General features: G+C 40.2%; 20 protein-coding genes across 23 annotated transcripts; 10 read left to right on the forward strand and 10 right to left on the reverse strand.

Moving 5' to 3' along the window:
• The first annotated feature begins 5,189 nt into the window (after positions 1-5,189).
• LOC128735122 (zinc finger protein 723-like) lies at positions 5,190-23,778 on the forward strand. Its single transcript, XM_053829615.1, has 5 exons — positions 5,190-5,209; positions 11,801-12,073; positions 22,416-22,500; positions 22,571-23,364; positions 23,439-23,778. Exons 1-5 carry the CDS (start codon positions 5,190-5,192, stop codon positions 23,776-23,778), a joined length of 1,512 nt encoding a protein of 503 aa, XP_053685590.1.
• A 14,944-nt stretch (positions 23,779-38,722) lies between these two features.
• LOC128738820 (polyamine-transporting ATPase 13A3) lies at positions 38,723-67,898 on the forward strand. 2 transcript variants are annotated; one of them, XM_053834229.1, is made up of 3 exons: positions 38,723-39,316; positions 39,492-40,374; positions 60,738-67,898. In XM_053834229.1, exons 2-3 carry the CDS (start codon positions 39,839-39,841, stop codon positions 64,189-64,191), a joined length of 3,990 nt encoding a protein of 1,329 aa, XP_053690204.1. In that variant the 5' UTR covers positions 38,723-39,316; positions 39,492-39,838; the 3' UTR covers positions 64,192-67,898. The 2 variants fall into 2 exon arrangements, with proteins under 2 accessions (XP_053690204.1, XP_053690203.1); XM_053834228.1 differs by having other exon boundaries at positions 38,723-39,312.
• Positions 67,773-69,190, reverse strand: LOC128738821 (luciferin sulfotransferase-like). The gene is made up of 4 exons (XM_053834230.1): positions 68,997-69,190; positions 68,757-68,936; positions 68,335-68,686; positions 67,773-68,274 (listed from the first exon to the last, which is right to left on the reverse strand). Exons 1-4 carry the CDS (start codon positions 69,152-69,154, stop codon positions 67,951-67,953), a joined length of 1,014 nt encoding a protein of 337 aa, XP_053690205.1. The 5' UTR covers positions 69,155-69,190; the 3' UTR covers positions 67,773-67,950.
• Positions 69,191-76,234: 7,044 nt separating this feature from the next.
• Positions 76,235-78,501, forward strand: LOC128733474 (nucleolar GTP-binding protein 2). Its single transcript, XM_053827082.1, has 2 exons — positions 76,235-76,967; positions 77,030-78,501. The coding sequence occupies exons 1-2, from the start codon at positions 76,377-76,379 to the stop codon at positions 78,464-78,466; spliced, it is 2,028 nt and encodes a 675-aa protein (XP_053683057.1). The 5' UTR covers positions 76,235-76,376; the 3' UTR covers positions 78,467-78,501.
• Positions 78,493-79,124, reverse strand: LOC128733475 (phosphatidylinositol N-acetylglucosaminyltransferase subunit P). Its single transcript, XM_053827083.1, has one exon. The coding sequence runs from the start codon at positions 79,122-79,124 to the stop codon at positions 78,531-78,533; it is 594 nt and encodes a 197-aa protein (XP_053683058.1). The 3' UTR covers positions 78,493-78,530.
• An 11-nt stretch (positions 79,125-79,135) lies between these two features.
• On the reverse strand, positions 79,136-79,673 carry LOC128733476 (EKC/KEOPS complex subunit LAGE3). The gene is made up of 2 exons (XM_053827084.1): positions 79,543-79,673; positions 79,136-79,394 (listed from the first exon to the last, which is right to left on the reverse strand). Exons 1-2 carry the CDS (start codon positions 79,566-79,568, stop codon positions 79,136-79,138), a joined length of 285 nt encoding a protein of 94 aa, XP_053683059.1. The 5' UTR covers positions 79,569-79,673.
• Positions 79,674-83,436: 3,763 nt separating this feature from the next.
• On the forward strand, positions 83,437-127,937 carry LOC128734212 (solute carrier family 25 member 16-like). Its single transcript, XM_053828275.1, has 6 exons — positions 83,437-84,456; positions 102,444-102,670; positions 102,727-102,921; positions 102,994-103,150; positions 103,648-103,789; positions 127,035-127,937. Exons 1-6 carry the CDS (start codon positions 84,309-84,311, stop codon positions 127,207-127,209), a joined length of 1,044 nt encoding a protein of 347 aa, XP_053684250.1. The 5' UTR covers positions 83,437-84,308; the 3' UTR covers positions 127,210-127,937.
• Positions 127,938-129,539: 1,602 nt separating this feature from the next.
• On the reverse strand, positions 129,540-147,387 carry LOC128735123 (uncharacterized). Its single transcript, XM_053829616.1, has 6 exons — positions 145,862-147,387; positions 145,481-145,804; positions 143,777-143,959; positions 136,896-137,470; positions 136,598-136,838; positions 129,540-129,613 (listed from the first exon to the last, which is right to left on the reverse strand). The coding sequence occupies exons 1-6, from the start codon at positions 147,385-147,387 to the stop codon at positions 129,553-129,555; spliced, it is 2,910 nt and encodes a 969-aa protein (XP_053685591.1). The 3' UTR covers positions 129,540-129,552.
• Positions 147,388-204,563: 57,176 nt separating this feature from the next.
• Positions 204,564-206,142, reverse strand: LOC128735124 (transmembrane protease serine 9-like). The gene is made up of 3 exons (XM_053829617.1): positions 205,626-206,142; positions 204,781-205,569; positions 204,564-204,718 (listed from the first exon to the last, which is right to left on the reverse strand). Exons 1-3 carry the CDS (start codon positions 206,140-206,142, stop codon positions 204,564-204,566), a joined length of 1,461 nt encoding a protein of 486 aa, XP_053685592.1.
• A 5,990-nt stretch (positions 206,143-212,132) lies between these two features.
• Positions 212,133-213,713, forward strand: LOC128737727 (ficolin-2-like). Its single transcript, XM_053832426.1, has 6 exons — positions 212,133-212,264; positions 212,346-212,390; positions 212,454-212,527; positions 212,586-212,624; positions 212,691-213,213; positions 213,274-213,713. The coding sequence occupies exons 1-6, from the start codon at positions 212,245-212,247 to the stop codon at positions 213,398-213,400; spliced, it is 828 nt and encodes a 275-aa protein (XP_053688401.1). The 5' UTR covers positions 212,133-212,244; the 3' UTR covers positions 213,401-213,713.
• Positions 213,714-219,491: 5,778 nt separating this feature from the next.
• Positions 219,492-396,699, reverse strand: LOC128738571 (GTP-binding protein Di-Ras2). Of its 2 annotated transcripts, none has more exons than XM_053833816.1 (8): positions 396,619-396,699; positions 396,086-396,378; positions 331,473-331,533; positions 256,895-257,328; positions 247,429-247,651; positions 222,899-223,096; positions 221,292-221,384; positions 219,492-221,229 (listed from the first exon to the last, which is right to left on the reverse strand). In XM_053833816.1, exons 4-8 carry the CDS (start codon positions 256,981-256,983, stop codon positions 220,981-220,983), a joined length of 852 nt encoding a protein of 283 aa, XP_053689791.1. In that variant the 5' UTR covers positions 256,984-257,328; positions 331,473-331,533; positions 396,086-396,378; positions 396,619-396,699; the 3' UTR covers positions 219,492-220,980. The 2 variants fall into 2 exon arrangements, with proteins under 2 accessions (XP_053689791.1, XP_053689790.1); XM_053833815.1 differs by having other exon boundaries at positions 396,540-396,665.
• Positions 286,189-287,984, reverse strand: LOC128735125 (membrane-bound alkaline phosphatase-like). The gene is made up of 2 exons (XM_053829619.1): positions 286,587-287,984; positions 286,189-286,530 (listed from the first exon to the last, which is right to left on the reverse strand). The coding sequence occupies exons 1-2, from the start codon at positions 287,982-287,984 to the stop codon at positions 286,189-286,191; spliced, it is 1,740 nt and encodes a 579-aa protein (XP_053685594.1).
• Positions 288,093-289,721, reverse strand: LOC128735126 (membrane-bound alkaline phosphatase-like). The gene is made up of 2 exons (XM_053829620.1): positions 288,489-289,721; positions 288,093-288,428 (listed from the first exon to the last, which is right to left on the reverse strand). Exons 1-2 carry the CDS (start codon positions 289,719-289,721, stop codon positions 288,093-288,095), a joined length of 1,569 nt encoding a protein of 522 aa, XP_053685595.1.
• On the forward strand, positions 295,950-305,267 carry LOC128735127 (membrane-bound alkaline phosphatase-like). The gene is made up of 2 exons (XM_053829621.1): positions 295,950-297,149; positions 304,824-305,267. The coding sequence occupies exons 1-2, from the start codon at positions 295,950-295,952 to the stop codon at positions 305,265-305,267; spliced, it is 1,644 nt and encodes a 547-aa protein (XP_053685596.1).
• LOC128735128 (alkaline phosphatase-like) lies at positions 305,495-307,215 on the forward strand. Its single transcript, XM_053829622.1, has 2 exons — positions 305,495-306,721; positions 306,778-307,215. The coding sequence occupies exons 1-2, from the start codon at positions 305,495-305,497 to the stop codon at positions 307,213-307,215; spliced, it is 1,665 nt and encodes a 554-aa protein (XP_053685597.1).
• On the forward strand, positions 316,524-318,284 carry LOC128735129 (alkaline phosphatase-like). Its single transcript, XM_053829624.1, has 2 exons — positions 316,524-317,780; positions 317,841-318,284. Exons 1-2 carry the CDS (start codon positions 316,524-316,526, stop codon positions 318,282-318,284), a joined length of 1,701 nt encoding a protein of 566 aa, XP_053685599.1.
• A 14,884-nt stretch (positions 396,700-411,583) lies between the features above and the next one.
• On the forward strand, positions 411,584-412,853 carry LOC128737287 (uncharacterized). Its single transcript, XM_053831892.1, has 3 exons — positions 411,584-411,770; positions 411,835-411,975; positions 412,039-412,853. Exons 1-3 carry the CDS (start codon positions 411,713-411,715, stop codon positions 412,329-412,331), a joined length of 492 nt encoding a protein of 163 aa, XP_053687867.1. The 5' UTR covers positions 411,584-411,712; the 3' UTR covers positions 412,332-412,853.
• Positions 412,854-414,070: 1,217 nt separating this feature from the next.
• On the reverse strand, positions 414,071-430,299 carry LOC128738776 (NADH-cytochrome b5 reductase 2). 2 transcript variants are annotated; one of them, XM_053834134.1, is made up of 5 exons: positions 430,057-430,299; positions 429,565-429,657; positions 415,694-416,255; positions 415,133-415,230; positions 414,071-415,070 (listed from the first exon to the last, which is right to left on the reverse strand). In XM_053834134.1, exons 2-5 carry the CDS (start codon positions 429,583-429,585, stop codon positions 414,798-414,800), a joined length of 954 nt encoding a protein of 317 aa, XP_053690109.1. In that variant the 5' UTR covers positions 429,586-429,657; positions 430,057-430,299; the 3' UTR covers positions 414,071-414,797. The 2 variants fall into 2 exon arrangements, with proteins under 2 accessions (XP_053690109.1, XP_053690110.1); XM_053834135.1 differs by lacking the exons at positions 429,565-429,657; positions 430,057-430,299 and adding an exon at positions 424,384-424,622.
• A 6,873-nt stretch (positions 430,300-437,172) lies between these two features.
• Positions 437,173-439,069, reverse strand: LOC128735130 (thiamine transporter 1-like). Its single transcript, XM_053829625.1, has 2 exons — positions 438,559-439,069; positions 437,173-438,047 (listed from the first exon to the last, which is right to left on the reverse strand). Exons 1-2 carry the CDS (start codon positions 439,067-439,069, stop codon positions 437,173-437,175), a joined length of 1,386 nt encoding a protein of 461 aa, XP_053685600.1.
• Positions 439,070-464,822: 25,753 nt separating this feature from the next.
• LOC128734286 (60S ribosomal protein L10a) lies at positions 464,823-466,130 on the forward strand. The gene is made up of 3 exons (XM_053828390.1): positions 464,823-464,904; positions 465,079-465,234; positions 465,536-466,130. Exons 1-3 carry the CDS (start codon positions 464,900-464,902, stop codon positions 466,026-466,028), a joined length of 654 nt encoding a protein of 217 aa, XP_053684365.1. The 5' UTR covers positions 464,823-464,899; the 3' UTR covers positions 466,029-466,130.
• The last annotated feature ends 6,609 nt before the right edge of the window (positions 466,131-472,739 follow it).

Raw genomic sequence — 472,739 nt, forward strand, 5'->3', positions numbered from 1 at the left:
TCAAGCCCTGCTTACTACGACGGGAATTATAAATAAACCCTAGTAGGTTAAAATACACTCTAAAGATTGTTTATCGCTAGGATGCATGGATAACATGCATATGGATGATAACTAGCACAGCGTTAACAAATAGTGAAATTAAGTTCTGAAGACGTGTTTTCTATATGATCATTTCCAGTGCAAAACGCTAAAAAAGCCATTTTTTACTAGATTATTTTCGATTGGAATTCTAATGTGAAAATAGTTTCTTTTTAAACCTAATATTTGACGAGCAACATTTCAAAAGGCATAAGAGAGGAGACGCAAAGAGAATCTCTCATTTGCACATTGAACCTTTTGACATATTGGTCGAGATTTTCATGTTTATCTGTAAGTAAAAAATAAAAAGGTTTGACAAAACGGGTCTTTTCTTTTAAAAAGGAGGTACTACCACTAATCGTGGGGGTATGAATCGGCACCAAATTTAAGACTTTTGCTTTCTAACCTATAATGAACCATCGAACAAAATTTGGTTCAAATTCGTGAAGGTCAATTACACGGTTATCGGATACTTTGCATGTGTTGACTCTAATAGATAATTTTTAGATTTCACATCCGAATTACTTGAGAACAGCTGGGCCTAAGAAACAGTATATTTAAGAATTTAGTTCAAAGTGATGAGTATAGAATTTGACTGTCAGTTTTATAATAATTACAAATTCAAATCAAAATAATGTTGGAGCTGGAAATGCCCATATCAAATGTCATATAAGATGGTATAACAAAGGTTCCTTTCACCACTAGCTGGATTAAATCGTTTTTTTAATTATTTAAAAAAACAAAAGTTCGTATAATCCTTATAGGTGAATTCAAAGCAAAGCAAGGCCTAGGTGCTACATTCCGTTATCGAAAATTGACCTTCTGTTTTTATACGATCCTATCCTCCTAATTCCGAAATTCGCGTAAAAAGCGACTCCAGGGTATTTTTTTAATAAACTTCTCCAAAGTGCTTGAAAAATAACACATTTTTTACCCACTTGCTAATGTCCACTTTTTTTGCGATTCTGGACCACTTTGGGGTGGATGGAAGATGTGGTTTGTTCCATCTACAAAAAAAGCGGTCGATTAGATTCCTGTAATTATCGCGTCACTACGCTAGTCAACGTCGTCTACAAGGTGCTTTCCAGATTTTGTTACGTCGTCTATCCCCAATAGCAAGAGAATTCGAAGGGCAGTATCAAGTAGGTTTTATAGGGGCCCCTACTATTACGGATCAAATTTTTACTCTCCGGCAAATTCTCCACAAATGTCGGGAGTACAACGTGCCCGAACATCATATTTCCGTGAATTTCAAGGCAGCATACGATATAACCTAGCGCGAACAGCTATGGCGGATAATGCACGAGAACGGTTTTCCGGACAAATTGAGGCGGCTTATCCAAGCTACCCTGGAGCTAGTGACATGCTATGTGCGTGTTTCCGGAGCACTCTCGAGTCCTCTCGAATCGCGCAGAGTTGCGGCAAGAGGACGGAATGTCCTGTATACTATTCAACATCGCTATTGAAGGTTTCGTCCGCCGAGCGGGTATCGATACGAAAGGAACGACTCTTAGTCTTCGCAGACGACCTCGACATCGTTACTTCACTCATTACTAGAAACCTTGGGACAGTAAAGGTAATCTAGGCCAGACTAAAAACGGAGTCTAGGAGGATTGGGATACAAATCATTGCGTCGAAAACCAAATATATGATAGGAAGAGACTCCAGAGAAAACAGCGTTTGTTTCCCACGGACAGTGACATTGTCGGCGATAAACTGGAAGTGGGTGATGAGTTCATATATATTTATATATATGAGATCTCTGCTCACCGCCGATAATAATACGAGTAAGGATATTCAACGACGCATTCAAGCTGGAATTGCCAATCAGACTGGTAGTCCTTTACGGACTAGAGACTGCAACTTTGCTTATGGTAGACATACGTGCACGTGCCATATTTGAACGGAAGGTGTTGCGGAATATGTTTAGCGGAGTACAAATGAATAGCGAAGAGTGGTGTAGACGTATGAGCCACGAGCTGCAGGCACTACTTGGAGAAATTCCCATCGTACAACTTCGTAAAGTTGGCAGACCACGGCGGGCTGGTCACGTTCCAGGGATGCCGGACGATTGTGCAGTGAAATCCGTTCTCTTCAAGAAACCCACCAACACCAAAACTAGACGGGCCCAACGCGCTAGTTGGCTCGATCAGGTTGAGACCGATTTCCGTGTGTCGAGACGTTCAACGAATTGGCGACGAGTACCCCAGGACCGAGAACAGTGGAGAGATATTCCAGATACGGTAAGAGCCACCCTGGCTCGTTGCTGATAGAAGTAAACTTCTTAGATCATATAGTATTTCTTTCCATTGTCATATAATTCACCATTCAAATGGAAATCCCCGAGGTTAACTTAGAAAGCCTGATGGAGAGCGCGTAAGCGAGTTTAGACGGGATGGTTAGAGACTGAGTACTATTGGGCTAGTAAAGCGAGATCAGTTTCACTTAAGATATTTGCTCATGCAGCCTTTTATCACCGCATTATTGATACAGGGCTACGAAAGTGACCTCTGCTTTCAGTCAATCGATACTTCTCATGTGCCGCTTACGGACCGAGTCCCTTGTAATTCGGCCGCTGACCACTTGGCAATTTGTCCTTCGGATCGGATCTATCATTTTATAGGACATCATATTTTCTAACTTTCTCGAACATCACTTATTTCATAACTCTTGAACCAAGCATGCTTGAACAAACATTTACATATGAAAATTTTAAAACTATTTTCGTTTATCAGTCTATGCACTATGCCCGTGTATAAAATTTTCTGAAATTTTGAGACCCTTCGGCCAATTTTGTACGATAATATTGAAAAATTCCCCATAGTTAACCAAAAGGTAAAAGTACTCTCAAAATAAATTTCACGTCGAAATAATAGGAAAAGTTATGTGAACATTTTCCATCCAGCTTTTCCTGTAATATTTACGTGATTTTCAGTGGATTATTTTGAGTGTACTGTGGAGAAAATATATCTAATGATTTCATGTGAATAGGCAATACCATTCAATAAAACGCTGTAATTTTTTAACTTTATCTTACATTTCATATGATTTGGAGTCATGAGTTGTAAGTCGCCATAAATTACTAGCAGACTCAGTAGATGTACGTTATGAATCTCTGAGTCGAAATCTTTTAGATAATATGGCATAATTACATAATTCATACACCGGACCCGACGGAACTTTTTACCTTTTACGGTAAAAACGCTCAGAAGAGAAAAAAAAATTATCGGCTTTTGATTCCGAAACAGTTTGCACAGATCAAACATATTAAAAATTTAATCAATCCATCGCTAATCACTTAATAAGGTTTCCGTTCATACATAACACACACACTCTATGATGTAACGGTGTGCTGCAAGAAATATATAGAGCATCTCTCGGGTACGCCGAGACCGAGCGAGACGGAAAATTGGAGCAGACCTGGCACCACCCACGTAGAGGAAAGCGCCGTATTCGTTTCTGTTCTGATGACGACACCGACATCGCCAAAAGAAAGAGACGGCAAAACATTGGCGCTTGCGAGAGACGATGCCACGCTGGTATCTTTCGCATCAAATCTGGATTAGTGTGTTTTCCTTTGGCATTTAGCCAATCGCTTTTCCGATAACGATTTTCATCTGTGCAATCATTTTTTTCACATCATGCTCTCTAGACATTAGGCTACGTTATAAAAAGTGCTCTACTCGCTTTTTAACTAACTAGGTAGATTTATAAGATATATCATTCTGGCTCCGTAAAATTATTGTATGAAGTCAAATTTCGAAATAATAAAAGCTTAGCAGAGCTCGGAGAAAATATATAATCCTTCTAATTTTTCAAATCTGCATTTACCAGTTTTTCAATCTTGAATTCACTTATTTCAATATTTATATTGAAATTGTGTACAAAATTTTTACATACGTCGGTTTAATCGGATTTTTAGCGTATTAAATTTTACTCAACATATTACATAGTACCTAGCAAAACAAAAAAGAAGAAATGAAATAATCGCTCTATTCTTTAATCCCTCTCGGGAGCACCAGGTCCGTTGGCAAAGCTCCAACAATCACCAGAATCCACCCACCCACCAATCGGGCACAGGAAAATGGCGAATGGCAAAAGGTTGAACACTCTGTAGCGCCGTAATTCCTACAGCAAACCGTAACCGCGCGCCGTCGTGAATGTGTGCGTGCTTTGCATCCTTTCCCCGATGTTGTCATCGCGAGGATGATAGCAGTCAAGTTACTTCCCCTTAATTTCAAAATCTGATTTGGAAAATAAATAATCGCTTATGTGAACCTATCTGCTTTGTCTGTTTGCCAACTTCACCGGAGCGGAGCAGTATGCGTGTGCGCAGCGGCGTCTACGAAGTGAGCCCCGACGGGGTATACATAAACGAAGGACATCCTTATGATACTACCGCATTTGGCCTAGAGATCACGGAACATTGAAAAAGAAAAAAAATATACACAACAGCATCAACGCATTAGAACTTGTTTTTAATCCTCTTCTGCATGCAGCCCTCGGTTCCGCTTGCCAACCCTGCCCTGAAATATCCTTTGGCACCCGGCCAAGGATGAGAAGCAGGAAAAATCAGCTATGCAGTTTCATTTCTCGTTGTACTGTCGCGTTGTTCAGACGTTTCAGATATATTCGTGACAAAACTATGCTGGTTGTGTGTTAAAAAATTTGCGAAGGCTCTTCTGACTGTTAAAAAAGTCTTCAACTTTGACAAAAATACGCCACACAAATGCAGCATAAAAGTCTGTGAACCAAAACGAGTGAAATCTTTCAAGTGAAAAGGATCATTGAAAATTGTAATTACTTGCATTGTCAACCAAAAAAAATAAAGTTAAGACTTCCCCCTCGACAATCTTACATCGATGCATGGAAACCCATCAACGAATTAGCAACGATAATAACAGAATCATCAAACGAATCGCTAGCAATCACTTCCGTTTTTAGACGAAAGTGACGAGAAAAAAGTGAAGATATCCTTCCTACCCCGGGGTCAGTGACAACCGAGGAGGATCAGAAATAGAGACAGAGATTTTCACCTTCAACGGTAAGGTTTCTTCTTGCCAGCAGCCGAGCTATCAGAGGGCAACCTCCGAAGCAGACACACAGCAATGATGGACTGGGATATTGACATGTAAGTAGATTATTGTTTATTTTGATTTCCGCGTGGTGTTGTATCAATTAAGTGAAGTGTGTGATTTCTGTTTGGATTAGAGAACCGGAAGGCAAACAATGTCTTTGCGCAGCAAAGGGGACATTTTGCAGTGAGACAGCTGTTCTTTGCTGTTCCTCTTGGTTGACAGATTTGCAACCATTTGAGTATAATGAAGCTACAGGCAAACCGTAGAGCTCCAATGATTTGGTTATTCAATATTTCAGAGGGCTTGTACCTATCATATTACAAATAGAAATGCTGCACACGAATGATGCATTAATAGTTGAATCAATTAACTCTACGCTTAGGCGAACCGGTTTCAACAATTGAAAAACGTAAACAAAAAATGTTATGTAATTTTGACAAACGTTTAAAAAATTATTGTAACATTTAGCAGCGTTGCAGACAGGGATGGTTCAATCACTTTGACTCAAATTTGGTTCATTTGCCAGTACCGTCTCATAGAGATGGTTCGTGTATTGAAAAAAAAATAATTTGCGGGTTCGGGTCGGGTACGGGTTCTTAATTTTTGTTTTTGAAACCGGGTACGGGTCGGGTCGGGTATCTCTATTGACCACATTTAACAATAAAGATGGTCGGGTACCCGGGCCCGTCCCGTACCCGACGGGTTTCGGTCGGGTTCGGGTATCAAAAATAATAAACTTGCGGGTTCGAGTCGGGTACGGGTTTTTAATTTTTTTCTTAATCAGGTACGGGTCGGGTTCGAGTATTCAAATTTTCATACCCGACCATCTCTACCGTCTCAGTCGAGCAAAATTTGATTAAGTTATATATGGGACATTTGTAGAACTAGTTATTATCTACAATTTTGCTGCATCTTTTGTATTTACGTTTCTACAATGCTGTTAGCTCATTAGTAGCTCAGTGAATGTTCAATAAATCAATAAACAATAGCATGAGGTAATTTATAAATTGTATTGTTAAATCTTGGGCAAAAGATAGGAAGACATAGAATAAGCTCTAGTTTAGTATTCCTAATCCTAATTAATCCGAATCAACTTTGTACCGTTCGATTAAAAATCTTCACGGCTATTTTGTGCCCAAATTTAAAACCAATAGTGCGCCAATTGTTTTCAAAAACGGCGTATGTTTCATATATTTGAATTCCTTTTTCGAAAAAGTTGTTTCAATTTCTTTTCTCGAAGAAACATGTACCAAATCTATATATAAAATTTTTATGATTTTTTTTAATATTTGAAACACAACCTACAAAAATAGTTATTTTTAATATTTTATTTTCTCAGCATTTGGAGCTAGGACTTACATACTTTTGTGAATTGAATTGCACCACTGAAAAATCTTTTTGATTCTAATGTAGGTACAAATGATCATAAAAAGTTTTTCAAAATAAATCATATTTGCAAAATAAGGATTTCATTTTTTAGAAAGTGAGGAAATGTCTGGAGCGAAGAATGATAAAATTGGAAAAACTGGAAAATTTTAAATATATAGGCCAAATGCTCTGTCGGTTGCCAGCCAAATGTTTTATTGCTCTAAACTACTTCATTACCCTTATAATAGGTACTCTTATACCTAATTTCGTTCTTTTAATTCTATCATTTCACACACGCACCACACACTTGCCGCGGCGACGATATTATTTTGTGTATGATTGCTCTTTGTTTATGCCGCTGAAAAGATAGACTGTTAGCGAGTGATCAGTGCGATAGAAACAGGCCGCCGCACAGTGGGACCATTCTGGAAAAAGACGATCAAAAGTCTTTTCTCGCCTTTCCTGACGTTTTTGAGCTTAGGTGGCTTGGGAGATTAACGGCATAACACATTTAAAAAAATTAACTTTTTATAGGAGCTAGATAGCATGTTCATGTGTTCGGCGAAGTTGTAGAACTTTGAATTTCATTAAACTTCGCCAAAGATACTAAGTATCTGCATCATATGGTTAGCGAGATATAATTGACTTTCTGGCATGACCCCCTTAAAATCAATTTATTAAACTTTTTGTACACAAAACGTTATCTAACAGGTTTAACATATTCTACAAATTTTTTGATACTATCAAAATACGTAACTTTCTAGAAGATGTAAATATCGTATGTTGCTTTATTTGCTTTAAAAACTAATTTTAAGCATAAATTTTACCGTTTTCACCAGTATTTTTTCCGTAAATAGGCACCTACTGGCAGCTAAAGTTAGCACCGCTTGAACCACCATAGAATATAGTATAAGTGTGCCAAAAATCAGGGTCCGGTCTGCTCGGACATATTGGGTTTCCCTTTAATCATTTTGGTTATTTTAATTATGAAGTGGTTGTTCATTCATGAATGAATTCATTCATTATGAACATATATGTTGGCTTTAGTAAATTATCAGGGTCTTATTATTTCTCTATGTTAATAATTTATGTGATTTTTGGAACACTTATACCACAGACAAACAGACGTAACACTCGTTGTCCATTCTTCGTACCGATTAAACCGTCATTTCAAATTTGGGCTTAGTTGGGAATATCTCCGTTTTGGTCAAAGTGGCGCTTTTTGACGAAAGAAGGGGAGTTCCCCATAAAAATACTTGCTACTTCGAGGGATACTCCTGTTGCTATTTGATATTTGGGAATGTCGATCATAGATGGTGCTAGTGTTCAGGCTAAATGTGAGGTACGATTTTTGTTGATTTTTCTTCCAAGAGTTATGTCTGTTTGTCTATGCTTACTATATGGGTCATTCCAGGTGTCCACTTTTTTAAAGCAGTGAGTCTTTATGCAATGTAAAAATACTTTGCTGTATAGTGGAAGCAAGTATACAGTATATAATGAAATATTTCTGAACTAAAGTATAGGGGGTCAGTCCCGGCGTAGTGGTTAGCATTCACCTCTCTCACGCCGAGGACCCGGGTTCAAATCCCAACCCCGCAGCAGTCAGGAATGAACCAAAACTGGTTAAAGTGACTATAACCTAAAAACAAAAAAAAACTAAAGTATATTTCACGCCTTTTGAACCAACATTGTCTACTAAATGAGACATCATGTATCAATCAGACGACAAACTGAAAAGCTGGCAACACTGTTGAGAAAAACTTTATTATATGCTGCATAAATGCTTTCACGATATGGCAAAGTATTTTTACATTGCATAGAGACTCACTGCTTCAAGAAAAAGTCATTTTGCTCCTTGTTTTGCATAAAAATGGCGGATTTCTTCCTTTAAAACTTCTTCTCCGAAGACAGCTAAGCTCAAAAACGTCAGGAAAGGCTAGAAAAAAGTTTTGACCGTCTTTTTCCAGAATGGTCCCACTGTGCGCAGGATGTATCAGTAGATTTTCAACATTTTTGCTTGAAGTGTGTCAAAGCTTTATGATCTTTTTACAAAATTATCAAGCATTTTCATTTCAATTTTAATGTTAATAAGAATATGACTGCATAGTTAGTTCAAACCAAAGATCTATTTTTTTGTTAATATGACTACTTGTAACTTAAAGATAGTTTGAAAACTTTTTCTTTTTTTTTCATTTTATTAAGAACTCTTTAGTTTGAAGGCTTTCATTAAACATTTATTGGCCTTGGAAATCTCGGCCCCAAAATTTATCAGAAATTATGAAAACGTATAAATTTTAAACCCTGCAACACAAAACAAATGTGGCGCTCCTCTAAGTTCGATTTTCGGGCCGCTCCTATTTTGCCTCTATATAAATGACTCACTAATTTTTTTTAAAGTTTTGACAAAACTATGTACTGTTGACGGTGCACACTTTTATTTTAATTGCACTGACTTCACTTCTAGAGGAATTTCAATTAGAATAAATGACGATCTAATATGATCCCCTGCAAACTCATGCTTCTTGCTTCTGCCAGCAGAGAGCCGGGATGACTCTCGCCGCATCAAGAATTCCTCTCCACTGACTCTGTTCTGGGCTACTCGTCGCCAATTCGTCGAGCGTCTCGACGTCTGGTCGAAACATCTAGCACGTTGGGCCCATCTATTCGTGGGGCCGGTGGGGCTCTTGAAGAGAATGGATTTCACTGCACAGTCATCTGGCATCCTTGCGACGTGGCCGGCCCACTGTAGTATTCCAAATTTTGCCATGTGTACGATGGGAATCTCCCGCAATAGTGCCTGCAACTCGTGGTTCATACGCCTACACCACTCTCCGCCAAAAATATTCCGCAATGCCCTCAAATGCGGGAAGTGCGCGTATGTCTTCGTAAGCAAAGTTACTGTCTCAAGTCCGTAGAGAACTACCGGTCTGATTAGTGTTTTTTACATCGTGAGCTTTGTGCGGCGGCTCTAAAATGTTCTATGCTCTTTCATCAAAGCGTCTTGTGGAGAGAAAAGTAGACTCGACTTACAGTCGTTGAATCTCCTTATTCATATTATTGTCGGCGGTGCCCAGAGATACGGACTCTGGCGATGATTGCCTCCGACGTCCCAAGGTTTCTAATAATTATGTCTAAGTCGTCTGTGAATGTTACGAGTTGGATACTCCTGCCGAAGAGCTGTTCGCGCTCGACTGTATCGTATGCTGCCCTGAAATCTAAGAAAATATGATGCGTGGGCACGTTGTACTCCCAACATTTCTGGAGGATTTGTCGGAGAATAAAAATTTGATCCATAGTAATACGGACACCCATAAAGCCCGCCTGATACTGCCCAACGAATTCTCTTGCTATTGGAGATATACGACGCAACCAAATCTGGGAGAACACCTTGTAGGCAACGTTAATTAGTGTAATGGCACGGCAATTACAGCAATCTAGCCGATCGTTCTGTAGATGGGTCAAACCACACCTTCCGTCCATTCCTCTCAAATCTTTGAAATTATCCAATGAAGGGCCGCCGTTGTTAGTGGTTCTTGGTCATTTTTGTAGAGTTCTGCCGGATGTCGGTTCCTTACAGCGGCTCTATTGCTCTTATATCTGACCGAATTCTCGCCAAATCTCTTCGCCGATGACTCTCTTCGATGAGAACTGATTCCAGCTGTCGACCACCTCGCGCTCGTGTGTGTTCAGGTTTCCCTCTTCGTCACTCTAAATACGGTCATGTTATTGCTTTATTATTCAAATAACAAAAGTAGTTATTCTTTTGGTCTTGAAACGCGTTAAAAAATATATACTGGACTACCAGTATTCTTTCTGATTACCAGATGGATATGCTATAGTAATCTATTCAAAACTGAAGTCTTATGTGAAATCATGGGTGACCTAATAACGCTACACTTGATCGAAATTAAGGATCGTCGCGAACATTTCGAAAATAGTTTACTTTCAGGATATATTGTTGGTTTACGAAACAAACAAGCTTTGAGTTGTTGGGACGGGGAAACTCTGACGTTTTGTTTGTTGTACTAAAACATTCGAATCCACAGTAAAAATTGGTGACGTATAAAATTGTTGGTCATGCTTTTCGCTTATTTTCACCATTTTGCATAGCACATATGGTTATATACCTATCGGACATACAACTCTTTTGGATTCGTCTTGCTGACAACAGAATGAAAATAGAAAAATTAAAATGAACCTGATTTTGACAGATTTAATGCAATCTCTGTGTTGATATATTGTCCATAAAGTTTTAAACTGTAGCCGCCACGCGGTTTTCGTGACTAGTTTTGAAATAGCGATAGATCTGCGTAGCTTCCAGTGCTTTGCATAGTCAACATTTAATCAATAACATAGAGCTACATGTTAATTAACGAACAAAATTCGCCCTTCTGGTTGAAAAAGCACAAAAAATTTACCCAACTGAATGTTGTGATTATAACGTAGAAGAAATTTTTTACTCTAACAGCCTCTTCCAGTCGAGATTCGAACATACGACGACTGGCTTGTTAGGCCAGCATCATACCTCGAAGCCAACTGGGAGGCATTTGGAAATATATTAACAAAAACAAAACATAAATCGAAGATTGTTTTTAATACCAACCCTTCCTCGATAATAATTAATAATATCGAGGGAGTCTTGTCACTTTTTCTGGTGCACTTCTCTAACACAGACATCAGATTGGTCTAGGTTGATCATTAAATTGATTGGGACGAGGGGATTTTGCCACTTTTTCTGGCATGCTTCCCAAGCAGAGGCATCAAATTGGTCTAGGTTTAATCGTCGTAACTCGTAAGGTACAGAATCTTCGACCTATTAGAAGGAGGAGATTCTGTCACTTTGAACTTTTTCTAAAAACAGAACTTCGAAGATGTTTTTCCATCTCTGGGTCTGCATTCTGTTTTTTAGTCATTCCCGGTAATCTCGAACGAATTTTAATAAGGGTATAAAACATCATTCATGATAGTTAAAAACGACAGAAACGAATTCTGTCCTGTTCGCTAGTGAAAAATCCTGATAAAAACCGATTTCCAAGAAAAAAATTGCGAATTTGAAAATATGACGTTAATTGTAATTCAACTTGCATTGAATTTTCAGCTTGTTTACCTTATTTGGCACGGACACTCTAAACATTAAAGGTTCCCGAAATAAAACCGTTAACAGCATGTAAAATGTTTAATGAACCAGCTTCCTAACTTCCTGACCCGATTTCTGACCGGCCTACATTGAGCAAAGCCACTCTAACATGCACTGTGTTCTGATTTTTCCCAACCAGCTTCAACCTGGACATCGACGAGCATGCCCTGAGCTGCAGCATCCAGTCCATTTTGTCGGACGATTCTATATTCAACTCTCTGCTACAGACTAGCAACGCATCCGATAGCGAGCAAACATCGTCCGTGTCGTTGACGTCGACGACGACGTCCTCATCATCATCTACGATGCTGCTATCGCCATCGCTGTACGAGCCAAACACATTGCCGCCATTGTTGCTTCCGCTAGATTCGATCCTGCAGCAGCCGACGGGTCTGAAGTCGCACAAAAGCACGTAAGTTTTGGCATTTACTACAGTTCACATTCAAGCAGTTGTATAGTTTCCGATGTTGGTTTTGTTCTACCGCATAAAGGATTAGGATATTACTTACAACCGATTTCAGCTCAATAAATATCATTAATGACTTGGGAGCACCGTTCATGTTGAGTGTTTCACTTTATTTGCTTTGTGGTATGTACGATTGAAAGGGATTAGGTTCCAGAATGACGTACAGCGGGATTGAATTTCCATATCTAGTTCCATTGTGTTGGTGATAAATTAAAGTTACATAACTAAGGTATAAATGGATGGAATGCAATCAATAGCGCACATATGACTCACCTCCAAGCAGACGTCAGCCTTATTGAAATCTGAAACAGAAGAAAATCGATTTTCAGAACAGAAGTTTCTTTCATGGTTCATTAAAATTTAAACCGATCTAGTAAAGGAGCAAACAAAACTTTGATTGGATACGTCAAGCTCCAATGGCGATTCCGACCGAAGACGAAGTTTTGCGTCCAAAGAAAAAGTTCTTTTTCCAATTCGTCTTCGTAATCGAAAGCCACTGTGTTTATGAACTAACTAAGAACAGGGGAGGTTTGCTCATTTGAAACAATAGAAAAGAGCAGTATTTGCTTACCATAATAGGAAAAGGTTTTGTTAATTGTATTTGAGTTCGCTTCCAAGCCATTCTGAGAATAATGTTGAGGTGAAAATCTTTTTCAACAAGCTGGACGTTAGAATCATTTTCTGCTTGAAGGACATTCACTGGATGTGGACATGGACGAATTTCACAGTCGCGAAATTTCCTCATTAAATATTACACAAGCTGACCAAAATATCGGATGTGTAGTTTTAATTAATTACCATTTCAAATATTTTCGCGGTAAACCGTTTTCATCGCAATCATCACCGAAATGCAAAAATTAATTTTTTATGCAGCAGTAAACAATACCCGAAACCAAGCTTCGCCTATCCAACACACGGATACGGCGGAACCAATCTAATAATAAATAAATGTTTAACCTTGCGGAAATGATAATTCCGCTGTACCTACTTCCCGGCCTGCTAGAATATGCGAAAACCCTTCCCCGGTGCAGTTTACACAGCGGAAAACCTCAACCGCATCGGGTGGAAATGCTGTTCAAACAGCAGCGCGTCACAATTCGCCACGGTTATCCTTTTCGCCGTGGTTCACCGTTCGGTACCGCTGCACGTTAAGCCGACAGGGAAAATTAGTCCGATGACGAAATGTAAATAATAATCAGCCTCGTGTTTCGCGGAAAAGTTGATTTAGGATTGCGCACGACCGAAGGAACACGGTAGCAACGAAAATACTAGAGTATTCGCTAGCGCAAAGTTTCGTGCAATTGTTTGCCAAGACGGATTTCTTTTGTTTTGAAGCCGTGTCCTGAGGAAGGTAGTGGTGGCGATTTGATTATCTTTCAATTTGGCGTAGATTTTTTTATTTATTTTGCGTCGCACAATTGTTAGACTTCACTGGCGCAAAAAAAAACTTTTCCTTCAGGAGGCAGGAAAATTAATGAAGGAAGGCTAAGACGATAGTAAAGCCATAAAGCACCTTTCATACTCGATTAAACAGCCAAGGAGGGAAAAGAAATTAAAATTAAAAACCCAGAAGAAGCCTTAGAAATATTTACAATTTTTGTATCAATTTAGAAAATTTACACCTTGACATGGTGGAAAGTGGTTTCAGGAAAACCACTGGAATCAAACAACACTGGCACAAATTGAATAATACAAAGCTAATTTAAATTGAATGAATCGAATGTAATCGCAGTATCAGATGATTATTTTTTTATAAGTTCCGAACATTTCATTTGTAGAGAATTTCGTCAACGCTTTGAAAAATAAAATTTAAAACAAGACAATTTTTTAGGTCTTCCTTTTTTTAGGTCGTGCCATTTTATCCCGTTCTAACGCGTTCTATGTTGCCTTCTTTATTCCTGAACTTTAACCGTCAGAGCAAAGTGTCGAATGAAAAATCTTTGAGAACATATCTTCAAAGAAAACTTTGAATAACTATTCAACTATTCAAGAATTTCAAGTAAATCTACAGAAAACTGTCAAATTAAAGTTTAAAAACATTTAAATATCATTGGCCCCTCGCCGCAAATAACTTAAAAAGCAAACAGATCATTCTGACCAATGGATCATTTTAGGTAGCTGTTGCTCATGCTTACCGCTAGATGGACACTAATGCGTCACATGCCATATTTAGAGTAAACTTTAAGACTGATACAGATTACACTTCATAATTTCTTTCCGTTCCGTTATTGTTAACGGTTACTGGCAGTTAATCTGAATCGGCCTTTCTAGGTGGACGGTGGACCAATCAGGTTGAAATGCAGTTTGACAGTCGTCCACAGAGGTTCGTCGAGAGTATGTTTGACAGAACATGTCTATGCTGGAGCCATCTGTGAGATTGTTCAGCTTTTTCAATGATGCATTATGTGTCGTTCCGTCTTAGTGTGCTCTATCCAGTCTGCCTACTTATTCCCGAGTCGCAAGTGCGGCTGCAAAAACACCGCATCGTGAGAATGGTTGTTTGCTTTCTTGTAGACTGAAGTTGCTTTTTACGCGACTATTGTTACGCGAATTGCGGAATTTACGCGAATTTTGCAATTAACACGGTTTTTACGCGATTTTCGAAATTCACGCGGATGTGCTCTATGAGTCTATCTTTATGCGTAGTTTGGAATTTGCGATCTTGTACCAATCATCCTCAATTTTTCAGGCGTCTCAGAAGTCGCAAAGCACTTTTGACCTGATCGAGTCATGTTGCACGTTGAGCGCTTGTATTTCGGATGCCGGGGGGATTGTTGAAGAATTGTTTTCGTCGCACTATCGTCCGACTTCCTAGCGACATGTCCGATCTAGTGTAGCCTACCGACTTTCACCAGATGTATGATGGGAATCTTTCCAAGTAGTTCCAGTAGCTCGTAATTTATACGCTTTCGCCACTCTTCACTTTCAATTTGTGCTCCACCAAATGTCGTCCGCAGCATCTTCCACTCAAACATGGCAACGATGCGTAGGTCCTCCGTGAGCAGCATCACTACTTCAAGTAACAGACTACCAATCTAATAAGAGCTAACATTTACAGTTTCATACAATGTCGTACGTTTCTTGATCGTAGTGTATTTCGAAGGGTAAAGTAGTCCGATTTCAAATTACTCAATCACCACTTCGTCACCGTCAACGGTTGCCGTCCGTGGGAGGCGCGTTTGTCTCTTTGAGCCTCTTCTATGTATATGGTCTTCGACGCATTTATTTTTAGCTCAATCTCGAAGGAGCCCGAAAACCATCACTCAATCCAATCAATGTAGCTCTGATCAGTCGCGACAGTTTGTCCGAAAAACCGATTTCGTGCATTATTTTCCATAGCTGATCACGATCGACTGTATCTTATGCTGCTTTGAAGTCGATAAAGCTATGATGCTATGGGCACGTTGTACTCTAGACATTTCGCAAGATCTGTCGGATGGTAAAAACTCCGTCGTCCGTAGTGGCACGAGCCCCTTTGAAGCCATCCTGGTAATCAATAAAAATGGATTTCTGTCTGTCTGTCTGTATGTACCTTATAGACTCGGAAACTACTGAACCGATCGGCGTGAAAATTTGTATGCAGAGTTTTTGGGGCCGGGGAAGGTTCTTATGATGGCTAGAGACCCCTCCCCCTCTAAGAGGAGGGCTCCCATACAAATTGAATACAAATTTCTTCATAACTCGAGAGCTAATCAAGAAAATGGAACCAAATTTAGTATGCGGGGGTTTTAAGATGCACGATTTTTTTTGTGTACTGAGACTCTTCTCTCCTTAAAGAGGGGTGGGGGCTCCTATACAGATGCAACACAAATTTCCTCATAACTCGAGAAAAAATCAAGTAAATGGAACCAAATTGGCATGTGATGGATTTTGGAGACATAAATCTCCTCTGAGAGGGGGGGCGCCCATTTAAATAAAACAGAAATTTTTACGTAACTTAAAAACTAGTCGAACTCAAGAAATTTTAAACCCTTCCTCAAAACGTTAGTAACACCAGCTGATTCAGGGCGACACGGCTGCAGACCACGAGTGTTTCCAGCGACCTGCCGTCGGAAGCTCCGGCCATTTCTAGGTCTACTGACCTCTATTACTTTCCATCGGTTGGGACCAAACGAGCGACAGCGAGTAAAAAAGGTTGCAAAACTCGAAATCGTGACAAAGGTCATCAGAGATGTCCGATTCATGTACAGCACAGTTTAATTTGTGGCAATACAAAATTTGCCGGATTAGCTATTTCTCTATGAAACCTTGTGCAATCGGTGACAGCCGGCGACGCAGGATCTGGGAGAGTTCCTCGTAGGCGGTGTTTACCAGCGTTATGCCACGATAGTTGCAGCAAACGAGACGATCACCCATTTCGAGATGGGACTAACGGCCATGCTTGTAACGCTCTGCTGGCAGGCGGATCTTACTGGCGGCTTTGTTGGTCTTCAGCAACCCGATATCTCGTTTGACGTTTTGGAGATCAGGTGTTGGGACATTACTATCTTCCATGGGAACTCCTAGGTTATTTGAATCGTTTGTTTGAGAAACCCCACGTGTGCTTTTGACATAATTGTAGGAAAACAACAAAAACTGTTTTTCTCAAAATATTTTCAACCCCAACTAAGAAGTGTTGTGAAACCAATCTTTTTTCAGAATTTGAAAGAAGATGTAGGAATCCTCGAGGATTTAAAACTGTCAAAAACGATTCATTTTTCTGGGATGGCTAAAAAAATTTAATTTCACTTTCATAAACGACTGGTTACTTTGCGATGCTCAATTCCTGAGATATGAAGTTTTGAAGTAAGTAGAGAGAAGTAGTCAACAGTTTAATAGCAGAAACAGTACAGATTTCACTGTACAGTCGCTCGGCATCCTTGCGACGTGATCGGCCCACCGTAGCTTCCCGAATTTCGCTAGGTTTACAAGAGGCATCTCTCTAAGTTGTGCCTGCAGTTCGTGGTTTACACGGCTGCGTCACTATCCGCTTTCCGTACCGTCCTCTGCAACATCTTTCGTTCAAATATGGCTAATGTACGTGTTTTTCCGTAAGCAAACTTACAGTATATCAGTATAACCTGCGTAGAGGACTACGACCGGTTAGCTTTGTGTGGCGGCGTATCGTCTTACCGTGGGAAAAGTAGAGGCAACATCCAGTCTGAATGCGTAGTAGAATCTCCTTACTCGTATCATTGTTCATCGTCATCAATAGTTACTGTTCGTTGGTTTTCGACACATAATGATGCCAAAGTCGTCTGCGAAGACTGGGAGTTGGCTACTTTTGCTGTATAGCCGTTATAGTGCATTTTCTGCCATAGCTGTTCGCGCTCGAGCTAATCGTATGCTGCCCTAAAATCTATAAAAATGTGTTGCGTGGGATTATTGTATCCCCGACATTGAACCCATAGTAGTACGAACCCCCATAAAACCCGCCTGGTACTGTCAGGCCAGGCCAGGTACTACGAGGTCTCTTTCTATTTAGGGTGGGCAACGTAACAAGATCTGGAAGAGCCTTTTGTAGGTGGCGTTGATCAGCGTAATGTCGCGGTAATTAAAGCTAGTTTCATTTAGAATTGGAGCAAACTTTTGCTCATATTGTGGCGCTCTTGGTGGACGGATTTGGAAGTTCTTGGTGCCCACGTGTCGGAAATTTTGTTAACTTCACCAATGTATTCTTGACATTCCGCAAAATACAACTGTAGTTTGTAAACAAACAACATGCAAGCCGAAAGAAGGGAAAAAATTGTGCACAAGTATTTGAAAAATACATTGTGGTCCGCATCTAGGCTAGGCAAACAGCTGAAATTGCCCAGAAATACCGTATGACGCGTTATCAAACGGTATAAGGAAACATTAACGACGATTCGGAAGTCTCAAGCTAATCATCGGAGTGAAATTGTCAACCGGAAACTGCGTGGTAAGATTTTGAAGACCATCAAGAGGAATCCCAATCTGTCGGATCGTGGTTTGGCCAGAAAATTCGGTGCTGCCCATGGTACTGTGAGGAGAATTCGACTCCGGGAAGGAATCAAGTCGTATCGAGCTAGCAAACAAACAAACCGAACCATAAAACAGAATAATGTAGCCACCAAAATCCGTGCTCGAAAGCTGTTCGACTAGGTGCTAAACAAGTTCGACGAGTGTCTTCTGATGGACGATGAAACCTATGGCAAGGCTGACTTCGAGCAAATGCCAGGTCAAATATTTTACTTGGCAACGGCTCGGGGGATGTTCCAAGCAAATTTGTTTTTGCCGACAAATTTGCACGAAAATGTATGATTTGTCATGGCATTTGCAGCTATCGCAGAAAAACGAAAGTTTTCGTTGCAAATAAGACAATGACGTCGGAACTATACCAAAAGGAGTGTCTCCAAAAACGAATTTTGCCGTTCACTCGATTCCACCACCATCCCCTGGCTGATGCTTCAGCCAGATTTGGCAAGCTGTCATAACAGCAAAGTCGTTCAAGAATGGTATACAGAGAAAGGGATCCAGTTTGTTCTGAAAGACCTTTACGCACCCAATTGCCCCAGTTCCGCCCTATTGAGAAATACTGGGCAATCATGAAGAGGAGACTCAAGGCAAAGGCAGAAGTTGTCAAAAACATCAACCAGATGAAGACCTGGTGGGATAAGATAGCCAAAACGATGAACGAAAAAAATGTGCGCGCCTAATGAACCATATTACAGGAAAAGTTCGAGAATTCCTTCGAAACCGTGATGAATAATTTTATCTGTATTTTTTCTTAAAAGTATAAAGAAAATGATACATTTGTGTAAGAAAAGATCTTGAATTCAATAATAAATACCTGAAATACACGCAATTGTTTTTGTTCCAATACTATCTGAAGCAAGCTTTAATGCCAGAGCTTGAAAAGATATCGCAAGTTGACTGTGACTGCGTGAATGCTTACGCTTTCTGCATTCAACTTGCGCATCAAAAACGATCACCCAATTGTTTTTTTTTTAATCCAGTGGATTACCTGGCTCTATCTGGATAGTCAATGGATATTCTGAATCAATCTGGATCGCCTACAATCCATGTAACCTCTCAAGTCATTCCCCCGTTTTGCATTCATATTGAAAACTGACTGGGAGTATAACGTGACGTATTTTTTCGTTTTTCTTTTTGTTTCCAAATCGGCTACCCACAGTAAAAGTTTGTCGTCCGCCGTTGGTCCGACTCAAGCAAAATGTTCGTTTGTGTCGGACAGCGCTCGACCGACTTCTTCTAAGACTGACCGAACTGCTGGTTGTGTTGTGCATAGCGTTTGTATTCCACCGGTGAATGAACGGTGTAAAGCTAAAAACGCGGTTGAGTGGCTGTGATAGAAAAATATGACCGTTTAAATCGGCTAAAGCCCAGTCGGTTGAAGTGATTAAAGGATCGGTTACAGTAATGGAACCGATCGCCCTTTTTGTAAATGGAATAAGCTACACCTTGCATCCGCTTCTTCTCCAATTTTCTTGAAACTATCATGTGAAGAGCCATTGCTAGTATATAGTATTTCTTTACCATTTTTAAAGAGTTCATTCGAGAGTCGGTCTTTTCTGTTGGTTGTATTTGTCTTCAGTTATTCGATTTCTCGCCAGACTTCTTCGAAATCAGAAGCCGAGACTCAGTTATCGCTTTTGGGCACTCATACATAAGTTAATTTACGTTCCTTGTTCTGTTATATCGCCTTTGAGATGCCCATCGAAGAACTGCTTCCTTCTGACGGTGTTCGTTTGGTATAATGTTTCTCTCTTCGTCCCTAGATATATCAAGCTTCGGTGTGTGTCCTTTGCGAGATTGGTTCACCTTCTCATAGAACTTGCGCGTGCCATTAGCCCGGGATAGTTGTTCTAACTCATTTCTGTCCTCCTTCTGGTACTTTTTTCCTTCTCAGGATCGTGGTCAACTCATTCTTCGCTCGTCAATACTTGGCCAAAATCTCTCTTGTGGCAATGCCTGGATACTATTTCCAAGCTTTTTTTTTCCGCTTCACCGCTTGCTGGCATTCCTCGTAAAACCAGTCAGTTCATGCACTCGGGGTTTCTGTATCCAGCACCGCGGTTGCTGCCTCATTAATGGCCGAGGGTATCCTACTCCACCCGCCTTCGAGGGTCGAAGCAACTAGCTTCGCATAAATAGTTTGGAAATTATTCTAAAAACGTGTAAAAAATACAGGATCTACATATACAGATCTCCTTGTCTCGCAAAAAGACATTACTGCAAAGTAATGAAAATCGAAAGATAGACATTTAGCGAAAACAGCTGGTGCAGATGGAAAACTAAGGATATATTCGAAATCCGAAGATTATTTTACGTGACAATCAGAATAAATTGGGTCATGGTACGTCAAATTTCTTTTTTACTATTACATGTTAACTCTAATTCATTTCAAGAAGATATTAAAAAATGATGTATAGTACAAAATGGTCAAACATGGAATAATTGAACTGAAAATGCACTCAAGTCGCTTTTTAGGCGAAGGATACGTCCCGCGTAAATCAAAACCGCGTAAATTCCGAAATTCGCGTAGAAAAAACCGCGTAAATTCCAAAATTCGCGTAAAAAACCGCGTAGATTCCGAAATTTGCGTAAAAAATACCGCGTAAATTCCGAAAATCGCGTGAAAAACCGCGTAAATTCCGAAATTCGCGTAAAAAAACCCGCGTAAATTCCGAAATTCGCGCAAAAAAACGTGTCAATTCCAAAATTCGCGTAAAAAAAACAAAATTTCACGTAAAACAAAACTGTGGATTTCAACACTACGCGAAAAAATTGACGTTTTGAGCCCATCCGCGTAAATTCCGAAAATCGTGTGAAAAAAAACCGCGTAGATTCCGAAATTCACGTAAAAAACCGCGTAAATTCCGAAAATCGCGTAAAACCACGTAAATTTCGAAATTCGCGTAAAAAAACCGCATAAATTCTGAAATTCGCGTAAAAAAACCACGTAAATTTCGAAATTCGCGTAAAAATAGTAGCGTAAAAAGAACTGCGTAAAAAGCGACTTCAGTGTGCTTTAGTTAGAGAAAAAACCAGTTTTTTAATTTTACATATGTTTGAGATAAAACTTCAAGCTTTCATAAACGGTCAAGTTTGATTTTTTTCGTTTGCCCCTTTTTGCTGCATTCTGTTCTGAAAAAGACTAAAAAAACACAGGAAAAACGTTAGAACTCGTTATACATATGAGTTTTTAACATACAATGTTCTACAAAAATATGTCTTTTGATAAGAGAAACAACTTTGTAAAACATTATGATGCAATAAAACCATTAAATTTGAAGTAATTAACGAAAAAGTGATTTTGAAGGGGTCTTTACATAAAACACCTTGTGAGTCAAAAACTATGATAAATACGCCTACTATGTTTTTGGCAAAGTTACTTATATATTCTTTAGCTATAACTTTGTCGAAGAAATTATTCTTCTATCTTTGTTATATAAAAAGTTATTATGTGTTATGTGTTTACAAGCAAAACTGGAACATAATCGTTGATTTCACATTAATTATCTTTTAAAGTTGAACAACTTTGCTGGACATTGTGGGGAGCTATTTTGAGCCACAAAAAACTTTTCACTTAATTTTCGCCTCTGGACCACTATGCATTGTCATTGTCATTGAAGAAAAACAAAAATCAGCCACAATAATTTCATTTAGTAATTTTTTTTATTTAGTAATTTAAAAATTAAAAATAATCGAAATCAATAAATAAATTAGTTAATGGTTGATTAGAACCACATAACAACTTCACTAAGTAATGCAAAAGTCCAGTGAAAAATTCGTTTGATTTACTTCTCGCAATCCCCGAGCCCCGTCGGACGGGGACTGCAACTCACCGGCAACGGACGAAGGAAACAAAAAAGGCGTTGCCAAACAAACCAGCGCTTCATAGAGATGTGCCCTCTCTCTCTTTCCGTCTTTCTGCCACTCTCTCACGCGCGCGTGCACTCACCGTCACACTCGTTGTTGAATGCCGTTCGATAATGGCGAATCCTTGCATTGCTTGGTGGAGTGCTGCTGCTTTCAGTTCCCCCATCCAAACGCGCGCGCACCCTGACAGAAGCGGTCCTTTCCGGCACGCAACCACGTTTGCATTGTATGTCGAACGATGGGAAATCGTATCAGTGCGGCCATTGCTTCTTTTTTTTTTGTTCGCTCTCTGATGAGTTTCCCCACTCTGATGCGGATGGGATGGTTTGCAATTGTGGGTTGGAGGACACGGACTGGTGTTGGGTTACGGCTGATTTCGCCACTAGATTAATGGTTTGTTATGAAGTGCTGAACCTCACCACGAAACTGTTTTTCCATTTTTCAGTTCATCTCATGACGACAAGTTGAGCGAGCACGATTCAGGGAATTCCAACGGATCATCATTGGAGTCGGAGGAATCGCTGTCTGAGGTATGTTAGGCATAGCAACGCTTGTAGGTCACGTGTACCGGGTGTACTTAATTTGCATTTTTTTCCCTAGGCAACGCCCTCGGAAGGGTCAACCAATGGCAGTGACGCGGAAAATGATGCTCCCGAGTTGAGGCCGTTCGAGTGTGCCGAGTGTGGTAAAAGCTATACCCGGAAGCTGTATCTAATGCGACACTACGTCCAGCATACCCGCGAGCGGCCGTATCAGTGCGAAGTGTGCGACAAAAGCTTTGCGTACGCCAGTTCGCTGTCGTCACATCGGAAACTGCACCTGGCTTCGTGTGAGCACAAGTGTGACATTTGTAACAAAACATTCACCACGGCGGACATGCTGGCGGCTCACAAAACGGCAATTCATTTCGGCGAACGACCCTACAAGTGCAAACTGTGCAAGAAAACATTCGTCCTGTTGCATGCCTACAAAAGTCACAAAAAATGGCACCAACAGTTTAATCCATATAAATGTGCGGTTTGTGAGAAAGAGTTTATGAAAAAGATCAGCTTGAAGAGTCATTTGAGGGTTCATACCGGTGAGAAACCATTCTCGTGTGACATCTGTCAGAAAAGCTTCACGCTGTCTTCTACATTATCTTCGCACAAGAAGCTGCACGGAGAAAAGCCAGCGATGCAGTGCGAAACTTGTGGAAGAAGATTTACGCAGGCCAGTGCTTTGTCTACACATAAGCACCTGCACACGGAAAAACGTCCCCATAGTTGCGAGTTATGTGGAAAACGCTTTATACGGCTTCACGCCTTGAAAATTCACATCCGAACACATTCCGACGAACGGCCCCATCAGTGCGATCTGTGCCCGAAGAATTTCCTGGAGAAACACGTTCTAATCAGGTAGGTGTGCAAATCCTTTCACTCACTATTGAGCAGCAACAATCGTGTCCACTCACAATCGGAAACTTTTCCAGACATCTGAAGACTCACACGGACGAGCGCCCGTACAGTTGTGACACTTGCGGCAAGGCGTTCAAGGAAAAGTACGACCTGTTGCGGCACGTTCTGATCCACACCGGTCAGAGGCCGCACAAGTGCGACGTGTGCTCGAAAACCTTTGTGCAGTCGAATGCACTGACCAAACACCGACGGCGGCACGAGCGGGACGACGATGGCGCTGCCGGAATGGCGTCGGATAAGGGAAAGGTGTTGCAGAAGAGTCAGAAGATTGTTGGTGCAGTGAAGAAGTGTAAGACTGGTTCCGTCGTTGCTGCAGGTGGGTGGAATGCCGGCCCGATGCCGGAAGAAGTCTAGTCGGGGTTGGGCGGTAAAGGCGGAAGAAGAAGAAGGTGTTACATGGTGAGATTTGATTTCAGTGAAAATAGTTGTACGGTTTGAGAAAATAAATAGTGGCTTTGTTGAGAAGAGACTTGTGATAGATGCCATGTATTTCGAAATCCGTTTGTTCTTCCTAGGCTTGGGACAATATTAGAGTGCGGTGTCAATCTAAGTTTTACTTACTTACAGTTTAGTCTTAGTGGAGGTCATGAAAGAAAACGTTTGTGAATACGAGTTGGTCCTAACATAGGCGGAAAGTTATTGGGAACTATTATATTCACTAATAGTGGCTAATTAGAAGTTTCTTTTGGAAAACCTTTTTTATTCACGAAAACTAAGCAATTTTTTCCATTATACTAGCTTTAATTTGGTAAATCAAACACTTACACGTATACTTACGTACACTTTACACGATTTCAAACGACTGGCCGCGAATTTTTGTCGAAATTATTGTACAGTGTGGGCCACAGAGTGGTAGGATTTTATGAAATTTAAAATAGGTACTGCCATAATATATGATTTCATATCCATGTTCCATGGATGAAATTTAAAAAAAAATCAAAATCAGAAAGCTGCACAAAAATTCCGATAGAACTTTTTCTATTTTAAAGGCATCGCTGATTTCGAAAATTCTTAACTCATGAACCAAACATCGCAGGATTTGTATTGAAAATGCAAAAAAATATTTTTAGTAATCCAAGATTTTTTTTTATTCGATTAACTTTTAATTTTTTTTAATTCGATTAACTTTTAATATCGTTGAGCGATACCTTATGCAACTGTTTGGACCGGTTGAACATTGGAATCCTTGAAACCGCCAACTCCTAAGTCTAGAAGGTCCTTTACGGTCAAGCTTGGATCGTTGATTATACCGTCAATAATCCCTATGCGGACAGAAAGGTACACGCGAAACTAACGCCTTTAAAAGTTCAATTGCAGAAATCTTGTCTACATGCTTGTGGCTCGAGAGCGAAACATGCAGCTTTTTTGGCCGGCCTTTCTAAATCTCGGTCACGGCAGAATAATGCTTAGCCAGATCCCAAAAAATTGCAAAATACGCCAGAACTGATACAATATACTGCTCATTCTTTTCTGGTTCTAGTACAGATGAAATTAACTCAGCATTGCTAACCTGCAACCAACGTTTTGAGCGAATCACTTGCGTTCATGTTCGTGTTGTTCTGGAAAATCGTGAATGAAATCAAATGTGAACTGCCGACAACGGCAAACGAAATTACAATAAACGTAAACATTGCTTCGAACTTTTAATTAATTTCCTTCAACTAGGTTGTGGTTGATTTTAAAAAGCAGGCAGTTTAAAAAACTATACTTTGAGATATAAAATATCGGTCAAGAGCAGGGAAGTTGACTGACAGGTTAGTCGGGCAATCATTCAGCACTGCAATGCATAAATGAATTGTTTTGGAGGGTAGAAAACTGAGAAAGACACACACCGTCAGTAGTTCAGTAGTCATGTCCATAGGCTGACAAATAAAAGAATACTACCAGGGGTAAAATTGCATGCGCCGAATGTGTTGTATATTTACCTCCATGCTGGGTTGTCAACTATTTGAAGCACTAACGAGTGGTAAGAAAAGCTTAGCTTGAACAAAAAAGAACTACCCAATGCACTGTGGCCAGAAGGCCAAATTAGGTGGAATAAATTGTTTACTCAGTAGTCGTTGATTTTAGACTATTTATGTGGTTGCAACAAAATCTTGAAGATCCAGAAGTTATCTTCAAAACAAAACAAGATAGAGCGTGACTCGCTTCAGCAATTTTATAGATTGAAGTATTTTGAGTAATATTGCAAAAAACAAAATCCCTCTATCTTGAAGCGTTTCCATATTAGGGTGTTTGTCCTGAATCAAGTTAGTGTTACTCTGCTATTTTGCGATTTTTCTCCACAACCTTTTTTTGCATTTCTCGCAAAACACTTCTTCAGATGACTAAGGTTGCTAAGAACAGTCAAGGCGTTCCGGAGTTATGGCGCAACTCGTTAACTTTTATATACTTAACCTTCCTAATGCATTAGAAAAAAGTTACATATTATGCATTAGGGTCGAAAACGACCCAGGTTTTGAAATTGCTCTCATTCATCCATTTTCTATCCGAATTTCGATTTCTTTACCTCGTTTGAAAGGTATGGCCAAAACCTGGCACCCAAGGTATGTTAGGGAATATTTGTTGACTAATGGCCACTTCTGCGTCGGTTCCGGAACACCCACTATCAGGTCCCGGGGAACATTTTATACTTTGAGATAATTCGTTTTGCGGCACATCAAATCACGTTGGTTTGATAAAATAAGACTAATGGAAGTACAATGGGGACATTTTGGACCCAAATGACCACTTCACCATCGGTTTCGGAACATCCGGTATCCGGTTTTTGGGGACATTTTTGTTTTTTTTAGAATAACGCATCTTGCGACACATCAAATCACATCGGCTTGATAAAACAAGACTAATGGAAGTACCAGGGGAACGTCTTGGATCCAAATGGCCACTTCACCATCGGTGCCGGAACATCCGGTACCTGGTTCGGGGGACATTTTTTCGATTTTGGGATAATTCATCATGCGGTATATCAAATCACGTCGCCATGAAAAACTGAGATCGTCGAAAGTATAATAAAGACATTTTGAAGGAAAATGGCCATATCAATATAGATTCCGGAACATCCGGTACCCGGTTTTAGAGGCATTTGCGAATTTTAGCATAACTCATCTTGCGGCATATCAAATCACATCGGCTTGATAAAATAAGACTGATGCAAATACAATGGGGACATTTCGAGGCCAAATGACCACTTCACGATCTGTTCCGGAACATCCGGTACCTGGTTCGGGACATTTTTTGGATTTCAGTCTTATTTTATCAAGCCGATGTGATTTGATATGCCGCAAGATGAGTTATGCTAAAATTCGCAAATGCCTCTAAAACCGGGTACCGGATGTTCCGGAATCTATATTGATATGGCCATTTTCCTTCAAAATGTCTTTATTATACTTTCGACGATCTCGGTTTTTCATGGCGGCGTGATTTGATATACCGCATGATGAATTATCCCAAAATCGAAAAAATGTCCCCCGAACCAGGTACCGGATGTTCCGGCACCGATGGTGAAGTGGCCATTTGGATCCAAGACGTTCCCCTGGTACTTCCATTAGTCTTGTTTTATCAAGCCGATGTGATTTGATGTGTCGCAAGATGCGTTATTCTAAAAAAAACAAAAAAGTCCCCAAAAACCGGATACCGGATGTTCCGGAACCGATGGTGAAGTGGCCATTTGGGTCCAAAATGTCCCCATTGTACTTCCATTAGTCTTATTTTATCAAACCAACGTGATTTGATGTGCCGCAAAACGAATTATCTCAAAGTATAAAATGTTCCCCGGGACCTGATAGTGGGTGTTCCGGAACCGACGCAGAAGTGGCCATTAGTCAACAAATATTCCCTAACATACCTTGGGTGCCAGGTTTTGGCCATACCTTTCAAACGAGGTAAAGAAATCGAAATTCGGATAGAAAATGGATGAATGAGAGCAATTTCAAAACCTGGGTCGTTTTCGACCCTAATGCATAATATGTAACTTTTTTTACTGTGCCTCTTCTAGATGTCGCTGAAAGCTGAAACTCCCCCAAAATGTTAGTTTTCCAAAGTTAGGAAAAGTCAGAAAATTTCAAGTCTCTAGCTCGTTCCGTTATTGAGTATGAAGCTTTGTAAGTATGCCGATGGGTCGAAAACGACCCCAATGCACTAGGAAGGTTAAATATGTTAAAACCCTACATATTCAAAGTTGATTTATTTGAGACAGATAAAAATCCCCTCACCAATTTTTGGATATTATGCACAGAAAACTACGTTTTTTCAAACGCAATCAACCGATTTTAATTCTGCTTGCATCTTTCTAAGATACTAACATTTGAAAACGGCCTATTTTAACACAAAATTTGATATAAGTGTAGAAGTAAAGTAGATAGCCAGTTTCTTTTTTCACCACAAGTGGCGTCTTATTGAACCTCCAAAGTCATCTGAAGAAGTGTATTGCGAGAAATGCAAAATAAAAAAGTTATGGAGAAAAATCTCAAAATAGCAGTCACCTTAACTTGATTCAGGAAAAACGCCCTAATATGGAAACGGTTCGAGATAGAGGAATTCCGTCTTCTGCAATATTACTCAAAATACTTCAAGCTATAAAATTGCTGAAGTAAGTAATACTCTATCTTGTTTGGTTTTGAAAATAATTTCTGGATCTAGGTTAATTTAAGGGTTTACTCAGCTCATAGCTCATGCCAAAAACAGCGGCATCCTAAATCAAGATGTTGTTGCTAACACATAAATAGTCTAAAATCAACCACTACTGAGTAAACAATTTATTTCACCTAATTTGGCTTTCTGGACCATAGTGCAATGATAGTCACTGCCTGAGCAAATACCATCTTACGAAGATGGGCATCCTCAGTGAAGATACATTCCGTTTCTGCGGATATAAAACTGAAACATCAGCACGTCTACTGTGTAAATGTGGTGCGTTAATGCAACGCAGATTAAGAGTCCTCGGTAAAGAAACATAGGAGCATTTGAATATTTGAACTGAAAGTCCCAATAAGCCAAGGGTCTTCACAGGAAGTACTAAGCCTAATTGGAAGAACTGTGCATATTGAGAACTGACAATCACTCGAATTACTGGTGGTATGTCAAACAATGTACATAGATTTAAGGATGGAGTATACCGCAATAGATCCTAGCCGATCCTACTGACTCTAGCAGCATCACCCAGTCGAGATTAGAGCATACGACGACTGGCTTGTTGAATCAGCATCATACCTCGAAGCTAACTGGGCGGTCTGAGAGCCATCTAGCGGATCAGAAAGATTTATTTGATCCTATTGAACACCAGAAACACAAAATGCGCTCACTAGCAATTGTTCGAATTGGAAGCGATTAGCTAAACGACTCTACGCTCTGAACGAAAGATACGAAGTTGGTATCAAGTCGTTAGAAAACTTTTTATAGCACATGAAATGAAGTGTTTGAAGTTTTTTTTCTGTTTTATTTTTCTCTGACTCTGTCACGGTCCACCTTTTTTGTATGGTGAAAAAATTTCTAGCGCGAAAAATGCTAAATTAGATGAACGGGGAAATTTCGATTTATAGGCCAAAAATATATTGGGTCGGTCAATGGCAGGTGGGACCCCAACTCACACTCTTTCGGCTGTTTCCCTAAATGTTTTTGCAACTAAACTACTCCCGCACTGTGTGCGTGTATGGAATGGTTAAAACTGGAGGGATAATGTTAGATATGAGACTATCTAATATAGGCGTGCGGCAGTAGTTTAATTGCAAAAACATTTGGGTACCAACCGAAAGAGTGTGGATTGGAATCCCTTCTGTCATTGAACGACCCACTATATTTAACGAAATTGCCCAATTTATCCAGTACGAGCTCGAGTTTAGGTTGCATGTTCCGCCTCAGTATTCGGTTTGGTAACTTGCCATCACAATATGGCCGATAACCTTCACGCGGACGAATTTTCCGAAAGGTGCTCTTTTTGGAATTTTATTTTATAGCAAAGTCACCATCCGAAAGGCTCGGTTTTGTTACAATGAATCTCAATACCTTCAAACGCAGCTGAAAATGGTAAGTTGCGCTATGACGTTAACTGTGAAGTATCCGACCGATCCGCCCGCAGAAACGTTTCACTCGGTAGTATTGGCCGAATCCAATGGTTTCGCAATCTTTTGGAAGTAGTCACGGTTGTCACGTAGAGATTACTTTGCTATAAACCATGTTTCCCTCAAGATGATTTTGTCATACCCACAACTGGATAACACTAATCGCAACCGAACGAATTTACTCCGCAAACCTCTGACATTCTAATAGTTCACAAGAGGCATATAATCGAATGCAAGCACCCCTGCGATAGTCACACCACGATACGATGTATTAGGGCTACTTGTTGGCGTATTCCAGGTGAAAGGTGGTTCACTATTAGTGTTATTAGTGTAATTAGTGTAAGGCACCTCAGCGCTAGGTATGAAGCAACTCCAGATACGCAATATCCAGAATACCAAATATATTTGCCTGGCGTTGCGAACTGGAAAACTCTGTCATCACTAGCGCACACATAACCGGCATCCGGGACGACTGATGAACACTGTCCAGACTGTGGCGGAGGTTCCGAATGGCAGACCCTTTCTCCATGCTCAAATACAGATCTGGGATGACTGTGGGCCACTGGAGAGAATTGCTAGACTACGCCAAAAGGGTGGTACTTTTTACTTCTAGCAGCATAGAGCTGGACTGGCTCTTGCTGTATTAAGCGTTCCTCTCTCCACTGTACTCAGTCCTGCACTACTCGTCGCCAATTCGTTGAGCATCTCGACACACGCAAGTTGACTTCATCCTAACCGAGCCATCTAGCACGTTGGCATCCGGCATCCTTGCGACGTGGCCGGCCTACCGTAGTCTTCCAACTTTCACCAGGTTTATAATGGAAATTTCTCCAAGTAGTCCCTGCAGCTCGTGGATCATACACCGTATGCTCCTACCGTGGTCGAATCAGAGATCCCAAATCATAAACTCAACAACCACTCCCAGTTCATCGCCGGTAATAGTCACTGAACGTAGGAGACGAATGTTGTTTTTTCTGGAACCTCCTTCTATGATATATTTGGTTTTCGACGCCAAGAGGCTTCCAAAATGCTTGCACACGTGTATCACTGTAACAACAGAAGTAGTAAATTTGGCTGCAGAACACCTTGCAATCGAAAACAAATCAATTAAAGTAACTTCAAATAATAATCTCCAACCTGTTAGTAATCTATTGGCTCTTATCTTCCTGTTTTTTTTTAGCGTAGGAAGAATCATTGAAAATATGCGCGAAACCCAGCAAAAACCAAGACTAATATTGACAACACATAATTTCCGAGTACGTAGGGCAAGGGATGGTATTTTCAGCCTCTTAAGCGATGGCATCTATTTTTTCGGCCTATGGCCTAGTTCTATTGGAAGAACAGGTGGTTTTGACGATCTTTGAATAAAAAATAGTAGATTATTTACAGTCTTGAGAAAATAGTTATAATATATTAAAATTGTATGTCGGCAAAGTATTTTTATTGGCGAAATAAAAGGCAAATAGGCAGAATTTGGAAACCTGAAAATATCCTCTCGTACCCTATTCCTCATTCTGCATTCATTTCTGGCGTACCACAAAAGAGCTTCATTGGAAAACTGCTCTTTACTCTTTTTTATTTTAAATGAACTCTGCAGTGATAGCAATGTTACAGTAATAGCATCAAATCCAATTAGTGCAAAATAGGAAAAACCGTAATCAAAAAATTTTAAATACTTGTCAAACGACTCTGTCAAACACAAAATAAAACATTTCATTGTACATAGAAACTGTTTTCGATATGATATGGCATCCATAATCGAGTATACAAAACGACCTAATCAAAGTTTATTCCCATTGAAAATTTTGCTTCGCAATTTTTCTCTTCTTGTAAGGTGCTTTGAGCTTAAAAGCTTACAACAGTCAAAGCTCAGACGCCCTCTGCTTTTCAATGTATGAATTTAAAACAGCTAAAACTACTCGATTCCAGCTGCCGACTCCTGCCTTCATTATAGCACCACCCATCGAAGCCAGTGGTGAATAAAGCCATCATCGACAAGACTCGATTATTGCAGCCTGGCAACGGCTGCTAGAACAAACAGCCATAAACGCTTTCCTGCATGACTAATTGCTGTTTCTTGCGAAACCAATACGTGCTAGCCGCTTTAGGAATAACCTTTTTGCTCGAAACCCGTTTTTATTAAAAGCTGTACCTACATACAGGGTAAATGACTCCAAACAACAAACATCGCCATCCTTGAGGTTCACCAAGTGCATGGAAAAGCTGATGCGTCGCACAAATGAAAGCTGCGATGTGCATTCATTCATACCTATCAGCCGGCAATTTAATCACGGCTCTACTACTAGTAATAAGCGCACAGCCATCAACGCGATGCGATGCGATGGTCAGCCGACTGCGAACGCGAAGCCGCCGTCGCCGGTGTAAAATATTGTAGAAACGCGTACGCAAAACGCTTGGGGTCCTCACGCGAATGAATTGCGGACGATTGCTGGCAATTGAATCGACTCTGCATGCGCGGTACGGCTCTAGGCCGTATGATGATTGTTGCCGGCTTAATAAGGCCATTTACGCGAGCTGTGCTGTGATGTTGATGTAGGGTAGTGGGTGGAAGTCAGATAGGTTGCACAGAATCAGCTGCTGTTAATAAAAATGATGGTGTCAATGTGTCTGATCTAATTATTATCTGACATATTTTGTCCTGTCACTTTACTCATGCTGCCATAACAATTCATTTGCAAAATCTGTTTGCGTAGTACGAACTGAAGCCAGATATCCGGTTCATAGTTTATGATTAGATAATTTCATACTCGTCTTGTTCTGAGCCGACCTCAACCGGATAAAACCCAATTCATTGCACTAAGATGTTATAAAACAAGCGAGCCATAAGTTGCAGTTTACCTGCAACAGAGACGGTTCGGAAACCGAATTGATCCGGAATAAACATGATCAGCAACTTCTGTCCATAATTACTGACAACTGGTCTACGAACTCACGGCTTACACTAGCTGTTAAGGTAAGATTTGTTTTTAGAAATGCACCTTTCAGCTAGCTGCTGGAAGCAAGACGCAAGTGTGAATACCGAGCTAACCACGTTATGGAATAGGAATTTTTGTGAGGGTTGAGATCTGATTGACGGACGAATCATTCAACGAGCACTCCATGATGCTGAACAAATGCAACGCACGTGACCAGCCAATGATGGAACGTGATAAAATGACCGCACAATGACTGCACGATCACCTGTCGGATGATATCCCGTGTCAAAGTTTTACTACTTCAGTCACCTATCATGGGCAACTGTTTCTATTAACTGAAGGCACGTAGTTCATTCTAGCAGAAGGCTAGACTAGGCTGTTAACATACTTACAGTAAATGAGTAAATAATTTTAGTTTTAATCAGAAATCATGAAATGAAAAATAGACAAGCAAAAAATTACAAATCAAACCATCATAAACAATTCAGAAGTCAATAGCCTTTTTTCACATTTTTACATTTATTTGGCTCCAGTTATTAAAACTACACATTCTTTTCTCCAAAATTCATCAGCTTACTCAAAAGTGCCAAGAGGCTCACCGTCAACCGGCCTCGTCCAACATCAATGTTTCAAGGAATGCAAAACTATGATAAACAAGTAATAAATATTTCGAAAAAAAAAATTTCCAGATATTTTTTTTTTAATTGGTTGCTTTCTGTACGACGCTGGATTCATGATTAATAAACTTTTGAAATAAGCAATATTCGAGAAAACCGGTAATTTACCTTGGATTTTTCAGGGCAAATAGAAGAGCTCGAATTTTCAAATATTGTTTTCAATTAACTATGCCCTCATAAAAAAATGTAACGTTTTTTTATGTTTGTAAGTTTGACTACACCTTGGTTCAAACCGTCGAACATCACAAATGAGTAAAATATTCTACCCGTTATTTTGATACATAATGAGAAGCGGGCAAAGGCGACCTTACAAGTTTTGTTGACAAACTAGTTTCAACTATAACGAACTCGTTTTACATGACTGAATCAAATGCGGCTTCGAATCTGATAAGGTGCAAATTCACTGGTATTTGCTAAAAAGGGTTTCCCTGCAACGGTTCTAGCATGTGAGTGGCACAAGAAGTTGGAAAGAGTTGAGAAGAGTTCTACTTCGAGAGTTATTCTGCACTGAGGCTGTAACTTTTTAATTGACAGACGAACGTATCTATATATATATATATATATATATATATATATAAGTGAGCGTGAGTCTGTATGTTCACCATAACTCCAGAACGCCTCGACCGATCGCCACCAAACTTGGCACACATACTCCTTGATATACGGAAATCAGCACTGGGGGGTTGATAAGAGGGGGTCGTAACAGGGGGAGGGCGGAGGCCATAATTCCTAAATGCTCTGACGGTTCTTCACCAAACAGGGTATACATGTTTCTTGACATAAGGGATTCAGCACTGATGGGTTGACAAGAAGAGGGGGGGTGGAGAGTCATAACACACATTGGCACACATGTTCCTTGCCAAAGAGAAGCACTGGGGGGTTAACAAAAAGGAGAAGGGGAAGTTCCCTAAAAGGAAGAGGAGAGGGTCCCCAATAGGGGGGGGATCCATAACTCCAAAACGCCTTGACGACCGTTCTTTATCAAACTTGGCAGTGTGTTCGTGTTGTGTTCGATCATTAGTGCAAAGTGTTGTTGGCCGAGTCTAGTTGAATTACAGGGGCAATCATTAAAGCAGTGTGGAATTGATTTGAGTACACCATGTTTTTCTCATGGTAAGCTTTATATGGCATGTTTCAGATTTCAGGATAGGATGCAGCACTAAACTAGTAAATAAATAAAAAGCTGTGTTCAAAAAAGTACAATAACAAAACTATTCATTTCCTATGGGCAGTTGTTAAAACCGGAAGGTCCAAATGGGAAAAATGTCTTTGTTTCTCTTTCTTTATAAGGTTTTACAGGGATTTCCGTAAAACAGATGTTTGTTCGATTTAATCGACGTTTTTCGGCGAAATAAGTATGAAGATTTTTAAATACCAGTTAGTCCGGACGTTTCGAGCTACTTCTGGTCTTCGCTCATCATCTGCGGGCACTAAAACACTATATTAGGCACATTTACAACATAAAACATATTACAAATTCTTAACTTACACTTGGGGGGCTCTGTAGCCGCAAGGTTACCGAGTCTGCTTTGACAAGCGAATGGTCATGGGTTCGAATCTTAGTAGAATCAGGCCATTCGATGGCAAAGTGACTTTAGCATGGGTTTATTCCCAGGTCCCTCACCACTCTTCCTTCATGCTGAATTCTATGTTATCCCGATATGGCCTATTGACAGTACAAAAATGAGACCCTTATAGTTCAATGCACTGGTTAGTTGTTCCAGGGATGGCTATAATTGGGGACAGCGCTGTCATGTGGAACGAGGTGGGTAAAGTAGAGAAAAAGCATTGTGGGAAGGGTGCTCAAATTACACATAAGCACGCATAAAATTCAATAAGCATATCGCTCACTCAATAGCGACTATAGCCAAAATAAAATGCAGTGCGGGTTATACAGCAAACACCCGGGCGATATCACAATAGATCAAACCATACTGGTCGCAGTGATGAGTCCATACAGGAAAAAACAATAACTTACACTTTTTCGTCCATTAGGTTCTACTTGGTTTATCTTTCTCTTTACTATGTCTTACTTTCTATTTCTCTTTCTCGCAAGTTTTTTGATTACAGGGTCATATGCAGCTTTGAACGTTGCGGAATCTACTAGTCTATTCACAACATTTTAATGTAAAATGTTTCTGCTATTAGTCTAGTGTTATGCTTAGTTATTTTCTCTACGATTTTGGCTTTGTCAAATTTAAAAATATGACCTGTTTCAATGGTAATGATGAGCGAAGACCAGAAGTAGCTCGAAACGTGCGAACTAACTGGTATTTAAAAATCTTCATACTTATTTCGCCGAAAAACGTCGATTAAATCGAACAAACATTGCGGTGGCGGCGATTATCTGAAATCAACATTAGTAAAACAGATGTGCAAGTGACCGGGTAGACAAAAGAGGGGAAGCTGACAAATGGGGAGGCACTTTCAAAAGAGGAACAATATTTTAATATTTTTGCATTATAAGCATTTCGATTACAATAACTGATGTACAAGTGGCTGTTAGACAAAGGCGCCCCGAGTAAGATCGGGCACTCAGCTAGCAATTATTAATAACAAAGTTTACAGACCTTTAGCATTATTAAATTCAAACAAACAAATGATACAAAAGTTGTTTTGCCGCCTCCTCAAGAAAACGCTCCCAACGTTTCTTCTGTATAACGTTATGTTATTAGACAAGTTCTAGGAGTACAACTTGCAGACTTATCATCTGCTTGTTGACGGTAAGGCGGCGTATGATTCGGTCAAACGAAATGAGCTGCTTTAGCATGAGTTTATTCTCAGGCTCATCCACATCCTTCCTACTAAATTCTGCATTAACTAACAAGGAAGCCTCTTGCCAGGGCAAATTATAATAGTAGTGCTTTCTTGAAGTGTGAATGAAGCCTCTTGTTCAAGGGCAAATTATAACTCGTTTCGCTTCCTGGTTCTAGGAATGAGATTGGTAAAGCAAAATTAGTAAAGAACACATACATACACACCCTCACTCTGTGCAGAACTCAACTTTACCGACCATGAAGCCTTTAGCCGGGGCTGGTTATAAGAATGATGCTTGCTCGAGGTGCGAATGAAGCCTCTTGTTCAAGGACAAATTATAACTAGTCTTCGCATTCCTGGCCTGGGTTGAAAAGTAGTAAGAAACGTAGAAGGAAAATAAGGGTGAAAACACACCGACACTTTAAGCACGGATAATAAGCAGTCGCTCACTATATAGCAATACTGTAATAACAACGAAATGCGGAACAACACTCGGATAAGAACACAATAGATCAAAATGCTGGTCGTAGTGATAATATCCACACACAAAAAAAATCATCCCTTTCGGACTCTCGCTCTTATTTATTCATGCACTTCCACGAGTTTTTGCGAGTGTGTATTTAGTTAACAGTCACGGTCTTCACTCTCGCTCGTCATTGCACCACGAGCAGTTGATAGCGATCACCCGCGAGGGTTCGCACTCTCACCCGCGTGTAGAATCGAGGGCGTAAAGCGAAGAAGAAAAGTAAAAGTAATGCAAAATCTGTATCCCAATGTGCTGCTAGCACTCACGGGAGTTGTTTGCCTCATGAGATTCGAACAGAAATGGGGAGAACTAAAGAGTAACGGTGTACATACTTAATAAGCGTTGCTTCAGTGACCCTCTTTTATCTAATTTTCTGCTCTTTAGGTTTAATATTCATCGGTTTTACCCGGTTTTCGAAATATTCCCTCACCTTCCCTATTTTTCCAGCTCGAACTCGTCTTTTTCTAACGCTACTATATATTAAAAAGACGACACGTTATTTAGTGAAACTTTGTTTGTTTTCGAGCACCAAAATTATTAGAGTCGGATGTTATGAAGCGTCCCGTTAACGTTGGTATGCGGTAAATGCCGAATTTTAGAGTATTGATCTTTTTCGTTGCAATGAGTAGACTCAAGAGCAGCCTGTAGTTCTGTAGTGGATTTTCGAATCAAGTTTTAGTTCAGTAGACTAATAGACGGATTTCACGCCTACTCGTCTGTGGGGTTGGCAGCACCCTCTCAGATTTCAATGAATTATCTATCTTCAGAAAAAATTTCATCAATTTTAATTTTTTGGAAAATCGACTTTTAGTTTTTAAAATGCTTTTTTCTCAGTGTAGAAATTAATTTTTTTCATTTTTTTATGAAAATTCAGAAGTCACCCATAGATCATTTTTTGTGTAGGTCTCATAGTTTTCGAGTTATATTTTTTATAAAAAAAGAGAAAAAATTAAGCCCGGTCCAAAAGGTGGTCTAGACCAGTTTTCAAAAAACTAAGTATCCAAAGATGTTTATTTACATGAACTCTTTACACACACAAAGTTTCATTAAATACTGAGAGGGTCATGCCAACCTCTGGTCGAGTTGGCGTGACATCCGCCAATAAGTTATTTTTTTGAGTTGAGGTTCCTTATTCAGTCATTGTATTGAAAGGATCTATAGGTTTTCTTTTTTTTTAATAACACGCTTCGTACAGACTCAGGTTTATTATCGTTATTATAGAACACGCATGAAATGTTATTACCTTTTCATGCATTACCATAATTGGGTTCCCTTTATTGGCGTAGGAATAAAAAACATTTATAGTAACGCTCACCAAATCAGCTTTAGAACTTTTTATCTTGTTCTGTTTCTTTTTGATGCGCAAAGCACAATCTGTAATACAGTGATGACCGCTGATCCGAACTGGAGCACGTTATATTGGATCTACGTTAGTAAGCCAAAGGAAGGGGCGATTGCATAATAAAATCCTTTGAGGACCAACACATTTTGCAAACTAAGTAAAACGCTAGGAAGAAAATTCTCTACCATTTGAGGAGCTTGATTTGCAGGTCTTGATTTTTGCAAACATTCAAGAGCAACCACAACCACATAAGGCGACGCGAGGTAAAAATTATATTTTATCTGCTAGTTTCGTAAGAGTGATTCGTGTTATGTTTCGTTCGTCAATATTCGTATGATAGGCGCGAATTTTGGAAGATTTTAAAGAACAGAAGAGGATCTCTGCGGATTCAAACTTAAGCTTTTTAAACTTGAATATATGGGCATTCTCTCAGGATAGAGCTTTGGAAAAAGTTAAGTTTATTGAAATCAGTCTTTTTACGTCATAATATTTCTGTTATTATGGGCACAGGATTTTCGATGCGCCGGGCACGGGGAGAGACTCTACAATAAAGTGTACCTGTACGTAAGCCACGTTTTGTGGGTAGTAAGCCTCCGGGTAGCAGGCAGTGTGTCAACGGTTCACGGTACACTCTAAGAACGAGATTGCTTCGCGGTTCGTTCAGTATAATCTCAATCGGTGTGTTCGCAGTGAGTCAGTATCATTTGTGAAACACGCGCGAGCACACTAGTAGGTAGCATGCCACTCACTGGTAACATCGACGAGTTCAGCTTGTAAACGGAACGTGCTGAGCAGTATTCGTCACCGCGGTAGACGACTTATTCACCACTAGGCAGTCGCAGTAGCGCCAAAACAGTTTGCCATAATTCGGGCAAACCGATGGTGGGGTGGTGAGTTCCGAACGGTTCGATAATATTACTAGAAAAACTGTCAGATTCATGAGTGAAAAATTTTGACAGAGCTGAAACCATTCCAGTCCACACTTTCAGTGCGGTGCGTGCGTTTCAGCTTCAATCGTGTGAATTGCGGATCGGTCCGGATTTTCGTTCGATATTGGTGCTGATTATTTCTTGCTAGGTGTGTGAAAAGTGTTCGGAATGTAAATTCTGCGATTGGAGTGTGCCTACGGAAGGCAGTACCGTTTAAAGTTGATTTACTCTCTGTCTGAATCGTGAAAAAAGTGTGATCCATGTGCTTGAGCATGTTTGCTGAAGTGTGAAGAAAATCCTAGTGTCTCCTGGAAGTAATGAACCAAGCATTTTACAATTCTAGTCTGTCGATGAGCTGAGACGAAGAACGCTTTGAGTTAGGAAGTGGCCTCCAAAGGCAATCCGATGTAGTTTCGGAACAAAGCAAAATTTAGATTTTTCTCATTGAAAGGAAACAAAAAATCAGAACACTGCATGCCGCTGTCCTTTGAGATCATACAAAATACCAGGTTCTGTACCAATATGGTTTTTGTGTGATTGACAAGTGTTGATAAAAGCGGCAGTATTATCAAGTAATAAATCCTAGCCACTGAGAAAATCGATTGCGTGTCACATATTTCGGGGAGTGATAACGCATCGACCGAACGAGTGCCAGCTAGCGAGACGTAGGTACAAATCATTTGCCAATTCAGAACAGCACACCACGTACTAATGCTTATATAATTGTACATATTCCAAAAACAGAATGTGTCATATTGACTCAACCTATTAACCCACACATTAAAGACAAGCAATTTTTGGGGAGAAGTTTTTCTGATCATTTGTTCTCTCATTTACTTTACAGAATCCTCGATACGGAATAGATGAAAAATTAAATATCGACTGTATTGACAACAGTTGGAACCATTTGCCGAATTAGTTGCGGTCGTGAAATGTTCCATTCGTCGATTGTTTCTTGGACCGTTGGGCAGAGCCGTTTCATCAAAAGATAGCACATCTATCCCGCAGCTCCTGTATTTCATTGATTACGACCAGTTGCGCAAGACACCTTCAGTATATCGCAGCAGCGGCAGCAACAGCGCTGTCATTATTATCTTCGTTTGATTTGCAAAACAAAAATTACGAGAACGAAGCCTCCCTGACCTTCGCTCAGTGGCGAGGTTTGACTGGTAGTACTCACTGACACCAGCAATGCCACTCGAAACTAGTGACCACCCTATTCCCGCTCCCACGCCATCGCCGCCACCGCATTCTCCGGTTCCTGCGGCAAAGGACGTTCCCGATCAGGCCAACGGTTACCAGGAACTGTATAGCTCGATCCGAAGCAAAAAGTCCATCAAATCCAAAATTTCCACCAACTCGTTGCGCTATGACCGCGGCAAGGAGAAACGCTATGCGGACGGAATGTCCACACTAGTGGAGCTCCTGACGGAAACCTCCCAGGCATCGGTGCACGACATCCTCAACGATGGCGACGAAGATCAGATGTTCGTCACCGGTTACGAAAAATCACCGCTTCGCATGTTCTTCTGCTACATTGGATACTTTCTGACCTTCGGCATTCTTCGGTTGGTCATGCACTGGTGGCAGCACTGGCTGCTACTGGCAACCCACCGCGAGTGCTCGCTGGAAGTGGCCCAGAAGGTGCTCGTTCACGAACGCTACCAGGGCAAGCACGATGCCTACTACGTCAAGAGCGTCGTGACGCTGGATGCCGATGCAATCAAGTGAGTAGATACAAATGATGATGCGATGGGGGGTTTTATTGCTCGTGTGGTTAACCTATGGTGTGATCAAGCAATCAAGCGTGCCACAAGCAAGCAAGGCTATATGGTATATGGTTATTCATGGCTTAGAAACCGATTGGTTCGGATGCGGGTGTTATTTTTCAATTAAAAGGGGGCTCCCGGGTAGTCAAATTTGCATGTAATTACTTTTGAACTAGCCGGTTCTCGGCGAAGTACTGTAGAACAGTGGAATGGCTCGAAAAAAATAAGAAAATGAATTTAAATTTATGAATGTATTATATGAGCTTGAGCTTACTTTAAATCTCAGCTAATTAAATTCTGACGCAATTCAACTTCTAATAGAACCGCTGTTTGTGATTTTAACTAAACTTGGGGAAATCAAACATTGTCGGCAGTAAATAACCAACATTGCTGCTTAGGTCAACTATTCATGAGAGCTTTTCTGTTTGCTTTTATGAATTACTTGACACTATCTATACCTTGACACCTTGAGTAGTTTCGTCTGTGCTTGTGAAGTTGAAAAATCATGGAGAAAATGACTTCAAAGTTTTTGACTGAACTTTCAAACGCGAGAAAAATCAATTTTCTTTTCATTAAGCGCACGTACGTCTGCTGCAAAAATGACTTCAATTGTAAAATCGAACTGCTTTGCAACTGTCCAACGTTGTTCCGTTCTGTCTGAACATGTTTTGTCCTGTTTCCGGTCCTGTTCCTGACCGTGTACAGTTAAGTTATGTCGTCCGTCCTTGGCAGGGAGGTTGAAAAGTCATGGAGAAACGGGGCTCCTCTGACGGTTATTATAAAAATTGTTTGTTTGTATTGCCATCCTATGCAGCCAAGTTTAAAAAAAAATTTGAGTTGCGTCCTTATAAAGTTTTAAAGAGCAGATTAATTGAATAAAAATCTTCAATTACACTTTTAAATGACGCATGAGAAAATGACGTCAAAGAAGATTTTCAGCAGTGAGAAAAACACTTACTTTTCACTAAGCGCAAGTTTGTCTGCAGCGGAACTGACAACGATCAATCTGATGTCTGTGTTTGTGAATCAAACGCCTAGTTTTCGACTAGTGGAGTACCTCATTCTGAGTCAGGGTGGTCCCAAAAGCCGTCGTTTTCAACAATCTTTCTTTAAAAATTCAAAACTCCTGTGCCACTGAACCGATTTTACTGATTTATTTATTTATTTATTACTTTATTAACTTCAACTGATGAGGTCCTATTGAAGTAATTTTATGGGAAAAGCCAATTTGAGTTGACAACATAAGAATCAAATTACACAGAGACAAACTTAATTTAATGTACTGATCCATACTGCGGATTTAATGATCCGCAGTACGAATCTCGAAATTCTTTGACTAAACGCATAATGAGTCCCAGGGTTCTATGTGTTTTTGATATAATATTGGAATAGTGGAATTGAAAGGTGACCTTAGAATCCCCAAGTCCTGTTCAACACCCAGGTCTTAGACGCTGGCAACACGTTGTAAAGGAGACCCTTCGATTGCATAATCATATATGATTACAGCTTTACTTCTGGTAAACGTTGTAGATGCTTGCAGTCCTCTATGGATCTTATGACGAGGAATATTTCCAAATGCATCCAATTGGTGCTACAAAACATGCATCGGTAAAGTATATGGGAAAATGTAAGGTTCCTAGGTTACTTCCATGTGGAATACCAGACTTATGCAAAAATGAACGGACTCAATAGAGCCTAGTTTTACTAAGAGTCTACGATTCGTCAAGTACGATTGAAGTCAGTCGACAAACTCCTCAGAAGCTTCTATTCGGTAGAGTTTCCGTAACAAAATTTGATGGTCACTACGGTCAAAAGCAACTTAACGACAATGTCGTCAGAGTCAGATTTATGGCAGTCAGTATGGCACCCAGTATCTCCTTTCCATTTCCTTCTTCCGCGTACCGTATTGCCTTATTACAAAAACTACAAGGTATACATCCCTAAGGGTTGTACGAAAAGATGACGTAGTACTATATCAAATCATCAGATTAAAGACACTTGTAAACTGCATTTCTGGCATATGTATGTTTGTAAGAATCTTTGAGTGCCATTGTTTAAGTGAATGTTTAAAAGAGAAGAGCGAAATATTCAGATTCAATTCTTCATTTAATGCAATGGTGGCTTTGAAAATACGTGGACGGGGGTTCATAAGTACAACGCCTTCAACCTTTGAGACATAGAGATTTCTTTTAACAATCACTTATGTACATCATAAAGGTTGAAATGGCAATGAATGACCAATTTCTGTTTTATTTGTATGAGAGTCCTTATTCTCCTACCACAGGGCTGAGTGGTTTCAAACCATCATAAAATAAATAAATTCAAAATAAATTCATGCTTACAAAAATCCCCACATGCCAAATGATTAGTTCTCGAGTTATGAAGAAATTTGTATTTCATTTGTATGGGATCTCCCCTTCTTAAAGAAACAAAGGTTATAATTCACCATAGCAAATCCCCCCCCCCTGTTCAAAGACGGATGGGTCTCATTATACCATAGAAAAAAATCCTGTCTTCTAAGACCCTCACATGCCAAATTTGGTTCTATTTGCATTAGTTCTAGAGTTATGAGGAAATTTGCATTTCATTTGTATGGGAGCCCCCTCCCTCTTAGAAGGGGAAAGGGTCTCAGTACACCTTAGAAAAAATTCTTACCTCCAAAAACCCCATTTCAAATTTGGTTCCATTTGCTTGATTAGTACTCGAGTTATGAGGAAATTTGTATATTATTTGTATGGAAGCCCCCCCCCTCTTAAAGAGGGAAGGGGTCTCAATTTACCATAGAAAAAAATCTTACCTTCTGAAACCCCTACATTCCAAATATGTTTACATTTGCTTTTTTAGTTCCAGAATTATGAGGAAATTTGTATTTTGATTTGTATGGGAGCCCCTCCTCTTAGAAGAGAAAGAGGTCTTAGTACACCGTAGAAAGAAAACCTGCCTTCTGAAACCTCCACATGCCAAATTTGGTTCCATTTGCTTGATTTGTTCTCGAGTTTTGAGGAAATTTGTGTCTCATTTGTATAGGAGCCCCCCTCTTACGCCCTCCATAAAATTTCTCTCTTACCCCTATAAAATTGCTGGTCATTTTATCTATTCAACGACATATAAATTGTTCAGTTTTGCTCAGTAGTTTGGTAGTTTTTAGCATTTGAAATCTTTCATTCAAACGTTACACTTCTATTTTCGTTTTCACAAAGTACTACCCAGTTCCAGTATAGTAAACAAAGACGTAGTCCTACGTCAAAATAGAATTGGTTCTATTAACCTGCAAACTCGTTAGAAGATTTAGCATTAAATATTGCATTCTATAAGTTCTATTACTGTGTGGGTCATAAAAAACAAAGCCTTGGGCATAAAAGCGAAATAAGGTGCTATAACCTTGGCTAGGGACCGGGGTATCACTTAACCTTTATTAGCAAAGATCCTCCCAACAAAAACAAAGATATAAATACTCAGAGACGGTTGGTACGAGACGTCCCCGTTTCTTCATTCCCTGTAGATTTAGAAATGCATCTATGTGTGAATAACTTATTCACACAAGATTCATTTCGTATAATCATCTTTGCGGCAATACTTTACTGTTGGCCTGGCCGATTAAACATTTGTAATAAATCTCTGATATCTTGCAAATGGGCATACAGACAAGAAAATAATTTAAACTATTTCTATGATTAGAAATAATTAAAATTATTTCCAGGAATCCTTTATTGTGGCTGTGATGGTATTAATAATAATAAGAATAAGAAAAGCAAAGCCTTAGGCATAACCGTCTTTAGACATTACCCTTCTTTATTGTCAGACTTCGCAGCTGGCTGTTAGAGTACAGGACAGTTACGGGGCTAGTGCAACAAACCTACTGACTCTATCTAGCAACACCGCCTAACCGAGATTCGAACATACGACGACTGGCATCGCACCTCGAAGCTAACTGCTGCTTGGTTCATAAATTACACTAAATACTGAGATTTGTTCACAATTAAAATTCACCACTAACTATTCACTTTTTCGTCGTCAATTTAATATTTTTTTCGACCTTTCCACTTGTCGAATCACTCGCAAAAGTTAACTTGAGACACATAAACACACTTTGACTTACCGCCCGACTGTAGTCGGTGATTCTAAAACTTCCTCGCTACCGGTGCTTGCCACGGCAATCCAAAACCACTTTAAAACATCAGTTTTGCTTGAATCGGTTGCCAGCGTCACTATTTAGCTAAACGTTAATCGTTGAATGCATTTATGTTGCCGTCGTAACCGTAACCGGAAAAGAGGGAGGCCAAAGAGAGTCTCTCAATGTTACTCAGGTCCTGTTGAAAAGTTACGCGATATCATTTTTTCTGGCAACTAAATAACCAAAATTAAATTCATAACTCTAACGAAGCGTACATTGGCCCTGAAAAGGACTGCTTTATTTTTCTGCTGCTCGCATATATCGCGTTCCTGATCAGTAAGATGTTTGTGTGCAGCAATAGAGGTTTTTCGTCAGATCATACCCCTCCTTTTCTTATTTTTTCTCGAAAGTACTCCCAATACGAGTGACAATAGTGCAAAAATAGATTTTATTCGTTGACTCTAGAATTTACTACGATTTTTTGAACAATGCAAATTGCAAGAATGTTGAGTTTCTTTTCACCAAATCACGAATGTTGAGTTTTAAAAAATTCGTTTCGACTGCACTGTTCAAAAACCAAAATTTTCAGATTTTCTGGCAGCATTGCACAACAGTTTTTGACATATGTGTATCAGCGGTTGAGTGAAAAGGACAAAACGAATGAAAAGCTAATGATTACCTTCTTTTTAGTTTCGTGTGTTGCTTGCCACAAGAGTAAAGAGTGGCACAAATGGTTTCGAACTGGTGAAAGTAGAGGACACTGGTACAAAAAGGCATGTATTCATCCGAGAAGTGACGGGTTGAAATATACGTATTTTAGTTTTTCATTTTTACAGTAGTTAGAGGCTTTAATAAAGAAAGTTTTGTACGGGTATCATTTCTAAGAGTCAAAACCGAACATTTGGTGAAAAAAATTTTTGACGGAAAACCTCTTTTGCGTTGATTCATATTTTTAAAGCGGTCTGCAGACGAGGCGACTGCAGACGAAGTAATACGGAGTAATAGGGCGGCATGTTTATTCTGATAGCAGCAAGCCCAAGTAACAATTTGGGTTTTATTACACTCTTATAACGGCATTTAAGACCAAAATTAGTCTTGAAGACCACCATAAGAGTACAATAAAACCATAAATATTCCATAAATATTCGAATATTTCGCTTAAAAAATCGATTAATCGGACGAATATGAAAAATTAAGGGGGTTATTCGCATTTTTTTATCTCCTTTGAACAATTCGATTAAGAAATTTGGTCACGTGTCTAGCCCATCGCAGCCTACCATATTGTACGAAATGCGTTTATGTATTTTACAGCAGCGGATTTTCGAAAAAAAATCATTTCAGTAACATTTTCACATTACATAGCATAAGCTGCTCTTTTATATGCAATTCCATACAGCACACAAGCTACGGAACTAGAACTCCTTACCTTACGACAACAGCGCGTTTAATAAACAGCGATCGTCTGAATTGATTACTACTGACAAGAATGTCAATAGCAGTCTATCCAATAGGAGGAAAAAAAATCAAGCAGCTTGGGAAACGTCGCTTCATTTCAGTTTCGATAGACGTGCGTATTATGTATATCAAGGCAACCCGCGAAGAATACGATAAATCGATCCCAATTTCAGTTAATTGAATGGCGCCGCTTCGGAGCATACAAATGTCAATGAGACAATTTTACTGGTTAGTTTGTGATAAAAGAACATAAGCAGAGTCAAATCCAAATCGCCTTTCATCCGGTTTGTTGCATAGTTTTTCAATTAAAGACTATTTTCTTAAAATATTGATGTGGTATTCTATCTGAGCCGAAAGACTTCTTCTTTTGCACGAAATCTTGGAATTATGTTAGGTATATCTTAATTTCTTTTCTTCCACATGCTACAAATGCTCTGTTCATGTTTAAACAAGGAGCTGACCACATGCTCGTCTTTGCATGCATGTATCAAGTTCTCAAGAATGGGACATGTTTATACGTGTTTTACCATGCAATTCAGCTCAGTTGCAAATTTCTTGTGAAACACACGTGCTGCAAAACAAAACTGTCAACAAAATGAATCAGTGATTCACAAACGCAAATGCAGCTTTTTAATCCACGAGACGGCAACCACCAACACGGGAGTTTTTGTGCATTTGTCAGTTTGCATTTAGTTTTCATTAATACTCTTGACATTGCTCTTAGAATGATGCAATTTATGGGGTATAATTCAACTAGCTACTGACTCAACACAGTCGCTTGCCATAAATATAAATCTTTTAACTTGACAATTTTGTTCGAACAACTAGATAAAACTAGAAATAACTAGTTTGCCGATTTCAAAATGCGACGCCTGTCATACCTCTCCTCCTGTTAGTCCTCCTCCCATGTCACGTTGGAGTTTTACCAATTTTTTTTCAACGATACAGAACACCGGATGGTGCATTTTTTTCGGATACGCGTCGCTCTTTCTGGCGGAGTGCGCACGCAAGTCGGAATGAAGTCTGTCCGAGTGTCCGAACGTGTACGTTTTGCTAAGCAATCAGTACCACAGCAACTGACCGGCGCGAAAACGTGGTTGCGAACGAATGTCGTCATTTCACCAAAAGCGCCGCTGCATGCCATAAAAGATATACGATAAACAGAGGACCGCGCGGCGATGACCAACGCCGCCGCACCGTCCATAATAAACGTAAGCGCCAAAAAGCGACCATCCATCGCATCACCATCGGCGGTGGCCGCATAGCCTAAAAGGAATACAAATCCGTACCTGCACTGTAGAAGTTCTGCAAAATCCCGGGGAAACTAGCGAACAGTGGGCGTTTAGAGCACCATTACGATGCAAACTTGTTTTTGGCTATATGAATACGAACGTTATTGGAATTTTGCAGGAAGAAACATGTGCGATCCGGAATTTCTTTACCATTGCTTGCAATTTTGATTGTGATTATAAAGATGAATATTCGTTGAATAGTTTGGGTTCCAGGAAACAAGCTTGGCGCATAAAATAACGATTTATGTTTATATGATGTCATAAAAATAGTACAGCAAGAAAAAGCCAGCGACTATTTTATTGATTTTTCTTCGAAATAAAATGTGATTCACTAGGTAGGTACTTATTTTTTCAACATAGTGATTAAATACAGATTAGCTATTGTGATAGTTAGCCTTCACAGTAAAAGTAGTTTAGAGTAGAGTAAAGTAGAAAAACCTATTAAGATTTCTAACGTCTGGCTGCTTACTTTAAATTACCTCACTTCCATTTTACATTGTGATTGACGCTCCTACCGTATACTGAAATGTTTGAAAAACAAGAGCTTTTAACCAGTTTGAACCCAACTTTCTGAGACTGATATGGGCAGATAATGATAGCTTTGCTGAAGCGGTGTCAGTAAAATAATTGTAAAATCCGCTGCCTTCAATCTAAAAACTGACACAGTGACACTACAAAACAGATCTAAAGAAGGATGAATATTATTGGAACAATATCTTAAACATTTTTGCGTATCCCCTGGTATCCGGATTCTGTTTCTACACTTTTTCCGACCAAACAAAAATGTAATTGTAACTCTATTTGATTTTCTGTGCCGAACTATAGTCCTTCAATACCGTCGGTTCTGGGCTGCCGTTTTTCAATCCTCTTGAAAACTAGCTAGACATGTATCATTCATGCCTGAAGGTCTTTTGCATTGCTCTGCGGTTGATTTCGATGATATCGATATCGTTTGCCGCATATCGATATCAGGTCAGACAGTACATCTTCTTGCTTTAGTCCATCTAACGTTTCCAACCCAGCTTAGCTTTCACTCTCTGTCCTGATTCATTGTTTTGCCCAACCATGGTCGTACGAATCAGCATAACAGTTTCGTCGGAAGACCACGTTCCAGCAATTATTGGTCACAGCTTACTTCGTTTGACAGAATCGTACACCGCCTTGAAGTCAATTAACAGATTATGATCTTTCTTGGAAGTTGTACTCCCGAAGCTTAGCTAGCAACTGAAATAGGGTTAACATCTGCCCGGTCGTGGAGCGACTGTTATAATAAACAGCTTGGGACTTGCCAACGTTGCTAACGGTGCTATGCATCGATACTTTTTACACACAAGTCGATGTCCTATTTAAAGGGCAAATCTCCTGCGGCGTTTGTTCTCTCCATTCAACAGCGTCAGCAAGGGTTTTATCAAAAACATTCCATCAAGAAGACTGGCATCTCTTCCTCGCGCCCATACAAATGACAAGCAACAGAAGCAACAGCGCATCCCTCCCGACAAAAGTTGAAGCTGAGTACATATATTGGTGGGAAAATATGTGTGCGAGCGTGGCAATGCATTGCATACGTGTTTGTGTTCTAATATACACACACTAGGATGTGAAAGTTCAAGTTTAACTCGGCAGATAGCATTGCTGTTACTGTCGCTCGACATTTGGCAGAGTTGCCAGTCTTCTTGATGGGATGTTTATGGTTTTATCCACCTGATCACAACCGACGTTTTATCAGCAAGCAGGTTGCCGGCACTATTATTACACATTACAGACATGGCAAAATTCCTACTCGTTACCGTTTTGCAGCAACTCCGTGCATCATTCCTAGCAAATTGGTTCTCTGTCGTCCCGTTACGTAGAATTGTTCCAAACTTCTGTACTTATTCGTTTTGAGAAAATCCGTTATTTAATTGGCACTTAGGATAGTTTCAAAACATCATTTCATTTCTGCCAATTTTTTGTATTCTTTTTAAACTACTACCTTTTGAACCTAAAAGTGAAGCCATATAAACGTCCTTTAGAACTTGATCCTTTTTTATCGATAGACTTCGCAGCCGGTTATTAGAGTACAGGACAATTACGGGGCTAGTGCAACGATCGTACAGATTGTACGGCAGGACCGCCCAGCCGAGATTAGAATATACGATGACTTACTTGTTAGGCCATTATCATGCCTCGAAGCTAATTGGGCGGGCCTTTTGAACCGCTTTTTGATAATTTTGGCAAATTAGGAAGCACGAATTGTCCTCAACAAATGTCGAGAAAGTGCCGCCCGAGGTAAAAATTCAGCCCCGGATTTAGTTATGTTGTTAGTCAAGTGCCATTGAATTTGTACCAAACCACAAATATGCTCAAATGAGTTTGGGGACAAAGACAATCTTTGAAGCGATCAGTAAGTCTTAAAATCATCAGCATATACCAGTCTGCACTTAATTTCAAGAGCAGAGGCAATGTCGTTTTATAAGAAAATAAACAAAAGTGGTCCCAAGGTAGAGCCTTGCGGTGCACCATATTTATTTATGGACGATACCTTCAAACCAAGTTCCACTGGCAGGAATTAGTCACACAAATACGACCGTAATCATGTGACAAACTGTTTCAAAGCACCCAATCGTGATATGGTGTCGAAGGTAGCTTTGAAATCATGTCTACATGCATCTTACGTTCCGAATTATCGAAAGTGTTGAATTTTGATTTTAAAATATGATGATGATGGAGCGTACCTTTTACTCGTAAGTACAAAGGTCTGAGTTAGACGGTTTATTTAAGCACTTCTTCTTCTTCTTCAGCATAGAGCCGGGGTGGCTTGTGCTGTTTCAAGCACTCGTCTCCATTCGACTCGATCTTGGGTCACTCGTCGCCAATAGTCCTCTCAGAAGTCGCAAATCGCTTTCGATCTAGTCGAGCCATCGTGCACGTTGGGCCCCCCTGTTCCTGGTGCCGGTGGGGTTGTTGAAGAGGACTATTTTCGTCGCACTGTCGTCCGGCATCCTTACGACGTGTCCGGCCCACCATAGCCTGCTAACTTTCGCTAGATGTACGATGGGAGTCTCCCCAAGCAGTGCCTGTAGCTCGTGTTTCATACGCCTCCGCCACTCTCCGCTTTCAGTTTGTACTCCGCCAAATATCGTCCGCAGCACTTTCCGCTCGAACACGGCGCAGCATCATGGCTTCAAGTCTATAAAGAACTACCGGTCTAATAAGACTTTTGTGCTTTGTTAGCTAAGTACGGCGGCGTACGCTTTCTGATCGTAGCGTTTTACGAAGGGCAAAGTAGGTCCGATTTCCCGCTTGGATGCGCCGCTGGATCTCCTTACTAGTGTTGTTGTCCGCGGTCACCAGCGATCCCAAATACAAGAACTCCTTCACCACTTCTAGTTCGTCGCCGTCAACGGTTACCGTCCGTGCGAGACGCGCGTTTGTTGCCTTTGAGCCTCTTCCTTACATGTATTTGGTCTTCGACGCATTTATTTTTAGTCCAATTCTTCTAGACTACGCTTTCAGTCCGGCGTAGATTGCCTCCGCCGTCGCAAACTTCCTGGCTATGATATCGAAGTCATCTGCAAAACCTAGAAGTTGGCTACCCTTGGTAAAAATCGTGCCTCTCGTTTCGATGCCTGGTCGTCGGATCACCCCTTCAAGAGCGATGTTGAACAGCATGCAGCATAAACTGTCACCTTGTCTCAACCCTCGCCGCGGCTCGAAGGGACTCGAGTGTTCCAGAGATGCGTACGAAACACATCATTCGATCCAATGTAGCTCTGATCAGTCGCGTCAGTTGTTCCGGAAAACCGTGTTCGTGCATTATCTGCCATAGCTTGTCTCGATCGACTGTATCGTATGCTGCTTTGAAATCAATAAAGATGTGTTGCGTGGGCACGTTGTACTCCCGACATTTCTGCAAGATCTGTCGGATAGTAAAAATTTGGTCCGTATTTGGTCGGTTATTTAAGTACTAATCAATGAAATATACATTTCGATCTGGTTTTTGACACAGATGTAAGTTCCTGCGAAATTATTCAAATAAAAGACAAATATTAAAACAATGTCGCCAAATCAACAATCTCTTGTGCCAATTTGTCACTGCTCATCAGCATCATCACTGATTGTTTTCAATGATTTGAATGCCTTTCCACAGTCTTTTTCAAAAGTCGCAATAGAACCCGCCACCTTAACTCGTCTCGGTGTCCATACTGCACCGCACCATACCTCATCGTCTTTGGTACGATTTCGACCTGTGCCAGGTTGTAATTCACTGACGCCATATTTAACCAAAATATGCTTGACTACTCACTGACGCCATATTTAACCAAAATAAGCTTGACTACTCAATCATACAAATTGAAATTTTTTTCCAGGTATGGCCACGTAGAGGCGCTAGGTAGGGACTTGGGATGACTAGTGCTATGTTGGGCACTTTTTCCTAGTTGCCTGAAACTTGTACAACTTTCTGGTCCGTCCAGGTTTTGATCCGCAGGACCTGACTTGTGTCCAGATTCATTCTTGTCTTGAAAGGTAACCTCCTCACCGACCACAATTCCGAATCACGTTATGAACTGCTCGGATGCTCACGTCTTCCATTTTTGCCAACTAGCTCAGTAAAACTTTGCGAATTGTGCACCGTTTGTGTACGATCTGATGGCGCGTTTCTGAGGAAGTGTTACGCATTTTCACTGCACCATCGTGAACCGACAATTAAGACAATTGTTTAAACGTTTGCTGGAAGCAAACAGTGGCGTGCCAAACCCCATGCTTAGACATCCTTGGTCAACCTGTAGCTTCTTTAACCTCTATAGCTCTGCGTAGTTCCTTATGCGCTTAAAGCGATTTGCAACTTTCATTGTTTGAAATCATCTTAGAAGACGATTCTGTATCGAATGAAATTTTAATTAACTACATAGCAAACTGTTGACATTATCGGCAACATTGAGCAATCATTCCTGTTAATTGTGGTTATGTTTTCAAGCCGGCTCTGTTCGGTGGTGGCTCTGATTTAATTATAGCGTTTACTTTTGAAATTTTCCATTGAGTTTGATCTCGCTTCCCGGTGCCTAAATTTAGCTTGTAGTTATTTCCTTTCTTATTAGTTATGCGGTACTTCTTGGCATAATCGACAACATAGTTGCGGTTGATTTTGTGGGGTTTCCCCCCAAAGCGTGGAGTGCGTGTAGAGAGACTTGGTAGAAATCTCGTTATAGGACAAGGAAATTTTTGTTGTTACTCTGTAACAAATTTTCAGCATGGTGACGAAAATTAGCTGCTTGAATCATACTGGACCTGTTTGATAATAAACCGATAGATGTGTGTTTGAAACATTGAGCGACCAGCTCATACAGGTGCTTTTTCCGAGAATCTCCTTCCTTATTGTCCTGTTTCAGTTAGTAAAATAAGTGTTTTACGAACAAGTCGTTCTTTCAGACAACATAAGCTAACTTTTGGGATAATTTGATAGTAGCCATATTTAGCGATTCATTGGTAATTTGCCAGCAATCGCCGGTATGATTTCATATACTCATTGTTCTTGTCGAGTTCTATCTCTTTCCTCTCTAATAGCTAGATAATGCAATCGAACTGCTTTTAATCAACAGGCAGTTTCTGTCGAAATACATCTTTTATAGGTATGTTTTCATATCTTTCCAAAAAGTGTACGCTTCTACATTTGGATGTTTATGTCCTAAAATTAAGGATACACACCATATATTATTTTCTAGCTTTATTGATTAAGCAGCTAAGCTACTAATTAATGACGCCTTGTTTATTTTACTGTGTTTACATTAATTAGCTTGCCGTTTATCGATTGCTTCTCAGTACATGTTAACACAAACACAAATCCATTTTGACGTAGATTATCGTTTTTATTTTTGGTATACTAGATATTGACTATTCGATATCACTAAAATTAGAGTGACGCTTCGATTCTAACATCGTTATTTTTTCCGAATGAACAATTTAAAATGTGATATGTACATTCAAAAATTCATCCGATTTAATATTCATAAACAAAACGAACATTCAAAAATAAACATGAGAATTGAGGAAATCTAAACATCACAATATCGATCGATTAACGGGCACAATGGCGTTATACTACAGCTCTGTTATGACTCTAAATCAAGTGGCGGCACTAATAATGCTACAGCGATTAACAGAACTATTCAAGCGTTGGTTTATTTTTCTCCACACTGACTGTCATAATATTATTATAAATAAATACCTCCCGCACAGTTCTGCGTATTGGATAAGTGGAAGAATAATACAGACCGCTGCTGGGTGTTGTGACCTTCGTATCGCACAAGTGGCGGCGGCGGTGGTTATCAACATGATTGTTAGAAAGTGGAAACGTTCACGAGTTCGATTGCTTCACTCACTTAGAAGCATTTTCTTGAATCGGAAGTGGGCCTTGTGCGGTGGGAACCAGTACCTTTTGTAAATATCGGAGATTGAGCTGATTAACGGTACAACCCCTGCTTCCAGGGGGTGTAGGCTGAGTCGCAGGTTACTTTCACGGTTCACGGACACTCAAGGAATAGATATCAAGCCTTGAATCATAACTGTACCTGTGAAATAAGGAAAAATAAATTGAATTGATTGATGATAAGTGTGTTTCACAATACGAACTTACCACAAACCACAAGCTTTATGATGAGGCTGCAAAGGTTCCGGATTCCAATGCTTCTCAAGAAGATTCTCCAGTTTCATGTGACGAGACGACCATTGTGACGACAAACTGACCTTAAACTTGTTTTCGCTTTAGCTTGCCAATTCAGGGGAACTGATAAGCACGGTTTCAGCATTACAATCAATGCTTCTAATTATCTTTGTTCAACGTTTTGTTTGTCAGTTGAGATTGAACCACTCTTCTACAATTCTGCACAATATGAATTAGCATCAGTACTCTAACTCCCAACGATTCCGTCATTTTCTGGTAGTGTTTACCTCTTTCCTAGTAAACAGCTCAATAGTGTATCTTACAGGAAGGTAGGTTGTCATTCTAAAAAATCTAAAAATGCGAGGGTCACGAAAAGAGGCTAGGTTTTAAGCACTTATTACTCAGCGATTTCTTGAACGATATTTAATATTTTATGCAGAAATCGATAAGAAAATCTTCTATGCGTCAACTTCAATAAAGAAAATTATTGATTCATCAACGCGGTATTAAAAGATTCGCAACTGTCATGCTTTATTTTTGTCATTTTCTGTACATTTGCTAAGAAAACGAGGTATTTTTACTAACACAGACATCATTGCGTGCATTATCAGTGCAGTTGCAGACAAGCGTGCACTTGATAAACCCTTGATACATTTTTTTCTCACTACTGAAAATTTAATTCTTTGGAATCATTATTTCCACAATCTCTTAACTTTCCAAGCACGGACGACATAAACGTACGCTACTGTGAAGCAATTTCTGTGCCTTGACATTGGATAGTTCAGTTGGAAATCAGATTGCTTTTTGAGCATTATTAGGTAGTGGAACTGCAAACCAATGTCTTTTCATGAAGAGTAAAATTTCTTTTTCTGGTTTAAAAATTTAATTGGCAACTTTGAAGTCATTTTTATACGTTTTCTCAATTTCTGAAGGACGGAGGACGAAACTCTAAGCGGACTGAATACCATGTATCAATTTTCGTACTTTGACGCTTGCAACTCAGGAAATAGGATAAAACATGTCCAGACGGAAGGGAACACTGGATATTGGAAAGCAGTTTACTTTTCAATCATTGTCGTCAGTACAACTGCAGTTTTTATATATGTTCCTTTTTTGTCTAGAAAACCAATTTATGAAAAAATCGTCATACTAAATTATCTTAAACATTTCTGAATATTTGAATAAAGCATTGCTAAATCTTACGTTATCAATAAACAGATAATACCCCATCAACACGTGCTCTTCGCGGTCATTCGATTCTAACGTCTATTGTACATAAAACGAAACGGTTTCCTAAATGACGTGACAAGTGGTGATTAAAATCCCCGGAATAAGATAATTAGCTTATTATTCGACCACAACGAGAGCGATTCATCCTCTTCACACATCTCATCACTCATCTAAACAATATGAACAGTGGTTATCATTTTTACGCGAAGATAAATAGGCACATTTGAAACGGCATTCGTTATCACCAAGCGTGTTGTTTGCAGAGAAAGAGTTTCCACGAGTAGTAAAATGCCCTTGTGGAATACACCAGCTGACAAATTTCACAAAGATCTTCAATTCTGGCTGACTCATCGGTGATTTTCACGTGCGACACATAAAGGTGCTCTCAGTTGACACAGTAAACAACTCTACACAGTAAAACGGTTCAATTAACGGATGTAACTGTGGGTGTGACTGTGAAACCAACATTTTTTTAACACACAGTCATGATTTCATCAATGAGGCAACTACCACTGCATGCCATAAGTTGTGAAATCCTTATCCAACCAAGGCATCGGAACGGTGGAAAACCATGCGGACGGCAAGCAACAATGTACAAACTCAAGTAGCACTACACTTGACTTGAGCGATATTTTGAAAGCGGAATCAAGATACTGCACACCGTAAAAATTTAAGCTTTTTTCCCACCACCGCTTGCTCAAAGCACATGAGCTTGAATTCTTAGTCGAACCGACAACCAGAATCATTTTGGAGGTCAAAATCCGTACCTGTACACCATCAGGTTGTTAGAGTGGCTCGTTCTAGAAAACATGCGGGAATCGATGTAGGTCATTGTTATCCCTTTAACCACCCCCGCAGTGATTGTGGTGATGACTGCTGCTGGCGCGTGGGTTTTCCCCCAGACATAATATACGCCGCCGGTACGCAACGTGGCTGGTCGTATATTTGAACTTTTGCCAAAAAATATGCATACCTACCTCCTTTGCTTTCGTTCGTTCTCGATTTCGTCATAATACGGAAAGCACCGAGCCGACGAGCAGACGGGACAGTCATTTGATATATAGACATGTAGACGAAACTATTTTGTGCGTCGTTAAAATGGCATTAGCCAAGGAAGTGAGAGTCTCGTATTTTTGGTTGCTGCTTTGGCGAAAGTGCGATCAGCACTTTAACTAGAAGAGTTTGCAACGGGTATTGAATATCACTCAACGAGTTATATGGAAATGACTACCCAAAGGAATTGAGCCTAAAGTGGGTTCGATTACCCTCGCATAAAACCACGTTGCTATCGCTCGAAGGCTACGATTAAGATAGAAATGTGCGATATTACGGCCATGCCAGCCGTTTTACGATGCTGATCGTTGTAAATGCATTATCAAAAGCTAATAGCTAGCCGTGTACTTCCATTATTTGCAAGTCCTTTGCGGATCTGAGAAAAGATAACAACGCGCCACAAGGTACAATCTGGAACGAAAATATATTTTATCATGCATAAACCACTAAACTGGTTGTGATAATGGTGTAATAATTGATAATTTCGCAATAATTGGAGAAACATTTGTGTACCACAAATCAATTAGTGGCCTGACGCAAAGTAATCATGTGCAGATAATTGAAGGCTTACATCCGGATGAGAGTTCAAACGGGAGAACGGACATCCAGTCTCTTTTATAGTCTACGGAGTCTAGTATAATAAAATGGAATGTCCTTCTTGCATGAGGTCATCGACAGCTATGCAGGTGTTACTCACTTTGCAAAAAATCCTAATAAAATAAATAAACATTATAGTTTTATACGCACACTTGTTTCTACAGTTTTGAATCAACTACAAACGTTTATCGATACGGTAATTAAAAAGGCAAATAGTCGCCAACTTTTTCAGTATGCTTTATTTATAGAAACGTCAAATTTGGTAAGGGTTTACCAACTGTAATGGATGCTTGGTCAAGGTTAGACACTTAACAGTTAATCAGTATTCGAGAAGTGTGAATGTCTGGTTTGGTTGTTTAATTATTTATTTTACTGGTTACTGGTGACGGACCAGTCCGCTATTGAATCCAACACTGTTGCTTCGATCTAGGACTGTCAATCTCCAAGCATCCACTGTTTTGGCATTCAAATCAACGGAAAAAGTGTAAGATCCGCCAAGGATATATCATCGAAACTTGTTCAGTCTATTGTAGCATTACGTTAGACAAAAAAAGAAGATGGAAATGATCAACCTAATAAATTAATCATTTTGTAAGAAAATCTTATAAAGTTGCATTCGCACAACTAAATCATACGCTGCTTTGAAAAGTACAAGTATGCAGGTCGATTTCTTGACATATTTATCGAGGATTTGGCGCAAGATAGAGATTTGGTGGGTTGTGAAACGTTCGTCTTTCAAATTGCAATTTTATTCGCCATCTGTAAGGTTAATACCATCGGGAGGAGAGCATTTTGTATACTGAAACTTGAAATTGTAACGTGTCAAGCTTCTATAATTGTTGCAAATTACCCACAGTGTAGAAAAGCAGCAACGTCTCATGTCTCACGTTATCTCTGTGAGGAATTACGGAAAACATTAGAAGAGCAATACGTAAAGAGCATCAAATACAATTTTGCAAAGATGCTTATGGAAAACAGCTCACCAAAACCCGCCTCAAGGGAAACCGCTGTGCAGACTTGCTATGCCATCGATCTCCGGAACAGCTTCAGTTAAAGAAATAGAAGCCCATAAAATGAGTCGCACAGCATTACCAAGGTAACCAATAAGCACTTGTATAAGCATTAAATCAATCGTTCATTAGCATCCTTAGCATTTTATACTGCAAGTTGCTGTTTATCAGCCATTTTGGTAGTATAGCTGTTGTAAATTGGCATCCACAATTCTATGTAAATTATTCTTATCGATGACTCGATATCAGCTCTTCGCGCTTGACAGTGTCGTATGCTGCCTTGAAATATACGAAAATATGATACGTGGACACGTTGTACTTCCAACATTTCTGGAGGATTTATCGGAGGAGGAGGAAATTCTGATCTGTAATTGGACGAGGAAATGATTTTCGCTGACGGGTGGCTCCAAATAGAATGCGAGCTTAGCAAGCAAAGTACAACTTTGAGCCGACTCATCTTTATATATAAGAGCCTTGTCTGTAGCCAAAACGAGGGGCTTCGTGGTAATAATCGCCCACATTAAGCAAAGACTCAAACCAATCATACCAGGTTGCATTCCAGACGAGCAAAAGTAACGTAGTTGCACCTCATAGAGTTACATAGCGTTAGCGTTACATAGCGTACCTCCAATTTGCTCTCAATTAGATGCGAGGCGACGCGCGCAGGTTATAGCTAGTGATTTCATAATAGCCGACGATTTAGATCAAAAAGTCTAGATCACAAAAGGCTTACAGCTCACATGGCAGGTAACCATGAAACTTCGAAACGTAATCCGGAGATTGACGAACAACGGCAGGAAGACAAGTATGCGGTTCATATTGAGCCAGTCGACGATGACGGTTCGAGCAGTGAATCGTCTGGTTTGGAAAGCCATGAAACCATGACCTGCAATTGTGGCGTTTCGAATCAGAGAAATCCTCCAAAAGATAGCAGTGATGAATAGCGCTGTGTACCAGCCTGACAGAACGTTGTGGTTTACGAAGTAAGGAAATCGACCAGTATTGAACAACAGTGAATTTCCGAATTTCATGAGCTGACGGTGGGAGTCTATGGCATGGGCAAAAGTTCTCTTTACCGAAGAACTCCGAGTATATTCCACAAGTCCGACACTTGCTGCTACTACAAACCGAGAAATCCCCCGCATCCTCCACAGTTATCACAGAAAGGAGTTAATATCAGTGGGAGCGTGATGGAACATTATAAAATTGCCGCTTAGTCCACGGCAGAAACGGTAAAGTCTGAGTGTGTGAAGGAATAGGAAAACTAATCAAGATTTGTCACTGATGCAGAAATGTCAACTACAAGCCTCGAAAAAGTCGTTTATCAAACCCTTCAACTACGTCGTCAAACTTCAGCAACGTTTTACATCATGGCGACTCGAGGTGTTAACCTGAAACGGAGTCCTCCAACCACTATTTTTCTGACAACGGGACGAAGCGTAAGGTGGTTAGTGAAAAAACAAACTCCAGGAGCAGGTTCGTCAGCTTGTGCGAATTTAAACCCACGCCCCTCATATCGTCCGCCGTCCGTCACTCATGCGGGTGGGGTATGGGAGCATGTGGTCCACTTCTTCGAGGAAACGACAGTTTGGCTGATCACCGTAGATCGACGCAACGACGAGATTTGGCTCACCGTCATCGCGGAAGTAGAGGAGATATTTACCCCTCGGCTATTGATCTACGTCCCGGACGATCCTGAAAACCCTAAAGTGCTGCCTCCTAGCCAACCCTGGTATCAAAACTTAGCAGTTCCTATCATCCGTGCTTTATGGTTCAAGGGTTACGCAACACTGACGAACCATGGAACCAAAAGGGAAAAGTTGGGGTCGAATCCGGTTATAATTGGCTTCCTTTAAAACCTGCTTCAACCTGCGGATTCTTTGGTTCGATATTCGGTAATGAACTATGAAATTGTGCTTCCAATGAAAGCTGGGTGAAATATGTCCTGCCGCATGTTCAGACTAGGTGACTGGAGAGCAGTGAACCGTTGAACCCAGCAGATTTGGTTTTCATCGTAGTTTCAAAGTTTTCAAGTCGGGCAAGTCATTCCGGGCAAAGATGGACACATCAGGCAGGCTGTTATTCGCACGAATACTGAAGTATTTCGTAGGCCAGATGTTTCCCAATGAGCTTCTTATGTTTAGTAAATGGAAAGTCCTACTAACTTGACCCCAGGTAGTTCTCACTCAGCATATTTTCTTTGTATGGCTCGTTGGAATGCACAGACAGTTGTGGCATGTTGATATCTTTCCGTTGTCTGACGCAATGTTCGGGCAAAATCCGTTTAATCTTTTCGACGGTCAGTCTGGGCTCTTTATTTGTTGGTGGCGCTATCGTGATTCATTCCCCATTTAGCTGCCATAGATGTGGGATAATGCCCTTTTTCGATTTGCAGAATAAATTCAAAATCGCCCTGTTCATAAAAGGATTCTTTGACTGTGAAGAATTTCTCATTAGTAAACAGAATTTGTACCTGTGGGCATTCTGTTTGTATACCGCTTGTGTAACACATTTGATTTTGTTTATCGTTTTTCTTCAGTGTGGGCGAATGTAGATTTCCACTGTGCCTCTTGTATGTACTAAATTAATCCTAGGTCTTGTTTTGTAATGCGAGACATGGATGTTTACGATATTCTCATTTCCCTTGACAAGATTTTCTGTTGGCATACCGGTTATTTACGTAGATTTTGAATACTTTCCGGAGTCCGTATAGTGCGTGGGTAGCCGGATCGTTCATGATCTCGAGCTCTACCAGCTTCCTTGAGCAATTTTGTAACACAACGCACGAAAAAGTTGATAATACTAAGTGGTTCCGGCAATTGATCATCCCGGTAATTTGATTTGAATTCATGTTAACGCTAATTGTTCTTTTCGATTCGAGCTAAACATCACCAACAACCAAACTCACGCAATTTTCTTTTCCATTACAGAGAAATCACCGCTACCGCCAACCAGAAACCCTCCCCGAACGGAGCGAACATCATCAGGGAGCTGCAGTTGATCGGCATCACCGACCCGGCCGCATTCTTCAATCAGTTCAGCCCGTTCCAGGCTTCGTTCCATCGGTCCGGCGGAAAGTTCGAACACTTTGACTCGATTCGATTCTTCAACTGCAAAAAACTACGCTACATCTGGAGTAGCGAATCGAAACGGTTCCTAAAGCTGAAGGGATTGGACGTGGAAGTCCCGAGCGTAGCACTCCATCACAGCAAAGGTCTGTCGCTGTACGAGCAAAACGTTCGCCGGTTGGTGTACGGTAGCAACGAGATTCTTATTCCGCTGCGAGGTATCCTCACGCTGCTGTTTCTAGAGGTGCTAAATCCGTTCTATGTGTTCCAAATATTCTCCGTGTGCTTGTGGTTTGCTTACGACTATTACTACTATGCTACTGTGATCCTGCTGATGAGCGCCTTCGGAATCTCGCTATCGATCATTCAAACCCAAAAGAACCAGAAAGCTCTTTATTCGACGGTGAAGAGCAGCGACACTGCGACAGTGCTTAGGGATGGCTGCGAACCGGAGCAGATCGAAACTCGCTTTCTAGTGCCGGGAGATGTCGTCGAAATACCTGCCAACGGATGCACGATGCAGTGTGATGCGGTGCTCATTTCCGGTAACTGCATCTTGGACGAATCGATGCTAACTGGCGAAAGTGTCCCGGTTACGAAAACTCCACTACCGCTGAAGCGTGAACTGTACTACGATAAGAAGGATCACGCTCGGCATACACTGTTCTGCGGAACGAAGGTCATTCAAACTCGGTACATCGGCAGTGAGAAAGTTTTGGTTAAGGTTATCAACACAGGAAATATTACCGCCAAAGGCGGTCTGATTCGGTCCATCCTCTATCCACCTCCGGTGGATTATAAGTTTGAAAAAGATTCGTACAAATTTATCATGGTGCTAGCCTTCGTAGCGGGTTGTGGCTTTCTGTACACAGTAGTGACGAAGATTATGCGAGGGGTTGGAGCTCTGAAAATTGTTGTAGAATCACTGGATCTCATTACAATTGCTGTGCCTCCGGCACTACCTGCGGCTATGACTGTTGGTCGAATGTACGCCCAGAAGCGGTTGAAGAAGAACAACATCTACTGTGTTTCACCGAGGGCGATCAACGTGTCCGGCAGTATTGATTGCGTTTGCTTCGATAAAACGGGCACACTGACCGAAGATGGCCTAGACATGTGGGGTGTTCTACCAAAGGACGGTACCAACCATTTTCAGATTCCGTTGACGGACATTTCTAGGCTACCGATGAGCGAACACTTGCTCAGTGGAATGGTTACATGTCATTCGATTACGTTCGTCAATGGGGAGATGCGAGGAGATCCACTGGATTTGAAAATTTTCGAATCTACCGGTTGGATCCTGGAAGAGGCGAACGTTTCCGATGAGACAAAGTACGACTTGTTGTTTCCGACGATTGTGAAACCTCCACGAGGCGATCCGAATGCAACGAACCTGGAGCTGGATGTGACGTACGATAACTCGAATGACATCGGTATTGTGCGGGAGTTCTCCTTCACCAGTGCACTGCAACGGATGTCTGTGATTACTAGAAAATTGTCGGATAACCATTTCAATGTTTACGTCAAGGGTTCACCCGAGATGATCAACAGTCTGTGCAAACCGGAAAGTATTCCCGAAGACTTCACCCCTAAGCTAGGATTCTATGCGCAACAGGGCTACCGGATCATTGCGATCGCTTACAAGTCTTTGGATAAGAAGATGAACTACACGAAGATTCAGAAAGTGTCGCGCGAAAAGATTGAGTGTGATCTGGAGTTTTTGGGTTTTGTAATTCTGGAGAATCGGTTGAAGGCGGACACCGAGGAAGTGATCGATAGTTTGAATGCGGCCAACATACGGTGCATCATGGTGACCGGAGACAATCTTTTGACGGCGGCGAGTGTCGCACACGACTGTGGTATGGTGATGCCGGGACAAAGTTTAGTAACACTGACGGCGCATGCCGATAAGACCTATCTGGGGAAGTATTTCTTGAGCTACGATGTGACGGGACAACCGCAGTTAACTCAATCAGATATCATCAACGATAATACGGTTAGCGGGGAGAAGCGAAATGGAAACTACGCTTTGATGACTCAATCGAACAGTGTCAGTAGCTGTGAAACGATGGATACGTGCACGATTTCCACTCAGTTGAGCAATTTTGAAAAGGATGATCATCGGATAACCGTGGATGGTGTGGATGAAAAATCAGTAAGAGTAGATATGGTGGGGAAAGGAGGCTCCTTTAGGTTTGCGTTGACCGGAAAAACATGGGCTGTGGTTAAAGATCACTTTCCGGATTTGGTCCCCACTATTTTGACGTTTGGAACTGTGTTTGCACGAATGTCACCGGATCAGAAGCAACATTTGATAAGCGATCTTCAAAATTTGGGCTACTACGTGGCTATGTGTGGCGACGGAGCCAACGATTGCGGCGCTTTGAAAGCGGCACACACAGGAATATCGTTGTCCGACGCAGAAAGCTCGGTAGCATCGCCGTTTACATCGAAAAATCCGACAATTGCCTGTGTACCGAAAGTCATCAAGGAGGGACGGGCGGCTCTGGTGACGTCTTTCGGTATATTCAAGTATATGGCGGCTTATTCGCTGGTACAATTCGCATCGGTATTAATTCTGTACTCGATCGACTCCAATCTGACGGATTTCGAGTTCCTCTACATTGATCTTTTCATCATCTCCGTTGTGGCGTTTTTCTTCGGAAAGACCTCCTCATACGATGGTCCACTGGTTAAGGAGGTACCATCGAACTCGCTGATATCGTTAAGTCCTCTGCTGTCGCTGGCTTTGCATCTGATTGTGGCTTTAGGATTCCAAGTCGCCGGCTGGTATCACATCCAGTCTCAGCCTTGGTTTACACCGTTCAATTACACTGACGAGCTGGCGCTGAACGATTTGGGCTGCTACGAAAACTATGCCATTTTTAGTATCTCCTGTTACCAGTATATCATCCTAGCGATTGTATTCTCCAAGGGAGCACCGTATCGCAAATCGATCTTCTCCAACTACGGTTTCCTAGTTAGCATAATTTTCAACACCATCGTCTCGATTATACTGACCATGTATCCTCCAGCGTGGCTACACGAGCTGTTCCAGCTAGTTATTCCCGAGGACGACTACGTATTCCGAGCTTACATGGTGGCGTATGGGTTCGCCAACTTCCTGATTGCGCTGTTCATCGAAAAGTACATCATCGACGTGATCGCGTTCCAGAAGCTACGCTACCGCTGGCACAACATTGCCAAGTCCCGGCGTAAATACTTAATGATCGAGCAGAACTTCCGCCGAGAGGTGCAACACCCGAACGACTTTAAAACCGTGCTCGGCTGGTCCAGCGAGAAGTACGATTACTGACACCTCCTGTGGCGGGTGACGAAGCTGGTGGTTGCGGCAGTGATGGAGAACCATCGCTGGCCATTAGAACGGTAGCGACCGCCGCCAGCTGATTAGCTGAATGGAGTACTTTTGTTCTGTGTGTTTTTTTATATAACTACGCAATTGCTGCACCGCATAAAAGCAAACTGCCAACGTGTGTTTTTAGGTTCATCGGTTTCGTGAAACATTACGCAGCAAGCGTCGTATAGGGGTTGTCCTTAGGTTAAAAGTGGAATTTAGAGTTGTAAGTGCCATAAATGTATTATGTTTTGGTGAAGATCAAACGACCGGAAACAGGAAGTAAATTATTGGAACTATCACTTTTTCGAAGAAGGGCGACCGCAGCAAAAAATATACGAGCTAATGAGAAATGAAAAAAAAAATTACAGGAATTACAGCGCTGTGCAGAATCATAATCAAATAAGGACAATAATCAAAATTTGTATGAAAATCAAATATTTAAACCCAATCGGAAAGCTATTGAAGTCATACAGCTCTGCCTATATACCTATATTTTCTCTTGCTTCTGCACGCGTAATTCAGAGGATGCTTGTGATCGTGGGAAGGTTGAGGGATTTTTTGAATACTGAAAGATACAAATCCAGTAGAAACAAAGTGCAAAGATACTTTTTCCTGCATATACTTTTTGAGCAATCTAACCAAAAACGAGTGTTTACTATAGAATGACAGTTCTGCTTTGGTTTGCAATAGTAAAGTTTAGTCAAGTATTTTGATATTTTTTCTTCTTTCTGATCGTCTTATAACATTTGTAATAGAAAAAAACAGATGAATGCTACTTACCTGGTTATTTCCACGTAGTGTACTCACACCTGAAAAATGACAAGAAAAAAAAAGATTATCCATTGTGAATATATGCTACGTATATGAAAATAAGTAACGTATATAAAGATTAAACCTTCATCGAACGCAATACAATCAATCGCAAGAGATTTAGAACAACCATCGCTAGATGTCGCCCCGAAACAGAATCAAAACTCATTACATTCAAAAGTATTTCAGCATCTTCATGTATGTAGCAAGTGACTAAAGTTCCTCTGTTGAGCGTCTTAGTAGAAACTAAAAAATGCAGAAAAAAAGAAACTGTTTTCCTGTTAAATTCAACAATTTATTTGGTTATTCTGACAGACATGCATTTCGCCTATGACTTGTTTGTAGCTTTCATCAGTGTATATTTCGAATTAATGGTAAAGATGAAAAATGCATAACATAATTCCTCTTGTTGCTCGCTTCATGGTTGCTAGTCTCCAATCCTGCGGATTCTCACTGCTCACCAGATGGACCAAGAGCTGGCGTTGATGCGCCACGTCCTTCGCTCGTACTCGGGAGATTCGAATAGATTCGGTAGACCACTCGATTCGCTTCCGATTTAAAATCAGCGAACAAACGGTGCATGGGAACTCTGTATTTACCATCTTTTCAAAGGATCTGCCGCAGCGTAAATATTCACCAAACAGACTGGACAAATTCACACAAATCTGTTCACAAGAGTCAATAATGTCGATGGAAAATGCTTAGGAAGAGCACCTAGTGGGCGGTGGTTGTGATCGCAAAATAGTTCTTACAGTCCAACTTGTCACACCTTTCATTTAGGCCGGTCAAATAACTTCATCCTTTCATTCCTACAGTAGCTGTTCAGTATTCCATAAATCTTGCTTCTGCAGCTCGGCCATCATAATTAGAGCTGTGTCTCGCTTGTCCGTGATTTAGCGTGGTCATTCTAAAGAAAAAAGGTTGCTTGCGCTGTCATCATGCGACCAGAAGTCGTGCCGGAGTTGGTTACACGATCTTTTTGTTGGTTACTCGCATCCCAGTTGGCACCCCGAGAGGTAAGATCTCGCTAGCTGGAAGGTTAAGGTTCACTAAGTGGGAATTGTATTGCGCCTTGGATGCAGGCCAGTACAGATTTTTTATATTATTAGCTTTGATAGTCCTTTTTCCAGTCCATTCAATTCGGTGGTAACGACGGACTGCCCATTGGTGCTCCTTTCGATTGTTTGTAGCCTCTAAATGCGAAGTGGTTCTCTTTCATACACAATCGTGTCAGTCTCAAGTATCCTTCTACTTTTTTCTATATTCTCCTTTTTTATTCTACATAATTGAGTCCCATTCTTTCATTACTCGATTAACCCGTTGTACCATTTTGAATATAGACATCTATTATGGGCCGTTACTGATTTTCTACAGCATCTGTATTTTGTAGTCCTTCCTCCTTTTTCGTTATGATAACTTTGTTCTCTTTTTTGTCACGTTACGTATCATATTGATAATTGTTTAACTCATTGACGATACAGACATCGGGGTTTTTCCTTTTCCTTTCCAATTTTTTTTAATGACTCGACGAAGCTTACGCCTCTATTGTACATACCTTACGAAACAGTGTAATCGGTACGGTTTCAGTTTGTTCCAAACTGACAATGATAAAGTCTGCAAATCGTAGGCGAAGTACTTATCTGTAAGAATAAAAAAAAATAACTAGTAGACTTGATCCAGGAAAGGGTTTCTTACTTTCTTTACATGCAGTAATTGTTTTTCGACAACAAATGCGAGCAGCAGACCGTCAAAGATCGAAACCAATACGTTAATAAACTGTAGGCAAAACTCGCACATCAGGCGTATTATTAAACATTATATTCCCTGGCTATAGCTTGCCTGTTTGTTTTTTCGAATTGCATGCAAGGGAACAGAGCTTTTGTTCCACACATTCTCACTATTGTTAGGCGATAACCGAAAAAAACACTGCAAAATAACATTAGGTCATACACATACCTTCTCGGGCTTTCTCAGAATGTATGAGAATTGCATTTTTTGTGCAAAAACGGCGCATCTTGAGATAATATTAAGAGCAACCAATTAGCACTAAAAAATACAGTTGCATTCAGCATATAACTACCGATTATACGACACAAGTGAGGGCTAATTTATTAAAACATAGACGGTGTTGGTTAGCACTTTGCTACACGTAGGACAATTACCATACATTAAGTTTAACATAGTGCTTTTAATTGAACCGGGAATGCAGCGTTGAAACGGCCCAGTCACCTAGTGACTGAACCAAGTAACCACATACTTAAGCATTGATTTAAATAGAAATATCGATTATTCACATCAAGAAAATATTTATGACCGCTACAATTTTTTAGTATGATTTTTTTGCTTATATTTATCATCATAACTTGTTACTACATTTTAGCGAAATAGATATAGGAAGGCAGAAAACTAAATTTGGGAGGCGAACGTTATTTGAAAATGATTTGAATGTAAATCGAAACTAACAAGGTAGCAAATTTGCAATGCACCCAGAAGATATCAAAGAACTTCCTCACATATTAGAACCGGACATTCGTTTTGCGTGTATCACGGTAGCGTACGACACGTTTGAATCGAGTGACACGTAAGATAGACAACTTTTACCAGGTAGCAGTAGCGGCCAGAGTAGTTGTAATTGGTGCCGATTCACTCTTTTCATTTAGTCTCTGGTTTGATGTTGAAACAAAAAAGTGTGCAAATTGTTCAAAAAGAGAATGTTTACATTCGGCAGGACTTAATCAAATCATACTTGAAAAAAATAAAAAAATAAAACAAAGCATCTCTACAGAAGAAAATGTAACAGAATTATGTACATATACCGGGAAATATTTTACAACAAATAAAGGTTACTATTATATCACGAAGATTGTCTTTCTTTCTAGCTAATAGGCAACAAGCCCTAAACGACACCTAATCATATCTAAACAAACTGATTTGTTCTGAATCGGTGACTTTCCGTTCGGTCCACTGGTCAATCTGCTGCGCAAGTTCAGCGCTCAGTTCCGTCTTCCACCCCTCGGACTCTCCCCGTCGAATAAACTTGTAGTTGTCGTCCTTAAGCTTATCAACCATTCCCGTTTGCTTTAGGCAGTGTTCTACCCACTGCTGCCCGTTGACAGCCTGATTGTCTTTCATCGATTCGAACGAAAGATGCCTGGCCAGTGTTTCAAGCTGCTCTTCCGAGTATGACTTGTTAAAAAAACTGCAAACCTGCTTCAGCGTTCCCTTCAAATCCTAAAAGAGCATAAATTTCAACATTCACCTGAATACTTTCCAAAATCTAGTTGAAATAACCTTCTTCATATCTTCGAAGCACAAATGAAGCATATCATCTTCATATTCTAGATTGTAATATTCCAGCACATGCCGATGATAAGGGGAATAGTACTGCAGCTCGTTGATAAACGATCGCACAAACTGGTCCATCGTTCCCCGATAACCGTGCAGCGACACGGAATGATAATAGTAGGAAACTGCTACCGCTTTTGGATTCCGCCGCACATACACCAGCCGTGGCTTGACGGTCCATATTTGATCGGGTAGAAACCCTACCGGAAGGTGCGTCTTAATAAATCTCGGCGATTGCATTGAGAGAACCTCTTGAAAACAATCAATTCCCGGAGGCAGATCTCGAAGTCCATTAATTCTACGGAAAATAAATCACACCGCCATTAAGTCATATTTAAGTGCAAATAAACCACACTGAATGAGCCTACTCCATGAATGGAAAGCGTCTAACCAGTTTGTCCTTGGCTGCCTGCTCATAATCGAGGTCATTACAAATCAACCAGATCATTTCCTGGCACCAGGTAGTCCCACTTTTCGGGTACGTAATGAGCCACACATCGTCCAAACGTACGTCCATGTCCTTAATTCTCTGATCCAAAGTTTTGAATCTACAATGAAATAAACAATATCGAAATTTCCATTTCAAACGAGCACAAGTAGAAGCAAACCTTTTATTCAGACAGCATGGCTCCGGCTGCCAATCGGGCAGTGTCACCGGAATTTGATCGCAATCCGTCGGTCTTACCAGGACGTAATCATCCTCATTCCGTTCCTGCCAGGTAGCCTTGTACACAGGGTCTTCAATTTCGGTATATTCAAAAGCCATTCTGAGCTGCTAAGCTCTGCCTCTATGATGCGTGTGATGTTTTGCTACTGAACTGCGACGCGAAACCGATTACGCGTACAACACTCGCGTATAAGAGTCGACAACAGCTAGAGCTAAGAAACGAATGAACTTACAGCTACTAAACTGAGACTTGTATGTATAAGATAACCGGTTATGCTGCGCAATCGCATCGAACGTAATCTGTTCAGGCTGTTCTGGGCCTAGATAGGTTTGTAATTTATTGGAATGACTTTGTTTGCAGTAATAATCAACTTTTGAAGTTTGAAATGTTAAAATTTTATTTACTGCATTAGGTTGCCGGCAAGTGTTCGACCCAGATTAAAATTATAAAGATTCTGTTTTCATTTTCAGACATTTTCGAAGGGAGTTATTGGGTTAAGTCTTTAGTGATAAATCACTGCTCATATTGTACAGTTGTGCACAACTGCAGAGATATAATAGACTTCACACTACAGACTAATAAACTAAGAATATCCAATAATCCACAAGTGGAGAGATATAATAGACTTGACACTACGGACTAATAAACTAAGAATATCCAATAATCCTAGATGTTACTAAAATCCAGATGATATAAGTAAAATTCACAATAACAGTGATAAGAGAAGAGAGGAGAAAATAAAAAAATGGGAGGTTTAATTTGGGGGTATGCTGGCTATTGGGTAAGGTATATTTGAAGATGTATTTTGTTTTTTTTTTTTGGATCCAGAAATGGTGATTATTATGCTATTGGCAACAGAGCGCGTGGATGCTCTCTATTAAACAGTTCCTTGCTGGCGGTAGGTATGTGCCGGGAACCGACGGAGTATCAGGGAACGGATTTCAACGATGATTTTGAAATTTTAGGTTTTTTAGTCGTATGAATTAAAGAGTAGGCTTAACTTCTCCCATAAGGCTTACACGGGATAAGCATAGCAAACGGTTCTATTCATCCGGCCGATTGGAGAATCATGAGGTAAAAAGGGCTAAGCATAAGCATAGTATACCGCCCGTGAGCAGCTACTCCGTTAATGACCAGGGCGGATAAAAATTCCAAAAAAGTGGCTGGAAAAAGCATGCTTGGGACAGCAAACTATTCCTAATTGTGCAACCTTATCAGGTCGTTGCATGGTGATCAATACCGATGCCGGCCACGTCCGAATGGGGGTCCTGGGGGGGGATGGGAAGGAATTTTAGTGCAATAATTGTTACTACCAAAGACCATCTTTTGGCATCTTCACATCTTCAGAAAAGGAATTAATTGTTGTTAGTAGGAGAGGACCTAGGCGACGGCACAAGGACGACGAATGGAAGACTCGGTACTTGGAACTGCCGATCGCTAAATTTCGCAGGTTGCGAGCGGGTGCTGATTGAACAGCTTGAACCCCGCAAACTCGGCATCGTAGCTCTGCAGGAAATCTGTCGCAAAGGAGAGAAGGTATGGAAGATCCGTGGCGGAAAGGCCCAGTTTTACCAGAGCGGTGGCGCTACCAACGAACTGGGAACGGGTTTTGTAGTGCTTGGCGGAATGCGTGATAGATTGGAAGGCGATCAACGAGAGAATGTGTGGATTGAGGATAAAGGGCCGTTTCTTCAATTATAGCATCATTAACGTGCACTGCCCGCACGAAGGTAGACCCGACGTTGAGAAAGAGCGTTGAGCGTTCTACGCGAGGCTGGAGGCAACGTACGACCCGCACAAGTATATCCACAAAGCCACCTGGAGATCACCTGACCAACGTACAATGAACCAAATTGATCACGTTCTCATAGAGGGCCGCATTTTCTCTAACATCACGAACGTTTGCTCCCGTCGGGGTGCGGATATGGATTCTGACCATTACCTAGTAGCAGTACATGTGCGCTCAAAGCTATCCACCGTATACCGGACACGTCAAAGCCGCCCTCCTCGGCTGAACATCAGGCAGCTAGATTACCCACAAGCTGCCGAAAACTACGCGCGAGTACTGAATGAGGCGCTGCCTTCTTCCGAGGAGTTAGGTGCTTCAAACCTCGAAGGCGGTTGGGGCAGAATACGCTCGGCCATCGGAGAGGCCGCTACCGCAGCACTAGGTTTTGAGCCTCGGAGTACACAAAATGATTGGTTTGATGGGGAATGCCAACCAGCGGTGGAGGGGAAAAAACTGCTTAGAAAAATTACCTAAGTATTGCCACTGGAGAGAACCTGGCCAAATACCGACGAGCTAGGAACCAGTTGACCACGATCCTGAGGAGGAAAAGCGCCAAAAGAAGAACAGAGATCGTGAAGAATTAGAACAACTATTTAATGACACGCACAAGTTTTATGAGAAGGTGAACCAAACTCGTAAGGGCTACACAAGGAAGTCTGACATGTGTAGGGACGAGGGAGAGAATCTAATCACAAACGAGCGCGAGGTGGTCGACAGATGGAAGCAGTTCTTCGATGAACACCTCAATAGCGAAGTCGCAGAAGGAGGTGGAACGGAAATTAATCCAGGAGCGCCCATGGAAGATAGTAATGTCCTAGCGCCTGACCTCCAAGAAGTCAAACGAGAAATCGGGCTGCTGAAGACCAATAAAGCCGCTGGGAAAAACCGCCTACCGGTAGAGCTTAGCATGGCAGAGAAACGCTAGCAAAGGCTCTACACTGGGTTATTTCGAAGATTTGGGAGGAGGAAAAGCTACCGGAGGAATGGATGGAAACAGTGGTTTGTCCCATCTACAAAAAGGGTGATCGGCTAGACTGCTGCAACTATTGTGGTATTACGCTGGTAAACGCCGCCTACAAGGTACTCTCCCAGATCCTGTTACGCCGGTTGTCACTGGTAGCACAAGGTTTCGTAGGGAATTATCAGGCGGGTTTCATGGGGGCTCGCGCAACTATGGACCAAATTTTTACTATCCGACAGATCTTGCAGAAATGTCGGGCGATAGCGGCGCTCCCTGTGGCCGTGAAGGCTAGCTTTTGGTAGCGTTGTGCTATTTGTAAACAGTTCTGCTCGGTAAATTTCTTTCGCAGTTTAAAGGTATTGTAATTTCGAGATATTCATCATGCAGGAGGAGAAATGAAAGTAATTGTGTGCGGTCACCCGCAGAATCCACCAGCGTCGGTTCGGGAGCTGGTGGGACTGACGTATTATCCTACAAGAGCTGTGGTGTGAGTAACTGACGGGTGCAAGGAAACTCAGGGCGCAAGGTACAGACCAGACGTTGGAGTTGAACTCGTCAACTGCGGTTGAGGGTCATTCAGGGATGGTTCGATCACTTTGACTCAATTTTGATTCATTTGACACTACCGTCTCAGCCGAGCAAAATTTGTCAATTTGATGTATGGGACATTTGTAGATAATAACTAGATCTACAATTTTGCTAAATAAAGTGTTGCTGTAACTTTTGTAGTTACGGCGCTGCAGTGCTAGTACCTCTTTAGTAACTAAATGAACGTTCATTTAGTTACTAATGAGGTACTAGCATTGTAGCACCGTAACTATAAAAGATACAGTAACACTTTATTCAGCAAAATTGTAGATCTAGTTATTATCTACAAATGTCCCATACATCAATTTGTCAAGTTTTGCTCGGTTAGGACGCTACTGTCAAATGAATCAAAATTGAGTCAAAGTGATCGAACCATCCCTGGGGTCATTCGGAAAGTCAAGGCTGATCTCAGCATCACGGATCGTGCCTTGACGAAGAAACGGAATACTGACCGCTGTACTGTACGGCGAGTCTGCCTCGGAATGGCTAACAAGTGTTAGCGAGCAAATGGGTAGCCCAACAGGCTAGAATCCGGTCTTGTGGGCTGTGCGGCCGGATGGTGACGAAACGCGATGCATGTTTTTGACTCGATGATGAATAAGCTTCAGAGAAGGCCGATTTCAGCCAAACTCAGGGGTTAAATTCCCAGGTATCCCCAAAACTAGTCTCGAATCTGCTACAAACGCTACCGCGAGCCGGGTTCGTCATAAAAGGTCATGATTTGGCAAAAGATGTTTCATTGGCATCCGTGTGAAAACCAGTTTTTTTTGTGACAGATAAGAATTCGGAGATACACGTACCTACAGGAGATGTAGGTGCCTGATCAGACGGATTTTGCCCTTCATTAAGTCCCATGATAGCCTACCGGAGTTTCAGCAGACATGCTACAATAAACAATGAACTTCAGTTCATCTCAAAAAAGCTGAGTGCACCAAATTGTCCCCGAGTTCGTCCAGTATTGAAATACAGGGGGATAATGAAGCGAAAGCTGAAGAGGAAGAGAACAGTCACCAGCGACATTGGTCAGATGAGGAGTTCGAGATGGCGGCTGGCCGGGGCCGGGGCGGTGACTAGGGAGGGTGTCACCGGCTGACGAGCGGTGTCAGCAGTAGTTTTTCCTTTAATGTAACATAATTTGCTGTTTCATCCTTAGAAACTGTTTCGATTAAAAAATTAATCAATGCAGGACACTTTCCGGGACACTCAGTAAACCGAAACAAGCCATCCAAATCCGGGATAGTCCCGCATAATCCAGGACGTCTGGTTAGCCTAGTGTAGTGCCTTCATTGCACCTATTTTAAATTGAAATACCCAGGTATTTATTCAAAAAAAACTTACCGGTGCGAATGATACTTTGGAAACGAACCAAAGCATTACTTTTTCTTTTTAAAAGTATTACTTTATCAAGTAGCGAAAGACTCGAACAACTAAGAATATATAACACACTTTTTCACTTTTCTTCAATATTATGCTGCATTGCAGCGTTTAGACGCACTTTTATCAGATTTCTCATAAGATCTCACTGTAACCGCACCCTCGAAGGCTTTTTCAAACACTACACAAAACACAAGGCACCAATATAATTTTGCACTTAAACGGAAATTTTATTTCATCAATAATTATTCAATTATTGATTAGTATCGAAAAAACGAAAATAAAAACCACGCTGCGCCGAAAAAACAGTTTGAAATTGCATGAAGATTGAATTCGAAGCGAACTTGAAATGTAAAAAATATATACCGTTAATTTTTCACGCCACAAACCAGAGATGCCAGATTGTTCAAAAACACAACGGCAGCAATACTACTCGAAAACCAGAGCAAGACTGCTCGAAATACAAAATGGATCACTGCAAGCAAGACCGCAAGTCGCTTTTTACGCGACTATTTTTACGCGATTTTCGGAATTTACGCGGTTTTTTACGCGAATTTCGGAATTTATGCGGTTTTTTACGCGATTTTCTGAATTTACGCGGTTTTTTACGCGATTTTCGGAATTTCCGCGGATGTGTTCAAAACGTCTATTTTTTCGCGTAGTGTTGAAATTCACAGAGTATTTTTACGCGAAATTTTGTTTTTTACGCGAATTTCGGAATTTACGCGGTTTTTTACGCGAATTTCGGAATTTACGCGGTTTTTTTAAAGCAATTTTCGGAATTTACGCGGTTTTGATTTACGCGGGACGTATCCTTCGCGTAAAAAGCGACTTGAGTGTACACTCTTATAGAGCTTTCTGACAGCTCAAGCACCCACACTAGCGAACACGAAATACGCGTGTATATCAGCCCGGTGTCACCAATACACTCTCACATATGATTTGACAGTACCCCCATACTGATGGGCCTCTCGGTGCTGGGCCCCAAACAACAATGGCGGCTCCATAGAATTTCTATGAAGTGATTTCCCGCCCAGTGCTTTTGACGTTTAGATTTTAGTCATAGAAAAATGGCGATGTGCCGGGGGGTCGGTGTATATACATGATGTTTACCTCATTTTGGGGAACAGCTGATGCTGGAGGAACAAACCGAAAAATAGATTGCTAGTTGTGTTTCTCCGTTTGTCACACTGCAGAGCACATATTTCAGTCAAATTTTCCATCCTGTTCCAAATTCAAGCACATATTTAGAAAATTTTCTGCACTTGTGGGAAGAGTGGCGAATATATGATATCTCGTTTACGCTAACGCTAACATGTTGGCATCAACAACATGGCTGCCTGCCAGCTACTTGGTTTATTCAATCCGGGTTGGAACTGGTGATGATTCTACCTGTAAATAGGTCGGATTTACTTAAAGCTAGGTTGAAACTACTCAATATGCCCTTAATTTAACTTTTCAACTGCAACAGCAATATACACTCAAAATATTCTGCACATAACTAATAGTAAATTTCTATATGCAACCTCATATGATTATCATGAGCTGCATATATACACAATCCTCCCAGAAATACACATAAAAATTATACGCGTATGAATAGTATGTGCAATTATACACATAAAAAATATACGCATATGAATAGTATGTGCTAATTTTTCGCTTGCACATAAATGATAACTGTTTGGCACATAAAGATCATTTACTGGGCACATTGCAAAAATCTATATGTGGGACACATAGAAACTATACGAAAAGTTTTCTCAGTGTACATTTAGCTGCAAGGGACAATGAATAAAATTTACATAAATGTGTAAATGATTTTTACATTTTTGTTTAGGCTGTGAACCATTTCGCGAAATTTTTAACTTTTTGGTTAAAATTTGACAGTTCGATGGTTTTCCGAAAATAACCCTGCTCGGGAGCATGGTTAGTTTTAACCAAGTTCTGAGAGCCAATGAGATATGCACAGGTGAGGAAGAGAGCTTCGACAAGTTTCACTAATTTTTCGTTAGATTTTTTTACATTGGTATGGATGCTTATCGCACTATAAATTTGTTCAAACAACCCGGGTTGAAATGAGATGAATTTTATCTATCAAATAAAAGCAAATGAACATCAAAAATTCCTCCGATTTTAACTCGGACAGAAAAAAACAATATTTTCGTCCTCACCTTATATGCTCTCATTGAGCAAAAAAACTATCAATCCGTCAAATATGAAATGGTTCACATTCTGAACTGATTTTAACCACTCAAGGAGAAATAACCATCGAACTGTCAAATTTTAACCAAAAAGTTAAAAATTTCGCGAAATGGTTCACAGCCTTAGTACTTTTCTGGTAGAGTGCAGATTTTTTTCTGAAATGAGCTCAGTCACAGGATTTCATTGGCAAACAACACATGAATGACAGACACGCACACCAACAGCAGCGATCGAGCCAAGTTCAAAACAAAACCACGTTTCTCTTCGGGTTCGACTGGCTGATTGCTGATCTGACTGGAACCGAATTGTGACCGAATAATAATAGTTTAATCCAAAAACAGTGCTTTCTTGCATTCATTGCTAGTTCTTGGAGTTTTGTGTGGTTCCAGATAAAAGGTTCATCATGCCGAAAGTAAGTTCCCGCTCGGGTCCACCCCGTAAAATGTCGACCAACAAGTCGAAACACTCGATGAACCCGGAACGGTCGACCGAGGGCCTTAAAGGCGTGGCCAAGCCCCGTACCAAAGCTACCATCAAGCGGCTGCAGATGTACCGAAATTTTAAAGCCAAACGCGACCATAGAGGTAAAATTCTAACTCCCGCACCCTTTCAAGGATGGGTAGCCAGTGGAACCGTATCGCGAGTGGAACCATCGCCCAAATGGTTCGCCAATTCGCGTGTGATTTCGCAAAGCTCGTTGCAAAAGTTTCAGGACGAGATGGGCAAGGCGGTCCGTGATCCTTACAAGGTGGTAATGAAGCCGACCGAGCTGCCGATCACCTTGCTAAACGAAACCGCACGCTACCAGCGAGTGCATCTGTTGGACACCGAGGGTTTTGAGACCACTTTTGGCCCAAAGGTGCAGCGGAAAAAACCTGCCTTAAAGGTTCGTGATCTGGAAGATTTGACGCGAACGGCAGAGGAATCGGCGGACCGATACGATGACAGTAAGGATCGAGATTTGGAACGAGATAACGGAGGCGTGAGAGATCAGGTGAGTTATTTTGTTTTGAAATATAGTAATAGTGGAATTATTAACGTTTTGTGGTGTTGTAGGTTCGCGAATGGATTTTCGCTGCTGGTCAGAGCAAACGAATCTGGAATGAGCTACACAAGGTGATTGATTCGGCGGATGTTTTGCTGCAGGTGCTGGATGCCCGCGACCCTATGGGGACACGGTCGAAGTACATTGAAGGATTTTTGAAAAAGGAAAAACCACACAAGCATTTGTTTTTCATCCTGAACAAGGTGGATTTGGTTCCAATCTGGGTAACGCAGCGCTGGGTGGCTCTTTTGAGTAAGGAATATCCGACGATTGCTTTTCATGCCTCTCTAACACATCCTTTCGGTAAGGGAGCGCTAATTAATTTACTGCGACAGATTGGAAAGTTACATGTGGACAAGAAACAGATCAGCGTTGGTTTTATTGGCTATCCAAATGTGGGTAAATCGTCGGTTATCAATGCCCTACGAAGTAAGAAGGTCTGCAAGGTAGCTCCGATTGCGGGAGAAACGAAAGTTTGGCAGTACATTACTCTGATGAAGCGAATTTTCCTGATTGATTGCCCGGGAGTGGTTTATCCCACAGCCGAAACCGATACGGAGAAGGTTCTGAAAGGAGTCGTACGAGTCGAATTGGTCAGCAATCCGGAAGATTATATTGAAGATGTGTTGAAGCGAGTTCGAAAAGAGTACATTAGCAAAACTTATGGCATCGCGGAGTGGAGTTCACACATTGATTTTCTGGAGCAGCTTGCTAAAAAGTCTGGAAAACTTCTTAAGAAAGGAGAGCCGGATGTCCCGACGGTAGCGAAAATGATGCTTAATGATTGGCAGCGCGGGCGACTGCCGTTTTACGTTCCACCAGAGGGCTTTGAAATACCCAATTCCGCCTCGGATCAAACAGAAACAGGAGCAACTGAAGATGATCAAAAGAGTACTTTCTCCGGAGTTACCGCCACACCCACAATTCCAGAATCGATTAAAAAGGGTAAGCAATTGTTCCAGATTCAGGACTTCCGCAAAATTGTGGTCAATCTGGAGTTTGAGAGTGAAGACGTTCGTGAAATCGACAAAATCGATCTGGAACTGCTGGAAAAATTGAAGCAAGAAAGAATGGCAGAAGCAAAAAAGAAACGCAAAGCTTCTGGAAACGAAGAAAACGAAAACGACGAAGAATCATCCGGTATTTCCGATTTCTACTCTGAAGATGAGTACGATGAAGAGAGTGGAAAGGTGGTTCACAAGAGCGCAAAAACTAAATCATCCGCCAGTTCTACGGCGACAGAAAAGGTTCAAACTAAAACCGCCAGCGGAAACTTTACAGTCGCCGATGACGATAAGCCGGAGGGAGCTAAGCAGCCTAAGTTAACTGCCAAGCAGCGAAGAGCAGCGGAACGAGCATCCAAGCGTAGGAAGATTGGTAGTAATTTCTACGAAACTCATAACGTTAAAAATCGTAACCGAAACAAAAAACCTGCTATTCCGAATTAAATTTGCAAATAATTTTTTAGTTTTTATCATCAATTTATTTGAAATTAAATGTATTTAAAATCCGTTACATTCTTTTACGATACAAAACCCGACTAACCTCAGCCAGATTTAAGTCCGCCACCGCCGGTACCATCTGCTTCGTTCGTAACTTCGCCAAGTGCCCCGGCTCTTTGCGCAGCAAACAGTGCTCTTCCTCTGGGCAGTCACAATAGTTGGAAATCCTTACGCTGCCACGCAAATCGCTAGCCGTCGTCACTCGTATCGAATGTTTCGAGCAAAATGCTTTCACCGCCCAGCTGTGTTCGTATGGTTGGTCAATCTTCTGTCCGCAAACGGTCCTATCGGGATATTTATATCGACAGCGCACGATAGCGAACCGATCGGTCACGGTCGATGGATCGTCCATGTCGGGCATCATAGCCAACGATAGTGCCGGATAAATCAAAAAAGCGAACAATGTTACCGCCACAAGCACCAAAATTGGTACGAACAAAGCAAAATATTTGTCGGGCAAATAACTCAACCCAAATCGCTCCAACAGATCCGTTGGAATAAAGGCCCATAGTACGTACAAAATGAAAAGTGTTTGAAATAGCAAATACAGAAAAAACCCGTAGATGGCACGTGACGGCGTCGGAGCTGGCGTGTGTTCCGCCATAACTTGAGCGGCTAATAGTGGTTATATGATTCCGTTACCGGTGGTCCGAACTGCTGCAGTGTTTCACAACAGAGTAGCAACGATTCAAAAAAGGAGTTTACACCGACGCGGACGTTTTTAGCTTGCTGCCCGCGAAATTCAACCAGCAACTGATTACCATCAAGTTTGATGTTTTTTTCGATGAAACTACGCTTTGGTTCGGTATCTACCCTCAATACGTCGTAGGCTATTTGCGCTTCTCGATTGGTCGGGAAAGGTACGCGAAGGTTTCTGCAAATTGAAATTAGTTTAACATTAAATTCATTTGTTGTATATCACAGCTAGATAAACAAAATGTATTTATTTGTAGCTATTTTACTGTCGTTTTAGGATCCGGTCTCCAATTAGTGAAGGGATTATAAGTTAATTAAATACTTACACTGTTATATCACTGCTATTGGACATAATAAAAGCAAGAGACAAACTAGATTATAAAGAGATCTAGATACGATTTTCAATCATTAATTTTATAATTAATTTCAAAATAATTTATTAACCATAGTTGTTCACTCCTCTGCCACAAAGTACCAATTTTTTTGGTTTTGTTTATAAAAAGTATATTTTTAGCCCCTGTAGCTAACATTATACGGCAGATCTCATAGATTCAGCGATACAGTACAACCCCACTAATCCGACAAACCGACATGACCGGAATTTCGAATTTTGTTTTGAAAAAGTACTATTTAAATATTACGTAACCCAGCAGAAGTTAGCCGGGGTATGTTGAATTTTTGTTACGAATACCGTGTTTCCCCTCTGGAATAACCTTAATCTGAAGCCTGGTGATACGAAATGAATGCGTTTACAATAATAACGGCACTACTTATAGGCAGGGATGCCACATATAATTCTGTGTTTTTTGTTGGAAAAATCTGACAATCTGTACGGCATGGAAAAATATCTGTGCAAAAATCTGTCCAATGCAAAACAATGAGAGTGAAAGAGATAGAGATTCATTTTGCTGACTATTTCCGTCTCTTTCACTCTAATGGACAAGCTCAAAAATCTGTTTAATCTGTGTAATTTGGCGAAAATCTGTATTCTATGCATACAGATTCTGTACAGGCGATTTCTTTCAAATATCTGTCAAACACAGAATAATCTGTGCATATGGCAACCCTGCTTATAGGGTCAAACATAATTGACGGTTAGGTTGACCGGGAATATTAAAAAAGTTCAAAAAAAAAAATTAATTTGTTTCCTCTTGCTTAGCAACTTTGGCATTATACCTTATATTGTGCTTTGCAGCTGTATCTGGATTAATCCAGATTATTTTCTCTATTAATGGTAATATATGATAAAAAAAAAAGCTGGCAAAGGGTGAACATGTGCATTCCATAACCTCTGTTCATTAACTCCTATTCCTACTTTCACGAGGTGCCGGCTGGGGTACGCAACTTCGGTTGTCGTATGCTAACAGGAAAGGGGGCAAAGTAGCTCCCGGCCACATTAAGATGGCAGCCCCATCTGCGGGATAAGGACCTTAGGTTAACAGCCTACTGTACCAGAACATAAAAAAAGTTACCAAAAATAAAAGAAGAAGTCTCTCTGGATTATTGGCAACGACCTTTAGCATGAAAACACGGACACGAATCATGGAATAGCAAAACATGGAATATACTGACCCTTGCCCAGCAGGGCAAGCTGGCACAACTTGCAAGGGAAGCTAGCCGCCTGAAGCTTGAAATCCTGGGGCTGAGCGAGGTCCGCTGGCCGGGTATTGGCGAACACAGGACATCATCCGCGCAAGTCTTGCTCTACTCTGGCATACGAGGTGAAAATGCTACTCGAGAAAGAGAAGTTGGATTCCTACTGAGCCCAGGGGCACATGCGGCCCTGATGAAGTGGGAACCGATAAATGAGCGAATAATTGTTGCCAGATTCAGAACACGGGTTAGGAACCTTACGGTAATCCAGTGCTATGCGCCAACAGATGCTGCCGACCTGCAGGAGAAAGAAAGTTTTTACAGCCAGCTGAACAGCGTGGTTGAGAAAATCCCGAAGGGGGACATCCAAATTCACATGGGCGACTTCAACGCGAAGATTGGCTCAAACAACGCGGACCTTGAACGCGTCATGGGACGCCATGGCCTAGGAGAGATGAGCGAAAACGGGGAGCTGTTTACAGAATTCTGTGGTAATAACGACATGGTCATTGGTGGATCGCTCTTCCCCCATAGACCAGTACATAAAGTCACGTGGGTTTCCCGCGACGGCCGAACAGAAAGCCAAATCGACCACATCTGCATCAGCCGGAAGTGGAGAAGGAGCCTTCTTGATGTACGCAACAAACGCAGCGCTGATATTGCATCCGACCATCATCTTGTTATCGCTGAGATACGTCTGCGCGTCGCACGTGTCCAACGACGGGAGGAAAAAGTTGGATGCCGCTACGACGTCCGCCGATTGGAGAATTCTAAGGTGAAAAGGACCTTTGTCGAACAACTTGAATCTCGAGCCTCGGAGTTGTTGCTTTTCTCATCACTCTTGCGTTGACAGTTTCTTACGAGATTTCGTATGAGTGTAAAAGAGATACTTTGACTGCGAGCAACCAGAACAGAGCTGCGCGCTAGGCTGCGCGCAACTTTTAAGCGCACAACTAAACCGACGAAAGAAAATTTTTAGATAATAATCGCAATACCATAGCACGAAGATAAAAATAATAGTAATAGTAGGATACAAAATCATTGGCGGAACTAGGGGGGGCTAAGCCTCCCCTATAGGAGAGACTTAGCCCCCCCTCTAGAAAAATGGACCTGGCCGATCAAAATAATGGTCGAAAAAAATGCCGTGGACTATAGCCTCCCCTAGAAATGAGCGGTAGTTCCGCCAATGTACAAAATACAGTAAAAAATAAAACTTATCGTCAGAAACGATAACCAAACCATCAAACTTGTTGTAGTCCACCATAACTTTTATGGTTTTAAGAGATTCTACCATAAAAATGACGGGTTGTTGAGTATCTTAACCATAAAAAAATCTATTTTTTCGCTAACAAAAATTTTCATCGACAGTGAAAGTTATCGTCCTTCAATGGTAATTTTTTTAAGCGAAAAAATAAAATATTAAAAAAAGCAGTTATTTTGTGATGAAATATGGCCAATTCTATTGCATAAAATTAGAAACAACAATATGAAAAATTGAATTTGAGACACTTATACAATAAATTTACCATAAGTTTGAATGTCTATACAAAAAAAAAATTTGTAAACGCATTGTATATACTACAAAATTTAATGTAAATTTTTTTACGGGCTGTCATTAACTCATTTTTCAAATTGTGCGACTTGGTCCGGTCTGAACACCGACCATATAAGGTAGTTCAATTTGTAAGTGGGACCAAGGGGTCGGTCACTCGGTACAGCCGTTTTTATGTTAGGCGACTTGAAACGAACCGAACTGTGCCGATGATGTACCGAAAGTGCCGAACTGCAAGATTTGTTAAATGCGTTAAAATCTGATAGATCTGGCAACCGTGCGAGATGATTTTGACAACTGGCAGTGCTCCCATTTCATATGTAAAATTGAACCGGAGGTGTGTAAAGCCCTATAAATGTTATTTTTATAAGGCTTTAGAGGTGTGCCGTTTGATATCTCTGCAGTGCCGGGGCACTATGTGCTGAGTGTCCGACCCCTTGAAGTGGGACTCTAACTCAAACTTTCTCGTGACGGAACGGTCCGTCAGTGATGGTCGTATGCATTCACACGAATACCTTGACATTCCATGATGTGACGTTCTGGATGCGTGTGAATACGCACGTTGAAATGCATGCGACCATCACTGACGGTTCGTTTCGTTACGTTGCCTGTTGCCGTTTGCTGATGGTCCGTGTTTCGTTTATTAAATATTTTAAGCGTGTAAATATAGGTTAAATATATAGAGCTTTCCAGTTATGTGTGTGTTAGTGCATGAGAATGAGGCAAACATCAACAGTAAACAAAAGAGACGTTCGCGGTAAAACTAAAGGAATGTACGGAAAGAAAACGGGCGATGTATTAGAGAAATGTCAAAAATGCTGTTCAAATATTACGAATAGGTCCGCCATTATGGATTGTGAAAAGCTGGATACTCAGCAAGCTCATTAATGTAAGTTAGACCCTTTTTTCAACTCACCGTTGGAATCACAAACTGTCGCATCTTCAGCTTCAGGGGCAAACAAAACTGCGAACTGTCATCTGTCAATGTCAACATTCCATATAAATGTTTTTATTTTCTCTTCGGAACCGCCTGTTGTAAAAATTCTCTTGTGTTCCAGCCGCTGTAGTAAATCCACAGGCCATTAGCGTAGCGTTGTCCGTTTCGCGAGTTGCGAGCTAAAAACTACAAGTTCCTTCATACGTACAACTCACGGAGAGCGCGCTGAACTCATTACTACTGACCGCTAACCAACGAGCGATCATAACCAGTTGGATCTTCGTCGCGATCGGTCGCGTGTGTTTCTTTCCGTGCCCTCTGTCTCGGTTGCTCTGCTATCTGTGTACTATCCGCGGTGGCCTTGCGTCAGCTAGCCACAGTGTCAAAAGCAAGTGCGAAACAAAACTTTCACTTCCAAAATTGCCCGGTCGTTACGTGGATATTTTTCGGAAGATATCTCCTGCTGACGTCTACGGTTATCGCAGTGCGCTGACTCTTCTGCAGTCTTTTGATAGTGTATTGCAAAAGGCAATGATCTTGCCTTGATCAGTTCTCTGATCTAGTGTTAAAGAGAAGATTCATAGCGGATCCAAAGTGGCCTCGATTGATTTGACCTGCTGTAAATCCGTGCTAATCTTTGCCCTATAGAGTGATAAGAGAAAGTGTTCGGTTTTTGCATTCAGTGGAGATAGATAGAAATTAAAATGATTCACAATTAATCGATTTTAGTTGCGTCTGGTGTCTGCATCAATTACAAGGGGCAAGGCAATCGAGAAAAAAGAAAATAAGTTTGTTCCAAATAAAGCATATAGCTAGTGGATGGTGAACGTTGGGGGTCTCGGTCATCAGTAGCCGGAACACGAAGCGCGTGATAAAATATCGAGTAGCTTGTGGCCTACTTATCGGTGATTGTGTTTTGGTGGTGCGTTTGGAGCTGCTGTCTGTACTTTAAGCCAGTCCCCAGTCCGGTTCATTTCGACTGAAGAAGGCTAACTGCATCTACCGCAAGCATGGAATCACTCAAAAACAGAGACACCAACACCAAAACGGAAGTGGCTACGGCGACCGGTGCAGCTGCCACGGCTGCTGCTGCCTCTGCCACGGTCGAAGCTGCACGGAAAAATATGGATTTCATCATGAAGAACCTGTTAGCTGGTGGTAAGCTCGGGATTCCTGTTTACGCTTTTTTTTAATCATTCAAAGACGTAATTTAAAGCAAGGAAATCAGTACCGAAAATAAATCACTTGTTTGGGTTGTGTTTTGCGTTTGTTTGGCAAGCATCGAAGCATAGTACGTCACTCGAGTGCTCGTTTCATAGTCATTGTCAGCGGTAATGCCTAACACCAGTAAAGTTCGAGTACATAACGAGAAAAGACACAGTTGGAAGTGATAATGTTCAAGTAGTATTTGGTTGACCTAGAAAATTTATTTGCCAAAAAAGGGGGAAATGAAATATACTTGCACCGACTTGGATTCTTAGACGCTTACAATATAAATCTGTTTAACTAGAAAATGTTGGTATGCTTGGGAAAAAATCATGTAAATTTAATGGACCTATAACTCGACCTTTAAAGCGATTAATGATCAAATCAATCAGCAGCGCTGACTTTGAGTTTCAGAGGAGGATATCACGATGGTTCAATAAATGGTTGAAATTTACTAATGCATGAGGAAATAAAATGAATAGTTACAAAACTATGGCTGTGAAAATAATAATTTCGAAAATTGCAAAAGAAATAATACTTGTCTGTGCACAAACTTTACAAAAAAAATTACTGGGTTGCAGCGATTATTGTTTGCAATCAGCTCAACGAAATCTAAATTCTGATTTTTCGAGACTTTCGACTGTTTTTTCACGAAACCTCTACGTCCATTATCCTGTACTATTGTGGCATTATTTGTTTCTAATGACTGCACTGATGTGCTCAACAATTGCAAACAAAGATTCCGAAGTTTCACTTCCGGTATTACAAAAGCGACAAAAATTATCTCGTACAGAACTAAGATTTCGTAGATGGTATAAGCTCGCACTTGCTGCTATAGAGTGTTATAAAAAAAGTGTAGCACTATGCTTTTTGTCTAATTTCCAAAAAAATTAAAGGGGTTTACTTCAAAAGCAGGTTAAGATATAGGTATGTAAACAATCTCTACGAATTTGTGTACTGCAATATGGTATGTTTCATTTCATATACCTAATATTGCGCTTCATAAATCCAAGCAGCTTCCATACCGTTCAACGGGCAGCAATTTTCGAGCCGATACAAATCCTCTTGCAAAGCAGCACACACCAAAGTCGGTGAAGTGATGCAAAAAACATCAGCGGCTCAACAAGCGGGATCTAAAGGTGGCTTCGTTCATAAAATACACATCTACAGTCTGATTTGGTTTTTTTTTGGGTTTTTGGAAGCAAAAATATGCGATTTCTTTGCCATGTTTTGCCATTTCATTTCTGTCTTTCTATCGTCTACTGAGTTTACTGTGTCGAATGCTCCACTGGATTTGGTAGATATGAATACCTTGGAAAATTTGCCTCCAATGGTAGCTGTAGCGTCAAAAAAGTTTCTCATTCGATTCGATTCGGTCATTCGAAAGAGGAGAATTTCTTGTGAGTTGGAAACTATACTACTTGGTTCCTGCTCATAAATGTGGTGAACGTCGTGACGTGAAGAACTGCCTCTCAGCCGCTTCGAAGTTGTCCGAGATCATCGTCAGCGAGCACATTCTACAAGCCACGAAGTCCTATATTTCATCTGACCAGAATGGCTTCGTTCCCGGTAGATCTGTTACAACGAATTTGTTAGATTTCGCTACTACCTGTTTCACAGTTATTGAAGGCAGAGCGCAAGTTGACGTCGGATTTGATGATACGGATTTGAAAGCGGCCTTCAACAAAATTGACCATAAAATATTAGGTACTCCGCAAACTGTCTCGAATGGGAGCCTCGAGTAGACTAGTGGCGTGGTTTTCAGCGTACCTAACTGCGAGATAACTTCATGTTAGGCACGGTTCATGTGTTTCGACATCACTTGTTAACACCTCCGGTGTTCCGCAAAGAAACAATTTAGGACCACTGTTCAGAGATTTGACCAGTAGTGAACCGTTGGTAGGAATTAGCACCAAAAATCCGCCGGAAATGATATTTGAACTACTTTACTACGGCCTCCCATAACCCGCCGAAATGCGGAGAGCGAGCGGGAATGAAGCGAAAGGTTATTCCAGAGTCGAGACAGTAATCCTTTCACTCGTCTGTGTTGAACTGCTCGAGATACCGACGACGCAACGATTTCAACTCGCGATCAGCCCCGACGAAAGCTGTCGCGTTATTGCATTACAGCTCGATTAACCGACCGCGTCGAGCTATAAACCGTTTGATTGCGTTGATATACGCGACGGACGTAAGGTTCGGCAAACGAAGACCGTGACGTACATTTCTACATTGCCCCCCCTCCCATACAACGGACGAACGTTAAATGACCCGCAGTAGTCTAGACCAGCTTTCAAAAATACTCTAGACGGGACTACTCGAACCGCTGGAAGTGGTGCCATCTGTTGATGGTAATCAGCGGGTTGACAGCAAAAACAGGTTATGCACTTTCGAACGACTCTTCGGACCAAGTCACGTCCACGCATCGGCCAAAATCTCTGACGCATAGTTGCTAGTAGTAACGAAGGCCCCGCATAGGCAGTCCTTATGTGAAACGATCGCGCTATCAGTAAGCTCATTGGTGATTAGCTGGTAGAATGAGCGGGAATTTTGAATCGTACGGACCGGCAGCGTTTCGCAGTCGGCCATCTAAACGCAATAGACCCGACGATTTAAGGAAAACTTTCAGGCTTTTCAGAGGGGATTTTCCATCAAAATTAATTAGCTTTGTGGGATCCTGCTCATGTTTTTTGAGCAGTTGAACTTCCTTGAGGAAACTATTTACCTGAGCTAGGCGTACCATGGTTTTTAACGCAATGTCGATTTCTGCTGGTGTAAGACTCCCAACCACGCGTTCCAGCTTCGACCTTCGGCAATTTGTACCAAAACGGATGCAAACAGCCACCACTTTCAGTAGCTTTCCTAGCTCCGAATATTTTCCAAAAATGGAATTGTTGGCTTCAGTAACTGTTAGTACGACGACTGCACGTTTCTCCTGTTCCAAGTCCTGGCTTATCTGTAGAGCTGGTGGAAATTTTGGCCAAGTTTCAGCTGGCAGCGTTAAGAATGGCGGCCCATGCCACCATAACGAATTATCGATGATTTGGATTGGACTTATACCGCGGGGTTTAACTCGGACGGGACATGATTCCAGGGTAGGCTTCGAGTAAGATGTTGGACTTTTGCTACCCGATTAGAGACAACCGGATGTGGTGACCGGATCCAGTGCAACACGACTGTGCTGTCCGACCAAAATACGACAGAGCCAACGAAGTCTGTAGTTGTACGCAGGTTATGAATCAGCTGGCTACCAAGCACGGCCGCACATAGTTCCAACCTTGGAGTGGAGAGGCCACGTAAAGGGGCGACTCGTGACTAGGAGATCGGCAGCTTGCTTTCGATGTTCCCTTGTCGGCCCGACAACATACACGCTGCATCCGTAGCCCTTCGACGACGCGTCGCAAAAACAATGCAGCTGGCAATCCTGATGCGAATTGGGTTAACTTGGTTGACTTGGGATGAAGCATTACCCGATCAAGACAGCGAGTGCACAATGAGTAAAAACGAGCCGTAGTTCCAAGAATTAGAAGCCGCTGGTTTGGAATCTGACAAAATACCAATTTCTATGTAAAAAAATGCAGGAAATCGATTGGTGGTGGTTTCATCCTGCGTGGACTTCGGGAAGTGGTTCATTTTGCCCCACTTTCCTCAAAAATCATGATAAAAGCTAATTAAACAGTATAAAAACTTATTTGCCGCCCGTGAAACGAACTCAAATAGCTTCCAAATTTTGGCAAAATATCAGAACAATCAAATTCCATCCATTGCATACTGTGCGAAATGCAAGAATAGTCCATTTTGCCCAATTCACCCCCATACACATAGACCAAAACATAACCTAATTAAAGCGATTAAAACTAACTCAAAGGTAAAAACAGTCTTCGGAAAAAATGTGTGTTTTATCATACTGAATAACTTTGGAGAACAGTTGAAAGCAATAAATTAATTGGTTGCGGAGTTATTGTGCAGAATTGTTTTTTAAGTGTACTTTTTAAATAAATCATTAAATCTCGCAACTAGCAAAAGATAGATAGTTACTATACTATATTCAGCAAAGTTGGTCATTTTAGTGTGTTCTATTTTTTTTCTGAAGAAAAAAATTTTTTTGAGCGCATTCAAAAAAAAAACGAAAGTTTGTATCACCTTGAGAGATGAATATAATATCACCTTGATAGTTTGAAAAGATGCGCTGGTTTTTATTGATAAACTTCTCCAAAGATACCATCGTTGAAAAATTACGATTTTTTTACGCAATAGCAAATGAACGTGTTTTTGTAGACCTAGGAGAGAATCAGGCAAACCGAACCGATAGTGAATTCATCACGGTACTACACTCAAGTCTTTTTTTACACGGTTTGTTTTTTTCGATTACTCAGGAACCGTACAACTTAGGGACCATTTACAAACTACGTAACGAATGTCGGGCCGCTCCCAAATGTATTGAGAAATAAATAAATGGTCCCTAAGTTGTCCCGTTCTTAATAATCGAAAAAACAAACCGTGTAAAAAAAGTACTTGAGTGTAAATCGATGACAGTCAGCTCTCCTGATGTCTTTCGAATGAATTGGTACTATTCGAGTTTATTCCCCTGTCTTTGAATTAGTTTTAATCGCTCTAATTAGGTTTTACTATGTATTTAGGGGTGAATTGGGCAAAATGGACTATACCTGCTTTTCGCACAGTATAGAATGGATGGGGTTTGATTGTTCTGATGTTTTGACAAAATTTGGAAGCTATTTGAGTTCGTTTCACGGGCGGCAAATAAGTTTTTATACTGTTTAATTAGTTTTTAACATGATTTTTGGGAAAAATAGGGCAAAGTGGACCACTTACCGAAGTCTGCGCAGGATGAAACCATCACCAATCGATTTCCTGCATTTTTTTACATAAGAATACAAGATTCCAAACCAGTGGCTTCTAATTCTTGGAGCTACGGCTCGTTTTTGCCCATTGTGCACTGGCTGCTTTGATCGGGTAATGCTTCATCCCAAGTTAACCGTCTAGCCCACAATCCTTGGACGAATATTCGTGTACTGATGACTACCGGTCCCAAAAGTGCTAGTGGGTCAAAGAGCTTCGACATTTCAGACACGTCGGCCCACTTGGTAACAACAGGTAAGGTCCCCAAGTTGGTAACTTGAAAGCTGAGCTGGTCTGAGCTTGGGTTCCAAAACAGTCCTAGCGCCTTCGTTACTGGATCACGTGCAAATTCCGTCGTACCTGGACTTCCGCAGAGCTCGCTGGGAATATGATGCAACACGTTCGGATCGTTGGCGTACCACTTACGAAGGGTAAATCCTCCTTCGCTTAGAAGCTCTCGTAGCTGACGCCAAGTCTCCGCGGCCTCCTCCAAATCATCACCTCCGGCAAGGGCATCATCCACATAGAAACGATGTTTAACTACTGGTGCGGCTAGTGGATATCGATCCCCATCATCTTCAGCTAGCTGGTTCAATACGCGGGCAGCGTGATTCGTATGTTACGGTCTTAATATGTTTCAACGGTAATGATGGATCCGAAAGCCACAAAATCGACAGAAATCTCCGATCGTCCGGATGCACCCATGTTTGTCGAAACATTTTCTCGGCGTCGGCGGTGAACACGTACTTGGAGACCGGAAATTCAGTGTAACAACGAGCAAGGCTGGTTGTACTGTTGGACCAGCGAAAAGAATTTCGTCCAGCGACAATTGACCGTGTGATTTGCTGCTTGCGTCGAAAACGACCCGGGTTTTTGTTGTCGTGATTTCGGGGCTTCGAACAGCATGATGCGGATTGCGGAAGGTAGAACTGCGGGCCCGCGGCGCAAGATCACTCTTCCATATGCCCCAGCTTTAGATATTTGCCCAATAGCCTTTCGGTGTGCTGGTGGCCGACCAAATAAAACAAAAAAAAAGCTTTAGATATTTCTCCATAAAGCGCGTATACTCCTCACGTAGCTCGTTATCTTTGGCGAAGCGTCTCGAATCGAAATCGAAAATCTGTTCACAACAGCTTTGTAGGAATTGCCAAGTAAAGGGACACGTGATTCTCTAAACGGAAATCGCACAATGTAACGTCCGGTTTCATCACGCGATACCGTGCGCTTAAAATGGTCTTCCACATATTGCTCGTCCTGCGTAAGCGCTCGTCCTACATCGAAATCGTTGACCTCCCACATCCGTTCTAGTTGAACGTTGAGATCTTGGTCAGTAGCGACGTGACACGCCACCGTATCCGTCGACTGAGACCTGGCTTTCCCAGACACCACGTATCCCAAAACGGTCTTCTGCACGTAGTTTGCACACAATGTACTGCAATACAATAGGACCTCACTGTAGAGAGGTTAGATTTTTCACCGCGCGTTGACGGGTACTCGAGAGGATAGCAATTACCGAGGTCTTCTTTTCACTAAGTTACTACTAGTGACCACTAGAATCACGAAATGGAGTGTTTAGCCAGCTATTCACGGCTGCTACGACAGTGGATTGGTTCTAGTGGATATCACTACACGTGGTGCGTGATTCGCGCACAATAGTCTGTAACACAATAGCTCGTTACGCATTAGACACATTCCAGCATTACGGGATACTATCCCTACCATGCGGATCGGTTCCCTGATATTCTAGTGGAAGATAAAGTACTCTGTATACAACTATTTTACAAGGTATTTGCCAAAAAATTGGTGAAACAGGAGGCGATTCACACGGTAACAATGGGTGCTAATTTTGTCCCGTAACGCTGGAATGTGTCAATAGCTCCTCGTGGTATAGAGGTTATGATTTTCACCGCCGTTTCGACGGGTACTCGAATAGTAGTTATTTCCGAACACTTTCTTTGGTCCAAGTGCCACCAGAAACACTAGAACGAACGTGATGAGGTGTAAAGCCGGATTTGCGCGGCTACAAACGACTAAGAATGAGTTTAACTGGATGGCACTGCAAAAGGACTGCACTTTACTGGGGAAATCCTCCTGGGTTTCGGCACCATAAAATTGTCCAGAGCAGGGCTGTCAGTCGCTCACACTATGCGCCCAATGTTCCAATATTATTCCTTGTCGCACAGAGCGATTCGGCAACACACCTCTACAGCTAATATGCACACAGCGTACGAGCGAAAGCGGAGTGGGAGCGATCGACAGCACTCGGTGAAAATCGCCCAGTGAGTGACAAACAGCACTTGGTGCTGCCCTTTGCCACACTCCGTGCGGAATTGCGCAAAAAAATTGTTTTGTATTTACAAATTTTCTGCCCTTTTAAAAGTGAAAATACACGCTGCACTGAACAACTAATATGGTCTATGCTAAGTTAGTACGGATCAGGCGACGCAACAGAAAAAATGTTTTTTTTTCAATCACACTACTTCAACTGACCCAGCGCAGGGTGTACAATCAAGCCGCGCAGAGTGCGGCTCTTGGTGTGGTAAAGCACGCACCAAATTTATCACTCTGCGTTTGCGACTGCCTTTTCCTGGTGCGCGTAAAACACGAAAGAGCGTGTTTAGCAAAAGAGACACTGAAGGGAATTTGTGGGCGAACACACACCGCATGGCGAGTGTTGTGTTTAAGAATGTGTGTCTTTTGGTTTGCGCTGCGGTTTATGCCACCTCTGGTCCAGAGATTTGACCAGTAGTGAACCGTTGACGACACTAGATTTAGACCACCGAGGCTCAAAGCGGACACCGTCACGACAACCGTATTCGGTAGATGGAAAGTTTGGAAAGTTCGAATTTCGATCTGCTTAAGAACAAACGAGCGTCTGTCTTTTGAACTGATTTCGATTAGATACAAAGTCAGCTCCAAACATTATTGTTATATTATACACGATAGGGATTTTTAATAGCTGTAGTAAATAAAAAGAGTAACGTTGTTAAGAACCGGAAAATCGTCTGTCTATTGCGAGTGCAACATTTTAAAAAAATCCGTTTATTGGCGATCGGGGAAGCTTCAGTATGCCAAAAAATTGTCACGCGAAAGGGCCGGGTGTGAGTTGTGGAATATGTGGAGTTGCTCGTCATGTGAAACGAAGCATGCAGCTCAGGGCACATCATCCCGTGAGGCATCTGTACAGGGTGGAACAGGGAAAAAGTCGACTACAGATCAAGAACAGCAAAGCGATGAAATCCAACGGTTTCAAATGCAAGCTAGGTTTGATCAGCAACAGCATACGTATGAAGAGTTAGTGCGTAAGAAGGATCTTGAAATGAAAAGGCAATAAGCGATTTACAGCGTCAGTTTCTAGTCGTTGCCTTCAAAAACTGCGGGGGGTAGTGGCAGCATGTTACTAGAGGATTTGTCTGGAATGTGTAATGTGCGTTAATTATTATTTATGTAGTCGTCGGAATCGAAACCACAACGAACATTGTGCATGGATTATTGAAGGTACTAGAAGACAACTAGTTGCTTCTGGTGCTGGTGGACAATTTAATGTATATTACCGCCAGAAATAAAGTATTGTCACTGCAAAACTGGTTTACTTCAATGATCCACTGCTCAGGAATGCTAATAAATTTATCAGAAAATTTAACAAATCAGGAAAAAAGTACCAATCCGGCTTCCTATGTCAGAAAACCGACCTTTTTGCAGAATTGACCGGCCACCGGCTTTGCAGGTGAAAAACCGGCCACTTGGCAACCCTAGAGGAGCTGAGCGTTCCTGCCATTGTACTTCCTAATGCTAACTCAACATCATTGTTAGGAACTGAATCTCGTGTCTCAGATTATGTATGTTTGGTAATTACGTGGATGGAAAATCAGTTGCAGGATATAGCGAAAACGCAGGAGTTTGAAACGAAGCGGCTTGAGGAGCGATTGCAGGTGAAGGAAATCGGCGTGAGCAGATCTGCTCTAATGAATGACGGTTTAAATTTCCGTGCGAACCTTTCTTCCGGTAATCAACAGTCGTATAAACAGTCTGCGACCTCTCTTCACGAGCTCAGCAAAAGCCAACTCGCTGCGCGGCAAGCAGTAGGAAAAGAACTTTTCCACTTTCTCCGGTAAGCCAGAGGAGTGACCGCTATTAATTGCTACTTACGAGAGTTTCACCAGGATGTGTGGCTGAAGAGTGATGAAGAGAATTTATTTCGATTTCAGCGCAGCTTAAAAGGAAAGGTCCTCGAAGCGGTGCGCTGACTGTCAAGATCGACTGGGCAAGACATCGGCTAACACTAAACGCGGCAACTCTTTAGGACTTTCGCAGATGGCTTGAAACACTTGTTGAAGCAGCATGCGTGGTGACGGTTCCTTCATCGTTCGGCGATTATACCGGTAAATCTGACAGGCGAAGCAGGAGGGAGGAAGTGTACTTACACCGTGAATCAAGACCAGCCTCATGCTCGCCAGTGACTTTTGGAGCAACATCGCGGAAAAAGTGTTTAACATGCAGCGCAGAATGTCGGAATACTAGTTCTTGTCAGTGTTACCAGGTCGATTGCCCATTTTCCCGCTGCCCAGAGGTTGATTTCCCGCTGAAATCCCGCTGTCTAGAGTCTATTTCCCGCTAGAAATCCCGCTGAACCAAAAGTCATATTATTCCTTCGTTTCTGGTGCAGAATATTCATTTCAGTAAGGCTTGCATTTGAAATCAAGATGATCTGCTGAAATTGAGAGGTTGCAATTAAATGAACATTATGCAAATTTGCTGCATTCATGTTGACGAAGCTTCAGGAAACAGAAAAAGAAGTATCTTGTTATCCCTCATATAATGACTTTTTACTACGACATTTCGCACGAATAATCTTATCTTTAATCTTATCTTTCCTTAATCTTATATTTAAGGAGTCTAAGAACACATGCGAAAATTTCGAAAAAAGCTTTAGCACAAATTCTCTTTCTGTGTCTAGCTATGATAAAAATAATGCAAAATTTCAGCAAAGCTGGCAAATGGTTATGGTTTTTGGTGACAAAAGAAGATATGTTTCAACCTTTATAAGCAGCCCAAATTTAAAAATATCTGAGAAGCGCATCGGCTCTTTGTTCTCGCTGATATTTTGTTTTAGCAAAAATGTACCGATTTGTCTTTTAGACTTAGGGTTTATCGGCTCATCAGCCGATTTTTTTTGATTTTGTTAAAATTAGGAATACGCAAAACGGATTGGTTTGGTGGTCTTGTTCAGTAAGTTCTAATGAGTATTTGTCAGAACTGATCCCATTCTAGGCAAAAACCACGGAGTTTTCTAATCAGCAGGATATACTGAACCATCTGCCAATGCATGAGCAGACATTAGACTGTCAATAAACGAAGTTTTTTGCTGTCAACCTCTCTGCCAGCACTCTTGCCTACCAAATATCGCTAAATCGAGATCCCGCTAAAATCCCGCTGAGTTATTTAAGAAAACCGCTAGATTCCCGCTAGCCGCCGTTTGGTTATTAAGTCCCGCTATCCGGCTTGAAATCCCGCTATGTCTAGCGGGAAAACCGCTGATCTGGCATCGCTGGTTCTTGTGCAAGATTTAGAGATATGGACATCGGGACATAATAAGCTGTGTCGCAAATGTCTTTCAAAGCATTTCGGAGCGTGCACGATGAGGGAAGCTTGCGGAACAAATGGCTGCTCTTACATGCGCCATAAATTATTACACGACGATTCTAGATACCCTTACTTACTTACTTACTTAGGTGGCTTGCCGTCCTAAAACAAAGCCTGTTGAACAAAATTTCTCCATGTAACTCGGTTAAGGGCTACCGCTCTCCAATTCCTCGGACACCGAGTACTCTCCGCCAGATCTCGCTCCACCTGGTCTAACCATCTTGCTCGCTGCGCTCCTGGTCGTCTTGTTCCTACCGGATTTGAGGCGAACACCATCTTTGCAGGGTAGTTGTCCGGCATTCTTGCAACATGCCCTGCCCATCGCATCCGTCCAGCCTTAGCTACCTTCTGAATACTGGGTTCGCCATAGAGCTGTGCGAGTTCATGGTTCATCCTCCGCCTCCATACTCCGTTCTCCTGTACGCCGCCGAAGATCGTTCTTAGCACTCGTCGTTCGAAAACTCCGAGCACCCGCAGGTCCTCCTCGAGCATTGTCCATGTTTCATGCCCGTAGAGAACAACCGGTCTAATAAGCGTCTTGTACAGGGTGCACTTTGTACGGGGACTTAGTCTGCTCGACCGCAATTGCTTGTGGAGCCCATAGTAAGCACGACTTCCGCTGATAATACGCCTCCGAATCTCACGGCTGGTATCATTGTCCGCCGTTACCAGTGAGCCAAGGTAGACAAATTCATCGACTACCTCAAACTCATCGCCGTCGATCAATATACTACTGCCCAAGCGGTGTCGTTCGGCCTCGGTTCCGCTGGCCAGCATGTACTTTGTTTTAGACGTATTTACCTTTAAGGCGTGGTACACTAATTACGTAACGCAAAAATTATAGTTTTTTGACCCCCTCCCTCCCCTATGTAACAATAAGTAACGCTTGGTATAGCTCCCCCTTTAAATTACGTAACGTTAATTAAACCTCCCCCCCCCCTATCATTGAATGAAAATCGCACAATCCGTTAATTTTTTTTTAGTTTTGCAAACTCAAGAAACGCATCGATTTTACATTCCTATCAAAACTACTATGATCAAAATGTCAATTCTGAATTCTGATCAAACTGTATGATTTAACACAACCAAGTATGAGTTCAGAACAAAAATTGTGATCAAAATGGATTTGATCAAGTAGAATCGAGGCTAAAATCATAGAGCTACACAGCTGAAACAGCAATTAGGCATCACCCCATGTTGCTTGCTGGGCCAAACGGGTTTCGGCTGCTTAGATTTATTCAGCAAAAAATAATTTCGTATTTTTTCAATTTGATAAATTTGTTACGTAACTCTTCTCAAGACTCCCCCTCCCCCTTACGTAACAAAAAGTAACGCTAGTTTGACCTCCCCCCCTCCCCTCTGAGCGTTACGTAATTTGTGCACGAAGCCTAACCCAATCTTCTGCTTCGCACTTTAGTCTGGTGTACTGTTCAGCCACCGCCACAGATGTTCTGCCGATAATATCCATGTCATCGGCAAAGCAGACGAATTGACTAGATTTGTTGAATATCGTGCCCCGCGTGTTGATATCCGCTCGGTTCATAACACCTTGTAGCGCTATGTTGAACAGCAGGCATGAAAGACCATCACCTTGACGAAGCCCTCTGTGTGATTCGAATGAACTTGACAATCCACCCGAAATCCGAACACAGCACTGTGTACCATCCAACGTAGATTTAATCAGTTTGATGAGCTTCCTGGGGAAGCTGTTCTCGTCCATGATTTTCCATAGCTCTTTCCGGTCGATGGTATCATATGCGGCTTTGAAGTCAACGAATAAATGATGCGTGGGAACTCTGTATTCACGGCCCTTTTGGAGGATTTGCCGCAGTGTAAATATTTGAACCGTTGTAGACCGACCTTCGACGAAGCCGGCTTGATAAGTTCCCACAAATCTATTCGCAATTGGTGATAGACGGCGGAAAATGATTTGGGACAGCACTTTATAAGCGGCATTGAGAACGGTGATCGCTCGATAGTTCTCACAGTCCAACTTGTCGCCCTTTTTGTAGATCGGGCAGATAACCCCATCTTTCCACTCCTCCGGTAGCTGTTCCGTATCCCAAATTCTAACAATTAGTCGGTGCAGACAAACGGCCAGCTTTTCTGGTCCCATTTTAATAAGCTCCGCTCCGATGCCATCTTTTCCAGCTGACTTGCTATTTTTTAGCTGCATGATAGCCTCCTTAACTTCGCCTATCGTTGGGGCTGGCACCTCTTCCCCGTTTGCTGCACCGTCGAAATCGCTTTCCCGCCGCCATGGTTTTCCGCCTGGGCGCCATTCAGGTGTTCGTCGAAGTGCTGCTTCCACCTATCCGTCACCTCACGATCGTCCGTCAGAATACTGCCAGTCTTATCCCGACACATTTCGGCTCGCGGCACAAAGCCTTTGCGGGATCCGTTCAGTTTCTGGTAGAACTTTCGCGTTTCCTGAGAACGATGCAGCCGCTCCAACTCTGCATATTCCTGCTCTTCCAGGGTGCGCTTTTTCTCCCGAAAGATTTGGTTTCGCTGCATTTTCTTCTGTTTGTGTCTTTCCACGTTCTGACGTGTGGCATTGCGCATCTTGGCCGCCCGCGCAGCGTTCTCCTCATCCATCACCCTCCTACATTCATCGTCAAACCAATCGTTCCGCTGATTCCGGGCCACATGCCCGATGGAGCTCTCCGCTACACTGCTCATGGCTGTTTTGATAGTGTACCAACAGTCCTCGAGAGGGGCTTCGTCCAGCTCGTCCTCTTCCGGCAGCGCAGCTTCGAGTGAATGCTCGTAGTTTGCGGCGACGTCTGGCTGCTTCAGCCGCGCGAGATCTAACCGAGGCTGGCGTCGGTACCGAATGTTGTTCACAACGGAGAGTCTTGGGCGCATCTTAACTAGGTAGTGGTCCGAGTGAACGTTAGCGCTTCGATAGGATCTGACGTCGATAATGTCTGAGAAGTGCCGACTGTCGATCAAAATGTGGTCGATCTGTGATTCTGTCTGATTTGGTGACCTCCAGGTATACTTATGGTGGATTCTGTGCTGGAAAAAGGTACTACGTACGGCCATATTCTTGGAGGCGGCGAAGTCGATAAGTCTTAGGCCCATTTCATTGGTTGGCTGGTGTGCACTGAACCTTCCAATCACCGGTTTGTATTCCTCCTCCTGGCCGACCTGAGCATTGAAATCCCCGATGACGATCTTGATATCATGTTTTGGGCAGCGGTCGTATTCACTCTCCAACTGCGCGTAGAATTCATCCTTGTCGTCATCGGTTTGTGGTTTATCTGGTTTCCGGAAATCCGGTATTCCGAGGATGTATTCCGGAGTTAAAGCTAAAAATTGCTGAAAAGGATTTTTCTATCTTCGCTAAAGAGATAGAAGGTTACTGTCTTCTGGAAAAATTCTTGTAATAATATGCTCTAAAACCTTGCAGAACCCGTAAATGTGTTATATTGAAACTGAAAAAAAATAAATTTTTTATTTCACTTTTAGGGGGATTAATCAAAATTTTAATTTCGCCAAACGATAGAACTTTTGATTTCAAGAAACTCTTCCAAAGCCGTCATAAACCTAAAATCAAGTTGCAGCGCTACGACGTCGAACTTGCGGCTCTTCAATACGTCGGAGAGCACTCGAGTGCTCCCTTGGAAGTTGAGAGATCGGCAGTTCCACGTCCCGAGTTTCCAATCCATAGTCCTTTTTCGTCGCGTGGGTCTATTCCGATTGTTCCAGTAAGAATATATTTGTTCTTCGTTCCGTGCTTTAGTGTTTTTGGTGGTGACGGCTCGCAAAGCCTGCTACACCAACCCCCTGTTTCGCCGGAGGGCCAACGAAGCTCGAAAGAGCCCTCATTTCCTGTCAGCATACGACCTTGGCTTCCACCGGGGTTGGTTACCCGATCTCCACCAAAGTTGCTCGTATCCCGGCTGGTACCACGAGGCGGTAGGAATAGGAGTTGCTGAATAAGAGGCTATGGACCACTGTAGGGTCTATTTTATGCCTACACGTGCACAAGGCACCGACGGTACGCATTATTCAGCCGTTTACCAGCCATTCTAGATACCCGCGATATCTAAATCCTCGGCCTTCAACGTCACAGGCGGATGTTGAGGGTATGGAAGCTGCATCCCTCACGTAAGCAACGTTGGTAGAGTGTTGTTTAGATACATTCCAGTACTGATTTACGGACGCGGGAGCTCTGTTCGTACATACGCCTTTTTGGATGATGGTTCTTCAGTCACGCTGATGGAACATGACCTTCTGAATGAGTTAGGTCTCTATGGAGAATCTTATCCACTGTGCTTAGGGTGGACAACCGACCATCCACGGCAAGAAGCAGAATCCGTGAAACTAGCGCTGGAGATCTCTGGAATACATGAGGCGAAAACGTGTTGGATCCCAAAGGTGCATACGGTTGAAAGCCTCGCTTTACATCGACAGACCCTCAAGATGGATGTATTAACACGTAAATATAATCATCTAAGAGAGCTGCCAGGTGATTCGTACTACAATGTTCGGCCTACACTCCTCATAGGAATAGATAACTGCCATCTGGGACATACTTTGGATAGCAGAGAAGGCGCAACACATGGGCCAATAGCTACTAGACCCCGTTTAGGATGGACAATCTTCGGCATCTCTTCCGTCAATGACAAACTTTACAGGCTATCACAGTCTTCATACTTGCCCGTGTTGTGAGCAAAGCGACACAGAACTGCATAACATAATAAAGGCTTATTTCTCGTTAGATAGCCTTGGAATAGTGCGTTCAGCCAAACCGCTTTTTTCAAAAGATGATGAGCGAGTCTCGAAGCCCATAGTAAGCAGGACTTCCGTTGATAATATGTCACCGAATCACACTGGAAAATAATATGTCTATGATTAAACAGCTAAGTCTCAGACGTCAACTAAACCAGCGACTCTGGTAGAGTAATGCCTGCCATCATAAAATCACTTAAGGGTAAGCGGGGCAAGACCGCCCACTTAAGCAAAACCACCTGTGTAAAAAAAAGTTGTGGCTCAATTTCTAATTTATCTGCTTTAAATGAACAATTGATCTATTACCTATATGTAAAAAATAAAAACATAAATATCTGTAATGATTTTCTATTTTTTATTACGATTTGGAAACACGTCCAAAAAATAGAGTATATTTTCCATGCGGGGTGAAACACGCCCACTAACGGGGTAAAACCGCCATAGCGTATAACTTTAACAATATTCAACCGATTTGAACGAAACTGGTGGCATTGGAATCGTGAATTTATCTAATTTAAACACATTGAATCAGTTTGCCATCAAACAATACATGGATCCCCGAGATCCGCAATTTCGAAAGAGTGTCCGGCAACCACTCGTATTAGAAGAATATCAGTAATATAGATACCAACAGTCTTGAAATTGATACCGTGTAGTTTCCTTAGACAACAAGGTGGATCAGGTTAAGCATCCTGGAGCCAATCTTTAAGGACTAGAGAGGATCTAAGATAAAATATAACAATATGGGTATTAAAGTTCCGGCAATTGATCCGGTGGGTAATTTTTGACATTTAAAATTGTTCTGCTTGATAAACCAGATACATATTATTTTTGCATTGCTAAGAAAATTTGCTATATATTCATAAAAAAAATGTTTATTCCATGATATTTGTTCCAAGAGGGAGGAATTATTGAAAAAACTATATCCGAGAAAACAAGAAAATGTCCATAGCGCCGCAGGGAAAATTGGCAATTTAAATTTTTTCAAACAGTCTACGACTAAGTACATTTACATTGTTTTATGTAAATCTGAGATTGTTTGATCCAAACTATGCAATTATTTTATCAATCTCCTTATCGCACTTGCATTTTGCACGACGATCTTGCGCCGTTCGTTGTGGGCGGTTTTACCCCCAAATGACCGATTTACACATTTCACTATTTATTTCAACAAAACTGCATGAACAGTTACCTAATTTAAGTACTGTCGGATGAAGACAGGATCAGAGATGCGATATGGGCAGGATTTACTAAAAGTTTCAACGTTTTGAATAAAATGAACCCTAAGTTCTGCGGGAACAAAGTTATAAAAAACGAAACGATTATAATGAAAAATCTGTTTTTATTTTTTCTCCGATAGTTTATACGATATTGCTGTAAAAGGTATTGTAAAATATTGCGTACGCATTCAGTAATATGACTGTCATCAACATTTAACACCAATTTGAGCAAGGCCCTGTAAAACCATGGTGGGCGGTTTTACCCCGGCGGGCGTTGTTACCCCGTTTACCCTTACATGATATTCAACCCCCGTTTTACAACGTTTACAAGTGTGGTTCGAGCTAAACTGTCGTGCCAGACTATCAATTTATAAGAAGGACTTCAAACAGCTTCCTGTGCAGAAGTTGTATACGGCAAGCGAAAGAAGAAAAGCTGCAGAAATTTTCAAGCATATGAAACTGTCGTAGTTTGCTGGAAATAAATGGTTTGGCATGCAATCTGTGCCCGTAGTTTGAAACGAGACATTTCTATTTCAATCGAGACCGTCAAGCAGGAAATTTACGTAAACGAGTGTCTAGAAAATTGTAGTATTAATTACCAAGTGTTAATTTTATATATGTCAAAATCCTTAGGTGTCCGGTACTGGGGGACTTTCCCCTATACTCCCTTTCCTGAAGCGATTGATTCGTGTTGTTTTGGCCGGATTTATAATAATAATTGTAACAACGTTGAATACGTAAACCAAAAACTAATAAATGGTTTCACATTAAAAAATTAAATGCTGTTAGAAAAATTCTGTATTATGTGCAATTTGTATTTTTTGCAAAACCTGCGAACCTAAAACATAACAGTGAGCTTTGGCTCATAGGCAATGTATGGTAGGTACTTTTCATTGCAGTTAATGAGACTCCGGTATCAATTTTCCACCTGCGACAAAAGCACTTGCGTAGCAAATTGCTCTGCAAGTAGGTACAGCCGCCATTGATTCGGGACTTTATTCGAGGAAACAATGGCATGCATTAAAATCAAATACCGTGTGTGCTACTAAACCGAAGCATTCGGTACGTAATCGAACAATACAGTCTTAAAAAAAAAAGCTGAAGCCAAGAGCCGCGCATTGTGACTTGACGGTTCCGACAAGTTGTAAAAGACCTGTTTACACACGTACTTTTTACTTCGTCGGTAAAAATTGCGCAACCCTCAAAGTGGTAGCCAAGTAGTTTCACTTAATGAATCAAACATAATAAAAAATAAAACAGTAAGCTTTACTGTGTTTACTGCGGTGCAACGCGCGTCAACCTGGCGAACCAAAACGAATGTTCATCATAATAACGCGAAATACAGTAGGATATAACCTACTGGCAGTTATGGTCAAAACCAGTAGCAAGGTCTTCCGTTAAACCACAAAGCATAATCATTCAAAACGAATCGTTTTATTTATTTCTGTCTCTTTGTTACCTTTCGTTTCGTACCAGGGGTCGCCGGAATGTGCTCCAAGACAGCCGTTGCCCCACTGGATCGGATAAAGATTCTACTGCAGGCCCATTCGGTCCACTACAAGCACCTGGGCGTGTTTAGCGGTCTGAAGCACATCGTCAAGAAGGAATCTTTTTTCGCACTGTACAAAGGAAACGGTGCCCAGATGGTGCGGATATTCCCGTATGCGGCGACACAGTTTACGGCATTCGAGATCTACAAGAAGGTTCGTTGGCTTTGAACTTGCTTGAGGTCAAAACTTTTCAATTCTTTATTCAATAGTATTTAGGTAAAATACTAGGACCCAGTTTACCGATTAAACATTCGGATAAGTTCGTTGCCGGTGCCGGAGCTGGTGTAACTGCCGTCACACTCACCTACCCGCTGGACACGATCCGTGCCCGGTTAGCATTCCAAGTGACGGGCGAGCATCGGTACAATGGGATCGTTCATACGGCGGTTTCCATTTTTAGGACTGTAAGTTCAACTCAACTGATTTTATTTTTGGTTTTCGTTATTAGCTAAGTTATTTTTTATTTATTCCAACAGGAAGGTGGCACCCGGGCGCTGTACCGAGGCTTCGTGCCCACACTGATGGGTATGGTACCGTACGCCGGTTTTTCGTTCTACTGCTTCGAAATGCTCAAGTTTGTGTGTATGAAGTACGCCCCGGCGGTGACGTGTGCTCCATGCGAAAGAAATACAGGTGAGACGATTTTTTTCTGTAGTTTGTTGACCGCCGCAGGCCATCGAATTCCAATAAGGGAAAACAGAGTGTGAATGTGTCAATCGCGTCTACCCGAATTTTGCTCAGACAGATAAACACGAATGACGAGGAAATCAAGCGGCACCTTAGCTAACCCGTGCGTGCGAGCATCATGCAATCTTCGAATGTTAGTCATGTCGTGCCGAAATTCCATCGCTATTCCGGTTTTGGCTGGCTGATATAACTAAATCAACAGCGTGCTGTGGAATGTTGGCTTTACCTCCAGCAAGCTTTTAACGTCTGTCCCCCCATCGCATCGGAGCGGCTGAAAATTCCCCATTTCAGGTCAACTCCATCGTTGTGGTTCGCTTGTTAGGTCAACTCAAGTGGTTATCAAACATTGCTTTTTCTTCCGACTCGAAAAAATCCATGAAGAATGTGTGTGATAGTAATGTGATCATCCCGAAATGTTTTAATTTTCTTATCGTTGTTCCCAGGTGGCCTTGTGCTATCGGTTCCGGCCAAACTGCTTTGCGGTGGATTTGCCGGTGCTGTTGCGCAATCCTTCTCCTATCCTCTGGACGTCACCAGGCGGCGGATGCAGCTTGCCATGATGAACCCGGAAACGGCTAAGTTTGGGTAAGTGCGCCGCGGCGGCTACTCGTGTTTCTTTTAGCTACAACAACGTGTCTGACCTTTTTGGTCAGAACCGCTTTTCGTTTCGTTTGTTCGAACATCCGGGAGATTCCATCTGTTGTAGGTTAAATTTAGACGCAGGAGCTTTATTTTTACGGTTTGTTTGCTCCATTATCACGTGTTGTCACGACTGAAAAATTCGACCGTGTTTGAGATGGCGGCTTGCGTCGCTTTTTGGTGCGCTTCTAAGCGCATAGGGTTTCGACGCTATCTGATGAGTTGTTTCTATGGATATTTAAATATTTACGGATGGCAGCGTCATAAATCGGCTCTGTCTATGCATGTCATTAGTGATATGATCGCTGCGACTCGTGCGTGAAGGTGACGACGCTAAGAATGGTTCAAGTCGAATGATTTAACGAGAAAATGTGTTGATAGTATTGTGCACGAATTTCAAATGCCGAGACGACTGGGATTTACATTGTCTTGGTTATCAGACGTTGTTGGAGACTCACCAAAAATTGATGTTGTTGGAGATAACCTTAGTTCTTTGAAGGAAAATTAGCTCCGTATATTAAATATAAATAAATTTTTCTTCTTATATTAAATGTTTCGTCACTGAACAACGCGTTCGGAACAATTTAATGAATGAAATGTGCAATAAACTATGATTGATATAATATATTATAACAGCTTGCTTTACAGGAGATAAAGTTGGTTGGTTATCAAATACTGTCGTGGCCTATCATGGGAAAAATTATCCTTAATTACGATATTATACTAAACGACTCAGTATATCTTGCGAGCGAAATTTCACATATGTTTTTACGCCTCTTCACCTATGTGTTCATCTATTTGCGGAATTTTTTTAGTACACTAAAAATAATCCACAAGTCCTTTCCACGTGAAAAATCACGTAAATTTCTCTGCAGGGAGTTACGTGATATTCAGCTGACTGTTATTGGAAAAAATAGTAATATCTACCTAATTTGCATGATATTAGGCCAAAAATATAGACTTAGCGAAGGTAAGAGTCGAACTCATAGCTCTCAAATATCTAATATCAAAATGACTAGATTTTTCCAGTCAAACTTTTTTATTATTTATTTTCTATAGAAAATCTTAATTATCTAACGACGAAAAGAACTTTTTCTGCGAACTACTCTCACGCAATTAGCACTTTTTCTTAATGGAAGATTTTACCCTCTTAACACGTCTTTCGGCTGCCCAACGATAATAAATTGAAGTAACATAACGTGAAATCTTCCGCCATCTCCGGAAGGCATTTTGTTGACCTCGATGAGAATGAATAATAAATACAATTGTTGTATTGCGAATGGTAAAGTGCTTGTTCCATTCATTTGAAATCAGTACGTTTTACGATTCGGTCCTACCTGTTTCATGAATTGTGTTTTCCCTTTAACTTCTACTTTCCCTTTCTACTTACTATACAATAACATATGTACCAATTCTTAATAGCGGGTTTTACGGCAACAACATCAACGTTCTTGGATGAATATATCTTGCGTACAAATGAAAGTTTTTTTTTCTGTTTTTCAGAATAAACTTTTTATCAATAGCACTGTTTGCGTAGTTTGCGTGATTGTGAAACAAGGTTTGAAATAAGAAAAACATAATACAGAATTAAAAATTATTTATAAGCATTAAAAGCAACAGAACTACTCTGCTCGGAATGCATGCCTTTATAAAAAGCTACGTATGCCATAAGCACAGGCTATTTTTTATGGGGAATCCCCCTTCTTTCGTCAAAAAGCGCCACTTTGACCAACACGGAGACATTCCCAACTAAGCCCAAAACTGAAATGACGGTTTAATCGGTACGAAGAATGGAAAACGTGTGTTATGTCTGTTTGTCTGTGATTTTGGTATACTCAAAATCGAATAATTCACGCGTGAGATATAATGAAAAAAATTCTTTTATTTTTTTCGATCCGATTTATTTCTTTCCCATTCTTCAGTTCCAATCACTGTCACAATGTTCGCTCGAAAATATCCCAGATGAGTACTAGCAGTATACGCTAAAAGGCCCGTAAACAGAACCGCTAGCAGTAAATACGTCGCCAATATTCTAGCGACTAGCGAGACACGAGAGCAAATGACGCTAAATAGAAGTACAATTGTACGATCTGGAATTCTACAAAAAAAGACGAAGCCATACCACGTGAATCAAACACTCATAAAAAACACATACATTCCGAAATTTCTTTAAAAAAACCATATAAATCTTGAAAAAACAGAAAAAAAACGTCGTAAAAATCGTTAGAAGTCAAAAAATCATAAAAAAATATAAAAATAAATCCAAAACAAGTGAAAAAGAAGCCAAAGAAAGTCCAAAACGAAACAAATCAAAATATGTCAAAACATTTCTTCTCTGCTTTCCACTTAGCACTGTTAAATTTTGGAAACAAAAATATTAAGTTATGAATCGAAGATCATCAATTAAGAGCTGTATGCAATCAAAAGTGTAAAGCTAAAAATCATTTAGGTTTATGATGTTTGGTTTTAGATTTGTTTTTTTTAAATCAATTTAAAAATCAAAGATTAAAAAAGTATGACAGGAAGGTGACAGGAACAGAAACCCAAATGAAGTCAAAAAGACGCCAAAGAAAGTCAAAAAGAAGTCAACCAAAATCAATAAGAAACCAAAGATAGTCAGAAGAAGCCAAAAAGAAGTCAAAGATAAGCCAAAAAGAAGTCAAAAAGACACCAAGAAGTCAAAACGAAGTTAAAAAGAAGTCAATAATTGCCAAAGGAAGTCAAAAAGAACTGAAAACAAAGTCAAAAAGAAACCATAAAGTGGTTAATCAAATGTTCAAATCCAAAAAGGTAAAAGATCAAAAATCAGAAAATCGAAAAGAAAAAAATCACAAAGCTAACAAGTCCAAAAGTCAAAGCTCACGAGTGCTGAAGTTCAAAAACCGAAGTTCTAGATACTCTCTACTCTTAGATACGCGTCTAAGAGTCTAAATGCCAAAAGCGCAAGAGCCCGAAAGTCCAAAAATTGAAAGGTCCAAAGGTAGACTGTCCTAGATTCCAACCGTACAAAAGTCAATGGAGAATAGTTCAAAAGTTTCAAGAGTGCAAGAGTACATGACTCCAAAAGTTTGAAGCGCAAAAGTCCAAAAGTCCTAGAATCCTAGAGTCTTAGAGTCCAAGAGTTCAAAAGTTCGGAAGTCCAAAACTCCAAATGTCCAAAGATCCAAATGATCCAAAGTCCAAAAGGCAAAGGCCAAGGGTTTAAAAGCCCAACGGTTCAAGAATCCAAATGTCAAAGGTCAAGTGTCCAAGAGTCCAAAAATTCATCAGTCCTTGAATCCGAGAGTCTAAAAGTTTTAGAGGCCAATCACCAAAAAGTCCAAGAGGCCTGGCACTTTGTTGATAACATCACAAAATGGCCCGGCGCAGAATGTTTTTACGCATTTAAGGGGGCATAGTACTTTTTTAATTTAAAAAAATCGAAATTTTTTTTATTGATTATTTCGAAAGATTAACATTTTGACCATATGTGTTTCAAGTCATTTCGATGAATTCCAGAAATTGACAAAGTTACAGCTATTTGTACCGCGCATGTCTGGAATGATTACACAGCGAATAAAAAGTCCAAGTTCAAGGGTCCAAAAGTCCAAGAGTCATAAAGCATAAAAGTTCAAAAGCCCTAGAGTCCAAGAATTCAATAATCCAAAAGTACTAAAACCCAAAATCCAAATGTTCAAACGTCAAATATCCAAAATTTCAAAAATCCGAAAGTTCAAAATTCCAAGCCCAAAGGTCCAAAAGTCTAAAAGTCCAGAAGTTCAAAGGTTCAACAGTCTTAAATTCCTAGAGCCCAAAAGTTATCGGCTGAGAATCCAAAACTTCCATGGTCCAAAAATCCAAAAGTTCATGAGTCCAAGAGTCCAAAAGTCCAAGAATCCAAGAGTCCAAGAATCCAAGAGTCCAAGAGTCTTATGGTCTAAGGGTCCAAAAGTTAAAGGTCAAGAGTTCAGGTATTCAGTGGTTCACGAGTCCAAAAATACATGAGCCCAAGCGTCCAAAAGTTCAAGAGCCCAAATATCCAAGAGTCATGGGAACCATGGAACCATGGAAGTTCATGGGTTTAAAAGTTCAAAGTCAAAGGGCAAGAGTCCGAAAATTCAACAGTCGTAAAGCGTAAAAGTTCAAGAATTCAACATTCCAAAATTCTTAAGGTCCAAAGGGTTTTCGCTAGGTCCAAATGTTCAAAAGTCCGAAGGTTCAAAGGTCCAAAAATCCTAACATCCTAGCGTTCTGAAGTTAAAGGTCAAGAGTCTAAGAATTCATGAGTCCAAAAGTTCAAAAGTTCAAGAATCTAAGAGTCTTATGGTCCAAGAGTCCAAAAGATAAAGGTCAAGAGTCCCAGTCTTCAATGATCTAAGAGTGCAAATATTCATGAATCCTAGAACCTAAAAGTTTAAGGGCTCAAAAGTCGGAAAGTCAAAGATCAAGGGCCCGAAAGCTTATGACTTCACAGTCGAAGAGTAATAATGCGAATAAGTCCAAAAGTTCTAGTGTCCAAGAGTCCAAGAATTCAAAAGTGCAAAGTCGTAGAGCCTAAAAACCTAAATGTTCAAAATTCCAAAATCCAAAGGTTCAAAAGTCAAAGGTTAAGAGTCGAAAGGTCCAAAAATCAATGGTCAAAAGTCCAAAACTCTAAGAATCCCAGAGTCGCAATGTTCAAGAGTTCAAGAATCCAAGAGTCTTACGGTCCAAGAGTTCAAAAGATAAAGGTCAAGAGTCCCAGTCTTTAATGATCTAAGAGTCTGAGAACCTAAAAGTTGAAGAGTCCAAAAGTATAAGGGTTCAAAAGTTTAAAAATCAAAGATCAAGAGTCCGAAAGCTCAAGACTTCACAGTCGAAGAGTAATAATGGGAATAAGTCCAAAAGTTCTAGTGTCCAAGAGTCCAAGAATTCAAAAGTGCAAAGTCGTAGAGCCCAAAATCCAAAGGTTCAGAAGTCAAAGGTTAAGAGCCCAAAGGTCCAAAAATCAATGGTCAAAAGTCCAAAACTCTAAGAATTCAAGAGTCGCAATGTTCAAGAGTTCAAGAGCCCAAGAGTCCAAAAGTCCAAGAGTCAGAAAGTTCAAAGGTTCAAAAGTCCCAAAGTCAAAGATCAAGGCTTCATGAACTCAAAAGCAACCCAAGAGTGCAGGTTCATTTTTGTCTAAATCTTATGTCCATATCGAATTTCGTAAGCCTAAAGTTAAAACAACAAAATTTTAAAGTAGAATTTTAAATATTGAAAGTGAAATTTGAACAGCCGTTATTTAAAACATTTACTGAAAAAAAAATTAAAATTAAAAAAATTAAAACTAAAAGTTAAAAAGCTGAGATCGGACACCTGCCTACAGTTGTCAAAGAATTTGACAGTAGTTGTCAAAGTTCTAAGGATGACGTCTAAAGTTTTGTTTTGAAATTTAAAATTAAGCTCAAATTTTTAACTTCGGAGATGAAAACCATCTGGTGAAAGTGAAAACCAAGTGAAAAGTTGGTTTGTGCCAGAGTGCGTGCAGAGGAAAATATTGCTGCCGTAGCCGCCATTGTTGATGGCGTGTGCCTTGAATTCTCGCATAACTCGTCAAATCGTCCTAAGTAACAATGAGAGATTCTCTTCGCCTCTGCTCTCCTGAGGTAATTGCCAAGATACAAATGCATTTGAAAGCATCTGCATTGCATGACTCGGTTGCCGGAATCTTTAGCCAGCTAATACTTAAGGAATCTTTCTGTAAAATGCGTTTACGTCGCCATAATAATCGAAAGAAAGGGAATTAAATAAAAAGAAAACTTATCCAAACTTAATTCTTAATTATGTGTATTATGTTCTACTACAAACAGACACTGAGATAGCCTGCAAGTCGTAGGCGAAATACGTATCTGTCAAGAATAAAATATGCATAGGGTTTACTTCTAATTCCCGTCGTAGTAAGGAAAGCCACTCTAATTTTCATCATTTCTTAGGTGGATTTAATGAATACTCCAAAAGTTCCAAAAGTCCAAAAGTTGACTCAAACACACTTACCTTCCGATCCGTGCCCTTTGAATTCACTTAAAAGCGATTAATAAAGCATTTGATTGAAATTATGCAACTGACTTTATATCTTAAATTTGTCGTACCGTTTTAAAATCCGTCCATCAACATTTTTCATCGTCCGAACTAAAATTCACAATAATGTTTACGAAGCTAGCGCGCATGTATTTGTGTAGGACGGCATGACAAATGTTACTCAGCAAAATTTCTGCAGGTCATGCAAGTTTTCCCGGCTGCAGAATAACGACAATGCGTTAGCGTGAGTTATTTTCATTTTATGAATGACGGAAATTGAAACGATTAGTCGACATTTTCATCTTCGTCGCACGAAAAAACGTTGGAAATTTGGCTGCTAGGAATTCTTTAATGAAAAAAGCATTTAAATAGATCTCAGCTCACTTTGATTGATCGCGTATGAGAGGCAACAAACTAAAATATTAGTGAATAATTAATTGTGTATCATAAAAATCGCTGACATTTTTAATAATTTGTGTTGGATAAGACGGGAATAGGCAATTACGACGAAGCAGCAACATACCCTAGTAGAATTAAATTGGATTAGTTTTTTTTTATTTAATTTCCAGGTTTAGTATTCTTTTAAGACGCTCCAAACACTTCAGTCGAAAGAAAGGGACATTGAAGCTAGCCTCGCAATGTTACATTGGATGTTTTGAAAAGTTACACAAGAATGGTCGATTCATCGTCGTTCTCAACAATTGACAATGCGTTACTCGACCACATGAAAGATTTTACTCAATGCAAATTTTTGTCAAAAATCACATAAAATGTGCAGCTCGTTCAAGAGTTGATGCCAAATGTTCCTACCTCAGTATCAAATTTTTGGTGTGATAGCCTCAAATCAACTTGAAGAAGATCCGTTTTTTTACTGAAAAAATGTGTCCAGCAACGAACCTGATTTCTGGTTGAATAGATACATCAACAAACAAAACTGTCGCTTTTGGCATGATTTGTAGCCGGAGGCAATACAATAACTGTCAGAAAATTGCATCTCTCAATGCGTTTTATGGGCCGGCGGAATCAGGTAACCAATAAGCATTAACATAAGTAGTAAATCAGCCGCTTATTAGCATATCTGATATTTTATACCGCACGTTGCTGTTTATTAGAATTTTGACTGCCTAACTTTAATGCAGTTCGGCATCCAAAATTCTATTCAAATTCTTCTTGTCGGTAATCAGCCGCAAATAAGAATTGTCAGCACTATAAGAGGTTTAGCCGTAAAGTAGCTATATGTTTTGCCAAGAAATGCTTATTGTCTTGCATTTGAATGGCATTGCTAATGCTTATTAGTTGCCTGGGTAGTCTATAATAACATGCTTTTTGCCTAACTACTGGCTTCACAGCACGCGAAAATGATGGATCAATTTATAAGGGAGTTTGGCAAGCAATCAATCTCGTGTCTTAGACCTTTGAATTGGTCGCCAAGATCGTGCTATTTGATTCATTTAGATTACTGGTGTTTGGTGTTGGTGACATCCAGCCAGCATGAAATGGTGCAAAATGGAATTTTTTGCATAGATCATCTCAAATATGGTAGATATAAAATTTATCGGTTAAAACGAAAATTGTGTACAATTTTGCAATTGTTGTTTGTTTTATTTTAAAATCACCCTTACTTAGTAAGAAGCTTCGCTTATTTTACTTTTAAAATCACGGGCAAGTTGAGTATCCCAATTTAAATAAAGCAAATGCTAAATTTATTCATATCAATAAGAGATCAAGCAGTACGTTAGAGATATCATATCATACAACTGACCATGATGGATTTGATGTTTGAAATTGGTGACGGTTATAAACTTCCTCTAACATTTCAGGGATAATGTGTTTCGAATCAACCTTTGAAAAGATCCACTTGTATAAGTCATATTCAAAAACATGAACCAATTTGAACTGAAACTCTTATTATATATTCATCCAAACTTTGGGTAGATCACGATTCCTGTATTATAAAGCTATACAAGCAATCAATCAATCAAAGAATTATCTTATAAAACCTTCTACCTTCCTTTTGAATGCCGAAGAAATCCTGACAAATATTGGCTAAATGTCAGGTGGCCTCTCACACTGGCAAAATCTGCGCGCAACTTGAAAACGATTCTTATTATCGTTCCCTCTTCTGTAGATCTGACAATCTGGCACAGATTTTAATTTCAAAAACTCGTTTTCACAATCACAACAACTCCTTGTATGCTTGTAGGGCTCAAAGTTTAACGCTACTACACCTGGGAGCTTGCGGCGGTTATGGGTATCTGTCGATCTCGCGGAATTAAGCAAAATAAACTACGACGCACCTGCGATTTTATGAAGGCCGTTCACTCTTGAGGCTTTACATAACACGAATTCGGCGAGAAGCGCGCATCATGAGTGCGGGAAAAAGCACACCCATACCTACCGAGTCCGAGTCGAACTAAGCTTGCTTTCTCTAGGCCATCAACAACCGATCTGCCGACTTCTGCGGACCAGGGACCTGCTCACCTGTGTGCCATCACAGCAGTGACCGTGGAAGGCGCAAAAAGTAAGCTGCTTGCAGCCAGCCAAGGGTAACCGTACGTAAGCGTACCTCATCAGTCAATTGCAGTGTTGCAAAAATAGAGTAGCAATTATTTCAGGTTGTCAATCGGTGAGGAAGAAAAAAAATCATCGACCATGGCACAGTGCAGCAGAGATCGAGCGGAACATTGTCCAAATTGTGCTACGTAATCGACGTATAACTTAGTGTTTTGTTGTTGTTGTTGTTGTTGCTTATATCTGTGAATTTTATGGGTTTTTCCTTTTTTTCGGTCTTTAATTAATCGACTTTTAAAGTGAAAACAAACAATTAAGATAAAAGAGTGAAACAATTGACACTGTGAGGTTAAAACAATTTTGTAAAATGTATCTAATCTATGATGTTTGAGTAAATCCATGTCGATGAATGATTGTGTACAATACTGTTTCTGATGGACCGTGTGTCCTTTAAAATCAACTAGGGAAACCATTTCTGTTCTAATTTCCTTTTTCTCAAATTTCCAGCATTGTTGTATTTGACTAATCAAACCTTTTTTCTTGGCTTTTTTTTCCTTCTCGTTTCAATTTTTATGCACTGGTGACGGTTACAATACGGCTTTGTGGTATTTGGCATGGAACCAACGCTTCGGTAATGCCGCTGGACTAACTCTCTATATAACTCTATGCTGTTCTATTTCTGTTCTAACTTATTCTATCCAATCTATTTATTGGGAAATAAAAACACCAACCTGATTGATACACCTTTACCCTAAACTGTAATAATGAATAAACCGTCACTAACTGATTAACCGGCTGACGTTCAAATGACCTCACAAACAACGATTCCTACTGGGGATTTCTCCCCCGTTGGGCTTTACCTGATGTGCCGACGACATTGACGTTGATGATGGTGACGGTGATGGTGATCAATTGTTGCTGCTAATGTTGCTGCTGCTGCTGCTGCTACTACTGTGGGCTATGCTGTCGTCGTCGTCGTCGTCGATTGTTTGAAACTGGTTGCGGTGGTGGCCGTCGATGATGCGCTTTTTGGCTGTTGGGCATAACTTCACTAATCAATCATTTATAATCGTCGATGGAAACTCATTTGCCGGTACACGCTCGCGCTAATTAGGAGGTGGGTAGCTTATTAAGCTTTTAATTATGAATGTGATGTGATTTCTGCATGCTCGATGGTAGGTAATGGGTTTGCTTGGTTGCGAAGGTTGCTTAAGTTATTTCATTTGTTGACAGCTTTTTTAGTTAGTTTGATTGTTGAATTGGTTTCCTTTTTATGATGATTTAATAGGATAGTACTTCGGAATAAATTATTGAAAAATTTGAAACTTTATTTTAATTTACCATTCTTTATACATTATTAGTTGAGTTTGAGTGAGTTTCAACTTAGTATGTAGAAAAGTTTATTATATTATTTAGATTTTAAGTTCATAAAAAATAGTTAACCCACTGCACTGCACTGCTCATATAACACAGATGTTAACAATTAGCTGTAAACCGTAAGTTGATATGTTTTTTTAACTTTCCGCTACAAGACCGGACAGTACAGTTATCGTAATTGCCATAGCAATAATAACTTTATTGCAGGTAAAAGCGATCTATCTCGTGAAAGTAGATATTTATATTAACAGAAAAATATGTTGATATTATAGAAAACATGCATGCACCATTGTATTTACTTTTCCGAATCGTACACTCGGTAAAATGAACGCTCCAAAATGAAAAATCATTTTGGTTTTCAATTTCCAAGTAAATAACTTTCCCCGAAACGATTTTTCTTCAGGAAATGCTGATTACCAATCAGCCATATCCTGCCATTCTTGTATTCCAAGAAGGTTGAAGCAATGAACTCTCCAAAGGCTGTAGGATACGTTGGTTGAAATTTGATAACAAAATTTACCCATGGGAATGACATTTTTTCTAACGTCATTAGGCAAGATATTAACGTATATTGAGAATATGTTTGCGAGAATCTCTGGCTGATTGGTATCTATGCCAGAGGTAAGTAACTAGAGGTCAGGTCGCAAAGCATAAAAGAAAGAAAAGCATTCATGACAACAGAAAATGTTCAAGTTACATCAGCAATATCAATTTAGCAAGTCTTAATTTAAGGAAGTCGCAAGTTTCAAAAAAAAAATCAGACGGGCTTTGTTCCACACAGGACCGCATGGCAGACGTACCGCCATCCGGGGTGAGATTGTGCCACGGAGGTGAGATTGTGCCAAAAACCAAAAATGTTTATTTGTGAAAATTTATTATATCTATAAAAACTGGTGACCTAAATTCAAAATGATGATGAACATAACATATTTATTCATAACTAAGAATGGAACACAGATAATATTAGCAAACTATTTAGCCTAAACAGGGTTTCAAAGTTCGCGATCAAAAATACGCGGAAATAACGCTTGTAAAAAATGTCCCGCATAAACCAATCCAAACAAGAAATCGCATCAACTTGCTATCTTGAATGGATATAAACTAATCATTTACAATGTATTGACAAGTTATTATGCGTTGGATAACTTTTGTTTACGAAAATAATATTTTTCGAAACATTGTAGTTTTCGAGCTTCACGGGGGTGAGATTGTGCCAAGTCATAATGATCGATTCAATTTGTGGATTTCACATACACAACAAAAATACGTTAGTATACACCAGCATACTCACGTTATTTACTATTGAGCACAATATTTTGACAGATTAGATTGCATCATCCATTTTGGAGCAAACAGCATCATAGGTCTGCTAAATAATTTAAACTAATTTTTACTTTTTCTCTGGAAATTTCAGATGCTTTGAATAAACACCCTAATATGAGACAAATATATTATACCGTGTATAAACTGTCAGTTTTAAGTAGGGGGGAGGGGGGTGGGATAGGTCACATGTTCTGCGGCCGCGGGTTCTCGAACGAAGTAATGGTTACTTTTGTTAAATGATCAAATAGGTATGCCCCTTAGGATACTTACTTTACTTTAGTGGCAACGGTCCGTTACCGATCCTGCGCCGAACGAATTATAGTCCTCCAGTACCGTCGGTCCTGGGCTGCCGTTCTCCAATCCCCACGAGCACCAGCTGAACGTGCATCGTCTTCGACAGCACACACCCACCGGGTGCGGGGTCTGCCTCGGAGTCTACGGCCTCTTCCTGGTTCTCTGCTGAAAATAGTTTTGGCTACTCTTTCATCGGGCATTCTGGCCACGTGTCCAGCCCACCGCAGCCTGCCACATTGCACTACCGTCACTATATCAGCATATTTGTATACTTGGTACAGCTCGTGATTCATGCGTCTGCGCCACACTCCATTTTCCATTTTGCCACCAAGTATAGATCGCAGAATTTTACGCTCAAAAACTCCAAGCACTCGCCGATCAGCTTCCTTTAGCGTCCATGATTCGTGTCCGTAAAGGGCCACCGGGAGGATTAGTGTTCTGTAGAGCGCCAGTTTTGTGCGAATTTGCAAACTACGGGACTTCAGCTGGCTACGTAATCCGTAGAAAGCCCGATTCGCGGCTGCAACTCGTCGTTTCACTTCGCGGCTTACATCGTTGTCACATGTCACGAGTGTACCAAGGTATATAAATTCCTCCACTACTTCATATCGTTCCCCATCTAGCTCCACTTCGGCACCAACACCACTTGGACTCCCACGTTCCCTGCCAGCAACCATGTACTTCGTTTTGGCGGTATTAATGGTAAGTCCCAATCTCGCAGCTTCCCTTTTAAAGGGCCTAAAGGCCTCTTCTACTGCTCTACGGTTGATTCCGATGATATCGACGTCATCCGCAAAACCAAGAAGCATGTGAGATTTCGTGATGATAGTTCCATTCCTTTCCACGTTTGCTCTTCGTAATGCACCTTCCAAGGCAATGTTGAATAGCAGGTTAGAGAGTGCGTCCCCTTGCTTCAGTCCATCCAACGTCACGAAAGCAGCTGAGGTCTCCCCCGCTATTCTAACGCATGATTTGGATCCATCCAGCGTCGCACGAATCAGCGTAACTAGTTTCGTCGGAAAACCATGTTCTAGCATTATCTGCCACAGCTCATTTCGTTTAACTGAATCGTACGCCGCTTTAAAGTCCACAAACAGATGGTGTGTCTGCAAGTTGTATTCCCGGAACTTGTCTAGCAACTGGCGCAGGGTAAACATCTGATCCGTCGTGGAGCGACCCTCACTAAAACCAGCTTGGTACTCGCCGACGAAGGACTCCGCTAACGGTCTCAGTCTGCAGAACAGGATACGGGACAAGGTGCTTTCAAGCAGAATTGAGCAATGTAATTCCTCGATAGTTTTTACACTCCATTCGATGTCCCTTTTTGAAAATTGGGCAAATGAGGCCATCCAACCACTCCTCCGGCATTTGTTCTTCCTCCCAGATCCTGACAATGATCCGGTGGATTGCTTCGTACAGCCGCTCGCTCCCCGCTTTTAGAAGTTCAGCCGGGATACCGTCCTTCCCAGCAGCCTTACCGTTTTTCAGCTCACTGATTGCCTTCTTAACCTCCTCCTGTGTTGGTGGCTCCACAGCTTGACCATCGCTTACAATTTCTATCCTGTCCCTGCTGATCTCCTCATTTACCTCTCCATTCAATAGTGTCTGGAAGTGCTCCTTCAACCTGGCTGCTACCGCCGTTTTGTCGGTAAGCAGGTTGCCAGCACTATCATTGCACATCACAGGCATGGCAAAATTCCTGCTTCTCACCGTTTTATAGAAACTCCGTGTGTCGTTGCTGGCGTATCGCTCCTCTGCGCCGGCAAGCACGTGCTCCTCGTACTCGCGTTTCTTTAGACGGTGGATTCTTTTTTCCGCAGCTCTAGTCTCTCTGTATCTCTCTCTGTTTTGACGCGTTGCCGCAGTGAGCATGCGACTTCTGGCCTGGTTCTTTTCGTCTGTCACTCTCTGGCATTCGGCATCAAACCAGCTGTTACGCTGTCTTCCACGCGTCGTGCCTACCACCTCTCTCGCTGTTGTTTGGATGGCACCATGGATGTTCCTCCACAGCCCATTTATATCTTCTTCTTCTTCGACCTGCTGTTCTGCGATTCGCTGGTGAAGCTTCCTGGCGTACTCCACTGCAACGCCGTCTGCCGTTAACCGCTGGATGTTGAAACGCAGCGTCCTTTCAGTGCGAGCTTTCGCCGTGTTCGACAGCCTTGCGCGAATCTTACTCACTACGAGATAGTGGTCAGAGTCGATATTTGGTCCACGAAAAGACCGTACATCGATAACATCCGAAAAGTGTCGACCGTCAATCAAGACATGATCGATCTGAGAGCTAGAGTCTCCATTTGGATGCCTCCAGGTTTGTTTCCGAATATTCAAACGTGGAAAGTAGGTGCTACAGATCGCCATCCCTCTGGCCGCGGCAAAATTTATGAGCCTCAGACCGTTATCATCGGTCGACAGATGCAGGCTATGTCTTCCAATAACTGGACGGAAGAATTCCTCCCTCCCGATCTGCGCATTTGCATCTCCGATGATGATTTTCACGTCATGTTTTGGGCACTCTCCATAGGTCCTCTCCAGCTTGTCATAAAACTCGTCTTTAGCATCATCGGATTTATCATTTGTCGGTGCGTATAAGTTGATTAGGCTATAGTTGAAGAATTTGCCCTTAATCCTCAACACGCATATACGGTCATCTACGGGCCTCCGCCGGATAACTCGTTGCTTTTGTTTTCCCAACACTACGAAACCGACTCCATGTTCAGCTTTCTTACCGCCACTGTAGTAGATGTGATACTTAAAAGAAGTGCCTGCAATAGGGTCTACTGCACGGAACTCCCTTTCTCCGGAATTTGGCCACCGAACTTCCTGAATAGCAGCGATCTCCACTCCGAGTTGTTGCAGCTCTCGAGCAAGCAAGCCAGCCCGTGCCGGTTCATGGAGAGTTCGGACATTCCAGGTACCAAGTTTCCAATCGTTATCCCTTAATCGTTTCCTTGTCCCTTGCCGTGTCCTATACCGATTGTTCCGTCCTGAGTTTCTTTGTTCGTTGTTCGTGGTAATTGAGTTTTCGGTATACTACCTCACCGGGGTCGCGATACCTACATCCCGCTGATGGGTCTGCCATCTTAGGTATAGCTTGCGGGATACAGCATTTCATATTCAGCCGCCCGTTACGAGACAGACGCTGTGTGAGCCGCCCCTCACCTGGAGAACAGGCGCTCTAGTTCGCACCTCCTAGCTTAGCTGCTTCAGTAAGTACGTGAAGCATTTCCGGGTAAGGCCATCGACCGTCATCATTTGACTTAGATCTGCGTGGAGGCGCCAGGTGGGAGCTTGAGAGAGCCAGAGCTATGTTTGACGCTCCTTCCAGGTAACTCTCTCCATTTCATACCCAAGGATACACTTAGGATACACCCCTTCATATATCTCCCCCTTGTTAGCCCTAGAAACGCTACTGGCTATATAAAGGCTGTCTATTGACTACGAACTCATTTTTAGTTATTTCATACCTCTCCGGGTTATTTTCGTTCATACTTTTTGTATGATGCGTTGTTTTTGGCCGACCCCCTGCCCCTAATAGTCCACTTAGTTCATGGACGGCCCCATGTGAACTACTTTATACTGATATTTATGTGTATTGTTTATAAACATGCTAATGTTTACTGTTTAGGTTTTTAGCCTAACTTTATGTTTTTGGCACAATGTCACCCCCTAGAAGGGATGAGATTGTGCCAAAGTTTATGCACTTCCAGTAAAATTAGGTTTCATTGTAACTAAACCATCTCTACGGTAGTTGTTGATTGAACAATCTAGTATATATTCATATATCATATATTTTTGTTCTTTAGCTCAGTATACACACAATTTAGGAACTAAGTTGATTTCAAATCTGTCAATATAGATTTGAAATCAACTTAGTTCCTAAATTGTGTGTATACTGAGCTAAAGAACAAAAATATATGCTTTTTTGGCACAATCTCGCCCCGAATGACGGTACATAAAATAATCATTACAATGATAATGTTCATCACACCACAGCACTAACATATGTGTAATATAATCAACGATATCTTGATCGATAAATTATGTTGAAAGGTTGAAAATCTGTTCAACAATTAGCATTGAAAACTCTTCATCCGTATGTTTGTATCCTTCTTCGGTGTTTTAGACAACATAACTGACCGAGCATTCAGTAGAATGAAATGGGTTACACCCGATATGTTATAACTATCTGAAATGCACCATTCAATCCACAAGTTTTCCTAGGAGCTGATTAGCTGAAATTGTCCAACTATTTGTGAAAATTTCAGCTGTTTTTTTATAAACCAAATACACTCCACAAAGCTAGCAGATATTGGCGTAGCCAGGAAATTTCCCTGGAGGGGACACTAGGGGGTGCACTTAAAAAAATCATTATGATCGTGTTACACCGGCTGGCACCGATAGCACAGAGTTTTAAGGGAATTATCAGCCCGCGCAACTGCGGACCAGATGTTTACCATCCGACAGATCTTGCAGAAATATCGTGAGTACTACTTGCCCTCGGATCACATCTTTATTGATTTCAAGGCAGCATACGATCAATCGATCAAGACCAGTTAAACTGACGCAACTGATCAGAGCTAAATTGGATTGAGTAATGTGTTTCGTGCGCATACTTTCGAGTCCCTTTACTTTGAGACACAGCAAGGGTTGAGATAAGATGACGGCTTATTTTGCATGCCATTCTACATCGCTCTTAAGGGGGTGTTCCGAAAGCGGAGTCTAGGAGGATTGGGCTAAATATAAATGCGTCGAAGATCAAATGCATGAAAGAAACAGGCTCAAAGGAAACAAATGCGTGTCTCCCACGGCAGGTAATTGTTGACGGCGACGAATTATAGAAGTGGCAGATGAGTTCGTGTATTTAGGATTGCTGATAACCACAGACAACAACACTAGTAAGAAGATCCTGCGGCGCATTTGCCCTCGCAAAACGCTATTGTCAAGGAGCATACATTGTCGCAGTAGTTTTTTATGGATTTGAAGTCGTGACACTGCTCACGGAGCACATACGCGCCCTTGTCGTGCTTAAGCGGAAGGTACTGCGGATGATATTTGACGGAATACAAACTGAAAGAGGACAGTGGCAGAGACGTATGAATCACAAGCTAGAGGCACTGTTTGGAGAGATTCCCATCATCATCTGGCAAAAGTCAGTAGACTACGGTACCGGCCAACCGGATGACGGTGCGATGAAAACAACTCTTCAAGAACTGCACCGGCACCAGGAACAGGGAGGCTCAACGTACAAGATAGCTCGACCAGGTTGAAAGTGCGTCACTGCTACTTCTGAGACGACTGGGAATTTGCCGATGAGTGGCCCTAGATAGAGTTGAATGGAGACGACTGCTTGAAACAGGATGAGCCGGTGTGGCTACTAGGCCACTGACGGCTACTGACGACGACGACAACTACGTGTTTGCGATGGCTAGTGAATAAAAAAATATATGTAAGCAGTGGAAATTGTCCTGAATTTTTGTCTGGTTTTTTAATTCCAATCGGCGAAAATTTCTGGAGGGGGCTGGTCTCCCAGGAGGGGCCCTGACAAGTGCAAGGCTTCCTTACCTGAAACATTAGAAACTACATAATTCTTTTTCTTAATCTCTAGCAGTACAAAGCCGCGGTGGCCCTTACTTATCTCCATTGTTCTCAATCGTGGTCTACTCGTCGTAAAATTGTCAAGCGTCTTGACACTGGCAAGTCAGTTTCATCCTGGTCGTGCTATTAAGCACGTTGGACCCCTCTGTTCCCAGCTCCGATTTATAGTAACTTTTTGATTTTTGGTCAAGCTTTGTATGGAGGAGCGCCACTGTGCGCCGGTGGGGTTTTGGAAGAAAATAGATTTCACTGCACAGTCGTCCGGCATCCTTGCGACGTAACCGGCTCAACGTAGCCCCTCAATTTTCGCCAGCTCGTAGTTCATACGCCTACGCCACTCTCCGCTTTTCGTTAATCCTCCCCGGCAAATGCCCGTATATATCTTCCGTAAATAGAGTTATAGTCTCAAGTCCGTAAAGGGCTACTGATCTTATTAGCGTTTTATATATCGTCAGCTTTACGGAGCAAAAAGTAGGCCCGATTTCCACCTTTAATGCGTAATTGAATCTCGTTACTCGCATTGTTGGCGATCACCAGAGCTCCCAAATATCTGGTCTACTTTTATCACACACGTGTACTCGTTCTAACGCCGGTATAAGCATTCCTTTCAGACTCTCGCTCTTATTTATTCATGCATTGCGACGAGTTTTTGCGAGTGTGTATTTAGCTAACAGCAACGGTCGTCGCTCTTGCTCGTTACTGCAGCTCGAGCTGCTGATACCGATCACCCGCGAGGTCTTGTACCCCTAGTGTATCCTAGTGCCCCTCTGGCCCTTACGGGTAGCTGGTTGCTAACAAGTTTTTGCCTCGCAAGAGGGCTATGCAGAAAGACGCTACGATACTGTACGTTCGCGAGTGTTTAAGTAGCAGAATGTCTGCACACAGCAACGGCGGGTGTTGCGTGAGTGGCGTAAGCGTTGAATGCTGTACTTACTGCTTCTCACACTCGCTTGCGTAAGAGTAGGCATCGCTGGCTTCTCGCTCGATTTGCAGTATTGTTTTTAGAAGCGTGAAATATTGATCCGTAGTAGCATGAACTTTGGTACTGCCCTACGAATTCTCTTACTATTGGGGATAGACAACGTGACAAGATCTGGGAGAGCAGCTTGTAGGCGGCGTTGATCAGCGTAATGTCACGATAATAACAGCAATCGCCCTTCTTATAGATAAAACAAATTACACCTTGCATCTAGTCCTCACGTTTTCTCCTTTCAAATCCTGAAAGTAATCCAATGAAGTGCCGTTACACTATGTTACTCCACTGATTAATTTTTTGAAAACGGACTTTGACGAGTCCAAGTCGAATATGTCACACACCGGCGAAGACGCGAAGAAATAAATATAATGCATTGTACTGGCCAAATAGTGTCCGATGAAAAGGTGTTTCAAGTAACTGAGTGTCACGCAGCCGACGAAGTGTTCTAATAATGCTGGCAGTCAATGTTTCCCTGCATTAGGTCAGACATGAACTGATAAAGAGGAAGATTGATTAGATCGTTCCAGGGTAGATTGTGCAGAGCAAAATGTAATTTTTTTCCTGTACTCACTCGATTACAAGGATTTGCGTTAGCAGATGCGGGCACCAAACGGTGGTAGTGTACTCCAAGATGCTATAAAGGGAAGTCCCGTATGGCCGGGCAGCCTTTATGTCCGGACATTAGCGATGTCTCAAAAACAAAGAATGATACAACTATTTGGAAAGAATAGAACAATCCCAAGTAACAATGTGAGTTTTATTGTACTCTTATGGTTATCTTCATGATCAATTTTGGTCCTAAATGTCATCATAAGAGCGTAATAAAACCCAAATTGTTACTTGGGAATAGTACCAATAAAGTACTATTGTCCCATTCTTTCCAAATATTTTTTCGTGCCTTGTTTTTGAGAAATCGCTAGTGTCCGGCCGGGCATAGAGGCTGTCCGGCTAAACGGGACTGCCCCCTACACCAGAGAGCAGTAAGGTATTTTGAGTGAGTAAATGTTGGTAAATCTTGTAGTGATCCCTAGGAAATGGTTTTTACTGTGGCTTATTTTACATTTTGTTATGCGCAGCAATTGCCAAAAGTCATTGCGGCCCGCGGCATTCATGGGACGCTCTGATTTGTCCCGTGCCATCTACATTTGGAAGTAATACACATACGGTAATTGTCACATCAACTTAATAGATTGTTTAAATCCTCTTGTCGTGCTATGCAGTTCGAAATCGATAGTATTACTCGAAAAATTTTCAAATTATTGACGAACGAAGGTACGGCAGATGACATAAGTGCACCCAAGTCATTCATGAAAAAATTGAAGAGCAATAGTCCGAGTTCGCTTCTTTGGAGTACGCCGAAAGGAATAAGAAACGCTCTAGAGCGAGCGGAGTTCACTACAACGTATACCCTGCACTTCGTCAGATAAGAACAGAACCATTAAGTAATCCAATCCGGCAGGCTCATGTGCTTCAACTGGGCGTTAACTGGAATGTGTGGTACAGTGTCTTAAGCTTTTACAAAGTCGGTGGACACCAAGTCCATTTGTCGTTTTGCTTCTACTCCTCTGGATACAGTAGAGACGTAGTGGTTGTAGAACGGTTTTTCATGAAGCCGTACTGGGTGTCAGAGATGGCTGGTGCATCTGCGTTGTACAGCGCGGCAATAAGACAACAAGAAGCGAGACACCACGGTACTTAGAAACATAGTTTCGATTACCCGATTTGTGAATTGGAACAATATAGGACGTTTTCCTAGCAAATGGAAAAGATTTTTCACGCAGTGAACTATTTTTTCAGCACAGTTTTTTTTCGAAGCACTGGTCGTCTGTACCTAGTTTTTTGTCAGTGTTCAGGTCTTTGATACCACCAGTTACATCGTTTGTAGAAGCGGGAAGATTGAAGCGGGAAGATTGAAGGCACCATACGATACAGTCAATCGACGGCGGGCTTCGAAACGAAAGGCACTATTTTTACCAAGGGTAGCCAACTTCTAGGTAATCTACGCCAGACTGAAAGCGGGGTTCTGGCGGATTGGGCTAAAAATGCGTCGAAGATAAACGCGTGCTTCCCACGAACGGCAATCGTTGACGTCGACGACCTAAAAGACATTGTGGTAGATGAGTTCGTGTATTTGGGGTCGCTGGCGACCACGGACAACAATACTAGTGAGGAGATCCACCGGCGCATTTAAGCCGGAAATCAGGCTTATTTTGCCCTACGCGAAACGTTACGATCAAGAAGTATACGCCGCCGTACGAAGCTGTCGATGTACAAAACCCTTATTAGACCAGTAATTCACAGAGGACATACGCGCCGCTGGCGTGTTCGAGCGAAAGGTACTGCGGACGGTATTTGGCGGAGTGCAAATTGAAATCGTGACGTGGGCGTATGAATCATGAGCTACATGCGAAAGTCGGAAGGTTCGGTAGGCCGGACACGTCGTAAGAATGCTGGATGATAGTGCGACGTAAACAATTTTCTATAGCAACCCTACCTGCACTGGGAATAGATTGGCTCAACGTGCAAGATCAAGTTGAATAGAGACGACTGCTTGAAACGACACATGCCACCCCGGCTCTAGGCTTCTGAGGACGTCGAAGTTTTGTTTTTACACATGTTCGGCGTCTGCAACGCGATTGGAAATATGTAAAGAATTGTCAATCATTCGAGACATTAGTTTTGCATACACTGAAACAGCATATCAATACCAATTGTATTGTTAAAAACAAGGGGTAGTTGCGCATTTTCCACGCTGCGCTGCTTACGTTCGGGACATCAACTTCTAACTCTAATCTTTTGGGTCATAGGGATGTTGTCACATTTTGGTCCTGAATTTTGCATATTTAAAATAAGCGGATTCGAAGGGTAGGCAATCTTAAAAAACTTGTCTTTCATTGCTTTCTCTCTTGTGCATTTTCGCTAAAAGACTTCCCGACAGCTCTTTATATTTCTGTTGCGTGATTCTTGAGCTTCTTCGGATAATTGTCCTATTTGCAGAATGCGACAATTCGAAGTCCATGAATAAGCATTTTGTGTATAGTAGGAGACATGTAGAAGCACAGATACGGCGGCATAAATAGTTGTGCTGTCTTGAGGCAATATATCTCAAATAGTTTCACCCGGATATGGTAACCACTGCACTCGAAAAATAATAAAGCAACTGATGACCGAATTTCGATCGACATCCATTGTGCGCGCGCAATGGAGCCCTCTGACTCCATTGGTTCCGGCACTGTAAAGCAGCCGGTGCCTAGAAGTTAGTTTTTAATTTTGTCGTCTTTAAAAATTTCCACAAGTCGAGGGGCAAGAAAGGTCCGCCACATCAAAGCCCCTCATGGTTGCGGTAATGGCAGTTTACTGTGGAGGGTGGCCTTGTGCTCCGCAGGATCCGTTTGCGGCTGAGTATTTATAGAATCCTCCTACCATTCATCCCTCGGCACCTTGGATTATAGGTTTATCCATTCACGTTTTTACTTTATAGTCATGGTGCTTTGGCTCTGCTCTGGTTTTCAGTATTTCCAGGCTCTTTCGAACATCCTTCTACCGAGATGCGTCATTCGCAAGCGGAGAGTTTACACTCAGCATTCGCATGAGTGTCTCCTTCCCTGTCCGCATACGACCCTAGATTTCACTGGTTATCCGATTTCCACTAAGGAACGCATCCCGGATGGTATCATGAAGAGGTAGGGATAGGAGTTGCTGAATAAGGAGCTGAGGACCCCCAAGGAATCTAGTTTATAGCTGCATGTTTAAAATAGATAAATAGAGAATTATTCAGCTATTTACCATCCATTTGTGAGTTTATCATCAGTGTCTATTTAGAATCTAGCAGGGAGAAGATTAGCGTCACCAGCAAAAAGCCTTAGAAGAACAAGAATCCTTTGTACCACCGGTGGATATGACCGTGTTGAAAATGGCATCCATTATTATACACAAAAAGATTTAAGAAAACACAGTGACTAACTTTTCCAAGAGATGTAATTATGTTAAATTAATGTATGTAAATCAATTTGATGTCTCGGAAGTAAAGCGCATTGATAATGCTCATTCTTGTTTTGATAAATTTGCTAAACAATGCTAATCCGTGGCCATGCGTGGGTCATATAAAGCGGTAACCATGAGAGCATATTGCTTAGAGGCGTGAGCTGAATTGGTTCAATCAAGACATTTCACGTTCCATCTGGCTATGTGATCGCGTGAGTACGCGAGACGCAGTGATGGGCGCAAGTTTTCTAAGATTTCGATTTCGACCTCAGAACTCACTCGCAGGTATGCCAGAAACATCTGCATTTGGAAGTATTCTAGTTTTGTTTTTGCATATTACTGGAAAGAAACTAATACATTCGTCATTTCTTAAGTATGTTCATATCTTTTGAGCGATTGTCTCACATTACAACTACACAAAGCTTCATGTACTCATGGAGACATTACTGGAATATTAAATATTTAAATCATCTCGAAACCAGCCTTGAATACGATTGCACTACTTTACAAGCAGCAAACGAAACCTTAAACGGTCCTCAACTACGTATGTGACATCCATATTTTGATAATAGTCTTTATTCCGACAATGTTAATTTTTTCTTAATTTCACACAGCCATGATGCATGAATATTGAAAATAGCAATGCTAATATCAACATTGTATCACAAAGAAATTCCTTCATCTGCAATGCAGTACGTTTCGGCCACTGTCATTGCATGCCGTATCGATTCAACTTGAGACACACCTTGCCGCACCTTCGCCGAACGGGAAGGGTCGTCGTCGAGCGATGCGCACCGAGAGTATTGCGTAATTTCGAAATCACATTTTGAGGACGCCACGCCGGCCGTCAGTCGGTTTGCGATGTGCATATTTTCACGGCTAGACCCAGATGGAAGTAAAAGTGGTCGGTTGAAAATATAGATAAGTCGTTAGTGCTGCCGCTGCTAGTATGCCTCCAATCTCGATAATAGACGCCGGAGGCGGCACATAACAAGCTGCTAATTTTTACACCTTCCAAGAGATCTATCAAGAGGCTGAAAAACCTGCTTGTTTATTTTGGATTGTTTTTACATAATAATTAATTTCTTTTTATCTGTTCCATTCCAGCATGGGAATGTTCCGCACCTTGGCTATCATCTACAAGGAGAACGGTGTCATGAAAGGACTCTACCGGGGCATGTCGATCAACTATCTGCGCGCGATTCCGATGGTGGCTGTTTCCTTCAGTACCTACGAGGTGATGAAGCAAACGCTCAACCTGGACACCGGAATGAAGGTTTAGAGCTCGCATCCAAGTGCGTTGTGCATTGGTTTGTGGATTGTGCGTGGGCGTGTGTGTGAGAATGCTGCTGCGAAATGAACATGAGCGAAACGAGTGCAATTACAGCGGGACCTAATGTGGACAGAGCTTTCAGGGAGAGCATTTTAGCGGCATTAGTTAGGGCAGTTAGGAACGAAAGCTATCAAGATTAGCAGCTTTAATTCAAGACAAAAATGACAAAGTTTAATAAACCTTGACCGGGGTCTTCCTGTTACAAGTTAGGCAAAAAGCACGATTTCTTCTTTTGCATTTAGATGCTTGTTAGGAAAACTCACTCCCATTTCAAAGTTTTATTCCTTATCCGATAGAGTATTTATTTTATCGTTTGTTTAACATTTGGACTAGTTCAATTTACGTTAAAAATAAACATTCTTCTCAATCTGTAGTATTAGTCACAATGGTGTAGGCGTTTTCTCCTAAAAAGTAGCAAAAAAGGTACTTAAAATTCGTTTTCAACTTCCCTTGCCTTGAGCAGAACGAAAAACAGTAACTAATATATTTGACCTAATCGGGATAGTCTTTGTCGTTTTGCGTGAGCAAAACTATTTTCATACTCATTGTGCTCGAATCCGATTGCGACATCCGATTGATGTAGAAAAAATAGTTATTTTTATGGATCTTTTTGCCGAACCATGGCGAGCAACTTTATCTTGTAAATAAGAATTTTGCGATCAGGTGAAATAAAACAGCAAGCTCTATAGTTTTCCTTACGTCAGCTGGTTTTTATTTAATCAACTTGTTACATTGTTAGTTCTGATAGTTGTTCTGAGTTTCTATTTGACTTTGAATCCCTGGCCCGAGGCTCATTTCTTCAGCTAAATATGGATACAGGTATAACATTTTCGAGTACTTGTTTTTATCGCACACTTATTGATTTCACAACAATCACTTTTGTATTTCAGCTCGTTAGTAAAACTAGACTGGTGTTTTCTAGCTGCGTAGGCTGCCGTATGCGCTTACACACGGTTAGGCAATTTAACACGGCGATCGAAAAGCACCCTGGAACAGATTCACGGAGACACGGGACATTTTGTTTGTTTGCTCTACTAGTTTCACTATTCTGTTGCTTGGCAGAAGGTGGCCAAAAGCTAAGTAACAAGTAGAACTGTCTACAAACACGTATATCAAAAATATGTTTCGTACTTTAATGGAGTGCATTTTTTTATGTCTGGTTGACTGTCTCTGCTCTTTGTCCGTACAACATTTTCCGTAGTCAAGTTATCCTAGCAAAGTATTGTTGTTATAGTGTGTGTTAATAATGTAAAGTACCGGAGTATCATCATCAAACTAGTCCTTCTGAACCCTGCGGTTGTGAAATAATCTCCACACGAAAAAACTCCAGTATTTTTCAGTTATTGTTAGAGATAGTATCATTATTCCAACTAGATATCTTCACTTATTCAGTGCTATTTCAGTCACAGCTCTACTTTCTTAGCTAATGATAGTTAAATCAGGTGCATTAATTAAAATACAACTAAATTTCAAATTATAATGTTTTTTATTAGAATTTTCAGGTTCTTTAACTGTATAAGGATGTCATGAACTCTAAACAATAAAATGCCCCAGAACCCAGAAGAGTTTATAGGACGCACATATATGCAGATTGCGTTAAGTTATGCTTGCTTTCATCAATGTTCAATTTCCGAAGAATCATCCTAAAAATAGTGCCGTTTGAGCACAACATTCACATAGAGGATTATTTTTGTAGTGTTTTTTTTTTCTTCTTTAAACTAACAAATATATTCTTGTTTTTCTTTTACTTGACTAGTAATATTTTTAAATGCTTACTGTTTGTTTCAACACATATATTAGATTCTCTTATTAAAATCTTTCATTCGGTTTAGGTAATGTTTTTTGTTGCGTTCATCATCCAAACTTTTCTAAACTAATCCGATCCACTCAAATCACATCCTTTTCTTCCGATTCGATCCGGTCAGCAAATGCAAAGCACAAAACAGCATCCGTCCGTCCGTCGCTCGCTCGACTATTCACCACCAAAGAAAACCCCGGAAAACGTGTCACGTTTTGCATTTCATCAATGAACCACCACCCACAAAAGAAAGACTTTTATTCCACCGAAGGACAATGGGGTGTCCTTCCGGCGTCGCACACGCTGAGCGGTGGAGTGTTCATTGCGGTCCGTGGCACCGTGGGTGTGCTGCGCCACCGCTTGCGGCTAGTTGAATCGAAGAAAATAAAGAGAAGAAAAAACACTTCTCTCCTCGCTGCTGTAGTTGGTGTGATCGATTTCGTGGAAGCCATTCATTAATTGCCTGATGCTGCTGCTACTGCTGCTGGCAACACTTAGGAATTCCATGCCATGACGACCTTCTTAAACGGTACAAAGATGCCATGCAGTGGTTCGCTGAAAGAGAAATGTTAGAAAATAGGCTTAACATGGCTTATTGGAACCGAAAGCGTATGTAGGATGCTTGTTAGAGCAATGATTATATTTGTATTCCAGAGGGTTGAAATGAAGAAATTTCATAGTTCAAACTGATCGGTAAAAATAAATTTAGAAATAAAACTTTTTGTCCTTCACAATTCATAAGATGTTTGCTTTTGATAGCAGATCAATTGTATTGAGCAGTAAAGGCCAAATTACGGCGTCATAATGGAGTTCTCGGTACGGCAAGAAACATTAAAGAAAGAAAAATCGAAACTTTTTCCTGGTTAAACTCTGCTATTTATTTCACTCTGACAGAAATGCATTTTGTCTACAAGTGGCAGGCTTCACTGCAGTGTTTGTTTTCGAACTAAAACAGACACTGACGAAGTCTGCAAGACTAAAGCAAAATACGTCGTTGCAGTTTGTGGAACTACGAATCAAGAGATCAGTCAAAAGAAGTGTCTTCAGAAGACGAAAGCATTTTGTTTAGCCAGATGGTCGCGCAATGCTGCGTACAAAGCGCTTTCCCAAGTCATCTTCCATCGACTGCCGCCCCTGGTCAATAGACTCATAGGAAGGTCGTCTTTATGAAACATCGATCTACAACGGACCAAATCTTTACTATTCGCAACTCCTCCAGAAGTGCCGTCCCTACGTCTCTGCGCATCACCTATTCGATTGCAATGCCGCATATGATAAAGCCTCAGTTAAACAATTCAATCTCAGCAAGTTCTAAGTGAAGTCAAGGACACGCCTCAGTCAAGCAATTATTTCGGTGGAGATCGGGTAACCAACCCCGGTGGAAACCAAGGTCGTTTGCTAACAGCGAAGGAGGGCTCTTTCGAGCTGCGTTGGTTCTCCGGCGGTATTGTGGAGTTGCAAGTCTTGTGGGCCTTGCAAGTCTCAACCACCAAAAACCAAAGCTACGGACTCCGTAAGTACCTAATAATAACTCTAATCGAACCAATCGGCAAAGACCCAGGCGACGAAAACGAACTAACGCTTGGAAATTAGGAACATGGAGCTGTCGGTCTCTATATTTTCTCGGAAGTACTCACGTGCTTTCTGAAGAAGTGCAGAGCCGCAAGTTTGACATCGTAGCACTGCAGGAGATATGCTGGAAAGGAACGATGGTACGTACGAATAGGGATGGTCAAACCATCTACCAGAGCTGCGGCAATATACACAAGCTGGGCACGGCTTTTATAGTGATGGCCAGATGATTATTTAATATTAGCATAATTAATGTGCACAGCTTTCACCTCGGAAGTAAGACGAATTTTACGCGTAGTTGGAGTGCGAATACGACCGCTGCCCAACACATGATGTCAAAATCATCATCGGGGAGGGCAATGCTCAGGTTGGTCAGGAGGAGGAATTTTCACCGGTGATTGGACGGTTCAGCGCACACCCGCAAATAAACGGAAACGGCCTAAGACTTGTCGGTTTCGCTGCCTCCAAGAACATGGTCATACGTAGTACCGTTTTCCAGCAAAACTTTCACCATCGTTACACCTGGAGATCACCCAACCAGACGGAATCTCACATCGACCACGTTCTGATAGATGAATAGCGCCACCAGGAGGAGAATGACTGCGAAGAACTCGAGCAGCTGTCCCGCTTTCGCGAGACGCAGAAGTTCTATCAGCGACTCAATGAATTTCGCAACATTACTAGACATTACGGACATTACTAGAAGAGGATCTACGAGCGCTCAGGGGTTTCGAACGGTGGTGCTAAGAACCTTACTGGAGCAGCTAAGCTAGGAGGTGCGAACTAGAGCACCTGTTCTCCAGGTGAGGGGCGGCTGACAGCGTCTGTCTCGGAACGAGCCGCTGAATATGAAATGCTGTATCCCGCAAGCTATACCTAAGATGGCAGACCCATCAGTGGGATGTAGGTATCGGGACGCCGGTGAGGTAGTATACCGAAAACTCAATTACCACGAATAACGAAGAAAGAAATTCAGGACTGAACAATCGGTATAGGACACGGCAAGCGACAAGGAAATGATTAAGGGATAACGATTGGAAACTTGGTACCTGGAATGTCCGAACTCTCCATGAACCGGCACGGGCTGGTTTGCTAACTCGGAGTAGAGATCGCTGCTATTCAGGAAGTTCGGTGGCCAAATTCCGTAGAAAGGCAGTTCCGTGCAGTATACTCTATTGCAGGTACATCTTTCAAGTACCACATCTACTACAGTGGCGGCAAAAAAGCAGAACATGGAGTCGGTTTCGTAGTGTTGGGAAAACAAAAACAACGAGTTATCCGGTGAAGGCCCGTAGATGACTGTATATGCGTGTCGAGGATTAAGGGCAAATTCTTCAACTACAGCCTAATGAACTTATACACACCGACAAATGATAAATCCGATGATGCTAAGTATGAGTTTTACGACAGGCTTGAGAGCATCTATGGAGAGTGCCCAAAACACGACGTGAAAATCATCATCGGAGATGCAAATGTGCAGATCGGGAAGGAGGAATTCTTCCGTCCAGTCATTGGAAGACAGAGGCTTCATCTGTCGACCAATGATAACGGTCTGAGGCTCATAAATTTTGCCGCGGCCAGAGGAATCGCCATCTGTAGCACCTACTTTCCACTGGAGGCATCCAAATGGAGACTTGAGCTCTCAGATCGATCATGTCTTGATTGACGGTCGACACTTTTCTGATGTTATCGATGTACGGTCTTTTCGGGGATCAAATATCGACTCTGACCACTATCTCGTAGTGAGTAAGATTCGCGCAAGGCTGTCGAACACGGCGAAAGCTCGCATGGAGAGGACGCTGCGTTTCGACATCCAGCGGTTAACGGCAGACGGCGTGGTAGTGGAGTACGCCAGGAAACTTGACCAACGAATCGCAGAACAGTAGGTAGAAGGAGAAGATATAAATGGGCTATGGAGGAACATCCATGGTGCCATCGAAACAGCAGCGAGAGAGGTGGTAGGCACGACGCGTGAAAGACAGTGTAACAGCTGGTTTGCTCACTGCGGCAACGCGTCAAAACAAAGAAAGGTACAGAGAGACTAGAGCTGCGGAAAAAAGAATCCATCGTCTAAAGAAACGCGAGTACGAGGAGCACGTACTCGCCGGCGCAGAGGAGCGATACGCCAGTAACGACACACGGAGTTTCTATAAAACGGTGAGATGCAGGAATTTGGCCATGTCTGTGATGTGCAATGATAGTGCTGACATCCTGCTTACCGACAAAACGCGGTAGCAGCCAGGTGGAAGGAGCACATTCAGACACTATTGAATGGAGAGGTAAATGCGGAGATCAGCAGGGACAGGATAGAAATTGTAAGCGATGGTCAAGCTGTGGAGCCACCAACACAGGAGGAGGTTAAGAAGGCAATCAGTGAGCTGAAAAACGGTAAGGCTGCTGGGAAGGACGGTATCCCGGCTGAACTTCTAAATGCGGGGAGCGAGCGGCTGTACAAAGCAATTCACCGAATCATTGTCAGGATCTGGGAGGAAGAACAAATGCCGGATGAGTGGTTGGATGGCCTCATTTGCCCAATTTTCAAAAAGGGACATCGACAGGAGTGTAAAAACTATCGAGGAATTACATTGCTCAATTCTGCCTACAAGGTGCTTTCCCGTATCCTGTTCTGCAGACTGAGACCGTTAGCGGAGCACCAAACTGGTTTTCGTGAGGGTCGCTCCACGACGGATCAGATGTTTACGCTGCGTCAGTTGCTAGTTCCGGGAGTACAACTTGCAGACACACCATCTGTTTGTGGACTTTAAAGTGGCGTACGATTCAGTTAAACGAAATGAGCTGCGGCAGATAATGCTAGAACATGGTTTTCCGACGAAACCAGTTACGCTGATTCGTGCGACGCTGGACGGATCCAAATCATGCGTTAGAATAGCGGGGAGACCTCTGGTGCTTTCGTGACGTTGGATAGACTGAAGGAAGGGGATGCACTCTCTAACCTGCTATTCAACATTGCCTTGGAAGGTGCATTACGAAGGGCAAACGTGGAAAGGAATGGAACTATCATCACGAAATCTCACATGCTTCTTGGTTTTGCGGATGACGTCGATATCATCGAAATCAACCGTAGAGCAGTGGAAGAGGCCTTCAGGCTTTTAAAAGGGAAGCGGCGAGATTGGGATTTACCATTAACACCGCCAAAACGAAGTACATGATTGCTGGTAGGGAACGTGGGAGCCCAAGTGGTGTTGGTGCCGAGGTGGAGTTAGATGGGGAACGATATGAAGTAGTGGAGGAATTTATATACCTTGGTACACTCGTGACATGTGACAACGATGTAAGCCGCGAAGTAAAACGACGAGTTGCAGCCGCGAATCGGGCTTTCTACAGATTACGTAGCCAGCTGAAGTCCCGTAGTTTGCAAATTCGCACAAAACTGGCGCTCTACAGAACACTCATTCTCCCGGTGGCCCTTTACGGACACGAATCATGGACGCTAAAGGAAGCTGATCGGCGAGTGCTTAGAGTTTTTGAGCGTAAAATTCTGCGATCTATACTTGGTGGCAAAATGGGAAATTGAGTGTGGCGCAGATGCATGAATCACAAGCTGTACCAAGCTGTACCGGAATCGACTACAATCGACTTACTATCGCGTGATATAATGATGGTCTCCAGTGAAATGCTGTATTGCCATCTTAGTAGGTCTGGCAACTAACACTACCGTCTCAGTCGAGCAAAATTTAACAAAGGTATGTATGAGACATTTGTAGAACTCGTTATTACTTACAATTTTGCTGAATAAAGTGTTGCTGTAACTTTTGTAGATCTAGTTATTATCTACAAATGTCCCATACATCAATTTGTCAAATTTTGCTCGGTTAGGACGCTACTGTCAAATGAATCAAAATTGAGTCAAAGTGATCGAACCATCCCTGCTGGCAACCAAGACTGCTCACGTTGAATGTGTCGTCCTTCTATTGACTAGTCATTCATTACCGCTTTAAGACGCTTCGTTGCCCGTCGGTTCGATCAGTAAACTTCAGAGTTGCGTTGCCTCCACTTGTTCAAATTTGAACATCATCATCATCTCGTAGCTAGTTGTTATGCTAATGATGGTGTATTCAAGTTTCTACCACCGAAGTCTTCAACAGAGTTAAGAGCGTCCCAATTTAAACCCATTCACACAGTACACGGCTACTAACGATCTAAAAGTGCTTAAAGGGGGGAAGGGGTGAACCATCTCGCTCGACATATGGCAACAGGCCCTAGAGTGCCTCCATCATATTTGGAAACATTTGGCAGACTACATATCTGCCTTCACATCGTCCGCTGGCGAATTAGAAGAAAACTAGGATCATTTCAACGATCGCGGTGTAGGTCACTCCATAACAACGAAAGATCAACCGATTTCGTTTGTTAGTCTTCATTTCTTATTGAATTTCGAAAAAATAAGTTTTTAAGTTATTCAAAACGGTGTTAACGAAGAGTTTCTGAGGAATTTTCCTTCATGCAATGATGCGTGTAATCTATTTGGATCTGCGACAGTGTTTCTGAACCTTACTGAACCCATCTTAGGATCTTAGTTGGCTTTGCATTCTTTAAGCCAATGACAGATTCATGGAAAACTATTCTCGAAACCTTTCATAATGTCCAACCACCATCACGTTAAGTTAGGAAAACTACTGGATTTGGCCTTCGAAATTCCCGATATTGGAGTGGTAAATGTGCACCTTCTATTCGAGATCCTGCGCGCGTTGATCGCACGGCTTGGTTTAAACGATTACGATGTGCTGGTAGATCTGGGCTCCAGTAGCAGTAAAGCACTGACCGAGGGATTAGTTCAGGACGAACTTTCCGAAGTCAAACGTTGGGACTCCCGTTCTGCCGCCTGTTTCCTTAGTCCTAGTCTTATGGCCATGGATCCGGAGCAACGGGCAGCTGAAATTGCCCAACGACGAGCGGAGGACACGCGACAGGTATTGAGTCTTTTGAAAGCGTATCTCGTCCGGTTACGAGCACTGGAAGCCGGATTGTCTGACCTTAGGGCGAAACGAGAGGAAGATTTGGAAAGGATGGCAAAGATGCAACAGCAGATTGACAGGCTAGAATCGAAACTTTGTGAGCAGGAACAAAAGCTCGCCAAATTGGCGTCCGATTTGGATTGCTTAGCATTGGCCATGTTAGATTATGACATCAAAATCGAAGACCTTAATCGGCGGTTCGATCTGACGGATACTCAGATTCGGCAGATTAGGTGTGAGATACGGTGTATTGAAAAGGATAGACAGGAGTTCGCAGATGCAGTCCGGATGGTTACGGAGCAGATCAATCACTTTTCGGTGACCAAAGCAGATAAGCGGGTAATGGAAGAAGAGTTAGCCCTGCGAGCACTTGCTAGTGATTTAAACAACTATGTTCCTTGTGAATGTTACAATTTGGTACAAGTGGAACTTAGTCGCAACATAGGATGTCTTCATGATGATATTTACAAGTTAGAACAATATATGAAGCAGAAAGCACGCGAATGTGAAAAGGGATTACATTCCAAGGTTGAATTGGTTGAAATGGAGGCTTTGAGGAAACAACAATCTAAAATTCTAACGAAATTAAGACAAATGGAAATGCAGCGTGATCCGAAGTATAGGGCTCCCACCGTGGCCGCTGGAGTTATTTTGAAGGATACAGGAAGTGCGCATTGTGTAGCTTGTTCGTTCGAAGCTTCTCTGGAGGGTAACCATGTGCTGATTCCAAAACCGGTTCCATTTATTCCACCGACCAAGAAGAAGGAGATTTTTACCTTACAGAGTAGGTATTGCGGAGGAAACGCCACTATTGTAAAGCCTGAGGAAAGGGTCATCATTCCAGGACCGGTTCTGGATCTCGACTGTACCCGAAAAAATACACAACAAATCAAACAGATTGTCGGAGATGATGGTAGTGCTTATCTTGCTGATTTAGATTGTCCGGTGAAAAAATTCTAATAATAAAATTAAACAAATTGAAAAAGCTTACCAATCGAAAAATTTCCTTCCGTCAATCGATCCATCACAATCGCCTAGATTGTTAGGTAGTTGTAGGCCTACGTATTTTTCGTCAACATCACCTCCTGGGCAGCCCGCCAGCGGGCCAATGTAACGTACTCGTCCGACCACCACTCGACCATTGCGAGCAATCACCTTAGCCAGGTGTCCCGGCTTGAGACACTTGGCAGTTTTTGGCAAGAATGGCAGTGCGTGTTTCGAAGGAATGTAATCTGGAGGGAAAAATATGTTTACTATCTCGTATCGTTTAACATTGATCATAAAAATACCTCTTTGGATATCATTTTCGGAGCACCTTCGGTGCTTAGTCGTCGCGACAACATGTGGAACTGGGGTCAATGGTAGTGGAGGCTCACAGTGACTTTCGGGATCTTCATGCATGATATTTCCCTCAACAGATCTTCGCAAAAAATCCTCCGCCTCTTCCAGTAAACTATCCGTCGATCCCCCGGAATCACCGTGAATCCGGTACAGCGACGGTCCTCCATACCGCCTGGGACAATTGCAATCATGCCGTAGATCCGGCAGCGATCCTCGGATTTTGTGCGATGGCTCCTGGAAGCTAACGCGGGGCGTGTAGTGCATACTTTCGGACGGGCGCAGCGCTATCGAATGGTGACCCTGCCTGCAGATGGCACACCGTATCGATGGAACACTTCGGGAGCGGTGGTGTTTGCTCAGCGTGGAGTAGCGGGATCCGAGCGAGTAACTTTTGGAGGAATCGAACGAATCACCTCGGTCGGCCCAATAGGCGTCCGTTTGGGTGGTTTGTGTGGCGATGCTGCTTTCGTTGACTGTCCACTGCGAGACGCCCGGCGAAGTCATGCTGAAGCTGGGAGGGATGCTGTCAAGAAAGATGAATCGTTGGTTATCAGGTTATCACCCTTTGGATGGCTAGGAACCTAAAAATTAGTCAAATGTTTGTTCAACAAACATTGATATTGATGTTCGTATTTAAATTGGAAAATTTATAGAGAAAAATCAAAAACACAAATGAGATACAAAATATCAGACATTAATTTGATTGATTTGGGGATCAGAAATCAGGAACCAAACACCCAAAATCTGAAATCTAAACTAAAAATTTTCAATTAAAAAATCCCATATCAGGGACTTTAAATTTAAACACCTAAATAATATGAAAGTTAAAACCAAAATCATAATATAGCTTCTAAAAAAATTGACAGTTCGAGTATAGAGCCGAAAATACAAATGTACGAAACCAAGCAAACTAGCAAACCACAGAATCCGTTAGCTTAATAAGGCCATTACAAATATTTTAAAAAGTTTTTGTCCCTCCGCTGTTGGGGCGAAAAAAAACCAAAGAGAATTTTTTAATCGAGCAAAAAAAATGGATTTTAGGCATTTTTATTTAAAGTTTAAACGTGAAAACCAAATATATTCTTGCTTTTAATATATACGTTATTTTGCATGCAAAAATCTATAAAAAAAAAGACAAAACCGAAAGAAAATTTTTTTGGCCAATTTTCGGAAAGTCTGCTGTTTGAATTTCCATTTCTATTTCATGCTAGAAGCGTTAACTCAACTCGTACACTCATTTTTCAAGTTTTTCAGGCCCACAGACAATTGATTTTATAAAAAAATTTAACTCATATCCTACAAATTATTGTTTTGGCCCTCGATTTTTCAAGCCAATTTCCCAGGGGGGTGGGGGTGACAAAAACTTTCAAAATGATTTGCAATGGCCTAATGAAAAATCACGAAGCTTAAGAGTGCAAGAATCTCAGAAGCAAGAAGTTTGAAAAACAAACAACAAGCATGTGTTGAAGCGAAGGCCGAAAATTAGAATTTGACTTAAAAAAAGTCAGAAACTATAAATACCCGGAATTCCCAATTTTTGAAATTGTACATAGATCGTTAGAAACCAGAAGTAAGCTACATATAAGAATCACAAGAAATCAGATATCCTACCGACTCAAAATCAGGAATTAGAAATCAGAAAAGGAAATTAAAAATCAGATATCGGAAATCCTACCGGCTGAAAGTCAGAAATCGGTGATCAGAAATTAAAAATTTGAAATTTAGAAATCAGATATAAGAAATTAGAAATCTGGAATAGAAATTAGAGATCAGAAGTGAGAAATCAGAAATGAGTAATCAGAAATCAGAAATGCGAAATCAGAAATGAGAAATCAGAAATTAGACATCAGGGAACAAAAATAAGAAATCAGAAATCAGAAGTCAGTAATCCGTAATCAGAAATCAGAAATTATAAATTATAAATTACAAATGAGAAATCCGAAGTCAGAAGTCAGAAATCGGAAATTCCGAATCCTTCATCAGACATCGAAAATACAACATAACATAAGGACAAGTATAAACCCAGGGCTTTGCTTTTCAAATATCATAAACAGAAAAACAAAAAGAAATAGAAAAAATGGAGAAACAGTAAATCAGGAAAACTCAAAAAAGTAAAAAAGCGAAACTGAACTAAAGGAAACATGACAGGACAAAAGACAGAGCAGAAGAAAAATGAAACAAAAATACATTCAACTAAAATATAAAGACAAACAGAAAATAGAAAAACAGAAAGAGAAAAACAAAAGAACATGAAAACAAAAACAATGTAAAAATAGCCAAATTGAAAAACGGTTAAAAAGAGTAAGCAGAACAGCAGATAAACAGAAAAATAGAAAAACAAAAAAGCAAAATGAAAACCGCAAACTAAAACATCCAAACAGAATAACTGAAAACCAATGACATAGAAAAACTACAAAATAATAGAGAAAGAGATAAACAGAAAAATGAAAAAAAAATACGAAAAAGCAGAATAAAAAACAGAAAAAACGATGAGAAACACAGAAATCCAAATAAACAGAAAAAAAAACACAACACAAAAAAAGAAAAAGATCAGATATTAGAGAAATATAAAATCAGAAAACAGAAAGCGGAACAAATAAGAAAAACAAACTGAAACAACAGAAAATTGTAACTCAGAGAAAGAGAATACAGAAAGAAAAATCGGAAAATTGAAAAATAGAAATGCAGAAAAAGTGAAAAATAAAAACAAAAGGGTAATTAGAAAAACAATAAAACAGGATAACAGTAAATCAGATTAACAGGAAAATAGAAATCATAGAAGCAGAAAATCAGATAAATAGAAAATCGAAAAAAATACTGAAGCGGAAAAAACAAAAATGTAGGGAAACCAAAAATCAGCAAAACTGAGAAACAGAAAGAAAACAAAAGTCAAGAATTATAAAAACACAGAAAAAGAGGAACAGAGAAGCCGAAAAGCAAAAATTCGATAAAGAAAAAATCACAAAAACAAAAAAAACGTATAAACAGATACAAAGAAAAAAAGAAAAGCTTCAGCAGAAAATTGAATAGAAAGAACAAAAAACTAGAAAAATAAGCAGAAAACACGAGAATGAGAAGAACAGATGAACTGAAGAACGACAGAAGAGAGGAAGAGAAGAGCAGAAGTACAGAGCAACAGAAGAAAATAAGAATAGAAAAACAGAAGAACATAGGATCAAAAGAATATAGGAACAGAAGAACTTAGGAACAGTAGAACAGGAGAACAGTAGAACAGGAGAGTAGAAGCACAGAAGAAAACAATATCAGAAGAATAGAAGAATAGAAGAGTAGAAGAACAGAAGAACAGAAGAAGAGAAGAAGAGAAGAAGAGAAGAAGAGAAGAAGAGAAGAACAGAAGAACAGAAGAACAGAAGAACAGAAGAACAGAAGAACAGAAGAACAGAAGAACAGAAGAACAGAAGAACAGAAGAACAGAAGAACAGAAGAACAGAAGAACAGAAGAACAGAAGAACAGAAGAACAGAAGAACAGAAGAACAGAAGAACAGAAGAACAGAAGAACAGAAGAACAAAAGAACAAAAGAACAAAAGAACAAGAGAACAGGAGAACAGGAGAACAAGAGAACAAAAAAACAAAAGAACAAAAGAACAAAAGAACAAAAGAACAAAAGAACAAAAGAACAAAAGAACAAAAGAACAAAAGAACAAAAGAACAAAAGAACAAAAGAACAAAAGAACAAAAGAACAAAAGAACAAAAGAACAAAAGAACAAAAGAACAAAAGAACAAAAGAACAAAAGAACAAAAGAACAAAAGAACAAAAGAACAAAAGAACAAAAGAACAAAAGAACAAAAGAACAAAAGAACAAAAGAACAAAAGAACAAAAGAACAAAAGAACAAAAGAACAAAAGAACAAAAGAACAAAAGAACAAAAGAACAAAAGAACAAAAGAACAAAAGAACAAAAGAACAAGAGAACAAAAGAACAAAAGAACAAAAGAACAAAAGAACAAAAGAACAAAAGAACAAAAGAACAAAAGAACAAAAGAACAAAAGAACAAAAGAACAAAAGAACAAAAGAACAAAAGAACAAAAGAACAAAAGAACAAAAGAACAAAAGAACAAAAGAACAAAAGAACAAAAGAACAAAAGAACAAAAGAACAAAAGAACAAAAGAACAAAAGAACAAAAGAACAAAAGAACAGAAAAACCGAATAATTGTAGAATAGAAGAATAGAAAGACAGAAGAACAAAACCAAAAGAACAGAAGATCAGAAGAACAGATGAACAGAAAAATAGAACGAAAGCAAAACAAAGAAAAATCAAAAATTTGAAAAACAGATAAACCAAAAATTTGAAAAACAGAAAAACAGAAACAGGAAAACAGAAAAAATGGAAAATGGAAATACAAAAAAATTGGAAAACCATGGAAAAAACAAAAAAACATGTTGACAGACTGAAACTGAAGAATACAAAACTAATTACAGTACAGAAAAGGAAAAAACTGCAAATTTATACCAGAAGATCATTAATAAACGATAAACAGGAACTATTCAAATACAAAAATGAAAAACAAATAAGCATAGGAACAGCTAGACATGCAGAAAAACTGAGTATATGCAAATAAGAAAATATGAAAACACATATATAGAAAAACAAAAAAATCAGTGAAAAAACAAAAAGTAGAAAAACAGAAAGCAGGAAAACCGACAAACAAAAAATTGTAGAATAACAGAAAAATCGCATAGCAGAAAAACTAAATGTATGAACAGAAATAACGATAACCGAGAAATGAGAATCGTGAAATCAAAAATAGAAAAACAGGAAATATTTAAATACAAAAATGGAAAACAGAAAAAGACAACAAAGAAATACAGGAAAACAGAATATATAAAAACGGGAAGACTCAAAAACAGAAAACTAGAAAACGATTGAATAGAAAAAAAAACAGATACAGGGATTCCTCGATATATGACAATTTATTATTTCAAAAAGTTGTCTTATATCGAAATTGTTTTATATCGAAACATGATTTTTTCCATTTTCCATTTTTAGCCTCGCCAATTTTGCTCTGTCTTGTGCGGTAACGTTTTTTGAACTATTTACTATTGTTTGAGCTATTAGGTTTTTACAATTTTGAAGATTATTTTGAAATAATGAACATCTTCATGATGTCGCTTTTGGAATGGAAAATTAGCGCTGTTGTCGTTACCAACTATATCAAAGGAATTTGTCTTATATCGAATTGTCTTACATCGAGATTGTTTTATAACGAGGTTGTCTTATACCGAGGTAACCCTGTATTGTTAGTTTGAAAACAGACACGGATGAAGTCTGCAAGTCGTAGGCGAAATACATATCTGTCACGAATAAATATAGATAGTAGAATTTAATTGGAATAGTTTTCTTTTTATTTAATTTCAAATCCCAGTATTGGAAAACCATAAAAAATAAAGAATGAAGAATAAAAAAATAGAAACATAGAAATTAAAAATAGGAATTAGGAAAACTGCAAAAAGAAGCAAATATATAAATTGAGAAATGTTAAAAAAATGATAAACAGAATCTGATAAACTGAATGTGTAAAAGAAAAAAAAATTTCGAAGGAAATCCGCAGAAGAAAACAGAAAAACGTAAAGATTCAATATAATAATATAAAAAAACAATAGAACAAATAAAAGAATAATAAAGAAATTGCCAAAAAAATTGGAAACTAAATAAACTAAATAAAAATAATACAACAAAAGGAGACTGCAATTCCAAAATACAAAAAAATAAAATAGTAAAATTAGACAAATAAAAAAATGAAAAATTCTGAAAAACAACTCAGCATAAAAACGAAAAAATAGAAAATAAACAAATCCTAAAATAGAAAAATACATGAAACAAGAAGCGAGAGAACAGAAAAACAGGAAAACATAAGAATAAAAAAATTAAAGAACAGGAAACCCAAAACCAGAGATACAGACAGATAGTAGAACAGAACTTGCAAACGGAAAATGGGAAATAGAAAACGGAAAGCGTAAAGTAGAGAAAGGAAAGCAGGAAGTCTACAACTTTCAGTATTGGGAAATCCATTGACATTAAATATACAGGACCCAACGCTTATAATTCTCCCAAAACGAAAAAATCTGGTTACGTTCTATCCGAAACACAAAGTTAGTTCAAAGGTATATTTTCAGTTTAGTAAGAACAATAAAGTGTAAATGTCATTTATCGATTTCAGCATGCAATATAAAATATCCGAAAATTGTAAATTGTAGGCATTTAATTTGCCAAATGCCAAGTTACTAAGCGTTACTAAAAGCCGGTTGAGAAAAATACAAAACGCTTGAATAACCTGAAGCAAGAGTTCAAGTATTCTATGTAAATGTATATGACAATGATCTTAAAGAGCGTCGAAAAAAATCAATTTTATATTGAGCTTGAGTGAAAAGAAAAAGAATAGAGAACTCAAAATTTCTAAAAGTCTTCTCCAAATACATACTAAAACAAAAAAGTTTGTTCCAATACGTTGTTTACTTCCCGAGAAAAAGGTACATAGAGTTTTAAAATCATGATTTTACAAGTGGCCGAACTGTTATTAGTATCATAACAAGCAGAAAAGTCTCGCAAATCATAGAAAAAGTACCAGTATACTGACTTTAAATTACAATATTTCAACTTGTAAACGAAGGTTTGACAGTTACAGTAAAAACGAAATTAACAACAGGCATCCTAAAATCAAGCAACAATGTCAGGTGTAAGGATCCATCTCAAGGATTGCGATTGAGCAGGGTTTAACGGAACAGATGTACACACAGACACACTAATTTCCTAATGGCAACATTGCCTACGCCTAGGCAGGCGGAAACATCATCAGATACCGTACCCCTTGCCGGTCTCCGGCGTCTTGAGCAGGTTGCCCTTGCAGTAGTTGGGCGACCGGTTTTCGTTGTTCTCCTCCTCCTGCTGGCAAAGGTGGTCGGCCGAGCGTGACAGCTCCGGTACCATGCTGGTGAAATTGATATCGCTCAACAGCACTCGGCGGGCTTCTTGAGTTTTGTCGGATGGTCTGCGGTCGAGAGATCGGTGGTCGGCCATTCCAACCGTAAGCAAGCAAGCGTGAAACAGAGATAGAACGTTTTCATTGAAACAACTGTAACTATACAATCCGACTTGAGAGTAACACTTCTGCTGGCTTTCGACCTTTATCTAAGGAACACAATACAAAAGGAAAAGAAAGGAACGGAAAATTGTGCCCAATGGTAACGAAATAATTGACACAGATAGGTAGGAGGTTGTTTGCGGGCATGCCAAACCGGCAAACCGGTAGCTGGAAGGAAAATGTAGACAAACAAAGCGTAAATCAAAGGTTTTCACTGCAAGAGTCGTTGCTCGTACCACGATGTAATTGAAACGAAACCATCGGAACATCGTTCACAGCTATAAAAGAGATTAGAGGCGCCAGCTAGATGAGTATTATCGCCAGTTAAGAATTTCAAATGAGCATAGTCACGCCACATTCATCGATAGAAAAGAATAAAAAGGAGGACGAGACATTTGCGGTGAAAAGTTCAGGCATCATGAAGTATGAAAAGAATCATAAATTGAGGTTTTAATATCTATGCTGTGTTTATATAGTAGAAGCTACGTAGTGCCACTCCATCAGTGTTCATTTTATGGAGACGCATGGTAAACGATTTGGAATATTAAATTTATTCTCCAACTATTGGAGTTGACTGCATAGGAAGCCACCTAACGACATACCTAGTGTTATAGCATATGCAGCAAAACAGCACATTTTCGTGTTTCCTGCTACAGGGCGGTAGAAACGCTCTACTCGTAGGAGAATAAATTGCGTTGCATAATGTGATGCGAGGCGATGCGGTTAGGTTTGGGATTCCCACGTGCTGTAAAGGACAGTCCAGCTGGAGGCTAGCTTAAAACCAATGCTATAAATGTTTCGTGTGATATTTATGGTCAGATGATGATGTAGTTGTGGTAGCGATGCAGTTTAGCAGTATTTGCCGGGGCACCTGGTTTGCAGGTGTAATAATTTCTTGGCAATATCATTGCATGTGGAAATTCAATCCCTTATTAGCTACCCAATAGATACAATGTAACTGAGTCAAAGTTAGAAATTGCTTACATCAAATTGCAGTAGCTCGAGCATCAAACTTTGTATACAACGGAAGGCATCAAAAATATTGTTTGCCTCACATTCACTGGTATACATTTCACATCATTATAATGATGTATTCACTTCACATTTTAGGTATTAAATTTTCTACCCTTATCATCGAAACACATCACATGTTTCTCAACATTCCAAGCGAGGCTAGTAATTTATCTTGGTGTTATCCATCCAGCTAAAAGCATCATTTTACTTCATAACCTTTCTGTAACGTGGATTTTTTCACAATCATCGACCCAGCACGAAAAAGATAAAATCCCACGGATCTGAAATGTGAGAAACTGATAGATTGCCGAAAGTGTGTTTGCTTTCTCGTTTGTTTGCAGAAAATGTTACCGACTCACGATGATGGTGGGGAAAAGTGGAACCAAAATCTCGATCGTTCCGAATCGTACTTACCGCAGTACATATTTGCGTGTGCCTATCGCCGGAGGCGGGACGAACTTTGACGGCAGGGTGTACAATCCGGAGCCTATTTCCGACTCCGACAGATGTGTCTCCGAGCGCCACTGTTGGGAGAGGGCTGTGATGTCCGTTTGAGCCGCCCGCGACCGTTTGGCTTCGTCGGAACGACCGACGCAGTCCGCTGCGGTAACCGTTCGGAGAGTTTTCCCCGGTGGTAGATACTGATGCGGAGAGTAGGTTCGAGGACTCCTGGAGAACTTCACCGCCAGTGGACTTCGGTTTGAAGCAGCCGCTGGAGTCCGCGTGTGAATGATAGGTCTGCTGAATTGAATGACATTGTTTTAAACCAATCACTAAAACTAGTAAATTCTCTACCTATAAGCGGGAGGATTCGGGCAGGTGTTTCTCCTGCCCATATCCAATATGTTGTCCTCAGCGATTCCACACTTTGAAATGTCCGTTTCAATGAGCACATTATAATTCGTCCATCGTTTCCCTAAGGTATTCGTTCCACTGATAGCACCAACGTCGAAACTATCGTCCCGTTTCACTTCCCCTGCCCCGTAATCCAGGCTAGAGTCCTTCTCCAAACTGGATGACTTTGTACTGAAATCTAAACTCTTTTTAACATTATCCGCACCCAGAGAATCCTGACTTTCTAAGCTCTTTTCTTTCGGCAAATCCCTACTGGACCCTCCGCCCTCAATCGTGTCACTATCGCTTCGTTCAACCGAATCCTTCTTGAGCGACTCTTGATCCGACGAAAGGTTTCTGAATTTAACAAGAACCGGCGTACCGGATTGTCCCGTTTCCTGCCACGGTTCGTAGTCGGAAATCGAAACCAAATCCTCCTGGATGATGTCTTTGTTGTCGTCGGAAGAGAAGATTAGCTCTATGTCGTCCACTTCTTCCTGATTCTCGGACTCACTTTTCTTCACCGACGTCCTCGGTTGGGGTTCCGTGTAACCGGCGGCTCCTGCCGGATCCGGCTCCACCGGGGTTACAACATCTTCGGTAAAGACCGAATTGTCGCCTTCGGAAATGGACGCGTTACTTTGCTGATCCACGTCCACATGGAGGTTCTCCGACGACTGCTGTTTGATATTGATACCCTCGGTGGACTTTGTCACGCTAAGGTTTTCCTCGTTTGTGAGGTTTATCTTTAAGTTGGAAGCATCTCCTTTGATGAATTCCTCTCGCACTGTAGTGTTTCCCGTTGATTCTTCCTGCTCTTCGGCAAGTGTTTTATCTTCATCTTCAGGAGTTTCGGAAGTTTCTCGTTCTTTCGCTTCCGTATCTGGTTTGGTAGGTTCCGAGCTGTCTGCTTCAGAGCTGCTTCCATCTACATTGATGTTGGAGGAAACCTTTATTTTAACATCGATTCGGGAGGCCATCGTAGAGTGACTGGAAGCTGGATGCGACACTATGTGAATATCCGGTGTTACGGAAAATTTTTGATGCTTAGCATCCTTTGCTGTTGTGGTTGTGGTGGTTGTTGTTGTTTTAGTCTCTTCTTCGGTTTCGTCTTCTGGTATTCTTACTCTAAGCTTCTTTTTCAGTTTCTTTGGTTTCTTTTCCGGTGCAATTTTCTCCTCTGTTGCGTCCGTTGTAGGCGTTTTCACAGCTGAATCCGCTGGCGGCTCCTGCTCTTGCTTCTGTTGCTGGAGATAAGTTTTTCCTTCGTCTACAACGTTTCGGACACTGATTTGCTTCCGCAGCCGGTCGTTGTCCTGACGACTTTCTTCCAGAGCGGTTCGCAGCGATACGATCGTTTCGTGTAGGGCTCTTATTGTGTCGAACGGACGCACGTAGGACTGCGAGGACGAACTGGAATCGGTACCGTATGAGAAAGCTGGCCGATCTCCACCACTGCCAGTGAAGTAGGACCCGAACCGATCCATCGGGCAGCTCGGTGGGGAAGCGGACAGCCGGCTTTAGACGGTGCGTTAATCATTGCTACGTGCGGGCTGGCGTGGTGATCTGAGGAAAATGAGAAAAACAGTCAAATTTTAGCTTGTGCAATTATTTTCATTTGGTAGATAGGTTTTAATTTGCGATTTATGAATAGTATGACTACCTAGTTGAGCCTGCGAGAGAGACATGGTCAACGTGTATTAGGATTAAGCCGGGAAAAGCCCATGGCCAATTCGTATCAATCCGTGTTACGATTGAGCCAGCGAGAGGCTATGGCCAACGTGTATTAAGGTTGAGCCGGGAAGAGCCCATGGCCAATTCATGTTAAAGTTGAACCGGCGAGAGGGTCATGGCCAACGTGTATTAAGATTGAGCCGAGAAAAGCCCATGGCCAAGTCGTATCAATCCGTGTTACGATTGAGCCGGCGAGAGGGACATGGCCAACGTGTATTAAGATTGACCCAGGAATAGCCCATGGCCAATACGTGGTAAAGTTGAACCAGTGGGAAGGTCATGGCCAACGTGAATTAAGATTGAGCCGGGAAAAGCCCATGGCCAATTCGTGTTAAAGTTGAATCGGCGTGAGGTACATGGCCAACGTGTATTAAGATTGACCCAGGAATAGCCCATGGCCAATACGTGGTAAAGTTGAACCAGTGGGAAGGTCATGGCCAACGTGAATTAAGATTGAGCCGGGAAAAGCCCATGGCCAATTCGTGTTAAAGTTGAGCCGGCGAGAGGGACATGGCCAACGTGTATTAAGATTGACCCAGGAATAGCCCATGGCCAATACGTGGTAAAGTTGAACCAGTGGGAAGGTCATGGCCAACGTGAATTAAGATTGAGCCGGGAAAAGCCCATGGCTAATTCGTGTTAAAGTTGAATCGGCGTGAGGTACATGGCCAACGTGTATTAAGATTGACCCAGGAATAGCCCATGGCCAATACGTGGTAAAGTTGAACCAGTGGGATGGTCATGGCCAACGTGAATTAAGATTGAGCCGGGAAAAGCCCATGGCTAATTCGTGTTAAAGTTGAATCGGCGTGAGGTACATGGCCAACGTGTATTAAGATTGACCCAGGAATAGCCCATGGCCAATACGTGGTAAAGTTGAACCAGTGGGAAGGTCATGGCCAACGTGAATTAAGATTGAGCCGGGAAAAGCCCATGGCTAATTCGTGGTAAAGTTGAATCGGCGTGAGGTACATGGCCAACGTGTATTAAGATTGACCCAGGAATAGCCCATGGCCAATACGTGGTAAAGTTGAACCAGTGGGATGGTCATGGCCAACGTGAATTAAGATTGAGCCGGGAAAAGCCCATGGCCAATTCGTGTTAAAGTTGAGCCGGCGAGAGGGACATGGCCAATGTGAATTAAGATTGAGCGGGGAAAAGCCCATGGCCAATTCGTGTTAAAGTTGAGCCGGCGAGAGGGACATGGCCAACGTGTATTAAGATTGACCCAGGAATAGCCCATGGCCAATACGTGGTAAAGTTGAACCAGTGGGAAGGTCATGGCCAACGTGAATTAAGATTGAGCCGGGAAAAGCCCATGGCTAATTCGTGTTAAAGTTGAATCGGCGTGAGGTACATGGCCAACGTGTATTAAGATTGACCCAGGAATAGCCCATGGCCAATACGTGGTAAAGTTGAACCAGTGGGATGGTCATGGCCAACGTGAATTAAGATTGAGCCGGGAAAAGCCCATGGCCAATTCGTGTTAAAGTTGAGCCGGCGAGAGGGACATGGCCAACGTGAATTAAGATTGAGCCGGGAAAAGCCCATGGCTAATTCGTGTTAAAGTTGAATCGGCGTGAGGTACATGGCCAACGTGTATTAAGATTGACCCAGGAATAGCCCATGGCCAATACGTGGTAAAGTTGAACCAGTGGGAAGGTCATGGCCAAAGTGAATTAAGATTGAGCCGGGAAAAGCCCATGGCCAATTCGTGTTAAAGTTGAGCCGGCGAGAGGGACATGGCCAACGTGTATTAAGATTGACCCAGGAATAGCCCATGGCCAATACGTGGTAAAGTTGAACCAGTGGGAAGGTCATGGCCAACGTGAATTAAGATTGAGCCGGGAAAAGCCCATGGCTAATTCGTGTTAAAGTTGAATCGGCGTGAGGTACATGGCCAACGTGTATTAAGATTGACCCAGGAATAGCCCATGGCCAATACGTGGTAAAGTTGAACCAGTGGGATGGTCATGGCCAACGTGAATTAAGATTGAGCCGGGAAAAGCCCATGGCCAATTCGTGTTAAAGTTGAACCGGCGAGAGGGCCATGACCAATACGTATTAAGATTGAATCGGGAAAAGCCCATGGCCAAACCGTGTTACAGCTGCGCCGGCGAGAAGGCCATGGCCAACGTGTACTAAGATTGACCCGGGAAAAGCTCAAGGCCAATTCGTGTTAAAGCTGAGCCGGCGAGACTTTTGGTAATCCACCGTTAGCTTGCAAGAGGTCCAAACGACTCACTTTAAAAAAGCATAAAGCAAAAAGCATGAAATAACAAATGGCATAGTACATCTAATGGCCGATACACAAATGGTCGAAACACACATGGCCGAATGTATTCGCGATCTTTGACCTGCTCGCTCGGACTGAACTAAGATATAACTCCTACTCGTCAGCATACCTAGGAAAATGCATGCACCTAAATAGGGGTGTTTTAGGCGGAGGAGCTGCCAATTTCTACCTTCCATGACCGTTGTTGAAACTCGGTCATTTCGATTTCGACTATTTGTTATTCGGCCATTCGGTCCCAACCCACTGAGACTATGCGAGGGCTAGGGAAAACTAACAAAAGTCGGTAGACGGAGGAAAGTGTCTAAACCTAGACAGATCAGCGTCGCCCGCAGTGGAAGGAAGGGTCATAAAATATCTTTTACGGCATTATGCCGAAAGGTTCTTTTTCTCTACCAAGTGGTTGCTTATGTTTATGCCATTGTTTTCATGGTAAACCACGTTGTTCCAAAGAGTATTATGCCAAATGAACTTCTGTTAAATGAGTGGCCCTGGTTCTCATTGTATTGTGCCGAAGCGATGATTGGCTCAAGTGTGTATTAACAGGAAAGCCATGTTTAGTAAATTATGCCTAATGTTGATTATGCCTATGTATTGAAAAATCTGTGCCACTCCAGAAAGTACACGGAAAGAAATCCGATTCCACTACCATGAATAAAATCATGAAATCTTAAAGTTTGAATTGCTGTCAAATCATGACTAAACTTCCATATCAAGCAGCACAAAATCATGAATAAAGTTCATGATTTTGCTTTGTGTTGTACTGCAAGCAGTTCGTGATATCATGATTATTATTCATGGTGTATTTTCATAAAACATAAGCTAGAAACCTGAAATCATGAGTCATTTTGCGTATTTTGGAGATTAAATTTCTAACCGTGTATAAATTGCTTCATTCATTACTGCAGTGATTTTGCCGCAATCTACCGAAACAAGTCAACCTTAAAGCGTTGTGCGATGTTGTTCTGTGATAATCTTTAAGTAGAGAGGTCATTTTCGAAGCTAAATAAAAGCTTTTGTTTTATTAGTAGAGCAAAGTATCTGTCAGATATGAAGTGTTCATAATCAAAATTTCATGTTGAATTACAGGGATGGCACAATCACTTTGACTCAATTCACATTCATTTTACAGTATCGTCTCAGTCATGCAGAATTTGGAAAAGTTATATATGGGACGATTGAAGAACTAGTTATTATCTACAACTTTTCTGAATAAAGTATTGCTGTATGCTGTATCTTTTGTATTTACGGTGCTACAATGCTAGTACCTCTTTAGTGACTAAGTGAACGTTAATAACTAATTCTACAACTTACTTACTTACTTAATTGGCCTAACGTCTTATGACAAGGCCTGCGCAGTATAATTTCTCCATCTGTTTCGGTCCATGGCAACTGATCTCCAGTTCCGCGGGCACCCAGTGCTCGCCAGATCTCGCTCCACCTGGTCTTGCCACCTCGCTCGCTGTGCCCCTCTTCGTCTTGTTCCTACCGGATTTGATGCGAAAACCATTTTTGCAGGATAGTTGTCCGGCATTCTAGCAACATGTCCTGCCCAACGTATCCGTCCAGCTTTAACCACTTTCTGAATACTTGGTTCGCCGTAGAGACGCGCGAGCTCGTGGTTCATTCTTCGCCTCCATACACCGTTCTCTTGCACTCCGCCAAAGATGGTTCTTAGCACCCGCCGTTCGAAAACTCCGAGTGCTCGTAGGTCCTCTTCTAGCAATGTCCACGTTTCGTGCCCGTAGAGGACAACCGGTCTAATTAGCGTTTTGTACAGTGTGCACTTTGTACGGGGGCTCAGATTGTTCGACCGCAAGTGTTTGTGGAGTCCGTAGTAGGCCCGACTTCCGCTGATAATACGTCTTTTAATCTCACGGCTGGTATTGTTGTCCTCTGTTGCCAGCGAGCCAAGGTATACGAACTCGTCGACTACCTCGAACTCATCCCCGTCGATTACCACGGTGCTGCCCAAGCGAGCCCTGTCGCGCTCGGTCCCGCCCGCCAGCATATACTTCGTTTTAGACGTATTTATCTGCAATCCAATCTTCTCTGCTTCGCGTTTCAGTCTGGTGTACTGATCTTCCACCGCCTCAAATGTTCTGCCGACAGCATCCACGTCGTCAGCAAAGCAGATAAATTGACTGGATTTGTTGAAAATCGTGCCCCGCATTTCGATCGCCGCTCGCCTTATAACACCTTCAAGCGCAATGTTGAATAGCAGGCAGGAAAGACCATCTCCTTGTCGAAGTCCCCTGCGAGATTCGAATGGGTCCGACAATCCACCCGAGATTCTCACACAGCACTGGATCCCATCCATCGTAGCCATGATAAGTCTGGTAAGCTTACCCGGAAAGCCGTTTTCGTCCAAAATTTTCCATAGCTCTTGTCGGTTTACGCTATCATATGCGGCTTTGAAATCGATGAACAGGTGGTGCGTGGGGACTCGGAATTCGCGGCACTTCTGGAGGATCTGCCGCAGGGTGAAGATTTGGTCTGTTGTAGACCGACCCTCCATGAAGCCGGCCTGGTAACTTCCCACAAATCTATTGGCTATTGGCGATAGTCGATGAAAGAGGACTTGGGACAGCACTTTGTAGGCGGCATTCAGGATAGTGATGGCTCGGTAGTTCTCACAATCCAGCTTATCACCTTTCTTGTAGATAGGGCAGATAACCCCGTCTTTCCACTCCTCCGGTAGTCGTTCCGTATCCCAAATCTTGACAATCAATTGATGCAGACAGCCGGCCAACTTGTCCGGGCCCATTTTAATAAGTTCCGCTCCAATGCCATCCTTTCCCGCTGCTTTGTTGTTCTTCAGCCGCTGGATGGCTTCTTTAACTTCCCTTATCGATGGGGGTGGCACATCTTCGTCGCTTGCTGCACCAATGTGGTCACTTCCTCCGCTATCATGGTCTTCCGCCTGCACGCCATTCAGGTGTTCATCGTAGTGCTGCTTCCACCTTTCGATCACCGCACGGTCATCAGTCAAGATACCTCCATCTTTATCTCTGCACATTTCGGCCCGCGGCACGAAGCCTTTGCGAGATCCGTTGAGTTTCTGATAGAACTTCCGTGTGTCGTGAAAGCGGTACAGCTGTTCGAGTTCTTCGCACTCCTTCTCCTCTTGGTGGCGCTTCTTTTCCTTGAAGAGTCGGGTTTGCTGCCTCCGCTTCTGTTTGTATCGCTCCACATTCTGACGGGTGGCTCTACGCAGCATTTGTACCCGCGCTGCGTTCTTCTCATTCAATATCTGCTGGCATTCCTCGTCAAACCATTCGTTACGTCGATTCGGTGCCACACTGCCTAGGACGTTCTCCGCTACGCTGTTAATGGCTGTTTTCACGGCATTCCAACAGTCTTCAAGAGGGGCTTCATCCAGCTCTCCCTCTTCCGGCAGCGCGGTTTCGAGAGATAACGCGTAGTTTTCGGCGACCTCTGGTTGCTTCAGTCGCGCTAGATTATACCGTGGCGGGCGGCGGTATCGTATGTTGTTCACAACCGATAGTTTTTGACGTATCCTTACCATCACTAGGTAGTGGTCCGAATCAATGTTAGCGCCCGGATAGGTTCTGACGTCGATAATGTCTGAAAAGTGCCGACCATCTATCAGAACGTGGTCGATTTGTGATTCTGTTTGGTTGGGTGATCTCCAGGTGTACCGATGGTAGAGGTTATGCTGGAAGAAGGTACTACGTATGGCCATGTTCTTGGAGGCGGCGAAGTCGACAAGTCTTAGGCCGTTTTCGTTCGTTTGCGGGTGAGCGCTGAACCGTCCAATCACCGGTTTGAATTCCTCCTCCTGACCAACCTGAGCATTACAGTCCCCGATGATAATTTTGACATCATGTCTTGGGCAGCGGTCGTATTCACGCTCCAACTGCGCGTAGAATTCGTCTTTGTCATCATCGGTACTTCCGAGGTGAGGGCTGTGCACGTTAATTATGCTTATATTGAAGAATCGGCCCTTGATTCTTAATCTGCACATTCGGGGGTTGATCGGCCACCACCCGATCACCCGCTTCTGCATCTCGCCCATCACTATAAAAGCTGTGCCCAGCTCGTGTGTATTGCCGCAGCTCTGGTAGATGGTATGACCATCTCTATACGTACGTACCATCGTTCCTTTCCAGCATACCTCCTGCAGCGCTACGATGTCGAACTTGCGGCTCTTCACTTCTTTAGAAAGCACGTGGGTACTTCCGAGGAAATTTAGAGACCGACAGTTCCATGTTCCTAATTTCCAATCGTTAGTCCGTTTTCGTCGCCTGGGTCTTTGCCGATTGTTCCGATTAGAGTTATTATTATTACTTACGGAGTCCATTGCTTTGGTTTTTTTTGTGGTTCAGGCTTGCAAAGCCCGCAACCAACCCCACAGTATCGCCGGAGGGCCAACGTAGCTCGAAGGAGCCCTCCCCCCCGGTCAGCATACGACCTTGGTTTCCACCGGGGTTGGTTACCCGATCTCCACCCGAGGTTGCTCGTATCCCGGCTGGTACCACGAGGAGGTTGGGGTAGGAGTTGCTAGGTAAGAGGCTATGAACCACTGTGGGGTCTATTTTATGCCCAGTGCACAAGGCACCGATGGTACGCATTACCAAGCCATTTACCAGCCTAATAATTCTAACAAATTCCAAATTCCAAACAAATTCAAATAATAAGCCTAACTAATTCTACAAATGTTCCATAAAAAACTTTGTCAAATTTTTCTTAGCTGAGACGGTACTGTCAAATGAATGTGAATTGAGTCAAAGTGATCGTGCCATCCCTGCTGCATTATAATGCAGTCGTTCGGATTTGTCGTCACGGTATGCGGCAGATTTTATTTCTCGCTTTATACCTTCTGCTTACAGTTGATTTCCTCGTTCTTGTTATCTCTTTTCACAACTACCTACTATTTCAAATTTAACAACAGCACAAAAACATAATAGCAGAGTAGCAAAAATAATAAAAGTTCAACCACATCCGAAGGAGAAGCTCACTTGTTTTGAACGTCGTTAGATTTGATAGTCCTGCGGGGACACCAAGTGTCTGTCAACCTACCATACCATAAGCACTACTGCACTAGAAAGACGACTTAGCGTATAGCGGATCCCAAAGCTCAAACAATCTATTTTACCGCCAAAAGCACCGTTGTAAACGGTCACAGTGCCATTTTAATCCTGTTTTCCACTCTCGACGAGATAGCCATCATCAATGCACTGTGTACCGACTACCTCCCAGCGTGGGTTGCCTTTGTGTGGAGAAAGAAACCGAAACCAATCTTTGTAATAACAAACAAGCTATAAAATCATTCAACCAACCACCTGTTTGGAGCCATCCTCCAAAGTCAGCAGAACACCGCACCTGCGGGGATGCTTTTACAGAACAAAATCGTTGCAGAGTATTTTGTTGAATTTTTTTGTTCGTTTCTTGACAAAAATAATACAATTTCAGCAAACTTGACTCAATTTTAGATAAAATCTTTCTGGGCTGGTTGTTATCATCAAACCAGCCAATTTCCGGAAGCATTTTTTAGCGTGCAAATTTTGTTCTTCTGTTATGTGAGCTGCTAGATTGGACTTTTATAATTATGTTTTGGTACCGCGGCTAACCAACCGGATTCTTTCCGACGGAAGTCCCAGCAGGATGTTTAGATGTTTTCGCACCTTTTTGCCTTTCTACTATATAAATATATAGTATAAAGGTATAGAAATCACTTGGAAAACCGGAAATGGAAAGAAGGTCCTGCGGGCCGAATGTTATATACCATTCGACTCAATTTCGAAAACTGAGCATTTTCTGTGTGTGTGTATGTATGTGTGTGTGTGTGTGTGTGTGTGTGTGTGTATGTGTGTGTGTGTGTGTATGTGACGCTTTTAATCTCACTCACTTTTCTCGGAGATGGCTGGACCGATTTTAATGTTCTTAGTGTCAAATGAAAGGTCTAGGTGTCCCATTGGTCGCTATTGAATTTCATACTGATCGGACTTTTAGTTCAAAAGTTATGTATAAAAATACGAAAAATATGGGACTTCATTATCTCATAGGTCTCTTAACCGATTTGAACAATATTGATTGCATATGAAAGAGGAGCCTTGCAAACCCTTAACTTCCAAATTTCATGACGATTGGACTTGTAGTTTGAAAGTTACATAAAGAAATGTGAAAAAATAGTATTTAAAACATATTTATGTAACATATAAGCATTAATTTAATGAAAAACATCACACATTTTATGATTATTTGAAAATTACTGCTGAGATCTATCAAACGAAACCGAGTTATTTAAAATCGGACGGTTCATTCAAAAGTTATTCAAACTTTAACACTTAAGCACCGTAAATTAAACCGTTAAAACGTGTGAAATCAAAACATATCAATCAAATGTTGATTGTATTCAATGTATGAGATGTGTGTGATGTATGTGTGTATGTATGTATGTATGTATGTATGAATGTATGCATGTATGTATGTATGTATGTATGTATGTATGTATGTATGTATGTATGTATGTATGTATGTATGTATGTATGTATGTATGTATGTATGTATGTATGTATGTATGTATGTATGTATGTATGTATGTATGTATGTATGTATGTATGTATGTATGTATGTATGTATGTATGTATGTGTGTATGTATGTATGTATGTATGTATGTGATGACAATTTGCAATTTTAAAATTTGCAATGAAATTCAAGAAAAGTGAGAAACATGTCAATTGTCTGAAGTTTTTGAAGCCTCTTAGTGGAATACGAACTCTGACATTAAAGAAAAGAAAAAACTTTTACCGACTAAATTCCACTATTTAATATTTATTCGCGACAGATACGTATACGCTTTGAAATAAGACACTGATGAAGCCTGCACGTCGTAGGTGAACTACGTATCTGTTCCAAATAAATATTAAATAGTGGGATTCAATCGAAAAGTTTTTTCTTTTCTTTGATTTCAGATTTCAATTGTCATTTTCTTCGCTTGCTGTTACTCACAATTGTACAAGAAAAGCAAAAAGCGAAGAAAAGCAGTTTATTTAAGCATGTAGGTATAGTGGTGTATAGAATCAAAAATACTAGTGAGTTGATTTTTCCAAATAAATTTGTACAAATTCCAAACAAATTCTGCGCATCAATAGATGCTCTTTTCAATCAATAGATACTAAGGCTTAGAAATGTTATATGAAAAATAGGAAGTAAACGTTGCACGGTAGAAATTTTGTAAGATTTGTTTTCGTTAGTGATATTTTAAAGGACAGATGTCTTATGTCATGTATCATGTTTTAATAAATAAAAGCACTGGGAATCATATCGATCGTATTTCCCATTCTCAAGCATGTTTATGGCGCAGCTTTGGCACTATTTTTCGACCTCATCTTGTTTTCCTAACCCTCTAACATTGTAAAAACGATGCGATCAAGCTAATGACTATCTTTTCATGAAAGTACATTCAAAAGAAGCTTAAGTTTTGATTTTCATGCAAAAATAATTATCTGAAGGAGTGCTAGCTAAGAAATAGTTCCATTTCTCGTTTTCATATCTAATGCTCTATTTAGTAATTTTTTTGTAATTCAGATATATTGCAAAATTGAAGCCAAGCAAACCAATAGTAAAATTTTGAGATCAATCATTTTGTTGTAGATATCCTTTTTCTTCAAAAGCGAAATATAATAATAATTTTTCTGAACTCTTGATTTTCAAAGATGCTAACTTTTGAATGCCTGGTATTAATATTAAAATATCAAAAAATCTGCTATGAACAAATACTTCATATTGTCAATTCAAAACAAGTTTCGTATGTGGCTCTGAAGCCCGAAAGTAGACGTCTGTAGACTCGTTAGAGGGTTAATTTCTAATTTTCTATACATATTCATTCAAGTCTGTAAAAATTATCTTTTGTGTTTACATTATTTTTCTATAAATATTATAAAACTAAATAAGGTGTTCATCAAGTAACATAAATGACGCTTACATGTATTTACGCACCCAAGGAAAGAAAATATAATTATTTTTCACAATACGTTGTGAATTTTACTGGCAAATAAGGATTTTGAGGAATACGGAACGGATATTTAAAAATATAGTCTAATATAACATCTATACATCTACAATTAAGTTCCTGAGAAATTAAATAATGATTATTGTGGCAGTAGAAAGGCTAGGTCACGCCGCTAGGTGGATTAATTCGGGTTTTTGTTATTTGATAGCCTGTCAACTATAGACTAGACGGTGTAAAGAAAAGTGGCACGCCAAGTGTGAAGCCAAATCAAATCATAATTTTAACTTATGAAGTAAATAAACAAATATGTTTACATTTTTGCACAGAATAAGTGGTGTGGTGCTTTTTTGTTTTGATTGCTTCAATTAATTTCTCTTAGTTTATTAAAATTGGAGAAAAAATAAAAATGTGTGAAATTTAATCAATTCTATCTAGATCTAATCGGGTAGCCACTAGCGTGCCCAGACATAGACGAAAGGTGGGGTATGCGACTTTTCAGAAGAATACCTACTCATTACAAAATTTCCAACCGACTAGATTGAAAATTCCGGACTTTCGGATGGATTTAAAATCAAAGTTGGAATTGGACTCGAAATCGGACTTGACATAGGGCATTCCATTAGACTTGAATGTGGACTAACTTGGGTTTAAGGCGTTGCTTCAAATTGAACTGAAAATTGGACTTAAAATTTGATTTGAAATCAGACTTACATTTGGAATGAATTGGACTGGCAGTTTTACTTGGCATTAGACATAAAATCAGACTTAAAACAGAATTCCAAGTTTCTTTAGACTTGGAGTTGAATTCGAAATTGAAGTTGAAATGTTACTTTAAATTGGATTTGAAACTAAGATCAAAGTTAAACTTAAATTTGGAATCGAACTTGCATTTGAAAATGAACGTAAATTGGATTCAAATTGGACTTGAGGTTAGGTTAGACTAATAATTGAAATCCACTTTAAATTGAACCTAAAATTGGAATTATTACAGACTTGAATTTGGGCCTAAAATCGGACAAGCAAACTTGAAATTGCACTTGACAATGCATATTAAATTATATTCCAATTTGACTAATTTGAACTTAAAATTTGATTTCAAACTGAACATGACCACGAAATTGGACACAAAAATTTTACTGGGAATTGAAATTGATATTTTCCGTCCAATTCTCTTTCACGTTTTACCTCTTTTCTGTTTTACCTCTTTTCTCTTTTCTTCTCTTTTCTTCTCTTTTCTAGTCACGTTTTTCCACTTTTTGTTCAGTTTTGCTTTTTTTTGTTTCTTACTTCCTGTTTCATTGTTCCATTTTTCTTCGTTTCCAGTTCCTTTTATTCCCATTTTCAGCACCATTTTTTCAGATGTTTTTCACTTGTGTTTTGTTTTTTCCTTCTCCGTTTTTGCTCTTCTATTTTTCCCTTTGTAGATTTCGCCGTTTTCTAATCCCTTTTATTTCCTTTCTTTCGGATATTCCGTTTCCCTCTTTTTGATACTCCGTTTTTCTATATTTTCTGTCTTTTTATTCTGATGTTGACTTGCTTTTATTTCTTCAATCTCCGATTTTCCTGTTTTTCATCTTTTTTTCTACCGTTTTACCTCCTTCTTTAGTCCGTTTTTCATGGTTTTCTTTCCTTCTTTTTCTATCCTATTCCGTATTTCCTCTTTTGTGTCTCACCTTCCTTTTTTCTGTCCGCTCTTTGTTATCTCTTTGTTCATTTTCTCTTCTGTTCTCCTCATCTATTGTTTCGTTCTTTGTCATTTTTTGCCCATTTCGGACTTTTTTCTTCTATTTCTCGGTCCTAGTGTTCATCTGCTTCCGCTTTTTAACTCCTCTTCTATCTCGTTCTTCGTTCGTTTTTTCGTTCATCTATTCCGTTCTTTCTCTTATTATGTGCTACGAGGAAACTTCTCTTTTGTTTACCTTTTCCGTTCATCCCTTTTGCCTTCTGTTTCTATTTTTTTCTCCTCATTTTATTTTCTCTCTGTCCGGTTTTTATCTCTTTTTGTTCGCGTTTATCCGTTCTCCTTCTCCCGTATTTTCTGTTTCTTTTCCTGCTCTCGTTTTACTTTTTCCACCTTTTTTTGTCCCATTTTTCCTAGTTTTTTCTGTCTAGTTTTCCCTTCTATTTTGTCCTCCCATCCGTTTTATTCATTTTTTTTCGTTTTTACTGCTTTTTCTGGAGAGCAGCATTTTCCACTTCTTTTGTCCCGTTTTTTCATTTTTTTCGATCTATTTTCTGGGTTAATTGTCACTTTTCTTCATTTCCCTTTTTTCTTTTTTGTCTTGTATTTCCTGTTCCGTTGTTTCGTTTTTCTTCGTTAACTGTCCTTTTTTTCATACTTTTAGTCCTGTTCTACCATGCAACAGGTCGTTTTGTACTCCCTATCCCGTTTTTAGTCTTTTTTCAACTCTTTATTTTCTTTGCTTCTCGATTTCGTCTTCGCCTGTATCGTTTTACCCTCTTTTTGAAGCTCCGTTTCTCCCAAGGAACAATTTGAGTTTTATTGCACTCTTATGGTGGTATTTGTGACCAATTGTGGTCTCGCAAACCATCTTAAGAGTGTAATAAAACCCTCATTGTTACTTGGGCTGTCACGTTTATTCTGCTTTTGGCGGTTGTTTCTCGTTTTGCTGTCCGGTTTTCCTTTTGATTTGCCCGTTTTTCCGTATTTTCCTTTCCCATATTACCAAACTTCAACTAGAGTACTTTTTTATCATATCTCTTTTTAGTACTTTTTCTCGTTTTCATCGTTCTCTTTATCGGTTTTCTGTTTTCTCTCTCGCTAGCAGGCTTCATTTTCGGTTTTTTGCTCAATAGATGCTCAATTGACCTTAGCGCCTTAACGAAAAAGAATTCGAAAAAGTAGTGTAAGGGGAAATTATAGAGTTAATTATTATCTAAAATATTGTTGAAGAAAGTATAGTGTTATCTTTTGTATTTACGGCGATATGGGACTGCTACCCTGTTGGTGGCCAAATGAGCGCTCTTTTAGCTACCAACGAGGTAGCAGCCCTGTAGCGCCGTAAATACAAAAGATGAAACTGTACTTTCTTCAACATTATTGTAGATAATAATTAACTCTATAATTTCCCCTTACACTACTTTTTCATATTCTGTTTCATTGAAGCGTTGTAGTCAAATGAGCATCTACTGAGCAAAAAACCGAAAATGAAGCCTGCTTGCTAGTCTTCATTTTCCTTTTGATTTATCTTGTTTTCTATTCCGTTTCCTATCTTTTTCTTTCCCGTTTTTCTTCCTTTTCAGTCACATCCCGTCTTCGCTCTATCTTGTTATCCCTCCTTTGCTCTCTAGTTTCTTCTTTTTGCTGTTTCTTCTTTTTGCTGTTTCTTCGTTGTTTTCTTTTCCTGTTTCGTTTTTCGTACTTTCAGTTCTAATCTTCCTTTGCTTTTTCTCTTTTCTGTTCCATTTTTTGACTTTTTTCTGCCGTTTTTCCTCATTTTCAGGCCCGTTTTCCACTTTTCCTGTCTCGTTTTTTGTTTTGTGTCTCGTTTTTGTACTTTTTTCGTTTTCGTCTATTCCGTTCTTCCTCATAAAATATGCTGCTTTTCCTCCTTTTTTATCACATTCGATTTTTTCCCGTTTTATCACGTTTGTCTTCCGTTTTCATTTTATCTCTTCATTCTCCAACTTTTTTGTTTTCGTTTCTTAATTTTCCTGCACCCTTATTTTCTCCTATTCTTTTTTGCTCTGCTGGGCAATTTTTGTACAATTTGTCGACATGTTCTCACTTGCTTTCCTCATTTTCTATATCGTTTTCCCTTCTTTTCTCTTCCGTAATCCTTCTTTTTATGTCCAGTCTCCTCTTTCTTGTTTCGTTTTCCCTTTTTTCTACTATTTTATTTTTTACATTTTTTGGTCGTTGTTTGCATCCTATTTTCCCTCGCACTCTGTCACGATTTTTCTTTCTTTTTCCTTTTTATTATGCCAGGAGACGAACCTGGTTAAGGGGACATAATCGACTAAAAATTTTGAAAAAATCATTATTTTTTTATTTCAGATTTTAATTCTTCAGTCTTTTCCGCTTATTTTGATACTAAATTTGTTATGGTCCGACCACGGGAAGTGACCGAAAAAGGACTTCGGTGGAATAAAACGCCGCTCCTGAAAAACCATGATTTTTAAACTTTATGTACCTTTTTCTCAGAAACTTTTTTTGGTTTCGTTGGTAGTAGCTTGGCAAAGGCTTTTATAACTTTTCAGTTTCGTAAACAAAACACAGCTTAAGAAAAACGAAAAAGAAGAAAAATAGATGCCTGAAAAAATAAAATTTTGGCCACTTTCCGTGGTCGGATCATTACAAATTTAGTAACAAAATAAGCGGAAAAGATTGCAGAATCAAAATCTGATATAAAAAAATAATGATTTTTTCAAAAATTTTCTGTCGTTCATGTCCCCTTAATGAATTTCTGAATAAGGTAAATAGGTATTCACGAAAACTGGGGTGTTCGTAATTCGTCACGTAATTGACAGAATATAGTTTTCCAACTCGAAAATGGGCTTCAAATTAGAAATGAATTTGGTTTTAAGTTGTGCTTAAAACTGGTTCTGAAATCGGACGTGAAATCGAACTTGAAAGAATTTAAAATTGGACATGAAACTATACTTGACGTAGGACTTAAAATCAAAATTGAAATTGGACTTAACAATAGACATGAATCGAGACTTGACATTGAACTTAAGGTAGGACTTGAAATTACACATTTGAAATCGGACTTTATATTAGGCTTTAATTAGGTTTGAAACTAAACATGAAATTTAATTTATAACTGGATTGGAAATTGTTTAAAAACTGGAACTATTTTTAAGTAATTAATTTTTCTATTCGAAAAAATAGTGGTAGTTAAATTAAAAAATGCAGACTTCTGGGTTCCAGAAATTATTTTGGTTTAAATTAAATTTTAAAGAGAAGGAGGGGCACGTGCCCCAGTGTTCCCAAGCCTGGTCATGCCAGTGTGAGTAGTTATTTAATTCATGAAAATTATTTGAAATTATTGATAATTATTTGAAATGAAGCAGTGTTTTTTTTTTGTTTTTCTTCTGCATTACTTACACGATTACATGTAATCAAACACCGTCTGAACATAAAACAATTTTCAATCAAGTAATGCATTTCACTCCAATTACATTAATTGGCATGAAATCTTAAATGGATTGAATCCACAAAAAGATGTTTACAGTTAACATTGCAAAACTGAAAACAAGCAAAGTTAGGTTTCAAACCAGTTATACCTGGTCGAATTTCGCAGAACGGCGTTATTGCGTTTTGTTTTGATTCGCCGAAGGACATTTTCTTTGGACGCAGAAAAAATTATCATTCACGATGCAGCCAGCTGGAGAATACACAGAATACAAATCTAGAAGCTTACAATTTTGGTCACGACCAACCCACGCTTGTGATATAAATCTTCAGAATTAACTATTATTTTTCCGTTCCATTGGGCATATGTCCTATCAAAGTTGTCTGGCTAGAACGAGATGGGTAAAGTTTCTGATTTGTCGTTTGGATGGCACGTACCTGCGACTGCGACAATAAGCAAAAGTCTCAGAGGCAGCGGACATTAAATCAGTGCAGCAGGGCAGACACCCAAATACATTTGTTAAAATGTTTTTACAAACCTAATTTCCTAGGCGTTTGTCTGATAGACTGATGAATTCGAAATGAGTATTTCTGGTTTATTTGGAACTATTATAACAAGCAACGAATAGAAACATTTACCCAGCACGAATACAGTTTCAAGTTCTGAGCTATCGACTATAAGAAAAATAGATTTATGATTACACTACGAGAAGTTGTTTTGATTGCATAATTTTTTCAGCTTTTACAGGGATTGGAAATCTGGATAAACGATAATGTCACGTTCTTATGATATATGTATAACATCATTAAATGTAGGTGCTACCAGTTTTATCTAAATTGTAGAAATGAAATTTTTTTGACACAACAAGCACATTATGTTGCTCTGCTGTAAAATAGTGACACATCTAGCACATCTAGTAGCAGAATCAGGTACAAGTTAGCCTTTTAATGATTGAAATACAAATAGTCACGCGTCCACGTGGATGGTACGAATGCCTCGAAATGCCAAATTTGTTGCCGGATATCCAATTGGAATCACGCAATTATTGTGAAGGCCAGTTACCATATGTATCCGAATGTAACTGAAATCATACAAAGTATTCCATCTGCATTTCAGGTAAAACATTTTCATTGAAATAGTTGCACCTATTTGAAGCTCGGTACGGTGCGGTGCCCTCAAGCACTGTCCTTTTATAGGACGATGCTTTCACCGTAACGCAGTACAGTAATGGAGAAACACTTCATCGGCGCTCTCGGTACGACCGTTTCTCTAAAGGAAATCCGCTTATTTATTTCTAGAGCAGACCAATTATAAGCAAGTTTTTCCCCAACGTCAACAACACCCAACGTGGTGCTGCTGATGTAACCACTCTGCAATTACTGTAGTTCTATGTAAATCACTAACGTCCTCAGCTCGCTGGTTTACACCGTGTAAACGCTGCGCTAACACCTGCGTACCAGTAAGTGCATTAGAATCAATTTCTTTGCCGACCTTCCTCGAAGGACAGTACTGCATCGCTCTGCATGGTGCACAGCACTCCTAGTGCTGAAGCTCTATTTTCATACGGCATCCGTTCCGTGAAATGCAACTGCTGCTGACCATTAAAAACACTAAAAAGGATACCAGCTCAGCATCTTTTAGTGAATTTCAATTGGTTCATTGCAATTCTGCAATTCGAACAGAAAAAGTACTCTCGTAATTTAAAAGTGATCAAATTTCCTTCAAAACATGTGTGTTGGTTCCTTTTCTGGAAATTTTAAAACTAAATCGGAGTTGCTTATTGACTCTAGAGATAATGTCGTTGTAGTGATACGGAAAGTTAGTGTGCTATCATCCGGGACGGCACCGAGATCACGAATATGATAGTGGCGTCGTAACAAATGGCTCATCATGTTGTAGCTAGAAGCTATAGGCTTATTTTTATGATGAAAAGAGATGGAGAAGCACTTCGAGATGCTGACAGTGATTATGTTACTCGAGCATCAATCTTCAAATTTGTCCACAAAGCATTGCAGTTCAATGCAGTCGGAGTCCATTTTAATTACCTTGAAGTTTTTTTTACAAAAACCAAAGGCTTGGACTTAAACGTCTTTCTAAAACTTGACCCTTCTTTTGTGGCAGACTTCCCAGCCGGCTGTTAGAGTACAGGACAATTACGGAGCTAGTGCAACAATCCTTACTGACTCTATCTAGCAGCACCACCTAGCCGAGATTCGAATATACGACGACTGGCTTGTATCGTACCTCGAAGCTAACTGGGCGGTCAATTTTTACATCATCAGCATAAAAGAACCGACAGTCATAAAAAAACCAGACTTAAAAAGAACGACATCCAGGTGTTAGGAGAGCTGACAGTTCATTTAGAAAAAGAGAAATAAGCAGTGGTCCAAGGTCGCTCCCCTGTGGTACGCCAGAGATGTTGTAGAATGAGCTAGAAAACTCGGACCCGTTCTTCACACTAGTCTACTACAGTGCACTGTGGTCCAGAAAGCCAAATTAGGTGGAATAAGTTGTTTACTCAGTAGCCGTTGATTTTAGACTATTTACGTGTTAGCAACAAAATCTTGATTTAGGGTGCCGCTTTTCTTGGAATGAGCAATTTTAGGATGACCCTTAAATTAACCAAAATCCAAAAATTATCTTCAAAACGAAACAAGGTAGAACAATATTCGCTTGAGTAATTTTATAGCTTGAAGTATTTCGAGTAATATTGCGGAAGACAAAATCCTTCTATCTTGAACCGTTTCCCTTTTTGGGCGATTTTCCTGAGTCAAGTTAGGGTGACCCTGCTATTTTGCGATTTTTCTCCATAACTTTTTTATTTTGCATTTCCCGCAAAACACTTCTTCAGATGACTTTTGAGGCTCAATAAGACGCAACTTTTGGTGGGAAAGGAAACTGGCTATCTGTTTTAATTCTACACTTATATTAAATTTTGTGGTAAAAACAGGCCGTTTTCGAATGTTAGTATCTTAGAAAGATGCAAGCAGAATTAAAATCGGTTGATTGAGTTTGAAAGATCGTGATTTTTTGTGCATAATATCAAAAAATTGGAGAGTGGATTTTTGTCCATCTCAAATAAATCAACTTTGAATATGAGGGTTTTAACAGATTTAAGTATATAAAAATAAACGAGTTGCGCCATAACTCCGGAACGCCTTGGCTGTTCTTCAGCAAACTTGGCGTGCATGTTTCTTGACATAAGTGAATCAGCACAGGGGTTTGACAAAAAGGGGGTGTTCGCTGAAAAGGGGGGGGGGGGTTGGTCCAAGTATGTAAAAGTGTCTGCGATTACCTTGCATTAAGGAGCGAACCAGCCACAGGTTGAAAACCTCTCAAATATAGAATAATAATAATAATATCTTGCATTTGGACTGTTAGAAGTTGTACAAGTGGCTGGGAGATAAGATGAAGAGCGTGTGAAAAGATGGGAGGGTCACAACTACGGGAGTAGAACAATATAAGGAAGGCTTTGTTTCTCTTTCATTATCTTCGGAGAGACGTAAAAATTGCTGTAGACAGAAGGGTCGCTGACCGAGGAGAGCTAATCAGGGGGAGGGGTAGATATGTCTAAATGAGGAAAAAAGCCTGTTTTTGTATTATGAGAATTTGCAAACTGAAGCCCGCATTCGTGTGGTCCAATTTTCTCTCACGATTTTCTTCTACCGAACACACATGCATGAGCATTTCTTTCGGATTTCTTTTCTGATAATCTCATGTTCTCAGTTGGCCTCGAGGTATGATGCTGGCCTATTAAGCCAGTCGTCATATGTTCGAATCCCGACTGGGAGAGGCTGTTAGAGTCAATAGGATCGTACCAACTGGCCGTGCAATTGTCTTACACTCTAACAGTTGGCTGCGTATAAAAAAACAGAAGGTCAAGTTTCGATAACGGAATGTAGCACCTTGGTTTTGCTATGCTTGGCTATTTAGTTATCAGCCGCGGTCGTTGCTTACACTCGTCAGTGCAACCCAGCAGTTGATACCTATCATCGCTCGCAATGGCCCGCACACTTACCCGCGTGTGTAAGCGAGGGTGTAAAATGAAGAAGAAAAGAAGTAAAGTAAAATCCGTATCCATAGATCCTAGTATGCCGGTCGTGCTCACGATTTATGGGCAGCTCGTGAGCTTTGGATTCGCGGCCGGGATGTGTAGAAAGTTGCTATGAGGCTGTACACTCGCGAGTGTGTAGGTAGCAGAATGTATACACACAGTACCAGCAGTTGTTTGGCGCAGGCTTGCGTCAGTGGACTAAGCTTTGGATATGGATGCTTTCACACTCGCTCGCCTGAGACTTTCAACCTTATCGAAAATGGATGTACGAGTGGCTGAAAGACAAAAAAATGGTACGGAAATCCCCGTCGCGGGTAGAAAACTATTTAAACTTCTCATTCAGTAGTTCCACTCCATGATACTATGAAACACATATGATTTCATTACTTTGTCTACCATTCCCTCTGTTTTTTGGAAAGTCTACCGTTTATAAAGTTCAAGTCAACAAACATGAGGTTAAGTTTATACATTCGCTTTTAGATTTGGACCACTCACCCAACTTATAACGGTCTAAATACAAGATAGTTACAGCCACTTTTACTTATTCGTACCTTCCCCTGCCCTTTTTAGCGACCACCCCGCTTTTGTCAACCCCCTGTGTTGATTTACTTATATCATGTACGCCATGTACGCCAAGTTTGATCAAGAGCAGTCAAGGCGTTCCGGAGTTATGGCGCAACGCGCAACTCGTTTACTTTTATATACTTTACTCTGTAAAAACCCCACATATTCAAAGTTGATTTATTTGAGATAGACAAAAATTCACTCTACAATTTTTTGATATTATGCACAAAAAATCACGATCTTTCAAACGCAATCAACCGATTTTAATTCTGCTTGCATCTTTCTAAGATACTAACATTTGAAAACGGCCTGTTGTTATTACCAAATCTAATATAAGTGTAGAAGTAAAGTAGATAGCCAATTTATTTTTTCACCAAAAGTTGCGTCTTATTGAGCCTCAAAAGTCATCTGAAGAAGTGTTTTGCGAGAAATGCAAAACAAAAAAGTTATGGAGAAAAATCGCAAAATAGCAGGGTCACCCTAACTTGACTCAGGAAAATCGCCCTAATATGGAAACGGTTCAAGATAGAGGGATTTTGTCTTCTGCAATATTACTCCAAATACTTTAAGCTATACAATTTCTGAAGCGTATATCGCTCTATCTTGTTTCTTTTTGAAGATAATTTCTGGATTTTGGTTAATTTAAGGGTCATTCTAAAATTGCTCATCCCAAAAAAGCGGCATCATAAATCAAGATTTTGTTGCTAACACGTAAATAGTCTAAAATCAACGGCTACTGAGTAAACGATTTTTTACACCTAATTTGGCTTTTTGGACCATTTTTTTTCCTTGTTGGGGACCTTGGACAACTGCGACCAGTTCTTTGATCTATCTGGACCATAGTGCAGTGTGTTAAATACGAGTGTAACCGCTTGCAGAACTGTGCAGAACTCCCAGCTTCTCCAATCTAGCAAGAAGGATGCCGTGGTCCACTCGATCAAAGGCTGCTTTCAAGTCCCTGTACACTACATCAATTAACTGAACCTCTCAACCGAACTTTAAACAAAGCTGACGTTCAATTTCATAACACGGAATTTGAAGTCGGGAACTAATGCTAATGGTAGATGGGTTTTAAAACGAAATGGATGCATGAAGACTTTTAATTCAAGATGGCATTTCACTATGTTCACTATTGGTTCTACAAGACAAATTATTTTACGTTTTTTTCATGATTTTTTTTCTTACCCAAAACTACATCCTGTACATATACTTGGTGACATGTCACAATAGCAAATATGGTACCGAAATGTTGGAAATGATATAGAAGAAACAAAAAAAGTTGTGTGTTTCTCATGGGCGGTCCATTTGTGTGTGTTATAGAAGTCTTGCTACGTAGGATAAGACAGTCGTCATTTTAAGACGAATTTTTTTTTTATATCCATACCTTTTTAACTGGAGCACTATGGAACATTGAGTAGGGGAACTGTGGGTAAGACGAACAGGTTAAGAAGAACAACTAATATAATACAGAGAACTTATGATTTATAAAACCTAAATACAGTTTACTTCAGTTCAACATATTGTTTTCAAAAGGAGTTAGTGAAATATTTAACAAAAAATGTTTTTCAATGTGTATTTTGAGTTTTAAAAATGGTCCGAAAAAGTGAACTTTTTTAGTGCTGCGGGTGAAACGGACAATGTGTGAGGGTAAGATGGACAGGTATTGTGAATCGCCCCAACTGAGCGCATATTATTATTTTTGACCCTTAACAAATTGAATACGTAAAATATGGTGGTGTAGCATGCAAAAAATGAAGGGAGCAGTCCACCCCCTCCCCCTAGAGGCAGCCAATAAAAAGTTTTTTGGCAGCGGCAATATGAACAAGCATTCCAAAAACTGTTTCATGCTTGGCCGCTGCTGATTTGTTTGAAGTTCACGTTTTCCGGTTAAATTTTCATTTATATGCTTGAGATATCACTAAGAAGCAAAATCAACAATTTTAATATAATATATTCACTGACCATCTTACCCACACTAGCAGTTGTCCATTTCACCCCATCATTATACATTTTTTTAAAGCGTTCACAATTTTTCATACGCAAATGAAATTACGTATTATTTCAATGCAGACGTTGCTTGAAAAGGTATTAAATCGAAATACTTCATGCTATGGGCAACATTTTGGAATTAAACCACTCAAAAAGCTTAATTCCGACGGAAAAAAGTTACATCCAAACGCAGAATCATGTCCAATTTTTAGTTTTTTTGTACTTTATCAAAATTGGAAAGTTTTAAATGATGATTGAAACGTTCAGACATCATGAGATAGCAAGCTGGTTGGATTCCCATCAAAACATTTACGAATTTTAATGCTTAACTGGTAGAATCAACCACCTGTCCGTCTTACCCACCCTGTTCGTCTTACCCACAGTTCCCCTACAAGTTAGCTTTTATTTTATTCCTATATTGTTCTGTTGATCAGACGTTTTTATGATGAAAAACTTCTAGTTTGTATGTTTGTAAATTTACAGCGATAAAGTTATGTTATGTTTCAATATCAACTAAAACCTGCTTAACAGTTGGTTTGAAAAGAAAAACGACATAGTTGTGGGTCATAAATATGGAACAATAACTAATGTTAAAGATCCTAGTCAGCTGATTTACGTCCTTTCAGCGTTACCAACTTTCTAGTTATTTTTTATTCCAGTTGAGAAATTCTAGAATTTATGAGGACAGGTTAAATTGCATAAAACAAATTGAAACAACTTAAAAGCTTCGTCCAATGTTAAATGCAGTTCAGGCTGTGCTGTGGTAGAACAAATTGGTCTCAACCTTTCACCGGTTCTCGCCGGATAGCAAACTTTGAAAACCACATCTAATCGGGAGCAAAAAGTTTCTTCTATGCAAGAGGTTTTTCCGCTTGACAGGTAATCTGTGTCACCGGATTTCAGTTTCGCAGAACGGGGGCTTCCCGCACAAAAATTGATGACCGGTTAGGAATATTTTTTCGGTAAAAGCTTTCTGAACAGTTTCGGTTACGTTTGTCAATCACATTAGAATCCGTTTCACCTTTCTATTGCTTTTATGATAAATGTGTTTCAATTTTGCCAGTGGAACACTCCGAGTGCTTTTGAAAGTATTACCTCGGTGCCATATCGGAGCCAAAGCAAAAAACCCGATTTAATCCACCTAGTGGTGAAAGGAACCTTTGTTATACGGTCTTACTTGCTATTTGAGATAGAAATCGACACGTTTTTGGAACATAATTCATCTATTGGTCAACGTTGCGTAATCTTATTCTTTAACCTATACATTGCCTAGTAAAGGTCTAGTTTATAGGTTTTTGAACTATGCATAATTTCCTAGTTTCTAGAATAATTTTCATCAATTTTTATTAACCTTTGGTTACTCACGCTGTTGTATTTTGTACAACACGTGTAGGTTTTTCAACGCCATATTATTATAAAGTTGCAAATCGTTGTTTAACTAACGTATATTCTTCAACAAACTTATTGTAAGCAAAATATCATAATTATTCAATGCATTAATAATTTAAATTGTTGGGAAAATTTATGAAGCAAAACTACCCAATGTAAATGTTTAAAATGTATCCGTCTGCTGGTAGTCGAGTAATTCGTAGTCAAAATTAGGGTATTTTTTATAATCAAAGTTCTACAGTTCCTAAACAAGCAAATATAGAGGTATACTATATTCAGCAAAGTTGTGCGTTTTTATCATTTGTACAACTTTGTAATACATGAAAAAGTCATACTACAATTACAAAAAGAGCAAAAATATAAAACCTGATTTTACAAATTCATATACAATAAATAAGATTTTTCTATCTTAGCTGCAGAGATGGAAGGTTACTGTCTTTAGCAAAATTTCTTGTAATAATATGCTCTATAACTTTGCAGAACACATCAATGTGTTATATTGACACTGAAGAAAAATATTTTTTTTATTCACTTTTAGGGGGATTCATCAAAATTTAGATTCAACCAGACGATAGAGCTTTTAATTCCAAGAAACTATTCTGAAGGTTCGATAAACCTAAAACCAAGTTTTCCCAGTCAAAACTCTAGTGCTCACGTTTTCTTTGGTTTGGGGCTGTTGTGCGTGCGAGTAACTGCGTTACAAAAGTTGGCGCGAATGTTCGAGGGTTAATATCTTTTGACCGCTACAACCAATTCTTATGAAATTTTGCATATATATTCGTAGTGTCAAAACCTCTCGTTTGATATTAAAATAATTGAAATTAAGTAAATTATCTTGGTTAAAATCATTATAAATTTTTGTTAATTTTGGTGTGGTGTATACGGTTGCTCATAACTTTCAAATTAAACGTCCAATAAAAAAATCATTTAATAGCGATCTATTAGGATATATTATCTTTCAAATGAGACTAATAGCGCATAAATCGGTTTGGCCATCTCTAAGAAACAGGCGATAATTATTACCTTGTCAAAACAGGTTTTTTAAGCATAACTTTTAAACTACTTGTTTGTTTTCAATTAAAAATTCCTGAATAATTTAGCTTTAATAAGAGCTTTCATTTGATACTAAGATCGCTGAAATCGGTCATGTAGTTCTAGAGAAACCCGTGTCACGTATTTTTCACATTTTTGCTTATAACTTTTAAACGAAACGTCGTGTCACGAAGCAACTCAATAGTGATCTACTAGACAATAATACCTTTCAAACAAAAGTAATAGCGAACGATTCGGTTCAGCCATCTCTGAGAAACAGGCGATAGAAAAAATCATTACATACATACACACACACACACACACACAGACATTGCTCAAATCGTCGAACCCTATCGATTGGTATATGTGACTTGGCCCTCCGGGCCTCGGATCAATTTCGTGTTTTTCGATCAATTTTTAAACCTTTGTTATAGTATAACAAAGGTAAAAATCAACAAACTTGAAAAACTTAATCATCGTGCCCCGTAAATAGCAGAAGGCAATGGGAAAAGTTTATGAGATGGTGCAGATACGGTACTCTGTCGCTGCAAGTCAGGGAAACGAATTTATTTTCCATCAGACGTGACAAAGCGCCGGTCGAGCAGAAACGATTTTACAGTGTCAAATCATCAGCTTCTGTGCGGCTAAACGCGATGTTTACATAATAGTCCCGGTGCCCCTGGGGCGGAGCAGAACGGAAATGGCCGGCGACAGTCTTTAGTCACTTTTGTTTTATTGCTTCTCGGTAGAAAGTTACATCTTCATCTTCTTGGCGTGTAGTTGCGGATCCCGCTAGGAAGCGTTTGGTAAGTCGACGGTGATTTATAGCTGGACGACACTAGCGTGACCAGAATCAGGGGTCAAGTGTTATTTTTTCGTTATTCTTTGCAAAAGAAAGAACTTTATAGAGATCATGAGACTTGAACTACGACAAAAAAGTTATCTCAACGAGCAGCTTCTATTAGTGTCTCGATCACCACTTGTGATTATAGGACTAGTCACTGCTCACCATAAAGCTACGAAGATCATAAGAAAAAAGCTCCCCCTCTGTGATATGCTCTGAGTTCGCCTATGTGTGCCTATGTATGGATAATTTATCAAGGAAACTTCGTCTTATAAGTGCTGGTGATTTATCGAGAAAACTTTGGCGACATTCGATGAATAAAACAATCACCGTTCATCATTGGTGTTGGGGAAAATATTTTCCGCATTATTGTTTTCGGAACTGACAGTCAATCAAGGTGTTTGCCTTTTTGAATAAAAGTTTAGCCAACTTGGTAAGTTTAATATTTTCGCCCCAAGCCCTCATGTGGTAGATTGCCAGTTGTGAGTTTGGCGAGGATCATACAGCTTGAAAGGATTTGTTTTCCTTTCCAACTGCAGGTAACTCTATCCCTACTGCTCAGGTGGTCTGTTCCTTTTATTTAATATTGACTTGAATCAAAGATTTTAAATAATCGAAATGCGCATTTCAATTTTAAGTAAAATTGAATGTTAAAGTTATTGGAAGTGATTAGTCTTTACTAACGAAAGAATCTAACTGAATAAAAAGATTACCAAGAATGAATTGGTTTTCTATGTCAAAGTTTGAGATTATATGACTCCAAGGATTTGAGTGTAAATTATTCCAATCTAGGGACTTATGAATGATATAGGCTTTTTCTGCTAACGATGACTGTTTTAATTCTAACCTCGCTTGGAATCAGCAAATTAAACATAGCTGCTGCCTCAGGCTATTATAGTTCTAATTCATCCTAATTCGAATTAAATGGGCTTTGAAAAATCGACTAACATGACTTAATGCCATTGGTAGTAGAACGAAAATGTGTAAGCAAAAAAGCCTTCAGACGGTTAACCAGCTGGATACAACATCATCCCCTCCAGCCGCACACATCCTCTCGGAGCATTGTTTACATTCCACATCCCACCACCCAGTCCGGGCATAACAACGGTACGATGTTTAACATTGGTCACATGATAATACAAACCGTACCCTTCTCGCATCGTATTGGTCCTCTAAACGATGAATGGTGAAATGATAACATCTCATTTAGTATCAGCAGCACAGCAGCACTCAGACACTGCTATGCTGCTGCCCTGCCCAACAGGATGGAATAATTTACATGGGCAGTGACGGCGACACAACCCTTTTACATTTACTACCCCAGACTTATTTACCTTTCGAGAGTTTCTACAGTCTAGGATGAAATGCGTACTGTATGTCGAGGAGTCTGAAATATTCTGTGTTTTTTTTTCGTTGTGTTTACTTTAAACTTAGGCTGCATAATTCCAAGGAAAATATTTAACATATTCCTGGCCTTGTCAATGAAAGTACATTAGATATTGAACCATTTCAGTTGAACCATGCCGTGATAACTTGTATATTATATTATATAACGAAGAAACAGGAAAAACTTCAGAAAGAAGCCACGGCATATAGCACAACATGGAAGAAGCCATAGTCGTTCAGGCATGCAGACAGACGCAAATGTTTTCGATACCAATGGAATGGAAGGAATTTCAATATTGTTAATGTAATCATTCCTTCCGCCGACTGTTCCGTGGTAGAACGAACGTATCTATTAGGTGGCAGTTGATTGGTAGAAAATAGCAATGACATTGTGCAAACTAATTAATGCTTCTATGTGAACGTCTCATCATCTGAATGGCGTGCTTTTGTGTTTTCGGAAACCATTAAACCAAAACAATACAAATTAGCTTTCAGTTTATTTGCATCGTAAACAACAAAAGCCACATTTTGGTAAGCCAGCCATGAATTAGTTCCAATTTATTTCGTTCTGAGAAGCTTTCCTTTTGAATAGAAAATCAGGTGGTAGCTTTAAGTTAGGTATTTAAAATATTTTATACAGATTTATGCAAATATTTGGAAAACTCAGTTATATTTGAACTATTGTAAATTAAGTTCCTTTTGTAGACACAAAAAAAGCAGACTTGGTCTTAAACGTCTTTTCAAAGACTTGATCCTTCTTTATCGACTGACTTCACAGCCGGCTATTAGAGTACAGGACAGTTACGGGGCTAGTGCAACAATCCTACTGACTCTATCTAGCAGCACCGCGTAGCAAAGATTCGAACATACGACGACTGGCTTGTTAGACCAGCATCGCACCTCGAAACCAACACAATATTTCGTTATTTTACCAAATTTCACCGAAACCTAATCCCAATCCCAATCCCAATCCCAATCCCAATTCCAATTCCAATTCCAATTCCAATTCCAATTCCAATTCCAATTCCAATTCCAATTCCAATTCCAATTCCAATTCCAATTCCAATTCCAATTCCAATTCCAATTCCAATTCCAATTCCAATCCCAATCCCAATCCCAATCCCAATCCCATCGTCCAATGTTAAATGCTGTCCAGGCTGTGCTGTGGTAGAACAAATTGGTCTCAACCTTTCACCGGTTCTCGCCGGATAGCAATCCCAATCCCAATCCCAATCCCAATCCCAATCCCAATCCCAATCCCAATCCCAATCCCAATCCCAATCCCAATCCCAATCCCAATCCCAATCCCAATCCCAATCCCAATCCCAATCCCAATCCCAATCCCAATCCCAATCCCAATCCCAATCCCAATCCCAATCCCAATCCCAATCCCAATCCCAATCTCAATCCCAATCCCAATCCCAATCCCAATCCCAATCCCAATCCCAATCCCAATCCCAATCCCAATCCCAATCCCAATCCCAATCCCAATCCCAATCCCAATCCCAATCCCAATCCCAATCCCAATCCCAATCCCAATCCCAATCCCAATCCCAATCCCAATCCCAATCCCAATCCCAATCCCAATCCCAATCCCAATCCCAATCCCAATCCCAATCCCAATCCCAATCCCAATCCCAATCCCAATCCCAATCCCAATCCCAATCCCAATCCCAATCCCAATCCCAATCCCAATCCCAATCCCAATCCCAATCCCAATCCCAATCCCAATCCCAATCCCAATCCCAATCCCAATCCCAATCCCAATCCCAATCCCAATCCCAATCCCAATCCCAATCCCAATCCCAATCCCAATCCCAATCCCAATCCCAATCCCAATCCCAATCCCAATCCCAATCCCAATCCCAATCCCAATCCCAATCCCAATCCCAATCCCAATCCCAATCCCAATCCCAATCCCAATCCCAATCCCAATCCCAATCCCAATCCCAATCCCAATCCCAATCCCAATCCCAATCCCAATCCCAATCCCAATCCCAATCCCAATCCCAATCCCAATCCCAATCCCAATCCCAATCCCAATCCCAATCCCAATCCCAATCCCAATCCCAATCCCAATCCCAATCCCAATCCCAATCCCAATCCCAATCCCAATCCCAATTCCAATCCCAATGTCAAGCTCCATCAAGAATTGACAATTCAACCAATTACTTGTAACCACGCTTTTACTTCCCAGGGGGGTGGTAAGTTTTCACATCACGAATTGAAAAAAAAAGAAGTGATAATGTCTTCCCATCCAATCGGAAGTGGATTATCTGCACCGAATAAATCTGGACTAAGCTGATGTCCTGAATGTGAACAATTTTGTCCAATGAGTAAGTTTAAGATGAACTTGATGTCCTAAAAGAAAACCATTGCACAGAAGTGTGCGATGATTCCTGTCTTTAAAATTGCTATATCGATATGCTGTAAGAATTTATTCCAAGCTCACGTCTTGTATGAAAACGTAATTGATGGCATATTCGCGCATGTGACCCGTCAATCGACCCGACAATTGTGACGAATCAAATATGAGTAGGAGAAGCGTTTTTCAATTTAATTCTAGTACTATGGAACAAACCCTATTGTGGTCCCAAGTCTCTTATCTAGCAACCCCTACCCCTACCTCCACGTGGTACCTGCGTGAATACGATTAACTGTGGAGATCGGGTAACCAACCCCGGTAAGGAAACTAAGGAGACTTGGTACCTGTAACTGCAGATCGCTAAACTTCGATCAGCTAGTACCCCGAAAGTTTAGCATCCTGGCACTGCAGGACATCTGTCGCAAAGGTGAGCAGGTGTGGAGGATCCGTGGCGGCAAAGCCCAATTTTTCCAGAGTGGTGGGGCGACCAACGAGCTGGGAACGGGCTTCGTAGTGTTGGGCAAAATGCAGGATCGCGTAATGGACTGGAAAGCGATCAACGAGAGGATGTGCGTGTTGAGGATAAAAGGCCGTTTCTTCAACTATACCATCATAAACGTGCATTGTCCACACGAAGGTAGACCCGACGACGAGAAGAAATTTTTCTAGTTTTGCTAAAAAAATTTAAAATTCACAGTGGACACCGGAGATATTTCGGGTTGACTGTATATCAAAAGTGATTTTTTCCATCGCTTGTATCTTTTTCTCATGGAAATTTAAAAGTATTCATATTTTATCCCAAAACTAGACTTCATTTCCAGTCGATTGATGATTAAAAACCGGAGATCCGTCAAGAAACAACCGAGATATGGTCATTTCAGTCAAATCACTGCTAGAAATATTGCCAGTGACATCCTACCTTTATGGCCATTTTCAAATATGACCGAAACCATACTAATATGGATGCCAAACTTCAAGAATTAAAGAGGGTTGAAAATCCTGAAGTTTGACATCCATATTGACAGAATTTCGGATATTCCTTAAAACGACCATTTCCGCCGGGGTCCCTGGAACCTGCTACAGGACTGTCATGGCAACCTGCGGACCGGTAATGCTTCCAGTGTCAGTGGCTTATAAAATCTTAAAGTTTGACGCTCATATTAATATGGTTTGTGTCATGTCCCAAAATGATCTTTCCAACAATCGACTGTAAATAAAGTCTAGTTTTGGGATACAATATGAAATTTTTCATTACAAAAAAAGAGACAAGCGATGAAAAAAATCAGTTTCTGACATACCTCCGCCCAACCCGGAATATCTCTGGTGTCCACTAGCTACTGTCAATCTTGAAATATTTAAAACAAAAACTAGCGAAATTTCCCCGTCAATTGCAATTGGCTTCATCTAAAAATGTCTCATCGTGGCCGGACAAGTTATGGCCGTTTGAATTTCGTCAAAATTTTGCCTATCCCGATTATTTTGTATTTTTTTGATTTTCAGATTTTACAATACTACGATTTTTTGATTCTATGAGTTTCTGATTTTGTAATTTTTATTTTTAGGATTTTATGATTTTGCGACTTTCTGATTCTCTAATTTTACGTCTTTAGGGTTTTCCGTTTATTTAATTTTTCGGTATTTTGATTCTCTGACTTTCTAAATTTCTACTTTTCCAATTTTCCATGGTTTCCAATTCCAAGTTTCAGAACGCTTTGCAGATTTTCTGTGTTTCTGAATTTTTCACATCTTGAATACCTGATTTCCTGATATTCTCTAAAATTCTTTGAGTTTCTATTTTTCTGATTTATGATCTTTGATTGCCGATTTTCGGTTTACCCGTTTTTTCTGTCTTTCGGTTGTTCTGTTTTACTGTATTTTTCAGATTTTTGTATTACTTGATCTTTTGAGTTTCTAATTTTATAATTTGCATCTTTCTGATTTTCCGATTTTCAAATTTTCTGATTCTCTGGTACTCCGATATTCTGATTTCCTGATTTTCTAACTTTGTAATTTGAATTCCGAATTCTCTAATTTTCTGATTCTCTGAGTTTCTAATTTTCATATTTTTTAATATCCTGATTTACTTATGTTTTGATGTTTTGATTTTCACCTTCTTCAGATATCTGGATTCCGACTGCCGGTGTTGTTGGTTTTCGTTCATTCTGTTGTTTTTATTTTTCAGCTTTTTTTGATATTCTGTTTTTCTAACTTGCTAATTTTTTGATTTGCTAACATTCTAATTTTCTGTTTGACTTTTTGTTTTTCTGTTTATTTAGTTTGGATTTAGGACCTCGGATTTTAGATTCTGAATTGAATTGAATTGAATTTAAATCGAATTACGTGTCTGAGAAGTGAAAATGAATTTTTTTTTGAATTTCATATTTGAGATTCTACTAAGACGCAACGTATTTACCGCAAGGAATCTCGCTGCGTTAAGGGGTTGGTCGTTGCAAGAAGGGAATAATACTGAATTGTAAGTAATTTCATTCAGTATCATTCGAAACAGGGAAAAATGAATTTTCCAATTCCATAAGAGTGATTTTTACCGGCTACGTTACGTTACCAAACTATATTCCCGTGGGTAGGTTTCGTCTGCTATCGGTTCCAAGGATTTTCCGGGTAATGAAATAACGTCCATTTGACGTTAACGTTTTTTGGGAGATTTTACAATTGTTTTTAGCCAATAAATCGGTGTTATCATTCTCATTGGTTACTATCAATCACATTCTGGCATTTAAACTTTCCTAGAAAAATCTGTAAAGAAAAAGCAATATAAAACAGACAAAAGCCCCACAATTTGTGCCAAAATCGTCGCAATTGTGTTCAATGTCATTCTTTGTATCCTACTTAATCGAATTGAATGTGAGGCGTAATTGAAACTGAAATTGGAAACCATCAAGAGTAGCGAATGTCAGTGCGAAGGAACGAAGGAACGCCTACGTACGTGTACGACATATATAAGCTCCAAAATTCGGTTTACTCCCACCAGAAGAACCGAACAACAATGAGGACTCTCATCGAAAGTATGTCGACTTCCCATGAAATTGTTATAGTTAGACTTCAGGCTTATATTTCACTAATGTTGGGACATAATTTGAGGGATATCAAGAAGAGTAATTTCAGATTTTTTCCCGCCGCGTAAACCAATGCAGGATTTCGTTCCGTCGTTGCCGTGTGCTTAACTGTTACGTACCGAACTGACCCGGTCATCACGGTCGCGTGTGATGTTGCAATTTCAAACATACAGGCACATAATTATGCGCCCCTTGCGACGTCGACGACGACGATGTCGTCGTCCATCGCTTGGTCAAAGGTCAGACGGCCAAGTTCAGGTCAGCCAGCGAACGCGATGCCATGTGACCGGTAGGTCCTAGTGCAAGGTAGGCTCCATATGGTGGGATTACCTGGCGTGTGTGATAGTCGATTTTATTTCTCTGGTGCTCAAATCGTGTTGATTATTTTCCTCGCATCAGCCAGTATAACTACGACAACAACGTATCCGTGTGGATTAGAGCTTTCGTAAGCTTAGGCATAGAGCAGAAAACTGCCAACGTTAAATACCTGCCACTTCAACGGACCATTGCCACATTAAATAACCTGATCAGTGGAAAGGGCGTTCGCCCGAACTGCGGTGGTAATAAATGTAAAGTGAAGAGTTACGTATATCGTGTGTCGCATTAGGAATTATTAAGAAACGGATTGACTCCCACACAAAATCTGCAGAGGTCTTCGTTTTATTGTAATTGGATACCATCATTCTGTTGGCACTATTAAAGAATTCCATGAAAACAAAAAATTTCAACGGAAAGTTTATGATCCACATTTCTTTCATTTGGCACGATGTGCCTCTTTATGAATTGAAGTGGTTTCATAATTTATCGTTTGAATTTGAGTTTTTTAATCTATAACTTTTGAATAATAAGCTTTCTTGGAACATTATTCAACTTTAAATTTTTTTAATTGCAATAACTTTAAAAGTGGTTTTGGGTTGTTGTGATAATGCAATGGAGACGCATGATGTTTTGTTTTTACTTGTAAGGAAAAGACTTTTTCTTGTAGGGAAACGGATATTCCAGATTCCTCTTTGAGTCTTTGGTTTTATGGTGAACATTTTGAGATTCGACGTTGCGCTTTAATAATACAGTAAATACTGACATTTTATCATTCCTGTTTTGAAGTTATATAACTTGCAAGACACTAACTTTTCTGACTGCATAAATATTTTCACTACGCTAAACGAATCATAACTCTGAGCGTCACGTCTCAGAGTATTTCGGTGGATTCTTTTCACACCGAATGCGGCTTATTTTGCTTATTAATGCATCCATTCAACCGAAACTGCAGCTCGTCATGAAACACAATTGACGACCGCTGCAGCAGTGGCAAGGGAAACAACAAGTTCCACGAATCAGGTTAAGATTTTCCACCAAATTTTACATTTTAAATTGCGAAGAAAAGAATACACTCTAATTGGGGAAGCAAAAAATTTGAAATGGAGCAGAAATAATTGATGAAATGCCACTCAGCACCTTTTACGTGCCTGAATGATAACAACATTTTATTCACTGGAATACATTTCAAGTTAATTGGTGCAATATATGCAAGAGTTTCACCATTTTATTCGGATTTAAACAAGGCATCCAGGAAATAGGAAACCAATTAATATCGAATGACGGATATGCAATCGATCGTTTCACTCATACTGAGAACCACTGGAGCGCAAGAGTTCGATTCAATTTACTTGATTGGGACATGGAAGCTGTTTGATTTTTTACTTTTATTGATTTTTAACTAGTACGCCATCCTAAAATCCAAGCGGTTAAGAACTCCGATGCAGATCCGTTATCATTTGGATAGCTTTTCTGACAGTTTTTGATTGCATTTTCACGTTCGAAAACTATAGTCATTTCTACGCGTTTCGCTTACCTGTTTTTAAAAAGTTTAGAACAACATTCCACAAACTTCACAAAGAACTACATAGTTCTGAATAATAAATCACACACTCAGGTCCTTTACTTAAGATGTTACAAATTATTCATGCATGAAAAACACTGAACTAGCCCTGCTTCGGCTTGGAGGAACCATGAAACTCTGCACGTTCAGGTCAATCACAACGACCGAACCAGGGCATATAGATTTCAAAACTTTTCCTCCGCTCAACACAGTCGATCGAAGAGAATACACTCCCGATGATGCAGTTTCTCCTTGGGGCTTGCCTTATTCTGCATAAATTCCATTTTGAACTACGTTTCGAAGCGGGAAACTTTCCACAGTGCTCTACCCTGAAGTTTTTGCGACGCAAATGGGTACCGCCGGGTGCGGCGGTGGGTTGAATAACTTTTTACGCCCCGCCCAATGGGAAATTGGATACGATTCGGTGTGAACCTTGAAACATTCACCGGCACCCTATCCTCAATCTAATTAGCGTCTATTTTAGATTTCGAAGGCAATCGTCCGTTTCGCGACTCGCCATTTAATTATACCAATTACGGTAAAGCTATAGCCGTCTTTATGACTGACTGACTGCACTGCTCGTAGCAGTCCCCGCGGTTAGTTATGCACCGGGAAAAGGGATGGACGCAAAAAGCATTCGCTGTCAAAGTTTCCGATTTTGCTACTAACGCCCACCCATCTGCACCCTGGCAGAAAAGTTTACGCGAGAAAATTAATAGCCAACAAGGGGGGAAACTGACGAGGCTAGTTTTCGGGGGGGGGGGAGCGGAAGGTGTGGTTTCGCTCGCTAGGGAAGAAAACTTTTCCTTTTCCACCTACACCACCGAGCAACGATAGTACATTGTTGAAGCTCCCGAAGGTAGAAAAAAGAAAACTTTCGAGGTTCGGGAGGCCCACTTTCCACTGCAGGTTGCTCCACTTGGCGAAGGTTTATGCGTTTACGTTCTGGAATTCCACGGTTCCACCATAAAAAAAACAACACAACAAACCCTCAAGCCGTTATGGTACGAGCCTACAGTCGTAAAATGCATAAAACTTAACGTAGCATAACGTTGTGTATTGTTTGGAGTTCATTAAAGGCGGTTATGGAATTAGGAAGGAAGTCGTTCGTAGCAACATTCAGCTAGCGGAAGCAGCCGAGTAAACAATTCATTTAATTGATGGTTGGATGATTGAGGAAAATGCGGTCTGCATACGATAGGGTTTAAGCAGGACTACAAATTGTTGGGTTACCGGGTACATAGGAGTCTAACATGTTAGTATTATTACTTATAATTAATAATTTATGAATAAAGTTTGGGGATTGGTCTCATTTGATACACGCTGTTTTTGATTGCCGTGAGAGTATGATATGAAATGTTGCCTGAAAATAATGAATCATTTAGTATTTGATAAAATTCAAAAGTTAAGTTTCAGCGTCAAATATAATTGATGATTGAAACAAGGATTCTCATCAAATGCACAACTGACTTGAGGAAAAAGTGATTGATTTAGTGGGTGGAATCATGCGGTGAGGACCCCGTGGTGGCCCAAACCACCGACCGAGGTATGCGGCGTCCTTCCCTAGGGTCCCGGACAAGTGATAGCGAGAAAGGACAGTTTAAGTCCCGACGATCGAGTCGTTTCCTATCGTTTCTTTTTTGCACTCTATCAATACCGGTGTACAATGTACAATCATATTAATTATGAAACTATAAACATCATACCAAACATTCCATACATTTCGCCTAAAACTTAAATAAGAAAAAATGGCCAATTGACCTGTGACAAAACAAGTCACTCGACGACATAATCTTCTTGCCATTCGGCTCATCATTTCGAATTTCTAAATGATATGATATTCGAAATACATTTTAGGCTAGTAATCTAGCATCATTTAGCACATTATATTCGAATCTAAAAAGAAAACCGGTTGATTCAACTCCGAGAGGTAAAGAAGGCCTTCAAACGGTACCACAGGGCACTGTTCTGGGACTGCTAATCTTCAATTTGTAAAATGCAATGTTTTTGTGTAGTACAGAAAAGGGAGAGTCAATTTCTATATTTCTGAATCCAAACAGTGGAAATTTGCTTGTAAGCGTTTTCAAGTACTGGCTGGCGTTTTTCGACAAACTCGTCCTGTTGTTGCACGGTCAATGGCAGCCGGTAAAATCAATATTTGTCTTAAGCTTTCGTGTTTGTAAGGTTATGTGAAGAGGATGCAGTTGACTACGAATATGCGAGTTGCATTGCAAAACAATTCGTCCGGGGGGATTTGCTCGAATCATAGCATAGAAATTTCATATGACATTTCCACTGGTTTCAGAACGACGAAAGACGAATTCATTACTAATGTATTTCCAAACCTCGTCCAAAATTATGTAAACCACTATTCGTTGAGTGCATACTTGCATTGGCTTAAACTAGTTGATTGTGTGACTAAATAAAACGGAAGGTTAAATCTATTTCCACCCTGCTACGATACCTTAATCTACCGAAATTGTCTGATTAAACAAGATTGGTCGTGAAACAACTCACGAATTATCAATTATAATCAACAACAAGGGTCGTACTATAGAATTTCTATGAAGTGATTTTCCGACTAGTGCTTTTCACATTTAGATTTAAGTCAGAGTAATAAATAATAAATTTTCAACGGTTTCCGTAGCTGTGCAGCATAGGCGCTTTAAATTTCATCGTGCAGATTTGCATGATAGGTGGGTAAAATCAACGTCATTGAAATTGTGCAATTTTTCAAAATTAGTTTTTTTTAACAAAATAAATATATTGAATTACTCAATCTCAATTTCTAGCAAAATTATTCTTGTTCCTTCCGGTGACACGTAAACCGATTAATAATAACTTTATATTATTATATTTTTGAAACGGTAGTTCTTTTACAACTGGCCAAGGGACGGTAGAAAAAAGTAATGAAAATTTTATAGTGATGGTGAAAGAGCGGAAAAGTGCGAGAGGGGGGGAGGGGAGGGGGTTATTAGTAGCTACGCTTAACAAGTAGTCGTTGTGACTCTACCCAATGCTGGAAGGTGCATGGGTCGAGCTGAGCTATAATCTGAGATTATAACTGGATCCGAACCCACAACACCCGTCAGGGCTCGGCAGTAACTCGCTGGTACTAATGTACCTTTGAACCATAGAGGCGCTGGACAAAAGGAGACTGCACAACTCCCTTATTAAGCGAGCGACGTATCTTCAAACTCCACCATCAGGCGGGTTGAGTTATTTATAGACACAAATTAAGCTTCTTCCTCGATCTCTTGTAATCAAACCACCGGATTGAAAAGTTGAAATAGTTAAAGGAACTACCGTTTCAAAAAATTGTATATGCCTGACCTCATTTCAAGGTCGAGACAAAAACACGTGGTTGGTCTAATAATTTTCTTTCTGCAATTCACAATTTCCTTTGAAGAATTTTTGTTTGCGGGCCTAAAACAAAGCTCCAATTAAATCCAATCCAAATTCACTTCATTTGAAACCTCCAAGTTAATATTCAATTAAAAATTCAATTTCCAATCTAATTTAAGTCCAATTTTAGGGCCAAATTTAAATCCGGTTTCAAGTCCAATTTCCAGTTCAAATTAAAGTAAGGTTTCAATTTATCTAAATTCTAGTCCGATATCGAGGCTAACTTCAAGTTCTACTCTGTGTCTTGACTTTATTCTAGAGGTATAGCATTTAGCTATTAATTTTAGACTTTCGACTATAATTTTTATTTTCGCTTTCACTTTTGATTTGACTTATGACAGTTTGCTGTCGACTTTTGCCGTTTAATTTTTGATTTTTAACTGTTTGTAGACTTTTGATTTTAGACTTTTTGATTTTTGCCTTTGAGTAAATCTCATTGCAACAAGGCCACTACTGACTGGAAGTCTTCAAATATTTAAACTTTCAAACGTGAATGGTTGAAAATCTATATATATAAAAGTGAGCGAGAGTATATTTGTATGTTCCGCCATAACTCCAGAGCCCCTTGACCGTTCTCCACCAAACTTGGCACACATGTTCTTAGACATAAGGGAATCAGCACTGGGGGGTTGACAGAAGGGGATCCCTAATAAGAGGAAAGGTCCAAGTAAGGAAAAAGGGTTGCGTTTCTCTTGCATTTAGATCGATTACAGTTATGCAAGTGACTGTGAGAAAAGAGGGAGATTCCACTGAATGAAAAAACCCTTTGTTTCGTTTCCGTTAAAGCGGTTTTCATTGAGCTAACCAATGTCAGAAGGTGGAGCTGACTGGGAAGGAGCCGACAATGGGAGGGAGGGGGTTGGGGTTAACGTGAGTATGTATGTATGTTTCGCCATAACTCCGGAACGTCTGGACGGTTCCTATTTTTGAAATAAAAGAATCCTGCCGGTCGCTTACAACGAGGGAGAAAGATTCAAATGGGTGAAGGGGCGCGTTTCTCTTGCATTTGGAACGATAGCAGTTGCACAAGTGGATTTCTGAAAGGGGGAATAGGGTAGTTATTGACACGGGGTTCCAAAACGAAAAAAGGGTTTGTGTCGAGTTATAGGGGTAATCGAGAAGACTTACAAGTGGCTGAGGGACAACAGCTGGGGAATTGACACAGAGAGTAGACACATTCAAATGAAGAAAAAGGGTTTTGTTTCTTGCATTATGAGAATTTTCGTTACAATAACAGATGTATAAGTGACTGAGAAGCAAAGAAACGCAAGTAAGATCGGGCAGTGAGCTAGTGTTCAATAAATGAGGATTACATTTTCAATATCTCGATTGCCAAGGGGTCCAACAGTTAAAAAAAGTTGTATTTTTAGCAAACCTTGCTATCGTTCTTCTTCATTTGTTCTTTTCACATTAGTATTTTTCAAATTTGCTACGAAAATAAATAATAAATGACATGGCTCTATAAAGAAGAAAAAAAGAGGTTTGAAATGAAGTGAATAATCTTTTGGTGGCCATCTTGGATTTGGTCACCATTTTAGATTGTATCAGAAAATCGCCTATTTCTCACCATAAATGCACCAATCAATTTTTATTCTAAGATCGCCATAATTAAATAAAACAATCAATTATCTATGGTACGATTTACAATTTTCATGAATTGTTTAATTTTGTTATAAAAGGTTAATATTGAATTAGGTTAATTACGCTGTATATTAGAATTAATGAATGCTTATTTTAACATATTTTCTTAGCTTTCCAATGGCGATCTTAGAATAAAAATGGGTAGGTGCAGTCGTATGGTGGCCCAAGGTGAATGAGGTGACAACCCAAGCCAAACTAAGCAAATTTCAGCACCTGGCCTGTTTTACTCTTCAGGTTATGCCAAACAGTGAGCTGCATGCCCAGATATCCGAAGTAGCTTTCTTAACAGCATAATATAGGCGGGCAGCCCAGTTCAGTTTTTTATCGAGAATTATTCCGAGGTGTTTGACTTCATTACTGAAGCGCAGTCTGACACCATTCAGTATAGGGGGAGTAATGGTATGTTTCCTTCGCCTAGTGAATGGTATAACGACTGTTGTGGTTGGGTCAAGTCCCTCTTGTGAGCACCATAACATGGTGGTGTTTAGAGCTCCTTGCAAGCGACTTGACAATACTGCGTCACACTTTCCTCTGACGATAAGTACAACGTCGTCAGCGTAAGCAATGGTCTCATAACCATGCGCTGATAGCTTGTGAATGAGTGCGTCGGCTACCAGTGACCAGAGCAGGGGGGAGAGAACTCCTCCCTGTGGACATCCTTTCATCACCGAAATCGTGACCGACGTATCTTCCAATGAGGCTGTAAATTCTCTGCTAGAGAGCATTGCTTGAATCCAGCTCATTGTAGTGTGGTCGATTCTCTTTTGACAGAGAGCCGTATTAATTGACGCCAAGATATTTGAGCGATTTCCCAATTAACGTCACTAAGCAGTGCAGTGCGGTTTCCGTAGATTTACCGTGATGATATGCATGTTGATTTACATGAGGGGCCCTCTGTTTCGTGGTATTGAAAATGAAACTCTAATTTTTTAACCATTATCAAAGTTACTTACTTATGTATCCATGTCCGCCGATCCGGCAGAACAAAGGGATGAAATCATAGGTTGATCAGAGATCAACCATGAGCCTCTGGGTCTGCTTCTTCTACGCTATCCTTGCGGATTCCAATCGAGTGCTTCTCTGCAGATCTCGTTCGCTCCTCTTCTCAAGTTGTGATCGATCGATTATCGAGCTATCACGGAGTATTCGAAGAATGATAAACTGGATGAAACTGGGAAATTTCTATACGAGCCAAAAATATATTGGGTCGTTCAATGGCAAATGGGACTCCAACCCACACTCTCTCGGTACCCAAGTGTTTTTGCAATTGAACTACCGCCACACCCTATTATTAGAAACTCTTTCATTGAACAAAAAAGTTTACGTGGAACCGTGACAGAGTCAGTGACAACTAAAACAGAAAAAAATCAATCACGTTTCAATATATCTAGACCGCGCGTTAGTAGTGGCTTCGTTTCAACGAGAATTACTCCATTCAAACCATCACTTTCCCAAGTAACAAACCCAAAACCGCTTGGTTTTATTTGAATTTTGTAAAGGGTTTATTGCGGTATTAATCATTACCGCATCCTTAAGTTGAAGCTCACAGCTGGCTTCGAGGAACCACGCTGGTCTAACAAGCCAGCCGTCGTGTATTCGAATCGCAGATGGGGAGGTTGTTCGACTCAATAGGATCGTAGCATTAGCTCCGCAATTGTCATGTACTCTGTAGTTATAGCGGGTGAAGTCTGTCGAATAAAAACTAAAGGTCAAGTTTCGCGAAATGGAATCTATCAAATATTTAGTAGAAGACCAGGAACTTTGAACAATACAATTGAATGGAAATTGTGTAACATTTCCTACAATGTAACGCATGTTACAAAATAATCCAGTCAACGTGGACAAATCGTACCTGATTTTCAATCAGCTTCATTTATTTGTTTTGACGATGTCAGGGCTTGATTGCTAGACGATCAGAGGATAAAAATTCTATTAAAAAAGACAAGATAACAATCTACGAGACCGCGATATAGAATTAAACTTATTAAATCCAATGAAATATGGAGATTATTCCATGCATAAATTTTAGCCTACCGGTTGTTGTTTTTTTTACTCATCGATATAATTATAATCAACGCGACTGCCACAATATTGTTTGTCAGCTGCGAAAATCGGCTTTCAACAAAACTGTTAGCGAATTCACCGGTCGGAATCGTTGGCAATTGGTTTTGTGCCCCTGGCAAGGGTTACCGGCTGGTAACTGGTGACTCAGTATCGAATAATTCGAAAATTCAATTTATTCTTCAAAGGCTCCAGGATAAAATATGTAAACGAAATTGTAAAATTAAGCTCATCAGACAGCTCTGTCAACCGTTTGGATGTTGGGATGTTCTCTTATGTTTTTTTGGATGTCGAATTTCCGAACAAGTTAAAAAAGAAACCGTGTTCACATTTTTATTGCGAATGGAATTGTTATGAAAAAAAATTGAACAATGAAGTGAATTTTACTAACAATTTTGTCGAAAATTGTAACTGGATTTAAAACAGTCATCAGATTTGAACTGGCTTTAAATCCTTTTATGAAAATTTGTGTCTGCTCTCGCTGAGGGGATGCTAGGATACAACATAAACTGACAATTGAATATTGTCATCAAATTACATTTCTAAAGTAGCTTTTACCGGATCACAAACCGTTTCGAAACTAAACAGAACGAATCAAATTATCGCTCTGTACTTCTTTGCTCCCCCTGTTTCACCCAAACGTTCGTGAGCTTTAGAGCATAAAATAGCGCCGGGGCTTAACTGCCACCCAGCAGCAGCAGAACGAACTCATCGTACGAGAGGGAGCCATTACGAACTCATCCTGTTATTCTATTTTTAGTCGAATAATAGAAAACCTATCAGTACGAACAAAAAGCCTTCCTTCCTGTTAGAGCGCTTCGCTTCCTGTATCCAGCCGGATTTGCGAAACATATTGCCAATTTGAGTGAAACGACTAAAAACTTCAACCTTGCACTGCAAATCCGGCCCAACGCGGCGAGTTTCCTTTATATATTTCAATCCCGGTCCATCCTATGGACGTTACTGCTACCTTTTACTCATGTATTATAATCTTGGTTATATATAATCGCGCTTTCCTGTGAACGTTCGTGAATTGGTCGGTCGGTCGGTGAAAGTCTGTGATCTGACAGTTTTTGTGTGCGCCTCAGGGTGGGTGGGGCACACAAACGGATGTGAATGTAAACGATATTCCTTGGAGCGTTAATAAAAGTAAAAATAAGCACATCATTAGTCGAACTGCTGTATTCCATTCAGGGTTGTTTGTCTGCGCTTCCTCTCTATGTAGGTATTATAATTTTGCTTGCTTTTCCGCAATTCAAACATAAGAGCTTAAATTTTATTCTGTGTGCTTTATACCAGAATGTTTTCGTCTCAATTGATGTGGAAAAAAATGCAGATGAAATCAAATTTAATCTCTTCTGTATGCATACTCACCCTAGATGAAATCTACCCGCAGCACAATTTTACATTCTAATCTTCATTACAGTGGAGTGCCTGCTTTGCTTTGCTGGGCATGATCCACTGTGAAATTTCGGAAGACTTTTCTTCTTCGCGGAAGACTCAGCGAGAAATACTTCAAGCTAAGCTAAAAAATATTCAATTGGATCTTTTACTAATAGAAAATTTTCCACACAATTCAGCTCCTGAACGGGAACAGTACATTGTTTAAGCTCTCCCGGCAAAGTTAAGAAAGTTGGGGATGGCTTGAATACATACCGGGCGTCTCCATGGTTCAGCGGAAGTATGCAAATTTTGTTATGAATGAAACTATTTACATACAGGGGGAAGTATGGGGTTAATGCGACTTCGGAAACTCACAATTGTTATAACGTCTTGATGAAATACGTGGAACGTATAATTCATATGAAAAGCACAGATGATGAGGTTCCCTTGTTGCAGGTTAAACTACGGCAAAAGCTTAAAACAAGGATGATTTACGTTATTGTGTGCAGGTGGAACTAAAGAGCCTTTATACTCCCTACAGAACTTGGCGAGTGAATAGCTATGGAAGAAACGTGAACAAAAAGGAAGGAAATGCCAGCTCGCAGGAAAAGCTGGAAAATTTATTTCGCCTTGCCGCCAGGGCTCCACGATGAGTGCGTTTGCTCGGAATAGTGTATGTTGGTAATCATCTAAATCAAATGCAGACTTCTGTTGAAAGCACCTTCATTGACAAATCATCGATGAGCGAAATTATTGCAGTGACGTTAACGATTACATATTACAGGTATAGATCGCACATCCCCTATAGCGAACTTGTTTTGAAGCCATCTGGGTGATTTACGAGGGACGACAAGTATAAGAAACAGGACGTTCACAACGGTCTAGCCTGCAGACCAGCACCAACGTACTCTATCCTGTATTGACTGTATTGAAAAGGACGGTCTCTCTGGTGCTGTCGACAATTGATTGTCATTCCCGGTTCCATAGAAAACGGAAAAGCCATAGATTTTGTTGAATGAAACGTAAAGAAAAATAAGCACAGGAAACAAGTTTATTTTGCTCTCGAAAAAAGATCGATTCTGAAATAACAAAAAAGTGACAAAATAGCAATTTATTTCGACTTTGTCCGCAATCTACTTATTTGTAAAAAGATAAATTTGAAAAGCTCCGACAAAACAATAACGACAAAACCATTTGGTACGCAGATCGTGTCGGAAATTTTGCGGTCAATTATGAAAATTGAGGCCATTTCGTATTCACATTGTCGACTTTTCACTCACAAATGAGAATCATCAATTGTCGACACAGCGCTCAACGTTCCACGTGTCTAGGGGGGTCTATCAAATGGTACAGCTGAATATCGGGCTAGTCGTGCTAGTGGATGTTTTTCAACGCCTCTTCCATCCGAAAATCAGAGACCATTTGTCTGGCGGCACGTTTCGGTTCCATGAGGCATCATCAGACACAATGTGGGATGTGTGGGCGTGCTATGACGAACCTAATTAAATTATGATTAACATCGTTGCAGAGCGGGCCGTTGTCGTCGAAAAATAATGAACTTACCGCCGCAAGACCACAACGAGCTGACCATAAAGTGTGGCTCATTTGCACCGACCGGTCCCATGGTCAGGCAGTCAGCCTAGAGAAGGAGGCCTATTTTTATTGCCTGAATCGAAGTTGCTAGCAGGACAAGAGGATAAATTATCTGGAGAGTTATGTTATTATTAGGATTATGCTACGTAAGAACTGAGGCTCTACTGATTTTAACAGTTGTGACGAAGTGATTTTTAAAAATTAATTATGCTAAAAGTAGTCAATGTTAAACTTCAGATTATATATTTCTAAAAGGCACTGTAAGTTTCGCTTTGTCTAAAAGCAAAGTAAATTAACCTAAATTTGAGTCCAATTTCAAATAAAATTTCAAGTCCACTTTAAATTAAAAATTCTTAGTTTACGGAACGATTTCACATCCAGTTTCAATCCATTTTTAAGTCTAATTTAATCTCGATTTCAGATTAAACTTCAACTTCGATTCAGAGGAGGACTGGGAGCCGGAGGGATTTTGAGATTAGGGGCCCCACTCTTTAATGTTCTCATGATAGTTAATTTAAAAAAAAAAACAGCATTTGCTGAAAATATATGACAGTGCTACAAAGACAGTAAACCAAATAATTATTTTAAATCATTATTTATATTTGTAGCTGGTTCTTTTTGACAGTAAATTGGTACTTTTTCGACACAACGTGTCACGTCTTGTTCTAGGTTCGGGACGACCATAGATAAGCTAAATGATTCCGTACGATCATTGTTGAATGATGTATATGGTTCGGTACGACCATAGATGAATTTAATGATTCGGCACGATCATTTTTGATATAGTATATGGTTTGGTACAACCATAAATGAATTGAATGATTTGGTACGATCATTGTTGAATGAAGTATATGGTTCGGTATGACCACAGATGAATTAAATGATTCGGTACGATCATTGTTGAATGATATATATGATACGAAACGACCATAGATGAATGTAATGATTCGGTACGATTATTGATGAATGATGTATATGGTTCGTTACGGCCATAGATTAATTTAATGATTCGACACGATCACTGTGGATGAAGTATATGATTTAGTACGTCCATAGATGAATTAAATGATTCAGTACGATCGTGCTGCTCGAGTCAAAGATGCTGATACGGTCATTGATGAATCATGTATATAGTTCGGAACGACCATAGTTGAGCTAAATGATTCGGTACGATCATTGTTGAATGATGTATATGGTTCGGAACGATCATAGATGAATTTAATGATCTGGTACTATCATTTTTGATGTAGTATATGGTTTGGTACGACCATAAATAAATTGAATGATTCGGTACGATCATTGTTGAATAAAGTATATGGTTCGGTACAACCACAGATGAATTAAATGATTCGGTACGATCATTGTTGAATGATATATATGATACGGAACGACCATAGATGAATGTAATGATTCGGTACGATTATTGATGAATGATGTATATGGTTCGGAACGACCAAAGATGACTTAAATGATTCGGTACGATCATGTATATGGTTCGGTACGACCATAGATGAGTTTAATGATCCGGTACGATCATTGTTGAATGATGTATATGGTTCGATACAAAAGTTAAATGAAAAGATATCGATCGGTAAGACCATAGACGAATGAAATTGCTTGGAATACGACCATTGGTTAAAATTAAATGGTTTTGTACGATTATTGTCCAAAAGATGGCTTTATTCTGTGTGAATCTAGTACCAGATTATATCCATAAGCAGCAATACAGGCTTAAACTGTTGATTTATTTGGATTTTTGACAGATGACATGGCTGATCCATTTCATACTGATTTTTTAAGCTGCATAAAGGTTGAAGAGACGTTAATTACCGGCTAGAAAAGCTTTGCAAAACTACTTCACATTGTAAAAATAGAATTGACAGTATGACGCAAAACCGGCTATTTAAAAGCGCGGCAAAGCCCTCTGTTAAGCTTCATTGCAGCTACAAAAGCAACCATTAAGACGCACAAAGCTTGGTTTAGATTTAGATGTTTAAGAGCTAAACAAAGGTTTTCATTTGTATTAGAAAACCTTCTCCCAGATAAAGGTTCAATATCATCAGTTTCAAAAGCGTTTGATCAGCCTGAAATTGTTACTTGGGGCACGTTGCGATGCACGAAAGTTCATCATGGACAGGAGCTTCGGCGAAACGATTCCACCATTCAGCATTTTGTCCACAAGTACTACCTGTTGTAGCTTGCGATGCCATTCAAGCGTGTTCAGTTCAAGCAGACGATAGCGATCCGGATATGGAGGAAGGTTGTATGGATCTTACCAGGGTAAATCCCTCAATGCCACACGCATTCTCTGCACACGCTCGTTTCGCAAGTTCCATGTGAGCTTGTGTGAAGTCCAAACACAAACATTTGCAAGTAGGGAGCGTATAACGGAGTAGAGCAACGATTTCAAACAATGAGGACTCTTGAAGCTTCGTCCGATTTTTGCGATGAATATAACTTGCCTATTTGCTTTAGAAACGATATCTGTGCGGTGTCTGTCATATGTCCAGATTACGCCTAGATCGTTAACGTTGTCAACTCTTTTTAGCGTTTGCCCATCAATGCTAAATGCTATACTCAAAGTAAGTGACGTTTGCATTCGGTGAAATATAATTACTTAGTACTTAGCAGTGCTTATTATTCAAGAATTTAATTTATCTAATGAAATCTGGTGACAATAACAATCCTCGATGCAACGACTCGTTAGATAGATCTTTAAGTCATCGGCGTAAACTAGTCGGCACCCATTTCCTATGGCATTTGCTGTGTCATTAAAAAAAATGATGAAAAGTAGAGGACCAAGCGTGCTACCCTGCGGTACACCTGATTTGTTTGTAAATTCACATGACAAACAAAAGTATTTTTCAAGTCTGTAAAGTCCCTAGGCAGAGGATCTTGCCGGTCTAGAAAGGCACAATAAAGCGTGTGAAGAAAAATTAACTTGACAGACTAGAAGTAAGGGCAATTTTTCGAATTGCTTGAAAGATAAAGTTCCTCTTAGCCGTACCCTACGAGTCTAATCGTCTTCAATCTTGTGTTTCCTCTCAAAAAAAGTCCATGCATTTCGGAATTGTTAAGGATTTGAACAATGCAAGTGCTGACATTTGCGCCAAATGGTTTCACCATCTGGGCGATCAGTTGTAGGGATTAACTTCCGTCACAAATTCACTTCCACTTTCGTTAGGAAGAGCTTTCTTTAGGATTTCGGACGCTTGGAAGATACCAGTTAAAAGCATGACAAAGCCGGCTTTCATCTCCAAATAAATGTAATAAATTCAAATTCATCAATAAAAATAGTTTTGAAGAGAGTAAGTTATACATTTTTTCTATGCTTTTATATTAAGTAGTTTTTCATCATATTTTATCTTGTGAAAATTACAGAGATGGGGGGAGGTTGAATGCCTTTGGCTACAGAATATCGCTTATCCCAGCATAGGAACATGCCTCGCGCAATTTACCATCTCGGCAACGATAGATTGTGTTACCGTCGTGATAAATGAGAATAGACCCAGAAGAGTAGGTGCGTCATCGTGTCGATAACCATCGGTATCGTCTAGATTCCGATCGCGTTCAAAGAACTGACTACTGAGCCGAGTCAGTCGTCTGCAGCTGGTTACACGAGTGGCTTCGTGGCAGTAATTAAGGCATTCACAGTATCTTATTTCGCCCTGGGATAATATATAAAACACCTATGTTCCATGTGCAATTTCCTTCGTCTATCTGAGAGACTATTTTTATAAAAAATTATTTATAAATTCAGAATTTCAGAGAAAATTCAGAAAAAATTATTATTCATTAATGAGTCAACACAAAAGCATGAGGTTGCTCTATGGCTGTTGAGTTCTGCCATGAATCGGTCTGTTTGAGCGATTCAATGGGACTGGATCTTCTCGAAGTCGGGAGCTGGGATGTTACATATACCGCCATTAAGTTGGTCATCGCAGAACTGTCAGTAGACTACTGCGCATTCGTTTGTGAGTAGGTTGTCCTCGTCGTCTTTCCACATGTAAGCCAGTATCCTGGCGCCACCAAATTTCTTGGTTGTTCGTAGACGTTGCATTTAGGAAAGGCTGCGTTTCTGTGTCGTGAGGTGGTTGCCATCTTGGGAATCACAAATTCACCAGTGTGTTCTGAGAGAGGAGTATAAGAACTTGATTCTTGATAACACTCCACTTGTCGTCATGTTTTCGCAGGACATCTTCGTAGCTTCCAGCGTGCGAAGTTGATGATCCTTCGCCGACCGTATCGTGACTTCCCATAACCCTCCGAAGTGGGGCCTACCGGGTGATATAAGCTACTATGCCCTACCGTCAGCTGATTCCAACTGAACTTAAAATGCTTCCTTCTCGAGTCTACCTTTGTACAGACAGTGCACGATGACAATACTGCGGCAGAAAAAACTTTTTTTTTGTTGGTTAATTGCCCTCCAGTCCACTTGTCCACTACTACAGAGTACCTTCCCGGCTTTAAAATTTGCTTCAGTGTCTCAATAGAATATAAAAGTTGAATGAAACAAAAGTCGAAACTATTTTCACAACATAATTCCGCTGTTAACTTAATCCGACAGATACGCAACGTATTTCACCTACGGCTTACAGGCTGCAACAGTGTCTGTTTTGGAACTGCTCCGAGTTGGAAGAAGCCTCCCAGCTCTGGTAAAACTGAAACTTACCGTTACAAATGTTCCAGTCCTTTTCGTCTTTGTAACAGATCTCCTAAAGTATCACGATGCCACTTCGGGGATCTATTTTGAGCCAATGTTTCTTAGTTGTTCGTTGTTGTTCACTGTTTTTAGGTAGATTTACCGAATCTCGTGATGGGGCTGCCATTTGGGCTTTATCATCCCAGATAACACGTTTCTTAATTCAGCCTTTCTTCGCTGGGGATCAAACGTCACGGCTAAGAAAATGTTGGCTGTTTATTGTGATTTATTATATAAAATTCATGAAGCTGCAACAAAGATGCTGAATACTTTTTGCTCTCAGCGACATCGACACAAATAATAGTCCTTCACATAAATAACAGGAAAGTTCTGTACCCACTCATGTTTGTATTCGTGTTGAGCCAAAAACAAAACCACACAAATGCGTCAACCCACGGAATTCCGGTCTTTTGTGATTTCGGTCTGTTGCAAAAACCGGGTAGATAGATAGAACAAAAAAATAGGATGATGTTCCCCCACACTGATTAATTAACGATAAAATTGCTGAAAGAATGGAGCGCAATGCTAAAGTATGAATAATTTAGAAGAAACTGAAATGTTTGTCGATTGAAAGATGAGATATGAAGGAAAAATGAAGGACCTTTTCTCCTGGTTTCACAATTGGCCTTGCATTATTAAAGATAAGTTAGAGACTCAAGCAAAACTTTTACTTTGCCGTTTTCTCTTCTCCATTCGAAACAATGTAAAAATTTGTATATTTCATTGAGCGGATAATTTTGCAGAATGAATTCATAATCCTATTATGTATTCAGAACAATCGACGGTATGGATTAATATAGTAACTTTTAATTAGATGGTTGAATCGTTAAGTAAATAATTAATCATACCAAACAAGAAGTTTACAAATAAAGTTATAGTTAAAGAAAACTCACAATTTTTAATTATCCCTCTCTTTCTACCGCTACACCTGATGAAGTCGCAATATTCACTTTTATCTATTGTATTTCAAAACGGAATTATCAACTTCAATCGTTCGGTAATACTCACGATTATGTGAGCAATAATCGTCCGCTGATTCCTCTTGCTCTTTGATACCGAATCGTCAGCACTATCAGAGGTCACCGCTAGCAGAACCGCGATTACGCACTCAACCGTGACTTACATGTCAGTCCCACTCAGCAGCATTTTACGTAACTTAAAATTCCATTACTACAGATTTCCCCATTCCCATAGTGTCACTTTTTCACCGTCATTGCTCTTTCCTCCGGTCACTAGGACGATATCGCTAGCCAAAGAGCCCTTAACCACCTCGGACACGACCGACAAGATTAATACTGCCAAGCGGATTAAACTATCTTTCACTGCGTCTTCATCGCTTGTCCTATTCCGTCATCCGACTTGCGACAACGACGTCCTTCCCCGGGGATTCTCGGCTAGTTGAAATTGCAACTGGCAGGCAGCTCAACAGATTTTCCACCACTTGTTTTCCCGACTCGTCACCCTCGTCCCCCCACCAAGGGGATGGAGCTTTCAACCCGCTCTGATTGCACAGAATGCCAAATCAACCACAATTTCCACTTTTGGTTCTTCTGTGTCGAGGTCGAACACCGACCTCCAGCTGCTCCAACTGGAACCAACCAACGATCTGGCCACTGTGAGCTCGGTTTGGGATGTTTGTTCAAACTATTTTAGCTGTTTCCTTTTCTCACGACCACGCGCTATGGTTTTACTTGCACTGTTTTAATATTGCAAATCAGATGATTGATTTAAATTTTGATTGTTCCTAGCAACAGCGGAAGGAATTTTTCCAGCTCTAACCTGTTCGGACGTTTCACTCAAACTGAGCGAAGCATTCAGCAGACAGCTCTGTTTTGATGTTATGGCCGGAGTGTGCACTTGTGGGAGAATAAGGGTAAAAGCGTTTTGTTGGGTTGCCTTCGAGATTTTCCCGCGAGCGGAAAAATCCCATCTCTAGGGTAAGAGCACAACGAAATAAGGTGAACCAGAACCAGATGATGCTTGCATGCAACCCATGGTGGCTTATCATCGTGCCTTGGTTAACTAACCAATGGTTATCAGAGGCAGAGAGTTAAATGTTAGAGTGCAGCTATTTGGACAGGATTTGAGAGAATCCGGAAACGAGAGTCAATTGAGAAGAGAGAATCATGAAATAGGATATCAACATGGAACTGTTCTTTGGTGCGCCTGATGCCTTCGTACCTTACTGGGATGGGACAATATTTTGCGAACTGGCGAAGGATAGAGGCAGCATTGATGGGGAAAATGATGGAGGTGTGGGCGGAAGGTCGTTGCTAGGTTCAGTTGGGATTCGAGTTGATGTCATTTCGACTACAATCGTTAGAGCAGCTTCTTAAATATTGCGACTTTAGTATATTTCTAGTTTCAAATATTTTGATAGTTTGATAATTGATAATTTGAGTAAAGGCTAAATAAAATAAATTCTGTTAGGGTTTGAATGTGGTATTCTATGTATTAGTAACTTTTGAGCAGGGATGGCACAATCACTTTGACTCAATTCACATTCATTTGACAGTGTCGTCTCAGTCTAGCAAAATTTGACAAAGTTTTATATGGGACATTTGTAGAATTAGTTATTATCTACAATTTTGCTGAATAAAGTTTTGCTGTATCTTTTATAGTTACGGTGCTACAATGCTAGTAGCTCATTAGTAACTAAGTGAACGTTCACTTGGCTACTAATGAGCTACTAGCATTGTAGCACTTGGTGCACCAGCCAGTGTGAACTGGGAGTGCGCCGTAAATACTAAAGATAGACCAACACTTAGTTCAGCAATCTTGTGGATAATAATTTACTCTATAAATGCCCCATAAATAATATTTTCGAATTTTGCTTGGCTGAGGTGCTACAGTTAAAAAAGCAAAATAAGTTCACTGAGTGCAGGACGAGCCTGCCTGTAGCTCGTGATTTATACGCCTCCGCCATTCTCCGCTTTCAGTCGTCCGCCAAATATCGTCCGCAGCACTTTCCGTTTGAACACGGCAAGGGCGCGTATGTCCTACGTGAGCCCAATTCTATTTTTAGCCCAATTCTCCTAGACTCCGCTTTGAGTCTGGCGTAGATTGCCTCCGCCGTCGCAAAGTTCCTGGCTCCTATGATATCGAAGTCATCTGCAAAGTCTAGAAGTGGGCTACCCTTGGTAAAAATCGTGCCTCTCGTTTCGATGCCTACCCGTCGGATCACCCCCTCAAGAGCGATGTTGAACAGCATGCAGGATAAACCGTCACCTTGTCTCAAACCTCGCCGCGTCTCGAAGGGACTCGAGAGTGTCCCAGAGATGCGTACGAAACACATCACTCGATCCAATGTAGCTCTGATCAGTCGCGTCAGTTTGTCCGGAAAACAATGTTCGTACATTATCTGCCATAGCTTGGCTCGATCGACTGTATCGTATGCTGCTTTGAAATCAATAAAGATGTGATGCGTGGGCACGTTGTACTCCCGACATTTCTGCAAGATCTGCCGGATAGCAAAAATTTGGTACGTAGTTGCGTGTGCCCCCATGAAACCCGCCTGATAATTCCCTACGAAACCTTGTGCTATCGGTGACAACCGGCGTAACAGGATCTGGGAGAGTACCTTATAGGCGGCGTTTACCAGCGTTATAGCGATAGTTGCAGCAGTCTAGCCGATCACCCTTTTTGTAGATGGGACAAACCACTCCTTCCATCCATTCCTCCGGTAATTTTATCTCCTCCCAAATCCCCGAAATAATCCAGTGTAGAGCTTTTGCTATCGTTTCTCCGCCATGTTTATGAAGCTCTGCCGGTAGGCGGTCCTTCCCAGCGGCTTTGTTGGTCTTCAGCAGCCCGATTTCTCGTTTGACTTCTTGGAGATCAGGTGCTAGGACATTACTATCTTCCGTGGACGCCCCAAGGTTAATTTCCGTTCCGCCTCCTTCTGCGACTTCGCCATTGAGGTGTTCATCGAAGAACTGCTACCATCTGTCGACCACCTCGCGCTCGTTTGTAATTAGATTCCCTCCCTCGTCCCTACGCATTTAAGGTTTCGGTGTGTAGCCCCTCCGAGTTTGGTTCACCTTCTCATAAAACTTGCGCGTGTCATTAGCTCGGAATAGTTGTTCTAATTCTTCACGATCTCTGTCCTCCTTTTGGCGCTTTTTCCTCCTTAGGATCGTGGTCAACTGGTTCCTTGTCCTCGTAGCTCGTCGGTATTTGGCCAATAGTGGCAATACTTAGATAATTTTTCCAAGCAGTTTTTTTCCCTCCATCACTTGTTGGCATTCCAACCAATCATTTTGTGCATTTTTTGGGCATTCCAACCAATCATTTAAAAAAAGAAAATCGTGTTGTGGCCGAAACGTAGTTTAAAAAAATTATAAATTTGGATTTTCACCGAGAAACATCAACCCGAAAGCCACAACATAAATATACGGTGATCAAAAAATTAAAACAAAAAATAAAATCGGATATAGCCTAACTTCAAGCAGTTTATTCAAGAAATGGGAAATTATTTTCAGTTAAGAGCTATTTGGGTTGAAATTGAGTGTTCTTCATTTGACAAAAAATCGAATTGAAACAAAATCAGACAAATGTTAAAATTTTGCCTCTTAGTTGGCATCGAACTACGTTGTGTGTGCGAATCTCGGCTGGAAGAGGCTGCAAAAGTCCATAGCATCGAGCCTCTTCGAGACGCGGCCAGGGTCGAAACAAGCTAACAATTTTGCATGCTTTTCAAGATCGCTCCTGAGGGGGTAATTCGACAAGCGGATATCGAAAAAAGAAGTTCGATTTTCAGTAAATGTAGTAAACTACGCATGCCTTGCGTTTTGATATTAAAACCAGAAACTTTGTCACGGCGGAGGCCATTTGCGTTAGACTGAAAGCGGAGGCTAGGAGGATTGGGTTTAATATAAATGCGTCGAAGACCAGATACATGTATGGTAGAGGCTCAAACGAGCGCAACATGCGCTTTTCGCGTACGGCATTTGTTGGCAGCGACGAACCAGAAGTGTTAGATGAGCTCATGTATGTGGGATCGCTGGTGGCCACGGACAGAAACACAAATGAGGAGATCCAGCAGCGCATTCATGCAGGACACCAAACCTGCTTAGTAAAACGGCACGATCAAGAGGCATAAGCTGCCGTGCGAAGCTGATAATGTATAAACACCCTTCTGGACCGATAGTTTTCAGGGGTTTAACAATGCGCACTGCGGACATACGCGCCCTTGTGGACGGTGAACTACAACTTCAGAAACGTCTGGGCGACGAATAACTCAAGATCCAGTTGAATGAAGCTTAAAACAGCACGAACCACCCCGGCCCTAAGACGACGACGAAGATCGAAGATCGTACAACCAGCCCCGCAAATTTTCTTGTTTTCTAAACCAGGACCCGGCATAGTCAAAACAAATAAAAGACGCTGACTTTCTCTTACCTTCGCATCATACATGAAAAGACTGGTCTCATTTGTTGAACAGAATGTTTCAAGCAAGCGCCAGCTGAAGTTGGTGACTGTTTCAAGTGACCACAACTGAAAATCAGGCACGAACACGATTTGGCGATGTTGTCTAGGTTAAATATTACATGCGTTATATTGTAGGAAATGTTACTCAAATTCAATTCATTTACGTTAAAAGTTACTGACCTTCTACTGAATGTTTGATAGGAAAGTGAAAATGAAACTTTAAAACCGATCGTCATGCTGATGTGAAACCTCTTTTACTGACGCAGATTGAAGCCAGTTTTGAAGCGAAGCGGTGTTGCTTCACTTGAAACCGAAGCTTCATTGCTTCATTGTCGAGTGACAATTTGCAATTGGTAGTGATGTTGTCGGGCCCTGCTCTAAGCTGATGGCTGTAAAATTTCAAGCTTGAAAGTGTAGAACAATTTTTCTTCTGGGGGGGCGGTTAGAACCCCCAAAACCCTCCCCCCCCCGTCGCTACGCCCATGCTCCAGTTGGATTTGTGGATATCCCTGCGTGGGAAAAAGGTGCTTCGGATCACCAGGCCTCGGGAAGATGCGAAATTTATACATCGTTGGTCGTTATTGTTCGTGTCGGTGTGCAGGCTATGGGGTCCTACTACCAGTCTATACATTTCTTCCCTACCGACCTTGGTGTTCATATCCCCGATGACGATCTTGATGTCCCGTGACGAGCAGCTGTCGTACGTTGCCTCTAGCTTCGCGTAGAACGCTTCTTTCTCATCGTCGGGCAGTGCACGTTAATGATGAAGTAACTATGATTGAAGAAACGGCCCTTTATCCTCAATACACACATTCTCTCGTTGAAGGAAGAAGAATAACAACGTTTTGATTGATGGAGGGCACTTCTTGGATACCCTTTCGTGACGTAAACATCGATTCTGACTTTTGATGGTTAAAGTGCGCTGAAAACTTTCCGTTATTACCAACACTCAGGAACGACTGTTAGTTGCCTGAAATCGCTACTGAGTACGCGCAATGCCTTGAGGCTACGCTGCCGGGCGAGGGAGAGCTAAACGAAGGCCTCTTGAGGACTGGGATAGTGTCAAAGTAGTCGTCAATAGCGTAGCGGAAGGTTCCATTGCAATGCATTGGGTTGGCTGACTGGAGTTGACATAACGACTGGTTCGACGAGGAATGCCAGAGGATGTTAGATGAGAAGTCAGATCAGGTCAGAAAGCAGTTTTAGCGGTCATCAGAAAGTACTGGTGGAGCTCATAGTTTTGTTAGCGGTTTTATGAAATTGGTCATGAAAACCACTATACGAACGTAATAAAACTTAGAATTGTTACTTGGGAAGGCGGCTGGCGAAGGTGGCATCACAGCGAAGCTTATCAATATGGGCCCGGATAGGGAAGGAGTAATATGTCCAATATACAAGAAGGGCGACAAGCACGCCGCCTGGGTAAGGTGCTTTCATAGATCATCTTTCGCCGTCTATCGCTAATAGCAAGTAGATTCGTGGGAGTTATCAAGCCGGTTTTGTAGACGGGCGATCGACAATGGACCAAATTTTTGTGCAGCGACAGATCCTCTAAAAGTGACGCAAAAAAACAAATTCCTGCGCACCTATTCATAGATATCAAGGCCGCCAACGACACTGTCGACCGTGAAGAGCTATGAAAAATTAATTAAATTATGGACGAAAACGACTTTTCCGGGAAGCTGACAAGACTGATTCCCAAGACCACGATGGATGGTGTTCGGTGCTGTGTGACGATTTCGGGCGCGTTATCAAGCCCGTTTGAAACATACAGGGGACTTCGACAAGGCGATGGTATTTCCTGCCTGCTGTTCAACATCGCGCTAGAAGGTGTTATGAATCGTGCGGGGTACGATCTTTAACGTGGACGACGTGGACATTGTCGGAAGGACGTTCCAGGTGGTTGCCGAGCAGTATACCAAACTGAAACGTGAAGCAGTAAAGGTTGGATTAGTGGTAAATACGTTCAAAACCAAGTATTTGTTAGCAGAAGGAACCGAGCGCGATCGAATTCGTATAGGCAATAGTGTAGTAGTCGACGGGGACGAGTTCGACGTAGTGGACCATTTTGTATTTTTTTTTGTATGCCAGATGGGCATTGGGTTAAAAGGCCACTGCGACAGTCTTAATGATCGTCTTTTATGGCAGGCCCCGATTGCTGTACACAGTTTACGGACCGCTCATACCCATTGATGGAGTTGAGCGGCTAGTTGTAATCCTGTGCCCCAATTCGGTACTACATGGTTTATAAAGCCAATGACCGTTTTGTGATTTAGGCTCCATACCTGATATGGAGTAAGAAGGAAACTTCCTAAGAAGTTGTGCCTTGATAATGCAAGAGCTCCGCAATAGCAGAGCAGATGCGCTGAATTTTCAGGTTCAAAGTTACAAAAGCGGCAGTTGTCGGATGATACCTGATGATGATGATGATGATGATAAAGAGCGGGGCTGTGTCCTGGTAGGAGTCCCGTGATTGTGCGTAGTTCTCTATGAGATGGAGTAGTTTTTTAGCTAGGTACTGCAGGGTTTGGGTAGATAAACTGTAAACGAATTTATCAGAACAAAGCTTTTTTTACAATCGGGTCATATATTTCGAACAAATAGTTTTGTGGAGATTTCCATTTCATTAGCTTTAAAAATATCTGAATTTCCAAAATATCAAGCAGATTGGTTTAAGTAAGTTATCAGAAAAGCTTATCCTATTTATAAATATGTCGCATCTCGCAGATTGCATATTTTCGTGTTAACTAAACAATCTAAATCTAATTCAAAGCAAAATGTACAGCCCAGCGATGGCAAACAAAGCGGCCGAGCAGCTCTGCCTTCCGGTGCCTCCTTCAGCTCCGTCATCTTGGCGACCGCGGGCTTGCTTTCTTCCTTTCACAGGCTTTCCCAGCCCGTATGCCTTGACTGAATACATCCCTGCATCAAGATAAGCAAAAATTTTAAGAAATTTAATAAATCTCATCGATCGCCTTTCTTACTTCCAAACTGCTGAATGGTTTTATCAATCCATTTTTGCTGCTGATACACGTCCGTGTAGATCTTGGCCATACGAGGTTCACCACAGCCAACCCTGTCGGTGGTGATGCCAGCAAGGCTGCCGCGGCAAACGAGAGCACCGCCGCTGTCGCCAACGCATGTGTCCGCTCCTCCATCGAAAGACCCGGCACAGAGCGATGTTGTGGGTAGCTCAAACTGCTGCTCCTGGGCTTGTCTTTTGCATTCTTGCCATTTTTGCACCTCCACAGTGGCTTTCTGCAGACAATCCGTATAGCGCGGAACTTGCATAGAAATTTGCCCCCAGCCGAATATTTGGCATTTTTCTCCCTGTTTAGGACTTTTGCGAGGTAACGAAATAGTGTGAACGTAGTCCCCAAATTTGATGTTCGTTTTTAAAATCAACAGTCCAATATCATTCCGAGGGTTTCCGGGCGAATAGGCTGAGTGTGAGATAAGTTTATTTACGTACAGGAGTTGAGTAGCACCTCTCGCTTCCTTCCGGCGATGTAATGATCCGACGACAACTCCGACGTTCGAATATAGACGATTCTGGAAACAGCTGGCTGCGGAAATTACAACGCGCTCGGTAAGAATTGCTCCACCGCAGAAATGACCATTTCCATAGTCCCCTGCTTTATCGTAAGGAAGGTCACGTAGTGATACCATAAATGGAGCATCTTCCCATTGACTGTTTGTGCCTCCCACGATTCGCGGACTGCCGTAACACTGTGATTGCATTTCAACAGGTGAGAGAGAGGGTATTCCGTAACCTATCGGTATACTGTTAGATGAAATTTGGTGCTAAGTATATTTTGCAATTTATTACCTTCGTCGTTCGGGTATGATGGGTTTGGTAGATAATAGCCATCTTGTAGAGGATTTGAGGTTGCCGGCGAGTGTCCGGGTAGAATGCCACCCTGTCTCGGATTCAAACCTGGCTGAGCATTGCCGACTCCTGCCTCAGGATAATTTCCTTGCGGGTAGTTTGGGGCCCAGTTCGGCGGTGGTTGCTGAATACCACCTTGTGCTGGATTCGTATTTGGAGCCCAGTTCGGCGGTGGCTGTTGAATGCCACCTTGTGCTGGATTCGTATTTGGAGCCCAGTTCGCCGGAATGTTCTGCATGCCACCCTGTCCTGGATTCGAGATCGGGGCTCCTTGCGGCGGTAAATTCTGAATGCCGCCGTTGGCGAGTTGCGTACCTGGATCAGGACCTGCTGCCTGCCGTTTTGATTTCATCTCTGGGATTGCGTTTTCTTGCGAAATATTCCGTTCTTCTTGGGGCGCTTCCTGTCCGGTGACAAATACGGTCAGCGCTAGGCACAGCAGCACGAACGATACCATCGTTGTAACGGAGTGCTTCCGAAAAGAAGTCATTTTGCAACGATGAATTAACACGGAATGAGCGAAGAAAATTTTTGATCTGGGGCCAGTGTTTGCTGTGATTGGAAATGCATATCTATTACATTGTGGCAATTTGACAGTTTTCTATAGGTTTTCTGTCAAATTTCCGCAACGTAGCAAAATCTGTGTCTGGGTCTTTATAGAACAGAAAGTTTGCATTTTTTTAAGTTTCATGCATAAAAAGTCGCGAAATTAACGTTTTACCTCTGCTGGATATTTTGTTAAAATATTTTTTTGCTTGCCGGATTTTGCGATAGTCTCTGTTTCACATTTCAGAGTTAAGTTCCAAAATGTAACGATCGGTAATTAGCTTTGTTAAAAGAATTATCAATGCTTTAATAACAATTCATGTTTTTTGTCAGTTTGAATTTGAATTATACCTTAAATTTGAAGCTCCCATATTTGGGCTTACAGAACATTTGTTCAAATACAAATCGTTCTCCTATGGCTTCGATTGCTAGGCTAGGTGCAAACGTTGACACGCATGGCCATTGGCATCGTATTGTTTCAAATCTCTCCAGTAGTGCTTTGAATAAATTCATACATTCAAATTAATTCCTTTAGTACTGCCCGTTTTGCTAAGCATATAGCCCCATGTGGAAGTTAAGACACAGAGAGTTCTCTGTGGTTAAGATACGCCCCTTGGCTGAGTTAAGATACGGTAATGTATCTTTGGTGACCATGAAATTCAGTAAATTCTCCTGACACCACCGCAAGGTAGACATTGCCTAATGTGATGGAGCAGAATCCTCAAAGTTAAATTACAGAGATTGTTTTTTTTTTCATGTGTGGACTCATCACTGCGACCAGTATAGTTGATCTATTGTGATATCGTCCGGGTGTTTGCTGTATGACCTGCACTGCATTTCTTTTTGCTATAATCGCTATTGAGTGAGCGATATGCTTTATTAAATTTTATGCGTGTTTGTGTGTATTGGGGTTTGCCCTTCCTTCAAAGCTTGATCTACTTAACCCACTTATTCCTCGCTGCCAGTACTACCCCATGTTATAGCCGTCCCTGGTGAGGACTCATGCGTACCTCTGACCAGTACACTTAACTATAGGAGGGACATTTGCACTGTCAAGAGGCTTCAGAGGGTAAATATAGAATTCAGCATGAAGGAAGGGTAAATGAGGGGCCTGAGAATAAACCCATGCTAAAGTCACTTGACATCGAATGACTTGATTCTACTATGATTCGAACCCACGACCACTCGCTTGTCAAAGCAGACTCGGTAACCTTCCCCCTATAGAGATTGTTAAATTCATAGTTAAATTATCTATTGTCGTACAGTTTTGAATAAAATAAAGCAAGGCCGTGGGTATAAACGTCCTTTCTTCTTTATGGACAGACTTCGCGGCCGGTTATTAGAGTATACGACAGTTAAAGGGCTAGTGCAAAAATACTACTGACTCTCTATCTAGTAGCACCGCCTAGTTGAGATTCGAACATACGACGACTGGCTTGTTAGACCAGCATCGTACCTCGAAACCAACTAAGCGGCGAGTTTTGAATCATAGGGTAGTCAATTGCTCTTCAAAACATTATCAATATAGAATTTTGTTCTTTAAAAAGCAATGGCAATTTTCCCTTATGGGAAAAACAATGCCAAACCATTATTTTTGTCACGTTTTGAAATCTTTGAACAGTTTATTCTTCAGACAATCTTGCTTGATATGTGCGATCCTGTTCCTAGTTGCAAACATTATTGAAACAAAAGTAGCGTTCCACAATTCAATTTAATGATTCCAGCGCTATTGTATTAATATCAAAACTTTAGCAGTTTGAAGGCATTTCAGTGCACTGAACTGAATGTATGTATGTTCCACCATAACTCCGAAATGACGCAAGTGTTCTCCACCAAAATTGGTATAGGATAATTTGCCAATTATTGCACACTTCGTAGTGTTTGCACTTTTCTCGATGGTTTATTATATTAAACGTAATTTGACAACAGCATCGGCAATGAAATTTTTTTATCCATCGAATGTTACAATTTTTTTTGCAAATCAACGTGATTTTTAAGCGTAATAATAAAGGTTCTGGTGTGTGTGCCAATTTCGCCTTCACCAAACGATTTTCTTATCAAAACACTACCCACAACCAAAAACCCTAAAACTAACCCACAACACCTGCCAGGGCGTGTCGCTCACTGGTACCCGTGTACCTTTGAACCACAGAGGCGCTGGACACTACCAGGACACGGGTACCAGTGAGCAACACGCCCTGGCAGGTGTTGTGGGTTAGTTTTTGGGTTTTTGGTTGTGGGTAGTGTTTTGATAAGAAAATCGTTTGGTGAAGGCGAAATTGGCACACACACCAGAACCTTTATTATTACGCTTAAAAATCACGTTGATTTGCAAAAAAAATTGTAACATTCGATGGATAAAAAATTCAAATCCGGTTATAATCTCTGATTACAGCTTGGTTCGACCCATGCACCTTCCAGCATTGGACAAAAGATAGGAGTCACAACGACAACTTGTTAAGCATAGCTACCTATTACCCCCCCCCTTCCTTTCCACCCTTCCCCTTCATTCCCGGAAAAAAAATCCTTCTTCATTACTTTCCCTTACCGTCCCTTCATCAATTGTAGAATCATCGTTTCAAAAAAAAATATTAATATATGCCTGACCGCATTTCAAGGTCATGACTAAAGTCACGAGTTTGGTCAAATATAGATTAGTAAACAGGGCTACGCTTCTCTTGCATTTGGACCGATACCAGGTGGGCACGTGGCTGGGAGACAATAAGGAGGGGGATTGGGAATGGGGAGCGTATTAGTGTTTCTGTTTCATTTTTGGTGTGCAAACAGATAGTGAAGCTGTTGCGGGACAGAAGGAAGGAACAGTGGGAAGCCAACAGGAGGGGAGGAGGAAGAAGTATGTATGTTTCGCCATAACTCCGGATCACTTGGACGGTTCTTCATCAACTTGGCGAACATGTTCCTTGACATAAGAGAATCAGCATACGGGGTTAATAAAAGGGGGGATTGTTCTTTAAAAAAGCAGATGGAGAGGGGGGTAAATAAGTGGAAGTTAATTTTTCTAACATTTGGACCGATATAAGTTGTACATGTGGCTGAATTGCAGGCAATCTAAAAGAGAGGGAAGCGGGGTTCGTTACCAAGCGGGGCAGGTCAAAAACTCAAAATAAGGAAAAGAGGTATTGTTTCTCTTTACCATTTATAGGGACTTTTGGAGAGCAAACAGATGCATTTCACAATTTTTACGTTAATACGCCGTATGAATAAAAGAGTTAGAGCAAATGCTCCCATACGATTTAAACGGGAAAAGTAAAGTAAACTGTTTTATTCACACGTCCTTAGGCCGTTAAACAAGAGAAAATAAATCTAAATGTTTGTATTTATCTTAATCATATATAATTAATAATGGTATAACTTCTCGGGGCAATTCATGTTTTTTTTGAAAACTGGAATACCTGTAATGACTCAAGCAGCACATTTTTGGCACTTTTAGTTGAAAAAACTTATTTACGACTGAAATTGGTTCTAAATGATTTGGCACAACTGCTTAATAACAACCGTGCTAGTAGAGGAGTGTTTGATGTTAGAGGGTTTGAATACTGCAGCATTATACTCATTAAATCAGTAGTTGTTTTCTCACTCGAAAATGTTCGCATATGTCTTTTTCTAACTCGCTTATATAGGTATTTTGTTAATTATTTCCTGAGCCTCTTCTGACAACATCCCAATCGGTAATGTAAGAGAATCAGCTACAGTAGAGCCATGCATAAAAATTTTGTGCCTTGACGATCGAGGGTCCGCTGTTTCGAGGCACTAAAAGTGTAGCTCTCATTTTTTAACAATTTTTAACCAATTCAACCAAATTTGTGTACTTAAAGTTAAACTATTTGAAGACCTCGTGTCAGTAGCAGCCCGGTTCCAACGAGAATTACTCTTATATTTTCGGTGACCACAGGTAATTAATATTACAGCACTCATATCCACTAAGATAAAAGGTTTTCTTGCTCGAAAAAAAAACCAGAGCCACCTTCACAAGCTGATTACAGATGATTAACTTAAATACAAACATTTAGACTTATTTTTGCTTTTTAATCCATTCTATTAACGTAAAAATTGTGATTTTGGTTAGTAAAACGGTAATTTTTCCTTCATTATTCAATACGGTCTTGCAAGAGAGGGCCGACCTGGACCGATACGATCTCAATTAACTTCGGTGACCAATATATTATTAAACATTTATGCAAAATTCGATTTGCTGCTTTTGAGCAGTTTTTACGTTATTGATATTTGAAAAATGCATATTTTTTTAGGAAAATGCCTATAGCTACAGATTCAAGGCGATAGCGACTTGATACCTTCAAACAAAATGTGCGTTTTCATTGGATGTGAAAGTGCTCAGAAGGCAAGATTTGTGAGAAATAAATACGAAAGGGGATATTAAGAAAAAACGGATTTTTTGGGTCAACCCCGTCCAAAAAACTTTAAATTGCTCCATTCTATCAATCATAAGAGATAGGACTTTCATTTTTTTAGCAAAGTAATTCAAAATTTAATGTGCTTTAACTTTGCTGAACATTTTATTCAGCTAACTTAAGCCATAAAAAAGTTTATGTTTTGCACTCGCCTACTATGATGGCCACCCTAATGTCATTTACACCAAAAAATGCAGAAGTTGAAATAACAAATTTTCTCCGAAAATACTATATACCTAGGACTAACGGTTTTAGCGTAATTACTTTTGTCCACCTAGATTTGGGTTTCATCCCACGGTGCGGCGGTAGCTTCCCTACTAGGACAGTGTTAGCAAGTAGTTGTGTCAACCGATATATTACTTGGAGTCTAGGTGCTACATTCCGTTATCGAAACTTGACAATCTGTTTTTATACGACAGACTTCGCAGCCAACTGTTAGAATACAGGACAATTGCAGGGCCAGTTGCTACGACCCTATTGACTTTAACAGCCTCTCCCGATATACTACTTATTCTGGTTATAAATAGGTTGATGCAACTAGAAGTACTAAAATTATGTTATGCTTGCGTTAGTTAGCAAAACATTCGGGCACCAACCGGGCGCGTGGGTGCAAGTCCCATCTGTCATTTCACAACCCAATATATTTTTGGTCTATCTCGAAATTGTCCAGTTCATCCAATTGAATCATTCTCCGCATCAGAAACTTCCTGTCTTTCCAAAAAAGAATTTGCGTCATCCATCAGTTTAATTGGAGGATATGAAAAAACTGACATTGTGAATCACCAAGTATACAAAGAGCATTTTTTTTCAAGAGCATAATGTTATACCCACATGGTATCATTGATAAAACAAGGTCGGCTGTTCGAGAAAACCAGTGATAAATCTGCTGTATCATAACGACATTGATTAGGATCACTGGATGTTGGCAATCCTAAATTGAGATACCAGTAAATTAAAGGTTACATTTGTATTGATCCTTTGTAAAAGAGCAAGTGATTGTTCAATGACTGAATGAAATTTATGTTTCCAAGTTTATTGAAAAAAAAACGTGTTTCGTTGACTGAAACCAGCATTTTAGATATATTCAATCATGTATGTTCATCATAAGCTATAAAGAGGTTTATTTATTTATTTTTTATATAAACAGATAGCTTATAGTGTCATCGCATTGGAAAGACTCAAAAGTGTACTCGCATTTCAGCCTCAACCAACTTGTTTATAAACAGCGAACACTGCAGTGTTCCAGTGCCACTGGGGGTCAGTCGGCCCGGTTCGTTTCCCCTTTCGTTGTGAACTTGACTATCACTCATTAGGAGTGCAAAACTGAGCTTATTGTATGAATCACTTCACTACTCTCTAATGAACCGCACATCCTATTGTGCGATGATAAGAATCTGTCAACTTAGTACATAGTTTTGCAGCCACTGACTTTCTTCTCCTCATTCAGTTCTCGTTTTAACGCCGTCAGGATGGGTTCAGTGCAAATAACTCTGTGTTATATAGCTTTCGGTGTCTGGTTTTGCCTGCCAACTCCCAGTTCTGGAAATATTTATTATTCGGCAGATCAGCTAATCACTGCTCGAATGGGTCAAATGGAATCTAAGTAAGGATTTATTCCCCGAACGCTAATTTCTTTGGAGGTATGTGATCGAAATAATTTTAGTTTGTAATTTCTCTTGTACAGGATGATGACTCGACTTGAGGAGCTCATGAATGCTATGGAAAAGAAGTATGATTTCCTTTTTCGATTAAACGATGTTCTTCAATTTTTACCGTTTGTTTGTTTCTGTAGAATTGAGCAAAAGTTAGGACAACAATTGATGGCTCAGCAGAATAAATTCGTTGGCAAATTTGATCAACTTAATGGTGAAGTTCTTTTTGCTTTGATGATTAATGATAATAAATATTCCTTCATATTTTGCAGATAAAATCACTGAACTGAGAAAAGACGTCGCACATAACTGTAAGAATGCCCACGTACCTACTTAATTCACAGTGCAGTTCATTTAGGTTTTTTTCATTTCACCAGCTGGCGCCTATTTCGAGTCCTGCCGAACGGTTCCGTCCGAGTTTAGCAACGTGTTCATGATACGCCCGGCGGGCGTTGATACGCAACCATTCATGGCCTATTGTGAGCAGGATTTTCTCGGCGGGGGTTGGATCGTGTTTCACAAACGCTTCGATGGAAGTGTTAATTTCACCCGCGATTGGGACGAGTATCGGGAAGGATTTGGAGATCCACTTGGGGAGCATTGGATGGGACTGGATAAGATTCACAAAATCACTCGTTCTGCGAATTTTGAACTCTTGGTGGTGTTGAAGGATTTCGATGGTATGGGGAAAATCGCTCTGTATGATGGGTTTTCCGTGGACGGGGAAGGAGCGAAGTATAAACTTAGGTTGGGACGTTTCATTCATGGCAATGCAGAAGATTCTTTGTCAGCTAGTAACGGAACAAAGTTTTCAACGGCCGAGCAGGATAACGACGAACACTCAGATTCATGTGCTAGGTTTTATAAGAGTGGTTGGTGGTTTAAGAGCTGCATGAACGCGTAAGTGCATAATTGAACGTATAATGTCGAAAGTTTTGTTTTAGTGTAGGTTTTTTTAAGGAATCTAAATGGGATCTACCAGCGGTATGACGCTAACAACGCGACGATGAACTGGTTTGGTTTTCGTAAGGATTTGCAAGGACTGAAAGAAGCCTCTATGATGATCCGCGAAAAAGTTGGATTTTAATTCGAATAATTCGATAATTCCAAGGAAACCCAGATAGAATAATTTAATTATGCATACAAACCTTTCAAGATAATAGTGAATATCCATGACTGACAGCAAGTAAAATCCTAGTAGTATGGAATGAACGAGCGAGCCTCAGTTCTGCGTCACACACAAGTTAGACAATGACGTCACCACTATTCCTTAGCTACGTAGTAAAAGCGGAACCAACACAATTCACCTGACAATTATTCTTCCATCCTTTGTAATATGGAGCACTTGATTCACTGAACGAATGAAAAATAGCTTGTAATACAAATATATTACTTCAATTTGTTATCATCCGGAACAATATATTAACTGTGAAAACATTCTAAATGATCTGCAGCACATTAGACTATTTTTCACCATACAAAATGCGATTCACAACAGCACAGTGATTTTCTACTTCGCAATCCGGATAACCGTATGACCGAAAGCACAAACCGGAACTAAGCAGCCTGTATGCGTTTCACTTATCTATTGGGTGCGATGCCGCAACCTTGCGTAGCAGGCGAGCGTGATCCTTGGCAACCAACGGCGTTGCCACGGGGATCGCATGTAAACAAAGTCGCCCGTGGCCGTGGATGGCGGCATGCACGAAGGGACCGTTCTGTGATCGGGCATTACCTAGTTCATTCGTTTACATCCTCGTTTACAATGTAGCGACGAGGCACATGGTGTTGCGTGATTGTGTGTTGGTTGTGAGTTGTGCATGTAATGATAGTATTTGATATAATTATAGCTGGAATGCTATAATGGCACTATGGTTCAGAATTACTGCTTAGCAAGACAAAAATCGTAGCGTTGTAGGGCTAATTTGTATCGTGCTGCGTCAGTATTGGGATAGGCCACATTTTTTATATGCTTTGTAAAAAATTATTTCGAAATATACCGTACCTACTTTGTAGTACAGTCAAACTTACAGGTTAAACTTGAAAAAAAAAGGGTCGAAAAAATAAAATTTTAGCTTCTTTTTATTTTTTTCTGACTGTGTTTCGCAAAAAAGGCTTGGAAATTTTAAAAGTCTTCTTCAAATTACTACACTCAAGTCTTTTTTTACACGGTATGTTTTTTTACTATTACTTAAGAACGGGGCAACTTAGGGACAATTTACAAACTACGTAACGAAGGTCGTGCCACTCCCAGATCTATTGAGAAATAAATGAATGGTTCCTAAGTTGTCCCGTTCTTAATACTCGAAAGTACTTGAATGTACCAAGAAAACTAAAAAAGTTTGTTCCAACCAACGTATTGGGTTAGTTTCAGAGAAAAAAGTATAAAAAGTTTGAACAATTTGAAACAAGTTTGAGTGTTTTTACAGGAGCAACGAGCTTGTTAGGCTCGGCACTGGAAAATTTATGGGTATGATAGTTTCTTATCAATTTCCATATCAAAATATTGGAAATTGTAAACTTTAAAAGCCAAAAAATTAGTTAAAAGCGCGAGAATCGAAAATAGATATTAGATAGAATAGATAGAAAGATTAAATCCTTAAATCTAAAAGCCAAAATTAATGATTTGGAAAAAAACTACAAGAAGTTCAAAGTACGGTAGAAAGAAATTTAAAGCGTCAGAAACTGGGAAAGCTACATTAACTAATAAGAAGAATCCAAAATTTTAATAGTGAGAAAATTAAAAACCTTCGCTTAGTCGATAATTTTGACCTGACATCAAATTTTCTGTTTAACCATTTTTTCATTTCACGAAAAACAAAAAGCAAAATGACTTATTGTGCCTTGCAGCAATTTTACGAGTCCTACGCAAATTCTTATTTTAATATTTATTATCATGTACTTACCAAATACATTGAAAATATGCTGGACAAGCAAGGAAGGGTACAGTGGGATGGCAATGACGATGTACTGACGGTTCAAATTGCAAACGTGTGTGGGGCCCACAGAAAATAACCACGCTAATAATTTTCGCGTGGGACTTTAAAAAGGTGGAATCTCCGCAATACCGTAAACGCACCTAACTCTGCGCAGCGTATATTTTCCTTAAAAATCATAGCATTCACAAATGAATAGATCTATAAACACATATTTTTCTAGATGTATCAATTAAGATAAAAATTTGCAGGAAGTAGGAAGTTTTGATTAAAATGTGGGATACGCAGAATTAGATGCGCTTACGGTATGTCGATAAAAAAGAAAGAAAATAAATCAAAAATGGTTCAACACAAATAACTGTTTTAGTTTTATTGCACACTTAACAAGCTTTTATGACCAAGAGTTGCCATAACCGGATAACTGATTGTTTTATGCAGTTAAGGAGAAACCACAGACTAACAGACGTAACACTTCGAACAAGTTTTTTAACAAAACATCGTTTCAATGACACCCCTAAATCTTGAAGAAAACACTAGCATCACCTGGTGCAGTCTTCGCGCCAGAGTAGGTTGCTATAAATTTAGCAATGCTGTAAATTTACTTACATATTATCTGACAACAGCGCCAGCGTAGGCGAGCGGCGTTCTCGCGCAGCGTCTGTTGTTTGAGTCTTGGCTTAAGCGAAAATTTGAAATGATCGTTTTTATTGACGATGGAATGAGGCTTCAGTGTTACGTCTGTTAGTCTGTGATATATCATTTAGTAAATCCAGTTGGCATTCAGTGGCATGGAAATCCATGAATTCGGAGATCGAAACTTAATTACAATCCACAATTTTGAAAGTAATTCGACTATAAAGCACCCTGGTGGGAAATGCCCGCTTGGTTCTCTAAAATCAAAACTTAAAATTAAAAAAACAACGCAAAAATTAAATAAGTTAGAGGCGAAAAGGTCATTAAACACTTGAAAAGTCAAATCTGTTTATCTATCTATGACTGATCTCCACCAAACTTGGCACACATATTCCTTGGTATAAGGGAATCAGCACTGGGGGGTTGATAAGAGCGGGGAGGTCGTAACGGGGTGGCGAGTGGTCGTCGTCCATAACTCCAAAATGCATAGACGGTTGTTCATCAAACTTGGCACATGTGTTCCTTGGCATGAGGGAATCAGAACTCAGGTGGTTGACAAAAGAGGGGGGGGGGGGTCATAGCAGGGGGGAGGGAGTTTATAACAGGGGGAGGCCATAACTCCGAAATTCCTGGACAATTCTTCATCAAACTTGGCACAAAATTCCTTGACATTAGGGAATTAACACTGGGAAGTTGACAAAAGGGAGAAATCCCTAATAAGGGGGGAGGGAGAGATCTAAATAAGTAAAAGGGGTTGCGTTTCTCTTGCATTTAAGGCGATTGCAGTTGTGCAACTTTACTGGGCTTTGAGAAAAGACGGGGAGTCCCCCGAGAAGGAATCATGGTAAATAAACCTTTGTTTCGTTTCCGTTATAGCGATTCTCATTGAGCAAACCGATGCATAATTAGCTACGTGACGGAAAGGGGAGCTAACTGGGAAGGAACTGACATGTGGGGGAACGAGGAACGTGAGTATGAATGTATGTTCCGCCATAGCTGCGGAAATTCTGGACTGTTCTTCATCAAACGTTGTTTGTCAAACATATGTTTTTTGGCATGATTCTTTTATGCCGGGGGGTTGACAAAAGAGGGAGACGGTCTCTTACAAGGGGAGAGAAAGGTTCAAATGCGTGAAGGGGTACGTTTCTCTTGCATTTAGAACACCCCATCGACATCTCTATATCGAGCTGCAGTAAACGTCAGCGACAGCATGTCCGGGGCTCAAAATTTGACAGCGGGCCCAAATCAGACTGCTCGCAGTTCAGTGAAACGCAGTGCTAACATGCTATCTCATTTTCGCACATACGAGATGTTGGCGGCGAAAACATGGTTGTCTGCCGATGGGGTGATTTAGAACGATAGCAGTTATACAAGTTGTTTTATTTCTGAGGGGGGAAATAGGGCGGCCATTAAAAAGGGGGAAGTTCAAAAACGTAAAAAAACGTGAAAAAGGTTTTGTGTCAATTTAAAGGGATTACCGAGAAGAAGACAGATTTACAAGTGGTTGGGTTCAACATGAGAGGAACTGACAATGGGAGTAGACATATTCAAATAAAAAAAAGGGTTTTGTTTCTTGCATTATGAGAGTGTTTATTACCGAAATAGATGTACCAGTGACTGAGTGACAAACGGGCCCCGAGTGAGAATGGGCAATCAGCTAGTATAAATATAAAAGTGAGCGTGAGTTTGCATGTTTGTATGTTCCGGCACAACTCCAGAACATCTGAGCCGTTTTCCACCAAACTTGGCATACATGTTCATTGTCATAAGCAGGGATGGAAAAAATCGCTTCTAGCGATCAAGATCATATAAGCGATCAGATTCAGATTCATTGACATCACTACTTGTAAGCGATAAACACTTCGCGATCCGTACAGATTATGACAAACCTCATGTCAGTTCATGTTCATTGCATGATTGCGTTGAGAAATACAACAGATACAGACGATTGGTTGTGTGCATCGTATGAATCACAATACAAACAACATGTGTGACCTTTTTTCTCGCAGCTAGGTAAGATATAACACTGTGATCGACTGCTGAGACTGTTTAGAGAACAAAATCTTGTGATCAACGCTAAAGATTCACTATTTGTCATGATCGGTACGGATCGTGATCTGTGCGTGTGGCGATAACTCACACATATTTGATCAAAATCACTGATCTTCTATCCCTGGTCATAAGGGAATCTGCACTTAACCCATTATGACCCAGCGTATGATATATCATACCTCGTCTTCAAAACCTGTTTACTACTGAATTTCAATAGTTAGCATTGTTAATATATCACTACAAGAGAGGTAAGACATCAATCTGATGTGTGTGTGATATAATTTGTCAGTTTTTGTCATTTCATCTGTATTTTCAACAGTGCAAAGTTGTGACAAATGGCGGAAAAAAAGTTGAAAAAATGGCGAAAAAATGTTTGTCTCCAAAACGCATGAAAAAGTCTACATTTAGTGACGAAACATTACCTGACATGTAAATTAGTATTTATATGTAAAGTCTATCACAAAATTCGATAAGAAATCTGTAAAAAACTTTGGGATTTGTTTGTTTGAAACTGAGCCTATAAAATATTTAACCTGCGATATTTTGGCCTTGAAAGCATTCCAAATGACGATTTTGCGTTTCCCGACACATTCGAGCCATAATATAATAGATTACAGAGTTTCACTTCATTTGGTCCAAATTTAGGTATACCCGGGTCATAATGGGTTAAGGGGTTGACAAAAGAAATGGTCCCTAATAGGGGGGTGGGGGCGACCAAATTTCCCAAACGCCTGGACGGTTCTTCATCAAACTTGGCACACATGTTCCTCGACATTAGGGAATCAGCACTGGGCGGTGGTCCCTGTCAAAGAGGGGATGTCCAAATGAGTGCTTTTTCCTTTCATTTAGACCGATAGCCGTTGCGCAAGTGTCTGGGATACTAGAAAGCAAAGGGGGTATAAAGGGGGTTATAGACGGGGGGTCCAAAAAAACTGGAATAGCTTTGTTTGGCAATCATAGTAATTTCCTGAGAGCAAATAGATGTATAATTGGTTACGTGACAGAAGGGGAAGCTGACTAGGAAAGAGTGAACAGAGGTTGGTGGAGGGGGGTAGGGGGTGACTGAATGAGGAACGTGAGTATGAATGTATGTTCATATATAACTCCGGAACGCCAGGACGGTTCTTCATCAAACTTAACACACATGGTCGGTGGAAAACACATAACTTCTCATAGTTTTTTTCCTGTCAGTTAATTAAGTTAATCTTTTGTTTGTTCACTTAAGAAATATTCAGAAATCAAAATAATCGACTGGTTAGATGCGTCAATCACATTCCAGAAATTGATATCAGAAATACTCATAGTTTTTATGCTCTCAAAAAAAGCAAAGCGTAAGTGTTACATTCCGGTTTCGAGAGTGGACCTCTGTTTATCCTGGCAATTCCGGAACTAGTGGAAATGACTCTTTTCTTAAGATTCTTCAAATGATCCACGCTATCAGCGGTAAGTCGACGAAATACCAATAAATCAAACAGATCATAGTTTATTTTCCGCATCATCCAGAATTTCACAGAACATTACACGAACGAATTTCTTTTGACAATCTATTTTCTCTTCTATTTCCTAACATAATTGTCTTCGAGAGGGGGTAACCCCCGCTCGTTGCTTGCCTACTGTACAAAAGTTCTACATACCCCCTTCTTTTCCCAGTTGTTATTCCTATTCTTGCATTGCGTTACAGTACATACTGCGAATTACGTGTGAAGTAATCGATCATGAGAGTCTAGCAAGGTGTTCGGGGAAACGCTTCCTCTAGTAAAAAGTCTAGTATTTGTGGAAAATAATATAAATGTTTGTAAGATAAATAGAGTGACAAAATGTGGAATGTTTTAACTGTGCAATTATAGTTGCTAGACTCTCACATTCGAGTACAAACGATTTAATTTTAGTTAATTTTCCTTCCCACCGTTCGACATGTTTCCTATAGGTACTAAAGAATTGAGAAGCACATATTTGTGTGACGAACATTGCAAATTTGTATTTTTTTTATTCTTTTGGGTATTAGAAATTTATTTATCAGTGGATAGCAAGTATAACAACTATGACCTTTTTGCATAACATTAATACTAATCCTTTTTGCATTGTAATTTATTTTTCTGCTCTTCTGCTGGCAAAATGCTGCAGTATTCCATGTTGGTTTCGCTTTTAGCTTATTGTGGTGTTTGATCTTTTTTCTTTAAATCATTAATAATAAGTTTAGATTTTATATTATTTATAGCAACGTTTCGGTCCGACCGTTCCATCGATTGTATCTTTCGATATTTGTTTATTGCATCGCAGTTGGAATCTTTTTCTATCTTTTTCTACGAATATAGCATATATTCTTTATATTTAGAGTGAAATTAACGGAAGGATTATTGTGCTTTTGTATTCAATATGATTTTGTGTTTAGTAGAAATGGAAATTATTGACTTTGAAGTTCGGCACCTGTCGGGAGAAGCTGTACCCGGCCGAAATATTTAACATTTAACAACTAACAGATGTTGGTAAAGATTAAGTTGTGTCGAGAAACAGCAAAGTTTGGAGGAACTTTGGGTTATTGCTGTTGGCTATGTTTGTGAAGTACGTCAAAAGATTTTTTTTCCTAATTTTCATATAAAAATTCGTCTTAGTAACAATCGAGGAGAAGACCTTATTTACTTTTATGAAAAAATGCTTTCATTTGGCTTGTCAGCGCAGCTGCATAGCTTTCATCGCATGGTTTTTGGGGGAAACTTCCTCTACTTTGATTGGCTTTTGTGTACTGTGGATTTACCCGTATAATTCCTGTTCGCTACTTTACATCTTTGACCTACTCGCGATTATCATTCCAGATCTGTAAGCATAATGTATTTAATTTAATCGTCATCCAAACAACAAAGTTCAGAATCACGTTTTGCGCACAAACATTGAATATAGGATAATTTCTGGTTTGTTTATTGAATTACATGAAACACCATTTTGATTACACCGTAACAGGATAATTGGTTTGGACTGGTTTGCTGCTTTATCTGTATATTTTCGGATTCCTAGAGATGGCTCAGCCCGGTTCAGCCCATTTCGGGTATTAAGACAGAATGCACGAGTTCCGCTTGCCACCGAGGCTTTTGTCCTGAATTTGTTGCAGATGCGCTAGCTGTGCGGCGGATGGAACGTGAACCGAGCTCGGTGGCATCGATTGCTGGGGCGTCGGTGGTCCGGTCCCGCCGCCACCGCCGACGCTGGCCTGCTGAGGAAGTGACTGACGTCGCCGCCGCCGCAGGGCTGGACTGAGATTATACGCGATTTTGGCTTGTGCGAGAAGTTCCTTAAAGATCTGGTGGGTGGGAAACAATGCATTTATAATTAGAAGTTTCGAAAGAACTTTACAAATTTTACTTGTGAAACATTGCGATTTAATTTGGCCGACGCTTCGACGAAACCATTCTCCCAGTCGACGGTTATCATGGACTCTGTCGTGTCTTGCGGTATCTGAAGACAAAAAAAAAAAGAATTTTAAATGGGAAATGTCGGATCTTCACAGGTAGCAATTTAGAGTGCAGCATTTTCTTGAATTTTCGTTGCTGGAATGCGTCAATCTAGTTGAAAGCTTCATAAAGTTCATGAGCTGGAAGCTTTTTATGAGTGATATATTTCAACGCTTAGCTTTCGTTTTCGTAAATGGTTTATCGCCACAGCTTATTTGTTAGAGGTGCTTTCGAACTGAGTGGAAAAAGCTTCAATGTTATGCGAAAAGCTCTGATACAGATAAAATCGGAAAAACCACAGAAGTTTTTCAGTTAAACTGGTTTTGAACACCACTTGAATTCCGCCTTTTAATAAAATACTGTTATTCAAACTGTGAAGGGATCGTTGATTTAAATTAAAATTGATGATGAACATAGACATCTGTACTTGACGTAAATTTCATGTCGTAAATTCATAACTTCGTCCAAAGTTATAGCTTTTCACTACAGTCAACACAAAGGAAAGAAATAGGTAAAGCCATACTTCATCATCCCGTAATCTGGGTTTTCTCATTGGAACTGCTTCCGTACGCAGTAATTGAAAATTGAAATGAAGACGTACTCGAGTCGATGAGCCACAATCGGAAAATTTATCGATTTTCTTTTACCGGCAGTGATTGATTTATCCTCATTTGGCTCCGCCCGCTTGGCCTGCTTTCGAAGACTGTCCGACCGAGCGGAAACTTGCGACAAGTGCTTTTATCGCTGCTTCTTGTTACAGACAGCTCTGGGTTGGGCTGCTGGGCTGGGAAGGTTTCTTTTCACCTTTCTCTCATTCATCTTGCTAAAGCGAAACCTTTCCAGCCAGCTGCTTACCGACATTTATCGTAGCTCGTTGCAATCCCGTTTCCGCTTCCCATTCCCACTGGTGCCACGGAATTAATCCCGAAGCAGGGGTGTAATAGCCAATAATTGATGAATACCGGATGGAAGCTACCGGGAATTTCCATTTCAAGAGTGTTATACAGTTGAAGCACTGAAGTCTTCTTTCGATTAACGCCCCTCTACTGGAGCAGAATTGTGTGATGGGAAAATGCGAGATTTACCCTCGCCGAATAAACACCGACGGTGGGAAAATTATTCCAAGAAAACGGACTAGCAATTTCGCACGTGGGGAAACTAGGGTTAAATGTTTTTCCATCACAAACCAACCGACAGAAGTCGGGGAAAAACAAATGCCTATCCATCCTCCCTAACCTCTCCTGAACAACATGTCAAACGTTATTTGCACTCGGCATGACTCTCGTACATAAGTTACGGTCGGTTGATGGATTGCTATTCGGCTTCAAGAATAATTAATTGCTTTTGGACGTAGACGTAGATTTCCACGGAACGAGCCTTTTCGACCTATTGCTCTGTGTCAGTTGCTATCTTAAAGCTACATACATCTGTACACAATTTCGGAAGATTGATGTCGCTTTTAAAGTGCCCACGCGGCGGCGGTGGCGGACGGCCGGGCGGCACAGACACCACACTCACCTGTCGGACGTCATCATCCTCGTCGGTTAGATCGGTTTTGTTGCCGACCACCACAATCGGAACGGCGTTGGTGGCTTTAATTTCGTGGATCTGCTCACGGATCGCTTTGACCTCCTCGAACGATACGCTGTCGGTTACGTCGTACACCAGGATGAACGCGTCGGCCGACGAAATCGAAAGGGCACGCATCGCTGGAAACTGATCCGGGAAAGTAAGAAAAGATGGAAAGGAGAAAAAAAATAAGATTTTAGCAAACATCTCTGTTTTGTGGAATGGAAAGCACGAGACAGTGTCTGTCTTCTATAAGCCATTGTGCTGTAAGGACTTCAAAGGGAAAACGTGAATAGTCATGTAGTTTTGTTGAAATTTAATTCTTTGATCACAAGCTTGTACTTTTGTTTGGTCTTAAACTTACAGGACAGGAAAAATAGGTTCAGAACTCATGCTAGTTTAAACAGTTTCAACCTGTTTAATCTTCCTCTAAAAGTGCTATAGACTAGGTATTCGCATTTACGAGTATAGTTAAAAAATTTCAATTTAATGTTCGGTTAGTTTATATCTGAGCTGAGAACGATAAGTTCGAACTCGAAATTACCGCTGAAATGAGTGGAAAAATATTATTCGAAGTATGAATAAAACAGAAATTATACACAGACGGACTGGTTTTACCATACACGTGTACCTGAGCATAAAAACCGAGTGTAGCAATTAAAAACCCGTTCGTATGGCCGTCAAACATTGATTTACTGTTTTCAGTGGTTGGTTGATTTCCAATACGTTGGAAAATAATTATTATCCCGCTGAAACAGACTTTTTATAGTTTATTTATGTAGGTATCTTTTCATTTATCAGAAAATCAGAAGATAATTAATGTTTGATTTGTAATGAAAAAATTGATAATCCAATTGTTTCAATTAACGTCAGCGTTTTCAGTCTCTTGAGAGTTTGATTACTGATTCTTCATATTTAACATAACAACAATAAATTTTATGTCAGTTGGAAGCTGATGCAGCAGCAGTGATTTAATGTAAACAAATTGTATAAATACCCTGCTGACGAAATTCCAGCTTCTCTCATCTCGACATATTTTCCTATCAATAAGAGCAATCATGTAAAAACATGATAAAAGTTAAAATAACCCAGTTTTGTCCGAAATCGTTTACCGGATGTCAATGGTTTTAGCCTCCAAAAAAAGGTATTATTGCTTTGAATGTGATAAATTTCGTAAAAGTTGTTGGTCGGGCAACAAAATTCTGTTCTGAAGAGCAAAAAGCTTTAAAACAAGTGTTTCTCAAGCCATTTTCATGAAATTTCTCCCAAAAAAGCGTTACTAAGTTGATTAGCTTTTCTGTACTAATTTATGGCTCTGGTACCGTTCTACAATTTGTTCTTTGAAGTAAAATGCTTGCTCTTTTTGTTTCGTTGCAATTTAATTCTACACGTATCGTATTGGATGTTGAATTATAATCAGACCCGTGGCACGCTGGAAGCTGTGCAACATGCTGAACCGGGTTAAAATGCATCATTTCCCACATATTCTTCATTTCCACTACAGATTCAAGATAGTTATTGCCTGCGAATAAACCTACGTGGGTTGTGTTTTGCAAGATTATTTGAGGAAAAGTGGAGGCAATCCCTCAATTTATGAAAAACTCTTTTGTTTTCCATAGGTGTCAAACCATATCCGTCGCACGCAGTGATCTAGTGTGCTATGCGAGATGTATGAATTCGTACAGTTTTCAGATACTAATTCAACACTCAACAGGTTTAAAATTAAATTGCAACGAAACTAAAAGTTATAGTTGTTTCACGCCAAGGAATGAATTGTAGAACGATATCAGAGCTTCAAATGGGTAGATGAAAACAATCAATTTTATCACACTTTGTTTTAGGAGAAAATTGATAAAAACTCCTTGAGAAACACTAATTTCAAAGCAAAAAGCTTTGCTTCTGAAAAGCTTTTAAATTTCATGTAGTAAAAAGCTAAAGAACAAATTTTCAGTACAAAATTTTCTCAGCTTTCGAATAAAAATAACAGAACTGAGCTTGCTGGCATACTTTTGTACTACAGTTAATTCAAGCCAAATAGGGGGTGCTCCGTAGCCGCAAGGTTTGACAAGCGAGTGGTCGTGGGTTCGAATCTTAGTAGAATCAACCCATTCGATGTCAAGTGACTTTAGCATGGGTTTATTCTCAGACCCCTCATTTACCCTTCCTTCATGCTGAATTCTATAATTACCCTCTGAAGCCTCTTGCCAGTACAAATGTCCCTTCTATAGTTTAAGTGTACTGGTCAAAGGAACGAATGAGTCCTCGCCAGGGACGGCTATAATATGGGATAGTACTGGCAGCGAGGAATAAGCGGGTAAAGTAGATCAATCGTTGAAGGAAGTGTAAACCGCAATACACACAAGCACGCATTAAATTTAATAAGCATAGCGCTCACTTAATAGCGATTATAGCAAAAAGAAATGCAGTGCAGGTCATACAGTAAACACCCGGGCGATATCACAGTAGATCAATTTTACTGGTCGCAGTGATGAGTCCACACTTAGAGAAAAAAAAGGCAAACAGGACCGGCAACTAAAAATGTTCAATACCCTGTAACGATTCAGATTTGACCATATGCGTAAAAGGATTTTTTCGCCTGAAATATTTGCACCGAGCTACCTAACACTCTGTCTATAACGTTGAGGACTAGTAGAAATATTAGGGGGCCTAAATGGCTTTCTTGTGGAACCCCAGATTTTGGGGCAAAAAATATAGATTGCAGGTTAGTAATTTTATGCTTCCATCTTGCGGCCATCCAGGATAGGAGCGTGAAAAATTCATCAAAGAACCGAAAAATCCAAGACATTCAAGCTTAGCAATTGCAGTTCGGTGGTTTAGTTCATCGAAATATGTTGCAAATCATGAATGAACTATTGGTATGTCCGCCGATTACGGCGAATACCTGCATGAATTGTATTTAAAATTGGATTTGAAATTGAACTTAAAATTGGACATAAACTAGATTTAAATTAGATAAAAGTGGAATTAAAACTATACTCGAAATTAGAGTTTATATTTATCTTGCAATTTCACCTAAAATTGGAATTAAGGTCATTACAAATATTTTAAAAAGTTTTTGTCATTCCGATGGTGGGCCATTGAAGAGGGGAGGGGGGGGGGGGGGGGGTATGAAAAAAAACAAAGAGATTTTTTTATTCGAGGAAAAAAATGGGTTTTAAGCATTTTTGCTTAAAGTTTAAACGTGAAAACCAAATCGCTTTTAATATATACGTTATTATTTTCCATGCAAAATGCGTTGTTTTTGGATGATTTTCGGAAATTCCATAGTTTGAACACAGACTAATAGACGTAACACTTCGAACAAATTTTCTAACAAATCATCGGTTCATTCACCCCCCTAAAACTTGGAAAAAAAACACTAGCATCGCCTGGTGCAGTCTTCGCGCTACACAGAGTAGGTTGCTATAAATTTAGCAATGCTATAAATTTACTTGTATAATATTTGACATCAGCGCCAACGCAGGCGAGCGGCGTTCTCGCGCAGCGACTGTTGTTTGAGTCTTGGCTTATGCGAAAATTTGAAATGATCGTTTTTATTGACGATGGAATGAGGCTTTAGTGGTACGTCTGTTAGTCTGTGGTTTGAATTTCCATTTCTGCTTCGTGCTGGAAGCGTTAACTCAACTCGTACACTGTGTTCAGGCTGTAGAGCGCAACAGACAATTGATTTTATAAAAAAATAACTCATATCCAACAAATTATTTTTTTGCCCCCCGAGTTTTCTAGCCAATTTCAAAGGGGGGGGGGGGGCGACAAAAACTTTAAAAATAACTGGCAATGGCCTAATTTAGACTTGAAATTGGGCTTAAAATTTGATATGCAATTGAATTTGGAATTGAGCTCATCATTGGATATTGAATTAGACTTGAATTTGCGCTAATTTGGCACAAAGTTTTACTTGCAATTAGAATTGACATTTTTTGTCTTATTCTTTCACACGTTTTCCACTTTTTGTTCCGTTTTTTCTCCTTTTCTGTGCCGATTTCGTTACGTTTTCACTTTACTTTCGTGTCTCCTCTTTTTCACGTCTTCCGTTTTTTCTGTCGTGTGTTTTCTGTTTTCTTTTTAATCATTTTAGTCATGTTTTTCTCATGTTTTCAACGTTTCTTCTGTTATGTTATTTTTCGTTTAACGTCTTTTTTCTTTTCTTTTTCTCTTTTATGTCGCTTCCAGTTTTCGTCTTTTAACTCCTTTGCTTCTTCGCCTGTTCCGCTTTTCTTCTTTTTAATGCCCAGTTTTTCCGTGTTTTCTGTCGTATGTATTCTGTTTTTGGCTTACTTTTTTTGTTTTCCTCTCCGGTTTTCCCGTTTTATTTACCATTTTACGTCTCTTTATCTATCGTTTAAGCTTGTCTTTTGCCGGTTTTTCCTGTTTCTTCTTTTTCTTGTTCTTCTTTTTCTGTCCCATTTTCCCGTTTTATATCCCGCTTTTTTCCTGTTTTTTCGTTTCTTTTTCCGTTTTTCTTTCATCTCTCTCGCTATTCTTCTTTTCCCTTTTGGTTTCTCTTGTTTTCTGTTCCGTATTCCCGTTCTTGTCTCGTAGTATTTTTTTTTCTCTTTTGCTTTCCCTTTTTTCTATTCGCTGTTTCCTCTTGATGTGTGCCTTTTTTCATCTGGTCGTCGCCCTGTCATTTTCTGTCCCGTTTCGACATTTTCCTTTTTTTCGGTACCTTTTTCCGTCTTTTTGCGGGTTTCTATCCCGTATTTCGTTTTCATCTGCTCCGTTCTTCCTCTTATTGTGTCCTGCTTTCCCCCTTTTTCCGTCAGTTTCTTTTATTCTTTTTTGTTTTATTCCACCTGTCTTACGTTTTCATTTTTTAATTTTTCTGATCTCGTTAGTCCGTTTACTGCTTCTGTATTTTCTCCTTCTCTTCTCCTCCTTTTCTATCCCGTATTTTTCTTCTTTTTGTCCCGTTTTTTCTCCATATATGCTCCGTTTATCCGTATTTTCTTTCTCATTTTCTTCGTTTTATTTAAAATTTTTCTTTTGTTTCTCAAATTTCTCTACCGTTCTTCGTCTTCTTCTCCTCATGCATTTCCCTTCATGTCATGTTTCTTCTTCATGCCAGTTATAACTCATATAGAAATGATCCCTCGCATTTAGTATCTTTTTCTATCCCGTCCAGTTTGTGTCACGTTTTCCTTCGTGCTCTTTTTCTCCTTTTGTGTCATTTTTTCTCTGTTTTTGTTTCTTTTTCTGAAGAGCAGCAGGAGACGGACTACCTCTAAATCCACCAGGAATCTATCTGTGAATATGCTAAGAATAAGAAACTGTTTGCTCTCCGTTTTTTGGTTCATGAGATATGAAGTTTTGAATTAGGTAAACCGTGTTTTTCAGTACGACAGAACTTTTCAGAAAACAAAAAATGTTATCATGAAATTTTTATTATTAAAAGATTAGAAATTCACAAAAAAAATATTTAAAAAAATTCCGTGTGGCAAAATATAATTTTTCGACTTTTCTTTTAAGTTTACCAGCATCACTTCACTTTCAATTGGACTTAAAAATAGAAATGAATTGGTTTTAAATTAGACTTGTAATTAGAATTGAAATTGGATTTGAAATTGGACTATAAGTTGTACTTGAAGTTGGACTTAAAATCAAAGTTGAAATTGGACTTGGAATTGGGCATAAAAATAGATTTGAATTTGAACTTGAAATTGATTTTAAAATAGGTTAATATTTAAAACTAAACTTGAAATTTAAATTATTAGTTACTGGAGTTAAAATTGGAATTTTAACTGGAAATATTTTTTATCGCAAAAATTGTGACCGAATAAATTAAAAATTGCGAACTTCTGGGTTGCAGTAATAATTTTGTTTTACACTAAATTTTACAATAGTCTAGTGTACAATCCAATCCAGTGTTCAGGCAGGTTTAAAATCTAAGTAAATTCAGAGCCAGTCCAGTCCAGTCCAGAATCCAATTCAGTCAAAAGCTAAGAGTCGAATCCATTCAAGAGGCCAGTCCATTTCTGAGTCCAGTCTAGTTCAGAATGCATTTTAAGTCAAGCTCAATGCCATTCAGAGTTTATTCCAATTCAGATTCACTCTAGTCCACAGTCTACACACTTAAAAAAGCACCGAGTTCGGCAAAATTTTGCAGAAATCTCAACGGCCGAGCGTTCGGCAAATTTTTTTAGACTAATCTCAAGTTTTTAGTCTTGACCTTGAAATGCGGTCATACATATATATATTAATATTTTTTTGAAACGATGGTTCTACAATCGATGAAGGGACGGTAGGGGAAATAAATGAAATTTTTTTTTCTCCTCACCTTTCCGCTCTCCCTCTCCTTAAAAAAAATGCATTTCTTTCCCCTACCGTCCCTTCATCCATTGTAGAACCATCGTTCCAAAAAAAATATTAAAATTATTTATTTTATCAAACGTTACTAAAGATCCGTAAACGTCGATTTGCACCATCGTTTTTTTTTTGCCGAACGTTCGGCTGTTGAAATTTCGGCCATATTTTGCCGAATTCGGTTCTTTTTTTAAGTGTTTAGTGAGGAACTTCATCGTCGGTGTCATCAACGGCCGATAGCCACAGAAATTCGTGAACGTAGGTGGAAGTGGATCGGATACACCTTGAGGAAAGGAGCGAACGAGGTTTGCAGAGAAGCACTCGACTGGAATCCACAAGGACAGCGTAGGAGAGGCAGACCCAGAGGCTCATGGCGACGGAGCTTAGCCAACGACATCCGGGCTGTAGACGAGAACCTGTCCTGGCGACAGGTAAAAGCCATGGCGGGTAACCGTCAGCAGTGGAGATCTCTGATTTCATCCCTTTGTTCTGCCGGACCGGCGGACATGGACACATAAGTAAGTAAGAAAGTTAGTTCAGTAAATATTCCAATGCAGGCGAGACTTCAGTCCGGCCTACATTTCATGTAGTTTAAAGTTCAATCTCATTCAGAGTTTAGTCCAGAATCTAGTCCAGTTCAGGTTCCTTAGCAGCCTAATTCAATCCAGTCCAGGTCAGTAGAGAGTCCAGAATTCAAACTTGTTCGACTCCATTCCATATTCAGAATTCAATTCAGTGTAGAATCTAGCCAGAATCTAGTTCAGAGTCGAATCCAGTTTAGAATACAATTCAATCCAGAGTATAGTCCAGTCTAGAGTCCAGTCCTGAGTAAAACCTGAAGGGTGTCCCACATCAAATTCCATCACAAAAAACCGCTGTACAAGATTACCTAGTTGACCGATACTTTTCAAACTTTTAGACAATAAAATATAATCCATTAGTAAGCTTTTGACATATTTATTTCATTCAACTTCATTACCATAATCGTATGTTCACATCTTACGCTTAGCACCACTCATAAGGTTCTGTACAACATCTGGCTGCAGCTTCTTCTGCACGGAGACCCACTTTGTCTTCATGTCTTCCTCAGATTTGACCTCCTTGGGATGCTTCCGTAGTACCTACTTCATACCCTACTAACACAGTTGTTGCAAATCTGTTGTGATGACTTATTTATAACTAATTTTAGTCGTAATCGGGTTGCTTCAACTAAATAGGCAAACAGTGTGTTACTTGGGTAATAGCACAGAACAGAAGTGGAAGTCAAAATCCAAACACGTACATGCTACTTTCTGCAGATACTAGCGAACCTGGCGGTGGCGAGTCACTTTTTTTTCACGAAAACACCCGAACGGTTACGAATGCACACGAAAGCATATGGAAGCTGCTATACGATAGATAGCTAGTGTTCTTCTTATATTGCTGTTTTTCGCTTCTATGCGAAAACCTTCCCAAAAGAAAAATAAAAGCAAAAAAGACTCTGTTACCATTTTGATCGCCGAATCGTTCGGACTTCCACTTCTGTTCTGTGGTAATAGCCCAGTATTTGTCGATGGGCCTTAGTTGCGGTGCGTTGGGGGGATTCATGTCCCCGTTAGCTTATGCCACTCCAGGACATCCTTTGAATAGTGGCACGAAGCTAGATCCGGCCAGAAGACCGTAGGCCTCTCGTGTTGTCTCAAGAAAGGAAGCAGACGCTTCTGTAGCTACTCCTTGAGGTGGATCTGCCCGTTTACAGTTCCGGTAGTCACGTCCCGATAGTCCCGTTTACCAAAGTACGCTTGCCAAATCATGTATTTCTAGGCAATCTTTGAAAGTTTCTGCTTTCGTACTTCCTCCGGAACGCAAACTTGTGCAGGGCGGTGAAGAACAGTAGCCCCGGAAGCTGCCGGAATGCAGGTCCTCCCGGACCTTGGCTCTCTGAACGAAAGACTTGAACCAATTCAACTTTTTGGCCACATCCCTGACCGAAGCAGTGGAATTCCGCTTAAATGCTTTCACGACACGCTTGTGATTCTGATCACTAAAAGAACATCCATTTTGGCCGCATGCCGCCAAAGGGTTATTTGCTACAGCGTTTTTTTCGTGATGTAATTTGACGTGGGACTCCCATTATTTTTGTATCACTTTTATACTATTTTGTACAACAATAAAATTCGTTAATTGAGGAAGGTGACACTTTTTCCTTTTAAATCCATTATTTACTCATTATTTCGATAGATAGATAGATAGATAGATAGATAGATAGATAGATAGATAGATAGATAGATAGATAGATAGATAGATAGATAAATTTCGATAGATGTCATCTTCGAGCTGTTTCACTAAATTCGAAACAGGTGCTGATTTTTATGAAAATGTGGGCATTTTTTCCGATAATTCCATAGAAAGCAACACGATCACAATCTTTCGGGATTTGGCACTGGGCCATCGCAACAAGAGGCGATTGCATTACGGATTTAGAAGAAGTCGTTATCAATGATTTTTGCAACAACGAGTCACAAAAGCAAGTGATGCTGAACTCCCGTAAAGAATTCATTTAATTCAGTACCTGAATATTATGTTATTATCATCCAAACTTCAGTTCATTTACCCTGAAAAATGTTCCAATCAACTAAAATTAAGGAAAATCGGCCAGTAAATATAAGGATACAACAACACTATGATGATAATTATCCTCATCAAACTCAACAGTTTGGTGCAACAGATGAAGCACTTCTTGAGGCATATAGTTCTAAAATTGAAAGCAAACGAAAATATGTAGCAACAGCCCTACACGTTCGTTTTTATAAGAGTTTTCTGAAAAAGGAAACATTTAAATATTGATTTCATTATTAACTCTATAAACTATGGCTGTATATAAATCTGTGAACAGAGAACTGTGATTTAATGAAACATAGGACTTCTTTCGAAAATCATAATGCACGACCTCAAGCTCTAAACAATGGATAGAGCATGTGCCACAGTGTGCCCCATCCTAGACTCGCAAGTGGCTGTGCACTATTGACATTTATATCGGTAATCTTCATTCGCATTTAATACACTGATCCAGCAGTATCCCCATGTTGTGATTCAATTTCCTTTTTGTGAAAATTATTGATGCAACCTTTAGCTTCCATATCCTAGCATATTGAGCACAAGGGTCAATCTGACTCCAGCAGTACCAGAAATCAAAACCCACCGTATGCTTCGTGAGCTTTTCGGAACTGTTAGATGGTAATGGCAGCTCCATAGAGAGAAAAGAAAAGGAAGCTGAAAGTAGCTACAATTTATAGAGCTTTCAATTCATACACTTTATGATTATTTGCAGCCAAAAATATATATTAGACAAGTACTATGAACAACCATATGCCACATGAAAATACGTACACATTTCCTAAGAACACTTGAATTGTCACACGTCACGAGTAGAGTCCATAGTACCTTTCAGAAAAACATTTTTTTTTAATTTGCACAACATTGCAATGCTCCACATATGACATTTGTGCTAATTTTCTCGTACTAATTACAAGGTATGTTTCATGAATTTTTGCTTCATTAACAACAGGAATAATTCTTAACAGGTTGATAGTTAACAGGAAATTGAAATTAAACGCTTGTTGAACACGCTCTTTGACTAATATTGCCTCTTTCATCGGGCCCCATGTATAGGGCCTCCTGATAGAACTTTAAATGAATTTTGGGATTAAAACTAAAACAGCGTAGCATCTTTTACCGGCACGGAAGCTCTATGTCTATCTAGGTATGTGCACAACTGGTTGTATGGCTGTATTAGGGGGATTTAAACTTGTACGAGCACGCTCTCTGTGTGCAGTGCAAAGACTTGCACCGAGTTTTAATTATATATCCACCCGTGGAGCGATATCCGCCATCCACCAAACGGTATGATGGTGCACATCATGTTTGATGTCGTGTTCTCCTGAATCAACTCCGGACTCGCCGTGAATCAATCCGGAACCACCTAACCCTGCCTAGATAGCGGTAGTAGTAGGTGTGGAGTACCGTGCCAGAATCATTATCATGTAGTTACTTCCATGTTGGAACTCCCGAATGGTAGATCGTGGCAAAAATGTTATTTTATTTAATGTAAAAGGCGTTGTAAAATTTGAAATATGTTGTTAAAAACCAGTTGAAATTCAAATTCAAAATTTTTACAGAAATTTTAGTTGAATTTCCTACTTTTGACCTTTGCCCAATGTTGTAACAGAATCTAAAATCAGCAAAAAACAGTTTATTATTCTAATCCCGTTCAGTTAAAACATAGTTGTATGTTACTATTCGGGCTGACAACTAACAACTCCCTCTATAGGTGTCACTTATCCCGGTCGACCTTCCCGTTGCTTTTTGAACCAGCGGAATTTGCACCGAGTGACGTGACGACAGTAAATATTGGTACTGCCATGGAGAGCACCGGTTCACCGGTCGCTTTTTATTCCGAAAGCTCTACTTTCTACTCGATAGTGCATCACTGCGCTATTTGCCAACCAAACTGCTGCATTATTGGCAATCGCAGTGGGGCCCGCCGCTAGCTGGTTGGATTTTTCCGCTTTTGAAAAAGCAGAACCACCGACGGATGGATGGGAACCGACGCGCGATGCGATGGTAGCGTGTTTGCAAAACATCCGGCAGGGTTTGTGTTAGCAAGGTACAATTTAATCTGCCATTCTCCATCCATCCAGTCCGATGTAGTGATAGCTCTGATCGGAAACGTTAACAGCCCGGTTTGTGTCGGTGTCGGACCTGAATGGCAACCGTTTTAATTATACGCGAGAGGGAACAAATTTACAACTCTACCTAACAAGTGATTGGAGAATTGAGGTGGTAAATTGTAGCTGTGGGGTAATGCATGGGGAAAAAATGTGGTCAGAGGAAGTTTGAAATTACATTTTTTAGCAATACTTTAATGCTTGACTAAAGCTGACTAAAGCTTTTGTCATGAGCAATTTAAAACGTACGTTAGTACGTTAGTAGCCTTGATAATACGTACATTTTCCAACAACACTTTACTTGTTTTATTCCATGCTTCACAGTGGGGAAAGTCGTTGATTTAAAAATATTAGAAATGAACTGCTATACTAAGTCAATACCACTAAAATGTTTATTTATTCAATAGTATATGCAATTTCATGCAATATTAAGCATAATACAACAATGTTTCAGTATTTAAATTTGTGATTTGATAGTACGTACGCTAAACTAAGCAAAGGTGTACGTCTGTACGAACTATTAAGGTATACCTGCATTATTTATCACAAACAATACCGGTGGATTAGATTGAAAACTCCGGACTTTCCGGTGTAATTGGACTTTAAATCAAAGTTGCAATTGGACTAGAACTGGACTAGAGTTGAAGTTGACTGATTAGAGTTGAAATTTGACTTAAAATGGGTTTTGACATAGGACATTAAATTAGACTTAAATTAAGACTAATTTGGACTTCAAGCATTACTTTAAATTGTACAAAAAATTGGACCTAAAATTGGAATTGAAATTGGACTTAAAATAAGAGTAATTTGGACAGTTTTTATTTGAAATTTAAATTTGAAATTGAATTAGACTTGGAAATGAACCTGAAATTCTACTTGAAATTCTTTCCTTTCTTATCTCGTTTTCTCTCCCGTTTCCCCACCTTTTTTCAAGTTTTTTGTTTCGTACTCCTTTTATTCCTTATTTTTTTCTTTTCCCTTCTATTTTTCTTTTTCTTGGTCCCGTCTTGTCTTTTTTGCCTATTTATCTCTTTTGTTTTTCCTTTTTCTACAACCTTATTTCTTCGTTCCGTTTTTTTCCTGTTTTCATCCTTTTTAGACCAGCTTTTCTTTCTTATTTCTGTCTCGTTTTTCGTCTTTTTCTTTCCTTTTCTCCTCGTTTTCAAGCCCGTTTTCCGTTCTGTTTTGTCTCTTTTCTTTTTATTCGATCCCAGTTTTCGCCTTTTTTCTCTTTCTATCGTTTTTGTCTGTTCCGTTCTTCCTCTTAATATATTATAATTTCCCTGCTTTTCTGTCACATTCGTTTCCGTTTTATCCTGTTTGTCTTCCGTTTCAGTTTTGCTTTTTAGTCCCGTTTTTCTCTCTTGTGTTCGTTTTTTCTCCTCTCTGTCCAGTTTGTCTTGATGTTCTTTCTTCAATTCTTTCGTATTCTTTATTGTTTTTCTTTTTTTCTCTCATTTATCTTCTTTTTTATTTTGTTCTCCTTTTTTCTGTCTCCTCTATTTTTTCATAGTTTTCCCTCTTTTTATTTCTCGTTTTCTTGACTACACTTTTTTTTCTGTTCACGTCCCGTATTTCTTCCCATTCTGGCACGTTTCTCTTTCATCCGTGCACACAATTGTGTAGGTAAACGCTTTTGGTAAAAAGGTTAAAATCGGTCGCTTAATCTTAAAAGTAGAAAAGTAAAGCAGCGTAAGATAAATAATTTAACTTTTAACTTAACTTTATTCCGATAGTAAATACGTTCTAGGAAAAGTTCCATACAATTTTCTGAAAAATTGCGAAAAACGCACCATCCTTAAGGGGATAAATTAGATAAATTGGACTTGGAATCATAGTATTACTTAAAAGTGCAATTAAATTAGATTTGAAAAGCCTAAATAACCTAAATGGAACTTGGCACTGGAGAAACATGAATTTGGACTAATTTGGACTTGGCGTTTTACTTGACACAGAATTAGACACATTGACATTGATTGACAGCTTTCGTCTTATTCTCCTATGCATTATACCTCTCGTTTTCTCTTTTTCCCATTTTCATTTTTTGATTTGTTTTTCTGCTGTTTCGGTTTTTGATTTTCTTTTTTTCTTGGTTTCGGTGCACATTTTTCTTTTTTTTCCTTCCGTTTTTATTTTCGTTTCCTCTTTTTTCCCATTTCCAATCTTTTCTTTTCTTTTTTCCATTTTCGTTTCTAGTTTTCGTCGGTTTCTAACTCTCTTTTTCCCCTGTCTTCTCGTTTTCTGTTTTTGTTTGTTTCGTTTTTCCTAGTTTTGACGTTTTTGTGTCTCATTCATTCTATTTTTGCTTCCTTTTTTCGTCTTGTTTTTCCGTGTAACCTTTTTTCCGTTTTCCGGTCCGTTTTCCTGTTTTTCTTTTATTATTTTTCTATTTCATTTTCCCGCTTTTTGTACAAACTTCTCCATTCATATCCCGTTTCCTCTCTCTCTCTCGCACATACACACACTTTCTCTTTTTCTCTCTTGGTTTCTCATGCGTTCCCAATTTTTCTTTCCCGTTTTCCCGTCTTTTTTGTCAAACTTTTTTCCTCCGTTCTCCTTTTTTCTTCTCTTCCCTTCCGCGTTCCTCTTTTTCTGTCCGCTCTTCCTTCTTTTTGTTTTGTTTCTCTTTTTTCTTTTTACTGCGCCCTTATTTCTCTGTTTTCCCTGTCTCGTTTTTCGTCCTTTTTAGTCCGGATTTTCTTGTTTATCTATTTTCTGTAACGTTTTTGTCTTTTTACTTCCTTTTTTCTCGTTTTCAGGCTCAGTTTTTCTTTCTGGATTATAGGTATGTTCTGTCCTGTTTTGTCTCTTTTCTTTTTTCGGGTTCGGTTTTCGTCTTTTCTCCCTTTTTCTATTTTTATCGATTTCGTTTGTTCCGTTCTTCTTCTTTTTTGTGCTACTTTCCTGTTTTTCTCTCACGTTCTTTTCCGTTTCATCCCGTTTGTGTTACATTTTTTAGTATCCTTTATTTGTCTCGTTTTTTCTACTTTTTCATCCGGTTTGCCCTGCTTTTCTTTTCCATTTCCTCATTTTTCCTTCTTTTAACTTTTGTTCTTCCTATTCTTCTGTTCAGTCTCCGCTTTTTGCTAGAAATTCCCTCCTTTTCTGTGCCGTTTTCGTGTTTCTACATGTTTTGTTATCTTTTGATGTCCCATTTTACCTCCCATTCTGTTATGTTTTTCTTTCGGTTTTCTTATTTTCATGCCAGTTTCTCTTTTACGGTTTTTCTCCTTTTGTCTCATTTTTCCGTTTTTGGAGAGCAGCTAGATCCATCGGTAATCTATCCGTAAATATGCCGTAAATAAAAGATAATTTATCTTCATATTTCATTTTATTTCATTAAAGATTCATTCAAAGATATGAATTTTTAGGCTGGGTAAATATTGAGAAAAACCGAATTTTTCAACAATAACTCAGGAACAACAACAAACCTTATCATGATAATATAAAGAAGAAAAAGAAAAATAAAATATTTCAAAATACAGTAATGTTCCGATTTTGTCAGCCCCATGTTGAATTTTGGGCTGTCAAAATGGGGAAACTGACCAAATCGGGAAATTTTTTCGATTTTTTTTTCAAAATTCAAGACTTAAGACCTTGTAATATCGAAAACTTCTACTATTAAATTTTAACCCTCAATTAGTCAACCGAAAGCTCAATGAACCTCGCACAGCACACCGGTCCAGAAGCTTTTTTGGTGCTCATTAGCTTTGAGCAGGAAAACTTGGTTTTAGGTTTACAGAACCCTTGAAAGAGTTTCTTAAAATTAAAAGTTCTATCGTCTAGCGGAATTTAAATTTTGATTAATCCCCCTAAAAGTGCAATAAAAATTTTATTTTTCTTCAGTTTCAACATAACACATTGATGTGTTCTGCAAAGTTTTACAGCATATTATTATAAGAAATTTTGCTGAAGGCAGTAACTTTGTATTCAGCAAAGATAGAGAAATCCTATTTCTCATAACTGAAAAATCGTTAAAATTAGTTTTTCAATTCTAGCTGTTCTTGCAGTTGTTTTATGACTTTTTCTGTTTCACAAATTTGTACAACCAGTAAAAATACACAAAATTGCTGAATATAGTATACCTCTATCTTTGCTTGTTTAGGAACTATAGAACTTTTACTATAAACATACCCAAATTTTAACCCCGAATTACTCGAAAGAAGGTATCATTTTATTCAAAAACTCTTCCTAGAGAATCAGAATAGTTTCAAGCAGACTGAAAAGTTTTATAAATTACGTTTAAAAGCACAAAAGTTAAACAAAATTTATAAGCTGACAAAATCGAGATAAAAAGTTGATAAAATCGGGGGTAGACAAAATCGGAACATACTTAGAACTAGTGTATGGAATGACTGAAGTTTTTGGAGCGTCTTAGTAGAATACGAAACCTGGAAATTAAATAAAAAGAAAACTGATCCAATTTAATTCTACTATGTATATTTTATTCTTGACAGATACGTATTTCGCCTACGACTTACAGGCTTTCTCAGTGTCTGTTTTCGAACTAGTGTATATCTAGTGTATGGATTGATAAAAAAACTGGAGAGTTAAAAAGAAGACATGGGACCATCTAATATAAGGGTGCGGCGGTAGTTTAGTTGCAAAAACGCTCGAGTATCAACCGAGAATCTGCCGTTGAACGACCTAATATATTTTTGGCCTCGAATCAAAATTTTCATCATCCATGTTATCATTCTTTGCATCAAAAAAACTCCGCCACTTTACAAAAAACTTATAACTAGACTGAAAATTAGATTTGAAATCAGACTAGGTTGAAATTATACTTGAAATTGGGCCTAAAATTAAAGTTGAACTTGGACTTGCAATTACACTTAGTAATTGACATGAAACTAGACTTGAAATAATTTACTCATAAATATTTCATAGTTTTATATTTTATTTTATAGAGCAGGAGCGGTACGTTCCTCTGTGTACCTACTCCTATCTGGTCAAGCCAGTGATTAGAAATAAGAAGTCAGAGTCTGACTGTAACTGCCTTTTACTCAGGTAAATTTCGGTTGCATCTCCACAGAAAGGTTCTTTTCATCTTAAATGCATAATTTTAGTCTCTCTTCACATTTCAGCATTCAAACGAGCCATTCGATTCGCACGAAGGACGAACAGTTTTAGACAGACAATATGAACTGCAGCAATGCTCTGTCAGCTACAAAGTTTATTTTTTCCACGCCATTTAACTTTCCAGTTATGGCAAGCAATGCAAAAAGTTTTTTTTTTTATTTAACGTACGTGTCCTTTCACAATTCGAAAGTATTCTCAAATCATACACAGAAAGCTTCATAATGAAAGCTGTGGTGCAGCAGCAGTCAACGTGACGAACCAATTCATTTTATTTTCATTGAAACCGGAAATTACACCTTTTAGCAAAATTGAGAAAAAATAGAAGATAGCTTCCGTTTGCTTTGTTGGAAAGGCAAACACATAACGGTTTGTATGTGTTTGCACACAACTTGTTTGCCAGTCAAAAACAACCGGCATCGTGTATGATACCGTACCGTGCCGGTGCGGTGCGGTGCGGTGTGATGCACTGTGCTGCGGTGGTGTAACCATATTATTCTCTCAGCCGGAAATAAAACCATCACTGCAAGGCCCAGATAAAAACCACTTTTCCACATACACACACACAGACAACGCACACAGTCAGCTTAATTAGAAAATGCAGATATTCCAATGCATATTTTTGCAATTCGTTCGTGCACACCTCACCGACCGGCGTCGTATCGTGATTGGTTTGTGTGAGCAATCGCACTTGTGATGTGGTGCGTTTTTGTTGTCCGTATTCCGTTGTCCAAACATGCCGTGGAACACCGTGACGGGAAAAGAGATTAACTTTTTTCCTTCCCGTGCGAGTGCAACGAGAACATATCGACCACTTGGTGCTGGAAACTGGGGATTTTAATTACTACTTTTTTATTACTCCAACCGTGATGTTTGAAACTCCTAAAAAAAGAGAAGAAAACTAAAAGATGGTAGCAAAACTGTTAACTGAATGAGGTTATCCAACTACAGAGCAAAGGGGACGATCATATCCTGTATGAAAACCACTTTAGTTACAGTTAGTGTTTTGCAAATATACAATCATCATCGTACGAAAAAAACATCTAACTAAATGGTGCACCAGAGTTTTCCACGGCTTGGTCCGATGTTTTGTTGCGGTTCGTTGCTCCAAACTGGAATTTTGTTTCAACTGACATAAACTGGAAAGATTCGTGCTGGAAAAACCGACCGAAAGAAAACAGTTTACGAAACTGTAATACGACCAGGCAGCAGAATATTTTGTTTCACAGCGACAATTTATTCAATTGAAATGGCACACCGCGTAACCAACGACCACCGTTTTCACGTCGCTTTCACACCAAGTTCATTTTTGATGTCAACGAATGAAAACCTTTTGTCCGATAAAAGTTAGTGCATTCTATAAATGTTAATGGTCAAATATGGTTACTGATAGGGAAACTTTGGTCGATGAACAAACAATCAAAGGCATAGTCCTGGTATTACATTTCGTTTTCGAAATTAAACATTTTGATTTTGCTCGACAGATTGAATTTAGAAGAATGTGAAACTGACACCGTCACTTGACACCGAATGGCCTGATTCTACTTAAATAGTTTTAAACCTATGACCACTCACTTATCAAAACAGGCAACCACTCACTTATCAAACATTTCTTCTTCTTCTCCTTCTTTTCCAGCTACTCTTGTTTTCTGTGCCGTCTTTCCTCGTCTCGTTTGTTTGTATTGTCTCGTTTTTCCTGTTTTTGTCATGTTTTTCCCTCTTTTTCTGTCTCGTTTTTCCTTTTCCTGCTAGCATTTTTTTTGGAAACAAAGTAAATGTATGATGATCAAACATATATTGGGTTCTATGGCAAGTGGAAACCGAGTAGATAATCATCTATCTTCTGTGCGGCAGAACAAGAGCAGCCACACAAAAAAATATTGTCGCTAAATAAATGTTTGAAAAATTGAAAGAACGCGACAAAACTAGATATAAGACTACCGACGAAATCTTACACTTGACCGACTATTGTGAGTTGTGGGTTCGTGTCTCATCTGCCGAAGCATCTAATAATTTTCAGGTCCATGTAGCGAAATTCTCCAGTTCATCCAATTCATCATTTTGTGCATCATACATTTACTCTCTTTCCAAAAAAGTTTACGTTATAGCCATTTATAGAATCGAATACGAAAGGAAAGAAAAAAATGCATCCTATTTGTATCTTTTTGTGTCATGTTTGTAGTTCTTTTATTAAACTTTTCCATAATTTTTGGGGCCATTTTTATAATATCTCAAGCAATCAAAAGTACGGATTTTGAATTTAGTTCTGCAGAACTTGCTTGCTGAACAACCAGATGCTTGATTTGCAAACTGCACTTCGTTCTCAATAAAATTATTGCAGCAACTTGAAAGTTTAACATGCAGCTTGTAAGATTAACATGCAACTTGATAGTTCAAAATTGGGCCTTTAAAGTTCGAAATTGAGGTAGGAACTTTGCCTTGAGTTCGCTGCACAGAACGCTAAACAGCTTCGAAAGAAACTTTGTCAAACATTAAAAAAAATTAGCGCTTTGAGTTTCTCTTTTATAAGAGAAATACAAAAGTAGAACTCTTGTGGCATTTTTGGCAACAATGAAAGAAATGTGTTGTTTGAAAGTGAGCTTTACATCAAGTAACACGCCGAGATCCTTTAATTGTTCGACGTGCTGAATTGGAATCCCATTTAGTGTATATTGGAAATGTAGCGGGTGATTTTTCCTCGAAAATGTGATGAGCGAATATTTGGTTGGATTTAGCAGCATTCGATTAGTCTAGCACCAGCTAGCAAAGGTATTAAGCTGTTGCTGGAGAAACAACGCATCGTCAGTGTTATGAACTGCGTAAAATAACTTTAAATCTTTCGCAAATGTATGACGTGGACATTCTAGTGAATGGATTATATCGTTAAAATACAATAGAAATACCAGCGGACCCAGAAGGCTGCCTTGTGCAATCCCGGAGGTAGCAAGGAACGAATCGGAAATCTCGTCACCGATTTTCACACTCAGCGTTCGTCCCGTTAGATGCGATTCTAACCAGTACAGTAGATCACCGCTAAAGCCATAACGGTTCAATTTAGCGACAGCGATGCAATGATTAACTTTATCAAAAGCAGCAAGAGGTCTGTGTAAATCGCGTCGGTTTTTGTGTCATTTTAGTAAATTTTAGTGTTAGTGACAAACTTCGTATTGCCACAAATTAACCTGTGTTGTACATAAATCATGAATCTCGGATTATCTTTGTCACAATCTCGAGTTTTGCAAGTTTCTGAGGAGTTCAACCTTAGATAATTCATTTTGCCAGTTACGTAACTATGACAGCATCCCAGGTAACCAATAAGCATCACCAATGCTATTCATATGTAGGCCAATAAGCATTTAAGTCGCCTTAAATGCTACTTAAATGCTATTTTAGCAAAATATACAGCTACTTTACTTATAATCTTCTTATAGTGCTGACAATGCTAATTTACAGCTAATTGCCGACACGAAGAATTTGAATACAATTTTGGATGCCAATTTACAACACCTATGCAGTCAAAAAGCTAATATACAACAACGTGCAGTGTAAAATGCCAGATACGCTGATTTGCTGCTTATGTTAATGCTTATTAGTTACCAGGAATGGGTAGTTTAATATACAAATTTGCAATTTTTCCTCACAGTAAAGTAGAAAACAACTCCCCTGTCCCCTCATTGCATAGCCAGAAAGCGGAAAGCAATATCCGCCATGATTGTACAACATTTCGTCGAATATCATTTTGCGAAAAACCTTCAGCGGAATGTACCATTTCACGGAAAACTTTTTTGTGGAAAGTACCATTTCGCGATCCTCTCCTTACTCGCTGTCGCTCGTTCCAGGAAACCCAGGTAGACCTAGGAAAGCAAATAAACCTAGACAGTAGTGATTTCTGCGAGGCATTGCCTCCCCCCAGTGGGCGGCGCTTCCGATGGCGGGTCGCCGGCAACACTCGTGGCCGTCTCGTCCTGAATGATCTAGTGTTACTATAGATAATTTTTGTGGTCTTGTTATTGACTAATGTTTTATGGAAAAGCACCGAATTTCTCGAGTTCGATTAGTTTTTGAGTTTTGCAAAAATTTCTGTTTTATTTGTATGTACCCCTACCACAGGGGTGAGAGGTCTCTAACTATCATAAAATAAATTCAAGACTCCAAAATCTCCCACATGCCAAATTTGGATCCATTTGCTTGATTAGTTCTCGAGATAAGAGGAAATTTGCATTTCATTTGAATGGAAGCCCACCCTCTTCAAGGCGAGATGGGTCATAACTCGCTTTCTAAAGAGGAGAGGGATCTCAATTCACCATAGAAAAAAATCTTGGCTCCAAAACCACTTACATGTCAATTTTGTTCCATTTGATTGATTAATTCTCGAGTTATGAGGAATTTTTTTTTCATTTGTATAGGAGCCCCCCCTCCTAAAGTGGGGAGGGGTCCTAATCCACCATAGAAAATATTCTTGCCTGCAAAAACACCCACATGCAAAATTTGGTTCCATTTGCTTGATTAGTTCTAGAGTTATGAGGAAATTTGTATTTCGTTTGTATGGGAGCCCCCCTCTTAAAGTGGGGAGGGGTATTAATTTATCATAGAAAATTGTATTTCATGTGTATGGGAGCCCCCCCTTATAAAGTGGGTAATTCACCATGGAAAATATTTTTGCCCTCGAAAACCTTCACATGCCAAATATGGTTCCATTTGCTTGATTAGTTCTCGAATTATGAGGAAATTTGTATTTCATTTGTGTAGAAGCCCCCCCACTTAAAGTGGAGAGAGGTCCTAATTTATCATAGAAAATATTTTTGCCTCCAAAAACCTCCACATGCCAAGTTTGGTTCTATTGGCTTGATTAGTTCTCGAGTTATGAGGAAATTTGTATTTCATGTGTATGGGAGCCCCCCCTTATAAAGTGGGGAGGGGTCTCAATTCACCATAGAAAATATTCTTGCCCTCGAAAACCTTCACATGCCAAATTTGGTTCCATTTGCTTGATTAGTTCTCCACTTACGAGGAAATTTGTATTTCATGTGTATGGAAGCCCCCCCCCCTTAAAGAGGAGAGGAGTCATAATTCCTCTTCTAAAAAGGGAAGGGGTCTCAACTTACCATAGAATAAATTCTTGTCACCAAAAACACCCACATACCAAATTTTGTTCTATTTGCTTGATTAGTTCTCGAGTTATGCAGAAATTGTGTTTCATTTGTATGGGAGCCCCCCCTCTTAGTGGAGGGAGGGGTCTCTAACCAGCACTAAAACCTTTCCTGGTCCCAAAAACCTCTACATGCAAATTTTCACGCCGATTGGTTCAGTAGTTTTTGATTCTATAAGGAACACCCGACAGACAGACAGACAGACAGACAGATAGAAATCCATTTTTATATATAAGATTTTATGTCATTTTTGTATCATATATGTTAAATATTTTTATCATTTTTGTGTAATATTTGAATGCCATTAGCTTGTGTTATTTTAATATGAACTTTTGAATCATTGCGTACCATTTTTGTTATCGTTGCATTTTTTGTCCGTTTTAGTATCATACTAGCTGAGTGCCCGATCTTACTCGGTACCCTTTTATGTCCCAATCACTTACACATAGAAATGGTAATTCCCATGATGCAGGAAACATATCACATTTTTATCATTTGGATGTATCCCTCCCTTTTATCCATTTGTATATCTGTTTTCTGGAAGTTCGCATCATGCACGACAAACAAGTTTTCCTTAGACCTACTGCCTCTATGTTATGGACCACTCCCCTTTTGTCAACCATCCATTTATGTCAAAAAACACGAAACCTGAAATTAAATAAAAAAAAACTTTCCAATCAAATTCTAGTATTTATATTTATTCGTGACAGATACGTATTTCGCCTACTCGAAAACAGACACTGATGAAGCCTGCAAGTCGTAGGCGTAATAGTAAATAGTAGAATTCAATTGGAAAGTTTTTTTAAATTTAATTTCATATACGCCAGGATGAAGAGCCGTCCAAGCGTTCCGGAGTTATAGCGGTGATACAAATATACATTCATTTTTATATATTTAGAAGATTAGGACCTCCCTTCTTGTCAAAAGCCAACCCCGTTTTGTCTTACAGTCATTTGCACACCTGTTTTCGTTTTGGAAACGTCTTTAATGCATGCTTTGATTGAATGCTTGTCAAAATACCCTCCTCCCTTGTCAGCTTCTCTCCTTTTGTACCACAGCGGCCGGTTCATTTGTTTCATCTTTGCAAATCCCTATAATGAAAGCGAAACAAAGCCTTGTGCTGATTCAAATTTTATTTCTATCCTTTAAAATTTTGTTTTTACAATACCGCTCATCAATTTTAAGCTGTTGTAATAGTTACGGACAATTGACCTTGTTGGATATTAACTTAGTGGTAAAAATCACTTGGGCGATGCGTCGTCTCGATTCCAAAGGCAGGATGCCATGAAGTCGACTGCGATCTTCATACGATGGCAGGTTCAGCGGATCTTTCCAGAGCAGATAACGAAACGCGTAGCGGAAGATTTTTTCTGCATTTCCATTCTGTTGGTCCAATTAGCATGAAATGGGCAATACAGAACGGAATTCGTTTCATGGATTGATTTGATAAGGGAGAAATAAAGCGGTTTAAGGCAAAGAGGATCGCGAAACTCATCAGCGATTTTAAAAAGTGTCCCAGTGGGCGGTTAGCCCGGAATATGATGCTGTCATAGTGGTTCCTAAATATCAGTTCACTATCTAATAGGGCTTCATGATCTTTGACACACTGTACACGGAGCAGTTATATTTGATTGGCGCAATAGGCAATACATAACGTTAAGCAGTTTGCTTCAAGTATTTCTATAAAACCACACAATCGCATTGACACGTGGTGACTTTATAGATTTTCGTATCGTTAGCATAAAACAATCGACAGTCAAGCGGTAGCAAAAGCGAATCGTCGTTAATAAAAATAGAGGAAAGAAGCGAGCCCAGCTTGCTGCCTTGCGGCACTCCTGAACGTTTAGAGAAGCAGTTGAAAACAGTAGATCCTGCTTTGACACGCAAACTTTGATTAGTAAAGTAAAATCTAAACCAATGGTGGCGTCCGTCGAAACACCTAGTCGCTTTATTTTAGCTAACAGTAATCCGATGTCTATATAGTCGAAAGCAACTTTCAGGTCTAAATAGATAGCATCGGTTTGATCACGAGTTGGTCGATTTTTGTACTCAACCTTTCAATAAACAATAAATAAATTTTCCCAATTTATGTGATAGTAACTTCGTAATGAAATGACCTTCCAATATAGACGAAAAACTTAGGAATCACAATCACGGTCCATCGATAAAGTTAATTTATCGGCCCTATCAACGACAATCTAAAACCGACTTCACCAAACTGAAACACATCTCGAAACCCAAAGCCCATAACTAATCAACTTAATTCAGTTAAACATCGAACGTTTCATTTCGTCGTTTCGTTCGAACCCACATGTGTGCAGTCCCGAGGCGGTTAGGCTCCCAAAAACCAAATAGCAACACAACACGGCATCCTGGCACTATTGCCCGATCATCATAGCACACATACACGGAGAGTTCAATGCAGTGCTGCTGCAGTATAGTGCAAAGGAAAAACCGGAAACAGAACAACACATTTTCCAAACCCGACAACAGAGGGGAACGCTCTGTGACGCGTGATGATGTTTTTCACCGAAACAGCCACTGGCAGACGACGACGACGACGACGACGCACGGTAGGCTATGCAGGCAGAGACAATATTTGTGCAAACAAATTCTCCACCCGAACCACACGCAATGGGTTGTTGTGTTGTCAAATGATGGGGGGGAACACAACAAGCTCCAAGCCTCCCACCACCTTTCGAAAGGGCAACCGGTACGTTATGGTATCAAACTGGAATCGGTTGACCGGCATCCGTTTCGGGTAAGGTGCATTCTGGGAACATATGTGGGCTAATTTTCCAGCCACGTTTATGTACGTACATGCTCTTTGCTCTTTGCGCCGATGAACGCTTTCGTGGCGACACGTAGCAGGGGTTAGGTGAAAAGGTCAGCGAGATGAGAAGAAGTCGTTTGATGTTTATTCCCTGATGGGTCGTAAGGATGATGATTCGGTACTGTTTTGAATGCTTGAGAGTTGAGAGAAAGGTATTTTAGCAGAACGGTATCATCATGAGTTGTGTCGTTGTCCGGAAAATTGGCTCCTTTGCGGTACCGGATGAGGGTGTTTCCAGCACGAATGACAGGTTGCACAAAGTAATTGAATTATGAACCACGCTTGTGTTTTTTTGATCTATGGGGAACTGTACAGGATCTTTGACGTCGAACGTTTCATAGAGCATGAAATGTAGAGGAGAAAATTGAGTGAAATTTATGCGCTCACCTCGTACGATCCCGACGTATCCAGGATGTCCAACGTGAGATTGACTCCGCCGACCGAAAAGTGCCCGTGATGCATCTCCTCGATGGTGCGCTTGTACTTGGGCGAAAACGAGTTGTACAGGAACTGCGTGATGATTGAACTTTTGCCGACCTTGGCCGCTCCCATCACAACGATTTTGTGCCGAACGTTAGAATTGATTGAGTTTTCGTCGTTTTTCAGTGGTCTGAAAATAAACGGACAGAATAATTGGTTTCGGTGTTCGTTCAAGGGATGCGGGCGATTCGTTGTGGGTGAAAAACCGGGGGGAGGGGTTTCCAGGGATTATGGCGGCAATTGTCATCGTTGCCGCGCTGCGGCAAATAAAGCGCCGGAACGTGTTGAATTTCCGGTCCCGATGATTAATTTATGTGCGTGAGAAATTGGCGAGTGTTGTTCTAGCAAAAATAAAAACGAATACCAAGTGAATAAAGAACTTTCGGTGGGAAAAGCAAACACACAATAATTGAACGCTTTACAACTGGTGTTGATGGAGAAAAATTACGAGTGCAAAAAAAAAAACAACCGAGATAAAATGCGAAACGTGTAAATGTGAAGTAGAACAACAGAAATAGGACAGCGAATGGTTAATTAAAAACAATTTTGTTCATTTTCAGGCTATAAATTGGTGCCGAGTTCACGTGGGTAACGACGAGACACTCGAGTGGTTCTCGAAAAATGCTCTTCCCATTCGAGTTCTAATGTTTTTCAGCAGTACTATAGTCCTGCTCTATTGTGAATGGAAACGAATAACACCACATCGCAAGGAGTGGAGGAAATAAAAACGCTGTTCAAAAATGTATTCGCCTTGTTGAGAACAGAATTTGTTCCTATTAATTATAAAATACGATTTCATTTAAGTTGTTACTCAATTAGCAAGTTATAGTATTTTCCAACTATTCTTTCCATTTCATTATTGACACTTAATATTGAAATAAACCATGCGAAGAGAGTCCCCGGGCATTTTATTGGCTATCGAATGATTGAACTTTTCTACCAAATCAAATTGTTACTGAAGTATACGCACAATTTGATAGGTTATTTACTGGAAAAGTGACATAAAAAGAAGCAGTAAGAATGTGTGTCTGCGATAACGACGGGTTCATTACCAGTAAATGCACCCTATTTGCATCTATTTATCCGCTAACACAAATGCCAACCGGATTCAACCTTTCGCGACATGACATCCAACGAGAGAAGTTGAGAAGTTTTGCTATCGTCGCATCGCCACCACACCGCCATCGCTCGAGGCAAGTCGCGTCAAAAACTTCAACGTAGCGGAAAATTCAAACCTGAAAGTTGTTCCCAGCAGCACCGGCAGCACGCTTTGTGTGTTTCTTTCTTGATCTCCCGGCCTTGTCAGCCATCGGCAGTGAATCCTGGCCCACGCACACTTGACTTGAGCCTCGACTCGACCCGACCCGAGTTGGCGTGACAGAAGCCACTCAGTAGCACCGTCGTCGTCGGGATCATCTTTCAACGAGGACGAAGTATTTTTATGCCAAAATCACACATGTAAATAACCACACACGTGTAAATGGCGGGAAGGACTATGGGTGTCTTTTAGCGGTTTATCCCGCAGACCGTCAGTAGGACAGACTCTTGCTGACAAGCTAGTGAACCGTTAGTCCCCGGGGAATTCACGAGACCAAGCACGCGATGATAGCAGCAGGTCACGCAGCTAGCCAGCATCTTTTGTTGATGATCGTTTTTATGGGAAATGTTTTTTCCTCATCCGGGACTATTTTTAGCGATAAAAGTCTCCTCTGGGAAAGAACAAACCAGAAGCACTTGACTTTTTATTTACATTGTTTGTCGAAAGAAATGTTATCTGCTATTCGCACGAGTGGAATTTAAATGGCTTCTAGTTGGTTGCTATGATGGGGGGCCGGGAGGTCAGGATTTCCTTCTAGCACAAATGACGCCACGCGGAAGTTTCTGCTGAACTTTTAACCGTAAGAGGTAATAATAAGAGCAGAGATTTTCTGGTGCAACGCAGTTTGACTGATATTTATGGGCAAAGTTCATCCGTTTACGAGATTCTATATGTCTAACGAGACGGGCAATGAAGAGAAATGGAAGTCGTTTTGCACATTTTGTTCGCAATTGTACTATAGATTCCTTTGAGCCATATGGCTTCAATAGCATGCATCACGTAATATGGATTAGAATGAAACTGACTAAAAGCTCCTTTCTCTTCCATAGAAGGATTCACAGAATTATACCATTGTTGATGAGTGATAATTAACTCAATCTATTAGCAAAATTCCCCATTATTAGGATAAGTAATTTTCAATCCGACTCGACTGATCTCGTATGCAATTGATTCCGGGAAAGCAGTCCCAAAGAAAGCTATCGAAGCACTTTATGATATTCCAGTAGAATCATCTTTACTGTTGTCATCTTGCAAGTCACATTGCATCGTGCCAGCCAGTAGCTGCCTTTTACAAATAAATTCACATTCACCACGCAAACAAGAGATGATAGCTTTTGAACTTATTTATTTGCCGGCAACCGACGCAGCAGACAACAGGTCCTGATTTTGCTTTCCGGTGCATCCAATCGTCTTTGCTCTTTCTAAATGCTGAAGTGGAAAATCTTTTACCATTCCTACTGTATGTATATTGTTGCAAAGCTCAATGATATTACCCGGGTGTGTCGGAGAATTGCTGCACTTTGTAGTCGAGCAAAAAGGATACTGAAACGTTGCACACATCCCTTAAAGCTCAACCCACACTTAGACACCAACAGATAAAGAAAATGCTCAGAAACGTTTGACCATATCTATCTGTAGCATGTATTGCTCTTTTCCTCTAGTTCGCCTAGGTTCGAGTTTGAATGAAGTGCTTACGCTGACATAGGTTGTCAGCTTATAAATAGAGGCAGTCAGGTGGCACACAGATAGCACAAATGTGACCCTCTTATCTTTCAGCACGGATTCGTCCGTGAGCACACAATGATGGTATTTACTTTTGGCATTTTTTTATTTGCGCCTTTGGCGGTTGTCACTGAATTTTAACGCTGCACGGATTCAAAAATTTCCGGCGACTACCGGGCTTGCCGGGGTGGGAAAAATACTCTTAAATATTTTACTTCAACTGAAACCAGCGTCTGTGCTGTGCACCAAGCATGGATATGTTTCGGTCTACGAAATATTTGTCCAATCCAGCATCCCGCCGTTCGTTCTACTTTATTGGCCAACCTTCTGAACTGGCGAGAAAAAAGGTCTCTCGAAAGGCGTACTCGTTGAGAGGTATTGAATTAATAAAGGTCAGCACCCAATTGAATGGAAAGGTAAATGACAAAAGATAGTTTAGAGTCGATTTTTTTCTCTTTTGTTATCCTCCAGAATTGTTCAACCATTAGCGAATTCTTCATTCACATGGAAGATCTATTATTTTCATTTTAAAGTTTTGTAATTCTTAACTGCCTTCCTACCTGTGTGGAATTCGGATTACCTATTATAAATTTCTGGGAAGAATGTAATAAAGATTTTACTAGACGCTGGTATATCTCTTCTTAAAAAAATTTGGAGTGTATTTTTTAGAACACTGCAAGAAGCCTTGGTCTAGTATTATTGGTTTCGGTTCTTCAATTATTCTGTAAATTTCTCGCCTATTTTAAGAACCAACGGCATTAGGTCTTGTTGATTTCCGGATATAAACTAATAATAATGGTCACAAAAATAATCGTGATTGCCCATTTCCACCCCTAGACCTTGTTTTTAATTTATAACTTTTGAGCCTGCGAACTAATTTTAATTGTTTTAGTAGCAAATGAACGTGGACTTGGATCTGGACTTGGACTTGGATCTACACTTGATATTGGACTTGGATCTGGGCAAGCACTAGGATCTAGACTTTAGCTTAGATTGGATCTGGACGTGAAGCAGGGCTTGGACTTGTATCTGAGCTAGGATTTGAATCTGGACATGGATCTGGACTTTGGCTTAGATTGTATCTGGACTTGGATTTGTATCTGGATTTAGACTTGGACTTGGATCTGGACCTGGATTTGAATTTGGATCTGGGCTTGGACTAGGTTCGGGGGCTTGGACTTGGTTCTTCATTTGGACTTGAATCTACACTTGATATTGATCTAGACTTTGGCTTAGTTTGGATCTGGACTTGAATCAGGGTTTGGATTTGGATCTGAACTTAAATTTGATTTTGAACTTGGACTTAGATCTGGACTTGAACTTGCAACTGGGCTGGACTAGGTTTTGGGGCTAGGACTTGGATCTGGACTTGGACTTGGATCTGGACTTTGACTTGGATCTGGACTTGGACTTGGATCTGGACTTGGATAGGAGTTGGGAGTGGACTTGCATCAGGACTTAGATTTGGACTTCGATTGCAACTTGAGTCTGGTATTGAATTTGTATATGGACCTGGACTTGAACCTGGAATTAGACTTGGATCGGGGATTTGGCCTTGGTCCGGGACTTGGATTTAGACCTGTACTTGAACTTGGAGGTGGACTTTGACTTGGATCTGGACTTGGACTTGGATCTGGATTTGAACTTGGATCTGGGGTTGGACCTGGACATGAATTTGGATCTATACTTTGGCTTAGAGTGGTTCTGGACTTGGATTTGTATCTGGACTTAGACTCGGACTTGGATCTGGACTTGGACTGGGATCTGAACATGGACCTAGATTTGAACTTGAATTTTGATCTGGGTTTGGACTAGGTTCGGGGATTTGGACTTGGTTCTGGATTTGGATCTGAGTCTACACTTGATATTGGACTTGGATCTGGGCATGCACTTGGATCTGGGCATGCACTTGGATCTAGACTTTGGCTTAGTTTGGATCTGGACTCGAATCAGGGTTTGGATTTGGATCTGAACTTAAATTTGAATCTGAACTTGGACTTAAATCTGGTCTAGAACTTGCAACTGGACTTGGACTTGGATCTGGACTTGGACTTGGAACTAGACTTGGACTTGGATATTGGATTTGGGAATGGACTTGGACTTAAATCTGGACTTGGACCTGGACATGAATTTGGATATGGACTTTGGCTTCGTTTGGATCTGGACTTGGAATTGGAACTGAACTTGGACTGGGATTTGGATCTGGGTTAGAATCTGATCTTGAAGTTGGATGTGAATTTAGATATGAATTTGGACCTGAACCTGGACTTGGATCCGGACTTGGATCCGGACTTGGACGTAGATCTGAACTTGAATTTGGATCTGGACTTGGACTAGGCTCGGGGTTTCGACTTGGACTTGGATCTGAGCTTGAAGTTGCATTTGTACTTGGACTTGAATCTCGATTTTAGATAGGATTTGCACATGAATTCGACCTTGAACTTGGATCTGGACTTGGGTCTGAATCTAGCCTTGGACTTGGATATGGACTCGAACACGAATTTAGGTTTGGACTAGATTCGGAGGCTTGTACTTGGATCTGAACTTGGATCTGGAATTGAATTTGGATCTGGGCTTGGATCTGGACTTGAGCCTAGGTCTGGACTTGGACATGGACCAAGACTAGAACTTTAATCTGGGCTTGGACTTAGATGTGCACTTGAGTTAAGATATGGACATGGACTTGGAGTTGGATCTGAATTTGATCTTGGATCTGGAATTTGGTTTAGATTTGGACGTAGATTTGGATCTGGAGTTGAACTTGGATCTGGATTTTTTTTTTGTTAGATTATAGTAACTTTAACAGATTGGATCATTTGTGACTTCTGCGAGGTTGGAATTTGAACCCAGCTCCTCGGCGTGAGAAGCGTGAATGCTAACCACTAACCGGGATTGACTCCGGATCCGGATTTATATTTGGATTTGGAAACTTGGGCCTGGACAAGAATTTGTAACGGGACCTGGGCTTGAATCTGGACTTAGACCCAAGTGGTGGCTTTGGTTCGGGGACTTGGACTTGGATCTGGGTTTGGACTTAAATCTGGACACTTGGATTTGGAACGTGACTTAGATCGTGACTAGGATATGCCCTTGGATTTGGATTTGAACTTGGATTTGGTTTTGGTCTTGTACTTGGATCTGGATTTTGGTTTAGATTAGATTTGAACTTGAATCTAGGTTTGGACTTGGATCTAGATTTAGTGCGCAACTTGGATTTCAAACTGGGCTTAAACTTGGTTCGGGGACTTGGACATGTCTCGGGGACTCAAGTTTGGGATCGGGCTCGAGGACCTGGCCGTGGTTTAAGGATTTGGAATTGGTTTCGGGGACTTGGATTTGGCTCGGGGACTTGGAATTGGGTCCACTTGTCGTGGATTTAGTTCTGGTCTTGGACTTGGATCTAGGCTTGCACTTGGATCTGATCTTTGGTTTAGATAAGATCTGGACTTGAATCTAGGCTTTGACTTCGATCTGGACTTAGATTTAGTTCGCGACTTGGATTTCGATCTGGGCTCAAACTTGATTCGGGGACTTGGACATGACTCGGGGAGTATGGGATTTGGCTCAAGGATCTGGACGGGGTTCAGCGACTTGGAATTGCCTTGGGGACTTGAAATTGGCTTGGGGACTTGGAATTGGCTCGCGAACTTTGAAATGATTCGAGTACTCTGAATTGGCTCGGGCACTTGGAATTGGCTCGGAGACATGCAATTGGCTCGAGGACTTGGAATTGGTTCAGGGTTTTGGATTTGGCTCGGGGACTTGGAATTGGCTCGGGGACTTGGAACTTGCTCGGGGACTTGGATTTTGCTGGAGTTGGGCTAGGGCTAGGGCTAGGGCTAGGGCTAGGGCTAGGGCTAGGGCTAGGGCTAGGGCTAGGGCTAGGGCTAGGGCTAGGGCTAGGGCTAGGGCTAGGGCTAGGGCTAGGGCTAGGGCTAGGGCTAGGGCTAGGGCTAGGGCTAGGGCTAGGGCTAGGGCTAGGGCTAGGGCTAGGGCTAGGGCTAGGGCTAGGGCTAGGGCTAGGGCTAGGGCTAGGGCTAGGGCTAGGGCTAGGGCTAGGGCTAGGGCTAGGGCTAGGGCTAGGGCTAGGGCTAGGGCTAGGGCTAGGGCTAGGGCTAGGGCTAGGGCTAGGGCTAGGGCTAGGGCTAGGGCTAGGGCTAGGGCTAGGGCTAGGGCTAGGGCTAGGGCTAGGGCTAGGGCTAGGGCTAGGGCTAGGGCTAGGGCTAGGGCTAGGGCTAGGGCTAGGGCTAGGGCTAGGGCTAGGGCTAGGGCTAGGGCTAGGGCTAGGGCTAGGGCTAGGGCTAGGGCTAGGGCTAGGGCTAGGGCTAGGGCTAGGGCTAGGGCTAGGGCTAGGGCTAGGGCTAGGGCTAGGGCTAGGGCTAGGGCTAGGGCTAGGGCTAGGGCTAGGGCTAGGGCTAGGGCTAGGGCTAGGGCTAGGGCTAGGGCTAGGGCTAGGGCTAGGGCTAGGGCTAGGGCTAGGGCTAGGGCTAGGGCTAGGGCTAGGGCTAGGGCTAGGGCTAGGGCTAGGGCTAGGACTAGGGCTAGGGCTAGGGCTAGGGCTAGGGCTAGGGCTAGGGCTAGGGCTAGGGCTAGGGCTAGGGCTAGGGCTAGGGCTAGGGCTAGGGCTAGGGCTGGGGCTAGGGCTAGGGCTAGGGCTAGGCGCTAGGGCTAGGGCTAGGGCTAGGGCTAGGGCTAGGGCTAGGGCTAGGGCTGGGGCTAGGGCTAGGGCTTCGGCTTGTGCTAGGGCCCAAAATCTAAGTAAACTAACTAAACGGAAATGCCTCTTGCTATGCCGTTTCCATCAAACATTAGTAGTAGTTGACACATCTACTGCAATTATAATAACCTAACACAAAGCATTCGTAGTCTTACGCTAGCCATGCCCAGGTAACCGCTAAGCACTGAATTAAGCTTGAAAGCTGCTCTAAATTTGCAAGTTACATGCTGCCAGATATAATTCAGCATTGTCAAAGCATAGCAGCTTTAAAATGGCATTCTCAATGCTGAATTAATATTTACTTGAAGCACTATGAAAAGCTGATTAGATGCTCTAAGCAAGCTTTATTGCCGTTACCGGCATCAAAAGAGATTTTGAACACTGCTCACACTTGCAGGAAATCCCCTTGCGAACGTACGCGTGATAACAGAAAAAATGCTTCCCTCTCTTTTTGTCTTACACAAAATCCTGCACCGCCGATTAAATAAACATCAACACGAATCTGGCATATGCATTGGGCATATGCATACGGATAATATGCAAGAAATATTTCTATACATGTATGCCATCACATAAAAAGAAAATAAAAGGTAGGTAATTCTCCCAAAGCGCAACTTATGGAAGATATGTGAAAAACAAAATCTTTCCCTCCATTCCGCCTTGATAAGCAAATCAAACATCCGAGTTAAGAATTTCGGTAATTTAAGTAGAGCTATTGGCAGCTGACTCGCAACTACCGTTTACAGATCAACTGGTAAAGGCGTTGCCCTACTCCTCTATTCGTATTCCTATCGACAGATTGGCTGGCGGTTCAATTCTAACCGAAAAAGAAAATAACAAAAAGCAATCTTGAAACGTCAACAAAGTACACCATATAAGCATAACAGAGAGAGGGAAGATAAAAAAGGATGTACAAGATATTTTTCGCATTTTTTTATGTTTGACGTTTTACCGTTACGCAACAGGCGTTACGTTTTATGACTTTTGTAAAGCTCCAAGCACTAATGTAGCCGGATATTTCGCCAAAACCGGCTTTCTAGCAGCTTTTTATTGGCATATTGAACTATGCTGCACGATATGGCGTGCACCATAGGCTAATAAAAAGCTAGATTTCTGCTTCTATAAGTGCTCACTGGTTACTTGGGTGCTGTATGTCTTGAACACCATCCTCCAAAGATTTGATAAAGATGAGGAAAGTAAGTGAGGTAGTCACTTCCAGATGACACAAATAAAAATTATTGTTTTTAGAATGCGTTATTCATAACGATATTCATTGGAAAGAAGCCAAATTTGAAACGAATATACCTGCCGCTTTTCACAGTCTTCAACTTGTAAAAGCCACAGTTTCCACTTGTAAACGAAAGCATTTTTGTTACCATATTTCCAGCACCAATTTAATGTAACGAGAACTTACCTACCGTTAAACAACCGAACGTTAAAATGGTCTGACTTATTTTGTTACAAAAATAAAAATGCCCAAGGAAATCCCACTGCAAAAACTGCACAAGAAAGCATGGCAACATTTTTTTTTTTTCATAATGTGTCCTAATTTATGCATTGTGGAAGTTAATAAGCCCTGAAGTAAACTGCTTGTGAAATATTTGCAACCACCTTCGTCGCCATCGTGTACAGTAGGAATGGCTCATTTTCAGCTCGCAAGAGCGCTCACTTAACATCAAAGCCCGCCTGCTAGACGTGGTGGTGGTGATGACGGTAATGATGATGATGACGATGATGATGATGACAAGGACAACGGCGACGCCGGTGTTGATGATACATTCAATCTAGTGAAGACCAAACAAAGTCAGAAGAAAAAAAAGCAACCCCGCACTCACTTCTCTCGTTTGGGTTTATCTTCCGGGCTGTCGTCCTTCATGAAGGAAGGCTGCAAGCTGAATCGTCTCCTCAGATGTCGTCCCTTCATTTTGCCGGTTGCCTGCGGGAGAACCTCCTTCTGGTGAAGCTTGTATTTTTTGCTTCCACTAGGGGTAAAATCAGCCCGACTGCCTGTTAGGTTAGTTTTGTCGAGAAAAAGTGGACACCAGATGATGCTGAGCTTTCTTCCTTGGACACGCTGCTATTCTACGCGGCGAACAGTTTGTCTATCGTTCCTAGCGAGCTTTAATCAAGCTTCTGCCACCGTACCATCATTATTCTTCGTCTTCGCTTGCACGGCACCCGGCTTTCAACGTATAAACGGCTTCGTTGCTGCACTATCGCCCCCGAGGCGTAAACTGTTGCCGCGGCCCGTTGGCAAAAGGTGACTGGCCTGGAAATAAACGGAGACAAAAGGCGGGATTAATCAGGAGATGTTTACGCGCTGGCTGTTTCGCTGCAAGCATAACTGCTCCAGTTTACGTGATGGGAAATCACTTCGGGCTCTGGGTGATGGAAATTGATTATGCTAATATTTACGGATGGTATTATGTCTACATGCTCTAACGAGTTTGTGTCCCTCCGTCGGATCGGGGAAATTTTCGCGACGTGTAAATAAACGGAGAAAATTTCCTATTGAACGTTTCGAACGTAAAGCAAAATCAGTCGAGAGCCTAGTGTTGACTTCGATTGGTTTGGCTTTATGCAAGCTGTGCAAACAAACATTTTTGTATTTATCTTTCTATATCTATATAGTTGAATAGTGATTATAATGATAGTTTCTAGTGGAGCTTTTAGCGAAACTAGACGACAAAACCGGACCTTAATGGATGCACATGTTCACTGCAGTTATCGTTGCTTCCGTTTCTATCGTTTTCTGGAATCGCTCTCAGCATTTTCCTTGCGATTGCAAGAGGGCGCTAATTGCTTTTTAAACAACTTCATTAGCTATTAAATGTAGTAATTATAAACCTCAAGATTTATTTCCACAGTCAGAATCTGGATAGCGATGAAAGCTGAAAAGCGAGGCGTCTCCACATTGATTTCAAAAGAACGGAAACACATGGTTGTTTTCATTTCATCACCTTTGATCGATCTGGAACCACCCTTGCGCCCTTGTGTGCTTGTGTAATTCAATTAGGCTAACATTAGCAGCCGTGCAAAAAAAACCTCGCAAGTAATCAAGCCGCACGTACGCGCTGCCTGTTGTGAACAAAGCTCAGTCTGGTCATGCAACATGGATTGGCAGACGGTTCTGTGTTGTGATTCGGTTCGACACCAACCAACCGTGCCGTTGCGTCGGTTCCGCACCCTGCGGGGTATGAATTTCCGCTGGGGCGTGGTGTGAGCCACTCATCAATACGGCTAAAGAATGTACACATCGCAAAGAGAAGACATTTGGGAAATCGAACTGTTTGTCCAACGAACTAGAGCGGTTGCAGCTTTTTTGTCATGTGAGTAGATCTCGATTTGAACTTTTTGGATAGCTTTCATCGGTTCTGAATAGTCCTCTGGGCAAGGTCGTCTTTGTCATCGGTACCACCGCTGTGATAATCAATGCGTTTCAATGGTCTATAACAGCACAGAAATATGTAATCCTTTTAAGTGTCGATCAAAGCCCTCGACCATGCATAGAACAATGTTAACGGGACTAAATGCATTGTTATTGTTTAGAGCAATAAATTATGCATCTCACTAATCGGATTGTTGCTGGAAACATTGTTTCAAAACTAGATGTCGAGAATAATAATAATCACATGTAAATTGTGAAACTAAATTCATGTTGTGCATCATAGCTGACAATGTGCTAAGGCCTGCAATTTTAACATAAAGTTGCATTAATGCAATAGGCAACCTTAGGAGGGTTCATTTTTTAGGTACTAAGATGTTCTGGTAATGAGTATAGCATTTGCTGATTATAGAATGATCAAATATTCTCTGGAAGCAGGGTTGCAGCGCTCAGTTACGCACATTGGACTATACTACCTCATAGAAGCAAAATTTGTATTAGTCATATATGTAACATTTGTACAGTTGAGTGTGATGTACAATCTTTTTAAAGAAAATATTGTATTATTATTTGTATTTACGCTGCTGTAATTTTTTCACTTCACAGACCTTGTTTCTATGAGGCAGTACAGTCCAATGGGCGTAATTGAGCGCAGCAACCCTATCTAGAAGCAGACAATTTTTTTTTTGACTCTATCGTGATGATGTATACTTTCATTATTTATGATGCGAAAAGTGATTAATTGAATGAATTGAACAATTTTCGATGTATAGATCGAAAGTGTTAAGTTAGGACATGTGTGCCTCGAACCCGCAACTCTCGATTGCCGGTGAGACGTGGTTTCAGTCTACCACCGAGCTATTCTTTTATTTTATTGATGGACAATCTGTGGATCCACCAACTTTGAACGAAAGGCAGTAAGAGAGCTGGAAAACAGTAAAGCAGCAGGAAAGGATGGCATTTTCGTCTTGAGGGTCGTGATCGAACGGCTGTATTGTGCAATCCATATGCCCTCTTTACAAAAAGGGCCATCGAAAGGGCCATGCAGCAACTGCCGAGGCATTACTCTCCCTAATTCTGTATGCAAAATTCTCTCCCGCAGACTGTTTTTCAGTCTGAGGCCGTTGCAGGAAACGAGGAATCGGTTTCGAGAGGGACGCTCCACGACGGACCAACAAATTCTCGATAAGTTCTGGGAATTCAACTTGCAAACTCACCATTTCTCTATAAACTTCAAGGCGGCGTACGATTCAGTTAAACGAAATGAGCTGTGGTTTATTATGTGCTTGTGCTTATTATGGTTTTCCAAAACAAAACTGATTCGATTGATTCGTGCTTCCCTTGAAAGTTTAAAATCCAGTGTCAGAATAGCAGGTGAGACATCGAACTCATTTGTGAAACAAGCCCAAGTAACAATTTGAGTTTTATTACCCTCTTATGATGGTCTTCATGACCAAAATTGGCATGACCAAACCGAAATGAGAGTGCATTAAAACTCATATTGCTACTTGGAAGGTGACGGGCTGTCGAATTGACTGTTCAACATTGGCATTTGAAAGTGCTATTCGAAGGGCAGTCGTGCAGAGAAGCGGTGCCATCATCACTAAATCGCACATGTTCCTAGGGTTCGTGGACGACATCGATATCATCGGTGTTAACCGTAGAGCTGTTGAAGAAGCGTACACGTAAGATGTAGGTGTAGGGAAAGCTGCGAGGATAGGGCTTATCATTAATTCTACCAAAACAAGGAGTATGTTGACTGATAGAGATCGTGGTAGCTCTTCGGGTGTTGGAACTGCGATGGGGATAGATGGAGATACCTTTGAAGTGGTCGACGAATTTGTTTACCTTGGTACGTTAGTGACTTGCGACAACGATGTGCGATGGCATTCTCCGGATCACGTAGCCAGCTGAGGTCCCGTAGACTGCAATTCCGTACAAAATTCGCGCTCTATAAGACGCCAATTCTCCTAGTGGTACTCTACGGTCACGAAACATGGACGTTGAAAGAGAGCGACCGACGAGGTCTTGGTCTTTTTGAAGGTAAGATCCTGCGATTAATTCTTAGCGGCATATTAAAAAAAGGAGTGGGTGCAGGCGCAAAAACCATGAAATATAATAAGTATATAAAGATGCGGATACTGTGAGGCGACTGCATTGGGCTGGCTACGTAGCAAGGATGTCGGATTAGAGACCAGCGAAAACAATATTTAGCAGAGAACCCGACAGAAATCGACAACTTCGAAGCTACTCCGTATCCGTAGAACGAGCACTGTTGACGATAATGCTAGAGCAGCGGGTATTAGGGGCGATTGGAGACCGAGAACGAGGAGACGGCTCCAGAATTTGGCACGGATTCGATAAACGGATTGTCGCCGAAAAAGTAAAGTAAGTAAGATCACGTTATCAATGTATCTGAAGAAGAGGAGTGAACAGGCGAATGTTATGCCTAGATCATGAACATATTTGGCATGCAGCATCACACTATTCTGATAAACGTTATCGAAGATAATGGAGCTATCTTTGTAGTGAATGGTATTATTGAGACTTTTTCACATTCACTTTAATCCATGATTTTCGTAGTGCCTACTAACATGCCTTTGGTCGAGTTGTAAAGTTCAGGCATTCATCCATGGACTTGATAAAAAAAAAGATCTTCTGGCAGTTTTTTTTATTTCAGAATCACAAACAACAACGGTCCCAAGTGACTACCTGCAGTGCTCCAGAGTGCATAACAAATGAGCAAGTTTTGTTGCCACGAATTTTTACAAATTGTACTCTATGCAAGATATGATATCAACCAGTTTAAGTGTTTAGTTTAGTATTTCCTATTTCATGTCCAATTTGAAGTCTGATTTAACTCCAAGGTAAAGCAACGTTTAAAGTTCAATGTAAAATTTAATTTTAAGTCGCTGTTTGAATCCAATTCCAGTCAAGTTTCAAGTTTCAAGTAAAATTTCAAGTTCAATTTCATTTCAAACCTATTTTAAGTCCAATAACGTCCCATTACAAGTCCAATTTCATGCTTAATAAGTCGATTGCATACGACCCCCCCCCCCAGCCACTTGTAAGTCACTCCTTTGCATTTTTCAACGTTACGGACAAAATTAAAAATACATAAATCTGGGTGACTAATCTGGGGCTCATTATGGATAAAGACCTGTGGACCCCTCAAATTAATAATATCGTGAAGAAAGTTTAGTATACTCTCCGGACGTTTCGTCGATTCCAGAGTGTGCTGTCCACAGCTACTAGGAAAAAGCTGGCCCAAGCTGTTATCGCACCCTTATACACTTACTGTGATGTAGTGTACTTCCCAGGATTAACAATGAACCTGAAACAGCAACTTCTTCGAAGCTTCAAATCAGTCGTGCGTTTCGTCTACAACCTACGTCACCGCGATACCACAGCGGAAGTTCGTCATACGATTGTAGGAAGAGACCTGTTAGATAACTACGAGTCTGCTGCTTTCTACGTCGCGGCTACCTACGCGAACTACCTAGTTACCTGCTACAGCATCTTCAACCAGGGATAAACGATCGGGCCAGGTCATTTGTCCTCCCACATCACTCAACTTCCAGCGGAAGGAGCGTGCTCATAAGCGGGGCAACGATGTGGAATAGCATACCTTTGGCCGTTAGGCAATTACCATCTTTAGCCTTATTTAAAAAACACCTCAATTAGAGATAATATTTTTATACTTGTTTTATAAATTTTAATCTGTTATTTAATATTTGTTTACCATGTTTTATAAATGTGCTTTCCTTGACTTGAGTAAAAGCAATGTAGCTGACAGGTTTTCGTCTTATTAGTGATAATAAATTACAAATTAAATTACAAATTACATCTCTGCGGTTTTTTCTTAGTTGATATAAAACCAAACTTTCCTGAAAGTTTCAGCTTTTAATCTCTGCTGGAAAAAGTGTGGAGCTTAATGGGTTAAGTCCAATTTCAAGTTCAATTTCAATTCAAAGTCCAACATTCGGTTTAATTTTTCGTAAAGCTTCTAGTCTGAATTAGTTCAAATTTATGTCCAATTTCCAGTAAAATTTCAAGTTTAATTTTTAGTCCAATGTCAAATCCACTACAAAGTCAAATTATAAGCAAAATTTTCTGTTTAATTTCAAGAGCAATTGCAAGTCCAACTTCGTATTCAATTTTTAGTTCAATTTAAAAACCAACTTACAGCTCAATTTGAAGCCTGGATTCACGTTTCAATTGGCCCACATTTAAGTTCAGTTTCATGTCCAAATTTAAAAGCAATTTGAGCGAAATATCCTGTCAAATTTCAAGTTTAATTTTAAATAATATTTTGTTTCTAATTTGAGGTTCAATTTCAGCTCCGATTTTGAATCTAATTTTAAGTGCGAGTTCAAATCCAATTTAAGTCCTATTACAAGTTCAATTGGGCATGAAATCGGAAGAGTTACCTGGAAGAAGCGTCAAATATAGGTATGGCTCTCTCATGTCGCTACCTAACGCCTCCTCGAAGATCAAAGTCAATGATGACGATCGATGACCATACCTAAGCACCTAGGAGGTGCGAACCTGAGCGCCTGTTCCCCAGGTGAGGGGCGGCTCAGACAACGTCTGTCTCAGAGCGGGTAACTAATTATGAAACGCTGTATCACACAAGCTACACCTAAGATGGCAGACCTATTAGCGGGATGTAGGTATCGCGACCCCGGTAAGATAACATACCGAAACGCTCATTAACCACGACAAACGAATATGAATGGAAATACAGAGCGGATTGATAAGTTCCGGGAGTACAACTTGCAGACTCATCATTTGTTTGTGGACTTTAAGACGGCGTTCGATTCAGTCAAGCGAAATGAGCTGTTGTGGTAGATTATGCTAGAACATAGTTTTCCGACAAAATTCCGATGGATGTGTGCTGTCGAGGACGACGCACGGTAAGCTGGTGTTCGAGGGGACTGAAAAATCAACCAGGATCAGGACCGACAGTACTAGAGGACCATAATTCGTTCGACGCAGGATCGATGATGGATCGTCATGTGCCGTTTCAAGTTCTGTTTCTTGTTTGATTGCAATTCGAATTGGAAGTCCAACTTAAAGTCCAATTGATAGCTGGGACACATGGGATTCCGCGGTTTTTAATTTAATCGGTCGGCCTTTTAGTGATAATGAAATTAATTGCATAAAAATAGATCCGCTGTTCTACGATTACTTGATTTTTCCAGGTCAAAACCTGAGACGAGACATGACAACTGGCTTCTTTGTCTATTTTTCAGCAAATTTTCGATACTTTTCACATGTTGCCTAGCAGTGCTACCAAAAGTTATGAATATGTTGTTCTTGAAAACACTGCTGAGTGTCCTTTTTGTGTTTTTTCATGCTTGCAGAGCAGCCCCATTGGGTCAATCACTGGCTGGTCTAAAATGGCCCAATAATTTGCTACGAGTTGACACGTTTCGTCTCAGGTCTAAACATGCTTCTGAAAGGTCGATGTCCTACCTTCTGTTTAGGTCTGGGCACGCCAGTATTCGGATATTGGGAAGTTAGCATTAGGATGGTGGTCATAAGCATTCGATGTGGTATAAACTGTCGAATACCGAAAGCAGAACAAGTTGTTGGGTATTTCACTCCAGCCGAAATCGACGTGCCGTTAAAAGCCAATTCGAATTCTTCAACGGCATCAGGTAGATTCCACAGAATCAGTCGATTGTAATGCCAAATTCCCTTCGTTACTCGAGCCAATTTCGATTTATAGGCATGCTAAATCCTTACAGAATTCACTCGAATACTAATGCCACTTGGTGAAAAACTTATGAAACCTTTCCCACCGTTTGAAAGATCTTGGGCTGCGGATCAACTATGCTGAAAACAGAAATTTTCTTTACTACTGGAATCCCGAGATAAACCAAGATAAAGTTAACGGTTCACAGGTGTTGTACAAAATACAACAGCACGAGTAACGGAGGGTTAAAAACCTTGTATTCGAAAATGCATAACTTGCTTCCGCTGTTGATCCTCTGATTACCATCAACAGATGGCACCACTTCCAGCTGTCCGAGTAGCCGCGGTTAGCGAGTTCTCTTAAGCTGGCCTGTATTGCCGCGGATCATTTAACAATCAACTGCCTCGATTCAGCAATATCTTCTCGTTTAAGTCCTGCTTACTCAGTACATTTCGGGGGCCCATGGGAACCCGGAGTGAAGTCGTTTAAATTCCTTTCTGTGGATCCTATACATTGGTTGTATTTTCTATGGAAGCAATTTACATTGACAGCATTTTAAATTCGTAGCATTTTACTTTCCTTTCCTCACACGATTTTGCTGTGCTTACCTCTCGCTGAGTTGTCAATTCTTGGTCGGGGAACCAAAGTTTTCAATCCTCGAACAGCTACTATGAATCTCGAACACTTTGACTCAATTTTGATTCATTTGACAGTACTGTCTCAGTCGAGCAAAATTCGACAAAGTTATATATGGGACATTTGAAGAACTGGTTATTATCTACAATTTTGCTGAGTAAAATTTTTCTGTATCTTTTATATTTACGGTGCTACAATGTCGCTAGCTCATTAGTGGCGAAGCGGACGTCTATTGAGTTACTAATGAGCTCAGGCCCAGGCGTTCCGAATCCATAGTTATAGATTTTTGAATTATAATTATGCTGCAATATTTAGGTTCAGCTTTGCACAACTTGAGTGCATCGCTCAAACCTCTTGTCCTCAATAGAAATGGTAAAATAAAAAGCTTGGAGAAACAGTTCAAATATTTGCTAAAAACACTTGCTTATCCTATAATTACCTCATTAAATACTAAATAAAAAAGTGTGATTATCATAAAGTCAAAGTTGCAGCTCACGATAGCATACCAAGGCACGTGCAATTTGAAAATGATTATCTCGAAGTTCCTGTGTATGCAGTTTCTTTTTTCTTAAAAAACGCTTCGGCGATTAGCAGAACTTCTCGGAAACTTGCTTTAGATACTGATGGCTAATTATTAATTAAAACGGTACGAAAGAAAAAACGCCCGGAGGGAGGGAAAAAGTAAGATTGACCTACAAACGTTGCTGACCTTTACGTGTCTTACTCCGGGAAGTGTATCACGGGTGGACTGCAATTTGATGTGGGTTGTTGCTGCTTGTTATTTTTATACAAGCATCAGCAGTAGCGTACTAAATCTAATCACATACTTACTTTGAGTGCGAACTAAAGCTTACTTTTAGTTTAATTTTGAAAAAGACGCATGATTTCTTTGCAATCTACCGAATAAATTGTGTCAAATATGGTATGTAAGAAATTACTTTGGACCTTATCTGTGATATTTTAGCTTACTCATATCATATCAGAAAATGAAACTTTCATTCAACAATGTATTATACAATATAATAAATGAACAATAAATCATAAAAATGAACATTGATGTTGAAAATTTGAAACATCCTACTACAAGCAATACTGTTGCATACTTAATCGGAGCAAATATTTCAATTAGAACATTCTCACTATCCATCCAGACTTTCGTATCAAAGCATCTTTTCATCAATCCATCTCATCTGCGTAGAAGCATTAGCAATTCCTTGCTGTAAATTCCTGTCCTTAGAAGATATTCCAAACAAATCTCATAATTGATGCTCTTCTAGAATGGCAACTATGTACATAGGAAGGAAATATTCGCCCATGTAAGTGTGTGTGTAGGCTGTGTAGAGGGAGTGATGCAACAAGCCTGCACTAACTTGTTCAGTTGCCCACAGGATAGACCTAGGAGTGGGCCACCCGCACCCCACCAGCCAGCGGTTGGTGTTGTATATTTTGCTTCAGCTGTCGGCTGCAGGCCAGGGCCAGGGGCGGAAAACAAGAGCAATCAATGTTCCAATGAACGAACGAACGAACGAACGGACGAACGAATGGACGAACATAAATGCGGAATCCCTGTCGTTTCATTAACGACAAACAGAGTGATTTTGGGAACAAGCAAATAGCTTTACTGAGTTTTTATATGTTGCGCTGTTCTGATCAGCTGTTGCTTGTAATTGATTTTTATTGTTACGACAGTTCGGTGGAAAATTAATTTTATTTGTGCCTACCGAATTCCGCCAGCGAATGGTAACATTTATTTAAATCCTTTCCTTTGAAATGCTTTATTTACACAATATTTGAAATTTTGATTGGGGCCTTCTCCAGCCCCAAGCCAAGTTTTGTCGTAAAGCCTCTGCATTAATGTATTATTTTATTGAAGGCTTACGATGGTTCCCGAAGTACGGTTCGCACAAGCCTATCAGTCTGTAGATGATTTCAAAGTCGATCTAAATTGAAACATTGGCTCTCACAAGAATAAGGATGGCAATAGATTGCGACAAAGTGGTTGTTATTTGTTTTAAAAACCATTCCAAGACTTTTAAGACGTTGGTGGAAGGAAACTCGCCGAAGAAAGCTCGACACCCCACCAATCGAAGCCAACGAAGCTATTGTTTATTCTTCACCACATCTGCCTTAACGCATGAACGAACAAGTTTGTTTGGCTTGTTTTTCATGTGGTTCCTGAAGAAACGTTTTATCGAAAGTTTGTCGGATTTTGTGTCGAATAAAGGAAAAAGGCATACCAACCAACAACGGCACAAGAAGTTCATTTTTCAACGTGATCGATATTGAAACCGCATAACAAACGGGTAGCGTGTTTTTTCCTTATCTTAGGCATAAAGGAAAGTGACGATGAAGAAAAAGGATAAAAAACTTTCAATGAAAAATTACTTTGTTTCCTTACTTAAAACGAACAATTTTGGGTTGCTTCTGCAGCAAAAAAGCGGTTGGCTAAATTTATATCGCTCCAATGGCTTCCAGGCGAGTGGATGGACATGGACGCACGAGAGAAAAAGCAACATCTTTTCTTCGTTATTCCTGGTAAGCCGCTTTCCGCAGGGTTGTGTTCATTCATGGAAAGAAGATGTTTGCGTTATCCTTGAGTAACGCAGTGCTGAACTTTCATTGAACCCAAAACTTTGGAATGCAGGAAATTAAATCAAACTGGCCTGTTGTTGAGCCGAATTGAGGTCAAAACCGAGTCAGGCTATCGCTATATTTGTCATCCGTAACGAGGCCTGATTGCTTCTACCTAAAGCAGTTGAAAACGTGACAAATAACTCCCCAAACACACAGACCCACTCAGGCGACACGTTACTCGGAACATAACCGGTAATCTCGAAACTCCTTCCGGTGACATCTCCTCGGTGGCAGAGCGCACTGCGGTGCTGCCAACGGATATTTATCACAACATACCTACAAACCGGTCGTTGTTTGCCGAGTGGAAAATGCCATTCTCTGTGCTCCGTGCGTGGAAAACAGCAAACATCATCCAGCAATGCAATTACGCTGCAGGCAGAGTAGCTTCCAGGAGGTCCCCATCTGCCGTTGCTGCTGATGCTGCTGCTGCTGTCGCATTGAGCGTATTACTTGGAAAAGAGAAAATTAAATTGAGGTATGATTGGCTGACGATGCGATCCGGTGACATTTTGTCATCCAAGAATGTGGCACAAGGTTGAATGGGGGGAAAAACAGCTTACAAAAATACGATTCAGCACCTCGCTCACTCGAGCGTAAAAATGGTCACAGACGGAGGCGTTCCGTTTGCCTGCGCCGGGGTGTCACGGTAATTGCTGCGAGTGCAGCTTGGTGAATGCAACTCTCCTGTTGCATTTATCTTGTCTCGGTGGTTTTTCTCGAATGCAACGACTTGCTTCCTACTTCAAATGTTGGTTTTGATGTTAAGATGTCACATAGAATATTTATGGAATTAAATCACTTTTGACATTGATTTGTTGCTAGATTGTAAATACCTGTATTATTCTCAATATCTTTCAGTTGTACTAATTAATTGAAGCTTTCATTTGAATTACGTTGAACTAGTTTGCGAGACTATTTATATAGTAGACAAATTGTTCAATTTATCTTACTTGTTTTAAGAGGATCAGTGATGCTGGCTTATTCAAAACCCCAGTCAATAATATTTGACAAACTCCGGCCGTAATTTGGACGAAAAATAAACAAAATTATGGAGTTTTCACTGCTAAAAACCTTTCAGGTGAATTCAATAGTTTCGAGTTTTCAGATGGCAAAGCTTCATGGGAGCTTCATAGGCAGGACATTTGGTCACAGATTTCTTTAGTGTCCATGATTAGTGTTCTGTAGAGCGCCAATGTTGTGTGAATTTTCAAACTACGAGACTCAGCTGGCTACGTAATTCGTAGAAAGTCTGATTCGCAGCTGCAATTCGTCGTTTTGCTTCGCGGTTTACATCGTTGTCATATGTCACGAGCATGCCAAGGTATGTAAATTCCTTCACTATTTCATGTAGTTCCCCATTCAACTCCACCTCGGCACCAACATGATTTGGACTCCTACGATTCATGCCAGCAATCATGTACTTCGTGTTGGAGTTGTTAATGATAAGTCCGTATCCTAAAAGCCTAAAGTTTAAAACACATGAGATTTCATAATTATGGTCCCGTTCCTTTCCACATTCGCCCTTCGTATTGCACCTTCCAAGGCAGTGTCACCCATTATTCTGACGGATAATTTTGACCCATCCAGCGTCGCTCGAATCAGCTTAACTAATTGCGTTGGATAACCATGTTCTAGCATAATCTAGCACAGCGCGTTTGGTTTAACTGGATCCTACGCGGCCTGAAAGTCCAGCAACAGATGATGAGTCTGAAAGTTGTACTCTCAAAACTTGTCTAGTTACTGATCCTGGGTAAACACCTGACCCGTCGTGGAGTGACCCTTACGAAAACCAGCTTAGTGCTCTCCTACGAAGGACTCTGCTAATGGTCTCACTCTAGTCCAACGATCCAACTACTCCTCCGGCATTTGAGAAAGAATCGCCCAAGAAAGTCGGGACCCTGGGTGAAAAAGTGCTACGTTGACAATAAAGTGGTGTCTTTTTTAGTTAGAAGAAGAGAAATCGGTCACTGATCTACGTCAGCGTTTCCACCGCAATTGAATAGAGTGTGTCACTTTAACTGTCCCGCGGAAGGTGAAGTCCCACCAGCGTGAATGTGTGCAAAGCGAAAAATAGTGCTTATCGTCGCTGTTTTTTTTTGTTTTGCATCTTTAGCAAAGCAAAATGTGGATTCGGCCAAGAATATTAAGACGTAGCCAAAGGTAGGTCAAGGTTTTTTTTATTGCATTATAATTGGGGTAGCGGACGATATTTGTCTCTGAATACAAGCATTTTTTTATGTTATTTGCTTTGACTGAACTTGGAAAGTATGTTTTTTATAATGCTTGCTTATTACCGTGTTCCAATGAAAGACATGGTCCACATGGCCATCATAATTGATAAAGGCAAGCACAGATGCTCCAAACTCAGAATATAAATGGAACGGTCCGATGCGACCATAGCTAAAAGAAATAATTCCGTACGATCTATTTACCCACCCATGGTAATCAAAATATTTGTGTACTAGTTGACCCCGAATCTTACGATCCGGAAAATATAAATACCAGTTCAGAATTCAGAAAACTGCGTATACATTCCATTGGCCAGTATTTGCGAAGATGTTTAATCTTTGTATTAGTTCTTTGAGTTCTTATATTGCATAATATAGCTCTACGATGTTGTACATAAAAGAGTCATAGCCAGAAACTGAAACAAACAGTTTTTATGATCGTATTGGATTTTATTTGACAGAATAAAAACTTCTGGCTAATTGCGACATTTATGTAGTCTAATTGGAGTAAAATGTTGCTTAGAAAATTATTGATCGTTTGCTATCATTTTTTAAAATTTTACGACTTGGTCCGGTCTGATTTAACACCGACTATATGATATCGCGACAAGCAATCGAGCCGAGCTGTCGAATCAAGCAATCGAGTCAAACAGTTGGGTCGAGCAGTCGAGTCGAACAGTTAAATCGAGCAGTCAAATTGAGCAGTCTAGTCTAGCAGTTGAATCAAGCTGTTCAATCAAGCAGTCTGGTCGAGCGGTTGAGTTGAGCAGTTGAGTCGAGCAGTTGAATCGAGTGGTCGAGTCTAGTAGTCGAGTCGAGCAGTCATGTGGAGCAGTTAAATCGAGCAGTCCAGTCGTGCAGTTGAGTAGAGCAGTTCATTCGAGCAGTCGAGTCGAGCAGCTGAGTCGAGTAGTACAATCGAGCAGTTGAATCGAGCAGTTAAGTCGAGCTGTCGATTCAAACAGGAATCAAGCAGGTGAGTCAAGCATTCAAATCGAGCAGTCTAGTCGAGCAGGTAAATCAAGCTGTTCAGTCGAGCAGTCGAGTCGAGTTGGGCAGTTGAATCGAGCAGTCGAGTAGAATAGTTTATTCGAGCAGTTTGATCGAACAGTTGAGTCGAGTAGTCCAATCGAGTAGCTGAATCAAGTAGTCTAGTCGAGCAGTTGAATCGAGTAGTCTAGTCAAGCAGTTGAGTCGAGCAGTCGGGTCAAGCAGTTCAGTCGAGTGGTCTAGTCGAGCAGAGCAGTTGAATCGAGCAGTAAAGTCGAGCAGTCTAGTCGAGCAGTCTAGTCGAGCAGTCCAGTCGAGCAGTCTAGTCGAGCTGTTGACTCAAGCTGTCAGGTGAGTTGAGCAATCAAATCGATAAGCCTTTTATGATGTCCTGTCAGAGACCTGGTGTTGCTATCGCAACAGAGAGACAGACGATTTTCCGATTTATTAACGTGTATTTAACGGCAGCGTTAAAAAATTCCTATAGAATGATATAAATTTTTGTACATTATAAATGATTTTGTTTTTTTGTTGTTCATATCGTCCTTATGTAAATATTGCATATTTGCAAAGTAGATGTAAGAAAACTCACGTTTAGTGTCCCATTATTGTTTAGTCACGCGATCGAGGTTAATACTGTTTTTCTGTAACTTCCTATTTTGTGTAAGATTTCAGCGACACTCTCCTAATCAGTCTAGTTCACTAACAGCAGGTATAAGCTATACTTTTCAACCTTACTTTTACTTTAACTTTTACAACCGTACTATATTTTAAAACTCTTCAGCACCGTACTACTAATAATCGTAAGTTTTAGCACTGTACTGTTAGTTTTATAAGTTTTAACGTACTGTCAACTACTATGTTTAGCTTCTAAGAGTATTTTAAAGTGGAAATAGCAAAATAACTAATCTTGTATTCACAAATTTACTTCCGAACACTTCAATCTCAGTTCACGTTTTTGTTTATCTTTTTCTCTATTGACGTTTCAACACGACTCGACGCACGTCGGCGGCACGTCATGCGAACAAGAGTGGTATAAGCAAGGTGTGTACTATCGCTGTAGTTGGATGTATTGGTGCGACGCAACGAGAGGTTGCGACACTCCCCCGCAGTGCTTCGAAGTCATTGATCCGAAGTACTCACGCTTGCACCGATGTCCAATATTGCGATCTTCTCGGCTGGCCGCTTCAGAACTCCAGATGCCGTTTGCACTACGGAGCGACGAACCTGTCCATTGGTGAACCAGATTCCGTGAATCACATGACCTTTCAACCTGCAGTTTCCTGGCAGCATCATGTCTACGATGTCTTTTTCGGTAATCCGTTTGGCTCGCACTGCTGTCGTACGCGATCGGGGGCTTAGAACCGTCTGACGACCCGATCCAGGCGTGATTCGGGGTAAGAGCTTGCGAAAGCTCTGCGTCTAGCGGTAATTCTGTCAGAGGTCGATAGTTGGCGAGAAGCTCGATTTCAGTGAGCATGTCTATCGGTATCTCGTCGTGAAATGTGCGAGTGAGATGTGAGTGCTTTTGGGCTTTCTTTATGGAGCTCGTCGCTGCTTGAGATGTTTTAGGGCATGGCCCGAACACTGTCCATCCTAGGCGTGTTCTAGCGGCGATCGGTTCGTCTTTTCTACCTTCCCTGCTGTCCAACGCATGACTCAGGCGGCAGTTGTCCATCCCGATGAGTATCTGTGGCTGGACGTTGCGATAGGAGTCCGCTGGCACACCTTCCAAGTGCTGATATTCTGATGCTAGCTCCGCAATCATCAACGTTTGCTGTGGTAGAGCAAGACTTTCCACCGTGTGCACTTTCGGCATACGATATGTCTTAGCATCATGCACTCCAGAAATCTCCAGCGATAGTATCGCGGAATTCATCTCCTGTCGTTGATAATCTCCTGTCCAACCTAGACACAAAGGATACGATTTGCCTTCAAGATCCAGCTCATTCATTAAACTGTGCTCCATCAACGTTACTGACGAGCCTTCGTCCAGGAGGGCGAATGTACGAACGGACTTGCCTCGTCCGTGAAGGATGACTGGAACATAGCGGAAAAGAATCTTACTATCGTAGCTGACGTGAGTATTGCACTGTTCGATAGGTGTTTCTGGTGTGACATGGGAGTCCGGTATTTGGGAATTTTCCGCTTTCTGATATCGAGAATCATCATGAAGCAGCTCGTGATGCATATACGAACAGCCGTTTCTTCCGCAAGCTCGCTTCACTGCGCATGCTCCGTAATGCTTAGCCAGACACTTCCGGCACAACTTATTCTGCTTCACCATTGCCCATCTTGCTCCGATATCAAGTCTTTGGAATTTCCTACACGATGCCACACTGCTACATCCTCTTAGGCAAATTTCACACTGCTTTCCAGCTGATTTCGATGTATTTCTAGAGGACTCCGTACAAGTCGTCGATGCTGCTGTCGATGACCGGCTGGAGCTGGATTGAAGGTGAACGTAAACTTCATCATTCCTTATGAGTCTTTCAGGCTTGCTAACGTAGGCACAGACTGTTGACGGCATCGTTACTACGCACGCCGCCTCCACTAATGTCTCCAACCATTTGCTGAAATTTTCCAGTGTCACCGTCTTTAATGTTTGACGGTGTCTGGCCCAGTCGAGTTTTACAGTTGGTGGTAGTCTTTCGACAAGTTCTTGAAGGAGTGCCACGTTACATAGATGCTCGTTCAACCCACAGGCTATGATCGTTGCACACATGTTCTGGACTGCAACACCGAAATCGATCAGAGTTTCTAATTTCTCCGTCTTCGGCGCTGGCATTTCCCGAATCTTGCAGACTAGTGAGTGGACAATAACCTCAGGTCGTCCATATAGCATTCGCAGAGTCTTGATGACACCTGTGAGTCCCACTGGATGCAATAATCGGCTTCGAACGGTCTCAAGAGCTCTTCCCTTCAAACTGCGCTGAAGTCGAAGAAGGTTTTCCTCATCGCTAAACCCACACATCCTTGTACTGCTCTCGTACGTCGATATAAAAAGAGGCCACTCTTCCGGATTTCCCGAAAACGTAGGCAGCTCCTTTGACACTGCATGTCGCGCGGCCAGTTGACTTTGGCTGAGTTCGTTGGGATCAACATCGGAGAGATTTAACCGACTTCTGTTCATTTCCACTGCCCTTATTCGCTCCTCCAGAGCCCTAGCTTGCTGACCCTGCTTCTCCGACATCTCTGCAAGCTGTCTTTCCAGCCTAGCCATTGCCGTTTGTACCTCATTCGATAATTGGTTACGTGAACTTCCTACTATCGTCGAATTTGCAATGGGTGGAGCGGTGTTAACGCTCAACTCATCTCGTATCTCCCGCTCTCTTGCTTCCATACGACGCTCGAACTGGAACTTGAGTTTTTCAACCACGGAAAGTAACTCACGATCCTTCTGTTCAAGCAGCACCTGATACGTCCGCTGCTGTTCCTCGAACCTTGCCTGCATCTGGTCCAGCTTCTTTTGAAATTCACTGAGTTGCTTAGCTTGCTCCTGTTCGCCTTTCGACTTGGAACCCGTTCCATCACTTGCAGGATTTGTGACGATGACCGATGAGATTTGAGATGACCGTTTAGCCACACACTCAGAACAACTCCAATCTTTCTCCTCGACGTCCTCATACACATCCACGCACTCGAAATGGAACCATAATCCACATTCGTCACAGCAAACCATCCGGCTATTGTCCGGATTCCGGCACACACCACAACTCACACTTCGCTTTGCCTTTGGCGGCATAATTAGAGCCTCCCCGATCGCGAAATTAAACGAATTTTTTAATATGTTGCTATCGCAACAGAGAGACAGACGATTTTCCGATTTATTAACGTGTATTTAACGGCAGCGTTAAAAAATTCCTATAGAATGATATAAATTTTTGTACATTATAAATGATTTTGTTTTTTTGTTGTTCATATCGTCCTTATGTAAATATTGCATATTTGCAAAGTAGATGTAAGAAAACTCACGTTTAGTGTCCCATTATTGTTTAGTCACGCGATCGAGGTTAATACTGTTTTTCTGTAACTTCCTATTTTGTGTAAGATTTCAGCGACACTCTCCTAATCAGTCTAGTTCACTAACAGCAGGTATAAGCTATACTTTTCAACCTTACTTTTACTTTAACTTTTACAACCGTACTATATTTTAAAACTCTTCAGCACCGTACTACTAATAATCGTAAGTTTTAGCACTGTACTGTTAGTTTTATAAGTTTTAACGTACTGTCAACTACTATGTTTAGCTTCTAAGAGTATTTTAAAGTGGAAATAGCAAAATAACTAATCTTGTATTCACAAATTTACTTCCGAACACTTCAATCTCAGTTCACGTTTTTGTTTATCTTTTTCTCTATTGACGTTTCAACACGACTCGACGCACGTCGGCGGCACGTCATGCGAACAAGAGTGGTATAAGCAAGGTGTGTACTATCGCTGTAGTTGGATGTATTGGTGCGACGCAACGAGAGGTTGCGACACCTGGTTTTCAGTACAGACATAAGCCTCTTATATAAATAGATGGCATTTAATATTTGACGTGGTTATCGACTGTATTCAATAATTCTTTAGACTTGGGTTTTATCGGCTCATCAGCCAGAAAAGATGGCATTTAATTAAAATGGTTAGGTACGACCATAACCGCTTAGTTGGTTTCGAGGTACGATGCTGGTCTAACAAGCCAGTCGTCGTATGTTCGAATCAAAAGTGCTGCTAAATAGAGTCAGTAGGATTGTTGCACTAGCCCCGTAACTGACCTGTACTCTAATAGCCGGCTGTGAAGTCTGTCGATAAAGAAGGGTCAAGTCTAAGAAAATAAGCTTAAACCAAAGGCTTTGCTTTTAGGTACGACCATTGAGTAGTAAAATGATTCGGTACGATCATTGTTCAATGAAGTACAGGGATACCTCGATATAAGACAATTTATTATTTCAAAAAGTAGTCTTATATCGATAGATAGATGGTTGCTTATAAAAATGTTAGTAAAGGAGAACAAGTGGGAGGAGAAAAAAACTGTCAAGATAAAAGAAAGGCGAAAGAAAAACCGTGACAGAATTAAGGAAAACCAGCATATAAAAAGAGAAAAAAAATGAAAAAGAAGAAAACGGGAGCAAAAAATAGATGAAAAACGAATGAGAATAGATTAAAGGCGTAAAAGAAACAGCCGCCGGTGCTGTGTGCATTTTGCTACTCACACACTCACGAACGCACATCCTCACATCGTCTTCCTGCATAGCTTATTCCCGAGGCAAAACACTCGTGGGGAATCAACTGCCCGTGAGGCTGGTGGCGCACTGAGATACAAATTACTTTTTCTTCTACTTCATCTTCGCCCTCGATTCTACTCACGGGCGAGAGCGCGAGCCCTCGCGTGTAATCGGCATCAGCAGATTGGGTTGCAACGACAAACGACGAGTGACAACTGTAGCTGTTAGCTAAACACTCGCTACAGTGCATGAAGACATAAGAGCGGGAGTTTTAAAGGGGGGATGTTTATGCCTGCGTGTTCGTTAGAATGAGTATGCGTGTGTGAGAAAATTAGGCCACACGAGTCTGGGCTTCGCAACATTCGTATCGGTGGATTTTTGTTACATTAGTCGAAATACTCTATTAAAAACAATACAATTTATTATAACTACTTGGTAGGTCTATCTTAGAAAATTTAAAATTTGAAAACCGGTGAGCAAAAAACTCACACAGTCCATTCCTGTACACATCACAGTACGGTTGTGACTTTCAGGGAGCGTCACAATTGAAAGTACTATTTCAGCTGGTTTCGTCAGGTTTTATCAGTATTCAACTCGATGTTAGATACGGATACTGATGAATTTTGCAGGTCTACTAATACTTTATTATCTAGTAGTCACAAGATTATATTAAATCATTTTTCCAATTTAATTGTTAAAAGAGAAAGGCCAAATATGACTTCTAATGATACTATTTAATATTTAGAAAATCAGGCTGGCAGTGGCATCACCGGCAAACACAAGGGAGCTAAAGAACAAAGCACAGCAGGTGTAGCACACGTCTGCCTCCTGAAACCTGTCGGATTCCGTACATGTTTAATTAAGGAAGCCAATCATCCAGTTATAACACCTACTTAGTAGAGTTTTAGTTATACACAAAGAGTTCTTAGTCACAGCAAACGACATGACATCGCCGACGACAGATGAGTGCCGGAGTACAAAACTCAATTCGTACCTCCTGTGGCTACAGATGTATGTACCTACACACGCGGTGCTTGTCTTTGATTTACAGAACGAGAAAGCATCCGGTACATTAGGCAGCTGGGAACGCGGTAAATCTAAACCTGGCAAGTCTCTCCATTTATTCCTTCACGTAAGCTATTAAAATTTCAATTATTCATCGTATTAAATTTCCACCCACGTCAAGCAGACAGGAGCCTTGCGGATGTGCACGCTGCGCTGGCAGACGGCAATTATTCGCGAAATAAACTCCAACCCCTGATATTTACACCCCACTTTATCGAATATAGGGTGTACGGTTTTGTACAACGATAAGTTGGTGTGTTTATTTTTCACCAGAGCAAGGTTGTGTTTAATTTTCTAAAGTAAATTCTTGTTCGTCGATTCCGAATTCAGCTCAGTCTTTTCGGTGAACGGAGAAACACTTTTGGTGCTCAATGTTATGATACAGAAACAAAAAGTTAGAAAGACTGCAATGCTGTTTCTTGTTTGACGTCAGTGGTTTTTTTTTATACTTGTAACCTTTAATTTGCTCGAAAATGTTAGAATGTTTTCCATTTCAAGGTCCTGGCCAGTTGTGATCTGTGTAATTTTATTCTAATGAAATTTAACCGTAATGCCACCCCATCGTGTTTTTCTTTTACTCGAAACAGTCCTCTATCCTTTCTTTCAATTGAGATTTATGATTGCCAGCTTATTTTTACTTCGTACAGGTGCTTTATCCACGGTGTTAGGTAAATTTAATCCCATTGCGGCACGGTACCTGCGGGAAACCGGAAAAATAGCTTCGACAAACTCTTGAGTACTGAGTAGAAAATACTTTTCATCATTGGGATTGTACTGATGAAGGAAATCGGATTGACATTTACAAAGTATGTAACTTTTTTGTTTGAAAATTTGTTGCTTCATGCAAAGCTCTTAAACAAATGGAAGCTTGGTTCTGTTCATCTGTGTTCTGAACATTGATGGATCAACTTGAAGTTTTTCTGTATAAATAAATGAGATTAAAATGGCATTAACGTGTGTATTTTTGTCTTATTTTTGCTTCATTTTTTCTTAGATTTTGTGCTGAAATGTCAAAAATCATTGTTAAAGTCAACCAACATAATTAACTTCCATACGATAAATAGGGACTGTATGAAACATTAGAATGCTTTCAATCAATTTTCTTCATTGGATATGTGTTTATTGAAACATTGAAATAAAATCAATTTGTATTGAGGAAAACTCATCCCTCCAGCATGCTAAAAGCGGCCTATTCTGTATTGAAATGCAAACATATTTTATTTCACACCGACACTGATTCAGGCTGGATTCGTGCAGGATTCTATCAAAAACAAAATTAACTGAACAATGCCCTCATCAAAATCCACAATCCCAACATCAACCCAAACCCAAACCAGCACATTCAATTACCCTAAACGCGCAGTTCATTAATTGAAGAGCACTAGCAAGCGCAAACTATTAGACAGCATAATGCCAGAATTGATCAATTTAGTTAGCAGATCAATGGAACTATTGAAAGCCAATTTTCTCTTCACTCAACTATCGTGTCGCTTCGAAACGGGTTAACAGTGCAATAAATACCTTAATCAAATTTTGCAATACACTACTATATATAGATAGTGATCACGCATAGCAACAATGAGGTGGGTGATTGGTTTCTATCTCCCTTAAATAGGGTAAACGATGTCAGCACCATCCACAACGTCGAGTCACTCGCAGGTCAGCTTTTTCCCACAGCCCCAGGCAGAGGTGTCGGACCGATGGTTGGTGGCATTCATTGTGGATAATGGAAATGTTTTTATATTTTATACTAGCTGACCCGATAAACTTCGTATTACCACAATTTATACTGTGTTGTACATAAATCGTGAATCTCGGATGACCTTTGTCGCAATCTAGAGTTTTGCTAGTTTCTGAGGAGTGCATGGGTGTTTTAATATACAAATTTTCCTCACAGTAAAGTAGAAAACAACTCCCCCCATTGCTTAGCCTGATAAAATAAAGCGGATAGCATTTAAAAATTCGCCATCATTACAAACCATTTCGCCGAATGCCATTTTGCGGAACACCAATTCTCGGTTGACCATAACGCGGAATATAGAGTTTTGCAGAATACTATTTCGCGAAAAACCTTACGCGGGATGTACCATTTCATGAAAAATCTTTTCGTAGAAAGTACCATTTCGCAGGGGTGACCCAACTGAAGGAAACTAATAGAGGTCAGTAGATATAGGAAAATAAATAAACCTAGATAGAGGTGATCTCTACGGGGGACTGCCCCGCCCCGCAGTGGCCGACGCTTCCGACGGCAGGTCGCAGGTAAAACTCGCAGCCTGCGGCCGCCTCGCCCTGAATCATCTAATGTTACTATTAGGGATGCTATACCGGTTTTACCGAAACCGGTTTTACCGGTATTACCGGGCTATTTTCCAATACCGAATTACCGGTTTTTCCAAGACCAAAAACCGGTATTTTCGGTATTTTTTTGCATGATCAAATAACAACTCAAGAAGCCTGAATCGCTGGTAAAACTTGTAAAGCACGGGGAAACTTAAATTCAAGATTGAAGGTTCTACAAATAATAACTCAATTATGTAGTTCTTCCAAAGGGAAAACCCTGAAATACCTCACCGCTGTCAGCGTGAGCCGGAGTGCCTCATGCTTTTTAAGCAGTCGTCTCCATTCAACTCGTTCCACTCCATGGGCTACTCGTCGCCAATTTCTCAGTCGTCTCAGAAGTCGCAAATCATTATCGACCTGATCGTGCCATCTTGCATGTTGAGCTCCTCTGTTATTGGTGTCGATGGGGTCGTTGAAGAGAACTGTTTTCGTTGCTGAGAAACAAGGATACGCTTTACTTAAGCGATGAGAAACTCATGAATAAATAAGAAATTGTTGTTGAATAAGAACCAGCCTCGGCTGCTGTCGAATTGCTATACCGGAAAAATTGCAAACTCTACGAACTACGAACTCTAAAACTACTCAAGGAACACCTTTCAACTATCGCATAACTGCTGTTCGAGTTACTGTATTGGTAGAATTTCAGAGAGAGTTCGTCTATTTATTCGTTTTATAATTAGCCGCACTATTTGCAATGACTTCGTAATATTCTTCAAGACATCAAGGATGTTTTAATAATAAAATTCTGCAATGTTTTATTATTTTAGTCAATGGAATAAACTCAGAAACCGAGCAGCAGAGTGGACCTTCAGTTATAATTTATCATAAATGTCAGTATCTAAGCAGCTTATTAAAAGCTCGTGAACAAGAGTTTTCCTACGCTACATTTCTAATTTATCACTAGGAATTGTTCTTTTTTTCTCTGTGCACACCGAATGAAGATTCTCTGCCTCCGGAAGTTTTTCATTGAAATTTGTTCTCGTTTAAAAGATGATACGGTAAATTCTTTTCGCATTGTTAAATATTATTTTTTAATGAACTAGTCAATTTACTATACGACAGAAATTAAGTATCATTGATTATGGAAGGATCTTCTTTAAATCATTTGATTTTTAAATATAGTTTTCAAGAGTTAACTTTTACCGGTTTTTTACCGGTTTTACCGGTATTGCATTTATCAATACCGAAAAACCGGTTTTCAAAATAACTCCCGGTATTGGCATCTCTAGTTACTATTGTTTTTGGTGGTCTTGTTATTGATTAATGTTTTATGAAAGATTCTTAAATTTCTCGAGTTCGATTAGATTTTGAGTTACGCAAAAATTTCTGTTTTATTTGTATGAGAGTCCTTATCCCCCTACCACAGGGGTGAGGGGTCTCAAACCATCATTAAAAAAATTCCTGCCTCCAAAACCCCCACATGCCAAATTTGGTTCCATTTGCTTGATTAGTTCTCTAGTTATGAGGATACTTGTATTTCATTTGTATAGAAGCCCCTCCACTATTGGAGGAGGGAGGGGTCATTATTCCCCTTCTAAAGAGGGGAGGGGTCAAAATTCACCATAGAAAAAAAAATTTGCCTGCAAAAATACCCACATGCTAAATTTGGTTCCATTTGGTTGATTAGTTCTGGAGTTATGAGGAAATTTGTGTTTCATTTGTATGGGAGCCCCTCCTTTTAGTGGGGGGAGGGGTCTACAGCCATCATAAGAACCTTCCCTGGCCCCAAAAACCTCGACATGCACATTTTTATGCCGAGTGGTTCAGTAGTTTTCGATTCTATAAGGAACATCCCGACAGACAGACAGAAATTCATTTTTATAGATATAGGTAAACCAAGTTACGGCCTTCTGGTGCACTTTTTCTTTTCTGCATGGGGCACATTGTACTACAGCTTTAGCATTTTGCACCACGTAGTTGAGTTATACCTGAAATTTGGACGTTGGTAATAAATTATTCCCACCACGGCTACTCTACAATACTAATTGAATTAAATAATAGCAATTGATTTCAACTTAGATCTGTTTAGCTATGTTTATAGCCACATTTGCAAGGGGCCAAATTGCACCACTGCAAGTGGGGCATATTGGCCTGCTATTACTTATTTGAAAAAATATTTCTTGCTAAAGCAAATCAAGTGTTTCATACCATCTTTTTTGGCGGGGATGTCTTTTTGAAGCTCACTTCACGCAATCGAATCGCAACAACCGGTTATTTACAGATTTTGACATGAAAATAGCTTATGGAAACGACGCAAAAAGTTACTTCGAGAGCTGCACAAAAACCATTTTATTTTTGTTTGGTTTTTACAGCATGTGACAACTGTCATACTTGTTTTTGGGTGGTTTTGTATTTTAATTTCGCTTGCTTAGGGAAAAACGTGTGTGTGTGTGTGTGTGTGTGTGTGTGTGTGTGTGTGTGTGTTTTTCGAAAATTGGTCTAGACAAACTTTTGGAAAATGCTTAATTTTTTTCTCTTTTTTATAATAAAAAATATAACTCAAAAATTATAGGACCTACAAAAAAATTATCTATGGATGACTTTTAGAAAATCTTCTGAATTTTCGTAAAAAACTACCGAAAAAAATGAAAATTAATTTTTGCACTGAGAAATAAGCATTTTAAAAACTGAAAATCGATTTTCCAAAAAAGGCTTTAGGGATGGGAAAACTATCATTAACTACTGATAGTTATCAGTAAGCAATAATATCACTAAGTATCAGTAAGGTTTCGCTATTATTGATATTTACTGATATAGTTGCCTCCCAGTTGGCCTCAAGGCCTGACGCTGGCCTAATAAGCTAGTCGTCGTATGTTCGAATCTCGGCTGAGAAAGGCTATTAGAGTCAATAGGATCGTTGCAGGGCCAATTGTCCTGTACTCTAACAGCTGGATGCGAAGTCTGTCTTTTAAAAACAGAAGGTCAAGTTTCGATTCCATTTAATTCGAACTTTGCCACACGTCGCCAATTTTCCAGTCGTTTCAAAAGTCACAAATCATTTTCGACGTGATCGTACCGTCTTGCACGTTGAGCCCCCTGTTCCTGGTGCCAGTGAGGTTGTTGAAGATAACTGTTTCCGTCACACTATCATCCGGCATTCTAACGACGTGTCTGGCCCACCGTAGCCTACTGACTTTCGCCAAATGTACGATGGGATTCGCTCCAAACAATGCCTGTAGCTCGTGATTCATACGTCTCCACTACTCTTCACTTTCAGTTTGTACTCCGCCAAATATCCACAGTACCTTTCGTTCGAACACGGCAAGAGCGCGTATATCCTCCGTGAGTGACCTTACGAGTCCATAAATAACTACTGCCCTAATAAAAGATTTGTGCATTATCAGCAACGTACGGTAGCGTATGCTTCTTGATCGTAGCGTATAGCGAAGGGTAAAGTAGGCTCGATTTCTCGCTTGAATGCGCTGCTAGATTTCCTTACTAATGTTGTCCGCGGTCACCAGCAATCCAAAATACACGAATTCATCTACCACTTCTAGTTCGTCGCCGTCAAGGGTAACCATCCGTGAGAAGCACGCGTTTAGTCCCTTGGAGCCTCTTCCTTTCATGTATGTGATCTTTGACGTAGTTATTATTAATCTGATCTTCCTAGACTACTGCTTTCAACCTGACGTAGGTTGCCTCCACCATCGCAAGGTTCCTAGCTATGATATCAGTCATCTTGTCACCTTGTCAACCCTCGCCGCGTCTCGAAGGGTGTGTCCCCGAGATGCGCACGAAACACACCACTCGCTCCAAAAGCTCTGATCAGCAGCGTCAGTTTATCTGGGAAATCGTGTTCATCCAATAAGTGCAATTGCTGGTCTTGATCGACTGGTTCGTGTGATGTGTGGGTACGATGTGCTCCCAACATATCTGCTGGGTGGTAAAAATCTGGTCCGTAGTTGCGCGGGTTTCCATAAAGCCCGCTTGGTAAATTACAAAGTAAACTTACAATGAAGAACGCAGTTATAATATTACAATTTCCTATTTTTTGCTTCAATGTCCTGATGAGTAAAATTACTGATATTTACTGATAGTTATCAGTAACGTACCGAAATTACTGATAGTTATCAGTAATGATTTTTAATGATAGTTCCCATCCCTAAAAGGCTTCAATAAAAATTTCATCAAATTCTGAAATGGTCTTTTTTGGAAAATCGATTTTCAGTTTTTAAAATGCTTTTTTCTCAGTGTAGAAATTATTTTTATTTTTTTTTTCAATATTTTTTTATGAAAATCCAGAAGATTTTCTAAAAGTCACTTACAGATCTATAGTTTTCGAAAATACTAAAATACCTTTTTTCCCGGAAAAAACTTAAAAAAGTTTTTGTTAGAGAAACTATTTTCTCTTAAATATGCCCATTTTGCGATGTATGGAAGAATTGTAGGCCATAAAATCATCTATCTTCAAAAAAAATTTCATCAAATTTTGAGATGGCCTATTTTGGAAAATTGATTTTCAGTTTTTAAAATGCTTTTTTCTCAGTGTATTAATTTTCATTTTTTTCGGTATTTTTTCATGAAAATTCAGAAGATTTTCTAAAAGTCATCCATGGATAATTTCTTTATAGGTCTTATAATTTTCGAGTTATATTTTTTATAATAAAAAAAGAGAAATAAAATTAAGCCCTTTCCAAGGGGGGCTCCGTAGCCGCAAAGTTACCGAGTCTGCTTTGACAAGCGAGTGGTCGTGGGTTTGAATCTTAGTAGAATCGAGCCATTCGATGTCAAGTGACTTCACCAGGGACGGCTATAATATGGGATAGTACTAGCAGAGAGGAATAAGTGGGTAAAGTAGATCAAGCTTTGAAGGAAGGGTAAACCTCAATACACACAAGCACGCATAAAATTTAATAAGCATATCGCTCACTCAATAGCGATTATAGCAAAAAGAAATGCAGTGCAGGTCATACAGCAAACACCCGGGCGATATTACAATAGATCAACTATACTGGTCGCAGTAATGAGTCCACACATGGATAAAAAAAAGCTTTCTGATTCCTGCTGCAGGCCACAAGCGACTATTCCGCTTAACCTTTAAGTTTCCGACGTCAAAAATTAGGGTGCTTGCGATCAGATTTTTAAATTTTGTTATATTTTAATTCAACTTGTTTTAAAAGGACCGAATTAGATTGTGGCAGCAATCAATTAATCTATATATTAGTAAATGTTGATACCGCTTTTGACGAAATAATTCCGACAGAGGGATTAGTATTTCCCTTCATAGGTACTAAATAAGTTAAAAATAAAAATAAGACAAATTAAAAACGACAAACGAGTCCGGAATATCAGCTATCGGTGCTTTCGTGGCTCCAAATTGGTCGTTTTATGCCGTAGTGTCCAAATATCTACCCTATTTTTGGACGTTAGGAACGTAAAACTTAAAGTTATTTTTTTATTATGTATTGGATGTATGCAGAAAGCATGTCACTGAAATGTTTAAAACATGAAACTTTTTGACTATTCGTATGTTATAATTATCATTGGGATCAATGGTGGCCCCGAGCATAACACCATAACCATCCCTGCCAAAAGGAATTAAAGATCCCAAAGTTAATTCTAGATAGAATTAACAAAAGGGCGAATGTCGCAAACGTAAACAAACCGAGTGAGAGTTGATTTTTCTTTGATGGTCCATCAAAAAATAACTCTCACCCGTTTTGTTTACACTTGCGACATTCGCCCTTTTGTTAATTCTATCTAGAATTGTCAAAGAGTTGTTATCGAAGCGGTTTGCATCCTTATTAACAAATACAAAGATACAACACGTTATTGTTGGAGAACCAGGCCGATGAATGGCTGAGGACATGCATATGACTAAAAATTTGATCAAGAAATACGCAGTTTCAAACGTTTCAATTTCAGAGATTTTTTGTCTTTAAACATGTCGATTTCACAGCACAGGCGTTAAAAGTAAAGTAAAAAACTCGTAGGGATCTAAACTGCCATTTTCATAAGTTGATTAAATTACGATACACAGAGGGGTCAATCCCGGCCTAGTGGTTAGCATTCACGCTACTCACGCCGAGGACCGGGTTCAAATCCCAGCCCCACAGAAGTCACGAATGACCTAAGATGTCACGGTTTTGCTACTTACTTTTACTTATAATTATATTTCTCACCGTTTTCTCGAGTCATAGCTTTATATTAATTTTTACCAATTACAAGTGACAAAACTAACCCAATTACGTAATTAACCTAATCCCATTGATTGGCATCCAGTTTACAGAAGATAAGTCTTTAGACCTTTACTACAACCTTCGGTTTAGAATAGATCAATGCGGGGATAATGTCGTTCTATCGATGAAACCTTCGGTCATCTGGAATTCAAAGCGTATCACAACAATCAAAAAACCTTCGAAAAATGACAAAATTTACTGATAACAATTATAAAAGAATATTAGAAAGGTTTGCATAAAATTTAACTGAATTTCCATGTACTATGTTTGTGCGTTATGAGTCAGGTGACAGAATAGATATCCCAATCCAAATTATGACTATTCTTCAATCGTGTTGAAATAGACCGTAAAACGCTATCGGTTGATTCAAGTTCAACCATCAGTCTATTTCGACTTTGTTCTGCACGTAGCGCCTCAAGCAGGGCTTTTCAAAATAGCCCCGAAAAGTGAACGATTACAGTTTAATTACAGTTCAGCTGATCGCTTATCTCTAGGTACTGATAAACGGTAGTCGATTGGTCGATTGTTAGTACCGAAACTGATTTAAAGTTTCTATTTTTTTCTGTCTCAATAGCGATTGCCGTCAATTGTATCGTAAAAGAATTATACGTCCTCAGAAGTGTCATACGATTAGTGAATTATCGATCAAGGCAAAAGTGATTGATTATTGAAAAATAAAAAAAAGCATTTACTGGGGTGTAAATCGAGATTGTTTGTGAATGTCTGTTCATAATGGTACTGAACCACCACCGTTCAGTGTCTCATCGTGTTGAGCAAGCCTTAAGCCCACTGCCGATACAGGAAGCGTAAGCCATCATATGTGGAATGGCGTTCTGTTCGTAGGATCCGGTGAACAAATGAGACCACGGTCCAGATGCGTACACCGCAACGTCCTCTCCTCCGTGTGTTTCCAGTTCGACTGGAAGCGTCGCCGGGTAGCGGAAATAGTCCGCCGAAGTGTCCATCTTTCGAATATCCATTCGGCCTTTATTTTCGACGTCCATATGGTCGTAAAACCCGAGACCATTTGCGTAAGTGAGGGTCATATATGGAAGCTTATCGGTTGAAGTGCCTGCGGCACTGGTAATGTCCGTGCCTCGGTTCTAAAAAACGGAAACAGTCAATGATTTTATGAGTGAAAACCAATCCAGACGCTTACCGGATAACCACTGAAACTGACACTGTGCGAGTGATCGGCCGTAACAACAATGAGCGTGTCTTCTTCGCTAAATTTGGCTCGGGCAAACTCTACGGCTTTTGCAAATTCGACCGTTTCGTCCAACGCCAGCTTTCCCCAGTTATCGTGATGGGCGTGATCAATACGACCCCCTTCAACGAACAGGAAAAATCCATTTTCATTTGTGCTAAGTAAATCCGTCGCCCGATCAACCATTTCCGTCAGTGTCGGTTCGTCCTGCATATCGTTTCGCACCTTGTCCAAATTAAACGCACAATGATTCGACTCGAACAGTCCTAGCAGACGATCCGTTTGCACTGGATCTACATTAAACAGCTCCTGCTTGGTCCAAACGTATGTTCGGTTTTCTCCGAATCCCACTAGCTCCTGCCACTCTCGAATTAAATTTTTTCCATCCCGACGCTTACCTGGTTTTTGATCCTCTGGGTCCAGTTCGGTTTGATCCAAAAATTGTCGGCGTCCACCGCCGAGAATCACCCTCAAACGCTTACCGACTTCTCCGTGCACCAGCTGCTCTGCAATATCATCCAACACAGTTGGGTCACATCCGTCGTCTTCGATCCATGCGTCATCTTCCCAGTCACGGTTTGCCGTATGTGCGTATATACCAGCTGGGCTAGCGTGAGTGACACGGGTGGTGGTCACCAGTCCGGCGTCTTTTCCGGCATCCATGGCCCACTCGGCAATCGAATGGGTGTGCGTACTTTTGTCCAATTCCGCGACACAATCCATGTTCGGAACCTGAGCGTTGACTCCGATAGTAGCGTAGTTTCCTTTAACACCGCTAAGATAGGCCGTAGCCGTGCAAGCTGAGTCCGCTACCTGGTAGTCTACGCAGTACGTTTTGGACATGCCGGTGTAAGGAAACTTCTCAAAGGACAGTTCTTTCTCTTCTCCTCCAGCGTAGACTCGTGACATGCTTACTGTTGAGATTGACATTCCATCGCCCAGGAAAAGGATAACGTTTTTTGCGATGTTTCGATTTTCCTTGCGATCCAGGAGTTTGGCAACCGTTTTCCTGGCTTCCGCATGCCAGTAGTCGATGGTTTGTTCCAGTTGAGCGTTTCGGGTATCAGCTCTGACAGTACGGTCCTCCGGGAAGCTTGGATGGTAGCCTTCATCTTCCGAACGTTGCCGCCACTGATTTCCCTCGAGAGGTACGGCGAGGCAAAAGCTTAATAACGACGTCACACAAATCACCAGCAGCTTCATGTTAACCGATTGACCAACGTGTAGGCTATTGGCTTCGCCAACCGATGCTCTCGGTGCTTTTATGAATAATAGCAACTGATAACATAGGCGATTATAATTGAACGCCCGACCAGCGCCGGAGGGAAGAATGCAGTCGAAGAATGCCATTAAATTTGATAACGAGGACTATTATCGATTCGAAAAAATGAGATACTGTGGTCGTGGTAGCGTACCTTGGAATTAGAATTTTATTTGTTTTAAATTTGATTGAAGATTTTACTGGCAAGCAGTTAGACCATGGCCAATACACGATGCGTAGGCCATCATGTGGGGGATGGTGTTCTGCTCGTAGGTGCCCGTGAAGAGATGGGACCACGGTCCCGAAGCATACACTGCGACATCCTCACCTCCGTGGGTTTCAGATTCAACCGGAAGCGTTGTTGGAAATCGGAACTGGTTGCTACTTGTGTCCAGCTTGGAAACGTTAACCCTTCCACCATTTTCAGTGTCAATGTGATCGTAGTAACCCAATCCATTTGCATAGCTGATCGTCATGTAGGGAAGCCCGTCCGCTGCTTGTCCAGTACTTCCAAAAATATCCTGTGATCGTTCCTAAACAAACATTTTTGTTAGTTGCTGCTTCCTAAGACAACAATTGCATTGCAAACCTACCGCATATCCACTGTAGCTTACACTGTGAGAATGATCCGACGTTACTACGATAAGAGTATCATCTTCCCTGAATTTTTCCCGAGCTAGACGAATTGCTCTAGCGAACTCAACTGTTTCATCCAAAGCCAGTCTAGCCATGGTACTATGATGAGCATGATCAATTCGACCACCCTCAACAAACAGGAAAAATCCTCTATCGTTTTTCCGTAAAATATCCGTTGCCTTATCCACCATTTCAGCTAGCGTCGGTTCCTGTGATAGTTTATTCCGTACCCTGTCCAAATTATAAACGCAATGACTGGGTTCGAAGAGCCCCAACAACCTATCCGTCGTTTTCGGATCAACCGCTAGCAGATCCTCTTTGTTCCAAACGTAAGTGCGATTTTCCCCTTTCACACTGGTCTCCAACCATTCCCGGATCAAATTCCGTCCGTCCTTTCGGTTTCCCACTTTCCCGGTTTCCGGATCCAGATCGTTATGTAGAAACTCACGCCGACCGCCACCCAAAATTACCTTCAAGCGACGACCAGTTTCTCCGTGAACCAACTGTTGGGCGATATCCTGCACCCGGTTCTTATCGCAACCATCCCGTTCCACTTCGTGGTCATTCTCACGATTTCGGTTAGCAGTGTGCGCATAAACCCCAGCCGGCGAAGCATGTGTCACCCGGGTCGTAGTCACCAGACCGGCGTCCTTTCCTGCGTCCATGGCCCACCTAGCAATCGAATGCGTATGAGTTTCGGTATCCAGCTCCACCTGGCAATCGTGCAGAGGAACCTTTGCATTAACGCCGATCGTTCCGTAATTACCCTTGACTCCGGTAAGATAGGCAGTGGCCGTACCGGCCGAATCCGGCACCTGGTAGTCAACGTTGTACGTCTTTGACATGCCGATGTAGGGAAACCGCTCGAACGATAGGGTTTTCTCCTCACCACCAGCGTACACGCGTGCCATGTTCACGGTTGAAATGGACATTCCGTCACCCAGGAAAAGAATCACATTTTTTGCAACGTTTTTGTTCGGTGTCCGTTTACGTATGCGGTCGACTGTCTGCTGAGCAGTCTCTAACCAATAGCCTAGGGTGTTCTCCAGCTGAGCTTGGCTGGAGTATTGTTCAGCGGTTAGTTTTTTGATCGGGAAGCTGGGATGTGGTAATTCACGCTGAACAGCTGGAGAACTGTTAACTACTAGGAAATTGATCGTCAACAAAACAAACACCGATACCCGATGCATCTTCGACTTTTGCAGAGTGGACACTGCAGTAGTTATTTAATTGATAGTTGGTTTTAATGGCATACATTCACCATTTAAGTGGAGAGATAATTGTGACAATCAACAGTAAAACTATTATTGGCAAGTTTGTCGAAAACTGTTTCCTAGCCGCCGGTTGATTTACGAGGATTACCTTATGACAAAGCACTTGATAATAACTTGTTGAATATTGTTATCTAGGGACTTGACTTTTTCTTGAGGATTAATTAATGATGGGTTTTAATTTATAGCTATTAGAAACCATTTACTTGGAAAGGTCCTCCCTAAAACAATTGATAAAAATATTTTTTAAAAATGTTCACGTGTCATAATGGCAGACTTCATAATACATGTTCGTAAAATTTAGGCGGAATTTATTTTGACTCTATTATGTCAGTTTAACAATAATGCACTTTCCAGATTTTCTCATGGCAAAACGGTACAGAACCATAGAATTTTACAATTTATCATCAATTCTAATATAGTTTCATAAGTTCCTTCATTCATTTATTTTATACTAACACTAGCCCGCGTGCTTCACATCGTGACTAATTGAAAGCGAATCGGTAGTACTCGACAAAATTTTCTATAACTTCGACGATAAAACTCTTTTTTGCTGTGATAAAAATAGATTCACTATAACGGAGATAACCGGAATGTACGACTAAAACACCTCTAACGCTAAATGCAACTACGTTACTGATGCTTGGCAACGAAGATGTGCCACCCCCATCGATAAGGGTAGTTAAAGAAGCCATCCAGCGGCTGACTGAAGAACAACAAAGCAGCGGGAAAGGATGGCTTTGGAGCGGAACTTATTAAAATGGGCCCGGACAAGTTGGGCGGCTGTCTATATCAATTGATTGTCAAGATTTGGGATACGAAACGACTACCGGAGGAGTGGAAAGACGGGGTTATCTGCCCTACAAGAAGGGCGATAAGCTGGATTGTGAGAATTACCGAGCGTTCACTATCCTGAATGCCGCCTACAAAGTGCTGTTCCAAGTCATCTTCGACTATCGACTATCTCCAATAGCGAATAGATTTGTGGGATGTTACCAGTCCAGCTTCATGGAAGGTCGGTCTACAACGGACCAAATCTTCACCCTACGGAAGATCCTCCAGAGGTGCCGTGAATTCCGAGTCCCCACTCATCACCTGTTCACCGATTTCAGAGCCGCATATTATAGCGTAAACCGACAAGAGCTATGGAAAATTTTGGACGAAAACGGCTTTCCGGGTAAGCTTACTAGACTTCTGAGCCGTAGCGTGACATTGTGGCGCTCTTGGCGGAAACCCAATTTGGCGCCCCCTCGTTTCCTAAATCAGTTCCTTCCAAAATTGCTTCGACGTCTTGCCAGGTGGCCTTACAGCGATTCACCGGAACCTTCGCTATGGTCGATCAAAAGATACGGCATAGTCAACTCTTTCGTGGCCTTGATGATCAGCTCTTTCGTCGTTTTGGCCACAAAACTATTGGAGTAAATGCTCCGTTTGAGCTTCACCCAAAAATTTTCTATTGGTCGCAGTTGGGGGATATTGAGAGAGTTGGTAATCGTCGGTACAACATTTATCTTCAGTCGTTTCGTCTACTCTTGTGATCTCTTGACACAATGGGTCAATGCCTGGTCCGGCCAAAAGACTACGGCAACTTCCGGTAGATTCCAAAAGTGGGGTCGTAGTTCCAAAAGAAGGTAGCTACTTCCGATAGGTACTTCGTACTGTATCTCCTCGTTTACCCCGAACCCCGAACGATACAACAGCGGCTTGAGTATTCTCTTGGCGCTGATCATCAGTCACAGAAGGATCCTTTTTGGGAACTTCGCGCGGAAGATATACTTGACATCATCGCTTACCTTTTAGGAGGGAGACGTAAAATACTTGGTCCTCTGCCAGTCCTTCAGTCCGTCCAGCGTCAATAGCCAATTACGTCACGTTCAGCCATTCTCTGAGCGATTGTCTGCTAGTCAGACACAGCCAGCCTCGACTGACGCTTCCGTATAAAAATATACATTTTAGCCAAGTATTTCTTCACCGTTTAACCGGTTGCTCTGACCTCCCGGCCCAAGCCGTGCAACGAGGAGACCACCTTGCTCTCGGTTTTCAGCTTCTGCTGCACGTTACTACAGGCTTCCGTTCAACGTTTAGGTTGTTATAAATGCCAGATTGGCTCCATTCAGCGGATACGAAGTGCTTCACCATGTCCAACTTCTCCGCTACGTCGTGTAGCTATGAGTACGAACAAAGCATCAAGCGCAGTTGTTTGACTGTCTCCGCCATGGCTGCTTCATGCAAATAAACTGATTAGGTGGCGTGAAAAATCTATAAAATCAAGTGCAAGAGAACGGTATATGGAAGCGAAGAATGAACCACGAGCTCGTGCGTTTTCGCATGGAATCCGGTAGGAACAAGACAAAGAGGGGCACAGTGAGCGAAGTGGCAAGACCAACCAGGTGGAGCGAGATTTGGCGAGCACTGGATGCCCGCGGAACTGGAGTCCAGTTGCCATGGACCGAAACAGATGGAGAAATTACACTGCGCTGCCTTGTCGTAAGACGTTGGGTCAATTAAGTAAGTAAGTACTTATACTTGTCATGACTGCAATCTAGCATAAATGGTTTGAGATTTCGCTTAGTCCGCGCTAGAATTCTATACATCGTTTTATTCACGAATTCTGTTACAATTATAACACCCACTTCTTTTTCGGGTCCACAGCAAATCCTGCCTCCAGAGTGTGTATTAGTTTTAGCTTTGAGTAATGCATTCAGGAAGCGAGCTGCGATTCGTATCACAAAAATATGGCGTCCTGTCAGGGGTCTGGTTTTGGTTACATACAAGGCTCTTATAGATCTCTTGGTTGAACAGCTGGATAACGCGTACTGTCAGTGCCTAACGCACTTGTAGAATTAAAATTGTAGACTCCACAGTGGTCCGCAACCATTTCTTCATGGTACCGGAATACGCATAACCTTACTATAAATTGGGTAGCCAACCTCGGTGGAAAATAAGGTCGTATACCGTCAAGGAAAGAGGCATACATGCGAATGCGGAGTGTTGCATCAAGGAATAACCTTGTCAGCCATGAGCGTCTTTTCCCGTGTCAGGAGCGGCTGTTGATGGCTTGTCGATTTCTCAACCTAGTGAGTGGTTGATACTTCAGGTTAGGAGCGGCACTCGACAGCGTCTGATCCGAAGCTGGCAGCTGAATAAGAAACGTGCTGTCTCGGCACTAAACCTACGATAGCAATCCCACCACTAGACTCGGTAGCGTGGCCCTAGTAAGGCAACCTACCTAAACCCACTTTATTACAAAAAATCTAGAAAATTCGACTCGGAACCAGGGCTACAACCGATCCGCACTAACGCACGTACCGCAAACGCGCTATCGTATGATTCAATTCTAATAGAAAAAAAAACACTACATGTGTATGTAAGAAGTCGGTCGGACTGACGCTGGGTGTCCAACTTTTACTATAGGTCATCTTATACTCCCAGTCAGTTTGCAGTTTACACTGTTAAATATGAACGCAAAGCGTGAGAAGGACTATTGGTTTCTCTTGAGAGGCCACATGGATTGTAGGCTGTAGTCTTCGTAAGCGGCAGATTGACTGTATTCTAAAAACAGTCAAATGATCGTATCTGAACTGCTGCTCACGGTCGAGCTAGTCGTTTCGAAAAAGAGGCTGATGAATGCACACCCTCAGATCGCCGATGGCGTCTGACCAGCGATCGAGGGCTTAGACTAGCTGGTCTTCCACCGGCAAGTAATACAGGCAGCTCGAGATAGCGTACGACAGCTGTTCGCCACGGGACCTCAAAATCGTATTCGAAGATATGAACGCCCAGGTCGGCATGGAAGTGACACCTCGATTTATAGGTCATCGGGCCCCACAGTCTGCACTCCGACATGAACGATAATGGCCAGCGACGCATTATCTTCGCCACTTCCGAGACCTAGCGATCACAAGCACTTTCTACATACCTTCGATCTTCCTCTGTGAACCTAGGCGCTTCGATCCTCAAAGGTGGATGAAGCGGGGTACGCTCTAGCATTTGGCCACGTATCTACGAGCGCGCAATGAGAAGATCACGATCCTGTGAAAGAAAAAGCGCCAGAAGCAGGACAGAGAGAACTGAATAACTTCAAGGATTTTGGAGGAGGAGAAGCTCCCGGAGAAATGGATGGAGGGTGTGGTTAGTCCCATCTATAGAAAAGGCACTCGGCTCGAATACTGTAATTAACGCGGCAGTACGCTGATGAACGATCTTGAAAAATTCATAGCAGCAAAAAACTCAATGAGATTTCAAGTACAAGAAATTTCAACCTTGATCACAAGCGTAAAACTCACATATGAATTTCTCTCGCTATTGTACGCGATCTATCTGTTGCTATGCGATGTGAACAAAATTTAGCTGTGAGCTTTGCTTAATTCTTCCACAGCTGGCATTTAATACAACGAACCAGAGAGCGAAAGAGAATTAACCGCCAGAGAAAACATCAGCAGCGAGAAAAGTTACCACACATTCATGAATTAAGATGGCAAACATATTGGCAGAATTTACATTTTTTCCTCGCGGGAAACGACATTTTCTTAACTAGAAAGCTTTATAAGAATTAGATAAACATGTAGTTTAAATCTGTGTTTTAGTTTAACTTTACGATTTGTTTAGCGATTCTTTCTCTCACGCTCACGCACAGTTACGTATCGCACGAAAGAATGCCTATGCTTTTCAACAACGAATGTATATGTGTATAGCTCCGGGTAGCAGTTGAAGCAAAGCAGAATATGATCAAGCGGGAAGAAATATGTGTGAGTTTTGTGCTCCTTGCTATGAAAGCAGAAAAACTCACGCGTGAGTTTTTTTCTGCATAGGATCAAGTTGACATGATTCACAGTTGATTTAGATTTTTGATGAGTTTTGAGATTTTGAGTTTTTAACATCACTGTGCAAGGTGATCCCAGATTTGGTTACATCGTCTAGCCCCAATAGCAACAGAATACGTGAGGCAGTATCAGGCGAACGTTATACTACGGATTCGACAAATCCTCCAAGAATGTTGGGAGTGCAACGTGCCCACGCATCATATTTCAGTGGATTTTAGGACAGCATACGATACATTCGAGCGTGAACAGCTATGGCAGATAATGCACGAAAACAGTTTTCCGGGCAATCTGACGCGGTTGGTAAAAGCTACCCTGAATCCTTATTGAAAAAAATTTAATACTTTGAAAAACTATTCAATAATAATTCAAAATTTATTAAAAATACCAAGCAATAGCAACATTGCGAGTTTGTAGTTTCTGCACGTGCTTAATTTTCGCCGGTTATATTTGTTTTGTGTAACAAATGTATTTATCTGATCTAGTTTTCTTTATCTAAAGATTTTACTGTAGTCATGTCATTTTAGCATACAAGTGCTTGTAGAAGCATTAGTATAAACTCAGCAATATAATCCTATTCCTAGATTAGTTGCAGACACTTAATTTGAAGAGACAAAACAAGTGTCTTTTTTTTAGAATATAATCGCAACGGTGGGTGTCTGTCAACTTTTCAAATATGATCGAAACTGTTATTTTTTGTTTTCATTACGGTAGGAATGCAAAGTACATACCTACATTGTATTGGCTGGGTTGGCGATTCAGATGCATATCTTCTGGTCACAGTTCTTTTTTAAGCATCCTGCCGACAATCAATGCCGTGAGTGATCGACAGCCAGTCCATTATCAGATTTGTCTCCCGTTGCGAACCGCATGCAACACTAGCAGAGTGACCACAGACTTAATTTAGTAGAGTGTGTCCTTTTCTTGCAAAAATATTAATGTAGTGTTCTATTAGGTGACCTTAAATTTTGTTCTTTTTTACGCAAATTAATGTTGTAGTGCTACAGAAACGTAAAACCTAAATCTTGGCGCTGGAACAGTTTGAAGTATGTAATCTAAAAACTTGTAAAATGTTCCTTGGAACTAGGAAGATAACTTCTCTTTGATTATTTTCAAAGCAAAAATGGTCACCCTAAAAAATTGTTCCGTCTTCATCCACTCACCAAGAGCATGCTTATCGCACTTGAAATGTTAATAAAATACCCTAACAATACACCATGGACTTGTTAGTTTGACATTGGTAATGCAGCTGGCATGAATCGTTGAGTGATTAGTGTTCCAAGGACCTGTCAGAATGAAAATCACACTGGTTTTAGCAGTTATTTATATGGTTCTAACCTTGAGCCATGCCAACGACGTCTACCGGCGCTATGATATCGACCGGCAGCACAAACTTCCACTGGGAGCATTCGCAAAAGATGGGATTAAAGGCTACGAAGAGATCGAAACCACTTCGGAATACTGGCAGCAGCAAGCCCTGAACACGCTACAGGCAAAACTGGCCGAGAAACCGGTAGTAGCGCAAGCCAAGAATGTAATTTTCTTCCTCGGAGATGGAATGTCCCCGCAAACGGTGGCTGCCACCCGGATGTACCTTGGCAACGAAAACAAAGTGCTATCATTCGAAGAGTTTCCGTATCTTGGTACGGCCAGGCCGTATTGCGTGAATAAACAAGTTGCGGACTCGGCTTGCACGGCTTCGGCTTACCTTTCCGGAGTGAAAACCAATTACGGAATGATCAACGTTGCACCGTACGTTCCGCGTTCCAACTGCGATTATAATAGGACCGAGGCAGAGTTTAAAGGATTGTTGCAGTGGGCCCAGGAGAGTGGCAAAGCCACCGGAGTGGTGACCAATACTCCTATAACCGATGCTAGTCCGGCGGGTGCCTATGCTAGTATAGCGACGCGGGATTGGGAGAATAATGAAAATGTCTTGAGTGATGGATGTGATCCCAATGAATATCCGGATATTGCGCATCAGTTGATTCACGGTGAGGTGGGGAAGAACTTAAATGTTATTTTTGGTGGCGGTCGACAGCATTTTCGATCAACGACGGCGGTTGATGAAAACGGAAACAGTGGTGCTCGAACGGATGGGAGAAATCTGATTGCGGAGTGGCTTGAGCTTCATCCCAATCGGGCGCAGTACGTGTACAATAAAGTGGGATTACAAGCGGTTGATGTCAACAACACCGATCACTTGCTGGGACTGTTTCAAACCGACTACCTTTGGTACAATCTTGAAATTGAAGCTTTGAACCTACACGAAACGGAACCAAAGTTGTGGGAGTTGGTGGAAGTGGCAATCAATATGTTGCGGAAAAGTGAAACCGGTTACGTGTTGTTCGTCGAGGGCGGTCGAATTGATAATGCTCATCACGGAACGAGAGCACGCCTGGCGCTGGACGAAACGGCACAGTTTTCGGAGGCGATCGCCTTTGCACGTAAGGCCACGAGCATCGAAGATACGCTAATAGTGGTTACAGCGGATCATAGCCACACGATGACCTACAATGGATACACGGTGAGTAGCTTTTGAGTGCATATTACCTTTTCAGCAAACCACATGTCGTATATCAATGTACGAAAATCTTTGCGAATATCTCTAACAAGGTCAGAATCCTATACAAAGCTTTATTTGAATGCAAATAATATGATATTCAATCAAATTTACAATTTTGAGCGTATTCCTTGAATTTTTCTTATAAGTCATTGCTGCTCTACTCTAATACCAGTGACCTCATCTTCAACTCGTTCGTTTAGACGAACCTAAACTGCATTTAATATTAATCCCTTGAGAACAAATCCTCGTGGGCCCAAGCAAAATGCAAGAATATGCGTGGCTTGTTCCCGTGAGCTCCGAGATCAAAGCCGCAGACGATTCTGGTTTAACCGAAAGGGACATACACTCGGGAGGTCATAGGGTGAGGTGATGCAATAAAAATTGCTTAATTAAGTCAACACTGTAATTGTGGCTTCTTCCACAGGCACGTTCTACTACCGGAATTTCTGGAGGATTTGCCGGTGAGCTTCAACCTAAAATTGGTTGGTACACTCATGTCAAAAACGGCGATTTTCAGGTAAAATTCAATATGGAGACCAAATCCAAGATGGCTGTCAATTTTTTTCACCTCATTTGAAAGCCCTGTGCTTCCTCTTTACAAAACCGTGTCGCTCATAGATTGTTTCATAGCAAATTTTGGAAATATCACAATCTTCTATCTATGTATATAAAAGTGAGCGTGAGTATGTTTGTATGTTCCACCATAACTCCAGAACGCCTTGACCGTTCTTCACCAAACTTGGCACACATGTTCCTTGACGAAAGAGAATCAGCAGTGGAGGGTTGACAAGAAGGGGGGGGGGTTACTAACAAGTGGGGTAGGCCGTAACTCCGAAATGACTGGATGGTTCTTCATCAACTTGGCACATATGTTCTTTGACATAAGGGAATCAGAAGTGAAAGGGTTGACAAAAGGGGGGGAGCATATTAGGGGGAGGAGGTTCATAACAGGGGGGAAGCCCTAACTCTGAAACGCCTGGACGGTTCTTCATTAAACTTGGCACACATGTTCCATGACAAAAGGGAATCAGAAGTGAAGGGACAAAAAGGGGGGAGGGGTCATAACAGTGAGGAAGGCCCTAACTCCGTGACGCCTGGACGGTTTTCCATCATAATTTGACACATATGTTCATTAACATAAGGGAATCAGAACCGCAGGGGTTGGCAAAGGAGGGGTTCATAACAAGGGAGAGGCCCTAACTCCAAAACGCCTGGAGGGTTCCTCATCAAACTTGGCACACATGTTCCTTGACATAACGAAGTGAGCACTGGGAAGTTGCCAAAAAGGGAGAGCCCTAACAAGGGGCTAAGTAAAAGGGGTTGCTTTTCTTTTGCATTTAATAGAGCAAATTGATGCATAATTAGCTACGTGAAAGAGGAGGGAGCTGACTGGGAAACAACCGACAAGTAGGGGGACGAGCAACGTAAGTATGAATGCATGTTTTGCCGTAGTTCCGAAACTTGGCATTCAAAAACCCTTGTCAAGCACATGTACATATTTGGCATAAAAGAATCAGCGCAGTAGGGTTGACAAAAGAGGGAGATGGTCTCTTACAAGGGTAGAGAAAGATTCAAATAGGTAAAGGGGTGCGTTTCTCTTGCATTTGGAACGATAGCAGTTGTACAAGTGACTGGATTTCTGAAAGGGGGAATAGGGTGGCCATTAACAAAGGCGAGGTTCAAAAACGTGAAAAAGGCTTTTTGTCGATTTATATGGATTACCGGGAAAAAGTCCCTTTACTAGTAGCTGGGGGACAACATGAGGGAAACTGACAAAGGGAGTAGACACATTCAAATGAAAAAAAAGGGTTTTGTTTCTTGCACTATGAGAATTTTTGTTACAATAACAGATGTACAAGTGACTGAGAGGCAACGGAGCCCCGAGTAAGATCGGACAATCAGCTAGTAATTACATAAAAATTGCGAACCTTGCCACAAATAAATGGTGGTTTCACTTAGTTTTTCTCAACATTCTAATGGTGGTGGTCTGAAATTTGATTGAAGGGTTCATGGCGCAAATAGCGATTTTCTGATAAAATTTCATATGACGATCAATTCCAAAATGGCCGCGAAAAATGTTTTACTCCATTTGAAAGCCCTATTCTTCTGCATTGCAGAGCCATGTCATTTGTTAGTTTGTTAGTCCTTCATGGCAAATTTAAGAAATATCACATGATGTAGATCTTAAGATTTGCTTCAAATTCAACTATTTTTGAAGCTGTCGGTCCGCTTGGCGAGCTAAAAGTGCAATTCTCATTTATAACAATTTGCAACCAACCAAGTACAAAAGTTCCAATATATGAAGATGTCGTGTCAGTTCCCCGTGGACGTTTCGATGATAATTACTCATTAAAAAATTTAAAGAAATGTGTGCAATTCTGATAAACTTAAAAAATTAAAACAGCATACCAATATTCATTGTTCTAGAATTCAAAATTTGTTCAAAAATTTGAACGGAATTGGGTACAACGATAATTTGAGTTTTATTGCACTCTTAAAATGGTATTCATGACCAATTTTGGATACAAAAACCATCATAAGTGTATAATAAAACGGTTAATGTTACTTGGGAGGACACCCACCTTTCATAAGCATATTTTTAGTATGGAAAAATCAAGTAGTCAAGTAGGATGGTAAATCTATTTTGCCCAATTTTTGGAGTTATATCGCATTCAAATTTCAAATTGGACATGAAGTTGGACTTTATTTTGAAATTATTTTGAATTTAAACTTGAACTTGAACTTTGAATTTACTCCTCAAATTTAACCAGAAAGTGAACTAGAATTTGGGCTTAAAACTAAACACGAAATAGGACTTAGAAAGCAAATGGTAGTAGCGTCAGTAGCATGTGTCGCGTTTTTAATAAATGTTATAATGTTTTTGATTTTAACGTATCTCGAACCGTTCTAAAAACTCGTTTTCGTAACGCTCTGAAACAAATATAGTTTGTCCTTTATAATATCAATAGTATCGTGTTAGTCCTAAGCTACTATTTTTTGTATACATCTAGTTCTTGTAAGTTATTTGTTAAGAAAACTATGTGCTCTTTGTTTTAAGTTAAAAATGTATCATTTGGTGTAAATCTGTTGGTACTAAAAGATAGGAGGTTTTGTGCCTACTGGAGAAGGAACGTTATAACTGTTCCACTCCAGCGGGCTTTTCCCTTCTCAAATAAACAATAAACAATAAACAAATTGTCATTGAAAGAGAACTTCAAATTGGTGTTAAAATTAGACTTCAAAGTCAAAAGTCGAAAGTCAAAAACACGAATGTTAGAATTTTTAGTGTAAGTCTTAAGTAAAAAGTCAAAAGCATAAAGTTACGAACGCAAATAAAAAAGTTTAAATTAAAAAATCAAATGTTTGAAGTTAGAAATCGAAAATTAAAATTTAGAAAAACAAAGAAACTTTGTTTTTCAATAACAGTGTATGTGCGTATGTGGAATGATAGAATTGGGAGAATATAAACAAAACTTGATACCAGATAACCTAATATAAGAAGGATACGGCAGTAGCTTAGTCAGTAAAACAGTCGGGTACCAAACGATAGAATGTAGGTGTGAACCCCACCTACCAATGAACGACGCAATATTTTTTTGGGATTGGCCAATATATCAACACTAGTTGAGCCCGAATCTTACGATACAGAAAATATAAATGTCCGTTCAGAATTCCGAAAACTGCGGATACATACCATTGGCCAGTGTTTGCGAAGATGTTTAATCTTTGCATTAATTCTTTGAGTTCTTATATTGCATAATATAGCTCTAAGATGTTGTACATAAAAGAGTCATAGCCGAAACTGAAACAAATAGTTTTTATGGTCGTATTGGATTTTATTTAAATGAATAAAAACTTCTGGCTGTTTGCAATATTTATGTAGTCTGATTAGAGTACAATATTACTTAGAAATTTGTTGATCGTTTGCTATCATTAACTCATTTTTTTAAATTTTGCGACTTGGTCCGGTCTGATTTAACACCGATTATATGATATCGCGACAACCGCCCAGTTAGCTTCGAGGTACGATGCTGGTCTCACAAGCTAGTCGTCGTATGTTCGAATCTCGGCTAGGCGGTACTTGCTAGATAGAGTCAGTAGGATCATTACACAGGCCCCGTAATTTTTCTGTACTCTAACAGCCGGCTGCGAAGTCTGTCGATAAAGAAGGGTAATGTCTAATGACGGTTTAAGCCTACGGCTTTTTATGATATCGCGACAAGCAATCGAGTTGAGCAGGCGAGTCGAGCAGTCGAATCAAGCAATCGAGTCAAGCAGTTTGGTCGAGCAGTCGAGTCGAATAGTCAAGTCGAGCAGGCAAATCGAGTTGTCTAGTCGAGCAGTTAAATCAAGCTGTTAAGTCAAGCAGTCCGGTCGAGCAGTTGAGCCGCGCAGTCGAGTCGAGTAGTTGAATCGAGTAGTCGAGTCGAGCAGTTGAATCGAGTGGTCGAGTCGAGTAGTTAAATCAAGCTGTTCAGTCAAGCGGTCCAGCCGAGCAGTTGAGTCGAGCAGTCGAGTTGGGCAGTTGAACCGAGCAGTCTAGTCGAGCAGTTCAGTCGAGTAGTTTAGTCGAGCTGTACAGTCAAGCAGTCAAGTCGATCTGTCCAATCAAGCAGTTGAGCAGTTCAATTAAGTAGTCCAGCCGAGTAATCAAATCGAGCAGTCTAATCAACTAGTCCAGTCGAGCAGTTTAGTCAACCAGTTGAGCAATCGAGCAGTCCAGCAGTCGACCAGTGAGGTGACTGAGAATACAACCTATTACTACGAAAGCATGACGTCCTGTCAGGGACCTGTTTTTAGTTACCGATAAGCCTCTTATGACGTCCTGGTTTTCGGTACAGACATAAGCCTCTTATATAAATAGATTATATAAATGGACTTAATTTACCAATTTATCCAATTTAGTTATCACCAGTAAGGTACAAGTAAAAAACAAAGAAACTTTAAAAACTAAAAGTAAAATGTCAAGTATACCGTAAACGCACCTAATTCTGTACATGGTGCCTAATTCTGCGCACTCCCCATTTCAGTAAAAACTTCCGAATACCTGCAAATTCTTATCTAAAGTAATACATCTAGAAAAATATGTGTACATAGAGCTATTCATTTGAGAATGCTATGATTTTGAACTTTGAAGGTGAATATGCAGTGCGCAGATTTAGGTGAGCCAAAATCCAAAAGACAAAAATCAAAATTCAAAGTTCGAAAGACAAAAGCATAAGTAAAAAATTATTAACTCAAAAAAAAAATTAAAACCAACATAAATTGGAAGTTAAATCTTAGTTGTGCATTTAAAAGTCAAAAGTTACAGACGAAAATTTGAGATTGGAATTAAATAGAACTTGAATTTGGACTTTAAAATGGAATCTATGGGAATGGGTTCATAACAGGGGGGAGGCCATAACTGCGAAACACCTGGACGGTTCTTCATCAAACTTGGCACACATGTTCCTTGGCATAAGGGAATCAGAACTCAGGGGGTTGACAATAGAGGGGGCGGGGGTTATAACAGGAAGGGGGCCATAACATAGGGAAGGGGGTTCAAAACAGGGAGTAGGCCATAACTCCGAAATGCCTGGACAAATCTTCATCAAACTTGGTATTCAAGTTCCTTCGCATTAGGGAATCAGCACTGGGAAATTGACAAAATGGGGGGAATGCCTGACAAGGGGAGAGAGATCTAAATAAGTAAAAGGGGTTGCGTTTCTCTTAGCTCTATAGTGATTTTAATTGAGCAAACCGATGCATAATTATGCACTATAATTAGCTACGTGACAAAACAGGGACCTGACTGGGAAGGAACCAACATGTATGGGGTCGAGGAACGTGAGTATGAATGTATGTTCCGTCAAAGCTCCGCAAATTCTGGACTGTTCTTCAGTAAACGTCGTTTGTCAAACACATGTTTCTGGCATAAAAGAATCAGCACCGGAGGGTTGCCAAAAGAGGGAAACGGTCTTTTACCAGGGGAGAGAAAGGTAAAGGTAAAGGAGTGTGTTTCTGTTGCATTTGGAACGATAGCAGTTGTAAAAGTGGTTTTATTTCTGAAAGAGGGAATAGGGTGGCCATTCAAAAGCGTAAAAAGGCTTTGTGTCGATTTATAGGGATTGCTGAGAAAAAGACAGATTTACAAGTGGTTGGGGGACAACGTGAGACGAACTGACAAAGGGAGTAGACATATTTAAATGAAAAAAATAGGGTTTTATTACTTGCATTATGAGAGTTTCCGTTACTCAAACAGATGTACAAGTGACTGAGTGACAAAGGGGCCCCGAGTGAGATCGGGTAATCAGCTAGTAGATGTATAAAATCGAACACAAAAGTTTACTAAAAATTACGCATGATATTCAACGTTAGATGAAATTTGAAATTATATTTGAAACCGATTTTAAATTTGACATAAGTAGTAGTAGTAGTAGTAGCTTTTTTATTATGGGGTTTTCAACCGTAGGCTGGTTCGCCCCTGACAAAATTTACCATCAGTTGAATATGCAATCTTTACCTATAAATATGGAGTTTTGGCTGACTGTCTGTCTGTCCGTATGTTCCTTATAGACTTGGAAACTACTAAACCGATCGGCGTGAACATTAACATGCAGGGGTTTTTGGGTCCGGCGAAGATTTTTATGATAGTAATAAACCCCTCCGCCCTAAGAGGGGGGGGGGCTGCAGTACAGTTGAAACACAAATTTCTGCATAACTCAAGAACTAATCAAGCAAATGGAACCAAATTTGGCATGTGAGGGTTTTAGAAGGCAGAAATTTTTTGTATGGCGAATTATACAAATGAAGTGCAAATTTTCTCATATCTCGAAAACTAATCAAGCAAATGGAACCAAATTTGGTATGCAGGGGTTTTTGGAGGCATGAATTTTTCCTATGCTGGTTTGAGACCTTTTAAAAGGGACCCTCTCTAAAAGGGGGACAAATAAAACATAAATCTCCTCATAACTCGAGAACTAATTAAACAAATGGAACTGAATATTAATAAGCTATTGGAGGCAGGATTTTTTTCTATGATGGTTTGAGACACCCAACCCCTCTGGTAGGGGCGTGGTGGGGGGGGGGGGGGGGGTAACTCTCATACAAATAAAACAGAAATTCTTGCGTAACTCAAAGACTAATTGAACTCGAGAAATTTTAGACTCTTTCATAAAACATCAATAATAATACTACCAAAAACTACCTATAGTAACACTAGATGATTCAGGGTGAGACAGCCGCGAAAACTGAATAAAGTAAGACTACTGGCATTGTGAATAACGATCCTTAAACTCAATTCAAACAGCAATTTTTTCCTTCCATGATAATTTATGAAGAGGAAATGTAATATAATTTGCATTGCAGATAGAGTTCTATGATTGGCGTTGACAGCAGCTGTTTCGCTCCGTAAATAGCTCAAGTAGGAAGACGCTGCTACTCCAACACAGCGAACCATTTTTTCCACTATAAAACGAATTTACGCTACCTACCTTTTATTGTTAAAAAGCAATGAAAATAATCATTTCACTGTCAAGTTTGAAAATGGAAAAAAAGATAATAAAATATTTCATCAACTTCGAATCACATTATTATGGTTTCTGTTCTAATGTTCACGACTAATATAGCTCTGCTCTCGTTTACCATTATCCGCAGCACCGTGGCAGCGACATTCTGGGCATCGCGGACATCAGCGACGAGGACGGGCTTCCGTACACTACGCTGAGCTACGCCAACGGAGGTGGTTACTACGACACCTACACCGCGGAAAACCGTGCCGTACGGGCGGACATTAGCGCGCTGGACTGGACACACCGGGACGCGCGCTATCTGGCCACTTGGCCGATGGATTTAGAGACGCACGGCGGTGAGGACGTCACAGTGTATGCCAGCGGCCCCCAGGCACACATGTTCCAGGGTAACTTCGAGCAGCACGTTATTCCGCATCTGATTTCCTACGCTGCCAAAATCGGGCACTACCGGGAGGAGGAACCGATGACGACGAGTGATCCGGGTGACAGTGGGAGTTGCTCGCCGGGTTGTACTCGGCTAACCGTCGTTTGTTTGTTTATCGCTCTGTTTAGTATTTTAAGGAGATAGATTATTTCCGATTTTTTTTCTTTGCTAATGCAATGGAAATCGTCGAAATCAATGTTGAATAAAAGAATGTTGTTTATTGTTCTCGTAATCTTTATGAAGACACGAACGTTACATCGTCCGATAACTACCCGAATGCTGATTAGACATGCCACAGGGTAGTTGAGAAAAAGCTTTTAAAATATCATTTTAAAATTAGTAGCTGTTGCGAGTATCACCAAGGAAGATCGATGTTTCGATTGGCTATCGGTGTTCTGTGCTCATTGACGTTGGCGAGCGTCAACTTCGGAGTTCACGGTGAACGGGAGTACCATCACCGCAAAAATCTTCTGCAGCAGAGTGTTTCGAGTGATGCCATTTCGGAAGATGAACTTAGTTCTGAGTACTGGTTAAATGTTGGTCAGCAGATACTGAGTGAAAAGCTTAGCTTCGAGCACATTCCAACAAAGGCAAAGAATGTAATTTTTTTCATTGGCGATGGAATGTCCGCGCAAACGATTGCCGCCACCAGAATGTACCTTGGAAATGAAAACGAGTATCTATCGTTTGAGAAGTTTCCACATCTTGGACTAGCGAAGACCTACTGCGTCAACCGACAGGTGCCTGATTCGTCCTGTACTGGAACTTCCTATCTCTCCGGTGTGAAAATCAACTACGGGATGGTTAATCTGGCGGCATCGATTGCCAGATATACGTGCGATTATGAGAAAGGTAACGAAACGGAAATTGATGGGTTGATGAAATGGGCACAGGATGCTGGAAAGGCAACTGGAATCGTAACGACCACCCGAGTGACGCATGCAACACCTGCAGCTAGCTACGCTTACAGTGCTAATCGGTACTGGGAGAGTGACACAGAGGTTGACGAAGCTTGCGATGCGGTCAAGCCTATGGACATTGCGAAACAGATGATATACAACAAAGTTCCGCAGAATTTCAATGTGATTCTCGGCGGTGGTCGTAAGTATTTTCTTCCCATCGAAACGGTCGACGAAGAAGGGGTAAGTGGTTACCGATATGATAAGGAAAATCTTTTGGAGGAGTGGATGAAGATACACGGCGAGATGGGAACATATTCATATGTTTGGAACAAAACTGCGCTACAGTCAACCGATTTCGAGAAAACCGGCTTTTTGTTGGGACTGTTTAACCCCAGCCATTTGCTGTATAACCTAGAAGCTCAGGATCAAAAGCGAAACGACATAGAACCATCGCTGGCAGAAATGACGGAAGCGGCTATCAAAATGCTCCGGAAGTTTGATTCTGGTTACGTACTGTTTGTGGAGGGTGGTCATATTGATATGGCACATCATGAAGCCTGGTCCCGGTTAGGATTGGACGAAACGGCAGAATTGTCCAAAGCGGTGAACGTTGCACGGCAGCTAACTAGTGTGGAAGATACGTTAATTATCGTCAGTGCAGATCACGGTCATACAATGACCTACAATGGTTACGCGGTAAGTTCCAACCACTTTCACTTGTTAAGTTGATAATGTGATTTTTTTGTTTTCAGAAACGTGGACAAGATATTCTGGGAATCGCGGACATTAGTGACATGGACAATCTCCCGTATACAACTTTGAGCTACGCCAATGGGCCGGGCTATAATGATACCTATAAGGAGGACAACCGGGCGGACCGGGTCGACATTTCCGATTATGATTTCAGCTCGTACTACCATCGCTATCCAGCGACGGCCTTGCTGGATGCCGAGACACACGGTGGGGAAGACGTCTCCGTTTACGCTTCTGGACCGCTATCTAACATCTTTATAGGAAGCTACGAGCAGCATACTATACCGCATCTGATTGCGTATGCGATGGCAATCGGTGAATACGGAGAGCCTGGTGAAGACAACGATGACGGCGCTGGTCATCGGCTGATGTCGTCACTGTCCTGTCTGCTACTGGCTATCGCTGTGGGATTGTTCAGACAACGCTTTTGTAGATAATAAATGTTCGCCGATTGACAAGCAATGTGATAATACTCTTGATGTTTCATTGAATTGTGCTAGATAAGTTAATGGGATGGAATGAATTATTTGGACTTTGATTGGGCTGTATTGAAGCAGAAAAAAAGATAGTTCAACGATCAATCATAAAGCGTAGAATCTGTCACGCTGGTCAAAAATAGTTATGTTCTTCGAGATAAATTTATAATAATTAAATTTTAGGGGATTATTGGGTAAAATGGACCACTTCCCGAAGTCTGCGTAGAATGAAACCATCACCAATCGATTTCGTAGTAGTCGTAGTAAGTAAAGCCATTCCAATTTTCATCATTTGTTGGATGGATTTAATGAATACTCCAAAAGTGCTTGTGCTAATTTGACTAAAACACAATTACCTTCCGATCTGTGAACTTTGAAATCACTGAAAAGCTATTATTAAAGCATATTATTGAAATTACGCAACTGTCTTTATTTCTTAAATTTGTCGTACCGTTTTAAAATCCATCCATCAAAATTTTTCATCGTCCGAACTAAAAATCACAACAATGTTTACAGTCAGGCAAGTTTTCCTGGCTGTAGAATAACGACAATGCCTTGAGTGAGTTATTTTCATTTATGAATGACGGATTAGTCGATTAGTCGACATTTTCTTCTTCGTCGCACGAAAAAACGTAATAAATTTGGCTGGTAGGACTACTTTAATGATAAAAAGCTTTTAAATAGATCTCAGCTCATTTTGATTGATCGCGTATGATAGACAACAAACTAAAATATTAGAGAATAACTAGGTAGTTTTGCATTGTGTGTCATACAAATGCTGATATTATTTTTAATTTGTGTTGGATAGGACGGGACGAAGCAGCAACATACCCTGTCTTGTAAGATTCCAAACCAACGGCTTCTAATTCTTAGGATTACGAGCTCGTTTTTGCCCATTGTGTGTTGGTTGATCAGAATTACTAGCCTAACGAAAATTGAACAAAAATTCAACTAAACCAACCAACCATGCAAATTAGCCATTTCTTGTAGAACAACTATAACAAATTAAACGTAGAGAGTAATTCCATTAAAAAACATAATAAAATTTAAAATGTTGTGCTTTTCTTCCTTTTCGGGGAAAATTTTTGAGCCATGATAATTTAATTTACCACCTTTCTGAGTTCGTCCTGGCCTAAAATATCAGTTTCATTGCAGATAATAATAAACACTGTACATCTCCGTCGTGTTCCTACTTTATTTCCTTAAAAAATGACTATGGAGACGTCCTCTGGCGAGAGTGGAATATTTATTGAGGATTTGGTCCCGACTTAAATGCGCTAGAAGACATTCTGCACATTCGTTGGCAACACTGGGTAGTGATTGTTTTTGTACTTTTTGCTCGGAATAAATAATGGTTTACGGCTATACATTTACGACGGTTAAAACGGTAAAATAGCCGTACGAATTTGTAAGAAGATAGTAACTTCAATTCGTAATGATAAATAACACAATACGGCCAAAACACGATCCCGCAAGCTGTACACGACCGTGCTGACGAAGTTTAATCGCATGGTGATGAACGATGAAACCCTCCTTATCGCAGACTTCAAGCAGCTTGCGGTAACTGGAAGTGGAAATATGGCACACATTTTTAAGCATATAAAATTCGAAGTTTCCCAAGAAATATCTAATTTGGCAAGCTTTTAAGACACACCTATGGCTATAAAAGCGACATCATCTTTGCAACCGTGACCGTCAACCAGGATATTCACATGAATGTTTATTTTCAACAACGTCTGCTGCCTTTCCTGAAACAACACGGTTCTTCCGTGCTGTTTTGGTTGGAGTTGCTAGCCTGCTACTGCGGAACAAAGGCCATGCATGGAATGGCATGCCGCCAACAATGCTATGTGCGGGTATTTCGCAAATATAAAAACTCTTCCGAACACATCCGAGCCCTATTGTTAGAGTTCGTTACCGTGAATTTTATATATTACTTCACATCTGAGCGCTGCCCACCCGAGAAACATTGAAGCAATAATCAAGGGGAACCTACCCCGTACAGAATCTAATGGCAAGAGTTAAGCCAAATGCCTGGCAATACCGATTTGGTCAACCGGGAGCTTATCTATACCTATAAAAAAGGATTTCTGTCTGTCTGTCCTGTGTTCCTTATAGAATCAAAAACTACTGAACCAATCGGCGTGAAAATTTGCATGTAGAGGTTTTTGGGGTCAGGAAAGGTTTTAGTGATGGTTAGAGACCCCTCCCCGCACTAAGAGGGGGGGCTCCCATACAAATGAAACACAAATTTCTGCATAACTCGAGAACTAATCAAGCAAATAGAACCAATTTTGGCATGTGGGTGTTTTCGGTGACAAGAATTTATTCTAGGGTAATTTGAGACCCCTCCCCTCTTTATAAGGGGAATTATAACTCCTCTCCCCTTTAAGAGGGGGGTTTCCATACAAATTTCCTCATAACTCGAGAACTAATCAAGCAAATGGAACCAAATTTGGCATGTGAAGGTTTTCGAGGGCAAGAAAATTTTCTATGTTGAATTAGGACCCCTCCTCACTTTAAGAGGGGGGGCTCCTGTACAAATGAAATACCAATTTCCTCATAACTCGAGAACTAATCAAGCAAATGGAACCAAATTTGGCATGTGTGTGTTTTTGGAGACAAAATTTTTTTCTATGATGAATTGGGACCCCTCCCCACTTTAAAAGGGGGGGGGGCTCCTATACGAACGAAATACAAATTTCCTCATAACTCGAGAGCTAATCCAGCAAATGGAACCAAATTTGGCATGTGGGTGTTTTCGGTGACAAGAATTTATTCTATGGTAAATTGAGACCCCTCCCCCTTTATAAGGGGAATTGTAACTCCTCTCCCCTTTAAGAGGGGGGGCTTCCATACAAATTTCCTCATAACTCGAGAACTAATCAAGCAAATGGAACCAAATTTGGCATGTGAAGGTTTTCGAGGGCAAGAAAATTTTCTACGGTGAATTAGGACCCCTCCCCACTCTAAGAGGGGGGGCTCCTGTACAAATGAAATACAAATTTCCTCCTAACTCGAGAACTAATCAAGCAAATAGAACAACATTTGGCATGTGGGTGTTTTTTTTGGTGACAAGAATTTATTCTATGGTGAATTGAGACCCCTCCCCTCTTTATAAGAGGAATTATAACTCCTCTCCCCTTTAAGAGGGGGGGCTTCCATACAAATTTCCTCATAACTCGAGAACTAATCAAGCAAATGGAACCAAATTTGGCATGTGAAGGTTTTCGAGAGCAAGAAAATGTTCTATGGTGAATTAGGACCCCTCCCCACTTTAAGAGGAGGGGCTCCTGTACAAATGAAATACAAATTTCCTCATAACTCGAGAACTAATCAAGCAAATGGAACCAAATTTGGCATGTATGTGTTTTTGGAGACAATTTTTTTTTTCAATGATGAATTGGGACCCCTCCCCACTTTAGGAGGGGGGGGGGGTCCTATACAAACGAAATACAAATTTCCTCATAACTCGAGAACTAATCCAGCAAATGGAACCAAATTTGGCGTGTAGGTGTTTTTGGAGGCAAGAATTTTTTCTGTGATGAATTAGGACCTCTTCCCACATTAGGAAGGGGGGCTCCAATACAAATGAATTACAAATTTCCCCATAACTCGAGAACTAATCAAGCAAATAGAACCAAATTCGGCATGTGGAGGTTTTTGGAGGCAAAAATATTTTCTACGGTGAATTAGGATCCTTCCACACTTCAAGAGAGGGGCTTCTACACAAATGAAATACAAATTTCCTCATAATTCGAGAACTAATCAAGCAAATGGAACCATATTTGGCATGTGAGAGTTTTAGATGGTAGAATTTTTTTTTCTGTGGTGTATTACGACCCCTTTCCCTTTTAAGAGGGTGGGCTCCCATACAAATGAAATACAAATTTCCTTATAATTCGAGTACTAATCTAGCAAATGGAACCAAATTTAGCATGTAGGAGATTTTTGAGTCTTGAATTTATTTTATGATAGTTAGAGACCTCTCACCCCTGTGGTAGGGGGATATGGACTCTCATACAAATAAAACAGAAATTTTTGCGAAACTCAAAAACTAATCCAACTCGAGAAATTCGAGACTCTTCCATAAAACATTAATCAATAACAAGACCACAAAAACTATCTATAGTAACACTAGATCATTCAGGACGAGCCGGTCGCGAGTGTTGCCGGTGACCCGCCGTCGGAGGCGCCGCCCACTGGGGGGCTTGCAAAACTCGAGATAGTGACAAAGATCATCCGAGATTCATGATTTATGTACAACACAGGTTAATTTGTGGCAATACGAAGTTTGTCGGGTCAGCTAGTAATTCAATATTTTTACTGTTTGTTATCTTTATGTTATCTCCCAAGTAACAATTCTAAAGTCGCTTGGTTTTATTTGATTTTTATAAAAGTTTTATTGCGGTTATATAAGTGGGGTGTAGCAATCCAATCTGATGTACCTTTACAAAATTGATCTTATTGCGGTTACTTGGCAATCCACAATAAATCTGTTAGTTTTATAGTTAGTTAGCTTATTTGTTTATTTGTTCATTTATAAAATTAACTTCATCGACTCTAGTGAGTAGATGCTCATTTATTTGATAGTTGTAGATGACTGGACTGGCGATGCTGTGGAAAGTCATTACTTGACATTTTGAGATGCTGATCACAAGCCAGTTTTTCCTGCACCAATCGACAAACAAATCCAAGAGTCTCTGCAGCCGGACGCAATCATCTATAGAATGAATCCCTGAATACAATTTCAGATTATCAGTATACATCAGTTTGCATCCAACTCCAAGTAGCATAGCAATGTCGTTGAAAAACAACATAAATAGGAGAGGTGCCATGTTGCTGCCTTGCGAAACACCCAAGTAGTTGGTAAACTGGTAGAAAAACCGGAGCCGAGCCGCTCAAATAGCCAAACCACTTCGTGAAATTCCGAGATGCGCCGAGTCGCGAAATTTTCTGCAGTAGTATTTTATGGTCCATACGATCGGACGTTGCTAATAATGTTCTAACACTATGGTAATACCCTGACTAAACGGATTTATTGCTGCTATTTGAAAGAATATTTGAGTTTTACTTCGAAAACATTTTTTTATGCGAGGCCATATTGCCATATTTCAGTAGTTTTTTAAACCCACAAAATCATCAAAAGAAAGTGTGAATTGCAGAAAGAAAGTTATTATCAATCGGTTTTCATGTCACAGGAAGCAACTAGAATGATTTTACTGCCAATTGAGATTAACTAACTGAATTTATTTATTTTGTAAACCCTACTAGCATCTTACTGGGGAGTAAATGTGTTTTTGTGAAGAACAAACATTGAAAGCACTGGGAAAAATGATATGCAAACTGTGAAAAATAATTGACAGCCCAGGTGGGAAATGAACCCACAAAAACAAACAGTTTTCGCAAATTTTGGCATGTGCTGCACAACTACGGAAACTGCTGAAAATTCATAATTTATTCATAATTTATAATTTATAAAGCGACAAGTTTCATTAAATTATGGCGGTGGCTATTAAGCAGCGAAAGGCATAATCGGTTTTATTGCTGCCTTCAGCGTTTACAAACCTCAAAAGTTATAAAAATCTTTGCCAAGCTACTACCAACAAAATAAAAAAAAGTTTGTTCCAATACATTGTGTAGTTTCTGAGAAAAAGGTACGGTAAGTTTGAAAATCGTGGTTTTCCAGGCGCGGCGTTTTATTCCGTCGAAATTGTTCCACGCCGCACTGGAATGCTTATGTGTATGATCGTTTTTCGGCCACTTCCCGTGGTTGGATCATTATAAATTTAGTATCAAAATAAGCGGAAAAGACTGCAAAATCAAAATCTGAAACAAAAAAATAATGATTTTTTCAAAAAATTTTAGTCGTTTATGTCCCCTTAAGCACGTTTTAAATTGTAATTGCAGATTTTCCATCTGTGTGACAGCAGTTGTATCATGGACAGCCTTGTGGACATGGTAAAGTAGGAGATGCCGTGCTGCCAGAACACCTTCTGAAGAGTGGGCCACTTGGTCGGAAGGCAGTTTTATAGCGATCACCAGAATCTTCTGGTGGCACTCTAACCGTTTTATTAGCGGTTTATATGAAATTGGTCATGAAAACCATTAGGGAAACGTAATTAAATTAAAATGCTGCTTGAGATACACTCATATCTCATTTTACGTCCACTATTGGGGGACGTAAAAAATCGCTCGTAAAAAAAGAAGACGTTATTTCAAATGATGGACTAAAATGAAAGAACGTAAATTCAAATTTAGGACGTAAAAAAAGTGGACGTTAATTCGACTTTTGGACGTTAAAAAGAGATGTTATTTCGAACTTTCTAAAACTACCAAATGATTTTTGACGACGACGTTAATTTCAATTTTGAACGTAAAACGAAAGGACGTTAATTCAAATTTTGGACGTAAAACGAAAGGACGTTGATTCAAATTTGGACGTAAAAAAAGTGGGCGTTAATTCAAACACCCAGCTCGGCAGGGAAGCAATGTATAGGCCGGTGGGTGATCGGGCCCCATAGCCTGAAAACGGTCAGTCCAACAAGAACGATAACGGCCATCGATGCATTAACTTTGCAGCTTTTCGAAGCCTGGTGATCATAGGTACTTTCTTTCCCCGCAAAAATATCCACAAAGCCACCTGGAGATTACCTGACTAACGTACCACGAACCAAAGCGATAACTATTCCGGTCTAATAAGTGATAGATATACACCGAAGCCTGATATGTGTAGGGACGAGGACGGAAACCTGGTCACAAACGAGTGCGAGGTGGTCGACAGGTGGAACCAGTTCTCCGATTAGAGAAGAAGACGGAACGGAAGTTAACCTAGAACGAAAACCTAGGCCTAGAAATGATCTCGAAGATATCCGGCGAGATTCAAGAATAATAGAGCCGCCGAAAAGGACCAACTCCAGGTAGAACTCTACAAAAATGATAAAGAACCACTAGCAATGGTACTTCACTGGATAATTTCAAAGATTTGGGAGGAGGAGAAACTACTGGATGAGTGGATGTAAGATGTGGTCCACAAAAAGTGCGATCGGCTAGATTGCTGTAATTACGCTAATTAACCTATAAGGTGCTCTCCCAGATTTTGTTACGTCGTCTATCCCCAACAGTAAGAGAATTCGTGAGGCAGTGCCAGGTGGTTTTTCTGGAGTGGGACAAAATCTCCAGAATTGTCGGGAGTACAAAGTGCCCACACATCATATTTCAGACCATTGAGAAATGATCTTCAGCAAAAATAGCCAACTTCTAGTCTTCGCAGACGACCTCGTCAACATTACTAGAAACCTTGGGACATCGAAAGCAATCTACGCCAGACTAAAACCGGAGGTTTGGAGGATTGGGTTACAAATCAATGGATCTAAAACCAAATAATGGTAGGAAGAGGCTCCAGAGAAAACAACGCTTGCCTCTCATGGACAGTGACAATAAACGGCGCTGAACTGAAAGTATTTGATGAGTTCATATATTTGGAATCTCTGATCACTGCCTATAACAATACCCGAGCAGGAGCGAAGAGCAAAATAATATCAAAATATGTTATTGGAAATCGAATAACTCATATCAAAATTTGGTCTTGTTTTGGCTGACATAGTTGGTAAAATAACAAAAAATAATATCAAAATTTTACTCCTTTAAGACCAAAAGAATAACTACTTGTGTTATTTGACTAACAAAGCAATAACAACTGTATTCAGAGTTTAGAATAACATATTTTAGTATTATTATTAATAATTTATTAAGGTATTGAATAACAAATGCAGTAGTATATGCGATATTAAGAAATCATTTTATAAAATAGTTATAATCTAAAAACTTTTTAATCAGTAAAAATTTTTTATGAAATATATCGAATATCATTAAGATATGATAACAAAATCAGTTCTTAAACTTATCTTACAACCACTGTTTTAAATATCTACTCAGTAACAAAATATGTTATCAATGTATCTCCAGATCAATTTAACAACAAAATATGCCATTATAACATAGGTGGATATTGTTTTTATATTATTTTGCTCTTCGCTCCTGCTCGGGTAGGTAAAGAGATTCAACGACGCATTCAAGCTGGAAGTCGAGCCTACTGTTGCTTCTACATGGCACTTTGATAAAGAAGCATACACCGCCGTACAAAGCTGATCGTGTACAAAATGCAAATCAGACCGGTAGTCCTTTACGGACTTGAGATTGTAACTTTGCTTATGAAAGACATATGTCCACTAGACGTATTTGAATGCAAAGTGTATTTGAAGGGATTCCCATCGTACACCTGAGGAAAGTTGGCAGATTACGGTAAGCCGGCCAGGTCGCAAGGATGCCGGACGACTGTGTAGTGAAATTCGTCCACTTCAAGAACCCCACCGGTACCAGGAGTAGAGGGGCCCAACGTGATAGATGGTTTGACCAAGTTGAAATTGATTTACGTGTGTCAAGACGCGTAATGAATTGGTGACGACTAGCCCAGGACTGAGTATAGTGAAGAGGAATTCTTGTTGCGGCAAGAGCCACCCCGGCTCTATGCTACTAGAAGTAAGAAGTAGGTAAGTAAGTTTTTCAACCACTTCCCCTGGTATCCGGCCTGGTTTCACAATTTGAGCTTAAATAAGCAAAAAAGTTCACAGAACCTAATAAGAAATAAGAAATGGTATTGTTTTCAAGACATTTCGATAGTTAGTTTCCCTTAATTGATTTACACGCATTCTAGTTTAACCAAATGCTGATTGTAACACCCTTTGATGCTTTTGCAAAGCGCATTTTTACCACCATAATGTGCTGATGAGATAATAAATGTGAATTGTAGGGTACGTATGCTTAAGTCCCAAAGAATTTTACGGGAAAAAAATACGATATTTTGAGATGGTATTGGGAGCAAGATGAAGTAATCTTAATGCTATAAATAAGTGATTAAAATGCGTCGTTTTTTGGTCTCAAGGTATGCTGATTTCACGGTCCGGTTCGATCGATCACTCGATTGGCTGCACTTATTTACAAAAATACTTCATTTCAAACCGTTCAACCGTTGGCATTCAAACCAAGTTGACCGATAGAATTGACGTTTTTCATCGCGGACTAATCTTAATGACCCTTCAAAAATGTGTAATCACCAAATCCACTTTCAATCGACCTCCGATAATTTTCCGAGTGGATTCAGATTAGATGATAGATTTGAAACGATTCGCTGGATTTCTGAACCGTCTGGCTTTCAATTTTGTTTGGCAGTAGTGAATGACGTTAGCAACCGAATCAAACCTCACGTAATGATTTTCGATCAGTTAACTGTAGTGTTGTACCTTTTCGCTGCAATTGTTAGTGTAAGTGCCCAAAAATTAGTGCAAAAAGCTGCAGCCGTTCAGGAAAGAGAATATATTCACCCGAAAAATCACCTCCAGCTGCAGTCTCCCAAGAATGCCATTTCGGAGGAAGAACTTCATTCCGAATATTGGTTCGAGCAGGCACAACAGGCGCTGACCAGCAAACTTCAGCAAAAATTGGTAACCACCAAGGCTAAGAATGTGATTTTTTTTATCGGTGATGGAATGTCTCCGCAAACAATTGCCGCCAGCCGGATGATACTGGGCAATGAAAACGAGTATCTGTCGTTCGAAAAGTTTCCCCATCTGGGACAGGTACGAACGTACTGCGTTAATCGCCGGGTATCCGACTCGGCCTGTACGGGAACGGCGTATTTGTCCGGGGTGAAGATTAATTACGGGATGCTCAACCTGGCAGCATCCGTGGCCCGGTACAGCTGTGAGTATGAGAAAAGTAACGAAACGGAAATCGATGGGCTGATGAAATGGGCACAGGATGCTGGCAAAGCCACCGGAATAGTGACGACCACTAGAATTACGGATGCTTCTCCGGCCGCGACCTATGCTCGCAGTGCCACCCGGGGATGGGAAGGCGATGGGGAAGTGGCTGAGGATGGGTGTGATCCCAAGAAGACAATCGACATCGCTCAGCAGCTGGTTTACAATGAAGTGTCGAAAAATTTCAATGTTATTTTGGGTGGTGGGCGGAGGTTTTTCCTTCCGAGGGAAGCTAGAGACGAGGAAGGCAGTCGGGGGTACAGGATGGATGGACGCTACCTGATTGGAGAATGGATGGGAGTGCACCGGGAGATGGGAGAGTCAGTGTACGTTTGGAATAAAACGCAACTGCTGGAGGTTGATTTTGAAAAGACGGATTACCTGCTGGGTTTATTCGAGGCGAGTCATTTGATGTACAATTTGGAAGTTCAGATGCAAGAGGCAAGTGCAGCCGAACCGACGCTGTCGGAATTGACCGAATCCGCTATCAAAATGTTGCAGAAACATGAGAATGGATTTGTGCTGTTCGTCGAGGGTGGATTAATCGATTTGGCCCACCACAGTAATCGGCCTCGCATGTCGCTCGATGAGACGGTGGAATTCTCGAAAGCAATCGAACTTGCTCGACGGCTCACAAGCGCTGACGATACTTTGATTGTAGTAAGCTCGGATCATAGTCACACGATGACTTATAACGGTTATACTGTAAGTTATGTCATATTTTCTGGTGGTTTTTTTATTAAACGATTTTCTTTTTCTGTGCAGAAACGAGGACAGGATATTCTGGGAATCGCCGATATCAGCGACATGGATGGTTTGCCCTATACCACTTTGAGCTACGCGAACGGGCAAGGCTATTACGAGACGTACAATCCGGATAATCTCGCTGAACGGTTGAATATCTTTGAACAAGATTTCACGGTGCACAACAAGCGCTATCCGGCTACCGCTCCGCTAAGTTCGGAAACGCACGGCGGAGAAGATGTAAACGTGTACGCTTCTGGGCCGTTGTCGCACATTTTTGCCGGCAGCTACGAACAAAATACGATACCACATTTGATAGCATATGCCGTTGGGATTGAAGCATCCACAACCGAGAACGATGACGAGGACGATGAGGATGACGGTGGCGCACAGTCAGCGGTAGTGTCGGCTGGCTTACTACTATTGTCGGTAGTCTTTGCGGGGCTTTCGAACCGTTTTCAATAAAGCTGTTAGCAATAGCCACAGGTTGTAATGTTTGTTTGTTTATTACTTGAGAAAATGAGTTCCAGATTAGCAAGTTGAAACTCTTCTGGAAAAGTTTGAATATCCAAAAGAGTGGCTCAATAGATTGCTTGTAGAGAATATAAAGCAGATTTAATGTATTTAAAATTAATCACAACGTATCTTAATACAAGGATTTCAGAAGCGAATAATTATAATACTTGCAATTTGTAACACTAAAGTCAGTAACGTACGCAATACAGCTTTTACAGCCAGATGGTAGGAAGCTTTTGAAAAGCATCTCACTCCATTCACTACCATTCATTTGAACGATGGCTTACAGCTCGAATTTATAATTTATTCATTATTTTATTATTCATTCGGCGCTGCCGCAGCTCAGAAAGCAAACCATAGCGAGCGTGATGAATATCTTAGTTAATTCAACCGACGTGGTTTTCTAAAGAAAATTTCCTTGCAGTCACAACATGAACGGGAAAGCCGTCTCGTTCCTGCAGCAATGATCCTGGAATGCTTCCAGTGTGCTAGTTAATGAGCTAGTTGAACCTCTGCTGGCAGGGAAATCGTATTTCTTCTTCCACCACTCAGTGGCTCGACCTTGACATCACCCCTTTCAACACCCACCTTTATTCCTTTTGTAACCCCTTGGCATCATGCGAGTTCCGGCAAACACTTTGAAACGTTACCGGGTTCTTCGTATGATGCTGCTATGGTGTGTAATCTTACACAAATGGCTGCCATTCAAAGTGCATGCGTTTATTGCGGTATAGAAATGATTCAGAACTGCGTAGCTGAAAATTGCGTTCATACTGAACGATCATTGGCAAGCTAAACTGCACCGTGAATCGTTTCCCATAATTTCTCATCCTAACCTAAAATTCTCGCTTTCCTCCGATGGAACCGCGAACAGCACTAAGTTAGTGGCTGTGTTTCTGTGTTCCGTGCACAGTCAAGTCGGAGAACAAATAAACACCAAGTTGGTAGTGATGGTGTGGAAACCGTTTTTCTGCAACCGCCGGAACCGTTTATTCATCACCGATAGAGAATACACAGTGCATTTCCCCGAGGAACTCCTGCTAGTCAGCCAGTCAGCCAACAGCAACCGGAAACTAAAGGAAAGCTGCACTCGACTGTGTGGTGCGGTGAGAAATTCATACTTTATGCAAGCAATACCAACAATTGAACCACAGCAGCATTCTATTTAGCTTTCGCCGGTTCGCCAGTCACAAAGTATTAGCAAGAATGATGTTTGTGAGTTGTTGCACAACAGGGGAAGTTTGTCATGAAGAGACGGCCGCTTGTAGTAAGAACTGAAAATCGATTGAATAAAATAACTTACCTTTGAGAATAACGGAAAGCAATATACTTCTTTTCTTGAATCTGCCAATCGTGCATGGTTTGCGGTGAGTAAAATATTAGTGCACTGGAAGAAACTAAGTCTTTTTGATAAGAAGATAGCGTTATGTGTTATTTCTAAACCAAAAACTTTTTATTTTATGGTCTAATAGGATTTGAGAGAAAATTCTAGTTTTAATCATTCAAGTGTACGAACTACGAAAGCTAACAAACAAATGGTCGTCGTCTGTGGCTGCTTGAGTTTATACATGGTGCACCATGTAGCGCATGACGAAAAAAAGAGCCGATGAAATTCAAATCAACGACGGTTTTTTCTCGTTACTGTGCCTGGACATCGATTTGCATTATTGGCAGCGACCTTTAACATGAAAAAAAAAACGAATATGAATCGGAGCGTAGAACGTACTGACCTTTGCCCGGCAGGGCAGATTGGCTCAACTTACAACCGCCTGACGCTTGAAATTCTATGACTGAGCGAGGTTCTTCGGCCAGATACTGGTTGTTTGCTCTATTCTGGCATACGAGGTAAAAATGGTTCTGGGTAAAAAAGGATCCGATAAATGAAAGAATAAGAATCGTGGCAAAGATTTAGAATACGGATTTGAACCCTTACTGCAATCCAATGCTATAGGCTAAAAGATGCTGCCGACGTGCGGGAGAAACAGAGCTTCTATGGCCAGCTGAAAAGTGTGGTTGAGAAAATCTCGAACGGGGACATTTCAATGCGAACAGATTTGTGAGAGCTTATTAAACCGGCTTCGTCGAAGGTCGGTCTACAACGGATTAAATATTTACACTGCAGCAGTTCCTCCAAAAGGGCCGTGAATACAGAGTTCACACGCAACATTTGTTCGTTGACTTCAAAGCCGCATATGATACCATCGACCGAAAAAGTGCGATGGAAAATTATGGACGAGAACAGCTTCCCCAGGAAGCTCATCAAACTGAATAAACTACCATGGATGGTCACAGTGTTGTGCTGTGAGCTGTGTTCGGATTTCGGGTGGATTGTCAAGTTCATTCGAATCACACAGAGGGCTTCATCAAGGTGATGGTCTCTCACGCCTGCTGTTCAGTATAGCGCTACAAGGTGCTATGAGCCGAGCGGATATCAACACGCGGGCCACGATATTCAACAAATCTAGTCAATTCGTCTGCTTTGCCGATGACATGAATATTATCAGCAAAACATCTGTGGCAGTGACTGAACAGTACATCAGACTAAAGCGTGAAGCAAAAAAGATTGGGTTAAAGGTAAATACGTCTAAAACTAAGTACATGCTGGCCAGCGGAACCGAGGCCGACCGACGTCGCTTGGGCAGTAGTACAATAATCGACGGCGATGAGTTTGAGGTAGTCGACGAATTTGTCTACCTTGGCTTACTGGTAAAGGCGGACAATGAGATACGGAGGCGTATTATCAGCGAAAGCCGTGCTTACTCTAGGCTTCACAAGCAATTGCGGTCGTGCAGATTAAGTCCCGGTACAAAGTGCACCATGTATAAGATGATTATTAGACCGGTTGTTCTCTACGGGCATGAAACATGGACAAATCTCGAGGAGAACCTGCGAGTGTTCGGAGTTTTCGAGGAACGATCTTCGGCGGCGTACGGGAGAACGGAATATGAAGGCGGAGGATAAACCATGAACTCTCACAGCTCTATGGCCAACCTAGTATTCAAAAGGTGGCTAAAGCTGGACGGATACTATGGACAGGGCATGTTGCAAGAATGCCGGCCGACTGCCCTTCAAAGATGGTATTCACTTCAAATTCGGTAGTAACAAGATAACCTGGGGCGCAGCGCGTAATATGGCTAGACCAAATGGAGCAAGATCTGGCGGAGAGTACGCAGTGTCCAAGGAATTGGAGAGCGGTAGCCCACAACTTAGTAAATTGGAGAAACTTTGTTCGTCAGGCTTTGTCTGAAGACGGCAAGCCAACTTAATAAGTAAGTAAGAAACATTCGAATACACTTGAAGGGCAACAACGCAGATCTTGGCCTAGACGAGATACGCGAAAACGGGGAACTATTTACAAAGTTCTGCAATAACAACATGGTTATTGGTGGATCGCTCTTCTCCCAGAGACTAGCATGTAAGGTTAAATGCGCTTCCCAAATTGACCGAATCTACATCAATCGAAAGTGAATAAGGGTCCATTTTCATGTACGCTTGTTATCGCTAAGTTACGCTTACGTATCACACCTGCCCAACGACGGGTGGAGAAAGTTGGATGTGGTTACAACATCCGCCGATTGGAAACCCCTGAACAGAAAAGGGCCTTTATCGAACTACTTGCATACCAAGCCACCTAGTGGAACTGTCAAAAAACAATGGAGCGCAAAGCGCGTCAACGACACGCTGAACTGCTAAGGGCTGGTAAACAAGCTTGTAGGCGGGACAAGAGAACCGAAAAAATAAACTGATTTTAGCGATTTTTTATGCGATTATCCTGCCACCTGATGGTGAATACACCACGGCCAACAGTCAATCGTAGCAACCCTGTTGTGTACAGAAAAAAACTTTGACAACGTTGTCAGTTGTTTTGCGGAAGCCGTGCCGAAAGCATTCATTCATTTACGCTCTACGCTTTGTTCGTACTGCCAGCTCCACCCGGGAGCGAAGAAATTAGACATCGCGAGGCACTTCGTGTTCGCCGGATATAGTCGATTCAGCACCTACAACACCTTTCTCTTCTGGTGAAAGTGGCCTCGTAGTTCCGCACCGTGGGCCGGTAGTTCGAAGCAATCGGCCAAGTCCTGAAGAAGTACCTACTAAAAATGGATATTTTTATGCGTAAGCGTCAGTAGAGGTTAGCCGTGTCTGTAAAACACGCAATCACCTAGCTGAAGTGAAGTGAAGGCGCTGATGAAACACATTTTTCTGAAAATGCGCGAAGTCGTCGTGGTTATAATGGATGACGCGATTTTCCTGACGCTGGGCGGCAACAACTAGCAGCGCAACCGGATACTTTATGTCTAACACCAAGCGATGACGTCAAATATAGCTATCATACCGCAAGCAAGTCCGCAAGCAAAATTCTTCTGTAACTTACGATCAGTGAGAAAGAAATGCCCAAGGTGTTGATCTTTCCCTCGGGGCTTGCGGTAAATGAGGAGACATACAGTACAAAGTGCCTGCTGGAAGTTGCCACCTTCATCGAGAAGTATTATGTGAAGGAGGATATGGTTTTTACCGGACCTGGCCCATTATGCCAAGACATCACCGACGGAGATGAACCAGCTAAAGATAAACGTTGTATCAAAGACCGCCAACCAAGGGCCACTGTTGTATCTAACGTCCCCCAATTGAGATCAATAGAATTTTTGGGAGAACCTCAAACGAAGGTTCTAAAGATTGTACTCGAAAAAAATTCAATACTTTCGTTTGGGTATGTCTTTTTATTGCATGGGTAAAAATAAAGAAATTTTGAGTAAAACTAGTTTAGAGTGTGATGTTTACATGTGCAAAATTTCGTCACAATCTGTCAAGTGGTTATCGACAAAAAATTGTGGGAGCGGGTGCGCTCGTGAAAGATCCAGGCCAGTCTCACAGGTGGATAGCGAAGCAGTTGGGAATCGACCATTCGACCGTGTCCCGTGTGGTAAAATCGTTTAAGAACATCCAGACGACCAAGCGGCGAACCAAGCTGGCAGCAGACAAAAAGCGAAGAAGACCTACCCCGTGAAGGCAAGGAAGATGAGGGATTACATTAAGCACAATCCGAACCATTCGATTCGGGACGTGGCCAAGGTCAATTCTTCCATCTGGTTCGTCCAGCAGACAATGAAGCAGGCCGGACTGCATGTCTTTAAGCTAAGGAAGGCGCCTTACCGAACCGATAAACAGAATACGGTGGCTAAATCCCGCGCCACGAAGTTGTACCGCAAATGGTTGGTGCAGCTAAAATGCATCGTAATGGAAGACGTACATTAAACCGGAAGCCAAGCAGATCTCCGGTCTGGAGTTTTTCGTTGCGGCCAAATATATAAAGAAGAATGCCTCCATAAGCGGCCGCTATCCTTCTCTGGTCCCACGAAAATGACGCTCTGTTTTGGCCGTTATTGTGCCAATACGCGACACCGGTGTTGGAGTTACTTTGGAGGGCGACCAACGATGTTGTTTTTGTGCAAAAGGAGGCAAATCCACTAAGCTCACCAGAACATTGTTCATTAGAAATATTCCTGGCGAAAGCTCGGGAAAACCGGGAAGGTCTTCAAAAACTACCATGATTTAAAAAAAGAGAGGATGAAAGTGTGTAACAAAGGTAGCGCAAGTGTTGCAAAGGACTTGATGGATTGCATTAAGTCTAAGGTAAGGGGATTTAGCCTAGGAGAGGAGGTTGAATAGACCACCTTTGCAAAAACATGGTTAATATGTGTTTATTTATTCCCTGAGAGTTTCGTAAATATTCAACTTAATATGAATTTTTGGTAATCATTTATTTCTGTTGCATTTTTTTCGAGTTCGGTCTTTACCACAATAATTTTGTGACCAAAAGGGAGAAGCAGCTGAGCGCCAAGGAAAGAGTTGAAAAACATGTCAACAGTCATCTTTTCATCAACCATGGCGAAGTTTCCGGGGTAAACTGTCGAAAGGCTGCCCGGCAGGGAGTCGAAGAATTTTTGTAAAAGGCCTAATCAACGTAGGATTTAACCTTCCTAATGCATTAGAAAAAAGTTACATATTATGCATTAAGGGTCGAAAACGACCCAAGTTTTGAAATTGCTCTCATTCATCCATTTTCAATCCGAGTTTCGTTTTCTTTACCTCATTTGAAAGCTATGGCCAAAAACTAGCACCCAAGGTATGTTGGGGAATATTTGTTGACTGATGGCCACTTCTGCGTCGGTTCCGGAACACCCACTACCAGGTCCCGGGGAACATTTTTATATTTTGAGATAATTCATTTTGCGGCACATGAAATCACATTGGCTTGATAAAATAAGATTAATGGAAGTACAATGGGAACATTTTGGACCCAAGCGGCCATTTCCTCATTGGTTCTGGAACATCCGGTACCCGGTTTTTGAGGACAATTTTAAATTTTAGGATGATTTATCTTGCGACACGTCAAATTACATCAGCTTGATAACGTAAGACTATTGAAAGTATAATAAAGACATTTTGAAGGCAAATGGCTACATCAGCATTGGTCCCGGAACATCCGGTACCCGGGTTTTGGGGCCATTTTTATATTTTAGGATAACCCATCTTGCGGCACATCAAATCACATCGGCTTGATTAAATAAGACTGATGAAAAATAAAATAAGGTCATTTAGAAGCCAAATGGCCATTTTACCATCGATTCCGCAACATCCGGTACCTGGTTCCGCGGGATATTTTTGGATTATGAAATAATTCATCTTGCGGCACATCAAATCACAACGCCTTGATCAAATAAAACAGTTACAAGAGCTATGGGGACCATTTGAAGACAAATGGCCATTTCATCATCAGTTCCGGAACATCGGGTGCACGGTTTATGAGAACATTTTTGGATAGGATAATTCATCATGCGCCACATCAAATCACATTGGCTTGATGAAATAACACTAATGGAAGTACAATGGAAAAATTTTGGAGCCAAAATTACCATTTCACCATCGGTTCCGGACTATCCGGTATCCGGGTTTTGGGGACATTTTTGGATTACAGGGTAATTCATCTGCCCCGGTATAAATACCGGGTACCGGATTATATGCGACTGACGCCCCATTATACTTCCATTGTTGTTATTTTATCAACCCGATATGATTTGAGGTGCCGCATGGTGAATTATATCAAAAGCCAAAAATGTCCCCCGAAACTGGTACCGGATGACCCAGTACCGATGGTAAAGTGGCCATTTGGCTTCTAAATGACATTGTTTTACTTCCATCAGTCTTATTTTATCAAGCCGATGTGATTTGATATGTCGCATTATGAGTTATCCTAAAATACAAAAATGTCCCCAAAAACCGGGTACCGGATGTTCCAGGACCGATGCTGATGTGGCCATTTGCCTTCAACATGTGTTTATTATACTTTCAATAGTCTTATGTTATCAATGAGATGAAATTTGACGTGCCGCAATAGAAATCATCCTAAAATTCAAAAATGGCCTCAAAAACCAGGTACCGGATGTTCCGTAACCGATGGGGAAGTGGCCATTCGGGTCCAAAATGTCCCCATTGTACTTCCACTAGTCTTATTTTATCAAGCCAATGTGATTTGATGTGCCGCAAAATGAATTATCTCAAAATATAAAAATGTTCCCCGGGACCTGGTAGTGGGTGTTCCGGAACCGACGCAGAAGTGGCCATCAGTCAACAAATATTCCCCAACATACCTTGGGTGCTAGTTTTTGGTCATATCTTTCAAACGAGGTAAAGAAAACGAAATTCGGATTGAAAATGGATGAATGAGAGCAATTTCAAAACTTGGGTCGTTTTCGACCCTTAATGCATAATATGTAACTTTTTTTGCTGTGGCTCTTCTAGATGTCGCTGAAACCTGAAACTCCCCCACAATGCTAATTTTCCAAAGTTAGGAAAAGTCAGAAAATTTCAAGTCTCTAGCTCGTACCGTTACTGAGTATCAAGCTTTGTAAGTATGCCGATGGGTCGAAAACGACCCCAATGCACTAGGAAGGTTAAGGAGAATTTGTTCCATTGAATTGTCTTTTGCAGTTTGAGTCACATTGTCGCAGTTTTTTAAGACGCCTCTCTGCGTTGAGCATCTCAACGGTGATATAACAGAATGGAACGGAAGTGCTTACAAACAATAACAGCGTGCCGGCTCCCGATCTCGTAGAGATTCGGCGAGAAATCGGTCAGCTGAAAACTAATAGAGCCGCCGGAAAGTAAAGACTCCCTCTACAAAAATGGCGAAGAGCCATAAGCAAAGGCACTTCACTGGATAATATCACGTATTTTGGTAGAGGAGTGAATGGAAGGTGTGATTTGTCCTATCTATAAAAAGTCAATCAGCCTACAATCAATTCCAGATTTTGTAACGTCATCTATCTCCAAAAGAATTCATAAGGCAGTATCAGGCGGGCTTTAGGGGTCCCGTACTACTACGGATCCAATTCTCCCTATCTGACAAATTTTCCAGAAATTTCGGGAGTATAACGTGCCAACACATCATATTTTCGTGGATTTCAGGGCAACATACGATACAGTCGAGCGCGATACAGACAAACTGCCACGGCTGATCAAAGCTACCCTGAGGCAAGTGATGTGGCACTCTCGAGTTCATTCGAATCGCGCAGAGGGTTGCTGCAAAGGAATAAAGTGTCCTATCCGTTACTCAACATCGCAATTGAAGGTGTGATCCGGCGAGCAGAAATCGAAATGACGTTCCTCTCATTCATCTTCAGCAAAAGCAGCCAACTCTTAGCCTCCGCAGGCGACTTCGTCATCATTATTGAAACCTATGGTAAGAATAGGCTTCAGAGAAAACAACGTTCGCCTTCCACGGGCAGTAGCTATTGACGGCGATAAACTGGAAGTGGTTCATGAGCTCTTATATTTGGAATCTCTGGTCAGCGCCAACAATAATACGAGTAACGAGATTAAATGACGTGTTCACGCTTCGACCAAAGGGCACACACCGTCCCACGCTAATCAGACCGGTAGTCTTCTATGGACTTAAGACGGTAACTGTGCTTACGGAAGACATAGGTACACAAAAGGTGTTGCGGCTTGCGGACCATTTCTGGCGGAGTACAAACGGAAAACAGCGAGAGATTCTCATCGTACTATACATCTGGCGAAAGTTAGGTGACTACGGTGGGCCAGCACTCCAAGTATTCGGACGGAGGGGTCACTCATGCGAGAAAGCATACCATTTTAATACCACCACGAAGACTCACGACGGTACCGGTGATAACACTCCAAGTCTGTAAACGGAAGGGTCACCCCTATGAGATCGTTTACAGCGCCAGCAGTTTGGAAATACAGCCAAGGTACTATCCACTGAGCAGTTCGAAGCTAACACAATAAGTAAGTATCAGCTTTTGCGGCTCGAGCAGTACGTTTCTTCAAGCCACAAATGCTGAAGAAAGATTTTGTTAATGCTGGACTGCATCTGTTTAAACTTGAGCTCAAATATGGTTTATGTTAAGCAGGCAGTTACCAGGAGATTGATGGCGGCCTTTTATTTGTGTCGAAACAATAATTTCGAAACGTGTGCGGATTTCCAGCTGTTAACCATTTATCTGTTTCGCTTATTAACGTGCTGAGCTCATTTTATATTTTTGCTTCCTTTCATTTAATTCTCAACTGGTCGGTTGCTTATTTGTGGAAAAGTTTTTTGTTCCGATCATGTCGAACAATTCTAAATATGAGTAATGCGAAAACATTCACAATCAGACTCACATTTTTCATACCGATAGACAATAAATTTGTTTTTCCCTCGTATGAGCTGCACATTTTATTATCGGCTAGCTTATCACGAAAACCCCTCACCGTATGTATGCCAATCCGGAGCATTAATCATTTCTCTACAATAGGAATCGATGGTCGTGTGTTTTATTTACCTACCATGAACAATGAATAACCAACCGGATTATACACAGGTCACATAGCTCTCGTCCGGCTGTTACTGAACAACGCTTTCCACCGAAGCTGCCGCACCGTCGTCATCGTCAACCGAACCAGCAGGAAACATTTCCGTCATCATTAGCAACCCGTACCGGGCGGTGGCACCATCAGAAACAGCTGTTGACGGTTCCACGTTCGCGACGGGCATGATGAAAATTCAGTTCACTCACATCGCTAGGAGCAGATGCATCACATGGACAGCAAAAACCACAATGCAAATTATCGGTGACTCACATTTTTACACCTTCTCCAGGACAACCATAGAGCAAGCTCGGTACTGATGATGATGATGGTACAGCGGGATAAGAGCACTCTGCACCGGTTAGCATGCTGCGTATATTGCATGATGCTTGGACAGGGACCATGTGCGAAGCCGTGTAATAAAATTACCACCCGCACAATTTACTGCAATTATCGTCACTTCGAGCAATGTTCCATCCAGCTGAAAATGCCCACAGCAAGGGTTAGCACGATTGGGTTAGAAATCGTGGTTGCCTGGCAAAATTCTACTACGCATTTACTAGCAATCGACGTCATTCAACATCAGTGAAACTGAAATCAATAATTTTGAACATCATTTTCCAGCTACCTAACCGCAGTAATAATAGAATCTAAAAAATCATTCCCTGAATGTGCCGTGAAATGCCAAAGCAACGATGCGAACGAACAAATTCAGCATTGATTATCCGAATTCCTAACATAGCCGTGATGAGACCCATCATCACGGTGCTTCCGATCGTCGCTCTGCTCGGCTCCTCCGTCGGTCAGCAGCAAAGCAGCAAAAAAAGACGGAATGCATAAAGATTTGCTGCTGCTGCTACGTAATTGAATAAATTTCATCCTCCATTAAGGCTGCCAGTAATTCTGTTCGCCATCTGCCCTCCAAAGTTCCGAGGAAGTGAGTTGGTAGATACCTACCTCTCCTCTTGGAGTGTGTCGTCCTGTGTAGTGCCCTTGACAGCAACTGGCTTTTCTTGTCACTCCATTTCGATACGAAAGGTTTTTTTTTCGGTTCATGCATATTTATGACGGTTTTTGTTCAAGTTCAAGACGACTTAATATCGAATATCAATGCTTGCGCAAAAAGCGTTCGATAACTCTCAAAGGAAAACTAATTTAATATTTATTGTTTTTTTATGATATTCAAATTGTTTTCTAACAGCTTTTACATATGCAAATTGCGTATAACAGAAGAAAAAGTTGAGTTAAAGCATCATTATTTCCCATGGTAATTTCAACAGCAACCAACCAGCGACAATATAATTAATTACCATTACCGTTCATTGATGGAAACCAATTAGATTATTTTGGACACGGCAAATGGGACCGCTGCTGTTAGACGAAGCAAACGGCCGGCACTTAGCTAGTTTCTCAGTGAAAATTAGCTGCAAACTTTTCCATTAAACTAATCCTGCTATCATGCTCGCCGGTGTGGATCGGGCTGATGGGGGTGGTGGTGGGGAAGAGAACGTAATGCAGCTGCCACCACGTTGCACTAGTGGCGCATCCGCATCTTTACTATTCTGGTCTGGTTTTACCCATGCATTGTAGTTTCGAGGTTATTGAATTTATCAGTGTATATATTTTCTTCAAGCGAAAAAGGAAATAAAATATCGTAGAGTTAATTTTCTTGTCTGTTTTTGGATTTTTTAAACATTACCGGGCTCAAAAAAATTTACGTGTATTCTTCACGCTCGCGGCAACGAGCCATAATAGTTCATCGAAACCGTACTGGATGCAAAAGTTTATACAGTCAACTCTCCTTCATGGGTCATCTATTGCCCTGCCAGCTGAATGACGATGGTGATAAGTTTAATCGTTACTAGTGTGGCTTTATAACCCGTAACGGAGCATCATGACGAAATATGTCATTTGAAGAATTTACGAGCTCTCAAAATACCAGGAACACTTTTGACCACCCGGGCTAAATTGATTTTTTCGTTTGAAACGGAAAGAAAATAAAAGTTGCTCATACTGTACATATAATCATTATTCGCTTTATCGGCACTCTCCTGCGAAGTGTTAGAATTTGTTATAAAATATTTAATGTCCTTCAGTCCACTGCTGACATTCCTCGGTTTAAACCGGAAACTGGGGCGAATTATTTAATGCAGAAATGTGAAGCCAAAATTTTTACAAAAATTGAAGATGAATGAATCAAACGAAAGCAATATCAATATGATATGCAGTAAAAAATAGCAACTCCAACGCGAATTCAAAATAAATCCTCAAAACAAAAATTTCACCCTCCACTGGATAATAATAGAGAGGGTAAGGGTATATTTTTAAATTTTAATTAACACACTTTTCGCTCCCCATTCTGATGATGGACGTGATGAACTGTCCAAGTAGGGACTCACGGTCGTAACAATTTTGATGAAATATTCACCACTACGGTAACGGTGCTGGCTGGTTGGATCCGCTGAAGGTTGCGAACTAAACTTGGCGTTCATCAACATGATTGCTTCATTCGGCTGAGCCCGGTACTAGAAGTCGGCGTCACCGGAACAGAAGACGGGAACATGGGGGGGGGGAGGGTTGGTAGGAAAAGTATCAGTCGATGAAATTTCTCCGCTTTTTGCATCCCTGCCCGGCTGTCTGTCTGTCGTTTACATCTCCTAATGGATGCTTATGCTGCATAATTTCGGTTTATGGTGAAGTTATTTCAAGGTACAGCTATAACGTTACATCTGATGCCGAACAATGATTCTACCCGTTCCAGCTAGCGGAGGAGGGTATGAATTTCCCCACCAACATCTGCTACGCTGCTGCTGTGATACCGCAAGCTGCCAGCATTCATTTCCTATGAGTGGTTATACGAACAAAACCATGCGAAGGCATATAACAACAAACGATGATAAATTGAGTTTGATTGCATTACACTGATTAGGGGTCACAGCTGAGCGCATTGGCACAGGAAAACCCAGCGATGAAGTTGACCATATGAGATGGAAAACGGCAAAGTGGTTCGGTCTTTCAGAAGGAAAACTAATGTTGTGGTGAAACAAAAACCGCAATTCGATTTGCCACGTTTTGGTTCGGGAGTTTTTGTGTAACATATAATTAAAGAAATTCTCGAGAATATATAATACGACTGGACAATTCTAACGAAAAAGATTATCTTACCATTAATGACTAAAAACTATTGTATTAATTATTTAGGTATTTCCTGCACTACCGTTTAAAAGCAAATAGCAAAATTTATACTCTGGCATACTTCCTACTTACCTACAAATGGATTTCCGCTGGTAAGCTAGTTTCCTTCGATGCGTGTATCAACGAGAATCATCTGAAACGAGTGCAAAGCAGTAAGAAAAATGCATTATCGGCATCCTTTTTTTAATCGTTTATACATATATTAGGCAAATATTTTTATCTGGTGAATAGTGTGATACAAAAACTTACTAACGTAATTACAATTTAAGCAATTTACAATTATCGGAACAAATCAGTGTATTTTGCAAGCTTAATGTAGAAACTTCAACCAGTAGCTGCAATTTGGATGAAGTTGAATTTTATCTACGCGACTTGTACGTTAAGATAAACATCGTTCAGGTTATTTGAATTACTAAATTCGTTTTTAAGCGTGGGTTATTGTCACTCTTGTTTAATTTATTTAATTACAAAATCAATACAGTGCCTTCCAAATAATTTTTACACAATAAGACGAACGGCACTGACCATCAATGTCTCAATTAAAAATTCAATCACAGCGACTTTTAGAAAAACAGACTATTATGTCAATATCTCCTAATACCGCTGGGTTAGATACAATCATGGAAACGAAAGATATTTTTATAAGTATTCCAAGAGCGTGGGGCTTTTTCACGGCAGGCATCTTTTTCTAGCAGATTGGGCCAGATGAAGAGTAGGGTACGGGAGGGTATTCCCATCACGCTACTAATTTCGGCATACATTACCTTTTTGCCTTTCTACTATATAAATATATAGTATAAAGGTATAGAAATCACTTGGAAAACCGGAAATGGAAAGAAGGTCCTGCGGGCCGAATGTTATATACCATTCGACTCAGTTTCGAAAACTGAGCATTTTCTGTGTGTGTGTATGTATGTGTGTGTGTGTGTGTGTGTGTGTGTGTGTGTGTGTGTGTGTGTGTGTGTGTGTGTGTGTGTGTGTGTGTGTGTGTGTGTGTGTGTGTGTGTGTGTGTCTGTGTGTGTGTGTGTGTAACGCTTTTAATCTCACTCACTTTTCTCGGAGATGGCTGGACCGATTTTAATGTTCTTAGTGTCAAATGAAAGGTCTAGGTGTCCCATTGGTCGCTATTGAATTTCATTTTGATCGGACTTTTAGTTCAAAAGTTATGTATAAAAATACGAAAAATATGGGACTTCATTATCTCATAGATCCATTAACCGATTTGAACAAAATTGATTGCATATGAAAGAGGAGCCTTACAAACCCTTAATTTCCAAATTTCATGATGATTGGACTTGTAGTTTGTAAGTTACATAAAGAAATGTGAAAAAATAGTATTTAAAACATATTTTTGTAACATTTAAGAATTAATTCAATGAAAAACATCACACATTTTATTATTATTTGAAAATTACTGCTGAGATCTATCAAACGAAACCGAATTATTTAAAATCGGACGGTTCATTCAAAAGTTATTCAAACTTTAACACTTAAGCACCGTATATTAAACCGTTAAAACGTGTGAAATCAAAACATATCAATCAAATGTTGATTGTATTCAATGTGTGCGATGTATGTATGTATGTATGTATGTATGTATGTATGTATGTCATGGGCGTAGCGACGGGGGGGGTTTTGGGGGTTCAAACCCCCCCCAGGAGAAAATTTGTTATACACTTTCAAGCTTGAAATTTCACAGCCAGCTGTTGTTTAAAGTATAGAAAAATGTACGGGGCTGATTGTACGATCCCCGTCGGCGTCGTGAACTTAGAGCCGGGGTGGTTTGTGCTGTTTTAAGCCCCATTTAATGCGATCTTGAGTTACTCGTCGTTCATTTTCCAGGTATCTCTGAAGTCGCAGTTTTTACTTAAAAAATAAAAAATGTCGCTTTAGACCTGGACGAGCCATCTCGCACGTTGAGTCGCTATGTGCCGGTGTCGGTGGGGTTGTTTTATAGAACCGTTTTCCTTACGACGTGACTAGTTCACTGTACTTTACTCCAAATGTACGTTGGTAATCTGCCCGAGCAGTGTATGTTGCCTTTGATTCATGCACCTCCGCTACTCTTCGCTTTCAGCTTGCACTTCGTCAAATGCCGTCCGCAAAGGCGCGTAAGTCCTCCGTGAGCATGGTCTATCGGTCTAATAGGGGGTTTGTACATTGTCAGGTTCCTAAGGTGGCTTATGCCTCTTAATCGCAGCGTTTGGCGAAGCTCAAAGTAGGCCCGTTGTCCTGCTTGAATATGCCGCTGGATCTCCTTATTTGTGTTGTTATTCGCGGCTACCAGCGATCTCACATACACGAGCTCATCTACGACTTCTGGATCGTCGCCGTCAACGATTACCGTCCGCGAAAAAAGCACGTTCGTCTCATTTGATCCGCGTTAAATCAGACCAGACTAAATCGCAAAATTTAAAAGAATGAGTTAATGACAGCAAACGTTCAAGAATTTTCTAAGCTACATTTTACTCTAATAAGACTACATAAATGTTGCAAACAGTCAGTGTTATGAGATGATTTCGAACAATTGATAGTTACAAACCATACAGAGCAGCAAATTTTGAACGCGTTTTTCTCGAAATAAGATTTTTGTCACTTGGCTCGGTCTGACTTAACAGCGACCATTTGAGCTATTATCATTCATGTATTTGGTCTTCGACACGTTGATTTAAAGCCCAATCCTGCAAGGCTCCGCCTTCAGTCTAGCACAGATGGTCGGTGTTAAGTCAGACCGAACCAAGTGACAAAAATTTGATTTCGTGAAAAACGAAGTCAAAGTTTGCTGCTGCTGTGTAGTTGAAAGCTATCGATCGTTCGAAACCATTTCATATCTCTGGCTGTTTGCAACATTTGTTTGATCTTATTAGAGTAAAATGTAGCTTACGAAAGTCTTAATCGTTTGCTGTCATTACCTTATTATTTTAAATTTTGCGACTTGGTCCGGTCTGATTTAACACCGACCAGATGGCCTTCGTCGTGGCAAAGTTTCTGTAACCTGCTTAGCCACCTGGCAAAGTCATCTGCTTAGCCAAGAAGTTTGCTACATTTACTAAGAATCAAACCTCTCTTTTCGAAATCTGATCGTCGGATCACCTTACGAGCGATGTCGAGAATCATACAGCATAAGTTGTTCTTCAGCACTCTCGCTGCGTCTTGAAGAGACTCAGTTCTATGGATTTTAACAGCCTCTTCCAGCCGAGATTCGAACATACAATGTACCTCAATGCCGGCTGGGAAGCCATAACTTTAACTCTGTCATTTCAATTTGATTTTTTGTCTGATGAGCAAAGCAAAGCCGTGGGATTAAACGTCCTTTCTAAGACTTGATCCCTCTTCTTCGACAGACTTCGCAGTCGGCTACTACAGTACAGGACAGTTACCGGGCTAGTACAAAAATCCTACTGACTCTATCTAGCAGCACCGCCTAGCCGAGATTCGAACATGCGACGACTGATTTGTTGACCCAGCATCGTGCCTCGAAACCAACTAGGCGGCATTTGTCTGATGCAGAACACTCAATTTCAACCAAAATAGTTTTTAACTGAAAATAATACTCCATTTCCTGAATAAGCTGCTTACGGTTAGGCTATGTCAGATTTGTTTTGGTAAAACCCCCCCCAAGGAACTTTTCTGGCTACGCCCATGATGTATGTATGTATGTATGTATGTATGTATGTATGTTTATGTGATGAAAATTTGCAATGAAATTCAAGAAAAGTGAGAAACATGTCAAAAGTCAGAAGTTTTTGAAGCCTCTTAGTGGAATACGAACTCTGAAATAAAAGAAAAGATTAAAACTTTTACCGACTAAATTCCACTATTTAATATTTATTCGCGACAGATACGTATACGCTTTGAAAAAAGACACTGATGAAGCCTGCATGTTGTAGGCGAACTACGTATCTGTCGCAAATAAATATTAAATAGCGGGATTCAATTGCAAAGTTTTTTCTTTTCTTTGATTTTAGATTTCAATTGTCATTTTCTTCACTTGCTGTTACTCACAATTGCACGCAAAGCAAAAAGCGGAGAAAAGCAGTTAATTTAAGTATATAGGTATAGTGTTGTATAGGATCAAAATACTAGTGAGTTGATTTTTCCAAATAAATTTATACAAATTTCATACAAATTTTGCGCATCAATATATGCTCTTTTCAATCCATAGATACTAGAGCTTAGAAATGTTATATGAAAAATAGGAAGTAAACGGTGCACGGTAGTAACTTTGTACGATTTGTTTTCGTTAGTGACATTTTAAAGGAAAGATGTCTTATGTCATGTATCATGTTTTAATAAATAAATCAAAAATGACCAGCACTGGAAATCATATCGATCATATTTCTCATTCTCAAGCATGTTAATGGTGCAGTTTTTGCACTATTTTTCGACCTCATCTTGTTTTCCTAACCCTCTAACATTGTAAAAACGATGCGATCAAGCTAATCAAGTCTATCTTTTCATGAAAGTACATTCAAAAGAAGCTCAAGTTTTGATTTTCATGCAAAAATAATTATCTGAAGGAGCGCCAGCTAAGAAAAAGTTCAATTTCTCTTTTTCATATCTAATGCTCTATTCAGTTATTTTTTCTAATTCAGATATATTGCAAAATTGCAGCCAAGCAAACTAATAGTAAAATTTTGAGATTAATCATTTTGTTGTAGATATCCTTTTTCTTCAAAAACGAAGTATAATAATAATTTTTCTGAACTCTTGTTTTTCAAAGATGCTAACTTTTGAACGCATGGTATTAATATCAAAATATCAAAAAAATCTACCCTTTGGGCTAAAACCACTCAAAAAAAAATATCAAAAAATATGCTATGAACGCATATTTCATATTGTCAGTTCAAAACAAGTTTCGTATGTGGCTCTGAAACCCAAAAGTTAAGGCCGACCGATTATAAAACTAAATAAGGTGTTCATCAAATAACATAAATGACGCTTACAAGTATTTACGCACCCAAGGAAAGAAAATATAATTATTCTACGCAATACGTTGTGAATTTTACTGGCAAATAAGGATTTTGAGGAATACGGAACGGATATTTAAAAATATAGTCAAGTTAATTATAGATGTTCCTGAGAAATTAAATAATGATTATTGTGGCAGTAGAAAGGCTAGGTCACGCCGCTAGGTGGATTAATTCGGGTTTTTTGTATTGTCCTCGCCAAATTATTACGCTTTTACAAAACTATTCGAAAACTCTACATTCTAAGACCCTCTTAGGGAAGATTGTTGATATAAGGAGCGATAGCTCTCCAAGTCTGCGGACGGAGAGGTCACTGTGTAGGTGGTTACAATCCAAGTCTACGGATGGAGGGGTCATTCATACATACTCATACATAGCCGTGTTCAGTTACATCGAAAATACAATCAATGTATTCAGTACCACAGGGTGAGATTTCCCGAGGGAGGGACAAAACGGCCTATTGTTTAAAAACGGAACGATGCTGAAAGCTCGATTATTAACTTCCGGATGCTAAGGGGGGACCCTACTCTGGAAAGTCGGCAAAATCGAATTTTAATTTTTTGCATTTTCGAGATGCTTACACCTTCAGAAATATCATGCCAAAAGGATTTTTAATATCTAATCTCGTTGAAAACTTATGGCAAATTTTGTGAAGTCACCTCAAGCGAAGTCCATTGCTGTACGAAACTTTGAACGCGTTTTCCTCAAAACCATGTTTCTTTAGCTGGCGGTACGTGTATCTCAGAGTCTAGTGGACCGATTTGGCTGAAATTTTTTTTCAGCATGTAAAAATGAACTATCTAAATTGTTACGTAGCCGTTTTTTGATATATCAATTTTTCAATTTTTTATGAGCTTATATTTGGCGATTTTTGATGAAAAAACACCTTTCTTTTGAAAAAATTGCCGCCATTTTGGTAATTTTTCGAATTTTCAAAAACCGCTACGTTACAATTTAGGTATTAACCTAAAGCTTGAAAATCATCCTTGAAATCCGTTCTACGATACTCCGTTGGTTCCCGGCATGTACCGCCAGCAAGGAACTATTTTCTAGAGGGCTTTCACGTGCCCACCTGCCACCAGCATAATAATCACTATTCTGGTATCCAAAAATACAAAATATATCTTCAAATATTCCTTAACCAATAACCAAAATACCCCAATACTTAACTATAATTCTAGCATCTGAAAAAAATTTACGGAAATCTATTATTTTTCGGTGTTTTAGAGTAGGGTTCCCCCTTAAAAGACTAATCGTAAAATAATCAAGTATTATTGCTTTACGTTTTTTGTCATTCAGAGAGACTAGTGGGAAAATTAACGCATAGATATTATCGTAGGCAACTGAATCGTGAGTACTCTTTGATGCGATAATTTGCCACATTGGTTTTAAGCTTTTTGAATTTGTGTTTGATTGATGATGAAGAGACAATTCCCAGCAAACCACGAATCGTATAATAATGTGTAAAAATCATCTTAAATATCGCTAAACAAACTCGAGATCGTACATAAAGCTTAATAAAGCGCACCCTAGTTTACATTTATTCGTACAAAATGATAGTAACTGATTCACATACAATTTTCGTCACAGAATTGTATAGCATTATGGAACTAATCATGTTAAGTCGGATTTCATCGTATACAAATACTTATGAATGTGAATTGTTTTCATATAATTTGCAGTACGTATATCGCCTCCAAAACAGTACGCATATGCTGGTTTCGTGCATCGAATGCGATTTTTCTAGATAAATATATCGGTACATATATCATATTTGTTACTTTGATATACGTACGAAAATGTTTGCTGGGAATGTTGTTTTGTGCAAAAAATGAAAAACTGAATAGGTAATTGTAATTTGTTAAAAAGTGCATTGTAAAAATCGAAAAGAAGCTAATCGTCTAATAAAGTTTTGTTCGATTGTAAAGAATAGAAGGTGAAGCAATAAATAGACCTATCGGCACTTTATATTAAACGGAAAGAAAAAGGTAATAGTCCGTGCCATCCGTGCACTTCAGTTGTAGCCGACTAACGACTTAGGAGATCGATTTTACGACCGAGGCTAGTAAAATCAGCCTCATCAACAACGTTTCGACGATTGGGGCCGTGGTCAGGCTGACTGGTACGGTTTACCACGTGTAGTGAACTACCAAGATAGACGTCGACCGGAGGATCCAGGAGAATCTACCTACCAAGTAGTATACTAGCAACATAAAAAAACGTGCAAATAGCATATGAGGGATTGGATAACGAAATAAAACTGTATAATACGTCTTTTCCACCACACGCAACATTATCACAAGTTTTACGTTCTTTTGTTATAAGCAAACCGGACTTGAAAGGAGTAATCCACCAAGGAGTTACTCCTTGCTGTTTCGTTTCCGCTTTGAATATCGTTTGATTATTAGGTTGAGTTTACATAACATCCATACATAAGTTCACAGCAATCTTCAAAAAATTTGACCAACACAAACATTGCAAGATCATAAGCATACAGCAATCTGGATCCTCGTGGAAGCACGTCGTACAAACGTCGTGAAAAAGTAAGCAAAACAATAGCGGTCCGAGGTTGTTTCCTTGTGGAACACCAGAATGGTTACAAAATTCACTAGCGGAGACATCGACTAGTTTAACTGAGAGGCAACGATTAACCTGGTATGATTTAAACCAGTTTACAAAGCTTGGTGCCGCACCCATATGCTCCATCTAGGTTAAAAGCCGGTTGTGACCCACACGGTCTAAGGTAGCTTTCAGATCAGAGTATACTGTGTCGATTTGAGCACCATTTTCAATGCTTCGTGTACAGTATGATGTAAATTCCACAAGATATTTTACACAGCTGGATCGGGAAACTCCTGGGAATCCATCTTCGACGTTGACCCACGTGGTGAAATCATTCAAGAATACCCAGGCGACCCAGCTTATAGTGGGCTAAATCGACCAATAAAGCAGAACTTCTTGTTGCCGCTGTTTTTATCTAATAAAAATTGATTTTTCTTTAGTAAAACATCACGAGAAATCGATTGGTGATGGATTCAACGTGCGAAAATGACGAGAAGATGACTGTTTTGCACCATTGACCCCTATTCCTTAATTTTTTTGTTTAGATTATAGTCACTTTAACCAGTTTTGGGTCATTCGTAACTTCTGCGGGATTGGGCTCTAGTCATTCCAAGCCCCTACCTAGCGCCTCCACGTGGCCATACCTGGAAATACTTCAATTTGTACAATTGAGTAGCCAAGCTCACGCTATGTCCGAAGGTACTTATTAGTTAACTCACATGCACCTCAGATTTTTCTTCACAGGATGTTAGTATTAATCAAAACAATTAATTTAGAGAAGGTCTTAAAATATTCTATCTTGGGTTTTTTGAAAAATTCAATTTTCAAGGCTATTTAGGGGTCATCCCGTCTCAAGAGATCATATTCGTTGTAATCGACCACCTCCGATTTCAACCAAATTCGGTATAATTGCTTATTCCGACTCCACATTTAATTTCTCTAAGTTTTGTATGGATTGAACAATCCCCCTTGCAGCGACACGCAGTGAAAAATGAGTATTTTCGAAAATCTGGGAAAAATGGAGAAGCGTCACTGCAAAGGGGATTGATCAACCCGTACAAAACTTTGGGAAAATGAAGGTGGGGTCGGAATGAGCAATTATACCGAATTTGGTTGAAATCGGATGTGGTCAACTACAACGGATATGATCACTTGAGAGGGAATGACCCCTAAATAACCTTGAAAATTGAATTTTTCAAAAAACCCAAGATAGAATATTTTAAGACCTGCTCTAAATTAATTGTTTTGATTAATACTAACATCCTGTGAAGAGAAATCTGAGGTGCATGTAAGTTAAATAATAAGTGCCTTCAGACATAGCGTGAAGCTAGAAGGTGCAGGGTCGTGCGGTTTTCAGTTCCTAAGCTGTAGTTTTAGGCAACCATTAAACCACACGACTTTATTTTCAAGTGATTTAAACTAATATTTTTGGCAAACTAATCTATTTTCAGAGAACGAAATAAGGCGCTATATCCTTGGCCAATTGCAGCCTGGCTTCTGGTCTAAATGTCATTAGTTCATCCCTGAGGGTTAAGTATCACTTAACCTTTATTAACAAAGATACTCCCAACGACTGTAAATAAATCATTATCTATGTATATGGGAAGCGTTTGGTACAGGAGGTCCACGCTTTCTTCTTTCCCCTTGATTTCAAGGAGTATAATGGAATTAGGTATTTTTTCGGGTTCTACTTGATTCCTTGGAATTCTCTCTGCGGTTCATGCTGCGCAATTGGCCTGGCCGTTGACAAGAAAATGATTGATTCAAGTAATCGTAATTTTCCAGGAAGCCTTCAAGAATTGGCTGCGTTAGTGTGAGATCAGATTAGATTAGATTAGATTAGATTAGATTAGATTCGATTCGATTCGATTCGATTAGATTCGTAACTTCTGCGGGGTGAACCGGGGTCCTCGGCGTGAGAGGCGTGAATGCTAACCACTACGCCGGGATTGGCTCCTATTCCGTAACTGTTTTGGAAGAATCATTCACTTTTTCACTCATTTCACATCATCATTCAGATTTTTGTACTACAATCAAAATGCCAATAGGATGCTTTCATCAGAAATTTCCTCGAAGGCCTGTCTGTTCTTCAAGTTAAACAGTTCAGTAGATCTAATGACAATCAATGACCGACACCCTTCCAGAAAATGTTTTTATAAAGAACACTTTTCTAAACACCACTCTTTTTACAAGTTACCAAGTTAAAGTATTTGTGTGGAAGGCGGTGTGTGTTTTAAAAGGAAGGCATCAAAATTTCCACCGCTAAAAGACCGAACATCAATCTGAATATTAAGCAAGTCGTAAAACACTTTTTTCACCCTTATCAGAATATTCATGAGCCGGCATGTTTTGCACTAACCTAGATGACATTTAGAGAGAGAGAGAGAGCAGTGTTTGCCATCTTCTTAAATTTTTTTTTGTATGTCTGCAAAACCAAAAATAGATTTGTTTTGTTTTGAAGTCATCGTACATGTTTGAAACGATTACGAATCTGCTGTTAGTTTACGTTAGTTTTCTTTAGGGCAAAGTTCAAAACCTTTTTCATTTGCTTTCAACAGTATTGAAATCTATCCAATGACAGAAAAGACATAAACTCTCAACACGTGGTTTTTGAATTATAACCACAACCTGAAGTAGTCAAAACCTTGTTTTCATGTGTTCTAAAGTTTTAAACTTTACAAAATGCACCAATTTTGAACAAAATCAAAGCGCTGAAAGCGCTTTTTTGCAAGGATCTGCTGGCAAATCACATTGAATTCTCACGTGAAAGTAAAGAAATAATCGTCTTTCTTGGGAAGATAGGATGAAGGCGAAAACGGTAAACATTCAGTATCATCCATTATGGCAACCATCATCAGAAACGATCATTAATCGGTATCATCTTCTCGCGTGATTACACCACCGTTGTTCAGAGCAAATTGAATACCTACCAAACGAACTGGATATTATAACCTATTTGATGAAGAAGTGGATACAAGTAGAGGTAACATCCTATTATTTATGCCTTATTAAATACGCCCTCGGTAAGCTCCCCCGAATCATCGGTGCACGCGACCGTAAGTGTGTGCGATGTTCGGCGGTAATCCATGTTATCGTGCTTACCTTACTCGGAGTTGGGCTGTTTTTCACAGGTGAGCAAAAATCATTCGACGATGTCAATTTATTGCAAAGAAAAATTGATTAGTTTGCTATCCCAATCCATTCGTTGAGCTGTTGGTCTAAGCATCGAAACATTTACTATGAAATGAGAAAACCTCAATTCTGCAGGCAACGATATTTCCACAACATTCTACAGCTCGTTAACATCGTAACCCAAAAAAAAAAACAACAGGAATTTTCTCTTCCTTTGTTTTTTCAACGGCTCTCCGATTTCAAGTGCGCCAGCCAACAACGCCGGCAACTGAGGTAGTAAAATTAAACGCAACCATAACCAACCCTCTTCATTTTCATCTGACAGCCTCGGCTACTGAGCGGGCTTCAGTTCATAAGCCAGCAGTCCATTTGCAATCTGATAAGATGACAATAAACAGGACGATATTGATTATGCCGTACCGGTAGGTACCTACCTATGCCTGCGGTGCGGTTGAGGCCGCTAGTCTTTTGGAGTACTGTTGTTGCGGTCTCTTCAGTCGAAGCGCGCTTCACTAGAAGGACTCGACCACTCAACCTGATTTGACCCGGCTCTGACATGCCACACCGAAAGCGAAGCAATTAATTTCCTTCCGTTCCGAACGCGACCTGAACGGAGGAATGAAGACTACCTTCGGGACGCGATAATATTTATTGTTATGCTCGCATCTGCTAGATCTAGATTAATTACGCCGGAAGATGCTGTAAAATTGTGTGCAACAATTATTTTCAAATTGTGTCCGTAATACCACTGACGGGAACAGGTCACATTGCACTCATCAGCATGGAAAAAAGTAATCTCCAGTTTTTATTACCAGCTGCAGCTTATCGTTAGCTGTGTCGCACTCTTTTTAATGGTATACAAGCCACTACTTTGATTGGCCCTGCAGTTTCTAGCGGTGGACAGGCGCCAACAGTAGCTTCGAGATGCCCGAGAGTCAAGACTGTTCATCAGTTGGACATCAACGCAGAAATAAAAAACCCCTATTAGGAGTAATCGCATTTGCAACGCCCTAACTCAATTTTATCCAGCCGTTTAAACTAAACTAATTGTCGGAGAAGAAGGTAACTTAATTAGTCTGTTCTACATACACGGGCATGATTTCACGAATCTGCTTATGCTTAGTGATAAAGTAAATTATTAAACCAATTACCGGTGAACAGAATAATCAAGTGCGCAGGAGAAAGTTCAATATATCGTCTAACTTGTATCGATTACAATGTTTAAAACATAACTAAACATTCCTTACTGTCTTTGGAAGGGGGAAGTTTTCTCTACTCCCTCCCATCATCGTATGTGCCGGTTAATTCTCGCTACCAGCTCGCTACCTGAAACATTCAACAACAATTTCTTATCAAACGCACACAGTTTTCCGCTAGCAGCTGTGATCTTTCCTAACCTAAGGCAGGCAGAAATAGAGCACAGAGTCAGCTAAGATGAAGTTTTCCCGCAGCCCGGTAAAACTCAACGGCCAACGGTTTCATATTTCTCCGTAACGGAACGGTACGAAACATGTCTGCTCGATTTCCGGCTGCAGCCTGGGAAAAGAAGAGATGCACCCCACAAGGTTCTCACGTACTGGCTGAGTGGAAAGCTATAAAATTTTAATAAGCTTTCAATTTTGATTCTTGCTTTTACGGAAAAGCGCTGCAGTTTCCGTTGTTGTTGGCTGCGGCACCAGAAGTGATGTCATGGGTTCGTGTTTTAATATTGCGGTGAAGCTTAGACCACCAACCAACTAACACCACTTCACCAGTCAAGAGGGGTAAGTCCATTTAAGCACACCGAAAGCAATACGAAAGTTCATGTGAGCGGAAATAGCTTTCCTTTGGGAAAACTTCTCACACCCTACTTCACCTTTTTCCCTCGGGTGATGTGTGCTGATCGCAATGTTATTCTTTACGGCTGGTCGGGCGCCACGGTTGATCCCTGTTGCAAGTGTGCCACCCAGCGCACTTGACGTTCAATTATCTGTCAAATGCACATTGCGACCGCCAGAGGGGAAGCATTAGCTCAAGTTTGCCCTCAATTTAAAGCCAGTGCAAACATACTTTACGGTGCAGTCAATGAAAACGGTTGCAGAAAAGTTTATTAAGTTTGGCGGCAGTAAATTTTACTGCGAACGAAGCTGCGAGCTGCCAGCGCCGTTTCGTAATTTTGAAATGAAGTGCCATCTTCTATGAACTGTTCTGGTTTTTTAGAGCAAGTAAAACTACTTTTATTTCAATTTTACTTTATTTGCCTTTTCTTTTTCTCCTGGAAAAGTAGCCATCGCTGTGAAAACCGGCTTTCTAATGTATGCCGAGTCTTACTTACCATTAGATTCAGTTTCTCAAAATGAAATGAAAGTTTTCTAAATTTGATTTTTGATTTGGAAATACACTCAAGTACTTTTTTTACACGGTTTAGTTTTTTGAGTATTTAGAACGGGGTAACTTAGAGACCATTCATTTATTTCTCAATACATTTGGGAGTAGCTCGACATTCCTCACGTAGATTGTAAATAGTTCCTTAGCTGCACCGTTTTCGAGTAATCGAAAAAAAACAAACCGTGTAAAAAAAGACTTGAGTGTATCCCAAAATCATCTAGAATCTTTGCAGGTTCTATATCTCAGCAATTGAATTTAGATCACGAAACTTAGTAAAACGTGTTACTATACTATATGATGAACTTCAGAATATCTGTAACTTTGGTTCGCGTGGGCTCAACTGTATGCTCTGAAAATTCTCCCATTAAAGACGGATAACATTGACAAGGATGATGACCCATGTCAAAGCTGCGAGTTCGCTTGAACGATTTTCCGTACTAACGGCTTTTCTTTTAGGATTTAATAAAACAAAACACATATAAAGCTTTGCCTCTCCAAATCCCTTCTCACTAGCAAATCTCTCAAAGCCTACCTACTTTCAATGAACTTAATTCCAGAATCTTTTCACTCTGGTGTTGCATCCAATGATCTGGTTCGTTCTCAGAAAAGGGAGATTAATACAGCTTAACTGTGTGTGGTTTTTTTGTAATGCTCCTACCATATTTGCAAGCTACTATTGACTAGCAGCCAGACACTAGCTACTAACTGTGTGCGGTTTGTACCGCACACAGCAGCAAAAGGTAAAGGTAGCACTCCAATGATTGAACACCTATAAATAGCACACCGCACAGCTTTCCCCGAACTCGGACGGAAAACCACAGTAGTAGTTTATGGCCCGCCCGAAGGGGATTTACACTATTATTGATGTCGAAGGAAGTTTGAATGAAATGTGAGACCGGGCTTCCAACTTCGTAGTTCACACCTCGGGATGGGATAAGGTGATGATGAATGGCAGTTGGAAAGTTTCGTTTCGTCGACCGATGAATGAGAGCAACAATGTGTTACGATATCAGCCGACGTGTCGGTTCATTCAACAAGTTTCACCTTTACCGGTGGTAATCCCACGGGCATCTTTATACCTATAGGTATACGATACACATCATCCAGACACAGCATTCCGGTCTGGCAAATGCGGCGGAATTGGACGAACGGAACATAAACTCTCTCGAGCATAGGTAGAAGTGTGCATTGGTTCATGAACACAGTTGTGATTTATAAAAGGGGATTAAGTCAACTAAATCAGATTAATTATGACGCTAATGCTTGACCGTAGCGTGAATATAGTAGATCCGCTAAGAATTACTACCAATGCTATCGATGTTATGTGGAAAAGTAAGAACCAACTCTTTGTGGTGTATTATAGTACAATATATAGGTGATAAATCTCCAAGGCAGGGTAAAGTGGCAAAAAATAAATAGAATATCCATTCGACTTTGGCACGGTTCGATTTTTACTTATTTACTTTAGTGGCGACGGTCAGGCGCGGGGTCTACCCAGAAGGCTACGACTTCTTCTTAGATCTCTGCTGAAAATTGTTTTGGCTGCTCTTTAATCTGCATTCTGGCCACATGACCAGCCTGTCATATTGTGTTACACTCACTATGCCAGCACATTTGTATACTGGATACAGCTCGTGATTCATTGCATTTTCTATTTTGCCACCAAGTTTTGATCCCCAAAAATCCCAAGTACTCGTCGATCAGCTTCCTTTAGTGTCCATGATTCTTGCCCGTAAAGAATTTGCAAACTTCAAGACTTCAACTGGCTACGTAATTTGTAGCAAACCCGATTCGCAGCTGGAAATTATCGTTTTACTTCGTAGCTTACATAGTTGTCACTTGTTACGAGCATACCAGGGTGTATGAATTCCTTCACTAGTTCATATTGTTTCCCATCTCATTCCACCTACGAACATCATTTAAACTCCCACGTTCCCTGACGACAACAATGTACGTCGTTTTGGCAGCTTTAATGGTCCCAATCCCACTGCTTTCCATTAAAAAGACCTAAAGGTCTCCTCCACTACTTTGCGGTTGACTCCAATGATATCGACGTTATTCGCAAAACCAAGAAACATGTGAGGTTTCATGATGATAGTTCCGATTTTTTCTCCGTTTGCTCTTCGTATTGCACCTTGCAAGGCAATGTTGAAGTTTAGAGAGTGTATCTCCTCACTTCAGTCCATCCAATGTTACGAAAGCGGCTGAAGTCTCGTCCGCTATACTGAACTTGGTTTTGACCCATCTAGCGCCGCCGCACGAATCACCTTAACTGCTCATCAGTTACCGCTGCTCATTTCGTTTGACTGAATCGTACGTCGCATTAAAGTCCACAAACAAATGATGAGTCTGGAAATTGCACTTCCGGAACTTGTCTAGTAACTGACGCAGGGTAAACATTTGATCCGTCCTAAAGTGACCCTCTTGAAAACCAGCTTGATACTCGCCGACGAAGAACTCCGCTAACGGTCTCGATTAATTCCGCCGGTGACAGAACTTAGCTGATAAACCTCCACGCGTGGCTCCCTAAAAAGAGTGAACAAGTGATGGGGAAATTGGATCGGAACTCGAGGTGTCTGTTACAAACCAGGATAAAGGAGGAATGTTAAAATTTGTCTCGGCGTACAGCTCCGGATGACCCCGTGGAAAATTTGGGGTGGCTCCATCCGGAGCAGCACATTCCTTGGCAAATCTTGTAAAAACTTTTTGTACTCAATGTAGCAAGCAGTCTAGGAGCATGCTACATCATCTGCGAAATGCGGAAGAGGACCGCAATCCTCGGTGTAACACAGTGTCGAACGGCGGAACCAGTATGGTACAAGCGCATCCAGTGTAGTAAATTGCTCCCTCTGTTCCAAGCTGGTAAAGGACAGCTGACAGTCTTCCCAGCAGGTTACTACCATCCCCGAAAAGTTGGTGCAAAATACTAGATACTAAGGTGTGGAGGTGGTGCACGGAATAAATCAGAAGTCCTATCAGTACGGACGCTACTGGCGGAGTGATGGACGTAGCGGTGGAAAAGGACTTTAACCTCGACAGCATATCGCTGGAAGGAGGACTCTCGGCTTCATCCCTGATCATGAACTCACCAGCAGGGAAAGAGGAGGGTAACACGGATAACTTTCCCGATCTGGCGACGCTACCTTAGGGGGCTCAAGGGATAACCGGCGATACGGTCAAGCGACTCTTCAACTCGCAACGATGACAGCAGAAGCGGTATCGTAGCAGAGGCTACTCAATGGATGAAGCGCAGAAACTCGCCCTTCTACCGACCGACCAGCCTGGTCAGCAAGTCTTGGTCGTTATCAAGAGGCTACATTCGGCTGATACGGCGTCGTCTAATATACAACAGCAACAAACGTCCCACTACAAAGAGACCTCGCAACCGAACTTGTACGGGTCCTTTGGCACCAAAACCACTCTCGGGTGAACATACAGGGAAATAGTGAAAGCTTTCAGCGTAGCCATAACTACGGCTGATTATCCCGTTTCTCTGCTCACTACGGATTATAAAATAAATGATGATGATGATGGTCCCACCTCATGCCCCTACAACGGTTTGAGCGAGACGATTTATCTATTAAGATATTTATGTAATAACAATGTAGCCAGGTGTAAAAGCAAATAACGAACTGGCTTCTAATACAAACATATCAAACTTTCAAGTGAATATCACAATTTCAAACAATGTCCAAGGCTCGTCCAAAACGTTTCCAACCCGAAAATTATCTGGACTTGATTAAGAATTGAACCTAATATTTAGGAGCTCAAGCTAGTCAGAATTGGTTCTAGATAACGATCTAGAGCTACGAGGGAGATCCTGCAGAACTTTGGTGCTCGATATACCACTCGGCAACAAAGCGATGGTATACGAGTTCCAAAGTTCACAAGCAAACCCAAGCCCGTCCAGCTTCCGCTCTAAACCCTTTGTTCAGGACTTTAACCTGATCATTCATTTTCCAGATTGTGTATGTCTGTTCCCGCGCGCGTGACTCAAACATGTGTAGCCTTCTCTATACTTTTTTAATTAATAATAACAATTTCAAATCCATCATCATCAGTGAACATGATAACTTAATATATCCACTAAATATACAAAAAATAAATAAATATACAATCTTCTTTAAGTAATACAAAAAATCATCAAATTGTGTCTATAAAGTAGATTTTATGTGTGAAATGCAAAGCCTCTTGAATTCCGCCATTGTTGCTGCACGTTTTATTTGTCTTGGCATCGAATTGAAAAAATTTATTCCTTTGTACAACAGAGAGTTCTGTGATCTTCTAAACAAAAAATGTGGTGTTCTTGCATCTTCCGCGTTTCTAGTGTTGTACGAATGTAAATCTCTTCCTCTTTCAATTCGATCACACAAATATCGAGGTAGCATCCCATTAAGAATTTTATATAGAAACACCATTGTCAAAAAATAAACTCTTTGCTTCACAGAAAGCCATTGCAATGCGTCCAGCATAATATGTGAGGAAGTGTATCTATTACATCTTAAAATTAATCGCATAACTTTATTTTGCAAGCGCTGCAACTTCAATATTTGTGTATCGTTTGCAAGGAACAGGATGGATGAACAAAAATCTAAATGTGGTGAAATGATTGACTTATATAAAAGAATTTTACTACTAATCGTCAATTCGTTTTTTAAACGGCACAAGACACCGTACTTTTTCGCCATTTTTTTGATGACATTATCAATGTGAGACTTAAAAGTTAACTTGTCATCAATGATTACTCCAAGATACTTTAGTTCATTTACGCGATCAATAGTCTCACCATCAATTTCAACGTTTACGTCTGGCTTGAAGTTGGCTGAAATAATCATATATTTTGTCTTGCTAATGTTGAGTTTAAGTTGTTTAAATTTTAACCAATTCGAAAGATAATGTAAATCTTGGTTTAAATGTGATACAATTTCATTAGGGTCCTTAGCCGCAATGAATAGAACAGTGTCGTCCGCAAACAAATTTATGTCGCAGAACCGTAAAACTCGTTTCATGTCATTGATATAAATTATAAACAAAAGGGGCCCCAATACACTTCCTTGCGGTACACCAAGTGTGTTGGCAAGGGAATCAGAATTCAAATTATCAAAGCGAGTTTTCTGAGTTCTGTCACATAAATAGCTTTCAAACCATTTATATGCCATCCCTGCAATACCAAATCGCTTCAAGGTTTGTAACAATAAAGGCCTAGAGATTGTTTCAAACGCGCGTTTTAGATCCAAAAATACAGCAAGAATAGTTTCTTTAGCTTCGATTTTTTCTTTCCATTTTGCTAGTACCAGATTTAATGCAGTTTCACAAGAGTGTCCCTCTCGATAGCCCGATTGCTCTGGAATTAGCAAATGATTATAATTTAAGTAACTCATAAGCTGGCCTTTGACAACAAGTTCTAAAATTTTCTCTAATGTGTGCAATATGTTAATAGGACGGTACTCTTCGGCTTTATCCGTTCCATTAACTTTGGGAATAGGAATCACAAGCGACTCTTTCCAAACTTTAGGCACGTGCCCGGTTTGCAACGATTCATTAACAAGGTCCAGCAAGTCGTGTCCAATGACATGAAAGCAATCTTGTATTACTTTTGCGTTGACATTGTCGATACCAGCCGATCTCTCTAAAGAAAAACAAATATCTTTCAACTCTGCAAAAGTAATTGGGCGGAAACCATCAAATCTAATATTGCTAAGGATCGGTTGTATTATTTCGTGAGGTTCACTAACCAAATCAATACCTTGATTGATCAGCTGAACACTATCAACGAAATAACTGTTAAATTTATTTACTATAACTTGCGTCGATTGTTCTTCAATGCCATTGAAAGTTATGGATCGCGGAGAATTATCTTTACTCTTAATCAACTGTTTTAAAATTTTCCATAACTCTTTACTGTTATGTTGATGGTGATCAATCTTCCGTTGTATATAATCACATCGAGCCTTTTTCAAGGTGCGTGAATATACGTTACGAGCGGCTGTGTACCTAACCCAATCATCACTATTATTGCTTCTACGAAACTTTTTGTACTTTTTATCTCTTTCACGTTTCAAACGTACTAGGTCTAAAGAGTACCAGTTGTTTGTATTACGTAGTTCCACATACTTATCAAAAACAAGCTTATTGGTACACTCTTTTAGCGTGTTGGTAAGCACAGCTGCCTTATGGTCCAAAACACCTGTTATTGGGAGAAAATCCAAGCTTCTCGAAACAAGCTGAGACACTGCCTGCTTCGAATATCTATTCCAGCACTTTATCTTTACTTTATCATCACATGTTTGGTCCTTCTCGATTAAAATAAAAATTGTCTCATGGTCAGAAATTTTACAATTGGCCTCTGTAACAGAATGGACCTTGTCAAAGTTTGAAAACACGTGATCAATTAGTGTTCGACTGTGTCTGGAAATTCTAGTAAATTGACTAACCGTTTGCCTTAAATTGAAAAAATCTGCTAATTGCTTTAATTGGTTCGAATTTGATCCATTCAGCCAATCAATATTAAAGTCACCAGCAATAATATTTAATTTATTTAAGTCAACAAAATTATCCCACCAGTTGTCTAAAATTTCCAAAAAGCGCTGATTATTTGAACTAGGGGAATGATATATTACTCCAAAATTTCCAATCGTCATGCCTCTTTCAACTGAAATACCTAGAAACCAATTGTTCTCAACGGATTCGTTGGTACGAATGTTGAATTTAACTGATTCCTTGGCGTAAATAGCAACACCACCAGTATGTCTGGAATGCGAAAGGCAAAAAGCAACTTTATAACCCGGTATACTATATTGGTTGTAGGCATCCGCGTCCACTATATGAGTTTCGGCTAGAGCTACCAACATCGGACGTTTTATTTCTACAAGATGTCGCAACGCAACATAATTTGTAGATAAACCAGCAATATTCAGATAGACTATTTCTAACTTCCTATCGCATTGTGATTTCTTTTGTTGCTATTTACTTGACAATATGTTGCTTTTCCTTTTTTCATACAGTCTCCGATAAACCGGACACTGTGAGCTAGATGCTGGATGTTTTACGTCCAAATTCATTTTAAGTACTTTATTTGATTTTATACAATTTACGCAATTAAATTCAGTTGAAGAGCAATCGGATGTTTTGTGATCTCCACTGCATTTAGAGCATGCTTCATTATTTACACACTCTGTGCTTTTATGACCAAATTCTCCGCATTTAAAGCAACGCAAAACATTGACGGCCTCTTTAACAGGACACTTATCCCACCCGATGCTTACTTTACCAGCATTCATCAGGCTGTTATAAGTGTCCTTGTCAACTTCGATTACCATGTTAAATTTGTTATATTTAAAGCGTGGATTTTCAAATTGTGCAATAACTTTGACCTCGTTGATGCCGATGTCATCGTTTTGACTTTTAAGCAAGTCTACGAAGACATCGGAGGAATGTTGATCACTCATTCCTACAATTTTAACCTTCGGTTTAGCAATTGTAGGAATAACAGCGTTAAACTTCTCACCCAAATTGCTTTGTATGTCATTTTTCACGACTTCAATGTTATCCTCTATTGCACACTCAGCAATAATCGAACCATTTTTCCCGTTCCTAAAGTTGCTAATCTTATGTTTTTTCGGATCTAAATTTTGTTTCAAAAACTTTCTGGTGTCTTCACTCGATTGAGCAGACTCGACCGGTTTAATAACAATAACTGGACGAGCCTTACGGTTCTTCAGAACTTTGTTCGTATTCCCAGCTGAACTCGCTAATACACTCGCATATGTTCTTTTATTCGAAAAAACTTCATTATCGAGACTAGAATTATTAATCGGTTCATCACACACGATCAACATTTTCTTGCTGGGATTAGAGTCCGATTCCGAATGAACCGCTCTCTCATTGCGCGTCCTTTTTCTACTCATCGCGACAACATTTATATCCCGATCGATTTTATCAATGACAGTTTTTTTAAAATCATCCAGCTTTTTGGCAACACTGGCTTCAATGCTTGCCATACTCTCACGAAGTGAGATACTGATTGATTTCAAAATATTATCGATACCGTTTGAAACTATATTATTTATCTGGTGTTCAATTCCGCTTTGATTATTCGCGAGTGACTGAGAGACAGATGATAATGTACCTATCATCTCAGACAACTCACTACACAAAGCATTATCTTTACCGCCGTCATCTTGGGCTGATAAACATGATTCACATTTAAACACAATGTTTTCATTATCGCTAACTACTTTAGCAGCAATCTTGCTTAGTGGAGTACACACTCTATGTAACACAGATTTGCACTTACCCACACAAGCAACAGGATCGTCACTAGCTCGAATTATATTCTCGCATTTTGAACAATTCATCCCGACCTGCAAACAAACGCGCGCCGGCTGGACTCGTCCAGCAGCAACAGCTAGCACTCGAGGCAACGGACAATGAAAAAAATCACAACAATGAAATTTCAAACAGCAGCCGCAGCGACTATTGTCATAGCCACGGTGTACGGTGCTGGCCCGGAATTAAATTCGGTAAAAAAACAGAATAAATCAAAAGCATGCAATGAAACTTTTACTTATCTGAAATTATCACCGAATTTGCTTTCGGATCACTAGCAATAGATCACCAATAGCACTTGATTTCACACACAAAATATACTTTTAAGCTAAACACAAATGATACACAAGCTACCATGTTCACCATATCATAATCTACAGCGGATCAACTGCAGACTGTCCGCGCCGTTCTTCTGGATCACACAGCTGACCAGGAGACTCCAAACATTAGGGCCAAGCTCAAGAGCTGTCAATTCAAAACCGTGCTCTGACCAGAACACGGTCAAATGTCTGGAGCAAAACGACATCTACTCTCGTTCTGTGGTAAGGGGCACAACTATGGGCTACGCCACTAAGGACCTGCCAAAAACTCATACCTTTATATTGTTAGAGTTCATACATTTATAGTTCAAACAGTCAGAGATATGAACTGATTTCAAACGATTGATAGTTTTAACCTACACAGAGTAGCAAACTGTCCCATATCAAATTCACCACGGAAGAAGCACTTTAGAAAATTACCCATTAGGTATTTTCTCTTGAATATTTAGGCAGAAGTAATTTAGAGTGTATTGTTTACACTGTACTTTTATCGCTGTCAGTTTTTCGAAAATTGGAAAAAATTGCGTCACCCGAAAAGGAACGTCGCGAATTGATTTTGCGCAAGCACCTGGAAAATCTTCAACTATCTTATCGGCACATCGGAAAACAACTCGGAATCGTGCACTCAACTGTGAGTCGTGTGGTTAAACGTTACTATGAAACTTTGAGCATCGAACGGAAGGAGAAACGCGGGCAGAATGGATGTTCTAGTAGTAATCAGAATCACAAGCGTGTCGAGAATACCAATGCTTCGGTCAAGGATGTCCGAACATTGTACACCCAGATGCTGACGAAGCCTCATTGTCTCATCATGGATGATGAGACTTACGTCAAGGCGGACTTCCGGCAGCTTCCGGGGCTACTGTTCTTCACCGCCAAGCACATGTTTGATATTCCGGAGGAAATAAGGAAGCAGAAACTTTCAAAGTTTGTCAAGAAATACCTGATTTGGCAAGTGATCTGCTCATGTGGCAAACGGAGTGCGCCGTTCGTGACTACCGGGACTATAAACGGGCAGATCTACCTCAAGGAATGTCTACAAAAGGGTCTGCTTCCTTTGTTGAACCAACACGAGAGCCCTATGATCTTCTGGCCGGATTTAGCTTCGTGCCACTATTCAAAGGATGTCCTGGAGTGGTACGAAGCCAACAGGATCACTTTTGTACCCTAGGACATGAACCCTCCCAACGCACCGGAACTAAGGGCCAATGAAAAATACTGGCCTGTTATGAAGCAGGCACTACGGAAGAATTCCAAGGAAGTCAAATTTGAGGAAGACATGAAGAAAAAGTGGGTTTGCGTACAGAAGAAGCTGCAGCCAGATGTTGTACAAAACTTTTTGAGTGGAGTTAAGCGTAAGGTGCGAGCATACGGTTATGGTATTGAAGTTGAATGGAATAGATATGTCAATAGCTTACTAATGGGTTATATTTCATTGTCTGAAAGTTTGAAAAGGATCAGTCAGTTAGGTAATTTTCTACAGCGTTTCTTCCATGGTGCAATTTGATGTGGGACACCCTTTAGAGAAGAGGATCGTGCGCGATATACTGGTCGTAAAATTAAAAGTCGAATTTGAGCGGAAAACAGCCTCCAACTGATGCCCGCCTACCATCCAGATCCGGTGGCCCGGTCGCTACAATACAGACAATCGGTGTTAGCACGTTGGCATCTGAAAGCGGCGTCGGTGTCCAGAAGTTCTGCAACTGCGGACGTAAATGGGGCCCGAAGTGAAAGAAAAAAGCTTGAGAGGTGGTAGATAGGCAGTAAGACAGTGGGAGAAATAAGTGTCGACAGAAAGAGAATTAAAAGGAGGTTGCTTGAGACCGATCTCAAGTATTTTCTTGCCCGGTAGCCAAGAGCGTAAACCGACCCTGCAGTCGGTATGAGTAAGGGTGGCCCAGGCAGCACACCTGGGAGGTAAGCAAGGCTGGCTCAAAGGAAGCTCCGTAGCTGTGTGCAGACATTCTACTACCTACACACTCGCGCACGCACATCCTCACATCGTCTTCCTGCGTAGCTTATTTCCGAGTCAAATAACTCCTGAGAAATCAGCTTTTGGTTTGCATAGGTTTTGCATTACAGTTTCTTTTTTTCTTCATCTTTACCGCGATTCTCCTCACTGGCGGAAGTGCAAGCGGCCGCGAGTAATCGGCATCAGCAGCTCGGGCAGCTACGAAGAACGAGAGCGACGAACGTAGCTGTTAGCTAAACACACACTCGCAAAAACTGCAACTCATGAATAAATACGAGCGAGAGTCCGAAAGGGACGCTTACGCCAGCGCGTTCTTTAGGATGAGTACACGTGTGTGAGAAAATTAGAGTGTGGGGGTCGCAACACTGACTCCATGGTCTGCCTTTCTACCGCCACTGTAGTAGATGTAGTACTTGAGTGAAGTGCCTGCAATAAGGTCTACTGCACGGAACTCCCCTTCTCCGAAATTTGGTCACCGAACTTCCTGAACAGCTACGATCTCCAGTCCGAGTCGATGAAGCCTTCGAGTAAGCAATTCAAAGTTCGGACAGTCCAAGGGAACTCTTATTGTAGCTGTCGACTGACTATCTCTACAGAGTTTTGTTTTTCGGCTTTGCAGTCAAATTACTGATAAAAACGAACATATTTCTTCTACTTCCGACGTTTCGATTTATATTAAAATCCTTGGAAAAGATTTTCTATTAAGGAATGATGCAGAAAATTTGGATATCGTAGTTGATTCTAACGGCCGTTTGTCTTCAATATGCATTGATTCAATAAACTAAACTGCGCCTCCCAGTTGGCTTAGAGGTATGACACAGGCCTAATAAGCCAGGCCTAACAGGCGTAACAGCTGGCTGCGAAGTCTGTTGTATGAAAACAGAAAGTCAAGTTTCGATAACGGAATGTAGCATCTAGGCTTTGCTTTGATTTTTTTTGAAAGGGAGAACGAGTCTGATGCGAAGAATGATTTATTGGATGAATTGGAAAATTTTGATACAGACCAAAAATATATTGGGTTGCGCAATGGCGAGTGGGACTCGCACTCATGCTCTTTCGGTTGTTACCCGAATATTTTACTCACTAAACTGCTACCGCCTGTTATATTTGGTAGTCTAATACCTAGTTTTGGTTTGTTCTCCCAATTACCCGTATACGCACCACACCACCACTCCCGTGCGACGATGTTATTTTTGTATGACTGCTCTTTGTTTCTGCCGCCGAGTAGATAGTTTTTTACCTTCTCGGTCAGAGTGATAGAAACAAGCAGTGCGTTGTCGGCAGTCGCTCCGGCAAGTCTCGTGATTAAACCACCACCAGACACTTCCTACCTTTCCAAAAGAGCTTACATCATGACCGCGTATCAAAAAGAAGAAACACACCCGGTGCTGGTTTAAACACGAGACTTGCCGGAACGACTGTCGGCAACGCACTGCTTGTTTCTTTCGCACTAACCGAGTTTACAAAGAAAAAAGATTTATTGTCAATGTTTGAGTGAATTATTTCAAAAACATAGAGAAGGCGGAATTTTTTCGAATGAAATGAAGACTGTTTAATCTTTACCTATTGGTACTGAGCAAAATTAACCCTTAGCTTTCTTGTCACATACTAACTAACACATACTAACATACTGTAAAATGAAAAAATGAGTTTGTTCCAGACAAGATCTAGTTTTTCAAAGTTAACATAATCTAAACTGATCAGTTTTCGTGTTAATGGAAAGATAACTTCACAAAAAATAGCTTCGATCACTTCTAGAAAAACTTTTGCAAACATACTGACACAGACACGTATTATAAAACGTGTTGGATCTTTTACCAAAACGCTCACCGATGAAGAAAACGAATCTCTTATTAGATCAATTGAAATCTCTGAATTAAAATAAGATCTCAAACTGTCTCTAAGAAATCTTCGTCCCGGTGAAGATTGGTTTAGGATACGAATTTTATACAACGTTTTTTTAAACTGCTGAAAATGAAATTTAATCAGTATTCAATGCATATCTGTGCAATGAAATCCGATGCCATAAAACTGATTTACACGCTCTTTAAACTGTTTCGGCTATTTAAATATTCGCATAAATACGTGATAAAGTAGATTCGAAGTACTCTAGGCACAAAAAATATACTTTAATTAAATACACACCGTACGGTTCGTTGGAAGAATACTGTCTGGTGAAATTGGGCACAAAAAGTCCTTTTTCGGGGTCAAACCATTCACACCGTGACTGAAATATACTTCGATGGAAGAGCAAAACCAAAAACCTCTGGTAATTAGCAGTGAAAATCGTGTTCATCCCACGCCTCTTACCAGAAGCAATCAACGTCAACTGTCGATCCGTGACATAGCGATTTTCATTATTGCTTCAAGGATTTAGCGTCGGCGTTAGCGTCTCGAGCACCGAATGCCAATACAAAGATATGCTGATTTGAGAGATTTTTTTTCTTTTCGCTTATTTCCGAAGCAATTTGTGAGTAATGGCAAAAAACACTAAATTGCTACTCGATTCATCTTGCAACATTAAGAGAATCTTTTAAGATTTTTTTTCTGTGGTTAAACACTCAAAAGTTCAAATAACGATCGATTCAATCCTAGGTTAGTCGCAAAAGTACAAAAACGTCGCGTTTCTTCTGACTGAAAGTAGAAAAAAAAACTAACGTAAACTTTCTTTTCCATCCCTCAGTAGCTTGCCGGAAGCATGAAAATGCGGAAAATTACGGCAAAAGCATTCACCGTTTTCCAAGTGACTGGTTTTGTAATCGATACAAATGGTCACCATTACCGACAGATGTCGGACAGATCCTGGCTCGGTGAGAGAGAATATTTGTTGTAGCTGTTGAGTACCGAGCGTTGGCCATGTCGGCGCGGGGGGTTGGCCCAAAGAAAATTATTTATGGGCACTTTTTCGACTACAGGGCTACCAGGACTACAACTGGTGGGCATCAAAAACATTCAGTGTCCTATGCCAGGGAACGTGGTTTTACGAGAAGGTTCACAGCAGATATTTGCTGTTTGATAGATGGTCTCGATAGAAATACATTTTGGCTACAGCAGCAAGGAGATTATTTACGGACTGTCATTCGACTATTGCTTACGGTGAAACATATTTCGATCTTTCCATTCGGGTAAGTTCAACGTAATTTAGGGATAAGTTCACTTTTTCAAGCAATTCAAACTAATGGAGTTGCATGGTTATTGACTCTTGGTTTTGACATGTTTCGAGAGCTAACTTCTAGATTGGATCCAAAACTTTGGATAAAACACAAACTTTTGCAGTCGTTGAATAAAAGATCAGTCATACACTCCGGCAACACCGTTTAATTTTATAGATTTTGATTGATTCTTTTCTGATAGTTTGTAAAAATAAAATAAATAAAAGGAAAGGTTATCTTCGTGAGATGTTAACTCAGTCGGATATTGGAGTTCACAACTTTGCGGACATCTAAACATTCGATATTGTTCAAAAGGGTAGCATTCAAGAGGAGATGGACGTGAATAATAATGTTTGTTACATCTCATCTCACAATTTCTTACGATAAATAGGAAATTGGTAAAAAAATAGTTGAGAAGCAGCCAGCAATAACAAATTACTTACATTGTTATAACTAGAGCTGTATTGAAAAACTATTTTATACTGAAAGACTTTCCAGTAATTATTTCATACAGATTTACGAGTAATATTTACACAATCAAAACTTTCTCATTCCCATTTTGCTATCCGCTAAATGATCTTTCCAATTTGTTCAGCTCAACGAAACGTGCCTATCGTCAGTTTTTATTATTCATGCCTACATAAAACGGCGCGACTTTCCGAAATGTCTGCCGTTGTAGAAAATTATCAAACATCCCTTTTAGCCGCTTGCTGCCAACAGAGCTTCCGCCAACATACAATTGTTGGCTTCCGATTCGATGATTGAGACTTAACCGGCTCTACCGGGATTAACTTTCGTATCAATTTCAACTTTTGCTGATTCTAGTTCGATGATTGCTGCTATAGCATTTAATATTTTTCTAAATTATCTCCGCTCCCAGTAAGGACTCCGCGGAGGAGTCTGACTGCCGGCTGCTGGCTGCTTAAATCACGCTCTCTCTAGACTGTGGCAACAAAAGCAACGAAATTTGGTCGGCTTCCCTCGGGTAGCGAAGCAAGATGTAATCTAGTTTCATCATCATAAGGATTAAATAAACTCGAGCACCGGTTTCTGTTTCCGTTTTCGGGGGGTGCCTAATATTTTTATTACTTTTTCTGTCTCCTTTCACTCACGTTTTGATGACCCGCATTTGCCGCAATATTTGAGCCTTATCAAGAAGTGGTGCTTGACGAAAGAAAGTTTTCTTTAGTGGCATTCATGAGAAATGTGCTTTCGTCTCTTTTATCATCTATTTCGATTGCGAACGACATGTTGGATGGCTCAGACGTAAAATTTAAATTGCTGAAATTTTTTTCCAGAAAGTTAGACGAAGGTTTTTTGTTAGAAAATTCAACGATTTTATTTTACCTCAAATCATTCCATTAATTAAAACGTCCAAGTGTCAAACCCAGATTGATTCGACCTTTTTCACCGTCTGCGTCGGGCAAAAAAAGGAAACTTCATGAATAGACTATTCATTTTAACCTAACCAGAATTAAAGCACTGATTCAGTGATCCCTCAAATCACGCTTAAATTGTAAACAGAAACGAAAATCTGTTCACGCCATTTACTTTCTCCGATTTTTTTGGTGAATCACTTCGGGGCACATCGAAATGGAAATCTGCACGGTCGAATGCCAACTACGGAAGGCGTGGGCCGCTATCCGATGGTGGCATTTCCTCTGGGTAATTTTATTTTCACCCCAAATGGAGAGATTGAGATTTTTTTGTTCGACAAGAAAAAAAGAAGTCCAGCCTTGCGTAGAAAAGCAATTATCTTTTCGTTTAATCTTCCTGCTGTAATCCCAACAGCTGTAACGTTTTTCCTTTTTTTTAATTACCGTACACCTAAAGTTGTTAACTACATTCGCAAGCTTAGCCGAAATGAATGGTTCTATCCGCCCAATTGGTTTCGCCAAGCGTACTAACTCGTTCCAAAGTTAGATTATTTAGTTACTACAATTAATTACACATGTGTAACGTACATGTGTGATTCATTGGCGAAACTAATTCTGGGAGGGCAAGCTATGAAATTTAATTTCTTCTCAACAAATTATTGCAAATTATCCCCTGTGATCATCCTATCTGGATTTGAGAACAGAATAAGGGCAATTGCGCATCCTACCTGATGATGGGGCGACAGTGATGTTTCGAAATATGTTGTTGTTTGTTAAACAGAAACACGCCTTCCCCAGTCTGCCTGCAGCTAAATCTAATGCCAACAAATAATGTAATTATTTACCCAATCAACCCCATCAACCGCATAATCAATTTCATGGCAGCAAAAATCCTCCGCATCAATAATGCACCACAGACAGGACGGCGACCCCGCTGGAAACGGATGAGCAGAGCGCGGCGGAGCACTGCACAGACCAATTGCATTAATAGATTCTCGAAACATTTGCATTTGCACCGACAGCATATTAAATTGCATTTATTATTGGTGTTTCGATCTGTTGGACATTTCCACACAAATACGCATTACGCTTTTTTGTTGTCTAATTTCATTATTTATGCCAAATAGTGTTGAATAAACTTGCATTCAATTCGATGCATAGTTGCGTGAGATTTATGCTGGATATTTGATAATTCGTACAGCTTTGCTAGCACCCAGTGCTTAAATAGATGCATTCCGATTGAGTGGGTCCAGTTTTAGGCAAACACAGAAATTCGGCCAGATTCAAGCTTCTCGCAAAAAACATATTGCGGGCACAGCATTTAAGTATAACATCTACTACAGTGGCAGCAGTAAAGCAGAGTATGGAGTCGGAATCGTATTACATGAAGAACAAATGAAGCGTGTCATTAGGTGTCACATTAATGACCGTCTATGCGTGTTGAGGCTTAAGGGTAAATTCTTTAACTAAAGCCCGATAAATGTGTACTCATCGACGAACGATAAACCCGATGACGAAGATAGTCATGGGAGATACAAATGCATAGGTCGGACGCGAAGAGTTCTTTCGCCCGGTTACTGGTAGAGAAAACCTCTATCCTACCACAAATGACAACGGCCTTAGGTAAATCAATTTCTGCAGCCAGAGGAATGGCTATCTGCAGTATCTAGTTTGCACGAGATAACTTTCGGATGCATACCTGAAAACACCTTAACTGAGAGGCCTGCTCTCAGATCTACCACGTTCTGGTTGACGACCGGCACTTTTCTGATATCGCAGAAATACGGTCCTTCCGGGAACCAAACCTCGACTCAGACTACTATCTCGTAGTAAGCAAGATTTGCGATAATCCAACGTATTCAAATCCAATCAACCAACCAACGAGAAAGATACGACTGAACACTCGGCGGTTATCAACGGAAGGCGTTGCTGCAGAGTACTCTCGATGAGCTGAAAACTAATGAGCGAACCGGTGAACAACTTGGAGAGAAGAATCAAGCCTCAGCTCACTTGTTGGCTGCAACTGTTGTGACACGCCAAAGCAGAGAAAGATATTGAGATGCTAGTACTGTCGAAAAGAGACTTCACCGTCGTAATCGTAAGAAACCCGAGCACTGAGAAAGCGTTCTTTCGGAGGTGAAGAATTGCTTCGAGAGGCACTATACGAAAAGCTTTCTTAAAACTTTCAACAAACTCAGGAACTGGTTTGTATCAACTCCTGTTCTGTCCTCCTGAAGTTTTGAAACTTGGGAGCCAATGGCTGTGTTGTGCAATCGATCAAGTTATTTTCTAAAGGCATGGACTAAGGAGGAACTACCTATGGACTGGTTGAAAGGTTTCATATACCCTATTTACAAAAGAAGCAATTATCCAGGCATGACTCTTCTCAATTTTGCATAAAAAAATTCTCCCGCATGTTGTTTCTTCCCAGACTGCGGCCGTTGCAGTAAACCTTTGTTGGCGAATACCAGTACGGTTTTCGAGATTCCCTCGAGGGACGCTCCACGACAGACCAATAGTTTACCTTGCGATAAATCCTCGAAAAATTTCGAGAATTCAACTTACAGACCCACCATTTGTTAAAAGATTTCAAGTCGGCTTTTGATACAGTTAAACGAAATGAGCTGTGGTTGATTATGCCCATGTTCAAGGTTTTCCAACAAAACTGACTCAAGCGTCAGAATAGTGGGTGAGACATCGGAATCGTTTCTGACGTTGGATGTTGGTTGTTGGTTGTGTTGGTAGAGCTGTAGAAGAGGAAGCTTCAGGAGGAAGCTGCGAGTATAGGGCTTGTCATAAACTCTGCCAAAACGAAGTATGTGGTGGCTGGTAGAGAGCGTGGTAACCCTTCGGGTGTTTGTACTGCGATGGTGATAAATGATGATACTTTTGAAGTGGTCGACGGATATATCTACCTTTGTATAGTCAGCCCACAATCATGGGTAACACACAATTGTAGGTAATTTTAGCTTTAGTTGGGAATTCCCGTTTAAATATCACCTAATGATTGATTTAACTATTAGTGTTACTTATAAGTAACAATTTTCCTCTTCCTTTCCTTGTTCCTCTTTTGGACGTTCCACCCCATTAGTCAGCTCCCCCTCTTCTGTCTACCCGGCCACTTGCACACCCGTTTTCTTTACGGAAATCTCTACAAAACCCTAAAAAAAGAGAAGCAAAGACATGTTTCCTATTTGCACCTTCCGTTTTTAACAATGGCTACCCCACCCATAGGAAATTGAATAGTTTTGTTATTTTTTTTTCAACACAGCTTTATATTTATTTATTAGTTTAGTGCATGCTATCCTAATAAAAAAGTAGAAGGTGAAATAGCGTTTCTTCCATGGATACATCAAACCTGTCATTCCTTTTGTCTCACTTTAAGACAAAACTTGTCTGTAGACAATGTTTTTAGTTTCACCACCAGGAGTGGTGTTCTCAGATCAACTCCACACTGTTCGAATGATTGCCCCTGTGACTCAAATAGAGTCGTCCAACAACACTTAGCACTAATGATCGAACACTTTTTATACGGGTCACATTGATTCGGTTCATAATTACAGTTGACAAATCTACAGCTGCGAGCAGTTAAGTGTTTCGTATTCTGATTTTTTCTGTTGTGCGGATAAATTGTTAGTCATGTGCGCGTTACTCCCTTCCTGTCAGCAACCTCCGATCATGAGCTCACCTTATGTCCCACCGTCACTTATGGGAGAATCGGACAAACTCAAACATTTCGGAACCTCCTACCTATTATGAATATTAGTGCTCACCCCTTCAGTTCTGATTCCCTTATGTCAAGGAACATGTGTACCAAGTTTGATGAATAACCGTCCAGGCATTTCGGAGTTATGGCTACCCCTCCCCCCTGTTATGAACCGCCCCTTTTGTCAACTCCCTGCACTGATTCTCTTATATCAAGGAACATGAGTGCCAAGTTTGGTGGAGATCGGTCTAGGCGTTCTGGAGTTATGGTAGAACATACATACACACATACTCACGCTCACTTTTATATATATAGATTAGCATTAATCGGCAGCTAAAATTACCCATTATTGTGTGTGACCCATGATTGTGGCCTAACTGTACAGAATGAGTAGTAATAACTGTCAGTCAGTGCATAGAAGTCCAGAGGATTCAAATCAGGCGAAGAGGCAATCCACTCTTCCGAAGAAATAAAATCCGGAAATTCGTCGTCACAGCCTGTGCGGCTTTCGCCTGGTGAGACGGTGCAAAATCTTGTTGGAAGCAGTCTGATGCATTCTTGTAGTTTTTTTGACGATGCGAGCAAACCGACCCAGACCCATTAATTTCTTCACTAAAACAGGATGCGACTGAAATTTTAATTTATTGTCAAAATTTCAATCGCATGAAAAGTCCAGCAAAAATGAAAGAAATCTATAGAAATTTAAATTTATAGTTCATTATTTTCTATTATTCTGGCAACTGAAACAAGCTGGGACGCAAGCGTAAAAAGTGAAAAAAATTTCGGAAGTGCCTTTAACGTATTTAGAGACGACAGAAATTTTCTTGAGTCTCAAAAGAAGTCGGGTGGCGGGGTCCTCATAGCTTTGTCGTCTAATTTCAATTCTGAAATTATAATGACAAAAAAATTTAAAGAATTTGAGCATGTCTGGGTGAAATCACGTATAGCAGGTGAAACACATGTATTTGCCTCAGTGTATTTTCCTCCAGACCATGCTCATAAATCGTCTTACGTAGCATTTTTCCAAATTGCCGAACAAATCTTATCACAACTGCCTCCTGAGGTTAAAGTTCACATCTATGGAGACTTCAATCAACGCCATGCAGACTTCATTCCGGACTCTGAAAATGAATGTATTTTACTTTCAATCGTTGAGGAAAATGAAACCTTGCAGTTCATTATTGACAAAACTGCTAATTTGGGTCTGAACCAAATTAATAAAATTAAAAACCAACAAAATTGCTATCTAGACTTTTTGCTCACAAACATTTACGAAGACGTCTGTGTGACTGAAGCATTAAACCCACTTTGGAAAAATGAGGCATTTCACACAGCAATTGAATATTCTTTATTTATACACCAATACCAAAGACCCAACGATTGCAAATATGAAGAAGTTTTTGAATACGATAAAGCTAACTATGAAAGTATTAGAGGTAGATCAAACTGTGTTAATTGGCAACATATTTTCAAGAATGAAGAAAATGTCGACACTGCTGTAGACATATTTTATAAAACTTTGTTAGAAATAATGATACAGAACATACCGTTAAAGAAAAGAAGACGCCACAAAAATTCAAAAAGCCCAGTCTGGTATAACAGCCAAATTAAGAATCTAAAAAATCGCAAACAAAAAGCCCATAAAATTTATAAAAAAACACGCCAATAGTGAAACTTTAGCAATATACTTGGACATATGCAACCAGCTTAATTTAGCAATCAGCAATGCATTTTAAGAGTACAACTCAAAAATTGAACTTGAAATAAAGTCCAGCCCTAAAAACTTCTTTAATTACGTGAAAACCACACTAAAATCTGACAACTTTCCATCCATAATGCATCTTGATAAAAGTGTTGGGGATAACTCGGAAAAGATTTGAAATCTCTTTGTAAAATTTTTTAAAGAAATCTATATAACATTTTCTGAAGAAGATCGCGATCCCGACTATTTTGCATTTTATTCGGAATTTTCAGTGGACATAGGTGTCAACCAACTTCATGCCCAGGACATTTTGCAGGCCTTAAAAAATTTAGATGCTCCAAAAGGACCTGGACCCGACGAAATCCCTCCAGTTTTCTTAAAAAATCTTGCAATGGAGTTTACAGCTCCTTTGTTTTGGCTTTTTAACTTATCACTGGAATCCGGAATCTTTCCAAAAATATGGAAAAGCTCTTTTCTAGTACCTATCTTTAAATCAGGTCGGAAATCTGACGTACGTAATTATCGTGGCATTGCCATAATCTCTTGCATTCCAAAACTTTTCGAAGCAATTATTAATGAAAAATTATTCCTGCAAATTAAAAACAGAATTACAGAAATGCAACACGGTTTCTTCAAAGGACGCTCGACTACGACAAATTTACTGGAATTTATTGACTATTCATTGAATGCAATGGATAATGGAAACCATGTAGAAGCACTTTATACGGACTTTAGCAAAGCATTTGATCGCATTGACATACCAATGCTGCTTTTCAAATTGCAAAAAATTGGAATTCAACCAGGGCTCCTGAAATGGCTTGAATCGTATTTATCTAATCGCCACCAAATAATTAAATTTCATGGAAAGAACTCGAATCCAATTCAAGTCACTTCTGGGGTCCCTCAAGGCTCTCATTTGGGACCTCTTCTTTTTATTTTGTATGTAAACGACATTTCCTTCATTCTCAAGAAACTTAAAGTGTTAATATATGCCGATGACATGAAGCTCTTTTTGGAAGTAAAAAATGAAGCAGACATCAATGTATTCCAGAATGAAATACACATATTCTACACATGGTGTAAAAAAGCCTATTAGAACTTAATGTAAAAAAATGCAATCTAATAACATTTACCAGAAAAAGAACTACACCAGAAGTCTCAATCAGATTAGGAAATCAAACAGTAGAAAAATGTGAAAAAGTTAGGGATTTAGGAATTATCTTAGACTCCAAGCTAAATTTTATCGACCATTATCGACCATTTCATTAAACGTTTTAGCTACAATTTTTTGGATCCATACACAATCAAATTATTATACATTGCCTATGTGAGGTCAATACTGGAATACTGCAGCATTGTATGGTCACCGTTTTCCATCACGCACAAAGAGAGAATAGAATCAGTACAAAAACAATTTCTCTTATATACCCTTCGTGAACTAGGTTGGACAACATTTCCTCTTCCATCATACGAAGCACGCTGCATGCTTATAAATATACAATCATTAAAAGAGCGTCGTAAATATGCAATGGTCTTATTTGTAAACGATATCGTTTCGCAGCATATTGACTCAGCAACACTTTTGTCAAAACTGAACTTTTATATACCTACTCGGCAACTTCGTAATCGAAATTTATTTGCCATAAGCCATTCTCGCACAAATTATGCAAAATTCGGTCCATTAAATCGTATGATGGCCTCGTATAATCAATACTGCGAAACCATTGACTTTACAATGTCTTGGCATAGACTTAAACATCACTTTCAGTCAAAACGTAATCGTAACGCGTAGCGAACGATACAAAAGAATAAGTACACTTTTTAATCTTCATTTAATTATAAGACTTTTATATGAGATTGTATATATTATACTAGTCTACATCGGTTGACGAAATAAATAAATAAAAATAAATGTTTTTCTAAAAATTATCGAAGTAATATTTAGTGATGATTTTAACACTAAGTTCAATTTATAGCAATGGAACTTTCGAATTTTTGGAGATGCATTCGCATACCATCATCCAGGAAACATTCTGGATCCTTTGAATAGTCAATTTGCCCCGAGGAATATCAGAAAGATGTGCTACATATATCAGATCATTTTGTGAGTCCCAAGTTATAGCTTGTTCTGTGCATCCAAATTTACTTTTGGGGTCAGTCCCGGCGTAGTGGTTAGCATTCACGCATTCTCACGCCGAGGACCCGGGTTCAAATCCTAACCAAGTTACGAATGACCCAAGCTGGTTAAAGTGACTATAATCTAACAAAAAACAAAAAAACTTTTCAATACACTACCACAACGACATTAAACGTTGAAAAGCAAACGAATTCGAAATCACAAGGAAAAAATTGTTGTTATTGTAAGCAGATAAATTTAAGTAAGTGCAGATTGACCATTATTAGTAATCATTTTATGAAATATATAAACCTGTTATGGCCGAATTGATGCAAACCTACAACATGTGAGTAGGTATATGATATCACTACACTGACTAGACAAACCAATCAAACGTTCTTCACCCCTTTGACGACGTTATAAGGCGCGCGATGGCCGCCGCAAGACAAAATTCAATTAACATTTAATCAACGGAACGATTTTACGACCAATCATCTAGTAATGGCACCGATAATGGATGGCGTTCTTTTATCAATTTATACGCTGGTTGAAGCGACCCGGCGGCGGCGACGGCGGGAATTGTCCCGAGGACAAACAATATGCCCGGCCCGTCATCGCCAGCTTGACTCATCATCCGTTTGCGCCGACGGATGTGTGCATTCTATGTACAAGATTTCAAGGAAAACGTTTTCTCTCGCTTTTCTTCCACTCTGGTGAATGAATCTTCAACCAAGAGCAGGCAGCATCGTCAATTGTCCGTTCAGAAACAAGACCGTGCTGGCCGAGACAGGTTCGTTCCCGGTCGACCTGGTGTGCTCGGTTATAAATTGTGTTACATTATAAACCATGAAAGCTTTATTTCCCTGTGCTTCGCATATAATGATATCTCAGCCGCAGCACCAGCAGCACTCGGTCAAAGCAGATGTTTTGATAAAACATTCATCTGAAAATGGCACCGGTAGACACCAACCAGGCTGGGGCGGTGGGCGTTTGAGAAAATGAAATTGTGCTGGCGGTGCCTTTTGGAGTGGTTCTAAATGAAAATTTAGTTATGGATATCAGGGACATTCTGATTCAGGGACGAACGAGCGGAAAGATATTTTTCATAAGTTGTTAGAGGACTTTTTTATTCATTTTGTGTAAGAGTAACAGGGAAACGTGGAAAACACAGAGAAAAAATGTTGAGAGAGTGGAAATCAAAGAACAAAAAAACTGTTGAACAATTTTTAAAGTTGAGCTTTTGATACAAAAATGACTAGCATGGTAAATGTCGCACAGCAAAAGATCATAAACAAAACCATACTCGGATGATTGCAAACGAAACACGCTACTAACGTTAATATAGTATCACTGTACGTTAATGTATTTTTAAAGTAAAACGTTTCGATTAAACAACAGGTTGAGTTGAAAAATCTGCCAAAGATATTCCGTTTCGCTTAAAATCGCCTTTCGCCTCTCGTGCTAGCAATTATCAGCAAAAGAGGCACTTTGGAATGAATTAACGCCAACATGCAAAGACAATCTCGTCCTAGAAGTCGAAGACGTGATTAATGATCCATTAGCTATTTCATTGTCAGTAGGAACCCGTCCTGCCATCCGCAACCGAGCTAATTTCGAATACCCTGAGCAAAGAACACTATGGCGTCATTATTGGCAATCAATTGGCAATCGGCTAGCAAAGAGATTCGGATAGACGGTCATTATTGACGAAAAGTGTCATCTTAGCCAAAGAAGAAGCTGGGCACTTCTTTTAGCTGTAAAAGGAAAATGAAGATGGAAAAGTAGTATCAACTCACCCGGTCAAGTCAAGTACCGACAAATCATTTCGGCCTAAATTGGCTTTGTTTGTTCACGAACGTCTTCGAATCGTGAGAATGTTTAGTCTTTTGAAAAGCCTTGTTGAAACACCCACGGCAATATGAATTAAATGTAAACTTACAGTGTAACAGAAAAGCTTTAAAATTTGGTAATCTTTTCACTGTCAAAAAATAATCCACAATACCGTGTTCCAATTCCAGATAGTGTACCGCAGTGGGTGCTACCAGTTGAATATTAATACTTCGAATCGTGCTATATATTACGCTGCCATTAAGCCAAAATCTGCTGTCCAATAAGTTTCCTTGCTGTCGGTCGTTAGACGACGAGAAACTGCTAGCCATCAATATATACAGACACACACATTGGCTGACTTCGTGACTCGAATGAAATTATGGCAGAAGCTCAAATATCCTTTCGCTTCGGATTCCGGTCGTCCGTCGATGCTTGCCTTCGCTCCGGGAGGATTATAAATGCCAGATTGGCTGTTGGCTGGCTTTGCTTCTAACGACGGATGCGATGTCGGGAGTTTTGGCAGGATTGCAAAACCTTTCGATCCACTCGTTCCCCATAATTCACCATTAAATTCGGTTTTTTATTTGTCACGAAGTGAAATTTTAATTGCCAACCACTACGACTCTGCTTTCAGTGATTTTCAAAGCGCCAAGATAAAGTGGCATGAGTTTTGTTATTCAAATTTATTCTCTGACGGCAAATTAAATCATGAACGAATTACTACAGCCAATCTTATGACGGCGGAAGAAGTCAAACAGAAGTTTTTGGAGGCACATAAATCTCGAGCTAGGAAAGCACACGTTGACTGGTTGCCTTTTTTCCAAGCTTTGACGCTTTTAGATCAACTCGGAAAAGGTTTCGCCAAAATAGTTTATTGACAATTAATTTTTGTTATGTTAGCAATATGAATAATCGAAGATGGTTGAAATTTTATTTTTCTGGCAACCCTTTCGCGCAAACTGTAAAAAGAAGAAGCTCTATTTTAACATGAAATTTAGATTTTAACCTCATTTAGCGATGGCGATGGTTTGTAAGGGGCTAACCGTGCTCATTCTTCATTTGTGTGTTTGCTCTTTTGACTACAGCACCTTAGCGGAACAGAATTCGAAAAGTACTGCATAGGGCACGGCTCCATAAATACAAAAAAAAACTTTCTTTAACAATATTGTAGATAATAATTAACTCTGTAATTGTTCTAGATACCACTTTTTCGAATTATGTTTTTCTGAAGTCAAAAACGTCAAAAACGGAGCAAATGAAGCCTGGCCGACTTTCCATATAAAAACTACCCCCCACCAGCAGTTAAACAAAGAAATAATTCTAATTATGTACTAGATCTGTGAAAAATTTTAGTAAATTTTCGGACTACTGGACGCTATCTTTAATTAATAACGGCGGATAAAACAAATTTCGTTTTTTGTAGTGTTCTCGCAAGCTATAAAATATTACTATAAAAATTAGAAAGAAAATCACGTAAACTTTAACTATTGTAGGACAGATTTACATTACATTCTGGATGTTTTCTGATGAATATCACAATAAAAGCAATTTTTTTAATTGTTCTCTATGAAAATGAAAACGGAGAAGTTTGGTGCATCCGACCAACTATGGCAGCCGAAGCTCAAAGAAAATCGATTGATGGTGACGGTTCTTTCCGATGAAAAGCAGTAATAAACGGTGCTTTTTCGAACGATTTCATTCTTTTTATTTAAAACACAAGCACAAGGATTGAATTGCTGAATCACAAATATGACGGGAATCGGTTGCAACTTCGATGTTTTACAGCTTCGGAAATTTCATCAAATCGACGCTGCTAATTGTTTCGTAATGGTTTCACGCGTAATCATGCGGTTGGAAAATGTGATGATATAGGCCGGGCTCTCGAACCATAAACATGATTATATGGCAATTTTTCCGAAAATTACGAGAATCATTACTCGTTGACCCGACGCGATATATTACAATCCGGCGAAATAACATGCTTTCGGCATCCTTTGGCCATACTCAGAAAACCATTCAATTACCGTACGAAAGTTATCGGGTTAACGAGATGCGATAACCATATTGTGGAAATTATTCGCATGAAATCTCTAACTAAGTAGCTGATCACCAAGAAAAACATTCAATAGTTTGACTGTTTCATCGAATGGTCGTAGCTTATTAACGCGAACTTCAATAGATAGTGAGTTAGTACCGTCAAAAGAATTTTAAGAATTTGTCATTAAGGGTGAATTTCGACATTTTTGTCCTTCTTTGCTCGGGACTATAGTTACTGCAGGCACCATGAAAAGCGACCAAAAAATCGAGTGTGATTGTTTGGAAGCGTACACTTTCTGCATCCGTTCTTCTACTTAGCGTTCATATTGACGAGTATAAACTCCAAAATGAACGTTTGAATTTCACTTTTTCTATCCAGATTGTGTGCCTTGGACCATATTTTTGTCTTGGCTTATACAGAGGTCAGGTATTATTGTTATATAACGGTAGTCTTTTCAATGGACGAATGAAATCGTAGAAGAAAGTAATAAAACCCAGGATTTGTTAGGTTTTTATAGTATCCTCAGACTCACTCTGAGGGAAGAAATTAAATAAATTAAATTAAATAATAAACTAAATTGAACCAATACTTATTAAATTCGTAGTTAGTTACCTTTTTCCAAACTTACGAAACTTTTGAACCACAGAGGACTGGTAAAAGGTCTTCAGACTAATTCATCACTGACGAAGTTAAATAATTTTTGGTTAATTGACTACCATAGACGGGGAGGAGACATAATTTTTGTCTTAGATATTGAAACGAAAAAATCAGAATGCAATCGTTTGCTGTACAATCAGAGGTATGAATGCAGGCAATTAGCATGAAACTGTGCATAGCATAAGTTGGAAAATTCCCGAAATGAATATATACGCCGAGCATCGGCAAACGAATTTATCATGAGAAAACAGAGAACCGAATGATTCTTTTCGCCTATAACTAATGATATACATTCCCGCTTCATAGTACCGCTAAGTGTAAGTATACGCTAATATAATCGGCGAGGCAGGCGAATAAGGATTAGAAGTCCTGTTCTAGCTACCAGTAGGAACAAACCGTTTGGAGTCGCATGGCTTCTGAGTCAACTAAACTTTAAATCTTTTCTGAAACAGCTTAGAGACTGCTTCCGACGAGGGAATATCCTGATGTCGGGACGTCGAGATCAGACGGATCGTGTGGTACTGGAGGTAGCGGACGAGAATTGAGACACATTTTCATCTGTACCGGTAGTGTTAGCATGTACTCGTATGTTACGTTAACAATATCAATTATTGTTGGCAAATGTATTTTTACGGATTTGACCGCGGCCTCCCAAAGGTCGCCAAAATGTGATGGATAAACGGGGTGGGATAGACTTCCTTGGTATCTCGTTTTGGGAACACCAGATGAAGATCTTATTGCGATCTGTTTCTTTGATAGTTAATGTATGCGATGAATGCTGTTGAGGGCATTCGAAATCCCCTTGATCGCGTTGTAGGATCGAGCGGGAACGTAGTTCCACTGCGAGCGACCAAACGACGAAGTGTGGCTAACAGCGCTGGTGTAGATGTACCATTTCGATCGTGAACAATAAGAAAAACAGCATAAAAGAGGTAAATGAAGAAAAATGTGAACCAACAGTGGTTGAAGGGAATGAAAGAAGAAATTTCGAAATAAAAACTGCAAAACAAACCAGTAAATTGAACAATTTAAAATTAAGTACTTAAATAAAAAGAAGGTTTCAAAGCCTTGAAAGAAGCCTTCGGAGCCCAGACCTTGATATGGTTTTCACTGACTTGTAACAAATAGTGTTGGAGCCTAATTGTCAACATTTCCAGATAGTTCATAGATATGACATAATATAAAACCAAAAACTTTCTACATGTATGTTATTAATCAACGTAAGGAATACCCAGCTAGCACCAACTCGTAAATCAATGTACGAAAACTATCGTAAATATCTCCTAACAAACTCGAAATCGTAACTAAAGCTGGGTAAAGTGGGATCAAGTTGATTTTCTGTCGTATATAATGATAATGACTGACATACATACGATTTTCAGCACAAAATCGTAGAGTAGTACAGAGCGACTCGCGCTTAATCGGATATTATCGTATATAAATACTTATATAGTCGTAACGCTCAAAATTATTCGTAATCACGTATATCGCCTCCAAAATAGTACGGATATGCCAATTTTGCGCATGAAATACGACTTATTTAGTATGTATATCTGTACGTAATGCTGAGTTTTACCTTTTTTATACATATGAAAATGCTAGCTGGGTAGGGCCTCCCCAGCATCTTTGACTCGAGCAGCGCGTTCCTCACAATCATGTGGAAGATTTATGTCAATGGATAGGTTGTTTCGGAGCCCCAGTATGGCTGCCAGCTCTTTGTCGCACAAAGCTTTTGCGACGAAGACATTGCAGACGTCCAAGCTACCTAGGTTGCTTGCAATATTCCGCTAATGATTGGGAATACTGTGGGAATACTCAAGTTCGACCAAGAAATGATGTCACGAGTTACCTCAACGTTAAAACCATCGACTAAAGCCGGCCCAGATGCTATTCCATTTGTGTTTTCAAAAAAGCACATTGAATCACCCTGTTATCCGGTCGCGTCCGGTTCGTGTTTGGTCTATCCATCTCAAGCGGAATATTTTCGTTTACATGGAAAGCTGCCCACATATTTCCTGTGAACAAAAAGGGGATTCAGAAGCTGTCAACAACTACCGTTGAATCTGATCATTGAGTGCCATTTTCAAGTTATTTGAGCTTGTAGTCCTGACTTCGCTGCTGTCACACTGTTGTAAACAATACCTTAGTGATGATCAAAATGGATGCCGCAGATAGATCAACTACTACGAATCTCCTACGTCTTATATCATAAGTTGCGGAAAGCTTAGCGTATCGTGCTCAAACGGACGTCATCTATTGTCACGCATACATCATCAGTCATGCTACTACAATTGTTCAAGTTTCGGTATCAGCGGTAGTGTGTTGCGTTGGTTCAGTTACCTCTTACAATGTCTTAAACGAGTTGCAGACACTACTTAGAGAGATTCCTATCGTATCACTGTTGAAAGTTGGGAGACTACGGTGGGCCGGCCACGTCGCAAGGATGCCGAATGACTGTGCAGTAAAATCCGTTTTCTTCAAGAACCGCACCGAAATCAGTAATAGAGGGTCCCAACGTGCTAGATGGTTCAACCAGGTTGAAGCCGACTTGCATGTGTCGAAATGCTCAACAAATTGGCGACGAGTAGCTCAGGACGCGTACAGTGGAGAGGAATATTTGATACGGCAAGAGCCATCCTGGATCTCTGCTGGTAGTAGTCGAAGAAGAAGGAGGAGAATTGAGGCACATTTCCATGTGTCCCAAACATGCCAGCATGTCCTCGTATGCTGCGTTAACGTTATCCGCCGTTTTTATAAGGATATGTCTATGTAGATTTAACCGCGGCCTCCCACAAGCCACCAAAATGTGGTCGGTGTACGAAAGAGGTGGAATAAACTTCCACTTGTGCTCGGAACAGCGGTTGAGAATCTGTTAATGATCTATATTTTGGACATTTGATGCATGTGATGAATGATGTTGAGGGCTTTTGAAGCCCCCTTGAACGTGGTTGAATTGCGACGAAGTGCGGCTAAGAACGCTCGTGTAGATCGATTACTTACCATTTCGTCTGCAAACAGCAAGAGAGTAGCCTGCAAGTTGTAGGCAAAATGCTTATGGGTCATTCCACGCGAAATGTCCGAGCCCCGTGTAATCGACCTTCACAAATTTGAACCAAATTTCGCCAGATTGTTCGTTTTCGGTCAGAAAGCAAAAATCGAAAATTTGGTGCCAGTCGGACATTCCCTCGATTAATGGGAGTACCTCCATTTTTAAGGAAAATACCCTTTTTTGTCAAAACACTATTTTCACATTTTTAAAGGAAATTATTCAAGGAATTCGAAAAAAAAATATTATTTTTTAAGCACCAGTGCTGCCAAACATTTTTAATTTGAAAACCACATTTTTATTTTTCTCTCAATGAAGACAATTTGACCTCAAAAATTCCAACTTCATCGTGTTTTACAGATTTTTTTACATAAGAATCACTCAACATCCCGAGGTATTCTTTGCCAATCCCGAGATACAGCATTTTAAAGCAAACAATTCCCCATTTTTTATGTAAAACTTTAAGAAAATTTTTTTTTAAGCTATGATTCTCTACGCAATGTAAAATTACTTACTTAGCCATATCGGGAAAGCATTTATACATTATATAGCAAAGTCTTCCATAGCAGTATTGCCAGTTTTTCGTTTGATTTATAGCGCTGAAATGTTACTTCAAAAAGGCGTAAAATATACGTTAGTTGTTTGACCATAGCCTTGTAAACTGTTTTTCATCTTGCTAATAGACATGAGCTCTTTCCTTCCTTGTTTATTGCGTTTATTGTTGCGAGGAGACTAATATTTCCTTAATTAATGTAACTAATCATGCGGAAAATTAAAAAGTTGGCAACACTGTTAAGAAAAACCTTGTTATATACTGTATATATGCTTTTCCGATATGCCAAAGTATTTTTACCCTACGTAGAGAATTACTGCTTCAAGAAAAAGTTATTTTGCTCTTAGTTTTACATTAAAAATGGGGAATTGCTTGCTTTAAAATACTGTATCTCGGGATCGGCAAAGAATACCTCGGGGCGATGAGTGATTCTTATGTAAAAAAATCTGCGGAACACGATGAAGTTGAAATTTTTGAGATAAAATTGTCTTCATTGAGAGAAAAATGTAAATTTAGTTTTCAAATTGAGTTTAAAAATGTTTGGCAGCACTGGTGCATAAAAATAATAATTTTTTCGAATTTCTTGGATGATTTGCTTTGAAAATGTATAAATAGTGTCTTTCTAAACTTAATATTTCCAGAGATATAAACAAAAAAAGCTGCTTTGACAAAATCGGGTATTTTCCTTAAAATGGAGGTGCTCCCATTAATCGAGGGAATGTTCGATCCGTACCAAATTTTGGATTTTGACTTTCTGACCGAAAACTAGCAATCTGGCAAAATTTGGTTCAAATCCGTGAAGGTCGATTACACGTTTGAACTTTTTCTCGGTCACTTGGCATGGAATGATCCATATGTATCAGTATAAAATTAATATCTAGTGGAATTTAATTGTGAAAAAAGTTTGAACTTTTCTTTTAGTCTATAAGTTTGGAAAGGAAAATGGAAAACAAAATGAATAAACTATGAAATAAAAATAGCAAAAGAAAACAAGAAAGTGATTGAATAGTGAGGTGTGTTTGTGATACGTGGAATTTGGAATAGGAAACGATAAAAGAGATTATATTACATAGGAACCATAAAAAAGAACGTAAAACGTAATTGAGTCAAGAAAACGTGACAGAAAATATTTGAAAATTGAAATAAAATACGGAAATCAAAAGAAAAAAGTGAAAAATTTGGTAAGAGAGCGAATGGAATTACGATAAGAGAGAAGGTGGGGAAAAACGGGAGAAAAAAGAATTAAGGGAACCAACTAAGAAAGAAAAGAGGAAAGGGTGAATAGGAGAAGAAAACGTAAAAGGCAAACAAACAAGAACATAGGAAAAGAGAAAAAGAAGGAAAAAGATAAAGCAAGTAAAACAAAAATAGAAAGGAGAAGAGATGCAAAAAAGAATAGAAAAGGTTAAAAGCTATATCAGATAGACTTAGCTTGCACAGGGCTATTTTACGATATATGACAGTTTTGAAATGAAACAAATTAACAAATCCGCAACTCCAACAAGGCGTTCAGCATAGTATACGTAAAAAATTGAAAAAGCTTAAATAGAACTAGCGAGAAAAACTGCCACTACATTGCGAACATTATGTTCTATGTTTCTCTACCAATTTGGAGGTTCCATTGCTGTTCATTGAACCTGGTGTTAAAATCAACACTAAATATCGTCAATGCCTTGATGAACCATTTGCTTGCTATCGTCAAAAACACTACAAGAATGCACCATACAGCTTCTAACAAGATTCTACACCGTCTCACCACCCGAAAGCTACACAGGGTTAGTGGAAGGAAAATTTTCCGCATTTTATTTCTTCGAAAGAGGCTTCCCTGTTGGCAGGCTTGGCATACACTTTTCGCTTTAATTTTGCTCTTTTGATTACTGCTCCTCAGCCAAGCAGAATTTGAAAAAGTGGTGTATAGGGCATTTGTAGAGCTAGTAATTATCTATAATATTGCTGAAGAAAGTGAAGTTTTATCTTTAGTATTTACGGCGCTGTAGGGCATCAATGCCGTTGGTAGCAAAAAGAGCGCTCTTTTTGCTACCAAGAGGGTAGCAGCCTTATAGAGCTAAAAGTACAAAATGCACAGTAATGCTTACTTCAGCAATATTGTAGATAATAACAAATTCTACAAACGCCCCATACATCACTTTTTCAAATTTTGCTTGGCTGAGGAGCAGTAATCAAAAGAGCAAACCGAAGCGAAAAGTGTATGCCAAGCCTGCCTGTTGGCCTCAAGGTAAGACGGTGGTCTAATAAGCCAGTTGTCGTATGTCCGAATCTCGGCTGGGAGAGGCTGTTAGAGTCAATAGGATCATAGCACTGACCCCGCACTGTCCTGTATTCTAACAGCTGGTTGCGAAGTCTGTCGTATAAAAACAGAAGGTCAAATTTCGATAACGGAATTAGTACCCAGGCTTTGCTTTGCTTTTTCTTCGAAAGAGTGGCCTGGTTCTTTGCCTAAATTGAATCCTCTCGACTTCCATGCATGGGGTTACATGCTAGGCAAACTAGGGAGCACCAAAGGATTGTTTGTGGATACTTTCAAGCAACGTTTGGAGAAGATTTGGGAAGAAATCTCGCGTCACTTTTGATTTCGTCCAATGTAACAATTCCACCATATTGAGAAAAACGAGATCGAAGTTCTTCGAATTGAACTTTAAATTGTTTCAAAATGAAATAATTTTCAGTCATTCACTCAACGTGGTTGATGAATAATAACATTCAATATTTAACGGAGATTTTAAAAATCTAATTAAAATTAAGCAGTTTTGGTTTATTATGGAAAAAGTTACATTGGACTGTTTACCATCTCATGCTGTACTTTGGACGTTTTTATTTTTCCAGGCTATTGCACATAAATTAAGCGAGTTCACCGTAAAATACGTGCGTTGCCGTGCTACGCTATTTTCGAGGCTATTTTTCAATATTAGGCCGCTTGTTTCACTTAAAATGCATAAATAATGCGAAAAAAACTTTCTCTTGCTAACTGCTTGCTTGCTTCATTGACGTTTAGACATTGTATTGGACATGTACAGATTGGGTTTGTTTTGATTTTTTTTTTTGCGCTTTGGACATCAGATGAGAACGACCGAAGTAACAGTCAGTCATCCGTAATTCGAATGTGCACATTGGACATTTTGATAATGCTAATTTTTTAACCTCAAAATAATTCTATTTGGGCAGGTGTTTTTGTATAACATAGAGTTTAAAAAGAGCAATAATTTGTTGTGATAAACCGGATTTGTTTACATTTGTTACATTGGACGAAATGAAAAGTGACGCGAGAAATGCCTCGCCTCAGGATACCGTGCGCGCCAGCTGTAACGCTTTTCAACAACGATTGCGACTGATAATTAACGCAAAGGGATAAAGATTTGAGTTGGACTAATTCAAATACTTTATACGAAATACACTCACCTGTGACCTCACTTTACTGACAGTTATTACTACTCACCCTGTATCACCCTGTCATTTCTGGTGTCGTTCTTTTGGTGTCATTTTTCCATATTTTCGTGTTCATAAATCCCTAACTTTCCTATACTATGCTACTGCCAAACATATTACAAACAAGCAAAGTTTTTTCTAAATTGCTGTGAGGAGGGAACTGTGTTTTGAATTTTCTGCAATTCGTTCCCAATTTATCTTAGTTAAATGTTAGTTTACTACGCAATATGCATAGTTGATATGGCTGGATACAAACCGACACAACTTTACAACTTGGTACACTCATGGTTGTGGCCAAGCCTCCTCCCTGGGTTAATATATGTGTATGTGTTTGCACCGTCTATTGTTTGCGTGAAAGTAATGCTCTGGCATAGAGGGAAAAATAAACTTTCCATGCGGTGATGTTTATCGACGTGGTCTCAATGTCACGAAAACTTTGTCCCGGCGATTCTTGTGCCAAGCCATCATATGCGGTGGTTAACCAACCGGTGAGCCGGTCGGTCGTATATCGGCCATATCGGGCGCGGCCGGAAGCACACAAACGTCGGAAATTGGGGACTCTTCGGTACCGTTTCTTTGTCTACGCAGCGACCGCTGGGACTGGCCGGAAGCGGCGATAGACAAACTTTTCTGGGACTGCAGCACCATCGTCCGGTCCGGTACTGATAGCAAAGTTGAAACCCAGTTTCGAGAGGATGATGGAAACCTAGATGACAAAGCATGATAAACTAATCATTGGTGAAAAAATGCCGAAGAGACTTTAACTTTGCTGATTAAGTTGGAGTGCAACTTTGTGTGTACAGTCAGGACGATCGGTTGCCTAAAACAATTAGGTTGTAATACTCTTTCGACTGGAAAATCAAGCTTGTTGAACACCACAGACCATCCAACAGTAAGCAACACAGTTGTGTAAGTCGTAAATAAAACTCGGAGCTTGACTATTTCTGTTGAAATCCAATGTCTTTTACTCACTATACACATTTAGTGACAAGGCTGCCTACATTGTTTTACTACAATTTACTTTCTGAGAGGAACGAGCTCACATTTATGTTCGTCCCTCATTCTGGCTTACGTAGGTGCTTGTAAATTTAATAATACACCGGTAATGGTACATTGTATCGTTTCTCGGAACCACTTCTTCTGACAGTTATGTATGAATGAAGCCAGCGACTCATCTCTCGTACATACCCGCCCATACAAGTACACCTGCCACACATGCAATTTTGCAGCACACGATGCGTTCATTGTGACCAAACGACCGAAATATCCTGATAATTCTGCTATGGTACGAGCTTTCCAGCTTTTAGATGCTTACTATGCTGCTACTATATAAATTTAAGCTGTCGACGCTAGGCACCGCAAGCCATCAGCTTCAGTTCGGGCTTTCTGCTCTCTTGTATCTATACCTATCCAGCTACATCAAGCATTCAAATTGTTGCTCGGCCTATTGTTGCTACAGGTGGGGCCTTGCTGGGAGCGCAGAGAAAAGTAAACTCCGAATGAATTGGGACGGAAAGATAGCTGATACCCGTGCCGTGTCACCGTGGGATGGGGTGACATGACCGTGCAGCTCGCACAACACAGAAAGCAAACTTCCGGGCAGCTTTCGGGCATGATCTTTTCCGGTTGTGATGACATTTCCGTCATGTGGGCGGTATCTTTCACTGTTACATATGATATACTTATTATTAATTTTGTTCGGCTATATTTTCGTGCATAATAACGGATATTCTTGTGAATCAAAGCTTAATAAAAGTTTCTTTATTTAATATACTGTAGTATATAATAATATCGATTATAATCCCAGTAGAAATTGATAAAATATGAACCATCTTAGGATTATCCAAAATAAATTGTATTTGCTAATCAATATTCAATTTTCCTGAAGCACATTGCTGGTCAAATTCGAATTGCCTTACTAAAGATTATATATTAACAATTCACATGAACGATTAAGCACGAGATTTACAGAAAATTCCACGTAACCAAACGGTTTTTGTTACATTACTGAATAAGTGCTTTAACAACTGGACTTCATAAATATTTGAACACCAGATTTGACAAATAACCGTGCGTCCCCTTTTCTTCACGCTCAATGGAGACGCCATGTTTGCCAACAATCAACGCATCTTTTGATACAATTCAACTGCTCAAATTATTTCCATTAAAACGCCGCAGAGTTGAGAATAACAAAAGGTTTTCAAGCGCAACAATCTTTTTTTGTCTGGATTAGATTTCGAGATTTCTAAATCTTTTTTACATGCATTTTAAAGCTCTTCATTTTTCATCGCTTTTCAAATTTTGTGTTGTGTTAAAGAAAAGAAAAACAACTCTTATCTACATTTTTTTCTATTCTGCACACACTCTGGTCCATGGTAACAGTGAATGGTCCCATCATGTGGAAGTGAATTCAAAGACACACCATCGCACAGCAAAACAAGCAAAAAAGTGGATACATTCTAGTTGAAAAAGCTTTTTCCAACGGTAAACACAACTAACATTTTTATTCACAAACCATCACCATAAGTAGCGCGAAATCCGACTAGCGAGAATGTGGCAAGCACATAACTACAGGTACCTACCTGGCCGGGCTGCTTGCCGTTGTTGAATACTTCATTCCCTGCGGCAGTGCAGTATGGGCGAGCGGTCACATGAAATGGATGGATGACAGTGTAGTTTTGCATCACTCCGTAACTGTAACAGAGCATGTTAAAAAACACTATCTGTGTGAACGCTTGGCGTCCTCTGAATACCGGTTTTGTACGAGTTTCCTCGTAAACGCTATGGGAGGATATTCGCTTTGGTTTCATAGAGTGTAAAAGTCCGGTTTGGGTATGCGATGCAGTACGATACATAAAATGAAATTAAATTAAGGTAAAGTGAATTTTGGTGTTGGCTTCTGTTAACAATGTTTGGAACAAAATTATTTTGTAAAGGATAAACCTGTTCATTTTTTCACTGAATAGCTCAACTCTGGCAACCAGACTGTAATAAAATCAAAAACAGCACATGATGGACTTTTTCCTAAATTGCACTTAATTTTATGTGTTAACTTTAGAACATTACCGTTGGAAGAATCAATTTAAACTAAGCTTCAAAAGAATTCAGCAAGATACAGTCAATTTCCCCCATAAAACAGCTAAAAATCTATCGAAAAGCTTGTACTTATCTAGAAATTTATCATCCCGGTTGTGAATGTGTGTTCGTCCGGAACGACCAAACTCTCTCCGTTTTTGCTTTTTCCGGTGTGTTCACTGCTGGCAGAAGAAAAAGTTTCCCAAAACGGTTGAATTTTCTTTCACCCGCTTCACCGTACCACCGGTAACGTTTAAATAATTAACGCAGCAATACGGCGGCACCGGCGACGAGGAGCGTCTTCTTTATCTTTCAGGAAGGAAACGCCGCATGTAGGTATCTAGTCCGCCCTTCCTTTTTTTGATGGCTTGGCTGCGTCGGCGGGGAATATCGAGAGGAAAAACTTCCCAGCCCAATTTATTTGAAAGTGACACGGGTATCAGCACAGACTAAAACTGTCAGGACGTGTTGTACCGCGATGAATTGTTTTGCGCGAACTTCGCGCGTGTGACCATTTGCTCGGAAAGTATTTCGGATTATGAAGTTTTATGTTTTGTTATAGCAAGAACGGCATGATAAGAAATAAGATTTATTTATTGATACAGCTGGAACGACGGAAGCGTACGCGAATCTAAAAAAGGTTTATTATAAATTGAGATTAAGTTTCGGTCGTTTTGGTCAGTACCTCCAGTTACATTCAAAAAGCACCTGTGAAGAGGTGTGTTTAGTAGTGAAGGAAAATTCATAATTTTCTTTTCAAAAATATAGGAAAGATATTCAAGGCAATTTGAAGTTTTAGTGAGCCAAACCTAATGAAAAATTATTACATTTTATATTCAAAATATATTATTTATTTGAATGACATCACATGTATTCATCCATTATTGACATCAAAAAGTAAACATTGTCTACTAGTAATTAATTGGATGAACTGAAAAACTTCGATATAGATAAAATGTATATTGGGTTGTGCAATGGCAGTTGGGGCTCGCACGCATGCTCTTTCTGTTGGTACCCGAATGTTTTCCTCACTAAACTACTGCCACCCGCTACATACAGTAGTTTAATACCTGGTTTTGTTTTATTCTCCCATTTCTATTATACCGCTATACGCACCACACACTCCCGCGCGACGATATTATTTTTGTATGACTGCTCTTTATTTCTACCGTCAAGAATATAGGCTGTTATTTACTCGGTCATATATTGAACGCAGCACCTTACGCTCAAAATCTCTGAACCGCTCGTCAATCAGCTTGCTCTGTATTCCATGGACTTCATGGACTTCATTTCGCAAAATACCGCCAAGATGATCAGAGTTCACTACACCGGTTTTGTGCGAACTTGTGAAAACTACGAGACTCATCGTTGTTACATAATCATGAGCGACATGATGAATTTCTCGACAATCGTTCCTCTCAACCAGCAGCACAGGTGATTTCCGCGTTAACTCATGTATCTCGTTTTGGTAGATTCAATTTTCTATTTGAGCCCCAACTTCAGAGCTTTCGCATAGCCAAGTATAATCAATATCAAATTTTAGTAATACTGATATTTTTTTGTTTGGAGTAAGGTAAAAAAAGTAAAATATTTTCGTTTCTATTTGTTCCCACCTTTTAATAGTTCCCAGTATGATTTTATGATATGATATAACTTTAAAAGCAAGCGAATAAGGTTGTTCCACAGACTAACAGACGTAACACTGAAGCCTCATTCCATCGTCAATAAAAATGATAATTTCAAATTTTTACTTAAGCCAAGACTCAAACAACAGTCGCTGCACGAAAACGCCGCTCACCTGCGCTGGCGCTGATGGCAGATATTATACAAGTAAATTTATAGCATTGCTAAATTTATAGCAACTCTGCGTAGCTCGAAGACTGCACCAGGTGATCTAGTGTTTTTTTTTCAAGTTTTAGGGGTGTCAATGAAACGATGTTTTATTAGAAAAATTGTTCGAAGTGTTACGTCTGTTAGTCTGTGGTTGTTCTTTACAACCAAGCAGCTGGAATTCTTGTTCTATAGAGTAAGGAGGGGTAAAAGTGCGATAAGGGTAAAAGTGCGATTCAATAATTTATCAATGCAGATTCCGAGCAAATTGACTACATTGGCATGGATGGATGACTATTTTGACAGCATGAATCTATCGTAAACATTTGTTGTTTACGAAGCAGTTATGGGTAAATGTTATTTTAGAGCGGTTTTGATGTAATATTTCCTTAAACGGCAAATACGATATCAACAGAAGGATATTACTTGTCGAAAAATTGTAGCAGCGTTTTACATCACTCCCCTATTTCTTTTAAAAATGCGGTGAGAAAAATTTACAAAATATCTTTCGTTTTTCTTTAATTTGCTCAAACCCCGTCAAGCGCCTAGCGGGGCAAAAGCGCGGTTCACGGACGGGGCAAAAGTGCGATTCATGGACGAAGCCCAAATGCATAGGTAATTATATACCGGTAATAGATACCAGAAATAGAATATCTGCGGGATGCTGTGTGCTCTACAGATGCTGGTCGAAGCAAAATAGTGTCATCCGCTGGTGACACATAAAATAAACGTTTGGTAAACTTTCGATATGGCGAAGGCTGCAGTACACCAGCGGAAAATAAAAAAGGTGCCAATTGAGAATATTCCATTTTGAAACTTATCGCAAATTGAAGATATTATAGTTTTGTTAGCTACTGCTGTGCCAATTTCATAAATTAAGGCTTTACACTTTTGCCCTGCGGTATTCGCACTTTTACCCCGCTAGTGGGGTAAAAGTTCGATTCGGCATTAGATCAGAAAAATGAATAATTTATTTTGCATAACACTATTACCCCAGATGATTTATAGTTGAATGTGAAGATATTGAGTTATTGCATTAATATAAAATACATTTTACTGTTGTGCTTCTTAATATCTGATGAAATTTGATGACAATTTCAAACGTCGCACTTATGCCCCGCCCTACTCTATGCTCTTTTGACGGGATAATTAAAAACTGCTGGACATTTAAGCCTTCAGGGAGTGCTGAAAAGATGACAAAAGCAGAAAATACAAAGATGGGAACAGTGCTAAAAAATGGCGAAAATACGATAAAATGTAACAAAAACGGCAAAATAACGTGAAAATACGGTGGAAATAACGAAAAGAGGTTAAAACAACGACAAAAAAACATGACGAAAGAACAAAGAAAAAAGGCAAAAAAGACAACAAACAAGACGAAAGATGATGAAATGATTACCTAAAAAGAACGAAGATTAGACTATAAAATAACGACGAGAAGACACCAAAACAGCTACAAAAATGGCAAGAAACTGCTGTAAGTAAGCAACAAACAATGCCAAAAATAAACGTCGGAAATATTTGGCAAATAGACCATGGAAAAACAACAAAAATACCACAGAGAGACCACATAGGGTCGACAAATACAATAATAAAAGATACAGCAACAAAGAGATAACAAAAATACGGCGAAAAGGCTACGATAATATGACGAATAGACAACGATAAAATGACGAAAATACGATGAAAAGACAACAAATAAATGACAAAAGGACGAAGAACAGGCAGTGAAAAGACAACGAAAAGACGACGGAGATACGATAAAGAAGTAAAAACAAGTAAACGAAAAGACAATGGAGAAAAGAGGAAAAACGACAAACATACAGTAAAAAGACACCGAAAAAACTCCAACAAAGCGACAACAAATGCCAAAAAACAATACAAAACGCCAAAATGACTATTAGAAAGCAATAAAGAGACAATTAAAACATAGCAAAACTAGCAATAAAGAGACAATTAAAACATAGCAAAACAGCGACAAAAATGGGAAAAATGCTACAAATGTCATCGCCATCAAACTATGAACGCCACAAAAATTACAACAAATCGCTGAAAAGAAACAGAAACAAAGGTCATCTTATGTATGTTGGCTGCATTTTACAAGAGCATATGGTTCTAGGCGATTATTGAAGGACTCAAAATACATGTTTTTTGCAGAAGATTGCAAATCTCTAGAACCTTTTCTTACGAAGTTATTGCTTATTTAAGTTTTATTTTTCCTTGGCTTCACGAGCCAAAAGCGATAACTTTGTAATTTTCTGCATAAACGTGTATTTTGAGTCCTTTTATAATCGCCTAGAAATAATATATTCTTATAAAATGCAACCAACATAAGCTAAGTATGAAAAACTAATTTTTAAAGACTTTCCAGAGAAAATGCTCTGTAGCTGTATGCACTCGAGAAAGATACAAATATCATTTCTTTAACAAAGTTGTTTGCCTTTATATTTTCTATAGCTTTGCCGAAGAATCCATGTGTCTATCTACTAACACAAAAGAATGGACGTGTATCGAGCCTGTAGCGAACGCGAAACACATAAAACGTATGCTTACCATACTCTCATTTGAGTGGTTGGGGACAAGTGGCACCCATACAAGTTTATAGTACTCGACTTAAGCTTTATGATGAAGTGCTGATTTCATAAATCCGCTTGCCCCATTTTACCCCATTGGCTCGTGAAGTTATGGAAATTTGAAGCTTGAATATGCGATAACTTAGCAAATAAAGGTCCAAGAGATTTGCCGGCTTCTGCTAAAACGTGTATTTTGAGTGCTTCGATAATCGCCTAGAACATTGTATTATTGCAAAAAGCAACTAAGAAAAGATAAGTATGAGAAACCAATTTTTAAAGAAGTTTTAAAGAATATGCCCTATAGCTCAACACTCGACAAAGATAGAAATTTTATTTCTTCAGCAAAGTTGCTTGTTTTTACATTATTTACAACTCTGCTGAAGAAACTATGACTATATTTCCTAATACAAAAAAGTTACTTTCACATTACATTATTAGACAAAAAAGTTATTTTTTTATTTTCATTGTAGTAAGTAATGATTAACTTTTGATAGTTTTAGATTAAGGAGTATATTCATATGAACAAAAGTGCTGAAGACCATAAATGATAAAATGATAAAAGAAACTAGGAAAAAAGCTCCGCTTTTCGCCCTTTTGGACCACTGTGCAGTGTCTCACAGAAAAATGTAGTACTGAAAAACTTCTTGGAGAAAAATTTACAATTTTCATCTGCATGCTTTCCCGTTTGGTCTTTGTACTTTACTGCTGCAAGCAAGCCAAATTGTTCCCGTTGGTCTTTACTATGTCTCAAGAATGAATTCGGATCTGTTATCAGTACACTGCGAACATTACACAAGTATTTAGTATGGCATTATTGGCTCGTACGCTTGGACGCATTGTTAATCTATGCCAAGCTTAGAATTTAATGTTTCTCGCGATTTTTGGAATTTACGCCGTAGTTTTACATAAAATTCTGAATTTACAGGGTTTAAAAAACGGCCATGGCAAATAAATGACATCATTCGAAATCAAATGTGACAATCTACTAGCTAATACCTACAGGTGAACAAGAAGACTACGAAAATTTTGCAAAGCTAAAAATATCCGTATCCAATTCGCTTTTCTCTCCTGAATCTCTTCCTGATCTAAATCTAATTGCACCCGCGTCCTTTTCTCGAAACTCGTTCGTATACCGGCATCAGCAGTAGCGTGAAATTGATTGAAAATAGGACACCCGAACGAACGGGGAGAATTTGCAAGCGAACGAAATTTGCAACGAAAACGCCGAATGGAAAATCATTCTTCCCTTTCGCCGTAACAGAGCATCATTGCTGAAATTGAAAATTTAGTTCTGTTTTGGGAAAAGTAAGCCCAATTACCGGTCGGTCCTCGAAGCGAGAATATTCGGTTTATCTACCCCACGGCCACGGGTACGGGCGGGCTGTCGGAAAAGGTTTTCCGGTCGCCTTTGCTCCCCACCTCCCCACCCCGACTCGAACGTTCGAATAGGGCAAACAATTTACGGTTATTACTCATAATGATATTTGGAACTGTGTACATTCATTGCAATGTGATTAAATTCCTAGGATAGGATGTTGCGAAGGGCTTGATTTACGGTTCACTTTCGGGTTGAAACATCTCACAAAGTATCTTCAAAACGATTTTACTACTTCCTACTTGCTCAAAATGCCTTATCGATGTTGACTGTTTGGCAGAACAAAAATCCATTTATTTGGTTTGACACTAACGAGTGAACCGAAAAAACAAACGAATTAGCATTTCTGAGGATTATCCTTCGTCAAATCCAGCGACGGTTGAAAACAACTCTTGGTGATGAATTTGTCACAAAGTGTTAAAAAAGACTGATGGCCGATGCATGAAAAGAACTCGTAGAGTTTGGTCCATTTCAGTCAACTTGTGTCAGCAAGGAAATCACAGATTGTTTTTCGTTAAAGCTTTAAAAGCTTCTTCGTTATAATTGAAAATATAGGATATGGATATGGATTCTACTTCAAAGCATCTCCAGAGCTACTGCAAGGCAATTACCAAAGCGACTAGCGCCGTTGAAACAAAAAAGAAGCGACGCAATGGTATAACAATGGTAAACTTATTTTTAGCTTCCTGCACTCGTCTTCGCTACAATATTTCGTTCTGGCTGCGGGTTTCATTCTGAAACATTGTAAATTAGCTTTAGAGTGAAACAGCTTCCTCTTCCTGGACGGATGCTGGCAAAGATAAATTATTTCTAAATATAGATTTTCCGCAATTATACCGGTGTGCTTCTGAATGGAAATGCAGCTGCGAGCTTAGTCGACACAGTTTGTCTTGTCCGCGTTATTTAATCACCTACACCGATACTGCTAGAGTGTAGGTATGTTACACGAGTTTCGAAAATAATTTACAATACGTAATTAGCACTATTCAGTAGTCACACATCCTACTTACAGACTTCATTCATTTCAAAAGTGTAACCAGATAATCTGAGTTTTGAGGCGAATTTTTGATTTGCAATTCAAAATCTTTACTCTTTGCATAATTAGTTCTTCTGGGTTACGTCGAAAACTTATTAAATAATGGATTTTTTAAATTATGGGATTATTGATATATTCAATGTTGAAGTTCTCCTTATATTTTCACGTTTTATTTAACATCTAACATTAATGAAACAGTTTTCGTAGTTGGTTGAATAGACACGACACACGAAATCAGGTAGAATAACTACTTTAGCTGCTGGACCAAATATCCATTATCTAATAACTTAAACAATTTGCCAACAAACTTCAACGCTTGAAGTTTTCAAAGCGAACGGCGTTTGAAATTTTCAGAAATGTTTATAAAAAAGTGAGAATAAAACAATCGGCATTCCGAGAAACAAGCTAGGAAAGTGAGAATTTCGTGAGATTCAACCAGTTGAATCCACGGTCGTTTTGATAGCGGACAGACAATCAGACAACAGCTTTGAATCCTTCTCAAGAAAAAGGGTCAAAACCGTTAACAGCTTATCATCGCCTAGACTTTTGGTCTGCTCTTAACTACCCCTGGCACCGCATCCCCGGTGGAGGACAATGGCTGCGTACTTAAGGCGAGCGGTAACGCTGGATGACACTTCTAGGAATTTCCCGTTGTTGTTCAAAGCATCTCCGAAAGCCACCTCATTCAAGATACCCAAAGCAGCTCTTATCATTTGGTAGCGCTTGTGCTGGGAAACATAAACATAATCAAGCAAATTAACCACCCGGCGAGGGCGAAAGTTTGAATGGTGTCACAGAGGAGAAAATCGTTTGCGTTCGCTTCTTCGCGTGCCGAAAAGGAATCGAATTACATAATTTTCCCGTTGTTGCGGTCCATATTTAATTACATTCTTTAGTGGGTCTATTAAAAATATTTAATGTAATTGTGATACAAATGTGGACAATTAATAATTCACTGAGAACATGTCATGAAAAAGAAGGTGATATATTTTTAGCCAAATTAATTCATCAAGCTAGTTTATTACCTAACTTAATAATCAATAACAAAACCACCCTGTTTGTCATATGTTTTCAGCTCATTAGGAAAAACTTTCAACCTTTCAACTTTAGTACAAATAACAGTTGATTGTGAAATTTGACGAATAACGGCAGCTCGAGTTCCCAAGGTTCATCAAAACGTATCAATTCCTTTCCATGATATTTATTTCCTTCATTTCACTCACAAAAATAATTTTCAACAATTAATCATGGTTCTCGTTACCTTCAAACTGCGTTCCGTTCTACTGTTCATTGATCATTTTAATCGAAACCAATCAAGCGAAAGGTGAGGTGGTTCCTGGCGAAACGTGTCAACTTTCCTCCGATATGATGATGATGATGATGATGGTAAAAATATGGGCGCCCAAAGGTGGAGTTTTGATCCGTACGCCACGCTCACTATAGTGGAAGACTCAATATTTTGTGATTGGTTTGTTCAGCCGGCCATTACCTACCCCCCCCCCCCCCCCATTCCCTGGTCGACCTGATCTGTGGTTTCATTGCAGAAAATTTAATATATCACGTGCAGATAGCGTGAAAGTCGGGGGAGTCGTACCATTAATCATCACCCTGTCACAGGGAGGAACCACTTTGTGTTTCCGTTCGTTATTGATAATCAATACGAAAATATGATAGTTTAACTTTTTGGTGTAAATTGTTTCATGTTAAAGTAGGCGTTACTTGATGTGTATGTTCGGATAGTTTTCGAAGTGGTAAACGATTCTTTGTAGCACTTTGCACTGTGTAGCACAAAATTAGAAAATTTATTTTGGCGATGAAATAATTTTATACATTTGGCAAACTTACATTTAATCTTTTCCAGTCTTTCTCAGCCAGCTGAAATATACAATATACAAGGTGCGGCAGGAAAAAAATGTAAAATGTTTAAAGTTTAATAATGAGTTAACTTGTTTGTTTACGCTTACTTTCAAGTGCCGTATCAGAAGATCGGAATGGTTTTATCGCAAATTTATGAAAATGCCAAAGAAGTGATTACGGGTTTGCAACTCGCTCAAAAGACGTAGAAGAAGATTCCCGAAAAAAAAATAACCATAACACGATGATAAAAATTATAGTTACAGTAGGATACAAAATACAGTAAAAACAATTAATTTTATCGTTCGAAAAGATAACCAAACTATCAAACTTATTGTTGTGGACCATAATTTTCATGGTTTTCAGAGATTCTACCATAAAAATGACCGGTTGTTAAGTATCTTAACAATATAAAAATCTAGTTTTTAGCGGACAAAAATTTTCATTTACTGTAAAAGTTATCGTCCTTTTATGGTAATTTTTTAGGCGAAAAAATAAAATATAATTAAAAAAGGCAGTAAAGTTATGATGAAATATGGCCAATTCTGTAGCGTAAAATAAGAAACAAAAATATCAATAAAATTTGAATTTGGGTACTTTTACAATAAATTTACCATAAGTTTCAATGTTCACAATAAAAACTGTTGTATGTAGATGCATTGTTTCTACTACAAAATTTAATGTAAATTTTTTTTCGGGTTGCCAAGGTTGGTGGTAGATCTAGAGAAGTGAACTTCCCTCCCCGGATTCATTTAGACGGTGATGAAAGCGAGGTGGTAGACGAGTTCGTGTATCTGGGCTAATTGGTTACCGCAGGCAAGCACACCAGCAGAGATATACAAAGACGCATTATGGCAGGAAATCGTGCCTACTTTGGACTCCGTAGGACGCTGCGATCGAAAAAAATTCGCCGCCGCACGAAGTTAACAATCTACAAGACGCTGATTAGACCGGCAGTCCTTCGCGGCCATGAGACTTGGACTATGCTCGAGGAGGACCAACGCGTCCTTAGTGTTTTCGAACGGAAGGTGTTGCGCACCATCTACGGCGGAGTGCAGATGGAAGACAGAACGTGGAGGAGGCGAATGAACCATAAATTGCATCAGCTGCTTAGGGAACACCCCATCACTCACACCGCAAAAATCGGTCGCCTGCGATGGGCTGGGCACGTCGTGAGGATGTCGGACGACAGCCCGGTTAAAAAAGTTCTCAATATCGATCCGACTGGAACGAGACGGCGGGGCGCGCAGCGAGCAAGATGGATCGATCAAGTGGAAGGCGACCTGCGGACCCTACGCAGACTACGTGGCTGGCGAATTGCGACCATGGACCGAGTGGAATGGAGACGACTTCTTCGTACAGCAGAGGAATGCACGACCTGGAGCTGATTTAGTAAGTAAGCCACTGAGGCTGTTTGTGGTAGGAATAATATCAACAACATGAAATTTCAAACTCCCGGATCCACTCCTACACTCTTTGCTCCCCTCTCACTCCTACATACACGAGCCCCAGCTAATGTCATTCTCGTTAGTGACGAAGCCGCAAATTACTTTGTTTACATTAATTGTTGTTTGCAAATAGTTTGTTTACGTTTTGCACAACATTCGTATCTGTTAGCAGCAGTGTTGTATTTGCTCGCTCGTGATTGCACTGAGTTAGCAGTGTCGTCAGAATATTTTCCGCCCCGTGAATCTTGGTAGGACCAATTGGTATTGTTGCAGAACCCCCAGTCATCCCCTCGACTGCTAGTTTTGCAACTGGCTGCCTAATTTTTTTGCCAGCGACAAACTTGTGACCTTGCGGAAGCTCAAAAATTTGCTCGATTCGCCAGATTTCAAGCGACAACCGTAGACTGTCCAGCCAATAGCGCACCGCACCGCGATAGGCTCAACTGAATGATCCACGCGGTTTTTGAGAGGAGCCAACAGTTCAATATTTTGCAAACTTATGAGAACTGTTGGTCCAGCGTTACGGAATGACGTAATGATAATGTTCTTGAGGTGGTTGTATTCCTTTATCATCTGCTCGAGTCAGAAGTTTTGCTTCGGTAGATTTAAAGCACCGACAGTGAACTTCTAAAAGCGAGGAGCAACCGGCTGTACGAAGCAACCCACCGGATCTAAAAGGGAGAACAAATGCCAGAGGAGTGGTTGGATGGCCTCATTTGCCCTATTTTCAAAAAAGTACATCAACTCGAGTGCAAAAACTATCAAGGAATTACATTACTCAATTCAGTCTGTAAGGTGCTTTTCCGTATCCTGTTTTGTCGACTGAGATTGTTAGCTGAATCCTTCGTCGACGAGTAGCAAGCTGGTTTCATTGAGGGTCGCTTCACGATGGATCAGACGTTTGTCCTGTGTTCATTGTTAGACAATCCAGGCAGTGTTGCGAAGCCCACATTCGTGTGGTCTAATTTTCTCACACACGCGAACTCATTCTAACAAACACGCCGGCATAAGCATCTCTTTCGGACTTTCACTCTTATTTATTCATGCACTGCAACGAGTTTCTGCGAGTGTATGTTTAACTAACAGCTACGGTCGTCGCTCGTCGTTCGTCGTTGCAGCCCGAGCTGCTTATGCCGATTACCCATCGCGAATAAGCTATGCAAGAAGACGATGTGAAAATGTGCGTGCGCGAGTGTGTGGGTAGCAGAATGTCTGCACACAGCACCGGCGGCTATTTCATTTACGCCGACGTGAGCGGTGTAAGCGTTGAATGCTATGCTTCTCATACTGACTCACGAGGGAGCAGGCAACGTTGACTTCTCGCACTATTCGCAACATTAAACCCAGGTCACGAAAAAACATCTCCAATGCTATTCAAATGCAATCCAATAATTTGGCAAAATATACGACTACTTTATATATACAGCAAAATATACGGCTGCTATTCTTATAATGTTGATAATGCTTATTTGCAGCTGATTACTGACGCGATGAATTTGAATAGAATTTTGGATGCCAGTTTACAACACCTATGCAGTCAAAAAGCTAATATACAACAACGTGCAGTATAAAATGCCAGATATGCCAGTAAGCGGTTCATTTGCTGCTTACGTTACCTGGCAAGTTTCGGAAGTACAACTTGCAGACTCATCATCTGTTAGTGGACTTTAAGGCGGCATACAATTAGGTCAAACGATAAGACCTCGGCTGGGTGAATAGAAGCTAGACGATGCACTCCTTAACCGGCTATACCACATCGCCTTGGAAGGTGTAAAACGAAGAGCAAACGTGGAAAAGAACAGGACTATCATCACGAAATTCTTCACACATGCTTCTTGATTGTGTGGCTGTGAAATAGACCTTAGGCCTTTCATACGGAAAGTAGCGAGATTGGGACTCTCCATTGACACCGCCAAAACGAAGCACACAGTTGCTGGTAGTGAACATTAGAGTTCAAATGGTGTTTGTGTCGACATGGAGCTGGATGGTGAACGATATGAAGCAGTGGGAGAATTCATTTACCTTGATACGCTCGTGACATGTAAGCCGCGAAGTAAAACGACAAATTGCAGTCGTGATTCGGGCTTTCAAGGATTACGTAGCCAGCGAGAGTCCCGTAGTTTGCAAATTCGCACGAAACTGGCGCTTTAAAGAACACTAATCCGGTGGTCCTTTACGGACATCATGAACGCTAAAGGTAACTAAACGACGACAGCTTTTGAGTGGAAAATTCTAAGATCTATACTTGAAAATGAAAAATAAAGTGTGGTTCAGCAGCATAAACTACGAGCTGTATCAATTATACAAATATGCTGATATAGTTAAGGTAATACAATGTAGCAATCTGCGGTGGGCTAGGCACTTGACTAGTATGCCCGAAATTTGGCCACTCTTCTGGATCACGTGAGAACGTTGCAACGCTGTCAGAGTTTTCAATTAAAATTGTATTTCTGTAACCTGATTCGCAGCTGGAAGCACGTTCTGTGTCTACAGTATCTGAAAGGTGACCACACGGATGATTCCCTCAGTTATAGGATACAGTTGAACGATTCCACCAATCGGTCAATTCGTTCCAGAAGTTATTTCATATCTTGATGACAGCAAAGCGTTCGATTTCAGTCCTTATAGGTGAGTTTCACTATTTCGATCGACCTTGCAAAGCGGAAACGTATTCCAGATGGTATCTGTTTCAGAGTAGCTGACACATTTGTTGTCAGTATCAAAGTCGGTAGAACCGTGAACGATACACGTTAATGTCCGGTACTAATTTTAGGTCTGATCTAACGAGAAAATGTCCCGAAGTAAGTGGTTGCATGTCAGATGGATCATTAGAAGAAGGCACAGTTGGACACAGAATCTAAGTAGTATTCGATCAACAGCATTCCCACCATCAAATCATAAGCTAGAGGTTGTGTGCCAATTGCTCGGACGAAATGATTTTGGGCGGAAGAAATCGCGATTTCCCATAAACCACCAAAATTCGATACCGTTAGTGGATTAATACGGCGGTGGATACCTATAATTTTTTGCGTGAGACCGTTTGGAGCAAAGCATAGAAAAACCGTTACGTATGGCATGGCAAGTGAAACATATAAACTCAAATCCGATTTCCGCAAAATGGTCGGGATGCGGTGATACGTAATGCTGGCAGTTCGAAAATGAATTAATTAAGTTGCTGCGCTGGATGTAAATGTTTCTCGTATTAGCAAGAGACGAGTAGCATAGCGAGCGGATGCCGCAAAAGAATCGGGTATCAACATTTTGCATGCTCTTCCTAAGTCTACCTCCAGTTTGGTTTCACGATTAGATTGGATAAAAGTGGATGAAACCAACGCGAAGAAGGAACGGGCTACGAACTAAAATTTTGCGATTCATAAAACTGTCAATAACATCCGGTGCAAAGATATTCGGATTTGTCTAATGGTGGCCGGTTTCCCGAGGATCTTATGTATTCAAATGTGCTGAGTCGTATTTTCCGAGATGACGAGGCAGGGTATTAACCAACACGTGATTGTTTTATGTTGTGCAATTGACATTAATAGAAAATATTCGACAGTACAAGTTTGTCCAACTGCTTAGAATTTTCATGTGTCTGATTTCGGTCGATTCAAAACATTGTCCAAGGTAAATTTATTGATGTGATTTTGCTCTTATTATCAATATTGGGTTTACAAGGAAAGTGTATCAATTATAGGTATTGAGCATCATCCACCAAAAAGTTTGATCAAATTATATGCGAAATGTTTTTTACCCAAAAAAAGTGGACTGGAATAAATTTTTGTGGATAAAACAGTAATAAGTATAAACCAGTGGTGCTCACGGTATAAGCATAATGCGGGCTAAATCAGATCTCCTCGATAGATCCGCGGCCCGAAATGACTTCTGACATTAATAAATCCAACCTATAGTTCCCGTCCATCATCCATCAAACCAGTCCGCGGGCCGTAGTTTGGCCATCACTGTTATAAACCATGACCAATCCTTAAATTTGGAAATTATTATATAGTTGTTTTTACGTTGTTTTGTTCTCATTTATGCATATAAAACCGTACAATTAATACTGCGTTCAACTTGGTAATATTGTTTCAGTCAAATCATACCTAAAAATTCTTTAGAACTGTATTATTTTTTCAGTGATTTCGAATCAGTTATGGAAGCGCAGCTATAAAAAGTTACTTATTTTTGATTTCATCAACTATATTTAAAATATTATCATACTCACCGTTTAACTAGCACATCCCAATTTCAATTTGCAAACTCTACTTCTAGGTGCACTTGTATGTATGGTACTTCAAGAAAGTGCAATTCTCCAGCAAAGTTGTATTGATAATTTTATTTTTTGTTAATTGTAAATTAAATTGAAGTTTCCTCCGTCACTGATACACGTTTCACTTGACTCACCCGGTGCAAAAAACACAATTCTCAAAGGTCAATTAACGCTACTCTACCAACAATCAACACCTTACACGACCTTTTTTTCCACTGACAAAATAAACATAATCACTTAATCCGCACCTGGAAAAAGAAAACCTTTCTGTCAACACACAGAAACTGTAAAATCTTTGCCACTTCTCATCTCCATAAAGCGGCGGCTCAACTTTAACATTTAACGACGAGACGCCCGATTTACACCCTCATCCGTACCAAACAGCCAACCTGTTAACAACAAAACCTACAAAACTCGCACGCAGCAGCACGGTATCAATGTCGCTGGTTTCCCGTGATTCGCGCCAAACCGATAAAGAAAATACCAACCAACCCGGATGCTGCTGAAGGAAAGAAAGCGGCAAATCGGTTTTTTTGTACTGTACTCTACTGTGAGCTGTACTGCGCTGTTCGAAAACGCTACCACACTCGATGATTGCCCTGGAAAAACTGATTCCCGACTAGGACGCTATCCGTATGCCTGCTGCTGCTGCTACTCGGCTAGCTACTATGCAGGCTGGCTGCTTTATGCTTATGCTCCGAGGATGATGGTTTTCCACAGCGCCCGCATACTGACTGGCTGGTTGACTGACTAGCTGACTGACTGTACTATGGCTGGCACACTGGTGGAGAGGAGCGATGAGGGACTTGGAACACCTCCACCGAGTAGAGACCAAATGCTGCCATACACTCTTGGAGGGACAGTGGGAAACGTTTCCCAATCTGTTATCAGTTGGGGGAGAGCAGTTTTCTGGTGGTTTGTTGAATGTCTCGTGCTGTGCTGCTGTGGCTGTGATCGTCAGTTGCCGAGGAGAGTTAAACATTCTGAGAGAGAGAACGGCAAGGGTTGTCAGAATGGCTGTTCAAATGAAGAAGTTAAGATGCTCTGTAAGACATTTAATTTTTGGTGACATTTTATTATTAGCTTATTGTATTCAACTAACATGGTACCTGAGCAAGCTTCGTAGCGCAACGCGGATGAATCATTTTCGAATTCTCTAAGGTACGAAGGTCGAACGGTCTAGAAATATGCGACTTTAGGGCTGTAAAATTCGGTCAAATTTTTGTCTGTTTTCATTCTTAGGTTTTCAAAATAAAACCTAATTGCTGACTTAGCTTAAGCGATGTTAGCTGGTCGACGAATTGCAAAGGAAAACTTTTTATCCATCAGAACTATTGAGCATAACGTCTCCTTTGTAATAAGAGAAAATCATTGGCTGTGAAGCGGGTTACCACAGGTCGCAATTTACTCCCCTGGGGCGCCCACGCACGTCTCTAAGCGCCGTAGTCACCCGCGAAGAATTTTTTTCTCAGACTTGTAGCATTGTGTTATTCGACCATCTAATTTCTCTGCATCAGTCGTGTACGAGACGTGTACCAATACAGAAATAGTGACCGTCATGACTTTCATTTCCTTATGGTCATCCTCGCAGGATTTCTGACCAACCACTGTGTCACTACTTCGTGCTTGCTTATCCGCTTCCATGACGTCTTCCTAGGTGTCCTCGCTAATGTTGTTTGTTGACTGACACACCGTAAGCAATGCTATTACACTACTGACAGCTTTCCAAATGTTCTCGTTCCGACACATTTCGTTTACTATGTTATCTACGGCCTGGGAAGGCATTTCGCTTCGCACCACCATGGACATTCGAAGACAACGTGCTCCGTTGTTCCTTCTACCTCATGCCGCATTCTGAACAGACAGGTGTCACTGCATGTCCCAGCCAGTGCAGGTAAGGTCTGAAGCACCTGTATTCAACCAGGTCGAACCAGTATGAGTCTATCTACGGTACGGCCAACTCCCTCTTTGCCAGCTTCCGAGCTCCAGTAGTGTTTCGTCGTCCGTAAGTGTCGTTGTCTTTCACAAGCGTGATGCTAGTTGGGATCATTTCAACGATCACACTACTGTCGCCGATGACATTGTTCTGTACACAGAGGTGATTCTCAGCTCCACGCGATTCCGCTTGGATCGTAGTGCTGGGATCCAGGCTGGACCCCGGGCCGCAGTATCGACTATGGTACACTAGCCAGTAACCGATCCCAGTAAACCATTTGGTTTGTATATCTCGATTGCAACTGAGGTATACGAAATCATATCTGAACGATAAAGTTATATTTCACGCCATATAAGAGCATATATATACCAAAGTGGCGCGATATACGTGCGAAAATTTTGACAACTATTTGTAATTCTATTTTGCGCAGTTTTTATAACACGCAACTAAATACTCCTGAATATATGATATAGATATAATCAAATATTGCAATTGTCTATCCTGCTTTATAATTCACAGTCATGAATTGTATATGAAGACACGCACCACTGCAAAACAACTTATTGTTCACTTCAATTTGACATACTCTAATCATTATAGAACTCCAATATGAAATTGACATGAAAACGATTTAATGTGAACTTTCTATTACGATTTTGTGTTATCTGGGATGCTTGCTACCACTTAGACCGCAACTATTCGGCCTGACTTTGGCCACCACATCGAAATCCTTCACCGCCTTCTCACAAGCGTAGTCGAGGTAGCTGTTGAAGTCCAACCGGTCGTCGATCATTACTCCCAGATTCTGGACTACACGCGTTGATGGGTCAATAATGTGCTCTCTGACGGTAAGTACTGACCGCACGGACTCACTGGTTTACAGTTACTAATCGTTTTATAATGGGCAATTTGCAGCTTTGCTCCGTGCATCTAGTTTTCGAACGTTCCAATCGCCTCTGTAGCCTGGAATTTCACTTCCTGGTGGTTCAGTTGCCAGTAGCTCAATGTCATCCGCAAAGCTGAAGATCATCGCGACTCTGGTCAGTTTCAGAGTCAGTACACTGTTGTACATCCCGTTCCAAAGCGTCGTCGGAAAGAGGATGGAGCCTTGCGGAACTTCTGACGTAATGTTCACCGTTTTACGTCTCTGGAGGGTCTCGTAAACAAGCACCCAGTTCCGATAGTAACTTCTCAAACTTGTGGATGGATATCCTGGAACCTACGAACCTACGAACTAATTCGGTGATGGCATCCCAGTTGTTACGATTTAAGGCGTTCTTCACATTGATAGTTGTAACGGCGCATAAACGATTTCCATTTGCTTCTTTTTAGACAACTTCTCGGCTCGCTCGACCACTCCGCTGTTTGAATAGCATTTCCTTCTTCGGAACTCGAACTATATATTCGACAGACCGTTTTCAACTTTCATGTACCTCGTCTAGAAGTTTTACGCATGTTTTTCTAGCAGACAAATCGGCCTATATGACGTCGGATTCATCGAATGCTTTTGTGGTTTCAGCACTAGCTTCTGGAAATTGCATCTGTCCGGGAAGCTACCTTCTTCTAGGCATTCCTGCAACACTGTCCTGAACATGTCCAGTGAGCGTCTGTATCCAGCTCCGGCAATTCCGCAAATTCCGTCTAGCCACTGCCACTAGTTTATCATTAGAGATGTGCAGAGCATCAACGTTGTCCCAGTTGTTCTTATCCGGGAACATCTACCTAGCTGTCGCAGGACGTTTGACTTTCACTATCACGATGCGGTACGCATCGCCCCAGGCGTTGGCATAAGCTTCTCGACGCAGTTTCCTGTAGCAATTAATTGCGTTTGATCTGCGTTACCTCCCGTTTCAATGAAGCCTTAGCTAAACTGAATTCCACACAACGGTCTTCACGGTCCACGCGTCTTCTAGTTCGGAGACAATTAAAGCTCGAGTCTTTTAATATCTGGACGCACTGTTTATATTTCCTCTTTCCTCTTTCAGTGATAGTTTCGCAGCAGTCCTTAAGGCCGAGGCAGCGCTAGCATCAAACAGCGTTGGAGCGAACAAGAAAATCTTGAACATTTCTTAAATAACGCTACAGCGTAGTTTTTGGAATACATCATTGTGTGTTAAATCCGTACCTGATATGATATGTCACTACAGTTATTCTAAACCATCTAATAAAAGTGCACTCGCATTGAAAGTTTTGCTACGTCTTTTTTCTCTCTCCCTAGTACGCTGGCTTGGCCTTAAGAAAGGTGCTAACGATACCAACAAAAGCGATATATAATTATCATTTTGACGAACTCTAGTAATAATACCGTCGATTCGGGCGAAATTGATCAGTCGGGTGAAATTGATCAGCTTGGACTAACGAGTAAAAAACTCTTTATTCTACGTTTATACTGATTCATAAAGCTGAATATGCACCCATCCATATAAAGATTGAGTTACAGGTCAAAGTCACTCGGCTTTCAGCAAGATTGATCTTGTAAATGGCTTGATTTTTTAAAATTTACTATTTTGATCGAATCGCAATTTTCAACATGCCCGATAAAACTCCTTGCTGTTAATACAAATTTCGTTGCAGAAGGAAATTTTGATAGAACTAATTCGATTCTCTAATTATCTGGCTGTGCTTTGATAATTTCCATGAATAAAATTATGCGACAGAAATTGTTTGATTTGACCTTTTACGAAATAAAACGATTGATAACATCATGAACTGAGGCAACATAGATTTCTAGATCGCTATGGGTGCGAAATGGAGCTGCCACCTGCGAAAGTTTATTCTTTCTGTAAAGCAGAATGGAGATTTATAAAAGGGTGCAAAAGACAGACAATACTTCGCACAAATTTTACAAACGCTCCATATGGCAGTTGCATGAGAGTGCAAGAGATCGGTTTGTGCTTACATAGCGAAATGCAACTACACATTCAAAGAGACAGTCAAGCTCCCGTATATGAGGAGAATTAAATTATTTGTTTCACTAGATTGGTGAAGATTGTATACGAAAATCGTACATTTACACATATATACAGCAATGTTTAAACAAAAACAAACGATTACGATGCTAAAATTGGCTTAATATCTTTTCTATCGTTCATATTTATTTAGCAGATGCATCAACCATGCTAATGTAGAGCTGACTGTTTGATTTTTGTGCTAGTTGCTGTACGCGACATTGTTGCCTACATACAGGCAATATCTCGATTACGCCAGATTTTATACTGCATGTAAGGTTATTGCTGTCAGAGCGTATGGTTTAATAGCAATATCGTCTTGATTTCTACGTGATCAATTTCACCCGTTATTTGTAAATTTTCAATTTCACGATTACATTAAGTTTTATCTAAAATAAAACTATTTATATAAGATATAGATGATACTGTCGTGTAGCCAGCACTACAGTACTTATTTTAAAATTGAATCATCTTCCTAAATATGTTTCTATTCAAAGATATTTAAAAAATACTCGAAAAAGTGATCAATTTCACCCGAATTCACGGTAGTACCTTTGTTGAACAGTGAACTTCCGGCTTAGTCGTGGCTTCCAACAAATTGTAGCCAGCTAGCATTTTCATATGTATAAAAAAAGGTAAAAATCAGCATTACGTACAGATATGCATGCTAAATAAATCGTATTTCATGCGCAAAATAGGCATATCCGTACTATTTTGGAGGCGATATACGTGATTACGAATAATTTTGAGCGTTACGACTATACATATAAGTATTTATATACGATAATATCCGATTAAGCGCGAGTCGCTCCGTACTACTCTACGATTTTGTGCTGAAAATCGTATGTATGTCAGTCATCATTATATACGACAGAAAATCAACTTGATCCCACTTTATCCAGCTTTAGTTACGATTTTGAGTTTGTTAGGAGATATTTACGATAGTTTTCGTACATTGATATACGAGTTGGTGCTAGCTGGGTAGTCTCTAGCCAGTTGGATTCAAATGCGGTTATAATAAGCTCCCAATATAGCTTAGTTCGATCCGCGGATCCCCTAAGTTTCCGCGTTTTCCCCTTCACGCCTTGTCTCCCCTGAGATGCTATCAACACCTTTGCTTCATTACTTTCTTTAACCAGTTTCCTCTGTCGATTCCCAAGTAAAAATATAAGTTTTACTGCACTCTTATTGCGGTTTTTGTGGCCAGTTTTGGTCATAAAGGCTATCATAAACGTGTAATAAAACCCGAAATGTTACTTGGGTTGTAAATAACCACCGCTATAATTTTTTTTTGTTGCAAATTTTAGATCCAGTTTTTTTTATTTGGCGTTTAGTGTCCACTTCGTGAGCTGAGGTTCATGATCATAATTATAATTTTTGGCTTTAGATCTTTCTTTGAAACGTCATAATTTTTGAACCACCAAACCGGTTACGATGATTTAAGTAGCAAGTAAAAGATATTTTGTTTAGCCACAGACATAACACACACTGTCCCATTCTACGCACGCTCTGATAGTCATTTCAAATATACCGTGGGTTGGAAATGTCTTCGTATTCGTCAAAGTGGCGCTTTTTAACGAAAGGAGAAGAATGCCACTCATAAAATATTTACTTGTCCTAGAGTTGCTCCTGTTATAAGTTAATAATTGGGAATGTCGATTATAGATGGTGCTAGTGTTCAGGTCAAATGTGCATAACGATAGGGTAACCAACCTATTTTGGACCCCATCAGCAGCTGTATATAATTTGGGCACTTTCATTTGAATTTGCTGTAAGTGTCCAAATTATGTAGCTCCAGCTAGAGGTGTGCGCCGCCGCCGCCGACACTTTTGCACGCGCCGCCGCCGATGATTTAGAACCGGCGCGCCGCCTAGGGCCTTTTTCCCACGCCGCCGAAGCCATATTTACCCACACCGACGATATAGTCCAACATTGTCAAAAATGCGGGTCAACATGTTGACAGCACATAGTAAACCCGTTTTGTGAATTCATTCTTATAATGTACCTTTAATTGAGATTCAATTAAACTGCCGTGTTGCTGTACTCTGAGTGTTACCATGCGTCCAACTGAGTGCGAATCGAAAAACCTAACGTAAACGAATTTTAGCATGACGTTTTCTGTCAAACTTCTGTCTTGCTTCCCGGTGCTTATTCATTTTTAAAAAGACATAAGCGACCAAAGTCAAATTTTTCATTTCAGATTCTGCAGTCTTTTTTGTTTATTTTGATACTAATTTTGTAATGATCCGACCACGGGAAGTGACCGAAAAACGATCGAACACATAAGCATTCCACTGCGGCGTGGAACAACCTCGCTGGAATAAAACGCCGCTCCTGTAAAAACACGATTTTCAAGCTTTATGTACCTTTCTCTCAGAAACTACACACCGTATTGAAAAAAAATTTTTTTTTTTTGGTTTTATTGGTAGAAGCTTGGCAAAGACTTTTATAACTTTTGAGCTTTGTAAACTAATCACAGCTTGAGAAAAAGGAAAAAGAATATTTTTTGAAACTGTAGTTCTTTTACAATTGACGAAGGGACGGTAGAAGAAAGTAATAAAATTTTTAGAGTGAGGAGAAAAAGGGAATGGTGAGAGCTAGTATTGCTTTTCATTTCGCGGTTGTAAACTGACTGGTGCCAAAATTAGGTGCGGGTCTTACCCCCATACTGATTTCCAGTGTTGCAAGACCGCACTCGTGTGGTCTAATTTTCTCACACGCGCGTTTTAGTTCTAACGAACACGCCAGCATGAGTATCTCCTACGGACTCTCGCTCTTATTTTTTCATGCATTGCGACAAGTTTTTGCGAGTGTGTATTTAGCTATCGACCACAGTCGCCGCTCTCGCTCGTCATTGCAGTCCAAGCAGCTGACACCGATCACTCGCGAGGGCTCGCAGTCTTATCCGCGTGTGCAAGTGAGGACGTAAGGTGAACAAAAAAGAAAAAAATGCAAAATAAGCAGTGGTGGGCACCGCTAATTCGCTAACCGATACAATTTGCTCGATAATCGTGGAAATTTCGCTAATCACTAATCGCAAACTGCAAATTAACAGTCACTGTCTATATTTGAGCATATCGCAGCAACTTGCATTGTAATCTATTACTGTACAACTTATTACTAATTTGTATATATTACACGACTTTTCTTAATTTAACTAAGATCAAAACCTATTATAATGGATGAAATGCTTTACAGTTTATTAATTTTAAAATAAACAGCACTTCATTTGGAATTATGGACCAGCAACAATTCAGCTAGTCTGAGTATAAATTATAAAGTATCACTATCGTTCCTCGGTTGGTCGGTTAGCGAATTAGCGAATTAGCGGTGCCCAACACTGAAAATAAGTATCCATATATCCTAGTATGCCGCTAGTCCGCACGGACTGTTGGCTTCTTACAAGTTGTAGGGTTTGTGAGCGGGCTGTGCAGAAATACATTTCGAGGCTGTGCGCTCGCTAGTAAGTAGGTAGCAGGATGTATGCACGCAGCATCGGTGGTTGCTTATCGTACGCTTGCGTCAGTTGCGTAAGCGCTGGATGCTGCTTATACTCGCTCGCATGGGCATATTTTATTTCTTGCTCGATTTGCAACATTGCTGATTTCACCCGCCTAGTTTTAGGCGCCGTCTATTATACGCAATGCATGTAATATTTAAAAAAACACATTGGCAGAAAACTGAAATTTAAATTCGATCTACAGCAATCGCACATTCATATGTACGGCATAAAATCGAAAGATGGGGTGCGTATCCCAATCTTCCCTGCCTTTTACGTACTAGTGTCTACCATATCGCGTATTCGCAAACATACAAATAAAAAATTATTCAAAGATTTAAGGGTCATTAAAAATCATTCACAAAATAAGCATTATTAAAATGTATTTTACTTGTCAACTTTAGTTCGATTTTTGAAAAGAGTTTGCTTAAACTTATACGAAATGCGGTAATTTAACGATGTCAAATACTCGCACGCCGATGCACGCTGCCGCCGCCGCCGATAGTAACGAACGGCGTCACGCCGGCGACGCCGCCGCCTCCGATAATCTGACCGGCGCACACCTCTAGCTCCAGCTGCTGATGGGGTCCAAAATACATTGGTTACCCTAGGTTTTGTAAGATTTTCTTCAAAGTGTTGTGTCTGATTTAGCTTTTCAGAAAAATACATTGAAGTTTAATTTTTTTATAAATAATCTCAAAAATATTTCATTTTTGTACCTTTAGAATTAGAAGACCAGGATATTTTATATTTTTTATAGAACGCTAAATATAAAAGAACATAAAAATATTAAAAAAAAATTATTTCGCGACATTTTTTTGGCTTTTACCTTCCTAGAAACGAATGTTTCAGACAAGGAAACAGATATTCCCGATTTCTCTTTGCTTAATATGTACCTACCTATTGAATATAAGCTCGAACAGTTAAAGATGTAATTGGGATTAGTGAGAGGTACTATTGGAAGTAAATCTGTTATTTGTTGCTTAATCCTTTGGTTTTTATGGATAATTTCTCGTTACAACAAAAAATTCAAATAAAATCAAAGCCTTCGAATCGCAACAAGAATACTGACAACCCTGCACTAATGAGAGATCTTGCCTCTTTCATTAAATGCCGTGAGATGCATCCAGAGCATTTGGCTCAGTTCGGATTGTTCCATTGATAGAAGCTATACCCGACTGGAGGGCACTCGAATAAGACACACGGAATGTGCTCTGCTGCTGCTCGCACATTCCGTCCATTAAGAGCATGTTAGCTCTTATAGCATTTTTTTAGAGAAAGCATCATTTTTCAAACGGAAATCAGCATTCACACGGAAGTAGAAACTCAAACGTACAAATAACTACCGTTATTCACATTTCAGAGAGTTGATGGGATACATTCGAAACTCTGGGAAATATCCATATTATTTTTGTCAGACAGCTGCTACATATAAGGCGAAGAACGCGACCAACGCCGTTTGATGCTTCACCATTCATGCTCTCAGCTGCTTGTTTCCACGTCGAATCATCTCGTACTACAATCCTACCACTTTGTGTTTCTGATTGCACAATAAATTCCGACAAGCTTGTAACATTTGTTATCCTACATCATGGGCTTACCGTATATGACCGTTGGACTCCATCGAATCTTTCAAATCCTTGATTCATTTGATGTATTGACTCAAAAAGCTGACATCAATTTGAAATCAGCGCTTTTTATATTTTCCTGTTTCCATTACTTTTTATCCGGACACCTGAGCACTGTTTGTTGAACGAAACTGTTCGTGCACAGGCTCACACTGCACACGGTGTAAGGATACCAAATGTATAGTAAAAAGCAATCATCCAGCTGCTGCTTGGCACGGCTTGCCTTCTTTGTCACCAAACACCAGCAGGACGTGCTCGACTCTAAGAAATCAATCCGACGAGCACAGAGCGGATGTAAATCCATGTGGGAACATTAGACGTGGGGAAACACACGTAAGTCCCGATGCAATCAGCTGCCACAGACGGCTCTTTGGATCCACCAGGCAAGAAACCCCCATCATCGTCGGTGCCGTCGTCGTTTGTCAACGGAACGGAACTGCAATTGCTCGTACACTGTTTGCATTGCCTTCAGGTTGGTTGGCATTCACTTTGCAGCTTCCGCACTTGCACAAATATGCGATGCCGTTTTGTAGGCTGTTCTCATTGGTTAGTTTTTATGGGAATGAAACATGTTTTACATGGAGATTCCGAGCGCTGCGCTTCATTCTCTTGAAGAGCAGATGCTTGTGCATCATTAAACGGTTCGTAATAGTAGCTGAAGGATGGGGATTAAACTGAATATGGTAATTTCATTGTATTTGAAAGTCTTACAATTCTGTACAACGAATGCATCCTCTTACGGCGGATAATGTGATTGCCTCTTATGATTTTACATTCATTCGAATATTATCCATTAAAATGGTTGAATACAACCCGTGTAATTGTCAACCAAGAAAATGAGTCAAGCAATTCAAGGTTATTTATAATTCTGCATCAACATAATTGCTCGAGAGAATTCCAAAATTACAGTATAGTCGTATCATGTTCTTGCAAGCATTATTGTTCCAAATCTTAGCTCATTTCCTAGAAAGTTCAGTGAAACAAAAATCATTCGATGGCTTCATAATTCCAGCAAACCTCAGTCGAACGAAACGAAAATTGAAACAAAGATTTATTACCGAATCGATTCCAATTTCCTAAGAAGTCAGTTTTATGATTCAAAAAACGGCACACCACAGGAAAATATAATCGTTTTGCAATCATCCTGTTTTCTCCAGAATGAACGACACAACAGCTAGGTATCGAATGCAGCCGAAGTCTAAAGGTGCACGATTTCGTGTACAACTGGTAAATAAGGGAAAAATCCGAAAAACATTTACCATACCCATGCCGCCGCCGGTAACAACGGATCCATTGCATTGTTACTGCTCCTACTCGGGGAAGAAATGTTAAGTTAGCACAAAAAAGTAGCAATAATGTTCCGCAATTGACTGGGGGGAAACTGAGGGGCAATAGAATCGGCACTTGCTCTTAACCTTCTTTCTGTACATGTACATGGGTACGGAGTGTTTTGCTCTCACCAAAGGTCATCAGTTCCTGCAAAACCGAACTAACCTTTTGCTTGATTGTACAGGTTCCCCCGGAGGTAAATACCATTGATCAAAATGATGTATATTTTCCAGATAACTTTCGGTAGAAATTGAAAATGGCATTCCCCTAGACAGAAGCAAAATTGATCACTTTTCCAACGTTTTTAAACGTCTTCTTTGAACAAATATAATTCAGTTTGGGCTAAATACTCTAGTTGCGAAAACAGTAACCAGTTGAGCAGAAATTGCAATTTATTTTTTTTAAGATAATTTAATAACATTATTTCAGATGAAAATCTAAAAACGCTGTATACCGAAAAACGTACACGGAAGCGCATTTCATATCGGAACATCGTAACGGAAGGAAGGTAAAAGAAAAATAAACAGTGTGAGGATGCTTTCAACACAAAGCTGTAGGGCAGCAGCTACGATCAGTTTTTCATTAGCAGCACATTCCGGATAAGCATAATATCCTAGTGCAATGAAATTAATTTAATATCAAATTACTTTACTTATGTAGGTATAAAATTGAATGTTTGCTGGACTAGTATGTGTGCAATTTAAACAATTTATATTTTCTTTCCAGTCCATTATTTAGAAATAAACTTAGTTCTGAAAGGATTCACAAGGTATTGACAAAAAATGCAATGCCACTGACATTATGGTTTAACTGCGTTCACAGAATATCCCCATGATGAATCCACAGATGAATTATTGCTGCATAACTTCACAGTGAATTAATAACACTACAATCTATGTGTATGAAATGCTTTCTTCTTTTGGTTAAATCAACAAAATTCGTTAATTAACGAAAACAAAGTGGCTAGAAACCAACAAAATGAAACCAAGCACTATTTCTATGCAAGGTGCAGGAGTGCAAAGATTATCCAACATTATTAAGGAGAATTATCCAACAAAAAAGTTTTGAAAGTTAGTGTTTTTAAGACTTTCATTCTATAGACTTTTTTATAGAGATATTTTTGGCCTCATATCGGAATTTCCCAGTTTCATCCAGTTTACCATTTTTCTCACCAATCGCTCCGCCAAAAAAAATTACGTTGGACCGCGACAGAGTCAGAGACAAATGAAACAAAATAAGGTTATTTGTTTTGTAGGAGACGTTTGAAGAAGATTTTTATGATTTTATCCAATTTCAAGTGAATTTTAGGACAAATTACGAATCAATTGCACGTCCAAATCAAATTTAGTTTTAAATCCAATTATCAGCTCGAATTGAAGTCATTGCCGGAACAAGGAGGGGGCTAGGGGGGGCTAAGCCTCCCTAGAAAAATGGAGCTGGCCGATCGAATAACATGGTCGAAAAAATGCCGGGGGCTGTAGCCCCCCTAGAAATGAGCGCTAGTTCCGCCAATGATTGAAGTAAGACTTCAAGCTCAAATAAATCTAAATTCAAGGCCAATATCCAGTTCAATTCTGCATCCATTTTGCAAGCTTAGTTTGATTTCAATTTCAAGTAAAATTGTATGTCCAATTTTAATTCCGCTTGATTTCCAGTAAACTTTCGTGTCTAATTTCAGATTCATTTTCTAGTTCGATTTGAAGTCCAATTTCTAGTTCAGTTTAATTCAAACTTTCAATTTTAATCTGATTTGTGAGTGCTTTTGAAATTTGTTTTTTACTTTCTTTGTTGACATCTGACTTTTTAATTTTGATTTTTCGCCTCTTAACTTTTAACTTTAATTTTGACTTTTGGCTGTTAACCTTTTGAATTCTCATGTTCAATTTTTGACTTACAAATTTTGACATTTGACTTTCGACTTTTGACTCTTGACATTTTGCTTATTTAGCTTTTGCATTTCAACTCTTGAAATGACTACTAAGTTTTACTTTTAATTTTTGACTTTAATCTTGATTTGTGGTCTTGACTTTTAATGTTTAACTTTTGATCACTAACTATTGACTTTCAAACTTTGGGTCTAACTTTTAGCTGTTGTCTTTTAATTTTGATTCTCGACTTCTCGACCTTTAACTCTTTGATTTGCGGCTTTGTTTTTTGACTTTTGATTTTTTTTTTATTTTAGGTTTCATTTATGACATCTGAGTTTTAACTGTGGTCATTTTTGGTTTACTCTATTCTGTAAGTCACACCGTAATTCTGTAAGTTCTCCTATTGTGTAAGTTACGTCGAGCAACTCGAGTCGACTCAGTCACTGTCGAGTATCGAGTGTGAGGAGAAGGGGTAGCATAACAGCTCGATGAGCAACCAAAACAAACTAAGCTAAGGCGTCACTTACTGACAGTTGAGTCATTAGCCTTTTAGCGGTAGATTCAGTCGAGTTACTCAACAACATCTTGTCGCGTGTTACTTACATAATACCAAACCAGTAGACTAGTTGAGCAAAGTAACACGTGACATGGCGTACAGAAGAGAGCCTTACTCAAGTAACAATTTCTGGCTGATCAAACGCTTTTAAAGATGATGAACAGTATCATCTGTTGTGGACAAAGGTTTGTTTATAGAATTGAAAACCTTTGTTCAGCCCTTATACATCTAAATCTGGTGAATTTATCAAGCTTTGGGCTTTTTAACCCTCTAACGGGTAAGGCCGTCTGTAGACGGCCTTCGCTTTTGGAGCTCCAGAGCCGCATACGAAATTTGTTTTGATTCGACAATATGCAAAATGTGTTCAGAACAGATTTCTTGACATTTTGATATTTATATCACAACATTCTGACTATGCATTGAAAAGTTATCATTTTTCAAAAACAAAAATTCCGAAAAATTTCGAAAATAATTAATGCGCGAATATTTCCTTTTTTACTTATGATGAAAAAGCACATCTAGAACAAAATGATTGACCCCAAAATTTTTCTATAAGTAAATTTCATGCTTTATATCAATTTTGTAATGTATTTGAATTGAAAAAATATTTTGGTAGAGCGTTAGACATGAAAAACGAAAAAGAGAAATTGGAGAGCTTCGACGGATTTATAAAGCCACTTTCACATCTTTAAGCAGCCATAAAGCGGTTTGATGTTTATAGATGTTTAAAAAACGGGTTATTTAGCAGAAAGACCCGCTATTAAGCTTGTTTAGCAGCTTTTGGGAGTGAGCAGATTTAAAGAACTCAAATCAGCTTGAACATCGCTTGTTCAAACACTATTTAGGTGGTCACTGTCGCAAATGTTGCCGGAATTTTCAGCCACCCAAGTAACATTTTTGTTGTATAATAGCTTATTAAACTATTCCATACCTAATTCCCGTGGAACAAGTGCTTGCTATGTATAACAAGCTATTATATACAACAAAAATGTTACTTGGGCATCTTTACACAGGAGCAGAGAGAATACGCCTGTACGCCACAACAATCGTTACTTTATGCAGCTTTGATCACCTTAAACCAATCAGTAAACAGCAATTTCTCTTGCAATTCAGCTACCCTTGTTACTTGGGTTTGCTCTGAAGTGGAAAGTTCAAAATACAATAAACCAGAAACAATCCTTCTTGATTAGAAAAAAATTGAAATAACTCAAAATATATACGGTAATAAAACTCCTATGCCCCTTAACGGATGTATTTCAAAACATTTTTCGACATTCACGTGAAACGTAAATCGCCTCACATCTCTACAGAATTATCAGCCCACAAGTTTATAGCACATTTTGTCGTTCGTGACGTTCGTGGCTCGTGAGTCGTGAGTCACCGACGAACAGAAACAAAACGGATTAGCCAAAACGCCAAACAACCAAGTTGCTATAACAAAACAGAAATGCCAAACATATAAGTATTAATTTCGCTTGTCGTTTTTCCGGGTTTTCCCGTTTTCCACGTTTTCCCTTTGTTCAAAATGGCATGTTCAGATTAAGGTCAAGTGCAAATATTCACTTATTTCAGGCTCTCGCCAGCTTTTAATAAATTTCTAACATTTCTAACGATTTCAAACCAAGTTTTCCACAAATCATTACGTCGGTTATCGTATTTGTGTATTTTGTCCGTTTTGTACCGAACGATTCTTCCAAAAGTTCTGGCATCCTTGGTCGCTTGGGTTGGGCGTGTTTACATTCCACTAGATCTAATTTAAATGTAATTTACTAATTTTAATTCAAAACTTATTAATAATTGCTTATTGTGCCTTAAAAAATGCATTCCACGAAAGTGTTTTTGTCACTGTTAGTTTTGCTGATAGCAGTTGAAAAAGGTAAGAGTCGGCGCATCCAGAAAAGTGTTCGGTTTTAAAAGAGTGTTTATTTCGTTTGCTTCAGGTATGGCAATCTGGTGCTACCGTTGCACCTCGGCAACACCCGGCTGCGGGGACAATTTTAACTGGCGCGGTATCGGCTACCTAGGTGATCCCTGCCCCGAGGATGACGATATATGTGTCAAAGTGACTGAACGCAAAGGCAGTAAGTACTCTTCGGAAGTTCATTGAAGAAGGTAATGAGATTTTAATGAGCTTTCGATTCTAGCAACGGAAACTATCACCCGTGACTGCTTGAGTGCCCTGCAGGCATTCCGAACGGACATTCCGGCCGATAAGTACGAAGGCTGTCGGCCAGCCGCTAAGGACGAGCAATTGGCTCACTATGTGAACAATTCAATCAAACAACTGGACGTAAAGCGGGACTACTTTGAACGCACTACGTTTTGCTTCTGCTTTTTGGATCATCGATGCAACGGAGCTTCGCGGAAAGAATCGGCAATCTGGGTGGCGGTGTCGCTAGTTCTGGGGATGTTCATCGTACGCCGATCGATACTGTGATGGTTGCGGTGTTGATTGTAGCCCTTATTTTTGAATACGTTGTATCGTCGTTGTTGATCGGAATCGATTCGAACGAACAAAGCCTCCAAAACACACATATTGAAATTAACCTAATACCAGCATAGGGGCTTATTCTGCGAGGCAAACAGCATGACACGGTGAATATGCTGCTATTCGCGCTCGTTTCGATATTAGTCGGATTGAACCGAATGACGTACAAGTTTCAAGATGAATCCTTTTCAGAATCGATTCGATCAATAATTCGACGCTTTGTATACAGAAATATGGTTTTGTAAATGAACCGTTCTAACAGTAAGAAAACAATTGATAACTATATCCGTCCGTTTAGATATAGGAACAGAAATTTTTATAATCTCGGTTTAATGTTTAATGAACAAGCCTTTGATACCGTTGTGCCGTCCGGATCAACTCAAAATCAACAAGTAAGTAAACAGAACTACAATTTTAATACATTATTTTAATTGAAAAAGAGAAAAATACATCATGAATGTAGCAAATTAGAGCTCTATTTTTGCAGTTAGACTTCCTCATTCTAAGACTTTCGAAATAATCAGTATTTGAAATATATAGGGAATCGACGATAAGAAATCGATCTTTATTCAATCAATTTAAAATAACGGCCAGAAATTGAACACATGTTAGACACGACGGAGTAGAATGAATGCCAGACAATGTAACATTACAAACGCAATAAGCGTTGAAAGATAGAAAGCCTTTAACGGATAGAAACAACAAACTAAAAATTAGATTAGTATCAAAGATCTTGGAACTATGACAGCGTTTTATAACTAAGTCGTACATGTCTTTGAGCCGAAAAGTTTGTACATGGTCTAGATGCAAAGAAGTTGGAGACCACGCATCTATGCACTCATTGCAGACGTAACCAAAGCTTTGAACAATACAGCAAGGATAATATCGATTAACTTCCAAGTTAAAAGCTGCGAGCACATATTCTAGAGTATGATTTACTACTATCAAAGATGTCGGCGTGAAGCGAAGCTACCTGAGGGATGTACATACCAGATACCGTGTAGACTCATATAAAATACCTCTTTAATGTTATTTAACAACCTTCTCTTCTAGCAGCATAATCTTTCGTTACTCGCGCCAACATCGATTTAAAGCCCTGCTAAAACCTAACAGAATTCACTCGAATACTAATGACACTTGGTGAAAAATTTATGAAACTTTGTCCACCGATTGAAACATCTTGGTCTGCGCTGAAAACAGTAATTTTCTTTATTGCTATTATCCCGAGATATAGCGAGACAAAGTTAGCGTTTCACAAATGTTGTACAAAAAACAACAGCGCGAGTAACGGATGGTTAAAGCCGGGGTGGTTCGTATTGTATCAAAAACCTGTCTACCTACATTGTACTCGGTTGTGGCCCACTCATCGCCAATTCATTGAGTGTCTCGATACTGGCAAGTCAGGTTCAACCTGTCCGAACATTCTAGCGATTTTCGTCAGGTTTACGGTAGGAATCCCTCCACAAGTAGTGCCTGCAACTCGTGATTCATGCGCCAGCGCCACTCTTTGCTTTTTGTTTGCACTTAGTTCTACCAAGAAAGTTCGTTCAAATAGGATTGAGGCGGGACTTGCAGACCAATAAATAGGAATGTTTCACAATCAGCCAAACATACTACACTTAGATTACAGGAAGGAAAAACTAGAGTTTTTACAATTCAGCATCTTCCTTCTTGAAACCCATTACCGTAGCATCGTGAAAACTTTCATTATAACGTATGTACTTATTTATTTTCTTGGGAGAACGTGCTTTCTACTAAACACTTCCCCCAACTTGGTTCACTAGTTTAAGTTAATTCATTGTCTTAGACAGCGATTAGTAGCGCCCCACTACGGACGGTAATATCTTTTCGCTAGGAATTATATTAATATCATTACACAATTACACAACATCATCTTAGTATCCATTCGTTTCTAATCAATCTTATTCATTAGTCCCATCAGAATTAAATTAGCTGTTTTTTTCTCAGTTTTTAAAGGCTTTCGCTGCTTAATATATATTGACGAAAGAAACCGCAGTCAATTGCGCTGTCTTTGTGGACTAACGGCTTGCTTGTTCAGGATTTCGACACTTTAAGGCCAGGCGACGGCAAACAACGCTAAGTGTTAGGGGAAATCTTGCGCGACAGTGACAACAATGAGTTTCTACAATTTTGCGGGATGGTTACTAAGGGCGTGTGTTTGATAAATAAGGGTTAATAGTGAAAAATGCAACAACTTTAACGTACTCGCCCCCCTTACATGAAGTGATTCATGCTTGTAGTTGCATTACTACTAAAGTAATAGGCTTTCACTTCACGTACAGTGACATCTGGGTTAGTTCTCGATGTTCTTAATTTTAAAGACTTGGTAATGAACAATGTCTTTTAGATGGTTGTCGTGAACAAATTGCAACTAAGGCAGTAGGTAGTATGAATTTAGTAGGCGAAAGTTCGATCCATCTGGTAACCAAGTTTTTCTAGCGCCGGAATACACGCATAATTAACCATTGGAGGAGGTCCACACATTAGAACCAGCGTCGAGGGAGACGGTTCGAAAAGATGCTCTTTAATCATTTCATCCGTAATGAATCCTTTGCCTTGCTTCCAGTCAGCGCCAGGACGATCTAGAGTATACCACAGCTTGAACCGGTCCGTATATCGAGCGGCCAAATCATCCAACTCTGGCTTTAGGAGAATGTCTTCTTCAGTCTGAAAGGAAAAAGTATTGGAGTTTGTTGATGTGCCATAAAATAACTTTACAGTTTTTCTACCTGATTAGCAAAAATAAGCGACAGTTGAGTTTTGTCGGTATCAGCGTGCTTCAAAATTTCACGAATCAACTGCAACATTGGAGTTATTCCAGTTCCACCTAAAAGATAGATTGTTTAAAGACAAGCCAATTAGACGTATCTAATTACGATGATCGATAACAATAATTTTCTGATTTTATCTTTTTTATGACCGTTTGTTTACCAATTACTCGAGACTAGCACAAAAACTCACGTGTTCATGTTTCTTATAAGTACGTTCTGGTACTGCGCACATTCACCTGAACATACTGGTAACTTCCAAACATCTAAGCAAATTATTGCAAAGCGCAAAAAGTAACCCACACAAAGCTCTCATCCACCGCCCTATTCAATCATTTGCACACCCGAGAGCCGAGACTGTATGCAGCAAAAACAGTGCATCATCAATACTTTCAATAGTAAACCTTGACGCGACCGCAAAGCGTGAGCGCCCCCTTACTCTAACTGCCTCCTACACGCATCACACCTTCACTAACTCTTCAATAGAATAAAAAAGTAAATTGTTTACGCCATTTAACTCACCAGCAATCAAGCTAACTTTATCAGCCTCGTAAATCTGAGCTGGATCTTTGCGCAGCTTCTTGATCGAAAACTTCCCATTGGCCAGGTACTGCAATCGGCCGGATGGGCCTCGGAACGCTATCTTATCCCCAATGGCTAAACTCTCCAGATGTTGGGACATTTTGCCTCCCTCTGGGAACTTCGGATGGACTCCCTTTTTGTACACCTTGATAACCAGATCCACGTAACCCTGATCATCATCACACGAAACCGGCGTATAGGCTCGGATCACCAGCTCTTCGTTGATCGTTGCCGACAGATGAATATGCTGCCCGATCGGTAGCCCCAGAATGTGATCGCTCGAAGGAAGTCCGAACCGAAAGCGGCGAGTGTCATGGGAAATTTCCTCCTTCTCCACCAGCGGGAGCATATACTTCTCCTGGGAATCGAGCAGCGTCCGTGGTTGGGACGATTTCTTCGAACCACTCTGGCTGGCTTTTGATTTATCCTTCTTGTTCAGGAAGAAATTGGCAATGAGGGCACCGGCGACCACCACCAGCATGCCGATCGCTATCGGAACGACCTGAAATATGGAGGCGAAAATTTTTACTGTTTTATTGAGTGGATATTGTTTTGATTAAAATTTTATTATCGATAATTGAATCATTCTTCTACTGGATATAAAAATGATTACCATGAGTGGGTGATTTTTTGCCGCAAATGATCGAGTTAAACAGAGCACGATTTCCGAAACGAAAAAAAAACTAAAACGGTAAATCGTAAACCCGCGGCATTATTGATTTCCTCACCATGCGGGACATCTGGAGGAAGTTCGAAGTGAAAACAACGAAACATGCCTTTGCAGTACTGTTGCTGTTGCCTTTCCTATTCTTGTCATATAAAAAATTCAGTCATCATATATAGGAAAAACACGTGTTTCCACGTTTTGTTTTACGTCGAAAAATCAGATGATAATCAGATCTGATCATCGAAACAATATACGACTCGGCCGAGCGGATCACTAAATTATTTGCGGTTATCTTGGTACATAGATTTCAATCAAGTCATCCATTTGTTCCCAAAAATAGATCCGTGGTAGTAACTTAAGTAAACTAATGACTTTATGCAACAACCGAGTCAAATCACCGTGCTTGAAGTGCGTGGAAACACGAGGAAATGAAACTGTAGATTGGGTCAAACCCAAAGCTCTTCCACTTCCACAATATTTAAACGATTAGTCGAGTTTGAGAGATTGGAAAATCGGCGCTACCTACCTACGGTTGAATCTTCCTACTGGGCAAACATGGTAGTAGTTCGACTGCCGAAAGGAAAAAACAAAAATGTTCCGCTACACAATCACTGAGCTGAAACCGAAGCCGAAAACCGAAACGTTAGGTTGTCAGCATGCCTATACTGTTTCTCATAAATTAAGCAATACATTGTGGTCTTTCGGGGAAGCTACCAGCAGATGCAGCATTTCCCGGCAGTCACATTAGTTTAGCTCCAAAAATTCTCTGCAACAGTTGAGATATTAATATTCATCAACAATTAGAAGCACTTCTTATGTGTATGAAATGGTAGCCCAACGTTACCGCCGACACTGACTGACCATTTGCCATGCCAAAATTATGACTATGGTTTATTTGATGTGGGAAAAAAATCGCTCCTACTGATGCTTCCGATCATGACAGACGATTTCCATTGTTGAGTAGGTGTAATTCTCAGGGTGTAATCAATGTAACGGAAACGTCTGGTCACTGTTGGCGAACGTTATCTTCTGGTCCCGACATTGTAATCCCCACGTACGAAAAATATTGGTTCAAAAAATCTCTGAAGTATAATGAACAAAGAAGGAAAACCTATGCGGAATGATTTTATTTTAAAAAAATCGACTTAGTATGAATCATAGCGGTAACGAAGATAAGAAGGATAACCAAGTCATGTTTTTGTTAACATATTTCCAAATTTTAATTTACACTGTAATAATTTACACATAAGGTAATCTTTCAAAATTATTGTGCAGATTTCGACCGAAAGAACGCACAATTTTATCAAAAATTTTGGACACGGGCATTGTTTATAGACTTAAGAACGAAGAAGGGAAGCTTAAGGCCACCTATTGAACCTTTTCGATTTACTCGGACATTGCTTATTTAAGAATGATCTTAAAAATGATCTTGATCTTGAAGTAATTTTTCAGAAACCGAGAAAACATATCAGGAAATAGATTCCCGAAATGTTTAACCCTTTATAAGGCAGTGGCATTGCCATTGCTATATTGCCACCAACAATTTTTTTTTTATTTTGCTTCTATAATTATATTGATGTCATTATAGACGCAAAACAAATATTTTTCGTTGGTGGCAAAATAATTGCCACGGCCTTATAAAGGGTTAAAGAACATAACTTTCAGAAATAGTTTGGTTTCTTCAATTCAAAATCTTTTAGTAATAGAAATTTCGCGATCTGTAATTCTTATTTCTGAGTAATAACCGAAACTTCTCTCTTTTCTGCCTTTTCCTCTTCTTTTTTCTATCTTTCTCTTCTCTGTTCTCTCTTCTTCTTCTGTTTCTATATTCTCTCTTTTATCTATCTATCTCTCTATATCCTTCTTTCCCTTCCCCTCTCTTTCTTCACTTTCCCGTTTTAAACTGACAGACTCTGGGGCAGTGCTTAAAATTATCAGTTGATACTCATAAAATTGAATATCAACTCGCTCCCTATGTAGCTGATATTTATCAGCAAGAAAATCAATTTCAATATCCAGTCACGATATTATTGGAACAGATAATCATTATTCCATCTCTAAAACTGAATTTCAAATATCAGTATCAACGAATTCGAAAAGAAAAATGATACTCAGTATCAGAAATGTCAGTTACATCTCGAGGTGTTGATATTTTCACTAAGCGTTGTTTTCACCATAAACGTTTGATTTCAACGCAAACCGCACAAACAGTTATCTCAACTTTAAAGTAAATTGTTATCACAAAGCCTACTGCAATCTGTTGCGTCCCAAACTACTAGAATATAAATATTCAGTGCAAGGCGCTGAAACTGATATTCATATTCACTGCCATGGAACTGAAAATGATATTCAGCTCTGACTTTTTTGTAACGCATTATGAATTTCTCGAAACGAATATACAGCAACATCCAAACTCAGTGGCTTGGTTTATCAATGAATTTTTATTCCACTGATAGTCATATTCCTTCTGAAAAAAGACTTGATATTGTATTGACTCAAAATCAATCATTTTGAGTTTCGATAAAGTGATTTTTTCCAGCAGTGCTCTGGGGTGCTATTAACACTCTACTTCCACCTTTAAACCATTAAACCATCCCACCCTTTGAAAAGGCCTTTAAAAATCAGGGATCAACTAATATGGCCAACCTCGAGATTTTTGTCTTGACCTTGAAATGATGTCAGATATATAAATTAGTATTTGAAACGGTAGCTTTTTACAACCGCTAGAAAATCTCAACTAATATGGTTGGAAGAGTAAAACTTTTTTATGTAGAATCAATTGTCTGCATCACAGCTTTATTGATTTCAAAGCAGCATACGATACGGTCGATCGACACTAGTTATGGCAGCTAATGCAGGAACACGGTTTTCCGGAAAAACTGACGCGACCGATCAGAGCTACGTTGGATCGAGTGATGTGTTTCGGGAACACTCTCGAGTCCCTTTGAGACAAGCTGACGGCTTATCCTGCATTCTATTCAATATCGCACTTGAAGAGGTAATTCGACGAGTGGGTATCGAACGATTTTCACCGAGGGTAGCCAGCTCCTTTGGATTTGCAGATGTCTTTCATATCAAAACCATGAACTTTGCCAGACTGAAACGAAGTTTTGGAGGATTGGACTAAAAATAAAAATCCAGCGGTGCATTCAAGCGGGAAATCAGGGTGCGTGACGAATTTCTGCAGTAAATTTCAAATAGCAATTTTTCATGCTTAGCGAAACAATATTCAGAAATATCTGGCAACACTGAAAAGCTTATACTGTTGGGGGTCAGATGTAAACAAACCTTGTTGAGTAAACTGAAAGATGTCGAAACAAGAAAATAATCGGTCAGCAGTCGTCGTTTTATGGCACGCCGGAGCAAGCGTAAAGGAGATAGTTCGGTCGTTAAAAGTGTCGGAAAGAACAGAGTACTATCCACCTTTTCGCGCTGTTAGTGGCGGCTAGTGGGTACACTTTTCAACAATGTTTATTTGCTTTTGGAAATTTCGTTCACGTACGCTTGAAAGTTCTACAACAACAATCAAGGGTGGAAATATCAACTTGGTGTGAATAAAGTTACCAAAGGCATGCCAACGTTTTCCGAAAGTTGTACCCAATAGCCGCCATTACGCATGCGAAAAGGTGGATATAAAGAAGGCTTGGGAAAGTGATAAGCTATCCTACGCACCTACCCGGAAGGCATACAAATGCCGTTCCATTACCGCTGAACGCAACAGGGTCAATAAAGTGGAACGAATAATTAAAAAGAATTCAGAGAGGTCAGTGAGGTCCATGGGTCGGGAAATCGAGTGTTCGGACTCTCAATCCAGCGAGTAATGGCCAAAAACCTTGCTTATAAACCACTGCGACCAAATCAGAGAGCTAAAAAACTTTCGAGTCGGTTGAAGCATTCTCATCATAATAATTCTGTTACCTTTTTCTCTGATGAAAAATTTTGATCAGGATCAAAAAATGAATCGAAAGAATAACAGGTGGCTTGCACCAGATCATAGTCAGGTCAACGAAGTTTCAGAACCATGTGGTTCTAGGCGTAGTTTCCAACGAGGGGGATGTAATGCTTCTGTATTTCTTTGAACAAGGACTAAAGGTAACACAGCCAATGTATACCTGAAGGTTCTGAAGAAGGTTGCTGCTGGCCGTCATTTCATCTTCCAACAAGACGGAGCACCTGCTCATAATGCCAGCAAAACACAATAATAGCTTGCCGAAAATGTTCTAGTTTTGGGAGAAGGAAATTTGGTCCTCTAGCAATCCCGATATCAATCCATTAGATTGTGTGGGGCGTTGTCTAGCGGGATACCAATAGGACGCCCCACATCACGCTTAGCGCTTAGGTCGCTCAAAGCTAAGATAATCAAGGTGATGACGTCTATGGATCGAAACATGGGTACTGTGGCAGTTTCCGGAAGCGTCTATCAACAGTCATTGAAAAGGCGATTTTTTTAATGAAATAATTTACAATTCCCATGTGTTACAAAAGAAAATAAACCACAAAACATTCCTCGCATATATGACTAACTGGTGTTAATTTTCTAAAACATCACGCACCTTGTATTTTACACTTTGCAAAACGCTACGGCCAAGAAGCATACGCCACCGTACAAAACCGACAATGTACCCTATTAGACCAGTAGTTCTTTACGGACTAGAAGCCTTGACGCTGCTCACGGAGGACAAATACTCCCTTCCCGTGTTCGAGCGACACGTACTGCGGACAATATTTGGTGGATTACGAACTGAAAGCAGAGAGTGGTGGAGGTACATGAATCGCGAGCTACAGGCCCTGCTGAATGTCGGTAGGCTATGGTGGGCCGGACGACAGTGCGACAATAACAGTTCTCTTCAACAGCCTCACCGGCACCAAGGACAGAGGGGCTCATCATGCAAGATGGCTCGATCAGGTCAAAAGTGATTCTGAGGGGACTGGCGATGAGTAGCCGAAGATCGAGTTGAATGGAGACGACTGATTGAAACAGCACAAGCCTCACCGACTCTATGCTGCTGACGACGACGACGAAAAAACTGTAGGTTTGTAATACAATCATCTTTGGGCTTTGGATCACGAACCAGGAGCTGGAAGGAGCAGCTTGCAGGAAGACGAAGGAAAAGTTATGTTATTTTTCTCAGAAATCACAATACATCAACACGTAATGTTGCCAAGAAGGTCCATTGGCCATTTTTTGGAGCAGCACAACTAACAACCACTATTTTGGTCGCTCCACTTCAATTTCAAGTTTATTACAAGTTTATTATACTTTAACTTTAAGTGGGCATTTACATCTAATTTCAAGTCCAATTATATGTGCCATTTGGAGTCCTATTTCATCTCTAATTTCAATTTGAATTGTCTCAATCCAGGTTCAATTTAGAGTTCAATTTTAAGTCCGACTTCCAATTTAATTTGAAGCCAGGCTTCCCATCTAAATTGGTCCAAATTTTAGTTCAATTTCATTCCAATTTTATGTCGAAATTCTAATTCCATTTTGAGCCAACTTCAATTTCAGGATCAAATCCACTGGGGTGCATCTATCGTAAACATTTGTTTTTACGAAACATGGTTGCTGAGTTATTTGCAAATGTTATTTTAGGGCAAAAAAGCAAAGCCTGGGTGCTAATTCCGTTATCGAAGTTTGACCTTCTGTTTTTATACGACAGACTTCGCAACCAGCTGTTAGAATACATGACAGTACGGGGTCAATGCTACGATCCTATTGACTCTAACAGCCTCTCCCAGCCGAGATTCGTACATACGACGACTGGCTTATTAGACCAGCGTCTTACCTCGAGGCCAACTGGGAGGTAGGGTTATTTTAGGGCGGTTTTGATGTAATCGTTATACGGCAAATACGATATCGACAGGAGGACATTACTTGTTGAAAAATTGTAGTAGCGTTTTACATCACTTACATATCTCTTTTGAAAATGCGATGAGAAGAATTTACAAAATATATTTCGCTTTACCATAATTTGATCAAACCCAATCAGGCGCCTAGCGGGACAAAAGTGCGATTCACGGACGAGGCAAAAGTGCGAGTCATGGACGAAGTAGAAATGTATAGGTGATTATAACCAGTTTGAGCACTGTATTACAGATGCTAGAAATGAAAGATCGGCTGAAAATAGTGTGCTCTACAGATGCTGGCTAAAGGAAAACAGTCTCTATCCGCTGATGAAACAAATAAAAACTTTGTTAAAGTTTCGATCTGACGGAGGCTGCAGTACACCAGCGGAAAACAGGAAAGGTGCAAATTGAGAATATTCCTTTCCGAAACAGATTGAAGGTGTTATGGTTTTGTTAGCTACTGTTGTGCCTCCATGGATTCGAGATTCGCACTTTTACCCTGCGGTATTCGCACTTTTGCCCCGCTAATGGGGTATTACTCCAGATGATTTATAGTTGAATGTGAAGATATTGAGTTATTGCATCAATATAAAATATATTTTATTGTTGTGCTTCTTCATATCTCATGAAAATTGATGACAACTTCAAACGTCGCACTTATGCCCCGCCCTACTCTATATAATATATTTTTCATTTTTTCGTACTTGTGAAAGAGTAAATGCTTGATGTGAAAATTGAAAAATCGAATGAACTGAAACAGGTGGTACCTGAACCAACAACTCTAGATTTCCGGTTGAGTGTGTTCATCCCTTTATACCACTAAGCCATCATCTATACTGCAGTCTGTGCACAATTAGGTGCGTTTATGGTATGATGACAAGTTTTAAATTTTCATCAGTCAAAGCCAAAGGCAACCATTTTTACGGCTGTTTCGAACCGATGCGTCCAGTAAGGAAATGCATGCATATTTTTCAACTTGATCTCTGTTGGCACTTTGTTTTTATTAGTTTATTTTTATTTCAAATGCCGTACAAGCCATTTCAATGCTAATAGAGATTGCACTGTTTGTTGTTCACATTCACGAATTGCCCTATAGTGCAAAGCCACGTGCACAATACATTATTACCCGATATAAAAAACAATTTCGGCACTCTTCACATGCGTCTAATTATCATTTTATCTGCAAACAGTAATGTCACCAAGATGAGATCATCAGGCATTCAAAACATCTTACAGTTTGCAAGAACTAACCATACTGCCATTCTAAAGATGGGAATTTAAATCATCTGATCAGTATTGTCTGGAATTCATAAACGAAATTTTCAACAAAAGTTTTGTGACGTTCCTCAATGCATTCCACTTTTAGCACGCCAGTGATTATTGGTATTATAAGATAAGTTTATTTTGTGTGATTATTTTTTACGTTTGGTCTATTTTTACTGTCCAGTAGTATCAGATATCGATAAAAATTATGAAAATTGATAAATTTCAGAAAGCAAGTGACTGCTGTTATTTAATATTATAATATCTTTTCGGTTATTTTAACATTTTTTGAATGAGCATTATCCATGAGAGATTAGTTCTAAAACTGCATGCAAGCTATGCGCTCTAAATTGTTCAAGGTTCTGTCTACTATATGCAAGGAATTTAAAGTATGTGCATTAATAAAAGTGACTGAGCAAGACACATAGAAGCATAACTGGCACACAAAAAAATAGTGAACAGAAATAAACTAAATACAACCGGCGATTTTTACGCTCTCTGCGGACTATGATGCATTAGATATAAGAATTGCCTGTGGCAAGGTCTTTGTTCGCAAATGTCGATCTACAACTATTAGCACAGTCCACCGGCTGTTAACGGGAAATCACATCACATTGTACTTAATCATCATGACGTGACACAGTGTCAAAATCGTTTCTCAACCGCGCGAAAATTCTCCTATCGTCATAACTTTTCGTTCGAACGTAAACCGGTCATAACATTCTCGGTCGAAAACCAAACAATCATATCACTTTCCACCTCGTCATTGCGTAATCAGAATGAGCTTGCTGTTATCTCTATCCAATTAAGATAATGATGCCTTAGTAAGTGCGAACACAGAACAAATACCTACATCCAAGTCGTACATGTTGCACTTCGATACTTTATCGCTGAAATGATCTATCCGAAAACTCCTCCTTAAAATCCCGTAAAAACACTTCGAACTGGCTTAAAACCGCAACCGAGTTCCGCACACCACCGAATACCGGAAACCCGCGCAGAAGATCGATCCACTCGAGAGAAACGTCGCCCGTAGACTGAATCACCGTCCTCCTACGGAGGGACTGGCAGAGTACAATCGCTCGTTACGGTTCTCTCCTAGTGTAATGTGAACCAGAGGAGGAACGGGTTTGCTTCTCTATCGCGTCACGTAGTCGCGTAATTCGAACGGCTGCTGAAACAGAACAAAAGGCCCAGACTGGCTGAAGTCATTTTTCTCTTTTCAGCGGTGCGCCGTATCAGTGCTCCTACGGATCACTACATCCCTTTCAAAATTGGAAAGAAATAATTTCCTAAAAAGCAAGAAGGTATTTTTAATATCTGCTTTTTATCGTCTTTTATTTTATATCATCAATCAAAAAATAACTGGTACTAAATTTAGCTCCTTTCACGATAATCAAAATTATGTATTTTATTAATTTTTTGATATCATAACACAAGACATCACTGAACCGGCAATCAGCGAGTCATCCAAGGGAAACGACCAAACGAGCAAACTGACCCGCCGTATCGTCTGACAAACGAGAGCTTATACGAGCGGAGTGGAGATTCGTATAAATTTGATACAACATATTCGAACCATATGAGCAAGAACTGCTCTTGATGCTGTTTGCGAACTCGAATTTAGCGGCATATTTCTCACTATCTCTCACGTCTCTATATCGTGAGAGCATTCAAGGTCATCCGTTTGCCGGCATGTAATGACGCCGCCAGCCAGATATATTGACTCAAGCTATAAGGTTAGAAAAAAGTAGGGTGGATCTACTGTAGCATATATTTAGTCCAGGTAATCTCTTGAGCAGTAGGTATATCTTATATATGTTTAAGTCATTCCACGGGAAATTTACAGTCAAAAGTTTTTTCTCGATGAAATGTTTTTTTGCGTTCTTTGTTTAAAAAAATCAATGCGTATTTTTTATTTTGATGTTACTGTTGGAAATCGCAAGATATGATTTTTTTAAAGTATTGTAATCCGAAAAAATCACTATTTTTTAATGCTGCTTCTAAACATAGTGTGTAATATCAAAAAATAACTTTTACGGGATATGTTCACTATTCAATAGTTAAATAGTGCATTTTTATAAACAATTGCAATTTTTTCAAAGTTAGAAGATATGAATTTTTATATCGAGGCGAGCACGTTAATGCAAACGAGCGGATGAGCGTGCGCGCTTCAACGACACGTCAGACGTCATACCTAAAAACATCAAAGGCGGCGTCTACAAGAAGCTGCCCGTTGGTTAGAACATCGATTGAACGTAACCGCTGGTTTCACATTAGCACACACGCCGCTTTCTTCTTCGAGAAAAGACCAACAAATATTTTAAAATAAAAAAAACGAGAAAAAAATACCCAAACGATGTCAAACGGCGTAACGACGAAAGTAAGACGTAGTCCTACGTCAAAAACATGAACATTGAAATTTCAAGTGACTCATGTTTTACTTCATACTGTCAATGCATAGTTCATAGACTTATGAACTAATTTTGTAACGTTTTTTTGTCGGAAGGTTAGACCACTGCGACCATTATTTTGATCTATTATGGCAATTTTGTAAAGTTACAACTAGGGGGGGGGGCTCCGCAGCCGCAAGGTTATCGAGTCTGCTTTGACAAGCGAGTGGTTGTGGGCTCGAATCTTAGTAGAATCAAGCCATTCGATATCAAGTGACTTTAGCATGGGTTTATTCTCAGACCCTTCCATATACCCTTCCTTCATGCTGAATTCTATATTTACTCTCTGAAGCCTGTTGACAGTGCAAATGTCCCTCCTATAGTTAAGTGTACTGGTCAGAGGTACGAATGAATCCTCGCCAGAGACGGCTATAATATGGGATAGTACTGGTAGCGAGGAATAAGTGGGTAAAGTAGATTAAGCTTTGAAGGAAGGGTAAACCCCAATACACACAAGCACGCATAAAATTTAATAAGCATATCGCTCATTCCATAGCGATTATAGCGAAAAGAAATGCAGTGTAGGTCATACAGCAAACACCCGGGCGATATCACAATATGTAGATCAACTAAACTGGTCGCAGTGATGAATCTACACATGGAAAAGAACGTTGCAACTACGGAAATTGGACGATAAAAATTTTATACCGGAATATTCCTGTGCCTCGTAAAGCAAACTCAATGCAATAAGACGTCACTCCTGAAAACAAATGTTTTTCCAGCTTAATGAACCTATTTTTTTTTCGAAAACTAACAACGTATTGGAATAACTTGATAAACTTTTTTTTATACAGACTTTGTCTAATTTGGCATTCGCCGCTGATATTGGTAGACTTCAAATGAAGACTTGTAATTTTTGAGCTTTGTAGGGAAAGCGAATTTTTTCCGACTATCCCTCTTGATTTTCTTTTTTCACAGGCTTTGTTTTCGTCCACTTTCCGTGGCAGGATCGTTATAAAATTTTGGAAATCATCGTTATAAAATTATAAAAAATTATGAAATGTAACATAAACACAATGCAATTACCAAAAATTTTCGACGGCCATGTCCACTTAAAAATTTGAGGTTTTCTGTTTTCAGGGAAAACTTTTCGATGTTTTCGAACAACGTCTATATTGAAAATGCAAAACAAAATTCTTAGTAATCCAAAAAACAGTTAATTTTTTATAACGGTAGTTTTAATAAATGACGAAGAGAACAGTAGGAGAAAGTAATTAAACAAAGGGGTGAAAACACACCGACACTTTAAGCACGGATAATAAAAGCAGTTCGCTCTCTCTATAGCGATACTGCAATAACAACTAAGTGCGGAACAACACATGGATAAGATCACAATAGATCAAAATGCTGGTCGTAGTGATAATATCCACACAAAAAAGGTGTTGATTGTATCTCAAGAGAGAAGAGAAATGAATGAAAAATTAGCTAAGGGTGGGTCATTGACGCGACACTTATTAATTTTGTATAATCACAAAGAATGGGCATCAATTTCAAGTAAAATGAGCCGGAACTATCACTGCATGGAAATCCAGAGGGCAGTTATCCGTCGTCAAATGGTAAAACGAGCAAAGTAAACCCATCGCAGCTATTCTTGGAGACCCAAAACCTAGGGTGGCAACTGGACTTCCCCGGAAAAATACAGCTAAGAATGACAAACACATCAAACGGTTGTCCAATATTGATCCGTTCAAGGCGGTATCGAAGATAAGGAATGAGCTGAGTTTGTCAGTGAATTCCAGAACAATTTAGAAACGGCTTGTTGAGAAACAGCTCGTCGATATAAGTCCAAGAAAAATACCTATGCTCACGCAGAAGCATCTCCAAGCCCGATTGAATTTCGCAGAGAAACATCTAGACTGGATTCAACCCGAAAAGGTTAAGAAATGATGGAATATTCAATGGTCTGACGGAACAAACTGAATTTGATTGGCCCCTATGGAAAACGCTGGGTTCGCTGTCCTATAAACTCTGCTTTTAAAAACCGCATGTAAGCATGGTAGAGCAAATATCATGGTCTGGAAATGTTTCTCCTGATACGGGGATTTTCAGGACAAAATCAATTAATCGAGCAAAACAACATGGATTTTAGGCATTTTTACTTAAAGTGTAAACGTGAAAACCTAATCTATTCTTGCTTTTAATAAATACGTTGTTATTTTCCATGCAAAAATCTACGAACAACAAGACAAAAACGAAAGAAAATTTTTTTGGCCGAGTTTTGGAAATTTCACTGTTTAAACTTCCATTTTCATTTCGTGCTAAAAGCGTTAACTCAACTCGTACACTCATTTTTCAAGTTTTTCAGGCTGTTTCCAGGATTTTATAAAAAAAAATTAATCCATATCCTAAAATTTATTTTTTTGCTCCCCCTTAATATAGTTTTACATAATAGCAAACATCATGAAAATTTTTAAAAATATTTTTTCTTGTTTCTCAATTTCTAATCATTTAGTGAAAAGTGAAATATCGAGATAGTATTGTGTACTACGCTGTTATCTCTACTTTTATTTCTGTATAAATAATATTTATTTAAATACAGTGGGATTTCGAATTTGGCATGCCTCGATTTTGGCAACAAAAGCCAATCCGTTTTTGGCAACCCAACATATTTCACTTAAAAAAATGTGCTTAAATATCAATCTGTTTCCGCATACATGCTTTAAATGACGAAAAAATGATGCCCACAGTGTGTTCATGAAAAAAAATTTGCAGTTATAGAATGTTTCAAACAATAAAATTTTTATTGTTCTTTGATTAATAATATTTAGTCATAATTTCTAACGCATTTACATTCAATTTTTTCATATCAAAAAACAGCCACGATTTTGGCACGGCTTCGATTTTGGCAACATAGGCGACACTCATTTGTTGAAAAATTCGAAATCCAACTGTATTTAATTGTAATTCTGTTTAATTAATTTCGTTTTAAATCTAATTCCGATATCTAACTAATATACGAGTAACGTTATGGAAAATTGCAACACTAATGGAATTGGAAAGTTTGGCCGCATGCAACGTGGAAAGAGAAGTCGTACGATGCCGTTACTTTTCACGACTGATAAAAAGCTGACAAGGCATAATGACCCTGGTGAGTCAACGTAATCAAATGATAACTACGGGTTTTGTAATAAGGACAAAATTAATTTTAAAGGTCTTTTAGTGTTAACAAATACCCACTTCAATCAAAGCTTTCTTGAGGCTACAAACCGGTTCAATTGACATACCAAACGGGTCAACCACATGAGTTTCAGATTGTTCACATGTTTTTAAATAATTGAACACATAAAGTCAGTCTTAATTTTGCTTCCGACGAAACAGAAATCGAAATTTAAGCATCAGTAAAACTCAGTTCGTCACACAGTTGAAGTCACCGGCAACGCAGTTTAAAGTCGCTACCGTCATCCAACCCTCTCCAAAGGGTAAATGCGATGGTTTGAACGAAAAGAAATCATCCACCATGCGAAAGCCTCGCCTCGATAGCCAGTGACAATTTTCACATCAGACCGATTGAAAAGCTGCATTAATTTGATAGTGCGAACTACACTTATCCAGTAGGTATACATATATGAAAGCGTGCTTACCTGATTCACCGTGACAGCCATATCAATTCCGCTTCAGTATCCTTTAAGATAGCTGTCTGTCTTAATGCGCCTTTGCTTTTCCCAATCGATAATCTGAAAGCAATGAAAATGGTATCACGAATCTACAGGTAAAAACCCGGCTTAGATAAAAAGGAAATGATAAAATAACTTTCGGGTGGCACGAAAGTACTGGGTATTTTGACTTTTCTTTTACACCTTTCAAACTGACATCCCTACGCAGAAAAATATTATACAATTTGTAAAATGAAAAATTATGTAACACTGGTTGAGGACTCAGCATGATACAGCATAAGTTTGGCAAAAATGACTATAACGACAAAAGGAAAGGAAAAGTCGGCCAACAACATAAAGCTATTATAGTTGTCTATATTTAAAAGGGTGTGCGTCAGCCAGCAGAACGACTGTAAACAATTTCGCAAAAAAAAGCTGCATGCGGATCAAAACCGATACCGCCGGATCGGCATTACTCACCTCCTGAATTAGAACTGGACTAAAGAATGAAAGATCGATCGAAACTCAATAGAAGCTATTTTGGAATAACTCTTCTAGAGTTCCAGATTTCGAAATGTCCAAAACAAAACTGCACGTACACCACTTGTAATCACAATTTTTTCCAAATAAAAAACGCGAAGGCAAACTAGATTGTTGCGAAGGCCCTTCGGCCGTGACAATGGCAACAAACTGAACGCGAATGATTCCTTTCGTTCCAATAGTAAACCGAGCGACCGTGCACTACCAAATGAGCGGTACTGGCGGCGTGCTACTGACAGTTCTCCTCCCCCTTTGAGTTGTGCAATGTTTTTCTTGTAGTAGTACATTCGCTGCCTCGGTTGAGTGTTAATTGACTGAGAGTTCGAAAACAAGATGCAAGCAGCTGTCAAACTTGTTGAAAACAATCTTGTGGCGCGTAGCTTGTTCGCTTGCAAGCAACATTTTACGTCAGCGTGTGCGATAGCACGTGGTTTTTCTTTACCGAGCCCAGCGTGTCGCCTGCGGGTATGATGAGTAGCAAATTGTATGATATTGATTTTGACGTAGGACTACGTCTTACGGGAAGATAAGGGTACACAATCTAAAAAGTAAAAAATTGGTCAGGCTCTTTACGAATTATCAACAGTACAGTACGTCAGAAGTGGCGGAAACCATTATGCCACCAACTGCAGCGGCCCCAAGCGATTGAATGTTGCAAAGCTGCTCTAACTCTCACTCAACAGCCAACGAATCATCTCTACGAACTCAGAAACCCACCAAATGGCCTCCAACTCTCGTTCAGCCATGGACTGCTTCATCCTTGTAGTTGTTCAACCGAATGTTCCACATTCGCGCCTGGGTTGTCGTACGCCGGTTTCGCCGGTGCCCCTCTTAGGACGGAAGAGTTCATCCAATTTGTCTCGAAGGTTATCGCCACCAAAGCCTGATATGAATAGGGACGAGGAGGAAAACCTTACCACAAATGAGCGCAAGGTGGTCGACAAGTGCAAGCAATTCTTCGATGGGCATGGGCACCTCAATGGCGATATAGCAGATGGATGCGAAATGGGAGTTGACGTAGGAGCGTCTACGAATGATAAGAGTGTTCCGGTTCACGATATCGATACGAGATCCGGTGAAAAATTGAACAGCTGAAGACTAATAGAGCCGCGAGAAAAGACAAACTCCCAGCAGAGCTCTTTAAAATGGTAATTTCAAGAATTTGTGAGTATGAGAAACTACCGGAGGAATTGACGGAAGGTGTGATTCGTTCCATCCACATAAAGGGCGTTCAACTCGATTGCTGTAATCACTACGGCATTACGTTGGTTAACGCCATCTAGATCTGGTTACGTTGTCTATCCCGAATAGCAAACGATTTCGTAGGGCAGTATCAAGCGAGCTTTATATTTTCGTGGATTTCAGGACAGCTTACAATACAGTCGGTCGTGAAGAGCTACTTGCCAGTAACACACGAGAAAGGTTTTCCGGATAAACTGACGCGACTGATTAAAGCTACCCTGAAGCGAGTGATGTAAGACGTGAAACGCTTCGATCAAGGAACATACCCCGCCGCACAAAGCTGACAAGCTACAAAACACTAATTAGACCAGACCAGACAGACGTAAGTATTTAAATGAAAATTGTTGCGGACCATTTTTGACAGAGTACAAACCGAAAGCGGAATATGACGGAAGTTTATGAATCTCGAGCAGCAGGCACCATTATCAGCAACCATACACCAGAGATCGTCGAAGGCCTATCATTCGATCGCTACCTCAAGATGGTTGCCTCTGCCAGAAAGATGGACAATCAACCTCGGCGATAATACTTACTTTACTTTAGTGGCAACGGCCCGTTACCGATCCTGCGAATTATGGTCCTCCAGTACTGTCGGTTCTGGGCTGCCGTTCTCCAATTCCCACGAACATTAGCTGAACGTGCATCGTCTTTGACAGCGCACACCCATCGAGTGCGGGGTCTACCGCGGAGTCTACTGTATCTTCCTGGTTCTCTGTTGAAAATAGTTTTGGCTACTCTTTCGTCGGGTATTCTGGTCACGTGACCAGCCCACCGCAGCCTGCCACATTGTACTACCTTCACTGTATCAGCATATTTGTGTACTTGGAACATTTCCATTTTCCATATTGCCACCAAGTATGGATCGCAAAATTTTACGCTCAAAACCTCCAAGCACTCGTCGATCAGTTTCCTTTAGCGTCCATGATTCATGTCATGTCCACCGGGAGCATTAATGTTCTGTAGAGCGCCAGTTTTGTGCGACTTTTCAAAACTACCGGACTTCAGCTGGCTACGTAATCCGTAGAAAGCCCGCAGGGTAAACAACGTATCCGTCGTGGAGCGAACCTCACGAAAACCAGCTTGGTACTCTTATTATTAGAACTTGTTGATTCTTTTCGGTGAAAATCAAAAACTATTCATTTGGTGTGACGTTTCTGCCTACTGTTTTCCTTCGGCCATCATCAGACGTAATAACGCGTCAATTCTGCATCATCACTCACAACCAATTTATTGATTTAGTGATGATGCAGAATAGACGCGTTATCACGTCTGATGATGGCCGAAGGAAAACAGTAGGCAGAAACGTCACACCAAATCAATAGTTTTTGATTTTCACCAAAAAGAATCAACAAGTTCCAATAATATTAGTGTCACGGTGATCTAAATAAGCAAATACAGCTTGGTACTCGCCAACCAAGGACTCAGTCTGGAGAACTCGCGATAAAACAACAGTACAAAATGGTTGAGAGCCTGCGCATTTTCGATGGCAAATCAGAGCAGGTCAACCAGGCGCTGGAATTCCTCCAGCGAACAGCAATCATCCGCTGGCGTCCATGCCAGAGCACTAGTCCACATTCAATAACGTTTCTCTCCAAATAAATTTTACTATATTTCATGCGGTTGTACAACATGTATCGGCGCTAGTTTCAGCGTACTGGTGATCGACAGAAATACACCAGGACATTTAGAAATAGGGATTCTCAACAAAAACTCCGCTTGTTTTTTTTCTAATCGAATCTTACACTAACGCAGCCAATTCTTGAAATCATCCTGGAAAATGACGATTACTTGAATCAATCATTTTTCTTGTCAACGGCCAGGCCAACTGCGCAGCATGTACCGCAGAGAGAATTCCAAGGAATCAAATGGAACCAGAACTAGTATATCTTCGTATCTTTGCTACTAAAGGTTAAGTGATACTCCGGACCCTCAGGGATAAACTGATTGCATTTAGATTAGAAGCCAGGCTGCAATTAGCCAAGGATATAGCGCATTATTTCGCTCTCTGAAAATTGATTAGTTTTCCAAAAATATTAGTTTAAATAATATAACACTTAAAAATAAAGTCGTGTGGTTGAATGGTTACCTAATATTACAGTTGTCAGATTAGGAATTAAAAACCACACGATCCCGCAACTCCTAGGTTGGCTATTCAGTTATATAAATTGAAGTATTTTCAAATATGGCCACGTAGAGGCGCAAGGCAGGGGGTTGAGATGGCTAGAGCTATGTTGGGCTCCCCATTTCAGCGCTAGTCGCCTTCCCCATTTCATACCTTGATAAATTAGAAATAGGTATTCTCAACAAAACTGCATCAGGTTATTCCTAATTAAAACCATTTAACATTTTAACGTCCTCAAAAAGAGTCCAAAACCATCCCTTCGCTTGTCTCGTCTGGGAGTACAGATGAGAGAAAGTTTCTGATCACTTCAAGTGAAAAAGCGATCATACTGGAACAGCAGTATGTCTCACATTTAGGGGGCGGCCACAGCATTGTCAGTCCCCATAAGCATAGTCCGGCACTGAGGGCGTCGGCGAAATTGGGCGATCGGACAGCTTGGTACCAGATCAGAAGAAGAAAAATCATGGCGAACGAGTGGCTCTGTCATGTCAAAGGGTGTAAAAACAGAATTAATTCCAGTTGTGGTCAACTTCGACCTCAAGCAACTCATTTACTTTTATAGCAAAACTATTCAAAATATGAAGATTAACTGAGACTGAGAGATTGACTTACCTACTTTACTTTTTCGGCGACAATCCGCTTATCGAATACATGCCGAATTCAGGAGCCGTCTCCACATTACTCGGTCTTGGGCTGCCACTCTCCAGTCGCTCCTAACACCCGCTGTTCTAGCATTTTCGTCCACAGCGCTCATCCAATGGCTACGGGGTCTGCCTCGAAGTCGTCGACCTCTGTCGAGTTCTCTGCTAAATATTGTTTTCGCTGGTCTCTCATCCGGCATCCTTGCTACATGGCCAGCCTATTGTAACCTGCCATATTTTAGTCGCTTCACAATACCCGCATCTTTGTACACTTGGTATATTTCATGATTCATGCGCCTGTGCCACACTCCTTCGTCTAATATGCCGCCAAGAATTGATTGCAGGATCTTACGCTTGAAAACGCCAAGAGCTCGTCGGTCGCTCTCTTTCAACGTCCACGCTTCGTGGCCGTAGAGTACCACCGGGAGAATTAGTGTCTTATAGAGCACGAGTTTTGTACGGAGTTGTAAGTCACGGGACCTCAGCTGGCTACGTAATCCGTAGAAGGTCCTGTTGGCAGCCGCTATCCGCCTTTTTACTTCACGGCTCACATCATTGTCACATGTCACTAACGTACCAAGGTAAACAAATTCGTCGACCACTTCAAGGGCTACCAAGCTCTCTACCAGCCACCATCTACTTTGTTTTGGTAGAATCTATGATAAGCCCTTTCCTCGCAGCTTCCTCCTTAAGATGCGTGTACGCTTCTTCCACAGGACTATGGTTAACACCGATGATATCGATGTCGTCCTCGAACCCTACAGGAGCATATGAGATTTCGTGATGATAGTACCGCTTCTCTGCACGCCGGCCCTTCGCATAGCACCTCCCAATGCAATGTTGAACAGCAAGTTCGATAGTCCGTCACCTTGCTTCAAACCATCTAACGTCACAAACGAGTCCAAAGTCTCACCCGCTATCCTGACGCTTGATTTTGAACCATCAAGGGTAGCACGTATCAGCCTAATCAGTTTTGTTGGAAAACCATGTTCAAACATAATCTGCCACAGCTCGTTTCGTTTAACTGAATCGTACGCCGCCTTGAAGTCTATAAACAGATGATGAGTCTGCAAGTTGAATTGCCGAAATTTATCGAGGATCTGTCGCAAGGTGAACATTTAGTCCGTCGTGGAGCGTCCCTCTGGAAAACCGCACTGGTATTCACCAACAAAGGTTTCCTGCTACGGCCTCAGTTTGAGAAACAGGACGCGGGAGAGAATTTTGTATGCAGAATTGAGGCGAGTAATACCTCGATAATTGCTGCATTCGAGTCGAAGGCCCTTTTTGTAAATTAGGCATATGAGACCTTCCAACCAGTCCGTAGGTAATTCCTCCTCAGTCCATACCTTTAGTATAACCTGATGGATTGCACAATACAGCCGTTCGCTCCCGACTTTCAAAAGTTCGGCGGGGATGCCGTCCTTTCCAGCTGCTTTGCCGTTTTTCAGCTCTCTCGCTGCTTTCCTAACCTCGTCCAAAGTTGGTGGAGCCACAGCTTGTCCATCATCCTCAATCGTTATCCTGTTTCTGCTGACCGTTCCATCTTGTTCACCATTCAACAATGCATCGAAATATTGTTTCCAACGCCTAGCCACCTCCGATCTTTCGGTAATCAGGTTCCCCTCCTTGTCGTTGCACATAACAGGAGTTGGCACGATCCGGTTCCTGATTCCGATGATCGTATTAAAGAAGCTTCTCGTAACGTGCCTCTCGAAGCAATTCTCCGCCTCCGCAAGAACGCGATCCCAATGCTGACGTTTCTTACGACGGTGAAGTCTCTTTTCGGCAGCTCTAGCATCTCGGTATATCTCTCTGCTCTGGCGTGTCACAGTTGTAGCCAAAATGTGATGTGACTTCTGGCTCGATTCTTCTCATCAGTAACTCGCTGACACTCTGCGTCAAACCACTCACTGGAAGTGGCTGCAGCAGTAGTACCCAACACTTCTCGCGCTGTAGTACTGATTGCGTCGTGGGTGTGTCTCCACTGTTCGTTCAGGTTCTCTCCGAGATGTTCACCGATCCGCTCATCAGTCTTCCGAGAGTACTCTGCAGCAACTCCCTCCGCTAATAACCGCCGAATGTTCTGTCGTAGTACCTGGGAGATTGACTACTTGTTTTTAATCTGTGGACGTTAGCTAAAGTTATCCCGGCGTTAAAACCGAGCAAGATCCTTCTGTTTTCAAGAAAGACCCATCGACTTGCTCCGTGATCTGGCCAAGCTGTTTGAAAGATGACTCTGAAGCCGATTTGGTTTTTATTGCTAATGAAAATACTGTCTTCCTGGAGGAACAGCTTGGGTTCCTTGAGTTCCGCAAGGGAAGGTCCACTACCCATCATCTTAATCGTATATTCAGCGGTGCAAGTCAGTATCCAAGATGACAACAATGGTCCTCTTAGTTATCGAAAAGGCTTTCGATAGTGTGTTATACGACGATCTGGATTGCTGGAGCCACCCACTGACAAACAGCAGGAACTGATGCTACATACCACGTGCCCTTATTGAACCACATTTTTATTAATAACATTTAAAGTACAAGCGCGATCTCCCTGAAATTTTGCAAAAACTTTCAGAAAAATAATAAACTTTCATTTGCTACATAGAATGTCGAAATTTTGTTTAACCATTTCGGTAAAATATTAAATACAATTTTTACACATTTTTGCTCATAAAACTCTATATTCAAGTTGATATCTCTCGCTAAAGCTACATATAAATGAGCAGTACAAGAGTTATTGATAGGTATGATTACTCTAGAATTAGGTCCGTCTGTGAAGGATAGTAATGATTCCATGCATGAACAATAACCAACAATTGCGCAAACGATAGGATCAATAGAGATAAAAAACCAAACCGATCTCGTCTAAAGTTTAGATTGTTTGTCTTTATTGGCAACAATAAAGCATTTGATAACTATAAACTGCATAAACACTTTTGGAAGGCAGTGTCTCCAACTTGAAATAGCACTTTGAAATCGATTTCCAAACTCTGTTGACATAATACTCTGCCTATCCGTATTGATCAAGATTCATTTCTACCTAGATTAAACAGTATCAAGCAACATCAACATTGCCATTATCATCAGCTTTTGATTGTTTCATATTAAACAATACTCTATTTCTCAGCAGGAGTAATGGTCGCTTCCACCATTGTCCTAGCTCTACTAAGAAGAATACCCAAAATAGTATTCCAATCATCGCACACCAACAACTGTAGATCGCAAATTGAACATTAATGGAACCGTGAATCAAGCCGGCACCATCCACCACAACCACGGTTACCAGGATCTGCAGCATCGAACTGATGGCAGCATTTATACCAAGCACTAATCCAAAACTATCACTGGAGATGTTCCGTGCTATTTCCGCACTCAACAGCGTAACGGCCAGTGAATGTAGCACGCTGTACAATATGTGACCTCCGTAGGCAACCCAAAGGTTTCTCGTGCAGGAGACCCCCAGAAGCGCACCAGCTTGTGCGAACGAAATCCAACCGAGACCTGCCAATGTGCAATGAGTTTGCAGTGCTTTAGCAGGGATGAATCCCGCGAGGAAAATAATAACAGCAGCACTGATCGTCAGCAATGCATCCACTGCTCCGTTCCAGTAGACACCGATTGTTACCGGTGCGTCGATAGTGTTCCATAGAACTTGAGAATACAGCTGGGTTTGATAGTATATGCAGCTGCTTAACGCGTGCCAGATACTGTACCGTAGGATGGTAAAATTGCTGTAAGCCGTCTTAACATGCATCCACAGTAGCTCAGGTACGGTAAGGTTATGCGAAACAGCCGGTATCGTGGGAACTATGTTCGTCTTAGGATCTGTTTTTCCATTTATAACATCTCCTGAAGGTTGCTTTTTGCGGAAATAGATGCTCTCCGGTGCCGGTGGTAGACACAGCGCGATGCTGGCCGTGCATATTTGTACTGGAAATAACAATAAATATAATGCTAATTAGTATTTGATTCACACGTTTGCGCGTTTGTTCATTCATGTTTCGCCCACCGGCGCGCCGGTCGCCGACCGATTAGAGCGTGAGCTGCCCAAAGCCGTTCATTCATGACTAGCCACCTGACGAAAGGAGAACACTGCGTGACTTGGCTCGACATAGAAACTATCAATTCGTAACAAATCCGACGAAAAGCGATTAAGCAAAGTATATAACAGAACTATTCGTAGGATGTTAAACTTGTGCATTTAGTCGACGAATACTAACGCCTATTGCTTGCAGTCGTGATAACCGACAAAGCAACATCTCAAAAACACGTTGAATGTTTTAAAGAGGCAGCCAACTAACAGCGTCTGAGCTATTCTATGTAGATCAATGGCATTCATATGCAATAGCAAAATCAATATTCATCTCATTATACTATTCCAATTAGTCCATCTAAATTAGGCGTCAAATGCCTTCCCTCATCTCCCTGCCTGATCACTCACCAGCCAGTGATGCATAGTTTAGATCCAGAAAGGTCACAACCCCGAAGAACAGCAAGGCCTGTGATCCGATGGCAGCAGCAAACTTCCCGAAAAACGAGGCCGACTTCGTGCAGCAAGTGATCCTTTGATAGTGACTTTTCTCCACACGCGCGTAGATGTACGACCAAAAGGCAATATCGGCGGCCTTGTAGGTCCCGTAGAACACCTCGGACAGCTGCAACCACTTAATTTCGTTGGTCCAAATGAACAAAGACCAATGCAGGATCCCGGCCAATGCGGACAGAACGATCAGTGGTTTGTAGCGAAGATAGTCCGTTACAAGGAATGTGAGAACCAGTTGAACACCGTAGGAATAGGTTCCAACTGGGAAAATGTCCCGATTGATGACGTCAGTTGAAATATTGTGCCACGGACCGTTAAGAAATTGCACTATAAAAGGGTCACTTGGTTTAAAGTCCTTAATGAACCCAAACACGCTCAGCACGATTGCCAGTACGCACCACTTTTCCATAACTTCAGATTTAACCGAGCGCAACCGCTAGACTGAATTACTATCGATCATTAGGTAGTCGTATTCTCAATCCCTTCGCATTGCAGTTCGCCGTATTCTACGGCTTAACTACAGCTGAGCTGTTTTCATCTTTTCGGATAACCAATCAACGAGGCGCGAGATACATAGCTAATTTATACACAAACGATTCGATGCGCAAACTAAGTGTGTGAAATATATTGAAATTCGATCTGATGGAAGGTCTGCCCTAAGCCTCAGGAACTGGGGAGTTGTAATGCCCAATATATAAACAATAATATATGGTAGAGAGGAAATTCCGCGGAACGAACCGAACCGATTACGCTGCGCTGACCGACCGGTTCTATATGTAGGTGCCTGCAGGTTCGAAAGACTGTCGCACGCGACAGCCAACCATCATCGGAGCGGGTGGGTGGAATCGAATTTACATTTGATTAGCGGTGTCGTAAGCACGTAAATTGTGCACGTCATCAGTAACGGAACGGGCACCGGCCTATCGATCAGTAAGTGGACCGGTGGATACCCACAATCGGGATCTGTAATCTCGTGTTTGGCTAGCCAAACGGATTTAGTCCACGATCAATGTAAACAATGTGCGAAAAGGCTGGTTACAAAGTTGTCATCGCAATAAAGTGTACCTGTAGCTATAAAAACATCATCGTAATTAGGAATCAAAAGTAATGCAATCGTTTAAATTATAATTAATTGCTTTTGAATGCCTCTTCGTTCAAGTAGGGTGCAATAACGAAGCTAGAATTGCGACCGTGACGAAAAAAGGTTCAGGAAATGCACCAGCCGCTCAGATTTTTTTTTGGAAAAACCAAATAATATACATTAAAAATAATATACATATTCTTTTAAATGCAACCGTAATCAATCTATACTTACGGTAGCTTTAACTGACTTTTGAGTTATACTAGTACTGTCTGTTGGTTGGTAAATGGTTGGATAATGCGTAAAACAGACCCCATTGTGGTCCCTAGCCTCTTATCTAGCAACTCCTACCCCTACCTCGACGTGGTACCAGCCGGAATACGTGCAACCTTAGCGGCGATCGGGTAACCAATTCCGATGGAAACTAAGGTCGTATACCAACAGAGGAGGAGGCACAGTGTTGTCTCGACACTGTAAGATGGCAGCCCCATCCCGAGACTCGGTAGCGTAAGCCCTAGTACGGCTACCTACCTAAACCCAAAAAAAAACTAACAAGAGTCAAGAAATGTCTTCTCGGAACATTCGACATGGACCAAGACGACGAAATAAGGACATGGAATGTAAGATATGAACGCCCAAATCGGCAGGGAAGCAATGTATAGACCGGTGATCGGGCCCATAGCCTGCACACCGACACAAACAATAACGGCCAGCGATGCAGCAACTTTGCGGCTTCCCGAGGCTTGGTGATCAAAAGCACCTTCTTTCCCCACAAAGATATCCACAAGGCCACCTGGAGATCACCTGACCAACGAACTTCGAACCAAATCGACTATATTCTCATCGAGGGCCGGTTTTTCTCGAACATCACCAACGTACGCTCCCTACAGAGTGCGGATATTGACTCGGACCACTACCTAGTAGCAGTACACGTGCGCACAAAACTATCGACGGTTTATACCTCGCGACAAAGTCGCCCTCCTCGGTTAAACATTCGGCAACTAGACAACCCGCGAACTGCCGAAAACTAAGCGCGCGTGCTGGATGAAGCTCTGCCTTCCTCTGTGAAGCTAGATGCTTCGACCCTTGAAAACGGATGGAGTCAACGAGGCCGCAACCGCGATGCTAGGTGTGGAAACCTTGAGTGCACGAAATGATTGGTTTGACGGGGAATGCCAAGAAGCGACAGAGAGGAAAAATAGAGCTTGGGCAAATTATCTGAGTATATCCACGAGAGATAATTTGGCCAAGTATCGACGAGCGAGGAATGAGATGACCACGATCCTGAGGAGGAAAAAGAAAGAGGACAGAGATCGTGAGGAGCTAGAAAAACTATTCCGGGCTAATGACACCCGCAAATTTTACGAGAAGGTGAACCAAACTCGCAAGGCCCACACACCAAAACCTGACATGTGTAGAGACGAGGAAGGGGATCTAATCACAAACGAGCGCGCGGTGGTCCACAGGTGGAAGCAGTTCTTCGATGAGCACCTCAACGGCGATATAGCAGCAGGAGACGTAATGGAAATTAACCTTGGAGTACCTACAAACGACAACAGCGTACCGGCTCCCGATCTCGAAGAGATCCGGCGAGAAATCGGTCTGCTGAAGAATAATAGAACCGCCGGAAAAGACCGACTCCCGGCAGAACTCTAAAAAAATGGCCAAGAATCGCTAGCAACGGCACTCCACTGGCTGATTTCAAGGATTTGGGAAGAAGAGAAACTACCGTAGGAGTGGTTGGAAGGCGTAGTCTGTTCCATCTACAAAAAGGGCGACCTGCTAGACTGCTGTAACTACCGCGGCCTATCCCGTAACAAAGTGACAGTTATTAACAGTTTCCCATAACACTCGCCAGTGTCAAAAATGTCGTGACGATCGTTTTTACGTGCCGATCAAAATTGACGCACCTTCGATTTCCAAAGGAAATGTTAATTTTTGTTACGTCAAATGTGAACGCAAAAAGCTGTCTGAACAACGATTTGAAAAGTGCGTATTGATTATTTCAGCATTGTTTCATGTTTTCGGTAAAACTGTTTGAATTCTTGGTGGGTTGTTTGATCGATTTGTTTACAAGATAAAAAGCGGTATTTATTACAAGGTTGTCACTCTTGTGTACGAGTTGTCTGCTCTAAAGTATTTAAATATTGCGTGTTTCATTGAAAGCTATCCGCTGCGCAATTTAAAATGAAATGCTCTTTCATGATTGCTGGATCGATTTTGTCATTAACAGAACAAGTTAAGCAAAATTCAAGAGTAAATTCAAGCAATAGAAATCGTTGCACTTGTACAAAAAAAATCTGTTACATGACAGAACCAAATAGAGCAATAGAGCAAGAACCACTTATGCTGCTATTGTTATTACCCCGGAAACGTTTTGATACTTGGCATAATGTTGTCAGTTCGTAAAATACTCTATTGAAATAATAAACCAATTCAGATCTTATATGCACAAGGGATTTTTTGACAAAACAAATGATAATAAACTCTTTCTTCGATATTTACGCCGCTTTCAAACATCTGTCGTGAACCATGAACCAGCAGTTTTAGATACGTTTGATTAGTATGGGAGCTGTCACATTGTTACCGGGTTGACCGCGGCATTACATTGGTCAACGCCGCCTACTAGGTGCTCTCCTAGATTTTGTTGCGTCGTCTATCCCCAATAGCAAGAGAATTCGTAGGGCAGTATCAGGCGGGCTTTATGGGGGCCCGTGCTACTACGGATCAAATTTTTACTCTCCGACAAATCCTGCAGAAATGTCGAGAGTACAACGAGCCCACGCATCATATTTTCGATAATTTCAGTGCAGCATACGATACCGTTGAACGCGAACAGCTATGGCAGATAATGCACGAATACGGTTTTCCGGACAAACTGACGCGGCTGATCAAAGCTACTCTGGAACGAGTGATGTGCTACGTGCGCGTTTCGGGGACACTCTCAAGTCCTTTCGAATCGCGCAGAGGGTTAAGGCATGGGGATGGACTGTCCTGTATGTTATTCAATATTGCTATTGAATGTGTTATCCGGCGAGCGGGCGTCTTTAGCAAGAGTAGCCAACTCCTAGCTCCAAGACGAAAGGTCTTGCGGTCTATTTTTGGCGGAGTACAAACGGAAAGCGGAGAGTAGCGGAGACGTATAAATCATAAGCTACAGGCACTGCTTGGAGAGATTCCCATCGTACACCTGGCGAAACCTGGGAGACTACGGTGGGCCGGCCACGTCGCAAGGATGCCGGACGACTGTGTAGTGAAATCCGTTCTCTTCAAGAACCCCACCGGCACCAGGAATAGAAGGGCTCAACGTGCTAGATGGCTCGACCAGGTTAAAGCCGACTTGCGTGTGCCGAGACGCACAACGAATTGGTGACGAGTAGCCCAGGACCGAGTACAATGGAGAGGAATTCTTGATACGGCAAGAGCCACCCCGGCTCTCGGCTAAATAAGTAAGTAAGTAAGTAGTACTGTCTCAATTCCGTAGAGGAGGTAAACGTTGCTTTCTCTGGAGCCTCTTTGTACCATATATTTGGTTTTCGATGCATTGAGTTATAACCTTATCCTCCTTGCATCCGTTTTTAATCTGATGTAGATTGCCTCCGCCGTCCCAAGGTTTCTAGTAATGATGTCGAGGTCATCTGCGAAGGCTAGGATTTGGCTAGTCTTGCTGGAGATCGTTCCTCTCGTTTCGATGCCCGCTCGCCGGATCACACTTTCAATAGCGATATTGGATAACATAGAAGACAGCCCATCCCCATGCCGCAACCCTCTGCGCGATTCCAAAGGACTCGAGTGTCTGCGAAACACGCACGTAGCACATCGCTCGCTCCAGAATAGCTTTGTTCAGCCGTGTCAGTTTATCCGGAAAACCGTACATGTCCATTATCTGCCAAAGCTGTTCGCGTTCAACTGTATAAAATTTGATGCATGGGTACGTTGTACTCTCGACATTTCTAGAAGATTTGTCGGAGGAACTGTTTTATAAATCGCGTTTAAAATTTTTTTTAATTTCGACTGATGCATGTTTATTGTTAAGTTTAGTTCACGTAAACTGTGTGTCCTGTGTCAGATGATTTAAATATCCATAATATCTAATAAATTATGTGTATTGTTTTTTTATGGGAGTCTGAACCACTGCGACCATTAGTTAGATCTTCTTCTTCTTCTTCTTCTTAGATTATTTAGATTAGTTAGATATATTGTAGTATACTCCGATTTGCTGTTTGCATAATCAGTTCGTTCTATCACTATGAGTCAGAGTGTTGGTCGCCCTATGAATTTGTACTTCCCCTCAAGAAGGTATGACTTCTTTAATGAATTTTAGTACTTTTTTGTTTCAGCAGACCATATCTCGCTAGGCATTAGGACGCCCTCTCCGAGAATACGCAGTCTTCGTTGAATTAGTGCGCTGCATTGACACAGTATATGTTCCGAGATCTCGACCTCAAAACTACAGAAGCAACATATATCATCTGTCAGTTTACCTATATTTTTGAGGTGATATCTACTCGGACAGTGTCCGGTTAAAAGACCGGTCAGCGTACTCAGATCCACTTAATATGTGTGTATTTTGAAGGCTAATATAACGAAGAGACAGGCAAAATAACGTTGCAAATTTTCATTTTTATTCTATCGCCTTTCATTAGACATTGGAGTTCAATAAAACAAAGTTAAAATCAGTCTACAGTATCTTCAATAATTTATTATTATGATTAGAAATGCATACAAAAATGCAATTGTCTGCTTAAGCAATAAGTGCTACACTGTTGCTTGTTTTCTGCCGCAGTTTTTTTTATTTTGAAATAGGCAGCTATGAACCAGGCGATCTTTGCCAACCCACTGAGGATTGACATCCATAGTTGCCCGTACGGCCAAACCAATTCCGCCAAAGCCGTACATGTTTCAAAAGCATCGACCAAGAGCTCTATCCAATCTATTACTGTTGACTCGCACTGACGAATTTTCCAAACGAACAATATGAATAGTTTTAAAGCGATAAAAAGTCTCTTGGCCACAGTAATCCCCTTTTCCCAGTCGCTAGTAGCTTCTAGGATACGTAAGACGAAAATGATAACGAAGGTAAGTACAGTCAATAGAAGCTCTAAAATCTCAGAACACCGTTTTCCTTGTTCACGTCCTTGTTTTAAGCTACGCCACTTCTCGTCAACTTCAAGAAACTCGTTTGCCACATCCAGAATAGCTTCTATGAACCTCCTGCCTGATATTCAGGCCAACCAATTTACTGACCATCAGCAACACCGCTACGAAGAATAATGCGGCCCGTATCATAACTCCTGTATAAATAATTTTCGACGATACGTCCTCAGTTGCAAGTTGCGTGCCTGTCATAACAATTATTTCTGCACGCTCATCCACCATTTTCGATAGAGAATTCTCTGTTAGGAACTGAACGCCCATCATTAGGAGTGAATCCACCAGCTGGATTATCTGCAAAGAAAGAACATTTCATCATATTTTAAACAAAGCTCTTGGCAAATTCAGTGTCCTTAGGTTTAAGCTAATCTATATTATCTATATATAAATAAAAATGAAATGCTGTTCGTGTGTCCGGTATAGACTCGCAAACCGCTCGACGGATTTTGATGAAACTTGGCATATACATTGCGTATGATGTGAGGAATGTTGTTAGCATGGTTTTGTTCAATTTCTGTATGTGGAAGTTTTCAAAATTTCGAAAATACTGCATATGGAATAAACTGCATTTCAATCGCATACATTCACTTCTGTCGAAAAAGTAAAAACATCAAAGCAATCTCATGTCAACACCAATTAATTTGTTGAATTTTACAAACCTAAAATCAAAGCTTTAGCAGCATTGTCTGTATTTTACAATACTTAACATAATATTTTAACACTATGCCACCAAAAAGGACCAATCTTGGTAGACAAACAAGGGAAACAGAACGTAGAGGGATTAACCCTTTATAAGACCGTGGCAACTACGCATGAAATTAACACAAACTTCAGCGAAACATAATGTAAACATTCGGTAGAACCCATTTATATTCTTTTTGTTGAGAAAATTGCTGAAAAACTTGAAAAAATTAGTGGCAGTATAGTTGCCACTGCCCTTCTAGCGCAAAATGTTGGTGGCAATATGTTTGCCACTGCCCGTCTGGTGCAAAACGTTGGTGGCAATATAGTTGCCACTGCCCGTTTAGAGCCAAACATTGGTGGCAACATAGTTGCCGCTGCCTGTCTGGCGTAAAACGTTGGTGGCAATATTTTTGCCACCCTCTCGCAGGATCACTTTTAAGAAACTGATCAAGTTCTACCATTTAAATCTACAACTATACGAAGTATTCGTTGACATTTAGCTTTTTTTGCTTGAAAAATAGCTGGAAAACTTGAAAAAGTTGGTGGCAATATAGTTTCCACTGCCCGTCTAGCGCAAAACGTTGGTGGCAATAAGTTTGCCGCAGCCCGTTAAGCCCAAAAAACATGTTCTCGAATATTGGTTCTAAGTTTTTGGATAAATCCGCATAATCTATCACAAAATGCCGTAAACTGAATATTACCATCCAAAAAGTTTCCAATTTAATGGTTTTTCTACGAATTTAAACCAAATTTACTGTTGACATTCAAAAACCAAGATTTGTTTTCATAAAAGTGGTTCGTAAATTACTATTTTTACAAATTCAGCGATTTAAAAACATTGAGAATGTTGACAAAGGCTATCAGAACATATTGAGTACATAATATGCTAAAACGATATTGTTAGAAAAGCAAAAACCATATTTTTCGTTGGTGGCAATATAGTTGCCACTACCTTATAAAGGGTTAAGAGAAGAACTGAAAGTTTTGAGCAGCGAGCGGAGAGAAACGAAGGCAACGGTATAGACTAGCAAACCGCTGGACGAATTTTGATGAAACTTGGCATACGCATTACGTCTGATGTGAGGAATGTTGTTAGCATGGTTTGAGACCCCTCCCCCTCTAGAAGGGGGGGCTCCCATACAAATGAAACATGAATTTCTGCATGACTCGGGAACTAATCAAGCAAATGGCACCAAATTTGGCATGTGAAGGTTTTTGGAGCCAGAAACTTTGTCTATGGTAGATGGAGACCCCTCTATCTTTTAAGAGGAGGGGCTCCCATACAAATGAAACACAAATTTCTGCATAACTCGACTGTTAAATAAACAAATGGCACCAAATTTGACATGTGGGACTTTCTAGAGACAGGACTTTTTTCTGTGGTGATTTGAGACCCCTCCTCTTTTAGAAGGGGGGAGCTCCCATACAAACGAAACAAAAATTTCTGCATAAACCGACTGTTAATCAAGCAAATGGCACCCAATTTGACATGTGGGGCTTTCTAGAGACAGGATTTTTTCTATGGTGGTTTGAGACTCCTCCCCTTTTAGAAGGGGAGCTCCCATACAAATGAAACAAAAATTTCCTCACAACTCGACTGTGAATCAAGCAAATGGAACCAAATTTAACATGTGGGGTTTTCTAGAGACAGGATTTTTTTCTAAGGCGGATTAAGACCCCTCTCCCCTCTGGAAGGGGGGAACCCCATACAAATGAAACACAGATGAATTTCCTCATAACTCGACTGTTAATCAAGCAAATAGAAAAAATGTGGCATATGGGGGTTTTTGGACGCAAGTTTTTTTACGGTAGTTTGTGACAAATTACAAATACAAATTAATCAGAAATTTTTGCATAATTCAAAAAGTAATCGAGCTTGAGAAATTTTAGATTCTTCCATAAAACATTAGTCAATAACAATACCACCAAAAACTAGATGATTCCGTCCATACGAAAAGATAGAATAATTTTGGAACAAAATTGTTAATAATAAATCGGTGAAGCCTAGATAATGAATCAAATTAAATAAATGTGACAAAAGGTAATAATGATATTAAAAACAAAATTGGAGGAAAAATACTTTGTTGAAATGCAAATATAAAGAAAAAATGTTGAAATTACTCTAAGTCTATGGTTTCTGACCAGTTTTCAACTGCTTTCAAACGAACTTCACTGATATTTATTGCGATTTTGACAACTTCTCTATTTTAAGGGTTAGTAATAAATCTAAAATTGCTACGTGGTCTTAGAAATTTACGATATGATTTAGGAATATCTTGGTTTGTCAAAAAGAAAGCTGTTGGTTGCAAGATTACAATTACCTTCAGCATTATGCATCTACCCCCTTTTTAGAATGGCGCAGCAATACGCGCCGGGTCCTCTAGTATAAATAAAAATCAAAATAAAAGAACCAGTCTGGTTTCCATACAAAAGCTGTCCCCGAAAAAGCACTTAACATTACGAAAATAAAAATAGATATGTTCATTCAGTAAAACTGTATCTGAAAAAATATCAAAAATAGGCAGTCTAGGGGAGCACATAATTTTCTCAAAAAAGTCGGAGAAGCTTGTTGTCGAATGACATGAGAATCTTAACATAATTAAGCTTTATAGAAATCAAAGCTCCCTCCTGTACCATTAACTCTGTAAAATCAATGATAGAGGCAGTAACTCCTTCCTATTAACAATAAATCGATTGGCAAAAGTGGATGTAAAAATGCCATCCTTTTGAAAAATAGACCCACACTAACGTTGTTCAACATAAGTGTGAAAAATAAAATGAGTCAGAGGCATAAACCCCATAAACCATTACGTCAGCAGCCAGGCCCCCAGCCCCAAGCAACAAATACCATCACGCAAATCTGTCAGCTGTTTCGGCTGTTTCAAAACGCGCTTGCGCATAAAAAACTTCACGCACGTATAAAGGTGCTATGGTAACACTGTAACGCATTTTCCAATGTACTCTGAGCTTACGTATTTTTGGCTTGTTAAAACCTTAAAAGAAGAACGCACTAATATACACTTCTATTACTTAGACATACGTGCAACACGCAAAATGAGCTGACACGTTGACACCACCTCCCCACGAATGGCCTACAATGTCAGCCGAGCATGGTGTGCAATATCACACCATATCATGACGTAGCACATAGCATGTTTTGGCATGTGCATTCTTGTTCGGCAAACACGATCATCCGTGTCTAAAGGAGTTTGGCTAAAGCCATTTCCTTCCTTCTGTTTTTGCACAAAGCTTAGATGTTACATATAACAAAATTAAAGCCGTGTAAACATAATAACTCTTGCTAACTTTCAGTCAGCTCACACTAGCAATTTTGCCCCTGGAAGGTGGAGGCAAAACCAATTAAAACAGGAACGTCAATGACAGTAGCCCTGGATTCTAATCTTTCCGAAATAGTAAAGCTATGTTAGCTATGCATTCCACTCCTCCGCCTCGCTGTAAGCCCTTTCGTTGCATTTTTTAGCCTACCGTTGCGGAACATAGGGTCAAAACTAAAAAAACACGTCTGCGGTTTTTTCTTAGTTGATCTAAAACAAAACTTTCCTGAAACTTTCAACTTGTTATCTTTGCTGGGAAAATTGTGGGGCTTAATGGGTTAAGTACTTCGAGTACCCTTTTACCGGCAAGGCGAGCAAGCTTTCACTATCATTTTTGCTAGGTATGTTTATTCAAAATTTAGTTAAGTACTGAATAAATTCAAATGACTACAAGTTACTGTCGTAGTAGCACTCTTAAATTACTAAAAAAGGATGCGAAACTTCAACATACTTATATTTTTGGCCAACCCTCTGTTGGATGAACATATAGAGGGCTGAGGAATTATACATACACTACTGCTCATTCACATTTGTTTCGTCGTGGTTCTTCCGGCTCATATAAAATGAAAACAAAATAGGTCCAATAATCAGAAGCCGGGTAAAGATACCATCCCATGCCCTATTCGTCATGGGTGTTGCATGGTCTCGAACATATATTAAACACATTGAACCCATTGAACACATTAACTAGTGCATTGAACTTTTCTTATACTCACATTCAGGCACGATAAATCCTAAAACAACAAAAGTTTGACTACACTAAATTCAATGAAAAATTTAAAACAAGTCTTTCGATTATTGCAAAAATGATATGTTCACTGTTTGAATAGATTAAGTCGACTAATGGTGCGGGAGAGCGAATCGCGAAGACGATCCTCTTTTTCTCGGACTTTGATGGTATGCGTTACTACCGTAAACGCACTTAATTCTGCGCACCGCTGATTTTCCTTAAAAATCATACCATTCGCAAATGGATAACTCTATGTACACATATTTTCCTAGATGTGTTAATTAAGATAAAAATTTGCAGGAATTGGGAAGAATTGACTGAAATGTGGGGTGCCCAGAATTAGGCACCATGTGCAGAATTAGGTGCGTTTACGGTATTACGTTTACGATTGCGATTTTTATGGGCCAACCGACTGTACGACTGATGAACTCTTGACGTTAGATTTTTTTCTTTTCGTGACCGTCTCTCTGGATGATGTCATACCGGTCGGCTATAGTTATCGTCAAGTTAGCACGGGCTAGGACGATGGCATATGCGCATCGCATAGGGCTACTCAGCGATGTTTGTGTTGGTGCATGGTCGCTCAATAAAAAGGTTGCATTCCTTTGTCACCAAAGTACGGATTAATTTCTTCTTCCGCTGGTTTATATACCAGTTTTTTCAATGATTTTAATGATCAATGTTAGTCCGACAGCACGACGAGATCAGCAATCGGTTGTTCCGGTTACTGAAAAATATTTAGTGGTAGAATGGACCAATGCGAGTCTACTGGAGCAAGTAATTTTCTCGAAAAAGTCTGAGAAATTTGATTTCGAATGACATGAGGAGACTCCTAAAAGATAATTAAGCTTTATAGAGTTCTAGCCTTTCTTCTGCATCATTAACTAGGTAAATGAAAATAACGATACAATATAGGCAGGAAATATTGCCTATACACGATAAAGGCAATGGCGAAAGTGGTCATAAAATGCCATCCTACAGAGAGACATAGACCCGCACAGCCATTACTCGCCACAAGTGTGGAAAAGAAAATGACTCAGACACATTAACCATTATGTTAGTAGCCAGGCCTCCAAGCAACAAATAGCACCACGCAAATCTATCAGCTGTTTCAAAACGCGTGATACGTTTGCGCATTGAATGTGTAATGATAACACTGTAACGTACTTTTCTTATGCATTTTTGACTTATTAAACCTTAAATATGACCACTCTAAAATCCACTTCAATAACTTAGACATGCGTTTGCAAAATGACGTTGATGACGTTAACCACACCACACCCCCTGATGGATGACCTGCTCTGCAATATTACACCACACCATGACGTAGCTCTTTTAGCATGTCAGCCGATTGTCGCGTGTTATGGCAAGCGGATTCTTGTTCGGCCAACATGGTCATCCACGCATGAGGGCCTCTCGGCTAAACACTTGAATTACTTTTCCGATACCGGCGAGGCAAATAAACCTTCAGTCATTCTTGACGGGCTTAATTACAATTTTGTTTCAATCTAAGTTAATTCAAATGAATGCAAATTTTCTATGAATGGAACACTCTTAACCCATTTCCTCCCAGCGTTGCGAAAACGCAACGCACTTTCATTTGATTCTAGAGAAGGCCCGGTTTAAGATATCAACTTGGACCCTGAGAAACAAAGAAAGATTGGAAAAAAATCTAATCGACATGTTTTTGCTCAAAGGTCAGATGTTACATGTAACATAATTACAGCTGTGACAAAACAACATGTTTTGCTATTTTTCAGACAGTTAAGGAAAAATACTCATAAAACTCGATTTTACCGCTATTAACGCCTGACCTATCAATCAGTGTTAGTATAAATCGGTTGCTGGCCAAAAAAAACATTGTTTCATAATTTTGATTATTTTTGTAATTTTAAGAAAGGTTCTAAGCCTTGCGTTGCGAAAACGCAACGCTAGGAAGAAACGATATTCAAAATTTGCAACGGTAACGTTTGTTTTCGTTTGTTCGCTGCAGATGTTTCATTTGAAGTCGTTGCTTTTTAGTGAACAAATGAATGTAAATCTTATCTTTCGCTTGTTCAAAATATCCCGGAAACATTAAAAAAATCGCAAGTTTGATTTAACGCTAAAAAAGTATGAAGTATTTATATGCATAATAATGAAGATATGCAAAAATGGTATACCCCTAACGCCCAGCGTTGCGGGACACAGGGTCAAAATTAAAAATACATGTCAGCGGCTTTTTCTTAGTTGACCTAAAAGAGAATTTTCCTGAAAGTTTCAACTTTCTATCCCTGCTGGGAAAAGTGTGGGGCTTAATGGGTTAATCTACCGACAACAAAAATATTTCTTGCGAGTTTTGCATAATCGCGAATTTCTATATAAATACTCACATGCCACCACACTTACAAGAAAATATTGAAGAAGCCGGTTGTCGCAAACGATTTCCACTTGGTCCCGAAAAAACGTCTATCGGCTCACGAAATAGTTCAAAGAATGATGAGATAACTTTTTGACCTACATTTGTGCTACTGTTTTTGTAATTCTTTTTAGAGCACATTTAGATTTGCGTTTCAAAGCAATCTATACTTAAACCACTCAACTTTTCATAACGGGGAAAACTTTCCCGAATTGTAGTTTGCGTTTTTCTTTTTGACGTCTTACTAAATCACGGTAGCGTGTCATTCTACAGCATCTAAAAATGTGAGTGAAAAAATGATATGTTTTGAGCACTAATAACTCGATTCGCTGCAAATTCAAAAGTTGTTTGTATCATTTGATCAGAAATTTTTCTACGAATTGAAAAATATAGCGGAAAAAAAATCAGAGGGGTTATGTACAAGACACGACCGCATATATAGGTGACGCAGGACTACGTAAGTCTCTTTGTAGTGATAGTGGCATGTATTCATGCTTGTAATCATTCGATTCTTCATGTATACATCCTATATGCAACATATACACATGCTACATGCGTTGTATGTAACATTTATCAAAGTAGTAACATTGCATACGTTCAATTCTCAAAAGATTGTGCATTTGAAAACAATTTAACAAAATCAAGAACACACACTATTGCTTTCCTGCTACCTTACTGAAATTAAAGATTGTTTTTATTATCCATGGTTTCCCACGTTGAAGGGATTTTACCAATTCAATCCTATTTTATCAACAGCACATCTTTCCACTACACTTCTAATGAAACGGCAAGCATGCGTATTCATACAGAGTCGTATTATAACCGAACACTACAGCTGTAGCACATTCTTCCAACACAGATATCAAGTTCGCCGGGGTTTAATCGTCTCGCAGTAAAGAATTTGCGATCTGTTGGGATAACGAACTTGTGTCATTTTTTCTGGCACACTTTCCTAACACAGACATCAAATTGGACTAGGTTCAATCGCGTTCGTAAGAAATCTGTTGGCACGAGGGGCTTTGTTACTCTCTCTGGCGTACTTCCCAAGCAAGGACATCAAAATGGTCTAGGTTGAACCGCGGTGTTAAGAAATCTTGTTGAAATGAGGAAACTGTCACTTGTTTTGGCTTACTTCCCAAGCACAGATATCAAATTGGTATAGGTTTAGATCATCGTAAAGAATCTTTCAACCAATCACGAAGCGAGAATTCTGGTAAAACATAGGTTCATTATTTTCAATTTTTCAATAGTTCAACATCAAGAATCCGTACTTTTCTTCATTTGGGTCAATTCTTAGAAGATTTTCCGATCGATTGGTGTAAGAATATTGAAAATCGATCGGAAAACCGCTGAGCTATTAGCGCTCAAAACCTTTCATTTTTCGTGACGCTCGCATTTTTCGATTTTTTGGAATGACACCCTATCTCAAAACTTGCCGTAAGACGTAGTCCTACGTCAAAAAATTAATTTAACCAATTCACTATTGAAAAAGGCAAGTATTGTCATAAATGATGAATCAACCAATCACGTGCAGGCACATTTTTCACTTCCCGGGCTTGGAACGACAACCATATGTTTCCAAAAAAAAAACATTGACCAGGACTTGCCGTTCCCACATGTCACAAACTCTATTCTTTCCTGTCAAACAAAACGAACTTGATGTCCTAAACGTAAAACGTGTTCGCAAAATGTACAACCATCTCTTTTGTTCAACAATTTTCGTCGATATCTTATTTAAACCTGATGAAAATCGAAGTCTCGTGCGAAAACCTAGCAAATGCCTTAATCTTATTAATTCAATACAACACAGTAAGTACGGAATCACCCTCTAGGCTTACTAGCGCTTTTATGAGTGCAATTTAAAGTTTGAAAGTGACAATTTAGAATTATTCGTTCTTGATTCCATTTATGAATTATTATTTTCGGCAAAATAGCGAAACGTATCGAAAAGTGCTACATGTTGTGCGTCTTCCATTTTTGTGTTGCTCTATTTTGGTTCGCAATATTTTCAACATTTTAAAATTCATTTTGTTGAAAAACAATTCCGGGCGAAACTAAATGAATATGCAAAATCCAATAATTTTTTAAAACGAATTAACGTTTTATTCATTATACCAACTAATAATTGCTTATAAGCTCATTGGAATTGGTTGCTTTTACCGTAGAAAATAAGCACAAATAGTGAACATCCATGTTAAAGAAAACTTTTCAATAGTTACATAATACTAACAATTTGAAATCAATTATTCACTATCAATCATAGAAACATTTGTTCGGAAAAAACAGAAACCGCAATAATTGCTTTTAGCTGGAAGCTAAAGGAGCAATATTAAATTAAGTTCTTATTTTCTGATAATAAAAAAGAAATTTTCAATAAATAATACTGCTTTATATAGTCCAAACTATACCAGATTAAGTAGCATTAATAAATTTTGAATTATTTACCAAGTTGTTTATTTCACCTATCCAGCTTTTTACGAGCCATAATGGCGGACGTGTTCGTAATATTTAAACAGCATTTCTGACATTTCTCTAATACATCGCACGTTTTCTTTCCGTGCATTCCTTTAGTTTTACCGTGAACTCGCGGAAAGAAAACGTGCGATGTATTAGGGAACTGTCAAAAATGCTGTTCAAATATTACGAACACGTCCGCCATTATGGCTCGTAAAAAACTGGATAAACTGACAAGGCTCTCTTTCTACGAATTGAACAATACACTCAAGTCGCTTTTTACACGAAGGATACGGCCCGCGTAAATTCCGAAAATCGCGTAAAAAAACCGCGTAAATTCTGAAAACCGCGTAAATTCCGAAAACCGCGTAAAAAACCACGTAAATTCCAAAATTCGGGAAAAAAACTAAAATTTCGCGTAAAATAAACTGTGGATTTCAACACTACGCGAAAAAATAAACGTAAAAAAAACGAAAATCGCGTAAAAAAAACGTGTAAATTCCGAAAACCGCGTAAAAAACCGCGTAAAAATAGTCGCGTAAAAAAACCGCGTAAAAAGCGACTTCAGTGCATAGCGAAAAAAAAATTAATTTAACAAATTCACTATTGAAAAATGTTAACTGATCAATTTTACTCCGTTTTACGGTGCCTATAATTTCCTTACTAAAGTTTTATTTTAAGTTATAAAAACTGAGTTGATTTTTCTCTGGAAAAGCGATGCTAAATCTCTTCTAGCTTTGCCCTAATTCCGCCAATGGTTACGTCTACTAGTCAGTGTTCTATCTATCTACCAACCATCAGAAGAAATAGAAGTTCAATAAACCAAATTAAAAACCAATCTATGCTATTGTAACTAATGACTTTATTATACAAATATTAAATGCTTACAAAAATTCAACTAATTGTTTGAACAATAAGTGTTTCGCGGTTGTTTCTTTTCTGCCGTAGTTGTTTTATCTTGAAATAGGCAGCTATAAGCCAAGCTATCTTCGTAAACCCACTGAGGATTGATATCCATAGTTGACCGTACGACCACTCCAAAACCGTACTTATCAACTCCTCCAAAACCGTACTTATTTCAAAAACATCGACCAAGAGCTCTATCCAACTCATGATTGTAGGCTGACACTGGCGAATTTTCCAGATGAACAGTGTGACTAATTTCAAAGTGACAAAAAATATCTTGGTCCAGATAATGGAAGATTTACAACCACTAGTGGCTTCTAAGATTAGTAAGACAATAATGAACCCGAGGGTTAATGCAGACAGCAGAAGCTGACTGAAATCCGAAATTGTTGTTCGACGTTTTCCTGTTTCCCTGCTTTGATTTAATCTGCGCCACTTTTCATCAAATTCTATGACCTCGTTTGTTGCTTCCAGAATAGCTTCCATGAACACCCTGCCCGAAATCCGGGCCAAGCAGTTTGCTGAGCACCACCATAGCCGACACGAAGAATAATATGGCCCGTATTTTAAATTTAGTACACAACATTTTCGCCAGAGGGTCCATTGTTACGAGCTGAACGCCCGTTTTAGGAAATATTTCTACACACTGATCCATCGGTTTCGCTGTGGGGTCCTCTGTTACGTTCTGAAGGGCTACTGCTGGAAGTATTCCTATACTCTGATCAATCATTTTCGATATTGGGTCCTCTGTTACGAGCTGAACGCCCATCATTGGAAGTATTTCTACACGCTGATCCATCTGTAATAAAAGATAAATTTAATAAATTTATCATTTCTGCTCATTTACCAGATGCCAATTGGTTTCGAGGTACGATGCTGGTCTAACAAGCCAGTCATCGTATGTTCGAATTTCGGCTAGGTGGTGCTGCTAGATAGAGTCAGTATAGGATTGTTGCACTAGCCCCGTAACTGTCCTGTACTCTAAAAGCCGGTTGTGAAGTCCGTCGATAAAGAAGGGTCAAGTCTTAGAAAAGACATTTGAGCCCAAGGCTTTGCTTTTCTTTGCTCATTTGCCAAACCCCCTTACGTATCCATTGCATCAGAGAAAACTGTATTGAGAGAACAACTAAAACCACTCAATAACTTCCCAAGTAACAACGGTAGCTGAATTGCAAGCTATTGCTGAACAAACGATGTAACTACTTTAAGTTCTTCAAACCAGCTCTCTCTCAAAACCTGATAAACATGCTTAATAGCGAATTATTCTGCTGAAGAACTCGCTTCTAAACAGCCATAAACATCAAACCGTTTACGGCTCCTTTAAAGTGTTAAAGCGTAGAGTATAAGCTTTCATTAGGCTCACCAGCTTTCAAACTATTTTATGGTTGCTTAATGGTGTTAAAGTGGCTTTACATTTTTTTGGCTGCATAAAGTTTGATAAGACGTTGATTAAGCGACTGGAGAACATAGCAAAACTATTTCTAGCTTTAAAAATAGAATTGACAGCATTACGCAACTTGGTTATTTAAAATCGCGGAAAAGCCTCTATTAAGTTTAATTGCAGCTTCGAAATCAGCTATTAAAAAGCCCGACGCTTGATAAAATTACCAGATATAGCCCAAGGAACAAAACGGCAGCACTTAAAAGAGCAGGTGTGGAATAAGAGTTGTGTGGTAGCATCCGGTGCTGAATAAGCGAATTTGCTGAAGTACGTGTTGTTTAAACGTCATATCCCACATTTTTCCTAGCTTCTAATCAACTTCTACATGTTGTTATGTAAGTGTGGAATAAGAGTCGAACAGGCATTGTGCAAACGTATCAGCAGCACAGCTAAGACCAGGTGTGGAAAACCGGTCGCTTAAAAGCTACCGTATCAGCTAAGAGCAATTGTGGAGTAAAAGTGGAATAAGAGTGGAATAAGCATTGCGCAAACGTATCAGCAGTATTACAGAAAGCACGTGTGGAATAGTAGTGGAATAAGGATGGAATAAACGTGGCGCAAACGTATCAGCAGCATTGCTGAGAGCAAGTGCAGAATAAAAGTGGAATAAATGTTGCGCAAACGAATCAGCAGCATTGCTGAGAGCAAGTGTGGAATAGCGATGGAATAAAGGTCGAATGAAAGTTGCCCAAACGCATCAGCTGCATTGCTAAGAGAAATTGTGAAATATGTGTCGATTAATCGTCGTACAAACGTATAAGTAGCACCACCAAGAGCAGGTGTGGAATAAAAAGTGCTTCATGGCAGCCAATAACACCAACAACTTGAATGACACTTTATACTTTACACTTTATAATTTAGATAAATAAATTTATATTAGGTACACTTTATTTCTTTTTTTTTACAGATTAAGAATAGAAAAATTTACACACACGAATCTTTGCTGGTCGTGGCAATCCTTTTATTTGTTGTTGTCTGGACGGTATGTATCTTCTCCCTCGGCGTGTCGTTATCCCTCGTCCAAGGCAACCAGCTCTGCTTGACGCTTTGCGAGTTACTCACAATAGATTTGCTCAGCGAGATGAATTGTGTCGGGCTAAAGCTGCCAGAATTGTTATGGTCGGGTGGCATAGTGGCGATACCACCACTGCTGGTAGCACCGTAATCGCTTGACCAGCTCCCGTTGCCGGTGTGCGAAAACCCCACTTCTCGTGTCATCCACTGCTGCTTTGTTTTTTGGATGAAAAAAACTAAATCCGACCCGCTGACAAATATACGTACACAGACAGCGAGCCGCGACTTAAAGTAGCGATAAGCTCAGGAAGCAGTATTATCTGCGTAAACTAATGACGGGGTGACAAAAGTACTATTCCTCTGCGATACTAGCACGAACCACTTCTGCTGTTAACTAATCACTGCTGCTGCTAACTAATCACATCACTACTAACTAACTGAACAATCGCACACAATGTTCGCAGCTAGCCGAAAGTTCTTAATTTCCAGTTTCCAGTGAATTTCACTCACTAGCACCGCTCACCGTCGTCAATATTCAAGAGAAAAAAAAACCTTTGCGTTGTGAGTGTGTTATGTTGCTGGTCTTGCTGGTGGTACAAGCGAAATACTTTAGCACAAATAGTTTATTAAATGTTTAACATGTGCAGAATAAATATTTCTAAAGCAATGTTGTACAGCAGATGCCAAACACGATTTAAGAAACTACTCTTCAGCGCTTAAATGTATTTTAACCCATTTTTGTTCCACGCTTGACAAACTTGAACTGGTAAATCCACATCGGCCAAAAACTCGGCGCCTGTCATATGTCACATTACCTCAGATGTGTTCGTCGATGGCTTCCGACCGTCAGGATGTAAGTTCGAATCCGGATGAATGAAAAAAGTATAATGGCAGGCTTGATAAATTTTGAGTCAACCAACGATTTCCTTACTAAGTTTCTCATTAAATTATAAAAATACGAATACAAAAGTGAACATGAAAATAACGAAACCCACAAAATAAAATAAAAGTACTTCCTGCCTATTTTATTCTTTTTGCTTGTCTAAATGTTGAACTGCTGTGGAATAAACGTAGCTTCAGTACCATTAGCAGCAGTTTAATAAACATATCTATGCGTACTGAATAAACGTTTTACTATACGTTGCATAACAGTCATACAAACGCATCTTCCACGCCCATATTCAGCACTGTGCTGTTTAAATTCTCCAAAACCAACTGTATAAGCATTGAACAGAGGTGTTTAGATATACTTTAAAAGCAGCTATACAGCATGTGCTGAATAAAAGCTGTCGGTGAAACGTTTAATAAGCAAAAATTGTTCCTTGGGAGATGTTTAGGAAAAAAGGTTTTTATTTCTAAAACTAAACCATAGTCCAACCGCCAGTTGAATAAAATCAGCTATAAAAGCATTTGATCAGCCTGAAATTATTACTTGGGCATTTCCTGTCTAACGTAAATAAAAATTACCAGACAAGTTGTGAATATTTAGAACAATACGTAAATTACATGGAGTATCACGAGGGTTTTTGGTGAGAAAATTCTTCACCTTTAAATAATTACATACGGTGCTGCACTATAAAATCGCGACGTAGCATTTCAATAAGCCAGGAAACAATCTTTTCCTTCTACTTGGACAGTATCGTTTCGGTACTCCGTGTTGTAGTTTTCTGGCACTTGCCACTTCAACGGTATCAAATTGTAGACCTTAAATATTGTATTTTTTACCAGGTAGCGTATTCTGAAGATACTTTGATCACATACTAACAGACGTAACACTGAAGCCTCATTCCATCGTCAATAGAAACGAGCATTTCAAATTTTCGCTTAAGCCAAGACTCAAACAACAGTCACTGCGCGAGAACGCCGCTTCCCAGTAAACCATTTGGTTTGTATATCTCGATTGCAACTGAGGTATACGAAATCATATCTGAACGAAAAAGTTATATTTCACGCCTTGTAAGAGCATATATGTACCAAAGTGGAGGCGATATACGTGCGAAAATTTTAACAACTATTTGTAATTCTATTTTGCGCAGTTTTTATAACACGCAACTAAATACTCCTGAATATATGATATAGATATAATCAAATATTGCAATTGTCTATCCTGCTTTATAATTCACAGTCATGAATTGTATATGAAGACACGCACGACTGCAAAACAACTTATTGTTCACTTCGATTTGAAATACTCTAATCATTATACAAATCCAATATGAAATTGACATGAAAACGATTTAATGTGAACTTTCTATTACGATTTTGTGTTATCTGGGTTACTTGCGTTAGCGCTGTTGTCATATAATATCCAAGTGAATTTATAGCATTGCTAAATTTATAGTAACCTACTCAACGTAGCACGAAGACTGCATCAGGTGATGCTAGTGTTTTTTTCAGTTTTATGGGTGTTATTGAAACGATGTTTTATTCGAAATTTTTTTCGAAGTGTTACGTCTGTTAGTGTGTGTTTTAATTGCACACCTCAGACAATGTTTTTCGATGAAGCCGTCATTTTGTGTACAATCTTGGACAAAGAATATCAAATAATCAATATTGCACCTGGCAGCAGTTTTAAGAGTCCTGCGCAAATTCTTTTTTTAATAATAATTATCCTGTACTTACTAAATACATTGAAAATATGCTTATCAAATAAGGAGGGATGCAGTGGGGAGGCAATAACGAAAAGCTAATGGTTCAAATTGCTAAATTTGCAAACATGTGTGATAAACGCAGAAAATAACCACGCTAATAATTTTCGCGTGGGACTCTAAATAGGTGGAAACTCCGCAATAACTTTTTTGATAATTTAATCAATTTAGTAACTCACTGTCTTCCAGCGGTAAAAAAGAAGAAATTTTGGAATTCCACGACCACAATTTCAGAACTAAATATCAATTGATTTCACGTATGGCGAAAACGGGCATATGAAATATGAAATCGCTTTGAAGTATGAATTTTTAGAAATTTGATTTAGTTTCATCTAAAGATGTGTTATTAGCCATATATTTCATTAATTAACACTTAAAAACAAATCTAGCTAAAACGGGTGCTGTAGCTACAATCAGTGCTTCTTCCATACTGCTTAAGAAATCATTAGAGATATCGATATTGCGACATTTGCCCCTATTTAGACTACCCCGATTTACACGATTATCACAGTCGAATCTCGCACACGATTTCGCTCAAAGAAAATTAAGTGGAAAAGAAGGGGAAGAAGGAAAAAGAAGTCAAACTCATTAGTAGATCAAACTAAAAGCCACTCTAGTGTCAGATTAACAGTGCAAAATGCGGTATGTTGCATTAAATGATTATCACAGTAGTCTAAATAGTCATAATAGGGACAATATCTTGAGCATTTCTTTTTCTTATATCTTTTTACTCTTTTCTTTTCAGCAGCGTACCCCGCTTTAATTGCAAGTGTTGTGAAATCCATATAGTGATAGATAAGACTCTGGTGATACATAAAAACATGGAATTGCATCAGCTAAACAAAGCTGATAAAAAAAAGTAAAATGTAGGCTATAAATGTGAGGCGACACACCTTTAGAATTTATTGGAAACATTTTCTTCTTACTCGGTTTAAAGAGCACGAATACGAGATGCTGAATAGAGTCAGTAGAATCATTGTACTAGCTTTTTATTTGTTTTGTGCTGTAATAGGCGACTACGCAGTATGTCGATAAAGAAGGGCAAAATCTTTAAATACGTTTAAGCCTAATGATTTTAGGAGAAAATCAAGGCATGTAACTATATAATTTACTTTCCTTTTGTATATGGACCCAAATCATTTTAAGTTAAAACGTCCGTAAAAGAGCTGATGTCATCAATATTCGCAGAATTACAGAAGTTTTTTTATTTAATTTTGTTAATTTCCAAACAGCAAACCGGAAGCCTCCATTTTGGATTCCAAAATGGCGTCGAAACTCGCTAAACTACACTCATTTGTCAGGCCTTTTTACCCACTATCCTTGCCACTATCCAATATATTCGTTACATAGTAACCCCTTAGTTTCAATTTCTATATACTCACATTGAGGCATTCTAATTTTTATCAACCGTAGCTTGGCTAACTCACTAAAAACATAGAAACTTTAGAATTAATTTTCTCGTTGAAACGTGTTGTGGTTGATGGCTGGACTGTAACTGAAGAGAACTGTGCTTTTACGACCGGCTTCACTAATGATACGACTGCAGTGCCTTATCTCTATAGGGGAAGTCCCCGAACGCCGGACAGCTCCCAATATCGGACACTTCTGACTTTCATAGTTCAAACACAGAGAACAGACTACCAGGTAATTGACAAAAAGTGTGTAAAAGGTTTTTATGTAATCTACGAGTAATCCTTCAATAGAGCACTCCTCGAGCAGTAAGTGGCAAACTAAATCTTGATGTCGCTGCCATCGCTGCTTTGTAACTCCAGCGCAAAAAAATATTGATAAAGGTACATGGATATTTTTTGATGCGTTTGGCAAACTATTTCTGGAGGGCGCTACCGACATATTTTACACACAAAAAATCGATTACTTCCTTCGAGCCTGTTAATCTGTTCTCTGTGGTTCAAATGTAAACTTTGGCAGCTAATATGATAAAATGAACAAAAAAGACAAACAATTAGCTTGTGTGATTTTATGTGACAAAATCTTTCATGAAAACAGAGATTTGTTTGTTTTTATCTACCGCCGAGTAAATTGTTATGTTTCAACTAATTTTCGAATCAGTATTACAGCATCATTCGATCGGATAAAAAATCTTTTTTAATGTACAAAATATCTTTTATTAAGTATTTTTAAACCTCCATAGTTCATTTTTCCACAAAGATATTCATTTTGTTAAAAAAATATAGTTTATAGTAATTAATTCCCGTCACCCAGTACCGGACACCGAGCCATTCTCCAATACCGGACAGCAAAAAGCTTTGCATAGTTCAGTCAAATTCTTGAATGAAATCAAGATTTTGCAAAAAAAAGAGACTGAGAAGAAAGAAAACATCACTTATGCCGAACCGGTTATCTTAAATATTAAAAAAAAGAAAGAAAATATTAAAAAAAACAACAAGGAAACCAGTTGATGATTAATTTTTGCGAAGAAAAGAGAAGGATTTCGATGTAGCGGGTAAAAAACTATTAATTTTTATGCAAAGCAATTTTTCGAACATCTTTAGTCAACAAGTATGCAGGTAATAAGAGATTTTAAACACTTTGACATGTATTTTTCAGAACTATAAGCCTGAATTGGTTTATTTTATGATTTCTATTAAGTGTCCGATACTGGGAGATACAATTTTTAAGTAATGATTTTTATCGATTTCGCATTTGGCTTCTAAAATGGTTCATCAGCGCTGCAAGTACGTGTAACCTATTTTTATTGGAAAATAGTCTTCTGAATTACTCTTTCAGTTAATATAAACTGAAGTAATGCTAAGTATTGATTGAAGTACATTTATAATTATAATAGTTACCGTTTTATCAATAGTTTTTACACAGACTAACAGATGTAACACTTCGAACAAATTTTCTAGCAAAACATCGTTTCAATGACACCCCTAAAACTTGGAAAAAACACTAGCATCACCTGATGCAGTCTTCGCGCTACGCCAGAGTAGGTTGCTATAAATTCAGCAATGCTATAAATTTACTTGTATATTATCTGACAACAGCGCCAGCGCAGGCAAGCGGCATTCTCGCGCAGCGACTGTTGTTTGAGTCTTGGCTTAAGCGATAATTTGAAATGATCGTTTTTATTGGCGATAGAATGAGGCTTCCGTGTTACGTCTGTTAGTCTGTGCAGTCGTCATTCGCTGGTTGGGCCACCGCCTCGGCCCAACTAGTGAAAGTGATTCGTTAGTTGGGCCAACTGACAGAAGGGAAAGATTTCATGAGGGGTACATGCATCGTTTTTGTTGGTGTTACAATTTTGTAAAACATTGAATCATTATTGAGCTAATATCGGATTTTTGTTTGTTTGAAGCATAAAATGGTGTTTGTTTTGAGAACAGGTGTAAAATGGACGTAAATATACATATATTTTAATGAGTTGAATCCAGCTTTTTACGAGCCAAAATGGCGGACGTGTTCGTAATATTTGAACAGCATTTTTGACATTTCCCTAATACATCGCACGTTTTCTTTTCGCGCGTTCACGGTAAAACTACAGGAATGCACGGAAAGAAAACGTGCGATGTATTAGGGAAATGTCAAAAACGCTGTTCAAATTTTACGAACACGTCCGCCATTATGGCTCGTAAAAAGCTGGATATATTACTATGCCAGATATCTAAATAAGGATTGCACTAAGAAGCACTTCAATAGTTCTGTACTCTAGCTGCGAAGTCTGCCGTATACAAAAGTTACTTTTTCAAAAAGACCTAAGTAAGTAAGTGATGTATTAAAGTGGATTTGCATAGCCGTAGACTTAGTCGACTTTAATCATTCAATACGTTGAGAATAATGTATCGGAAACTACGCGACTTGAATTCTTTGAGCTAATCAAAGTTTGGTAAAGCGAAATGGGTAATATGCGGATGTTTTTCTTCTTTAAATAATCTGTGAAAATTTCAAAAATTGATTATTGAAAATCAACGCGAATTACAAGTTGATACGCTTTTGCTTACCCCTTGAAAGAATTTACGAGTGATTGTCAGTTCTAACTTGACAACCAATTTTGACGTCCAGTTTCGTTTTAGTTGGGCCATAGCCCAACTAGCGAACTAAAACGAAGCCCAAGTATTAGAGGCCCAACCAGCGAAATACGACTGTATTACAAATCGACTTTTCAGTGTCTCCTAATACGCTTTTTTTATAAACCACCACCCCCAAGAGCACGTTCGTGTTCAAAAATTAGTGCTATAAAAATATCGACTAGAGTCTCCTTTACGTGGCATAAAAACTGTTCACATCTTTATTTTTTCGCAATCCAGTAAACTGTCAGTTTTGACAGTTTTCGAAATTACGGCGATTCCTCTTTGCTTCCGGTCGAACGACACTTCTTAATCGGTCTCTTTTCGTTTGTAGTCGTCGTCGAGGGCGGACGTCAATCGTTTAAAATGACGTGAGTTTTGTTCCACGTTTTAAAAATATTTTATTTTATTTAACGCTTGAAATTGAAATATTTGTCATTAAAAGTGATAAAAATCAGCTTTATTCATACTAAGAAAAAATTGTCATTGCTGTATTGCATTTGAGGTTATGATTAATAACACCAGTTTCGTATCTACCTTTTCAGTTCTAAAGTGTCGAAGGATATCCTCTACGAGTGCGTGAATGAAGTGCTCAAGGGAGCCAAGAAGAAGCATCGCCGCTTCCTGGAAACCGTGGAACTGCAGATTGGCCTGAAGAACTACGATCCCCAAAAGGATAAGCGTTTCTCCGGAACTGTCAAGTACGTGTAAACCTGATGCGATGATTGGACGGAGACCATCCGTACCATTAGTATCAGGAAGTTCGATTCCCGTTCTGCGGGATAGGACGGACCTGCACTCAGGGTCTTAAATGAATTGAGGAGGTATCTCCGGCTCTGCCGGAGACTACCGACACCCCTTTCTTATTTATTGCTTGATAGATTTAGTCTTCCGTCACCAGTGGTGAGTTTGGAATCAATTGAAAAAGTTCAAATCCCTGGCTATTTACATTTGCTAAGTTTAAATTCGTTTTCTAATTTGTGTTCCCATTTTGTGTTACAGGCTAAAGTACATCCCACGTCCGAAAATGCAAGTCTGCGTCCTTGGTGACCAGCAGCATTGTGATGAAGCCAAGGCCAACGACATTCCATACATGGATGCCGAAGCGCTGAAGAAGCTGAACAAGAATAAGAAACTGGTCAAGAAGCTAGCTAAGAAGTACGACGCTTTCCTGGCCTCCGAGTCGCTGATCAAGCAGATTCCCCGTCTGCTCGGTCCCGGATTGAACAAGGCCGGCAAGTTCCCTGGTCTGTTGGCACACAGCGAATCGATGACGCAGAAAATTGATGAAGTCAAGGCTACCATCAAGTTCCAGATGAAGAAGGTCCTCTGTCTGTCGGTTGCCGTCGGACACGTCAAGATGTCTCCCGACGAGCTGGCTCAGAATGTACATCTTTCCATCAATTTCCTGGTTTCGCTGCTGAAAAAGCACTGGCAAAACGTACGCTCGCTGCACATCAAATCCTCGATGGGAGCTGCTCAGCGATTGTACTAATTTGATGTTTGTACCCCAAAAGGATACGAATGTTTGATTATTATTAATGGGAAAAATTTTGTTTACTGCAATAAATGGCAATAAACGCTATCGAATATATAAGTTCATATTTGTACGAAAGAAATTTCACGTTCGCTCTTTGGTTTTTTTTGCAGAGATTTCGACTGTTTTCGTTTTTTCATATAAAGTAGGGGGACCCGGGGCATAAAGAACACCTTAACCCTGTTTTCAATTAATTACGATCAAAAAGAACCAATTGAATTCAACCTGAAAAGGCCTAAAAATTAGATGAGGGTATAATCTAAACAGTTTCAGTGAGTTCAATATCAAAATAATCACCGCTATTCTATATTTCGAACGACTTGGTATTTCGAACGAAATTTCCGCCAGCAAAATCAAATGGGTAAAACATTTCGTTCGAAGCAAGTCGAACGGTATAAAGACTCGTTCGAAATACAGAATAGGGGTGAATATAAATATAGAAAAAAAAACGTTTTCGTTTCAGATGTTTTTCGGTCGATATTAATAGGTACGGGGCAAAAGTGCCACTATGGCGGGGAAAATGACCACAGAAATGTTAAACAAGAGAAATGTGAAAAGTTAAAATTCAACTTTTATCTATATAGGAATTAGGTCTAGTTAATGTGTTAGACTAAAAATAATACACATAAAGATAAATAAGATTTCAGTATGCTTGTTTTCAGCAGTCATCATTTTGTGCAATTTTCAAACAGTAAAATTTCAAAATCATTTTAATATCTGAGTTTATATTTTTTATCGATGAATTTTGCTATGGTATATTGTAAGACACTTTAGAAACCATAAAAATAACCATATTAAAATTCTTCGTCGTTTTAATGAAAACTGAAGAGTGGCACTTTTGCCCCGAGTGGTCGTCTTGCCCCTTGTTCCCATAGATGCCTATCTTTTTGTTCTTAAGGACAGGACGTGACATGTTGGGTCGCAAAAGAGCCAATTTTCTGTCAAAAAAGAGCCACACGCTCAACCTCGGCTACTCAAAATTGAGTAAAGAACTACTCAGTTTCGGAAAAACCGTGGGTACGCAAAAATGAGTAAAGGTGCTGTCACTCAAAAATGAGTAGCCATACATTTTCTCCAAAATGAGTAGTTTTTGCTCAGTTTTATTTACTTGGATAAATGGGTGGAAACTACTCATTTTTGAGTAACCGGGCATTTTGTCAAAACAGAGTAGTTTCTACTCAGTTTAATTAACTAGATTAATGAGTGGAAACTACTCATTTTATTGAGAGGAATGGTTAGAAACTACTCATTTCGAATATGTTATTTCAATTAAAATATCTAATTTAGTACGATATATTATTATGAATATTTATTTGTATTTAAAGAGAAAAAATGACGTATAATGATACAAAACCATTATCAGACCGGTAGCTTTTTATGAACTTGAAACTGTGACGCAGCTCACGAAGGACCTTCGTGCTCTTGCCGTGTTCGCACGAAAGGTGTTGCGGACAATATTTGACGAAACACAAACAGCGGGAGTGGCGGAGGCGTATGAATCATGAACTACAGGCACTGTTTGGAGAGATTCCAATCGTACATCTGACGAAAGTCGGTAGGCTGCGGTGGGCAGGACACGTCGTAAAGATGCCGGACGACAGTGCGACAAAACCAGTTCTCTTCAACAACCCCACCGGCACCGGGAAACAGAAAAGATCGACGTGCGAGATGGTTCGACCAGGTCGAAAGTGATTTGCGGTTTGGAGACGTCTGGTAAATTGGCGACGGGTGGCCCAAGATCGAGTTGAATGGAGACGACTGCATGAAACAGCACGACGACTGGTGTTGTTACAACAAAATGTGATAGTTTCACAAGAGTAAACAGTATTTGATGCAATTCTGCTGTATCTGTTGGGTATTCATAAAAATATAAAATAGATGAACAAATAAATGACATAACATTTAAAATTAACTCCATTATCGTTTTTCATCCTGTAGTTTTTTAGAACGGGACGCCGAGAATTCGATCCATATTGCGGATTCCAAGGAAATTGTACCATCCAAAGTGCGAAATCCCTCTTAAAAGTGCTATTTCACATTAAATCGTTTCGGTATCTTCGGCGCACTTTTTCATTACATTTCAAGTATTGCTAATTGCAAGGAAAATTTTCCAAACATAAGTGCGCAATCGCTCATAAAATTGCTATTTTAGCTTAAATCGTTTCGGTCTCGTCGGCGTTAGGAATACAACGAAAAAGCGAAAAAATGCGCCTAAGATACCGAAACAATTTAATGTAAAATAGCTCTTTTATGAGCGATATCGCACTTTGGATGGATTTTTCTTTAAATCAGCAAAACATCATATTACATTTTCGTTGGTATAATAATTTTTTCCAGTTTTTTTTAATACAATTAGTCGAAAACGTGTATCATCAATCATCAAACTCCGCAAATTCTGTGAAATTACATCTATACGGTTCCCTCACAATTATGGGCCATTTAACCAGAAGTGTGATTTTAAAACAAGCCATTATAGCGTATACTATTGTTTAAAAGCAGTTTATAAATGTTTTTAGTTACAGAAATATGTAATCTTTCAGTTGATTCAGTTATTAAACCCATTTAGTGCAAGTTTTCCACGGAAATTAAGCTTATACTATGACTGATCAAATACACAATTATGGATCACTTTTGGAAGCGGTCAATTTGGGTCCTAAAATTTGTGATAAAAAGATGATTTTTTGACGTAGGACTACGTCTTTGTTTACTATCTGCGACTGGGTAGCACTTTGTGAAAACGAAAATAGAAGTGTAACGTTGGAATGAAAGATTTCAAATTCTAATAACTACTAAACTACTGAACGAAACTGAACAATTTATATGTCGTTGGAAAGATAAAATGATCAGCAATTTTATGGAGGGGCGAGAGAGCAATTTTATGCCCGGCGTAAGAGGGGGGGCTCCTATACAAATGAAACACAAATTTCCTTAAAACTCGAGAACTAATCAAGTAAATGGAACCAAATTTGGCATGTGGGGGTTTTTGGAGGTAAGAATTTTTTCTGTGGTGTACAGAGGCCTCTTACCCTTCTAAGAGGGGGGGCTTCCATACAAATGAAATGCAAATTTCTTCATAACTCTAGAACTAATCAAGCAAATGGAACCAAATTTGACATGTGGGGGTTTTGAAATATAAGATTTTTTTCTATGGTATACTGAGACCCCTTCCCCATTTAAGAGGGGGGGCTCCCATACAAATGAAATACAAATTTCCTCATAACTCGAGAACTAATCAATCAAAAGGAACTAAGTTTGACATGTGGGGGTTTTTGGAGGTAAGATTTTTTTCTATGGTGTACTGAGACCTCTTCCCCTTCTAAGAAGGGGGGTGAGGCTCCTATACAAATGAAACACAAATTTTCTCATAACTCGAGAACTAATTAAGCACATGGAACCAAATTTGGCATGTGGGTGTTTATGGAGACATGAATTTATTTTATGATGGTTTGAGACCCCTCACTCCTGTGGTAGGAGGATAAGGATTCTTATACAAATAAAACAAAGATTCTTGCGTATGTGCCATATTTTCTGCTATGTAACAAGCGGTAAGCTGTGAAAGTAAACTAGTAAAACCTTCTCGGAGCAAAAGACAGTGAATCGACGCCGCAAACTTACGTGCCTGTTGCCATTCATGTCAAAAGAGAAGGACATTCGAATGACATGTCATATATGCGTTGAACGTGCTTTGGCTTTAATGTTATTTGTAACCAATGGCCTTTTTAAAGGTCACAAACGAGTAACAGTAAGTTCATTTAAACATGTTAATACAATAATCTGTGGGCTGGTCATTTATTACTATTCCAACCTTTATGATGCACACAAGTTATTTTTGAAAGAAATCTATATCTCAATGGTTGCAGGTGTTGTACTTATGAACCCTCGTCCACGTATTTTCAAAGCCACCATTAATGCAATGAAGAATTGTATCTAAATATTTCGCTCTTCTCTTTTAAACATTCACTTAAACAACGGCACTCACAGATTCTTATAAACATGCACATGCCAGAAATGTACTGTAGTCTTTGATCTAATGATCTGATATAGTCCTACGTTACCCATTCGTACAATCTTTAGGGCTGTATACATTGTAGTTTTTAGAAGGAACGATAAAGCTTCCCATTATGACTACCAGAGTATAGTTTTTTCTTTTTTAAAAAGATGCAGAGCACTAAAAAATTAAAAAACAAAAATATTGTAATTTATTCTCCCTTGACATTTAGAGATCTTCCTTGACATAACGAAAATAACACGTTTCTGGCAACAATGATAACTTTTTCTCACTGGCAACTCTGGTTTGACATTATCGCTGATCGTTTTGACAGTTACAGCTTCGCAGTTGTCTCTTGTGCTTGTCTGCGTTTTGCTGGTCGTGAGGAAGTGGAACATCAAATTTGTATTAGTTATCGGATAAAAGTTTTGATTCGGGCAATGTATTCCAATCCATCGATTCACGGTGCTAGACTTTGTCCAAATCTAGTTTGCGCTAAGAATGACTAAACGATGTCAAACTGATGGCCAACAGTATAATCTCGGTACAATCGACCCCGCAGAACAGTATGAAAAAAAAACGCCAACCGAAACTGGCACCGTATTATCAATCAGATTGGTATGTTCTGCTACTCCGATGTGAATCAGCAGTAGGGCGAACGGCAGACCAAAAATTTCTGTGCGTTTCTAACCAAACACGGTCGCATCTCGATGGCGGGTGTTGCATCCGAAAACTGAAGCCATCCACGCTGTGACCAAGTGCAGTCACTACGCTTATTGCTGATTTTGACAAAGGCCTTAATTAAACTGAGATGACCGGAACCGGAAAATGAGCTGTAAACTCAGAAAATGTTTTAGGTCGCGATTGCCAAGCCATTTCCTGACTTTTCAACTTTTTACTTCAAGAGCAACATTTCAAATAGGCCGAAGTCAAAACTGACAGTTTCGAGAAAATCGATGTTGAAACTTGAGCATCATTTTTTAACTCCTTATTTGATATAAACAGTGTTGCTTAGAATTGAATGTCACATTATGATGCAAAAACATAATAGTTTAATGTGTAATGCAACAACCAGCAGAAAAAACATTGATTTACTTTATAATTTGCAAAAATATGCGTTTGGCCGTTTTCGGAGATCATTCGGTAATACGACTTTTTCATAAGGCTGATTTGATTATCAATTGTTGATGGGGCCTTTGACATGAGGCTTTTATTTACTGTCAGTGGTGATATGATTTTGGTATTGGGCCGTTTTTTAGACAGCTTTTCGCGTTTGGCCTTTTTTTATCACGTTGTTTTGAAGCGCAATGGCTAGAAAAGGTTAAAAATTCGTAACTGGGACAGCTTACTGGATCAGCTTTATTATTTCTACTAGAAAAGTTGGGGTTTAATTTCATCGGCAAATCTGCCACCGTTCAACAGGTTTGTGAAGCGGAACGTGTTACCCGTGAGGTGCGGCAGTGCGGCAGTCGCTATTGGTAGTGTGAAGCAGCAGCAGTTCATTCATTTAGCATTTCTAACTCACCACAGCGTGCAAGTGCATCACGCCTTGGCAGTTCAGCGATAGTAAATGTCTCGGGCGCGCAACTAACGAACTCTGTCCGGTTCCTCCACAGGTGATATATATATACAGCGAAATAGCTTTTTTCGTGTAAGCCGAAAAACCGAAGCCAAGCCGAAAAGTAACTTAAATTTTTGTTGCCGCGCAGGCTTAAATACTAAACATGTCGTGTCTGTGAATGACCGTGTTATTTATGCAGGTAGCATCGTATTGTTTTTTTCGGTCGTCCATCGAGTCTCTCGCGCAATTGTACAGCGGGGATCATCTTCGCAGCAGCAGCAAGCAGCAGAAATCCCACAACAAAAATAGGGCCGAATGCAAAACAAAACACGAACTGCGTATAGGCTTTTTCATACAGAAGGGCCGAAGCACAAAATGAAAACTTTGTTGCCAGTTTTCACATAAGGCTTTTTCAAATTTGCTTTTTAAGAGTCATAAAGTTTTCAAATCGCTATGATGTTTGGTATTATTATAGATACTTATAAAAGCTTTAAATATAACCAAAAAACCAGTTTTTTTATATTTTGCACTTGGGCCCTATTGAAATGTTGCTCTTGACTTGTTGACACACTATCACATGAGCGAGAGCTTTCTGACAGCTCAAGCACCCACACTAGCGAACATGAAATACGCGTGTATATAGATGATGTTTACCTCATTTTGGGGAACAGCTGATGCTGAAGGAACAAACCGAAAAATAGCGATTACTAGTTGTGTTTCTCCGTTTACCACACTGCAAAGCGCATATTTCGGTCAAATTTTCCATCCTGTTCCAAATTCAAGAACATATTTTGAAAATTTGCTGGTATTTAAGCCAGCGGAAGATGAAATTCATTCTGTAATTTGGTGACAAAGGAATGCATCTCTTTTGTTTACTGTTGTTGTTTGCCTCATTTTCAAGCACCACTACACACATAATTGGAAAGCTCTATATGCATAAATATATACCGCGCTTCCCACCAAACTGGACTCTGCAGTTTGAAAGTGCGACTGCACCAAACTGCGATCAAACTGCGACCAACTGAAATCACTGTAGTTAGAAAGAGAAAGAGCAACAACGACTATGTTGCTGTTTCGTTCCGTCATGTACATTGGTATTAGGGAAAATAGTCCAGATTTA

This window comes from Sabethes cyaneus, chromosome 2, assembly GCF_943734655.1.
Source record: "Sabethes cyaneus chromosome 2, idSabCyanKW18_F2, whole genome shotgun sequence".
NCBI classification, from domain to species: Eukaryota; Metazoa; Arthropoda; class Insecta; order Diptera; family Culicidae; genus Sabethes; species Sabethes cyaneus.

What these genes read in the sequence shown, in the direction of transcription:
- LOC128735122 (XM_053829615.1), top strand. Translation starts at nt 5,190, where the DNA reads ATGGACTGGGATATTGACAT. An exon ending in ATGGACTGGGATATTGACAT is followed by an intron (nt 5,210 to 11,800) that starts GTAAGTAGATTA and finishes TTTCCCAACCAG; the next exon opens with CTTCAACCTGGACATCGACG. An exon ending in CGGAGGAATCGCTGTCTGAG is followed by an intron (nt 22,501 to 22,570) that starts GTATGTTAGGCA and finishes TTTTTTCCCTAG; the next exon opens with GCAACGCCCTCGGAAGGGTC.
- LOC128738820 (XM_053834229.1), top strand. Translation starts at nt 39,839, where the DNA reads ATGCCACTCGAAACTAGTGACCACCCTATTCCCGCTCCCACGCCATCG. An exon ending in CTGGATGCCGATGCAATCAA is followed by an intron (nt 40,375 to 60,737) that starts GTGAGTAGATAC and finishes TTTCCATTACAG; the next exon opens with AGAAATCACCGCTACCGCCA.
- LOC128738821 (XM_053834230.1), bottom strand. Translation starts at nt 69,154, where the DNA reads ATGGCTTTTGAATATACCGAAATTGAAGACCCTGTGTACAAGGCTACC. An exon ending in AGACGCTTTCCATTCATGGA is followed by an intron (nt 68,687 to 68,756) that starts GTAGGCTCATTC and finishes TATTTTCCGTAG; the next exon opens with AATTAATGGACTTCGAGATC. An exon ending in GCTTCGAAGATATGAAGAAG is followed by an intron (nt 68,275 to 68,334) that starts GTTATTTCAACT and finishes ATGCTCTTTTAG; the next exon opens with GATTTGAAGGGAACGCTGAA.
- LOC128733474 (XM_053827082.1), top strand. Translation starts at nt 76,377, where the DNA reads ATGCCGAAAGTAAGTTCCCGCTCGGGTCCACCCCGTAAAATGTCGACC. An exon ending in ACGGAGGCGTGAGAGATCAG is followed by an intron (nt 76,968 to 77,029) that starts GTGAGTTATTTT and finishes GTGGTGTTGTAG; the next exon opens with GTTCGCGAATGGATTTTCGC.
- LOC128733475 (XM_053827083.1), bottom strand. Translation starts at nt 79,124, where the DNA reads ATGGCGGAACACACGCCAGCTCCGACGCCGTCACGTGCCATCTACGGG.
- LOC128733476 (XM_053827084.1), bottom strand. Translation starts at nt 79,568, where the DNA reads ATGTCCAATAGCAGTGATATAACAGT. An exon ending in AATAGCAGTGATATAACAGT is followed by an intron (nt 79,395 to 79,542) that starts GTAAGTATTTAA and finishes TTCAATTTGCAG; the next exon opens with AAACCTTCGCGTACCTTTCC.
- LOC128734212 (XM_053828275.1), top strand. Translation starts at nt 84,309, where the DNA reads ATGGAATCACTCAAAAACAGAGACACCAACACCAAAACGGAAGTGGCT. An exon ending in GAAGAACCTGTTAGCTGGTG is followed by an intron (nt 84,457 to 102,443) that starts GTAAGCTCGGGA and finishes GTTTCGTACCAG; the next exon opens with GGGTCGCCGGAATGTGCTCC. An exon ending in CATTCGAGATCTACAAGAAG is followed by an intron (nt 102,671 to 102,726) that starts GTTCGTTGGCTT and finishes TTTATTCAATAG; the next exon opens with TATTTAGGTAAAATACTAGG.
- LOC128735123 (XM_053829616.1), bottom strand. Translation starts at nt 147,387, where the DNA reads ATGGATCGGTTCGGGTCCTACTTCACTGGCAGTGGTGGAGATCGGCCA. An exon ending in ACGCCGGAGACCGGCAAGGG is followed by an intron (nt 137,471 to 143,776) that starts GTACGGTATCTG and finishes CTTTCTTGACAG; the next exon opens with CATCCCTCCCAGCTTCAGCA. An exon ending in GGAAGGAAATTTTTCGATTG is followed by an intron (nt 129,614 to 136,597) that starts GTAAGCTTTTTC and finishes TTTCTCTTTCAG; the next exon opens with CGAACCACTGCATGGCATCT.
- LOC128735124 (XM_053829617.1), bottom strand. Translation starts at nt 206,142, where the DNA reads ATGGTATCGTTCGTGCTGCTGTGCCTAGCGCTGACCGTATTTGTCACC. An exon ending in ATCATACCCGAACGACGAAG is followed by an intron (nt 205,570 to 205,625) that starts GTAATAAATTGC and finishes GTATACCGATAG; the next exon opens with GTTACGGAATACCCTCTCTC. An exon ending in AACCATTCAGCAGTTTGGAA is followed by an intron (nt 204,719 to 204,780) that starts GTAAGAAAGGCG and finishes ATCTTGATGCAG; the next exon opens with GGATGTATTCAGTCAAGGCA.
- LOC128737727 (XM_053832426.1), top strand. Translation starts at nt 212,245, where the DNA reads ATGGGTCAAATGGAATCTAA. An exon ending in AAAAGACGTCGCACATAACT is followed by an intron (nt 212,625 to 212,690) that starts GTAAGAATGCCC and finishes TCATTTCACCAG; the next exon opens with CTGGCGCCTATTTCGAGTCC. An exon ending in TTTAAGAGCTGCATGAACGC is followed by an intron (nt 213,214 to 213,273) that starts GTAAGTGCATAA and finishes GGTTTTTTTAAG; the next exon opens with GAATCTAAATGGGATCTACC.
- LOC128738571 (XM_053833816.1), bottom strand. Translation starts at nt 256,983, where the DNA reads ATGAAGGGACGACATCTGAGGAGACGATTCAGCTTGCAGCCTTCCTTC. An exon ending in GATAAACCCAAACGAGAGAA is followed by an intron (nt 247,652 to 256,894) that starts GTGAGTGCGGGG and finishes GTTTATTTTCAG; the next exon opens with ACCACTGAAAAACGACGAAA. An exon ending in AGGATGATGACGTCCGACAG is followed by an intron (nt 221,385 to 222,898) that starts GTGAGTGTGGTG and finishes TTTTGTCTTCAG; the next exon opens with ATACCGCAAGACACGACAGA.
- LOC128735125 (XM_053829619.1), bottom strand. Translation starts at nt 287,984, where the DNA reads ATGGCATTCTTCGACTGCATTCTTCCCTCCGGCGCTGGTCGGGCGTTC. An exon ending in TCAGTTTCAGTGGTTATCCG is followed by an intron (nt 286,531 to 286,586) that starts GTAAGCGTCTGG and finishes TCCGTTTTTTAG; the next exon opens with AACCGAGGCACGGACATTAC.
- LOC128735126 (XM_053829620.1), bottom strand. Translation starts at nt 289,721, where the DNA reads ATGCATCGGGTATCGGTGTTTGTTTTGTTGACGATCAATTTCCTAGTA. An exon ending in TAAGCTACAGTGGATATGCG is followed by an intron (nt 288,429 to 288,488) that starts GTAGGTTTGCAA and finishes ATGTTTGTTTAG; the next exon opens with GAACGATCACAGGATATTTT.
- LOC128735127 (XM_053829621.1), top strand. Translation starts at nt 295,950, where the DNA reads ATGGTTCTAACCTTGAGCCATGCCAACGACGTCTACCGGCGCTATGAT. An exon ending in TGACCTACAATGGATACACG is followed by an intron (nt 297,150 to 304,823) that starts GTGAGTAGCTTT and finishes CATTATCCGCAG; the next exon opens with CACCGTGGCAGCGACATTCT.
- LOC128735128 (XM_053829622.1), top strand. Translation starts at nt 305,495, where the DNA reads ATGTTTCGATTGGCTATCGGTGTTCTGTGCTCATTGACGTTGGCGAGC. An exon ending in TGACCTACAATGGTTACGCG is followed by an intron (nt 306,722 to 306,777) that starts GTAAGTTCCAAC and finishes TTTTGTTTTCAG; the next exon opens with AAACGTGGACAAGATATTCT.
- LOC128735129 (XM_053829624.1), top strand. Translation starts at nt 316,524, where the DNA reads ATGATTTTCGATCAGTTAACTGTAGTGTTGTACCTTTTCGCTGCAATT. An exon ending in TGACTTATAACGGTTATACT is followed by an intron (nt 317,781 to 317,840) that starts GTAAGTTATGTC and finishes TTTTCTGTGCAG; the next exon opens with AAACGAGGACAGGATATTCT.
- LOC128737287 (XM_053831892.1), top strand. Translation starts at nt 411,713, where the DNA reads ATGCATTCCACGAAAGTGTTTTTGTCACTGTTAGTTTTGCTGATAGCA. An exon ending in GCTGATAGCAGTTGAAAAAG is followed by an intron (nt 411,771 to 411,834) that starts GTAAGAGTCGGC and finishes CGTTTGCTTCAG; the next exon opens with GTATGGCAATCTGGTGCTAC. An exon ending in AGTGACTGAACGCAAAGGCA is followed by an intron (nt 411,976 to 412,038) that starts GTAAGTACTCTT and finishes TTTCGATTCTAG; the next exon opens with CAACGGAAACTATCACCCGT.
- LOC128738776 (XM_053834134.1), bottom strand. Translation starts at nt 429,585, where the DNA reads ATGGCTGTCACGGTGAATCAG. An exon ending in TAAAGTTAGCTTGATTGCTG is followed by an intron (nt 415,231 to 415,693) that starts GTGAGTTAAATG and finishes TCTATCTTTTAG; the next exon opens with GTGGAACTGGAATAACTCCA. An exon ending in CGCTTATTTTTGCTAATCAG is followed by an intron (nt 415,071 to 415,132) that starts GTAGAAAAACTG and finishes TTTTCCTTTCAG; the next exon opens with ACTGAAGAAGACATTCTCCT.
- LOC128735130 (XM_053829625.1), bottom strand. Translation starts at nt 439,069, where the DNA reads ATGGAAAAGTGGTGCGTACTGGCAATCGTGCTGAGCGTGTTTGGGTTC. An exon ending in AAACTATGCATCACTGGCTG is followed by an intron (nt 438,048 to 438,558) that starts GTGAGTGATCAG and finishes TGTTATTTCCAG; the next exon opens with TACAAATATGCACGGCCAGC.
- LOC128734286 (XM_053828390.1), top strand. An exon ending in CGTTTCTCCGGAACTGTCAA is followed by an intron (nt 465,235 to 465,535) that starts GTACGTGTAAAC and finishes TTTGTGTTACAG; the next exon opens with GCTAAAGTACATCCCACGTC.